Source organism: Corythoichthys intestinalis, chromosome 19, assembly GCF_030265065.1.
Source record: "Corythoichthys intestinalis isolate RoL2023-P3 chromosome 19, ASM3026506v1, whole genome shotgun sequence".
NCBI lineage: Eukaryota > Metazoa > Chordata > Actinopteri > Syngnathiformes > Syngnathidae > Corythoichthys > Corythoichthys intestinalis.
Window position 1 is genome coordinate 17,622,556 of NC_080413.1, and position 576,716 is coordinate 18,199,271.

General features: G+C 39.5%; 3 protein-coding genes across 14 annotated transcripts; 1 reads left to right on the forward strand and 2 right to left on the reverse strand.

Annotated features, from left to right (window-relative positions):
* The first annotated feature begins 1,298 nt into the window (after positions 1 to 1,298).
* Positions 1,299 to 460,530, forward strand: LOC130907443 (MAM domain-containing glycosylphosphatidylinositol anchor protein 2-like). 9 transcript variants are annotated; one of them, XM_057822539.1, is made up of 21 exons: positions 1,299 to 1,380; positions 46,013 to 46,112; positions 46,196 to 46,285; positions 105,332 to 106,003; positions 249,650 to 249,789; positions 267,845 to 268,019; positions 301,218 to 301,413; positions 306,147 to 306,283; positions 309,005 to 309,274; positions 323,194 to 323,285; positions 323,358 to 323,595; positions 348,388 to 348,708; positions 360,080 to 360,352; positions 377,987 to 378,135; positions 394,708 to 394,885; positions 413,795 to 413,815; positions 420,749 to 420,904; positions 429,649 to 429,810; positions 447,917 to 448,047; positions 450,957 to 451,053; positions 459,235 to 460,530. In XM_057822539.1, the coding sequence occupies exons 4-21, from the start codon at positions 105,931 to 105,933 to the stop codon at positions 459,321 to 459,323; spliced, it is 2,898 nt and encodes a 965-aa protein (XP_057678522.1). In that variant the 5' UTR covers positions 1,299 to 1,380; positions 46,013 to 46,112; positions 46,196 to 46,285; positions 105,332 to 105,930; the 3' UTR covers positions 459,324 to 460,530. The 9 variants fall into 9 exon arrangements, with proteins under 9 accessions (XP_057678522.1, XP_057678528.1, XP_057678526.1 ...); XM_057822545.1 differs by lacking the exon at positions 459,235 to 460,530 and adding an exon at positions 451,124 to 454,021; XM_057822543.1 differs by having other exon boundaries at positions 1,301 to 1,380; positions 301,218 to 301,414; positions 306,151 to 306,283.
* Positions 196,600 to 205,507, reverse strand: LOC130907445 (low choriolytic enzyme-like). 4 transcript variants are annotated; one of them, XM_057822551.1, is made up of 10 exons: positions 205,438 to 205,488; positions 203,004 to 203,067; positions 202,807 to 202,911; positions 201,548 to 201,566; positions 201,384 to 201,443; positions 201,143 to 201,289; positions 200,952 to 201,069; positions 197,572 to 197,750; positions 197,387 to 197,468; positions 196,600 to 196,794 (listed from the first exon to the last, which is right to left on the reverse strand). In XM_057822551.1, exons 3-10 carry the CDS (start codon positions 202,876 to 202,878, stop codon positions 196,653 to 196,655), a joined length of 819 nt encoding a protein of 272 aa, XP_057678534.1. In that variant the 5' UTR covers positions 202,879 to 202,911; positions 203,004 to 203,067; positions 205,438 to 205,488; the 3' UTR covers positions 196,600 to 196,652. The 4 variants fall into 4 exon arrangements, with proteins under 4 accessions (XP_057678534.1, XP_057678535.1, XP_057678532.1 ...); XM_057822552.1 differs by having other exon boundaries at positions 203,004 to 203,058; positions 205,443 to 205,477; XM_057822549.1 differs by having other exon boundaries at positions 203,004 to 203,047; positions 205,443 to 205,471.
* Positions 210,658 to 215,013, reverse strand: LOC130907446 (low choriolytic enzyme-like). Its single transcript, XM_057822553.1, has 8 exons — positions 214,942 to 215,013; positions 212,866 to 212,884; positions 212,702 to 212,761; positions 212,461 to 212,607; positions 212,270 to 212,387; positions 211,581 to 211,759; positions 211,402 to 211,483; positions 210,658 to 210,818 (listed from the first exon to the last, which is right to left on the reverse strand). The coding sequence occupies exons 1-8, from the start codon at positions 215,011 to 215,013 to the stop codon at positions 210,677 to 210,679; spliced, it is 819 nt and encodes a 272-aa protein (XP_057678536.1). The 3' UTR covers positions 210,658 to 210,676.
* Positions 460,531 to 576,716: the final 116,186 nt, after the last annotated feature.

Sequence of the window (576,716 nt, forward strand, 5' to 3'; positions counted from 1 at the left end):
GAAACCCAAAAAAATGCATTTGAATGAAGGTGCAATAGATGCTTTTGCATCAGTGAAGACAAGGTGGTAAGGTTATAGGTCAAGGTAAAAAAAAAGTTGCATTTTAAAGTGTTCTGTGTGTCTTTGTATAGGTTTGTGTGGGTGGGTGTTTATCATATTGTAATAACAATTGTAATTCATTTTATTCATTTGTTTTTGAAGTATTTTTATTGGTGCTTTTGAATAGTTATTAGAGCATTTTCCTTTAATTTCTGTACTTGTTCGTTGTTGTCTTTTTTTAATATAATACATTACAAAGACATAATGTGCTTTTTCAATGTGAGTGTTTAAATATATGTGGGGAAAAAAGGGGGGGGGGGCGCCAACAAATATGTTGCCTAGGGTACTAAATTGGTCAGAATGGCCCTGGAAGTGTCTGCCATATATGGAACTGGAGTGGAACAGCATCTTATGATTTGTTTTGGATTGACTGGTGTTTCCGGAGGTCAAGATTGTGTCATTCTGACTGCAATACATTTTTTCTTGTCAAAGCCGAAGTCTCTCCGAGCTGAAGTTCGAATATTTAATGAGCAAACTTTTATGCCGAGGATGCGTAAAACAAGTTTTGGTGCTGCACTGCTAAAGAAAAAAAAATGTCTTGAAGTGAAGAAGTCAGCAAACAACATCTGGAGCGTAAACTTTCCTCAGGCTTTACGTCGCCACAGAGCAAACATCTGAACAGCAGTTTCTTTTTTCCTTCATTTTTTTTTGATTTAGAGATGGTGTGAAGAAAGCCTGCTGTTGCTTTGCACGCAGAATCACATTCATCTCACACCTTCTGCATTTCAGTCCTTCACTTTAATTTCGAGCATGAGCACAATTTATCTGAGAATTGACAACAGCAACATCAGATGATGTGCTTTGACTAAATAAATTCTCTTTTCAACAAATTTAAATGAGGAAAGTAGGTAATCAGGCAAAAGTGAATGTTTTAAAATTAAGATTTCAAGCCAAGGTTAGGGTTTTAAATTTGCATAGAAAAATCATTTTCAGCCCAATTATACAACTGGTAATGAGTCATATCTCTGGAAATATTTTATACCATTCTGGCAAAAGTTTTTTAAATTCAGTAATACAAGAGGGTTTTTAAGTATGCCAAATATTTTCACAAATATTAAATCAAATCCCGACTTTAATAAAACATTCATAAAAAAACGGCATTTGGAACATGACTTTTGAAAAGTTGTACTGCTGCAGAACCTAAATATGCTTCAGTTTGAGGTCACGAACTGATGATGAACATTCTTTGCCTTCTTCAGTGTATTCTGGTGAAGAGCAAATTTCCTGGTTCCATTGTTCCTAACAAGTCATCCAGGTCCTGAAGGAGCAAAGAAGCCCCAGGTAATCACACGAGCTCAACCATGTTTGACTCAAGACACACACATTCCGCAATATTCAACTTTTGTCTCATCACTTCATAGAATATTCTCCCAAAACTCTTGGGAATCAGACAGCTTTTTCAGCTAAATTTATTTTACTGAACAAAAATAAGATTTTTTTTTTGTTTTAGGTCAGTACGTGTTTCTTGACTTGTAACTCTGACAAGACTGACATTAGCCGTGGCCAAGTAGGTCTGCAGTTCTTTAGATGTTATCCTGGGTTCCTTGGTGACCTTCTTTTCTTTCTTCTGGGAAGGCTCCCCACTGCTTTGTATGTTTTCATCATTACTGTATCTTTGGCCGAGTCTTGCTGGAGTCCTAAAGCTATGGAAATGGCAATTACTCATAGACTTCATAATGATTGACGGGTCAGATTCCACTGTCAGTGCGCCACACCTTCAAGCAGGGGGCCATTCCACAATCCGCTTCAGTTATTCGCAGTCGGTCGCAGCGACATATGCAGCGAAACAACGCCGGATTTATGTTGAAAAAGTGCGAAAGTTGTACCGAATACAAACAGGAAGGATTGTCTCAGGAGTGATTTGTTCGAGGTTTCAAGGTAATTATTATATTTTTCGTACCATGCATGCATTTTGAAACATTGTGGAAAAAAAATCTATGGGAGCAATTAGCCACTACAGCATTGGCATTATACTTCGTAATATTTACGTAATATAAATGTATTTATTTATTTATTTGTTGTTTAATTTATAAGACTGTTTCATGTCCATATCTATAAAGAATTCAGTGTTTTAAGCATTTATTCACAAGAATTTTCAACAGAAAAAGCTCTTTGTTTACATTTGGTGGCTACTAATTTCCTTACTGACTAGCCTCATAGTTCTCAATATTTACGTAAAATAAATGCTACCTGCACATTTTTTTTTTTTTTTTTTTCTTTTAACCAAGAATCGAGACTGTTTTACGTCCATATCTACTATAAAGAATTTAGGGATTTAGGCATTTATTCACAAGAATTTTCAACGGAAAAAGCTCTTTGTTTACATTTGGTGGCTACTAATTTCCTTACTGACTAGCCTCATAGTTCTCAATATTTACGTAAAATAAATGCTACCTGCATGTTTTTTTTTCTTTTCTTTTAACCAAGAATCGAGACTGTTTTACGTCCACATCTATAAAGAATTCAGGGATTTAAGCATTTATTCACAAGAATTTTCAACGGCAAAGAGCTCTTCGTTTACATTTGGTGGCCGCTAATTTTCTTACTGACTAGCCTCATAGGTCTCAATATTTACGTAAAATAAATGCTACCTGCACATTTTTTTTTTTTTTTTTTGCTTTTAACCAAGAATCGAGAATGTTTTACGTCCATATCTTTAAAGAATTCAGGAATTTAAGCATTTATTCACAAGAAATTTCAACGGCAAAGAGCTCTTTGTTTACATTTGGTGGCCGCTAATTTCCTTACTGACTAGCCTCATAGTTCTCAATAGTTACGTATAATAAATGTTACATGCACATTTTTTTTGTTGCTTTTAACCAAGAATCAGGACTGTTTTACGTCCATATCTATAAAAAATTTAGGAATTTAAGCATTTATTCACAAGAATTGTCAAAGGAAAAAGCTTTTTGGTTACATTTGGTGGCTGCTAATTTCCTTACTGATTAGCCTCAGAGTTCACAATATTTACGTAAAATAAATGCAACCTGTACGTGTTTTTTTATGCTCTTAACTAAGAATCTAGACTGTTTTACGTCCATACCTTTAAAGAATTCAGGGATTTAAGCATTTATTCACAAGAATTTTCAACGGAAAAAGCTCTTTGTTTACATTTGGCGGCTGCTAATTTCCTTACTGACAAGCCTCATAGTTCGCAATATTTACGTAAAATAAATACTGTGTTTCCATTCGGTCAGCTTTGACGGAGATAGGCCCCCTATGAAATGGCCCCGTGCCCCGTGACCCCTAGATACATTCTGGAGTCTATGATAGAATATTTTCCCAAACTCATGGGAATCAGACAGCTTTTTTTTTTAGCAAAATGTATTTTATTTAACAAAAATAAGACTTTTTTTGTTTGTTTGTTTGTTTGTTTTTGGTCAATATCTGACAAAACTGATTAGCTGTGGGAAAGTAGGCGTGTAGTTCTTTAGATGTTATCTTGGGTTCCTTGGTGATCTTCTTTTCTTTCTTCTGGGAAGGTTCCCAACTGCTTTGTATGTTTTCATCATTTATGATTACTGTAACTTTGCTGGAGTAGTAAAGCTTTGGAAATGGCATTTACTTTATATCAATATTTTGACTTGACCTCCAAGATTAAATGATTTTTTGATTGCCCAACCCCAAATAAACACTGAATCTCTTCCATAGCCATCATTAGTTTGTGCAAATGTACCTCATCCAAATGTTGCATGCTGAGTGCAGCTCTTTGTACACTTCAGGCGAGCATTCATTGCTATCGTATACAATAGAAAATCAAGGACAAACACATATTCAAACTGGCTTATCGAGTACACAGCACAGCACAATGCAAGTATCCTACTTGCACACATATTAATATGCCAACACCATAAAAGTGGGATTATTGTGTCAGTTTTTCTTCTATTTGGTGCACAATCAGCATAATAATGTCAGCATGATTAAATAAAGATTTGCGTGTGACCATGCTGACAGTTTCCCCTATTAATGAAATGTCAAAATCAGTTTATTGAATGCATACTAAACATCGGAGGAGCCGCAATCAGCCTTGGCTTTCGTCTCAGGTGGTAATTTGCTGCCTGTTTTCCATATGAAAGAGACACTGTGCGCTTCATTGGTCTGCTTGTGTACGTGCCTCTGACAGCGCGCGCTCAGCAACCTGCACCTTCTGTGGTGACTCATGTTTGCATATGCGTCTTGAGACATCTACATGGTTACATTTACTTATGTTTGGCATTATTATATTACATGTTTCCTGTGCAACGTCATTGGAAACATGACAAGGTAGGGTTTTGAATCTGGGGTTTAGAGTAACGTTTCAAACCTGGGTTAGGGTTACAAATAAGGGTTTTAAGTAGAATTTTCCCATATTATCAGGTAGATAATATTGGCTGATAAAATTATTTTAAAATGATACCGTATAATATCAGTTTTTCATTATCGGTTATGGACCAATATGCATATGCCAGTACTGTCATGTTCACTCATTGCCTGCCTGTGTTTCTGGTGTTTTGTCGCCCCTCCTGGCGATTAGGTGTAATTAGTTTTGATAAATTCCAGCACTTTCTGCTGTCGTAATCATCTGCTCACGCGAGCTAATTGCAAATAGAAAGAGCTAAATGGACGAGCTAACATTTACAGCCAGTGTACCATAGCAGTTCTTGCTATCTCAACACATTGTTTGTGCCTTATACAAGCATTGCCTGTAGTTATATTCTTCCTTTCTTTTTATATTCATGAATGTTGTGTAGTATACTGGTGATGTGTATATTTTGTATTGTTTGCATTTGTTGAAAATTGACACGTGGTGTGTACTTTGCTTTATTTCGTGACTTTATTTCATATTATTGACATAGTGTTTTGTTGCTTTTAGTTTTACAAAAAGTATCAGTGCTCTTGTCCAGAGAAAAATGACCACAGTAAAGCCTTTTCAACTTCACTCAAGGGTCTGACTTCTCTGAGACTGATTTGTTCACTATCTGTCAATCTGTGTACCCACTCACACATTGAGGACAGAATAAGTGACTTATTGGCACTTTGCACTTGATCCAAAAAACTGATGTTTGTACTATTTTGATTTAATAATATATAAGTGATGCAATATAGGCACTTTTCCCATAACTTTAGTTAAAATTGTTCTCTTATTTTTCACAAAATGTTTGTTTGGAAAACCTTTAAGTTGTTACATTTATCATCATTAAAGCATCCGGTGGGGCATCACAATACATTTATTCATCATCTGAGCCGCTTATCCTCATGAGGGTTGCGAGGGTTCATCAATAAATTGTATGACTTCCATGGGCTTCGGCAAGGATTCATACAATTTATTGATGAAGTCATCAGGAACATCAAACAAAGCAGTCTTGCATGCCTCCCAGTGTTCATCAACTTTCTTGGGTTTCGTTTTCCATGCTTCCTCTTTCATCCTATCCCAGACATGCTCAATGATATTCATGTCTGGTGACTGGGCTGGCCAGCCCTGGAGGATCTTGATCTTATTTTCCTTGAGGAGCTTTGAGGTAGAGATTGAAGTATGCGATGGAGCACCATTTATGTTGCCTTGCACCCTGCAGATCTCTCGCACACCCCCCTACTGGATGTAACCCCACACCATGATTTTGGTAATGATGTAACCACCAAACTTCACTGTTTTCTGAGTGAATCTCGAATCCATTCGGGCTCCAGTAGGTCTCCTGCAATATTTGTTGCGACTGTGGTGCACCGTAATTTCCCAAATATAAGGCGCACCCATGTATAAGTCGCACCCCAAATTTACTTGTAAAATCTAGGGAAAATTATTGTCCCCATTTATAACATGCAACCTAATTTTAGCACCAATAAATAGAAGAATACAAGAAAACAGAGCTCGTTTGAGTCTTTGGTGCTTATTTCTATTAAAAAAAAAAAAAAAGTAAAAGTAAATGTATACATTAACTTCAATTTTAATATACATCCCATGTTCTTAAGTATTTGGCATTTAGTATGTGAGGAAATGAGGGAAAATAAAAATTAAGAGATAGAGTTTGGGGTTATTGCTGTTTTGTTAACTTTCATTTTGCAAATTATTGAAACAATACAATTTTAAATGAAAATCTGTTTTTGTATGTGTTATAGAAATGACTGTCAAAACAGTTTTCCATGCATTTCAGTAGTTCTAGGAGGTTTGACCCCCCCCCAAATAAATAAATAAACGAAATTTCTGGCTCCGTGGCGACCTTCACTTCGGGGAGTTCCGGCAAGAAATTCTAGCCACTTTCACCCCTAGTTATGTAACATATTTAGTACATTTTTTGTTCAATTTTCACACTACTTTCTGTAGGCGACAAAACTTTTGTCTTGCCAAAATTTGACCTTTATGTCTTCATGAAATGATCTATCTTTTTTCAGTGAAACAAATATATTTTTGTACATTCAACATCATTTGGGAGGGTCTTAGCTTTCATATAAGCCATTTCTGAAACCAATTGAATAATTAAAAGTCAGGTTATTAAAGCAATTGTTTCTACAAAATGGATATGCGATAAGACGTTTGTCAGGGACTGTAGATTTTTAAATCAATGGCAATATTTTATGTGTTTCTAATAACATATTTTAGTAAAAGAGAACGATTGTGACTTATTAGAGCCTGCAAGTTTTTACGTATGAGGTTTCCTTTAAGGCTGAAACAATATAATGCTTGTAAAACAATCACTGAAAATTCTAATGAAAAACAAATATGTTCAGACTTGAGTGTTGTATTTATATTATATGATAAAATGTTCTTTTTGTAGACTGTATACTTTGTTATTTAAGAAGCCATGGTGTACATTGCGGCAGCATTAAAGACAGGGACACAAACGGGAAATCAATACTAGTTGGTCGATTCTGTTTTGTTGCCTTTGCGCTACACCGTGAAAATACTAAAAAAATATATAAATAGAGTGGAGGCTGCTATTTTGGAGAGTGAAATGACATTTTGCGGCTCAGGTCAAACATGACTGTGAAGGCAGCGTTTCTCAGAGGCTTGTTTTTATTTCTGGGAAATGATTTTCCTCTTTCCGACATCAGTCAGGGGCTCACCAGGCAGCGCTAAATCCCAACATGGAGCTCAGTATACATATAAAGATGCTTTTTTTTGGTGAGTTGTTTGTTTTTCTAAAGCCTCTGACCTCATTTCGGAAGTAAACAACAAAAAAGAGAACGGATGAGATGGATATAAAACCAAACGAGGCACATGTGCCTTTGATGGGATTTCATATTCAACTTCATTAATTGAAAACTATATCGTTTTGCTCCCTCACTATAACCAATACATTTAAGAACTATATACTCAATTGCGGAAAGCCAGTGAGAGACACTTTTTAAGATATGATCTTCATCAAGTTTTTTTTTTTTTTTGCCAAAAAATTTTGATGCAACTGGTCAAAGTCTACTTGAAAGATTTTTCACTGGTGATTTGTTTCAAGGTAATGAAGTCTACCACAGCTAAAGGTAGCATCCGTCATTCCAGAGCACTAACATAAAGGGCAAGCTATTAGGGGTAAGGCATTTATATTGTCTTAATTAGACAAAGCTTCTGGTTGAACAGAGGCCACTTAATTTGTACAAATCTTGAAAATGAATATAAGTAATTATTACAATTGGTCAATCGAGGTAAAAACCTGGTGGGATCAGTCACTGTAAAGCCAAAGGAGGTAATACAGTCATGTGAAAAAATTAGGACACTCTATTAAATATTGTTCTTTAATAAGAAATGTTCACAAATCAATTTCTGATCTTGTTCTTCTTTATCTCTGGAAAATAAAGTGATTTAATTGCAGTTAAACAACAAAAATTAACAATGTTTTACACATTACACTAAATACTTGTATATAAACAAAAATGCATATTCTAACTGAGGAAAAAGTTAGGACACCCTACCACCTAATAGGTAGTGTTACCCCCTTTGGCTGAAATAACTTCAGTGAGACGCTTTTTGTAGCCATCTACCAGTCTTTGACATCAGTCTGAAGAGAGTTTGCCCCACTTCTCAACCCAGATCACCTTCAGCTGTAAGCTGTTTAAGGGGTTTCTTGCATGTACAGCCCGTTTCAAGTCACCCCAAGCATCTCAATGGGATTAAGACCTGGGCTTTCACTCGGCCATTCCAGGACTCTCCATTTCTTCCTTTTCAGCCAGTCCTTGGTGGATTTACTGGTATGTTTTGGGTCATTGTCATATTGCAGGGTCCAGTTTCGCTTCAGCTTTAATTTTTTTCACAGATGATCTCACATGTTCCTCAAGCATCCTCTGATACAGGATAGAATTCATGGTGGATTCTATGCTAGTTAGGTGGCCAGGTCCTGCTTTAGCAACGCATCCCAAAACCATGACACTTCCACCTCCATGTTTCACAGTTGGTATGAGGTTCTTTTCCTGTAATGCTGTATTGGATTTACGCCAAACATGTCCTCCGTTCTGGTCAAAAATAATTCAATTTTAAGATTCATCTATCCAAACAACATTTGATATTTTGTTGATTCAGCTCAAGCTGTGAGCAGACGCACTCCTCTGAGCTCCCAAGAGCAACTTAACTCAACCGATAAGCGCTCAGGGCCAACTCAGGGCCAGCAAGCTCGACTCCCAGTATGGCTCCAAAGAATTTGAAACCTGTAGACTTGGATGAAATAAAATCCTCCATACAGAAATTGGAGGTCTCCTTGACTGGCTTGATTCAAAACCAGAATCAAGAAATCGTCAGAGAGCTCCAGTTAATGCGCGCTGAAAACGACAAACTCAAGCAGGCGGTCGAGGAGAGAGATGTTCGCAACAAAAGGCTGGAAATTTGAGCTGACGATCTCGACCAGTTCCGATGCGCTAATGAGCTCATCATTTCTGGATTACAACTGACACCTAGCCCTGGTGATACAGTGGCGCAACTAGCAATTGCCAAGCTGAAAGAGTATGGAATAAACATGGAACCGCTGGACATCCGTTGCTGCTTTCTGCTCCCATCTGGGGGGGGGGGGGGTGCTCATGAAGCTGGCAGACCACAAGACCAAGACTGCCCTGCTTAACCAGCGCCGCCACCTGAAAGGGTCGAAGATTTTTTTGAATGACAACTTGACTCGCCAAAATGCCGAAATTGCAAGAAAAGCACGTCAGCTCAAAAAAGCTGGGAAAATCGTCAACACCTGGGTCTCGGATTGCAGGATCCTTGTCAAGATGCAAGATATGAAGATTAAAGCTATAAGGAGTCTTGACGAGCTGACCTCACTTGAAAATTAATGACGACATCTGAAACCACACTTCTGGACCACAACTTCTACAATAACTGGATAACTGTAAATACTACACAGCGGACCGGTATAACAACTCGTGGATGTGGACGATAAGCTGAAACTTATCAACGGCAGGAGACTCTACAAGAATTTTGAACACATTGAGGTTTATCTACTAAAAATAAAAAAGGCTCTGACTTTAATTTGCACGGATATAACATGGCACAAATGAATCGGGCATCTAAGGGGGGAGGGGGTGTTGCAATTATGATTGACAATCTCCTGGAATGTATCACAATTGAGCTCCTTATCCCCAATTGTAAAAACATAATTATCAGTGTCTACCGAGCTCCTGATTCAAATGTCCAGCTTACGGAGTATTTGGGAAAAGATACTGTATAAAATGAATAATAAGCATGTTTTTTGTTGTGGAGACATTAATCTTGGGATAAAATATGTACAACATGTTGTTTGATTTTCCTCATACATTCATGTCTGATGAAATTGTTACAGTGATCTTTGTGTGCGCCAATTGTTGCCACCATGTACACCTTAGGAATGTATCCTTTTAAGAGACTTATAAGAAAAGCATTTTGAGTCGCTACTCACACCAGCTGTGATAACACATAATCACTTTTGCCACACACATAGCCACAACAAAATGTTCCCACAGCAAATAGATGCTAAAATGTCAGGGACATGCCCTGAAATTAATCGAGCTGCTTGACTGGACGCTGAGTTATTGTAAACTGAGATTGTTGATTGTGCTATTGTACAGTTTGTGGCCATCTGATGTATGTAACTGTACCATGTCTGATTGTGCGTCTTTAGTTGTATGGGGGACGGGAAACTGATAAGCATATGCTTCCTCCCGTCTGCCTTTGTCTTCTTCTTCGGTTCCTTCGGGCAAATCAAATCACATTTTGTAATTGTCAATGATTGTCAATGATACTGATGATGATGGCAATAAATATTTCATTATTCCAGAAGTCCTGCTATTTGTCTACATTCACCTTGGCAACTTCAATCTGGCCTTCATGTTCTTCTTGGACAGCAAAGGTTTCCTCCTTGCACACTTCCCATGAAGGTTAAACTTGTGAAGTCTCTTTCTCATTGTAGAGGCATGCACTTTCACATCAACAGTAGCAAGAGGCTGCTATAAGTCCTGTGAAGACACTTTAGAGTTTTTGGAGACTTCTTTTAGCATCTTGTGGTCTGCTCTCGGGGTGAACTTGCTTGGACGGCTAGACCTGGGCATGATGGCAGTTGTTTTTGAATGTCCTCCACTTGTAGACTATTTTCGGGACAGTAGAATAGCTGATTTTATATTCTTTTGAGATCTTTTGAAATCCCTTACTAGACTCATAAGTGTCTACAATCTTCATTCTGAAGGCCCCAGCAAGCTGATTTGATCTCACCATGGTGTTTTCTCTCACTTCAAAAGTTGGGGGCACACCAAACTAAATATGAGGTTTAAATAAGGCAAGCATTCTTCAAAACACTGTGTAATGATGTTCTTATCATGTGCACCCGATGTGATACACGTGTGTGTGATTTTCTCCATTTTAAGTGGGATTGAATGTGGGGGTGTCCTAATTTATTCCTCAACAGAAATTGCATTTATTTAAAATTACATTTTACAGAAAGTTATTTTTTTAGTCTTAATTGTTTAGTTCTATTACTTGAATCTCTCAAGGTTGTTAGAATTGATATTAAATATCCATATGACCAAATATGTTAGAAAACACACAAGCTTCCATAGGGTGTCCTAATTTTTTCACATGACTGTAGGAAGGGGGTGTCTATTTGGTGCACGGTGTTTAGATACTCAAGTGGTCATCGCAAAACGTTGCAAGGATTATTTCAAAGAAGAAACTGATTGAACAAATAAAAACAATTGGCAATCATAGCATGGCATTCAGCAGGTGGAAAAAAGCCAATCACTGCCATCCCCCAAACAAAGTTGATGCTGGCTGCAAAGGAAACGCTTGCCAATTCAAATGCTGCCAGCTAAACACGTGTCGAAGCGACCTGAGTGCATGTGCTTGTCATTGAGGTGACACCCGGCGGCGCATCAGCGACTCATCCATATTTCATATTTTTTCTTTTTTTTGTTTGCCTTTCAGCACACGTTGGGCACACAGCCCAACAGAACAAACAAAAAGATCTGGATAAAATGCATCAGTTAAAAGATACGTTTGTCGTAGTAGTTAAAAAGAATATTTAAAAAAATGAAATAAAAAATGCATTGTGTGACTAAATACTATATGATTCTATTGGTTGTTTTTACCTTCCCTTTAAAACTGGAAAAAACAGAAATGTTTCTAAATGATAGTGAACTTTTTTTTTTGGGAAAGGTGCTTGTCACTAACATTAATTATTTGATTATCACTATGATGGATATTAATGCGTACTGTATCTTCCATATGCCAGGGTGTTTGCAGTGCACTTTCAACATACCGCACTATTACTATGTACATATTTGACCTCCACAGCTTTTACAGTACATTACTCTTCATTTTAACAACCCGAAGGAACATTACTGCCGTAATAAGCGAATTGGAGCGTGCTTGCCCGCTGCGGGTGTGCTGTAAAGCGACTTTGACAGTCTAAATAGTCTCCTGGATGGGTGTTGACATTTTATGCACTCAGCTTAAGTATCAGCTGATTCAGGAACACACAAGGCAAAACTACGTGGTGAGACTGTTTGAGATTCTCAGCAGGTGACCACCAACATGACTTTGTGTATCTGCTCTATATTCCGCCTGCTTTTTATGCTGAGTACACACGTACATTATCAAGAACCAAGATGTTTAAATGATCTGACCAGACGGACTACATTAGGCTTTGTCGTCCGCCATATGGAGCATTTTTTCATAAGGCACTGATGAGCTAAAACGCATAAAATATCAAGAACTTGCTAGGACGGGCCCATTGACTCGTGCTAGATTAGCCACTCCGGAGCCCTGAAACTAATAACTAACTAACTAACTACATGGAATTTGTTGTCGAAATTCTGGACTTCCTCTTTAAGATGAGGTAAACTGTTTTTTTTTTTTTTTGTTTTTTTTTTTTTTTTACATTTCATTTATTTTAACAATTTAGGTGCGTTCAAAGTCCCCTTAGCAATAACAGTAATATATATAGTATAATGTGGAAATGCAAGCTAAATTGACAGAACAGAAAAAAACAATATAATACTAATAGTGAAAATAAAGTACATAGAGAAGAGCAAGACAACAAATGATCATCATTTTGAACATGCTTTTTAGTCAAACTTCTCTCTTCCACTCTCTTCCATTGTCTTCCGTTTCCCTCATGGCAAGCCACTAACCTCCTCGACCAATGGGATAAGCGGGATTATCATTGTTCTGTCAGCTCATTGGTCAGAGAGCAGGAGAGGCGGGGGAATACGCGCCCCTACATACAATATTCTTGAAAGGCACCATACCAGTATTAGTTCGTTTTACAAATTAAACACTACAGGTAGTCCCCGGGTTGCGACGGACCTGACTTACGCGCTTTCGACTTTTTTTTTTTTAAATGTTGACTTTTGTTTGTCATGCATGCAGAGGCGTCGCGTTCCATTAGGCAAACCAGCCAGCAGGGGCCCCCAGAGGGCCAACAGATTTAGCACATGCAGCTTTACTTCCAGTGAAAGCCTTGTGTCTGAGTTCCCTGAAGGGGCCCCTTGACTCGCTCTACACCCCCCCACCGCTCACGTGACTCAGAGTGAGAGTGAGCGGCGATTTTGCTTTTTTTTTTAATTGGCGTATATCCAAAATGAAGAGAAGTTATCCTTCTGGAAGTAACGAAAGAAAAAAAAGCAGAAGAGGAGAAAAGGAAGCAAGACAGCAGTGAGTGTACTATGTTACTGTAGTTTTATGTCCTTATGTAGTAAAAGCTGGGCACTTTGAGTGTCCTAAAAAGCGCTCTATGAGACCGAGGCGTTATTATACTTTTATTAAATATGCTATTGCTCCAAGTCCAACTGTCCCCCTTACTTGCACACGCTCGAAGGGCCCCATGTTGCTTGTCGCCTGGGGCCCCCGGGGACCCTTCCTACGCCTCTGCATGCATGCTTTTGGCGCGGGAAGCGTAGAACAGGAAGCGAGCGCATGTACAGACTCGCCCGCCCACCCCACACACGCACACACAGAGCAGCTGTGTGACAGAGGTGACAGGCTGCGCACACATTTGTTGCTTGTGAAGCATCCAGAGTGCCACGACTGTGTATATAACCCCTTTTGTAGTCTTTATTGTGCGTTTTCAATAGTGGTCGAAATCTTGGGGCGAGTTTATGTGATTGTTTTTAATGATGTGCGGACGCTAAGTGATACATGCTAATCGTTTTTTATTGCTGTATTAGCAGCTACTAGTAAATGCAAATTTGAAATGCTGTTATTGAATATGAGACTGATTTAATTTAATTTTATTTTAGTTTCATTCTGCAAGTGTGTCTTGAGCAGTGTTGGGAATGACGCCGTAATGTAACGGCGTTATTTTTTTCAGTAACTGGGTAATCTAACTAATTATTTTTTCCGCTGTTACAACGCCGTTACCGTTACTGACTGTCAAAAGCGGTGCGTTACTTACTCTGAATAAATTGAAGAAACTACCAGCCGTAGCGAGTCTACTCTGCTCTGTTTATTCGTCATCCAAGACTTGGGGTGCGTTCAGGTTCGAGAATAGCGCACGTGTTTTGTTTTGTGCTTTTTCTGAGCAAATATATAACACACAGGACGTGCTGGCAGTTGTTTAATAGCACATATAACCTCAACATTAACACAAATGTACGGCTCTTGGCAGGCCGTGTCTCTAACTCACTCCCGCATGATGTGAGCAAAACAATATTGGCGCCGTGTGCACTTTAGGGTGCTTCCGATAATTCTGTATCAGAATATTACAGCACGCGCTTCTTATGACTCCAGGCTGTTTGTCCCTGCTCATTCAACTAGACAATGCTTGCTAACGTTTCTGTTTTTGCTACACCTGAATGCTAGCCTCATTCCCATCCCCCACTGTCAGCCAGCAAGAATGCTGCTTCCATCTTGAGGACGGCAGACGCTTTGAGGGTGACCGGAGAAGTAGGGGGACAAGGCTACCTGAATGCACCACCTGGATAGATGTGATGTAAGTGATTGTGATTGGCTGAGGGTTAGAGTCATGTGTCATGGTAAGCCAATCAGAGCCGGTGTTTTCACACACAAACCGGAAAAGCGCGTATGGCAAACACACACGTAAAACAGATGCAGAGGGATATGATGGCAGAGCATTCAGAGGAAAATTTGTCCTTTACAAGGGGAAGACATAAATACTATTTCAAGTCAAAATACTTGAAGTACAGTAAGCTATGTGTACTTGACCAGTTGTCTCAGGTTGTGACAGATTTAATTGATTAAACTCACTTTATATTGTTTACTGCTGATTGTTATTTTATTGACATACAACAACTTCTTTTTAAAGTAACGGAAATAATTACTTTCCCTGGTAACTAGTTACTTTTACTATAGAGTAATTCAGTTACTAACGCAGTTACTTTTTGGAAGAAGTGAGTAACTATAACTAATTACGTTTTTAAAGTCACGTGCCCAACACTGGTCATGAACAGCTGAATAAAGTCAGCAAACCACACTGTCTGACATTGTCATTTCAGAGCTTAGCTTACTGTCTAGATAGGTCTTAGCTCCAACGTCTTGGCGAGGACAGTACAATGAAGTTTAATACATGTTTTTGGATTGTTTTTTTTTTTTTTTTTTTTTTTTAATTTTGTGGGTGTTTTGGGGTAATTAAAGGGTTAATTCGGATTTACGCGGAAATCCGGGTTACATCGCCAGCGCAGGAACACAACTCATTCGTAAACTGGGGACTACCTGTATTTTGGATTTTCATGATAATACAGGACAAAGCACATTCGTTGTAAGCTTAATACAGGTCACGTACTTTTGTTCCTGAATAACGGACGATTCCGTTTTTTTCAAGGGACTGTTGGCAACATTATTAATGAGTCAGGCGGTGGTGCTGGAGCGTACCCCAGTTGACTTCAGGCATTTTTATGTAGTTAGCGAGTTCAATACTTAGTTATCTTTTGTTGTGTTAGTAACAGTGTTTTTAATAACCGCGTTAGAATATAATGGCATTACTAACGGCGTTATTTTCTTCACTAGTGAGTAATCTAATTAATTACTCTTCTCATCTTGGCAACGCCGTTACCGTTACTGAGGCGGGAAAGGCGTGCGTTACTATGCGTTACTATGTTGGTTGACTGACGCGAGAAAAGTCTGAGAAAGACTGACTCACAGGGACGAGAGAGCAGAGCAGGAGTGGGGAGGAGGCAAGGGACTGTGACGCCGTTGCAAACGCGATGTTACTATGCTAAGTGGCTCCAATAATAACTTACTTTAGCCGATAGCCTACAAACTACGCCCTCATGATGTTACGGTATATATCACATATATACAGAACTAGATGCAAATGACAGGCACGGCGGCATTGGCAACATGTATAAAGAACTAGATGCGTTAGTAAACAGCCGCCATCTTAAAGCAGTAGATTTCTTAGGAAGACTCTGTTGTAGAGAACCTTCCTAGGGAACGTAAGTAAATTTTTATCTAAAATGCTCCTAAGTCGGCAAAACTTAACTTAAATCTATCTTTAATTGACGAAACAGTTTTAAAACTTACACAAGTCGAAAGTAGACAGAAGGGAACTAATGCAATAACGGGAGCAATTTTAACAACTTTGACGGTTGATTCACAACATTAAATGACTTCCACACATAGCAAAGGTTACTATCTAGTTATCGCAATATCCGCAATACCCCTGTGTCTAGTTAAGTTTAAAGAGTATGTCATGCCCTGGGAAAATGTTAATATTCCATCATTTATCCATAAACGCATGCCTTTTGTATTCATATCATGCCACTTCGTGTAATCACACACAAGAAAATGAGAGAAATTTGGCTCGATTGTCAAGCTAAAACGACTGATGCCCGAGATCTGGCAGATTGTGTGTGTGACGTCATTTCAAGTGAAGAGAGTGCCACCGGCCACTAGGGGGGCAGTGCCTGTCTGCATCAATATAATTCCTTCTACTGAGGGGAGAATTAGCGGTGTTTTGAGCTGTTTATTCTGTTGCATTGTGTTCGTCCTGCACATATTCCAGGTTCCCTCATGAAGAAACACCCCTCGTTGTCAATAAAAGAGAATTCAGAATTGACAGTGAGGGGTGTTTCTTCAACAAGAAAAAAGGCTCGGTGCTTTAATACTGAATGGCGGCGATGATGGCAGACAATTTCATTTCTAGTTTCAGCGACGAATCCGACGTAGAAGGTCGTAACGAATGTTCATCTAATGGTGACGAGGAGAGTTACGAAGCTTTAATTGGTGTTTTAGGTTACCAATTTGAGCCCAAACGAACGCCAAGGCAGCGTAATGAAACGATCATTGAGGGGAGCAATGACACTGATGAAACATCGGCAGCAGATCGTGTGGGAAACCCCGAACGATTTGTTTTGCATTTCTTTTTGTGAAGCTGATACACCGTGACCGCAAAATAAAGTAATGTATAGAATAATTATCATTTATTGCGCTATCATAGCTTTTCGCTCTGCCAACAGACACAAATATGAATGGGATCAGAGGATTTGTTCTATATATTTTACGAGTGATAATTCATTCATGTGTCCAGTCCTGTATCCAATGCGTGATATTTTTTTATTATAAAAGAGTACTCACTCTGGCCATTTCGAGCTTGGCTGCTCCCCTCCTTTGCTTAGCCTTAGCCTCCTTTGCCAGTCATCGTCCTCTATCTTGATATCTCGGGACATTTAGGTGGCTGCGCGTGTATGGTGGCCACCGGATCTGCTTTGAGCAGCAATCTTTTAGCAAAACCGGATTTCACTTGTCCACAGTTTGAGAAGCTTTCAGGTGGAAAATGCGCACCACAGAAAATCGTGCCGGTGTTCTGTCAAAATTTGCTCCCTTATAAAATTTTTCTCCCAAAGCTTTTGTGGCGCTGAAAAAGCCCTCTTTTACATTCAATTGGACTGTCAATGTTATCCAAAGGTGCTAACTAAACTAGATACATCATAAACATACATGTGCAACACGAAAATGGTGTAAATTAATACTTAACGACACGGCAAAGTCGTTAACAGTGAGAGCACAGGGTGCAGTTGCTGTGTGCAGCTAACATGGTAGGATGTGTTTGAGAACTTTTGTACGTCTTTACATGATCAAACTTAAGTAAATATTCCTTTCTTTAAAGAAAGTTTGTAGTGTTTACTTTGGAATCGCTGCATTCGCGGTCATTTTTAACGTTATGCGCATGCGCAAAACCGCAAGGTAGCAATTTTTGATGGGTTGCAAAATTTGTCAGAACACCGGAGGCTGTGTCTAGAAAATTAGCCCTCTTTGCACGGACGAACTTTACCCATTGTCTGCGTAGTCCAGCTTTTTTTTTTTCGCGTTTGGGAACTCATGGATACTATATTCCGATAAATAGCTATTTGTACACCACATAGCACAGCAGTTTTGAACCATTTTAGTGATGTTTTGGTCAAACAAACCCGAACGCTACTCTCTCATCGATAAAAAACAATGGCACCTGGCTCCGCCTCGACTTTCATTCACTTGTAGTAACGTTCCCGCCCCATTCGGCTGTTTCCGGAACACTTTCGGAAATGTTCGTCATTTTCGATCTATTTTCGATAATTGCTCATTAATGTGATTGATTTTTTTGTTAACTTTATCAATATTTGTTATCTTGGCACATAACGGTTCTATTGATGTCTCACAACCCCTATGCGTTTTCATACCCTTTAAGGTAAAGAATTGGGCTAGGGCCACTTGTCCCAAAAACCCTTTAAACTTCTCATTGTGTGACCTGTTTTTTTTTTGTTTTTTTTTTGAGAGAAAAAAAGAAAACATGAAAATTATCACCAGTTACTTTGCCAAGTAACTAATTACTCTTACATTCAGGTAACTGAGTTACTAACGCAATTACTTTTTGGGAAAAGTAATTTGTAACGGTAATTACTTTTTAAAAGTAAGATTAACAACACTGGTTAGTAATCAGCTTACTAGTTTGATAGCTCCTGAGGTAACAAGCAAACATATTGGGATGCTATTGCCATTCTTAGCGCGTCCATGGCTCCAGAGGCATATAAATAAACTTCACCCAACACATTTGATTAACTTCTCACATGCCCCCAAGGTATGGGGCCTTAGAAGCTCACCACCGTTTAATCCTCGCCTCCGCTGAGAAGACCGCCGCTAATTCCAATCGCGAGCATCTGATTCAGTGTGGCCCCCAGCGTAGAGCTCATCTGCTGCGAGCCCCTCCCCCCAAAAAAACAAAACCATGAAAAAAATATATATACCTTGAGCTTGATCCAAATGTAAAGACAAGAGTCACAAGACCAATAGATGACAGAGACCAAGACACACAAGACGCCCCCAGTCGAGCTGAATAGAATTACGACTACTTGAGAGCAGTGGAGAATTTTCATAGTTACTGTTGCTTTGGTCAAAGGCTCATTTGTCAATCTGTTAGACCTTTTGCAGGGTAGCTCAAGACACACACCACCTTATTCCGAGGTTAAATTGTGATGTAATTAACTAGATTGTGAGCTATGATTTTTCTCACTGGTGGTTTTGTAGTAAACAGTGTTGGGCACGTTACTTTAAAAAAGTAATCAGTTATAGTTACTTACTACTTCTTCCAAAAAGTAAATGAGTTAGTAACTGAATTACTCTATAGTAAAAGTAAGTAGTTACCAGGGAAAGTAGCTATTTCCGTTACTTTAAAAAGAAGTTGTTGTATGTCAAAGAATTTGAAATTTTCTGAGCAGTATTCGAGTCAGTTGAATAGAGAAGAACAGACAGGTAGTTGTGTTATAGAACCATGTAATATTTATTGCACCTCACCAGCAACAGATTTATCCTACACTTGAAGTGCAACAAAAATAAACAGATTTGAATTGCTTACCACAGATGTCGACAAAAGCTTTGCCCCTGGACATAAATTACACTTTACATGCACGTTCTTTCCTTTAATTTCGACCAACTTGAAATAGTGTTTATATCTTCACCTCGTAAAGGACAAATTTTCCTCTGAATGTTCTGCCATCATATCCCTCTGCATCTGTTTTGCGTGTGTGTGTTTGCTGCACGCGCTGTTCCGGTTTGTGTGTGAAAACACCGGCTCTGAAGTACATGCGCTATTAGGCTGGAGCGTTTACGTCACAGAATGGGGGATCACGTGAGATTTGACAACAATGCAGCCATATTGGAAGCAGGTCTGGCTCGCGGGACATTAAACTTTAACTTGCCAGTTCGATAAAGAGACAAACTCGTTACTAAGGTGAAGAACAGATATGTGATCAAACTTAAGGATGTGAACAACAATGTTGACCCTTACGAGCAAGCCGAAGACAAATGGAGTAAAGATGTCGATGGGCTTCCACAATTACGCGAAATGGACATTCTGCTGTATTTATTGTTTGGTGTATGTTACTAAACTCATCAGCGATTCCGAAAATACAAATCGCTACAAAGCTACGAACAGTTTTGCTGCGGATGGGTGCAGGACCTGCACATTATGACCGTATCAATAAATAAATATCAATAAATAACGCCGTTATGTAACGGCGTTATTTATAACAACGTTATTCCCAACACTGGTAGTAAATTACCTGGATTATGCAAAGAAAGAGCCAATTTGGAAATTATCAGTTAGTTACTGAAGTTAAAATTCATACCCATATGGAGCGATTAATACCCAACATGAATGAGAGCAAGGCCCTTGTGTGAAAGAATGTTAATAATGTAAATGCCATCTTGAGGATTTATTGTCATAATAAACAAATACAGTACTTATGTACTGTATGTTGAATGTATACTGTATATTCGTCCGAGTTTTATTCATTTTTTTCTTAATGCATTGCCAAAATGTATATGATCGGGAAAAATTATCGGGAATCATTGGAATTGAATCGGGAGCAAAAAAAAAAAACCCAATCGGATCGGGAAATATCGGGATCGGCAGATACTCAAACTAAAATGATCGGGATCGGATCGGGAGCAAAAAAACATGATCGGAACAACCCTAGTCGTAGCGCGCCCCTTCACATCCTCAGTAACGGTAACGCCGTTGCAAAGATGTGAAAAGTAGTTAATTAGATTACTCACGACTGAAAAAGATAACGTCGTTCCAAACGCCGTTATACGCTAACGCCGTTATTAACAACACTGCTTATGATGTATAATAGAGCACAATGGCTGTGCCAATTGTAGGCTACGTTATTCCAATTGCCATTGTATGCAGTATAAACCCACATTCACATTAAACTTTGAATTCGCTTCAAACATTGCTTTATGACACAGATATGAGTAAAAACAATGGAAAATGGCAATATGCTAGACTAATTAAATTTAATTAAAATGGCAGCATCGTAACCTAGTATGTAAACATGCATTATGCGGTGGAGACATATTGTAGTCTGTAAATGACTTTCAGCAACTTACTGTGGATGATAATTTGTTTTTTTCCCCTGAAAAAAACCTCAGTCTAATGAAAACTTTTTCATGTTGTTACCAAAGTAGAAGAAACACGCACCTCATTGAAGGCAATACATTTGCTCAAATGTCAAAAACCCCAGAAGATATAAAAAAATAAAGCAGCCTGGCCAATAAAGCGGCGCATCCCCGACCCCGGGCCTTATGAATATCATTATTGGTGTTTGGGCTACCCTTTATTTTCTCAAAAAATGAGGTGTCAAAATAAAAATAATACACTGAAATGGAAAGCAATCTCATGATGTGTTTATGATTCACTGAATTTGTGCATCGACTTTTATATTTCCCAAGTCTCTAGGCTAATCTATCACCTTCTGTTTCTCTTCTTGAGAGATATTTTAGAATTATATTTCATACAGAACTGACCATGGTGTTTTTGAGTTCAGAAGCTTGAAGCTTGTAGGATGTGACTTCATTTCAGAGGTGAAATAATGTTCACTAGTCTCATAAAGTCATCATTGGAAGAAATTTTGCTATTTAAATCACATTTTCTGATATCAGCCTGGATCTTGAAGTACAATTACCGTCATCGTCGCAGTGGTTCGCCTCTTAATTTCCTCCCTTGACGTGATTTAAACATGATTGCAGAGCCTCCACTGAAAATTTAATGGAAAGGTAATTAGCTAAAGGAGAAAAATAGTTCTTTGCAGAAGTGTCTGGAATTTAAATGGAAGCCTCAACGTTTTTTTTTTTTTTTTTTTTTTTTTTTTTTAATTTGTTGAAAAACATTCTAGCAAGTACTGACTAAAAGTTTCTCCATTATTTGGCCCTCTGATTATACAATGAAAAAAATAAGTATTTGAACACCCTGCTATTTTGCAAGTTCTCCCACTTAGAAAGCATGGAGGAGTCCACGGTGCATGTCCACGGTGAGAGAGATAATCTTAGACGAAAAATCCAGAAATCACAATGCATGAGTTAAAAAAAAAAAATTTGTGTGATAGAGCTGCAAATAAGTATTTGAACACCTGTCTATCAGCTCGAATTCTGACCATGAAAGACCTGTTATTTAGCCTATTAAAAGTCCACCTCCACTCCATGTATTACCCTGAATCAGATGCACTTGTTTGATGTCGATAGCTGCATAAATACACCTGTCCACCCCATACAATCAGTATGACTCAAACTTGTAACAGAGCAAAGACCAAAGAGCTGTCCAAAGACACCAGAGACAAAATTGTACACCTCCAAAAGGCTGGAAAGGGCCATAGGCGGAGTTTGACTTATGGGCCGGGGGGCACAACCGGTTGATGACCCCAAAACACAGTGTCAGCAATAAAATTAACTTACAAGAATATTTAAGTTGAAAATGAGCGTTTTTTTGTTTCCCATCATTCTTGAGGGGAATTCTAAATCAGTCTGCTTAGGATGGCTATACTTTTCGCCAAGATCGTCATCCATTGAATATGGTACGCCCGCGGGTGTCATGCCAATGTAGTTACCCCAGTCAAAAATTGTATCCCCTGGGCGGAGCCATATGGAGGTAGATTTGTGTCTTCATTATTCCATCAAAAAATATGTTTGAATGCAAAAATAAATTTGAAACTCAAAAAAATGCATTTGAAATCTATTTTTCTTTGAATTTAAAAAAAAATTTTTTTATTGAAGTCTTTTTTTTTTTTTTTTGATTGAAGCAACTTTTTTTGATTGAAGTAATGTTTTGTGTTTGGGCCACATTTGGGCTAGGACATTTGTGTCTTTATTATTCAATCAAAAAATAAGTTGCGTCAGACAATAATATATATTTTCAAAGGAAAAATCACTTCAATCAAAAAAAGAGAAATTGCAATCATAGAAAAAAAAAGTTTTTGAATACGAAAAAAATATTTGAGACTCAAATATTTACATTTGAACACTTAATTTTTTAATTTAAAAATTTTTCTTTGATTTTAGCAATCCTTTTTGTGCTTGGGCCACATTATAGGTAGGACATATGTGTCTAAATCATTCAATTCCCCAAAAAGTTGCTTAAATCAAAAAAGATATTTTCAAACATAGAAAAAAAATCATTAAAAAAAAAAAATTGCCCTCCTCTTTTTTTTTTTTTTTTTTTTTTTTTTAAATAATATGCAAAGCAAATGGCTAAGGTGCTAGTCACATGACCTGTTCGAAAAATAATTTTGACCCATTATAAAAATATCATTTTTTTGTTCATTTCATTGATTTTTGCTGTTTGCTTTATTGCTTTACAACTTTTATATGTATACGAAAGTCTATTACATGCAATGACAAATTACTTCTCCCAAAAAGTAATTGCGTTACTAACTCAGTTACATGAATGTAAGAGTAATTAGTTACTTGGCAAAGTAATTGGTGATAATTTTTAGGTTTTTTTTTTTCTCAATGAATAAATAAATAAATGGAAAAAAAAAAAAAAAAAACAGGTCATCAATGTGAAGTTTAAAGGGTTTTTGGGACAAATGGCCCTAGCCCAATTCTTAGACACAGGGGTTTTGCGGATATTGCGATAAGTAGATAGTAACCTTTGCTATGTGTGGAAGTCATTTAATGTTGTGAATCAACCGTTAAAGTTGTTAAAATTGCTCCCGTTATTGCATTAGTTCCCTTCTGTCTATTTTCGACATGTGTAACTTTTAAAACTGTTTCATCATTAAAAGATAGATTGAAGTTAAGTTTTGCTGATTTAGGCGTATTTTAGATAAAAATTTACTTAGACTTGACTGGAAGGTTCTATACAACAGAGCCTTCTTGAGAAGTCTACTGCTTTAAGATGGCAGCCGTTTACTATCGCATCTAATTCTATATTATACTTGTTGCTAACGCCGCCGTGTCTGTCGTTTGCATCTAGTTCTGTACATATGTGATATCTATCGATGTGGGCGTAGTTTGTAGGCTATCGGCTACAGTCAGGTATTATTGGAGCCACCTAGCGTAGTAGCATCGCGTTTGCAACGGCGTCACACTCCCTGGGCTCCTCCTCACTCCTGCTCTGCTCTCTCGTCTCCGTGAGTCAGTCTTTTTCAGACTTTTCTTGCGTCAGTCAACCAACATTGCAACGCATAGTAATGCACGCCTTTCCCGCCTCAGTAACGGTAACGGCATTGCCAAGATGAGAAAAGTAATTAATTAGATTACTCACTACTGAAGAAAATAACGCCGTTAGTAACGCCGTTATATTCTAACGCCATTATTAACAACACTGATTATGAGTACTATCCCAAGAACACCATCCCTACTGTGAAGCATGGGCGTGGTAGCATCATGCTTTGCGGGTGCGCATGGGATAGGACAAGTGCACTGCATTAAAGATAGGATGACTAGAGCCCTGTATTGTGAGATTTTTGGGATATACCTCCTTCCCTCAGTCAGAGCATTGGCCCAGCCAGACTATTCTCCGTGTATTTTTCAAACACTGTGAGAAATAGTCTGGGACCCAGCCCATTAACGGCCTCTCGAGCAAGGTACTAAATCAATCGTCCAATCAGATTCGTTTATTTGCGTGAAGTGTTCTTAACGAGTAACGTCACTCTTGCGCACCGAAAGTCGTGTCTACAACAACACAGATGGCGAACGGGAGAGCCGAGAATATGTTCCAGTCTGTGGTAAAACCAGTTTTAAATTACCAAAAACACATCGAAACAAGTCATTGATAACAGTCAACATGGCTTGCGCCAGCCATGTTGAATAAACTTCTCCATTCTCCACTCACGCTAATTACTTGTCGCTTTAACAACGTCACGTGTGCCCGTCGCTGATTGGTCCAATTCGCTTTCTGTTTGCTGTGGCTTGCTCCGCTCTCGGAATTTGATCCGCCGGACAGTCGCCAGACTGAATCGCTGGAACAGCGGTGAGTCTGATATACCAGGCAAGGTCATGGCTAGCTCTTCCAACATGACAATGACCCAAAGCAAACGGACAGTAAAACTAGGGAGTGGCTCGGCAAGAAGCATTTCAAGGGTCTAGCATGGCCTAGCCAGTCTACAGAACTAAATCCAGTAGAAAACCTATGGGGGGAGCTCAAACTCTGTGTTTCTCAGCGACAGCCCAGAAACCTGACTGATCTAGAGAATATCTGTGTGGAGGAGTGGGCCAAGATCCCTCCTGCAGTGTGTGCAAATCTGGTGAAAAACTAATGGAAACAAAGGCTCCTGTACCAAATATTAACATTCGTTTTCTCAGGTGTTCAAATACTTATTTGCAGCTGTATCACACAAATACATTGTTAAAATATAATCCTACATTGGGATTTCTGTTGATTATGATAATGATTAGATAATGTTGATTATCTCTCTCACAGTGGACATGCACCTATGATGAAAATTTCAGATCGCTCCGTTATTTCTAATTGGAAAAACTTGCAAAATAGCAGGGTGTTCAAATACTTCTTTTCTTCACTGTATTTAAGTAAGGTAATGAAAATTATTCACACAATTACAATATATATATATTTTTTCTTAATAAAACCAGTTTGAATATAAACCGGTAACATCAAAACATTTGCTTCTTATTTGAGTAGACGCAAGTCGAATTTAGGATTAAAGATTCGACTTGACATTTTATTGCCACACAAGTAGACAAAATTATTGGCACCCATCTGTTAATGAAAGTAAAGCCCACAATGGTCATTGAAGTCACTTGAAAAGAAACAGACCTGGACAAAAATGATGGTACCCATAACTGAATATTTTGCTCATAGCCTTGAGTACTGGCAATGAGTGTGAAGTAGCAAATGTGCACATTTACACTGATGACTTACAGCTCGCTTAAACAGAATCACTTTTACTCTAAGACACGAGACTTCGTTATGGCTTGCAAATATGAGCCTGATTCACTCCCTCTGCTTAAAGGCAAAGTATTTTATTTGCAAACAAGCCTATTTCGATAGAGTTTAGCTCGTCACTTTCACTTTCGCGATGCATTCATCACAAAAGTAAGTCTTTTATAGAAATTATAGCAATTATTTCATGACTGCTGCTTGGCGTCACTTCTCATCAGCATCTACAATGTTGACTTATGAGCTTTTTACAGTCATGTGAAGGTAATATTGTGTTTTTCGACCGTGCCGCTGCTTTAATTCGCATCACGCGGAATAACGTCAAAGGCACAGTTACGCGTGACAGATCGGCGGCAGCTAACCTGATTAAATCACGCACGGTGGCACAAGATAGACACCAGCATCTGTGCTCTTGTGCATATCAATGACACACTCTATACCATAGTCAATCAATTTACTGTATGGATATTTTTAGTTGCTATGGTATCGACCACTAAAAATAATAATTCCACCTTGACCACTGGATTCAGAAAACAAAATACTACATATATGGCAATACTTGACTTAACAGAAAAAGTCTATGATGCAATCGACAAAGGTGACTTTGGAGTTGGCATTTTTTTAGACCTATCCAAAGCATTTGACACCATTAACACTGAAATAATCATTAATAAACTGCAGCATTATGGGATTAGAGGCCTAGCATTAGACTGGTTCCGCAGTTATCTGTCTGGACGACATCAGTATGTAAACATTAACAATTCCAAATCATCATACAAAGTCATCAAACATGGAGTCCCCCAGGGCTCCATCTTAGGGCCGCTCCTCTTCAACCTGTACATCAATGATTTTGTTAACTCCACGTCCGTTTTACATAAGGTAATATTTGCTGATGATACAAATTTGTTTTTTTCCCCATAAAAATCCAACTGCACTTGAGCAAATCATAAATAGTGAATTAAAGAAAATAGACACATGGTTAAAATGTAATGAACTATCTCTAAATATCAATAAAACAAATTACATTGTGTTTCGCTCTCATAAAAAACAAGCCACTAAACAAATCTGCCTAAACATAAACGGAGAAAACATAGAAAGGGTCGACTCTACAAAATTTTTGGGAGTCCATATTGATGAGTGCCTTAATTTTAGAAAACATATTGATGATCTTACACATAAACTGTCAAGATATGCTGCTCTTTTCTTTAAACTGAGACACTATCTCCCACTCTCTGCACTTCTCATTTTGTATAAATCTTTATTTGAACCACACTTACAATACTGTAATGTCATATGGTGCAACACATATCCGACTTATTTAAAAAAGCTTGAAATACTACAGAAAAAAGTTATACGTGCCCTAACATGGTCTGAGTTTAATGCTCCAACTAAAATAAATTTTCACCGCCACCACCTCCTGAGGCTTAAAGACCACAACTATTACCAAAATGCTTGTGTAATGTATCAGATTATCTATCGACTAAATTATAAATTAGGTGACCTCGTCCCAGTCTGTACTCCTCAACACACATACACTACCAGAAGAAAACATCAAATCACAGGGAAAAAACGAAGGCTAAAGTGTACAAGCTTTAGCATTGTGTGCAAAGGACCACAGATTAGGAATGAATTGGATGAAACACTTAAAATGTCACACTCCATCTCCATCTTTAAGAAAAAACTCAAAACTCATCTCCTAGCAATGTATATATAATATGCTGATTATTTGAATAACACTACTGATGTCTCTTACCAAATCCAATGTAACCAAAATTTTGAAATTGTCCACAGTTAATTGTGTGTGTGCCTGCGTGTGTGTGTATGTGTGTGTTGTCTAACTGGGCCCCTGCTAAAAGCTTTGAATAGCTTCTTTGGAGTGTCCTATTTGCCCATCTTAACATGTGAACTGCTAGCGTATGATTATGTACTGTATTTGATGATGTGCGAATAAACTGAAACTGAACTGAACTGAACCACTCACTCCACTCCCCTTGTTTCCATTTGACTGGAAATTGCATCCAAAAGCAGCACATCGTGGCATTTTACTTCGCGAGTTTAGGCAGCAATAAGCAATTGTTGAACACGCTACACATTTGGAAAGATACCAATGACGTCATCACTGCGAGCCCGCAAACCATGGCGCCAACTAACGTTCAAAATATGGACTAAATATTATAAAATATTGCCATTGATTTAACATTTTATGTGTTTCTAACAACATATTTTAGTACAAGAGAACAATTGTGGTTTATTAGCGCCTACATGTATTTAAGTTAGAAGATCACTTTAAGAATTACATGTCTTTCTATCCGTGGTACCCTTTAAATGCTACAATGCATTTTTTTTCTCACTTACTCGGCACTGAAACAAAAACTGCGTCTTTGAAGTGTGCAGCACAGGATTGACATTTGTATTATTTGTATTTGCGAATGGGTACAAGGATCGTTATATACCATTCGTACTGCAAATTGCACAATTTTTAATGAATAGGAAGAGCTGCCCTATTTTTTTGTTTTTTTATGAATACGAACAATAGGTTTTAATCATGCCATAGCAGCAATGAGTGAGTGTACTCCACTTCCTGTTTGCTGCCGCACGCCACTGAGTTCACTGCAGCCCGTAATGAGCTGCCTGGTGCCTCAGCGGCTCTGATCAAGTCTTTCCTGTGATCACTTCCCAGTGTAATCCCTTGTCGGCCGGGTTCCTTGCAGCCAGCGGCCCGCTTCCCATTAGCGCCGTCGCCGTATCATGCGTGGCCACGTTAACTCTCTCCAGGCTGGTTTCATGAAACATTCCTGCTCCACGCACATGCACATACTGTCTTAGAGAACCTAATGTACTTTTTGCAGCCTCTAATGAAGCCTAGTTGCTGTACAAGACAGAGGGGTGAAAAGGAGGTAAAGATAATAACACAGCCCGTGGAGGTGACTGTTTAGCCTCTAGTTTAAAATGTCACACATCTACATGGGTTTCCAGCCGCAGGCTAAATGCTGCATGCTGCTGAATATGTGACCTGACACACACCTTGCAAATAGCATATGAGCAAATGCATCCAAATGTCACAATTTACAACACTTGGCCCTGACTGCGAACAACTGAGGACCAATGAAAAAAACTGAAGGAGTTGTTCTTATTCTGATTCTGAATACACTCCATGCTCAGTTTTTTTAAGTATAAACTGCATGGTAATTTGATACTTGATTGATCTTGAGTTTTTTTGTGGACGCGCATTGATATTTATTGAATAGCCAGGCACCATATCAAAGTCCTAGCTAAATCTTTGAGTTAAAAAAATGCAGTCAGAGTGCAACCTGCTGCAATCCAAATCATCTACAAACTCAGATTGTCATTTGAAAGTCATGAAAGTATTACCACCATGTACAGAACTGGGATTCAACAATTGCACCTGTTTTGTGAATTTCTTGTGTACCGTCTTCAGAAGAGGATTCGTCCTGGGGTGACAGTCATGCACACCAATTTGATGGAGAGTGCGGCGTATGGTCTGAGCACTAACAGGCTGACCCCCCACCTCTTCAATCTCTGCAGCAATGTTGACAGCACTAACGAGTCACATGACATTTTGGAGGGAAAATGACAGGCAGTCCTCAATTTGGACATTTAGGGATGTAGGTAGTTTCTAAGGGGTGTACTTACTTTAAAGCCAGGGGTTTAGATATTAACTCATTTGCTCCCAAAAATGTATAAATACTTTCTATTTTAATTGTTTCAGTGTCCCAAAGATGTATTTATATGTCCTTCAGGTTTTTTATTTTTTAATTTTTTTTTACAAGAGATATCTCTAGGTTCTGATTCAACTTAGTGCCAGAGCACAAAGCTGAAAATCCATTTTAAAGCAATAAAACTGGCCACTGGAGGGCAGTAGCGCATTTGGTAAGACCCCCAACCCGATTCAACGGAACGAACGGCCAGCCGCATGGCTGGGGTGCCGGCGGAAGACGACCGAATGGATGTCCAGGATGCCAGGCGGCGGACGACCGAGCAGAACAACCAGAAGGATGCCCGGGATGCCAGGCGCTGGACGACCGAGCAGAACGACGGGGACCACCAGTGCAGCGGACGATGCCATTGAGTACGTGCTGGAAAGACTCCAAAAAATCCATCTTTACAAGACAGGCGGCGATGAGGGAAAAATTTACCCCGGCCGTCGCGGCCACAACAGCATCATCTCTCAGTTAGTTATGTGTAAATAAATTAATACTTTGCTATCAAAAGCTCTATTTGTCTTGTTGTTTATGTTTATTTTATAAAAGGAAAACAATATTCAGATGTTTGGGATGTAACTATAGCAAAAAATAGCTGTGTTAAAGTCAAAGTTATGTTTGAAATGTATGCATTTACAAAAAGCTCAATTTTTTGTTTTTTTTTCATCAGAAATTGGAAAATTGTTCAAAGAATGGAAAAAGGTATGAACTAACTTTTTTCTGCAGAAAGAAGAGAGTCTAATCTTTCTTTTGGTGGGTTCCATGTTTATATAGCAATAGAACAGAATTTATTGTGCGCCTTGCAAAATCAGTCAAAATCCAGTAAAACGGCCAGGAGCGAAGGGGGTTGCACCAGTGAAAATGGCTGGGAGTTAATGGCTATAGTTTGAGTTATTTTGAGGAGATAATAAATTAACTCCATTATATAAGCTGCACACAGACTACTTTTCATTGTGTCAAAGTGTCATTTTGTCAGTGTTGTCCCATGAAAAGACATACTTAAATATCAGCAAAAATGCGAGGGGTGTACTTACTTTTGTGATACACTGTAATTTGCCAGATGACACCAAATGACAACCGTTATAAGCATTCATTAATGCCCATGATAGTGTCATGTCATAATTATGACGGTCTTATGGCAGTCTTATTAAGCCTCTGTCAAATAAAGTGTTACCTATTAAACCAAATAAATCAACAAATAAGCCACACTGGACTATAAACCGCAGTATTCAAAATGAGGGAAAAAAGTAGGCAGCTTCTGGTCCGAAAATTTTGGTAATTACCACATTTTTCGGACTATAAGTTGCAGTTTTTTTCATAGTTTGGCTGGGGGTGCGACTTATACTCAGGAGCGACTTATGTGTGAAATTATTAACACATTATGATATCATTTCACATGTTATTTTGGTGTTTTGGAGTGACACTGATGGTTTGGTAAACTTGTTGGCCTGTTCTTTATCCTATAGTTATCTGAATAACTCTTAATAGCTATGGCCACGTTCGGGTTCTGCCTTTGGCAATGTGTGTCCAATTGTATTATTGACTTTTTTATATTGAAATGCATGCTTTTAGTTTGCGGCGAGAGAGAGACACGGCTGCGAACCAATGTTAATTGTTTATTCTTGTAAAATATCTCTACAGAGGCAACGCCTGTGTGTATCATCTTTTCTGTTGTTGTTGTGTGTTTTCCACCCGCGATCGGACACTTACAGCCAGTTGTGTGGTTGTTTGAACGATGTGCTAATGCTAGCGAACGCATGCTAACCGTTTGTGTCATTGCTGTAATAGCAGCTAATTATCATTTATTTATGTTGATGCAAACCTGTTTGGTATCGAGGACGGAATTGATTTGTATTTCTATTTTTAGTTTCACTGTTCAAATGATGGTGTCATGATGACGGCCAAAAAATAGTCAGAAAATTATAGACCCTACCCACGTGACGTCACAACTCCGCCCTCCTGACTGGTGCCGCCAATTGTCCGTCAACACATCGTGTTTGCCTGTTACGGCTACATACATTCCTCCTATTTACGGCGTGTTTTTCTGCTCGTTAACATTAGTAATCAAAATGGTGAAGGCGTGTGTGGCGGTCGGTTGCAATAACAGAGAAGATAGATGGAGAGACTTGAAGTTCTACCGGATTCCGAGAGACCCGGAGAGGAGAGAGCGAGATGGGCTGCTCTAATTCGACGAGAAAACTGGGCTCCAAACGATCACCACAGATTATGTAGTAGTCATTTTATATCTGGTAAGATGCATTTAATATATATTTAGAGGGTTTTGGGCTGACAACCACAATTGAGATCATTGCTAGGCTAATCGCCGACAACATACACGTATGTATGTAGTGAGAGTGCTATCGCTAAACCATATAAACATTAAAAGCCCTAGCTCCATTGACAAATGACATGAAATACATTAGTCTTGACAGTGGATGTTAGCAAGAACAAAAGATTTTGAATTGAAAATTTCGTAACTCACCTTTCGAAGCACAAGATAGATTCCTGCCGAATTTTCGTGGACGAGGACCTGTTTCACCCAACCAGCAACGAAGTATTTATAAGCCTCCAAGCTCTTAAAGTTTTTCAAACTTTCGTGAGAATAGGCTGATTTTGTGTGGACAAGATAGTTGTACATATCAGGGTAGCTAGCAGATGTCAGGCAAATACGGCGGAGACAGCGGGTCGAAAAACATCGATTTAGGCATCAAATATGGATCTGGCGAATGGATAAACTGAAGCTTTTCCACATAACGCCTTTTATGCAACGCATCCAGTGAGTTTACGGCATCCGAAAGCACCGGGTCTTCCATGAAATGCATTATAAATTGCTCGATCAACTGAGACCATTGATAATACAGACACAAAATGACGGACAAGGGGGCGGAACAATACAGCGATCACGTGATTTTGTGACGTCGGTGGGTAGGGTCTATACAGATGTCCAGCATCGTCATTGGGAGTTTAGCTTGCTGTATAGCTAGGACCGAGCCGTAGCGTCCTGGTGAGGTCAGTATATTCGCATTTCATTGTTCATCATGTAACGTTATCAGACTGTACATCTATTCAGCATGTTGTTCTCTATTGTATTTTTATATTAAATTGCCTTTCAAGATGACATATCTGTTCTATGTGTTGGATTTTATCAAGTAAATTTCCCCCAAAAATGCGACTTATACTCCAGTGCGACTTATGTATGTTTTTTTCCTCTTCGTTGGGCATTTTATGGCTGGTGCGACTTATACTCAGGTGCGATTTATAGTCCGAAAATTTTGGTAATTACTTTTTTTAAAAGTAAGATTAACAACACTGGCTACTACTAGTGTTATTTTTAGGTCTCACTTCACTGGCCACTGCCTCTGCCACATTGAAGTCTTGTGGACGACAGGTCGCTGACAAGGATAAACGATGGCCCCAGCCAGAGACTAGTTCGTATCCCGCGGGCACGTGAGGTCAGATCTTGCAGTTATGTGGATTAACTTCTGCTTTCTTCCCTTGCCCTCCTCTCATAGGGCCTTTGCAAATCCCCCATCCACGCGTCGTTGTATCAACACGGCCCCGTGTCCTTGCTGCTGCTACTGCTGCTGAATTATTCAACAATGGCAATGCTCATATCTGCCCAGGCCGGGCAGCAGCTTCACGCAGTGACTTTAACAATAGGTGCGGCGGACCAGTAGCTCCCCACAAGTTATACCCTCACCCATATTCATCTAACTGACAACAAGACTTAAAATTCAGTGGTACCTTGCCGTCCGGGTTTTTCTGGTCACTTCATCAATTTTATTATTTGCTTTGTCCTACGAGACAAAATTAAAATTACGGTCGCCAACCTGAAAAACGGAACGATAATGATGATGCACCACCTTCACAGGTGTTTTGTAGAGCCACAGTGGCTGATCCACTTTCACCTGGTCCATTAAAAGTCAAAGGCACTAACCAGTACTTCTCAAATCATGGGGGGGGGGGGGGGGTGTGATGCCTTGGAGCCATGTGACCTGGCGGTACATACGTTTTTGCCATACTAGAATAACATGTAATTGCAAATCCACTCAGTGGGTGGCAGTCGCGTTCTCATTTTCAGAGTGCGCAGTATTTTACCATTAAACAAGAGCACACAGCAAAGAACAAGATCTATGAAGTCTCTCGAAAGCTAAGACGATGAAATATGACAAAGCGTATGTAGCGTTTGGCTTCACTTTTAATACAGTGGGAGACGAGGAAAGACATATGTTTATTATGTCCAAAAATATTGGCAGCGGACAAAATGAAGCGAAATCAATGAAGACGTCACTTAAAGACATTAGACCCCAATCACATTGATAAGCCGCTTGAATTTTTTTTCAGCGAAACTGTGCTGAAGATTACCAACAATTGTCCCGATTTGTGAGTGCTACATCAGTAAACTAGCAAGCAACTGTTAGCATCATACCATGTGGCATACCAAGTTGCTCAGTGCAAAAAAAAAAAAACAAAAAAACATAACATAACATAGCAGAGGAGCTAAAAACTGTCCTTTTGTCCAGTGACACTTGAAAAATGTTTGTTTGTTATATTTTGCTTGAGTTATTGTTGCTAATCAGTTTGAATTTATTGTCATTTGTTAATTTTACTAAATTTTTCGTGATCAAATACAGTGATCTCTCGCTACTTTGCGCTTCAAACTAAGTGCCCTCAGTCCAACGCGGATTTTTTTCAATTAAAAAAAAAAAAAAAGCAGATGAGCTGTCCCGAGCCGATCACTTACTCTCACTCTCGCTCCCTCCCCATCCCTGCTCTTTGTTCCCCAGGAAAGCACTTGAGATGTTGACAGACATTTGTGTCTAAATTTTGCCAGAGCCATGGGCTTCAAAAGTGAGCATGCTTCAATCATTGTTTAACTTGTTAAACAGTTGCTGTGGCAACTCATTTTGTGTAAGTGAGAGGATTTGAATACTCACTCAATGAGGTGCAGCCTTGGAACAGACAGGCTCTGTTAGCGCATTGCGCGGGAGTGGGGATAAGGAAGCACGCGCTGGAATGAATGTGTGTGTGTGGCGACGTTCGAGGCAGCCGGGCGTGTTGTGTTCGCGGCAATAAACGCCACATTTTAAAAGTGATCCTGAGCAGTTTTTAATTTCCACGTCACTCCAAGAGTCACAGTCAAGGGAGGTAACAGAAGCATGTATTAAAGCCAAGCATTTTTCTACGATTGTGCTTTATTCTTGTTTAAAACTAATTCGGAGAGTCTGTAACATGTTTAAAACTTATCATAATTATTACATTTGAAGTGCTTAAAAAACATTTATTTATATATAGCGGAAAACACTCAGGTGACTTGAAGTTCCGCTTTGAGACAACCTTTCAAAATTTCCGATATGCATGTGTGATACATAATTGGAAAGCTTAAAATCTCAATTTTCTAGAGGAAGAAAAATTTTGAACAGGAGGGCATTTAAAAAAAAAAAAAAAAAAATTTAAACAGCAATACGCTATCTGGAGGTGAGAGCACGCGAGACCAGAATTACAGACGCCATGACTTTAACGAGATATTATCGCGTACTTGTTTCGATCCAAAAACTCCATGTAGCATGTCTCACTGAGTGTCAAGACACAGCTGTGAATGGCCATAGCTGGATTTTTGGGGGATTTTATGGGTGAAACATGGTAATATAACAAGGGCCGCGATGCAGAAATCGCAGACATCAAGGAGTGGATGAAATTTTCTTTTTCAAATATTTACCTTTTCAAACGTTTTTTTTTTTTTTTTTTTGCTTGGATAGATTATTTATCATCTAACATATAGGAGAAAATGCGACAGTAACAAAAAAAATACAATTAAGCGATAGTTATGAGGTAGATATCCGTGACTTTTTTGCAGACGCCATTTTTTTTTATAGTGACATAATTTGTTTAAAATATGTGAGTGAATATTTTTTTGGTCATTTTTTTTTTTTTAAACAAAATATGAGACATTAATTAATAATTCTAAGCTAAAAACGACAGACATTTTGAAGAATAAATATCATTAATTACCTTCGTTTTATAGCTGGGTTGAAACAAAAGCGGTGGCGCGACGTCTGTAAACGGGGGTTTTCAGGGTAAAACGGACAAATTAAAAATAGTTCGGGGGCTTAATGCACCATGAATCTGCTATGGCAGCATATAGACATATTGTTCTATCAAACACAACAGTTCTTTTGGCTTAAAATACATCAGTTTCTTTTAAAGAGCAGTGCAAGAGCAGAAACTGCTTTTTCAGTCTTGTCTGTATATATATATATATATATATATATACATTTTTTTTTTTTAATTATAGTTTGGGGAAAAAGTGTCTTATATGTATCTTTCCAAGGCTAAATCTGAATAAAAAAATGTAACACACACAAAAAGAAAAAAAAAAAAAATTGATACGCTACTTTGTTGATCTTCACTTATCACGACAGGTTGTGCTTATAATAACTTTATCGACAAATGATACTATTTTCAGTGGCGGGGGGGGGGGGGGGTGCAGGAAATAATTGAGAAGCACTGAACTAACCCAACCAACAAAGCCAACCACTCCTGATATCAGTCACTGAGCTGCACACCTCAAAGGCAAACATCTAAAGCAAAAATAAACTTTATACAAAAAAAGAGTGGTGTTCTTAAAAAATTGAATAACGTGCTTGGTCACAGAGTCACCTAAACTTGTAAGTCAAGGTACCACACTATAATTATTAGCATATTGGAAAGGTCAGGGATAGAACAGAAGCATTATCTTTTTTCACCATAAAACCTAATCATTTTGAGAAATAGACCACAAAATACGAAAAAGAATCACTTTTGACTCATTTGAATTCAAGATACCCCCCCCCCCCCCCCCCCCCCAAGTAAGACACTGCACAGCATTGGTCACAATATAAAAATGATTTTGTCCTTGTTGCTGCATGAATAATTCAACGTTCATATCGCAGCCAAGGGGACCAAAGCTCCAACATACCCGACCAGCTAATCCCTTCACCCTACTCTTCTTTACCACTCCACCATTTCACCACCACTTCTTTACCTCTCCCTGGTCTATTTTTCCTCTATCCTGTCTTTGCAAGCCCTCCACTCGCTATCTGTCAGCCACTCTCCGCCTTTCCAAAGGACAGCCACTTTAAACCCTTTGCCCACAGCTCTTTCTTTTTTCGCCTCTCAATATCACACCTCGCTCACCGTTCCTGCCACCGACCTCCGGAGGCTGGATAAAATACCCTTTCAGGGCTCCTTCACTCATTAAACTTTTCTTTCCATTATAAGATCTTGTCATTCATTGCTGCTACTTCAGCGTGCATTCAAACCGCATTAATCAATGTGTTTTCTTTGCGTTTGTAATTTTTTTTTATATAGAGAAAAGTCAAAATTCCTTTTGAATGTAAATGCTTGATTACTACCATATTCTATTGATTTAAAAAAAAAAAAAAAATTAACAGTGTTATATTGGTTGCAATATGTAAAGATATTTGAAAACGGAAGTATTATTACCTTATCTTGAAATGCTTTTGGTTTTAAAGCAAATCCGATACAAAATGGCCCCTGTGTTGGAGGTCTTAAGCAAGTTTGAACAGATTTTCTGCTAATTTACAAAAAATGCATTGATTTCGATATATTTGACTAAAGATGGCCCCAATGTCAAACAAGTACATATTTTTCCTTTCCAGCAATCAGTTTTCTACAGATACAGTGGTATGAAAAAGTATCTGAACCGTTTGGAATTTCACACATTTCTGCATAAAATCACCATCAAATGTGATATGATCTTTGTCAAAATCACACAGATGTAAAAACAGTGTCTGCTTTAATTGAAACCACTCAAACATTTACAGGTTTTCATATTTTAATGAGGATAGCAGGTAAACAATGACAGAAGGGGAAAAAAAAGGAAGTGAACCTAAGGATACTTAAAGAGCAATTGAAACCAATTTTTACCATAGAAGCTAAGTCAGGTGTGTGCCCAATTACTGATGAGTGGTTAAAAGCTGCCCTCCCCACTACAAAACATACACCTGGTAAGAATTGTCTTGATGAGAAGCATTGTCTGATGTGCATCATGGCTCGGTCAAAAGAGCTGTCTGAAGACCTGCGATTAAGGATAGTTGATTTGTATAAAGCTGTGAAAGGATATGAAACCATCTCTAAAAGTCTGGATGTTCATCAATCAACAGTCAGAGAAGTTGTCCGCAAATGGAAAGAGTTTGGCACTGTTGCTTCTCTCCCAAGGAGTGGCTGTCCACCAAAGATGACGCCAAGAATAGAGCGCAGAATACTCATTGAGGTAAAAAAGAACCCTAGAGTGTCTGCTAAAGACTCACAGAGATCACTGGCACAGTCCAATATCTCTGTGCACACATCAACTACAGGGTGACCCCAAAAAAAGTTTACACTCAGTTGACTGCTTGTTTAAAAGCCATTGAAACATATCTAAATAGGTTGTCATGCTTAAGTGATTCATTAAGGTCACTCAATGCAGCTGGTAATCTCTCGTCTCTACAATTCCTGTGCTTCTGCTGAAAATGAAGAAAACTTTAGCTGTACCTGAATTGCTGCGTGCCGGTCTGACACCTACTGAGATTGCAGCAAATCTGAGAATATCCAGATGTGCAGTCTACAAAGTTAAAAAGAAGCTGAAACATACTGGAACAGCCTCACGAAAACCTGGGTCTGGAAGTGCCGATCTGTGCGGACCAAAAAGTTGATTGACAAGGTGATATGTGGCCACCCCAGAGTCCAGATCTCAATCCCCTGGATTATAGCATGTGGGCAACTGTGGAGGACAGTGCCTGTAAGAAGCCACAAACTTCTGTGGCAGCTGTGGAGAGGTCCATTGTTAGATCTTGGGAAAAGATGACAGCATCCTACATAAAAAAGACCTGTCAAGCGTTCCGCAGGCGCCTGGAGACTGTTGTGACACTTAAGGGAGGACACATTGAAAAATAGAGTGTACTGTACATGTTCTTTACAATAATGTATAATTTGTGATTAAATTCTAATTCTAAGCTGAATAAACATGGCATTTAAGTTGTATTATGGCAGTGTAAACTTTTTTTTGGGCCACCCTGTATATGTAAAACTATGGCCAAGCATGGTGTTCATGGGAGGACTCCACGGATGAAGCCACTGCTGTCTAAAGAAAAACATTGTTGCTCGTTGAATGTTCGCAAAAAGGCACGTGGACATTCCACAGAAGTTTTAGCTAAATATTTTGTGGACTGACGAAACCGAAGTTGAATTGTTTGGGAGTAACACACAACGTCATGTGTGGAGGAAAAATGGAACAGCTCACCAACATCCACACCTAATCCCCACCGTGAATCATGATGGATGGAGCATCATGATTTGGGGCTGATTTGCTACCTCAGGGCCTGGACAACTTGCAATCATTAATGGAAGAATGAATTTAAAAGTTTTTCAGGATGTTTTGCAGGAAAACCTGAGGTCGTCTGTCAGACAGTTGAAGCTAAAAAGAGGATGGATGCTGCAACAAGACAATGATCAAAAACACAGAAGTAAATCATTTTCATTATGGTTTCAACAGAACAATATTAAATGTGATGGTTCACTTACTTATTTTTTCCCCCTTCTGTCACTGTTTGCATACTATCCTCATTAAAATATGAAAACATAAAAAAATATGGGTGGTTTTGGTTAAAGCAGACACTGTTTTTTCATCTGTGTGATTTTGACAAATATATCACATTTGATGGCGATTTTATGCAGAAATGTGAGAAATTCGAAAAGGTTCAGATACTTTGTGATACCACTGTATTTCTTCAACCTTTCAGCGATGACTGTCTCAGCCAGAGAAATAACTTTTTTTCCATTAAATTAAATCAGACTTAAAATGGCTTCAGTAGTGAAGATAAAATACCAAACACACGTTTCTATTTTTATCATTCTACTGACTGACATTTGAACGACGATTGATCCAATAAATGTTTAAAGGTCACGAATAAGCCATGTTTTCTTTGCACCGTAGCAGATATGTATGAATGATCATATTTGTGTGATCCTTGCACCTCCCCCCTCCTGTAATCTTCCATCATTTTTGTCACATTCATCAGTCCTCGACGTAATCGGTCCATCTCCTTTTAATTAATTTGCCGACGCGGTAAACATGGCGCTCACTGCGTCGCTGCAGCACTTTCTGTCTGGGCGAAAAAGCGCATAAAAAACACAAAACGGTCTTTTATTAGTTGTTTTTATGAAGCCATTAAAACATTTCAGGGTGCTGGAGAGGGAAGCTAAAAAAGAGGCTACGAGACAAAAGGTCCCTTAGTTATGATTGTAAGTCAAAGAAATGTGCATTGACCCATACACATATGTGGAAATAATTACTTGGGTTGATTCATTTATTCAAGGCGAGGCAATAACATGTAATTTACTAATGGAGGAACAGTGAAAAACATCGAAGGGGAACAGAAGGAAAACGTCGACTTTACTACTACGTTATCTCAACAGCTCACTAATAGAAATCCTCGCCTCTATTGGAAAGATATTCATCATGCCGCTTTGGCTAAGATGATGCAGTAATGCATTCTGGACAGAGCAATTTCCTCTTAAAAACCAACCAAGGGCAATTTGTTCTGCTTTTTATAGTAATTTGTTTGTTTCCAACCTACTTTATAAGGTCTGGAGAGCTCACGCTGCCTGTAATAACAACTAGTCGCTTTTCTAAAGCACGATTTCTTTTTTCTAAGTATGATTTAACCAGGAAATAGCCTATTGAGATTAAGAACCCCTTTTAAGGAAAGTCCTGGTCAATAGGCAGCAGCAAACACAAAGTGTAGTTGCATAATAACATTTTTACAACACAGAGGTTTACAAACTTTGAATAACAAGAGCATATATTGTGTAAGAAGACTCAAAAACAATGAATTTGAAATTTAAATGAGAATTTAATCAGGTTGGATTGTCTAACTAAATAAGTAGGGACAAAGACCATTGCTACTTAAAATGTGAGAAAACTAAGGGGCCGTTTACATGGTGACACTCCAAGAATATGACAAATTTCGTATTTGCATTTACATAGTTCCGTCTCCATTCTAACAATGTCGCAATTCTGCATGAAAGCGATGTAGTATTCATGCCAGGCCCTAGGGGGCAGTGCAGTTTTACAAGGTGACAGGCAACGATGCACTTCTTTGACAACAACCTCCTCAGCCCAGAAGACAAAATACCCACTCACTTGAAGCAATGGCGTCCATGCGTTTTATTTTAATTAAAAATATTATAAAAACAGTCAGTTAAAGCCGGTGTTCCTCCATGTTTTCTGTTTTCAATGTTTACTAGCAGCAACTGCGCATGCGTGTGCGAGTGCTGACGTCATCAGAGGTAGAGCGTTCTATTCATATCGTTGCGCAGCAATCCCCGCAATCGAATCATTTCGGTTTGGAGGCCGGAATCAAAAGTTTGCGTCTACAACTTCCGTTTTCGCCATCACCATGAAAAGGTGAGTCACAATCGTTGCGTCTTGGTGTCTCAGCGTCACCATGTAAAAGTCCAATAACTGTGGCTGACCCAATTGAGGACTAGCAAACTGTAGCTAACTGTTTTAGTCGCTTACTCGTTTAATTTTAAAATTGGCTCTTCATTTTTTTAATATATACTGTATATTAAGGGTGTAACGGTAATGTATTTGTATTGAACCGTTTCGGTACGTGGTGCTCGGTTCGGAACGGAGGCGTACCGAACGAGTTTCTGACATAATGTAACCCTCCGGTTACAGTTTCTTTGCGTAGATTATATTTACTCCGTCTTCTCTACTATAATGAGGACTAACACGGTAGGACAGTATAACCCAGAAACGTCAATGGCGCGACAACGTGGCCGCCGAGAGAACGCAGTAAAACGCGGGCATTAAAGTCAATCAGCCAATGCACACCAGTAGCAGTGCGGCCGCGTGTTGGACGCGTCCCAGAAGCGGCTCAACACGACGCACGCGAAAAGAATGGCAGAGTTTATTATTTGACACGAGACGCGACCCTCCTGCGTCAATACTACTACCGGTAGCTAGGATCAGGCAGACCGGAAGTCACTCGTGTAAAAATACGGTGGATCCGGTCGATTTTCAAACTAATATGCAATTGTAACCCACTTTTTGAGTCCATCAGATCTCTTGAGTGGTAGATCGGGGCACAATTGACTTGTCTTGATTTACTGCTGTCTTCTCTGCTATAATAATAATCAACACTGCCCCGTGTTCAATACAAAACCCTTCTACCACAACAAAACAAGTAGGAACTAATATTCACATAGGAACTAAAGTTATACAACATAAAATATACAATATAAATGAATACTACATCACATTTGTAAAATATAAACACATAATAAAATTAATTGAAATGAGCTAAAACACCTGTAATTAAATAATAAGAATAATACACAGATCCTGCTTACAAAATTAAATGTATTAATTTCTGTGTGGCGCTTTAACTTGAGAAAATCCACCAATAAAGCTTTGGAAAACCGTTCATAAGAAAGAAAAAATGATTCATTGAGGCATTTCATTTGTAAAATACATGGTAAAATCTTTGTCATTGGGATTGCTTTTCTCTTTAGCACAGGACTTCTTTTTCTTCTTTCTTTCAGAACGAAAGCTGACCAATACGCGGGGTCTGAAAGGCAAATTGTTGTTGGATTATCTTTAAATACCCGCTACTTTTCGAGCAGAAGTCTAGCTTTGTATAGGCTAATGTTCCTGTTATTGAAAGCACAGAGGTATGTAATAAACAACTAGCACATTTATATTTTGCATTTTGTTTTCTTACTGTACCGAAAATGAACCGAACCGTGAACTCTAAACTGAACCGAGATTTTTGTGTACCGTTACACCTCTACTGTATATCAATCTCACTTATTAATGCTATATGTACAGTAATTATGCCATTCTCGCTGATGAACTGGAAAGCAGCTAGCCAGAGTCTGAGTTGCACTTGGTTTGTTTGTGCAACACAAGACGTGTAACACTTGGTGTGGAAATTTAGTAGGCCTCTGTGCCATATTGCAAAACAACAACAACAACAAAACATGAAAAGAAAGCTTGATTAAAAAAAATAGAAAGAAATCCGTTTACAGGATAAAGGTTTTGAGTTGTTAGCGTCTGGTTCGTTTCATGTTTTTGCCTTAGTGTGTCTTGTCCTTGTGATTGCCCATTGAGTTCACCTGTTGTGCATGCACAATGTGTGTCGACCAATCGACTGCCCCTCATGTCATCCACCTGTTCCTCGTTGTCCCCTGTCTATTGACTAATCTGAATAGAGATTTGTGTACATTGCCCTCTGGTGATTGGCTTCCATTACTGGGGTGTTTGCACACCTATAGCAGCCCAGCATCAGTCAATATGAACTTTAACAGCAGCTGCTGTGTGCTGCAGGCAGCACACCTCAGCAATGGCGGACAGGGTACTTCCGGTCATTTTGCAATATAAGCCCTTCGCTTTTGCATTGGCTTTGTCAGATCGTCATCCATGTTGAGTGTGTCCTTGTGCTATGTCCTGTCATGTTTATCTGCCCCAAACAAGTATTTTTAGCCCATGTCTTTGATTTGCACTGTTGTACTAGAATTTGTTTTTCTTGGAGTGGTCTGTTTTTTGAGAATGAGTTTATGTTAAAAAAAACCTTTTTCCCTGTTTTCACCTTCTGTTTCTGACATAAGTGTTGACGTTAAGGCAATTTCTTTGGTAAATATGACTTTACTCGTGTTAGTATATATTCTGACGTGCTGTTTGACCTTAATTTTGTCGAAAGATCGAGGACCCGTAGTCTATCCCAAGGCCTTTGCATATAAACCTCAAGAGCACCCCATATTTCTTGTCCATTTTGAAACAAACCCTCACTAAAACCTTGGCTTAACAAGCATTTTATTGTGTTTAGATCGATGCTTTTTCCTCCGCTCCTCCGAGAACGTTCAAGCCAATTTCTACTCGGTAAGGTATTAGCTAACCCTCTTTTTTCGGCGGTATCTATACATGCATCCCATTCAGTGGGGACCGTTTCTGCAGAGGCGTTGTGCTTGATCGCCAGACCGAGTGCTGGCATCACCTTTGCCTCCGACGCTACTGTGCTTGTTGAGGTACCTAGCGTCGGTGTGCGAGAGAGTGGATAGAGGCTAATTTGGTTTGTAAAGAATATGCTTGTTAACAACTGATTCCCTATGGTGGAGTGAGGGTAAGAGGAAGAGGTCTTACTTGATAAGACTACGAAAGCGTGTTAATCTGAAAGGATAATGGGGAAAAATTGGGGTGGCCTTCCACTCATATGTTGTTTAGCCAGTTATGAAAATGTATAGGTAATAAAAAAAAGTACAGTCACTGATTAATGCATTTATTCTACATTACTGCTACAACGCCATTGTCTCACCTCTCATTATGCCACAATGTGGTCCTAATTGATTTGCCAGCCACTGAGGAGCCATCGAAATAAGTGGCTAACTCAAGTCTGACATTTATACCTTTTAAATTGATTTATACAATACAAATTCAGTGCTGTTAAAAAGGCAACTGTAAAAGTGGGTCTCCCAAGCACACCATTGAATGGCCGGTCTCCCGCCTGCTGAAGAGGCTTTCGAGAGAAACACCTAGGGGTGAAAGTGGCTAGAATTTCTCACCGGAACTCCCTGTTAGATCGTTTTCCTCTCGGAGATGCCTGTGTGGCAGCCAGCCAGGTCGTTTTTAGCATTGGGTTTTGACAGTTGCCGTAATATTTTTGGGATCAAAGCACCGTTTTGCCCCGTTCCAGCGCCGAATCTCTTCCCGGAATGTCGTTCTGGACCGTTCCGACCCACTTTCACACCTGGAAACACCTGTTCTCTTTTTTTTGCATTTCATGATAAACTCTTTCCCCTAAGGTGAATTAAAAATGAGTTCCTTCCAATTTGGGCATAATCGTACAACTAAATGCCTTGAAGGCCGTGATGTCAAATTAAAATGTCTGGTTGTCATGAATGTCTCACTTAAACCCATTAAACAATGGAACATGTGAAAAGAACATAAGTGGAGACCATTACTCCGAAGTCAGTCTGACACAATTCTAGTAATTTAAATGTTCTTTTCTGGTGTTAATAATGGTCTTTAGCAGAGTACACATGCTTGACCTTTACATGAAGAGAGTCCAAAAACATGTTATTCCATCCTTTGCAGCTTCGTTACTTTTGTTGAGTGCTCCTTTGTGGAGTTATTGTCGATTTGTGAGATCAGATGTCATTCATGTTGGACCAAACTGTTCCAGTTTTACTCCTAAAATGAGCTAAATATGGACTCTTACATTCATATGAAATAAAAATATCTAATGAAAATATTTTTATAATCACCAATGAAAAAGAAGGGTTAAGCTCTATCATCCCAACCTCGGATTAATTTATTAATCAAGCTGTAGTATAAACATATACATTATTTGCGAGTAAAGTGGAAAACCATCTGTAGTAGTAGGAGGAATGGTTGCCTTAGTCCCGCAGTCTTGCTCCAGTGGGGCTGATATGTGAGAGGCTCATTAGGCCCACTGATCCCCAATGAGACATTTTAATTACAAGCTAAAGGTACTTGCTTTGCATTCCAACGCGTGTTAGCAGAGAAGCAGAAACTCTTTGCATTGATGCAATGCGGGTCAGTGAAAATTTGTCTCAAAGCACTAAAGACCGACTATAGATGTACAGTAGAGTTGCTCACTATTTGCTGAGGCATGGCAAAAATTCTAATCATACGTGGAAATTAAAGCGGGGCCGGGGTCATAGCGCCTTCGGTGGCCGAAAATATCACTGAATGTAATCGATATTTCAACATCTGAATTTAAAATTAAGAATTTGCCGGTAAAATGTTGTCTATAAAAATTCTAAAGCGATAAAACAAACAACAAAAATAAATGAAATGAACAAAAAAAAAAAATTATAACACGTCAAATTTAATTTCTAAACAGATTATGTGACTATTACCTTAGGGACGGTAATTTGCTTTGCTTAGCCAAAAACCACCTGAGGACAGAAGAAACAAGATGGATGTACGTAGTTTTTTCAAACCTAAGCTTTCAAAAGCGACAACAACTACTGAGCGAGAACCAGTGATTGAAGATGTGGACCATGAAACGCCGGAGAGCACTGCCAAAATAGTGAGCTGAGTTTTAGTTTGTCCCACTAAAGATACTAATTGTACAACAGCCACAACCGGGCGTACCATATTCAATGGACGATGTCCTTGGCCAAAAGCATAGCTGTCCTGAGCAGTTTGATTTAGAATTCCCCTAAAAAATCATGGGGAACAAAAAACGCTCATTTTGAATGAATGATTATAAATATTCCTGGCTGGAATATTCAGTCAAAAAAGATGCCGTCTCCTGTTTTTCCTGCCGCCATTTTCAAACTCACCACTGTGAGGATTTGTTTCACAAGGGTGTGAATGAGTGGAAAAACTTCCTTAATAGCAGCTGACTCCATGCCGGATCCGGCCTCAGCTCACCAAATCCGCATAGCAATCACATCCGCTTAACGTCAGTGCGCCAGATGCGGCCCGGATCAGCACTATGACAATTTAAATGATAGCTTACGCACTGTTCCGGGGTGGACCTTGCAGACCGGACAAGCTCGAACTCCCGCTTAATGTTAATGCGCCAGATGCGGCCCGGATCAGCACTATGACAGTTTTGCCTTATGGTCGCCTTGATTGCACAGATGGGTGAGCCTGGGTCCAGGTGCTGCTGATCATCGTCAGCAGGTTATTTAAACCGGTCCTTGGCTTCACATCATTGCCAGATCAACAACTCACCTACAGGTATGTGACTTTCAGCTAACAAAGAATCTTGTAATCTTGATACTGAGCTCATTTTTGTATCCCCCACCCCACCCCCCCGCTAGATCCTGTACTGCTTGCCTGGCAAAACGCCTGCTCGTTCACCTGTTCTATCACTAAACTGCCCACCGGATTCTTCGGACAGCAGGTATCTTGTAAGTTAATTTCATTGCTGACACGGCGTTTCGGGGTCATCGACATGTTTTGCCTCCCCTGTCACAAAAGTCAAACTCCGCTTATGGTTCTAATGCAAACAGTGAATGAATTCTGAGTACCGTTTTGGCCCGAATATAAGACGGTGTTTTCTGCATTTAAATAGGACTGAAAAAGAGGGGGTCATTTTATATTCGCGGTCTAGACTTTATAACCATTCACGACGCTAGATGGTGCCAGATATCATGGAAGCGATGTTCTGTCATGATAGATCTCAGCTACTCTCCCCATTCACGACGCCAGATGGCACCAGATATCATTGACGCGAATGCTGAACGACGGATCTCAGCTACTCTCAAGTTTAACCAGTTTGCATTATTTTATTGCAATGTTTTTCCTTATTCAGATTTGTTTCAAGCCTACAGTTACAGTTAGACTTCACTTTGATGGTTAATGCAGTTATCACAATTTTATTGTTTTATCACAATAGATTGGTTTATTTACATTTCAAAAACCAGATACCATTCATTTATGAATGTGATTGCACTTTAGCTTACATATTTAAATGTTCTGATATTAAGATTTGAATGAAGCAAAATAACATGCTTTTTCTCTCTGATATATTGTTATGATCATTTGTTTCGGATTTACTTTAATTATTTTCTGTATAAAAATTAATTTGGTGTTCAAAAAGCAGTTTTCAAACTTGAGTCTTGAAAAAGAGGGGGTCGTCTTATAATCAGGGCCGTCTTATATTCGGGCCAATATGGTAATAAACAACCAAAACAACAAATATTCATATAATTAATAATGATCTCAAAACACTTGAATTTTACACTTGTATTTGAAGAAAAAAATAAACCTTAACTATCAAATGAGTCGACCATGAATTCTGGTGCCTTAAAACTACAGGGCGTTTAGGCGTAATCATAGACTTCATAATTGTATTTACGGGTCAATTCGGCCAGCCACTGCGCAACGACTTCAAGCAGGGGGCCAGGCATCCCACAATCCACTTCAGTCATTCGCAATCGGTTGCAGTGACACATTCAGCATTCAACGCCCAATTTAAGATTAAGGAACGAAAGCTGTACTGCATACAAACAGGAACGATTGTCTCAGGAGGGATTTGTCCGAGGATTCAAGGTAATGAATATATTTTTTATACCATGCATGCATTTTGAAACGTGAAAAAAATCAATGGGAGAAATTAGCTGCTACAGCATTGGCCTTGTAGTTCGCAATATTTATGTAAAATAAATGCTTACTGCATGTTTATTTGCTTTTAACAAAGAATCTAGACTGTTTTACGTCCAAGAATTCGTGGATTTAACCATTTATTCATAAGAGTTTTCACCGAGTTTGCAACTTTTTTAACGCACCACACACATCATACTCCACAGGAGAGCTCTGGCAAATGCATACATTGGACTACCCTCCCCTCACAATCCCATTACCCCCAACCCCGCCCGCCCTCACTCCCCGGGCTGGCTGGGTTGGGGCCACGGCCGTGGGTTGGCGCCTGCGTGGCGTCGCCACTCGTCTGCGTGGCTGTCACGCACCTGGTGGGGCTCGCATGCGGCTGGATGTGATGGGGCGCGTTTGGATGAGAGGTCCCGGTGCCGGGATTGGCGATTGGGCGGCGTAGGGTCGGCGGCCAATGGGCTTACACTCACAATGGATTCACACGATTACTGGTTCTAGATCACAGAGCTGATTTGTGTACACTCTACCCCTTTCAATCACTTAGCTTATAGATTTCCCCACCCCTATCCCCCTCTTTCCCTGGTCAACAGGCCCCCCACATGGCGTCAACCAGAAATACATCTAGCTGACGATAGCACCAACATATTAGTCGTTAGTGTAGACGTTCAATGTATTTCTTGTTGTAGTTTGTGTTTCTTTTCTTTCTTTTGTGTTTTTCTTCTGTTCCCCATAACCCCTTCCTGTTCGCTGCTTTGTCATAATAAATGAGCTTTGTTGAATGATCACAATGGCAGTATGTCAGACTCTCAATGTGAAAAATCAAAACTGTTCAGACCATCCGGGCACTTAGGCTACGTTCATATTACAGGTCTTAATGCACGAATCCGATTTTTTCGTGTTTTTCCGACTCGAGTGAGGCATTAACTTGACGGTCTGAACGTGACAAGTCGCATAGAACTGGACCATTTCAAATCCGATCTGGGTCACTTTCGTATGTGGTTCAAATCTGATCTGGGCCACATTTTTCCAGACTGTCGCGGCGGTCTGTACTGTCCAGTCTCTCAAATCGGAATTCATGCAGCAATTACGTCATCAAAAAGCGAGAGAGACTCCACCGTAGCGGTGCAGCTGTGTGTTATTAGCGCCTAGCTTGCCTTGAACACGGCTTTTTAGGAAGGTTCGGACTTGACAACAGTCATAAAACAAAATAAAAATGGGTTGAGGATAAGCCTGAGAATGATAGGTTTTCTGTCTGCTCCATATAAGCAATATTTCAACATTGCTTACACGGCCGAGAGTCGGAGCAAACTGCGCGTATGTGTGTGTGTGATATGCACGGACAGGGCATGCATGCTATCGATCCATATACTTTGAATATAAACCTAAACTGGGATTATTTATGTCTGTTATTTGTGTCCTCTTTTTAAAAAGCAAAATATGATATCCCTGGAATGACGGATGACAGCCAGCATGTGTGGTCATTTGTTTTGATGCTTCTGCGCATGCGGGTCGTCTTGCTCAGCGTTTGTCGGACTGCGAATTAGTGCGCATGCGTAATACTTGAATGGTCTCAATGGACAAAGGCAGTCTGAACGGGCACGCCAAAAAAACAGATATGACAAAAAATCTGATTCGTGCGTTAAGACCTGTAGTATGAACGTAGCCTTAGACTTCCATTCTGTGTGTCAAACAGCTGAACAGGACAGGTTAAAAAAAAAAAAAAAAAAAAGTTTTCACCGGAAAAGCTCTGTTTACATCAGGCGGCCGCTAGCTACATTCACTAATAGACTAACATTGTACTTTGACATATTCACGTAAAATAAATGCTTACTGCACGTTTTTTTGCTTTTAACCAAGAATCAAGACTGTTTTACGTCTATATCTATAAAGAATTCAGGTATTTAAGCATTTATTCGCAATAATTTTCAATGTAAAAAGCTTTGTGATTCCACTCGGTCAGCTTTGACGGCCTCGCCAACAAAGCAGGTCCCCTATTTCTCGGCCCCGCGTCCCATCAGTACATTATGAAGTCTATGGCGCAATTTAAGGGCTTTGAAGAATGAGCTAAAAATACACGTTTCAATCTGAGTGTTTTTTTTTTTTTTCCCTGTGAATAGCCACTTTGTCGTCTTTATAGAAAAACTAAATGACTGTGAGCTACTGTTTTCTTTTGATTGATCTTTAATTGTCATTGTCACAAGTACTGTACAACGATATTCGAAGCTCTGTCGAGTCAGTGCGTGTATGGTGAGATGTACTGCTGGTAGTCATACGCCGCGTCATTAGGATGCAGATGCGATGAGCTGACGCTGCTGCCATGGTGGAACGCCCCTCACACAGATGTCGACTTCCCAGGGGGAAAAAAATAGAATTATAGGGCCTTTAATTTGTCTGGGTAATCCAGCTTGTCAGCAGCTACAGAGAGAAGTCCTCTCCTAGGACTACATTCATCAAGTGGCAAGCGTCATCTAATTAACAGGCTAGGCCAGAGTAGCTGGGATTTACCCTTTTCCCCCGAAAAGGTAACAACATTCACTAGTTAGTGACTGGATTTACACCAGTCGGAAAATATAATCCCCTGTTGATTCCCTGCTGCTCCCTGAACCTGGGGAATTAAAAGGTAATCAAATTCCACTCACTTTTACGGGGGTTTTACGGTACACGATGGAAACGCCTACGAGCGCAATTTATTATTAATCGCGCTGGTTTCTGAAGGGAGATGTGGGAAAATTACTAGCGAGGAAGGCATTAGCGCCTGCATGTGGTGGCAAGAGCTACAGACGACCATGTCAGCAAAAATGTGTATCAACAGCAAATTTTCAGGAAAGACGTTGCAGTTATTAAAACAAAATAAAACCGCTATTAACATGTTATAGAACTGTCATCACAATAATTGGACTAGTCTATCTGGTTAACTATCCGAATGTCCGTCCACTCTTTTTTTATTTATCTGCTTTAGAGCAGAATCCTTGCATCTCTATAATCACTACTGCTCAGCAGAGGTAGGTGGTAACATGTCACATTTAATCAGTTACATTTACTTGAGTAAACTTTTGAGACAAATGTACTTCAAAGAGTAGTTTTACTAAGCCATAATTTTTACCTTTACTTGAGTAGATTTGTGAAGAAGAAACGCTACTCTTACTCCGCTACTTTGGACTACACTGGTTGTTGCATTTTTCCTCTTTATTCTTGTTAGGGCAAGAGGCGTAGCATTGGGCCCTAGGCAACAAGCAACATGGGGCCCTTTGAGCGTGTGCAAGTAAGGGAGACAGTTGGACTTAAAACAATAGCACATTTAGTAAAAGTATAATAATACCTCGGTCTTATAGAGCGCTTTTTAGGACACTCAAAGTGCCCGGCTTCTACTACATTAGGACATCAAAATACAGTAACATAGTACACTCACCGCTGTCTTGCTTCCTTTTCCTCCTCTTCTGCTTTTTTTTTCTTTTGTCGCTTCCAGAAGGATAACTTCTCTTCATTTTGGATATACGACAATTAAAGAAAAAACAAATCGCCGCTCACTCTCACTCTGCACTTGCACTTGTTAGTGATGGGTCCGTGAGACCTCATGAAGCGTGTCGACACAGTGACACACTGTGTTATTGAATACTGACACCTGCTGGACATAAAAAATCCCTACAGGCAACCCACTTGACAGACTGACACTGAATTGACGACATAGTAAAATCAAATCAAATCATTTAAGTCTTTACATTCATATTGCATTATTCCATATCTTTAAATTATGTGAACATATATTATAATATGAAAATGTAAGTAATAATGAATGGGTGAATGAGGATGCTTGTGGACTTTTTGTTCTGATAAAATTTTGTACAAAAAGTTTTTTATTTTAATGTTTCAAATTTAGTTGGTTCCTTTTTATTTATTTATTTATTTATTTATTTTAAACAAGCAATTTCACCTGCTGTGGACAACACACACTCGCATGGAACCAACGATGCCAGCATGCACAAGAATTTCTTAGCCAGTTGAAAGAGGTTAGCATAAGATGTCCATTGGCTCCTCCAGTATTGAAGAAAATCTGCATTGCGTGCCATGTTCAGCTCAACCATTCATTGTTGCACTTTTGCAATTTCATCTACAGTTGCATTGCCTCCTTGACTCATCTCTTCGTCATCTAAGTGCTACGATAGCCCATCAGAAAAAAAATTGAAGTGGACAATAAATAAAATATAGCTTAATTACCGATTTCCAATAAATTACCATAGAAGCTACTGTGGGAAAGTAAAGAACTAGCTCTATACCTGTGTTTATCTTGGGATTATCAGAAACTTCATTCACATGTTTGGCCAAATAATGCTTCAGCATTGAGGAGGTGGCTACTGTTTGTATATGACAGGTTGAAAGTACAAATGCGATATTTCACCTGCAAAAAAACATAACGTTAATAAAATATCCAGTGTTCTTAGAGCCGCGCCGTGCGATGTGATCCGTTCAACACATTCAGACCAGGAACCTGGGCGCACGACGCGTTGAGGATGAAGGGGTAGTGCTCTGACCACTATGCTAGCAGGTTAAATTCCATCAGATTATCTTGAAGGCATCAAAAGGGATATTTCCACGCACCGCAAATGACGGACCCACATGTAACCGTCACACTAATAAACTAAGAGTTACCTTAAAATTAATTGTATTTTGAATGGAAGATGACAAGTGCGTTTTCCCTGTGTTACGTCCATTTCCACAGCATGTAGACAACGAGGAAGTAACCGTGAGATGTGGATTGTTTCAGCAGCTCCATCGCGTTGACAGACGCTCTTCCTTTTGAACCAGTTCGCCGCGTCATGACTGTGTCGACACAGTTCAATGAGTTCATGCATCGGTCACGTGATTTTCTTGTAGCGATAAGCGCACCGACGCAGGGGTTGCTCCATGAGCTCGGCGCGCGCGTCTGCGCATTGATGTCACTGGACACATCACTAGCACTTGTCGCTGCGACAGTGCAGTAAAGCTGCGTGTGCTAAATCTGTTGGCCCTCTGGGGGCCTCTGCTAGCTGGGGGCCCTAGGCAATTGCATGGTTTGCCTAATGGGATGCGACGCCGCTGGTTAGGGTTGCGTGAGCAAAAGGGATCCCAGAGCAGACACACGGAGGTGAGATGAGTAATCTTTTATTGGCGATCACAAGAATGTTGTGAGTGTAGATTGCTTGGCTCGGGGTAGTTGAGCTGGCGTAAGACGAGGAGGCTTGGAAGGGAGGCAGGCATGGATTCTGACTAGGGGCGGGCAGAAAACAGGACCTGGGGCGAAAGCAAGGTAGTCGTAAGCCAGTGATCAAAGATATCATAAAGGAATGCGAGATACAACTGACGTGGGAAACAGACGAGTTGATCGGGCGACGAGTTGCCGCTCTACCTGTCTGTCGTCCAACCTGCAACCAATAAAAACATGCACACTTGCCAGAGGTGGCCAGTGGCCTGTACTACGAACCGAGTTCAACCTCCCCAGAAGTAATCCAGTTTACCATCGGGTAACCGGAGTTGACAAAACCTGGTTGTCTAGTTTGTGGTCAATCGGTACTACGACGCTGATTATGAGGTTGATTAGTCGAACCTGTGTCAACCCAGTCAGAGTTACTGCGCGTTCACATAAAAGGGGGCGGTGACCAGAGTCAAACACTACTTGTGACGATGGCACGGGCACCTTACTTCACGGAGGAGGAATGCGCGATGATCATGCGGAATTATGAGGAATTAAAATCCACCCTCACCGCGAAATCCAACACCGCTTCGGCGAGTAGAGCGCAACGGGTCTGTTGACAGCGAATTTACAGATCGTGTGATTTGTGAATGCGTCAATATGCCAGTTTACTTATGTCCATGAAAAGAAATAAAGCCTGCTGTCAGGACAATAAAATAAGATTTGGTACATTAACAGTAAGAAATAATTGTCACGCATCACCACACGAAACAGGATGATTGTATGTTTAGTCCCCTTGACTGTACGAAAACGTATGTTTTTTTTTTTAGTTTGGGCCTAAAAAATCCAGCCCGACTCGACCCGAGTCCGATCAATAAACTTGATTTGCAGGCCCGAGCCCGACAAAAAAAAATTATGTTATATTTGTGAGGACTCAGGAGAAGAAGGAAATGCGGGGATGCCATGCGTTGTTGCGTAAATAAAAGCCCGTCTTTTGTAACGATTTTTCACAGTTAAACAAGACTGTAAGATGCATATTCAATAAACATGTATATCTTTTATATTTGTGCGTCTGTCCTATCAGTGGATTTGACATTTAATTTAATCTCCTCCAGTTGGCAGAAAAAAACGCAAGTTTTCTCAATGTTTAAATAGTCTACATATTTCTATGATTATTATAAATGCATCAATTTGAAGCGTTTCCATACCCCACTCCGAATCGCACGGCATACAGTGTTCTTACGCAGATATTCAGCATCACCGATGGAATACATATATTGTCCCTGGCGAAAGAGCGCACGGACAGGCACACACAATCTGCGCGGTTGTGAGGGCCTGACTCGGCGGCTTACATTAGTGACGTCTGCCTAGATCAGTTGGCACAGGTAAAGAATTCCCTCAGCTGAAAATCTATATCTTTCATGGAGAACATCTTCCGGGTACGCCAGCGGATTCTGGAGGTCCCGAAATACCCGTGCCCTCCGGAGAGAGCCCCTCACAATCCGCGCGCCAATGTCGTATGGGTCGTCCAAGTACGCTGTCATTGTCAGGAGGACACGTCCGCGGAGGAGTGCTGTTTAAATAGACCGTGGTTAATTGGAATCCTGATGTTAAGCAAGATCTAACTCTGACACGACCAGGTTTGGCGTGTGGCATGTGTTGCCATGGCAACACTTCTCGGTTCCAACATATCCACCTTTCGTAGTCTCGCATAGCCGCGAACTTACGTCGCACGTGATAAAGTTACTCTCGAAGTTACCCTGCTAAGCCAGAAAATCGGCTTCGTAGTATAGGCCACTGGTCTCAGGAGGGAGGGGCAGATGCCTTAACAATTCTACATATTAGATTTGACTATTTTTGTTTTTTTGCCAGCGATGCCGACAGTGGCTCTCCCATTTTCACCAATGAGACGCCGCAACAATAATCACATGACTCCATTATACTAATCAGACTCAAGCTTGCCATTCTATGATCACGCCCGCCTGTTCAATCACATGACATCTTTAAAGCAACGTAAAAAAATTAAGTATTTGGCACAGAACGCGGCCCTCAACATGACTTGAAAGCGTGGATTTTAACCTCTCTCCAAATTATTATTTGGCACCGACTGACCATGGAAAACCGGAGCTATGATCCTTTTAATTCATTCTAGGAGCTATGAAAGAACTATTCACCATTCAGCTATTCAAACTAGGAACTATTTTCTCCCGTAGAGGGCACACATGCTCTTTGGACGAGTGCTTCACTTCTGTAGCTTTTTTTTTTTCCTCGCCAGAATTTGGGGATTTTTTTTTTTTTTTTCATTGGGTTAATGCGGTTATGTAATAGGTTATAGTACAGTTTATTAATAACAGTTCCTATACTGTAGATAACTTTGTGCTGAGAAATAAAAAATACCATTGTTAAAAAAAAAAACAACAACAACAACATTGTAAGCAGTTACTCACAATGTTACGCAATGAGCATTCTTTTCACCAAATACTTTATTAATTGTACTTGAGTACATTTTTTGGATGACTACTTTTACTCGAATGATATCTTTTTCAAGTAACGCTACTCATTCTTGAGCAACTTTTTTGGCTACTTTACCCTGCTTCTCAGCAACTAAAAGAACGGCATCTTAAGTTATCAAACACGGCATCAGTGAAATTTGTGTTATTACTTATATTGCTATGATAGAACATTGCACACACACAACAGCACTCAAATTTGTCAGGCTGTGGTGACGAGACACTCTGATGCGAAGTACAGGCAATAAAGTTTATTAATGAAAAGTAAGGTTCTTCCGCTGATATGGGGTGATGAGAAAAAGTACAAACAAAAAGCGCTCCAATGGAGGAATGAGTCAAGATGACTAGGATCAAAAAGTTCAAACACAAAGCACTCCAAAAGGGAGGAAAGGTAAAAATGTAAAAGGCTCCAAAAGGAGGAAAAAGTCAGGATTACTAGATTCAAAAAGTGCAAACACAAAGCGCTCCAAATGGAGGATAAGAAACAGGATGAAACAGTTTCTGTCATATGTTCACAACGCGTAACATTTTCATATTGGACATGGAGTACGTCAGCCTGCATCGTGGCAGTTTGGGTCGTGTCACTCATGTGATGTGCTGCTCCTCTCCTTCCTCACCAGAGTTTAGGATATATCTCAAGCTAGGCTGTGCTCTATCTTGCATGTTTGGAAACACGGTAAAAAAATTTTCCTTGTCTTGGCAAGAGAGAATATGCGATGTTGCTTTAGCCTTTAAAGGTCTGTACTGAGTAGGGTTGGGCATCGTTTGAAATTTAGCGATTCCGATTTCGATTCCACGTTTCGATTTCGGTTCCGAACGATTCTCCATTCAGATTCTTTTAAGAGGCAGGGTAAAAAAAAATTGCAGGGTAAAAAAAATTGCATTGTTTATATTAAACTCTTAAATCCTCAAGGATTTTTTAAATTATATAAACTTCTCACATGGGTAAGTTTAACTTATATATAAATATCAGTCTTTGAAATCGAGCCAATTTTTTTCCCACTCGGTGGTCAGGGCACCGAAACAAGGAATCGAAATTCAAAAATTTGAACGATTATAGGCGCATCGGAGTGTTAGAACCGGTTCTGTAGATGCTGTAATATGTGCTCGTCTGTCTGTTTTAAATGGAAATAGTTAGAAACCTTTATTTTGGGACAAACACCTTGATTATGATTTCTACAGACGAAAACATTTTGAGTAACTGTCGACTAAAACAAGACTAAACTTGTATGAGATTCCGTCAACTAAAACTAGACGAAGACGAAAACATTTTGAAATGACTGAAAATTGACTACAACTAAAAAATATTTTCGTCCATAAGACTAAAACAAAAATTAAAATGGCTGCCAAAAACAACACTGGCCTAAACATTTTTTTTTAAAAGATTTTAACCAATAGCTGTGACAATGAAAAACAAATTGGTGAAAACTGAGGTCTTTGTACATGTAAGCATTTGAGTTTTGCCTAATGCTATCTGACCATGTAGCTACATAGATTTCAATTTTTTTTCAAAGCTACCTAACTAGCCCTACTTTAATTTAATTAAATTGTATTATTATTATTTTAAAACTGCCTCAGTGCATTTGTTTGCTTGTCAGACCTCTCCTGAAATTTTCTTTCATGCTTTTGATCGTTGTTAAAGCGGCTAATCATAAGCTGTTAGTGAATGCTAACCACGTCTCTGCTAGCATGGTTCATTAGAAGTTGCTGGTCATTGGAAAAGGAACAATAAATAGATGAATAAGGGGATATATGTGAATGACTGGGTTTTTCAGGAAATATACTGTATTTAGCAAGGATTACCTATTTTTTGATAAAAGGATGTCACGTGAACACACCTGTTCATTTCAACCACGAAAAAAAGGCATAGCATGTCATGAAACCCCCCCCCCCCCACACCCTCCAGGCAGTTGTAACCTTTTGAATGGTGTTAAAAAAGGAAACCATTAGTGTCAAGACAGGCGTGTGAATTGTGTGCTTGCTGCACAAAGCCACAATGTGACGACATGACAAATTCGGACTAGCTGCGTGCCAGTCATCCTCGACGAGTCAGCCAGCGCTGGGTGGTTTGATGCCACGCAAATGCGCAAAAACAGCGATATTTGGGGACAAAAAACCCTGCCACTAGTATTCGTATTTGAAGCCATTATATAACAGACAAGTTTGCACAGCTAAGTGACGTGACTGAGATTTATGGTAAAGGTGAGTGACAACATTGTGTCAAAATCTCACACCAAATTTGGAGGACAAGATTGTGTGACAAAGTATCAAAGCACCATGCGAATGTTGAAATGCTTCACAATATTTGCTGTATGTTACTCGCACATCTGCAGGGTGCTTTCGTCAATCACGTACAGTAATTTAATTCTAGACAAATATGTCAGAGCAAAAACAAAGGAAGGTACGCCCGCAAGTGTGGCTGACAAGGCCCTGACGTGTGTCTGTATTGCTGGCATGACAACAAGAAAAACAGAGTGAGATGAAGTTGTTATGCAAAGCCCTTCAGTGACATGAAAACGCAATCCCTGCTGTAAGAATCTGGCCTTATTGATAGCTAATTGCACTTTAAGTTCCCCTCGTCACTCTTCCAATCTAATCAAGCGTAAAATTAATATTTCAAAATGGTATTTTTTTCCCCCCAGCTCTGTTTGCATGATAATGAGAGAGGCGTAGCTGATGTGCTCTTTTATTACTCCCTTCCTCCAGTCTTTGTGTCATTCCACAGAAGCCAATTAGCAGCTATTGTATTATATGTATATTAAGGGTGTAACGGTACATGTATTTGTATTGAACCGTTTCGGTACGTGGTGCTCGGTTCAGAACGGAGGCGTACCGAACGAGTTTCTGACGTAATGTAACCCTTACTTTTCAAGGCTGTGAGTCGATCGGGTTAGTTTCTTTGTGTAGGTTATATTTACTCTGTCATCTCTACTAGAATAAGGACCAACACAGAAGGACAGTATAACCCAGAAACGTCAACGGCGCGACAATAAGGCCGCCGCGAGAACGCAGTGAAACGCGGCGTTAAAGTCAACTAGCCAATGCACACCAGTCACAGTGCGGCCGCGTGTCAGACGCGTTCAAGAAGCGGCTCAACACGACGCACGCGAAAAGAACGGCTGAGTTTATTATTTGACGCGAGACGCGACCCTCCTGCGTCAATACTACTACCGGTAGCTAGGATCGGGCAGACCGGAAGTCACTCATGTAAAAATACGGTGGATCCGTGGATTTTCAAACTAATATGCAATCGTAACCCACTTTTTGAGTCCATCAGATCTCTTGAGTGGTAGATCGGGGCACAGTTGACTTATCTTTGTTGATTTACTGCTGTCTTCTCTGCTATAATAATAACCAACATGGCCCCGTGTTCAATATAAAACCCTCCTTCCACAACAAAACAAGTAGGAACTAATATTCACATAGGAGCTAAAGATATATAATATAAATGAATACTACATCACATTTGTAAAATAATAAACACATAATAAAATAATAGCCCATTTAAAATAATACATTGAAATGGGCTAAAACACCTGTAATTAAATAATAGGAATAATACACAGATCCTGCTTACACAATTAAATTTATTAATTTCTGTGTGGCGCTGTAACTTGAGAAAATCCACCAATAAAGCTTTTGAAAACTGTTCATAAGAAAAAAAATTCATTGAGCCATTTCATTTGTAAAATACGTGTTAAAATCTTTGTCATTGGGATTGCTTTTCTCTTTAGCACAGGACTTCTTTTTTCTTCTTTCTTTCAGAAAGAAAGCTGACCAATACACGTGGTCTGAAAGGCAAATTGTTGTTGGATTATCTTTAAATACCCACTACTTTTTGAGCAGAATTCTTGCTTTGTATAGGCTAATGTTCCTATTTTTGAAAGCACAAAGGTGTGTAATAAACAACTAGCACATTTATATTTTGCATTTTGCTTTCTTGCTGTACCGAAAATGAACCGGACCGTGACCTCAAAGCCGAGGTACGTACCGAACTGAGATTTTTGTGTACCCTTACACCCCTAATGTATATGTATGTATTTATGTACATTTGTATGTACAGTGTATCACAAAAGCCATGTTGTGTTGTGTAAGTTCTTAAATAAATGATTAAAAACCTGAAGAAGCTGGTGATTTATTTATGTTACAAAATAATATTTGTCACCTGAACATATAAAGACTGGTGAACGGAGGAGGACCGTCTACGGCCGTATTGTTAGGCCAGTTCACGGATGCGCACCCCACGCTCAGATTTTCTATCCTTTCCATCTTCATTTCATTGGTAAGCCTCACCTTTTTCCTTTTTTACCACCTGCACTAGCATTGTAGGAATCCATGTTGATTTCTCAGAAAAGAAAAGAAAATCCGCCGTGTGTCTGTCTTGCGGAAAAACAAAGAAACTGTGGCACTCATAAATCTTCGTATTTCGAGCATGTCGTCTGATGTAGAAACATATGTCGAGTCAAATTTTATGTAAGATGTCGAAAATATCGTATGTCTAGGTACCGGTGTAGTAACGTTCATCTTTCCCTGAGCATGTGAAGGCAGCATTACACATTACAGGTTCTAGCAGAGAGTAACGCACTGCACATGTCAAAAAAAACAACACAATCGAATTCAGCTGGGGCCATGCAAAGGCGGATTGAACGTGAATCTGTTAACTTAAACTAATGCATACAGATCAACTCCTATTCATTTATTACGATTGATTTCAATCGCATTGAGGAAAACTACCCATGTAAATGTACCCGGTGTTGTCTGTTTAGCTGATTTTTGCCCAAGTACAATTTGTGTTGTGTCGCTTCTCGGGGACATTCTCATGTGCTCGTTGTTTTTCCAACGCTGGATCCAGAATTGCCTCTCGGTCGGGGACCTATTCACTGTTTTGCCTTGCTGTTTGATCGCTGTCGACCTGAATAAGTTGTCAGTTTGTGGTTCAACGCCTTTTTCCAGCTTTCAAAATGGAGTCAGTACAAGGGGTTAAGACTAAGGTGAACGCGCGGAGTTTGGCCTTTTGGCCAGGTTGTCCGGTTTCGCCGGCCCGGGTCGTTGGAGCTGCGCCAGCATGCATCCGGCTGTTCGGCTGGCGTGATTCCAGAAGCCTGGCTAAAAGGTCAGAATCCTTCACTTATGAGAAAATTTTATGGCTTTTTGACATGCCGGCAATTTCCCCTTTTTCTTTTAAACTAATTTTGTATATTCATAAAAAGTTTTACTACGAGGTTATTTAATTTCTTGACAGATTAGGGCAATTCTGGATTTTGAATCTCCTTTTATTTTTGTCCAGATTCTGTCATTGCCGTTCTTGCACGGTGCCTTTCTTAATCTGGTCCAAAATTTCAAGATACATGTTTATTTCATAGTTTCGGTCTTTTTTTTTCTTTTTTTTTTCCTACAGTGCTTGATTGTTATCGTTGTAACCAACCCTCCCACATCTCCCATTTATAGTCCTGTGCTTGCTATATTTCCCCTATTATGTCCTTATTATGACAGAATATTGTCTCAAATCATTGAAAAGTGATGGAGATCTTGTGCTAATATAGAGCAACTTCCACCATCGATTGCTGACAGTGAGACTCCTGTCTGCTTACCCATTTCTCCTTTCCCTTGGGAATTGGCATCCAATAACATGAGGGTGCAAGAAGTGCAATTAGCTGCTTGCGGAAACAGCGGGGCAGTGACATATTATCAACATGGAAAGAGAGAGGTGGAGGAGGCTGTACATACTGTAAGAGGAAATGAAGGCGCTGCATGGAAAAGGAGGATCAATACCCAAAAGAGTCATTACAGCCCATCTATCCATCCAAAACAGCTTCGCCACCCACGCCACGGCACTTTTAATTAGACCCCGAGCATTACGGCACTCTCACCAGCACTTTGCAAGTTTCGGACAACGGCTCTGCAGGGGCTTGCGGGAAGCTGAGGGATGCTGGGTGGGCGGGTAAGGTGGGATGTCGGAGCGTGGTGTGGAATGCGTGTGTGGCTCACCTTGAACTCAACGTGGAGAGCTTTTCATACGCAGCCACACGGATAATGAGCAGCTGGAGTTTTGGTGATTTCCTGTGAGGGCGACATAAAGAGGAATCAGCAGTCTTCAGGACTCATTATCTCGCTGCTGCTGCTGCTGTCACTGCATTAAAAGTAGCGGTCACTAAACCCCTCAACACCAACCTCTCCCCCAAAAACACCCCGTCAAGCAAATGCAAGCAAATGTATGTCTGTTTTTGTTTGGACAACAACTTCTGTGACATTTAATTTCAGGGGTGGGGCCTAGGCTGAACAATATTGGGAAAAAAAATATATCTTTGCCATTTGCGATATGTTGCGATATTATATTGCAACAAGGGCGTAGGTTTGCATAGGGACTGTAGGGAGAAAACACACTTCCAACTTTTCAGGATGCACAAATTGTCCCAACCAACTTTTAAGCAACCTTATTAGCATTATAAAATGTGTTCAGTTATATAGGCCATTTAGATTGTCTTCCCATATGTTGTGATGATAGAATTGACCCTACCATATATATTTATACTTGGCCCTTTTACATTTGCTGAATGAGCCAGGCCATGATTTCTTTCCTCAAACGCACATTTGATTTGCTGATGACTTGACCCTCCCTTCCACACACACACTCTCGCAAAACAGAATTACATTACATTCTCTCTCTCTTTCTCTTTCTTTCTCTCTCTTGTTGCTTCAATAAAAACAACTTTATTGAAGTTATTTTCTTTATTTTGATTTTCAATTAAAAAAAAGTTTTTTTTTTTTTTTTTTTTTTTTTTTTTTTTTTAATGATTGAAGTAATGTTGAAGTAATGATTTGTGTTTGGGCCACATTTCGACTGGGTCATTTTTGTCTTCACTATTCAATTAAAAAATAAACTGCTTCAAAGAAATACTTGTTTTCAAAAGGAAAAATCAATCAAAAACAAAAAAAAAATCATTCATGGAAAAAGGTTTTGAATGCAAAAAAATATTAGAAATTGAAAATTTTGCATTTGAACACTTTATTTTTAATTGAAAAAGTTTTCTTTGATTGAAGCAATCCTTTTTTTTTTTGTCTGGGCCATATTATGGGTTTATTATGGGTGACATTTGTGTCTAAATCATTTAATCCCCAAAAAGTTGTTTCAAAATAAAATTGCCCTCCCCTAATTTTTTTTTTTTTTTTAATTAAATGCAAAGCAAATGACCGTCTACGTTGGTAGTCAAATGATCTGTTCGAAAAATAATTTTGACCCATTATAAAAATATATATTTTCATTTCATTTATTTTTGTTGCAGTTTTATTGCTTTACAACTTTTATACATACAGGTATAGGAAAGTCAATTACATGCAATGACATTTTTTGCCCACCAGCACCTGGCCCCCCTTAAAATCCGCTTATGCCTCAAAGCATACCCAAAATGCGTGACTTCAAACCAAGGTAATGAGAAGGGTAGATTGTCAATTCACAACTTAACTGAATTAAGCAGATAATAAATATAGTACATTATAGTTGGTTGACATGTGGAAAAGCCACCCCCCCAGAGTTGTGATTCATTTCTGCCCTCATTCATTTGCTCCCTTATAGGTTTTAAAGTACATTTAGAAAAGGAGAACAGGAGCCCTGATGCACTTTTGAGCCATATTTTTTAAATACATGGATCTAAGTAAAAACCAAGAAAAAAACAGGAAGCACACACAGGCAGCCGGCTCACAAGTCACACACAAAATCAGCGTCAAATGCCACCTTATTAGGTACCACCTCTTAAAAGCATGCATGTACACAGACATTACACTTTGTATAGTATTTTACACTTTGTATAGTATTTTCAATAGTCTTTAATTCAAATGAGTCCATAATGTGTTCAACTGTATTTCAACAAGTTTAAATAGTTTCTCAACAAATGTATATTCTCGTGCATCAAGAGTTGACCTTGATATATCCGCAAAAAGAAAATTGTATGGATTTCTCCTTCTCAACCTGCCAATAGATAAATGTGAATATTGATAAAACTTTCATTGTGTTATTGTGTGCTACTGGCAATGATGCAGACTTTAAAATTCATGCACACACACAGGATGAATACATTTGTATAATGTATGATAATATGAAGGTTAGACTTGAATTCTACACTCAAGGACCATTTAGTTGAGTTCTCCCTGGATTTCTGGACTTGATCTCAAGGCCTTTTTGACTTTATACAGTCATCCCATTATATCAATTTCTTCCTTGAAAACAATGGAACTTTATAGTTTGCGATTAAAAAAAGTTTCAACTAGAATATGAGAATAATGGTACGAAATGTCATTTGGTTGACTAGCACTTACAGTACCAGGGACAATGGATTTCCTATGATTTATACTCGTATAGAGTTATTGTGATATATATTTTTTAAATGGTAAATGGTGTTATACTTATATAGCGCTTTTCCACCTGATAGCTACAAATGCAACATCCATCTGGACCCTCTACTTATCACCTACCCAGACACACTGAAAGACATTCTCTGACAATGGAGTGTCCTTGTGTATGTAATGAATGTGAATGTTGAATGCCCCGATTTCAGAAAATGATCCAGTCAATGCAAAATGGAAGGACAGAAATGTGAAAATGGAGGCCACAAAGTTTCTACTCACGTGTCTTCATAGAGTTTAGCACTTTCAAAATCCATTCAAACCTAATGTACCTAATGTAAAAAAGTTGACGGCTTCATGTTTTCAACAGACTTATCACAAACCTTTTCAGCAGCATGACAGACTCTAGAGAGCTTAAAAAACAGGTTTTGTAAACACTGAAGCCGATTTTCAATCCTCAGCTAACCTAATATGTTTTGCTAAACAAACACAAGATGATACACTTCAATGAGTTTTTATTAAAACGCTTTAGAGCTGTGAGCAAAACATTTAAACAAAACAACAACATTAAGACGAGTCAGATTCCAGCTAACGTAACATACAACCAGTGTTGTTACTAGCGCGTTATTAAGTAACATGTTATTGTAATCTGATTACTTTCTTTCAGTGACGAGCAATCTAACGCGCCAATAATCCAAACCAATAATCTGATTATAATTTCCTTAGTGCCTGTGAACGAATGAAAAATATTGTAGTCATGTAAGAAGAGCATTTTGAATACAAAATGTTAGAAAAATTCCCACTACGCCTACGTTTCCATGGTAACCGCTCATAGTTACTTCCTGTTTTGTTTTTTTTGGGGACGGAGAAAGGTGTGTGCCAGCACGGGTGCACATTAGAGCCGAGTTTATTCACCTGTTGAGAGAGAGTACGAGGGAATGTTGAGCTGCGTGCGTCCGTGAACGAATGTGAGTATTCTTTCTTCCTTCTGGAGGGTTCCAGCAATATGTTGGAGCTGCTACATGCGCGGCAATTTCGTAGCTTTGCCGTTACAACGGCGGGTAGTCACCTTGGCAGTCGGCAAGCATTGTTTACATCATATTCATTTTTTTTTTTTTTTTTAAATTAAATTTTTTTTATTTTTTTTTTAATCCTGTCCTGTTCAGCTGTTTGACACAGAGAATGGAAGTCTAAATGCCCGGATAGTCTGAACAGTTTTAATGTTTCACAATGGGAGTCTGACATACTCCCATTGTAATCATTCAAAATACCTCGTTTATTATGACAAACCAGCGAACAGGAAGGGTTTATGGGGGGACAGAAGAAAAGAAACACAAGAGAAGAGAGAAAAGGAACACAAATTACAAGAAGAAATACATTGAACGTCTAGACTAGCTACTGATATGTTGATGCTATCTTCAGCTAGATGTATTTCTGGTTAACACCATGTGGGGGCCTGTTGACCAGTGAAAGAGGGGGACTGGGGTGGGGGTGTCTATAAGCTAAGTAATTGAAATGGGTAGAGTGTACACAAATCAGCTCTGTGATCTAGAACCCAGTAATCGTGTGAATCCTTTGTGAGTGTAAGCCTGTTGGGGACCGACCCCTCCCCGCTTCATGGCCAATCCCGGCACCGGGACCCCCCACCCGAGTGCGCCCTACCAAATCCCGCCATAGGCGAGCCCCACCAGGCACGCGACAGCCACGCAGACGATCATATTCATGTTGCACAATTATGCCGTGAGGTGACGTGTTTGTTCAGCATCTTTGGGATGTTTTATACATCTGATTGAATGTAAAGTGATTAGTTGCTGCCACGTCTTGTAGCCAAATTGTGTTTATTGCACTGTGCAATTCATTTGTGTGTTGTTGATGCTTGTGCAGTCAATTTGCATTGTTTTACATTAGCACTGATATTGCTGTTAACCCTACCCCTTAACCCGAAGTTCAGAATTTTTTACATTAGGCTTCATCTTTGAGTTAGCGGGGGTTTAATTAGTCGGGGGAGTTGATTTCAACAAATTCCATGCACTTTGTTGGTTATTTGTTAGTTTCAGGGCTCCGGAGTGGCTAAACTAGCGTGTGTCAATGGTGGTTGAAATCAACTCCATCGGGTATTTAAACCCCCGCCAACTCGAAGATTAAGCCTTACGTGAAAAAGTCTGATCTTGCCCTTTAAATTCAATTATCGGAAAGTCAATTACATGCTATGACGTTTTTCTGTTGTCATTCTTATGTTGAGGTAGCAAAGGGAGAAACATTGTATTTAATAAATTACTTTTAAAGTAACTTAGTTACTTTGATAACAAGTAATCAGTAAAGTGTCTAGATTACTTTTTTGAGGAGTAATCAGTAATTAAATGACTTTTTCAAGTAATCTGTGTTGTATTACTTTTATAAGTAATCTGTGACAACACTGCATACAACTCATCCAACCTGAAGGGAATAGTACTTTCTCGCACACACCATATAACTGTTTGGATTAGTCTAACACATTCATCATAGTAAAGCATTTAACCATAGTTTGAGGGACGTCACTCCATGCCCTTTGACACATTAAAGTGAATCACCTTATCAGCCCTCGCCTGATAAACGAAGGAAAGGACATCAACCGCTCTTCGGTGGGTCAGGGCGCCCTCGCCCTACCGAGGCAACAAATTGATAGCGCGGCGCCTTCGACGTCAAGACATGCCCCAGTTGCCGTGGCAACCACGACCCAGCCATGGAGGATGACACATGAACTTGACTGCCCAAACCTGACACAGAAGGATCATCCCAAGACAACACCAGGCACACTTTCCGCCCGGCCCACTCCACCACAGCTTTCAAAAGACTGAACATTTAGATAACAACTGTTGCTTCTCGGGGACATTTCAATGTATCCGTTGTTTTGCTGACCATGGATCCAGCATTGCCTCTCCGTCATCTGTTTTGCCTTGCTTTTTTGATCACTGTCAACGAATAAATTGTCAACCTGTTTTCGGTGAGCCTTCTTCAAACTTTTCGAACTTGGAGTCAGTGCAAAGGGTTAACACCGGAGTGAACGTGCGGGAGTTTGGCCCTCCCGGCCGACTTGCTGGAGCAGCGCCAACGGAACACCATCTGGTTCGGCTGACGCTGTTCCGGGGGCTTGGCCGGGAGGCCAAATTCCTTCAAACCAACACATCAAACACAGTCAACAAAGTATTTTCACATTTTTATAAAGATCAAAGAAATGTCTTTTAAGAAGGCTATTTATATTTTTCAATTTTTGCGGGAAAAAAAACAGTGAACTCGTCGAAATAGACAAAATTGACATGTTGGCAAAAACCAGGCTGAAAGAAAAGGCACTGATTTATCAAGCCGATTGAGAGTTGTTCATCTTGAAGCACATTATTTTTAAAGACTGGGTAATACAGACAGTGCTGAATTATTTGAACCCATCCACTCACTCAAGTTTCTGTCTTTCAGTTAACTTCAGTTTAGCTTGCCTTTGATCGGCATCAATTGAGTGGGGCATCTTGTTTGTTTGGTCCTTGAAAATTTTAGATCAATTTTGAAGAGTAGTGTATTAATAAGATGTATAAGAAATCCTCTAAAAATTGAGAGCTAAGTGAAAAGGTGAGGTTTGAGTTTTTGTTAAAAAATTCTAATGATGCAATGTTTCGCATTGCAGAGGCTGGGGCCAGCCGCGCCGAAAGCTCTGGGCCCAAAGGTCAGTAGGCAGGTGCAGGGTGTAGAGAGGTGACCAGAGTGAGAAGACTACAGATCCTGAGATGAGGGTGCAAGAGGTACTGAGGGGTTTGTACGTGAGGAGCAGAATCTTGTATTTGAAGCTGAACTCTACTTGTGGCGCTGGGTGAGTGTGGGAGTGTACTACTAATGCCTGGTGAAAGTGAGGATCCTAAGAACTGAATTTTGGACAAAATAATCCTTATTGTGACAACTGCATTGATAAGTGAAAAGATGAAAGTCTGAAACATTTTTCAGTGGCTAAAAGGTAGATTTTATGATGCATTTAATGTCGTGATGTAAGGACACTGTCCATGATGATGCCTACATTTTGGAATTAGGAGGATTGAGAGATGCTACACCCATCAATGTAAATTAGGAAATATCCAACCTTCTGATGGGGTTAAATAGCGGCTTTTGTGCTAAAAACAATGGCACATCACGATATCTTGTGTATTGATACAATATAGCAAGAGAAAAATGATACATTTACAAGTAGCCTTCTGTATCTATAAGGTACTTTATTTTAAACATGTTACCTCATGACGGCACACTGAATGAGTGGTTAGCATGTATACCTCCTAGTTCTCAAATCAAGGGTTCAATTCTGGCTGGACATTAGCCTACATCTCTGGAGTTTGCATGTTCACCGTTTTTGTCTTGGTACTCCGGTTAGCTCTCAAATGCCAAAAAACATGCATGGTTAATGAAATGTGATATCACAATATTGATACTTTAAAGCAACCTTCCAGCTTGTTAATTGAAGCTGTGTCACGAGATAAAACGACACATCATTTTACAATTGTAAAATGATGACAGTGTCTTTTAGAGGTGGGAATCTTTGGGCACCTAACGATTCAATTACGATTCAGAGGCTACGATTCGATTATAAATCAATTATTGATGCACCTCTCCAGCTATTAGCTGCTTTTAATGTTTGTACATTAGTTCCAAAATTGTTCAAAAATCCTCTCAGGCTAAACCAAACTACGACTGAGAGACAGCAAGAACCAAAAGTGGTATTTGCCATGTGGCAAAATGGATTTTTCCATGTGGCATTTTTTTTTTTTTTGCCACATGGCAACAAAAAAATGCCTCATGGCAAACAAAAAATGCCACATGGAAAAAACAATTGCCACATGGTCCAAAAATCCCACATGGCAAAAAACTTTCGCAACATGGCAAAAAAAAAAAAAAATGGCACATGGCTAAAAATTTTTGCCACATGGCAAAAAAAAAAGCCACATGGCAAAAAAAAAATTGCCACATGGCAAAAACCACTTTTGGTTTTCATTCCTGCTCCGACTATTTCAGTATCAAGTTAACAGTTAAAATCGGTAAATAAAATACTCAAGTCCCCATTCAGTATCAGCAGCTTTAAACTACAGTGGGGCAAATATCGGTCTTCCCAGCCTGGTGCAGGTCTACAACTTTGTCTCTGGTGTCCTTCGACAGCTCTTTGGTCTTGGCCATAGTGGAGTGTGACTGACTGAGATTGTGGACAGGTGTCTTTTATACCGATAATGAGTTAAAACAGGTGCCATTAATACAGGTAACGAGTGGAGCCTCATTAGAAGAAGTTAGACCTCTTTGACAGCCAGAAATCTTGCTTGTTTGTAGGTGACCAAATACTCATTTTCCACTCTAATTTGGAAATAAATTCTTTAAAAATCAAACAATGTGATTTTCTGTTTTTTTATTCACATTCTGTCTCTCATGGTTGAGGTTTACCCATGTTGACAATTTCAGGCCTCTGTAATATTTTCAAGTGGGAGAACTTGCACAATTAGTGGTTGACTAAATACTTATTTGCCCCACTGAACATTCAGTTAATTCAATGTTGTGAATCAACCGTTAAAGTTGTTAAAATTGCTCCCGTTGTTCCATAATTTCCCTTCTGTTTACTTTTGACATGTGGAAGTTTTAGAACGGTTTCATCATAGATAGATTTAAGTCAAGGTTTTGTCGGCCGCAGTGAGGTGTTATTTTTTTTTTCATGAGTTGAACATGATATTTACTCTCGGTCAGTTCCTCATTGCGTCACGAAGACCGCGCTGACTGTGTTTTAGTTCCGCTTTACCTGGTATAATTGAATAATCGGAATTTGGATATTTGTGAATCGCGAATAATGTAAGAATCGGAAATTTCGCACGCCTCTAATAATTACTGTGTTTTTCTTTGCCAAAGTATTTAAAATCATTATTATTTGGGTACAATGGTAGTAAGCAAATAAAGCAAATATTCTATCTTCTCAAAATATGTTCCTCTTTAGTAGCCTCCCATCTTTAATCCCATGCAAAAAATGCCGGTCTGATCGCTTTGGTAGGACGACATATGCTAATGTATCCCCAGCGACATGAATGAAAATAAGGCCATGGCGAGAGAAAATGCCGCTTTTGGGGGAAGGTTGGGATAGCAAGCTGTTTCACTATAAAACCCCAAACAGACAGATAAGAACACGTCAAATTTGATCAGCGATGAATTATGCATCAGGCCACTTATAGAGAGTTCAGGCTTTCATCCCTTTGTCTCTGTAATCACAAGCCACTGTATTTTCTTCCCCCTGAGCATCCAAATGAATTATGTGCGTAGTTGAGTGGGAATTCGTCCCATTCTTAAGCAAGTGATCCAGATCATTTTCCATCACAGCTGGAGCATTTCCTAACTGAGAAGAGGGGCCTAGACTGATCACCTGACATTTAAACATCCAAGCAAAATTAGTCTAGTAAAACTGGAGCACATGTTTATTTGAACGTTAGAAAAATTTTAGCCTTCAACAAACCTAAAGCACTAGTTTTCATGAACATCAAAGACAACGCGTTCAGTGTTTTTGAGGACGTCAGATACTATTTATTCCTCAACAACACTGACCGAATTTCAAAGTGCAGTCAAGATTTTGTAAACATTGGACTAATATATTTTTTAAATACATAAACAACAATATACAGAGGGGCAAATAAGTATTTCGTCAACCACTAATTGTGCAAGTTCTCCCTTTTGAAAATAGAGAGGCCTGTCATTGTCAACATGGGTAAACCTTAACCGTGAGAGACAAAAAGTGGAAAAACTACCCAGAAAATCACATTGTTTGATTTTTAAAGAATTTATTTGCAAATCATGGTAGAAAATAAGTGTTTGGTCAATACCAACAGTTCATCTCAATATTTTGTTATGTACCCTTTGTTGGCAATAACGGAGGCCAAACATTTCCTGTAAGTCTTCACAAGCTTTTCACACACTGTTGCTGGTATTTTGGCCCAGTCCTCCATTCAGATCTCCTCTAGAGCAGTGATGTTTTGGGGCTGTTGTTTGGCATCACGGACTTTCAACTCCCTTCACAGATTTTCTATGGGGTTGAGATCTGGAGACTGGCTAGGCTACTCCAGGACCTTGAAATGCTTCTTACAAAGCCACTCCTTTGTTGCCCTGGCTGTGAGTTTGGGATCATTGTCATGCTGAAAGACCCAGCCACGTCTCATCTTCAATGCCCTTGCTGATGGAAGGAGATTTTCACTCAAAATCTCTCGATACATGGCTCCATTCATTCTTTCCATTACACAGATCAGTCATCCTGGTCCCTTTCCACCCCCATGCTTCACAGGTGGTATGTTGTTCATCGGATGCAATTCAGTATTCTTTCTCCTCCAAACACGAGAACCTGTGAGACTTCTATTTTGGTTTCATCTGACCATAACAAATTCTCCCAGTCCTCTTCTGGATCATCCAAATGCTCTTCAGCAAACCGCAGATGGGCCTGGATCTGTACTGGCTTCAGTAGGGGACACGTCTGGCAGTGCAGGATTTGAGTCCCTGGCGGCGGATTGTGTTACTGATAGTAGCCTTTGTTACTGTGGTCCCAGCTCTCTGTAGGTCATTCACTAGGTCCCCCAGTGTGGTTTTGGGATTTATGCTCACTGTTCTTGTTATCATTTTGACGCCACGGGGTGAGATCTTGCATAGAGCCCCAGATTTAGGGAGATTATCAGGTGTTTTGTATGTCTTCCATTTTCTAATAACTGCTCCCACAGTTGATTTCTTTACACCAAGCGTTTTACCTATTGCAGATTCACTCTTCCCAGTCTGGTGCAGGTCTACAATTTTGTCTCTGGTGTCCTTCGGCAGGTCTTTGGTGTTGGACATAGTGGAGTTTGGAGTGTGACTGACTGAGATTGTGGACATGTGTCTTTTATACCGATAATGAGTTAAGACAGTTGCCAATAATACAGGTAACGCGTGGAGCCTCATTAGAAGAAGTTAGACCTCTTTGACAGCCAGAAATCTTGCTTGTTTGTAGGTGACCAAATACTTATTTTCCAATTTAATTTGGAAATAAATTCTTTAAAAATCAAACAATGTCATTTTCTGTTTTTTTCCCACATTCTGTCTCTCATGGTTGAGGTTTACCCATGTTGACAATTACAGGCCTCTCTAATCTTTTCAAGGTGGAGAACTTGCACAATTGGTGGTTGACTAAATACTTATTTGCCACACTGTACTTTACATTAAATGTAAAAAAAAGTTTTTTGAACATCCAGAATACAGTAGTACCAAGCTGTCAATGACTAACAAATTGTGTTTGTTTTTGACAATTTCTTATTTCTTTATGGCATCAAAGGTTCCGGAACACACTTCAATCACGCAATCAAAGACACTCTCCAGTGAGGCTAACTTTCATGCTTTTTTGTTAACCATTGAGACAATGTTCAGTGGACCAAATGCACAGTTTCAGAAACATCAAAGTCTTGAGCCATTTGCTTCCATAAAGCCTCTCTATGCACTTGCCTTATCAAAGTGTGGCTTTGATGAAGGTTTTATTCTCTATTCAATGCTCTTGACAGCATGTCAGATAAATTATTGTCCTTTCCCCACGCCAAAAATTAGTAGAAGTTCAAGGACCTCACTGTCATAGCTACCTGCTTTTTTGGGGCAACAAGCTGCCAAAAGGATTATGTCGTAGCAGCTTGACGAGAGGCACAAGATCAATATGTCGCTAATGCGATCGGTCATCCCCCTGTGAATCTAGCAAGCACGACGCAGCACTTTTTTCCTCCTTCATCACCACCTCCGACCATCTCGCGCCGAGACCCCATAGAAACTGATAGGTCTGATATCCTGTCCCGTCACTCAGAGCAAACGCCAGTTTCTGAGGTGTATCAAGCTTGTCAGTAACCATTGAGAGTACACTGTGGAGCTCATTAAAAAGCGACTGCAGTGTGTCAGGAGATGATGTACCTCCTTCGTCCTCGCTAATGTTTCCGATACAGAATTCCTGATTTTTTTTTTTCCCTTCTCCCCCCACCGAAGTTAATGAAATTGCCACAGCACCTTAGGAAATCGCCAGCGTGTAAGCAATAACATCTGGTGAGGAGATGGTGCATGTAATGTCCACACATTCACACGCATACACAAACCCACTTACTCAATCACATGCTTGCAATTGTAACTCAGACATTCACACACACTGTTGAAGCTATTTTCCCTGAAAGTTTTGTGTTGAATGGATGGATAGACTTTTTCAGTATTTGGTGAGGAATTAAAAATGAAATGGTTGATTTAATTGAGAATAATCATAATTAGGGTTGTTCCGATCGTTTTTTTTGCTCCCGATCGTTTTAGTTTGAGTATCTGCCAATCCCGATATTTCCCGATCCGATTGCTTTTTTTTTTTTTTTTTGCTCCCGAATCAATTCCAATCATTCCCGATAATTTTTCCCGATCATATACATTTTGGCATTGCATTAAGAAAAAAATGAATAAAACTCGGACAAATATATACATTCAACATACAGTATATAAGTACTGTGTTTGTTTATTATGACAATAAATCCTCAAGATGGCATTTACATTATTAACATTCTTTCTGTGAGAGGGATCCACGGATAGAAAGACTTGTAATTCTTAAAGGATAAATGTGACTTTGTATATTGTGACAAAATATTGCCATCTAATGTATTTGTTGAGCTTTCAATAAATGATACTGTAGCCATTTAAAGGGGAAATGTGAACTAAGGTTGGCCAACCATGTTTTTGAATAACATCAATGGCTAAACAATTATAAGCATATTTTCATTAGTTTTTTTTAACGCAACCCTTCCAGATTCTTTGTTTAACCCATGGCAGCGCACTTGACAACGAAAATGCTTTTCTTCGGAAATCTTCGGAAATTAAGTCACACCGGGAAGTGCGAGCGAAGTCCGCCATAGAACAGTATTGTTTGTTGCATTGCTTCTCGGTAAGATGCCACGGCGGTGTGTGGCGATGTTTTGTTCTCACTCAAGTGAAAAGTTGTATGAGTGGCCAAAGGATAGCAGGGCACGTAAATGGACATCTTTCGTTCGCACGAAGCGAATGAATTTCACACCATCATCGAGTAGTCTTCTCTGCTGCAAACACTTGGAAGATGCCTGCTTCCTTAACCGGTCTGCTTATGATCAAGCATTTGCCAAAAAGTAAGTGTGATTTTTGGATAGATGACTGATGACTTTGTCAAAGCAGAGCTGCCAACTGTTGTGGAATGTACAGTAGAAGCTAGCGACGTTAGCCGAAAGCCAACTCGTGGCAATAGTCGTGGCATAGTTGTTGCTATGTTCGCTAGTGTTACGTCCCAAGGACGGCTCGCGGAGGGCGTAACATAAAACGAGCCACACAATTTCACAAGTGGCACAAATTTATTTACACAACAATCAAACTCTCAATGAATATGTACAAAATGTGGATGAAGCGCGGCTTCAGGGTAAGCCCAGGCCAACACAACAAACAAAAGGAATCTACACTTGAACCCCACCCGCTAACTAAACCCTGATCATGAAAAAGAACAAAGAAAAGACTGCCACTAACCTAGCTTCTTATGCTAAACAAAACAGGAGAAAACGGGTTGAACAGAAATGGCGACTTACACCTATTGTTTCAGTGCTCTTATTTACAGTGGTGAACAAAAACGATCTAATTTGGCTCGAGCGTTTACATCACAGCAGCACGGGATCATGCGAGACAACGCAGCCATTTCGGGAGCACGTCTGCATCACGGGACATTTAAACTTAACGCAAATACAATTCAACTACGAGTGCCAAAGATAGAAAAAAGTAAGGAAAACTTGCCAGTTTGATACAGAGACAAACTTGTTACCACGGCGAAGGACAGATATGTGAGCAATTTTAAGGATGTGAACAATGTTGACCCTTACGAGCCAGCTGAACACAAATGGAAAAAAGATGTCGACAAGCTTCCACCACTACGCGAAATGGACATCATGCTGTATTTAGTGTTTGGTGTAAGTTACTCCACTCATCAGCAATTCCGAAACTACAAATCGCTACAAAGCTACGAACAGTTTTGCTGCGGATGGGTGCAGGATCTGCACATTATGACCATAGCAAACGGCAACACCATCTTTCTAGCAAAGGTAGGCAATGTGTGTTTACATTAGTCTGTGACCACGGATATACAATTTTTTTGTTGCAGAAAATGTAGCCTGTGTACAAATTCTTTGCCACTCTCTCATGTCAAAATATTACAGCTTTTTCATTTAGCAACAACAGGAATTATGTCTTATGAAGACAATGCACATGTATGCATGCTAGTTGTTTAGCTGTAGCTATAGCTAACAGCAGGCCGACTTAGGGCATAAAGTTACCGAAATTTGCGTAAACAAACGAAATTAACTTACCGGAGTGGAAGTGCATAGAGCAAACTCTGTGTGTAACTGGAGAATCAAACATTATGCCCTTCCTTCTGATCGAAGCCACCCATGCCATTCTTCGATGTTTGGTAAGTTCAGATATGACCTTTCCCCTCGCCTTTTCTCCATGTAGGGATCCGGAAGAAACTCAATGGTGTTCCGTCGAGCTGTACATTCTCCTTTCTATTCGATCAGTTGTTGCAATTCTTTACCGCACAATAATTTCCAACCATTTTTAAAGAGCGACCTGTGTTGAAATGCCTCACTGTTTATGTTTCCCGCTTCCAAAATGGCGATAGCGGCGGAAACCCCGCGAGTGCCACGTCATACACTCGAGCCAAATAACGAATAAACACAAAAGACCTCACCGAAAAAGCGGGAGTGTATCAGACTAGCGATCAAATGCAAACGACCGTGAATGGCGAGCAAACAGCTGGCGAGGAGGACCGACCGCGGCAGAATGCTGTGAAATGCGACCTCCCAGAGCGTTGACAGCGGCAGGTTTACACCACCGGTGAGTTTGTGTATTTGTATTATATATTTCCATCTTCATGCTTCAAGCATTGCATTGCATTTGTAGCGGCGTTTCTTTCACGGTGATCGCTTGATAGCCTTCTAGTTTGTTTCGCGAGAGCCGCTGACAGGTGACAGCGAGCGTGTTGGCATTGAGTCAATCTCGCAGCGAATCAGAGAGCGGCTCAAGTCACACAGTGAATCATGGGAAATGTAGTCTCGGGACAACACTGAAGTGGTGCTTTGTAATCCGTTGGCTTGTGTGAAAAAACTACATTTCCTCACGCCATTAGACGCCACTTACTGCCGAAAGCCCCAGCTACTGTTAGCTCCATGTGTTAATAAAGAAACAAAGTTGTAAGCACGTCGTGTGTTCAATACCTTTGTCAACAAAACGCTCATAACAAGACACTATGCATGATCCATTTAAGAGACGCTGAGACTGGAAGTAGTAATAGCTGGTAGTACGAGGTGAGGCGGAGATGAGCGAGAAGCAAAGCATCGCGGTCGAATGTGGCGGCAGTCCGCTATTATTTTGTTTTCTTATTGTTGCCACAATAAAGTGGAGAAAGCTATCAACGACTCATCTCCTCCTCCCCCCCACCCAACGTTTTTATATTATTATTTTATATGCATGAGCGCTGCCGGATCTGCCAAAATGAACGTGCAGTCTGATTATTATTTTTTTAAACAATGTCATCAGATAGACAAAAACATAAAATTATGTGCAAATGCCTGCATCTTCAAATCATGAAAATAATAACAGCCTATATCTTACCAATCTTTTAATCTCGATGGTTCTTGTCTCCATTCCATGTCAAGTAGTCTGAGCACATTGTTTGCATCCTGATTAGCTTCTGGCTAATATCCCATGTACGGTCCAACATAAAATTCCAACCTCCTCCTCTTCCTCCAACTCTTCAAAAACTTGGATCTCCTCCCTTGCGCTCGATATATCGCTGTTTGAATCATTGTTTGAAGGGCTTTGTATGGCGGCCGTATGGAGCGCTGCCATCGCTGTTCTCGGTGTGACGTATCACTTCCGGGTTCGTCCCTTTTCAGGCTCGAACTTCGGAAACGCGATTATTTTGTCAAATATACAACATATAAATTATTTTTTCATGCTTTATTTGTTGGACAATGTTAAATTACTTTAATTGTGACCCTATTTGGCATGTTATGAAATTACTTCACATTACAGCTTTAACTGTTCTGCCCAAATGCATGATGGGAAGTGTAACTATGACTGTGCGTAGTGGCACGAATTGATATATCTTCTGTGCTTTGGGAACTAACATAGGGTGTTAAGAAAAAGATCAACTACTACCTTTGTTCCCCACATTGCTTCCCACAGTATTTCTAATTGTTGAGAGGGGGATTTTAACGCTTTAGCCAATTAAAAAAAGGCTCCAAAGACTGCCAAAATTCACTCTACTTATTTTACGCTGCCTTTTAGCTCTATATATAGATAAAAATGCGCCAATATAGGTTGAACGCGACAATACGTGAGTCGTGCAGCGCATGCGTTAATTGCGTTAAATATTTTAACATGATTAATTGAAAAAAAAATTAATTACCGCCGTTAACGCGATCAATTTGATAGCCCTACTTTAAGCCAAAACTAAAGACTCGGGATGAGTGTAAGACATTTTGTCTGTCACGTTAAATACAATTAGAAAACGATTTAATTATAAGAAAATATATATACTGTATATTAAAAATAGGCATGTCCGATATTTTTTTGCTGATTCCGATACCTTGAAAATGACGTGATCGGCATCCCGATCGATCGGGACATCTATAATCATAATAGAATTCTTTCATTTGGATTGTAGTTTTTGTTTATGTCCGCCATTGGTCAACTATATCTACTGTACTTAGAAGGATCCATGGATAGAAAGACGTGTAGTTCTTAAAAGATAAACGTTATTATGAGGTTAAATAATTTGACATTGAAACCCCTTTTGATGTTTTCGTTTTTATACAATTTGGAAAATTTGTTAACCAGTAGGTTGCCATTTTTGTGACGTCGCAGGGCGGTGATGTCACATGGTTACGATGCTGGGCTTCCAGAGTATGACTCTAGCGACATAAACATGTCATCTGTTCAACCCTTTCAATATGAAGCCGAGAGGAACAATAATGAGCTTGACAGCACTGTCGATATGTCACAAAACCAGCAGCAAAAACAAAATGAACAGGAAAGACGGGATGAGACGTGACAAGAGTAGGAAAACAATAAGTGTTCTGCCAAAACGTGCTACAAGAGGCGAATTTGACACCCAACATACCAAACAGAACATACTAAAGATGCCTAAAGAAAATACTTAAACATAGTCATATAAAATGGGGGTTGTTTAAATATGCTACGTGACTAATGTGGTCAACAGATCAACAATCTGCTTTAAAGCTACCAACAACAAAACACTATGCTTAAAAGTATGAGAGGGAAACACATGCAAAACGTATTTTGAGGCAATGAAAAGGTAATAAAAGACTCAATAAAAACACAAATAGTAAGTACTCGCCGCTTTTAACCGATGAGCGCATGTGTTGGACATCTCGCCACGTAGAAGGAATTGCAGTAACAGGGTAGTATTCGTCGAGTGACTGTGACAATCTATGTCATAAAACATGGCGCCGTCTGTAGGTCAAAACTTGTAATAAATATTAGATTTTTAAATCAGTGGCGATATTTCGTGTGTTTCTAATAACATAGTTTGGTAAAATAGATCAATTGTGGCTAATTATAGCCTACAAGTTTTCAAGTCCGAGGTTCCCTTTAAAGGTCTGTGTTAGAGGCAGGCATTTGAGCACTACTTGTTTTGGTATGCAAAGGGTTAATGAGTGTGCGTGTGTAAGGAGTGGGTGTGTCACTGTCACTCTCTCACCTGATTAATACCACCTGTGACTACCTGGGAAGGTTGGATTGTGGTAGGAAGAGAGGAGGCAGGGTGCCAATTTATGTTGACCGCCAGCATTTCATCGACTAGTATTCCATCTGGTCGAATTAAGATTTGCTCTCGTACGCTCATATTTGATATGTTTGTTTGGTTCACTTTAAGTGACAAAATTAAACTAGTCATGTGATCAAAGGTTATTATACATGCGATCACATTAAGACAATAGACAAATGAACGCCATTGGATGACAGTTCCAGCCTCAAGCAAGTCTTTGTGGATGCAGCACGTCTGATAGAGCCCTGCTCTCCCCTCTATGTGAGTAATTGGACAATCACACAATGTTGTCTGGAGGGGTCAAGGGTCAAACGTAAAGCAGCACTAAGGAACTTTTTAACCTGTAAAAAATATTTTCATTACATATGATCATATGTCGACTGACAACTACTTGAACGACACCGCTATTATGGCCTGAGGGGGTCTGTATCGCTTTCACCGACTCCAATTAACTTTGAGGAGGGTGGCGGGAACCCTGCGACACAAAAAAAAATACAAATGTGCTGACTGCTTTACGGCATACGTCACATGCCCCTTTCGTTATAAGGACGAAAGTCAATGCGAACGCGGTTGCATGAATTCTGCAAAGGTGGCAGAGCAACAAATGAGACAAATAGTTTCGTCTGTGGAGACAAAAAAAAAAAGGAAAAAAAGAATAAAGGGAGGCTATCAGGATAAAAGGACACTCAAAAATAAACTTTGGCCCGGCTTTCACTCACTAGTGTGACCCCTCACCTGAAGTCGTCAGCGACTGCTTGGGAGGAGGGCCGGTGGGGGAAAACGGTACAATATCAAACTTTTCTTATTTTCAACATGGTCATATGATATTGTTTAGCCACAGCTGGATTCATTACCTCTTCACTATTCAGCTTTCACTAATCTGCTGGAAACTGAAATTACGTTCAATCCAACTACATGAGACTGGGAGATCAGGATTTTACAACACTGTGCGCTGGTCCTCACGGCAAATGCAGTCTTCCTTAAAGTGAAAGTTCAGGAATTTTGACATTAGGCTTAATCTTTGATTTAGGAGGGTTTTAATTAGTCTGTGGTGTTGATGAAAAAAAAATCTCTATAGTTTGTTCGTTTATTATTTTCAGGGCTCCAGAGTTGCTAAGCTAACGCAAACCAATAGTCCCCTCCTAGCATGCCAATAAAAAGCAATATTAACAGATCTAACATAGTCAAATAAATTCAAAATTCAGCTAAATGTTCAAAAATCCCATGCAGCCAAAACAATGTCGTACCAAACATATTACCAAAAAAAAAATCAGCGCTGAAAAGACCAATGTGATATCCCTCCGCCCTGCTTGCCCAGGCAGCCTGTTCTCTGCAAAGCAGCTGAATTACTAATTTTGCTGTTCATACTGCAGTTATTGACATGCAATGGTAAGTTTTAATAACTTTACTCTGAAAACATAGCCAACACTATTGATTGCATGCATTATCTCCTGCTTGTATATGTTATTTTACTGACATGCTAGGTGGGAACTACTAACTTGCGTTAGCTTAGCCTCTCCGGAGCTCTGAAAATAATAAAAAACTAACAAATTGCACGAATTGTTTTGAAATCAACTCCACTGACTAATTAAACCCTCCCTAACTTGAAGGTTAAGCCTGATGTCAAAAATTCCGAACTTCCCCTTTAAGGCAAAACTACCTCTTTTGTCCACCTACACCGCTAAAATCCACCAAAACTGAAAGTTCCCTAGTGTTGCTTTAAAGAAGAGGGCCGCTTTATGTCAGTTGTGTATTGATTCGGTGCAGACACTAGCCAGCATGGAAGCAAAGTAACGTTTTCCAATAGCAGTATTAGCGTTTTGGGTTTTATGGCGATTCACGAAATGTTACCGCCAAGCTCTCCCAAAACTTAGACATGCAGTAAATATCATGTTGCTAAGTGGTACAGCCTGTGGCAGCTAAATTTTCCACGAAGAAGAGGTCAAAAGTACCACTTTATAACCAATATAGCTGACTTCCTTTGTCTTTCCAACCATGGCTTCTTCAGTCATTATTATAGGTCTTGTCATGATAGACGTTTTTGACAAATTACATAAGTGGAAACTGGCTGGGGGAGCTGAATTTTCGCCAAAAGAAAGAAAAGGCAAAATGACAAGAAAATTGGCTCTTTGAACAAAAATGGCAGACATCCTGTGTCTTTTTAGTCTTGACTTTTTTAGACTTTTATGTATCTACTCATGATATACTTTACCTCGTGAATGCATTGCTGCTAAGTAACAGTGACTGAATTTTCAGCAACGAAAAAAGGGGCCAAAATGACCCTAAAATTGCTACTTTGAACCAAATTGGCAGACTTCCTGCATCTTTTCAGGTATGAGATATTTTATTTGTTGGTCAAGATTCATACAGTCATGTGAAAAAATCAGGACACCCTATGGAAGCTGTGTGTTTTCTTACATATTTAGTCATATGGATATTTAATATCAATTTTATCAATCCTGAGAGATTCAAGTAAAAACAATGTTTTTTATAAATAACTTTCTGTAAAATGCAATTTTAAATAAATTCAGTTTCTGTTGAGGAATAAATTAAGACACCTCCACATTCAATCCCACTTAAAACGGCTACAATCACACAGAGTGGTATCACATCGGGTGCACATGATAAGAACATCAGTACCCAGTCTTTTGAAGGAGGCTCGCCTTATTTGACCCTTAGATGCATAAGTGGGTCAAAAATTACCCGGTGAGGTTGTTTTCTTGAAATATCTTCGGATTGAAAAATTGTTATCAATTCTTATTCCAGGTATTCCTCAAAAAACGTTTTTGATATAATGCCATTCAAATTTTTGATGAACTTTTTGAACATTTGAAGAAATTGTCATTTTTGTATTACTACCCTAAGTTTCCACAAGTGGGTCAAAAATGACCCACATGCATTTTCTATGGAATCCAATGGGAATCTTTCATTCATATTAACTTTGGCTGTCAGGAGTAAATTTACCGTGGACCACACAGACTAGGTATGTAAAAAGTGACATCCTTAAGATTATTTTACACGGCAAGAGCTGATATGTGTACCGTAAGTATTATGTCCGTATGGTATTTTGTGCGTGTGTCATTCATGACTTTTTATTATTATTTATCAAAAAATTAACTACTTCAGAACTAGCTAGCTAACTAAGGCTAGGTTCCTACCGCTGGTCCTCATGCACAATTCAGATTTTTTTGTCATATCTGTTTTTTTGGCGTGCCCGTTCAGATTGCCTTCGTCCATTGAGCCTGTTCAAGTATCACACATGCGCTCTAATTCGCAGTCCGAGATGCACTGAGCAAACTGGCCCGCAGGCGCAGGAGCATTGGAGCAGAGAGAAAACCAAGCGTTCTCACTCATCATCAACCCATTTTATTTTTTTATGACTGTTGTCAAGCCCGCTCCTTCCCCAAAATCCGCGTTCAAGCTAGGCGCTAATGCACAGCTGCACCGCTACCGTTGCGCCCTGTCTCTCTCGCTCTTTGCTGATGTTAATTGCTGTATGAATTCCAATTTGGGGGACTTGACAGTTCAGACCGCAGTCACATTCTGGAAAAATGTGGCCCGGATGGGATTTTAACCACATACGAAAGGGACCTAGATCGAATTTGAAATGGTCCACTTTTATGCAAGTTTTCCCGTTCAGTCGAGTCGCAAAAACACGAAAAAATCGGATTCATGCATCAAGACATGCGGTAAGAACCTAGCCTAAGTTAGCTAACATTACTGTATATATGTATATAGTGTGTGTGTGTATTTATTTATACAGCTACATATTGATCTATTGAAAACACTACTCTTATGTTTCCTTATCCAAATTGTCATAGCTGATAGATTTACAGCTTTAATGGTCCTACAGATGTTGGATGATAGAGAGGCAGTGACGGGGTTGGACTCAAGTGTCCGAAACTTCTGATGATGAGGACCCAGACTATTGTCCAGGTGGCAGTGGCAGTTGTCCACCGAGAAATCCAACTGAACAGGATCAGGTTCTAATAAGGGTCATTTTTGACCCACTTATGGAAGAGTGTAGGGTCCAGTAACTTGTGCATCTAAACCTCACATTTAATTTGGTGTGCCCCTGGCTGTTGAAGTGAGAGAAAACGCCATTGTGAGATAAAAGGAGCTGTCGGAGGCCTTCAGAAAGAATAGTGTAGACACTTATGACTCTGGTAAGGGATTTCAAAAGATCTCAAAAGAAAAAATCAGGCATTCCACCGTCAGGAAAGTAGTCTACAAGTGGAGGACATTCAACCCTAACCGCGAACATTCCCAGGTCTGGACAACCACGCAATTTCACCCCGAGAGCAGGCTGCAAGATGCCAAAACAAGTCTCCAAAAACCCTAAAATGTCATCACGGGACCTACAGCGGGCTCTTGCTACTGTTGATGTGAAAGTGCATGCCTCGACAATCAGAAAGGGACTTAAGTTAAACTTCATGGGAGGTGTGCAAGGAGGAAACTTTTGCTCTCCAAGAAGAACTTGAAGGCCAGACTGAAGTTTGCCAGACTGAATTTCTCTTTTAATGTTTTGTTGTATTTGGCCTCAACTGTGGCGGACACTAGGTGTGTTGTGTTGCACAAGTTCTGAAATAAATGATTAAAATCCTGACGAAGCCGGCAATTTCTTTGGCAATGTTACCACAATAATAATTGTCACCTCAGAGGAGGACCGTCGAGATCGTAGACATTCTATGGCAGTATTGTCGAGCCAGTTTACAGACGCGCACACCACGCTCATATTTTTTTAATCATTTCCATCTTCATTTCAATCGTAAGCATCACCTTTTTCCTTTTTTCACCACCTGCACTAACTTTCTTGGAACCCATGTTGATTTCTCTCACAAGAAAATCTGCCGTGCGTCCGTCTTGCGGGAAAACAAACTACGGCGCTGTCATAAATCGTCATATTTCGAGCATGTTGTCGGATGTAGAAACAAATGGCGAGTCAAATTTTACGTCGGATGTCGAAAAAATGTGTCGAAGCGATCGTATGTCTTGGTACCATGATACTCTTCAAATGTCATGAACGCACAACAGCCCCTGGTCTAGTTTCTTGAAAATCGCCCTGGGTTTGCTGCACAAATCTCACCCAGACACGTCGAAGTGCGTCCTCTTTTGGAAATGTAATATCTGGAGATTCCTAAATCTTAACTTGCAACACTCTTGCATCCACCAACAACGCAACAGTTTGACATTTTGTGGCGGACAGCTCAACCAGTGACTCGTACACAGGTCAACAGACTTTATACATCGGACTTCATTTTCTCATCCGAAAATTGCAGAGAATACCCAATCGTGACATTTTAATTTTAATTTATAACTGGCGATCTGTGACACTGATGAATAAATGCCAGTAAAAACACTATGCCACTGTAATATTTCTAAACAGGTTCGGATTATGGAAGATTTCATTGTATATTTTTAGGGCTGTCCCAAACGACTAATTTCATCTTGATTAGTCAGCAGACTATTTTTACGATTAGTCGACAAATCTAATAATTTATTTATTTATTTATTTTTTTAAATTCTACTTTAATAATGAAATTTTTGTTGAAGCTTATTAATTCACAAAAACATTTTGGAACACCTACATTCTTTATTAATGTATAAATAAATAACAAATAATAATAAATCACAAACAATGAGGTCAAATGCTGCTGGCATTAACTAGTGCAAAAAAAATGTAAACGGAAACACTGAGACTTCGACTCTTTAATAGGAGCCAAAACAATTCTTACTCTTTTTGTGGTATGTCATTGTCTACATTGTTCTAAATGTTAAAATGAATTGCAATGTCCCGGACAACCATTTTCAGAATACTTTGTGCGAGTTCAGATGCTTTTTCTGGTGTGCATTCCGCATTTTTGCGGGAGGCGAAAAACTTCAACTTTTGTTTGTTTTAACCTGAAAATAGATAAAGTAGAGGGCACACTGAAATATTACCACAATTATTTTGAATGTGAGGCACACATACTCACAGTAACAAAAATTAAATATATAGTATTAAATTTATAGTATACTACAAAATGTATGTACACAATTATACTTTATAATATAAACTAACGTTAGTGCAGTCATGGATTACAGTAAGCAGGCCAGTGCTGTTTCCATGTATATTTTATTATGTATATACAGGTTATATGTATATATTTTCCCCAAGTGGGATCTTCCATGATCCTAATAAATTTAATAATAATTTTTAAAAATTATATAATTATATATATTAATTATTTATTAAATAAAATTGTACGTTGATACGACGCACATAACGGTAACTTCCATTTAAAAAAAAAAATAGAAAGTTGTATGGACTTACAATCCACTAGCTTTTTGTTTCTTGTTGTCTTCGAAAATTATACTTTGGTGACTGCGCTTCAAGTGTTCGTTCATAGCCGACATGCTACCGTGGTATGCGAGCTCAGCTTAGCTAAGAGTACACACAGTGGCACCCTCCATATTTTCCTTGAAAAAATTCCAGGCTCTGGCTATTCTTGTCTACTTTTTTGGCTTTATGCCACTTTCACGTGTCAACAATTCTGCCCTTTTTGGTAATTGGCGGTGTTTTCAACTCCTCGCTGTAGTGAGGAGTGAACCGGTGATTCACTAGGCTCGTTGTCGTTGGTTCGTCCGATTTCCTCCTCAGGAAGGTGGCAGCGTGCATAAAAACACCGAAAGGCGTCGGATGGCTCTTCATGGATACTTTTATTGACCAAAACAAAAACGTGGGGGATGCAGCCACTGAACTCCGCGCTACCCGCGCACTTTCGCAACTCACCGATCTCGCTCCCTCTGTCTCGCTCGCCCACTTTCTTCCTCTTTGCTCAATCTGACAATGCCGGTCACATTGAAATAACAGCGGCCCCCTTCGGGGTGCCAGTAACAACCGCTTGCATCGCGAGCGCCCACCATTCTTAACTTTATCTGCATGTAATTTTTTTTTAAAACCCATCATTACCCGTCGACGATATGTTTTGCCCGTCGACGCATTTACGTCATCGATGACGTTGACAACGTCGACTAGTCGGGACAGCTCTATATATTTTTAATATCTGGGCGCAAGTTTTTCTGTGAAATTTCCCCATTTAATAAGATAGCTTTGGGTTCTCGATTTTCAAAACATTGTGGTCAAGTCTACTAAGCTAATTATTATTTTTAGTCTATTGAGATGCAAAATATGACCTCGACCCAATACACATACGCTTGCACAAAAAAAGTTTCTGCCAGGATCGCAGTACTTGTGAGAACCACTGAAGTCCAACATAAAGGCTTGTGTGCTTTTTAATGAAGACTTTAATCAGCCAGCGATGTGACCATCTATTTAGTAAGCAGTGTTGCTTGTGTTTCCCATGTTCTTTGGCACCTGAAAACCTCAGCAGTGCTGAGGGCAGCAAATTGAACCGGTGTTAAAACGCACACATGCAGTACATACGCCTCTATTCTGCTTGGCTATGCTCTCAGGAGACACACTTCTCTTCATTTCAACACACAACCCCCCACCCCAATGGCTTAAACCAGCTAACGCTCATAAAAAGACGTAAAAAGCCTGCAAAATTGCTTTAAAGTGATGAAGAGTAATGCGCGCCACTTATGACAGCTTCATCTGATTTTTTTTTTTTTTTACCACTGCTGGAGTTCAGCTTGGTAATCATTTTCTCACCTCTTGTCTTACTACTCAAGATGTCTGTTCTTTTCAACAACAGAACAGTTTGACGTCTTACTCTTCAACAAAGTTGATTTTAAATCACTCCCCTAGCTGTTGTTTTGTTGGTTGAAAGTTGTACTAGTGGTCTGAACTTTTCTTTTTAATACCCTCTCAACATTCTGGGATCAAGATTTTGATCTTGGGGTCTGGCTTTCCTGTGGGGTGTCTGCATGTTCTCCACATACACGAGTATCCTCCCACATCCCCAAAACATTTATGTGAGGTTGACTCAATACTTCTCAAATATTGCCCCCCCCCCCCTCCACCCACAGGCGCATGTGACCTCGGGGAAACATACTTTTTTGCTATACTAGAATAAAGTGTACTTGCACACCCACTCAGTGGGGGGCAGTGGCGCTCTCATCTCCAGATTTTGCGCAGTATTTTTTTTTTAAACGAACGAGCAGTGTTTTCACAGATTACATGAAAAAGTCATTTAATTACTGATTGCTGATTACGCCTCAAAAAAGTAATCTAGTTACTTTGCTGATTACTTTATCATCAAAGTAACTAAGCTACTTTAAAAGTAATTTATTAGTTACTTTTTACAAACTTCCCCCCCCCCCCCTGCTGCCCCAACATATGAATGAAAACAGAAATATGTCATTTCATGTAATAGCATTTTTCAAATACAGTGCTGGCCAAAAGTATTGGCACCCCTGCAATTCTGTCTGAAAATGCTCAATTTCTTCCAGAAAATGTTTACAATTACTTAAAAACACAAAAGAAAATGGAGAAAAAAAGAAGTAAATTATAATTTACACAGAAATCCAAAAATGGGCCGTACAAAAGTATTGGCACCCTTTGAGAACTCTAATTTGTGTAATTAACAGCACTTGTTACTTACCTGTGGAACATAACAGGTAGTGGCAAAAACTAAATCACACGTGCAGCCAGTTAAAATGGTTTAAAGTTGACTCAACCTCTGTCCTGTGTCCTTGTGTGTACCACATTGAGCATGGAGAAAAGAAAGAAGACCAAAGAACTGTCTGTCGACTTGAGAAACAACATTGTGATTAAAGACATTAGACCCCAATCACATTGATCAGCCGTTTGATTGTTTTTCAGCGAAAACGTGCCGAATATTGCCAACAATCGTCTGTCGTTGTCAGTGTTTCATCAGTAAACCAGCAAGCACTGTTAGCATGCTCAGTGCAAAATAACCCCATAGCAAAGCAAAGGAGCTGATACTGCCTGCAGCAAAAATAAAAACCGTCCCTCTGTCCATTGACACTGTCGTTTTTGTTTTATCTTTTTTTTCGGTCAAATTGTTTTTGACATATTGTCTTCGTAAGGTAATGTTGCCCATCAATTTGAATTCATTATTATTGATTGACTTTTAGTGAATTTTATTTTCAGTACCACAAACTCAAAAAATGTACCTAACTGTACTAACCCAAACTGATGTGCTTTAAGTCTTTTCTGTTACAAACAAAACAATATTAATAAAGTTCTACCTTATTGTAAGTTGATCTATTTCATGTTTTTCCTTTAATATAATAAAACGACACAATGTTATGTAGAGGTGTACTTGTAATATTATTAGAGACAAATGATGGTATTTACAGTGGCGGCAGAGAGGTGGGTGGGGAGGGGGGTGCGAAACGTTTACATCTTCCAGGGGGGTGGGGGCGTAACAGAAAATAATTGAGAAGCAGTGGGTTGAATGAACACTCCAAATGGTCCTGAGGTGAGACATAGACTTCATAATATATTGACAGGATACGGGGTGCGGGGCCGATTAATAGGGGGTCTATCTCCGTCAAAGCTGACTGAGTGGAAACACAGACGAAGAGGTTTTAAACATTGAAAATTCTTGTGAATAAATGCTTAAATCCTTGAATTCATTATAGCTATGGACGTAAACATTGTTGATTCTTGGTTAAAGGCAAAAAAAAAAAAACTGGCAGTTAGCATTTATTTTACGTAAATATGTCAAATGTGCTGCTAGTCTTTAAGCCACTGTGGCGCCGCTTTATCACCACAAGGAGCGTTTTACGTTGAACATTCTTGTGAATAAATTCTTAAATCTCTGAATTCTCTATAGATATGGATGTAAAATAGTCTTGATTCTTTGTTAAAGGAGCAAAGAACTGGGCAGTTAGCATTTATTTTACGTAAATATGTCGAATGTGCTGCTAGTCTTTAGGCCACTGTGGTGCCGCCATATTACCACAAAGAGCTTTTTACGTTGAAAATTCTTGTGAATAAATGCTTAAATCCCTGAGTTCTTTATAGATATGAATGAAAAAAAGGCTCGATTCTTTGTTTAAAAGCCCCCCCCCCCCAAAAAAAGGGGGCAGTTAGCATTTATTTTACGTAAATATGGCGAATCATTACGCCAATGCCGTAGCGGTTAATTTCTCCCATTGATTTTTTTTCACAACATTTCCAAATGCATGCATGGTACGAAAAATATAATAATTACCTTGAATCCTTGAACAAATCACTCCTGAGACAATCCTTCCTGTTTATTTGCAGTACAGCTTTTGTACATTTTCAGCCTAAATCCATCGTTGGATCGCTGCATGTGTTTGAGAATGACTGCGACAGACTTCGACCCACTGAAGCGGCGTGTGGGACGGCCCCCGACTTGAAGGCGTGGCGCAGTGTCTGGGGAATGTGTTCCGTCAATATCATTATGAAGTCTATGTGTTAGAATATGATAATTGTCTTTGTGGCCTGGGATTGGCTAGCATCCAGTTCAGGATGTAAAGTGCCTTCTGCCCGTAGTTGTATGAGGTAGGCTCGAGCACCCCTATGATCCATACGAGGATAAACTGAATGGATAATGAATAGAGTTTTTGCTATTTTTCATGAATTTAATTGTTATTCCTTTTGAATTTTCTGTCTCCATCTTTTAAAATTTTGTCTTAAATGTTTATCTTTTAAATGTCATGCCTTGAGTTGAGTTATTAGGTTTGTGCCCCAGTGTGAAATCGTGATTACCCATTGATTTCACCTGTTGTGGCCTGCTCCTTGTGTTTTGACCAATTCACTGCCTCATGTATTAACCACCTGTGTCTCATTGTCTTTTTACCCCATGTCTGTATTTAAGTGCCCATGTGCTGTCTCTTCTTGTTGGGTCATTGTCTTTCCGTGTGTCGATATCATTGTCCAAGCCCTCGTGTTGATTCTTCCCAAGGTAATTTTTGATCCCCAGTCTTTTGTTCTGCATGAGTTTGGTTTGTACTTTGCTTTTTGGACTTTTGTTTATCATTGAAACCATTTTGAGTTCTCCTCCACCTTGCCCCGCCTCCACGTCCTGACCAAGGGCGTAGGTTTGCATAGGGACGGTAGGGACAAAACACTACCAACTTTTCAGGATGCTCAAATTGTCCCCATCACCTTTTAAGCAACCTTATTTGCATTATACAGTATAATGACTTCAGTTATATGGGTCAAATTGATTGTCTTCCCATTTGTTGTAAGGATAGAATTGCGCCTACGGTTATTAAGTCAATTATTATTTTCATTATCTTCAGACTTACATGTACCTATTTACACTTGCTGAATGTGCCGGTCCATTTTTTTCCCCTCCGAAACGCACATTTGATTGGCTGACAACTTGACCCCCCCACCCCACTGATGTTTTTTTCAGCCAGCAGCAGTCACTGTAAGACATGTAAAAATTGTCAATGTTGTGGAAGTGGGGAACACACCACTAATTTTGCTACCGAAAGTGCTACTTGCATCACAGTTAGCATAACATTAAACTGTGTGAACTTGACCTGCAAAACTCGAGTAGGAAGCTGCTTAGAGAGAAGTGTCCTCCTGTATGTGTTTTCTACCTTTTTAAAGTTAAATTAACTGTGAGAAATGCAGTAAACCAAGGTTTACCCCCTTCCCACAATTTAACTTTTATCTGTGTCGTCTTAAAGCAGCTTACGAAGGAGCTTTCATTTTTTTGTTGTAGTGTTTTACCTAAAGGACAGCTCAATTTTTATTTATTTTTGTTGTTCCCTGACAAAAGTTTTTTCCATTATATTTTCTTTATTTAGACAATGTTGAGTGGTCTCAAGACACATGTTTATTTTCTTGAATTCCTGAATAGTTAAGAGATGATTAACAAGCTTGTATTTATTGTGCATGTTAATATACTTTATGTACAAATAATGCAATTTAAATTTGTTAATAAAATCCAGCCATTTTTCTGGATTTTTTAGAAGTTTTTGAAAACAAAGGTTTGAATTGAACGGTGTAGGCTGAACCAGTACGCATAAAAGTTAGTATAAGTCAATACAGATTTATTTTGCATTGATCATTTTGAATGTCCCGTCCCCAGCAAAAAGTGTACATGCAGGTTATGCAATTTCGTCCCCACCAATGTTCAGACCAAACCTACGCCCTTGGTCCTGACAGTAACATTCCTATTTTATTTTTCTTTCCTCTCCAATTTCCTGGAAACATTTGGGCAATTTTTTTAACAATCTTATTTTCCCCCTCTCCATTGTTACCTAGAAGTGTTTTCACAGAGCTCATTGATTATATCCATTGTTCGGTATACTGGCTAAGTCTATTTTCAATACTACCTGGAGATGACTGACTCAGTGTTAATATAAAAAGAAACAGAAGAATTATAAACATGTTTGTGCCACACATCAGGGGAGGAAATGACACGGTAATAACAGGCGTGTTTTTCCACGTGTTGCAAGGTGATTAGAATTCCGCTCCATCGGCCCGGTGGAAAAGCAGCCGTGTAAATCAAATCCACCGCCTTATGATGGTGAGAGAGAAGGCAACAATTTTTGTAGCATGAGATGCAATATTCATCACGCATCAATAATTCATTTGTTTTCTCACAAGTCGGTCTAAAGTGATTGTGGCCCTGTTTCATTTGGCCATGTATCCAGTAGTTGGATGCGGAGCGCTATTTGGATGTGCTTTAATGCTACAGGGTTAAGCGTATACTTCTTCGTGCAGTGTGTAGCACAACTGGATGTAACCTGACTCAAACGTAACTTTATAGTAATCATGGTTGAAATTATGTTTGTATATCTTTTTCTTTTTGATCTCTGCTGTCACTGCAATTTTCAATAGCTAGCCTCAAGGTGTCCAAACTACGGCCTGTGGGCCAACTGCGGGCCGCTGCCCAGTTTTTACTGGCCCACATAAAAATCTGAAAATATCAATGGAAGCTTAAATTCAGCCTACATTCTGTTGCACTTTTCAGTTTTAACACTAGATAGAGCCAGTTACATTCTGACAGCGTTTTGAAATCAATATAGGAAACTGTAGAATTTCAGTATTTGGTTTTACATAAATTTGTATAAAAATAACCACTGGTGGATGAAGTACTCACTTTTTTTTTTTTTTTAACTTAAAGTGCCTGTGACATCATCAAAAAACTTAAAAGCATTATTATCTGAATTGGAATCATATTTTGAGACCATTTGACTATATACAACAATTTGGCAAAGCGGCGATGACGAGAAATTAGTCTTTTAATCTGCCGTTTAGCACCTGCCGGTCGTTATATTGCTGTAGCGTCCCCAGCTGGAGGATGACGTCGGCAGGGTCACGATTTCATCTAATTTAGAATTCAGCCCATTGAGGGTGAATTATTCAGAACTAGGAAAATGCAACGAAGAGAGCAGGAAAATGTCATTGTTTCAATCTCTCTACTCCAATATGTAAGTATTTTTCCCCATTTGCTAAATAAATGGTATGGTCATGACAAATAACAGTCTTGTGCTAAATGGAATATAAAATATTAAAAGTGCATTTATTTAGTATGCAAAATTACTCCATAAAGGTCAAAATTTTCAATTTCTTGCACCTCCCAAATGATGTTTCATGCCACCGGAGTTAGTTCGGCTTTTGTCATTTCCCTGCCCCGGCTTTGGAGAGCGTAAACAAACCAGGAGGCGTGACAGCTAGCCGACATGCTAACCCGAACAGAGCGGCGTTTCCAATTTTTATTCTTGCCTTTTGAAGCGAAAAATCATACAAAACTACAAAACTCTACAAAACAAAACCCTACTACAAAACTCATATCACACGGCGGTGGGGTTGTCAATTGTTTTCATGAAACGGCAACTCCCCCGGCGGCGAGCAAGTTATTACAGCTTGTTGTTCCCCTGCTGAGGGCAGGAGAGCTCGTTTGCCAGGGAAGCAGCTGGAGAATGACCGCCGAACAAACCGGCCGATGTCAAAGGAGTGCGTAGCTGGCCGAGCTAACCTGAGGATAACTGTCTAAACGAAGAGGGCAAAGGGGGCTGGAAGTCTGGACGATATGGAGAACTGCACGAGCATAAGCAGAGTATAGTGCTCTCTCTATAGTGCTCAAGCCGATGGTCGTCAGCTGAGTAGCATTCTTGGTGGACAAGGAGCACGGTCAGCCACAAAATGCAAGCCACCTCCATAATAAAACGTGTGCCATGATCCCAGTATTTGACATAATACAAAACACGATGTTTACTCACTTCCTCATAAGTCCAATGGTCCCACAGTTGTCGGACTTGCTTTGGCCAATCTCAGGGTGAACGGGAACTTTGTGGAACCCAAAAAGGCTCACACGCCTCTCCCTGGTGCAGCAACAAAACCCTGCAGCACATTTGGCTGGCATTATGTGAAATATGAACTAATTAATCCGCAAAATCGGCAGAATCCGCAGTCCTTCTGTATGCTATAAAGCAATGCTGTATTGTGAGATGGTGACCTGGGTGACGTCACATTTGCATTCGTCCTAATCTTGCTTGTACTAATGTTGCTGCCTGTAGCGCTCAGTTATGGTACAGTTGGACGGGGCTTATCGATTGCGCTGAAGGCATGAAAACAAAACTATCATTTCACAATGAGGAAAAAAAGAAAACAAAAGTATCGTGTAACACAGGCGGCAATTTGAAAATTAGTGGAGTAAAAAAGTACAGATGCCTGCTTTAAAATGTAGTGAAATAAAAGTAAAAAGTACCACTTCATATTTGTACTCAAGTAAAGTACAGATAGACAAAAATGTAGTGAAGTACAGTAAAAAAGTACTTCGTTACCTTCCACCACTGAAAATAACTTAATGTGATTGATTGAGCTATCTTGGCTGTGATTCACTTGACTTTTTTTTTTTTTCTTGCTGTCGCTGGATGTTTTCTTTTTGTTCTGAAAGGTTTGTTTCAGGAGTGTGAATGGATATACTGTGCAACATTATTACCTCCTGAATTGTTTTGTTTCTTGTAGATCTTAACTCGCTTGAGTTATCATATTTCAGCAATAGAAATCCAATGCAATTTGTCATCCTTCCCATTAAAAATGCATATTAAAAAGCGTATCCTGCAGCATTTAAAGAATTTCAAACTGAAACTAGAAAATTCAAATTGAAATCAATGGCACAGATACACTTCCATACTTGTGCCTCTCCCAAACAACCAATTAGCCACATCTGCTAGAACCGTCGCTCAGGTACAAGCACTGATTACCTCTGGCCATTTGGATAGCGCCTGGTGTGTAATTTGGCACCCTTTCAAATCTGGTGAACTTGCATGAGAGAGTTTCCTATCGAAATGGTGGCAGAGCAATTTGTGTTCTGTACTCGTCTCACTCCGAAATGTATAGACGTGCACTTGCTGACACGGGGCTTGTTTTTGCAATCTTTTCGAGAGCGATAATTACATTCTCAGACACTGAGCAACACACTGGGAATGTCTGCATGGCACGATTGTGCTCACTCAGGCCATGATATTAAAGTAGCTTTTTTCTCTTTGTAAGAAGGAGTAGCTAATCTTCCCTGGATTAATAAAATGGAATTGAATAAGTCTAAGTGGACAGTTGTAGGCATCATTAAAGAATAATGATATCAAACATCTGAAAATGTGTATGTACACATCTAAAAAGAACCAGTGTAAATGAATAACAAATATAATGTATGGGGATGTGAATTGAGATGGCAATTTAAATGACTGGACAACATACAGTGTATCAGAAAAGTGAGTACACCCCTCGTATTTCTGCAGATATTTAAGTGTCTTTTCATGGGACAACACTGACAAAATGACAATTTGACACAATGAAAAGTAGTCTGTGTGCGGCTTACTAGTATATAATAATTATTTTCCCCTCAAAATACCTCAAAATATAGCCATTAATATCTAAACCCCTGGCAATAAAAGTGAGTACACCCCTTAGTGAAAGTTGTCAATATTAACATACAACATGTGAGGCCACCACTATTATCCAGAACTGCCTTTACTCTCCTGGGCATGGAGTTGACCAGAGCTTCACAGGTTGCCACTGGAATGCTCTTCCACTCCTCCATGACGACGTTGCAGAGCTGCCGGATATTTGAGACTTTGCGCACCTCCACCTTCCACTTGAGGATCCCCCAAAGATGTTCTATTGGGTTAAAGTCTGGAAACATGCTTGGCCAATCCATCACATTTACCCTCAGCCTCTTCAGTAAAGGAGTGGTAATATTGGAGGTGTGTTGGGGGTTATTGTCATGCTGGAACACTGCCCTGCGACCCAGTATTTGGAGGGAGGGGATCATGCTCTGCCGCAGTATGTCACAGTACATGTTGGAGTTCATGTTTCCCCTCAATGGAATGTAACTCTCCAACACCCTTAGCGCTCATGCAGCCTATTGTCCCTGTTAACTCAGTGTCTGCCATTAATGGCGCTAGACGCCCAATCCATTTCGACTTGGAGTTCCGAATAAACGTTCGTTCATTCAATACCGAGGCATTCGAAGCTAATTTTCTGGGCATTTACAGGTCATTTTTTCAATTTGTTTTAGGTCAATTACAAGTTTAAGTGGGGGCCAGGGGGGATAGCAGACCCCCCCCTCCCCCGGTGGCTGATATATGATTTTAAAATTAAGAGTTTTCCGGTAAAATATTGACTATAAAAGTTGTAAAGCAATAAAACAACAAAAATCAATGAAATGAACGGGTCAAAATTATTTTTCGAACAGATCATGTGATTAGCACCCTAGACGGTCATTTGCTTTGCTTGGCCAAAACCAATTGAGGACCGAAGAGGCAAGATGGATATACATTATTTGTATTCAAACCTAAGCTTTCAAAAACGACAACAACTACTGAGCCAGAAACAAGTATTGAAAATGTGGACCATGAAACGCCAACATGGTTAGCAGAGTTTTAATTTGCCCCTCTAAAGGCGCTAATTGTACACAGAGCCACCACCGGTGTCTTGTCAATGTAGTTACCCCCGTCAAAAATTGTATCCCCTGGCCGCGGGAGCTCACACACACCCACATTAATTATGAGTTATGTCGACTTAAACAATTATTGAAGCCAGAAAAGAACCACAATTATGTATTTCAGACATCGACGTTTATTAAACTGGAGAAACTCCATACAGGACTTGAATTACAGTAATAAGTTATAGGTCATCCTATGAGTAAAACAGTAAAACATTGATTTTTTTTTTAACGTTCAGTACGTATGTTACGTTATATGACAGAATTTGATATTTTTCAAATCAGTGGCTCCGCCCATGGGATACAATCTTTGACGGGGTTAACTACATTGGCACGACACCCGCGGGCGTACCATATTCAATGGATGACGATCTTGGGAAAAGTATAGCTGTTCTAAGGAGTCTGATTTAGAAAAACGCTCATTTTCAACTTTTTATCATAAATATTCTTGTAAGTTAACCTTATTGTTGACACTGCGTTTCGGGGTCATCAACATGCTGTGTCCCCCACTGCCCCAAAAGTCAAACTCTGCCTATGATTACAGGTCGCTTCCTGTTGATTTTGAGTCGCTGCCTATTTACCTGGGGAGATTCCCAGGTCACTTCCTCTTCTGTAACCCAAAATCAAAAGAAGTGACTTAGAAATGCCCCAAAATCAACAGGAGGTGACTGAAAATCAACAGCAAATGACCTGAAATGCCCCAATATTAAAAATCATTAGTTGCCATTGACGTCCAATCCTTTCGAAGTGGGAGGGATGGCAGCGAATTATGTTCATTCGCTGCCACCCACCCAGTTCAAAAGAAATTGGAAGTTTACTAGTGATAAACTCAAATTAATTCACTGCAGAAGGATAAAAAGAGCTTTGTTTATTTTACTTGTATAGGAAAATACTGTAGAATTATTTCCTGTTATATCCACACATTTTGAGATCATTATCGTGAGCTTTGAATCGTATCGTATGGTGAGGTACCCAGAGGTTCCCACCCCTAAGACTGTAATTTTCGGACTATAAGCCACTACTTTTTTCCTACATTTTGAATCTGTGGTTTATAGTCCATTGTGGCTTATTTGTTGATTTATTTGGGTTAATAGGCAACACATAATTATGATTGTCTAATGACAGTCCTAAGGTGCCACTGTCAAACTGTTACCAAATACCATAACTAGCAATTAATGAAATAACTTGAACAGTAACTGAATAAATAATTAGCACAGAACATGAATTTTGATTATTTACATCTGTAGGGCTGCAATGCATGCTAGGAGGCATGTTGCACAATAATGTGTTGAGAGCAGGTGACATAAGAAGTTGAATGTATCCCCCAAAGGAGCACTGATGGCCAAATGAAGCTTATTGAAGCAATAAAGCTTCGAAGCCAGTTGGTTGAAAGCTTCATGAGTGTTCATTTAGTCTTATAACAGTCGTATGATGCCGCTGTCAAATAAAGTATTATCAGTTAATATTTTTCATCCCATAATACAGTGAAGACTGCTGCGGTTTATAGTCCGGTGCGGCTTTCAATGAACAAATGCCATTTTCGTGTCACATTTAGTGGGTGGTGCTTTATAGTCTGGTGCGCCTTATGTGTGGAAATTACGGTACATGCTGTTCTAGAATTGTCAGCAGTAGTCTGTGTAAAAAATGGAAGTGTTGTCAACACTGGAGGGGACAACTTTTCATGTCGCATTCCCAAACGGAATCAAACACCGTAATGTGGGTGTGAAATATGCAGATGTGCATAACCGAAAACAACAAAAGCCAGGCATTTTAACAATAGCATGCAGTATTTTCACGCTAAAAATGAGAGTTTTTATTCACTATGACTAAATGCTGTCTACAACGGTGCACTGAACAAGCAGGTTTCTGGGGCCTCCTAAGTGGTGGCACATAGCTTAATTAGCACGACGCGTCGACTCTGTGCTGTCTCACCAAAACGGCCGTGACAGAATCAATCGGTCGAGTTGGTTGGAATCAGCAGGGGAGCGCCGGTGATCGATAAGGCCGATAGAAGGTTCCAGTGCCGTAAGAATGGATGGACCGCCGTGCGCATTAATCGATGGCGATGCAAATGGTTAATGCCTGATTATTGTATAGACATCTGGGGGAATTGATTGCAAATTTTAATCAGATTGGAGCTTTGCGACTCAACTAAAGGGGCATGATATTCCATCATTCTTATTATAAGTTTAAATCGTGAACTGCACCACGAGATTGGGCCCTAAATGCCACATTCTCATGTTTCATGTCATACCATGCACCTAATCAACCTGCATAAAATTTGAGTGAAATGTCACACGGCGTATTATGTTCGTAAAGACTCTTGTTGAAGCTACTGTGACACTGTGCTCACGCCACAGGCCTTGTAATTGTCTCCATCTAATGGTGCTGGCACAGTTAAAGCAATAGATTTGAGATGATTGAATTCCAACAAGGAATTAGTAGGAAGTGATGAGAGGGAGGGGAATCATCGAACAAGGATTTCGACTCCAGAATTATTTCTATAGCTTTGGAGATTCATTACAATGACAGCTGTTGGTTTGCTTCAAACTTTTGTGAGTGCAGCTCACTTTGCAGGATCTGGTGGGTCACTGATGCACTTGAGCCCAATCAAGGGCGTAATTTTGCATAGGGATGGTAGGGACATAACACTACCAACTTTTCAGGATGCTCAAATTGTCCCCACCAACTTTTAAGCAACCTAATTTAGATTATATAATGTTTTCATTTATATAGGTAATTTAGATTGTGTTCCCATATGTTGAAAGGATAGAATTTACTCTTACCATTATTAAATGAATTAATTCAATTATGTTCAGACTTACATTTACCCCTTTTCACTTGCTGAAGGTGCTAGTCCATTCCCCCCCCCAAACACATGTTTGATTGGCTGATGGCTTGACCAACATACACACTCGCACTCACAGCCCCGACAGAAATGCAGCATGTCAACATCATTTCCCCTCCTACACCCCCTTCGAAGAGGAGGAATATTAGTTTTTTTGGCCAGCAGCACCAGCAGCCACTTTAAGGAATGTAAAAAGATGTCAGTGTTGTGGAGGTGGGGGACACACCACTAATTTTGCTACTGAAAGTCCGACCTGCATCAGAGTTAGCATAACATTAAACAGTGTGAATTTGCTAACTTGCAAAACTCAGGTAGGAAGCTGCTTAGAAGTGTGTGAAGTATGTTTTCTACTCTTAACGTTAATTAGTTATGTGGTCTCAAAGCAGTCCAAAGGAGCTTTCATTTTTGGTTGAGTTTGACTGTGCTTGTGGACAAAAGCAGTAGTGTTTTACCTGAAGGAAGCGCCATTTAATTTATTTTTTTTTATTGAGAAGTTATTTTGGTTATATTTAATTTCTTTATTTAGACTATATTGAGTGGTTATAAGTCAGTTGTTTATTTATTTATTTTGCATTCCTGGGTAGTTAAGAGATTATTAACAAGTTTTTATTATTGTATATAATTTTTGTTCAAATATTGCAATTTAAATTTGCTAATAAAATCCTGACATTTATTTTGGAAGTTTTCAAAATGTTTCTTTAGTAGTTTTTGAAAGCAAAGGTTTGAATCGAAAGATGTACAACCTGAAGCAATACATAGGAACGTTAGTATAAGTCAATGCAGATTTATTTTGCATTGATCATTTAGCCTATCAATGAATTAGTTTCATATTGTGAAAAATGTAGCCCTGACCCCAGTTCAGCAGGTTATGCTGTTATATCGTCCCTACTAATGTTGAGACCAAAGCTACGTCCTTGAGCCCAGTGCTAGTGGATTATAAAACAGACTAAAGTAAAATAAATATCTGGTTGAAACCAGATATTTATCTACCAAACCCACCCCCCGTCCTCGAAAACATTTAAAAATCACGGACTAACAGCTATCAACTGCTTTTCATGCTTGGCAAAGTAAAATTTTGCAAAGCAGGAGTTATCTTTATTTCAGCTTGATATTTAAATGGATTCAATTACAATCAGTGATGTTAATCTTACTTAAAAAAAAAAAAAAAAGTAATTAGTTACATTTGCAAATTCTCCCAAAACGTAATTGAGTTACTATCTGTTACCTCATTGTAAGAATAATTGTTCACTCAGCAAAGTAACTGACGTAACTTTTCATGTTCTACACAACAATACATTATACATTTTGTAACAACTTTCAAATCAAAGATATTAACTGATTGATGAATAAAAACAGCCTACCGTATTTTAGAACATTTGGTATTTATTTGGATAAAATATATTAGTCTGTTAAGAAAACACAAATGCAAACTGAGTATTAACCAGTGCAAATCTCTGAAACTGTATGTTAGGCCTACTGCACAATAAGCAGAACACTATCCTTAAATGCTCCGTAAAGAAACTGTTAGGTTTTGTGTTGGTTCCCTCCTAGTGTGTCCCTGTGATTGCCCATTGATTTCATCTGTTGTGCCTGCTCCTTGTGTATCCTCAAATCTGCATCCTCCTGTGTCACACCCATCTGTTCCTCGTTGTCTCGTTACCGCTTTTCTCTGTGTGTGTATAAACTCCAAGTTCCCATTCAATCCTTGTTGCGTCATTGTCAGTGTCGATGTCAAGTCCTGCCCAAGCCCTCGTGTACCAGTCCTTCCGATTAAGTAAATTTTGTTTTAACATTACCTTTTTGATCTCCAGTCCTTTTGGTTGTACTTTGTGTTTTTATTGAAACATTTTGTTTTTTGTTTTTTTTTAGTTCACCACCACCTGCCTTGCTGCATATTTTTCCCCTGCATTTGGGTCCACAACACCTGCTTGCCCACGTTTTCAGAGACAGAAACATGTTAGATATTGAAAATAATTCAAGTTTGAGGACGCTACCTTAGAAATTCCCTGGCTTGTAGCCATTACCACTGTCTTGTGTTTGCCAGAGTGTGCAGAGAGTGAAGCAGTGCATGCCCACATAGCCAATCATTATCGCGTTTGCAATGGTGTCACCACCCCCTTCCCTCCTCCCCTCTTCCTCTGGTCTCTCCAGGGCAGGCGGATGTGTGCCAAAAATCGGACAACTCGCGTTTCGTTCAACCACATTGTAGGAACGCGCCCTTTCACATCATCAGTAATAGTAACAGTGTTGGAAAGATGGGGAAAGTAAATTAATTAGATTACTCACTACTGAAAAAATCCCCGCCGTTATACTCTAACGTCGTTTTTAACAACAGTGCTTACAATAGCCGCTAACAAAAGGCTGAAGACTTGAACAGTCTGTTTTCAACATAATTGAACACCACATCGGTAATATTCGCTGCTGAAAAACATGCATTAAACTCACTTGAGCTTGCCGAAGATAAAATTAAACAGCAGCATCTTTTTGACACCGTGTGATAAAACAAAAAGCAAGTTACGAGTTGAAAATAAAATCTCAACGCCGCCTCCTGATGTTCAAGGGCATCGATGTCAGATGTAAAACGGACGGCGAGACAAGATTAGTCAATTAGATTTTAATAGCAAATTTCTAACGGTCTGTTTTAAGTGTCAACCACACAGAAATCTTTTTTTTTTTTTCCCCCAAAAGAACTGAAGCCTGTTCATCATCTAATGAGGCAAGGACATTGTGAATGAAAAGACTCCCTCACCAAAGCGTGGAGCAATCATTTTGGTGAACACACTTATGTTTTAGGGTAATATATGAAACATTGAGTAATTAAGAGGTTTTCTCAGAAAGAACGTTGCTAGGAAACAGCTACTGTAAGGTCCGGCCACTCATAGAGCACACACTTCAGTGTACCAGTGGAGTAATATAGTAAATACAGGCACTAAGTCTATAAAAACATACAGGTACCTCTTTACCCAGGTTTTGTCGTGACTAGAATGTCACTACTGTTTATTATGGCTAGAATAAAGTCATCATAAAAGTAGTCGTATAAATTTAGTGCGGTTGAGAGTATGTGTCCCTCCATTCAATTCTTTCATCAATGCAGTTTTGTATCATTTTGTATCAATTGGATTGAATCCACAGGAAAAAGAATGAAAACGTGAGTCAGTTTCGTTATTTATTTTAAAAAAAAATACAACTTTTGCACTTTAACTACAATAAATTTGAAAAGGAAACATTAAATAGCAGAGACACTTTCTACTGATTCAAACAAATTTATTTGATGAGATAATTGTCAGTATTATTGGACTTTCAAATTATTCAAAATACATTGTCAAATTGGAAGAACCCATAAGAAAGATCAAACTCACTATAGTTGATTCATCATATGTTTTAAAACACTTAAGCGGGTACTGGCCATGTGGTCACGAATAATTGTAATTAATCAATCGTTAGACAAAAAAATGATCAGGCTCCCATCATCATGCCGAGAGTACCAACAAAACTTCATTGTAATCTGTCCACAAATAATGAAGGAGTAGCACTTTTAAGTTGATCATTAATCAATCTAATCAACGGTGTTGTTAATCTTATTTAAAAAAAATAATTAGTTACAAATTACTTCTCCCAAAAAGTAATGAGATAGTAACTCAGTTACCTGAATGTAAGAGTAATTGCTTACTTAGCAAAGTAATTGGTGTTACCGTTCATGTTTTTTTTTTTTTCCCAAAAAAAATTTATAATATAAGCTTACTAGGGGCAGTAAGCTCCGAGCTGGGTGCATGGCTCCAACAGATGTAAGGAACAACGCCCGACATCTCCTTTCAGAAGAACACAACCCTAGGGACAGCTAAGATCCTGCGCAGAACCCTCAAGCTCCCAGGCCTCTAGTAGAGGACCCGGGCCTGAGAGGAGAGACCATACCGCTCGGGTGGGCGAGACGACGATTTATACATACATATATACATATATTTACATACATATATATATATATATATATATATATGTGTGTGTATTAGGGCTGTCAAACGATTAAAATTTTTAATCGAGTTAATTACAGCTTAAAAATTAATCGCAATTCAAACCATCTATAAAACATGCCATATTTTTCTGTAAATTATATATACAGTATATTCTGTAAAAAAAAATTGTTGGGATGGAAAAATAAGACATAAGATGGATATATACATTCAACATACGGTACATAAGGACTGTAGTGGGCATTTCACTCTACTGTCATTTAAATCTGTCTATGCTGTCCTCACTCCGAAGCGTCTACTTTTTCCAAAGCTAGACAGCTAGTGAACGACGCCTTAGTAATCAGACTTCTTCCTTTTTCATCTGATTTATTAATAAAATGGCCTCAAACCATTGTCCTCTTTAGACCGTCGTAAAACTACAAAAAAAAGTACACAAGCATTGCATTAGCAACATCGTTAGCTTAGCACGCTATACAGGTTCACTAAACATAAACAAAAAGCTTCTCATACAAAAAATATAACATTTCGCTTACTAACATAATATGTACATTCTTTACAACAACCATACTTACGGACAAATCTTGTCCAAGGATCATATAAGCACAACATTACAATGTAGGCGTCAGCCCGAGACGTCGTGCAGCCATACTGAACTGGCAAGAAAGCAATAAACCATGTCGCAAAGCGACCACAAGAGTTCGCTGTTAGACAGCACAAAAAGCCTTGCTGTAAAACTTACCAAAAGGCAGAATACTGTCTGAGTGGGACATGTGCGTTAATTGCGTCAAATATTTTAACGTGATTAATTAAAAAAAATAATTACCGCGCGTTAACGTGATAATTTTGACAGCCCTGGTGTGTATATATATGTATATTAGGACTGTCAAACGATTAAAATTTTTAATGGAATTAATCGCTATGCAAACCATCTCTAAAATATTCCATGTTTTTCTCAAAATTATTGTTGGCTTGGAAAGACAAGACACAAGACAGACATAAACATTCAACATATTGTACATAAGTACTGTCTTTGTTTATTATAACATATAAATCCACAAGATGGTATTAACATTATTAACATTTTTTCTGTTAAATCCACAGATAGAAATACTTCTAGTTCTTAAAAGATACATTTGAGTACAAGTTATAGTAATTTTTCTTTAAGAAAAAGAACGTCTCCTGCCCAAATGCATAATGGGAAGTTGGGCAACCATGACTCATTGGTGGCTGCAAATGGTATACAGTATGTTCTGCGTTGTGTTCAATTAGGCGTGTTAAGAAAAAGAATGTCTCCTGCTCCCCCCAAATGCATGATGGGAAGTTGGGCCACCATGACTGTTAGTACTGGCTGCCCAGGCTTAAGCCAATAAAAGGCGCAGTCCAATAAATGCCTGTGTCCACTTGCAAATCTCTGCCTTTCTGCTCTCAGTGTGCTAAAACAGTGTCATTGTAAACTGTTTGAGACAGCACATGAATAGGTCATTACGTGCATGCTTTAATTGCGTCAATATTTTAACGTGATTAATTAAAAAAAATTAATTACCGCCTGTTAACGCGATAAATTTGACAGCCCTAACTCCTGTTAACTCCTGGGTTAGTGTAAAAATGATGAGAGGGCCATGTGCATCCAGAACTGTAGCTAAACCAGACTGTCTACATTTTAGAAAATTGATTAGAACATCTGGGACAAATCCCATCAAGCACCTTTACTTTGTCTTGACAAGTCCAACATTCAGTTGTCAAGGTTCACAGTTTGTTATGTTGAAGCACACAATGACCAAAGGACTTTCCACAGCAGCTCAAACAGCTGTTTTGTCATAGCAAACACATTCTTCAGTATACAGTACATACTGTAGGCAAACAGCTGCTTTTGGAATATGTAAAAAGGTTGTCCGCCCGACTGCCTGCCTGAGTGGTCCACTGTCCAACAACGCCAAGGCAGCCCTGCCCTTCAAACACTCAAGATGCTAACTGGAGCAATCCAACCCTGTGGTTTTGCGAGTGTGAATGTGAATGTGTAATGAGGACCTAAGTGCTCACAAAAGATATGCTGATTAGGTGTGATTTGCATGAACTGACGCCCCCCCCCCCCCCCCCCCCCGGTAGTTCTAGTGTTAAAGTTGTTAAAATGGCTCCCGTTATTGCATTCGTTAGTTCTGTTCTTCTGTCTGCTTTCGAAACTGTTTCATCATTTAGAGATAAAATCAAGTCAAAGATTTTGCCGATTTAGTTCGCTAGAAAGGTTACAACTGAGCCTTCCTGAGAAGTCTACTGCTTTAAGATGGTGGCTGTTTACTAACGCCGGCAAGTTTATAATTTACCATCTAGTTCTATATACACGTGATATCTACCGTAACATCATGTGGGCGTAGTTTGTAGGCTATCGGCTACAGCCAGGTTTTATTGGAGCCACCTAGCATCGCTTTTGCAACAGAGTCACAAGTGCCTTTCTTCCCCCCCACTCCCGCTTTGCTCTCTCGTCTCCGTGAGTCCGTGTCCCTTAGTTTTCTCGCATCATTCAACCAATGTAGTAACGAATAGCAACGCACGCCTTTACATCCTCAGTAACGTTTACAGCATTGCCAAGATGAGAAAAGTAATTAGATTACTCACTACTGAAAAAATAACGCCATTAGTAACGCCATTACACTCTAGCGCCATTATTAGCAACAGTGCTAATTAATCAGCCCTGATGGGAAAAAAAAAAAAAAATTGACTCAAAAATCAGGTTCCAAGGATTGATGCATATAGATCCCGAGAAAATATCTACCAAATTTCATTCTGATCCATCCATGAATAACAGAGGATTAGCAATTTAAGTTATTGATCTCTCCAAGAACAAGAAGAACAAAGTGAGCAAGAACTTGAGACTTCCCTTCGGGCGATTTAAGAATTATATTAGAATGGTACTAAAACAGATTGGCATTGCAATTCATTTCAATGGGGAAGATTGGAATTGCAATTCATTTCAATGGGGAAGATTGAGTTGATGCTGTATAATAACACACTAATAATAAAAGCAATCATAAAAAAATAAAATATACTACTAAAAAACCCACAAACAGCATGTGACAATAACACTGTTATGCTATATTATACATAATCCCCCAATACAAAAATACCAGAAGGTAAATGCATTGCGACTTGAGTACAAGTACTGCAACAGATGATAAAGGCGAGGATGGAGGTGTTGATCCTTAAGAATCCAAATTCTCTCTCTTCCTCTCTCTCTGCCTCTCTCTCTCTCTCTCTCTCCCATCCACCCATCGCATCTTCCTCCTCGGTCCTCCTCCTCCCAGCCAGCCCCTAGCAGCTGCGTCTCTCCAGCCTTCCCTGACGCCGACTCTCCCATACTGATGAGTCCGGGGAGCCGCGCACCTCCTCCTGACGTCGCCTCCTTTCCCTCACACCAGCTTGCGCAACGACAGTGACCGAGGGAGCCGCGTAAGCGCAGCCTTCAGCATCCCCTGACAGCCTCGCACTCTCGCCGGCTCTTCAACATCCAAGCGCGGACCTTTGGAACGAATCCGTCTGAGAAGGGGGGATGCGTGCGATAACCGCTGCCACTTTTCCATCGGCATCGCTACCTCCGTGTGGAATCGGCAACTGCCAGCGCATCTGGTCCTCCAGGAGGAGCTATGCCTGACTCTACCGCGCCACAACCCGCCTGCAGCCCTCCTCGGCACAGTCCCTTGGACTCCCTCTCTACCTGCCCGGAGGAGCCGATGCAAGCTTGCTAAAAAGAATAACGGGGTTTGAAAAGGCCCATAAGCGACACTTCCAGACCATTTTCTCTGGTGGGGAGGAATTCCAAGCCTTTCTCGACACGCAGATTGATTGCTGTCTCTTTGGATCATGCAAACATTATTACTACGGTGAAGGAGAGAGAAAATAAAGGATGGATCCGGTTATGTGTGTTGTGGGGCTACTGGTGCTGCTTCTGGAGGGCATCCGTTGCCAAGGAGTGTACGGTGAGTAAGTGCCATGCATGCCCATGACCTTGCAAAAACAATACATCACATACTGTAGACACCATTACACTTAATGCATTGCATGATTAATTACACACACAAACAACACGCTGTTGTAATCCATGGATGAGTCCACCCAATTAAGTGCCCACCTGCGGGAAACCTCGTCAACATGATAGATGTCACCCTATGATGTGACATCCTTCATCTCTTTTCGTGCAACCGGTGGTGAGTCGCAATCACGATTGAGGAGGGTAGCTCACGTGCGCTCTACTTAAAGCCGAGCTGAGTGTGAAGTCGTGTGTGGATGAGCTGGTACACCGAGCCGTGTTGTCATGTGTGGAGGAATGATAGGAGTCTCTGGTGGTATCTGCTCCGTGGAAGCTGTAGGGCTTCAGCTGACTAGCCCCCTACTTCAACCACTGCAATCTGCATGAAGGTGTTTGTTATGCGTGTCCAAAAATCTCCTCTGGGCCAACATCCAATGTTGACGTTACGAGAAATCATCGTTGTGGATGCCTTATATAAAGTCGCACGTTAGAGGGAAAGGTGTCCCATCACGGCTTGCCGTAGAGGAGCTGCTGATGGAACAGATGGAGCCGTGTTTTTTTAACTCCCCTGCGCTTGTGTGCCGCCGTGCTGTGCATTCTCAAAATGGTCATTTCCCCCCCCTCCCCGCCACGTCCTCATCACTATTCCGCTCTAAGTGCCGCATCTGCTCTGTGTGCACCTACGAGTGGGACAGGGAGATGCGATAATGCAAAAATAAAGCCCAGAGCTGGCCATTTCTTCTCTATAGATAAGACGCTTGATCATCTTCGGGCGATAAAACTTTAAATATGCCTCGCTTATCTTTGATACAACTGCCGTGTCAAATTGTTCGACTGAAGTCCAGTGATATACACTGTGAAATTGTATGACCTTTTATTTTTGGGCCAGTCCTAATTTTTGTAATAAATGCATCAGTGCACACATTCAATATATAGAAAAAAGTATTTATTGTAGTTTGTCAGTATGCATGTGCCTTTGAGGCGGGGCCTGGGTTGGTATGTAATATGGTTAAGTCAGGGTGCGTGCGCTCGTGTATTTGCTTTACTGTTTCTCAATTCATGACTTATAAGGAAGTCAAAGAATATTGCTCTTCTTTCCCATTCTGGAAGACATTCCATTACTGAATAGGGAAAATAAATAATCAGTTTTTTTTTCTTAAGCTTCTTGTGGTACTTGGCACAAACCGTTAAGTGGAAAAGCTGCAGTGTTTAAGAAGATACTGATGCCCTTTTGGTGCAAAAGGGTCTTATAAAGCACAACTTCTATCAATGGACCAATGGTACCGCTCCCTAGTGACTTGCGAGGCTTTTAACAGGATGTTCTTAAAGGGAAGAAGCCACTGAGCTTGTTAGAAAACAGCATGTTGTGCAAAAAGTACAGAAACATTGAACTGACGTACATGTGCATTCAAAACTTTAAAGTTCATCTGTCAAGGGCTTTTTTAGGTGTATTTTAGGTTTATCCAGAAAGTTCAATACCTCTTTACTAGGGGTGTGACAAAATATCGAAATGGTGATATATTGTGATACTTTGTATCCCAAAAGGTTATCAATATGCGCCTGCCAAGAATCGAGATATAGTTTTAAAAAAGTGTCAATGTCTAAAAATAAAAAGGAACCAACAAGTTTCTATCAAAATTTTCTACGATAATAGTGTCTCCGTTAACTCTAAGGCTGCATTGACGGTGCTCGACGCCCAATCCATTTAGACTGGGAACGTTCATTCATTCGAAACCAGAGCATTCGCAGTCATTCTGTCTGATTTTCAAGGCATTTCACTTGCTGTTCATTTTAGGACATTTACAGGTTTGAGTTTGAGTCACTGCCTCTTTATTTGGGTGATTCCTAGGTAACTTCCTGTTCTGTAACTCAAAATATCAGGAAGTGACCTATAAAATACCCCAAAATCAACTGGTAGTAACTGAAAATCAACAGGTAAATGACCTTAAATGGCCCAAAATTACCTCATTGGCTGCCACTGACGGCCATAGACGTTCAATCCGTTTGAACTGGGAGGGATGGCAGCGAATGAACATTTCGTTCAAATGGATTGGACGTCTACTTGTGATAAACTCATTCTAATTCACAGCAGAAGCTTGTTTTTCTGTTTATTAGTTCTTTGTTGAATATCCTAGAATGATTTCCTGACCAATGTATTGATAATCGTTGTATCGCTGTATCATCGGATCATCGTTATCGTGAGCTTTGTATCGCAAGAGGTTCCCACTCCTACTCTTAACAATACCAAATACTTATTCGGATCCTATTGCAGTTCACTGAATGTCACTGTATGAAAAAAAAACAAATAAAAATTGCACAAAAAAATGGCAGCCAATGATAATTTGTTGTGAATAAGTAATCATTTACAGAATAAATACCGTAATTTTCGGACTACAAGTCGCACCTGAGTATAAGTCGCACCAGCCATAAAACGCCCAACGAAGAGAAAAACATATATAAGTCGCATCGGAGTACAAGTCTCATTTTGGGGGACATTTACTTGATAAAATCCAACACATAGAACAGATCTGTCATCTTGAAAGGCAATTTAATATAAAAATACAATAGAGAACAACATGCTGAATAAGTGTACAGTGCATGAACAACGAAATGCGAATACACTGTCCTCACCAGGACGGCACGGCTCGGTCCTGGCTATACAGCGAGCTAAACTCCCAAATGACGATGCTGGACGTCCGTATAATTTGCGGAATCAATTTCGTCCTCGATACCAAACAGGTTCGCATCAACGTAAATAAATAATTAGGTGCTGTTACAGCAATGACACAAACGGTTAGCATGCGTTCGCTAGCATTAGCACATCATTCAAACAACCACACAACTGGCTTTAAGTGTCCGGTCGCGGGTGGAAAACACACAACAACCGAAAACATGATACACACAGGCGTTGCCTCTGTAGAGATATTTTACAAGCATAAACAATGAACGTAGGTTCGCAGCCGTGTTTCTCTCTCGCTAACTCGCCCACTCACTCAAGCTGCGTAGCTGTCCGTCTTCTTCTGGCGTGCGAGCGGTCTTCTTCACGTAAACAAGTGCGACCTCACATGGGCGTGAAAGCGCCACAAACTAAAAGCATGCATTTGAATATAAAAAAAAAAAGTCAATAATACAATTGAACACACATTGCCAAAGGCAGAACGCGAATGTGGCCATAGCTATTCAGATAACTATAGCATAAAGAACACCCCCAGTCAAAGAGGAGAGTGATCAGTTTTTTTTCTCTGCCTGTCAAAACTGTTGCCACTTCCAGGATCGCTACTTATATGCACAAGCAGCCTGGTTGCGGCTTCCAGGAAATATACCCAGCGCCACAACATATGCTTCTATTTGTTATTTTCTAAGTGGTGAGAGCGCAACTGAGCATCAATTGTAACATCCCAGTAATGATGTCAGGCTTTTGTTGTTTTATAAAGATTTATTTCAATCACAACTCTGCTCCTGCTCGTAAAAGCAGAGCGTGCTCTCCCTTCCACTCTTCTTCTGCATGACGCGTTCGATTGCGATCACAGAAAAAACAGTGATCACAAAATATTGACAGTCTAGAAGGTGTAGTAATTTCAAAATTTGCCGCGGGCGAGAAATGAGTTTCCGGTTCAGGTGATGACGTAACACATGAGGATTCTCCTTTTTACGCATGCGTAGTTTGCGCAAATGCAGGCATACCTCGCAGAAGCAGGGACGTCCTTAAACGCACCTTAAACGAAGTGTGGACAGGTATAAAAATAGTCGGCAAAATACTCTGGAGAAAATTACCGGTATCTGTACTAGTGTAGACGTAGCCTTATAGTCCGAAAAATACGGTAAGTAAAATTTGACAATTCCATCAATGCATCTGATAATCCCTCACAACACTTCCTGCTAAAAGTGACACCCAGTGCTTTTGGTCTGAGAGATTAAAGTGCATGTGACACGAAAAAGCATGTTTATTCCATAATACACGCGGTATTTTATGCTCCTGGATGATATGGACTGCTTGGATGTGTGTGGAAGCGATCGCTATATTTTAGTGTTTTGAATCCCGCGCCATGAAAATGAGTGACTTCCGGCTTCAGTCTTGCATTGAGGAGGAGGGCGCTGTGACGTGTACGGATGAAGTCGTCCTCTTTACTATACAGCCGTACTGTTGTGTATGAGGACTAAGGATTCAGCTGATTTTGCGGATTAATACGTTTATTTTTCGCATCATGCCAGCCAAACGGCTGCAGAAAAATCTTGCTGTATAAAGGAGAGGCGTGTGCGCCTTTTTGGAGTTTCAAAAGGTTCCCATTCACTGTGGATATTGGCCAAAACAAGCCCTACTACTGTGGGACCATTGGACTTAGGAGGAAGTGAGTAAACATCTTGTTTTGTATTATGTCAAATACGAAAACAGCGATTACAAAGTAAACACTACAAACCTTCTTTAAATAAAGGACTACTTGCGTTTGATCATTGATAGGCATGTAAAAAGCTCTCCTCATGCACGTTAGCTGCACAACAACTGCAGCCGCCCTCCTCCGGGGAACGAGCTGTAAATTGCTCTCCGCTGGGCGGTTTGCCGATCCGCAAAGACAATTGACAACCCAGTCGTCATGTCCAATAATCCGGGCTAGTTATGTGTGATTTTCCGCTTCGAAGACTTTGAAACATCACTCGGTTCGGGTTAGCATTTCGGCTAGCTGTCACGCCTTTTGGTTTGTTTACATTCCTTGAAGCCGGGGAAGGGAAAATAACATATGTCCGATTTAGGTGTCATAAAATATCGTTCGGGAGGTGCGACAGTAAAGGTGAAGTCGACAGTTTTGACCATTATGGAGTAATTTTGCCATGTCGTCCTGAATAAGTGCATTTTTATTATTTCATATTCTATTTAGCACAAGACTGTTATTTGTCATGACTATGCCATTTATTTAGCAGTTGGGGAAAATACTTGGATAAAAAGAATATCCTGTAAAAATATTGAAGTAAAGAGACTGAAACAATGACATTTTGCAGCTCTTTGTCGTGTTTTCCTCATTCTGAATATTTTCCCCCTCAATGTGCTGGATAGTAAAACCGATGAGCCCAGTCTCCCGCTAACGTCATCCACCTGTTGGGGACGCTAGAGCCCTATAATGGTAGGCGTGGCTAACCGGCAGATTAAAAGACTAATTCCTCGTCATCTGCGCTTTGCTAAATTGTTGTATATAGTCGAATCGTCTCAAAATATGATTCTAATTCACATAATAATGCTATTTAAGACTTTTTTTTCTCCTGTCATATGCTCTTTAATCAGAGAAGTCGAAGTCTGCATCGACTCGTCAACTGCAACAAGCTGCAACTGCAACAGCATCTGCGCTGTTACGACAGCCGAATTCCATCAAAGTCCAGCACAGTACAAGCAGACACAAAGTAGCGTCGATTGACCTCATCTTGTAAATTATAGGAAAGTCATCATTCATCAGTCCCTATCAATGTATTAAGTAGAGGCTAAATAAGCCACGACTGATGCAAGTCATTTCATTCGATTGTTATGTACGCATGCCCCTGAATTCAGCCAACAAAATACCTGGCACAAGGAATGATTAATAGACTACTTTTTTTGTGTTGTTCCAAATATGCAAGCTTTTGGATGCATGATATGAATATAAATCATCGCGTTAAACAAATCTCTTATTGATCCAAGGTTACCGAACTGAATCAAAATGGCATCTTGGCCGACTTTGAGGCCCATAAACGAAGTAGCACGGTCCAAATGATCGATATGATATTGTATCTCTATTGCAGCCTAAATAATACACCCTCCATTGGAAAACACTGCAGTTGTGATTGTGATTAAATGCTGGGGTAATTAGCGTTGTGAATTGAATCGAGTCCCAAACAAGCAGAGATGAACGATTAAATTAAGTGTCATTATGCTTATTTATCCACAGTAATTTCCTGATTTGATGCTTTATATTGAATGTCTCGCTCGGAGTCATCATGGATTTCCAAGTGGAAGCAAAAGTGTGACTGAACACAAGAGTACTTTCATCACTGTTAAACCCCCCAACTAAACGGTGTAGTTGTTAAGGAGAAGTCAAACACCAGCGAGTTAAGTGATGCTGCCAGAGTCATTAGAGCGGCCTGATGTGGGCCAGTCACCCCCAAAACACTGTGGCTGCAGGCCACAGAAGAACATCTGTTTGCCTGCTTGTTTTTGCTGTGTTCGCATTGCACGCAGGCCAATCCACTTTCAGGAAATGATGCTAATATTTCATCACTAGCTGTTCATGCCAATGTACAGTTTGCTTTGGTACAGTACAGTTTGGAGTGGACATCCATATTTGGCTCCTGTTTCCTGATGTGTTCTTTGGCATATTGATGGGTTTTTAGTTTGCTTTATCACATTCCTTTTGAACCAAAATGAGACGGTAGTTTTTTTTCCTTGAACTATTTCATTAACCCTATGATTATAAGCCATTGGAACTATGTCCTAATGGGAGCTATGCTAATGAACATTCAATTACCCAGCAGGTGGCTTTTAATAATAACACGTGCACAACAGCTAGCATCTGTGTTTCTACCCGACGACTCGAAATGTTTCCTAGCCACAAAAAATCATCAGCTTAACTCTTTGTGCCCAGATCACATTGAGCAAAAACATGAGGGTTGTTAATGATAGCAGTAGGTTGGTATTGAGCGATAAAGTTAAGAATTGTTCCACGTATTCAGGTTTCAGACAGGCTCTTACACCACTACTTTATCATTAGAAAGCTCATTGGTCTGTGCAGATAGCATGCTGAGTGCTCAGTCAGGGAGAAGTGGGAGGCATTGGCATGTTTCATCCCTTCCCAGATATGGAAAGAAAAATAAATTCTAAATGCTAAACCTGTTTAGTATTTGCCATGTAAAATCCTTGTGTGTCCGGTCAAACCGAATTGGGCCAAACCAGAGACCCTGCAATCGTAGAACGGACCATGGAGTCACGGCCACATATAATAGATTTCTGAAGGATATCTTCAGAGGAGAGGGATTAGTTCTCACTTTCACATTAGTTTGAGCTTCTTTGGGGTATTGTGATAGGTACAGTGCGGTAAAAATACAGTGTATCACAAAAGTGAGTACACCCCTCGCATTTCTGCAGATATTTAAGTTTATCTTTTCATGGGACAACACTGACAAAATGACACTTTGACACAATGAAAAGCTTATATAATAGAGCTAATTTATTATTCCACTCAAAATAACTAAAAATATAGCCATTAATATCCAAACCCCTGGCAACAAAAGTGAGTACACCCCTATGAAAAAAGTACATCCCTAAATGTCCAAATTGAGTACTGCTTGTCATTTTCCCACCACAATGTCATGTGACTCATTTCAGGAGTGCTGTCAGCACCGCTGCAGAGATTGAAGAGGTGGGGGGGTCAGCCTGTTAGTGCTCAGAACATACGCCGCACTCTACATCAAATTGTTGTGCATGGCTGTCACCCCAGGAGGAAGCCTCTTCTTAAGACGGTACACAAGAAAGCCCGCAAACAGTTTGCTGATGTCAACAAAGCACATGGATTACTGGAACCATGTCCTATGGTGTGATGAGATGGGCTGGCTTTCTTGTGTACCGTCTTAAGATGAGGCTTCCTCCTAGGGTGACAGCCATGCACAACAATTTGATGTAGAGTGCGGCGTATGGTCTGAGCACTAACAGGCTGACCCCCCACCTCTTCATTCTTTGCAGCAATGCTGACAGCACTCCTGTAACTATTCACAAGACAATTTGGAGGGAAAATGACAATCAGTACTCAATTTGGACATTTAGGGATGTACGTTTTTTCATAGGGGTGTATTCACTTTTGTTTCCCGGGGTTTAGATATTAATGGCTATATTTTGAGTCATTTTGAGTGGAATAATAAATTAGCTCTATTATATAAGGTTCACACAGACTACTTTTCATTGTGTCAAAGTGTCATTTTGTCAGTTTTGTCCCATGAAAAGATATTTAAATATCTGCAGAAATGCGAGGGGTGTACTCACTTTTGTGATACACTGTACCCTGTAAAGTATAGAACTAATGTAAATGTAAAAAGGTTTAAAACATTTGTAAATTGCTGTTCAACATGGCTGGCCTGATCTAATACTACCTTTGCATACGTGGAGATTAAGGTGGGGCTGGAGCCGACAAAGCCCCCCCTGGTAGCTGAAAATGTCATTGCATATAATTGTTTTTCCACTATATGAATTTAAAATTAAGACTTTGCCGGTAAAATGTTGTCTATAAAAGTTGTAAAGCAATAAAACAACAAAAATGAATGAAATGAACAAAAAATATTTTTATGAGTAAAAATTTTTCAAATAATCATCGGTCATTTGCTTGCTTAGCCAAAAAAATAAGATGAGGCAAGATGGATATACGCATTTTTTTCAAACCTAAGCTTTCAAAAGCGACAACTACTACTGAGCGAGAACCAAAGATTGAAGATGTTGAACATGAAATGCTGGAGAGTATCGCCAAAATGGTAAGCGGAGTTTGTTTGCCTTAGTTACAGTAAGATATTAACCCTAAAAAAATGATGGGAAACAAACAAAACGCTCATTTTCAACTTATTATAAATATTCCTGGCTGGAATATTCATTAAAAAATGTGATGTCTATTTCTCCACTAGGTATGAAAAACGCACACACAGCTGTGATGCCTGTTTGTTCGAGCATGGGCTAAGCTACTATCCGAGCATATATCTTGTAAGTTGATTTTATTGCTGACACTACGTTTCGGGGTCATCAACATGTCTGTCAAAGTTCCATTAACAGACAACAGCAACCAATTCTTGAAAGAATACTTTTTCCGCAACGCGTAGTTGCTTAAAGTGCACTACAATTTCATCAGATTTTGCGTTTACACACATATTTAATAGTTTTGTGCTGTTAGTTTTCGAGCTATCTGGGGTCGTGCTCACATTTCATTAAAAAAAAAAAAAAATCGTAATTAGGGGTGTGAGAAAATATCGAAACGGTGATATATCATGATACTTTGTATCCCAAAAGGTTATTGATATGCTCCTGGCAAGAATCGAGATATCGTTTTAAAACGGTGTCAATGTCTTAAAAATAAATAAACAAATAAATAAAAATTAACCAACAAGTTGCTACCAAAATCTTCCACCATAATAGTGTCTCAGTTAAATCGTAAGGCTGCATTGACGGTGCTCGACGCCCAATCCATTTAGACCGGGAACGTTCGTTCATTCGAAATCAGAGCTTTCAGTCATTCTGTCCGATTTTCAGGGCATTTACAGGTCACTTGCTGTTCATTTTAGGGCTTTTACAGGTCATGTTCTGTTGAGTTTAAGTCACTGCCTATTCATTTGGGTGATTCCGTGGTCACTTTTTGTTCTGTATCTCAAAATAAACAGGAAGTGACCTATAAATTCAACTGGTAGTAACTGAAAATCAACAGGTAAATGACCTTAAATGGTCCAAAATTACCTCATTGCCTGGTATTGGCTACCACTGACGGCCATAGACGTTCAATCCGTTTGAAGTGGGAGGGATGGCCCTCCCAGTTCAAATGGATTGGACGTGTACTAATGATAAACTCATTCTAATTCACAGCAGAAGCTTGTTTTTTTCCCTGTTTATTAGTTGTTTGAAGAATATCCTAGAATGATTTTCCGACCAATGTATTGATAATCACTGTAACGTCAGATCTTTATCGTGAGCTTTGTATCTCAAATCGTATTGTGAGGTACTCATAGGTTCCCACTCCTAATTGTAATATTATAGATCAGTATGTGTGTACCCTACATAAAAAGTCCAAAAGCACCACAGTACTGGCAACGGAAATGTATTCATTCTGTTTGGAGTAAATTGTACTTAATTGATTGACCCCTTCGTGTTCCAAGCACCAAAGGCGAGAAATGAAACATGACTGATACTGTACGTACAGCCAAACGTTTTGTCTGCTCCGCCACTTCATCTGGAGTTGCTCGCCGTCATCGTGTTCCGTCTGCGCATCAAAGTCACTTGGCGACAACCTCCTCCTGATCGCATTTCGTCTCATGCTGCACCGCAGAGGAAAAAAGTTCCGACTGCGCTCTTTCCCAACCGCCCTCCGCTCTCCTCCATCCCTTTTTCCCTCCTGCTCTGATTCCCGCTTGCATTGAAGTCCAAGCCATTGCCGCTTGTGTCTTTTCATGAGGCCCGGTTCAGACGCGCTGGCTTCTAAGCTATGCAAATGCATGCTGCCAGAGAAACTGAAGCCGTCTTTGTTGGTGCTTAGAGGCCTCTTCCACAGGGTCCTTCATCATTTCCTTGGATCGGGACCCTCGCATTTCCCGCTGTAATGAGAGTAACGATAACTCTATCTCCCCACTGCCGTTCTTATCTCCGGGCTTGTCTCTTGTAACAATCCCCGCAGAACCAACGGACATCTCAGGGTGGGAGCACTTAAATCAGTGGCAAATGAGGGAATACAGTCAGGCTCTTCCTTTAAATGTAATCCCAACCCCCCTCGAGGTGGAAACATGCGGCGGGCACATTGGGAATAGTTAGCTAGCTCGTGGGTGGCTCTTCAGACACCGGCAACTTAATCAAACCAAATGTCAGTTCTCTTTGGACCAGATCCATGGGGGGTTTCACAGCATGGGACTGTGTTATAGCCAAGGGTCTGGATTTGCCGCACTGTGTCCGTTTGCTAATTCCAATTAGACTGATCAAGGTGGATCCACCTTTGCACAGTGTGCTGAAGTCTTGAAATGAAGTTGAAGAGACAAGTGGAGTCTTTAATCTCTCATCAAGAGTCCAGGGACGTTTGAATTTAACATTGCCTCCATGGCGCCAAAAACAGGATTAAGTTTAATCACGTCATTGTCATTTGTAGAAATATGCCCCAAGAATAGTTAGATTGTTAGAACCTCTCAGGTCCAACAAATGGGTGTATGGATTGCTGCTTAAACCGTTCGTTTTTGTTGTAGCATTTTTGCTCTTTCTGGCTACTGAATCACATTCATACTAGGGATGGGCGATACCAGTGATTTTGGATTCGATCCGATACCAAGTAATACCAAGGCCAAATATTGCGATCCCGATCCGATATCGATACCGGAAGTTCATATTTTATATATATTATATATACACACAACCCTGCAGAGTTCTCAGCCATTCTGATGATATCCAATGTACAACTACAGCAAACACTCAAAAACTATTAAAAGTCCCTTTGTGTCAAATATGCATTGCAATGAAAAAACTGCTGCTTTTAATAACTAGCAAGGTACTTTCCCTACAAACCCACAAACCAATCCATTATCAACAAAATCTGATTAGTCAGTCTCTCATTAACCATGACCCTTAAATTCATATGCACAGAACATTTCCCTGCTACACGTTGTATTTGATCAAATTTTAATCTACCCAAGTTAAATATTTTTGATCTAATTAAAGAACGAATTAATAGTAGCATGTTACCGCCCTCTAATGATTGATCATTAAAAACAAATCCAATAAACAAGTCACTTGCCGTTTTTGAATTTTATTCTACTAACACAATTTCCAAGCAGATTTTGAAATCATTTGAAACAGACCTTTAACAAAATAAAAAGAAATAGCAACAAAACATAAGAAATCAAGCTTTTAATTGTTTGAAACAAAACAATATGAAAAAATATATTTCACAGAAAAATAAATAAAATATTAAACAAAATAAATACTAAATATAAATTAACAAGAAATAATAATAATGAATAAGAAATAATAATAAGGTCAAGTAAAGCATTAGGTCAGTAAGTTTCCTTGAGAATCTTGAAGTCTGCAGCAGGATAGTTTAAATCTCTAAATATTTAACAAACCATTCACTTAAAGCATATGACACCAGAAAAAAAGTCTTAAATGGCATTATTATGTGAATTAGAATCATATTTTGAGACGATTCGACTATATACAACAATTTAGAAAAGCGCAGATGACGAGAAATTAGTCTTTTAATCTGCCGGTTAGCCACGCCTACCATTACAGGGCTTTAGCGTCCCCAACAGGTGGATGACGTCAGCGGTAGACTAGGCTCATCGGTTTTACTATTCAGCCCATTGAGGGGGAATTGTTCAGAACGAGGAAAACGCGACGAACAGAGCTGCAAAATGTCATTGTTTCAGTCTCTCTACTCCCAATATTTTTACAGGATATTCTTTTTATCCAAGTATTTTTCCCCAATAGCTATATAAATGGCTTGAGAAGGACCAGTCAGCCCGTCGAGGGGGAACTATTCACAATGAGGAAAACGCGACGAAGAAAGCGGCAAAATGTCATTGTTTCTGTCTCTTTACTTCAATATTTTTACAGGATATTCTTTTTACCCAAGTACTTTCCCCAATTGCTAAATAAATGGCATGGTCATGACAAATAACAATCTTGTGCTAAATGGAATATAAAATAATAAAAATCAATTTATTCAAGACGAAATGGCAAAATTACTCCATAATGGTCAAAACAGTCGACTTCACCTTTACTGTCACACCTCCCGAACGATATTTTATGACACCTAAATCGGACATATCGGACGGCTTCGGAGAATGTAAACAGACCAGAAGGAGTGACAGCTAGCCGACATGCTAACCCGAACCGAGGGATGTTTCAAAGTCTTCGAAGTGGAAAATCACACATAACTAGCCTGGATTATTTGACATGACGACCCGGTTGTCGAGTTTCTTTGCGGATCGGCAAACCGCCCGGCGGAGAGCAATTTACAGTTCGTTCCCTGGAGGAGGGTGGCTGGAGTTGTTGTGTAGCTAACGTGCTAACAGCTAACTGCTAATGAGCATGAGGATAGCTTTTTACATGCCTATCAATGATCAAACGTAAGTAGTCCTTTATTTAAAGGAATTTTATAGTGTTTACTTTGTAATCACTGTATTCGTATTTGACATAATACAAAACAAGATGTTTACTCACTTCCTTGTAAGTCCAATGGTCCCACAGTAAATATCCACGGTGAATGGGAACCTTTTGAAACTCCAAAAAGGCGCATACGCCTCTCCCGCATACAGAATGATTTTTCTGCAGCCGTTTGGCTGGCGTGATGCAAAAAATAAAAGTATTAATCCGCAAAATCAGCTGAATCCTTCGTCCTCATACACAACAGTACACTGTATAGTGAAGAGAACGTCTTCTACCGTGCACGTCACAGCGCCCTCCTCCTCAATGCAAGACCGAAGCCAGAAGTCACTCATTTTCATGGCGCGGGATTCAAAAAACTAAATAAATATAGCGATCGCTTCCACACACATCCAAGCGGTCCATATCATTCAGGGGCATAAAATACCGCGTGTATTATGAAATAAACATGCTTTTTCGTGTCACAGGCACTTTAACACTTTTATTAAATTCCCTATACCTGATTTTTTTTTTTTTTTTTTTTTTTTTTTTTTTTTGTGGAATAAGATAAAATATGTATTTTGTATTTTTGAGTTTGGACAGGAAGATAATAATTCCCAATTTGTGTGAGCCTGAGGGAAAAGTAGTACAAAAAGTGTGCACAAAAATATACCCAAAAAATAGTCAAAATATAATATATTAATTCCAAATATCGATATTTTTGCTTGGGAATCGATACCTAAAATTCAACGCGCTGGATCGAAATATTGGTATCGATCCGCCCATCCCTAATTCATACTGAATTGGAAGGTCTCCATTTCCTCCAGTCCTATGAGTCCTACAGCTGGCTGCTCTGTACGTGAAACAAGTTTTTGGCAATTCATTGAAGCACAGAAAGCTCGAGAGCATTCCGTGGACTTTTACTCTCGTTAGTTTTGGATGGTGATATTTTTTTTTGTTTTGATTTTTCTCCATTCAGTGTTGGAACTTTGGATAAAGCAGATTGATAAACGGTGTCATTGAAATTGTCAAATGTGCCAGTGTTTACAAGGACGCCTGACAAAGAAGCAGAATTCAAAATGTTTTAGGCCTGCTTCTGATGAATAATCACGTCTGCATTTCCTTTCAAACAGCATTTTTTTTTTTTTTTTTTGTAGCTCAATCTACGCTTGTCTTCAGTCATATGCCTGTCAAAACAAATATATGAAACCTGTAAAAAACTATGAAATTGCTGCAGATGCAGATCAAAGCCTCAGTTGACATTTAAGATAAAGCTTTTTAAAGGACGCAGATGATGAATTAGTTGCTCGTTAGAATGTCACAGTATGAAAGGAAAAAATATTGGTTCCGATTGAGTGTGAGCTGTGAAAATACAGTTAAAATCACAAAACAAAACGTTTTGATTGACTGCAGTCGTACACCCGAAAGAGCCTAAATGAATTTAGTCGGCTCAGGGTTTAGGGGATGCAGGTTTATATGCATCAGCAGCCAGCGGGGTTACGATAAGCCTCTTTTTTGTCCATAATAGGGATTTGGCAATGAGTTATCCTGAGGTAAATTGTGTTCTTGAACTCATCAATACACCCCTGAGTAGAGGATGACCATTGTTCACATGCTATACATCATTTTGTACAATTTCAATGCAAATCACAATGAGATCAAGTCATGCTTTGAACTTTTGGTGGTGCAGAGAGGAAATTGTACAATCAATAGTGAAAATGTTCAAATATTAAAACTAAAGTCGCTAATAATGGTATGAGTGTGTGCATGAACGGTTGTAGGTCTCCTTGTGCCCTGCAATTGGCTGGCAGCCGATTAAGGGTGTGCCGCGCCTGCTGCCAATAGTTGGCTGGGATAAGCTCCAGCACCCCCTTGTGAGTTTATGTGGCTCGAAAAATGAATGAATAAATGAATTCCGAATGCTGGGGTGGATTATATTCATTATATGGCCTAATGTAAGTCAGTGCGACTGTCCTGTTCATGATCTTAACCAAACTGAGCTGGCCCTGCACAATTTGGTGGACATCACCAGCATTCTGCAACCTAATCTAAGGTACATTTTACATAATCTGGATAAATGTACTTGTCATAATATCTGACATCTTAAAAAAACAACTTTTGAACAGTTTTTGCAAGCTAATGTTAAATAATCGGTTCGAGGAAACAAGTCTTGACGATACTGCTGGTGAACCGTGAGGTTGATGAACCATTTGTGAACAGGAAATGATTGATCATAACTTTTGGCCAGGCCCTCTCTACGCTCTCGAATAAGCTTTCCTTGATTGGATGACAATTTTCTCTTAAAGTAACACGAGGTAACTTTTCAGTTTTGGTTGATTTTTAGTGACGCCGATGGACAAAATCGGTGGTGAGGACCAGCACACATCCCGCACAGTGTCGTAAAATAATGATCTCCTGGTCGCCCGCAGATGGATTAAACAACATTTCTGTTTCCAGTGGCTGTGTGAAGGATGAATTGGAAGTTAATGAATCCAGTTGTGGCTAAACAATAGCATATGACGGTTAGCAACCATGTGGCTAACCCCCCCACCACACCCGAACTCCTCAGCGCTAATGAGTTCATAGGTATCACGCTAGCGAGTGAAAGCCGGGCCAATGTTTATTCTTGAGTATAGACAAGTTTCTGAGGTACTTCCACTTTACTTCCTTCTGTCTGCCTACAACTTCGTTTTCAATTTTTTTTTACCATTGACTTCCATGGCGCTGCAGTGACATCTCACTAAAAACCCTAATAAACCGCAATTTGGAAATGCTGCATCCTTCTGCCATCTCGACATGGTAATACAACATAAAGAAGTGGCCGAGGGTGACAAGTAAAATTTTATCGTATTTTAACGTATGGAGAAACTCCTTTAAATTCTGTAGTCTGATAACACATTCCTCGTATGCTCAACCTCCGTTAATATTTTTCTAATCATTTTATAAATTGTGATTTATTGATCTGTTTTGTACCTACACCAATTGTTTTAAATAAAACAAATCAAATCATGTTGTCCAAATAATTTCTTGCGATCAATATCTAATAAAAAAGAATGACATTCAATTTTTGTCTGTGTACATGCCTTGTAGTATTTTCTTGTAACAACAAAATCTGTGTGAGCCCTTTTGCATTCGGCAAATGTGATAGAATTTGTCATTTCACCTATTTTGGTCACTCAAGTGGCCGCCGTATCAATCTATACCTCACGTCAACACAGGCTGACAGGTTGTTATAATATTGTCCACGAATGATCAACGAAGTGATAAGAACAATCATCCAATCTCATCTGTGTCATCTACGTTGTGATGAATCCATTTTTGGAGATTCCGTGGGTTCCTCTGGCTTGATTTCGCAGTTTTAACTTCTTCAACACACTGCTAACTTCAATTGCAACACATGAGTTTTTTTCTGAACTGGAAGTTTTAGGCAGACATTGTCCAAGATGGCGCTGCCTATATTTCACTCAGGAAACGTGTCTATTATTTTATCCTTGTAGCCTCTTTTTTTTTTTTTTCCCCTTCCCTCCATGGACAACCCTTTTGTCTCTTTTGTTGCTCTATCTTTGCAGAATTTGCGCGAAAGAGGTCGCATCGACTTATGTCTTCAAATGAGTAGGGAAAGGGCGAAGTGACATACAGTGGGGAGAACAAGTATTTGATACACCCATATGCAGTGTATCAAATACTTGTTCTCCCCACTGTATGCAGTAATTCAAGTAGTTGTCAGTCAACGTATTATCACAAACGTTAGGAACAGTGTTGTTTTTGGCAGCCCTTTTAATTTTCGTCTTAGTCATATATTAGGCAAAATATTTCTTGGTCTAGTTTTTGTTGACGAAAACTCAGACCAATTTCGTGTAGTTTTAGTCGATGTTACTCAATGTTTTTGTCTGTAAAATTTGTAAGTTTCACACCAAAAATTATTAGAAAAAGGTTTCCAAATATTTTAAACGAACATTGACAGATGAGCACATATTGTAGCATCTACAAATCTATCACATGATGATAGACACTCAGCAGGAAAACAGTACATTATTTTCAAATAGTCATATCCCCCTCGACGCCAAGAACTGTATGTAAAAAAATGTCTTGGACTTTAAAAGGATGCTTGCCATTAACAATATCCTAATGCTAATGCTACGTGAATGCTATGCTAAAGCTACGAGTTACATTTCCTGTGATATGATCACTCACCACGGACCTTTAAAGGCTAAATCTACATTGCATATTCTCCTTTGCCAAGATAAGAAGACAAATCTTACTGTGTGTCTCAAAACAAGCAATGGCAGACTGGCGAAGACACTAGTGGGTAAGTTGGAGGGGCCTCAGCACGTCACATGAGTGACACAACCAGACATTCCTACGATGCAGGCTAACTACACATAGAATGTCACACATTTTGAACATTTGACGGAAATCATGGTGCATTTTCGTCTCGTCAGACGAAAACTGACATTCGTGTTGTTAGGTTTTAGTCTTCCAAGATTCATTTTTAGCTAGTCTCGTCATTGCCTCGAAAAAATCGTTCGTCGATGAAATATTTTCGTTAGTCGTTGTTGACGAAAACAACACTGGCTAGGAAATTATTTTATAAAGGTTGAAAAGTAACCTCTTGTTGCTTTAAAATAGCACTTCAACAATATGTCTTGAATCTGAAAGGGCCCTTTAATGTGTCATGAAAGTCTAATAAGGAACTTTCTGCTTCCAACTGGGAATGAAGCATCAAGTTTTGTTCATACACAACAGAGTTTATCTTGACCTGCACAGGTAAAGTGTGCATGTGACAATCAAACCGCAAATATATACTGCATCCTATTTTAAGGGTAAATGATTCCTTTTTCCTATTGTCAATTGTAGTTTTGTGTGTTTGGTGGGGGGGGGCTATGCAAAGAGTTTCACTGTTTGGTTTTCCGTTTCTTTCCAGTTAATCTGCCGACGTGTTAATTAAATTACCGCTCCCCCGCGGTTAAACCGATGCCTCTTTCATCAACCTGCCAGAAGTGCGAGGTTTATGTAATGTGTTCGCATTGCGTCGTAAGAGCTTCTGCCTAATGAACACCAGGTTTTCTCTTTTTCTTTTCCCTCCTTATCCCGAGTTATCATCTTGGTGAGTGGCAGCGCTTCCAATCACAGGGAATTATACATGCTAGCAGCCATCAAAGACACGGTCGTGATGAGAGGGCCTCATTGAATATGAATGGCCGCTCCCGTCTGCTGTTGTGGCTTTGCCGTCACTCAGTGGGATTGTCTTTGTTAAGCCAAATTGGCAGGAGACTCTTTTTCAGTGGTGAGCAGCGTTGTTAAAGTAACGTAGTTTGAAAAGTAACGCCATTGACCCTTTTTGTAAATGTCAAGCATACAATGTCTGTAATATTAAAAGAAATTGGGAAGAATGGCAGCACTGTGCTTTTATGAGGGTCAATTGGACATTGTTTTCTGTGGCACATGGCTTTTCTTTGATTGTAGTGGAAAAAACATACTGAAGAACACTGGAGTTTCAACTTGAGCCCCTTTCACACATGCCGAAACACCGGCAAAATACCGGGATTTGAACGTGCAGCCGTTGTATGTGAATTCAATTTACCTGGTCGACTGACACTGAGAATATGCGGACATTTCACGGGTCGCGTCTTAGTATAATGTTCGGGACTTTCCCCGGAAGCGGTGTGCGTGAAAGCAGGCGTTAAATTCCCGGTTCACAGCACGATAGCTGATGGCGTAAATATCATAGCAGGCCGATCGTCACTTCCTCTTTCTTCGCAGTAAGATGAAAAGCGGCAAACATCGCAATTATCGACATAGCAAGCTGGAAATAGCTAAATTACCATATTGGCCCGAATATAAGACGGTGTTTTTTTGCATTGAAATAAGACTGAAAAATAGGGGGTTGTCTTATATTCTAGACATTATACACATTCACGACGCTAGATGCCGCCAGATATCAATGAAGCGATGTTCTGTCATGACAGATCTCAGCTACTCTCCCCATTCACGATGCTAGATGGTGCCAGATATCATCGAAGCAATGTTCTGTCATGACAGATCTCAGCTACTCTCAAGTTTAACCAGTTTGCATTATTTTATTGCAATGTTTTACCTTATTCAGATTTGTTTCAAGACAACAATTACAGTTAGACTTCACTTTGATGGTTAATGCAGTTATTGCAATTTTGTTGTTTTATCACAATAGATTGGTTTATTTACATTTCAAAAACCAGAGGCCATTCATTTCCGAATGTGATTGCACTTTAGTTTACATATTTAAATGTTCAGATATTAAGATTTGAATGAGGCAAAATAACATGCTTTTTCTCTCAAATATATTGTTATAATCATTTGTTTCGGATGTACTGTAATTTCTGTATAAAAATTAATTTGGTGTTCAAAAAGTCTTTTTTTCAAACTTGAGTCTTGAAAAAGAGCAGGTCGTCTTATAATCAGGGCAGTCTTATATTCGGGCCAATACGGTAAACTGAAAACGGCTAAATTAAATTGCTATGGGATCGTAGAGCCGAGGAAGAGAGTCCATCGTCCATCTTTGGAAATGTGTGGTTTATTTTGTTGCCGATTTTAGGGTCCGCTACTGCGGAAACAAGGTTGTACTTCAAAGCAAAAAACAATGGAGGGATGCGTTCAAGGGTTATAAAATTGCGCCAGAAGTCCTCCTTGCACAGAGAGCGCCAGTGGGCAACATGGGACAAGTCTGTGAAAGTGTCCAACCTGCGTCATTCTCGCGACATCTTTACACATGTGAAAGCAATGACGCGAGTAAATCCCACATTACCTTACATGGGAATTTCCCTGGATATGTGTGTGAAAAGGGCTTTAGGTGAAAATTCAATTGAATAAAGTCACCAAAAAAACAGCTTAACAAAATGTCTTGGGCCCAACATAAAAGAGGTCAACATAACAATATGCTTCAACCAAACTGACCTAGCTATGTGGCCATTTAAATAAGGACGGATTATACTAACGACCACTTGAGGGAGGTATGATAACAAATTAACCAAACATTGTCAACTTATTGTATGTAATTTTTTCCATCTGTTATTTAATTAACTTCAAACAACAAATTAACTATGTGCATTTAAACAAATAGTGGAATGATTACCCCAAACAATCATACTTAACTTATAATATCCCCCTCTCCAGATGGTATGTGCCAGGTCTTGAACAGCTGTGGTCATTACCTCAAATTAGAAAATCAAAGTCAAGTCCTCATTCAGACAAATATTTACTAAAGTGTGCAGCCGTGAGAAAATACATGTCCAAATAACTCAAAATACGAAATAATTAATTCACTAAATCTTGAAACAGCTCTAAATTGTGGTAGTAGTTGTATTCACCACACTAATATGTTCACATTAAGAACTACTTTGTAATAATAAAGCTTTTAGTCATTTTTTTTTTTTACTGTGTTTAGTGAAGTTATGTCATTAATCAGTTGACATCAGCAGTTCATAAAACCAGATTTCTTTCATTTTTTAGAGCTGTATATTTTATGAGACTGGTATCAAAAGGGATTATTAATCATTCTGCCTGTTGATCTATAGTCATCAGACATAATTCTAGAAATTGTGCTTGATTTTGGACATTGAACTGTGTCCACACTAGGAATGTGCCGGTATGATATTCTGACGGGATGATAACCTTAAGGCAAAATATCACAGTATTGAAATTACAGCTGTAAAATGTGTTACTTTGAGATATCTGGGTTTAAAAAACAAACTTTTACATTGAACAGGATTTTTTATTTTTCAAAACATATTAGCAAATTGGAACATAAGTATAATGTTATGTTAAAATTAGGGCTGTCAAACGATTAAAATTTTTAATCGAATTAATTACAGCTTAAAAATTAATCGCAATTCAAACCATCTATAAAATATGCCATACTTTTCTATAAATTATTGTTGGAATGGAAAGATAAGACACAAGATGGATATATACATTCAACATACGGTACATATGGACTGTATTTGTTTATTATAACTATAAATCCACAAGATGGCATTAACATTATTAAGATTCTCAAAGTGATCCATGGATTGAAAGACTTGTAGTTCTTAAAAGATAAATTTTAGTACAAGTTATAGAAATTTTATATTAAAACCCCTTTTCATGTTTTCGTTTCAATGAAATTTGTAAAATTTTCAATGAAAAAATAAACTAATAACCCGCCATTGTTAATGTCAATAATTATTTACACAATGCTCATGGGTGCCGAAGCCTATAAAATCAGTCGCACCCAAGCGCCAGCAGAGGGCGGCAAAACTCCATAAAACACAATTAACAAGTGGGCATTTCACTGTACTGTCATTTAAATCTGTCTGAGCGGGGCATGTGCGTTAATTGCGTCAAATATTTTAACATGATTAAATAAAACAATTAATTACCGCCCGTTAACGCGATAATTTTGACAGCCCTAGTTAAAATTAAAGAAAAAATTACTGAAATTTTCTAAATAAAATGAAAATAAATGCAGTCCTTTAGGTGAGCCTAAACACACAGCCACAGCTATACTTTACCAACAGAACAAAAATCGAATTATTTTCCGTAAAAAACATGTGTATATGACTTGTATCATGTTTATAATATATGCAAACTCTTTCTCAACACAGACAGTTACCAGAGAGAAGAAAACACCTCGTTTTACCACCGTTAGACACACTAAACACTCTGGAGATAACTCCTGTTGCTGGTGGGAAACATTCACGACATTGTTCACTAACTTTCAATTTTGTATAAATGCGAAATCATACTGGAGGTATTGCCTCCTCGGCAGCCAACCTCCGCAAACATGTTTTACATGTCGGTTGGCCCTCATCCTATCAGCCGCGGCCCTCTGTAACTTTTCTGTAGTCGAAGTATTCCCATACCAGCAATTTTGTTTTCTTTGATGGGGGTGGGGGGGGGAAGGTCAGGAGTTTAATTTCCTCCAGCCATTGTGTAGCACAACTGACTCACTGACACTAAGCAGCAACAGAGGGAGGGTTGAACCTTGCAGTTGCAAGCCAAGAATTTCTCCATGCATTTTTGGGATATAAAAAATAGCTAATGACGGAATTTTTTTGCGGTTTTGAAAGCTTGACGTTTTCATACCATGGTCTACCTTGAAACCAGTGATCGGCACATGTCTAGTCCACACAATGTACACTTTGTTGTCTTGGTATTTGTTCATATTTTACATTGTTTCGAAATTTTTGAAAGTCTAATAGGAGTGCAAACGGAATCAATATCAATAAAAATACACAATAATTGTGGGAACCATTGTTCATGATCACTGCCACACCTTCTATTAGTCCGTGTTTTAAACCTTTTATTCCTTCCTCTGTTGACACATTGTGTTATGAATCCAACTGTGACATTTCTTTTCTTACATATTTACCGAAACTGAAGCCTCAACCTCTCTCATCACCTTTCACGTACCTGATACAATGAAATGCGGTTCACTGATTAATTAGTGAAGTTCAGAGCACTTGACGTGGCAGGAAATGATTTTGTGCGTTATGGCACTCGCAAGAGGCTAATGCCAGACTTCAACTATGTCACTTCAGCCCACACGGGGCTACTAAGTGCTTCTTCTGTAGAGTGATGTCTGTTGTCATAGCGACAGTACGCGAACCTGCCATTGCGAGAGTCCTTCCACTATCCGAGCTGCCTCCTCCTCTTCATCCGCTGGGCCTCACGTGCCGGAGAAGCTGTCGCACTGTACGCGAAGTGACTGCAGAAGTGAAAGCGGTCGTGCGCGAGAATAGATTAAAAAGAGGACGAAGGGTTGAGGAGGCGGTGGAATTGGACGTCTCTTCCAAAAATGATGGCACTGCTGCAAGGCAGCGGCAATAAGATGCTTCCTTATCTAGGTAGGCGCATGGCACACATGCTTCTTCGGAATGTGACTGCCATGGCAACGGTATCTTGAGCTGTCTGTGACAGTTGATTTTTAAAGACAAGGTTCAACATTTTATTGTTTTACTGAGGCAATAATTAGAATTTATTCGATTTCAACATTCTTTATGGCACCTGGCTTTACAAATTACATGTGTGCATTTTTTATGATGGATATAAATTCCAACTGGACATTGTGTTATGGTTTTATGGGGCGATGAATCAATGCCTCTTTGATCTTTTAATATTAGGCAGCCTTATAATCTAGATATAAATCCCTTTTAATGTTTACAGGTGTACTTTTTTTTTTTTTTTTAGTTTTACAGAGAGAACATTTCAGTCTATCCTTTTTGACATACATGCTGTCTTTCTAAAACTGAAGCCCACGGGCCAAATCTGGCCCAAAGAGTAATTATATATGACCCTTGAGATTATATCAAACGTGCATTGAGCTCACCTGCTAATATAACTTTTGGCGCAGGGGCGTTACCAGGGGCAGTGCCCACTCAAAGAAAACTGGATGTAGTACTAACAGCAGTCTGGGCAATGCGTATGGTATCCGTTAGGGGTGTAACGGTACACAAAAATCTCGGCTCTGTACGTATCTTGGTTTTTAGGTCACGGTTCTGTTCATTTTCGGTTCAGTAAGAAAACAAAATGCAAAATATAAATGTGCTAGTTGTTTATTACACACTTTTGTGCTTTCAACTATAGGAACAGTAGCCTATATAAAGCTAGAATTCTGCTCAAAAAGTAGCGGGTATTTAAAGATAATAATCCAACAACAATTTGCCTTTCAGAACCCGCGTACTGGTCAGCTTTCTTTCTGAAAGAGGAAAAAAAAAGTCCTGTGCTAAAGAGAAAAGCAATCCCAATGACAGATTTTAACATGTATTTTACAAATGAAATGCCTCAATGAATTTTTTTCTTATGAACAGTTTTCAAAAGCTTTATTGGTGGATTTTCTCAAGTTAAAGCGCCACACAGAAATTAATAAATTGTGTAAGCAGGATCTGTGTATTATTCTTATTATTTAATTACAGGTGTTTTAGCTCATTTGAATTTATTTGATTTAAATGGGCTATTATTTATTTTATGATGTGTATGTATTTTACAAATGTGATGTACTATTCATTTATATTCTATATTTTATGTTGTATAACTTTAGTTCCTATGTGAATATTAGTTCCTACTTGTTTTGTTGTGGTAGGAGGGTTTTGTATTGAACACGGGGCCGTGTTGGTTATTATTATTACAGCAGTAAATCAACAAAGACAAGTCAACTGTGCCCCGATCTATCACTCAAGCGATCTGATGGACTCAAAAAGTGGGTTACGATTGCATATTAGTTTGAAAATCGACCGGATCCACCGTATTTTTACACGAGTGACTTCCAGTCTGCCCGGTCTGCTAGATAGTAGTATAGACGGAGGAGGGTTGCGTCTCATGTCAAATAATAAACTCTGCCGTTCTTTTGGCGTGCATCGCGTTTAGCCGCTTCTGGGACACGTCTAACATGCGGCCGCACTGCGACTGGTGTGCATTGGCTGATTGACTTTAATGGCCGCGTTTCCCTGCTTTCTCGCGGCGGCCACGATGTCGCGCCGTTGACGTTTCTTACTGTCCTACCGTGTTGGTCCTCATTATAGTGAAGAAAAGACTGAGTAAATATAATCTATGCAAAGAAACTGTAACTCGATCGACTCACAGCCTCGAAAAGTAAGGGTTACATTACGTCAGAAACTCGTTCGTAACGCCTCCGTTCCGAAGCGAGCACCATGTACCGAAACGGTTCAATACGAATACATGTACAGTTACACCCTTAGTATCCGTATGGTATAATTCTGATGTGTTCTAAGTTTTAACCTTTGCGTTGTTACCTCGTCTTTCACCTTAAAAAAAAAAAAAAAAGTTGGTTTTGTTCCTAGGGGGTGCTACACACATTTACGCATATTTTGATTTTTTTATTTTTATTTTATTTTTTACATTTTATCAAAGTTTTCACCAGTGTTCACTTGGCTGTTGAGTTTGGTGAGTTTTGAAGCATTCTGAGGGGTCAAAGTAAGGCTCAAAGCGTTGGCAGGACAAAGAATGACTGCTAGGGGGCGCTACATAGTGTATTTGCAATTTGTCTTTACACGATATCAAAGATTGCACCTGTCTTGACCTGCCTGCCGATTTAGGTGCATTTTGAAGCATTCTAAGGGGGTCAAATTGAGCTAAAAGGGGCTGCGGAACAAAGAATAACTATAATAATAAAACCAAGGAACCATAATAGGTTACCTAAAGAAAACATTCTTACCTGCATGTCCATACTGTTCAGTTATGGATGTGTTCTAAGTCAAATAAAATCAAAACAACTTTTATTTGTTTAGACTAAATCACAGCAACAGTTATCTCCAAGAGAAAATAAAACATGTTTTAATTTGCAGTTGCCCTACGCTGGATTTCGACCTACTTGAGCACTGTCGCTTTTTTTTTTTTCTTTTTGGCCCCCTCAGGAAAGACTAATGCCCACCCACACCTGGCATCCTGGTAACACCACTGGTTTGGCGCATAAACCGCTAATGTTACAAATGCCAGAAAGCTTTGCTAGTGTGTTGGCGCAACATTCACCATTTCTGTAGCAGTCATTAGCGACCATGCTACCACTCTGCTCGGCCAAATTTACAGTTTGTCTTTCCAAAATTGTCTAAATGAAAGAAGGAAAATGGAGGCTTTCAAGACGAGTATAGAAGGCAGATTATCTGTTTACCACTCCAAATGACAGATTTTGTTCTTTTTTATGACGCCAACGAGGTTGGAGAAATTGAATATACACAAAAAGGTATTTTGCAGCATTAAAGTAAATCAGAGTCTGGCAAACAGCTTGGATGAATGCTTCCTTTCAGACCTTTTCTGTTCCATGCAGGGACGTTTTATAATTGAAAGGTTGAATGTCGAATAAAGGACTGCCCTTTTTTCCTCTATCTTTAGCCTTTTACTTAATTGCATTTTTAGGTCATTTATTGTAGAGAAGTTTACATTTTGTGATGGTCAAAGAATTCACTAAAAGTGGTGTTTTGATGTAGGGAGATGTCTAATTCTACACGTGCAGTCCTTTAATTTCTTACGCTTGTCATAGTTTACATTGTTAAAAAAGAAAATGAAACACGAAAATTAAGAAAGCTGCCATGTCATTTTTAGTATGTCATGAATCAATCAATGCATTGATTTGAAACTTCAGCAGCGTGATGCCGACTTGACGCAGGGACTTCTGCTTTTTTTTTTTTTTTTTTTTTTTTTAAATCTCAGAGCAACTCCATATCAGTCTTCTTTTGATGCTCATCAATACGAGGTGAAACCGTAAACTTCTTCCTAAAGGAAAGCCAAGCTTTCAGAAGTTAATCTCTTGAGCAACGTCGCAATCCTCCTCCTCCTTCATCACACTGCCAGACTTGCTCCGTCCCACAGGCTGGTGTTCCCATGGGGATCACCTGGATCTAATAGCTTCACGTGGCCAGGCCATCATATTTAACTATTGAAGTCAGTTCTTCTTCCTTTCAATCTTGTGCGCATTCTGGTCAACCTCACCAGTTGTGATTGTATAAGCACCCTGTCTTTTTTCTCTATTCACATAAAGAGCTTAATACATATATGCCAACTAAGCGGGGGTAATATTACCCGCCTACCTATCCGTCCAAGAACCTATCCGGACAATAAGTACATTAGTGTGGCCGTTTCGAGATGAAACTCCTTCTAGTGTAGACGTAGCCTAATCCCTTTAATAATAATAGGTGTTTATTGAGTCGTTTTTAAGTACAGGTAGTCCCAGGATTACGAACGAGTTCCGTTCCTACGCTGGCGATATAACCCCAATTTCCGCATAAATCAGAATTAACACTCCTAAATACTCCTCAAATCTCAAAATAACTATCCAAAAACATGTACTATACATTATTGTACTGTCCTTGCCAAGATGTTGGAACTAAGTCCTAGCTAAATAGCGAACTAAGCTCTGAAATGTCGATGTCAGACGTCTGTGTGGTTAGCTGCTCATGACATCATTTATCCACAATTGAAAACGCACAATAAACAGTACAAAAGGTATTATATACAGGTATTGCCTCTGTGAATGCTTCTCAAGCAAGAAAGGGGCAGGCTTGCAGCTGTAAACTTTTCCTCTCTCTCTCGCTCTCTCTCTCTCTCGGCTGCTCGGCGAAAGCGTCAATTTTTTGGGGTGACCTTGCTGTTCGTGGGAGGCCAGGTTTCTTTTTCTTTACATCACCCGTTTCCCTGAAGTTGTTGACTCATGAAACATTCAACCGCCGGGCAGGAACACGACCACAGGGGGCTATATTGAAATGTCTATGGAATGCACGTTGCGACAATTGAGCAACCGTTTGAAAAAAAATGCCTCAATAGCGAAAGCCCGTTCCAAATTCTACTCCATGATGCCAACTGAAAAATAAACACAAAATAAATAACTCACGCTAAGAACCAAGCTTTAAGCCCCACCCTCTCAAATAAGTCCATCTCTACCATTTTCAGAGCAACCATCGCTTCAGGGCGGTAAATTTAAATAAGCAAGTTGCTCTGCACCACCCAGTATTACCTGCTCATTGCTTCTTGCGCCAAAATAAAAGTATGTGTCACTAAACCAAAGTCAAAATTATTAAAAAACAGTACACTGGAGACAAAATGGCGGAGGAGGCCAAACGTTTTCTGTAACTCTTCACAAGCTTTTCACACGCTGTTGCTGGTATTTTGGCCCATTCCTCCATGCAGATCTCCTCTAGAGCAGTGATGTTTTGGGGTTGTCGTTGGGCAACACAGACTTCAACTCCCTCCACAGATTTTCTATGGGGTTGAGATCTGGAGACTGGCTAGGCCACTCCAGGACCTCGAAGTGCTTCTTACGAAGCCACTCCTTTGTTGCCCTGGCTGTGTGTTTGGGATCATTGTCATGCTGAAAGACCTAGCCACGTCTCATCCTCAATGCCCTTGCTGATGGAAGGAGATTTTCACTAAAAATCTCTCGATACATGGCCCGATTCATTCTTTCCTTTACACAGATCAGTCGTCCTGGTCCCTTTGTAGAAAAACAGCCCCAAAGCATGATGTTTCCACCCACATGCTACACAGTGGGTATGGTGTTCTTCAGATGCAATTCAGTATTCTTTCTCCTCCAAACACAAGAACCTGTGTTTCTACCAAAAAGTTCTATTTTGTTTTCATCTGACCATAACACATTCGCCCAGTCCTCTTCTGGATCATCCAACTGCTCTCTAGCGAACCGCAAACGGGCCTGGATTTGTACTGGCTTAAGCAGGGGGACACTTCTGGCAGTGCAGGATTTGAGTCCCTGGCGGCGCATTGTGTTACTGTGGTTCTAGGTCTCTGTAGGTCATTCACTAGGTCCCCCCGTGTGGTTCTGGGATTTTTGCTCACCGTTCTTATCATTTTGACGCCACGGGTTGAGATCTTGCATGGAGCCCCAAATCGAGGGAGATTATCAGTGGTCTTGTATGTCTTCCATTTTCTAATAATTGCTCCCACAGTTGATTTCTTTACTCCATGCGTTTTACCTATTGCAGACTCAGTCTTCCCAGCCTGGAGCAGGTGTACAAGTCCTTCAACAGCTCTTTGGTCTTGGCCATAGTGGAGTTTGGAGTGTGACTGACTGAGCTTGTGGACAGGTGTCTTTTATACCGATAATGAGTTAAAACAGGTGCCATTAATACAGGTAACAAGTGGGGCCTCGTTAGACCTCGTTAGAAGAAGTCAGACCTCTTTGACAGCCAGAAATCTTGCTTGTTTGTGGGTGACCAAATACTTATTTTCCACTCTAATTTGGAAACAAATTCTTTAAAAATCAAACAATGTGATTGTCTGTTTTTTTTTCTTTTCTTTTTTTCTCCATATTCTGTCTCTCATGGTTGAGGTTTACCCATGTTCACAATTACAGGCCTCTCTAATCTTTTCAAGTAGGAGAACTTGCACAATTGGTGGTTGACTAAATACTTATCTGCCCCACTGTAAGTGTGAAGATTTCGTTACATTTAGGGTTAGAGGTTTTGAGTAAAAGGCATTTTTAAGGCAAGCTTTTGGTTTATGAGCATAATCAAAAAAAAAAAAAAAAAAAAAAAAATCTAGGACTAGTATTACAGTTGTTGTATTGTCAAGGTACCAGTCAAAAATAGTCTTAGTCAAGACTGCCACCACTGCAAATTGAATGAAGTAAAGCCAGTAGGATCTCTTCATGAATGAACTGGTTGATCTCCCTACCTATCTACCCTGTGGCAAGACCACACAGTAGCAATGCTCATCGAAGAATATGGTCAACATGACCTCCACTTGCAGTCTTCAGTCTTTGTCATATCATCTTCCACTGAAGCTTTTGGTATTCAGCCTCCAGACGCACTTGAATATTGGTGACACATCAAGTGCAGTCTCATCATCACTCACATCGCTCATTGCATGATGACCTAAAACACAGGATATGCATCTAAAGTCTCGTGTTTAAAAAAGAAAAAGATGGAGAGAGCTGAGGTCATGTTATACATACTACAGGTTGGATTACAAGGCGAGGGAGAAACTCATAGTTTGGGTCTGATGTGTATCCTTTGTGGCACCTGTCACACTTGTTTTTTCATGCTTGTCCACATGTAGAACAAGGTCACTCAGTATACCTGGAGTTTTTGGTGAGGTTTTTGTATATTCCATGGTAGTTATTTTCATAGAATATGTGTATTTTGTATGTCCTTGGCTTGTCTGTGGTGTAGGCCTACCCCTGGGTTAAGATTTTGGTATTGGGGATCCCTTGGTTTCTTTCTGGATTTTATGATTTACCTTGATTTTCTGGTTTTGGTTCTTCCGAGGGCATTTGTTGAGTGTATAGTTGTACCATGAGGTCAGGGTATAAGGTATGTTTTAAGATACTAAAGCACTGCTTGAGTTAGGATTTTTATAAAGGCCACATTAGTTTGGTTAAATCACATAACTATAAAGCATCATTGTGTGGTGTCTATTTTGAACACCCATCAACTGAGGTTCCTGGCCTGATCAAAAGTTACTTAAAGGGAACCTCGGACTTAAAGACTTATGAGCTCTAATAAGCCACAATTGTTCTAATTTACTAAAATACATTATCAGAAACACATAAAATATTGCTATTGATTTGAATGTCTTGAATATTAAGTACATGTTTAGACCTACGGAGGTTGCCATGTTTTAAGCACGCAATAGAGAGGGTGATGATGTAGATCAGGGGTGGGAAAACTATTCCACAAAGGGCCGCAGTGGGTGCGGGTTTTTGTTGCAACCCATTAAGAGGACACCTTTTCACCAATCTGCTGTTTTACAAGTGCAATCAGTCGATTGCAGTCAGGTGCTTCTCATTTCTGCTGAAACCGCATTGGTTAAACTATCCGTGCTGGGTCAGTTGGAACAACGACCAGGACCCACTGCGGCCCTCGAGGACCGGTTTGCCCACCCCTGATGTAGATTGTCACTGTCACTAGACGAACACTACCGGGTTCTCCAATTCCTTCTGCGCGGCGAGACGTCCAACACATGCGCACATAAGTTACCTTTTCGTTGCCTCAAAATACTTTTTGCTTGCTTTTCCCTCTCATACTTTGAGGGTACTGCATTTTCTTGTGGTAGCTTTAAAGCAGATTGTTGATCTGTTGACCACATTAGTCACGTAACATATTTAAGCCACCCTTATTTGATATAACTATGTTTATGTATTTTCTAAAGGCATCTTTAGTATGTTCTGTCTGTATGTATCTAAACAAAACAAGCTGAAGGCGCATGGCGGTATTTTGGGTGTCAAATTTGCCTCTTATAGGTGTTTTGTCAATGTTACACTTTTTTTCCCTATTCTCGTCTTGTCTAATCCAGTCTTTCCTGTTCATTTTGCTTTTGCTGCTCGTTCTATGAAATATCGACAGTGCTGTCATGCTCATTAATGTTCCTCTTGGGTTCAAATTAAAAGGGTTGAACAGATAAGTTGACAGATATGTTTATGTCTCTACAGTCATACACTGGAAGCCCGGCAGCATAACCATGTGACATCACCGCCCTGCAACGTCAACAGCAATGGAAGCCAACTAGTTAAACTAATTTTACAAATTGTATAAAAACGAAAAGATCAAGAGGGATTTCTATATCAAATTATCTTAACTCACTCATACTAACCTTTATCTTTTAAGAACTACAAGACTTTCTGTCCATGGATCCCTTTAAAAAAATGGCCAGTGACAAATGTTGCAGATTTTTTCCTGCGAGGTCTTTAAACTAGGGCTGTCAAACGATTAAAATTTTTAATCGAGTTAATTACAGCTTAAAAATTAATTAATCGTAATTAATGGCAATTAATCGCAATTCAAACCATCTATAAAATATGCCATATTTTTCTGTGAATTATATATATATTCTGTAAAAAAAATTGTTGGAATGGAAAGATAAGACACAAGATGGATATATACATTCAACATACGGTACATATGGGCATTTCACTCTACTGTCATTTAAATCTGTCTATGCTGTCCTCACTCCGAAGCGTCTACTTTTTCCAAAGCTAGACAGCTTGTGAACAACGCCTTAATAATCAGACTTCTTCCTTTTTCATCTGATTTATTAATAAAATGGCCTCAAACCATTGTCCTCTTTAGACCGTCCTAAAACTACAAAAAAAAAAGTACACAAGCATTGCATTAGCAACAACGTTAGCTTAGCACGCTATACAGGTTAACTAAACATAAACAAGCGTCTCATACAAAAAATATAACCTTTCGCTTATTAACATAATATGTACATTCTTTACAACAACCATACTTACGGACAAATCTTGTCCAAGGATCATATAAGCACAACAGAGACGTCGTGGAGACATATTGAACTGGCAAGAAAACAAACCATGTCGCAAAGCAACCACAAGAGTTCGCTGTTAGACAGCACAAAAACCCTTGCTGTAAAACTTACCAAAAGGCAGAATACTGTCTGAGCGGGACATGTGCGTTAATTGCGTCAAATATTTTTACGTGATTAATTTAAAAAATTAATTACCGCGCGTTAACGCGTTAATTTTGACAGCCCTACTTTAAACACATTCAAAAGAGATCTAATGTATCGCAATGACAACAACAGAATGGACAAAAAGAAGGGGGAAAAAGGCCATAGAAATCTATATTTTTTTTCTTTACACTGGTTGGAAGTGATGTCAATTTTCTTTAAAGCCTTTCATGCACATTTCACATAAACATCTCAGCCATGTCCTTGTAGTGTATGAATTCTCTATGGCGAAAACTGTTACATGCAGTAAATAGGGCTGCAATCAACGCGATTACAGTCAATCATCAAACTTCGATGTAACTCATAATTTACTTGAGGAAAGCGTTTAGGTGTCTTGTGTTCTCAGACCGTAATCAAAGGTGATCTGCGGCGAGCAGTGAGGCTTTGCCAAGGCGCCACTTTCTCCTTAAACTAAGTGGTGGCTTGATTGTGTGAAATTGCAGGTCAATAGTCAATCTGCCACTGATTGTGTGGTTACTGCTTTAAAGAGCTTTATTGGAAGAGCGCACACTTCTGCACTCTGTATGTGGCCATTCCTTCATGGCAACTTTTCTCAGTTTGAGGTCATTATAGTAAAAATATATATTTTTGAGACCTGGATTACATAAATCTTTTAGTCACATATATTTCAGAACTTTGACAAAAATCTCATATTGGGGAGCATTACAATTTTTGATGGTGAGATTTATCTTAGATTTTGTTGTCTGTCTCATTGATGCTTGCATTTCAGTTTTAGCACCATTTTTCATGGCAATATTTTCTATATTACTTTAAAAAAACACTAGGCTACTTGAGTCTAAAAACAAATTCTGTGCAGGTGCAAGCCTTGCTGGTCCTGTTTTGGAATTTTACAGACCGCTTTTCACCAAGCTAGAATGTCGAAAAGGTGTTATTAAAGGAAATAGATACCATACTGGAAACATATTTTGATGGCCGGCGGTTATCATTGGCTCATTTAATGTGGATATTTTGCTCATGTTGTCTGTTGCCACACCAAACAAGTGCATTGGCAATTCTTCAGGAATACATGAATCGCTGTATAGATGTAGATTTATCTAAGGCTACGTCTACACTTGGACAGATAATTTTCTCCAGGGTATTTTGTCGACTATTTTTATACCTTTCCGCACTACGTTCAAGGTGTGTTTAAAGCCCCCCCGTTTCTGCAAGGTACGCCTGCTTTTGCGCAAACTACGCATGCGTAAAAGGAGCATGTGTTACGTCATCGCCCGCGCGGTTTACCTCCGAGTTGGAAACTCATTACTCAAATTTCGAAATTGCTAAACATCCTAGACCAGTGGTTGGAACTCAGTTTTGTGATCACTGTTTTTTTTTCGTGATCGCAATTGAACGCATTACCCGGGAGCGAGAGTGATGGGACTGAGAACACACTCAGCTTTTACGAGCAGTCGCCGAGTTTTGATTGAAATAAGTCTTTAGAAAAGAACAAAAACGAAAGCCTGATATCGTTACTTGAGATGTTACAATTGATGGTCAGTTGCACTCACCACTTGGAAAATAAACAGAAACTTACGGTGTGGCGCTGCGTATATTTCCTAGAAGCTGCAACCTGGAGTGCTTGTGCATAACAGTGGCAATCCTGGATATGGCGACAGTTTTGACAGGCGGAAATGTCATGAAAAACACGGATCGCGCGCCTCTTTGACAGTCAGTTAACCCTACCGGGGTTTAATTTTCCTCGATGCATTTTTATATACTCATGTTCGGTCGGCATTGAGTGGGGACGGGTCAGCCTCTGATGGTTGATCAGAGATTTAACGCAGGAGACGAGTTCTGGAATAAAAAGATCATCTCCGCGTAATCCACGATGGGAGGACCAAAAATGGGCACTGAATTGAAGCATATTATTGCGACGAGTTTGAAGGTTCATGAAACGTGTGGGAAAAAAATGAGGAGCAGAAATGCCACGCCTTGATCTTCTGCCTCCATTGTTTACGATGCCGTCATGCTGCACTAAAAATGGCGACGGCATGACATCACTTCCTTAGTATCCGATTGTTGTACAGACACACAATATATTCTATATTAAACAGCGGGTAATGTTAGCCGGCTCACTTATCTGTGTAAATTCTTGCACTGATAAGAGGCAGATCAGTGTAGCCGACATGCCGTACAGTCTAACTAATTGCACGTTCAAGGCCATAATCCGTCCTAGTGTAGACGTAGCCCAAGACAATTGAATATGTCACATTTAAATGAAATTGTAGAAACTGCTTGATTGGCGGTAAATGGAGTATGTGTTCATGCCCACATCGATGCAAATGGCGATCTTTTTGAATTTTCTTTTTACAATACTGCACTGTCAGCCTTTTCATTCCACTACTGACACCAAATGTGAAAATATTTTCTATACAGTGGCACCTCGACATACATCGCTTCGACACACGATCTTTTCGACATCCGACGTAAAATTTGACACGACACTTGTTTCTACATCCGACAAAATGCTCGAAATACAACAATTCATGACAGCGTCACAATTTCATTGTTTTTCCGCAAGAATGACGCACGGCGGATTTTCTTGTGAGAGAAATCAACGTGGGTTCAAAGAATGTTAAAGCAGGTGATGAAAAAAGAAAAAAAGGTGAGGCTTACCATTGAAATGAAGATGGAATGATAGAAAAATATGAGCGTGGGGTGCACCTCCATGAACTGCTTAACAATACTCCTCCGACCTCTGTTCGCCAGTTTTTATACGTTAAGGTGACAATTATTATTCTGGTACCATCGCTAAAGAGATCACCAGCTTTGTCAGGTTTTTTATCGTTTATTTCAGAACTTGTGGAACATAACACGTATAGCCAACTGATAGCAACAACAGGACGTGAAAAGAGAAAGTCAACTGCACTCTCTCACTCTGCCGTCTGTCTGCCGTTAGCCCCACGGTGTGTTCAGGTAAACTTCGCAAAAATACATAATGTATTTGTTTTGCTCTTGTAATTGCTTTTTGCAATAGTAACAGCAGTATTTATTAAGGATTTTGTAAAAAAAATAAATAAAATAAAATAAAATAAAGCATTGAGCTGGTCTGACTAGAAGAATGGATACCACTGCATATAGTCCGGTTAGAACAATAATGATGCCCGTCCCGAATTAATCAGACCAAAACTTTCTCTTAATCAAAGCGTTGCCTTTTTATTTTCTTTCTATGAGAACGTAGGGCTTAGCTCTCTTTAGGTGGCCAAAATATGCCTGATCAGGAAAACAACAAATTGCAACTCGCCACCAGGGGGCTTCAAAACACGTAACATGCAAACATCGCATTTTTAACAGGTTTAGTGTAGGTTTTGGGCTGTGGAACTAATTAATGGAATTATAATGTATTCTTATGGGAAAATCCTGCTCGACATACGACCATTTCGACTTACAAACAAGGTCTTGGAAAAAATTAACTTCGTATGTAGCGGTACCACTGTATTACTAAAACACGGAAAGAGCATATACACTCACCGGCCACTTTATGAGGTACACCTGTCCAACTGCTCGTTAACACTTAAATTCTAATCAGCCAATCATATAGCGGCAAGTCAGTGCATTTAGACATGTAGACATGGTTTAAGACAATCTCCTGCAGTTCAAACCGAGCATCAGTATGGGGAAGAAAAGTGATTTGAGTGACTTTGAACGTGGCATGGTTGTTGGTGCCAGAAGGGCTGGTCCGAGTATTTCAGAAACTGCTGATCTACTGGGATTTTCACACACAACCATCTCTAGAGTTTACAGAGAATGGTCCAAAAAAGAAAAAAATATCCAGTGAGCGGCAGTTCTATGGGCGAAAATGCCTTGTTGATGCCAGAGGTCAGAGGAGAATGGCCAGACTGGTTCGAGCTGATAGAAAGGCAACAGTGACTCAAATAATCACCCGTTACAACCAAGGTAGGCAGAAAAGCATCTCTAAACGCACAGTGCGTCAAACTTTAAGGCAGATGGGCTACAGCAGCAAAGACCATGTCGAGTGCCACTCCTTTCAGCTAAGAACAGGAAACTGAGGCTACAATTTGCACAAGCTCATTGAAATTGGACAATAGACGATTGGAAAAACGTTGCCGGGTCTGAAGAGTCTCGATTTCTGCTGCGACACTTGGATAGTAGGGTCAGAATTTGGCGTCAACAACATGAAACCATGGATCCATCCTGTCTTGTATCAACGGTTCAGGCTGGTGGGGGTGGTGTAATGGTGTGGGAATATTTTCTTGGCGCTCTTTGGGCCTCTTGGTACCAATTAAGCATCGTTGGAAGGCCACAGCCTACCTGAGTATTGTTGCTGACTATGTCCATCCCTTATGACCACAACGTACCCAACTTCTGATGGCTACTTTCAGCAGGATAATGCGCCATGTCATAAAGCTGGAATCATCTCAGACTGGTTTCTTGAAGATGACAATGAGTTCACTGTACTCAAATGGCCTCCACAGTCACCAGATCTCAATCCAATAGAGCATCTTTGGGATGTGGTGGAACGGGAGATTCGCATCATGGATGTGCAGCCGACAAATCTGCACCAACTGTGTGATGCCATCATGTTGATATGGACCAAACTCTCTGAGGAATGCTTCAAGCACCTTGTTGAATCTATGCCACAAAGAATTGAGGCAGTTCTGAAGGCAAAAGGCGGTCCAACCCGTTACTAGCATGGTATACCTAATAAAGTGGCCGTCGAGTGTAGCTGCTACAGCCACACTGACGCTGAACACGACCCGCCCTCGTGCTTCGCTGCAAAGTAGTATTAAAGTTTCACGACATTGATATTAAACATCTAAATCCACACTTTGCCGACAGAACCAAAGTGTTTCAAACAACGCTTTAGAGCAGCATCTTCCGATGCATTAATGATGCCCTCCAAAGAGGTGCAACATGAATGATGTTTCCATATTTATATCCTAAGCCACATTCCGACACACACATAAACTGAAAATATTCATGAATTCAGCCTGCGCCGATCCAGCAGTGGTGAAATTTTGGCAGTGGCCCTTCAGCGGTGAGAGGCCTCCTGCAGTGGGCGCCGCTGTTTGTATGTATGTTTGTGTGTGTGTTTTTCCCCGTGGGTTTCTGGGATGCTACCGAGGTAATTGGATGTGTGACGCCCACGAAAAATCCCCTTTAGCCCTTGGGCAAGCGCTCTTTCAATCCCAGCATGCCTCTGTGCAAAAGCGCAACCCAGAGGAAGGCTTATTCTTTCAACTGCAAACATCAAACGCTCCCCGGTGTTTGGAAAGCCCGTTAGCGCGTTATGACACCGGGACGTGCGTTGGCCATCACCGTAGGGACGTCAGTCGGATCGATGCTTTAATGTCAATGGTACGGGTAAGTCACATTAAGTCATAAGTAAGTCTTAAGTATTAAAGGAAGTCTCAAGTTACTGTGACAAAAAAAAAAAATAGGCATGTTTAGTCGAGTGTCCTTTAAATTTCAACCAAGCCAAGTCATGTTGTCTTTTTCAGTCACAATATTTTACTCTTGCCAAGTTCATGTGATTTTTATTTTTAATGAAAAAAGTACATTAGCATTAAGACAACTGGTAAACTGATACATCTTTACTAAGAGGCAAGCTTTCTATGTGGTTGGAGGATTTTGTTCAGCTCACTCTGCATGCCAATCAGTGCTAATTAGGGTTGTTCCGATCATGTTTTTTTGCTCCCGATCCGATCCCGATCCTTTTAGTTTGAGTATCTGCCGATCCCGATATATCCCGATCCGATTGCTTTTTTTTAATTTGCTCCTGATTCAATTCCAATCATTCCCGATAATTTTCCCGATCATATACATTTTGGCAATGCATTAAGAAAAAAATGAATAAAACGAATATATACATTCAACATACAGTACATAAGTACTGTATTTGTTTATTATGACAATAAATCCTCAAGATGGCATTTACATTATTAACATTCTTTCTGTGAGAGGGATCCACGGATAGAAAGACTTGTAATTCTTAAAGGATAAATGTGACTTTGTATATTGTGACTAAATATTGCCATCTAGTGTATTTGTTGAGCTTTCAGTAAATGATACTGTAGCCATTTAACTTCTGCCCAAATGCATGATGGGAAGTGCAACCATGACTGTGCATCGTGGTACCAATTAATATATCTTCTCTGCGTTGGGGAATAACATAGAAAAGATCAACTATCTTTCCTCCCCACATTGCTTCCCACGATTATTCTAATCGTTGGGAGAGGGATTGTAAGGCTTTAGCCATTAAAAAAAGGCTCCAAAGGCTGCCAAAATTCACTCTACTCATTTTACGCTGCCTTTTTGCACTATATGCTGTATGGATGAAACGGCGCCATTATAGATCGAACGCGACAATTGGTGAGTGGGTCGTGCAGTGCATGCGTTAATTGCGTTAAATATTGTAACATGATAAATGTAAAAAAATATTAATTCTCGCCAAAAAAGGCATGTCCAAGATTTTTTTGCCGATTCCGATACTTTGAAAATGACATGATCGACATCGCTAGTGCTAATGCTTTTTAAAAAATTTTTAAAGACTTTAATCCAATTGAAAAAGCACCGGTAAATATTCAAATTCGATCCAGTTAGCCACATATTAATGAGAATCCAGCTATTTACCAGGGCAAGCAAAAAGGATTAACTAAAACAGCTTGAAAAAGGCCTTTTTAGGAATTTTCATGGCTCTTGCAAACCTGATATTTGGTACCTCATAATATGATACCGTTTGCTATACAAAGCTTACAATAACGACGGTCTCACGATATGGCAATACAACGATTATCGATACATTGGTCAGGAAATAAGATATTCTACAAAACAACTAATAGACAGTAAAAAGGGCTTCTGTTGTGAAATGGAATGAGTTTATCACTAGTAGAAGCCCCTTCCACAAACATATCCCGGTAAATTTCCGTGTAAGGTGACGCGGGATTTACTCGCGTCATTGCTTTCACGCATGTAGAGATATCCCGGGAATGACGCGGGTTGGACACTTTCACAGACTTGTTTCGTGTTGCCCACTGGCGCGCGCTGTGCGGGGAGGGTTTCTGGCGCGATTTTATAACCCGGACTTTACATTTTTGGTCGGCATCAGCTGTCACAATGTTGGTCAAATTGTGTTTTTGCCACGGGTAATGCGGGCAGACAGGTGGTGTGGACCCAAATGCAGGGAAACAAAAATGCAGCAAGGCAGGTGGCGGTGAACTAAAAAAAACGTTTTAATAATCACTAACAAAAACACAAAGTACCATTAAAAGGACTGGGGATCAAAAAGGCAATGATCAAACGAAACTTACTTAATCAGAGGGACTGGTACAGGAGGGCTTGGACGGGACTTGACATCGCCACTGACAATGACGCAACAAGGAGTGAAAAGAAACTGAAAGCTTATATACGCACACGCAGACAAGGGGTAAAGAGACAACGAGGAACAGCTGGGTTACACAGGAGGATGCAGATTGGAGGATACACTAGGAACAGGCACAACAGGTGAAATCAATGGGTAATCACAGGAACACACTAGGAGGGAACCAACTCAAAACCTAACAGTTTTGTTACAGAGCCGGTTGTGGGAGCGTTCCTGACATCGTAACTGCAGCCAATTCAAGCTCATCAAGGCTGTATTTAAGACCAGGCGATGCGAGTTTAGGGTGCCAAGATATTAACTTGCTGGGCGCCATTCAACATCTTGCACTCTCGAATTCCGAGCATTTGCTAGCTTATTCATCTACCGCCCTTATTTTGAATTCCCCTACGTTGTGCTGGTATTTGACTGTATTTGTTTTGTTGTCTTATCGGCTCTCTGCCTACCGCTTAAGTTAGTACTATTGATCCCCGTTGACCCACTGTCATGGACCCATTTTGTTATTCCCCGATCGCATGTATTTTTGTTTGTATTTAATAAACCCTTAAACGCATCCCTCCGTTATTTTCAGCTTTGAGGTACAACCTTGTTTCCGCAGTTGCGGACCCTAACAGCGGCAACAAAATAAACCACGCATTTCTAAAGATGGATGATGGACTCTCTTCCTCGGCTCTACAATCCAGTAGCAATTTAATTTTGTTATGTTTTCAGCTTAATTTAGCTATTTCCAACTTGCCATGTTCATAATTGCGATGTTTGTTTACTGCTTTTCGTCTTACTGCGATGAAAGAGGAAGTGACGATTGGCCCGCTATGATATTTACGTCATCAGTCTTCGTGCTGTGACCCGGGCATTTAATGCTTGCTTTCACATACGTCTCGTCCCAGGAAAGTCCCGGACATTATACCAAGACATGACCTGCTAAATGTCCGCGTAATCTCCGTGTCAGTCGACCCGGGAAATTGCTTTCACATACAAGGGCTGCCCGTTTAAATCCCGGGATTTTAACAGTGTTTAGGTATATTTCAAAGGGGCTTAGTAGACATCCAATCCATTTGAACTGGAAGGGTGGAAGTGAGTCGCTGCCATCCCTCCCCCTTCAAATGGATTGAACGTCTATGTCCGACAGTGGCAACCAATGCCAGGGAAGAAGGTCATTTTGGGGCATTTCACCTGTTGATTTTGGGGCATTTTGTGGGTCACTTCCTGTTTTTGGGTGACAGAACACGAAGTGACCTTGGATTGCCCAAATGAATAGGCACTGACTCAACAGGAAGTGACCTGTAAATGTCCTAAAAATTAACAGAAAGTGCCCTGTAAATGGCCTGAAAATTGGAAAGCGACTGTGAATGCTGTGGTTTGGAATGAACAAAAATTTATTCGTCCGTCCAAGTCTAAACTGTCTAAATGGATTGGGCATCGAGTGCCATAAATGGCAGCCATTGAGTTAACAGACACTATTATGGTAGAAGATTTTTACAGCAACTTGTTGGTTCCTTTTTTTCTTAATCCTGAAACCTTTTTAAAAAAAAAACAACAACAACAAAAAAACATCTCAATTCTTGGCAGGAGCATATCGATAACATTTTGGGATATAAAGTATCACGATATGTCACCATTTCGATATTTTGTCACAACCCTATTTGATATAGTGAAATCAAAGTTTATAAAATGGAAAAATAGTAATAAGGCAAAGTCAAGGTGCATGATTATTTTGCTGTTAAAAGCCAATCTTAATTTTTGTTTGATGGATTATACAATGAAACCACTGCTCAGATGTCAGAGGTGTCATGATGTGGCATGACTCCTTATTCTTAAATTTGGTAGGTTTGGCGTATTCATATTAATAGAACACAATATTCTGTGGACCAAGAAATATCAGTTAAAAATATGTGGTCAGAAGAGTCTTATGAATTACCAAGTTTTGTTTGTTTTGTTTTATTTATTTTGTTTTCCCTTCAGGCATGACAAATCTGAACATACAGCATTTATATGTGTTTACAATTAATTCAACCCGAAAAGAAATGGGCAGACGGGAGAAGCCGAAGCTTATTGAAACCCGCCCCCAGTATACCATATAGGACGCTGAAATGCGTCCTTCGTCTTCAAGTGTCTGTGAGATTTCTAGTCAGAGCCAGTTTGAGTGTTTCATGCATTTTTGCCAACAAGTCCTAAAATTGGCGACAAAAGTCCGCCTCTCCACCTCTGATTAATGTATCAACCATATGTTTGCTACCTTATTTTCTCATCTGAATTCAAAGCATGCTTAAAGCCCAGATATAAAACTTTTTTACTGTTCAGGAGAAAAATGGCCACGGGCTGACACGAGTTGAAAAAGCAATTCACTTATCGGTCGACTAATGAGATCACAGATGGATTCTTTGCAGCCTCGGCACAGCTACAATTTCTTTTAATTGATTACTCCGTCGCTTCGTTTTTGTAATCAATTAGACGACTCTGTTCAGCAACGGTAAAAATAAAAATGACAAAAATGCTCACTTAAAAGTTTTCAATCGGAAAGCAAGGTTTGAAAGTAGCAAACATGAAATTTGTTGTATTCTCGGAGCGTCACCATGCAAACGGCCCCTAAAAGTCAGTACGCAAGCAACAGGAATATTCACACACATACAAAAGAATGAAAAGATACCCATATAGGTCTTCTCTCCTTTTGAGCAGACAGAATATTGAGCCTGTCTGAGGATGACCCACTGTCTTTATTCAGACTTTTTAAGCTTTAATTACCTTGTAACCTCTTGCTATGCGTTTTCTTAAAACTAATTAAATGTCTCCATGATAAAAATCACAGAATAGGCCATTTGAAATATTTCGGGAGTGCGCGACCAGAGTTTCATATTCTGCTATTGTTGGCAACAATGCGAATTTGTGTCTTTTTGATAAGCGACTGAAATGAGTAGATTATTCAAATTGTCGTTGCTAATTTGTAAGTTGATCCAGTAATAGAGCAATCAACTTAATTGCATGAGGACTAATCAGTCAGTGCCGATGTCAAACGGAGGGAATCAACGAGTTCGACTCGAGTGATGCCAAGAATAAACAAGTGTTTATAATTGCAATTAATTGCCTCAGTCATCACTACACTATTGTCACTTATTGACTGACACCACATAAGTAATTGTCTTCTGTTTACGCACAAAACTGACCTTCCTTTGTGCAACTATGTTTAATTCCTATTGCAGTTGATTTTAAGCTTGATTAATAATGTGTTACAGATGGTCATCACAAGTTTTCTTAAGTATGACTTCACATTTATTCAGCGGAATGAAAAAGTATCAGAACCTATTGGAATTTCTCACATTTCGGCATAAAATCACTATCAAATTCGATCTGACGTTTGTCAAAATCACAGATGAAAAAAAAAATGGTGTCTGCTTTAACTAAAACCATCCAAACATTTATAGGTTTTCATATTTTAATGAGGATAGTATACAAACAATGACAGAAGTGGGAAATTAAGTCAGTGAACCATCACTTGAACCACCCTTTGACAGCGATAACTTCAACCAGACACTTCCTGTAGCTGCAGACCAGTCTTGCACATCAATCAGGACTAATCTTGGCCCATTCCTCTCTACAAAACTGCTGTAGTTCAGCCAGATTCCTGGGATGTCTGCCATGAATCGCTGTCTTTAGGTCATGCCACAGCATCTCAATGGGGTTCAAGTCTGGACTTTGACTTGGCCAATCCATAACATGTATTTTGTTCTTCTGAAACCATTTACTTCTGTGTTTTGTATCATTGTCTTTGCAGCATCCACCCTCTTTTTAGCTTTAACTGTCTAACAGACGGCCCCGGGTTTTCCTGCAAAACATCCTAATAAACTTTTGAATTCATTTTTCAATTAATGATTGCAAGTTGTCCAGGCCCTGAGGTAGCAAACAGCCCCAAATCATGATGATCCCTCCACCATGCTTTATGGTGGTGATGGGGTGTTGATGTTGGTGAGCTGTTACATTTTTTTCTCCACGCATGACGTTGTGTGTTACTCCCAAACAATTCAACTCTGGTTTCATCAGTCCACAAAATGTTTTGCCAAAACTTCTCTGGAGTGTCCAAGTGCCTTTTTGCGAACATTAAACGACCAAAAATGTTTTTTTTTTTTCAGACAGCAGTGGCTTCCTCTGTGGAGTCCTCCCAAAAACACCATTCTTGGCCATAGTTTTACATATAGTTGATGTGTGCACAGAGATATTGGATTGTACCAGTGATTTCTGTAAGTCTTTAGCAGACTTGCTAGGGTTCTTTTTTTGTTTTTACCTCTTTGAGTATTCTGCGCTGAATTCTTTGCGTCATTTCTGGTGGACAGCCACTTCTTGGGAGAGAAGCAACTGCGCCAATCTCTCTCCATTTGTAGACAACTTCTCTGACTGTCAATTGATGAACATCCAGACTTTTAGAGATGGTTTTGTATCCTTTCCCAGATTTATAAAAATCAACAATCCTTGATCGCAGGTCTTCAGACAGCTCTTTGACTGAGCCATGATGCACATCAGACAATGCTTCTCATCAAGACATTTCTTACCATGTGTGTGTTTTATAGGTGGCAGGGCAGCTTTAAACCACTCATCAGTGATTGGGCACACCCCTGACTCAAATTATTTGGTAAAAATTGGTTTCAATTGCTCTTTAAGTCTCCTTAGGCAGAGGATTCACTTACTTATTTTTACCCCCTTCTGTCATTGTTTGCATCATAAGCAGAGTTTAAGGGGGGCGGGGCCCCCCTGGTGGCCGAAAAGTGTCATTGCATTTAATAGACTTTCTTAAATATACATAAAAGTTGTAAAGCAATACAGCAAACAACAAAAATGAATGAAATGAACAAAAAAAAAATATTTTTTTTTAGAATGGGTCAAAATTATTTTTCGAACCGATCATGTGACTAGCACCTTAGACGGTCATTTGCTTTGCATATTATTTAAAAAAAAATAGGGAAGGGCAATTTTATTTTTCAATTTTTTTTTTTTTAATTTGAAAATATATATATATTTTTTTTGATTGAACCAACTCTTTGGGGGGATTGAATGATTTAGACGCAAATATCCTACCCATAATATGGCCCAAACACAAAACGGATTGCTAAAATTAAAGAAAACTTTTAAAATTAAAAATTAAGTGTTCAAATTCAAATATTTGAGTCTCAAATATCATTTCGTATTCAAAAACTTTTTATGATTGAATTTTTTCTTTTTTTTTTATTTGAGGTGATTTTTCGTTTAAAAATATATATTTTTTGTTTGAAGCAACTTATTTTTTGATTGAATCATAAAGACACAAATGTCCTAGCCAAAATGTGGCCCAAACGCAAAACATTACTTCAATCAAAAAAGTTGCATAAATAAAAATTTAAAAAAAAAATTACTTCAATGAAAAAAAAAAAATCAAAGACAAATAGCTTTCAAATGCATTTTTTTGAGTTTCAAATTTATTTTTGCATTCAAACACATTTTTTTTTTAAATCAAATAATGAAGACACAAATCTACCTCCATATGGCTCCGCCCAGGGGATACAATTTTTGACTGGGGTAACTACATTGGCACGACACCGGTGGGCGTACCATATTCAATGGATGACGATCTTGGCAAAAAGTATAGCTGTTATAAGCAGCCTGATTTAGGATTCCCCTCAAGAATGATGGGAAACAAAAACCCGCTAATTTTCAACTTATTATAATAAATATTATAAGTTAATTTTATTGCTGACACTACATTTTGGGGTCATCAACACGTTGTGCCCCCCCGGCCCAAAAGTCAAACTCCGCCTATGGTTTGCATGCTATCATCATTAAAATATGAAATCCTATAAATGTTTGGGTAGTTTTAGTTAAAGCTGACACTGTTGACATCACTGACAGGACAGTGTTTTCCTCTTTTTGTCTTTTTTATTTGATAAGCTGAATCTGTGATAATCTGTGTGATTTTGACAAACATCAGATCACATTTGATGGTGATTTTATGCTGAAATGTGAGAAATTCCAAAAGGTTCAGATACTTTTTCATACCACTGAATTAGGATTTCTGCCCCCTAATATTTATTTGTTCTTCCCTACTCTTGTAAATTGACACTACAATTGTATTTTTTTTTTTTTTTTACCTATTCATGAAGGAACAAAGATTTGTACATGTAAAATTATGAATCTTTAATTCATAAAACTTAAAATCAATTTACGAACATTTCAACTGTGATAGAGTTGTACTTATTTATTGTTAAACTATTAAGTACTGTATCCATCTGCTCATGGATATAGTAGAACCCACATTTAATCTGGCCATGGGCAAACATTGATTGGTTGACTTGTTAAAAGGATGACGCCGGAGGTCAGACCATCAAATTGTTTACGAAGAATGATAGAGCACATTGTAGCTGCACTACTGAATTAGTGTTATGGAGCAATAATGCAAAATCGAAGCACATATGTGCAGTATACGATAACCTAACGAAATGGAGGCGGCAAGCCTTTTAACCTCCGTCCGCCGGGAGTCGACTTCCAACCAATACGGCCTCCATTAAATCTCTTCCATTATGGAAATAGATTCTGACGTACTCCCTGCACGCCAATGAAATGCATACGGCCGTATTGCTGCTGACAATACGATAACGATGGCTGATGATGCAAACTGCTGATGAAGCTATGAACAAAATCGTTAACGTCTAAAGGAGGGAAAACAAACCAGTGAAAGAGTGCTTATAAATGCAAATCTGTTGGAGGTTGTCTGAATGATGTCTGGATTAATTTACTGTATTTATTTTGGTTTTGTGTTACTGTACAAATGATATATTTCTAACCAGGGGTGAAAGTGGCTAGAATTTCTTGCCGGAACTCCCCGATGTGAAGGTCACCACGGAGCCAGAAATTTTATTTATTTTTCATTCAAAATTGTATTTTTTTCAACGATTTGCAAAATAAAAGTTAACAAAAACAACAATAACCCAAACCTCCATCTCCTAATTTTTATTTTCCCTCATTTCCTCACATACTAATTGCCAAACCTTAGTTTTAACTACTTAAGAACATAGGATATATATTAAAATTGAAGTTAATGTAAACATTTTTTTAATGATAAAGATATAAGTATCATACATTCAGAAAAATAAGTACAAATAACTTATATTATGCAGAGTGAAATTGAATATATTTGGAATATCGCGTAAACATTTGACTTTTTTAAATCATAAGGAAATGAATAAGTAGCCTAACATAAATGAACAAATAAAAGTCCAAAGTGCACATTGACAGCTAAGATGTTCTGAACCTCCCCATCAGAGCAAATAAAACTAAATATAATAAATAAGCCTCCTCAACTCTTTCGTTGCGCTTAAAGATTTGATCCATTTTATGTTGCATTGCCCTTTTTTTGTCGCATCATTTCAAAAAGCTTTTTAATTTTTTTTAAAATTATTATTATTATTTTTTTTTTTTGCTGTTCCAGAAAACAAACACATTTGAACCAAACAGAGCTAACCATCTCTGCTGATCACATGTCATTATGTCAGCCAATTGAACGGATAAATGAGTCCAGGCGTTTTGCTTTGCTGCGCGCATTCGCACATTGACGTGACACATCATCGTCAGACTCTGATAACTGCAGCAGCTGGGGAAACCTCCATGCCATCTGTGGAATAAAATCAATAATAAATATTGGTGGAAACGGATTACGCTACACAAGCACTTTATTATGCTTGTTGTTAACACTTGTGTATGTAAATCTGATGTTGGAAAATTTTCTTCATCGAGCTGAAATGCATGTGTGGCAGCTCAGCATTTTTATTTCATTTTATTTTTTTACATAGCGTTTTGAAAGTTGCTGTCATATTTTCGGAATCAAAGCACCGTGTACCGGAACAGCATTCCGGCCCTGAATGTTATACCTGAACAGCATTCCGACCTTGAATCTTATACCGGAACTGCACTCTGGCCCTAAATCTTACACCGGAACTGCGTTCCTGACCGTTCTGGCCCACTTTCACCTCTGTTTCTAACTAATCCAGGGGTCCCCAACCTTTTTTGCACCAAGGACCGGTGTTATTTGGGTCTTTTTTTTCACGGACCGGTGTTCTGACAGATTTTTCAACCTATCAAAAATTGCAACAATGCGGTTCTGCACGTAACATTAAACATAGCCGCAAAATGGGCAAATGCAGCGATTCCAAAGTAAACACTACAAACTTTCTTGAAAGAAAGGAATCTTAACTTACGTTTGATCATGGAAGGACTTGTAGAAAAGTTCTCCACAAATACATCCTGCCATGTTAGCTGCACACAACAATTGCAGACCCCTCTTACCATTAACGACTTCGCCTTGTCGTTAAGCATTAATTAAGAAGCCCGCTCCACAAAGATATGATGTTGGAAATTGTAGCAAGGTTTTCAATGCTCTCGTAGCGATGTCAGGATATTCCGGAATGATTTTAATCCAGAACCTCGGTAGAGTTGTTGTCTCAAATGTACGTTTAATAAGGTCGCCATTATTTGCGATCTCTACAAGTTAATCTTCCTTTTGCACAGACATGCTCGAATCACTCGGTTTATTCACAAACGGGTCACGAATCCACTCCTTCGCAGTTCGTGGGTCTTCGAAGTTGTAGGCACGTCAGGTGCCCTTTTCGCCGTAAAAATATCTCCAAAGACGTCTATTTTCTAGTCATCTTCGCTTATGTGGGGGCTAATTATTTCCAGGAACAAATGTGCTGCGCCCGCAGCCTAGTAATACGTTATTATTGAGGACAAGCGCACATAGGCTACGTTCATACTACAGGTCTTAATGCACGAATCCGATTTTTTGTCATATCCGTTTTTTTGGCGTGCCCGTTCAGACTGCCTTTATCCATTGAGACCGTTCAAGTATTACGCATGCGCACTAATTCGCAGTCCGACACCCGCTAAGCAAGAAGACCCGCATGCGCAGAACCATCAAAACAAATGACAGACGTCATCCGTCATTCCAGGGATATCATATTTTGCTTTTCAAAAGGTGGACACAAATAACAGACATAAATAATCCCCGTTTAGGCAAATATTCAAAGTTTATATGGATCGATAGCATGCACGCACTGTCCGTGCACGTCACACACACATACGGGCAGTTTGTCCCGACTCTCGGCCGTGGAGGCAATGTTGAAATATTGCTCACTTGGAAAAGAGAGAAAACTGAGCATTCTCAGGCTTATCCTCAACCCATTTTTATTTTTTATGACTGTTGTCAAGCTCAGCTCTTCCTCAAAAGCCGTGTTCACTGCAAGCTAGGCGCTAATAACGCACAGGTGCATCACTACGGTAACGACTCTCTCGCTATTTGATGACGTAATTGCTGCATTAAATCCGATTTGCGGGACTGGACAGTACAGACCGCCGCGACAGTCTGGGAAAATGTGGCCCAGATCGGATTTAGACCACATACGAAAGTGACCCAGATCGGATTTGAAATGGTCCCGTTCTATGCGACTTGTCACGTTCAGACCGTCAAGTTAATGCCTCACTCGAGTCGGAAAAACACGAAAAAATCGGATTCGTGCATTAAGACCTGTAGTATGAACGTAGCCATAGATACTGTATATTATATACACAAACAAGATGTACTGCTAGCAGTCCAATCAATGGATTTCTATGACAACATTCTAATCTATCCCGTAGCATTATATCTAGAGTAGACAGGGATATTGGTGTGTTAAGCAGGGGCACAGGGTTAATTCGGCCAGAATGCGGTCATTATTAAATTATTATTTCTGTGCGGTAACGGTCCGCGGCCCGGCAGATGGGGACCCCTGAACTAATCCACTGACTGCAACCTGACGGCATTACGATCAACAATTTTAACCATATTGCTCAACTTATTATCGCGTTACCTCTGTGTGACTGTGGCCTTTTTCAGCATTGCTCTAATGGGTTTATGACATGATTTAATGAGTTTTAGCAAGTGTATTATGTCATCACACCATCCCCCAACCAACAACCCAACATCTCCCACTCTTGCATGTAAACAACCTTGTACTATGTACGCGGAGCCGTGTGGTGAGCGTGTCAGAGAGTTTTTTTCCATGCGTGTGTGCGTGTGTAGAAACAATGGAGTTGAGGGAGCAAATGTACACACAGTAGGAGATGGCATTGCCATGGAAGTGTGATCCCTTCCTTTCACGTGTGAGTATACCGCATGGGTCAGGAAGCACTTTTTGTTAACTCACTGGCCACGCACGCTCTCACATTGTGTGTGTTTGTGTGTGGGTAAGAGAGAGACAATAAGCAAAAATACATGACTGTCTTTAAGACTCTCCTCTGTCTCCACGCTCTCACCTCCTTTGGAGTGCACGAGGTGAGAGCGAGAAAGCCTCAGCTGTCATCATTGGTTAGATCAGTAGTGTTCACATGCACGCACGCACGCACGTTGCCTCCGACCCAACCTCCAGCGGCGAATTATGCAACTTCGGAAGGAAAAAAAAAAAACAAGGTCAGGGAAATATCCAGGGAAGGATCAGCCAAGATAAACAGGAGGTGAAAAGAGACAGCAAGACCATCGTCTTCCTCCTCTTCCTCCTGTCGCTATGGTAGTGTGTGATTCACTGGAGGGTCAGGACCCCTGCGGACCAGTGATTTACTGTATGGTCACCTCACTATAAATTTCCGGGGAGATATACAAGTAAACTGTGTATTAGAGGAAAAGTTTCTGAACGCAGAACATTACAGGTATAATGTTCTGTTTCGTTTGAGGAAAAAGTGGCGATCATCGGATAAATTTTGAGTTAAAAGTGCCAGGATTAGCGATCAGCCTGCAAAGAATAGAATGTCAACATATCCACACTTACATGTGATTCAGATAATACTGGTTTCACACCTCACATTGCTGATTTTTTAATACTCCATCCCGCGTAATCACCTCTCCTTTTGACTCTCCTCCCCTTCTCTTTCTGCTCAGCTATCAGGCCCCCCACATATGTGTCGACGGGTAAATATAATTAGCTAGCGATAGCACCACTGTTCATAGGCAGTGTTGTCACAGACTACCGTAATTTCCCGAATATAAGGCGCACCCGTGTACAACGCGCACCCCAAATTTACTTGTAAAATCTACGGAAAATTAATGTACCCGTGTATAACACGCACCCTAATTTTAGCACGAATACAAAAAAACAGAGCTCGTGTACAGATACAGAAATGTCATTTTACTGACTGCTGAAACACAGCACAAGCATAGCACATTGGTAGTTCAAAACATTACCATAAACCGACAATATGTACAGTAATAAAATGATCTGATAACTTCTTCAACCTACCAGAATCCAGGAGAAAACAAAACGGATGTGACTTTTCTTTTAAAGGCTGCTGTAGAACTTGCTCGTTTCATCATGACGAATAAATGTTTCCTCCATGGATTGATACGGTAAAATGAAAGTGAGAACGTAAGTCGGAAATCTGAGAGAGCTCATCGCTGTAGACACGACAGTAACAATAGGAACTATTGTTATTTGGGTTTGAGTTTCCCGAGGGACAGATATAGTTGACGGACACAGGAAGTCTGTGTTGTGTTAGGTTTGTTATGGTCCGAGTTGCGGAGCTGCAATAAAAGCTAAATTTAACACAGACGAAATCATTCGACCGATCAGAGTGAAGTATTACCGGGGAAAAAAATGGTGATGTCACATACCGTAATGGTCAGCAACGGATCGTCGCATACGTTTCTTTAACACAACATGGCCGTGTCAATAAAAAAAAGAAAATCGGTTTATATATATATATATATATATATATATATATATTTGTCTCCATCCCTGCACCCGTATATAATGCGCAGTTGATTTTGGGGAAAAGTGTGCGTTATATTCCGGAAATTACGGTACTTGAAAAAGTAATTTAATTACTGATTTCGCATTAAAAAAAATTAATCGTTACTTTACCGATTAATTTATTATCAAAGTAACTGAGGTACTTTAAAAGTAATTTCTCAGTGACTTTTTTTTTGCCAATTTTTCTCCCTTCCTCAACATAAGAATGACAACAGAGAAATGTCATCAAATGAAGATCAGAATGTTTCCCATAAGGCTTAATCTTCGAGGTTTAATTAGTCGATGGAGTTGATTTCAACCACCTTCGACTCGCACTAGCTTAGCCACTCCGGAGCCCTGAAACTAATAAATAACTTATAAACTGTATGGAAATTGTTGAAATTAACTCCACCGACTAATTAAACCCCGCTAACTCGAAGATTAGGCCTAATGTCAAAAATTTGGAATTTCGGGTTCGGGTTAACAGCATATAAATGCCAATGTAAAACAATGCAAATTGATGGCACAATAATCAACAACACACAAATGAATTGCACAGTGCAATTAACACAAAGGTGTGGGCGGGTGTCGATGCGCGCGAACAACCCGGAAGTACGCCGTACATGCACGTGGTCAATTTGGCCACACAACGTGGCGGCAACTTAGCACTTTACACTCAATCGGACCTACAACTTGGCATGTCGCGATAACAAATTTTAGTGTGCGATAATTTATCTGATAAATTATTGCGATATTATTGCGCCCCCCCCAAAGTAAAATTAAAAAATACTTTTTCAGAGATCACAACTAAAAACAATAGAGCATGCCTCTTTTATGTAAAAGACAACAATATTAATACCGCACAGAAACACAGAATAAACAAAATGTCTTTTTCAAGAAAATAAATTAAATTGCACCTAATAACTTAAGCATTTAAGCAAATGAAAACTTTTCCCCTCATACTGTAGCTTCTGCCATGGCGTTCCATGTGTAATATTCCGATTGTATGTTTTCCGAGGCACCCTGAATGCAATGGTGATGTTGTTTTGTTCATGTGACGCAGCAGTGAGAGAGAGAGAGGGACACAGACTGCCAAGAGCCACAGGTTGAGGAGGTGTTGTTAGCGCCGTGTGTTAATTAAAAAAAAAGTTGTCAGCACGTCATGTGTTTGATATCATTACGAGAAAAACACACATAATAGGACACCATACAGCTTCCTTTTTAATGTTGTACTTATAATGATGATGTGTTGCATCATAAATCACTTTGTGACTTTCCACCTCCATGACGGAGCGTTCTTCGTCCACGTTCGTTGGTTAAACCGTGAATAAGCAACTGGGCTGTTGACTCCATGCCCGGCTCCGCCTATTTTGACCGATGCGTCACCGGTAAAAATAAAAAATAGCTTAAACCATCCGGCGGGCTCCGGTGCGGTGGAGATGGTCCGCAGTCAATCCGGAGCACTGACGCGGCCGGTATACGTTGAACAATAGGACATAATGGGAACGGATTGGCTCTGGCGCCATTTTTTGTCGGATACGGAACGAAGATGCATTTTGCGTAATTGGTAACAAGGAAGCCGAACTTTTAACAGCACGTCTGCCACATGCGCGGACGCACGTGCACGCCAGGCAATAAATTGCAGCGGAAAAAATTACCGCCTTCATTTTTATTTACCGTGCGATAAATGGAATTATTGCATATTGCGACAGGCTTACCCACAACGCATCCCAAATATGCTAAACGAACACGTCACCTCACATCATAAATGTTCAACATTGTTCAACATGTTGTAAAAATGCTTGCCAACCTGAAGCGATGACTTCCCGTTGTTGCAACGAAAGCTACGAAACGGCTGCGCATGTAGGGGGTCCAAACTATCGCTGAGACATTCCAGAAAGAAGGAACCATACTCAAGTTCATTCATGGATGTACACAGATCAACATTCCCTCGCACATCTCAACACTCGGCTCAAATGTGCACCCGCACTAGCACCCTGGCCCACACCTTTCTCAGTCCCAAAACACTTAGTGGCGTGTGACTCGAGACCAAAACAGGAAGTAGCTGTGATCAGTTACCATGGAAACACATACCGGGAACCTTTTTTATCATTTTCTATTCAAAATGCTCTTCGTACATGACTACAATATTTTTCATTCTAGATACATTATGAGGCAATAACAAAATAGTAACGCAAAGGCACTAAAGAAACTATAATCGGGTTACTGGTTTGTAAAAATGAACGCGTTAGATTACTCGTTACTGAAAGAAAATACAGTGCCTTGCAAAAGTATTCGGCCCCCTTGAACCTTGCAACCTTTCGCCACATTTCAGGCTTCAAACATAAAGATATAAAATTTTAATTTTTTGTCAAGAATCAACAACAAGTGGGACACAATCGTGAAGTGGAACAAAATTTATTGGATAATTTAAACTTTTTTAACATATAAAAAACTGAAAAGTGGGGCGTGCAATATTATTCGGCCCCCTTGCGTTAATACTTTGTAGCGCCACCTTTTGCTCCAATTACAGCTGCAAGTCGCTTGGGGTATGTTTCTATCAGTTTTGCACATCGAGAGACTGACATTCTTGCCCATTCTTCCTTGCAAAACAGCTCGAGCTCAGTGAGGTTGGATGGAGAGTGTTTGTGAACAGCAGTCTTCAGCTCTTTTCACAGATTCTCGATTGGATTCAGGTCTGGACTTTGACTTGGCCATTCTAACACCTGGATACGTTTATTTTTTAACCATTCCATTGTAGATTTGGCTTTATGTTTTGGATCATTGTCCTGTTGGAAGATATATCTCCGTCCCAGTCTCAGGTCTTGTGCAGATACCAACAGGTTTTCTTCCAGAATGTTCCTGTATTTGGCTGCAACCATCTTCCCGTCAATTTTAACCATCTTCCCTGTCCCTGCTGAAGAAAAGCAGGCCCAAACCATGATGCTGCCACCACCATGTTTGACAGTGGGGATGGTGTGTTCAGGGTGATGAGCTGTGTTGCTTTTACGCCAAACATATCGTTTTGCATTGTGGCCAAAAAGTTCAATTTTGGTTTCATCTGACCAGAGCACCTTCTTCCACATGTTTGGTGTGTCTCCCAGGTGGCTTGTGGCAAACTTTAAACGAGACTTTTTATGGATATCTTTGAGAAATGGCTTTCTTCTTGCCACTCTTCCATAAAGGCCAGATTTGTGCAGTGTACGACTGATTGTTGTCCTATGGACAGACTCTCCCACCTGAGCTGTAGATCTCTGCAGTTCATCCAGAGTGATCATGGGCCTCTTGGCTGCATCTCTGATCAGTTTTCTCCTTGTTTGAGAAGAAAGTTTGGAAGGACGGCCGGGTCTTGGTAGATTTGCAGTGGTCTGATGCTCCTTCCATTTCAATATGATGGCTTGCACAGTGCTCCTTGAGATGTTTAAAGCTTGGGAAATCTTTTTGTATCCAAATCCGGCTTTAAACTTCTCCACAACAGTATCTCAGACCTGCCTGGTGTGTTCCTTGGTTTTCATAATGCTCTCTGCACTTTAAACAGAACCCTGAGACTATCACAGAGCAGGTGCATTTATACGGAGACTTGATTACACACAGGTGGATTCTATTTATCATCATCGGTCATTTAGGACAACATTGGATCATTCAGAGATCCTCACTGAACTTCTGGAGTGCGTTTGCTGCACTGAAAGTAAAGGGGCCGAATAATATTGCACGCCCCACTTTTCAGTTTTTTATTTGTTAAAAAAGTTTAAATTATCCAATAAATGTTGTTCCACTTCACGATTGTGTCCCACTTGTTGTTGATTCTTGACAAAAAAAATAAATTTCATATCTTTGTTTGAAGCCTGAAATGTGGTGAAAGGTTGCAAGATTCAAGGGGGCCGAATACTTTTGCAAGGCACTATAATCTGACTTTACTTTGACTTACTTTACTGACAACACTATTCATAGGTTACATAGGCGTGTAGCACTTTTGTGGGTTTGGTTTATTCTTCTCTTTTGTCTGCTTCCTTCCTTTCTGTCCCCCATAGCCCCCTCCCTGCTTCCTGCTTGCTGCTTTTTTTCTCATAAATAAAACACAATGAACAACCACAATGGGAGTACCGTATTGGCCCGAATATAAGACGGCCCTGATTATAAGACGACCCCCTCTCAAGACTCGTTTGAAAAAACACTTTTTGACCGCAACGTTTTTTATACAGAAAATAATTACAGTACATCTGAAACAAATGATTATAACAATATATTGGAGAGAAAAGGAATGTTATTTTGCTTCATTCAAATCTTAATATCTGAACATTTAAATATGTAAACTAAAGTGCAATCACATTCGTAAAGAATTGGCTTCTGGTTTTTGAAATGTAAATAAACCAATCTATTGTGATAAAACAGCAACATTTCAATAACTGCATTAACCATCAAAGTGAAGTCTAACTGTAACTGTAGTTTTGGAACAAATCTGAATCAGGAGAAACATTGCAATAAAATAATGCAACCTGTTTAAACTTGAAAGTAGCTGAGATCTGTCATGACAGAACATCGATTCAATGATATCTGGTGCCATCTAGTGTCGTGAATGGGTATGACGTCTAGACCGCGAATATAAGATGACCCCCTCTTTTTCAGTCTTATTTCAATGCAAAAAACACAGTCTTATATTCGGGCCAATACGGTATATCAAAATCCCATGTAATACATTAAATCTGTTCTGACCATAAGGACGTTAGGATTCCTATTCTCCATGTCTAAGCAGCTGAACACGGCAGGTTAAAATAATAATAATATTAATAAAAATAATAATAATACAATTTTGATTTTTAAAAAGTTACCAGAATCGACAATTTAGCACGCATGTCATGATTTTAACAACATTTCTTTTATGTTTTTTTTAAACCTATGTCAGTATTTCTCCATAACTGTTCATGTATGTATATTTAATCATTGTAAATGCAAGCGGCTAGGGATTAATAAAAGTTTAAAATGTGTGGGAAAGGTAACTTTTAATCATACTAAAAATCACATTTTTGCAGTATTATATGATTAAGCTGAATAAATTGACATATTTCATCTCTATTGGAATAAAAAAGTATTTAACGCGAATTAAGGTATGTTTTGTCCACTATACAATCATAAATTTCAAAGCTACAGTCAGAACCTTAGATGAATAAAGTGGCATAATTTTGTGATATTGGTCCTAATGTCACTAGAATGTTTTAAAAATCATTTGTCATTTTATTTAAAAAAAAGAAGAAGAAAAGGGGCTGGGGGTTTAGTCAAATGTATACATTTTAATTTTGATCAAATAAATTCACATCGTTAAGAATTTTAAACATGCAAATTTTAATTTTGAGCACACAGTTGAAATATTAAGAGTTAAAACTCTATATCAGGGGTCAGCAACCCTGGTCCTCGAGTGCCACTATCCAGCTTGTTTTCCATGCCCCTCTCCTTTAACACATCTGGATCAAATAATCATGATCGCTATCCGGCTCCTGCAGAGCTTGCTGATGAGCTGATCATTTGAGTCAGGTGTGTCAAAGGAGGGAGAGCTGGAAAACAAGCTGGATAGTGGCACTCGAGGACCAGGGTTGTTGACCCCTGCTCTATATGAATAGTCAGTAGAAAAGTCCTTATTGTCACACAAATAACTATTATTTTCATGTATGTAATTTGATAATGTGAGAATAATCTAAACCTCACACTTGGAAAAAAGTTATATTGTTACAAAACACATTCAGAAATCATGGTTTAATTTGAAGCAGCCTTTTTGGCTAAATTCCAGAGCTCACACTTTGATGAGGGAATTTGCCCAGACGAGCCCCAATCGCAACGAGACAGATGGAAGACACTAAATTGTGACGCTTTTTGATATCAAGGTCACATCTTGATCAAACTTGGTATGTATGAGGGGAAAAAGGCCCTTAAGAGATTCATATTTCAACTTTCTTAATTAGCGACTATCCCACCTTGTCGCGACAGGTGCCATAAAAACTGAACTTGGGAATTAACCCAGATGAGCCCCAATCTGAAGCAGGTACACTAGACAGATGGTTGACACTAAATTGGGATGCTTATGCAAAGCATGACGTCAAAGTTTGTTGGTTATTAATAAGGAACTAGAAGATGCAATTTCTGTAGAAATTGCGTGGGGATGCTTTGCTCTCTCGCACATGGATCACTTCCTATTAATTTTGTAGTGTTTTTGGATGAACTCATTGGCGGCCTTTGACGGCACTCGACGTCCAGTCTGTTTTGACTGGGAGGGTCAATGATAGCCAGTTTAAATAAATTGGATATCTATCATTGTCAATGGCTAATTTTAATGTACTTACAGGTACTTCCTGTTGGATCTCTTTCTGCAGATTTTGGGGCTTTCCGTAGACATTTGCTGTCCATTTTGGGTCATTTTCTGTTACTCTTAGGGTCTTTCTGGGTCACTTCTTGTAGATTTCAGTTTTTTTTCCCTTAAGTAATTTCTGTGAGGAAACGTCAAGCTGTTAAATATGGCTCCCAACACCGACAAGGAAAGTTTATAAGGGAAACTAAGGGAGCACGTCAGAACAAACGAGAAAAATACAAACAAAAGAAGCACGAACCGAGTCGGGGAGAGAACCAAGGATGGCAAGAAAAGGCAGAAAACAAATACCGTATTGGCCCGAATATAAGAGTGTTTTTTGCATTGAAATAACACTGAAAAAGAGGGGGTGGTCTTATATTCGAGGTCTAGACATTATACCCATTCACGACGCTAGATGGCGCCAGATATCATTGAAGCGCTGTTCTGTCATGACAGATCTCAGCTACTCTTTTTAGTTTAACCAGTTTGCATTATTTTATTGCAATGTTTTTCCTGATTTAGATTTGTTTCAAGACTGCAGTTAGTTAGACTTCACTTTGATGGTTAATGCAGCTATTGCAATTTTGTTGTTTTATCACAATAGATTGGTTTATTTACATTTCAAAAACCAGAAGCCATTCATTTATGAATGTGATTGCACTTTAGTTTACATATTTAAATGTTCAGATATTAAGATTTGAATGAGGCAAAATAACATGCCTTTTCTCTCAAATATATTGTTATAATCATTTGTTTTGGATTTACTGTAATTATTTTCTGTATAAAAATTATTTGGTGTTCAAAAAGTCTTTTTTCAAACAAAAAAAGAGGGTCGTCTTATAATTAGGGCCGTCTTATATTCGGGCCAATACGGTATTTTTTCCAATTCCAATTGTTTTGGAACATAGTGGATAAGAAAATCAATGGAGAATGGAAATCTTGTGCTTGTTCACTATTTTCCCTGTTTGGATGTAGCAATCTATTCTGGTAGACACTAGGCTACGTTCATATCGCAGGTCTTAACGCACAAATTCGACTTATCTTATTTATCATGTTTTTTTTTTTTTTTTTTTATTCGGCGCGCAAACAAACTTAAATGTTGAAAAAGAGGGGGTTGTCTTATAATCAGGGCCGTCTTATATTCGGGCCAATACGGTAATAGCAAAGTTTAACAATAATACAAGCAAGAAATCAAAGCGATCACAACAGGAATCAACCATAAGCAGGCAGGAGAACAGAGAAAATGCGCACAGATATGACAATTTCCTGTTGATACCAATTATTTTCCCCAAAATAAATGTTTTTGTCAATTTTTGCACCTTAATTTCCTGAAAATTTTATGTGTTAAATATGTGAATTGGATTTAAAAAAAAAAAAAAAAAAACATATAGGCTGAGATACTTTTTGAAAAATAAAATTGCAGTATTTGCTTTTTTGTGTTTTGGCTGTACTGTACGCTAACTGTAAACGTTAAGGGTGAAATTGAAAGCCCGCGTTGCAAAAAAAAACCAAAAACAAATTAACAACAAAAGTGTACTTTTAAAGCTTTTGTAAAGCTGCACACTCATGACAGTAGTCACATTGCCAGCATACATTATGTCTCCTGCATTCATAGTCACGCCAGCGTCCATCAACATTTTTTATTTGTATTTTTTTTACCACGCTATGCAAAACAGGCAATCTATTGGCTGTCACCTGCGGACAGGATGGCCGCCCCGCCGCCGTCTGAGAGCTCCAAACTAATATGATTTTGTCTGCTCAATCTAATAAAACACAAGACATTCCCCCTCTTTGCACTCTCTACATCCTGGCGGAAGCGCGATGATTCATGGCGGATGTGGCGTCGTTCAGTACATGATGAGCGAAAGGCACCTTGGGGACTTTTATGATGCGTGACGCAGCGTCCGGGGATCATTTCAGAGGCGCGTGTGTGTGTCACCGCATCTCTATAACGGCCTCTGTCACACCAAAAAAGCGTTGCCACAAAAGATAAATTAATCTCACCCCCTGCCTTTTTCCCTGCTAAGACTTTGCATTTGAACGGAGAGTGGAGGCGTGGCAGGCATCTGTGAGGCTTTAGAAGGATACGGGAGGAAGAGACAGGAAGTTCGAGAGGACGTGAAGCCCAGCAGGAGGTGGAAATACACACAGAAATGGAACAATAACACAACTTTGTTTGGTGTCAGGTGTAATTATTTCCAACTTTGCAAACTGAAAAACAAAATTACGGGGGTAAAAAATTGTTGAGTTATGGCATGTAATGCACATTACTAATTGGAAGAATGATCATTGTGTGATCGATAGGCCATTGCACTCCATTTTTTTTAATTGGGAGTATTTTGAGGGGATTCCTTGAATTTACAAGGGCTTAGACTTTAATAACTGGATCAAATTAAACTATTCATATAACCTGATGAGCATCGAGATTAACATTGCTTTTTTAAAAGAAGATATGTTGTATGTAGATATGTGCCGATTACCGGTTTCAAGGTATAATGTGGTATAAAAACATTTCAAAACCACAAAAAATTGCTGTCATACCGTCCCTAAGGTACTATTTTTTTATGTCCCAAAAATGCATGCTCCCTCGCTTGCAGCTGCACCGGTTGTTGCTCAGTGTCAGTGAGTCCGCTGTGCTACACAATGGCTGGAGGAGGTGAAACTCCTTAACTTTTTCCCCCCATCAAAGAAAACGAAATCGCTGGTATGGGAATACTTCAGCAACAGAAAATTTACAGATGGCCGCGGCATAGAGGATGAGGGCTAATCGACATGTAAAACAAGTTTGCAGAGGGTGGCTGCCGAAGAGGCAATACCTCCAATATGATTTAACATTTGTACAAAATTAAAGGTTTGTAAACACTGTCATGAACGTTTCCTACCAGCAACGAGAGTTAACTCCAGCGTGTTTGGTGTGTCTAGTGGTGGTAAAATGCGTTACTTCAGTTGAATGTTTCTTTTATCCCAGACAATTGTTTTCCTTCATCAGAGTGTCACTGATGTTGGTGTGACACAGGGCCGGCCCAGCCTATATGCAGACCATGCAGCTGCTTAGGACCCCTGACCACTAGGGGGCCCCCAATTTGGCAATTGTTTAATTTATATTCTATTTTGTTAACTACAGTTTGCTTTGTTTGACTTTTGTGAGTTTTGATACTTGATTACAAGCCTGAAAAAATAAGTTATTCCTTAACTTCTTTGAAGTTCTTCTTTGAAGTTTGAAGTATGCAGTGAAACAAAATCTGATTAATATACAAAATATGGACGTATGGGTCGGATTGCATGTATGGGTTTCACAGTACACTGTGACGAAATGGTGGGCCAAAAATATGGGCACCTTTGCATTATTTTGCTTAGGGCCCCCAAATGGCCTGGGCCAGCCCTGGTGTGACGCTTTGTTTATCAGCTGATGGATGAAGGCGTGACTCACATGTCAAATCTGACGGGTGAGTCACGCCCTCTGATGACCATTCACTCTTCCAGGATGCTGGTCCAGGTAGTAGAGTCGAGAACATGTAAGGCCCATCATCCCTGTTGATGGTCCTCAGGCCCCGCTTGTGGATTTCAATGGCCTCCCTGATCCAGCGCTGATGTTTGTTTTCTGGCTTTTTCCCAGTCCATAATGTGTTTTTCACTTTTGCAGTGGTCAGTGATGCCTGACTTGTGGCGTTACTGTTGTGCTTGTTCTTTTATTGCCGTTGTTTGTCTGTTTGTCTTAGTGTTGTTGCTGTCTTGTTGCTGTTAATATGCAGTATATGTGTGTTTATGGGGGAAAGCTCTATGAATGAAGATTGTTAATACGTCCTGCTGTGTGGAAGCTAACCTATACCTTTAGCTGGTAGCTGAAGTGAAGTGTGGTGTCTACATGGTATTTGAATAACGGCGTGTATTGTACAGTTGTGTTGAATGCATGCATGTTTCTTGTTAGTTTCACAAACCTAAATGAATTATTTCATATAAAAACAAGAAAAGACCAAGCCTTGTGTTTTATTAGAGGACATATAACGTTAGCTGGTTGTCGGGCAATGAACAAGGAAACCCGCTGTTTCTTTTTTTACGACATAAAAAGTAACAAAATAACCCAGAAACACAATGGCATTGCCAATAGAAACACAAATATTTGTTATATTGTCCGCAACACTCGGAGGAGGAATTACTGTAAACCATGGGTGTCCAAACCTGTCCTCAAGAGCCGCTGTGGGTCCTGGTTTTTGTTCCTACCAATCGAGCACAGACAGATTAACCAATGAAGTTTGTGCTAAAACAAGCAGCACCTGACTGCAATCAACTGATTACACTTTGAGACACCAGATTGGTGAAAAGATGTCGTCTTGTTGTGTAGGAACGAAATCCAGCACCCACTGCGGCCCTATGTGGAATAGTTTGGACACCACTGCTGTAAACAGTACAGTACTGTAACATATTTGGAACTTTTGTTCAAATAAAATAAAATATAATAAATAAAATTTTTCATTCATTCATTCATCCATTTTATTTCCATGCCGCTTTTCCTCACGAGGGTTGCGGTGGTGCTGGAGCCTATCCCAGCTAACTACGGGCAGAAGGCGGAGTACACCCTTAATTGGTTGCCAGCCAATCGCAGGGCACAATGAGACACAAAACCATTAACGCACACACTCATACCTACGGAAAATTTAGAGTGAATTTTTTTTTTTTTTTTTTTCGGTATCTGATCGCGACTGTATTGGTAGATTGTCAAATTCAGGTGACTCGGACTCCGGTGGAAAAATATGCGATCGGGATATCCCTAGTTTGGTAGATGTTGCACTTTGACTTGTGTGTAAAGTTTGGTTTCACTTATTTCACAACAAGCAGCTGTTTGACACTTATTAACACAATTCTATGTACAAAAAAACGAAGCTTTTAGCTGTTGAATATTACTCCCATTTACAGATTAAAAAACAAACATTTGCCTTTAAGTCCACTAGTGTGACGCAAACACAGTGTGGTAAAACGAGTTGTCCGTTAATGAATTTATAACAGATAACCGATTTCCCGATATTGTCCAACTTCAAAAATGCGATAGCAATACAAACAGATACCGATAAAAGTTGTCGTGGACTTAACACATTATGGCTAATTGTATTGTGATGCCCAGGTCAAATAGTCTGCTCACATTACAAATTCCAAGCATCTTAGTTTGGAGACATCTAATGGTCAATAAGCGTAACTGTTGTGCTAAGCTGTGACCAGCACTTGTACAAAGGCAGGCTTCACATTCACTTTGAAGGCAACTTGCATATTGGCCCAAAACCGATAATAAAAAACCGACGTCGATATTATCCGATATCATTTTGAAATGCTCTTTCCTCTGATATTATTGGTTCATAGATAATATTGGACAGCTCTAGGTAAAACCCGTAGACAGGCTAACAAATTGCATCCATGAGTCTGCATTATAATGGATTAATGGTATAGCAATTAATTTCAATGCGGTAAGGTGGTTTGAATGTTTTAGGTCACAGGCTTGGTCATGGAATGAATTTAACATGTATCTGGTAGATCCAAAGCTGCTATGTATATCGGGGACTCTTTCTCAACTTTTTAACTGTGAAGGGCTTTGAGATAAAATTAAGTATCAAAGTGACTTGAAGTGTCTTTACAGATCAGTGATTTCCTTGTTCTGATTATGGAATAATGTCCCAATACTTTTGTCTTTGAAGCATGTGCCCTATATAAAAATGACCAAAGTTAACATGGGCACTCATTGCCTGCGGTACATTGGCCTGTAACCTGAAGGCGATATTGAGTATCCGCAAGGCTGGTTGCCCGCGGCGACGGTTGGTCTCCCTGCGGGCGCTCGCCCCATGGCCTCAAGGAGGAAAGGTCCGGCCGCATCGTGTTCGCCAGAGTGGAGGTCACGGATGACGAATAAAGCCAGTGGGTACCCTGAGGGGCAAGCTTTAATGATGACAAGTTGGAAGCTGGAATAAGAATGTGTTGTGATTAGACGTCACTGTTTACAGGTGTCTTTACTACACACAATTTTTGTAAGAGGGCAGCTTAAATTTAATGTTGAGTGAGAATGCATTTGATATATCACTTATACAGTATATACTTACTTATACTTCCTGAATCAAGGGCATAGGTTTGTATAGGGACGTTATGGACATAACGCCGCCAATTTTTAGGGATGCTCAAATTGTCTCCACGAACTTTTAAACAGCCTTATTTCCATTACATAATGAGTTAAGTGATATAGGTAATTTAGATTGTCTTTCCATAAGTTGTAAGGATAGAATTGACCCTACATCATGTTCAGATTTACATTTACCCCTTTTCACTTGCTGAATGTGCTGGTCCATTTTTTTCCCCCCTTCAAACGCACGTTTGATTGGATGATGACTAGAACCCCCACATTCACACAATCCTAACAGAAAAACATGTCGACATGCCGCCTCCTCCGCCCCCTTTGAAGAGGAGGGATATTAGAATTTTTTTTTTTTTTTTCGGCCAGCAGCAGCCACTTTGAGTAATGCATAAAGATGTCAATGTTGTGAAGGTGGGGAACACACCTCTAATTTTGCAACTGTGTGAGCTTGCTAACCTGTAAAACTCGAGTGGCAAACTACTTATGATGTGTCTTCCTGTACTTTTTGCATTTATTCCCTAATTAAAATGTATGTATTTTCTATCTCTTATTATTAAAATAATATCTTTACTTGCAGGCGATGCACATTTTTTTAACCCCCCCCCCAAAAAAAAAAAAATGAAAACACAACCACTGTAAATTTCCTTTATATGAAGGAAGCATTTTGAAAAATTACTTTCTACCAGGAAAATAATTTTATTGTAACTTTTTTCATTTTTACGTTGGAACCAGTTATATTATATTATATTATATTATATTATATTATATTATATTATATTATTATCGAAATGTACCCAATCTGTTTGGTGTTATTAATGTCCCGTCCCCAGCAAAAAGTGTACATGCTAGTTATTCTGTTATAGCGTCCCTACCAATGTTGAGACCAAACCTCTGCCCTTGGAATACAACCCGACTAGTCTAAAGAGATTACCTTTTTTTCCCCTAGCGATGTGACATTTCTTTGAAAAAAAAAAAAAAATACAGAACAACAAATGCTAGTTGATAAATGAGCAAATGTGTACAAAATCTGACCCATACAGCATATTAAATACCGGTAGTCCCCGGTTTACGAACGAGTTCCGTTCCTGTGCTCGCGATGTAACCCATATTTCTGCGTAAATCAGAATTAAACCTTTAAATACTTCAAAAAACCCTATGAATTAAAAAAGAAGAACTATCCAAAAACATGTATCATACATCATTGTACTGCCCTCGCCAAGACATTGGAGCTAATTCCTAGCTAGACAGTGAGCTAAGCTCCGAAATGACGATGTCAGACATCCGTGTGTTTTACTGACTTTATTCAGCTACTCATGACATCAACACTTGCAGAATGAAACTAAAATAAAATGAAATTAAATCAGTCTCATCTTCAAAAACAGCAATTCAAATTTGTGTTTACAAGTAGCTGCTGATACAGCAATATCAAACGATTAGCATGGATCAGCGTCCACACATTATCAAAAACAATAATATAAACATACTCTCGCCACAAGTATTCGACAACAATTAAAAACACAAAATAAACAGTACAAAAGGGATTATATACAGCCGTCGCCTCTGGATGCTTCACGAGCAATAATTGTGCGCGCAGGCTGTCACCTTCACTCAGCTGCTTCCTAATGTGTGTGTGTGTGCTGTCACTGCCGTGTGTGGGGAGGGCGGGTGTGTAAATGGTCTCACGTGCCAAGTACAACCTGCGCTATGCTTCCTGCGCGCAAATAAAAGCATGAGTCACAAACAAAAGTCATCATTTAAAAAGAAATGAATAAACAAACAACGAGACGCAGGCGTCGTAAAGTCGAAATCCCGTAAGTCGGGTCCGTCGTAACCCGGGGACTACCTGTATTGTTTATAATTTTCAAAGGATTTCCTCCCTTAAATTTCGACTTTGTAGCTAGTAAAAGTTTTATTTCATTCGTTCAAAGTTGCTATTATTTATATAATATATATATATATATATATAGGGAAAATAAAATCTTAAGAGTCCAACCAGGTCTTTTTTGTTTTTGGCTAATTTCCTAAACTGATTCAGACTTTAATCAGTGTTAAAATTTTTGAAATTTAAAGTCAAAAACAAAGACTTTATTTTGGTAGGATTTCGACATCTGACTATGGAGCAAAAAAAAAAAAAAAAAAAATCGTATCCCTTGAAAAATATAGAACATGTAAAATGTAAATGTAAAATGACATTTTTTTTTACCTGAAATAATGCCTTTATCGTTGACTTTTTTTGTTGTGATGAAACTGAATACACTATCTTAAAAAGAACCTTCCCCCCCAAAACAGCCAGCTATACGTTATAGCATTTGTTTCCCTTTTCCTCTTGTTTCCAGAAATAAGGTTGCCCTGTGAAATCACCCATCATGAGAGACCATTCAGCATGACATAGCGTTTTAATACAGACTCCTTCAATTCCAGAGAGCTCTCTGCGATTCAGGGCGTTTTTCCCCCCCAGATATGTTTTCTTTCATTCTCAATGGTTTGACTTCATGGGTGTGTAAATTCTCTTTTGTAGGCATCGGGGGCACTGTGACTAGCACCGCGGGTGGCGTGTAGTGACGTGTATCTATAGACGACATCGACTTTGAATTAAGGCTTGGACACGTGGCCATCCATCATAGGCAGTGCACTCGGGACAAAAGCTGGCGGCATGATGCATAGACTTCCTTCACTCTCACTATCCTAGTTCAATTGGCCCCTTCCGCCTCTTCTCCCGGTGTCCTAACCGACCCCCCCAAACCCATTTAACACTGTGAGTTGAGCGATAAGGCCTGCAGTCGTTCCTTTGCTACAGCAGCTTCACAGTAGTTCTTCAGAGCATCCTGTTGGCCAAGTGTACCATGTAATCAGATAAAAACTAGAACGTGCGTAAATGTACTTGTGTCTAAAGATATCCAGATTAGAAAATAGTAGTCACTACACCAAAATCAACACTTTATATATTGGTGACTGGAATCAGAGTGCCTCAGCTTAGTAGTTTTTTGAGAGACTGGCTGGTACCTGTTAATTTTTTTAAACATATATTTTTGTCGTGACTTATCAGTAATAAATGGCAATACGTGTGCACTTAAATCCCTGTCGCTAAGTGGCCACCAATAATTCAATTAGGTTTCCTTTAAAGAATTTATTTCTAAATTAGAGTGGAAAATAAGTACTTGGTCACCTACAAACAAGCAAGATTTCTGGCTGTCAAAGAGGTCTAACTTCTAACGAGGTCTAACGAGGCTCCACTCGTTACTTGTATTAATGGCACCTGTTTTAACTCATTATCGGTATAAAAGACACCTGTCCATAACCTCAGTCAGTCACACTCCAAACTCTGCTATGGCCAAGACCAAAGAGCTGTCGAAGGACACCAGAGACAAAATTGTAGACGTGCACCAGGCTGGGAAGACTGAATCTGCAATAGGAAAAACACTTGGTGTAAAGAAATCAACTGTGGGAGCAATTATTAGAAAATGGAAGACATACAGGACCACTGATAATCAAAACAGCAAAAATCCCAGAACCACACGGGGGGACCTAGTGAATGACCTACGGAGAGCTGGGACCACAGTAACAAAGGCTACTATCAGTAACACAATGCGCCGCCAGGGATTCAAATCCTGCACTGCCAGACGTGTCCCCCTGCTGAAGAAAGTACACGTCCAGGCCCGTCTGCGGTTCGCTAGAGAGCATTTGGATGATCCAGAAGAGGACTGGGAGAATGTGTTATGGTCAGATGAAACCAAAATAGAACTGTTTGGTAGAAACACAGCTTCTTGTGTTTGGAGGATAAAAAGAATACTGAATTGCATCCGAAGAACACCATATCCAGTGTGAAGCATGGGGGTGGAAACATCATGCTTTGGAGCTGTTTTTCTGCTAAGGGACTAGTACGACTGATCTGTGTAAAGGAAAGAATGAATGGGGCCATGTATCAAGAGATTTTGAGTGAAAATCTCCTGCCATCAGCAAGGGCATTGAAGATGAGACGTGGCTGGGTCTTTCAGCATGGCAATGATCCCAAACACACAGCTAGGGCAACAAAGGAGTGGCTTCGTAAGAAGCATTTCAAGGTCCTGGGGTGGCCTAACCGGTCTCCAGATCTCAACCCGATAGAAAATCTGTGGAGGGAGTTGAAAGTCCGTGTTGCCCAACGACAGCCCCAAAACATCACTGCTCTAGAGGAGATCTGCATGGAGGAATGGGCCAAAATACCAGCAAAAGTGTGTGAAAAGCTTGTGAAGAGTTACAGAAAACGTTTGGCCTCCGTTATTGCCAACAAAAGGTACAAAACAAAGTATTAAGATGAACTTTTGGTATTGACCAAATACTTATTGATTTTATTATGATTTGCAAATAAATTCTTTAAAAATCAAACAATGTGATTTTCTGGGTTTTTCCACATTCTGTCTCTCATGGTTGAGGTTTACCCATGTTGACAATTACAGGCCTCTCTAATATTTTCAAGTGGGAAAACTTGCACAATTAGTTGTTGACTAAATACTTATTTGCCCCACTGTACGTGTTTATTTTGGGTTACAGAACAGGAAGTGACCTGGGAATCACCCAAATGAATAGGCAGTGACTTAAACTCAACAGTAAATGCCTCAAAATGAACAGCAAGTGACCTGTAAACGCCCTGAACATCGGACAGAATGACTGTGAATGCTCTGGTTTCGAATAAACGAATGTTCCCAGTCTAAATGGATTGGCCGTCGAGCACCGCAGATATAGCCTTAGCGTTAACTGAGACATTATTATGGTGGTAGATTTTGGTTGCAACTTGTTGGTTCCTTTTTATTTATTTGTTTTATACTGTACATTGACACCTTTTTAAAACGATATCTCGATTCTTGGCAGGAGCATATCGATAAACTTTTGGGATACAAAGTATCACGATATACTGTATCACTATTTCGATATTTTGTCACACCCCTAGTATTAACAGTTTCTGCATTTTAGAATAACTATGCGCTAAATTCATTTCTGAAAATATTTCAAATTCTATATACTGTATTTTTCTTCAATTAAATGTTAAATACAGCAAAATAATGCAGTCGCAAAGTACAACCACCATAACATTCATGAATGATAAATGACACAGCTGTTCAAAACTGGGTATTGCCCTGCTGGATGAGATGGAATTGGAGGTCACTGGCAAGGTCATGTTGCTTTATCTGCATGAAGCCAAAACACAGGATTTCTCTCTCCTCTCCTTCATCCATCGCTCTCTCTCTTTCACTCAGTCTGCGCTTGTTCCTTTGCACAAGACGGGGTTACATTGCTCAATTTCACGGTCTGACGGGCCTCTCGCCTCACCAGGTATCACACTGGAGCGCAGTGCGTCCAAGCAGTTATGAGTGAAAAAAGAAAGTTTATTTCATTTAGTTTCTGTTGCAAAACAACTATCAAAGGGACAACAGGTAAAAAATGGACAGAATGTGAGCTATTTGAACCCACCCTGCCAGCATTGTAATCCCATTTGGACATTGAGGCTCTGCGCTAACGGTAAAATCGTTTATCTTTCTGCATCACGGCTTTTCAGGGTGCAAAATCCCCGTGTTGGACATCGGTGAGAAGGTTTGCTTATCTTTTCCTCCTTCAGGAGGGTTGCTACACTGAACTGAGGCAGAAAAGGTTAATAAAGTAATCTGCTGTAAAATGCGTCAAGACCTCTGATGCTTAAGATTCCTAGATGGTTCCACACTTATACTTTGCTTTATCTAATCCAAAATGGATTTGTAAGCAATGGTGGTCTTCACGCAGTAAAAAGAATTCCTCAATCCTGATAAAACTGCTCTAATGTGCCGTTTGCCTGCACTAACAGTTTTTCTTTTCTATTTTTATTTTTGGTTAGTTACCAGATGCAAGAAAGTGTACTGGTTACTTGACATGTTTCCATTTGTCAGCTGTTGCTAGGCAGAATTTATGGGGTGAAGCCAGAATTGTCTGTTTTTTCCCCCATACAGGTTTAACTCATTTAACTCATTGGCTACTAATGACAGCGCTAAACGTCCAATCCATTTTGACTGGAAGGGTTGAATGAACTTTCATTCATAACAAATATAAGAAGGGGTTTTGTCGTCATAGGGGCAGTTGAATGTTTCTTTTTAGCTCTTTTAGCTAGCAGCTCTCTGAATTTCATGTCGCTTACACATCTAATTACTGTATTTTCTGCACAATAAGGCGCACCTAAAAGCCATCCATTTTCTCAAAAGCCGTAAGTGCACCTAATAATCCGATGTGCCTTATATATGGATCAATATTAGTTAATCATGGCATTACATTCCCTTGAACGCAGCTTCATCTAGTGGATGCACAACAATTACTAATGTGCCTCGTAATACAGTGCGCCCTGTATATGAAAACAGTTTAAAAATAGGCCATTCATTGAATGTGCGCCTTATTTTCCCATGCGCGTCATAGAGCGGAAAATACGGTCGTAAACCCCCAAATTGAAAAGCACTTTGTATTATTTTCAGGATTCAAACAAAGTTATGTTGTGTGTCCATCCAGGGCCAAAATAATTTGAAATATTCTATCTCTCCATTCATTGTTAAATGAAACGCCTAAATGCCTTTGGTCTCGAGCTTAAGAAAAAAAAAAAAACTTGCCTCACTATTCCAACGCTTTGGGGGGAGGCATCGTATCTTAAAAGTAAAAGCTCTGACATTGTTTCATTTTGTTTGTTTGTCGTAAAAGGTTCCCAGAAGTACGCTTAATTAATCGCACAGTTTAATTAGACTACATGTGTGCATATGTATGAGTCGACAAAAAAAAAAATGAAAAAACTCTACGGGGACAATAAGTCCTCCTAGGAATGTCGTAAAGACAGTGGGGAAAAAAACAATTACTTTGTTATTTCCACAGGCACTGTAATTCTGAGAGAACATCTTAAGGGATGTTAGGAATCAGAATTAACAAACATATGAATAGTTTTTTTTTTTTTTTCCTGCAAAAACACACTATTAAAACATATCCATCCATCCATCCATTATCTACCATTTATCCAGGGTTGGGGGCAGCAGCTTCAGCAGGGGCCCATGGCCTCCCGCTGATGGGACACCTCTCCAGGGAGGCGTGCAGGAGGCATCCCACCAGATGCCCGAGCCACCTTAACTGTCTCCTCACAACACGGAGGAGTAGGGGCTCGACATCGAGTCCCTCCCGGATAACCGAGCCGCTCACCCCATTTTTAAGGGAGAGCCCGGACGCCCTGCGGAGGAAACTCATTTCAGCCACTTGTACTTTCGGTCACCATCCACAGCTCGTGACCATAGGTGAGGGTAGGAACATAGATCGACTGGTAAATCGAGAGCTTCGCCTTTCGGCTCAGCTCCGTCTTCACCACTATGGACCGGTGCAGTCAGCATTGCTGCAGACCCTGCACCGATCCGCCTGTCGATCTCCCGCTCCCTCCTTCCCTCACTCATGAACAAGACCCCAAGATACTTGAACTCCTCCACTTTGGGCAGGATCTCATCCCTGACCCAGAGAGGGCACGCCACCCTTTTCCGGAGGACTATGGTCTCAGATTTGGAGGTACTGAATTTCAGTAAAATGTTACACATTCTTGTGTATTTGCCACTTATTGCCACAGTTAACATTGATGCTATGGGCCTCTTTGGACCTCGTTGTGAGTTTGTAAGGTTGTGACTTCTGATTAAACAAACTCGATAACAATCAAAACGTTTGTTCTTCTTTTTCCCCAAATTAGAATTGATAAGAGAATCGATAAAGAATCGAATCGTTAAGCAATATCGATAATGGAATCAGAATCGTAAAAATCGTATCAATTTCCATCCCTAGCTATGTGTCATCAGATGACAACACCTTGGGAAAAACATGAAGTTCATTTTGTGTTTTTTGAATACCTTATACCAGACATGTCCAAAGTCCGGCCCGGGGGCCAAATGCGGCCCGTAGTCAAATTTCATCCGGCCCCCAGCCTCTGTCATAAAATCAGTAACGTCTGGCTCGCACACAGACTTAATAAATTGGTCAGCTGTACTGCTACCAGCATATGAAGTAGCTTACACACTAAATGCTGCTCCTCATTTACCAACTAAAAGGCAGCAGCACTCTAAGCAACATTACCCCATGTGACCCCTTACTTCCAATTTTCTAAAATGGCGACTATGAACAAAAAAAAAGAAAGTTGACTGCGACGACCGATGCTTCAAGGATGGGTGGAAATTGGACTATTACTTCACTAAAATAGGCAACAACTGTGTCTGCCTCATTTGCAAAGAGACAGTTGCTGTTTTTAAAGAGTTCAATGTGAGGCGATATTACCAAACAAACGCTGACGTGTACGACAAGATTCCAGGAATGATACGCAGCGAGAATTTGAAGCAACTTGAAGCTAGTTTAAATCCACAGCAGCAGTATTTCGCATGAGCCGGAGAGTAAAAGAGAACGCCACAAAGGCTAGTTGCTAGATTGTTGAAATTATTAATTTAAAAAAATAATACAGCAAATGTGACACAAAAAATGGCTTGCTGAAATTTCCTTAAATATATTGTTCTACGTATAGGACGTCAGCCAAGGTCGGCCCCCCACATTTTTTCCACACCAAATCTGGCCCCCTTTGCAAAAAGTTTGGACACCGCTGCCTTACACCAACTCACAGAACATAAGTTTTGGTCATGATTTGACTTGATTAGTATACAACTATTACACATAACTACTTAGTTTATTACACCCCCTCGTTATTGTCTCGTCATGAAAAATTGTTCGTTGACAAAATATTTTTGCTATCGTCATCGTTAATGAAAACAACACTGATGTCAACCAAACGAGATTAATACCTTTTCACCAATCTGGTGTCTTACATGGTGTCTTACAAGTGTAATCAGTTTATTGCAGTCAGGTGCTGCTTGTTTAAGCAGCGACCTGATTGGTTGAACTGTCTGTGCTGGATCTGTTGTAACAAAGCCCTTTGTGGAATCTGTTTGACACCCCTGGCCTACGTCAGTATCGTGGACAAACACACATAGATATAAAAAAAAAAAAAAAATAGATGCTAGTGCCAATAGTACCACGCTGTGGTCGTTAACAAGTTATGTATTATTTAAGGCTGTCAAAATTATCACATTAATGGGCGGTAATTTTTTTTTTTTAATTAATCACATTAAAATATTCCACGCAATTAACGCACATGCCCCGCTCAAACAGGTTAAAATGACAGCACAGTGTCATACCCACTTGTTACTCGTGTTTTTTGTCTCCCTCTGCTGGCGCTTTGGTGCGACTGATTTTATGGGTTTAAGCACCGTGAGCATCGAGTAATTATTGACATCAGCAATGGCGAGCTACTAGTTTATTTTTTGATTGAAAATTTTGCAAATTTTATTAAAACGAAAACATTAAGAGGGGTTTTAATATATAATTTCTATAACTTGTACTAACATTTATCTTTTAAGAACTACAAGTCTTTCTATCCATGGATCACTTTAACAGAATGTTAATGTTAATGCCATCTTTTTGATTTATTGTTATAATTAACAAATACAGTACATATGTACAGTATGTTGAATGTACTGTATATATCCGTCTTGTGTCTTTCCATTCCAACAATAATTTACAGAAAAATATGGCATATTTTAGAGATGGTTTGAATTGCGATTAATTACCATTAATTAATTTTTAAGCTGTGATTAACTCGATTAAAAAATTTAATCCTTTGACAGCCTCAGTATTATTATGTCCCACGGACCGGTACCGATCCCCGGCCAGGTGCTTGAGGATCCCTGGGTTACACCTCATATGCTATATTGTGTGCATTTTTTTTTTCCACATTATTTTGTGGACCCCAAAGTTACAGCTTGCTGACCCCAGTTTAGGAACCGCTGCTATAAATGTCAATTTGTTGACACATTTAATGGCATTTGCACCATAGAGGCGGTATATTTGCATGATTTAGTCATGAAATCATTCATCATAATTACGTGTTCATCTGCGCTCACGTTACAGTGGCCAATGATTAAATGACGGCTTCGACTGTGAGTCCTCATCCAATTTATTGGCTTAAAAGTGATTTGGGAGCAATCGCCTGCGTGGTAATTAAAAATAGCGAGTGTTTGTAATAAATGGAAAATCGGGAACAGCTGTCGGGAGATGACAATTCCACTGTGAGGATGAGAATGAGCGGAAGCACATCCCGGTGTGACAGTAATTAGCTGGAACTGGAAGAAGAGGCCTCCTGCTGGTCAATAATTTAGAGGAACTATTAATAATCATACCTTTCCTGTGCATTTGATGGGTAAAGTAACCGATTAGCCGATTCATTGATGGTTCATGTGGGACTGCGAACATGTCAGACGAATTCTCGTAAGAGTGAGTTGGACTCTCTAACCACTTGTCCACTGCCTGTGCCAGTGTCATCAATGTGTGATTTACCATCAGGATTAAGAGGCTGGAATAGAATTGATTTCCCCCAGCCTTCCATACAAATAGGGGATCGAACCTCTAGTGAGCTCTGGTTGCCCGTTTATGATATTTGCTTGTGGAATCATTACGTATAATGGAGTGGCTAGAATCACTTTTGGTCTTTGTGGGCGTGAGCTAAAAACTAACCAACCTTTAAAAGTTGGCTCACAAGCACGCGACGGACTCGCTTGACCTTCACTCGGTGGCCCTGCTGCTTAATAAAGAAATCCATCAGGCCGCCGCCCAGCGCGGTGGGTTAATGTAGCGTTGAGCAGCAGCTTGTGTTGCTCGACGGCACAGTCGGCCGCGCTCATATTTGTCTCAGGGAATTAAGCGACTAAGATGCAAAGAGCGGCGGCGCGGGAAGAGAAAACGACATAACGATGACGGATGAGCGATTCCTTCGGGAACCCTGACAATCTTCAGGACATCCTCAGTTTGGTCGCATCGAGACTCTAGCAGACCTCTTATGTCAAGAAATGTGTGGGACACTATTCATCATAACAGATATTGTACTGTTTCTGTGTAATGTGAGATCATCATTAATCATTGGGAGTAAAGATGTCCCGATCGATCGGGTCCGATCACGTCATTTTCAAAGTATCGGAATCAGCAAAAAAATATCAGACATGCCTTTTTTTAATATATATATATTTTTTAATTAAATCGTTTTCTAGTTGTATTTAACGTTACAGACATAATGTGTTTCACTCTTCCAGAGTCTTTGGTTTAAGCTTAAGGTAGGGTTATCAAATGTATCGCGTTAACGGCGAGAATTAATATTTTTTACATTTATCACGTTACAATATTTGACGCAATTAATGCATGCGCTGCACGACCCACTCACGCATTGTCGCGTTTAATCTATTATACCGCCGTTTTACCCATTCAGTATATAGAGCTAAAAGCCAGCATAAAATGAGTAGAGAGAATTTTGGCAGCCTTTGGAGCCTTTTTTTAAATGGCTAAAACCTTACAATCCCTCTCCCAAAGATTAGAATACTCGTGGGAAGCAATGTGGGGAAGAAAGGTAGTAGTAGATCTTTCTTAACACCCCAATGTTATTTCCCAACGCAGAGAAGATATGCCAATTGGTACCACGACGCACAGTCATGGTTGCACTTCCCATCATGCATTTGGGCAGAAGTTAAATGGCTACAGTATCATTTACTGAAAGCTCAACAAATACACTAGATGGCAATATTTAGTCACAATATACAAAGTCACATTTATCCTTTAAGAATTACAAGTCTTTCTATCCGTGGATCCCTCTCACAGAAAGAACGTTAATAATGTAAATGCCATCTTGTCGCTGCTCATGGAGACTCTTATACGCCTAAGGGAGATGTCTGTTTTGGTTGTAGGTCGCTAGTGGCTTTGGTTTTGAAAATATTTGAATTTTAAGTTTTTTAAAATGGGCCCCCTACAGATCGAGCCCCGTGTCCCGTCAACTGATAGTGAAGTCTATGATTTTTTTAAAAATGAAAAACAACATTCATTTCAATGGCAAAAAAATAAAATTTCAAACTTTCAACTTCTGTTAGTCCAGCAGTTTTTGTGCCATTTACATAATTCATACGTGAAAAAATTCAGAACATCAGGGGGTACAAAGGTTATCTGCTTGTTTTAGGCAAAAACGTAGAATTCCACCAAGTGATTAAAATAAAATCCCCATACATTTTCAATGACCCATTCAACTAAAAAAAAAAACAAAAAAACATATCCATTCACTCCTTTTGATTTTCAAGTTGGACCTGTGAATAATTTCAATTGGTGGTCATTATTTTTGATAGAAAAACTACCTCAAATCACATTAAAATTAACAGAAAGGGACCCGGCAATACCTCAAAATCCTCAGAGTGACCCAAAATCAACTGAAAGTGACCCGAAAATAATCAGGCAGTGATCGGAAATGCCCCAAAGTCAACAGGAAGTGACTTGCTTGCCATTAACAATGATAGACACCCAATTCATTTACCCTGGGAAAACTGGCTGTGAATACTCATCTGTAGACACCCAATTCATTTACCCTGGGAAAACTGGCTGTGAATACTCATCTTTTAGTGCCGTTGACGACACTAGACGTCCAATGATTTTTGCTGGGAGGGGCGAATGAATAAACGCCGATGGATTGAAAAATGCTGAAAGATAAATCGGACCATTGCTGCCAATGGAAGCCAATGAGTTAACAAGAAAGTGACCTAAAATCTACAGGAAGTGACCTATGTAAGTGCAGAGTATGCAGATTGCATTTTTTCATTCTACATATGGAAATCATGGGTTTTGATGTTGGGCCATGATACCGAGTGCAGTTGTAATTCTTCACAGTTCAGTTATAATTGATCAAAAAATATTCTTACCTCTTTCCTCAGAGTTAAACATCCATCATACATGAATTTTCGGCACTAATGGAAAGGTGTCAACTCTGACAGCTGCGACTTCTCAATGTTGACTAACAGCAACTTGGCGAACGCAGCACACCAGGGCGTCAGTCTGATGTTTTCATCGACAAGCGCCTTTTTATTAGCGTTATTTTTCTTTAACAGAGACCAGCTGTGTTGTAGAAAGGGTTCTCATTTTGCTTTGTAGGATTTACCCAGAAGTCTCTCTGATTCGTTTTTATATTTTAGCGAGTCCAGACCAAATCCTGGTGTCGGCAAGCCAGGAAGAAATCATGAAATATGTATGCACTGTGAGAACACAACGACAACGCAGCATCTTGTAAGCCGCTGTTCTCGGATCAGTAATCCAACAAGTTCACATGCTTCTCCTCGGGGTCCTTCATGAAAGCGTCTGCTGCGTGTCGGGAGTTTGGCCGGCGTCTTCCCAGCAGCCTCTTAATTGTCTCACTGTACAATAAATTAAAATAAAAAGATACTAGCAGGCTTTCTTTGCAATAATGTTTGTTTTGTAATTGTTGTGCCTTTAGCTGTAACCGATGATTTATTCCTGACCCGTTAGAGAGAAAAGTTAGATTTTTACTAAGTTGTTTTTTCATCTGTTTTTAGAAAGCGATTAAAAAATGTGTTTGAACCCCCGACAGATAACCGTCAATGAACTACAGGTAGTCCCCGGGTTACGACGTACTCGACTTGCACGATTTCGACTTTACGACGGAGTCTCGGCCCCCATTTTGTCTCCAGCCGTTTTCTATTCTATTTAAATTCTAATTTTGTGTAGTCGCATAAACAGTACCTTATTTTACCTCACAGTATGTTACTTTTTACTTTATTAATGTGACATTTTCTGTCCTCACGAATTGTGAAGTTGTTCAGCTTTACAGAGCAAACAAGGCAATTGTGCTTTTTGAAGCTTTTTACTTCATTCACTTTTGACAATTTGTAAAGCTGTAGCACACGTTATGCTTATGTTCAAAACGACACACATTTAACAGTAAAACACTTGACACAAAACAATTGGTTTTCCAACGTCCATCTAGTCTGATCAATAAAGTGATCCCTCGTTTTGCGCGGTTAATGGGGCCTAAAACCCACAGCAATAAGGGAAAAATCACGACGTAGCGCACCCTCCTCCCAAAACAAACAAAACAAAAAAAATAGGTTTTTTTTGGGTGTTCATTGTATTTATTCAGATTTAGCATCGGAAAGAGATATATATGATTTTTTCCCCACTTTTTTCCCCCAAAAGTATAATTTAAATAAATAAATATATAAATGACCCAAAAAAACACATTAAAAATATGTATTCATATATATATATATATATATATTTTTTTTTTTTTTTTAATAAATGGTTTTCAAGCACTTCAAATGTAATAATTATGGTAAGTTTTAAAGATGTTACTGTCCCACTGAATTGTTGTCAAACAAGAATAAAGTAGTAGAAAAATGCTTGGCTTTATTCAATGCTTCATTGAGTGAGTCCACTCAAATCCGCTCAAGCTGCTCACTTACACACAATGAGTTGCCACAGCAACTGTTTAACAACTTAAACAATGATTGACCTATGCGGCACTTTCAAGTTCGCGTCTCTGCCAAGCTCAAACCCAAACATCTGTCAATCATCGTTAACTTTAATAACTCCAGTGCACTGCCTGACGATCAAAGAGCAGGGAGAGGGAGGGAGGGAGAGTGAGACTGCGTGATCGGCTTGGGACAGCTCATCTGCACTTATATTTTTTTTAATTGAAAAGAAAATATGCGATGGACTGAGGGCGCGAAGTTTGAAGCGAACTAGCGAGGGATCACTGTATATATATATATAGGAGAGTTAATTAGCTTAATTTGCCTAACAAAAGTCTGCTAGCTTAAATTCTACGATTGCTAACATATTTATATTTCTCATAGCAAATCGCTCACACCTAACTCCACAAACTGTAGCTCCAAACTCAATTACAAATGAATACACACCCGAGCGCAGCTAAACTTTATCCATGTCAGACCTGAGTCTGCTCCTCAGTCATACAAGGTGACAGTCCAGCCAGACCTACCGCTGCCACCAGAGGGCAATGTATCCTCCATCATAAAACAAAATACAATACTTTTGGATAGTTATTTTGAGATTTAGGGGTACTTAAAAGGTTTAATTCTGACATACAGTACGTGGAAATTCAGTTTACGTCGCCAGCGTAACTCGGGGATGACCTGTAATGAAAATGCCTTTATCAAACAATGTAAAAAAATAAGTGTAAAGGGAAACTTTACATAAAATATGTTTATAAAAACATTTTTTTCAATTATTGCCAGTCCATAATTTGTTTCCTTATTAATCTTAAAATGTATTTTTCTTTTTGAACCTGTCAAAATTACAGAAAAAGAACAAATTTATTCCACCCATAGTGCATTATAACAGTGTACACAGTACAAAAGCAAGTACAGTAAAATAAATGAGTACATAATAATGGTTTGAAATATGGATTAGGGAGCATTATCCCATTTTAGATGCATTCAAGAAAATTCATATTTACCCTCTCCCTCACAAAAAAGTACACAATAAAACTATGAAATCATGTATTTGCTTGTAATCTGGAGTTTAAATAATCCAAAATATTTGAATGAATATAAAACTGAACTTCTCATCTTTTTTTTTTTTTTTAAATGCATGAATTCTGTATATATAAATATCTAGAAAACATTAAAACAATATTGCGCACAAATTTTCCTATTTATAAAATACAAAACCTTTGCTCCAGAAATCAATTGAAAATATCTTTGAATAGAAAATTCAATTTCTCCAGCTTGAAAAATCAAGCATGTTCATAATTTAATATTGACCATGTTACCGATATAATAGAAAATAAGCCTGAAAAAGTACATTAGGCTGTCATATAGTAATTACATCATGAAATAGGACACAAGCTCAAACTAGTTGTCGTATATAAGGCTGCAGAGAGAAGCATAATTGCTTATAAAGAGTTATTGGACGCCTCTTCTTGTGCTAAATCCCTTCTCGGTACACTTTTTAATGCAAACGCCACGTGGGGGAAATAAAATCCCATTCACAGGTTTAAGTGAAGATAACAAAAGGCTTCAGTTGCTGGAATTAGAACATTCAACCGAGTCATTTTCATCTTTTTAAAAGGCGTAAAAACGCTCGCTTGAGACGTCGTCTTGTCGCACTACGGGGACCCGGAACAAAAGGCACTAAATGACTGTAACATTGGGGAACGGCCAACTCAATTGAGATCGGCGAAGCCTCATATTGGCTTCGGCTGAACTTTTGAAAGCATTTGGAATGAAGACTGTGGATGAACGAGGAAGGATGTATGGAGGAGGGGAATTTGGGTACTAAAAGTCTACTATGTCCATTTTTTAGCCATTCAGGCAACAGAATTTACATGTCCTTGTGGACATTTTTGGTAATCTGTCATTCTAGTTATGCTATGCAGTATCTGATACTTTGCAGTATGCAGTGGTATGAAAAAGTATATCTGAACCATTGGAATTTCTCATATTTCTGCATAAAATCACCATAAAATGTGATCTGATTTTTGTCAAAATCAGACAGATGAAAAAACATTGTCTGCTTTAACTAAAACCACCCAAACATTTACAGGTTTTCATATATTAATGAGGATTGTATGCAAACAATGACAGGAGAGAGAGAAATAAGTAAGTGAACCATCACATTTAATATTTTGTGGCCCCCCTTTGGCAGCAATGACTTCAACCAGACGCTAAAGATCAGTCTGGCACATCGGTCAAAACTAATCTTGCCCATTCTTCTCTACAAAACTGATGTAGTTCAGTCAGATTCCTGGGATGTCTGGCATGAATCGCTGTCTTTAGGTCATGTCACAGCATCCCAATGAAGTTCAAGTCTGGACTTTGACTTGGCCTCTCCAGAACGTGTATTTTGTTCTTCTGAAACCATTTTGAAGTTGATTTACTTCTGTATTTTGGATCATTGTCTTGTTGCAGCATCCATCCTCTTTTTAGCTTCAACTGTCTGACAGACGGCCTCAGGTTTTCCTGCAAAACATCCTGATAAACTTTTGAATTCATTCTTCCATTAATGATTGCAAGTTGTCCAGGCCCTGAGGTAGCAAAACAGCCCAAAATCATGATGCTCCCCCTACCGTGCTTCACGGTGGGGATGAAGTTTTGATGTTGGTGAACTGTTCCATTTTTCCTCCACACATGGCGTTGTGTGTTACTCCCAAACAATTCAACTTTCATCAGTCCACAAAATATTTTGCCATAACTTCTGTGGAGTGTCCAAGTGCCTTTTTACGAACATTAACCGAGCAACAATGTTTTTTTTAGACAGCAGTGGCTTCTTCTGTGGAGTCCTCCCATGAACACCATTCTTGGCCATAGTTTTTCACATAGCTGATGTGTGCACAGAGATATTGGACTGTGCCAGTGATTTCTGTAAGTCTTTAGCAGACACTCTGGGGTTCTTTTTACTTCTCTGAGTACTCTTGGCGTCATCTTTGATGGACGGCCACTCTTTGGGAGAGAAGCATGAGTGCCAAACTCTTTCCATTTGTACACAACTTCTCTGACTGTCGATTGATGAACATCCAGACTTTTAGAGATGTTTTTGTATCCTTTCTCAGCTTTATACAAATAAACAATCCTTCATCGCAGGTCTTTAGACAGCTCTTTTGGCCGAGCCATGATGCACATTGGACAATGCTTCTCATCAAGACAATTCTTACCAGGTGTGTGCTTTATAGTGGGCAGGGCAGCTTTAAACCACTAATCAGTGATTGGGCACACACCTGACTGAAATTATTTGGTAAAAATGATCTCAATTTCTCTTTGTCTCCTTAGACAGAGGGTTCACTTATTTTTCTTCCTTCTGTCATTGTTTGCATGCTATCCTTATTAAAATATGAAACCCTATAAATGTTTGGGTGGTTTTAGTTAAAGCACTGTTTTTACATCTGTGTGATTTTGACAAAGATCAGATCACATTTGATGGTGGTTTTATGGAGAAATGTGAGAAAATCCGAAAGGTTCAGATACTTTTTCATACCACTGTAGAATGACTTTCATTCATTCTGTAGTTAAGTGTCATAAATTGTATCTTCTGGGGCTGCTCTACAACAAGCATACATCAAGAATTCCACCAAGTAGTTCAGGAAGGAAAATGTGTACGAAAAAAAAATTGTCATAACTGCTTTGTGGCAATGAGGTAGTGTCTTTTCAATGCCCAATATCAAGACATTCCAGGGGTCAGAAAGCCTTGTCTAGGGGTTGTTTTTCTGTAACAGGCACCTGTCGTCAGACTTTGAGATGACCAGTTCCAGAAGCTTGGGAGGAATATGTATATTTGACAAATAAATATCAAGACAATCAAGGCATTCTGAAATGAAAATGTGCTTCCTAGGATGGTATTCCCAAGTTATTTAGCAAGGAAAGAGGAAGTTTTGATACTTCAACATCCGATAAGAGCTAAATATTAAGAGGTGGTGTTAAATATTTCAAAAACAAGAAAAGCGTAAATATTTCACACCCACTCAGATGGATACGAAAGGCAACAAAGAGGGCGTACGTCAAGAGTCTCCAGAATTTATAGTTTGTGTTTAAGCCTCCACGGCCCGCTACGTATCGCTGTCACAGCAGTGTGTACATTCAGACTGTAGATCACAAGACGGACAAATTAGCTCTGTCGGAATCTTTGCCTGAATCTTCGCAAGATCCTTTCACGCCTGCCTTCTCTGGCGACGGTGGAGGATTTCAAAGAGTAGAAGAAAAACAAGGGTGGGGGGGGGGGGGTGGGATGTAGCTGGATGACAAGTAAAGCTACGTTCTCAGCAGGGTTAGCATGAGGTTTAGGGTTTATGTCCCGAAACGTTGTCAGCAGCAGCTCTTCACGAGAGATGCTCCCCCGCACTTTTTCTTGCGACTCTACAAATCCCAAACTTAATTACAACAAGCCTGAGCCATGGAAATGAACTCATTTAGGAAGACATTGCTACGTATCTGCCTTCCAGTGCTTTTTTATTTTGGGGCGTCTAATTAAATCCATTTCTTTGTCGCCGTTTGCAAACGTTTCCTTGTATCTTTTTTTTTTTTTTTTAACTGTAACTGTCTTAAGCTGATCACTTCTTTTTAAGTTAAAATGGGGAATCAGCCGAGAAATGTATTCCCAAAATGGCTAAGAGAGGAGAACTTAAGTCATGAACTCATTAAGGCAGTTTTGAGCACGTTCAAGTGCTACCTTTATGCATCCTGAAAAAGATGTCTTGAATCTGTGAAGGGTCTAATGTTGGTACCGTATTGGCCCGAATATAAGACGGTGTTTTTTGCACTGAAATAGCACTGAAAAAGAGGGGGTCGTCTTATTTTCACGGTCTAGACATTATACCCATTCCCGACACTAGATGGCGCCAGATATCATTGAAGCGATGTTCTGTCATGACATATCTCAGCTACTCTCCCCATTCACGACGCTAGATGGCGCCAGATATCATTGAAGCAATGTTCTGTCATGACAGCTCTCAGCTATTCTACTGGACTGTCTCAGGAAATTAGAATATTGTGTATTCTAATTTCCTGAGACAGTCCTGTATATATACACAGGACTGTCTCAAAAAATTAGAATATTGTGTATTCTAATTTCCTGAGACAGTCCAGTATTTAGTTTAACCAGTTTGCATTATTTTATTGCAATGATTTTCCTTATTCAGATTTGTTTCAAAACTACATATAGTTAGACTTCACTTTGATAGTTAATGCAGTTATTGCAATTTTGTTGTTTTATCACAATAGATTGGCTTCTGGTATTTGAAATGTAAATAAACCATTCATTTACGAATGTGATTGCACTTTTTTACATATTTAAATGTTCAGATATTAAGATTTAAATGAGGCAAAATAACATGCTTTTTTTCTCAAATACATTGTTATACATTGTCATTTGGTTTGGATGTACTGTAATTATTTTCTGTATGAAAATTAATTTGGTGTTCAAAAACAAACTTGAGTCTTGAAAAAGAGTCGTCTTATAATCAGGGCCGTCTTATATTCGGGCCAATACGGTATTTTTTCCAATTCTAATTGTTTTGGAACATAGTGGATAAGAAAATCAATGGAGAATGAAATCTTGTGCTTGTTCACTATTTTACCTGTTTGGATGTAGCAATCTATTCTGGTAGACACTAGGCTACGTTCATATCACAGGTCTTAACGCACAAATCCGATTTATCTTTTTTTTTTTTTTTTTCTTTCGGCGCGCCCGTTCAGACTTGCTTTTTCCATTAAGCCCCTAAATCAGAGGTCACGGAACCGCGGACCTCGGTCCGGTTCCGGACCCCCAAGCCGTCTGGACCGGATCTCAAGCTGTCCGGACTAATACACGTTGCAACAACAAAAATCTTTTTTTCCCTGTGGGTTTGCAGAGCGGAGGGAGGCAAAAAACAAAAACCTTAGGGGTGACGCGCGAGAGCCAGCCAATGGGAGTGAAGCATTTGAAAGTTATTTTTAGAACAGCAAGTCTCACACTCGCTTTCCAGACTCTGCGGAGTGACAGCCAAAAACTGAGCCAAATGAAGCTGGAGGATGAGGCGAAAAGGTACGGCAAATGGCGTGCTCAAAACTATGCAAGATTGATGCAGAAAACGGTGTTTAAGGAGTAGGAGTAGACCAACACATTTTTGTTCATTTTACCTGGCGGCAGCACAAGACCACTAAGCCTCATCGGCTACATCGGCGAAATGTCCTACATTAGTCGAATTTGACACCAAAAGTACTACCGTGCGCTAAACTTGTTTTGTTTGTATGCATACAGGCAGAACGTACTAAAAATGCCTTAAGAAAATACTTTGCAGTTATACCAAATAAGGACGGTTTAAATACGCTATGTGACTAATGTGGTCAACTGCTTCAAAGCTAAAACAAAAAAACACAATGGTTAAAAGTATGAGAAGGTAATACATGCAAAAAGTATTTTTGAGGCAATGAAAAGGTTTTAAAAAACTAAATAAAAACAAAAATAGTGAGTACTCGCGGCTTCTGACCGATGTGCGCATGCGTGCGGATGCTTGCGCAAGCGCGCTGAGCGTTGTGTAGACATTTCGCCGCGTAGTAAGGAATGGCCGAACAACGGTAGCGCTTGTAAAAAGCAGCAATTTGAGAAGGCACTATGAGACGAAGCACGCAGCTTTTTCGCAAAGTTTCCCTATGAACTTTGCCATCCGTTCTCGAAAAATAGCGGAATCTCAATATGATTGCTGTATTATCTATTACTAATTAATTATTATTAAATATTATTTAATACTTACAATATATTTTTTATATTTTATTTACATTTTTGAATGCTGTAATTATCAGCATGGCCACATAAAGATACATTTGTATTTTTTGGAAAAAAGCATTAAAAATATTTCCGGACCCGAGATTGTTGTAATTTTTTAAATTTCCGACCCAGACGATTTTTAATTCATGACCCCTGCCCTAAATGTAGTACGCATGCGCTCGAACTAGCAGTCCAACACACACTGAGAAACTTACACGCATGTGCAGAAGCATCAAAACAAATGACAGCAAGAGTGACTAAACGTTCTTTTTTGCCTGGACAAGTCCTCGTTTCACATCCTCTCCGTATTGTCTGGCTGGGTTTTATGAATTCATTAAAATGTCAGGTTTTTATGATTTTTCACGAGACCGATTTGAAGAGAATCTCTCCGGTCGCTGAGGGGCTGCGCCTGCCTGCGTTGATGTGGCTCCTATTAGTAGGGAGGGAAGGAGTACCGTAATTTCCCGAATATAACGCGCACTTTTTTTCCCCAAAATCAACTTGTAAAATCATGGTGCGCATTATAAAAGGGTATATGGATGGAGACAGAAATATATATATATTACATATATATTAGAGGTGTCAAATAATTAAAATTTTTAATCGAGTTAATTACAGTTTAAAAATTAATCGTAATTAATCGCAATTCAAACCATCTATAAAATATGCCATATTTTTCTGTAAATTATTGTTGAAATGGAAAGATGAGACAAGATGGATATATACATTCAACATATGGTACATAAGTACTGTATTTGTTTATTATAACAATAAATCAACAAGATGGCATTAACATTAACATTCTCTTAAAGCGATCTATGGATAGAAAGACTTGTAGTTCTTAAAAGATAAATGTTAGTACAAGTTATAGAAATTTTATATTAAAACCCCTCTTAATGTTTTCGTTTCAATAAAATTTGTATAAACTTTTCCAAACAAAAAACCTAGTAGCCGGCCATTTTTGATGCCGATAATTATTTACACAATGCTCATGGGTGCTGAAGCCTATAAAATCAATCGCACCCAAGCGCCAGCAGAGGGCGACAAAACTCCGAAAAACACAACAAGTACACGTCTCACTGTGCTGTCATTTTAATGTTTGAGCGGGGCATGTGCGTTAATTGCGTCAAATATTTTAACATGATGAATTTAAAAAAATTAAGAGCCCATTAACGCGATAATTTTGACAGCCCTAATATATATATATATATATATATACAAACCTGTTTTTTTTTTTTTTTTTTGTATTGACAAAGCCACTTTGTGTTGAAGAAACATATGCGGCGACCCGTTGCCGACCATTACGGTACGTGACGTCACCATTTTGTTTCTGTAATACTTCACTCTAATCGGCCGAATGATTCCGTCTGTGTTAAATTCTGCTTTTTTCACTCTTCATAAAGCACAGAATTTAGTTTCTTGAACTCATTTGAGTCAATGTTTATTGCAGCTCCGCAACTCGGACCATAACAAACGTAAGCACACAGACTTCCTGTGTCCGTCAACTATATCTGTCCCTCGGGAAACTCAAATCCAAATAACAATAGTTCCTATTGTTACTGTCGTGTCGACAGCGATGAGCGCTCACGGATTTCCGACTTACCTTTTCACTTTCATTTTATCGTATCAATCCATGGAAGAAACATTTATTCATCATGATGAAACGAGCAAGTTATACAGCAGCCTTTAAAAGAAAAGTCACATCTGTTTTGTTTTCTCCTAGATCCTGGTAAGTTGGAGAAGTTGTCAAATCATATTATTACCGTAAATATTTTCAGTTTATGGTAATGTTTTGAACTACCAATGTGCTATGCCTGTGCTGTGTTTCGCCAGTCAGGAAAATGACATTTGTGTATCTGTACACAGGCTCTGTTTTCATGTATTCTTCTATTTATTGGCGCTAAAATTAGGGTGCGCGTTATAAACGAGTACAATAATTTTCCCTAGATTTTACAAGTAAATTTGGGGTGCGCATTATACATGGGTGCGCCTTGTATTCGGGAAATTATAGTAGTTCTTGTTTATGTTGGCAGTTTACTGTAGTAGTATAATGGGGCATCTACTGGGTTGAGGGTTTGGCAAAAGACAGTTACAGACTACAATAAGGAGTAGTTCTAAGATACGTGGCTCCATACACCTTTTTGTAAGTTTCTCCTGTTTATGTCGATCATGCGTCTTCTGTTTTCTATTGGGTTACACAGAGATGCAGTATATTAGTCTTAGTCTTAGTATATTGGTATTAGTCTTGTAATTGTTCTGCGTTCGTGTATTTAGTTGATTGTTATTATTATATTCTAACTAGCTTTGTTTCTTATGATTCAGGGTTTATTTGTTTATGGAATTTTATTATCATCATCGGTATCATTGACAATCATTGACAATTACAAAATGTGATATGATTTGCCCGAAGAAACCGAAGAAGACGACAAAGGCGGACAAGATGAAGCATATGCTTATCAGTTTCCCGTCCCCCATACAACGAAAGACGCACATTCAGGCATGGAACATACATACAGTCTACAAAACTGTAGAATAACACAGTCAACAATCTGGGTTTAGTGACTAAGCGTCCAGTCAAGCAGCTCGATTAATTTTAGGGAGTCGAGCTTGCTTGCCCTGAGCGCTTATTGGTTAAGATAAGCGAGTGCTTCAGAGTGCGTCTGTATGCGGCGAAGGCTCGATTCCGTCATCTATGTTAATAGGAAATTCAAAATCGACACAGAGGAGTATTTCTTCACAATTAGTGTGTGTTGAAATTCGACACTTTGCACAGAATACTGCTGCCTGTGACATATTCCCAGAGCATCTGCCCAGTTACGTTTTTTACAATAAATACGTATGTAATGGCAGCTGTTGACATCTGTCGGAGCTTTGTACTGGTGTGACCTGTAAAATCCCGTTAGGTGTCGCATAGTTCAGCTGCTGACAATTGTTAACTTTTATAGCAAAGTTTGATTTTGCCTCGGCTCCTGGTACTCGCTAATTGGGCAAGCTATCAGTGAGGTAAGCCGCGCCGTGGGAAATGTAGTTTTGAACAGCTCCCAAAGCTAACATGAAAATTATCACCAGTTACTTTGCCAAGTAACTACCCTAATTTTTGACTATAAGCCGCTACTTTTTTCTCACTTTGAATCCTGCGGCTTATAGTCCAGTGCGGCTTATTCGTTGATTTATTTGGGTTAATAGATAGGACTTTATTTGACAGCGGCGTCATAAGACTGCCATAATTAGGACATGACACTAACATGAGGATTAATGAATGCCTATGACAGATGTCATTAAGTGTCATCTGGCAAATTATATCACCAACTCCATTTATGTCAATCCTGGATCTTTTATATCCTTTCAAAGTGAGATAATTTGACATCTGTCATAAACATTCATTAATGCTCATGGCAGTGTCATGTCATAATAATGATGGTTTTATATAAGTCTTATAGCACCACTGTCAAATAAAGTAGCTAACTAGCAATTAATGAAACAACTGGAACAGTAACTGAAGAAATAATTACCACAGAACATGAATTTTAATATTTACATATGCAGAGCTGCAATGCATGCTTGGAGGCATGTTGGACGACAACAATGTTGACAGCAGGTGGCGGCAGAGGTTGACTGTCTCCCCAAGTGGTCAATGATGGCAAAATGATGCTTCTTGAATTAAGCAAGCTTTGGAGCCAGTGGTTCATTTTGTTTTTTGACAGACTTATGATGCCGCTGTCAAATAAAGTGTTACCGGTTAATATCTTTTGGTGTAAAGATCCCATTCTACATTGAGCACAGCTGTGGCTTATAGTCCAGCGCGGCTTATCTATGAACAAATGCCTTTTTCATGTCAAATTTGGTGGGTGGCGGCTTATAGTCACGTGCGCCTTATAGTCCAGAAATTACGGTACTTCTACATTCAGGTAACGGAGTTACTAATGCAATTACTTTTTGGGACAAGTAATTTGTCATTGTAATTAATTACTTTTTAAAAGTAAGATTAACAACACTGCCCATTATATATTCAAAGTTTATATATGGATTGATAGAACGCATGCACACACTGTGCGTGCACGACGCACACACATACGGGCAGTTTGCCCCGATTGTCAGCCATGTAAGCAATCTTTAAATACTGCTCATTTGGGGCATAGAAAGAAAACCGAGCATTCTCAGGCTTATGCTTTTCCCCCTCCTCACTTTTTTTGACTGCTTTCAAGCCCGCCTCTTCCCTAAAAACCGAGTTCAAGCTAGGCGCTAAAGCTAATGCACATCTCTATCGCAGCCGTAGCGCCCTATCTCTTTCGCTCTTTTTTGATGTAATTGCTGCATAAATTGTTTTGGATACTTGACAGTTCAGAACGTAGTGGCGCAGATCAAATTTTAACCACATACGAAAGTGACCTAGATCGGATTTGAAATGGTCCTCTTTTATGTAACCTGTTTTGTTCAGACTGTCAAGTTAATGCCTAACTCGAGTCGGAAAAACACGAACAAATCGAATTTGTGCAGTATGACCTGTGGTATGCACCAAGACTAAATTAGAAGTTAATTCCTCTTGAGTAAAAATGCAGACAGTATTTTGTGAAGCCAACGTTATATTACAGACAGAGGTTGCGCTAGACTTTTTCGTTGTCTGTCATTTTGACTGACAGGGTCATAAAAATCCGGTCATAATCTATTTTTACCCATCACTTAAATTTTTAAAATGATAATAATGACATATTCAATAGCAGCGTTGGTCAAAAGCGGTGCGTTACTTACTCAACTCTGAATAAATTGAAGAAACTACCAGCCATGTTGTGTCTATTCTCTGCTCTGTTGATTTGTCATCCAAGACTCGGGGTGTGTTCAGGTTTGAGAATAGCGCATGTACTTCTGACTCCAAGCTGTTTGTCCCTGCTCATTCAATTAGGCTACGTTCATACTACAGGTCTTAATGCACAAATCCGATTTTTTTTGTCGTATCCGTGTTTTTTGGCGTGCCCGTTCAAACTGCCTTTGTCCATTGAGACCATTCAAGTAGTACGCATGTGCTCACAGTCCGACACGCGCCGGTGCGCAGAAGCATCAAAACAAATGACAAGTCATCCGTCATTCCAGGGATATCATATTTTGCTTTTCAAAAGGAGGAGACAAATAACAGACATAAATAATCCCCATTTAGGCTTATATTCACAGTTTATATGGATCGATAGCATGCACGCACTGTCCGTGCATGTCACACACACATACGGGCAGTTTTCCCCGACTCTCCAAGACGGGCTGCAGCCAGACCCCTCTCCCGACTCTCGGCCGTGTAGGAAATGTCGAAATATAGCTCACATAGAGCAGAGAGAAAACCGATCATTCTCATGCTTATCCTCAACCCATTTTTATTTTTTTATGACTGTTGTCAAGCCCGGCCCTTCCCCAAAAGCAGTGTTCACTGAAAAAAATGTGGCCCAGATCGGATTTGAACCACATACAAAAATGACCCAGATCGGATTTGAAATGGTCCACTTCTATGCGACTTGTCCCGTTCAGACCGTCAAGTTAATGCCTGACTCGAGTCGGAAAAACACGAAAAAATTGGATTCGTGCATTAAGACCTGTAGAATGAACGTAGCCTTAGACAATGCTCTCCAAAGCTTCCTAACGTTTCCGTGTTTGCTACACTTGAATGCTAGTTCGGACATTTTTCCGAGTAAGGCCAACGACGTCATGCATCAAGAGAGACAATAGCTAATTAATATGCTCACTCGCCATCCTGTGGTCTGGGGTGTGAATTGCAACCTGTCAAAATGACGGATGGACTTCAGTTTTTTCCGTCACCGTTTTTAAAAAAACGGTCAACGACGGAAAATATTCGGTTAACGCGACCCCTGATTACAGAACCAATTTTACGGCTTTCTATGGCAACCAGTTCGGGGTGTACCCTGCTGTCTGCCCGTAGTTAGCTGGGATAGACTCCTGCACCTCCGCAACCCTCGTGAGGAAAAGCAGCATGGAAAATGAATGAATGAATGAAGTAGTCAATTGAATAATTCACATCGACATCCCCCTGACCCAGGAGGTATTTTTCCTCATTTTTGCTTGCCCAATAAAATAGACGGACTGGTATTTGGGATGCATTGGTTTTACTGAAAGTGTCACTTGACATGTCACATTGTGGCCTACATTTCGTCATGGAAGCACTTGTAGAGGCGATTGATCCGGATAATATCCAGATCAGAGAGGTGTCTCCGCTGGCCGATCTCCACTGAGCTGTCAGGGATGGGTGTTATGGTGACGGCCCCATTAATTCCAAAGGCGGTTCTACAGGATTACAGAAAAAAAAAAACGTGTAAAAACACCAATACTTGACTGCACTCACACTTGTACTGAAACACCACTGATCACAGACATATCCTTAAACTTATTTGGAACAGAGTGTTTGATAGTGGCCTTGGAAAATAACCAGCTGATGCATCACCAGGAAACCAGGCCAAGGCTGTTATGGTAGATTTCCATTATTTCTTTCCTGTAGAAAACATTCTAGGGCTGCTTTGCTTAATCATGCATGGTGTGACATGAATTTGTGCACTATATAACCCAAAGTTTCAAGAGTGTCCAGGAATTTTTGGATAATAGAGGCATGGCTGCTTTTTAGAAAGCTCTCAATTTTTTTTTTTTTTTTTTATTGAGTTCTGGGCCGCTGTGGCACAAGGTGTCTTTTACTGGCGCAGGGTAGGATGAAATCTCAAGACTACTTCTTGGCTTCCTTCTGAGAATTTATTCAGTGTCGAATGACATGAATCTGAGCAGGCTATCATAAATTATCAATGAATTCTGAGGCAAAAGTTGATTATTCTGGCTGTGTACTAGTTTTTTTTTTTTTTTTTTCAAAATTTAAGATTAAACATCTTACCTTCCAGAGTGCATTAGGGAGGAATAGTCATAAGGTGTGTTGAGATTATTGGTGTCCTGCTTTATGAAATTTTGTCTTCCATCTGAGGGCAGAAAAAATTCATTACCGGTACTTGACAGTAGATCTCAGCAACGGTTCTACTTGATACAATCGGAACTTGCGTGATCCAGTAGAAAGGGACTCACACTTCTCGATGTTATCCCAGTGGATGAGGATGTGTTGGTCACGGTTGCTGCGCGTATGCTCGTGATAGAACCCCAGGGAATGTAACACCTCGTGCTGGATAATACCTTTCTGGACGCAGCCAAAGCGCTGCAGTGACACTACCTGCTTGTACCCCATGCGGCCCATTTGTGAGGAACACCTGTATGGATGGACGCATGTTGAAGAGGACAGAAACACAAGATTTTTCCCTTACTCTGCTTTTTTTATCTTTTTAAAATTCAAAGAATTTTATTCTTAGTGCAAGTAGCACCCTTTTTAAGGCTGCTGTACACTGTTTAAAAAAATCTAAAATTTACGGTAAAATACTGGCAGCTGTGGTTGCCAGGAGTTCACCGTTAAATATACGGTGACAATGGAGAAGATACCACAGTACACAAAAAAAATAGTCCGTATAATTGATGGCAAAATACCAGCAGTTCTGATAGAGTGCACTGTAAAAAATACGGTGCCAATGTAAAAATCAGGACGATAATGGAATAAATTCCGTAAAATTTACGGAAAAACTCCTTCAACTGTAGCTGCCGGCAGTGTTAAAGGCTACGGCTACACTAATGTGTCTCTTATCCGTGCAAGAACTTACACAGATAAGTTAGCTGGCTAATATTACCCGCCACTTAATATAGGCTAGTGTGTCCATACAACAATCGGATACTATGAAAGTGACATCATGCCATTACCATTTTTAGTGTGGCATGACAACATTGTACACAATGGAGGTGGAAGATCAAGACGTGGCATTCCTCTTTTCTTTTCCACAGTCTATCATCTAGAGCAGGGGTTATGAATTAAAAATCCTCTGGGTCCGAAATTAAAAAATTACAACAATCTCGGGTCCGGAAATATTTTCAATGCTTCTTTTTTTACAAAAAATACAAACGTATCTTTACGTGGCCGTGCTGATAATTACAACATTCAAAAATGTATATAAAATATAAAAAATAAATTTATAGTAATTCATAAATATTTAATCATAATTAGTAATAAATAATAAAGCGATCATATTGAGCCCTTAATTCCGCTATTTTTTGAGAACGGATGGCAGAGTTCATATGGAAACTTTGCGAAAAAGCTGCATGCTTCGTCTCATAGTGCCTTTTCAAATTGCTGCTTTTTACAAGCGCTACCGTTGTTCGGCCATTCCTTACTACGCGGCGAAACGTCTACACAATGCTCAGCGCGCATGTGCAAGCATCCCAACGCACACGCACATCGGTCAGAAGCGGCGAGTACTCACTATTTTTGTTTTTAGTTTTTTAGAACCTTTTCATTGCCTCAAAAATACTTTTTGCATGTATTACCTTCTCATACTTTTAACCATTGTGTTTTTATGTGTTAGCTTTGAACCAGTTGACCACATTAGTCACGTAGCGTATTTAAACCGTCCTTATTTGGTATAACTGTATTCAAGTATTTTCTTAAGGCATTTATAGTACGTTCTGCCTGTATGCATCCAAACAAAACAAGTTTAGCGCACACAGTAGTGCTTTGAGGGTCAAATTCGATGTAGCAGATTTTGGCAGAACACGGTCTCTGAACAGATGAGGCATGTGCTGCCGCCAGGTAAAATGAACAAAAATGTGTTGTCTACTCCTCCTTAAACACTGTTTTCTGCATCAACCTTGCGTCATTTTGAGCACGCCATTTGCCGTACCTTTTCGCCTTTTCTCCAACTTCATTCGGCTCAGTTTTTGGCTGTTACTCCGCTGAGTCTGGAAAGCGAGTATAAGACATGCTGTTCTAAAAATAACTTTCAAATGCTTCACTCCCATTGGCTGGCTCACGCGCATCACCGCTAAGGTTTTTGTTTGTTGCCAAGCTCCGCTCTGTAAACCCGCAGAAAAAAATGATTTTTGTTGTTGCAACGTGTATTAGTCGGGACAGCTTGAGATCCGGTCCAGACAGCTTGGGGGTCCGGAACCGGACCGAGGTCCGCGGTTCCGTGACCTCTGATCTCGAGTGTAGAACAAATGTCAAGAACCTATGTCTTCGCAAGTCATTTCTGACTCTTTTGACGAGTGCATCTGCCTCTCCACCAAACGGTAATTTTAAATGTGGTACCGGCCCGCTCGCTCGTCTTGAACGAGCTGTGATGAGCTGATAATACATTCACATATTTTTCTTAAACCTTCAAACGTACGTCGCAATAATATGCTTCAATGCAGTGCCCATTTGTGGTCCTCCCATCGTGGATTACGCGGATATGAGCGTTTTATTACAGAGCTCGTCACCCGCGTTAAGTCTCCGATCAGCCAGCTGCGGGGCTGGCCCTTCCCAACTCAATGACGACCGAACATGAATATATAAAAATTCCGTCGAGGAAAATTAATATCTGGAGAAAATTATCTGTCCGAGTGTAGATGTTACCAAAGTCATTACGGTAATGGGAAAAAATTAGATTTTTTTTCCAGTACCGTAATGAATTTTACATTTACACTGCGGATTTTACGGTAAACTACTGGTAACCACAGCCGCCAGTACATTTACACTGTGAAATTTACGATAAACTATCGTTAACCACAGCTGACGGTAGTTTAGCATAATTTTTTTTTTTTTTTTTTGCCATTACCATAATGACTTTAGCCTTGCAGCCTCAGTTAAAGTAATTTTCCCATAAATTCTACGGAATGTATTTATATTATCTTTTTTTTTTTTTTTACATTTTTTACAGTGCATGCTACCAGAACTGCTGGTATTTTACCGTAAGTTATACAGACTTTTTTTTTTTTTTTTTTTTTGGTGTAGCGTAAATTATAGTTTTTTTTTGGGTTTTTTTGCCATTACCATAATGAGTTTAGCCTTGCAGCGACAGTTAAAGTAATTTTCGAATAAATTACACGGAATTTATTTATATGATCATATTTTTTTTTACATTTTTTACAGTGTATGCTACCAGAACTTCTGGTATTTTACCGTAAGTTATACACTTTTTTTTTTTTTTTTGGTGTACCGTAAATTATAGGGTTTTTTTTTTTTGCCGTTACCATAATGACTTTAGCCTTGCAGCCACAGTTAAAGTAATTTTTGCATAAATTATATGGAATTTATTTATATTATCGTATATTTTTTACATTTTTACAGTGTATGCTACCAGAAGGGCTGGTATTTTACCGTAAGTTATACAGACTTTTTTTTTTTTTTTTTTTTTTTAGGTGTACCGTGATATCTTGTACATTATCACCGTATATTTAACAGTGGACTACTGGCAACCACAGCTGCTAGTATTTTACCGTAAATTTTAGTTTTTTGTTCTAACAGTGTAAACAAAGCCAAGACTATCATGCAGTAATGAAAAACTCATCCCTTCGCAAGGCAGACTCATTGACAAAACATTTAGGCTCACCCGGATTTTGACTCAAAGCTGATGTAGGACTTCTGTGTTGTGCGAGTGGGGAAGCGGATGCAGGTTCTGGTCTGAATTTCTCGCAAGGCATGTACAATCCTTACCTTCTCCTCATTGGCTACAAATAAAATTCCCTTTGTTAATGATGTCAACAATACAGAATGAATGTAGTCGTTCAACAAACGACGTACTGTATTCGTCCGCGATGTTGATAGGAACTTCAACTTTGCCAGTGAAAGACTTTGGCCAGAAACAACTGTGTTCATTGTTCATGCATTTCATGGCGGCCCTTCCTCTTAGAATCACAATGTCCCCCTCCAACAGGTATTCAGAAGATCCTGAAAGGAAAAAAGACAGAGAAAGGAGAAAATGGAAGCCAAAAAAAAGATCAATCTGTTTTCAAATTTTCCACTTTTTCCTTTGAATCCTCACCAGAATTTATCCTCAAAATTGTTTCTGTGATGCTTTCCTCATCCGGACCCACCAAGTCCTCTGATGCGAAAGCAGATGACATTCAGTGGCAGCAACACACACTCACGCTTTGACACCTATTGATTTTGATCGCTAGGATGGTTACACACCGACGGCTCACATACCGTTATCGACAGCCTGGTGCTGTAATGAGAATGAAAGAAATGATACACTTAGGACGAGATGGAAATTTGGCTACCAACCACAGTGGAACGATCGCTAGAGCGGACTTGATCAAAGTTACTTTTTCCTTATCACGCCCAAATCAATAGAGAATGTCTACCCTTTTTTTCAAAATAAGCTATTTTACGTGCACTTTCTCAGATCAGGTCAAGTGACAAAGTGTTGAGTTAATTATTGAGGGTTGATTGAATATTTGCTTGATTAATTAAATATTTGCTTGTGCTCATATACTGGACTGTCTCAGGAAATTAGAATACACAATATTCTAATTTTTTGAGACAGTCCTGTGTATATATACAGGACTGTCTCAGGAAATTAGAATACACAATATTCTAATTTCCTGAGACAGTCAGGAAATTAGAATATTGTACCTGAATACCTAATAGATACATAATACATATTGCCATATTTTTCTTATTTGATATAACCAGTAAATGATTATTGCTTGCTATACTAGGTATAATGTTTAAGTGTTACAAAGTGTTACAAAGGGTCGGGGTGACAACTGCCTTGCTTCATGGCCGCAACATTGCGTAACTAGACCTTCTAGGACATCTTCAGCATCTTACGTCTGGACTTTCGTCTAGACTTTCGAGGACAATAGACTTTTGAGGACAATCTTCCAGTCGAGGACATCTTCCATGGCCGCAGCGTTGCATAACTGAAGTGTCTAGGTCATTCGGACCACTATACCTAAGTGCCCTTGCTTACACACGTGTATTTAGTTAGTTCCACCTACATGTTCACACATAGCCAACCAAAATCACATGGGTGTCTCCAGCTTGCTTTCCCCCTCCCTTTAGGGTGGCACCCTTTCTGTGTCAGGACAAACCCCTAATAAAAGAGAGAGCAAGGTTTTTTGTTTTTTTTTAAGATCAATTTTGGTGACTGTACAGCATAATCTAGCATTTCTCTGTCTAGTCCCTCTTTGCTCTCCTTGGCCAAGAAAACTGAGTGTCTTCTCTCCTTATTTTTGAGTAATTTTACGAATGTCTACCTAAGGATCTATTTTTGAACTTGACATTAAGCCATCTTGGTTTTCTTAGAAATTGTTTCATCAACAGATCTACATATCTGTCGATATCTTAACCAAGGCACTAACTCAAGGTCTGACTTTAGAGAAAAGTGTCACAGCTGGGCCCACCGTTCTAAATGAACTGTGCCACTTGGTAGAAATCATTTGCGGAGTTCAGGTACTCACCCAGCTAGGTCGTGCATAGCAGAGGGCGACGAGCTGCAGCAAAAGAAGGAATATGATGGCTCTCAGATCCATTGTCTTCACGACTGTTTCCGGCAAAAGCTGATGCTGGTGATCAGTAATAAGCAGGTTAATATACAGGCGATCGAGGTGTGTCCCCATTTGTACATTTGTCGGGGATCCCTAAACACACGCCTTACCCAAAAATTGACATCCTGGGATAACCTTATCTGTCCACGGGCGGCTGTCAAATTGCTGGGTGTCACATTTTGGATGTCAAAGAGGCCGTTCGAAAATCAATGTGACAAAGGCGCTGTATTTTTCCTGTCTGCTTTAATACCATTAATAATCTACGAGGCTTTCCTGAGATGTGCCTGGCAAGTCAAATCTCTTCCGCATTTTAATGAATGGCAATAATAAATAGAATCAAGAAATAAAGTAGCCTTTCAATAAAATAGAAAAATATCCTGTCAGATTTTACAGTCGTAATTTATGTCATCATTGAAAAATGCAGTGATGCTGCATATCTGATTGGTCCATTAGCAGTGGACAGTTTTACTGTCGTGGCTTTTATACTTTTTTTTTGTTTGTTTGTTTTTTGCCGCTATTAAGAGCGAGGGCCACAGAAATATCAAAGCAGACTACAGTTTTTTGGGGGGGAACTATTTACTAAAGATGCACCGATACCGATACTAGTATCGGCAGGGGGCGCCGATCCGGCCCAAAATGGTGGTATCGGTATCGGCGAGTACCAACAAAGACGGCGCCGATACCATTTACCGGTCCATTATTATAACATTTGACCGCAGCCTTTTTTTTTCTCCTGGCGCTCACTACACTTTGTCTCTGTGTTGTGTGATGACACGTGAACACCAAACAGCTATCGTTATTGGCCTGCTCCAGACCAATGAGAACGGGCCAATAGCCACTTCTTACCAATGACATGGCCGACATGGCCGACATGGCGGCGGTCGGGAAATATTTCAAAATAGAAATCCCGTCAATTAAAATCAATGGCTGCGTGCAAGATTTGCGGGCTGAAAGTTTCGAGATGTGGAGTTAAATCGGCCAGTTTCAATACCTCGAACCTGATAAAACACGTGAAGACGAAACGTGAACGAACACAACGAGTTTGAGCCTGCAAGAGCAGGACTGCTTGCTATCCGGAGGAAGGGCGCTGGACAGGTGCAACAATCTCTGGTCAGTTCACTACGTCTACTTTACTTTTATTGTCTTTTACTGAAAGAAATGCTGCAGTAATTTGGGAACTGTTTCCAAAGTAGGGTTGCCACCTTTCAGAAATAGAAATAAGGGACCCACCCCCTCCCGAAAAAACGAGGCTAATAGAGAGACGGGATGCTGTGGTCAATTATTATTACTTATAATTGTGAGCGTCTGCAAATGCGGAAACAAGGTTGGACCTCGAAGCGGACAACAAGCGGGGGATAAGTACAAGGGTTAAATGATTGCAAACAAAAAATCACACGCGATCGCGGGATAGTAGAAATAACAAAAGGAGTCCGTGACAGCAGGTCGACGGAGCTCAATACTACAAACTCGAAGATTTAATAACTAAGACGATAGTCAGCGAGCCAAAAAGCCAAAATAAAAACACTCAAATACCTGCACAGGGTAGAGGTTACAAACGAGTGCAGCACACTAACAGAAAAAACCCAATGCAGGGGCGTAACAAGCAAATGTAGCGAGACTATAGTGCGAGATGTCAAATGGCGATCAGCAAAGCAAATATCTCTGCAGCCTTCTCTGAGCTCACCCGTGCTTAAATGCTGTGTTGATGAGCCCGCATTGGATTCAGGTGCGACGTCAGGAACGCCCCCACTAATAGCCCAGCAACAAAACACAATCTAACCAGCAACAGAATGTGATAATAATTTCATGAACGTTGCACTGTTTGGCCTTTGAGAGGTTTAAAAAAAGTTTATTATTATGAACTTTTTTTTACTTTCTTACTGTTGGGCTAGTATTATACTTTGTACTAGTCTTTTTCCTATTTTGCAAAGGTAAGCAACAGCCTGACAAAGCCTTGATAGCAATGATTTCACATCCAATTATGTAGCTCTTTGGGAAAAAAAAAAAAAAAAAAGAAAACATTTATATATATATATATATATATATATATATGAATATATATATATATATGAATATATATATATATATAATCGGGGTGGTATCGGTATCGGCCGATACTGCACAGCCAGGTATCGGTATCGGGGCCAAAAAATGGTATCGGTGCAACACTACTATTTACTGTAGGATAAAAAATATAAAAGGTCCTAAACTGGATTAAAAGTAATATTAAACAAGCTATATGCATCACTTTAAACTTCAGTTGAATAAATGGGGATTACATACAATCAGAATGTCAAACAACATCTTAGATCCAAGACAAATACAGTAGTGCATTCTAATTTTTCAATATGTTTCAAAACATGGTTGACAAAATTGGAAATCATTAAGTATAGACTTCATAATGATATTGTGATGAACGGCAAGCCGTTTGGGTGGATCTCAATCACAGACTCAGAGAACAGAAATAGCAAATAAGTTTGTATTTAAGAAAAAGTAAAAAAAAGGAAGCATGCCAAACAGTACGTGAATTTAGGAAAGTAGGATACTACCGGCGAAGATGAGGGCACACATAGCGGTAAGCAAGTCAATCGTCTGACAAAGCGAAGACGCATGCGCGTCCTTAAATACAGACAGTGTATTCCTTAATGCATCATAAAGAATTGAGAATACATGCATCATAAAGAACTGAGAAAACAAAAAGCATCATAAAGAATTGAGAATACATGCATCATAAAGAACTGAGAAAACAAGAAGTGACTGAAAATCAACAGCAAATGACCTGACATGCCACAAAATAAAACTCACTATTTTCCATTGACCGCCATAGATGTCCAATCCATTTGAAGAGGGATGGCAAACGGATTGGACGTCTACTTGTAAACTCATTCCAATTCACCGCAGACGGATGAAAAAAAGCTTGTTTTTCTGTTTATTAGTTGTTATGTAGAAAATTCTAGAATGATTTCCTGACCAATGTATCGATAATTGTTGTATCGCCTATTGTGAGATCATCGTCATCGTGACCCTTGTATCGCAAAGTATTGTGAGGTACCCAGAGGTTAACATCCCTAGTAGCAACATAACTATTTCTGCCCCGTAGCTATACTTAAGACTCCAGCCATGTCTACACGTATCATCCACACGCACATGCACATCTAAACGAGGTTTCTTAAAGGGTATTATAATACTTTTGGGCTGTGAGATATCAATAGAACCGTTATGTGGCAAGATAACAAATATTAATAAAGTTAAAAAAAAAAAAAATCACGTTCATGAGCAATTATCGAAAATAGATCGAAAATTACAAACATTTCCGAAAGTATTCCGGAAACAGCCGAATGGGGCGGAGACGTCATAACAAGGAAACAAAAGATCGAGGCAGGTGCCATCGTTGTTTAACGATGAGAGAGTTGCGTTCGTGTTTTATCAAAAAATCGCTAAAATGGTTCAAACCTGTCATGCTATGTGGTGTAAAAATAGCCATTTGTCGCAATGTAGTACCCATGAGGTTCCGAACGCGAGAAAAAGAGCTGGACTACGCAGACAGTGAGTGAAGTTCGTCCGTGCTAAGAGGGCTAATTTTGCAGACCCAGTCTCTGGCACGGTTTTGTGTGATGCACATCTTACACCTGAAAGCTATTCGAACTATGGACAAATGAAATCAGGTTTTGCTAAGAAATTGCTGCTCAAAGCAGATGCGGTGCCCACCATAGTGACCATACACGCGCAGCCACCTAAATGTCCCGAGATATCAAGAAAGAGGACAATGACTGGCTCTGATGAGACCACCCCACCACCCCAGGCTAACCAAAGGAGCGGAGCAGCCAAGCTCGAAATGGCCAGCGTAAGTACTCTTTTATAATAAAAACCTAGGGCTGTCAAAATTATCGCGTTAACGGGTGGTAATTTTTTAATTAAAAAAAATAATGTTTTCAATTAAAAAAAATTAAGTCACGTTAAAATATTTGATGCAATTAACGCACATGCCCCGCTCAGACAGATTTAAATGACAGTGCAGTGAGATGTCCACATGTTAATTGTGTTTTATGGAGTTTTGCCGCCCTCTGCTGGCGCTTGGGTGCGACTGATTTTATAGGCTTCAGCACCCATGAGCATTGCGTAAGTAATAATTGACATCAACAGTGGGGGGCTACTAGTTTATTTTTTGATTGAAATTTTTAGAAATTTTATTAAAACGAAAACATTAAGAGGGGTTATAATATAAAATTTCTATAACTTGTACTAACATTTATCTTTTAAGAACTACAAGTCTTTCTATCCATGGATCGCTTTAACAGAATGTTAATAATGTTAATGCCATCTTGTTGATTTATTGTTATAATAAACAAATACAGTCCCTATGTACCATATGTTGAATGTATATATCCATCTTGACTTATCTTTCCATTCCAACAATAATTTACAGAAAAATATGGCATATTTTATAGATGGTTTGAATTGCGATTAATTGTGATTAATTAATTTTTAAGCTGTAATTAACTCGATTAAAAATTGTAATCGTTTGACAGCCCTATAAAAAACATATCACGCATTGGATATAGGACTGGACACATGTCATTATCGCTCGTAAAATATATACAACAAATCCTCTAATCCCATTCATATTTGTGTCTGTTGGCAGAGCGAAAACCTATGATAGCACAATAAATGATAATTATTCTATACATTACTTTATTATGCGGTCACGGTGTATCAGCTTCACAAAAAGAAATGCAAAACAAACCATTCGGTGTTTCCCACATGATCTGTTGCCGGTGTTTCATCAGTGTGATTGCTCCCCTCAATGATCGTTTCATTAGGGTGCATTGGCTTTCGTTTGGGCTCAAATTGATTACCCAAAACACCAAAGAAAGGTTCATAACTCGCCTCGTCACCATTAGAAGAACGTTCGTTACGTTGGATTCGTTGCTGCAACTAGAAACAAAATTGTCCAGATCATCCCCGCCATTCAGTACTAACCACTGAGCCGGTTGTTTCCTTGTTGTGACGTCATGCACACAATATGTTAGATTTCTGGGATCTCGGGCGCCGGTCTTTGTAGCTTGACAATCGATCCATATTTCTATCATTTTCTTGGTGTTGCGATGTGTGTAATTACACGAAGTGGCATGATATGAATCCAAAAGGCATGCGTTTATGGATAAATGATGGAATATTAGCATTTCCCCAGGTGTTGTAATACCCTTCAAAAAACACCTTATCCTCATCCTTACCCTTATCATGCGGCATTACAGCCAACTACTGGGTTTAGGGTTTGGCAAGAGATCAGACAGTTACAGACTACATTAAGGAGTAGTTCTAAGAAGACGTGGCTCCAGACACCTTTCTGTAACTTTCTCCTGTTAATGTGTGTCTTTTGTCATGTGTGTCATGTGTCTTTTGTTGTATGAATATAAGACTGCCCTGATTGTAAGACCACCCCCTCTTTTTCAAGACTCAAGTTTGAAAAAACTCTTTTTGAACACCACATTTTTATACAGAAAATAATTACAGTACACCCGAAACAAATGATTATGATAATATATTTGAGAGAAAAAGCATGCTATTTTGCCTCATTTCAAATCTTAATATCTGAACATTTAAATATTTAAAGTGCAATCACATTCGTAAATGAATGGCTTCTGGTTTTTGAAATGTAAATAAACCGATCTATTGTGATAAAACAACAAAATTGCAATTACTGCATTAACCATCAAAGTGAAGTCTAACTGTAACTGTAGTCTTGAAACAAATCTGAATAAGGAAAAACATTGCAATAAAATAATGCAAACGGGTTAAACTAAAAAGAGTAGCTGAGATATGTCATGACAGAACATCGCTTCAATGATATCTGGCGCCATCTAGCGTCGTGAATGGGGAGAGTAGCTGAGATCTATCATGACAGAACATCGCTTCAATGATATCTAGTGTCGTGAATGGGTATACTGTCTAGACCGCGAATATAAGACGACCCCCTTTTTTTCAGTGTTATTTCAATGCAAAAATCACCGTCTTATATTCAGGCCAATATGGTATATTGGGTTATGTGCACATAGAGATGCAGTATATTGTATTAGTCTTGTAATTGTTCTGCGTTCGTGTATTTGGTTGATTGTTAGTATTATATTCTAAGTGGTGGTGTTTCTTACGCCTCAGGGTTCCGTCATCTATGTTAATAATAGGAAATTCAAAATTGACACGGAGGAGTATTTCTTCACAATTAGTGTGTTTTGAAATTGACACTTTGCACAGAATACTGCAGTACTGCTGCCTGTGACGTGTTCCCAGTGTGTCTGCCCAGTTAATTTTTATTACGATAAATATGTATGTAATGGCAACTGTTGACTTCTGCCGGAGCTTTGTACTGGAATGATCTGTAAAATCCCGTTTGGTGTCGCATAGTTGCACTGCTGACGATTGTAAACTTTTAAGGCAAAGTTTGATTTTTCCTTTGCTCCCGGTACTTGGTAATTGGGCAGCTATTAGTGAGGTAAGCCGCGCTAGGCATTGTGGGAAATGTAGTTTTGAACAGCTGCGTTTGGAAACATGCTGGCTGAATAGTTTGTCAGTTTATTTCGTTTATCGTCTGCGTGCAATCTAGAATACTGAATGAGAATAACAATTGAGTGGGGAATAACAATTTGTCAACATCAATTGTGATAGTAGTTTATGAAAATGTTTATTTGGCACATAGGCTACTGTGTGTGTGTGTGTGTGTGTATTGACTGGGTCTGCATTATATTATTATTTTTTTTTAATTTATTTATCATTATTTTTATTTTTTTTTAAATAGATTTTTTTTCTATCCAGACGGAGGAGGCACACTTTAGATATATTAAAGTGATATAGGCATCTTTGAGTAAGTTTCAAGTACCTCGAGGCCTGGCCGAGTGTCCTCTTTTTTGAAAATCAAAATACGGTCACCCTAACACATGCTGGCTCTACATAATTCAAGGATGATCATATTTTGATTTTTAAAAAGTGGACACAAATAACAGACATAAATAATCCCCGTTAGTCATACTGTATATTCAAAGTTTATATGAATTGATAGAACGCATGCACGCACTGTGCGTGCATGACGCACACACACACGGGCAGTTTGCCCCGACTGTCGGCCATGTAAGCAATCTTGAAATACTGCTCAATTGTGGCACAGAAATAAAACCGAGCATTCTCAGACTTATGCTTTTCCCCCTCCTTACCTTTTTTATGACTGCTGTCAAGCCCGCCTCTTCCCTAAAAACCGAGTTCAAGCTAGGCGCTAAAGCTAATGCACATCTCTATCGCTGCCGTAGCGCCCTATCTCTCTCGCACTTTGCTGATGTAATTGCTACATGAATTCTGTTTTGGATACTTGACAGTTCAGACCGTAGCCACATTCTGGAAAAATGTGGCGCAGATCGAATTTTAACCACATACAAAAGTGACCTAGATCGGATTTGAAATGGTCTGCTTTTATACAACCTGTTTTGTGCAGACTGTCAAGTTAATGCATCACTCGAGTCGGAAAAACACAAACGCAGTATGACCTAGCCTAATTAGAATTTCGTCCCTCTTGAGTAAAAATGCAGACAGGATTTTGTGAAGCCAACCTTATATTAAAGAACCAATTTTACTCGTAAATGTGATTTTTATATTTTATCAAGTAGTCAATTTAGTAATTCACATCGACATCCCCCAGCCCCAGAAGGTATTTTTCCTTGCCCAATAAAAGAGACGTACTGGTAATTGGGATGCATTGGTTTTATTGAAAGGGTCACTTGACATGTTACATTGTGGCCTACATTTCATAATTGAAGCACTTGTAGAGGCGATTGATCCGGATAATATCCAGATCAGAGATGTCTCTCCGCTGGCCGATCTCCACTGAGCTGTCAGGGATGGGTGTTATGGTGACGGCTCTATTAATTCCAAAGGCGGTTCTACAGGATTACAGAAAAAAAAAAATGTGTAAAAACACCAATACTTGACTGCACTCACACTTGTACTGAAACACCACTGATCACAAACATATCTTTAAACTTATTTGGAACAGAGTGTTTGATAGTGGCCTTGGAAAATAACCAGCTGATGCATCACCAGGACACCAGGCCAAGGCTGTCATGGTAAATTTCCATTATTTCCTTTCCTGTAGAACACATTCGAGGGCTGCTTTGCTTAATCATGCATGGTGTGACATGAATTTGTGCACTTTATAACCCAAAGTTTCAAGAGTGTCCGGAATTTTTGGAGCAAAGTGTCCTGGCTGCTTTTCAGAAAGTCTAAACATTATTTTTTCATTAAGTTCTGGGTTGCTGTGGCACAAGGTGTCTTTTACTGGTGCATGGTAGGATGAAATCTTGGACTACTTCTAAGCTTCCTTCTGTGAATTTATTCAGTGTCGTATGACATGAATCTGAGCAAGCTATCATGAATTAGCAATGAATTCTGAGGCAAAAGTTGACTATTCTGGCTCTATACTTCCGAAATTTCAAATTTAAGGTCAGAAAAAAAATGAATTCTTACCTTCCATAGTGCATTAGGGAGGAATAGTCATAAGGTGTGTTGAGATTATTGGTGTCCTGCTTTTTGAAGTTGTATCGTTGATCTGAGGACAGGAACAATCCATTACTTGACAGTAAATCTCAGCAATGGTCCGACTTAATACAATCAGAAGTCTCGTGATCCAGTAGAAAGGGACTCACACTTCTGGATGTTATCCCAGTCGATGAGGATGTGTTGGTCACGGTCGCTGCGCGTATGCTCGTGGTAGAACCCCAGGGAATGCAACACCTCGTGCTGGATAATACCTTTCTGGACGCAGCCAAAGCGCTGCAGTGACACTACCTGCTTGTACCCCATGCGGCCCATTTGTGAAGAACACCTGTATGGATGGACGAATGTTGAAGAGTGCAGAAACAAAAGATTTTTCCCTTACTCTGCTTTTTAGGTTTTTAACATTCAACGAATTTTCATCATAGTGCAAATAGCACCCTTTTTAAGGGTGCTGTAAACTGTTTAAAAAATCTGTAAAATTTACGGTAAAATAGTGGGACAAATAAGTATTTAGTCATCTACTAATTGTGCAAGTTCTCCCACTTGAAAATATTAGGCCTGTAATTGTCAACATGGGTAAACCTAAACCATTAGAGACAATGTGGGGGGAAAAAACAGATAATCGCATTGCTTGATTTTTAAACAATTGATTTGCAAATCATGGTGGAAAATAAGTATTTGGTCAATACCAAAACTACTGGCAACCACAGCTGCTATTATTTTAGGGTAAATTTTACAGATGTTTTTAACAGTGTAAGCAAAGCCAAGACTTTATCATGCAATAATGAAAAATACATCCCTTCGCAAGGCAGACTCATTGACAAAACATTTGGCTCACCCGAATTTTGGTTCAAAGCTGATATATGACTTCTGTGTTGTGCGAGGGGGGAAGCGGATGCAGGTTCTGGCCTGAATTTCTCGCAAGGCTTGTACAATCCTTCCCTTCTCCTCATTGGCTACAGATAAAATTCCCTTTGTTAATGATGTCAACAATACATATTGAATCCAGTTCTTGATCAAAAGACTTACTGTATTTGTCCACGATGATGTAAGGAACTTCAACGTTGCCGTTTGAAGACTTTGGCCAGAGACAACTGTATTTCTTATTCATGCATTTCATGGCAGTCCTTGCTCTCGGAATCACCAGATCCCCCTCCAACAGGTATTCAGAAGATCCTGAAAGACAAAAAGACGGAGAAAGGAGAAAATGGAAGCCAAAAAATTAATTGATCTGTTTTCAAATGTTCCACTTATTCCTTTGAATCCTCACCATTGTTCATCCTCAAAATTGTTTCTGTGATGCTTTCCTCATCCGAACCCCCCAAGTTCTCTAATGCGAAAGCAGATGACATTCAGTGGCGGCAACATACACTCACACTTTGATACCTATTGATTTTGATCGCTAGGATGGTTGCACACCGACGGGTCACATACCGTTATCGACAGCCTGGTCCTGTAATGAGAATGAAAGAAATGATACACTTAGGACGAGATGGAAATGTGGCTACCAACCACAGTTGAACGATGGGTAGAGCAGACTTGATCATAGTTACTTTTGCCTTATTACGCCCAAATCAATGGAGAATGTCTACCCTTTTTATTTTGTCAAAATAAGCTTTTTTACAGGCACTTTTTCAGGTCAAGTGACAAAGTTCAGCCATCTTGGATATGATAATTTTATCAACAGATCTATCTGTCGATATCTCAACCAAGTAGAGCTGTCCCGACTAGTCGACGTTGTCGACGTCATCGATGACGTAAATGCGTCGACGGGCAAAACATACCGTCAACGGATATTGACGGGTTAAAAAAAAATTACATGTGGATAAAGTTTAGAATGGCGGGCGCTTGCGATGCAAGCGGTTATGACAAACACCCCCAAGGGGGCCGCTGTTATTTCAATGTGACCGGCATTGTCAGATTGAGCAAAGAGGAAGAAAGTGGGCGAGCGAGCGAGAGAGAGGGAGCGAAACAGAGGGAGTGAGATCGGTGAGTTTGGAAAGTGCACGCTGCGCGGGTAGCCCGGAGTTCAGTGGCTGCAGCCCCTGCATTTTTGTTTTGGACAATAAAAGTATCGATAAAGAGCCATCCGACGTCTCTCTGTGTTTTTATGAACGCCGCCGCCTTCCTGAGGAGGACATGGGCCGAACCAACGACAACGAGCCAAGTGAATCGCCGGTTCACTCCTCATTATGGCGAGGAGTTGAAAACACCGCCAATTACCAAAAAGGGCAGAATTGGTGACACATGAAAGTGGCATAAAGCCAAAAAAGCGGACTAGAATAGCCAGAGCCTGGAATAATTTCAAGGAAAATATGGAGGGTGCCACTGTGTGTACTCTTTGCTAAGCTGAGCTCGTATACCACGGTAGCACGTCAGCTATGAGCGAACACTTGAAGCGCCGTCACCCAAGTATATTTTTCAAAGACAACAAGCTAGCAGATTGTAAATCCATACAACTTTCTAACAATTTTTGAAAATGGAAGTTACCTTTATGTGCATCGTATCAACGTGCATTTTCATTTAATAAAATAATTAATGTATATATAATTATATATATTTTTTTGTATTATTAAATTTATTAGGATCATGGAAGCTCCCACTTGGGGAAAATATATACATACATCCTGTATATACATAATGTAATGAAAATATATATGGAAACAGCACTGGCCTGCTTACTGTAATCCATGACTGCACTAATGTTAGTCACTTTATATTATAAAGTATCATTGTGTATATACATATTGTAGTATAGTATAAAATTAATACTATATATTTATTTTTTGTTACTGTGAGTATGTGTGCCTCTCATTCAAAATAGTTGTAATATTTCAGTGTGCCCTCTACTTTATCTATTTTCAGGTTAAAACAAACAAAAGTTGAACAGTTTTTCCCCTCCCCCAAAAATGCGGAACGCACACCAGAAAAAGCATCTGAAATCACACAAAGTATTCTGAAAATGGTTGTCTGGGACATTGCAATTCATTTTAACATTTAGAACAATATAGAGAATGACATACCACAAAAAGAGTAAGAATTGTTTTGACTCCTGTTAAAAAGATGAAGTCTCAATGTTTCCGTTTACATTTTTTTTTTTTTTTTTTTTTTGCACGAGTTAATGCCAGCATCATTTGACCTCATTGTTTGTGATTTATTCTTGATTTATTATTATTATTATTTATTATATTGATGTATGTTATTTATTTATACGTTAATAAAGAATGTAGGTGTTCCAAAATGTTTTTTGTGAATTAATAAGCTTCAACAAAAATTAAATTATTAAAGTAGTAAAAAAAAAAATAAAATAAAAAATTATTAGATTAGTCGACTAATCGTAAAAATAGTCGGCTGACTAATCGGGAGGAAATTAGTCGTTTGGGACAGCCCTACAACCAAGGTACTAACTCAAGGTCTGACTTTAGAGAAAAATGGAGTCACAACTGGTTCCACCATTCTAAATAAACTGTGCCACTTGGTAGAAATCATTTTCGGAGTTTAGGTACTCACCCAGCCAGGTCGTGCATAGCAGAGGGCGACGAGCTGCAGCAAAAGAAGGAACATGATGGCTCTCAGATCCATTGTGTCTTCACGATTGTGCTAAAAAAACAACTGATGCTTGAGGTCAGTCAGGAGCAGGTTTATATACAGGCGGTCAAGGTGTGTCCACGTTTGGACATGTCTTGTTGGGGATCCCTGAACACACGCCTTAGCCAAACATTGACACCCTGGGATAATCTTATCTGTCCACGGGCGGCTGTAAAATTCCTAGGGGGATCACATTTCGGAGTTTTTTGAAACTCAATGTGACAAAGGTGCTGTGTTTTTCCTGTCTGTTTTTATACTTTTAATACTATACGAGGCTTTCCTGAGATGTACCTGGCAAGTCAAATCTCCTCCGTATTTTAATGAATGGCAATAATAAATACAATGAAGAAATAAAGTAGCCTTTCAATAAAATAGAAAAATATCCTGTCGGATTTTGCAGCCACGAGTGCAGCCCTAATTTATGTCATAATTGAAAAATGCAGTGATACTGCATACAGTATCTGATTGCTCCATTAGCAGCGGACAGTTTTACTGTCATGGCTTTTATCCTTGTTTTTCTTTCTTTTTTTTGCCGCCATTAAGAGCTAAGGCCACAGATTTATTAAAGCAGACTACAGTTTATTAAACTTGTGAAAGCAAGAACCTTTTAGCACCATAACAATAATAACAGTCGAATAAAAGTACTTCAAAACAAAGGATGTTTTTTTTTTACTTCCTTACTAACATACAATTACTGTAAATTCTCAATTTCTGGACAAGAAAATGACCACAAATTTGTAGGGCGAATGAAATGTATGAGTACGGACAAATTACAACTGAACTGATTTTGGAAAATATTTACTTTACAATAAAAATATAAAATGTCCTAAATTGGATTAAAAATAATATTCAACAAGCTTTATTTATCACTTTAAACTTCAGTTGAATAAATGAGGATTACATACAATCAACATGTTGAACAACATCTTAGATCCAAGAGAAATACTGTAGTGCCTTCAATTTTTTCAATATTTTGACAAAATTGGAAAACATTAAGCATAGACTTCATAATGATATTGACGGGACATATTCCCCAGACACTGGGACAAGCCTTCAAGTACGGGGCCGTCCCACACTCTGGTTCAGGAGGTCGAAGTCAGTTGCAGTTATTCTCAAACACATACAGCCATCCAACGCCGGATTTAGGTTGAAAATGTACGAAAGCTCTACCGTATACAAACAGGAAGGATTGTCTCAGGAGTGATTTGTTCGAGGATTCTAGGTAATAATTAAATTTTTCTTACCATGCATGCATTTTGAAACATTGTGGAAAAAAATCAATGGGAGAAATTAACCACTACGGCAGTACTTCTCAAATAGTGGGGCGCGCCCCCCCGGGGGGGGGCGCAGAGCAATGCCAGGGGGGGCGCATGTGACCTCGGGGAACATGTTTTTTTTTTTGCCGTACTGGAATAAAGTGTACTTGCACATCCACTCAGTAGGTGGCAGTGGCGCTCTCATTTTCAGAGTGCGAGCAGTATTTTTGAACTAAGGAAGAGCACTCAGCACACACAGACAACAGATATGAAGAGCAGTGTGCCACCGCCATTTTCGAAAGCCGTTTTCCGACCGGACTCACTCACGCACGCAGCGACCCACTGTCTTGTCCGGTTCTCACGTCGCCGCCCGAGAAGTGCCATTTTCGGCTTGGGATCGTCACGACGACTGCCCTCACTACCTCGGCCGCCGTGAATGCGCTTTTTTCGTGCCGTTTGCCTTTTAGCTTTGACTTTTAATACAGTGGGTGATGATGAAAGACCACTGTTTACTGTGTCTAAAAATAATTATAGCAGAAAGCAAGAAGCCAAATCAATTAAGACGCCACTTAAAGACATTAGACCCCAATCTCATTGTTAAGCCGCTTGATTTTTTCAGTGAAAACGTGCCGAATATTGCCAACAATCGTCCTGCTTTGTCAGTGTTACATCAGTAAGCCAGTGAGCATTGTTAGCATGCTAATTGCAAAATAACTCCACACCATTGCAAAGGAGGTAAATACTGTGAGCAGCAAAAATAAAAACTGTCCTGTCCAAGGACACTTTTCCCCCCCTTTTATTCAGATGTTTTTTCGGTCAAATTTTTTGGCACATTGTCCTCATGAGTGAATGTTTCTAATCAATTTTAATTTGGTATTATTTACTGATTTTATTTTTCTGTATCAAATGGTCAAAAATGTACCTTGAGTGTATTTTTTAGTTTGGATGTGATTTTTTTTTTTTTTTAATTCAGGCAAATTGATGCACGTCAAGTCTTCTCTGTTACAAACAAAACAATGTTAATAAAGTTATACTTTATTATAAGTTGATCTATGTTACTTTTTTTCTTTATTAGAAAAAAAGGACACAATGTTAGGCAGATGCGTATTTATAATAGTAATTTTATAGACAAATGATACTATTTACAGTGGCGGCAGAGAGTTTGGGGGGGCGCGAAACATTTACGTCTTCCTTGGGGGGGGCGTGACAGAAAATAATTGAGAAGCACTGCACTACGGCATTGGCATCATAATTCACAATATTTACGTAAAATATATGCTAACTGCCAGGTTTATTGCTTTTAAGCAAGAATCGAGACTGTTTTACGTTCATATGTATAAAGAATGCAGGGATTTATGCATTTATTCACAAGAATTTTCAACGGAAAAAGCTCTTTGTTTACATTTGGCGGCCACTAATTTCCTTACTGACTAGCCTTATAGTTTGCAATATTTACGTTCATATCTATAAAGAAGGCAGGGATTTATGTATTTATTCACAAGAATTTTCAACGGAAAAAGCTCTTTGTTTACATTTGGCGGCCGTTAATTTCCTTACTGACTAGCCTCATAGTTCGCAATATTTACGTTCATATCTATAAAGAATGCAGGGATTTATGCATTTATTCCCAAGAATTTTCAACGGAAAAAGCTCTTTGTTTACATTTGGTGGCCGCTAATTTCCTTGCTGACTAGCCTCATAGTTCATAATATTTATCCAAAATGAATGCTACCTGCACATTTTTTTTTGCTTTTAACCAAGAATCGAGACTGTTTTACATCCATATCTATGAAGAATTCAGGGATTTAGACATTTATTCACAAGAATTTTCAACGGAAAAGCTCTTGGTGGTGATAAGGCGGTGCCACATTGCCTGAAAGACTAGCAGCACATTTGACATATACTCTATACTAGGGCTGCCAAACGATTAAATTTTTAATCAAGTTAATGACAGCTTAAAAATTAATTAATCGTGATTAATCGCAATTCAAACCATCTATAAAATATGCCATATTTTTTCTGTAAATTATTGTTGGAATGGAAAGATAAGACACAAGACGGATATATACATTCAACATACGGTACATAAGTACTGTATTTGTTTATTATAACAATAAATCAACAAGATGGCATTAACATTATTAACATTCTCTTAAAGTAATCCATGGATAGAAAGACTTGTCGTTCTTAATAGATAAATGTTAGTACAAGTTATAGAAATTTTATATTAAAACCCCTCTTAAAGTTTTCGTTTGATTAAAATTTGAAAAATTTTAGCTCGCCATTGTTGATGTCAATAATTACACCATGCTCACTCATGGTACTAACCCATCAAATCAGTTGGACCCAAGCGCCAGCCGAGGGCGCCACACACCAAAAAACAAGTAACAAGCGGACATTACACTGTACTGTCATTTTTATCAATTTGAGCGGGGTATGTGCGTTAATTGCATCAAATATTTTAATGTGATTAATTAAATTAATTACCGCCCGTTAACGCGATAATTTTGACAGCCATAATATTTACGTAAAATAAATGCTAACTGCCCGATTCTTTGCTCTTTTAACAACGTATTGAGACTGTTTTACGTCCATATCTACAAAGAATGCAGGGATTTAAGCATTTACTACAAGAATTTTCAACATAAAAACTCTTTGTGGTGATAAGCGGTGCCACAGTTGCTTAAAGACTAACAGCACATTTGTTTTACGTCCATATCTATAACGATTTCAGGGACTTAAGCATCTATTCACAAGAATTTTCAACGTAAAGAGCTTCTTGTGGTGATAGGGTGGCGCCACAGTGGCTTTAAGACTAGCAGCACATTCGACATATTCACGTAAAATAAATGCTAACTGCCCAGTTCTTTGCTGTTTTAACAAAGAATCGAGACTGTTTTGCGTCCGTATCTATATAGAATTCAGTGATTTAAGCATTTATTCACAACAATTTTCAATGTAAAAAGCTCTTTGTGATGATAAGGCGGTGCCACAGTGGCTTAAAGACTAGCTGCAGATCCGACATATCCACTTGAAATAAATGCTAACTGCCCAGTTCTTTGCTCTTTTAACCAAGAATTGAGACTGTTTTACGTCCATATCTATAAAGAATTCAGGGATTTAAGCATTTATTCACAAGAATTTTCAACGTAAAAATCCTTTTGTGGTGATAAGGCGGCGCCATAGTGGCTTAAAGACTAGCAGCACATTCGACATATTTCCGTAAAATAAATGCTAACGGACCGTTTTTTGTGCTTTTAAATAAGAATCGAGAGTGTTTCACGTCCATATCTACGTATAAAGGATTCGGGGATTTAAACATTTATTCACAAGAATTGTTCACGTAAAAAGCTCTTTGTGATAAGACTGCGCCACAGTGGCTTAAAGACTAGCAGCACATTCGACATATATCCGTAAAATAAATACTAATTGCCCGTTTTTTTGCTTTTAATCAAAAAATTGAGACTGTTTTACGTCCATATCTATCAAGAATTCAGGGATTTAAGCATTTATTCGCAATAATTTTCAACGTAAAATGGTCTTTGTCTGTGTTTGCACTCGGTCAGCACTCGGCTCGTGTCCCGACAATATATTATGAAGCCTATGCATCAAGATCTTTTCATATACTGTAGATTCCTTTCCTTTAGTTCACCAAGTAAATACATTTTCCTGATGACTGGTTTCAGCAAACACACCTTCAAGATTTATAGTGTTTGACCACCCTGGCATCATCACTACATCATAAGATGATTTTACCCCTGCTCCGAAGCAGAGAAACAACTTGTTTAGCAAAATGCCCATTGGTCTTTATCATCCCGCTGGCTTCTAAATCACCGTGTCTCCCATTGCGGTGTTTACCGGAGGGAGAGGAATGCCGCCCGGCTGACTGTAAACTCTTTTAGGATCCGATTTCACACGCCAAGGACGGATGGAAGCTTCCAAACTCAAATCCCGTTGCGGAGGCCATTTATGAGACGCCGTACATCATAACGACGTGCCGTTTATGATCAAGGGGATTCAGGAATTGCGAATGTGTGCCTGCGCGTGTACGCATTTAGGGCCAAAGTCAACTGCCAATGAGAGCGTGACAATTGGTCAGTTTGACATTGTTTTCATGCCTACTGGACATGCATGAATTGTGCTTGTTTGTATGTATACAGTATGTATATGTGTGTTATTCTGGTGATGCGTGAGGCTGCATAGGTAATCCAATTTGTGCTTCTTTCCCCACTCGCACAGCACCGCAGCAGAGCTAAAGCTCGCTGATGTATGAGGCCTCCATCCGCTTTATGAGCTTTATGGTCCCTGTGTCTAATGTCCAACTGCAGCAGACACGTCTCATTTATGACCCACATCATCTGATCCAAGCGAAACGAGATAGTTTTCATTGTTTTTCTAACACCATCAGGAAGTTTTGTGTGAGCCTGACAACACGCAGCGCCACATTTGTTAGAGATCTGATGCAGTACAAGTATTAGTCAAAAGATCTTGGGAGCTGCATTCCGTGTTTACTTTTTTTGATTTCTCTTCTTTCCCGCAAAGAATAAAGAATAAATGTCAACCCTACATACAATACATTTGTAATTTGTACCAGTTCTCCTTGTTATTGCTTCCTGGGTCTTCCTTGTTGTGTTTCCTTGCTGTCACCGTAATTGTGGGTTCTCCGTAGTTCAGTGGCTCATAGATGTTGCCACTCTGCTTTTTGTTGTTGTTGATGTGGTGCCCTTTTTCCTCTTGATGTTTCTATGGCAACTGCAGGAAAAGGGTGTCTGTATATTGTGGATTTCACATTACATTAATGATGCCTTCCTATTGTTTTCACCAATCCATTCCAGGCAATTTACTATAACGAGCTCTCTACTTTAGTTACTAAGAGGGTGACATAATATCAAAATGGTGATATACCGTATCCCAAAAGGTTATCGATTTGCTCCTGCCAAGAATTGATATATCGTTTTGAGGCATTTACAGGTCAGTTCCTGTTAAGTTTGAGTCACTGCCTATTCATTCGTCTTTGTAAGTTTTTAGTTAATTTGTATTTTGAATTTGAAAGGAAAATGTGTTTTGTTTTTGGCGAACTTTTTCATGGATGACTTCCTCACATTCTGTTGTGTTTGTGCTAATGAAGCTACTCACACGTGTAAAATACCATTGTACAACGTTTTGAAACTGTATATTTCAGTTACCATGATTTGAGACCTCCATAAATTCAAGAAAAGTACGCCTTTTGTTTGGAGTGTTTCTTTTTTGGTGTTTAGCAGAATAGCGTCACAGACACACACACATCAACAACCGGAGAGGGAGGGGTGAGCGCTGCCGCTCCAAGATACTTCTGGCTGCATTTTTGAGACTTGTAAAATAGCGAATACCGTACTATGGTATGACGGAAAATTTGAGTGGTTTTGAAATCGTGACGTTTTGATCCCACGGTAAACCTTGAAACCGGTAACCGGCACATGCCTAGCTGCCACCCTCCCAGTTCAAATGGATTAGACGTCTACTAGTGATAAACTCATTCCAATTAACAGCAGAAGGATGAAAATAGCTTGTTTTTCTGTTGATAACCGTATTATTCGGACTATAGACCCTACTCACCTACGTCACAAAATGACGTGTCGCTGTATCCGGCCGCCATATTGTCCGTCATTTTTAAGCCCTATTCTCAATGGTTTCAATTAGTCGTGCAATTTATAGAGCAATTAATGGAAGCCCCTGTGTTATCTGACGCTGTAAACTCATTGGATGCGTTGCATAAAAGGCGTTCTGTGGAAAAGCTTCAGTTTATCCATTCGCCAGATCCATATTTGATGCCTAAATCGATGTTTTTCGACCCGCTGTCTTCGCCGTCTCTGCCTGACATCTGTTACCCTGATATTTACAACTATTTTGTCCACACAAAATCAGCCTATTCTCAAGAAAGTTTGAAAAACTTTAAGAGCTTGGAGGCTTATAAATACTTCGTTGCTGGTTGGGTGAAACAGGTCCTCGTCCACGAAAATTCGGCAGGAATCTATCTTGTGCTCGGGAAGGTGAGTTACGAAATTTTCAATTCAAAATCTTTTGTTCTTGCTAACATCCACTGTCAAGTCTAATGTATTTCATGTCATTTGTCAATGGAGCTGGGGCTTTTAATGTTTATATGGTTTAGCGATAGCACTCTCACTACATACATATATAATATGTAATAAATATGAAGTGCGATAGCACTACTCCATATTGTCCCTAGTTGAATTTATTTTTTGGCTTTTGACCTCAATAGTGAAATTGTAAATTAATTGTATGACAGCTGTCTTATTAACCCCTTATAATTATTTATTTTCAGGTACTTCATTCACAACGTCTGAGTGTATGTTGTCGGCGATTAGTCTAGCAATGATCTTAATTGTGGTTGTCAGCCCAAAACCCTCTAAATATATATTAAATGCATCTTACCAGATATAAAATGATTACTACATAATCTGTGGTAATCGTTTGGAGCCCAGTTTTCTCGTCGAATTGCAGCAGTCCATCTTGCTCTCCTCTCCGGGTCTCTCGGAATACGGTAGAACTTCAAGTCTCTCCGTCTATCTTCTCTGTTATTGCAACCGACCGCCACACACGCCTTCACCATTTTGATTATTAATGTTAACGAGCAGAAAAACACGCCATAATAGGAGGAATTTACGTAGCGGTAATGCGTCAACACAACGAGTTGACGGACAATATGGCGCGGGGGTGTGGTTGTGACGTCATGTGAGTAGGGTCTATAAGTCGCAGTTTTTTTTCATAGTTTGGCTGGGGATGCGACTTATACTCTGGAGCGACTAATGTGTGAAATTATTAACACATTATTATTAGGGTTATTCCGATCATGTTTTTTTGCTCCCGATCCGATCCCGATCGTTTTAGTTTGAGGATCTGCCGATTCCGATATTTCCTGATCCGATTGCTTTTTTTTTTGCTCCCGATTCAATTCCAATTATTCCCGATAATTTTTCCCGATCATATACATTTTGGCAATGCATTAAGAAAAAATGAATAAAACTCGGACGAATATATACATTCATCATACATTACATAAGTACTGTATTTGTTTATTATGACAATAAATCCTCATGATGGCATTTACATTCTTAGCATTCTTTCTGTGAGAGGGATCCACGGATAGAAAGACTTGTAATTCTTAAAGGATAAATGTGACCTTGTATATTGTGATTAAATATTGCCATCTAGTGTATTTGTTGAGCTTTCAGTAAATGATACTGTAGCCATTTAACTTCTGCCCAAATGCATGATCGAAAGTGCAACCATGACTGTGCGTAGTGGTACCAATTGATATATCTTCTCTGCGTTGGGAAATAAAATAGGGTGTTAGGAAAAAGATCTACTATCTTTCTTCCCCACATTGCTTCCCACGATATTTCTAATTGTTGAGAGGGGGATTGTAAGGCTTTAGCCAATTAAAAAAAAGCTTCAGAGGCTGCCAAAATTCTCTCTACTCATTTGACGTTGCCTTTTAACTCTATGTATACGTAAAACGATGCCATTATAGACTGAACGCGACATGATAGCCCTAGTTTAAGCCAAAACTAAAGACTCTGGATGAGTGTAAGACATTTTGTCTGTAACGTTAAATACAATTAGAAAACGATTTAATTAAAAAATATATATATATATATATATTAAAAAAGGCATGTCCGATATTTTTTTGCCGATTCCGATACTTTGAAAATGACGTGATCGGACCCGATCAATGCCGATCGATTGGGATATCTCAAATTATTATATCATTTCACATGTTATTTTGGTGTTTTGGCGTGACACTGATGGTTTGGTAAACTTGTTAGCATGTTCTTTATGCTATAGTTATCTGACCAACTCTTAACTCATTCACTCCCAGCCATTTTCCCCGGAGCAAGGCCCTTCGCTCCCGGCCGTTTTACTGGATTTTGACTGATTTTGCAAGGCCCACTGAAAATTCTGTTCTATTGCTATATAAACATGGAACCCACCAAAAGAAAGATGAAACTCTCTTCTTTCAGCAGAAAAAAAAGTTAGTTCATATCTTTTTCCATTCTTTAGAAATCAGCATTAAAAAATAGCTTGTTTGAGCAATTTTCCAATTTCTGATGAAAAAACAGAAATTGAGCTTTTTTGTGAAAGTATACATTTCAAACATAACTTTGACTTATACACACCTATTTTTTGCTTTAGTTACATCCCAAACATCTGAATGTTTTCCTTTTACAAAATAAGATAAACAACAAGACAAATAGAGCTTTTGATCGCAAAGTAACAATTTATTTACACATAACTAAACTATTGAACTGTTGAACTATTTGCGCACATAACAACGGGGAAGGCTCTCAGATGCTCCCGGTTGAATGAGGTGGCTCCCAGTAATCTGATGAGTCCGTATCAAGACTGGTTTCACTTTTTTCATCATCTTCATCGTTGGTTTCAACCTCGGGCTAATGAGTAACCCAACGTGAGCTCCGCAGAACACATGTGGAACCTGACACTGTTGTGGACGTCATTGTCTCATCAAGATAGATTTTTTGGAATCTTTCTTTGACAATGGTTTCGTTTTCTTTTCAAAACACTCCTCCAGGGTCGTTTGCCTTTTTTTCAAATTCTCACGCGTCTTCACAAGATCCCTCCAACTTCCGTTTCCTGACTATTTTTCTTCACTTCCTTTCTTGGCCCGAGATGAGTTCTTACTAAATGCGCTGCTGAGCTCCAGTGGCCAGTTTTATTGCTTTAAAATGGGTTTTGAGCTTTGTGCATTAAATTTTAGATAGATCGGAACCTATAGATGCCTCTTGTAAAAAAAATAAATAAATAAAAAACGCAAAAGAAGTATAAATATGTTTTTGGGACACTGAAGCAATTAAAAATATAAACGTATTTATACGTTTTGGGGAGCAAATGAGTTAATAGCTGTTACGTTAACATACCGGCCACGTTCGCATTTCGTTGTTCATGCATCATGTAACATTATCATACTGTACACTTATTCAGCATGTTGTTCTCTATTGTATTTTTATTTTAAATTGCCTTTCAAGATGACAGATCTGTTCTTTGTGTTGGATTTTATCAAGTAAATTTCCCCCCCCAAAATGCGGCTTATACCCCAGTGCAACTTATATATGTTTATTTCCTCTTTGTTGGGCATTTTATGGCTGGTGCTACTACAGTAGTTGTTTTGTAGAACATCCTAGAATGATTTCCTGACCAATGTATCGATAGTTTTTGTATCGCTGTATTGTGAGATCGTCATCGTGAGCAAAGTATTGTGAGGTACCCAGATATAAGACTCGGGCCATGTCTACACGTATCATCCACACACATGCACATTTAAATGAGGGTTATTGAAAACTTCGCCCAGAGTGAAGTTGTGCAAATTCTGCGTTTGTGGCACTATCATGTGGACACTGCTCACCGAAAATTTAACTGTGGACATTTCACTGACTACGACTAGGCACTTGCCGGTATGAGATTCTGACGGTATGATAACCGATAAGCCGAAATATCACGGTTTCACGGTTTACTAACCTTTAATTTTGTATAAATGCAAAATCATATTGGAGGTATTGCCTCCTCGGCAGCCACCCTCCCTCTATGTTTTATATGTCGGTTGGCCCTCCTCCTCTAAGCCGCGGCTGTCTGTAACTTTTCTGTAGGCGAAGTATTTCCATACCAGCGATATCGTTTTCTTCGATGGGGGAAAAAGTTAAGGAGTTTCACCTCCTCCAGCTATCGTGTAGCACAGCTGACTCACGAACATTGCGCAACAACCGGTGAGGGAGGGTTGAGTCTTGCAGCTGCAAGCGAGGAATTTCTCCCTGCACTTTTGAGACATAAAAAAATAACTATACCGTAGGGACGACATGACGGAAATTTTTTGCGGTTTTGAAACCGTGACGTTTTCATACCACGCTATACCTTAAAACCAATAATCGGCACATGTCTAACTTTGAAAAACTTTGTCCCTACGTCACACATGAGGCCAATGTTTACGTTTGGTTCACATTGAAGAACACATGCGAAGGATGGGGGTATTATGGACAATTATTTTTCGCCCATTGTTATGAATGTACTTAAAAATGAAAGTACCTGTATGCAGTTGGCTGTGAAAGTTTTTTTTTTTTTTTTCCTCTACATGCGTGCTGGTGTGCATGTAATTATTTTTCCCCGACGTATAAGGGCAGGATCCTCGGTTTTAAAAAAGTGAAGCAGCATGCGGCTGATTGGATTTATTTTACTCTATTTTCACTGTCTAGTTTCTAAATCTTTCTTACCAGTCATGTGTGCATATTGCAACAGATGCATTTTAATCGTATAAATTGCCTGGCAAAAGTTTTGCTCAAACAAGGCAAAAAATGTTAACGTCATTGAGTAGTAATCCTCTAGCTATGGGGTGTCCAAACTTTTTGCAAAGGGGGCCAGATTTAGTGTGGTAAAAATGTGGGGGGCCGACCTTGGCTGACGTCCTTTACATAGAAAAATATATTTAAGCACATTTTAGCAAGCCATTATGTGTGTCACATTTGCTTTATTATTTTTTCAACAATCTCGCAACTAGCCTTTGTGGCGTTCTCTTTCGACTCTCGGGCTCTTGCGAAATACTGCTGCTGTAAAATTAAACTAGCTTCAAGTTGCTTCAATTTCTCGCTATGTATCTTCCCTGTAATCCTGTCGCACATGTCAGTGTGTCTTGTTTGGTCGTATCGCCTCACATTGAACTCTTTAAAAACAGCGACTGTTTCTTTGCAAATGAGGGAGACACAGTTGTTGCGTATTTTAGTGAAGTAGTCCAATTTCCACCTATTCTTGAAGCGTCGGCCGTCGCAGTCAACTTTTTTTTGTTGATTGTCGCCATTTTAGAAAATTGGGAGTAAAAGGTCACACGGGTAATGTTGCCTAGAGTGCTGTTGCCTTTAGTGGGTAAATGATGAGCAGCATTTAGTGTGTAAGCTATTTCATATGCTGGTAGCAGTACTGCTGAGCTATTTATTAAGTCTGCGTGTGGGCCAGACGTTACTGATTTTATTAGAGAGGCTGGGGGCCGGACGAAATTTGACCACGGGCCGCATTTGGCCCCCGGGCCGGACTTTGGACATGTCTGCTCTAGCTCGATTACGATAAATTTGCAATTACTAAAATGCTCTTTTACAGCATGACTAATCCTGAAGAATCTTGGCAGATTACATAGCAATTGACATGGCAGCACAAAAACGCTGAAATCTGATAGGACAAAAAAAAAAAATCATCCATGCAATATCATGAAACAAATATTTCATGGTTGTTTTGGTTTGTTTTGTTACAAGAGGAGTTTTTAGGTGAGCAGAACAGGCCTTGTTTCCAATCAGTGTCCAGCACTGCTTCTCAGTTACTAGTGTTCAAAAGCTCGGTCTTGCTTTTCAGCAAAAGACCCAGCAATCGGATTGATGGACGAGGTGTCAACAGCGTGACGGTGATGACGAGGTAAAGTACAGCGAGAGGGCGTGACGGAGAACAGGTTTAATTATTATCCGCTTTTAGTCCTCCGGGATTCCGTGTACTTTATGGATGGCGGGACCGGGGAGCTCTCGGATGCGGGTGATTATTGGTTGCCAGCCGCGCGCTGCTGATGCATCAGCTGTACATCAGGCCTTTTATTGAACCGCTGTGACTCATCTGCACCCCATACTCCGCTCTTCACATTTAAAAAGAGTGATCGCAACAGCCTTTTTCCAGGGCTAAAAACCACCTATATAAACCCCATGAGTGATCGTGATTATCTCGCTCGCAAACTTTCAAATTAAAGCACTTAAATTTTACTGTAACTGTAAATCATCACCATAGAATATAATATCAGGAAGGAACATATGCTCTTTGCTTCTATATACCGGTAGTACCAATGTTTTTTTCAGCAAGAAGTTGTGTGTTTATGCCCATGATGCGGCTCCTGTTTATGTGACAGCAGCTAGTTAAAAGACCTTTTATACTGCATTTCTTGTGTGTCTTTGTGCACTATGTCTCTGGTAAGTCAGTCTGTGGCTCATTGCCCAAGGTTGTTTTTAACACTCTATTACAAAAGACACCACCAATTATATATTTGTGGTCATGAGGAAGCTTGTTTTTCCTGACCCCGTTAGAATAGTCCTCGCATCGGCTCTGTACAATTTCTTTAGTGAAGCAGCGTTGCCTATAATTCAATGTTACGTTAATACAGCTCTGTATGATGCAGTTGCAGTCATTTTTGTTCCCTTCAATCTATATGTGAATATCGTATTCCATGTAGGGCTGTCAAACAATTAAAATTTTCAATCGAGTTAATTATAGCTTTAAAATTAATTAATCGTAATTAATCGCAATTCTAACCATCTATAAAATATGCCGTATTTTTCTGTAAATTATCGTTGGAATGAAAAGATAAGACGCAAGACTGATATATACATTCAACCAGGGGCGGACTGGTAATCTGTGGGTTCTGGAGGATCACAGAACGGCCGGTGCCCTGGACGGCCGGCGGCCGCCATTCATTATAGATCACTGTTTTTGTCCCCCCTAGCCTCTGATTATCTACAGTTTGCATCCAATCCGACAGGTGGCAGCAATGCGCCTGGCTGTTCATCGCCAGTCCGATAGAAGAACGAAAGAAGCACAAAGTTGCCTTCATTGGTTCCTTGTGGAAGCAAAATGGCGACGAGCGTTAATGCCCAATATGGATGGTGGTGGCAAAAAAAAGAAAAGAGAAGGGTGGCGCGGAGAAGGTTAGGAAGAAAAAAATTAAAGAAACTGGAGAGCAAAGCATTAAAATGTCATAAATTGACAAATATTTTCGCAACCAGCAGTCTGGCTGCAACGGCCACGTTGGGTAACAGCAGCCCAGCCCCGGCGATGGTGAGAGGGGGCAGCCGCTCTGACGTGCAGCCGGTGCAGGGAGGGAGAAAAATAGAGGGAGGAGGTAATGATAAGCTGGTGGAAGTTCGAGAGGGAAGTTCCCCAGACAAGCGCAGAGCAAGTAAAAAGGGATGAAGAGGGTCACTTGCTCGGTATACTGGCAATTGTTATCCACAAGGTAGGTACATTTTAAATGAAATAAATGACAATTAAAGGGTTAGTGCCAGCTAGTCGATGTACTCGTTTGCAATCGTGTCAAGTTATGCTAGTCCTACTATCACTCTCCTAAGAAAAAATATTATAGCTGTAAAACAACGTATGCACACGCAGCAGCAATATTAATTCAGAAGAAATATAACAAAATATTAATAAAATGAATGGTTTTACTTTAAAGTTTAGGTAGTTAAATTGATATATATTTTTAATCATTTATATATCGTTTTGTTTTCTGGTTAATACTTTCCAATGAAGGTTATGTATACAGGATTTGTCTTGAAATGTTTTTTGTATTTTCATTGAAATTTATTATTTGTATGGCAAGATTAATTATGGCAGGGGTCTCCAAACCGGTCCTCAAGGGCCACTGCGGGGCCTGGTTTTTCTTTCAACCGATCGAGTACCGACAGTTTAACCAATGAAGTTTCTGCTAAAACAAGCAGCACCTGACTGCAATCAACTGATTACACTTGTAAGAGGTGTTGTCTTGTTTTGTTGGAATGAAATCCTGTGCCCGCTGCGGCTTTATGTGGAATAGTTTGGAGACCACTGAATTATGGCATAAACAATGAAATCGTTTTATAGACAGAGATATATAGAGATATATTATAATCAATTGGATACATGAATGAATGAATGAATGAATTTATTGTCATCATCATCATAATCATTGACAGTTTCAGAATGTGGAATTTGCCCGAATACATAAAACTTGCTTTGAAGAATACATTTTCATTTGTTTATTCAGGTCTATCATAGAGCTAGTACAGAAAATGAACCCAACTCCAGTTCAGCCTTGCAGTACTTTGAGCGCCCCAAGTCAGACAGTGACAGTCTAGACATATTTTCTTCATTTTCTCTTAAAGTGCAAGAAATTGGTGCATTTTACAATAAAATGTAAAAAAAAAAAAAAAATCTCCCCGAGGGTTTGGCGGTATGCCCCCGGACACCCCTACGGGGTCTGTTTCCCTTCGTATAGCGTATCTTGTGGGCTGGGCTGAGTCAAAGTCCAGGGCTGCTTTTTAGTCCCAGTCCGCCCCTGCATTCAACATACGATACATAAATACTGTATTTGTTTATTATAACAATAAATCAACAAGATGGCATTAACATTATTAACATTCTGTTAAAGCGGTCCATGGATAGGAAGGCTTGTAGTTCTTAAAAGATAAATGTTCGTACAAGTTATAGAAATTTTATATTAAAACCCCTCTTAATGTTTTCGTTTTAATAAAATTTGTAAAGTTTTCAATCAAAAAATAAACTAGTAGCTTGCCATTGTTTATGTCAATAATTACACAATGCTCATGTGGTGCTGAAACCCATATAATCAGTCGCACCCGAGCGCCAGCAGAGGGTGACAAAACACAAAAAAAACACAAGTAACAAGTGGACATTACACTGTGCTGTCATTTTCATCCATTTGAGCAGATTACCGTATTTTTCGGACTACAAATCGCTCCTAAGTATAAGTCGATCCAGCCATAAAATGCCCAACGAAGAGAAAAAAAAACATATACAAGTCGCACCGGAGTATAAATCGAATTTTTGGGGGAAATTTACTTGATAAAATCCAACACATAGAACAGACATGTCATCTTGAAAGGCAATTTAATATAAAAATACAACAGAGAACAACATGCTAAATAAATGTACAGTGTACAGTGTATGAACAACGAAATGTGAATATACTGTCCTACGTTACGGCTTGGTCCTGGCTATACAGCGAACTCCCAAAAGACAATGCTGGACGTCCGTATAATTTGCTGAATCAATTTGGTCCTCGAAAGAAAAGAGGTTCGCATCAACGTAAATAAATGATAGTTAGGTACTATTAGTAATAAGTAACAGGTTAGCATGCGTTCGCTATCATTAGCACATCGTTCAAACAACCACACAACTGGCTCTAAGTGTCTGATCGCGGGTGGAAAACACACAACAACAACAGAAAAAATGATACACGCAGGCGTTGCCTCTGTAGAGATGATTTAAAAGCATAAACAATGAAAGTAGGTTCGCAGCCGTCTATTCTCTCTCGCTAACTCGCCCACTCACTCACTTACTCACTCAGAGCTACGTAGCTGTCCGTCTTCTTCTGGCGTGTGAGCACTCTTCTTCATGTAAACAAGTGCGTGTGCGCCCTCACGTGGGCGTGAAAGCGCCACAAACTAAATGCATCCATTTCAAGATAAAAAAGTCAATAATACAATTGAACATACACTGCCAAAGGCAGAACGCGAACGTGGCCATAGCTATAAAGAGTTATTCAGATAACTATAGCATAAGAACATGCTAACAACTTTACAAAACCATCAGTGTCACTGCAAAACACCAAAATAACATGTGAAATTATATCATAATGTGTTAATAATTCCACACATAAGTCGCTCCTGAGTATAAGTCGCACCCCCAGCCAAAATATGAAAAAAAACGCGACTTATAGTCCGAAAAATACGGTAATTTAAAAATTAATTACCGCCCGTTAACGCCATCATTTTGACAGCCCTAATGCCATGCAAACAATATTTTTATGTAAGAAAAGTTGCCATGCTAAAAATCTTGCATGTACTGTATTCTTTGCGTCTGCGTTGTACGTAGAGCTGTGCAAATAATTGATCGTGACTATTGGTAGCGAAAAATTGAAAGACAATATCGGTAATCAGCAATGACTAGTGTTGTCACACATGACATGAAAAAGTAATTTAGCTCATTCGCTAATTCGGCCAAACATCTGAATAATGTTTTCGTTCTACAAAATAACATAAACAACTCGACAAATAGAGCTTTTGATAGCAAAGTAACAATTTATCTACACATAACTAACTGAGAGATAACGCTGTTGTGGTTGCCACAACCAGGGTAAACTTTTCCCTCATCGCCGCCTGTCTCATAAAGATGGATTTTTTTGAGTCTTTCTTTCCTCGTGGCAGAGTTCGCCTGGGGAACTGGTTAGGCCATGCGCGTTTCCGTGCGGAACACTGGAGGGTGCGGGGGGCGCGAGCGGTCGAGCACGGCGGCACGGGCTCTGCTCGGCGAGCAGCACGGACTCAACGGCATCCTCCGCTGCACTGGTGGTCCTGGTTGTTCTGCTCTGTTGTCCGCCGCCTGGCATCCTGGACGTCCATTCGGTCGTCTTCCGCCGGCGCCCCAGCCGTTCGTTCCGTTGAATCGGGTTGGGGATCTTACCAAATGCGCTACTGCCCTCCTCCGGCCAGTTTTATTGCTTTGAAATGGATTTTCAGCATTATGCTTTGGAGCGAGGTTGAATCAGAACCTAGAGATGTCTCTTGCGAAAAAAAAAAGTAAAAGACTAAAAAGTCTTTGGGACACTGGAACTATTAAAAATAGAACGTATTTATAAGTTTTTTGGAGCAAATGAGTAATTTACAGAATACACCTCAACAAGGTAATCTAGTAACTTTACTGATGACTTTATTATCAAAAATTCAAGAATTTCAGGTTAGGGTTTAGGGGTTGCGGTCAACAGCATATAAGTGCCAATATAAAACAATGCAAATTGACTGCACAATAATCAACAAGACCAAATGAATTTCACAGTGCAATAAACACAAAGGTGGGGCCGGGCACGGATGCGCACGCACAACCCGGAAGTACGACATACACACACGCGGTCAATTTGGCCACAAAACTTGGCGGTAACTAAGCACTTTACACACAATTGGACTTACAACTCATCCCAAAGATGCTAAACGAATACGTTACCTCACGGCATAAATGTGCAACACGAATATGATGTAAAAAATGGTTGCCGACTTCGCGAGAATGAGTGAGAGCGACGACTACCCGCCGTTGTAACAGCAAAGCTATGAAATGGCCGTGCATGTAACAGCTCACCACTTGCAAAGCGCGTAGAGGTCTGTAATTTGTATCATAAATTCTCTTCAACTGAGAGGGACGGAATCTAATACAAAAAAACAGAAAATCACGGTGTATGATTTTTAAATAATAAACTTGCATTTAATTGCATGAAATAAGTATTTGATACATCACAAAAATCGAACTTAATATTTGGTACAGAAACCTTTGTTTGCTATTACAGATACCAAACGTTTCCTGTAGTCCTTGACAAGGTTTGCACACACTGCCGCAGAGATTTTGGCCCACTCCTCCATGCAGATCTTCTCCAGAGCCTTCAGGTTTCGGGGCTGCTGCCGGGCAACACGGACTTTCAGCTCCCTCCATAGATTTTCTATCGGGTTCAGATCTGGTGACTGGCTAGGCCACTCCAGGACCTTAAGATGCTTCTTACAGAGCCACTCTTTAGTTGCCTTGGCTATGTGCTTTGGGTCGTTGTCATGCTGGAAGACCCAGCCACGACTCATCTTCAGGGCTCTCACTGAAGGAAAAAGGTTGTCAGCCAAGATCTGGCGATACATAGCCCCATCCATCCTCCCCTCAATACGGTGCAGTCGTCCTGTACCCTTGGCAGAGAAGCAGCCCCAAAAAATGATGTTTCCTCCTCCATGTTTCACGGTTGGGATGGTGTTCTTGGGGTTGTACTCATCCTTCTTTTTCCTCCAAACACGACGAGCCGAGTTTAGACCAAAAAGTTCAATTTTGGTCTCATCCAACCACATGACCTTCTCCCATTGCTCCTCTGGATCATCCAGATGGTCAGTGGCTGGCTTCAGCAGCGGGACCATGTGTGCGCTGTTGGATTTTAATCCATGACAGCGTAATGTGTTTCCGATGGTTTTCTTCGATACTGTGGTTCCAGCTCTCTTCAGGTCCTGCCGTGTAGTTCTGGGCTGATCCCTCACCTTCCTCATGATCAATGATGCCCCACGAGGTGAGATCTTGCATGGAGCCCCAGAACGAGGCAGATTGACCGTCAACTTGAACTTCTTCCATTTTCTAATAATCGCTCCAACAGTTGTTACCTTCTCACCAAGCTGCTTGCTTATTTTCCTGTAGCCTATCCCAGCCTTGTGCAGGTCTATTATTTTATCCCTGATGTCCTTACACAGCTCTTTGGTCTTGGCCATTGTGGAGAGGTTGGAGTTTGTTTGTTTGAACATATGAACAGGTGTCTTTTATACAGGTAACAAGTTCAAACAGGTGCAGTTACTTCCGGTAATGAGTGGAGAACAGGAGGGGTTCTTAAAAAAGAACTAAGAGCTGAAATATTTACTAGTTGGTAATGTATCAAATAATTATTTTATGCAGTTAAATACAAATTTATTATTTAAAAATTATACAATGTGATTTTCTGGATTTTTGTATTAGATTCCGTCCCTCACAGTTGAAGAGAACTTATGATACAAATTACAGACCTCTACATGGCTTGCAAGTGGGAAAACCATCAAAATTGGCAGTGTATCAAATACTTGTTCTCCCCACTGTATTTTTTTTTTTTGCCCAACCCTAGTTGAACGTCATTTGTAAAGCACTATATGACTACTTGTTCAATGATACCTTTGTATTGCCTTTTTTAGGTAACTGAAACAGCTATATGCATGTATCCCCTCTGTATGATCACAACATTTGTATAGAGAAACACAGAGAATACAATCCGCTTGACTGCGTGTCAGAGCGAACTGGCCTCAACGACATATGAGATTAAATAATGTTTACTCTTGTTTGTGTTTGTCTTCTCGTTGTTTGACTCCCAGGCTAATGGATGGTGGCACAATGCTGCCTAATATTCCACCACTGTTTTTTTAAATTGGCTAAACATTTAAAAAGCCTAAATCTAACATCAAATAAGTCTGGGGAGGTTTTCTTGTCATTTAGGTTTGCAACTCTGCTTCGTGTTTGGTGAGGAATACTAAGTATTGAATCATGACCTGCACCCCACCCTCCGACACATACACATAAACACATAGTAGCATATCTCTAAGCCAAGGCGCCTCTGTCAGCCATGCACTGCTGTGGGCATTGATAGGACAATCAGCTCACAGGGGATTTACTGAAGTCCAATCGAAAGACATTTTGTTGGCGGGCAGCACCCTGAATCTTCACACGCTGGCCAGATATTCTCCCTTTAGTGAGCCGCCGCTAGCTAGGGCCTATCAACTGACGACCACAGTTTTGGATGCCGTCCACGTTTGGACTTTATCCGTCCCCCGCAGATGTCTGATTAGAGCGGTGTAGGGGAGTTGGGAGCACTGCGGTGTGACAGCATGGATGGGAGAACTGGGCATTTGGGATGCTAATGGTGAAACAAACAGCTTACAGGTTGATGGTTGTAATGGAAATTCACTGATTAAGCTGAATTTCTGTTTTGTGTATTTAGACTCAGTGAAACAGCATGTTGCTCATTGCTGGAGGTTCATTCTTTACTCCCTGTTCAAAGAAACTATAAGAATTGTATTTTTGTGGTTGTGTCTCGCCTATCTTCTTGTTCTCTTTGCAGTTTATGGCCTGAGGTTGTTCTTGTACTCCTTGTTCTGACTAACTGTAAACAATTGTATGTTTGTTTGTGGACATAAGATGGCTCAGACGCCATGTCATATAAGTGCGACAGCAGCTGCATTGTTTGTCAAATGACATCGTTTCCTACATATTGTGCGTCTGCGCTGGAAAATATTGATCTTGTGAGCAAATATGTGGCTTTTGGAGATTATAGCCTGTTTTTACAGCCTGCTCTGAGTAGCTGTCACTTGCAAGTTGTTGCGTCTTCTCTTCCTGCAGGATCAAAATGACTAAACAATGACGAAATAGTCATTGTCTTGGGCCACATGCTGGTTCACCAAGACTAAAAACAAATGTTATGTCCTCAAACGTGGTAGCTAGTTCTAGTAAATTTCCATTACCAGCTGTGGTACAACAATAAAGTTTCCCTTTAAAATGCAACACACTCCTGCCTCCATAGGGGTTGTCGCAACAAGACTTTGGCAGCTTGGCAGTGACAAAGTGTCTTGTGTTTGTGTTTTTTTGTGTGCTAAAAATAGCGCTGTCCTGCAAAATGGACTGCCAGAGGAATCCTCCGCCGTGTTACGACCCTTAAATCAAGTCACAGGTTCGATACCCGATCGGAAGCTCGTTTTTTGTGCTGAAAACGAGCAAAAGTGGCTTTGTGTTGCACGGTCCCACACACTTTATGAATGTCTGTGTTCTCGCTGTGATGGATGATGCGCGGTGATAGCGCCTGGCTTAAATCTATACCAAGTCTCATTTACAATAACAGCGCTAAAGCAGAGGAGTGCAGGCAAGTGCATTACAGTGTGTGATCAATAGCGCCTGACAAGGCCTGATGTAATAATATGCATGTACTGCTGGAAAGACGTTTAAGTGCATGCATGAGGCCACTCTCCATTAGGAAGAAGTGCTCACATGATGACAACTGTGAGACAAACTATTCATTTCATACGTCACACTCAAGTTAGACACCAATAGCACCTCACACTGAATTACCATACTTCCTCATATAATGGCCTGGGGATATTTCACTGTTATATAAAAGCGCAGTGGTTAGTCAGGACTATGGACGAGAGTAAGGGGGCTTACTTTGGGTTCACGATGGAGGTGAAAGAAACTAATTTTATCCCAAAGGTTGTGTATACCAGTAAACAGTGATGCTATGTGCCAAAAATAAAGCTTTATTACCTCATAACATAATACATTTCTGTGATGATAAAGTAGTATTGCAGCATGTTTGCTCAAATACATGTGTGGGTGGCTCTGAAAAGAGTCATTTTGGGTGTGATTGTGCACTGAAACAAAGGACTGCGGAGCTTCCGCCTCTTCAGCGGCCCTGGTGCCGAGCCACTTTTTCTCTTGCTCTTTCTTTCTCTTCCTTAAATGTGTCCCTGAGGCCCTTTCACTTTCTGTGGCCTAACTCCTCTGAGGTAGAAAAAAAAATAAATCAATGTGCTGGTATCAACACTGGATGGTGGTTGTGCTAAAACTTTGGCTTTTATGTTGTTGGCGGCATGGGTCGCAGTATACAGTACAAATGATAGCTGTAAACAAGTAATATGAAGATACTTAAAAGAAGGGATGGAAAGAATACCAAATGGATCTACCCAAGTAAAACTATGGATTTTTTTGAAGACCTGTACAAAATGGGGAAGAGCGATGTGATAGCAACTACTTAGGTGGTTAAGTTATATTAAAGGGTATTACAACACCTGGGGAAATGCTAAAATTCCATCATTTATCCATAAACGCATGCCTTTTGGATTCATATCATGCCACTTCGTGTAATTACACACATCGCAACACCAAGAAAATGATAGAAATTTAGATCTATTGTCAAGCTAAAATGACCGGCGCAGATCCCGGAAATCTAGCATATCATGTGTGTGACGTCACAACAAGGAAACAACCGGCTCAGTGCTTAGTACTGAATGGCGGGGATGATGGCGGACAATTTTGTTTCTAGTTGCAGCGACGAATCCGATGTAATGAACGTTTTCCAATTGTGACGAGGTGAGTTATGAACCTTTCTTTGCTGTTTTGGGTTATCAATTTCAGCCCAAACGAAAGCCAATGCAGCCTAATGAAACAATCATTGAGGGGAACAATCACACTGATGAAACACCGGCAACAGATCGTGTGGGAAACACCGAATGGTTTGTTTTGCATTTCTTTTTGTGAAGCTGATACACCGTGACCGCAAAATAATGTATAGAATAATTATCATTTATTGTGCTATCATAGGTTTTCGCTCTGCCAACAGACACAAATATGAATGGGATTAGAGGATTTGTTGTGTATATTTTACGAGCGATAATTTATACATGTGTCCAGTCCTATATCCAATGCGTGATATGTTTTTTATTATAAAAGAGAACTCACTCTGGCCATTTCGAGCTTGGCTGCTCCGCTCCTTTGGTTAGCCTGGGGTGGTGGGGTGGTCTCATCAGAGCCAGTCATCATCCTCTTTCTTGATATCTTGGGACATTTAGGTGGCTGTGCGTGTATGGTGGGCACCGCATCTGCTTTCAGCAGCAATTTCTTAGCAAAACCTGATTTCATTTGTCCATAGTTCGAATAGCTTTCAGGTGTAAAATTTGCACCACACAAAACCGTGCAGGAGGCTGGGTCTGCAAAATTAGCTCTCTTAGCATGGACGAACTTCACTCATTGTCTGCGTAGTCCAGCTTTTTCTCGCGTTCAGGAACTCATGGGTACTACATTGCGACAAATGGCTATTTGTACACCACTTAGCATGACAGGTTTGAACCATTTTAGCGATTTTTTTGATAAAACACGAACGCAACTCTCTCGTCGTTAAACAACGATGGCACCTGCCTCGACCTTTTGTTTCCTTGTTATGACGTCTCTGCCCCATTCGGCTGTTTCCGGAATACTTTCGGAAATGTTCGTAATTTTCGATCTATTTTCGATTATTGCTCATGAATGTGATTTATTTTTTTGTTAACTTTATTAATATTTGTTATCTTGCCACATAACGGTTCTATTGATATCTCACAGCCCCATAGTATTATAATACCCTTTAAAAATGTTTCTTCCGTTGGCAACCACGGAACCCCGGTACCCAAAAATTCTCACACAGCAGACTTGCATCGTTTTCGTCAACCATCGGTTCGCACGTTTTCTGGTGCGTCAACTCCAAAAGATAGCCCAAATCATTTACGATGTGTGACGATGAGGACGCCCATCCAATATGGTGACAATTAGTGTTGAGTCGCTTGTAAACGATTCGTTCTTTTTTAATCGAATCGAGGAACGAGACCGAAATAATCATTTTCTGCACTGATTCGTTCTTAAGAAAGTTGGGACTTGCGTGGGAGGGCGTTGAGAGTTGAGATGCAAACTGCATTATCTGACATCGTGCACGACCAATCAGACACCACCTAGATAGAAAAATATAACTGGAGCAGACATGGGCCAGATGTACTGCAAATTTCGGCCCAACTTCGTTAAACGGATCCGCCCCAGTGTCTTTTTGAAAAATGGCCTAAACTCAGCAAAGAGTCATTTGCCGGATCAGCAACCAGTTTTGGGCCAGAACTGGTCCAAAGTAGCAGACATGACATTAATGTATGGCCCGGATATAGCACACATGTTACCCAATCTGGGCCAGATTTGTATCAAAACCGTTTTCAGTACTAAATTTTGAGTTCATTTTGTTCAATGAATCATACTGTAATGTGTTTATATTGCAAATTAAATGTTTCTATTAAAAGCAATAATGATAACACTTCTTTTTCTTGCCATTTATTAATGCTAACATATCAATGCAACATACAACAACATAACAATATAACATTGTTTTTTTTCACAAAATATTTTAAATAGAACAAGCAACTCAACATTAAACATGACTCATTTTTAGACTGTAAACAACATATTGTATTTGTTAAGGTTCTGGGGTAAATGGGGACCTAATTCATTGATAATGAGAGGGAGTATTAGATAGTGTCCGAAGAATCCGGTGGGCAGTTTAGTGACAGAACAGGTGAACAGGCAGGCAAGCGTTTTGCTCGGCAAGCAGTACAGGACCTCAGGGGGGAAAACACAAAAATGAGCTCAGTATCAGGATTAAAAGATTCTTTGTCGGCTGAAAGTCACATACCTGTAGGTGAGTTGTTGATCTGGCGATGATGTGAGGCCAAGGACCAGTTTAAGTAAGCTGCTGACGATGATCAGCGGCACCTGGTCCCAGGCTCACCCATCTGTGCAATCAAGGCGACAATTAAGGCAAAACTGTAATAGTGCTGATTAGAGGTGGGAATATTTGGGCACCTAACGATTCGATTACGATTCAGAGGCTCCGATTCGATTATAAATCGATTATTGATGCACCACAACCCCCCTTCCACCTCTCCCCCTTTTAATATTTTGTACACTAGTTCAAAAATTGTTCAAAAATCCTCTCAGGCTAAACAAACTACTATTGCAGTATCAAGTTAACCGTTTGTTTTCCGAAATTTCCAGGTTCGCGGTGAATCAGTAACAGGCACACTTTTGCAAAATAGACAATGTTTATTGATTAGAAAATGCAGAATAAATGAGATATGGCACACTTTTGCAAAATAGACAATGTTTATTAATTCGAAAATGCAGAATAAATTAGATTTATTGATTACAATCCCACAAGAGCAAGCAACAGGTATCAAAAACAAGTATAACAATGGTAACGATGACGCTAGATTGAGTTTGTCAATCCCAGAATCCCCGCGCTACGCTACAGCACAACCAAGTGTTCCTTAGCAATGAAAATCGCTTACCGTGACAAATGAGCGGGAGCCAACGCTCCGGTAAAGCGGCGAAGGAACAAAGCCAGGCGATCCTGTCCGTGACGCCACTAATGTTTTCCGAAATTTCCAGGTTCGCGGTGAATCAGTAACAGGCACACTTTTGCAAAATAGACAATGTTTATTCAGCGTTTTCTACCCAAAATAAAACACCGTTAAAAACAGTAAATAAAATACTCAAGTCCCCATTCTGTATCGGCAGCTTTAAACTACATTCAATTAATTTAATGTTGTGAATCAACCGTTCAAGTTGTTAAAATTGCTCCCGTTATTCCATAATTTCCCTTCTGTCTACTTTCGACGTGAAATTTTTAAAACTGTTTCATCATTTAAAGATAGTCAAGTCAAGATTTTGCCGATTTGTAATTTTTTTGGGGTGGGGGGCGGTAAAAAGTAATTAGGTTCTCTACGACAGAGCCTTCTAGAGAAGTCTACTGCTTTAAGATGGCGCCTGTTTACTAGCGCGGGAAAGTCTGTCAATTCGCATCTAGTTCTTGGTATATGATCTAACACGGCTGTTGTCTGTCATTTCACATCTAGTTCTAGATATATGTGATATCTACCATAGCTGTATGTTGCCATATGTTTGTAGCAACTAGCAACTAGGCAGCATGAGTTGAACATGATATTTACTCTCGGTCCGTTCCTCATTGCGTCCTGAAGACCGCGCTGACTGTTTTATTTCCGCTTTACCTGGTATAATTCAATAATCAGAATTTGGATGTTTCTGAATCGTTCTCGAATCCACGGTCGAATCGCGAATAATCTAAGAATCGGAAATTTTGCATGCCTCTAGTGCTGATCAGGGCTGCATCTGGCGCACTGACGCTAAGCGGGTGAGATTGCTATGCGGATCTGGCGAGCTCAGGCCCGATCAGGCACGCAGTCGCCTGCTATAGAGGCAGCCTCATCGCAGGCAGGGGAGGGAGCGGAAACAGAATCAGAGCGTCTGTCACTCACTTCCACATGTGACCAATAAGCAGCCAGAGTGCAGGCAGGGGGCAAGACTGAGTTATGTCACTTCCCGTTCACATACTTGGTCCTGACCGAGATTGCTGAGATGATTCACTCTGTATTGTGACTTGATTTCCCAGGCACGCAGTGAACTAGCCAAGAACCAAGAGGAAAGGTCTTTGTGACAAATTCCTCAATGCTGAGCAAGCATATCAATATGCTACTCTAAAGCATGAAAACACCACACAGACATACTGAGCATGGTTTAGTGTACTACTTTTCTCAACAGACTCCAGACAACATATGACGACATACTATCAACTTTACCGTAGTAGTAGGGGGGCCAACGATTCGTTTGAACGAATCTTTTTACTGAACAAATTGCAATGGGAATCCAAGTGAACTATTTATCCCATCACTTGTGACAATGTGGAACACCTTTCTTGACATAATCGGGTTTCGACTATGTGTTGCCGTCTGATACTGCAGTTATCAGAGTCAATCAGTTGGACGCTCCATGTCGGCATGAATCCGCAAGATCTCTCGTCCTATTAATTTCTTTTCGTTGATGATTTAGAAAATTCTCATTAAATTGCAAGGCAAACAAAAAACTACTTAGTGATGACAGTAAATGTAATTCGTTACTTCCATCCATGCTTAACAGATACTCCAACTTTCTTGCTCAGTAATGCCCAAGCCTGCTCTTATTCCATATGGTCCTTGCAGCAGGAGTCAAACAGCACTGAACAGCTATTTGTTTACATTTATTGACTAGAAATATGTGTACCATGCCTCTGGGATTATGGTTGAGTTAAACGTTATGGTTGCAGGTTAAATGTTAATCTGTGTATGAATTTGGATTATGCTTACTGGATTTGTCTTGGGAGTCAGGGTGAGTGTTAGACTGTAGTTGTTTCAACATAAACATTCACTCTGGAAAAACACGGGAGGTGTCCTGGTTGGAAAAACACGGGAGGTGTCCTGGTTGCGCCAGTAAAATGGCATTGATACCCAAAAGAGAAGCAGTAACATTGATTTCATGTTCTTCGTTACAAAACAGTGTAGCCTTTTTTATCGTAATTCATGCAAATGGCCTCACGTGAGACTCTTGCTTCTTGTTCTTGTTTTTCTGTTGTGTGCAGTTTGTGTTTGTGGGAGCTGCTAAAGGGTTTTTGGTGTTAAAGGAAGTGAGTAGGAGTGACGCTACAACCCAAAATAGACACGATTATGTAAATGAATCTACATACACTGAGTCAAGCCCACATTTTAGTTGCCGTTTGTAACAATGCCATTAAATGGAAGGCACTTGAATGGCAAAATAACAAGCAACTTTAGTACATCTTGTTATTTTGTTGGGTGTTGTTTAATGTGGTGGAACGGTGGTTAGCACATCCGACTCACAATGTGGGGTTGGAGTTTGAATCCCGGCTCTGGCATTCCTGGGAGGATTTTGCACGTTCCTTGCGTATAGGTTTTCTTTTGGTTTTCTCCCACATTTTCAAAACATGCATGGCTAAATGGTCCTTGGGTTGGAATGTAAGTGTTATCATTGGGGTTAAGGCTTGTGGTTGCGCTTATTAGAGTTTAGTGTTGGGTATCAGTTATAGGGATTAGGTTTAGAGTTTTAAATGTAGAAGAGGATTAGACAATTAGTGATGGGTTAGGTTTATAGCCGGGGTAGTTTTTTTAGGGCAGGGGTCGGCAACCTTTAACACTCAAAGATCCATTATGACCCAGTTTTCAGCAAAATAGTCATCACTAGGAGCCGTACGCACATATTGACTTTTGAATATGTTCTCTGGTGCATATTTGACATAACAAATAATTTTAGCCTCCTTTAACCTTTTATTTCGTAAAGTCTTTGCCCCTGTGAATAGAGCAAAGACTTGTAGGTACACCTTCCCAGTGACAACCTTGACTTTACATAGTTGGTAAATTAATGAGCTGCATTAGTGTTCTATTATTACACAAAACAGTGATCCTGACCTGATCTGCCTTTCAAAGGGAAGTTAAACTTCTTTGTTAAATTATGAAAGCCCTAGAAATACATTTTAATCAAATATCATCTATTTAATATAAAACTGAGCCACATCAGAAGGTTCAAGGCCGGGTGTTGCTGACCCCTGGTTTAGGGGATGGGTTAAGGGTAGGGTTTGGGTATTAGTCTTGAGTACTTTCAACAACAATTAAACTTTCGGTAATTGAAATTAATAGAATTAGAATTAAGAATTTAATACCTGTAAAGTGCCCATGATAACTGCATTGACAGTAAAGGCCCTAAATTGGCTGAATGCTTTATCCACACTCAATATGGCAAATGGTATGAGTAATGAAATAAAGTAGTTTTAATGACACCTTTGGAAACGACATATTAATGACAGCGATTTGTTTCGCTCCTAGGGGTGTGGGGTGTGTGAGAAGAGCATCTCTTGGCTGTGCAAGCATATCAGCGACTGCAAGCACATTATTGTGGCCATTATGTGAGCTTAAGCGAGGCTTGTTTGCTGCTGTAAGCTTGTTTGTGCGTAAAGAATATGATGTATGTGTGTGTGCTTGTGTGCAGAGTTTGGGATCATTAATTATGGGTGTTTCCCTGACTTCTCCTCCAGGACCCATATAGCGTGCAGCACAGACACGGGCTCATTGGACTAAATGGCATTAGTACTTTGTTGGACTGCAGCCCTGGGGTCTTGTTACCAGGACTCCTTTTGTTTTAAGTGGCAGCCTTGCATGAAGCTCACTCACTGCGAGCCCTTATCTTGCCCGCTTGCCACCAACACCCCCCATTGGGACCCAGCAAGAATGTATCAAAAGCCAGGGAGGTTGAAGGAGAAGGGCACAGACTTATGTTCTTTCTGAGGAGCCCAATGAATGCTGAAGATGAGCCTACGCTCCCTTTGATGCCACACCTTAATTAATTACTGGCATGGCGGATCTACTATTCAGGCGAAGTATGCGATCGCCTTAGGCCCCCAGCCAGTAGGGGGCCCCCAACCAGCTGCCCTTGCCCCAACGAGCAAGGGCTTGGGCCACCGGAGCCAGCAGCACCCCCAACTATTCGTCATGTATAATTATGTCAGCATACCAAACAAAAAAATAACAAAACAAAAAAGAAAGCCATTTGAATGCTGCATTTATATTATCCCCCCCCCCCCCCCCCCACACACACACACACACACGCACTACAATGGACTGTTCCAAGACGACGGACGAGTATCAGTCGCTTAGCTTCATTTAGCACCGTTTAGCTTCGCCTAGCTCCGTTTAGCATCGCTTAGCTTTGCTTAGCTGTTCGTTAGCTTCACTTAGCTCTTCCACATTTTTCACGCCACTAAGCTCACTATTTTTACAGCTCACTTGCTACTTTGCACGTCGGCTATCGTTTATTTCGTACATATGAGCGAACGTGCTCCCCATGAGAGCCAAAGGGCAGTGAGGGAGAAGTTGAGAACAGGCCGCTAATGCCTCTTTTAACTTTCTTCTTCTTCTTCTTCACACCGAACATAAAATACGAGACAGCACACCCTGTGGCGAAACAATGCAGTACAGTTCCAATCAGTCATACAATAACACTCAAAAACTGGTTAACAGCATTAATCCCAGAGTTAATCCCACATACTTCAGAATTAATATTGTAATATGTTGAGTAAATACTACAGAATACAGATTCTACACTAAGAATAGCTTTCAAATGACACTCTTCATTACAAATATGATTGGCAATGAATAATTATTATAATTATTATTAGGGCTGTCAAACGATTAAAATCTTTAATCAAGTTAATTACAGCTTAATAATTAATTAATCATAATTAATCGTAATTCAAACCATCTATAAAATATGCCATATTTTTCTGTAAATTATTGAAATGGAAAGATAAGATACAAGATGGATATATACATTCAACATATGGTACATAAGGACTGTATTTGTTTATTATAACAATAAATCAACAAGATGGCATTAACATTATTAACATACAGCTAACACACACACGCGCACACACACACATACATACAGTGCTGCTCGAAAGTTTGTGAACCCCACAGCGATGGTCATATTTTTTGTAAAAAAAACTAAAATAACCTTATTAAATGTTAAGTTATACCCAAATCCACAATACTGACATTCCAAATAATGGACTGAAACAAAAGAAATAGTTATATTGTCATTCTTTATTTAACAAAAGTGGTTGATTTAAGAAAAACTCAGATATCATGTGTGCAAAAGTATGTGAACCCCTTCAGTTAATAGGATATTGCGCCTCCTTTTGCAGAGATTACCTCAACCAAACGGTTTCTGTAGTGACTAATCAGCCTCTCACATCTACTTTGGGGGATTTTTGCCCATTCTTCCTTGCAGAACGCAGTCAGTTGAGAGAGGTTTGATGGGCGTCTGGCATGAACTGCTCGCTTCAGGTCCCGCCACAGCATTTCAATGGGATTTAGGTCAGGACTTTGACTGGGCCAGTCCAGAACACGAATCTTCTTCTTTTTCAGCCATTCCTTGGTTGTATTGCTGGAATGCTTTGGATCATTATCATGTTGCATGATCCACCTTCTGCCAAGCTTTAACTTCAAAACAGATGGCGTCAGGTTATGTTCTAGGATTTGACAATATTCCTCAGAATTCATGATTCCCTGGACTATGTGGAGTTGTCCAGGTCCTGAGGATGAAAAGCAAGCCCAGATCTTGACATTCCCACCTCCATGCTTCACTGTTGGGAGAAGGTTCTTTTGGTGGTATGCAGTGTTGACTTTTCGCCAGACATGGCGGTTTTGGTTGTGACCAAACAGTTCAATTTTGCACCTACATCAGTTGATGAAAACTCTTTTTAATTTAGTCTCGACAACACAACTGTTAAAAAAACAAAAAAAAAACTACTGAATTGATTGATTAGGAAATCAGGTTGAAATAATAGAAAATTCCAAAATGTTGAGGGGGTTCACAAACTTTTGAGCAGCACTGTATATATATATATATATATATATATATATATATATACATATTTTGGGTTTGTTGTTCTTGTTTTTCTCTCTTTTGACTGAGGGAATCGATATTGAGGGTTCGGCCCTCCCGTTACATGTGTCAGGGAAGGATGTATTCTATGTAACTAAACAGAAACAGGTTGCAGGAAAATAGTTATTTATTTTGATGATTATTGAGAAATCGGGGTGGGATGTAATAAGTTTTCTTCGTCCCACTCCCTTTCAGGCATTTTGTTTTGTTTTGTTTTGTGTCTTTTTTTGTCTCTGTTGTTTCTTGAAAGCAAAGATCTGTATTTGTGAAGATGAATGTAACTGCCTGAAATGAAATGAAAAAAAAAAAAAAAAAAAAAACATTCTGTTAAAGCGATCCATGGATAGAAACACTTGTAGTTCTTAAAAGATAAATGTTAGTACAAGTTATAGAAATTTTATATTAAAACCCCTCTTAATGTTTTCGTTTTAATAAAATTTGTAAAATTTTTAGTCAAAAATTAAACTAGTAGCCCGCCATTGTTGATGTCAATAATTACTTACACAATGCTCATGGGTGCTGAAGCCTATAAAATCAGTCGCACCCAAGCTCCAGCAGAGGGCGGCAAAACTCCATAAAACACAATTAACAAGTGGGCATTTCACTGTGCTGTCATTTGAATCTGTCTAAGCGGGGCATGTGCGTTTATTGCATCATATATTTTAACGTGATTAATTAAAAAAATTAATTACCGCCCGTTAACGCGATAATTTTGACAGCCCTACTATTATATGTAGCAGTATACTATAATAATAATGCTAGAATTTTTTTTAAGAATTGTTTTGAATAATGTTGGAAAGACAAAGTCAGTGTTCTGAATCTGTTTACTTTCCATTCTTTTGCACTAGCAAATGCTATCAGCATTTAACCTCATTGTTTGTTTGTGATTAATTATTGTTATTTACATGATTATTTGTACTTTAATAAAGAATTTAAGTGTTCCAAAATGGTTTTGTGAATTAATTAGCGTCAACAAAAATTTCATTGCTAAATTAGTAAAAAAAAAAAAGAAAATTATTAGATTAGTCGAGTAATCGTAAAACTAGTCGGATGACTAATCAGGAGAAAATTTGTCGTTCAGGACAGCTCTAGTGTACCGGAACATATTTCCTCCACACCCTTCTCACCTTTTTAACCCCTGACCCATGAAGAGGGCACCTGGATATGTTCGACTTAGGCCCCCAAATTGCCAAATCCGCCACTGATTACTGGATGTGTTGTCCTTTTGAATAAGAGCCACACCTTATTGTTTTAATGTGGATCCCTCCTGAAATAGTGGCTGCCACTGAATTAGATGTTGTACTTCAATCAAATGCCGGGTGCAATGTCCACTTGTATAGGAGCCTAACTGTGATGTTGTATGTGATTAACTCCTCGTATAGCCTTGGTTCAAATGCCACTCTTCATATAAATGTCTCTGGGGAGAAAAATACAAGTGGTATCGCTAAGTGTACTGATACCACCTGTTGTCACAACCAGAACACACGCTGCCTGGACTAAAGCGGCATCTGTGAAGCTGACATTTACGATGTTGTTGTTGAGAAGAGAAAAAAAAAACTTGGAGCCTCCCACGGAAAAGTATATAAACTTGTCAACAGTGATTTGGCAAACAAATGCCTCAACCGTAATGAACACTTGACTTTAATAAATGCTTCCCTTACTTGATATACAGCGTCTGCGTTCCATTATAGAGCATTTATTTTTCAAATGTCAACAAGGGCTGAGGCGTCTAACTGCTTAAATGCTTTCCTACTGTGAAAATGGACAGGAAATGTTCAATTAAACATGCTTTTTTTGGGGAATTTGCATTTCTGGAAGAAAAGGTGTCAACAGATGCTCATAGTTAACATTTAAAAAGCTTTCCTCCATGGAACTTGATTTTTATCAATATATGGAGGGTCAGAAAATGAACCCTTTCAGACTTGCATTTTTTCTGCTGGGCAAAAAAAACCAATGCTGATTATTACTCTATTCAAGTACCGGAATAAAGTGTGATTTTTTTTTGGTTGGGGCATAGACTTCATAATGTATTGATGGGGCGTGGGGCCGATTCATAGGGGGCCCTCATTGTTGGCGAGGCCGTCAAAGCTGACCGAGGGGAATCAGAAAGAGCTTTTTTAGTTGAAAATTCTTGTAAATAAATGCTTAAATCCCTGAATTCTTTATAGATATGGACGTAAAACTGTCTTGATTCATGGTTAAAAGCAAAAAAAAACGTGCACTTAGCATTTATTTTACTTAAATATGTTGGAGTACAATGCTAGTCTGTTAGTAAATGTAGCTAGCGGCCGCTTGATGTAAACAGAGCTGTTCCGGTGAAAATTCTTGTGAATAAATGCTTAAATCCCTGAATTCTTTATAGATATAGATGTAAAACAGTTTCGATTCTTGGTTAAAAGCAAAAAAAATATGCAGTTAGCATTTATTTTACCTAAATATTGCGAACTATGATGCCATTGCAGTAGCGTCTAATTTTTCCCATTGATTTTTTTCACAACGTTTCAAAATGCATGCATAGTACGAAAAATATAATTACCTTGGCTCCTCAAACAAATCACTCCTGGGGAAATCATACCTGTTTGTATGCAGTACAGCTTTTGTAGTTTTTCAAAAGAAATATGGCGTTAGATTGCTGCGTGCGTGTGTTTGTGAATGGCTCCTCTTGATGTGGGCAGCCCCCTACTTGAATGTGAGGCGCAGTGCATGACCGATCTGACCCGTCAATACATTATGAAGTCTTTGGTTGGGGATATTTCATGCTTTTATTGGTTATTTTTAATGCTTGAGTTGTGTTGTTTTTTATGAGTAATGAGCACTTACGTTTGCCTTTTTGAAGTTGCATTTTGTCTCGGCAATTTTCAAAGAGCCAAAAATAGCAAAGAGGGCGTGCTAAACCTCATGATTTGATTTTGGTAGGTAAAGTTTCATCCAATCATCTCCCAGAAGTGCCCAATAGCAACTAAATTCAGTGTATTTATTGATTTAGAGACGTAAACTCGTCATGTCCTTCAGCAGCATTCTCAGGTCTGAAGGGGTTAAATATGTGACTTCCTCCAATAGTAATTCCTAACAACAAGGAATGTGTCTGGTTTCAACTAATACATATTTTCTGCTCCTTGCCTTCATAGCGCCTCCTACTGTCCGCATCATCCACTCAGGGCATGCGTGCAACGTGGAAGAGGAGCGGCACACGGAGCGTGTCTACACCATCCGGGAGGGCGAGACCCTGGAACTCAGCTGCCTGGTGACAGGACATCCGCGGCCGCAGGTGAGTCAGTTGTGATTCGAGAGAAGATCGAGGGCAGTTCCGGTGAAGTGGAAAAGCATCGATAGCTATTGACACCAACACATGTGGTCCATGTGTCTTTCAATATTGGGCAAATAACTAGACTAAGGGCGGAAAAAACGATAACAACAACTGCATTGCTCAACACTGTACTATCTTACGTAAAAAGCTCTAAAAGAAAGTCCCTATCATTGTCATGAAGTATAATGAGTCTTTTTTTTGGGGGTGGGGGGGATGTAGCCAATCAGCTGACTCGTACTTAAATGCCAACTAACTTAGTCCATTAAGGGACAAATGTCAGCCGTGTCGCCATCACATTTACGAATGCTGGCAGGATGTACACACACTAACCTTTTAAACACTCGTCCAATGTTGCATCCAATTTGCTCGCCAGCTCACACCAAATCACGCAGAAACTGTGGCCATAAATCTACGCAGTAGCAGTAGCGAGCTCATTTGCATTTATTTACATACAGCAGCTCTTTATGATCAATTGGCAGCATCCGTTTAATTTGTCGAGCAGACAGAGTATTGATAGGATTAGGATTCCGAGAATAAGGTGAGGCTAGTTGCGCAGGCCACAATATTGAACTCTGGCCTTAGCTTATCAGACATCTTAATCATGAACATGCAGCACGGTGTTATGTAGGTCTGGAACCATTTTTCTTTCCTTTAAACTCTTTGAGGAAGTATACAGTAAGTAGGTGACAAATGACATGTTTTTTTTTCCTCCCAGTCCCATATGTTTTATCTGGATAAGTTCAAGAAACAACAACATTTAACTTCAGCCTCTTGTGGCAGAGACAATTGTGCCTGCTGATTTTGAAGGGTTGAACTCACGTCTACAACTGGATAGAGACTTCTTAGCGTTATCGAGCCCATACGTTTTATTTGGGTTAAATTTGGGGTTTGGTAAATAGAGCAAATAAGCAAAACAACATTTCCCTTGACAGTTTTAACTGAACTTTGTGAGGTGGCCACATACAGAGACTTGACACTCGTGATGAGTCTTGGCTGCATCTTTGAATGAAAGATGCCAAGTGGACAAATTCCGGATGTTCTGTTGGACTGTTATGTGAAATGACACTAGTCCATCCCCAAGGTTCATTTTGAGATGTTAATGACTAAGTAAATAAAGAATTGTGTGGTAAATAAATCCAAACAGCTTGTCTGTTCACTAAGAGTGTAACGGTACATGTATTTGTATTGAACCGTTTCGGTACGTGGTGTTCGGTTCGGAACGGAGGCGTACCGAATGAGTTTCTGACCTAATGTAACCCTTTTTGAGGCTGTGAGTCGATCGGTTACAGTTTTTTTGTGTAGATTATATTTACTCTGTCTTCTCTACTGTATGAGGACGAACACCGTAGGACACTATAACCCAGAAACGTCAACGGCGCGACAACGTGGCCCCCGCGAGAACGCAGTGAAACGCAGGCGTTAAAGGCAATCAGCCAATGCACACCAGCCGCAGTACGGCCGCGTGTTAGACGTGTCCCAGAAGCGGCTCAACACAACGCACGCAAAAAGAACGACAGAGTTTATTATTTGACCGAGACGCGACCCTCCTGCGTCAATACTACTACCGGTAGCTAGGATCGGACAGACCGGAAGTCACTCGTGTAAATATACAGTCGATCCGGTTGATATTCAAACGAATATGCAATCGTAACCTACTTTTTGAGTCCATCAGATCTCTTGAGTGGTAGATCGGGGCACAGTTGACTTGTCTTTGTTGATTTACTGCTGTCTTCTCAGCTATAATAATAACCAACACGGCCCCATGTTGAATACAAAACCCTCCTACCACAACAAAACAAGTAGGAACTAATATTCACATACAAAGTTATACAAAATAAAATATACAATATAAATGAATGCTACATCAAATTTGTAAAATATAAACACATGATAAAATAAATAATAGCCCATTTAAATAAAATAAATTGAAATGAGCTAAAACACCTGTAATTAAATAAGAAGAATAATACACAGATCCTGCCCACAATTAAATTTATTCATTTCTGTGTGGCGCTTTAACTTGAGAAAATCCACCAATAAAGCTTTTGAAAACCGTTCCTAAGAAAGAAAAAAAAAGATTCATTGAGGCATTTTATTTGTAAAATACATGTTAAAATCTTTGTCATTGGGATTGCTTTTCTCTTTAGCACAGGACTTCTTTTTTCTTCTTTCTTTCAGAAAGAAAGCTGACCAATATGCGGGGTCTGAAAGGCATATTGTTGTTGGATTATCTTTAAATACCTGTTACTTTTTGAGCAGAATTCTAGCTTTGTGCACAAAGGTGTGTAATAAACGAAGAGCACATTTATATTTTGCATTTTGTTTTCTTACTGTACCGAAAATGAACCGAACCGTGACCTCAAAACCGAGGTACGTACCAAACCGAGATTTTTGTGTACCGTTACACCCCTACTGTTCACTCGAAATAGAGTTGTCCGATAATATTGGGTAGCCGATAATATTGGCCAATGAAAGCATTTTAATAATGTCGACATCGTTTTTTTTCCTTATCGGTTTTGAGCCAATATGCATGTTGCAAAGCTCCTCGGTGGCAAGGCCCCGGGGGTCGATGAAATAGCCCGGAGTTCCTAAAGGCTCTGGATGTTGTCGGGCGTTCGTGGCTGACATGCCTCTACAGCATCGCGTGGACATCCGGGACAGTGCCTCTAGATCAGGGGTGTCCAAACTTTTTGCAAAGAGGGCCAAATTTGGTGTGGTAAAAATGTGGGGGGCCGACCTTGGCTGACGCCCTTTACGTAGAACAATATATTTAAGCAAATTTTAGCAAGCCATTCTGTGTGTCACATATGCTTTATTATTTTTTTAAATTCATAATTTCAACAATCTCACAACAAGCCTTTGTGGTGTTCTCTTTCCACTCTCGGGCTCTTGCGAAATACTGCTGCTGTGAAATTAAACTAGCTTCAACTTGCTTCAATTTCTCCCTAGTCGCTACGCATCTTCCATGTAATTTTGTCGTACATGTCAGCGTGTCTTGTTTGGTAATATATCGCCTCACATTGAACTCTTTAAAAACAGCGACTGTCTCTTTGCAAATGAGGCGGACACAGTTGTTGCGTATTTTAGTGAAGAAATAGTCCAATTTCTACCTATCGTTGAAGCGTCGGCCGTCGCAGTCACCTTTTTTTTGTTGATTGTCGCCATTTTAGAAAATTGGAAGTAAAGGTCACATGGGGTAATGTTGCTTAGAGTGCTGCTGCCTTTTCGTGGGTAAATGAGGAGCAGCATTTGGTGTGTAAGATACTTCATATGCTCTTAGCAGTAGTGCTGACCAATTTATTAAGTCTGTGTGTGGGCCAGACGTTATTGATTTTATGACAGAGGCTGGGGGCCGGATGAAATTTGACCACGGGCCGCATTTGGCCCCCGGGCCGGACTTTGGACATGTCTGCTCTAGATTGACTGACCAGGGTGGTGTTCCCCCTTTTTAAGAAGGGGGACCGAAGGGTGTGTTCCAAGTGGATGAGTTCAAGTATTTTGGGGGTCTTGTTCATGAGTGAGGGTAGGAGGGAGCGGGAGATTGACAGGCTGATCGGTGCAGTGTCTGTTCCTACCCTCACTCATGTTTGTGAGCTGTGGGTCGTGACCGAAAGAACAAGATCCCAGTTACAGGCGGCCGAAATAAGTTTCCTCTGCAGGGTGTCTAGGCTTTCCCTTAGAGATAGGGTGAGCAGCATCAGGGAGGGACTCGGCATCGAGCCTCGTTGAAAGGAGCCATCTGAAGTGGCTCAGGCATCTGGTTCGGATGCCTCCTGGACACCTCCCTGGAGAGGTGTTCCGGGCATGTCGCACCGGCGGGAGGCCCCGACGACGACCCAGGACACGCTGGAGAAGCTGTGTCTCTTGCCTGACCTGGGAACGCCTTGGGATACCGCCGGAGGAGCTGGTTGAAGTGGCTGGGGAGAGGGAAGTCTTGGCTTCCTTGTTAAAGCTGCTGCCCCCGTGACCCGACCCCGGAGCAAACGGAAGATGATGGCTGGATAGATGTTTGCTTCAAAGTAAATGTAGACACCTCTGCCTTTGTACAAGGGCTGGTCACAGCTTAGCACAGCAGTTATGCTTATTGACCATTAGATGTGTCCAAACTAAGATGCTTGGGAGGTGAGACCATTTGCATTCATGGTGCAAAAATTTGATGAACAATAAATGATTGAAAAATAATGAAAGACTGCATGTATTGTATCAGTTTTATATCGGTATTGGATTTTTGGAGTTGGACAATATCAGAGTATCAATTAAAAAGTCATTATCGGTCAACTCTAGAAATTAATATTAATCCTTCAAGAATAATTGCAAGGACGTCAACTCAGTAAAGAGGATTCTTCCTGGGAACTTTTTTTAGTTTTTCCCAGAGATTGGAATCGAGACAATTGTAAAATTCTAAATAGCTGCACCATACAACACATTTAGGCTATGTTAGGTCCAATCCATGTGTTCATAGATGTTTATTTTCAGCTTTTCAACTTTCTCTAGCTAGTCGTTATCACCCATTTTAATTTGCACACTTCATTTCTATACTCAATCTTATCTGTTTTTGCCATACACATTTCTCTTTTCTGTTTCATCTTTAGATGATACACTTTGCTCAACAGCGCTAAAAAGAAACATTGATTGTGGCACCGGAAAATCTACAGGTCAAACATAGTGAGTAAAGTGCCGATTGCTTCTCACGTTCTCTCACTACCGTAGTCGAGGAAAGTGTAAACATCTTCATCAGACATCTATGATTTGAACTGTTCATACTGCGATGACTTCTGCTCTTTGGCCTCCACTGTCGTTGAAAGAGTCCGAAATGATGAAGCCATCTGCCCTCGTCTCCTTTGGCCTGGCCTCCATCCATTATGTCCACACGGCTCTGTTTGACTACCAGCCTCATACAGCCTGCCACCACAGTGCAAACACATTTTTTTCCACTCCCCACCCTCTTCTGTTTCAATTATTCTCCAGCCAGATTCAACTCACGACGCCACGGGTCAGCAAGTACAAATAGGACGACCTCTGGCCTTTGGAAATTTCACTTTGAAACAGACCTGTCGGCGTATGTGATCTGTTTCCAGAAGTTCCCAAGATGTTTGGCCTTCAGTGCGAGTGTCAGCAGATGCTCCTTTATTTGAACACTATTGAATCAGTCTTATTTTCACAGTTTGGCTTGTAAGCATCCTCAAAGGAGCCACACTTTAGCCTTAACCTTCACTGTCCAAACTGCAATTAACAGCAACAACATTCAAGCTTGGGCAATATCTCGGGTTGTAGCATTCAGCCTGTTATGCTTGGCCCATAAATGTTTCTGTTGTGCACTCTACCTGCTCAACTTCTTTTCATTGCTCAAATACAGTCTGGCTTGTTGATGTAGATGTTTCTTTTGTACACGAAACCTGGTCCGCTTTATACAAAGACGTTTCTTTTCACCTCTGTACAAGGTCTATCTTTTATTTTTAGTGCTTAACAAGGTATGTTTTCTGTCAAAATTTCCAATGCTGATTAGCCTGGTCCATTTCGCCGCAGTTTCTTTTTATAACGAGGTCCCTTATTTTCCATAGGTGTTTCTTTTCAAGGCTCAACTCTCTTTTTTTTCCAGACTATTAATTTTCAACACTCTATGCAATCTGAAGCTTCTTTTCAGACCCATGTTAGAATAGGCCTTTTTCCTTTACTGTTATGCGTCGTTGTCAGTAGGAGTGGGAACCGCTTGGTACCTCACGATACGATACAATTTGCGATAAAAGCTCACGATAACGATGATCTGACGATATGGCGATACAACGATTAGCGATATATTGGTCAGGAAATCATTCTAGGAATTTTCTACAACTAATATAAAGAAAAACAAGTTTCTGCTGTGAATTGGAATGAGTTTATCACTAATAGACGTCCAATCCATTCGAACTGGGAGGGTGGCAGCGAATGAACGTTCGTTCATTCGCTGCCATCCCTCCCACTTCAAACGGATTGAACGTCTATGGCCGTCAGTGGCAGCCAATGCCAGGCAATGAGGTAATTTTGGGCCATTTAAGGTCATTTACCTGTTGATTTTCAGTTACTTCCTGTTGATTTTGGGGTATTTTATGGGTCACTTCCTGTTTATTTTGACTTACAGAACATGATGTGACCTAGGAATCACCCAAATGAATAGGCAGTGACTCAATCTCAACAGGAAATGACCTGTAAATGCCCTAAAATGAACAGCAAAAGACCTGTAAATGCCCCGAAAATTGGACCGAATGACTGTGAATTAGAGCTGAAACAAATACTCGAGCAAGTCGAGTAACTCGAGTTTAAAAACTGATCCGAGTAATTTTATTCACCTCGAGGAATCGTTTGCCAGCTCTAAGCATCACGTTTTGCCCGGACTACTTTTAATGCGGGACAACGCGCTGACGTCACGTGTGTAGAGGAAGAAGCAATTAAAAATAAAAAATAAAACTTACCGCAGCCGACAGCCGCTACAAAATACGCCGACGTTGCTAAAAACTACGCCCGCAGGATGCTAGTGTGGTAGCAGGTAGTGTCCGATGCGTTTTATAGAAATCACATGCATTTAGGACTAGATGCGAAATGACAGACTCGGCCGCGTCTGGGCAGCGTTAGTAAAAAGCCGCCATCTTTAAGCAGTAGACTTCTCATCGCTAATAAATATAACGTTACTCGCTCGCGTAACGTTAGCCCTTCGGAGGGCTAGGTTTCTATTGATTATGACCACTGTCGATGCGTGGCTAACGTGTCTTACATACAGGCTTTATTTAATCTGTAAAAACACAGCGCTGTAGAGTGATGAGGGTGTAAAATTAAAACATAATAAAGCTAACTGTCAGTTTTAGCTCGGTAGTCATTGCTGAATAAAACACCAAGTAGCACTGGTCCCTAATGTGCTCCAATACAGCAGTTATCATAAATTTATTTTGAACACTGCAAAAACTCAAAATCCTATCAGTACTTACAGTTTAGACTAATTTAAAACTTAACTCGAACTTAAAAATAGCTTGACACAAATGGAAATTAAATTGAAACACATGGGAAAAACACGTAGCTTTCAAGTCGTGTGTTATCAAGCATAGTTACATTTTTAGGTAAGAAATATGTTTTTTTTTTTTTTTTTTTTATAAGATCTAGAAGTTTTTTGAGTGAAAGCAGTGATTTTTTTTGCAAGACGTTGACTGAAAATGGTTCAATATTGGATTAAATGTTTTTTTCTCAAGTATATTTATAATTGCTCTTTACCTAAAAAAAAAAAAAAAAAAAAAATGTTTTATCCAATTACTCGATTAATCGATAGAATTTTCAGTCGATTACTCGATTACTAAAATATTCGATAGCTGCAGCCCTACTGTGAATGCTCTGGTTTTGAATGAACGAAGGTTCCCTTTCTAAATGGATTGGGCGTCGAGCACCGTCAATGGCAGGCTTTAGAGTTAACTGAGACACTATTATGGTAGAAGATTTTGGTAGCTACTTGAAGGTTCCTTTTATTTGTTTAAAACATTGACAGCTATCTAAAACGATATGTCGATTCTTGACAGGAGCATATCGATAACCTTTTGCGATACAAAGTATCATAATATATCACCATTTCGATATTTTGTCACACCCCTAGTTGTCAGCAGCATTGATTTATGTTTGTTCATATCCTGTTTTATTTTGGTGAGTTCCTCTGTTAATTTGTATTCACTTTGTCAACTTTGTCTTTCCTCCCCTAATTACCTGAGTGCCCACACCTGTTTATTATTAGCTTTTCTCCTTAAATGCCCCTCTTGTTGCTTGTTCTGTGCCATTGTTTTTTCTTTTGTTGGAGACCAATAGGATGCTGTGTCACTGTCTTCAACCAAAGTTTGGTGCCTATCTTTTTGTCTACAGTCCTTGCTTAGAGGTTAGTTGCCAGTTGTGTTTTTGGTTGGAACTTTGAAGCTGTCCTGTTTCCGTGCTCGCTTTAAATAGACTGGTCTATTTCATTGGAAGCTGCCGCTCTCACTCATCTCGTGTATTTGAGTCCAGCAGTGTGTGCCGCCCCCGGTTTGACATTTTGTCATTTTCATCCCTCTCTCTCCGCTGACTTGGTAACGCATCAGCCACTCAGTTTAGAGGTCTTGTTCTGTCCTTGTATATTGCGATTCAGTGTCGTAAGTAGTTGGCGTCATTCATAGAAGCTTCTTTTTGTTGATGAAGTTGGTCTGGTGCTTTGTCTGTCTTGTACTTGGCTATTTTGACGTGGATGTTTCTTTTTGGCTCTTTTGTCTGGCTATGTAGACCTTGATTATTGTTCAAAATGACTACATTCACACTAAATTTTGGTTCATTTGCTCATACGCAACACGTATCAATTTTTTTCCATGCAGTGTGAACCATCAAATTCCTATCACCCCCCCCCACCCCCCAACTCCAACCTGGGTTCATTCGTATGAGTTAGGTCTCCAGACTAACATTTTTACTGGCAGCACAGAGGCCCCAACTTTAAATTTTACAAGCGCAATCATAATATTCAAGGATGCACACTGTAAATCGACATGCAAAGTTTTCCTCTAATTTTCACTGTTTAAACCCTTTCATAATAAATGCATTGAACTACAAAATTATTAATCTAAATTGTATTCTCTATCAGTTTTGAATTCAGACAGTATACTGCTTAGAAATTAGGTTAAAATGAGAATTTTGTTCTATTTCTGTCACCTGGCACCAAAACCAATCAGCAACAGATTTATTGATCGACAAATCCCCTGCGAGAACACTGGCCAAACCGGAAATTGACATCGACACTTTGTAAACATGGAGGCGCGTATTATTTTCTATCATTTTAACGGTGTGAAACCAGCACATACTTTATAATACTTCTCGGCATAAGTTTTGGGGAGATAACAAAGTAGCAGTATAGAAGTTGTTGGCGTTCAGAAAAGACTGGAAATTTTAAAATACCCTCCAGATTCATAGCTAATCAGAGACTAGCGATGGCGCAAAGGCAGAGGGCGGTGCATGTTGCTTGCTGCTACAGTCACATCGCGCCCCGTGTGTCGGCTTTCAGCTCAACGGCGATGACTTTTGCATTTTGCCATCGCTCATCACCTCCAATGTGTTCGAAAGAAAGTAGTCACTTATAGACCTTTTTGCCATTGTACGCAAGTGCTGTCAAATTTTCCCGCTACCCCAATTATAACCCGCTCAACACATCGCCCACCGCCCTTCTTTTTCTTGTTGTATTTTCCCTTGGCAAACCAGCTCGTTACATTACCGCCAACTAGTGGATTTAACCGTGAAGGAGTTTGTCAGGAATAATGATAACAAAAAAAAACTCCGCAATTTTACTGGTCCACATATGTGAGTATATGGAAAGAAAAAAAAAAAAAATCGTTCTGGCTCTAATTTTAGTCGCTAAATGGGTTTGGTCGAAGTCTGGAGCCCTGTATAAGAATTGGATAACTATCTGACCCCTCTGTGATATGAATACAAATCCGTATCCGTAAACCCTGTTACTTTGTATTATTCATCCCTTGCCCATCTGCCTTGTGCTGCATCACGAGTTCAGCTGGTTGTAACTCTATGTATGCTCTTCTCTCCTCAGCGTTTCTGCACTTATGTGTTTCATTTCCTCCCAATAAGTAGAGTACATTGTGATTGCAATGTGTCCATTGTGCCATGTTTCAAAGGTTCAGCCGCTATTTTGGTTATATGGACCTGTCTCCTGTGCGCTGTAATTTGCAACCTCTTTCACCAACTCTGATTGGTTGATTGTGATGCTCAGCCACAGTAGGCTGTGCAGCTGAGTGGCACAGACCACCATGGGCGTCTAAAAGGAAACACTGTGTGCAATTAGGAAAGCGTCACACGGATGGGCGAAGGGAAGCGTTGCAGCAGGAATTATGGGCGATTCACCAGCATGGACGCGTGCTGCAGCATGCCATGCTGGCATAAGAGCAGACACCGGGCGCATTTCAATTAGCCCTCACTGTGGCATCGCAGCATGTGCTGCCTCAGCCACTGTTCAGACTAATCTGGATGGGTTTGTGCTTTCCTCATAAGCAAATGTTGATCCTTCTTGAGCAATGTTGGAATTGGGTAGGGATGAAATTATTATTTTTTTTTTTTTTTGGCTTTACTGCTCTTTGCAGGAAGGAAAGTACTGCCATGCGTTAATATTTTTTATTTATTTATTTATTTATTTGCAAACTGGGCCTGGAGACTTGGCTTCCTATCAAACAGGTCATGACTATTTACAAGTGCCTTTAATTTTTCAAAAATGTTATGTTTGAGTTTTGATTATGAGAGTGTTGAAGGAATCTTACCTTTTAGCCAGCTTGCCGGAATCGCGCCAGCCGAACCGACAGAACCGAGCTAGCACAATTCCAATGACCCGGGCCGGCGGAAGTCCTACGACCCGGCCAAAAAGCCAAACTCCGGGCATTCACCTTAGTTGTAACCCCTTGTACTGACTCCATTTTAAAAGCTGGAAAAAGGCTTCGAAACACAAGTTGACACTTTATTCCAAGTCGGCAGCAATCATACAGCACAGAGAGACCCAAGTGAGGAGGTAAACTGGATCCAGGGTCACCGTATCACAATTCAACAAAAGATTCCCGAGAATTAGTGAAACATTACTGATTAGTGAAACATTGTCTTTTAAAGGCTCTGGTTAGGCGGGCTGTGGTCCGGAAGAAGGGTGTGTTTGGGCGTTGTTTAGGACTATTGTCTGTTCTGGGTTGGACAGGAGGATTTGGCATTATCGTTATCACGAGAGTTAAGGATTTTGCTATCCTCAGCGCCACCTGAGTGCTTAGTGTTCCCTTCTCGGTCGTAGGTTCCTCTGTTTCAGATGTTCCTTGTGGCAAGACTAGATGTCCCGCCATTTGTTCTGGACTGTCCAGAAGAGGATTTGGTGGTGCAGAAGTAGGCTTGTAGATTTCTTGCCTATCAACTGCTTGTCAGCGTCAATCTTGCTCAGTCAGCTGCATGATGTGTGCGTTGGGCTTCCTTGGTCAGGAGGGCTCCTGTATCTGTTCTGCCCTTATCTGCCCGTTGTCTTGGCACTGCAAATTCTAATCATTTGAAGTCAAACTGTTGATAATATCAAATATGTTCAGCTTGTTTTCTTAAAAATATTATATAAATGCTATTTATTTTAAATTGGGTGTGTTATACAAACAGCCAAACAGTAAATATGAGAAAAGATACTATCCCCTGATTTATTATATTGTGTTAGAGTAATCCAAACAGTAAATACGAGAAAGATACTATTCCCTTCAGTGTCCTTAGAAAAACAATGTTCCTCTTTACAAAAAGTTTGTGAAGGAAAAATGGAACAGAAATAGTGAAAAGATGGGGGGGGGGGTCTAGTAGCAGGGCTGTCAGTTATGATGTAATGAGTGATAATCACGTTGCGTGAATCTGCCAGTGATTCCAAGATCAAGAATATTTGTGGTGTACTACTGAAAGCCAAAAGTGTCAAACTCTTCTTAAGAAGGCATCCTTCAAGACTCCCCTTCCTTAAGATTCCAGGTACTCCATTGAAAAAAAAAAAAAAACATTGCTTGAGGCTAAAGTGAATTTTCCAATGGTACATTGTAATAATCCTGCTGAGGTCAACACTAGGCAGCTTCCTTCTGTATTTAACAATCCTCAGTGCTTGTGTGAAAGTGGCGTGAAAATTCCTAAAAACTTGTAATTTATGCTGGCGGGTTCAACTTTTGCTGAACTCATGGTGTTTCTAACAGTTAGCATCGATCATTTGCTGACTTTGTGCTTTTTTCCCTGCTCCTGTATGGTGTGCTTTTCTTTTCATCAATTTGAATCAGGCCAAAAGAAGTATTCTCTTCAGGGTGTTCATTTAGAGCCTTTTTATTTTTTAATGGTCCCATCTTCTCTTAAATGTTGCTGTGAGTGCACTCGAAGTGTGATTTGTGCAGCATTTTGTCTTATTGCAGGAAAAGATACAAAGAGAGTACTGAGTTATGTACAGTGAAGTTGGACTCTTTGAAATTCAGAAAACATTGAGATCAAACCTGGGCAAAATGTGGCCACAGATGGCCCATCCGCTATCTCTGACTAGCCCTCATAATGTCTGAAAAGAAACTGCTAAGCAGTGTGTTTATTTTGAAAGTGGTATTTTTATTTTGATGCGAACAAGTATGGACTGTACAAGCACGGACAAGTTACAGTGGGGCAACTCAGTATTTAGTCAACCACTAAATGTGCAAGTTCTCCCACTTGAAAATATTAGAGAGGCCTGTAATTGTCAACATGGGTAAACCTCAACCATGAGAGACAGAATGTGGGGGAAAAAAACAGAAAGTCACATTGTCTGATTTTTAAAGAATTTATTTGCAAATCATGATGGAAAATACGTATTTGGTCAATACCAAAAGTTCATCTCAATACTTTGTTATGTACCCTTTGTTGGCAATAATGGAGGCCAAACGTTTTCTGTAACTCTTCACAAGCTTTTCACACACTGTTGCTGGTATTTTGGCCCATTCCTCTAGAGCAGTGATGTTTTGGGGCTGTCGTTTGGCAACACACACTTTCAATTCCCTCCACAGATTTTCTATGAGGTTGAGATCGGGAGACTGGCTAGGCCACTCCAGGACCTTGAAATGCTTCTTACGAAGCCCCTCCTTTGTTGCCCTGGCTGTGTGTTTGGGATCATTGTCATCTTGAAAGACCCAGCCACGTCTCATCTTCAATGCCCTTGCTGATGGAAGGAGATTTTAACTCAACATATCTCGATACATGGCCCCGTTCATTCTTTCCTTTATACAGATCAGTCTTCCTGGTCCCTTTGCAGAAAAAAAGCTCCAAAGCATGATGTTTCTACCCCCATGCTTCACAGTGGGTATGGTGTTCTTTGGATGCAATTCAGTATTCGTTCTCCTCCAAACACGAGAACCTGTGTTTCTACCAAAAAGTTCTATTTTGGTTTCATCTAACCATAACACATTCTCCCAATCCTCTCTGGATCATCCAAATCCTCTCTAGCGAACCGCAGACGGGCCTGGACGTGTACTGGCTTCAGCAGAGGGACACGTCCTGAAGTGCAGGATTTGAGTCCCTGGTGGCGCATTGTGTTACTGATAGTAGCCAGTGTTACGGTGGTCCCACCTCTCTGTAAGTCATTCACTAGGTCCCCCCGTGTGATTCTGGGATTTTTGCTCACCGTTCTTATCATTTTGACGCCACAGGGTGAGATCTTGCATGGAGCCCCAGATTGAGGGAGATTATCAGTGGTCTTTTATGCCTTCCATTTTCTAATAATTGCTCCCACAGTTGATTTCTTTATACCAAGCATTTTACCTGTTGCAGATTCAATCTTCCCAGCCTGATGCAGGTCTACAATTTTGTCTCTGGTGTCCTTCGACAGCTCTTTGGTCTTGGCCATAGTGGAGCTTGGAGTATGACTGACTGACCTTGTGGACAGGTGTCTTTTATACCGATAATGAGCTAAAACAGGTGCCATTAATACAGGTAACGAGTGGAGCCTCACTAGACCTCGTTAGAAAAAGAAAGACCTCTTTAATGGCCAGAAATCTTGCTTGTTGTAGGTGACCAAATACTTATTTTCCACTCTAATTTGGAAATTGACCTCCGTTATTGCCAACAAAAGGTACATAAGAAAGTATTGAAATAAACTTTTGGTATTGACCAAATACTTATTTTCCACCATGATTTGCATATAAATTCTTCGAAAACCAAACAATGTGATTTTCTGTTTTTTTTTTCCCCCACAGTCTCTCTCGTGGTTGAGGTTTACCCATGTTGACAATTACAGGCTTTTCTAATCTTTTCAAGTAGGAGAATTTGCACAATTGGTGGTTGACTAAATACTTATTTGCCCCACTATGTTTTCTCTATAATGTTCCCCTTTTAGCAAACTGTCTTACCATTTTTAAGAACATTTCAGTCCCAACTAACAATTTTTGAGTTGCAACTGGTTGTCCAAATATCAAGAAAACCTATAAAATCTTTGAAATTATATTCACAATGCAGACCGAATTATTATAGAGTAATATATTTTTATAGTGTTTTCAATGCTAGATCCAGTGTGTTTAATCTATTGCCATTCCCCAAAGACTGTTTTAAACCATTGATTATTTTCCCCCCACCAAATCTCTACCTAGTGTGTTTGTAGGATCTATTGTATACTGCATGTGATATCAACATCAGCCGAGATAAACTTGTCAAAATGCCAGTGTGTTGCCTCAAGCGTCATTACAAGCATCTGGTACGGCCCGGGGCAACGTTACCAGATTTGTGGCGACCTATTTGCGTGGATCCCAGTCCTTGTCTACCTCAGGGTGGTTCTGTCAAGATCCGAAACAGCAGTAGGACCCATTTCCCCAGATAGCAGCAAATTCCTGCATGCACTGATATCCCTGTTCCAGCTGATGCTATCTGTAAGGATGTTATCAGGATGTGGAGATGATGCTAGCCCCATCCTGTAAGGAAGGATTGGATTCTAATTTGCAGACAGCCAGACAGGCAAGGGATATGTGAAGCTCACTGGGCAAAGCTAGTCCATCTGTGGCTTACTTAGGATGAGGCATCGACTTGAGCCTTATGCTGGCTGCCTCTGACTGTGTGTGCCTGCCCCTCAGGCCACAGTCGTCACACTACCTGTTCATGCTGCATGCTTTAATGAGGACAGGGTCCCTACCCATGATGGAGAGTCAATTACAAGCCGTTGTTAGGTGGGGGTGGGAGTATTGCTATTTCACCTTTCATTACACCACCATGCCACGGGCTAATCGGGTCCCGTCACTTAGTGAAAGGTAGTCATGCTGAGAGTGCTGCAGTAAGTTCAGCTCGTGTGGAACAGCCAAGTCGTCATGTTTTCTTTCTCACAATCCTGAAACGGAATTTTATACTTAAAGGAATTGTTGTGTAAGCAAATAGTTAAATGTGAAGTTGCCTATATTTGAAAGAAAATCACAGTACAGTGCAGAGGTTGCGCTAGACTTTTTTGTTGTCTGTCATTTTGACTGACAGTGTCATAAAAATCCGGTCATAATCTATTTTTACCCGTCCCTTACATTTTTAAAATGATAATAATGACATCTTCAATAGTATTTAGTTTTCATTCATTTTAATTAATATTCTGTCCAAACAAGCGTAACAAGAGGCAAACAGACAGCGGAGTGCACCAATCAGCGACAGGCAGACGTGCCGTTAGCAAAGCGACGAGGGCAGGACGAGGGACTAGCGCGCGGAAGTAAACATACGAGGACAACGGAATTTATTCAACATGGCTAGCGCGAGACAGACTGTTGTCAATGTCTCGTGTCGATGTGTTTTAGCTCATTTAAAACTGAATTTACCACGGATTGGAACATACAGTGCCTTGCAAAAGTATTCGGCCCCCTTGAATCTTGCAACCTTTCGCCACATTTCAGGCTTCAAACATAAAGATATGAAATTTAATTTTTTTGTCAAGAATCAACAACAAGTGGGACACAATCGTGAAGTGGAACAACATTTATTGGATAATTTAAACTTTTTTAACAAATAAAAAACTGAAAAGTGGGGCGTGCAATATTATTCGGCCCCTTTACTTTCAGTGCAGCAAACTCACTCCAGAAGTTCCGTGAGGATCTCTGAATGATCCAATGTTGTCCTAAATGACCGATGATGATAAATAGAATCCACATGTGGAAGAAGGTGCTCTGGTCAGATGAAACCAAAATTGAACTTTTTGGCCACAATGCAAAACGATATGTTTTGCGTAAAAGCAACACAGCTCATCACCCTGAACACACCATCCCCACTGTCACACATGGTGGTGGCAGCATCATGGTTTGGGCCTGCTTTTCTTCAGCAGGGACAGGGAAGATGGTTAAAATTGACGGGAAGATGGATGCAGCCAAATACAGAAACATTCTGGAAGAAAACCTGTTGGTATCTGCACAAGACCTGAGACTGGGACGGAGATTTATCTTCCAAAAGGACAATGATCCAAAACATAAAGCCAAATCTACAATGGAATGGTTAAAAAATAAACGTATCCAGGTGTTAGAATGGCCAAGTCAAAGTCCAGACCTGAATCCAATCGAGAATCTGTGGAAAGAGCTGAAGACTGCTGTTCACAAACACTCTCCATCCAACCTCACTGAGCTCGAGCTGTTTTGCAAGGAAGAATGGGCAAGAATGTCAGTCTCTCGATGTGCAAAACTGATAGAAACATACCCCAAGTGACTTGCAGCTGTAATTGGAGCAAAAGGTGGCGCTACAAAGTATTAACGCAAGGGGGCCGAATAATATTGCACGCCCCACTTTTCAGTTTTTTATTTGTTAAAAAAGTTTAAATTATCCAATAAATGTTGTTCCACTTCACGATTGTGTCCCACTTGTTGTTGATTCTTGACAAAAAATTAAAATTTTATATCTTTATGTTTGAAGCCTGAAATGTGGCAAAAGGTTGCAAGGTTCAAGGGGGCCGAATACTTTTGCAAGGCACTGTATTCTCGGCTCTCCCGCCATCCGTGTTGTTGTAGAGACGACTTTCGGCGCGCAAGAGTGACGTTGCTCTTGAAGAACACGTCACGCAAATAAACAAATCTGATTTGTCGATTGATTTTGTACCTACTCGACAGGCTGTGTCCCAGACTTTTCTCTCAGTGTTTGAAAAATACAGGGAGAACAGTCTGGCCGTGCCAGGCAAACACTCAGTTGCCTTGACATTTTTCCGAGTAAGGCCAACGACGTCATGCATCAAGAGAGACAATAGCTAATTAATATGCTCACTCGCCACCCTGTGGTCTGGGGTGTGAATTGCAACCTGTCAAAATGACGGATGGACTTCAGTTTTTTCCGTCACCGTTTTAAAAAACCGGTCAACGACGGAAAATATTCGGTCAACGCGACCCCTGGTACAGTGATACCTCGTTTTTCGTGGTTAATGGGGACCAGAACCTGCCGCAATAAGTGAAAAAGTGCGATGTAGCACACCCCCCACCCCCCCAAAAAAACTGTGTGTGTTTAATGTTTAATAATTCAGATTTAGCATTGGAAAGAGATACACATAAGACATCTTTTTTTTCTTTTTTTTCCCCAAAGTATAATTTCGAAAAAATATATATTTTAATAAATGGTATTTAAGCATTAGTTTTTAGCATAATTTAAGTGCGTGTTAAAGTTGAGTTTTGAACATGTTACTGTCCCACCGAATTATTCTTAAAAATAAAGTAGTAGAAAAATGTTTGCCTTTATTAAATGTTTCATTGAGTGAATCCACTCATATCCGCTCAAGCTGTTCCCTTACACACAATGAGTTGTCACAGTAACAGTTTAACAATTTAAGCCATGATTGACGCATGCGGCGCTTTGAAGTTCGTGTCTCAGGCAACATCAAACCAAACATCTGTCAATCATCGTTAACTTTATTGAGCAACTCCAGTGCATGCCTGACGAACAAAGAGCAGGGAGAGAGAGGGAGAATGAGACTACGCGATCGGCTCGGGCCAGATCAACTGTTTGTAATTTTTTTTTTTTTTTTTAAATTGAAGAAAAATCCGCAATGGACTGAGGGCGAAGCGCGAAGTAGCGAGGGATCGCCATATTTCACAACAAAACCAGCAGCAGTGGATAAAGTATTCATAGTGTAGCAAGTAATGGTGGTCATTTAAGGTTTGACTAAAAGCTGAGTAGGTGACAGTGATCTTTGAGGTTCCCTAAACCCCAGTGCTACGCTAACCATAAACCTACCCGTATCCTACACCTAACCTGCCCCGACCTTAACTGTAGTGCGACATAAACCTTAGTATGTTTGTGTTTTGGCTTAGGCTTAAATTTATGTGATTAATATGATTCATCCAATATTGTTGATTCTGAAACTGCTCCCTTTGGTGTAAAACATAACTATCGGAGGCTAGGTTTATCTCCTAACCCTAACTCTTACACGAGCACAACACCCCCATTTATATGCAGAATCATCTCTGTCGGAGGTTTCTATAAAATCTGACTAAACCTGTTTTTTGGATCAAATGCATATGTCATTTTCTAAGATTTCTTTATTTTCCGTTTCCAGATCCGATGGACCAAGACCGCTGGCAGCGTGTCGGACCGCTTCCAGGACTCTAGTGTCTTCAATGAGACACTGCACATCGCCAAAATCCTGAGGACGCAGGGTGGCCGCTACTATTGCAAGGCGGAGAATGGCCTTGGCTCACCTGCTATCAAGTCTATTCGGGTGGATGTTTATTGTAAGTAAGAAATGTAAATGAAGACACCATCTACACTCTGCATAATCATTAGGCAAGTGATTATTTTGACCATATCATTATTCTGTTTATAATTTTGAACTCTGAGAGGTAGAAACTGGAATATTTATTGAATATAGTTCATATCAGATGGTGTGTATTTGTGTACTAAGGTAGTTGGAGGCTTAAAGAGATCAACAACTTGTATCAAGGTGTACATAATTATTAGGCAGATTCTTCCCCCATAAGACATTTAACTGAGTCTGAAAAGAGTATTTCAGAAAAATGTAACTGAAATATCTACAATATTGGGATTTGATCACAGAACCAGTAAATATTTTGTTGCAAAACGTCAACAGGGTAGCAAGAAATGGGTCAAGAGGGAAAGACTCAATTAAACTGCTTTATATTTAAGAAGGATCAAACATAAAGCTACTGCTATTATTTTCCTGTACTATAAGCTATTATGCGACCATATTAGGCCAAAAAGATGACTCAAAAATCCTCGAATTCAGACCAGAACAACGCTATGAAACCTCACCCGTCTAAAGAGCATGAGTGCTAGAGCTGGGAATCTTTGGGCACCTAACGATTCGATTACGATTACGATTCAGAGGCTCCGATTCGATTATAAAACGATTATTGATGCAGCCCCCTCCTTTTTTTAATTTTTTTTTTTTATAAAGTTTTGTACATTAGTTCCAAAATTGTTCAAAAATACTCTCAGGCTAAACCAAACTACTATTTCAGTATCAAGTTAACATATAGCAGTAAACAAATATACAAAAATAACTAGGGCTGTCAAACGATTAAAAATTTTAATCGAGTTAATTACAGCTTAAAAATTAATTAATCGCAATTAATCGCAATTCAAACCATCTCTAAAATATGCCATATTTTTATGTAAATTATTGTTGGAATGGAAAGATAAGACACACAACGGATATATACATACAACATACTGTACATCAGTACTGTATTTGTTTATTGTAACAATAAATCCACAAATGGCATTATTAACATTCTTTCTGTTAAAGTGATCCAAGGATAGAAAGACTTGTAGTTCTTAAACGATAAATGTTATAGTTACAAGTTATAGTAATTTTATATTAAAACCCCTCTTCATGTTGTCATTTTAATAAAATTTGTAAAATTTTCAATCAAAAGTAGAGTTAATATAATAATAAGAAGAATAAAAATAACAATAATAAAAATAGAGTGAAAAGTTTTACGTCTATTTTGCATAGCTAAATTGATATGGAATGCAAGTTTATTTAGCATTGTTGTTTAACTGTGTGTCAGAATAGGGCCTCATTACTATAGACTGAAGTGCTTTTCTTTTTGAGAACATTATTTTTTTTGAGAGAGAGATAGGAATATTATTTTTGTTGTGCTTTCACTAAACGATACTTATGTTTGTTGTGAAGGAGAAGCTTATGCCAATAAACGGCGCGCCTGTGTCCACTCGCCTTTACTGTATAACATATACAGTGGGGAGAACAAGTATTTGATACACTGCCAAAACCCATTGGCAGTGTATCAAATACTTGTTCTCCCTACTGTACCTATCATACCTGTACATATCTTACCCAAGATAAAACAAGAGACACATAATTGCCACTAAAAGAAAGAAAACTTACCGAAATATGTGTGGAGCACAAATAGCAATTTGCATTGCATTGTGAATACAGCATAAATGTCTCACAACTACTAATTCTCCCACGTTTAGAAGACATGAGTATGGAACGGCGCTGCCCCCAAGCGGCCGGTGGCATTCTCTTCACTCTTAATGTCAATAAACGGCCTCATTGTAATGTTTGAGGCAATATGCCAGCGGGTGCGTTAATTGCGTCAAATATTTTAACGTGATTAATTTAAAAAAATGATTAACGCCCGTTAACGCGATAATTTTGACAGCCCTAAAAATAACATTAAATTAAAAAACTCCAGTCCCCATTCTGTATCAGCAGCTTTAAACTACATTCAATTAATTTAATGTTGTGAATCAACCGTTAAAGTTGTTCAAATTGCTCCCGTTATTCCATAATTTCCCTTTTGTCTACTTTTGACATGTGAAAGTTTTAAAACTATTTTAAAGATAGATTCAAGTCAATATTTTACCGATTTAGGAGTATTTTAGATAAAAAGTTAATTAGGTTTGCTTGGAAGGTTCGCTACAACAGCAATGCAGGGAAGTTTACTGCTTTAAGATGGTGGCCGTTTACTAACGCCTGCATCTAGCTTTTTGCAGATGTGCTGCTACCGCTACCGAGTCTATAATCAATCTAGTCCTATATAAATGATATCTACCGTAACATTATGTAGCTTAGCTGTACTTGTAGCAGCTTTTCAGCAGCAGTCAGGTATGTTGTTGTGTTTTTTTATCTCGTGGCATGAGTTGAGCTAGAGCCGTGAGTTGAGCGTTGGCATTACCCGAGGGGCCGGTTAATGAGAAGCATAATGTTTAGCTACTCCCGCTCCGTACCGTCCCGAAGACCGCGCGGCACGCTGAGTGTGTTGTACTTCCGCTTTACTTGGCATATTTCAATAATCGGAATTTGGATGTTTGTGAATCGTTCTCGAATCTTCCACGGCCGAATCGCGAATAATCTAAGAATCGGAAATTTTGCACACCTCTAATGAGTGCCCTCTACTGGAGAAAAAACATTGTTAATTCTGATTGGTATAATGGAGTCATGTGGTTGTTGTTGCGACGTCTCATTGGTGAAATTGAGACAGCCACACTCGGAATCTCCAGCGAAAACAAAGTTAATATATAGAATGAAGAGGGAAAAAAATGTACCGACTCTAGTGTAGCCCAAAGTAGCAAAGTAAGAGTATTGTTTCTTTTTCACATATCTACCCAAGTAAAAGTCAAAAGAATTGCACGGTAAAAAAACTACTCTAAGAAGTACATTTTTCCCAAAAAGTTACTCAAGTAAATCTGAGTGAATGTAATGCGTTACTACCCACCTCTGATGGCAACCTAAGAAAAGCTTTATTAGCGTGTTTGTGGCGTGCTAAAACACTCGACAGTGCAGCCAACAACAGTTTTATGTAGCAGTAACATTTAGATATAACCTCACAAAAAATTATGGCCATTCTATGTATTGCTCTGCTAAGAAAGCCATCCGTTTTCAATCGATGTTCTCAATTTCCAATAGTTTTTTGATTTGTTTAGAGTTTTCAGTGAGCAGAGTGAGAAAGAGAGGTTGACAGTTGTGGCAGCGGTTCAAATGCATGTAAAGCCACTTTGATTAAGGGGTTTTAAAAGTCAACTTTTTTAATCTCCAGCTGCAGTCTGTGTCTCTCTCTGGATTAAATTCAGCCACTTATCCACATCGCATCATTCCCATATTGTTTTCACTCTTCTCTTCGCCGCTGCCACCCTGTTCTCGCTTATTTGGAGAGTTTGCCGACGTAATTCCTGACCCAATCCCTAATTTAACTCGACAAACTAATATTTTTTAAACCCATCCCAAAACTACACAACACAAAAATACATCAACTTTGGGGTATTATTTAGACAAAATTTTCCTGAGTAAAGTCACTTTGATCTCTAAGGCCTACTCACCTCATCATAAAAAAAGAGTAATTGCTCTTTTTGATTTTTGACCACCACTGTCTTCTATGCTACTAATACTTTCTCCACTGTTTCCGATTTTATGAAACACTGTATTCTTTCAAATTTGGGCAATTTTACATTCAGCTATTTCCATACATACTGATTCCCTATGTCAAAAAAAAATCAACAGGCAGAGAGGCCTTATAGCTGGAGGAGAAAAGGAAAGAACAGCAAAGGGTAATACACTGCAGGAAATCTTTGAAAGAAGGCCTTCTACTCCCAACTCCTTCAGCTCACTGGCAGTTTGAGGTCACTGTTGAGATGAGTAAATACAAGCCAGAAAGCTTTAATTTTGCTCCCAAGGGAGCACTTGCAGATATATACAATATATACCATAATGGAATGAGTTGGCACGTTGGAGAGGGAATTTGCTCCACATGGAGAACACATCATGAATAAATAAAACGCATACAGTACAGTGAATATTGATTATGTGGAGATAGATATTATAGGACGGTATTGTGTATAATCCAGTATGCACTGTCCGTTGCTTTGTTAACTAAAAAACGCCATGCTACACTGGGAAAATACAGACTAAATATTTAGTTTTTTTGTTTGTTTGTTGGGGGTGGGGGGTATTATTTTAAAGTAAAATACTTTAATTGATTGAATAACTGATTAAAAAGTAGTGCATGATTTAATAGGGAATGTCTCCAATAACTGATGCACTAAAATTTCAAATTGTACAACACTTTGGGCACCCTATTTAAATCGACCCAAAAACATATGCAGTTTCAAGTTTTTGGAAAGTCTTGTCTCATATGGTAGGGTGTCTAAGTTACGGTGGCCCTGAAGTGCAAAACGCAACGGCAAATTCAAAAACACAATGGCAAATAACATAACAAAAATAGAAATTAAAACACAAAACGCCAAATCACATAACAAAAAAAAAAACAACAACATTGAAAAACACAAGGGCAAATAACATTTAAAAAAATATATATATGTATATATATATATATATATGTATGTATATATGTATATATATATGTATGTATATATGTATATGTATATATGTATATATATGTATGTATATATGTATATATATATATATATATATATATATATATATGTGTGTATGTGTATATATGTATGTATATATGTGTATATATGTATGTGTATATATGTATGTATATAAAAACAAAACGCCAAATCACATAACAAAGAAAAATGAGTAACATCTTACTACAAGATGTTTTTATTATATCTTTCTTCATGCAAATTTGATAGCACATTCGCCTTTAAATACTTGAACTAAATGTCCAAATCCGATTTTTATGATACCCACAATTCTGGTCTTGTACAAGTGTGTACTTCATCAGTTTGCATTGCGTTTAGAATCAAGCCACTTCTCTGGAGCAATGTTGCCATTGTCCCCTGGAGGTGACGCTAATTGATGGGACTCTGCAAGCACATGCTATTATTAGCTGCTTTGCGTGAATTGTTTTTTTTTCTTTTTTTTTTCTAATTAGAGCTAAAGCTGCAGTTTTGTAGGTGGACCCATCAACAAGAAATGTACATGTACATATCCGACTTTTACGGCATCCAGAGCTTTGAGAAGGATTGTTTTGACTTCACACAAGTAACTGTCAGGTTAATGACATGCATAACCCTAATGTGACTCACATGAGCTTAATCTAACGTGACTTTAATATGTCACATGTTTGCTGGAAGAAATTTTGTATGCATGTGCATGATGACTAGACCTGCTAAAACGTCTCAAGAAGTAATGCTGAATTACACCTAAACTGCAAAAGAGCCATTTTAGGGTTGTCATAAAATATAAAAATCTAAAAGGATGACAGAAAGAGAAGAGTTTGCCATTTCTGTTTACATTTTCTGTTTTAAAAACAAACTCTATTGCCAAATTACACTACACTGCCACCTCTATGTACAGAATTCGTTCTGGAAGTAGTTTGATGAACTGAAAATTTCATGGAGATACGTTTTGTCATGTCTTGATCCGTTCCAAGCCCCCTAAAATTCAGACACAAATCTTTTATAAAGCATAAAAATGCATCAAAATATGTCACAAATACAGTACATGTTACTATATTAGATTATCGCACAACAGTGTTGTCACAGATTACTTGAAAAAGTAATTTAATTACTGGTTACGCCTCAAAGTAATCTAGTTACTTTACTGATGACTTTATTATCAAAGTAACTAAGTTACTTTAAAAGTAATTTATCAGTTTTTGCCAATTTTTCTCCCTTTACCGCCTCAACATAAGAATGACAACAGAAAAATGTCACCACGTGTAATTGACTTTCCAATAAACTGAATTTAAAGGGGAAGATGAGAATTTTTCACACAAGGCTTACTCCTCGAGTTTGCGGAGGTTTAATTAGTCAATGGAGTTGATTTCAACCACTATTGACTTGCGCTAGCTTGGCCACTCTGGAGCTCTGAAACTAACAAATAACTAGCAAACTGCATTGAATTTGTTGAAATCAACCCACCGAATAATTAAACCCCCGCTAACTCGAAAATTACTGTAATTTCCGGACTATTGAGCGCCCCTGATTACAAGCCTCACCCAGTACATTTTTAAAGGAAAAACCATTTTGTACATGTATAAGCCTCTCCTGTCTATAACCCGCGTGTGCCCACATAGAAAATGGTATTTCTTTGTAACTATCCCATGTTACTAAGTTTTAATAACATACTTTAACGAATCGGGTTATAATATAGCGCGCGACTTACAGGGGGGTAAGGGAGCTACGGAATAGCGAGAGACGTGCCTTCCTGTTGTTGTTGCGTGTGTGTGTGTGTATGTGTGTGTGTGTGTGCGCCGGCTGCTGCAGACAGAAGTCGTGTTCCATGAGTTTCCAAAATAAAGAATTGCAACCTAACTAAGCGGTTGACTCTCTGTCAACTTTACAATACCTTAAAGAGCATACGACAGGAGAAAAAAAGTCTTAAATGGCATTATTATGTGAATTAGAATCATATTTTGAGACGATTTGAATATATACAACAATTTAGCAAAGCGCAGATGACGAGAAATTAGTCTTTCAATCTGCCGGTTTAGCGTCCCCAACAGGTGGATGACGTCAGCGGTAGACTGGGCTCATCGGTTTTACTATTCAGCCCATTGAGGGGGAATTATTCAGAACGAGGAAAACGTGACGAAGAGAGCCGCAAAATGTCATTGTTTCAGTCTCTCTACTCCAATATTTTTTACAGGATATTCTTTTTATCCAAGTATTTTTCCCCAATAACTATATAAATGGCTTGAGAAGGACCAGTCAGCCCGTCGAGGGGGAACTATTCACAACGAGGAAAACGCGACGAAGAGAGCTGCAAAATGTCATTGTTTCTGTCTCCTCAATATTTTTACAGGATATTCTTTTTATCCAAGTATTTTCCCCAATTGCTAAATAAATGGCATGGTCATGACAAATAAGTCTTGTGCTAAATGATTAATCAGATGACTGGTTTTTAAAAATGAACGCTTTAGATTACTCGTTACTGAAGAAAGTAATCTGATTACAGTAATGCGTTAGTGACAACACTGTTGCACAATAACAATAAAATGAGAGTTGTGCATCATTTAAAAAATAAAAAATAAAAGTTAATATACTCACGTAAAGCTGTCTGAACACGAGGGACGATTGAAGAGGACGCTGGAATACACACATCCAGTAGAGGTCTCTCTTAGCCAATTGGATGTCAACACGATGCTCGCCAATAGCCAGTGGCAGATATAAGTATGTTACATTCAGTAAACTCCGGGACCCGCGAGTAGCAGACCATACTGTATTTTTGACTTTCATATGCAGAAATTTCTTTTTCGTAACAAAAGGCAATATTTTCCTGTTGAGGCATCCCTTAACCTGAAAATTTCTTATGTAGAGACGTTTGTAAGTAGAGGTACTACTGTACATGTTATACGGGAAGTTTCAGACACGTCAAACCCACATCTTTTGGATGTTGCTTCTCCTCCCTGGAATCAAGGCCTTTGGTTTCGGAATAATCGCTCTAAAATTTTATTCATATATGCAGTTATTATTAGATCAAAGCCAGCTTCATAAAGGCGTGACTCACCATCAATAGAATCAAAGGACATTTCGACAGCGAGATGGATGGCAGATAGTGGAGCGATGACACGGGAAGCCATCATTTACGCTGATAACCGAAGCCGGCGGCCCACGGGATCCAATGATTGCTCTACCGCCAACTCCGCGCTAACACATTTAGTCCAACAAAACGCATTTTCTACCTGCTGACACCTCTGTTGTTTGCACTCCGTTGGGGACGGTCCCAAGCAAAGTTAATAAAACAAACCAGCCCCAACTCCTAAAACGGATCGATCCTCAGCTTAAGGTGCACCTGTTTTTTCCCCACTTTCCTAACTCGGGGCTCGTTTCGCCGTTTTCCTTTAATTTTGTCCGGCGTGCAGTTTGCCGCAGCGGCTAATGTTTTGTTGATTGAAGAGGGCTTAAGAATTGTGCGGGGGCAGCTAGCTCATTTCAGGCTCAGGGAGCTCATTGACCACTATTGCTAGAAGAGATTTGCGGCGCCGGACAACAGTCTCCAACAGGGATCCAGTCAAAAAGCAAAAAGTTTTTTTTTCTCTTTTTTTTAAAGACTGGGATGGTTTTGGAACTTAGTTTGTTGGTGCATTTAATCCATTTGATTTGCTTTATTGGCAGCAGGCGCCCAGAAAGGTAAACTGACGTTTGAGTCGCAGTTGTCATATTTAGCGCAATGCCACATAATTCCAATGTCTTAGTGGAAACAATGCGAAGGCAAAGCGGTTTGTTTAGTCAAACAGAACTAATCCAAATGAGGAGTGAATATGCTCACTGCACACATGCTTAGTACTCAGGGGTTTTAAAACTCATGGCCTGGGGTCAAAAATGGGTGGCCGGTGCTGTTATATTGGTGCGCGTTCACTTTTCAGTGGGGATTTGGTTTTTATACAAGCTCTAATAAATTCCTTACTGTTCATTTGTTTTTCAATAGTGGGTGCTGTCCTCAGGTTTTAATAGAGTTCTGTTCCTACAGTGAGGATGTCGCAAAAATCTGAACGTTGTGTGGAATATTCAGTAGTCAATTTTTTAACCTTGAAATGTAGGTTGTTAGAGTCAAAAAAACTCATTTTATTGTAAATGTAGGGGATTTTACTTTTAGGCTTTCTCGCAACCCACTTTTTACTGTCTGAAACAAAACAAATAAGCCTTGCTTTTTATCTTCAAAGCACCAAATCATGATAATGATTATCTTTAAAAGTGACGGGAACATTCATCTTGTCCTCTAGTGAATTTATTTTGCATGTTGCTGCCAAAAGAAAGTAAAAACACGAACAAAAATTGATAATTATCATTTGATTTACTTTTCACAACATCCACTCCATCCAATGGGGGTTCCTGGCATGGTCGGTTTGGCGGTTGCCCGGGGCGGCAAATTGCTAGAGGCGCGTGATTGTCTACTGTTAGACAGTGGTAGCTCTACATACGAAATTAATTTGTTCCAGGACCTTGTTTGTAAGTCAAAATGGTCATGTGTCAAGCAGTATTTCTCCATAAGAATACATTATAATTCCATTAATTTGTTCCACAGGTGGAGAAAACCTACACTAAATCCTGAATAAATGCTGCTGGTATTATTGCAAATAGCAATTACACAGAGCAAAACAAATGAATTATAAATAAAAATTGGAATAATATAATACTAATAATAATGTAACGAATCTGGTTCTAACGTGGCAGATGTGTTTTGCGTGATGTACCTGAACGCATCAATTACACATAGCAAAACAAATGAATTATGAATAAAAATCGGAATTATATAATAATACTACAACTAATAATAACACCTATGATAATTTAACGAATCGGGTTCTAACTAAGCTTGAGAACGATAAACCGATAAGACCGGATATACGGTTTTACCTTAAACTGGTTTGATAGCATTAATAAATTTAACATTCTTGGCAAATACTGTGTTTTGGTTGTTGGGTTGTGCTAAGTATACTTCATGCGCTGTTTTTTTTGTTGGGGTCAACTGTTGTTGTTGTTTTTATATATTGTGGGGGCGCCAAAGCGTCATGTCTCCCAGGGCACCATGTAGGCTAGGAACGCCACGGATTCCATCATACAGTATATACAGTGGTACCTCTACATACGAAGTTAATTCGTTCCAGGGCCTTGTTTGTAAGTCGAAATGGTCGTATGTCGAGCAGAATTTTCCCATAAGAATACATTATAATTCCATTAATTAATTCCACAGCCAAAAAACCCTACACTAAATTCTTAATAAATACTGCTGGGACTATTACACATGACAAACCAAATAAATTATCAATAAAAATCTGAATAATAATATAATAATAATAATTCCTGGAATAATGTAACGAATCAGATTCTAATGTGGCGGATGCTTTTTGCTGTACCTGAACGCACCGTGTGGCTGACCTGACAGAGAGAGGGAGTGGTGCGGTTGAGAATTTACTTTCACTTTTAATGTTTTCTTGAGAACACCGTCAACTGTGGCGGACAGTAGGTGTTTTGTGTTGGATAAGTTTTGAAATGATAAAAACGTGACGAAGCTGGCGATTTCTTTGGCGATGTTATCACAATAATAATTGTCACCTTAACTTATAAAGACTGGTGAACGGTTATAAGAGAAGGACTGTAGAGATGTATTGTTGAGCCAGTTCACCTATGCGCACCCAACGCTTATATTTTTTCTATAATTTGCATCTTCATTTCAATGGTAAGCGTCACCTTTTTCCTTGTTTCACCACCTGTACCAACCTTTTTGAAACCTGTATTAATTTCTCTCAACAAGAAATCCGCTGTACGTTCGTCTGCGGTGCTGTCATGTCGTCGTATTTCGAGCATGTTGTCGGATATAGAAACAAATGGCAAGTCAAATTATGCATCGGATGTTGAAAAGATCGTGTGTCAAAGCCATCGTGTGTCAAAGCCATCGTATGTCGAGGTAACACTGTGTTTTTGTTCATTTGTATTCACGGTGCAAGGAAACTAAAACATAGACTTTTCTTTGAGTCCAAGACAACAGTTGTGCCTCAGCACACTTCAGCCATGCACACCAGGCCAAATGAGGCAAGTGTCTGTTCAGATGGTGCGTGTGTTTGCCTTCCATCAGTAGAGTTCACGAAGGAGCTCGCTAAGGGTGTTTATTCAGGCATCGCTTTATCCACTTCCAATGCTACAACTTCCACTAAAGCTCATCCAGTGTCAACGCGGGGACCAGATGATTGTGCTACATTCATCAGTTTTAAAAAGTTCAAGAGCTAAAACTGAGTTCACTCGGCAACATAGCTATGTCAGTCATAATCAGACCCCAAAAATGGCTCAAGGAACTCTGCTGAAGAATGAACAGGAAGTTTGCCATATTGATTTGAGGCAGCCACTTGAGATTGTTTTCCTTTTTCAGCCATTTGGAGATTTCCATCAAAGACAAACGTCCTTGCTACCAAATTGAAACCTCGTGTAATAGACTGTGACATATTAAGAACTAAAGTGTTCGCCATCATGTCAGCAAGTTTCGCTAGCTAACATGGAATATAGAAAAATGTTCAAAATATACACACATAAAGCCTCATAAACCCATAAAATGAGTAATAAATTGACCATTGTGTTTGGAGTCAGCAACATGAAAGTCATTTCTAGGGGTCCTTCAAAGATAAATGTGTCTTCCGGATTTTTTTTCAATTGCCGCTAAATTAGAATCTCTCACACTTGACAGATGTACCACGCTAAAATGTGAAATATTTTACTTCTTTTCACTGCCTGTGGGCACGTAATGGCATCAATTTTATGACTTAACATAAAACTCAAAACATGAATAGAATGACTTTAAAAGCACCCACAGCTAGTTTTTACATAGCATCATCAATTTGATGTTTCAGTGTTTGACAGTAAAGTTTCATCACTGAGATGTATCTCGCGAATGGTTCAAAATTTGTTTTGGAAAAGACCCGCAAAAACTCTCAAAGCCATTTTTAAACCAAATTAGAACCTCATACACTACAGTGTGTACACTTTAAAAAATAAATAAATAAAAAAGTACAAAAAAAACTAGGAATGTGCCGAAAGCTAATTCTTGGCCAAAACTGAATATTGGAAACACTTGGCCGAATAATGCACATGTATACAATTTTATTTTATTTTTTTCATTTAATTTTTTTTTTTTTTAATATATATATATATATTTATATATATATTAGGGCTGTCAAAAAATTAAAATTTTTAATCGAGTTAATTACAGCTTAAAAATTAAATAATTGTAATTAATCGCAATTCAAACCATCTATAAAATATACCATATTTTTCTGTAAATTATTATTGGAATGAAAAGATAAGACACAAGACGTATACATACTGTACATAAGTACTGTATCTGTTTATTATAACAATAAATAAACAAGATGGCATTAACATTATTAACATTCTCTTAAAGCGATCCATGGATAGAAAAACTTGTAGTTCTTAAAAGATAAATGTTAGTAGAAGTTATTGAAATTTTATATTAAAACCCCGCTTAATGTTTTGGTTTTATTAAAATTTGTAAAATTTTCAATCAAAAAATAAACTAGTAGCTTGCCATTGTTGATGTCAATAATTACACCATGCTCACTCCCCAAATTTTGACAGCCCTAATAAATATATATATATATATATCAGAGGTTGCGCTAGACATGTTCGTTGTCTGTCATTTTGACTGACAGGGTCATAAAAATCCGGTCATAATCTATTTTTACCCGTCACTTAAATTCTTAAAATGATAATGATGACATATTCAATAGTATTTAGTTTTCATTCATTTATAATTAATATTGTAACGCTTGCTTGGCGGCGAAAAATTAGACACGGAAGTCGTGGTATTTTCTCCCTCTTTTTATTCTGCTTACCGCCAACAACACCAACAAAACAACAACTCCGCCCCCAAAGAAAAAGAGGCAACTATATAGACCCCAATCACCAACGTCACACAATGATCTTGTGGTTGTCAGCCCAAAATCTTCTAAATATATATTAAATGCATCTTACCAGATATAAAATGACTACTACATAGTCTGTGGTGATCGTTTGGTGCCCAGATTTCTTGTCGAATTACAGCAGTCCATCTCTCTCTCCTCTTCAGGACTCTCAGAATACGGTAGAACTTCAAGTCTCTCCGTCTATCTTCTCTGTTACTGCAACCAACCGCCACACACGTCTTCACCATTTTGATTATTAATGTTAACGAGCAGAAAAACACGCCGTAATAGGAGGCATGTACGTAGCGGTAATGTGTAAACACGACGAGCTGACACACAATATGGCTGCTCCAGTCAGGGGGGCGGAGTTGTGACGTCATTTGATTGGGGTCTATACACAGGCGGCAATCTAGTCCACCAATTGGATGACGCGCTGGCACACCAGGTGCACCAATAAGAACCTCGCGTTGATGTGTCAATCACGGTGCTGCCGCCAGACCCCGGTGACGCTACAATATTCTGACAGAATAGCCAACAACGTCATGCATTAAGAGAGACAATAGCTAATTAATATGCTCACTCGCCACCCACCCTGTGGTCTGGGGTGTGAATTGCAACCTGTCAAAATGACGGACGGACTTCAGTTTTTTCCGTCAGTTTTAAAAAACCGGTCAACGACTGAAAATATTTGGTTAACGTGACCCCTGATATATATATATATGTATATATATATTTTTTTTTTAACGATCAGGCAGAAATAATATCTGGTCCCTTCTCATAAGTACACAAACATCTTCCAAAATGTTCTACGACGCTCGAGAAATTTTGTTTGAAAGGGGCAGATTGCAAACCAGCAGTGAACATTTTGTGGCTGAACGCATCCTTTAGCAGAGCTGCCGGCATTGTTGTAGGATTCTGTTCGGCTGGCTTCTCGGCCGATGAAACCTTGATAAATGTGCTTTCTTGGAATTTTGGGACACCCAATAAATTGGTCTCACAACTCCAGTTCCTAGGCTAAGGCTACGTCTACACTAGGAAGGATATTTTTTTGCCTTGTAATTGGGACAATGTTTTATACCTGTCTGCACTACATTTAAGGTACGTTTATAAACTCCACGTCCCTGCAAGGGACTCCTTTGCAGACTACGCCTGCGCAAAAAGGAGCAGCTTTGTGTGGAGGCCTGGAGTGGCTAATAGGGACAAATCCCAGTGGGCCGGTCGGTATCCCTGTGGGTCATCTTTAGAAAAAAAAGATTTTTTTTTTTTTTTTCAGACGCATCCTGACGTGTGCAGGCGAAAAATAAAACATGCAGCGCCCCTCACTAATCAGAGTCTGTTTTAAGCCAAATTAGCTACTAGCTCGGTGATAAAAACTGCAAGGGTGGAGCCGAAAAAATAAGAATTACAAAGAGAAAAGCACTCGTAAAAGAAGCTGAAAAAATGTGCAAAAATAGCCATTTTTTTTAACGCAATGAGCTCGCGGCCTCAAACCACAGAGGAATGCAATTTGCACCGGGCGATACAACAACACGAACTGCGGAAACTGTGGAAATGGAAGGGGTGTGGAAGTCGCGGGAAAAAATGTGACAAAAAGAGGAAGTGGTCGTATCATCATCATAAATCTATTGTACTAAACCACAGCAAATGCACATGTATGATGTTCATTAAACTCCAAGCTACTCACACACAAAGGCTCAAATGCACTGTACTCGATGTGATGCGGGACGAGAAGCAACTTTCCTTCTTGTCGTGTTTTGATTGCGTTGCCACGAGGACTACGGTTCTTCACACTATTTGGTAATAAACATTCGGTGGTAAACCAGAAACCGAAAATGCAATTTTAGCTATTTTCGGCCGAATGTTTTCAGCGCTGAATTTTCGGGCACATCTCTAAAAAAAAAAACAACAACAAAAAATTGGGTGTTCGCCATTGCATGTAGGAGGAATATGGTAACCATGTTTGAGAACTAACAAAAATTTTCATAAGTCGAGTTTGAAAATTCTGCCCCATAAACCAGTTTAACTGAAACATAACATTTGGTAAGAAAGTTTGTCACACGTAGAACTAAAAAAAAATGGCTGTAAAAATTTCAGGTGTTTTTTTGTTTAGGACTCCGCTGTCCTACTTTTAAAATATTTTTGGAACAATCAAAATCCTTGACTGAGCTGCCAAAGCGCCTGATGATACATGCGCGCGATTCGTCTCTTAAGTGCTTTTGGATGTAAATGAGGTGGCGTGATAAATGCAACAGCGCCAAGGAGTGATCCGAGCCTCATAGGAATGGCGTCGCACAATGGATCAGCGCATTACACGAACATTATGGAAATGTTTGCTTAATGAAGGTAACGGTGGTTCATGACTGCCCATTACTTTCAGAAGGACATCAGAAGATTGTCTCAACCTCACCTCCTCTTTTATAATTGTCTGTTTGGCTCCGATATTCAAATGAGATTTGCTCCAGCATTTAAAGTGTTTTTCATTGGATTTTTACCCTCTGTTTGTTCGATTAGCATTTTGTTTGACCTGGAATTACTACAAATTCATTGCCGACTTTCATTTCTTATCCATACTTTTATTCCAAAATGAATGTGTAGTTGAACGTTCTGCATCACAAGGACCTTTTTTCCCCCAGAAGAAGGATGTGATTTCTAAAATTGCAACGTTTTGCTATTTGTAGAGTGATCTGAGATCCTTTGTTTGTAACTCTTACAGCCGTTACAATGTCTTTATCCCTCCCAAGCACATATAATTTTAATGACAGAGTTTGTACTATATCTTTTAATCAGTTATTGTTTTATTTATTGAGTTTTTATAGGAATATTACAGAAGCACAGAGCTGCCAGTGTTAGTGAAATATTTCTACCCGTGGCTTTCTCGTTTTACCTAATTGCTAGCTCGTTTCATTGTATTGACAGCTCGTTTAAACCTATTGACAACTCGTTTTAATGTATTAACATCTCGTTTTAACGTAATGCCAACCTTGTTTCAACAAACTGACCAACGACCAGTTAGTGGCGAAGTCTAAATGCTAAAAATATGACCTTTTCCCATTGTTCCTCAGAGTTTGGGCATGCACAGTTGTACTTAACTATGGAAGCGCCTCTCTGTCACGTTGTCATTAGCATGCTTCATTCGAGGAAGGTGGGAAGTCCGACTTTTCCAACCTCAGACCAGGAAAAATTTTATTGGAACACCACTCGAACTGGGAAATCCTAGTCAGGAAGTTGGATAAAAAAAAAATAAGCACCCCGACTTCACGAGATGCTTCAATCTGATGGCACCCAACAAAATGGTGCTCATGAAAACGTATTGATGACACAATAATGAAGTTACATGTAGTATCAAAGAAACTTAATTTTTTTTCTCAAACAGTGAATTAGCTTAAAGAATCTATAGATATTTTTTAGGGCTGTCAAACGATTAAAATTTGTAATCGAGTTAATCACAGCTTGAAAATTAATTAATCGTAATTAATTGCAGTTCAAACCATCTCTAAAATGTCATATTTTTCCATAAATTACTGTTGGAATGGAAGGAATGATAAGACACTACACAGATATATACATTCAACAGACTGTACATAACTACTGTATTGGGTTATTATAACAATAAGTCCACAAGATGGCATTAACATTCTTTCTGTTAAAGGGATCCACGGATAGAAAGACTGGTAGTTCTTAAAAGATAAATGTTATTACAAGTTATAGTAATTTTATATTAAAACTAGGGCTGTCAAACGATTAAAATTTTTAATCGAGTTAATTACAGCTTAAAAATTAATTAATCGCAATTGATCGTAATTCAAACAATCTATAAAATATGCCATATTTTTCTGTAAATTATTGTTGGAATGGAAAGATAAGGCACAAGATGGATATATACATTAAACATGCGGTACATAAGAACTGTATTTGTTTATTATAACAATAAATCAACAAGATGGCATTAACATTATTAACATTCTGTTAAAGCGATCCATGGATAGAAAGACTTGTAGTTCTTAAAAGATAAATGTTAGTACAAGTTATAGAAATTTTATATTAAAACCCCTCTTAATGTTTTCGTTTTAATAAAATTTGTAAAATTTTCATTCAAAAAATAAACTAGTAGCCCGCCATTGTTGATATCAATACTTACTTACACAATGCTCATGGCTGCTGAAGCCTATAAAATCAGTCGCACCCAAGTGCCAGCAGAGGGCAGCAAAACTCCATAAAACACAATTAACAAGTGGGCAGTTCACTGTACTGTCATTTAAATCTGTCTGAGCGGGGCATGTGCGTTAATTGCGTCAAATATTTTAACGTGATTAATTTTAAAAATTAATTACTGCCCGATAACGCGATAATTTTGACAGCCCTAATTAAAACCCCTCTTAATGTTTTCGTTTTAACAAAATTTGTAAAATTTTGTAAAATCAAAAAGATAAACTAGTAGCTCGCCATTGTTGACGTTGCCGAGTGTTGACGTCACACGGGCTCCCTGCCGTTCTTCCACAGTGTCTTTAACTACGTAGTGATTGAGATACACCACAAGGTGTCAATGGCGAATTTTAAATTACTGTACTTAGAAATCGAGCAAATGAGTGTGTTTTGTCCCTCGACTGACGCCGTAGTTCCCTGTTTACTGGTCCATCCACGGTCATTTGAGTGCTGGCTTCACAACGCACGAGACCTCTGATAGTTTGTATATTGTAACTAAATATTGCCGTCCAGTGTATTTGTTGAGCTAAACGAATTGTTTGAATAGAGTTTGACCAAAGTCTGAGTACGTTTTATGTGTATTTTGCATAGCTATTTTGATTGGGAATGCGAGTTCTCTTTGCTTTGTTGTTTACCTGTGTGAGAATTGGGCCTCATTAATACAGATTGAAGCGCTTTTCTTTTTGTGAACATTTTTTTTTTTTTTTTTTTGAGAGAGAGAGGAATATTATTTTTGTTGTACTTTCACTAAATGATACTTGTGTTTGTTGTGAAGAAGTTACCAAAACTTATGCCAATAAACGGCACGGTCCAATGAATGCTTGTTTCCACTCGCCTTTCTATGCCTCTTAGCGCTCAATGTGCGAAAAACGGCATCATTGTAATTTGTTTTAGGCAATGCATGAGCGGGTCATTCCGCGCATGCGTTTAATGCGTCAAATATTTTAACGTGATTAATTAAAAAAATTACCGCCCGTTAACACAATAAATTTGACAGCACTAATATTTTTCGGAGCTGTGGCCGTAGGGTGGTTGGTGCCTGTCGTGGCGGCAATCACCGAAACCCGCTGGTGGACACCTGGGGTAAGGGATGCCGTCAAGCTGAAGAAGGAGGCCTATCCGGCCTTTTTGGCCTGTGGGACTCCGGAGGCAGCTGACGGGTACCGGCTGACCAAGCGGACTGCGGCTTCGGCGGTCGCCGAGGCAAAAACTCGGACATGGGAGGAGTTCGGTGAGGCCATGGAAAACGACTTCCGGACTGCTTCGAGGAAATTCTGGTCCACCATCCGGCGTCTGAGGAGAGGAAAGCAGTGCACCATTAACACTGTGTATAGTGAAGATGGTGTACTGCTGACCTCGACTCGGGACGTCGTAAGTCGGTGGGGAGAATACTTCGAAGCCCTCCTCAATTCCACCAACACGCCTTCCTTTGAGGAAGCAGAGTCTGGGGACTCTGAGGTGGGCTCTTCAATCTCTGGGGTTGAAGTCACTGAGGTGGTTGGTAAGCTCCTCGGTGGCGAGGCCCCGGGGGTAGATGAGATCCGCCCAGAGTTCCTAAAGGCTCTGGATGTTGTAGGGCTGTCATGGCTGACACGCCTCTACAACATTGCATGGACATCGGGGACAGTGCCTCTGGATTGGCAGACCGGGGTGGTGGTCCCCCTTTTTAAAAAGTGGGACCGGAAGGTGTGGTCCAATTATAGAGGGATCACACTCCTCAGCCTCCCCGGTAAAGTCTATTCAGGGGTGCTGGAGAGGAGGGTCCGTCGGGAAGTCGAATCTCGGATTCAGGAGGAGCAGTGTGGTTTTCGTCCCGGCCGTGGAACAGTGGACCAGCTCTACACCCTCGGCAGGGTCCTCGAGGGTGCATGGGAGTTCGCTCAACCAGTCTTCATGTGTTTTGTGGATTTGGAGAAGGCGTTCGACCGTGTGCCTAGGGGAGTCCTGTGGAGGGTGCTCCGGGAGTACGGGGTACCGAGCCCCTTGGTAAGGGCTGTTCGGTCCCTGTACGACCAGTGTCAGAGTCTGGTCCGCATTGCCGGCAGTAAGTCGAATTCGTTCCCAGTGAGGATTGGACTCCGCCAAGGCTGCCCTTTGTCACCGATTCTGTTCATAATTTTTATGGACAGAATTTCTAGGCGCAGCCGAAGCGTTGAGGGGGTCCGGTTTGGTGGCCTCAGCATCTCATCTCTGCTTTTTGTAGATGATGTGGTGCTGTTGGCTTCATCAAGCCGTGACCTCCAACTCTCACTGGGGCGGTTTGCAGCCGAGTGTGAAGCGGTTGGGATGAAGATCAGCACCTCCAAATCCGAGACCATGGTCCTCAGCCGGAAAAGGGTGGCATGCCCTCTCCGGGTCGGGGATGAGATCCTGCCCCAAGTGGAGGAGTTTAAGTATCTTGGGGTCTTGTTCACGAGTGAGGGTAGGAGGGAGCGGGAGATTGACAGGCGGATCGGTGCAGCGTCTGCAGTGATGCGGACTCTGCACCGGTCCGTTGTGGTGAAGAAGGAGCTGAGCCAAAAGGCGAAGCTCTCGATTTACCGGTCGATCTACGTTCCTACCCTCACCTATGGTCACGAGCTGTGGGTCGTGACCGAAAGAACAAGATCCCGGATGCAAGCGGCCGAAATGAGTTTCCTCCGCAGGGTGTCCGGGCTCTCCCTTAGAGATCGGGTGAGAAGCTCGGTCATCCGGGAGGGGCATGGTGTCGAGCCGCTACTCCTCCGCGTTGAGAGGAGCCAGTTGAGGTGGCTCGGGCATCTGGTTCGGATGCCTCCTGGACGCCTCCTTGGAGAGGTGTTCCGGGCATGTCCCACCGGCGGGAGGCCCCGGGGTCGACCCAGGACACGCTGGAGAGACTATGTCGCTCGGCTGGCCTGGGAACGTCTTGGAATCACGCCGGAGGAGCTGGCTGAAGTGGCTGGGGAGAGGGAAGTTTGGGCTTCCCTGCTGAAGCTGCTGCCCCCGCGACCCGACCCCGGAATAAGCGGAAGATAATGGATGGATGGATGGATGGATAATATTTTTCATATTAACTTTCAGCAAGGATGTAATTAAAGAAGGCAGTTTGCATTAGAGATCGACCGATATGGGTTTTTCAGGACAGATACCGATTAGTCGTAGTTAGAGGAAGCAATAACCGATTTTTGCGGCCGATATTCATTGGCAGTATTTGGTGTCCTGTAAAAATTGGCGTAAAAAAAAAATAAGCATGCAAACACTGAACTTCATTGAAATGCCTAAGGCACGTTTATTGAATAACACAAATAGTGCTGCGTCACTTGTAGGTAGATGAGGATATACAGTAGTGTGAAGCGCTTTCAGGGCCTTAAAAAGGTGGAAAGGAGCAATATAAGTGTGACTCCATTTACCATTTAACCAATCAGAGGACAGGGTGAATACTAGTGCAGGAGAGAGAGGCGCGGCTGCATCTGAGCTGAAGTAAACCAATTTTAAATTGATTTTTTCATATTGGCAGGTCGGATTTTTAAAAAATGCCAATATACTAGTATGTCAAATTTCCAAATATCTCTTGCTTACAGTGTGTGCTATTTATCTCAGCTGTAATTTTTTTCCCCCCACCATTTGATCGCTTACGAAAAGGCAGGTTTGCATGAGGTCAAAATGTCTTTAAATGGCCAAAATGAAAAACAACTTTTCGCGATCAATTATCTTTGTTGTTTACATTATCTTGGAACACTTTGAGGTTGCAACTCATACTATCAGAGTGGAATAAGTCTGACTTCCCACCTTCTTCAAATGCAGCATTTTTCCTGCACCTGCTGAGTACAACTCTAGTATAAGTATAGTAATAGTTCTTATTTATGCAATTATTCCTCTATTTTTCATCCATTTTAAAGTAATTGTCTTGTTCATATGTGTCATTTATGAGATTTTTTTTTCACATTTTGTCATTTTATATTTACATACAGTATTTTTTTAATTATTTGATTTTAGTTTAATTTGCAAGAATTTGTTTTTATTTTGCGAGTTTGTATTTTTGAACTTTTTTTTTTTTTTTTTTACTCAATTTATTTTCTATAATTATAAGCTATGCTTGTAAACCTCCTGTCTTATTTTTTTTTTTGTAGTTATATATTTCAGATTACTGGTTGTTTATTTGATTTGTTTTAAAATTTCCTTTAAATATGTGAAAATGCAATTGAAGAAATGTTGCACCAGAATCCTTCTTCCTTGTAATCATTCAGTTTTTGTTGCGTGCTTTATCTGGAAGTCACTATCTCCTCTTTTCTAATTGGCTAAAAATGCATTACATTCTGGGGGTTGAAGCGCAACCTGCTGTTGCTATATCATGTAGCTACTAGATTGCCAGCATTTTCATTAGAAAGGCAACAAAATATTAACATTCCCTTCCATTGTAACTTTGCTGTATCTCGGGATTTGTTTAGTTGCCTTATGTCACATATGGTTTGTGTTGTTTTTGTGTTGTTTGTTTTCCTGTGAAGATGCATTAGAGAGGAGATGGGCAGAGACAGATGCAAAGTGAGTGGATGAACAGGAGATTCATTATCCCTAACACAAATACGTATACACACACATGCATATATATGCTCTCATGTACTCTATGTTGGAGATGAGAGCCTAATCATTCCCTTATCTCCATCTTCCTTTAGTCATAAACACTCCAAAAACATCCATGTTAGGTTTAGGGAATAGTCTATGCTCTTCTTAGTTGTAAATGTGATTACAAATGCGTATTCATTTGTATGTGCCATGTGAGCAACCAGAATACTGTTGTACTTCGCCCTAATGTCCAACCCCTCCCTGATGCAACCCTACCTGATGTATAATTACGAGCTAGTCATGCGCTCTATACTGCATCGTAACTTCCTTTCTTCGCGTAGCAGTAATACACATTCATGCAGTTAGGAGCCATAAAGCCTGGACCAATTAAAAGGGCATTAAAGGCCTGCCGCTTTTTGTTGGTCAACATAATCTATTTGATTGTGTGGCCTAATGGAATAAAAGCACGTTTACCGGCTGATAGCGACACAGACTGCTGATGAGTGCTGGTGTTCCAAGTGGAGGAAGTACTGCTTTGGTTGCACAATACAATACAATACAATACAATGCAATACAATACAGTATTTTTGCAAATAGCTGGGAGCGGAAACTAATTTACTCAATTGAACCAGGGATTTATGAGAAAGAGGCAGAAGATTATGTTTGACCTACAGTATATGTGAGTTGTACTTTTATGGTGTTTCAGGTTTGCACTTGCTTCTTGGCCTTGAAACCATGTTGATTTTATTTTTGCCAACAGTATTATTGAGTGTTCTGTGTCTGCCCAAGATATGAATTGTACTGCTGTTTAGGTTTGCATAAGACCAAGCCAAAATGTAGTTTGGTTGTAAGCAGTGTTGTTTTCGTCAACGATGACACTCTTTTCATGACGGTGATGAGACGATAACGAGCTAAGAAAGTGTTTAGGGATACTAAAACATAACAAGTTTAATGCCAGTTTTCATCTGACAAGATAGTATCCGTCAGATGTTCACAATATGTGACATTTTATGTGTAGTTAGTAAGGGTGTAACGGTACATGTATTTGTGTTGAACCGTTTCGGTACGTGGTGCTCGGTTCGGAACGGAGGCGTACCGAACGAGTTTCTTACGTAATGTAACCCTTACTTTTCGAGGCTGTGAGTCGATCGGGTTAGTTTCTTTGTGTAGATTATATTTACTCAGTCTTCTCTACTATAATGAGGACCAACATGGTAGGCCAGTATAACCCAGAAACGTCAAAGGCGCGACAATGTGGCCACCGCGAGAACACAGGCATTAAGGTCAATCAGCCAATGCACACCAGTCGCAGTGCGGCCGCGTGTTAGACGCGTCCCAGAGGCGACTCAACACGACACACGCGAAAAGAACGGCAGAGTTTATTATTTGACGCGAGACGCGACCCTCCTGCGTCAATACTACTACCGGTGTTCGGCCATTCCTTACTACGCGGCGAAACGTCCTACCCAATGCTCAGCGCGCTTGTGCAAGCATCCGCACGCATGCGCACATCGGTTAGAAGCGGCGAGAACTCACTATTTTTGTTTTTATTTAGGTTTTTAGAACCTTTTTACTGCCTCAAAGATACTTTTTGCATGTATTACCCTCTAATACTTTTAACCATTGTTTTTTTTTTTTGTGTTAGCTTTGAAGCAGTTGACCACATTAGTCACGTAGCAAATTTAAACCATCCTTATTTGATATAACTACATTTAAGTATTTTCTTCAGGCATTTTTTTAGTATGTTATGCCTGTATGCATCTAAACAAAGTTTAGAGCGCACGGTAGTACTTTGGGTGTCAAATTCGACTAATGTAGGACGTTTCGCCGATGTAGGAGATTTTGGCAGAACACCGGTAGCTACGATCGGGCAGACCGGAAGTCACTCGTGTAAAAATACGGTGGATCCGGTCAATTTTCAAACTAATATGCAATCGTAACCCATTTTTTCAGTCCATCAGATCTCTTGAGTGGTAGATCGGGGCACAGTTGACTTCTCTTTGTTGATTTACTGCTGTCTTCTCTGCTATCATAATAACCAACACGGCCCCGTGTTCAATACAAAACCCTCCTGCCACAACAAAACAAGTAGGAACTAATATTCACAAAGGAACTAAAGTTATACAACATAAAATATACAATATAAATGAATACTACATCAAATTTGTAAAATATAAACACATAATAAAATAAATAATAGCCCATTTAAATAAAATAAATTGAAATGAGCTAAAAAACCTGTAATTAAATAATAAGAATAATACACAGATCCTGCTTACACAATTAAATTTATTAATTTCTGTGTGGCGCTTTAACTTGAGAAAATCCACCAAAAAAGCTTTTGAAAACCGTTCATTAGAAAAAAAAAAAAAAATCATTCAGGCATTTCATTTGTAAAATACATGTTAACATCTTTGTCATTGGAATTGCTTTTCCCTTTAGCACAGGACTGCTTTTTTCTTCCTTTCAGAAAGAAAGCTGACCAATATGCGGGGTCTGAAAGGCAAATTGTTGTTGGATTATCTTTAAATAGCCGCTACTTTTTGAGCAGAATTCTAGCTTTGTATAGGCTAATGTTCCTACTGTTGAAAGCACAAAGGTCTGTAATAAACAACTAACACATTTATATTTTGCATTTTGTTTTCTTACTGTACCGAAAATTAACCGAACCGTGACCTCAAAACCTAGGTACGTACCGAACCGAGATTTTTGTGTATCGTTACACCCCTAGTAGTTAGCCTGCATTGTAGCAGTGTCTGGTTGTGTCACTCATGTGACGTGCAGCGCCCACCCCACTCACCAGTGCAGTGTCCTTTCCACTCTCGAGGCTTGCACACACGGTAAGATTTGTTTTCATATCTTGGAGAGAGTGAATTTGCAATGTTGCTTTAAGCCTAATTTATGCTTCTGCACTGCGGTGACGTGGGAGTGGGAGCGTGGACCCTACGTCGTCAACGAGCATTCGAACTTCTGCGTCAAGAAAATGCGTTGCTCTGTAATTCACCACCAAGCCACTAGGGGGTTGTTGCGTTATTTTTGTGCGGTTTTGGGGGACACTTGTCAAATTCCTTGAGATTTCTTCCAGTTATAGAACAATGGCAATGGAGATGGAACGCTTGAATGTGGATCTTCAGTTCATCAACATTGAACAACAAATGTTGATCATACAAATGTTGAGGCGCAGGCGACTCAGAAGACTGTTGCGGAGGTGGTTTGTGGGCGGCTAGCTACAAACTGGCGTCGAGCAATGTGTCCAGCGTTTGTCAGATTTCTTTGCCGTGTTCTACAACCAGCCAGTAGGTAGCCACAGCAGATTTCTGGCAGCTATGGAACTTCCCAAACTGCATTGCAAGCCTTGATGGTAAACATGTTATCATAAAAGCATCGAGGCACTCTCAATCAGTGATGATGTATCAAGTGTGTAAACTGTCTGTTGTTGAAAATTAAACATCAAAACAACTCTTTGGATACCAAGCCTGTGCTTTATTCTTTATACACTTGAAATGTAAAATGTAAGTGACAGACTCACAGCAAACATATGTACAAAATTAATGGTAAAGTGCACCAACCAAAAATAAGACATAAAGTGATAAAAAGCTGGCAGTTTTTGGCAGGCTGGGTCACTGCTTTGTCCGGCCATTTACTTCCGAACTCACAAACAAACACACTTGTCTCGGAGGTTCTTCCATTTTTTTATGCATTCGCTGAATCCCAGCCCCGTATTTTCAGCAATCTCCTTCTACAAATTGCTTGCCATTTGGCAATCATTATAATGCCTTGATGAAACATTGTACAGATGGTCGTATCTGCTGAGTTTTTCCATGATTCTCTCGCCGGCTTGGTCCATTTTTGAGTGTAGCGCAACAATGTTTGTAAATGCCGGTGATTTCGCGCTGAACCGGAAACGACAGGCTGAGCGGATCACAGTCCATTTGCGTTACGTCACCACGCGTTGAGTGACACGTAGTCAGGATTTTGTGGAGGTGCACATCAGTCTACGGTGGAGTATCTTGAATTGGGTCTGCCTTGACGGCGTATAGGTCGGCCGCAGTAGCATAAACCAGCCTTAAGTCTTTAAAGGTTTGTGCTGAGTTATCATCACCACTGTTGTTAATAACAGCGTCAGAGTATAACGGCCTTACTAACGGCGTTATTTTTTCAGTAGTGAGTAATCTAATTAATTACTTTTCTCATCTTGGCAACGCCGTTACCGTTACTGAGGATGTAAAGGCGTGCGTTACTATGCGTTACTATGTTGGTTGAATGACAAAAGTCTGAGAGAGACGGACTCACGGAGACGAGAGATCGGTGCGGGAGTGGGGAGGCGGCAAGAAGGTTGTGACGCTGTTGCAACCACGATGCTAGGTGGCTCCAATAATACCTTACTGTAGCCGATAGCCTACAAACTACGCCCACATAATGATACGGTATATATGATATGTATATAGAACTAAATGCGAAATGATACTCGCCGGCATTACTAACGGCCGCCATCTTAAAGCAGTAGACTTCTCAGGAAGGCTCTGTCGTAGAGAACCTTCTTACCGTACTTACTTATCTAAAATACTCCTAATTCGGCAAAATCTTCTCGAATCTGAAATCTGTAAATGATGAAACAGTTTTAAACTTTCAAATGTCGAAAGTAGACAGAAGGGAACTACAGCAATTACAGGAGCCATTTTTACAACTATGAAAAATAACACCAGTTACTTTGCCAAGTAACTAATTACTCTTCAGGTAACTGAGTTACAAACGCAATTACTTTTTGGGAGAAGTAATTTGTAACTAATTAATGATTTTTTTTTAAAAGTAATATTAACAACACGTTATCATAGCATTCACGTTCGGGTTGGCATTAGGCTAATGCTAACGGTGAGCATTCTCTTAAACTCTCAGACAACTTTTATTTCAACATACAGTTCGTGGCGCCCAGGTGGGTATAAATTGGAAAATAATTTGGAAAATAATGTACTGTTTTCCTGCTGAGTGTGTATTTTCGCCAAGTTGTTGTCCTTGTAGGCGCTACAATACGTGCTTGTCTGTCAATGTTCATTTGAAATAGTGGGAAACCTTTATTTTTTTGAGTAGAATCTTTTAATTTTACTGACCAAAACATTTTCAGTCAATCAGTCGACTAAAACTAGACGAAATTAGTCTCGAGTTTTCATCAACAAAAACTAGATGAAGACAAATACATTTTGAGATGACTAAAATATGAGTGAGAGTATTTTCGTCTAAAAGACTAAGACCAAGACGAAAATTAAAAGGGCTGCCAAAAACACTGGTTTTAAGTGCATTTTATCAAGTAATTTTTGGGGAACCCTTCGAAAAATCTGCGCAGTTTTGCACTTGATGCATGGTCGTTTTTTTATTTGTTGGTCAGTTATCAAGTTTTTTGTGTGCTGTCCAACATTAGAACTGTTCTTTCATGCTAGTGAGGTTTACACTTGCTCCACAGCTATGAGATCATCTATTTTTTTTTTTTTAAACTTAGTTTCTCGTCTATCCAACGTGGACTGAAGTTGATCCCGCAACTACTATACAAGCAATGGCCATCGCCAAGACAATTAAAACAGTTATTCAAATCCAAAGCAAATGCATATAAGTAAGATGCTTGCTGCTTAATTCTGTTGACACTGATACGATATGTGATTGACTCCGCCATATTTCGCGATCTGACTCGCCAGCTCCGCCCAGTGCTCCTCATCCCCCTTAGAGAGCCACATTGCCGGATATCTCTGTTGCACAGGTGGTGGCGTCATCATCAGAGCAGGGCCCATCTCTCACGCTGACGGTTACAAAACACATCCATCCGTAGATAGACGCGGTGAGCAGGAGGAGCAGGCTATTGGGGAAGATAGAGGTCAGCGTTGGCGAGATGGAAAATTACCTGCTTGGATTCATGTGTTCCATCAGTACGCCAATGGAAGTTATAGATCACTAATAGTGCTTATTAGCCTCTTGACCAGCATGGTTGTAATGCATTAGAGTGCTAGCACACACACAGGTGTCCACTGTATTACATTTAAAATTGCAGCCATATGATTCTTTATGCATTATGCAGCAGTTCGTCCGAAGCTCTTTGTCATCTTTAGCCCGCCTGTGCTGTGCATCAGCATGTGTCATTTTGTCTAGACTGGAGGCGCATTTGTTAAAAAGTAGACGAGTGGACCATTGAGCGGAGTGCGCTTCTGCGTTGGCTTTCCATTTACAGTGTCTTGAAAGGGTTTTACTTGCAATTGTGCTAGACGCTCAAGGATGAAATTTTATAAAATTGTGAATTGAAACCATTTTGTTATTATTCAGCAAGCACAATGTGGCAGACGGCAAGAAAGTAAAATTGTTTATTTATTTATTTATTTATTTTTTGGTGGCAAGTATCAAGATATTTGAATTATTCCATGGGACAAATACACTGGTATGAAAATGTATCTGAACATTTTGCAATTTCTCACATTTCTGCATAAAATCACCATCAAATGTGATCTGACCTTTGTCAAAATTTCACAGCTGTAAAAGCAGTGCAAGTCATGTGTGTGCCCAAACACTGATGAGTGGTTTAAAGCTGCCCTGCCCACAATAAAACACACATCTGTTGAGAATTGTCTTGATGAGAAGCACTGTCTGATGTGCATAAAGGCTCCGTCAAAAGATCTGTCTGAAGACCTAACCCGATCAAGGATTGTTGATTTGTATAAAGCTGGGAAAGGATACAAAACCATTTCTAAAAGTCTGGATGTTCATCAATCGTCAGTTAGAGGAGTTGTCTACAAATGGAGAGAGTTTGGCACTGTTGCCCAGGAGTGGCAATCCACCAAAGATGATGCCAAAAGTTCAGCGCAAAATACTCAGAAAGGTAAAAAAAGAACCCTAGAGTGTTTGCTAAAGACTTACAGGAATCTCTGACACAGTCCAATATATCTGTGCATACATCAACCATATGTAAAACTATGGCCAAGAATTACGTTCATGGGAGGACTCCACATTGGAAGCCACTGCTGTCTAAAAAAACATTGTTGCTCGTTTAATGTTCGCAAATAGGTACTTGGACACTCCACAAAAGATTTGGCAAAATATTTTGTGGACTAATGAAACCAAAGTTGAATTGTCTGGAAGTAACACGCAACGTTGTGTGGAGGAAAAATGCAACAGCTCACTAACATCAACACCTCATCCCCACTGTGAAGCATGGTGGAGGGAGCATCATGATTTTGGGCTGTTTTGCAGCCTCGGGGCCTGGACAACTTGCAATCATTAATGGAAGAATGAATTCAAAGGTTTTTCAGGATGTTTTGCAGAAAAACCTGAGGCCGTCTGTCAGACAGTTGAAGCCAAAAAGAGGATGGATGCTGCAACAAGACAATGATCCAAAAACACGGAAGTAAATCAACTTCAGAATGGTTTCAGAAGAACAAAATACACGTTCAGGAGTGGGCAAGTCAAAGTCCAGACTTTAGCCCCATTGAGCTGCTGTGGCATGACTTAAAGATAGTGATTTATGCCAGACATCCCAGGAAACTGACTGAACTACAGCAGTTTTGTAGAGAAGAATGGGCCAAGATTAGTCCTGATCGATGTGCCAGACTGATCTGCAGCTTCAGGAAGTGTCTGGTTGAAGTGATTGCTGCCAAAGGGGGGGCCACAAAATATTATACGTGATGGTTCACTTACTTATTTCCCCCCCTTCTGTCATTGTTTGCATACTATCCTCATTAAAATATGATAATCTATAAATGTTTGGGTGGTTTTTGTCAAAGCAGTTTTTTCATCTGTGTGATTTTGACAAAGATCAGATCACATTTGTTGTTGATTTTATGCAGAAATGTGAGAAATTTCAAAGGTTCAGATACTTTTTCATACCATTGTATATGTATTTAGCTTATTTGTTTTATAGAGTAACTCGTTTGTGGCTACTGGTAGTCCCTAGGTTACAACGTACCCGACTTACGTGATTTCGACTTTACGACGCTGTAGTCTCGTCCGCCATTTCGTCTGCAGTCGGGTTTTTTTTGTTTTGTTTTGTGATGCATACTTTTATTTTGGCACAGGAAGCATAGAGCAGGTTGTACTTCCACACGCGAGTAAGAGCGGATGTACAGACGAACGTATTTGCCGTCACGAAGAAGAGCGCATTTGCTCCCAAGAAGAAGCCGCGCAGCCAAGTGAGAGAGAGAGGGGATAGATTACAGCTGCAAGCCTGCGTGCACATTTGTTGCTTGTGAAGCATCCACAGAGACAACACCTGCATATAACTCCTTTTGTACTGTTTATTTTGCGTTTTCAATTGTGGTCAAATACTTGGGGTGAGTTTGTGATTATTTTTGATGATGTGCGGACGTTAACTGATACATGCTAATCGTTATATGTGGATTGTTATTGCTGAATCAGCAGCTTGTTATAAAACGCAAATTTGAATTGCTGTTATGAATGATGAAACTGATTTACCGTATTGGCCCAAATATAAGACGGTGTTTTTTTGCATTGAAATAAGACTGAAAAAGTGGGGGTCGTCTTATATTCGCGATCTAGACATTATACCCATTCACGACGCTAGATGGCGCCAGATATCATTGAAGCGATGTTCTGTCATGACAAATCTGTTAGTCTCAAGTTTAACCAGTTTGCATAATTTTATTGCAATGTTTTTCCTTATTCAGATTTGTTTCAAGACTACGGTTACAGTTAGACTTCACTTTGATGGTTAATGCAGTTATTGCAATTTTTTTGTTTCATCACAAATTATTTACATTTCAAAAACCAGAAGCCATTCATTTACGAATGTGATTGCACTTTAGTTTACATATTTAAATGTTCAGATATTAAGATTTGAATGAGGCAAAATAACATGCTTTTTTTCTCTCAAATATATTGTTATCATTTGTTTCAGATGTACTGTAATTATTTTCTGTATGAAAAATAATTTGGTGTTCAAAAAGTCTTTTTTTTCAAACTTGAGTCTTGAAAAAGAGGGGGTCATCTTATAATCAGGGCCGTCTTCTATTCGGGCAAATATGGTAATTTCATTTTTATTTTAGTTTAATTCTGCAAGTGTTTATGTCATGAGCAGCTGAATAAAGTCAGCAAACCACATGGACGTCTGAAATCGTCATTTCAGAGCTTAGCCTGCTGTCTAGCTATGACTTAGCGTCAATGTCTTGGCGAGGACAGTATAATGACGTATAATACATGTTTTTGGATAGTTATTTTGAGATGTGGGGGGTATTTAAGGGTACTTAAAGGGTTATTTCCAACTTAAGTGAAAATTCAGGTTACATTGCCAGCATCAGAATGGGACCCATTCGTAACCCTCCATCGATGCTAGTGCTGTATACATATGTATGCTAAGTTAAAACTCCACAAGAAATCTTTAGTTGTCATGGCAATTTTAGTTCAAGTATCCTTTAAATAAGTGAAATGTTTTCATCTTCCTGGCGGTGCATAACAGAAAATCATTGAGAAGCACTGGCTAGCACTCGAGTAGAGATATTGACTGTTTCAGTTGGGCCAAAGTATTGTTACCAAGATATCACATACAGTATCTTCTGTGTAGGGCTGAGGAAAAAAGCATGCTCAGATAAGTAAAATACCATGCTTTCTCTGTTTTAGTCCTTATAGTGTTAACGATAGTTATCGTGCTGTTTCACTAATGTTCCGAAAAGATTATCGCTGTATCATGACATCATTCTGCGCAGAATGCTTTTGATTGACACCGTCCGATTGTGTTCCTCTTTCGGATCCATCTCAGCGGATCAGACAAGAGACAGAATGACATCAAAGAAAAGGATAAAGCAGAGAATGTTGCGTTAGACGAACACCCAAGAGGCTCTAAAGGAAGAAGGTCTGCTTTTGGCGTGGAGCTTATGTGCTGGTGTACGCATTACATGAAAGGGAGTTTTGATGTGATAATGAAGCACCTTTCTTGAGTCCTTCATCCCAACTTGTCTGCCTATTTGTCCAACAAATGTTTTCATAGGCCCATAAAGTAAAAAAAAAAATCTGCTATTTTGGAAATGAAAGGCTTTTTAGGTACGTGAGCACCATAAAAAGCGACATGGACACCTTTCCTCATTCTCCAGGATTTTTAAACAATTCAGGCGTGACTTTAGGAGCTAATTGCACTTACCATTTATGCAGCAGCATTCTCACATGGGGTGGAATTTTGTTTGAAACTCATCAACTTTTTAATCCACCGCAAACATTTCCATATTTCAATATGTATCCCTCGCGCTCTGAGCATCCACTTCATCTTTAGCCCTGCATACTTTGCTCCAGGCCAACTAAGAGACAAACACATAAAAATAAGGCATGAGCCTTAATATGTTATGCAACGATTCTCCACTGGTAGGTCAAGACCCAAAATTGAGTTGTTGACCCATTCTAGGTGGGTAAAATTTAAGCCATGCTTTTGCTCACATTAGTCAAGTTTATAGAGTAATAGGCTTTAATCACAAGTGTCTCAGAGGGCTCCATAGTTCATAAAAATCATCAACATCTCTTGGTCAAGTAGAAAAACACTCAACTGAGCACTTTTATGCCTACCCCATCCTAAAGTGGGTTGAGCATGGCGTTATAGTTTTAATGATCATTTTCAGGATTTGCTGTGAAAGAGTGTGAGATTATTAATTTTTATTCATGCAATTATCATACGCCATAGTTATCTAATGTCCTCTGAGCATGTAATTATGTTTTATTAGACACGCCTCTTAATTTGTTCATTAGTCAACCATGGGTTTGACTAGGATTAGGTCCACACATACAGTATTTGGCGTATTAAATATCCACTTGGGATTTAAATGGCGATATCAAACCAACAGCATCCATCCAAAGATCGTTTATCTGTCAGGCGCAATTGTACAAGTGAGGTTCCTCAAGGAAATGTCTGAAGTCCATTTATTTTCTTTAAATGTGTTGGGAATGACCACATGACATGAGATTTATATCCGCATTGTGTAGCTTGAAGCAGAGCTGTCACTGTGTGTATGTCTATATTGCTAATGGACTGCAGGAAACAGATGACCAAAGAGGCAGGCCAAATTCTTGGTAATGAATTGGTGTATTCACTTTAAAACAGGGGTTTTCAACCCAGTCCTCAAGGCACACTGTGGGTCCTGGTTTTTGTTCCAGCCGATCCAGCAGAGACAGTTGAACCAATGAGGCTTCTGCTAAAACAAGCCACACCTGACTGCAATCAACTGATTGCACTTGTAAAACACCAGATTGGGGAAAAAGTGTTGTCATCTTGTTTGGTAAGAATGAAATCCTGCACCCACAGTGTGCCTTAGTGGAATAGGTTGGGAACCCCTGCTTTAAAAGCTCATGAGAAAGCCCACCGCAATTGTGCTCCCCACACACACACCTTCGCTGTCACCTACCCCATTTCCCCATCTGCCGCCCCCCTCAAATGTAATTGCTCTTACCTGAGATTCCGTAATGGATCCTGGATGAAGTATTGACCACAGCTAGATTTTGATTAAGGGGGTGTGGGGGCAGAACATGTCTTTAATGAATCGCAGGAATCAGCATTCTTTGGCAGAGGCATATGTTCATCCACTCCCTTGCGTTGCCTTCCCACTCGACAAAGAAAAATGGACTTGAAAGGGGGAACTAGATAGCCCAGTAGATGGGTTTCTTTGAAAATGTGTCGATTAGCATGCTAAAAGACTCATCGCTACCGCCTGGTAAGGTGATTACCTTCTAAATCCATTCAATCAACCAAGAGCGCCTTTCAAAAATGGCCGGCCATTCAACAGCGGCTCACCAAAAAGCCAGAAAATTCATAGCGTGAATCAAATCCCACCTTTCTCACGCTGTCCACACAGAAAAGTTTGACAAAAAAATAAATACAAAGTCACAGATTCACTAAGTGGATTCCATGCCACAAAATGTTTCCAGATCTTGATGACCCGGTGGTGACAGTGCACCAGAGCATCGGAGAGGCGAAGGAGCAGTTCTACTACGAGCGGACAGTGTTCCTGCGCTGCGTGGCTAACTCCAACCCGCCGGTTCGCTACAGTTGGCACCGTGGCCGGGAGGTGCTGACCCAGGGCTCCGACAAGGGCGTGGAGATATATGAACCCTTCTTCACGCAGGTAAGACAGATGATGTGAGGTTCTGAAAAATCATGGTATTTGAATACTTCCAGATTTGTTGGACAGTTGTCAGAGATTGGCACCTGTATTGCTCCAAAGATGGAGACATTTAAATCGTGCATGACGGCTACCAACAAGTCAAATATTCCAGTTAAAAAAACAAAGGTTTTTCATGAAAAACATTTTCTCTCCAGAGAACCTAAAATCCAAAAATGCTCAATTTGCCATTCAAACATTCTGAATGGCACGACACGTAGTCCCTGGGTTACGAACCAGTTCCGTTCCTACGCTGGCGACGTAACCCAAATTTCCACATAAATTGGATTAACCCTTTAAGTACCTGTAAATACAAAAAAAAAAACTATCCAAAAACACGTATTATACAGTGAAGAACATAAGTATTTGAAGACCCTGCTATTTAAGTTCTCCCACTTAGAAATCATGGAAGAGTCTGAAATTTTAACTGTTGGTACATGTCCACTATGAGAGAGATAATCTAAAAAGAAAATCCAGATGCATGATTTTTTAACGATTTATTTACAGTGGGGCAAATGAGTATTTAGTCAACCACTAATTGTGCAAGTTCTCCCACTAGAAAATATTAGAGAGGCCTCTAATTGTCAACATGGGTAAAACTCAACCATGAGGAACAGAATGTGGGGGGGGGACTGAAAATCACATAGATTTTTGAAGAATTTATATGCAAATCGTGGTGCAAAATAAGTATTTGGTCAATACCAAAAGTTCATCTCAATACTTTCTTATGTACCCTTAGTTGGCAATAACGGAGGCCAAACGTTTTCTGTAACTCTTCACAAGCTTTTCACACACTGTTGCTGGTATTTTGGCCCATTCTTCCATGCAGATCTCCTCTAGAGCAGTGATGTTTTGGGGCTGTCGTTGGGCAACACGGACTTTCAACTCCCTCCACGGATTTTCTATGGGGTTGAGATCTGGACACTGGCTAGGCCACTCCAGGACCTTGAAATGCTTCTTACGAAGCCACTCCTTTGTTGCCCTGGCTGTGTGTTTGGGATCATTGTCTTGCTGAAAGACCCAGCCACGTCTCATCTTCAATGCCCTTGCTGATGGATAAAGATTTTCACTCAAAATCTCTCGATACATGGTCACATTCATTCTTTCCTTTACACAGATCAGTCGTCCTGGTCCCTTTGCAAAAAAAAAAAAAAACAGCCCCAAGCATGAGGTTTCCACCCCCATGCTTCACAGTGGGTATGGTGTTCTTCGGATGCAATTCAGTATTCTTTCTCCTCCAAACACGAGAACCTGTGTTTCTACCAAAAAGTTCTATTTTGGTTTCATCTGATCATAACACATTCTCCCAGTCCTCTTCTGGATCATCCAAATGCTTTCTAGCGAACCGCAGACGGGCCTGGACGTGTGCTGGCTTCAGCAGGGGGACACGTCTGGCAGTGCGGGATTTGAGTCCCTGACGGCGCATTCTGTTACTGATAGTAGCCTTTGTTACTGTGGTTCCAGCTCTCTGTAGGTCATTCACTAGGTCACCCCGTGTGATTCTGGGATTTTTGCTCACCGTTCTCGTTATCATTTTGACGCCATGGGGTGAGATCTTGCATGGAGCCTCAGATCAAGGGAGATTATCATTGGTCTTGTATGTCTTCCATTTTCTAATATTTGCTCCCACAGTTGATTTCTTTACACCAAGCGTTTTACCTATTGCAGATTCAGTCATCCCAGCCTGGTGCAGGTCTACAATTTTTTTCCTGGTGTCCTTTGACAGCTCTTTGGTCTTGGCCATAGTGGAGTTTGGAGTGTGACTGACTGAGCTTGTGGACAGGTGTCTTTTATACCGATAATGAGTTAAAACAGGTGCCATTAATACAGGTAACGAGTGGAGCCTCGTTAGACCTCGTTAGAAGAAGTCAGACCTCTTTGACAGCCAGAAATCTTGCTTGTTTGTAGGTGACCAAATACTTATTTTCCACTATAATTTGAAATTAAATTCTTTAAAAATCAAACAGTGTGATTATCTGATTTTTTTCCCCCACACTCCGTCTCTAATGGTTGAGGTTTACCCATGTTGACAACTACAGGCCTCTCTAATCTTTTCAAGTAGGACACTTGCACAATTGGTGGTTTACTAAATACTTATTTGCCCCACTGTATGTAATACAGCTGCAAATAAGTATTTGAACACCTGTCTATCAGCTAGAATTCTGACCCTGAAAGACCTGTTAGTCCGCCTATTTAAAGTCCACTTCCACTCCATGTATTATCCTGAATCCCGATGCACTTGTTTGAGGTTGATAGGAGGATAAAGACACCTGTCCAGCCCATACAATCAGTAAGACTCAAACTTATAACATGATCAAGACCAAAGAGCTGTCCAAAGACACCAGACATATTGTTCACCTCCACAAGGCTGGAAAGAGCTACAGAGCAATTGCCAAGCAGCTTGGTGAAAAAAGCTCCACTGTCGGCGCAATCATTAGAAAATGGAAGACGTTAAACATGACAGTCAATCTAAATCGGAGTGTGCCCCATGTAAGATATCACCTTGTGGGGTCTCAATGATCCTAAGAAAAGTGAGGAATCAGCCCAGAACTACACAACAGGAGTTTGTCAATGACCTGAAAAGAGCTGGGACCGCCGTTTCCAAGATTACTGTTGGTAATACACTAAGACGTCATGGTTTGAAATCATGCATGGCACAGAAGGTTCCCCTGCTTAAACCAGCACATGTCTTAAGTTTGACTATGACCAGTCGGATGATGCAGAGGAGTCATGGGAGCAAGTTTTGTGGTCAGATGAGAGTAAAATAAGACTCAAGTACACCATCCCTACTGTGAAGCATGTGGGTGGTAGCGTCATGTTTTGGGGGTGTTTTTCTGCGCATGGGACAGGACGAGTGCACTGTGGTATAGAGACGATGGCCGGAGACCTGTTTTGTTAGATTTTGGGGAACAACCTCATTCCTTTAGTCAGAGCATTAAAGATAGGTCATATCTGGGTCTTCCAGCATGACAATGACCCAAAGCACACAGCCAGGAAACCCAAGGAGTGGCTCTGCAAGAAGCATAACAAGGTTCTAGCATGGTCTAGCCTGTCTCCAGACCATAACCCAACAGAAAAACCTTCGGAGGGAGCTCAAACTCACTGTACCAAATATTAACATTTGTTTTCTCAGGTGTTCAAATACTTATTTGCAGCTGTATCACACAAATAAATCTTTAAAAAAACATCATACATTGTGATTTCTGGATTTTTCTTTTTCGATTATCTTTCTCACAGGGGACACGCAACTACGATGAAAATTTCAGAATAGCAGGGTGTTCAAATACTTATTTTCTTCACTGTACATCAGGGGTGGCCAACCCTGGTCCTTGAGAGCCGCAATCCAGCTTTTTTTCCCCATGTCTCCCTCCTTTAACACAACTGAATTAAATGATCAGCTCATCAGCAAGCTCTGCAGTTGCCAGATAAGAATCCTGATAATTTGATTCAGGTGTGTTGGAAGAGGGAGACATGGAAAACAAGCTGGATTGCGTCTCTCGAGGACCAGGATTGGCCACCTCTGCTGTACATCATATTAATACAATAAAGTGAAAAATAAGATATATATTACTTCCCTCCGGTAACACCGATCACACCATAGTTCTTCTTACAACTAACATTTATTAATTTGTTCAAACTATGAACACGCAATTAGAAAGTAAATCATGACAAAGAGCGTAGAATAACGCTATAAAGTAAATGAATAGAGACATATTTGCTTACAAAAACATACCTCTATGTCTGCACAATAATACCGAGGGAAATAAAGACCAAATCTTGGGCAATTCAACAAGAAAAACGGCAGCTATTAGTCCAGCGGTGAAAACGAATGCTGCTCAATAAGCTAGTGGGCTAAAAGTGAGCTAACAGGGGGTGCATCGCTGAGCCCGCGCTGTTTACCGTTTCTCTGCCTTTTGAAATGTTAACTTCGCAACATGAATGCAACGCTCGAAACTCAGAGAAAGTAGCTTTGGTGTGACATCAAACAAGTCCAAGTGCAACAAGGAAAAGCGGACCGCACATATACTGTAGTAAGTCGTGTACGTCATAGCATGTGGACTAGCTGTATTAAACATATGGGGTCTTCAGTGCATTTTTATCTATTTTGTTCTTGTATCCCAAGACAAAAATCATCAAAGCGTCTGCTTATAAGTGAAAAACTCAAAAGTTAAAGGACTCGTTTCTTAACACATCACTGTACTACTAGTACTAAAATAAATAAATAAAACAATAATAGTGGTGATAATACAGAGTATCAAAACTGATCTTTTTTCCTCATCTTAGCACACCAATGGAGGCCATGTTTCAACTGACTTTTGTTTTTAATCCGTCCTCGCCTCCTCACTCCCAAAGTATCGAAGTCAGCTGGATCAAAGGTTCACATCCTCATCACAGGCTTCCGACCAGGGGGGATAATGGCTGACAAGCCCGACACGCTGCTTCAGTAGAGGGGAACCCCTGTAGAGCCCATCAGTGTTGCTGGAAAATAACGGCAGGGCCCATTATTGACTCGAGAATCATCTCGACGTCCATATGGTGCCGCGTGACACATTAATTTGCCGCAGCATAGCCGTAATACTGTTCCACGTCTTCCCTCGCTCCGGCGTGTATAAATATTCATCCCTTTGACCTTTTTTGTCTGCATCCATGTCCTAGCACAAATTTGCATACCGCTGTCGTGGTTGTCGTCTGAGCTGCAGGGGGAAACGAAGATCTTGAAGTTGAAGAACCTGCGGCCGCAAGACTACGCCAACTACAGCTGCGTGGCCTCTGTCAGGAACGTGTGCGGCATTCCTGACCGGAGCGTCATCTTCCGGCTCACCAACAAGACAGGTACAATATATGTCAGAGACCATGGCAATGTAATCTTCTGCATGAATAAACACAATTAAATAGTAGTTACTCACCAAGTAAGAAAGGTGGTTAACTGCACTCTCATCAATCTTGTAATAAAACATTGAACCCAAACATAATTGAGAAAATATTACAGAAAAACATTTCTGTAATATTTTCTTAATTTTTCATACTGATAGTATATATATATTTTTTTTCTTTCAGTTTTTAGTAAATAAGTGAATATATATATATACAAATATTTTGAAGGGATAGTAATTAATTTGGGAATTAATCCACATATTAGAAAATGTTTTTTTTTTTTTTTTTTTTTTTTTTTTTTTTTTTTTTTTAATGTAAAAATGCAATTAATCGGTTTTGGCTGGCCGCCAGCCCAGAGTTAACTCCTCCAGACTCTCGCTCAAAGTCAGCAGGATACACTTGGATGCATAATTTTTTAAAAAATAATTAAAAAGATATAAAGAATACAAAATAACATGTTTCATAATGAAGCAAAACTTTTTTTCAAATATGGTGTAATAAAATATTAGTAATAAGTAGAAAGAAGTAAACTGCATATACAGGTAGTCCCAAGGTTACGAAGTACTCGGCTTACGCGATTTTGACTTTACGATGCCAGAGTCTCGTCCGCCATTTTGTCTCCAGTTGTTTTTAGTCTCATAAACGTACCCTATTGTACTTCACAGTATCTTACTTTTTACTTTACGTTATTGATATGACGTGTTCTCTCCTCACTAAACGTGAAGTTGCTCAACTTTACGAACAGCAAACAAGGCAATTGTGCTTTTTGAAGCTTTTTACTTCCTTCACTTTTGACAACAAACACGACACAAAACAAAAGCATGCCTCACGTAACACGTCACCTTTGTTCATTAATATTCATAACGTTAGCAACTGTTGCTAGGGGGGGTCAATCTTGCATTTGTCCCTCATGCTAGCTGCATGTAAATAGTGTACGAGCGAGATGTTTACTGAGCTAAATCTACCAATTTTGTCCGAAAAGGATGTCCCCGGTGCCAAATTCATTGGTAAAGCTATGGAAGAACATACACATGTTAAGTTGAAGAGAAAGTTTTTTCAGATCATTATTGACAGACAGAAGCAGCAAGGCAAAAATGCCACGCTAAAAAATAAGTAAAAATATCAAAATGGGTTACTCTACGTGGCAGGCAATGGATCGGGATTGTCATCTGTAGGACCATGGCCCCCAACAAAATCTTTACTGCATATGAAAGTGAATGGCTTCACCTAGCTGGTGTTAAACTGGTCTTTTGGATGTCCACACAAGTTGATCCGTTGTTCACATTTTTTCCCCTCTGAGTTTTTGGCTTTAGGAAATGTACGAAGAAAGAGTCTAGAGTCGTTTGTACAAGTTCCATTGAAGCAGTATTTCCTCGGCATGTTCTTTTTTGAAAGATTACTGGCAGAAAACAAGCAATACTTGCATAGGTTGTATGCAAGCGCGCTTCTATGTTGACCCTCTTCCGGTTATGATGATGATGTCCCGCAGCCTTTCAGTCTAAAAATAGCATTGGTGCGGTACGCTATTGGTGTTCAAATGTCCATCTAGTCTGATCAATATGTAAATTCAGTAGATTAAATTAGACGAATTTGCCTGGCAAAAGTCTATTTTAAATGCTATGAATGCTAATGTATTTACAAATCTCATAGCAAATCTCTCATATGCAACTCTACAAGCTGTAGCCATAATTACAAATGCATACACAAACATGTATTAGCTGAAACAACTTACAGCCTTATGTGGGCAAAACCAGACTGCAGCTTTCCTTTATCCATGTCAGACGAGTCTGCTCCTCAGTCTTAAGGCGACAACACTGCCACTAAAGGGCAGTGTATCCTCCATCATTAAACAAAATACAATACCTTTGGACTGTTTGGATAATTATTTTAGGGTACTGCAACGGTTAGTTCCGTCTTATGCGAAAATTCGGTTTACGTCAACAGTGTAGGAACGGAATTCGTTCGTAACGCAGGGGGGCTACCAGTATAAACAAAACAATCTAATGAATGCAAAAAAATAATAATAATGAAAATGTTTAGCAGATGCTGATTGAATAAAGCAATGTAAAATTTTGTAATACATAAACAAAGGAAAGCACATGTTCTATCATGGAAGAAAATGAATCAAATTGAATGATAAATACCAGTTTAAAAAAGTCCTTCTTTGGTTTCAAAAGCATTAAAACTTTTAGCAAATTTCCTCTAATAGACCTGTTTTCACACTGAATCAAAATAGACGTCAAGTAAAAAACTCCCCTCTCAAAAAAAACCCACACCTTTTGTTATTGGTTCACTATATAGAGGCCATTGTTCACATTCACAAAACAGCATACCAATTTGAACCCTGTTGCAAACTCTTTCAAAAGCACATACGCTTATACTTCAATTGCAGTGCCTTACCATATGCTGCCAACCATTACCATTAAAACTTTTAGCATATTTCCCCTAGTAGACTTCTTTTCACACTGAATCGCAATAGACGCCAAGTAACCCCCCCAACCCCCAAAAAAACCCACACACCTTTTGTTATTGGTTCACTATATAGAGGCCATTGTTCATTCACAAAACAGCATACCCATTTGAACCCTGTCGCAAACTCTAACAACAGCACATAAACTTGTACTGTAATTCCAGTACCTTACCATATGCTGCCAACTTTCTCTACCACCCTTTTCACAGCCTCGCCGTCCATCAAGCTGTTGGTGGAGGACCCCATCGTGGTGAACCCCGGCCAGACCGTGTCATTGGTCTGCATCACCACCGGCGGGGAGCCTCCGCCGCTCCTCACGTGGCTCACCACCAATGACAGCTTGCCACAGAGGAGCATGGTGAAGGGTGGCACGCTTACCCTACCCGCCATCAGCTCGGATGAGGCAGGCGTCTACAGTTGCGTGGCCAGCAACAACGTGGGAAACCCAGCTAAGAAGTCCACAACCATCATCGTGCGAGGTAAGTGAAAATTTGTAAAAGAAAATTCTGCATTAATCAGGAATTCTGAGCTTGGGTTCCTGGGTCTTGTCATGATATATATGCATGAAATTCTTGTTAGATGGGGCTTTGCAAGGGAAATGCCCAGATGGTAAAATTTTTTTAATGAGTGGCGTTTCTTTGGCGCGCCGCACACCCCAAACCGTTTACCCGACCGTCACCTTACAAATATCAAAATGACTGGAATTTTTGCGTGCCACAGGGAATTTTTCGAATGACCCCCAAAAATAATCCGTTCGTCAAGGTTTAAAAATAAAAAAAAAAATAAAAAAAAAAATCTAGTCCTACAATTTTTGACCGAATCGCATAATTTACACATAAAAAATTCCAGGACGCTAAGGGGCATAAAAGTTGTATCCAGAATTTAACAAAAACATACGGTTCAGGGCTGCAAGATATTGGGAAAAAAATGACATTGCGACTTTATGGAGGTTTGCAATATATATTGTGAAATTAAAAATACAAGAATTTTTAGCAAATGACTTGAATAGCTCTGTTTGGGAAAACTTTGGTTGACTCACCATTAAGGATATCTCGATCCGATCACGTGATCGGAAATCAGGCCAATCGCGCCATTTTCCATTGGATGAGAATCGGGTGAAAAAGGTCAGGTTTTTAATTTAAAAAATATATTTGTTTTTTTGCTGAATGCTCGTTCAGCCTCTCAGTCTCCCTCCCGCTGCTTTTCTTGGTCAGCAGTGCCCTGGAGTTAGCTATTCAAAATTTACGATGATTGACAGGTTTCTTACTTTGATATTGCCAGAGAAGCTTGCTACCTCTACCATCAAAGGGGCTGAATGCGTGAATCATTGTTTAGATTGTTAAACACTAGCGATAGTGTGCTGTGGCAACTCATTGTATAAGTGAGAGGCTGTTCTCTTCAGCTTGAGCAAATTTGAGTGGACTCACTCAATGTAGCATTACATAAAACCAAACATTTTTCTACGTTATTCTTGTTTTAAAATGATTCATATTATGCAGGCGGCGCAGTGGGACAGTAAAGACAGAGTTATGCTTCTGCGGCAGACCTACACCGTCAAGGCAGACCTGATTTACGACCCTCCGCTGTAGCCTGATGTGCAGCTCCACAAAATTCTGACTACACGTTGCGTCATCGCGTGGTGACGTGACGCAAATAAACTGTGATTGGTCCGCTCAGACTGTTGTTTCCGGTTCAGTTTGAAATCACTGCCATTTACAATCATTCTTGCGCTAGACTCAAAAATTGACCAAGCTGACAAGAGGATCATCGAAGAGGTCCGCAAGTACGACCACCTGTACAATGTTTCGTCAAGGTATTAAAGATTGCTATTCCATCTCCGTTGGTATTGTTGTATAACCGGAAGAGAACTAGAGGAAGTCGACAAGAATCACCCAAAACCGTACAAACACAATGCCACCCCCTCTTGTGGCTTAGCGGTGAATTCCAGAGCAGCGTGTTCGCTTGCTGCAGAACTATCGAATGCTCACACAGTCGCTACGCCGTCACCGCAACACAGAAGCATAACTCAGGCTTAACATGTTTAAAACTTTTTTTTAAACAACACTTTTTTCAGTATCTGATCAAGACTTTGTATCAGCAGATTCTCAAAATCAGGGGACTCTGTCTCGGGTGCAAAAATATGTAATCTAGACATCCCTACTCGCCATAACAACTTTGTATTCATATAATACCATTTCATCCAGGCTAAGGGGGGTCATCTGTGAATGATGAATTCTATATACAGTGAGGCAAATAAGTATTTAGTCAACCACCAATTGTGCAAGTTCCCCAACTTGAAAAGATTAGAGAGGCCTGTAATTGTCAACATGGGTAAACCTCAATCATGAGAGACAGAATGTGGAAAAAAACTGAAAATCACATTGTTTGATTTTTAAAGAATTTATTTCCAAATTAGAGTGGATAATAAGTATCTGTTCTCCTACAAATAAGCAAGATTTCTGGCTGTTAAAGAGGTCTAACTTCTTCTAACGAGGCTCCACTCGTTACCTGTATAAATGGCACCTGTTTTAACTCATTATCGGTATAAAAGACACCTGTCCACAAGCTCAGTCAGTCACACTCCACATTCCACTATGGCCAAGACCAAAGAGCTGTCGAAGGACACCAGAGACAAAATTGTAGACCTGCACCAGGCTGGGAAGACTGAATCTACAATAGGTAAAACGCTTGGTGTAAAGAAATCAACTGTGGGAGCAATTATTAGAAAATGGAAGACATACAAGACCACTGATAATCTCCCTCGATCTGGGGCTCCATGCAAGATCTCACGCTGTGGCGTCAAAATGATAACATGAACGGTTAGCAAAAATCACAAAACCACACGGGGGGACCTAGTGAATGACGTACAGAGAACTGGGACCACAGTATCATAGGCTACTATCAGTAACACAATGCGCCGCCAGGGACTCAAATCCTGCACTGCCAGACGTGTCCCCCTGCTGAAGCCAGTACACGTCCAGGCCCGTCTGCGGTTCGCTAGAGAGCATTTTGATGATCCAGAAGAGGACTGGGAGAATGTGATATGGTCAGATGAAACCAAAATAGAACTTTTTGGTAGAAACACAGGTTCTTGTGTTTGGAGGAGAAAGAATACTGTATTGCATCAGAAGAACACCATACCCACTGTGAAGCATGGGGGTGGAAACATCATGCTTTGGGGCTGTTTTTCTGCAAAGGGACCAGGACGACTGATCTGTGTAAAGGAAAGAATGAATGGGGCCATGTATCAAGAGATTTGTGTGAGATTGTGTGAAGAGTTAAAGAAAACTTTTGACCTCCGTTATTGCCAACAAAGGGAACATAACAAAGTATTGAGATGAACTTTTGGTATTGACCATATACTTATTTTCCACCATGATTTGCAAATAAACTCCTTAAAAATCAGACAGTGTGATTTTCTGTTTTTTACTCCTCATTCTGTCTGTCATGGTTGAGGTTTACCCATGTTGACAATTACAGGCCTCTAATATTTTCTAGTGGGCTAACTTCCACAATGAGTGGTTGACTAAATACTTATTTGCCCCACTGTATAAAAGAGATTTAGGAGGCCATGTTTACGTGTTCAGAGCAAACAAACAAAAAAACTATTACATGTCCTGCGATGGGACCAAAAGGAATATATAATATTTACTCAATTTGTTGGGTCGCTGCCTATAAAGAACATATTAAACATGATTGTATGTTATGCTTTTATATCAGCTGCTATTACCAAATCTTATGACTTGAAAGAGTCCCCAAGGTCCATCAAGCTGAGCATTAATCATTGAAATCCGCAAAAAAAAACAACAACATCACTCTGGGAAACCCACTTTGCATTCGCGCTTTCCCAAATCCGAGTTGAGCAGATTGGCTGACTTTCATGTTCCTGAACTTGTGCTTTTCCCTGCCGAGAACGCAGCTTTCATCTGCAAGATTACTTCGTGGGGTCGCCTCGGTGCTAAACTAAGCCCGCGTGCGGAAGGCGTTTTATTTATGCAGCCGTAAAGTCTCCGGCATGAAAATCAAATCATCCACCAATCACGTCTGATAGCGCAGCCCCCACGCACCCCCTCTCTGACAGATAACCCCTTCACTGTATTGTGCTGCACGCCATATCGCTGACGACTTTAGAGGCCGCCAGCTTATTCGTATTAGACAGAAGATGTTGGGCGTCACTGCAGGCAATCTCTGCAGTAAATATTCAATTCTTATTGATGTGCTGCAGCACACTGTTGAACTCGTATACTGTATTTACATTTTCCTCTTCAATTCTTTATTCAATAAAGGCTTAAGAATTGCCATGCTGTTTCCGTGGCGACAGGAATGTCCTTTTCCACATCATTTGAACTATCTTGGTGTCCATTCATCCCCTTAAATGAAAAAAAAAAAACTCCCTAATAATATGTTTCATGTTAATACCATCACATCTACAATGCACAACTTGTAATTTCAGTTGCACAAATGTGTTTGTAGTGTCTGTGTATGTGAGATGCTTTATCGAAAAACAAGAATAGCAATTTCCTTGTGCATCTTAATGGCTATTTAACCTTTTCGACAAGTGGACATATTCTACTGCATTTGGTATGCGCCGGCGTTGCGCATTCGAGGGTGAAACGGCGTCCTGGCTTCATAATGTACACAGTTTCCTTGCAAATACGACACATGCGTGGTGACAAATGGCAACACATACACAGTGATATCGGGCAAATGGTAATTCTCAAGTGAAATTGCCTTGGAAAGAAACATGAGCTCCAAATTACATTCTGACAGGAACAAACCTACAATGATAAATCGCTAGACCTCAGTTTAACAAGTATCAAAGAATTATCTCTATTTTGTTTTTCCATTAAGTTGAGATTCTTGCATTCGAAGCAGTTGGACTCCACTGCTTGCTTTTCAGCATGAAAGGAATCAAACTATGTAGGATTTCTAAAGCTGTGATGAAAGATACGCAGAAGAAGAAAAAGCAAAGAAAGGTAATATGGAGGGAAAAAAGTAAGGAGGTCCACGACATGTTGGGATTGAATACAATTTAATTAAGACTGTGTGACAAAAAGTGAGAACATTTATAGGTCAGTGACGAAAATAGTTTTTTCGCCCATCCATAATTATGTGCTTTTTGTCCAGTAAAAAATACATTTTTTATTGCGTCAATGCAGATAGGTATGGTTCTATTTCAGTGGCCAATGCTGGTCTTTCAAGGAGAAGATGCTCAAAGTGTGTCCGCCTGTGAGTGTTTTGAAACAGAGGGACTCAGTGGCACCTGCTCCTCGGTAGGGACAGAAACAAGAGCGACAGAAGTCAGTCTTCAAACACAAGCAGCTACAAAAGAAAAAACACCAGAAATAGAAGCCCGATTTTTCGCTAGTCGTTTTTAACAAGGACAGTGTCGCTAGGATGATTAGGAAAGTTTCCAGTTCAACTCGGAGCAACGGAATGAAAATTGAACAATGTCTCCAGTGGATAGTTACACCACAAGATCGCTGATTCGCTCATTTCACCGCCAGTCAAAAAAGGATTCCGCCTCAGACAAATAATCCAAAAATCATGCAGAGAAGCAGAATGTCTGGGCTAGCTGAGCCCCGCCCACTCCCATAGATCCACAGGGTGCACAACGTCCGATGGACGAGACAAACTCAGATTTAGCCAATGACTCGTTTCGTTATAGTGGAGCAATGCACTCCACTCTCAACTCTTTCAGCGTCCACACTGTTTAAAGCCGGAAAAATATAATAATTACCTTGAATCCTCGAACAAATCACTCATGAGACAATCCTTCCTGTTTGTATGCGGTACAGCTTTTGTACTTTTTCAATATAAATCTGGCATTGGAGAATAACTGTGACCGACTGAAGCGGAGTGTAGGACGGCCAGCTACTTGAAGGCATGTGGCAGGAATGTGACCCGTCAATATCATTATGAAGTCTATGATAAAAGCAATATCAATATATTTTCAAGACCTTTCAAAATCGTATTCAAGACCTTAAAGATTTGGGAGAATTTGAGACATTTTAAGGCAGCAAATTCAAATGATTGGATTAAAAAATATATATATATATTTTTTAAGGCCCCGCGGATACCCTGTTGTTCCGCCAGCACAGTGGTTATAAATCAGGATAGACGGGGGAATGTGTTTCCCTGCATAGTCTTGTAAAGAACCATACTAGTATTCGTTCGTTCTACAAATAAGACACTATTTTTGAGTTTGATGACAATAAGGGACAAAGCGCATCCCTTGAAAGCTCAATAAGGGACGCATACTTTTGTTTCTGAATGCCGGATATATCCGTTTTTGAAGGGATAGTTGACAACCCTAGTTGTAGCGTATATTTAATCACACTGTATGACGTGCACACACAACAATATTCATTTGATCACTGATTTTTTTACATTTTAGTCTTAGCAGGGATGGGAATCGAAATCAGATTCCAATTCGGGGCCTTGACATCACAATGAAAACACCTTAACGACCCCTTTAACGATTCCTAAAGACGCGTATAGCGTCATCACGTGACGTGTTGTCCAGACGCATCAAACTAGCATGGCGCCAAGAACCACTCGCTCCAAAGTTTGGCTACACTTCACCAGGATAGAGGGTGAAAATGAAAGGTTACGATGGTTTAGCACGAGCATTGCAGCCGTAAACACAACAATGACAGCACGTTCGTTCAAACGTTTGAAAGTGAGTCTTCACTTTACGAGGAAAAATTACAACAAAGCGACTTGCAGTCATTGCAAGGTGGCGATAACTGCGTCAGGAGGGAATACGACTGTTCTGTCCTCACCGAGACGCTAAGGCTCAGTCCTGGCTATACAGCGACCTAAACTCCTAAATGACGATGCAGAACACGTTGGTATAATATGCTGATTTTATTCAGCCGTCGTTATGACACCATCACTTGAAGAGTGAAACTAAAAATAGAAATGACACAAATCAATTTCGTCCCCAATAACAAAAAGGTTCGCATCAACGTAAATCAGATGATTAGCTGCTAATACAGTAACAACACAAACGGTGAGCATGCGTTCGCTAGCATTAGCACATGGTTCAAACTACTACACAACTGGATTTAAGTGTCCGATCGCGAGTGGAAACACACAACAACAACACAAAAGATGATACATATAGGTGTTGCCGCTGGAGATATTTTACAAACATTAACAAAGAACGTAGGCTCGTAGAAGTGTTTCCCTCTCTAACTCGCTTGGAGGCTTTGTAGCTGCACTTCTTCGTCTCGTGAGAAAGCGTAAGGGCGCCCCCACTTGAGCGTGAAAGCACACTAAAAACTAAAAGGCATGCATTTCAATAGACCCTACTCACATGACGTCACAACCACGCCCCCGCGCCATATTGTCCGTCAACTCGTCACTGTTGATGCATTACTGCTACGTAAATTCCTCCTATTATGGCGTGTTTTTCTGCTCGTGAACATTAGTAATCAAAATGGTGAAAGCGTGTGTGGCGGTCGGTTGCAATAACAGAGAAGATAGACGGAGAGACTTGAAGTTCTACCGGATTCCGAGAGACCCGGAGAGGAGAGCGAGATGGGCTGCTGCAATTCGACGAGAAAACTGGGCTCCAAACGATTACCACAGATTATGTTGTAGTCATTGTATATCTGGTAAGATGCATTTAATATATATTTAGAGGGTTTTGGGCCGACAACCACAATTAAGATCATTGCTAGACTAATCGCCGACAACATACACTCAGACGTTGTGAATGAAGTACCTGAAAATAAATAATTATAAGGGGTTAATAAGACAGCTGTCATACAATTAATTTACAATTTCACTATTGAGGTCAAAAGCCAAAAAATAAATTCAACTAGGGACAAAATAGAGTAGTGCTACGCACTTCATATTTATTACATATTATATATGTATGTAGTGAGAGTGCTATCGCTAAACCATATAAACATTAAAAGTCCTAGCTCCATTGACAAATGACATGAAATACATTAGACTTGACAGTGGATGTTAGCAAGAACAAAAGATTTTGAATTGAAAATTTCGTAATTCACCTTCCCGAGCACAAGATAGATTCCTGCCGAATTTTTGTGGACGAGGACCTGTTTCACCCAACCAGCAACGAAGTATTTATACGCCTCCAAGCTCTTAAAGTTTTTCAAACTTTTGTGAGAATAGGCTGATTTTGTGTGGACAAGATAGTTGTAAATATCAGGGCAGCAGATGTCAGGCAGAGACGGCGAAGACAGCGGGTCAAAAAACATCGATTTAGGCATCAAATATGGATCTGGCGAATGGATAAACTGAAGCTTTTCCACATAACGCCTTTTATGCAATGCATACAATGAGTTTACAGCGTCAGATAACACCGGGGCTTCCATGAATTGCTCTATAAATTGCACGACTAATTGAAACCATTGAGAATAGGGCTAAAAAATGACGGACAATATGGCGGCCGGATACGGCGACACGTCATTTTGTGACGTAGGTGAGTAGGGTCTATATACTGTAATGGTAAATAATACACTTCAACACATATTGCCAAAGGCAGAACAACAACCTTTATGCCAATATTAAATATATATATATTTTTTTAATTCAATTAGAAAAATGTTTCATTAAAATGTCACACATTCTTGTGTATTTGCCACTTATTTCCACAGTTAACATTGAGACTTTGGGCCTCTTTTGACCTCGTTGTGAGTTTGTAAGGTTGTGACTTCTGATTATACAAACTCAATGCCAATCAAAACGTTTGTTCTTATTTTTCCCAAAATTAGAATCGATAAGAGAATCGAATCGTTAAGCAATATTGATAAGGGAATCGGAATCGTAAAAATAATAAATTCTCATCCGTAAGTCTAAGTCTTGCAGTCTTAGAGCAATCGCCACGATTCCATTTGCTAGTGTTGGGTTTGTGTAAGTGGAAAATCTTTTATCATTCTAAAGACACGCAAAAGCCCCAGATGTTGTCATTGAAACGAAATCTATACTCACGTGCAGACTGAATCCAGACAGGCAAGAAATAGCGAGTAAAATCTCTCTTGACCCTTGGTGTATTTTCATTAAACCATGTCAGATTGTTTTTAAAACACCTGGGTTTTGTGAAAAGCATATAATCTGTCAAACACATTATCATTCATAATGTCACAAAAATGATGCAGTCAGCAAGCAAAATTGTTTGCCAGCAGCCTGCCGGGAAGGCTGAAGCCCTGGAAGGCTGTGTGGTTGGTGGGACAGTATGGCCGGGAATGCTACCATCTGCTCGTGAGTGTGTGCGTGTGTTTGTCGAGGGCTTCTGAAGGACTTGTGGGCGGGAGTAACATGCTGAGAGGCTGCGGGGTGACGCTGTATGCAAAGTATGCAAAAAAAAATGTTGCAAATATGACAGAGCTGCGTGATGCTTTTTGACACATTTTAACACACGTACACACTTCGTCTGTACTTTGTTGTTTGCAAACAAGCTGAAGCTGACATAATGCAAGGGTTTGTGGGAAAGAGGAGCCACAGTTGCATATTCTTAGATTTTGTCCGTTTTCATCTTTTAATCTAGTAAAAAAGACATTAATGAGTCAATCCTTTGACATCAGACTGTAGACATGCTGAGGGATCTCATAACTTTATTCTTACATACAAGTCTCATAGTATAGTGTGAATTTAGATCTACAGTTCCCCCAAAACACGTGGAAGATTATCTACATGGATTTCCAATGATGAATGATGCTTAATGGCAGGGGACGACAAATCATGGGTCACTCACATCCATCTGCGTGTGTTTTTGTGGACTCCATTACACAAATGGTATGCCTAAAGCTTGAAAGCCATGATTCCGTCTTTCATCCCTCCGTTAGCAGCCTTGGCTTTCCGAGGCGTCAGCGTGCGTGCGGAGGGCGATAATGGCAAGATGAAAGGCGGGTACACCTGGCCGATGCCTGTCGACCCAGTTTGGAGTTTAACCTTGATGAAGGAGGTGAGAGGAACTTCCATCTGGTCTGTAAAGAGACCGGTCCAGCCTGGCATGCTGATATTTTTCCCCCGGAAGAGCTAAGCGGCTGCCGGCTGTGAAGACTGGCGGACGGCAAAGAGTGAGAAATGAGTCGAAGGGATAATGATTCATCTCGTTCACACAAAAGCCAGTGGAATTCATTAGAGCCAGTGGAGGGAAAAACACATTGGAACGTCCTCTCTCATTTGCATGTGTACACATCAGCCATGCTATTGTGTTGCTGTGTGTGTCACAGCCAGGAAGTCAATGTATGTGTGTGTGTCTGGATGTGTGTTTCATAAGATAGTCCCCTGTGGTGAAGTTGCGTTGCAGCCGAGTGACACGAGTCGCTGAAGCCTTTTCCCCTCTTTTTGTGTGATCATTTGACACTCCTCATTACTCTCACAAGCAAGCATAGGAGAAACACGCAAGCTCACTGCGGGCACATTTGTTGACAGAAGTTGGATCTCAAAATGGATCAAGTATGACTCATCATGGCAATTAGTGTTCCAATAAAATCTAACACATGGTGAATTCCTTAGTGTTGCTTCAAGTGCTTTTCCTTGGTCTGAGCCACAGGTGTTTAACTCAAGGCCACATTTAACCCTCTGTATCCTTTTGTGTGGCCTGCGAAAGTAGATTGCATGCATTGACTTCATGTTTTGCGCTAAATTTGAATTTAAATCACATTTTTGTAGCCCTCAGTGAAAGGACTACAACAATCATGTAATATTAATTTATCGTTCATTTTTGTTTAATTAAAAAAATATTAAATTAACTGCTCATTCAAATATTAAAAGAGAATAATTACATTTTGATGTATTACATATTTATTTTTTTTTTTTTAATTAAAAAATAAAAACAGAAGAGCAACAAGATGAGTTTGACACCCCTGATCTAAGCACTTTAAGGTGCATGGAATTTTTGTGTGTTGTGCACTTCATGTTGGTATATCTTAACTCTTTAACACAGAACGTGTCAGCGGTGACAAAATCATGCATATCATCTTCGTCACGCTGTAATGACATCACCCATGTGCCGCTGGTTGGTCTCATTTGAAAGTGCAGAAGTGAAGGTCCACGCCCGTTTTTACTTGAAGTCAATCGACCAAGTAAAATGGGCAATAATGTCATAAGAATGTCAGTTTTATAGTTTTATTTTCCCTCATGAATAAACGTTAAAACGCTGCATGGACCATGTGTTTATATTTCTTGTCCTTTTTCAAAACCGAAAGCACCACAAAAAACTACATATCCCACAGCCTTTGTGGGGTCATGAAGGATGGACATAACGTGAACATTTTTAATAAATTGGCGACCGAGCGCCACCTAAGGAGAGGGAGGTGAGGTAGCGAGATTTTGAAACGTGCAGAATGAATCGAAAACTAAATTTAGCGCAAGCTAATGCATTATTTCATCAACACGAGGAAAAGGATAAACCAGATTTGTCGTTGCTTTCTTTAGATGAGTCGGCGAGTTGGGAAGAGTAACATGCTGACAGCGCAAACTGCAGAAGAGCGTGCTGTGTGACCTAGTTGTATTGTTCAAGGGGGAACTGAGTGGCATGCCTGAAGAAATTGAACTGAACTAGTTTATCAATATTTTTGAAAATATTGTATGAAAAAGTATCTAAACCTTTTGGAATTTCTCACATTTCTGCATAAAAACACCATCAAATGTGATCTGCTCTTTGTCAAAATCACACAAATTAAAAAAAACAGTGTATGCTTTAACTAAAAGCACCCAATGACAGAAGGGTGAAAAATGAGTAACTGAACTCTCTGCCTAAGGGGACCTAAAGAGCAATTGAAACCAATTCTTACCAAACAATGTAAGTCAGGTGTGTGCCCAATCACTGATGAGTAGTTTAAAGCTGCCCTGCACACGATAAAACACCTGGTAAGAATTGTCTTGATGAGAAGTATTGTCTGATGTGCATCATGGCTCAGTCAAAAGAGCTGTCTAAAGACCTGCGATCAAGGATTGTTGATTTGTATAAAGCTGGGAAAGGATACAAAACCATCTCTAAAAGTCTGGATCTCTACAATCGTCAGTCAGAGATGTTGTCTACAAATGGAGAGGGTTTGGCACTGTTGCTTCTCTCCCAAGGAGTGGCCATCCACCAAAGATGACGCCAAGAGTTCAGCGCAGAATATTCAGAGAGGCAAAAAAGGACCCTAAAGTGTCTGCTAAAGACTTACAGAAATCACTGGCATAGTCCAATATGTATGTGCACACATCAACTATATGTAAAACTATGGCCAAGAATGGTGTTCTTGGGAGGACTCCACGGAGGAAGCCACTGCTGTCTAAAAAAAAAAAACAATGTTGCTCGTTTAATGTTCGCAAAAAGGCACTTGGACACTCCGCAGACATTTTGGCAAAATATTTTTTGGACTGATGAAACCAAAGTTGAATTTTTTGGGAGTAACACACAACGTCATGAGTGGAGGAAAAATGGAAGAGCTCACCAACATCAACCTCTCATCCCCACCTTGAATTATGGTGGAGGGAGCATTATGATCTGGGGCTGTTTTGCTACCCCAGGGCCTGGACAACTTGCAATCATTAATGGAAGAATGAATTTAAAAGTTTATCAGGATGTTTTGCAGGAAAACCTGAGGCCGTCTGTCAGACAGTTGAACCTAAAAAGAGGATGGATGCTGCAACAAGACATTGATCCAAAACACAAAAGTAAATCAACTTTAGAAAGGTTTCAGAAGAGCAAAATACAAGTTCTGGAGTGGCCAAGTCAAAGTCCAGACTTGAACGCCATTGAGATGCTGTGGCATGACCTAAAGACAGCGATTCATGCCAGACACCCCAGGGATCTGACTGAACTATAGCAGTTTTTTAGAGAAGAATGGGCCAAGATTAGTCCTGATCGATGTGCCAGACTGATCTGCAGCTACAGGAAGCATCTGGTTGAAGTTGTTGCTGCCAAAGGTGGAGCCACAAAATATTAAATGTGATGGTTCACTTACTTATTTTCCCCCTTCTGTCATTTTTTGCATACTATCCCCATTAAAATATGAAAACTTATAAATGTTTGGGTGGGTGGTTAGTTAAAGGAGACACTTTTTTCATCCGTGTCATTCTGACAAAAATCAGATCAGATTTTAATGGTGATTTTATGCAGATAAGTGAGAAATTCCAAAAGGTTCAGATACTACTGTATATATACCACTGTATATATAACCTGTTTCTACCATAGTATGTGTAAAGGCCAAAAACGCCTATGACCATACCTTCTGTTTGTGTTGAAAAGTCAAATATAAAACTATTGTCTTATTTTTTCTGTTTTTTTTCTGTCTGAACAAGTTGAATAAATATCATCAAGCTTCAAATTGGTTCATTGAGCATGTTTGGTTTTCAATGGAACATCAATATTTCAAATTTTGACAAAAGATTTGAGGTGGGGTTTTTTTTGTGTGTGTGTTTTTTTTGGGGGGGCCCCAAAATGTTTGGATGATTATAATTGGTCAGTGAATAAAACAACAGAGAACCAACACGAAGGATATGGTGTCCTGAAAAAGGGACCCAACCAGGCCATTGTGAACTATTTTTTTCTTTAAATTACAAAGGCAAATTCAAAGGCATGCAAATTCGGACAAAATAGGCTGAGGTTTTAAAGGGTTAATATAAAATGAGCAAATGCTGTAACGTTAGTTGAGATTGTCCTGTGTGTGTGCATCAAGCAAAATACAATGCTGAAAAATTCATGATGTTGTGGAAAATTGTATTACAATCGTTGGAGTTGCAGTTTATATCTGCAGCAAATGGGAAAGTTCTGTTTTCCGGCATAGTCGTCATCAAAGATTTATGTGAATTTTTTTTTTTTTTTTTGCCAGGAATTGGTAATCTGAAAAGGGCAGGGGCCGAAAAATGAAATATCCTGACACCCGATGAAGTCTGCAGAGCGAGCACTTTTCACCTGATGGTGTTTTCTTTTTAAAACACTCACACTTTTAAGATTCCATGTGAGCAGAGTAAGCGGTCTGGCAAAATTTGTAACCGTTCCCACTTATCTCTCATGAACAGACATGTTGTCGATGTACGGGAAGGGCTGCACGGTATCCCATATTTATGATTTGATAAAATGCCGGGAAAAGGGGATTTGAATGGGAGGGGCAAGAAGCCAGTAAAATTTGCATGAAATGTGAAGGAGTAGCCTCCAAGTGACCCTGCAGATTAAACAACTCAGTTGTTTTGTGATTGTTTTCTACCCGAACGGAATAGGTTAATGCAGTATTTGCTTGTTTGTAGCAAGGATGTTGAAGCAAAAGATATAGTGATGTGACTAAATGTGGATTTCCAAAAGTATTGTGATTTTAACAAAGTCAAAAATGGTTACTCAGATTTGCTCTGCATGCAAATCTCTCAATCCCAGCTACCTAATAAGATATTTTGGTTTTCTTTTATTTATTTTTTGTTTTTTCCATAGCGTTAAAAAAGGGTCGCTTCTGGATCACTCCTGATCCCTACCACAATGACGACAACATCCAGATCGGTCGGGAAGTGAAGATATCTTGTCAAGTAAGATTGTGAAGCGAGAAAAAAAGGATTGTCATGTCACAAATTGTAACTTACTGTAACGCGTCAATGCAGGTGGAGGCTACGCCCCCGGAGGAACTCACCTTCAGCTGGTTGAAGAACGGCCGCGCATTGCGAAGCTCGGAGCGCATGGTCATCACACAGACGGACACGGACATCTCACCCGGCACCACCAACTTGGACATCATCGACCTCAAGTTCACCGACTTCGGCACATACACGTGTGTGGCTGCGCTGAAGGGCGGTGGCATCCCCGAGATCAGCATCGACGTCAACATCTCCTCCACTACTGGTGAGCCTCAGACACCGCTGTAAACGCCGCCCAATTACAACTACCCACCCCTCAATCCTGAAATGCACGTATAATACATGAAAAGCGAGTAATTGATGTCCCCATCAGAAAATAATACTATGGTGCGTGATTTAGAAGTCTCATTTGTTCAGCAACCACATTTGTAACACAAACCATGCCTGAGTTAAAGCAACACTAGGTAACTTTTCAACCTTTATAAAATATTTTCCATAACATTTGTGACGATATGTCAAACGACAACTAGTTGAATGACACCTCTTTTATATCTTGAGGGGTCTGTATCGCTTACACCAGCATTAATTAATTTTGATGAGGGTAGCAGGAACTCTGCCACACATAAAAAAACTACAAATGTGCTGACAAATTTACGGCAGACGTCACTTCCCACTTTCCCCATTCATTATAAAGACGGAAGTCAATGCGAACGCTTTCGCACGAATTTTGCAAACATTGCAGAGCAGCAAAAGGGACAAAAAGTTTAGTCTGAGGAGGGGAAAAAAAAGAGGCTAACAGGACACTCAAGAATAAACATTGGCCCGGCTTTCACTCACTGGCATAGCACCGCTGGTGGCTGAAAATGTCATTGCATGTAATTGACTTTCCATTACAGTATATGAATTTAAAATTAAGACTTTCCGGGGAAAATGTCTATACAAGTTGTAAAGCAATCAATCAAACAACAAAAATGAATGAAATGAACAAAAAAAAAAAAAATTCTATAATGGGTCAAAATTATTTTTCAAACAGATCATGTGACTAGCACATTAGGGACGGCCATTTGCTTTGCATAGCCCAAAAAAAAAATAAACACCAGAGGACAAAAGAGGCAAGATGGATATACATAATTCTTTCAAACCTAAGCTTTCAAAAGTGACCACAACTTCTGGGCGAGAACCAATGATTGAAGATGTGGACCATGAAATGCCGGAGAGCACTGCCAAAATGGTGAGCGGAGTTTGTTTGCCCCACTAAAAACGTTAATTGTACAACAGAACCACTACCGGGCATACAATATTCAATGGACGACGAGCTTGGCCAATAGCATAGCTTTCCTAACCCGCCTGATTTAGAATTTCCCTCAAAAACGATAGGAAACGAAAAAAAAAAAACACTCATTATCAACGTATTATTATATATGTTCCTGGCTGGAATATTCAGTCAAAAAGGATGCGGCGTTTACTTCTCCACTAGGTAAGAAAGAAAAAATGCGCGCGCTAACACACGCACACAGACACACAGCTGGAATGCCTGTACGTACGAGCATGGGCTAAGCTACTATCCGAGCATATATCATGAAATTTAATTTTATTTCTGACCCTGCATTTCGGGGGTCATCGTAGGGAGGTTAGCCACATGTCTGCTGTTATATGCTATTGTTTACCTACAACTGGATTCATTACCTAATTACTATTCATCCTTCATAAAGTCGCTGGAAACGGAAATGTCGTCCATCTGCAGGCGACAGGGAGTTGATCATGATTTTAGAACATTGTGCGGGTGTGCGCTGGTCCTCATGTTAAACGCAGTCTTCCTTAAGGCAAACAACTACCGCTTTTGTTCACTGGTGACTCTAAGGTCGACCACAACTGAAAAGTTACCTTGTGTTGTTTAAAGGTATCGTTGTAATTGCCTATATTAATAGTACAAAAAGTAAATATAACACAAACTGCAATGCCATAGGAGCTAGTTACAACCAGGTAATTGATTGGACAAGAGCATTTTCATGAGAAATGATATACCGTACATTACAAGCAATGGGATTTATAACATAAAAATATCACTTCATTACACAGGTGGATTATAACTCACAGCTCAAACTAGGCCAACACGCTAAATCGGCTGACAAGTGTATGGGTTTGGTGGTATGCAGTATCTTACCAGTTCAAACTTTTAATATAGGCAGTGAACATTTTTTGAGGGGGCGTCAGTTGCTAGTTGTAGCAGGAATTGGTCGGTACCCCTGTAATTAGCGGGGGTTTACATTATCTCTTACATTTAATTTCGAGAAAAAGCATTGTCACGGTGTCTTCATTTTTTTAGTCTAATAAGAATAATTTCCATCTCCATTCTGTTCTCGCTAACTAAAACCTCCATTGTCCTCACATCTGATTGGCTGCTTTCATCCGCCGACGCTGCTGTGTGACTAACTTTGTACTCGTGTCAATGACACATTAATCCACTTTGTATGGCGACGTCCCAATGTCGTCTCTCTTAATCGTGATGACTTTATTTTGTACAAAGAATTCTTATTTGACAGGAAGCTGTGAAACACAAATAATCAACTGTCAACCATCTTTGTTGTCTTTTGTGTTAGTTTTTAGCATCAGTCAATCACATCTCAAAGGGAGTCGCATGGAACAAAAGACGCTGATTTGCTGGCCTCCAGCAGGCTTTGCATTATTGTTGCTGAAAAGATCATCATTTGCATTAGAGCTTTGAGATGGCAGGAACATTTGAGCAAGGCAGCAAGCATTAACGTCTGGCTGCTGTGATGCCGAGGACAGACTCGAAACCAGCAGATCATAGTCTACAGTGGGGCAAATAATTATTTAGTCAACCACCAATTGTGCAAGTTCTCCGTAATTGTAATTGTCAACATGGGTAAACCTCAACCATGAGAGACCGAATGTGGGGGAAAAAAACAGAAAATCACATTGTTGGATTTTTAAAGAATTTATTTCCAAATTAGAGTGGAAAATAAGTATTTGGTCACCTACAAACAAGCAAGATTTCTGGCTGTCAAAGAGGTCTGACTTCTTCTAACGAGGTCTAACGAGGCCCCACTTGTTACCTGTATTAATGGCACCTGTTTTAACTCATTATCGGTATAAAAGACACCTGTCCACAAGCTCAGTCAGTCACACTCCAAACTCCACTATGGCCAAGACCAAAGAGCTGTCAAAGGACACCAGAGACAAAATTGTAGACCTGCACCAGGCTGGGAAGACTGAATCTGCAATAGGTAAAATGCTTGGTGTAAAGAAATCAACTGTGGGAGCAATTATTAGAAAATGGAAGACATACAAGACCACTGATAATCTCCCTCGATCTGGGGCTCCATGCAAGATCTCACTCCGTGGTGTCAAAATGATAACAAGAACGGTGAGCAAAAATCCCAGAACCACACGGGGGGACCTAGTGAATGACCTACAGAGAGCTGGGACCACAGTAACAAAGGCTACTATCAGTAACACAATGCGCCACCAAGGACTCAAGTCCTGCACTGCCAGACGTGTCCCCCTGCTGAAGCCAGTACACGTCCAGGCCCGTCTGCTGTTCGCGAGAGAGCATTTGGATGATCCAGAAGAGGACTGGGAGAATGTGTTATGGTCAGATGAAACCAAAATAGAACTTTTTGGTAGAAACACAGGTTCTCGTGCTTGGAGGAGAAAGAATACTGAATTGCATCCGAAGAACACCATACCCACTGTGAAGCATGGGGGTGGAAACATCATGCTTTGGGGCTTTTTTTCTGCAAAGGGACCAGGACGACTGATCTGTGTCAAGGAAAGAATGAATGGGGCCATGTATTGAGAGAGTTTGAGTGAAAATCTCCTTCCATCAGCAAGTGCATTGAAGATGAGATGTGGCTGGGTCTTTCAGCATGACAATGATTACAAACACACAGCCAGGGCAACAAAGGAGTGGCTTCGTAAGAAGCATTTCAAGGTCCTGGAGTGGCTTAGCCAGTCTCCAGCTCTCAACCCCAAAGAAAATCTGTGGAGGGAGTTGAAAGTCCGTGTTGCCCAACGACAACCCCAAAACATCACTGCTGTAGAGAAGCTCTGCATGGAGGAATGGGCCAAAATACCAGCAACAGTGTTTGAAAAGCTTGTGAAGACTCACAGAAAATGTTTGGCCTCCGTTACTGCCAACAAAAGGTACATAACAAAGTATTGAGATGAACTTTTGGTATTGACCAAATACTTATTTTCCTCCATGATTGGCAAATAAGTTCTTTAAAAATCAAACAATGTGATTTTCTGTTTTTTTTTTTTTTTTTTTCCACATTCAGTCTCTCATGGTTGAGGTTTACCCATGTTGACAATTACAGGCCTCCCTAATATTTTCAAGTGGGAGAACTTGCACATTTAGTAGTTGACTAAATACTTATTTGCTCCACTGTATGTCGTGCTCACGTCACATAAAGAATGGATGGGCATTTGTCAGCCAACGGGCTTAGTCGAACTTTGAATTTGCTTACTTTCTGCTAACTCCCCCAAGTAGGTTATGTCTTCTTTAGCAAGATGATGGATGGAACCGAGCGCTGCAAATCTTTGTGGCGGATAGGGTTACCATCTCCCTGGACAAAAAAATAAGGGACACCTCATTGGTAGAGCCGGGTGGCCCAGTAATCCCCAGATGGCAGACCGACATTGAATAAACATTGATTTTCCATCAAAAATATCAGTATGGTTGACATAGAAATTTTCGACGTCAAGTGACGTTGAAACAACGTTGTTCTATGGCATGTCAGGCGATGGTTGGTTGCATGGTTGTTGACAAATAGTTGATTTATGATTGACCGGGAAATATGATTGAAAAGTCATTGAATTATGGATGAGCGGGCGTTTTGGTCGAAAACATAACATTGATTCAGCGTTGTTCCAATTTTATTAATAATCGAAATGACGTTTAGGTTTTGTTAGGATTTCAATGTTGAAACAACATTAATTGAGGATGAAAACGTGACGTTGATTCAACGATATAAGATCGACAGCGGAATGTTGATCCAACATCTTTTCAACGTCGGTCTGCTATCTGTGTCGTCACCCTTTATTTTTTGTGTGTGATTTTTTTTTTTTTTTTTTTTTTTAATTATTATAGCAATTTTACTCAACTGAATTATTTAGGTACATATTTGAGTGACAAAAGCAAATGAAAAACGATAATTATGAGCAATATAAAACACTAAAATGAAATAAACATATGTCATGCTAAATTTAAAACCAAATCATTTAACACTTAAGGTCTGGAGCCTTTTTTTGTGTGTGTGTGTGTTTGCTTATTTATTTTTAATTTTATTTTTTATACATGTGCAAACAAACTGCGGGGTAAACTTTTTTTTTTTTTTTTTAAACATTTTAGGTGCGTTCAAAGTCCCCTCAGCAATAAAAGTTTCGCAATGATCACTCCAAATATATTATGGAAATGCAAACGCAATTGACAGAACACAAAAATATACAAACAGTGAACGTCAAGATCACAGAGAAAAACAACAAAGATGATCATCATTTTGAACATGCTTTTTACTCGTGCTTCACTCAAATCTTTTCTCCCACACTCGTATGTTGTCTTTCATTTTCCTCATGGGAAGCGACAGTGCCTCCTCGACCAATGAGATGAGTGGGTTGTTATTGCGCTGTCAGCTCGTTGCTAAGAAAGCATCAGAGGCGGGGAAACGCGTTCCCCTGCATATTCTTGAAACGCACTATACATTCATTCATTCTACAAATAAAACACCATTTTGGATTTTCATGATAATATGAGACAAAGCGCGTCTCTTGTAAGCTTAATAGCATACTTTTGTTTCTGAATACCGGACAATTAAGTTTTTAAAGAGACGGTCGGCAAACCTAGTGGCAGGGTAAGCAGAGTCAGCCACATTCATTGAGAAGGACTTTTTGTTGATATTGTTCATTATTTTTCCAATAAATTATTAAAAGAACACATCTTATAGCAAATAAATTTGAGTTCATGGGGCTATCTGACCAAACAGGTTGCGGAACGAATTTAAACAGGACTCTTAAGTCTATGTCGTGGTAGAGATCTTAAAGGAATGATGGAGATTAATGAAGAATCATTTTGAAAGTTGAAAGCTTTTCATATCTTTACTTATTTATCTAATCCAAGGATGTTGGATCACCTGGGGGTATGAGGTTGGAAGAAAGAAGAAAATAGTTTTCAACTCTTTCAATTTGAACCCGAGTGGTACATAAATGAGCATGACAGCACTGTCGAGCAGCTAAAGCAAAATCAAGAGGAAAGACGGGATGAGACGAGAGTTTGACAAAACCGGTGTTCTACCAAAATGTGCAACACCGGCGAAACGTGCTAAAAGAGGAGAATTTGACCCCAAAAGGACGACCGTGCGCTTTCAACTTTTGTTTAGATGCATATAGACAGAACAGACTAAAGATGCCTTAAAAAATACTTATACGTAGTAATATCAAATAAGGGTGGTTTAAATGTGCTTCATGACTAATGTGGTCAACAGATCAACAATCTGCTTTAAAGCTGACACGAGAAAAAAAACGATGCTTAAAAGTATGAGAGGGAAACATATGCAAAAAGTATTTTGAGGCAATGAAAAGGTAATAAAAAGCACAAAAAAAACACAAATAGTTAGTACTTGCCGCTTTTAACAGACGTGCGCATGTGTTGGACGTCTCACCGCGTAAAAGGATTTGCAGTAACCTATTGACAGTGACAAACTACGTCATCACTCAGAGTGTCTATTGCGTGCATAAAACATGGCGCCCTCCGTACGTCAAAACATGTACTAAATATAGATTTATAGATCAATGGCAATATCTTATGTGTTTCTAATAACATACCGTAATTTCCTGAATATAACGCGCCGTTTTTTTTCCCCCCAAATCAACTTGTAAAATCATGGTGCGCATTGTACGCGGGTATATGGATGGAGAGAGAAATATATATATATTATATATTTATAAAAAACTTTTTTTTTTTTTTTTTTTTTTTTTTAAATTGACACGGCCATTTTGTGTTAAATAAACGTATGCGGCGATCCGTTGCCGACCATTACGGTACGTGACGTCACCATATTGTTTCGGTAGTATGTCACTCTGATAGGCCGAATGATTTCGTCTGTGTTAAATTCTGCTTTTTTCACTCTTCATAAAGCGCAGAATTTAGTTTCTTGAACTCATTTGAGTAAACGTTTATGGCAGCTCCGCAACTCGGACCGTAACAAACATAACACAACACAGACTTCCTGTGTCCATCGACTATATCTCTCCCTCGGGAAACTCAAACCCAAATAACAATAGTTCCTATTGTTAGTCTAGAGCGGGAAACTCAAACCCAAATAACAATAGTTCCTATTGTTAGTCTAGAGTACAGTGATGCGCTTTTCAATTTACAACGTAAATCCTCACTTTTATTTTACCGTATCAAACCATGGAAGAAACATTTATTCATCATGATGAAATGAGCAAGTTATACAGCAGCCTTTAAAAGAAAAGTGACATCTGTTTTGTTTTCTCCTGGATTCTGGTAAGTTCAAGAAGTTATCAGATCATATTATTACCGTACATATTGTCAGTTTACGGTAATGTTTTGAACTACCAATGTGCTATGCTTGTGCTGTGTTTCACCAGTCAGTAAAATGAAATTTCTGTATCTCTACACGAGCTCTGTTTTCTTGTATTCTTCTACTTATTGGTGCTAATATTAGGGTGCGCGTTATACACGGGTACAATAATTTTCCCTAGATTTTACAAGTAAATTTGGGGTTCGCGTAATACACAGGTGCGCATTATATTCAGGAAATTATGGTATTTTGGTAAAAGAGAACAAGTATGGCTTATTAGAGCCTTTAAGTCCGAGGTTCCTTTAAAAAAAATATCAATGAATAATGAAAATGGAAAAAAATAATTCATTTAGTTCAAGTGCCTTTGCTCTACAAACAGCATGCAGTAAGAATTAAATTAAGACTTGCAATCCTATTTTATGATAACGCTCATAAAAGGATGGAGCTTCATCACCAACAATTTTGAATGTTAAATTCCTTTGACGTCCTTATTTTATTGCCTACACGAAGATTATATCCTCTTCAACTGATGATGCTGGTAAACGGCCTTCCCAAACTTTTTAGAGGGGTAAGTGGGGTCAACATTCACATTCATATAGCAAGGAAGGACTCTGTTTGACATTTTTCTTCATTTTTGCAATGAATAATGCAAAACGGGCTTGCTAAACAGGCTGAGAAAGGAATCAGACTGAGTGTTAAGTCCATGCCCTGACTACATAAAGGCAGCATCAGGATTAAGCCCATCCATTTGGAACACTAAAGATTTCGGACTTCTTTTTTTCCATTAAACAGTATTTTATGATCATTTTATGTAGTCCATTCTAATGTACTGTAAATTAACTACTTCTCTTCATCACCAAAATGGTTATTCATCTTGTCAATCAATGTAGTGGATCTGTGTATGTTTGAAGCGAAGTTTTGTCCAAAAAGCATTTGAAATGTCTGGTTATATATTCCTTTTAAGGACCAAATTAGCCCCACGCATGATTGTATGAAATTTTGTGCTATTAAGGATCATTCAGGCTCGGTTCTTAGCATTCATGTGGCGCTTGCATTTCGCCTTCTTTTCCGCTCAGCAAACACAATGCCACATCTCGGGCACACCTCACTGCCGACATGAAAGCGGCACGTCGACCTTGGCGGCATAATTATTCTTAGATAATCCTTTGATAATCCCCCTGCTCCAAAACAGCGGGATCAATCTTACCTGCCAAGAAGAAGAAGAAGTTTGCTCATTATCTTTTAAGTAGTGCAGTCTGTGGGTTGCAAATAATGACTGAGCGTGTTGTCATCAAGCGGAATGAAAGGCTTAGATGATATTGCGTATGAAGACTTACCACAGGGAAGTTAGCATTTCAGTAGACTAATTTAGTGTCAGAAAAGGGGTTGAAATGATCGCCAATTGTAAACAAATTTCCTGCAAGGCATTAAAGATGAGTCTATGGTATCTTGTGACAGCGTCCTTAAAGGGATCCTCGGACTTATAGACTTCTAGGCTCTAATAAGCCACAATTGTTCTCTTTTACTAAAATATGTTATTAAAAACACATATATTATTGCCATTGATTCAAAAAATCTAATACATTTAGTACATGTTTTGACCTACAGAGGGCGCCATGTTTTATGTGCGCAAAATGCACGGTGGGGCTGATGACACGGTTGGCCTGGACTACGAGAATAGCTGTGCTAGCCAGCAAGCGACGCTAGTATGACAACTGGCATGACTGTTACATTCTGCTGCTGGTCAGATTGTTTTGTTACAGAGATGTGGGATGAGTTCCCAACGTCGCACCTGCATCCAATTCCAGCTCATTAGCAGTGTATTTAAACCGATCCTAGGCGGCTTGCCATTTGACAGTTTGTGTATCTCTTTGTTGTAACTCTCATAATTGCCTTGTTTTTTTCCGCTTGTCTGCCTCTCACCCAGTTTTTTTCTTGATCCCGACCTACTGTCACGGACCCTATTTCAATTTCAATTCATTTTTTTCTTGTATAGCCCCATATCACAACAAGGTTGTCTCAGAGGGCTTTACAGATTCAATTTGATACAGTTAGATACAGTAGATCACAGGTGTCAAATCGATTCCAGAAATGGCCAAGTGGGTGCTGGATTTTGTTCCAACCGATACAACGCAGAGAGTTTAACCAATGAACCTCCTGCTTAAACAAGCAGCACCTGACAAAGTTTAACTGATTACACATGTAAAAGATCTAATTGGTGAAAAGGTGTCCTCTTCATTGGTTGGAAAGCAAACCTGCACCCACTTGGCCCTTTCTGGAATCGGTTTTGACACCTGTGCAGTAGATGAATGAGATGAGTTCATGTCCTGGGCATCCCCCATCCTTAGACCCTCCATAGCGCAAGGAAAAACTTTGAAAACCCAGTGGGAAAACAGAAACCTTGAGGAGAACCACAGTCAGGATAGATCCACTCCCAGGACGGACAGGCTATAGATGCACCAGGACTGATGATTGGTATTAGCAGAAGGATTTCCAGTTTGTAGAGATGCAATGTGGTGAGGGAACATGAGGGGGTCCATCTAGCCAGATGAGACTGAGGGGGCAACGAGGATGTCCATCCAGCCAGGGGTCAGGATAGTCAGGCGGCTGCGGCTGAAAAAGTAGGTAAGGGGATACCGGGTGACTAGTGATGAAGAGACTAGTCCACTAGATCAGGGGTTTTCAACCCAGTCCTCAAGGCACACTGTGGGTCCTGGTTTTTGTTCCAGCCGATCCAGCAGAGACAGTTGAACCAATGAGGCTTCTGCTAAAACAAGCCACACCTGACTGCAATCAACTGATTGCACTTGTAAAACACCAGATTGGGGAAAAAGTGTTGTCATCTTGTTTGGTAAGAATGAAATCCTGCACCCACAGTGTGCCTTAGTGGAATAGGTTGGGAACCCCTGCACTAGATATTAGAATTAGAAAAGAGAAATTGTGTCTATTTGTGTCTCCCTTTTCTCGATCGGATGGTTTTTTTTGTGTGTTCAATAAACCCTATTATGCAATCACTATGCTATTGTTGTCTGCTTGCTGTCTGAGGTGAGCCGCATTTTTTAATTACGTGGTCAAGCCAGCCATACTTTCTTTTCAGTTGCGTTTCCCTTTCAGCTTTTACCACACAGACAACGCATGTGGGATGTGATTGCTTTATAAGAAAAATCATAATTGTAACAATGTGGAAGTACAGTCCTATGGTCTACGCACTAGTCTGTCGAACGTGAAACGCGGGTTCGAATCCAGCTGGATACTTTCTACCATACAACCTGCTTTTGCTGGTCGTTTTGTGAAATATTGACAGTGCTGTTCTGCTTATCACTTTTCTGCTCAGGTTCAAATTGGAAGGGCAGAACCAAAGACATATTTATGTAGCTAACGAGTGACACTGTGGAAGTACGGCAGCGCTGCCCAGTGGCGTCACCTCCCAAAGTGCATTGCGTCAACAACAATGTCGACCTACTAGTTAAACTACTTTTTCAAATTTTTATAAAAACGCAAACATTAGGAGCCAAATCATACTAACATTTATCTTTTAAGAACTACAAGTCTTTCTGTCCATGGTTCCTTTTAAGAATAATTGGGATTTTAGGACAACCATTCCTGGTGATAGAAGGAGAGCCTTAGAACTTACAAGATGATGTAAAACTGTCCGTCGTACGTTGAGAGATAGGATTTTCTATAATGTGGCGATGACATGTTTTAAGAAGATCAGTGTTTTATCAGTGCAGTCTGTGGGCCGCAAATAATGACTGAGTGTATTATAATCACGCCGGTTGAAAGCCTGAGATGATATTGTATGTGGAGACTTACAACAGGGTTCTAAGGTGTCAGAAGTGAGGACTCAGTCATTGCATATTGTAAACAATTTCCATGTATAGCACAGTATACAAAAAGAATATTTTATGCAAATCCAGCAACTTCTGTTCCTGTAGAACTATATTTGGTGATAGAAGTGGGTGATCAGAATGTACAGAATGCCATAAACAAATTCCCTCCGACGTCAGTGGAAGTATTAAAAGGACAAATCCAGTCTTACAACATCTCAGACATACGGATAATCTAATAGGATCATCTCATAAAACAGTATGGTGTTTGATGTTCTTGGTCAAGAAGGTGGAAAACTGAGACAAAAACAACATGGTTGTTTGTGTATACCGCCCCGAAGGATAATTTGCATTCTGGTAGATCCATCTATGTCGACAAAGATGGGTTCCTTACTGTGGTTGGATATTTATGTTCTAGGAGCGACTCCACCTATTTGTTAAGCCTCTTTTGGCTTCCTTAAGGCTTTAATGGCGTTGATGCTAAGGCTTTCATTGTTCCACAGTAGGAGCATTAGTCAGAAATAGAGAAAAATTCCTAGATATGCCGTTTTCGTCGCCCACTGCCTGGAAGGTGCCTCATTTTTGTAAACCAAAAAGCTTTTTCTCCCGCAGCAGGAAAACCCAAACTGCAATTAGGCTTCTTAATAAACGCGTTAAAAGAAGATTACGCTGCAGGTCTGTCTGGGCTCGGAAAAAAGATCTTACAACAGTCTCTCACTTCGACGGCTTACACATTCAAAAAGCAGAGTTTTTCTTAGCAACTTTTTTTGATGTGCACAGATCGCTTCCATGACTTTATCCCACTAATATTTGCAAGAGCTGCGCACTCATTACATGCGCTCTTACCCCTCTCCGACCGCTAGCTAATGCTTATTTATAAGCAAGAATCAGGACACAGACCTCCCTGCTGGATGCTGTCAGGATTATAAAACACAGGGACAGCTGAAAAGGACTTACAAGCTCCAGTGTATAAAAAAAAAAAATCCTTAAATATCCCATAAACTTTTCACTGGAAGCAGCCAATTAATCCTCTCATTAGCTCTTGTGTATGGATTATTGTTCAATTACTCGCCATTTCATGAAATATTGTTTGTCTCTGAGTGGGACACAGCTCAGAGATAAACCCCGTAATGGCGTGTCAAGTTGCTAAAGACAGATCCTTGACATTTTAACACCGCAATCAAAAATCCTGATTCCGACTAGGCCGGAAAACGAGATTCCCATTCATTACTCACTCGACGGGAAGAATGCAGTGACTGTCATTAGGCGGGTCTGTTCATTAAAATTACCATAAGAGATCTGCACCTCGTCACCAGTCTGATGAATGATTGCAAACTGCGTAAGACGACTTCAAAGTCACCTCACCCGAAAAACTTTTGACTTCTAAAGCTCTCCATTAGTACCCCGCACACACCTGATGCTGTGGCACCGCCCTGCCTGGGCGTCAATCACGGGAATTGCATGTGATGAATTGAGAATATCAATTAACTGGGCAATCTAATTAATAAATGAGCTTCTGGTGTTAATGAACGCAACAAGGAAAGTACTCCTTAATTGTTAATGGCAGGGATTCTCTTGAATCTTGAAAAGTTAGCTTATATTCATACTTTAGGGTGACCATATTTTGATTTCCAAAAAAGAGGACACTCAGCCCGGCCTCGAGATACTTGAATTTTACTCGAAGTTCACTCAAAGATGCCTATATAACTTTAATATATTTTAAAGTGTGCCTCCTCCGTCTGGATAGAATTTTTTTTTTTTTTTTTAATACAACATAGGCCTATTGCCATATAGTATATATTATACACTATATGGAAATATTTTTTTATTTAAATGGTTACTCAACAGGCTTTATTCTCCCTCAAAAAAATAATCAAACCTTTAAAAAACGAATAATGATTAAAAAAAAATTATATATAAGTATGTATATATATATATAAATATATATAATGCAGACCCATGGAAATGTAGTCCAGTCAATACGCACACACAGTAGGCTATGTTCCAACTCAACTTTTTTATAAATTACTATCACGACAATTGTCGTTGACAAATTGTTATTCCCACTCAATTTTTATTCTCATTCAGTGTTCTAGATTGTACGCAAACAATAACCGAAATAAACTGACAAGCTATTCAACCAGCATGTTTCCAAACGCAGCAGTTCAAAATTACATTGCCCATAATGCCTAGCGCGGCTGAGCGCACTGATAGCTACCGTACTAGCGAGTACTGGGACCCGAGGCAAAATCAAACTTTGCTATAAAAGTTTACAATCATCGGCAGTGCAACAATGCGACACCAAACGGGATTTTACAGATTACGCCAGTACAAATCTCCGACAGAAGTTAACAGTTGCCATTATATACGTATTAATTGTAAAAAACTCTTAACTGGCAGGCGCTCCTACTTAAAATATATAACTTTCAACCAAATTCACGAACGCAGAACAATTAATACAAGACTAAAACAATATACTGCATCTCTGTGTACACACAGAGCACAATGTACAATAGAAGACACGTGATCGACATTAACAGGAGAGAAACTTACGGAAAGGTGTATGGAATCACGTCTTAAAACTCCTTACTGATCTCTCGCCAAACTGTCAACCGTCATTAGATGGTAGTAATTCCCCATGAAATAAACGGTAAACTGTCAACAAAAAAACAAAAAGAAGATCTACTCCTTCTCCCGCCCATACTAGTCGGGAGCCACGTCAACGCAGGCAGGCTATGCCTCCTAGCGGCTGGAGGGATTCTCTTCAAATTGGTCTCGTGAAAAATCATAAAAAACGGACGCTCCGGAAAGCATGTAATAAGTGGACTTGTCCGGGTAAAAGACGACGTTTGCAGAGCTGCCAACTCTCACGCTAAAACTACTACTACTACAACTAAAAGTTGGCAGCTCTGTGTTTGGTCACCCTATCACACTTGCGTAAATAGCTGCAACTTTGCTGCTACGCTAACGTCTGCAACGAATGAACCAAAGAGGACTCCGAGGAATGGAACGAAGGTCCCGAGCATCTGTCCCGCAGCTGGCTTTGTCCCCGTCCCGGGAAAACTTGCCACGTGACAGCAGGCACGGGATGCCACATGTTGAACATGCGTGTGACAACCTGGCAGCTTTGTTCATCGCCCGGAGTGTCGTTTTAGCGCCACAACCACCTGCAGTTGTACGTTATACAGGCGGAGGCGGCTGTACGTAGGCTCTTCTGGGAAATCACCCGCCTCTCGTGCTGGGGGGAAGCTGACAGGAAAACATGAATAAGAAACAGGCTCCCTTCCCTCGTTAACTGCTGTCGATAGCCCCTCAGCAATGCGGCTCACCCTCCAGATGAGACGCTCACTGCGTGAAAAAACAACAACAACAAAGGAAGTAGAATGCCGCATTCAAAGTTAAAGGCTGCATTATCATAACCTAAAAATGTCCCGTCGTTCATACGCAGGAATGAATGAGGAAAGTAGTTTGTGGGCAAAGCATGCTGCCGTGAAAGTAGTTAATGCATCAATGTCTCTAACTTTGCTACCCTGTGAGCAAGGGACCGCCTGAATGTTGACAAGCTCGTTTCACAAAAAGGATAAACAAGGTAACTAGTTTGGAGATGAAACGGGCTGCTGTAGCGTGTGTAATAAACACAAATTAGCATCTTGATATGTGCATACAGCCGCAACTCAGTACTTTGAGAGCAATGCATGTAACATGCTTACTGTCAACAAGAATTGATCAAGCAACTGCCTTTCCTGAAAAAACAACCTGTTGCGGCAAGTGACATAAACATAAGTTATGAAAAAAAGGCGATTTTTTTCCTTTTTACAGGTTCTTTAATTCCTTAATTCTCTTAACGAACAGGAGATGAAGACACACATTTCAGTGAACATAAAGAAAGCATTAATCACCCAAGATATATGCATTTATTAAGGAAAGAGTAATTTAAAGCTGGTCGACCAGGAGACGTTTCCGCCAAAGCACAACAAGGTGCTCCACTGAAAAAAGCCTCCCGACCTTCCACCTCAGACAGTTTATTATCTGCCGTAACAAACAATGGAAAAACTCAGGCGCCAGCCTAGTGCCCGCCAAAAGCTAGACAAAACCAAAGAAAAGCAGTTCTTGTACCATAGATAACACACAGCTATGAAAAGATCATGTACAACAATGTGAAATGAACAGATATTTATTTGTGTGAATAAATGGAAATAGTCATGTGAAAAAATTTGGACCCCATTAAATATTCAGTTTATTAAAGAAATGTTCACATAACAATGTCTGATCTTGTTCTTATCACTGGAAAAGAAAGTGATTTAATTGCAGGTAAACAACCAAAATTAACATTGTTTTACTCATTAAACCAAATTAATCAACAAAAATGTATATTCTAACTGAGGAAAAGGACACCCCTACCACCTAATAGCTAGTGTTACCCCCTTTGGCTGGAATAACTTCAGTGAGACACTTTTTGTAGCCATCTACCAGCTTTTGACATCGGTCTGAAGAAGGCTTGCCCCACTTCTCAATGCAGAATACTTTCAACAGTGAGATGTTTGAGGGGTTTCTTGCATGTACAGCCCGTTTCAAGTCACCCCACAGCATCTTAATTGGATTAAGATCTGGGCTTTGACTTGGCCAATCCAGGACTCTCCATTTCTTTTCAGCTAGTCCTTGGTGGATATGCTGGTATGTTTTGGGTCATTGTCATGTTGCAGGGTCCAGTTTCGCTTCAGCTTTAATTTTTTCAAAGATGATCTCACATGTTTCTCAAGCACCCTCTGATACACGATAGAATTCATGGTGGATTCTATGATAGTGAGCTGGCCAGGTCCTGCTGCAGCAAAGCATCCTCAAACCATGAAACTTCCACCTCCATGCATCATAGTAGGTATGAGGTTCTTTTCCTGAAATGTTGTATTGGGTCTACACCAAACATGTCCTTTGTTCTGGTGTCCGAATAATTAAAATTCTGATCGATCCGTCCAAAGAACATTATTCGGGAAGTCCTGGTCTTTGTCTACATTCACTCTAGGAAACCTCAGTCTGGCTTTCATGTTCTTCTTGGAGAGCAAAGGTTTCCTCCTTGCACTCCTCCCATGAATGTTAAATTTGTGTAGTCTCTTTCTGATTGTGGAGGCATACACTTTCACATCAACAGTAGCAAGAGCCTGCTGTAGGTCCCGTGATGACATTTTAGGGTTTTTGGTGACTTCTTTTAGTATCTTGTGTACTGCTCTCGGGGTGAACTTGCTTGGACGGCCAGACCTGGACATGTTGGCAGTTGTTTTGAATGTCCTTGTAGACTATTTTCTGGACAGTGAAGTGGCGGATTTTATATTCTTTTGAGATCTTTTGAAATCCCTTATCAAACTCATAAGTGTCTACAATCTTCTTTCTGAAGGCCTCAGACAGCTCCTTTGATCTCACCATGCTGTTTTCTCTCACTTAGACAGTCAGTCACTGTTGAAAGTATTCTGCGTTAAGGGGTGGGGAAAACTTTCTTCAGACCGATGTCAAAGACTGGTAGATGGTTTTTGTTTATATATTTGGTTTAATAAGTAAAACAATGTTTATTTTTTTGTTGTTTACTTGCAATTAAATTACTTTCTTTTCCAGAGATAAAGAAAAACAAGATCAGACATTCATATGTGAACATTTCTTAATGAAGAACTGAATGTTTAATGGGGTGTCCTAATTTTTTCACGATTTTATATATCTACAGTTAGCACATCAATATATGCTTAAAGCTACAACTTTTGTATCTTAAGAACAAGGAACTGAACTCACAATGTTGACCTACTAATATGTGACACCAACTAGTATACTGCTTAAACGGATTGCCACATGAACATATGCGTTAATTTAGTAAATTGACGTTTGTGTTGTTAATGTTTATATGCCTGTAATTCTAAACGAGAATTAACAAATTGGCTGCTAGACGGGCTGCTGCAACACATAAAATGAGCAGACGTTACCACCTTTATACATGGATATAACTACAGCATTGTTGGTAAACTAGCTGCAGGAGGACGTGAAATGTACCGGCATGCCTTCCCATCACACGCTCTCATGCAGTGTGTAGAGCAGAGAACTAGAGCGGTATGTTGCCATGGAGACAAGTAGTGATGTCACAACCGAAATAAAGGGGATGGCGGAATGACTAGGTCCGTGTCCAGCTCTTAATGGTTCTGATCACTTTGTACGGACAGGGTGAGTGTCACCGCCAAATACTTACCACACGCACACTAACACACAAACATACTTACCGTTTCCAGGCAACTAGTGTGGACTCGATGGAACCATGCAGCCGGAGTTTACCATAATTGGCCAGCTAATCTGTGCTGAGAGGTCTGGTGTAATGGCCACCCGTCTGGTCCCTTGCCACTAATAGCTGGAACCTTGCTACAATTGTTAACCAATTGGCTGCTGGGAATTTGTTTTTCTATTGATTTTTGACATATGGTTGGTGAACGATAGCAAGGTTTGATCCATAGCCCTGCATTTAGTTTTGGCAATAAATTCTTTGGTCTGTTTCGTGGGGGAGAATGAAAGACAGATTATATATATACAGTGGGGAGAACAAGTATTTGATACTGTCAATGGGAAACCCATTTGCAGTGTATCAAATACTTGTTCTCCCCACTGTAGCTAGACAGACAGACATGAAAAAGTGACCCAAATTGACCACATATTAGATATTATTTAGTCAGATAGCGAAAGAAATGTTTTGTGCTGCTGTCACTAGCCAGTGAACAATTTAAAGGGTGTGTATAGTGAAAGGTCTAATGCCTACTGGTGGCGCCCCTCTGAGAGTTTCAGTGCATCACTCCATTGTTTTCCCAACATGCTTGGCTCTGGTTCAGTGTTGACGGAGAGAGTGTCAGCATGCTGACCGTCACGATAAGGCAGACGGCCAGACTTTTGTCACTATCTGCTTGGACGCCACGAAATGCACAGCTTTCCAGAGCAGTCTGCAGGTGGCAGGACCCAGACCACCAAATAAACACTGGTGCTACTACGCTTAGCTGCAGGGTGTTTGCGTTTTTTTTTTTTTTTTTTTTCCCCCACAACATTTGTCAGTGTAATGCTCACAGCAAAGTGTCGATACAAGTGGCTGAAATGAGTTCCCTCCGGCTTCTGCATTTGAATTTTCTGCTTTTTATCACCGACAACTGCTCACTTATAATCATTCCCAGGAACCCTTGTTGCCGTGGCTACCGCTCACATACAGCATATTTGCCTTTTCCCACCGTCTTCCAAATGTCAACGGTATTCGTCATCCCTCCGCCAGTCGCCCTCAGGCACGTCGCTCAAAATGAAGATGAGAATTAACATCACTACGGCATTGGCGGTGGGTTTTTTAATTGCAAGATTTGACGGCCAGCAGCATGCTGAACTAGTGATGAGCTTGTCTGCCGCACAGTTATCAAGATCGGTATTTAAACCTCAGGTGTCTTAGTGTGACTGCTTATTTTTTGAGTAAATTAGTGTGACTGCTTATTTTTTGGGTAATGTTGCTTGTCACACATTCCAAAACCATGGTAAATTAATTGACAATTCCCAATTGTACTTAGTTGTAATTATGAACATGATTGTTTGCTTATCTGTTCCTGCGAATGTCTGTTATTACGTAGTCAGGGTATGCCCTTCCTGTTGCCCAAAGTCATCTGGAATAGGCTCTGGCTCATCCATTACCAGAATGAAGACAAAAACTATAGAAAAATGAAAGGATGGATAAATAGGCACAATGATTGTAGTTGTAGATCGTAGGTAGTTGTTGGTGTGTCTGAATCAGTGTTGTTTTTGGAAGCCCTTTTCATTTTCGTAGTCTTAGTCTTTTGGACGATGATACTTATTAGTCTTAATCATTATTTAGTCATCTCAAAATGTGTTTGTCTTTGTCTAGTTTTTGTTAACGAACACTCAAGACTAATTTCGTCTCGTTTTAGTCGACATTTACTAAAAATGTTTTCGTCTGTAAAATAAAAAATTCTTAAAACAAATATTTTCAACTATTTCGAAAGAACATTGACAGATGAACACATATTGTAGCATCTACAAGGACAACGCTAGCTTGGTAATAATACACACTCAGCAGGAAAATGGTACATCACTAGTATTTTCAATGAATTAAGCCCACCTTGACGCCGCGAACTGTATGTAAAATAAGTTGTCGGAGGGTTTAAGAGGACACGCGCCGTTAGCATTAGCATAATGCTAACGTGACCGCAAATGCTATGCTAATGCTATGAGATACATTTAGTATGTGATGAACAATTACTCAGCACAGGCCTTTAAAGGCTAAAGCAACATTGCATATTCTCTCTGGCCAAGATAAGAAAACCAATCTTACCGTGTGTGCCAGTTCGGAGACTGGAGACACACTGGTGAGTTAAGGCAGGGGTGGGTGGGGGGGCGTAGCACATCACATGAGTGACACAACCAAGACCCTGCTATGATGCAGGCTAACTACACATAAAATGTCTCACATTGTGAACATGCGACAAACTTTTCGCACATTTTCGTCTCGTTCTCGTCTTGTCAGACAAAAACTGGCATTAGGCCCGTTAATTTTAAGTCTTCCAAAATACATTTTTAGCTAGTTATCGTATCATTGTCGTCATGAAAAAAATTGTCCGTTGACTAAATATTTTCGTTATAGTCATCGTTGATGAAAACAACACTGGTTTGAATCACAATCAAGATGTTCCTTGGGTATTCTGGTTTTCTCCAACATTCTAAAAAGATGCTTGTTTGGTTATGTTCGCGTTATTTTCCCCCCATTTTCAAGTCTTGCTAAGTTTTCATGTGGTCTGTCATGGTGTCTGACAGGCTGTTGGGTGACACGGTTGCGGTTTATCACGAATGCCAGAATGTTCCCTCCCGGTCTGTCACAATGACTCCTTTATGTTTCTTACATTTTGTCAAGGCTCTCAATAGATGAAGCTGCCAGTTTTGAAGCAGGTTTGTGGAGTGAAGATTTGACTCATCTTTGGGAGGGTGGGGGTTACTCAAGAAATTCATCATTTCATGTACAAGAATGGGGGGGAAAGAGCCTGTTATTTCAAATAGACACTGCAGGCTGTAAAACAGGTTTAGTGTAAAACAGCTTGGTATATCATGGCTACATGGCTAGTTAAGAAATGTTGCATGGGGCAAGTGTGTGAGACCATAAGACAATGGACCACCTCCAAATTTTGTGAGGCAGCCAGCTTTTGCTGTACCGACCACATTCACCTGCTCCGTGCCTGCAATGGCAAATGTTTTTTTTCCTGATATCTCCTATTACAATAAATGGTGACAAGTCCAGGATAAACCTCCGTATTCATACCAAAGTCAGCTTAGGATCAGACTCGCTAATGAGGATACGCAGTACAGAGAACATGGATGAATGATTTTGATGGCTGTTCTGTGGCTGGAGCATCGCTGCTCTGAGATCCCAGCTCAATGTCACTCTTATGATCACAAACTGGACTCTTGTTTCTTTTTATCCCCACTATGTTCTTTTTCCCCTCTCTGAATTTCTGCCGATTTCATCACAGTGCAATGTTCCACGCCAGCTCGACTGCCATCCAGCCCGCCACGTTGTTTGGGCAGCAATGGCAGCCATCCGAGAATCATCGGGGACGACGTGTGACACGGTTTCATCAGCGTTGGGGACATTTTCACTCCTCCTCTGGCTGGCTGGCTGTAAACTATTTTGGGAGGCGCACTTGTAAAATAGGCTTGGAGTCTGCTTGATGGTTTGAAGTGGGAAAACGTGCAACACACAAGCACAGGCATGTACGCACATGTACACAAACACACAGCGCTCCAGGAGCCAATGCTATTTGCCAGGTTTGCTAATTAAACAAATTAATTTGGCTAGGCATGTGTGATGAGGAAGCAGACTACCCAAATGCAACCTGCTGCCTTCCTTTTTGTACATGCGCGCACACGCAACCCCGCACACACCCAAACAAACACTGTAATCAACTATAATGAACACTCGGAAAGATGTCTTTTTTTTTTTCTTTTCGGAAAGAGAAATTACCAAGGTCAGACACACATAATGTTGAATACGAGATTTTTAACACACATGGACACACTATGACAAACTGTCGTAAAAAGCTAGATTTGGCCTGTCACAATAATTACTAAAACGATTTATAGTCTGATACAGCAAAAACACAATAGTATATATCAATATCACATACAGTGGGGCAAATAAGTATTTAGTCAACGACTAATTGTGCAAGTTCTCCCACTTGAAAATATTAGAGAGGCCTGTAATTGTCAACATGGGTAAACCTCAACAATGAGAGAGAATGTGGGGAAAAAACCCCAGAAAATCAGATTGTTTGATTTTTAAAGAATTTATTTGCAAGTCATGATGGAAAATAAGGATTTGGTCAACACCAAAAGTTCATCTCAATACTTTGTTATGTACCCTTTGTTGGCCATAACTGAGGCCAAACATTTTCTGTAACTCTTCACAAGCTTTTCACACACTGTTGCTGGTATTTTGGCCCATTCCTCCATGCAGATCTCCTCTAGAGCAGTGATGTTTTGGGGCTGTCGTTGGGCAACACGGACTTCCAACTCCCTCCACAGATTTTCTATGGGGTTAAGATCTGGAGACTGGCTAGGCCACTCCAGGACCTTGAAATGCTTCTTACGAAGCCACTCCTTTGTTGCCCTGGCTGTGTGTTTTGGATCATTGTCATGCTGAAAGACCCAGCCACGTCTCATTTTCAATGCCCTTGCTGATGGAAGGAGATTTTCACTCAAAATCTCTCGATACATGGCCCCATTCATTCGTTCCTTTACGCAGATCAGTCGTCCTGATTCCTTTGCAGAAACAGCTCCAAAGCATGATTTTTCCACCCCCATGCTTCACAGTGTATATGGTGTTCTTCGAATGCAATTCAGTATTCTTTCTCCTCCAGACACGAAAACCTGTGTTTCTACAAAAAAGTTCTATTTTGGTTTCATCTGACCATAACACATTCTCCCAGTCCTCTTCTGGATCATCCAAATGCTCTCTAGCGAACCGCAGACGGGCCTGGACGTGTTCTTTCTTTAGCAGGGGGACACGTCTCGCAGTGCAGGATTTGAGTCCCTGGCGGCGCATTGTGTTACTGATAGTAGCCTTTGTTACTGTGGTCCCAGCTCTCTGTGGGTCATTCATTAGGTCCACCCGTGCGGTTCTGGGATTTTTGCTCCCCATTCTTGTTATCATTTTGACGCCACGGGGTGAGATTTTGCATGGAGCCCCAGATTGAGGGAGATTATCAGTGGTCTTGTATGTCTTTCCATTTTCTCCATTTGCTCCCACAGTTGATTTCTTTACACCAAGCGTTTCACCTATTGCAAATTCAGTCTTCCCTGCCTGATGCAGGTCTACAATTTTGTCTCTGGTGTCCTTCGGCAGCTCTTTGGTCTTGGCCATAGTAGAATTTGGAGTGTGACTGACTGAGATTATGGACAGGTGTCTTTTATACCGATGATGAGTTAAAACAGGTGCCATTAATACAGGTAACGAGTGGAGCCTCGTTAGACCTCGTGAGAAAAAGTTAGACCTCTTTGACAGCCAGAAATCTTGCTTGTTTGTAGGTGACCAAATACTTATTTTCCACTCTAATTTGGAAATAAATTCTTTAAAAATCAAACAATGTGATTTTCTGTTCGTTTGTTTTTTTCGACATTGTCTCTCATGGTTGAGGTTTACCCATGTTGACAATTTCAGGCCTCTCTAATCTTTTCAAGTAGGAGAACTTGCACAATTGGTTGACTAAATACTTATTTGCCCCACTGTATATAAAATGGCCAATTTTTTTCCCAGTCCTTCTATGCATCATCAACATTCATTTGTGTTGCATTGCTCGCTCTCTCTCCCTCTGTAAACCAAGTGCCGGGACTCAGGCACATTAATACACGATGTTAAAAACATTAGTGCACAATGCTGCATATACTGGTATCGAACTGGTCAAAGTGACTACAGGGTTAATATCGCCAATACAGATATTATTTAAGGTACGGCAGATAGCTCATTGAATCACTACACCTTGTTTGTCGTGACCTTCAAGTTTCTGTGATGATTACTTTAGATCAGGGGTCAGCAACCCTGGTCCTCGAGTGCCACTATCCAGCTTGTTTTCCATGTCTACCTCCTTTAACACACCTGAATCAAATAATCATGATCGTTAGCAGGCTCCTGCCGAGCTTGCTGATGAGCTGATCATTTGGCACTCGAGGACCAGGGTTGCTGACCCCTGCTTTAGATGTTCTCATATCATGCGGCAACAAATCCATAACAAAAATGTAATACTATCGTTTATTGCAGCAGTTTCTGGCGAAAATATATTGTCTTAAAAAAAACTAAGTGTGACAGGCCTTCTAAAGATGTTGGTTCAGTGTACAGTATAGGGAAAGATCTTGCATACATCACAATAACATCATTATATGCTATACACTTTAGTGTATTACTTGCACTACTAAACGTTGCACTGAGCTGATGTGTGGAAAATTTTTTGACTAGCAAAGTCTGAGTATTGGTGGGTTTGTACAGCACAGGTAGCATTTTTTTCGTGTTGTTCATGTCAGTACAAGTTGATGCTTAGATGACTTAACTTACTAATTGACTTAGGCTAGGTTCAAACTGCAGGTCTTAATGCACGAATCCGATTTTTTCGTGTTTTTCCCGACTCGATTGAGGAATTAACTTGACGGTCTGAACGGGAAAAGTCGCATAAAAGTGGGCCATTTCAAATCCGATCTAGTCCACTTTCATATGTGATTAAAATCCAATCTGGGCCAAATTTGACCAGAATGTGGCTGCGGTCTGAACTGTCAAGTCCCCTAAATCGGAATTCATGCAGCAATTACCTCAGCAAAGAGTGAGAGAGACAGGGCGCTACGGTAGCAAAGCAGCTGTGCATTAGCATTAGCGCCTAGCTAAAGCGGCTTTTGGGAAGGGGTGGGCTTGACAACAGTCATAAAAAATATAAAATGGGTTGAGGATAAGAATGTTCAGTTATTTCTCTGCTCCAAATGAGCAATAGTTCGAGATTGCTTACACAGCTGAGAGTCAGGGAAAATTGTCCGTATGTGTGTGTCATGCACGGACAGTCCGTGCATGCTATCAATCCATATAAACTTTGAATATAAGACTAAACGGGGATTATTTATGTCTGTTAGTGTCCTCTTTTTGGAAATCAAAATATGATCACTCTTGATTGACGTTGAGCCAGCATGAGTGGTCATTTGTTTTGATGCTCCTGCACATGCGGGTCAGTTTGCTCAGTGCATCTCGATTGGGAATTAGCACGCATGCGTGATACTTAAACGGACTCAATGGACCAAGGCAGACTGAATGGGCACGCCAAAAAAACAGATATGACAAAAAAATCGGAATTATGCATTAAGACTTGTGGTATGAACCTAGCTGAAGAAATTATGTCATTTTGAGGACCAAACAATGGGATTCAGGAAAATATGGTATGGTACGCCAGTGCTTCAGCATTAGGATATTTGTGGTCGTTATTGATTTGTCAGCCCTTCATCGTATCGTTTTTGTTTGCTTCCATCCTCACCTGCTGCCTGCTAGCTGGAGTTTCGCGTCCTCACCAACCCCATCCCGCTCATTCGACCGTCACCGTGTACCCCGCCTGCTGACTTTCTAGAGCCCCATATCAGTCCCTCCTCTGTTTTTCTCTTTCTTAGTTCCTCCCAACCTGACAGTCCCCCGGGGCAAGTCCCCCCTGGTGGCCCGTGAGGGAGAAACAGTGGAGCTGGAGTGCCTTGTTTCAGGAAAGCCCAAGCCTATCATTCTGTGGTCACGTGCCGACAAGGAGGCTCCGATGCCAGACGGTAACATGCAGATGGAGAGCTACGACGGAGCACTCCGTATCGTCAACGTGACGCGGGAGATGACCGGATCGTACCGATGCCAGACTAGCCAGTACAACGGATTCAACGTCAAGCCTCGTGAGGCCGTGGTGGAGCTCATCGTACAATGTGAGTACGATTTAAATGGTCTTACCATTGACCAATTAATTACGCTTTACGCACCATGCAAGTATATTTGCAGCCATTAACTTTCCTTCCATTTTGTTAAGTAAAAACATAATCCAAACAGCGTAGGTTACTCCTGTTAATCGCTTTTGATATATTCCAGACCCATCAGCGATAAATGATGGTGGTCTATGAAGCCTGAGTGTTACTAGTATCCCACCGCCAATGATTTCCTAACTTCCAATTAACATGTAGCTAATTTATTCCCACCAGCGTTCATTTGCTATTCATGTATGGAGATTTGAACAGAATATTTTCTGATGATTAACGTATGGGGATTCAAAGCGGCATCACTCATTCCCGTGGCGGATGAATATAAAAAAGAGGGCAGGAGGTGAAAATGATGCCGTATTGTACTCCACTCTTTCCAGCTTGCCGTAACAGCTGGTTTTCATACTGCTGCAAGGCTTCTCTTAAGTGAAAAAGGGCCTTCTAAAAGGCAGAAGGGAGACCCCCAACGTTCTCTTTTCTTGTTGTTTCCTAGTGCGTAATTTTCCTAGAGATATGTTCAATATGACGTGGCTTTCTCAGGATCCCGGTGTAAATGTGTAGAGTCCAGTTTCAGATTTTGAGTCACAGTAATACACTGCTGGCAAAAAGTATTGGCACCCCTGCAATTCTGTCAGATAATGCTCAATTTCTCGCAGAAAATGATTGCAATTACAAATGCTTTGGTTAGTTTGGTAGGAATATCTTCATTTATTTCACTTGCAATGAAAAAAACACAAAAGAGAATGAAAAAAAAATCATTATCATTTTACACAAAAGTCCAAAAATGGGCCAGACAAAAGTATTGGTACCCTCACCCTTGATAGCACAATCTTTAGACCAAATAACTGCGAACAACTGCTTCCAGTATCCATCAATGAGTCTCTTACAATGCTCTGCTGGAATTTTAGACCATTCTTCTTTGGCCAACTGCTCCAGGTCTCTGAGATTTGAAGGGTGCCTTCTCCAAACTGCCATTTTCAGATCTCTCCACAGGTGTTCTATGCCGATGGGATTCAGGTCTGGACTCATTGCTGGCCACTTTAGAAGTCTCCAGTGCTTTTTCTCAAACCATTTTCTAGTACTCTTTGAAGTGTGTTTTGGGTCATTGTCCTGCTGGAAGATCTATGACCTCTGAAGGAGACTCAGCTTTCTCACACTGGGCCCTACTTTATGCTGCAAAATTTTTTGGAAGTCTTCAGACTTATGCCATGCACACAGTCAAGCAGTTCGGTGCCAGAGGTAGCAAAGCAACCCCAAAACATGTGGGAACCTCCGCCATGTTTGACTGTGGGGACCGTGTTCTTTTCTTTGAAGGCCTGTTTTCCTGTAAACTCTATGTTGATGCCTTTTCCCAAAAAGCTCTATTGTAATTTTGTCTCATCTGACCAGAGAACATTCATCCAAAACGTTTTTGGCTTTCTCAGGTAAGTTTTGGCAAACTCCAGCACGGCTTTTTTGTTTCTGGGTCAGAAGTGGGGTCTTCCTGGGTATCTGACCATAGAGTCCCTTTTCATTCAGACACCGATGGGTCGTACAGGTTGACACTCTTGTACCCTTGGACTGCAGGACAGAACTTGTTTGAATGTTAGTCAAGGTTCTTTATCCACCACCCGCACAAATCTTTCGTTGAAATCTCTCGTCAATTTTTCTTTTTCCGTCCACATCTAGGGAGGTTAGCCAGAGTGGCATGGGTTTTACTCTTATTGATGACACTGCGCACGGTAGACACAGGAACATTCAGGTCTTTGGAGATGAACTTGTAGCCTTGAGGTTGCCCATGCTTCCTTACAGTTTTGCTTCTCAAGTCCTCAGGCAGTTCTTTGGTCTTTTTTTCCTCCATGCTCAATGTGGTACACACAAGGATACAGGTTGAGTCAACTTTAACCCATTTTAACTGGCAGCAAATGTTATTTTGTTGTTGCCACCACCTGTTATGTGCCACAGGTAAGTAACAGGTGCTGTTAATTACAGAAATTACAGAAGCATCACATGATTTTTCAAAGGGTGCCAATACTTTTGTTCGGCCTACTTTTGGAGTTTTGTGTAAAATGATAATGATTTTTTTAAAAAAAGATGTTTTTTTTTTCTTCTCTTTTGCGTTTTTTCATTGCAAGCAAAATAAATGAAGACATTACCACCAAAGCATTTGTAATTGCAAATATTTTTCTGGGAGAAATTGAGCATTATCTGACAGAATTGCATGGGTGCCAATACTTTTGACCACCAGTGTAGCAACTATTGTTGTATCTTAACTTCAATTTGACTTGAAAGTATTTCCCTCAAGTTCAACACACTGAAATGACCGAATATCCACATTTTCCCTAACTGGAAGGCCTTTCTTACTACGCAGGGTCCACAGGAGCTCATCAATGTAGGCCTACAGTAATTATTGTCATGGCGCTAGTCCCACACCACAACAAAAACGAAGATTTCTTTAAAGATGAAAAACATGTAGCAAGCGCTCATTTGATATGAATTTATAGCATTGTTTAGCATTCCAGTCGAGGAATATTTGGTGAGTTAAGTGTGAGCCTTAAGATATGTGGCATGTTGTATTAAAAGTATCTGAGTTAATGTGGAGATGACATCTTTTAAGATGATTACCTTTCCATTAGAAATGTAGAATATGATAGAAAATGGGTGCTCAAAAGGTAGTTTTGCTTAGTTTTTTTTTTTTTTTTTTTTTTACTAAGCTCACAGCATGAAAAGTTATCTTACGTTGTGTGGTGATAGTGTCTTTAACAACCATTTGCGTGGCAGGAGACCCATATTTAGTGACAGAAGTGGGGCACAATAGTTTTTTTTTTTTTTTTTTTTTTTAAAGTTGGTGCTCCACTGGCTTCAGATGAGCTGTAACGCCTGAGATTGTGTTTGTGTCATTAAAAATCTCTAGCTACATCGTGAAGTTTTAACATACATAATGAAAGGAAGATTCATTGTCTTCTTTTGCTATGGCGTTCACGTTCCAGCTAGCCAAGTAAAGAGAATTAATTAAACTTTGACGAGCTTTGAAAAAGGCAGTGCGGAAGTCATTTTATTTTATGATTGCACAGTTGTGACAGCGCATATTAAAGGTCAGCATACAGTAGATTCTACAACAAAAAGAACAAAGACCCCAACTTTTAAGAGAGAAACACCCATGAATTCCTCATCAAAAGTGTCAAATGAGTTTGCGCCACTAAAGCCCATCGTGTAAAATGTTAAGCAGCCGAGTCGTAAGAAAAAAATTTGTGAAGTTTAGCGTAGTGATTTGCCGAGCAGCGGGAAGCTGAGCAGAATTACAGCATGGATGGCATTTGTCTGACGGCGCCGTAATTAGAGCGAAGGAAAAAGCTAAATAACATCTCAGAGCCCGCAAGCTTTTTGCACAACACTTCCTTGGCTTTTATGATGTTGTTTTCTTTCTGGTTATTACCATCATGTGGCTATGAAGTACTCACAAATGAAAATATGACTTGGTAATTTCGAAGAACATACAATCTGCGGACTCTGTAATCTTTCAGCAACAAACAAATAGGCTGTCATATGCCACTTAATCAATCAAACCATTTTTCAAACTAAGAGACTTACAAATTAAAATGGATTGAACATCTATCGTCAAAGGTGTTGAATGAGTTCAGAAGACGACCGCCATTCACGTCAGATAGAGTTGTACAATAATGACATTTTAACCGATAAGCAATGTCCCAATATTGTCCAAATCCAACCCAGTCATCAAACCAATAACGATATATTAGGTCGTGCACTTACCATGTTATTGCTAATTGTATTGTGATGCCCCACTGGATGCTTTCATAATGATAAATGTAACAACTTCAAGGATTTCTAAATAAAATAAACATCCTGTGAAAAATAAGAGAAAAACTTCAAAGTGAAAGAAAATAAATGTCCCATATAAATAATTGGAAGGAGCCAATATATCCGTAATTAAATAAAAGGAATCATTCATAATTAAATCACGTTTACAGTAGTTACCCCAAAGGGCCACTAGGGGGCAACCAAATCATTAAAAATACAGGCAGGTAACCATAGGACATGCCAATGCAATGACAATTTCCGAGATGCATTTTGCTGGGCCTTTACAAAGAGTTTTGTATTTTATTACTTTATTCTAGTTTTCTTAGTGATTTTTTCTTTCTGGTAACACAGTAGTTATATTTAATGAGTTTATAATTAATTTTTCATTTATTGTTCATTTAATTTTTGCACCATGAATGCAAATGGTCTGCTCACATAAATTCCAAGCATCTTAATTTGGAGATATCTAATGGTCAATAAGTACAGCTGGAGTAGGCTTTTACATTTGCTTTCAAGGCAACATACATATTTGCCCCAATACCAATAATGAAAAACCAGTATCAATGTTATCTGATATCATGTTAAATTGCTTTTATCGGCCGATATTATTGGCCACCTGATAATACTGGTGTTCTGCCAAAATGGTCTACATTGGCGGAATGAACCATGCACTTTCAACGTGTTTAGTTTGGATGAATACAGGCAGAACGTACTAAAAAATGCCTTAAGAAATACTTAAAAGTAATTACCGTATTTTTCGGACTATAAGTGGCAGTTTTTTTCATAGTTTGGCTGGGGGTACGACTTATACTCAGGAGCGACTTGCGAAATTATTAACACATTATGGTATCATTTCACATGTTATTTTGATGTTTTGGAGTGACACTGATGGTCTAGCATGTTCTTTATGCTATAATTATCTGAATAACTCTTAATAGCGATTATCGCGTTCTGCCTTTGGCAATGTGTGTTCAATTGTATTATTGACTTTTTTATATTGAAATGCATGCTTTTAGTTTGTGGCGCTTTCACGCCTACGTGGGGGCGCACTCGCACTTGTTGACGTGAAGAAGAGCGCTCACACGCCAGAAGAAGACTGAGAGCTACGCAGCTCTGAGTGAGTGGGCGAGTTAGCGAGAGAGAAACACGGCTGCGAACCTACGTTCATTGTTTATGCTTGTAAAATATCTCTACAGAGGCAACGCCTGTGTGTATCATCTTTTCTGCGATCGGACACTTAGAGCCAGTTGTGTGGTTGTTTGAAAGATGTGCTAATGATAGCGAACGCATGCTAACCGTTTGTGTCATTGCTGTAATAGCACCTAACTATAATTTAATTACGTTGATGCGAACCTGTTTGGTATCGAGGACGAAATTGATTCAGCAAATTATACGAACGTCCAGCATCGTCATTTGGGAGATTAGCTCGCTGTATAGCCAGGACCGAGCCGTAGCGTCCTGGTGAGGACAGTATATTTGCATTTCGTTGTTCATGCACTGTACACTGTACACTTATTCAGCATGTTGTTCTCTATTGTATTTTTATTAGGGCTGTCAAACGATTAAAATTTTTAATTGAGTTAATTACAGCTTAAAACTTAATTAATTGTAATTAATCACAATTAATCGCAATTCAAACCATCTATAAAATATGCCATATTTTTCTGTAAATTAGTGTTGGAATGGAAAGATAAAACACAAGATGGATATACACGTTCAACATACGGTATATAAGGACTGTATTTGTTTATTATAACAATAAATCAACAAGACGGCCTTACCATTATTAACATTCTGTTAAAGCGATCCATGGATAGAAAGACCTGCAGTTCTTAAAACAAAAATGTTAGTACTAGTTATAGAAATTTTATATTAAAACCCCTCTTAATGTTTTCGTTTTAACAAAATTTGTAAAATTTTAAATAAAAAAATAAACCAGTAGCCCACCATTGTTGATGTCAATAATTACTTACACAATGCTCATAGGTGCTGAAGCCTATAAAATCAGTCGCACCCAAGCGCCAGCAGAGCGCAGCAAAACTCCATAAAACACAATTAACAAGTGGGCATTTCACTCTACTGACATTTAAATCTGTCTGAGCGGGACGTGCGTTAATTGTGTCAAATATTTTAACGTGATTAATTAAAAAAATAATTAATGCCCATTAACGCGATAATTTTGACAGCCCTAATTTTTATATTAAATTGCCTTTCAAGATGACATATCTGTTCTATGTGTTGGATTTTATCAAGTAAATTTCCCCCAAAAATGTGACTTATACTCCGGTGCGACTTATATATGGTTTTTATCTCTTCGTTGGGCATTTTATGGCTGGCGCGTCTTATACTCAGGTGAGACTTATAGTCCGAAAAATACGTTATATCAAATAAGGATGGTTTAAATACGCTACATGACAAATGTGGTCAGTTTATCAACACTGCTTACAAGAAAACAGATTGGTTAAAAGTATAAGCGGGAAATACATACAAAACATATTTTGAGGCAATGAAAACAGTACAATTACAGTAAAAATCAGAAAAAAATAGGTTAAGAAAAGCACTACACGCATCCAATAAAAAGAAATGTTGCAACTTTTAGTTAAAAACGATAGTTTGAGTGATCTTTCGGGCAAAAAAAATAAAAATACCAAGACATCATTTTTCTGATGTAACCCTGTGCAGTATAGGGCTCCCATATTTGCTCCCACTTCAAATGCTAATTTCATCAATTTCATGGATTGATTTTGTGTATATGCGGGCCACAGCTTGTGCAAGAGTAAGAATATTTGAGCACATTTATTAGTGAAAGAGACCCAATGTCTCGGAGGCAAAAAGAACGGTCATTCGTGGAAGCTCCATAGGATTCAAAGGATTACTATGCATTGAAATAAAGTGCGCTTTCACGCGCTGACCTTCTTCAAAGCGCCGCACCTAATGAAGAGCGTTATTAATCAATCATCCCGCCATCTGCAGCCCAGCCTTAATGGCCGCCATCAAAGCCAGAACCGGCGCTGACGCGTGGCTCGCTTTGAGCGTGAAATGAAGACGAGGAAATTTGCTTTATCTCGGCAATCCAGCCCTGTGTCTGTATTCCCCCTCCCTACATACCTAGCCTTACTTTTTCCTCTTTCTTCCTCTCCTTCTTCTCGGCGTGTTAGCACATGCCAATCCCTTTCCTCGCCTTGGTTTTCCAAGCGCAAGTTAATCAAGGCACCAAGGTACAGTCCCTAAAAGAGCATTAGCGACGCTACCGGGAGTCAACAGCTTTGATATGTAAAAATAAAAATAAAAACATTTTTAAAAGCTGCATCCATCTTGTGTGGACGGCTGGCGGCATTAAAAAAGAAAAAAAAGTCCGCCGTGAGCTAATAGAATTGCAAAAATCCCAAGCTGTGACGCCCCTAATGTTCTTAGGCAAACCGGCTTGGCACGGTCCACGGGAAGAAGAAGACGACGACCGAGCTATCGAGTGTTCTCCTGTCCTAGATACCGCCGCTCTACTTCAGCCTTGATGCACGGGAATTCTCTTTATCCCGGCCTCCCTTCTGTTCTCCGCCACAGCGGGAGCCAGCGGCCTCACCGTCTGTCGAAAAAAAGCTTCCCAAACAAATTCCAAACACCACCTGAGCAAACACACAGTAAAGAGTTTACCGCTGAGATGTGTTGCTAACTAGAGCGGGAGCACCTAAAGACCAAATTTGGCGATCAAAGTGGGGGATCAAAATAAGCGAAGCTGCGTCCTTGTGAGAAGTCTGTTGTGCTTACATAAGGAGAGCCTTCAACCTCGTCGTCATCGTCAGTCCTTCTGTGGCAGAGCAGAACGCACTTATTACAATTTGCGTCGGTGCCAATCAGCTGTGTGAGGCTGTGACTCACCACCATAACCTGGTAGTAGTGGGGATGATGATGATGATAATGATGATGAAATCCACATGAAAATGTGTCTGATTGTTCCAGATATGTAACGTCATTAATGAAAATGAACTGTATTTAGTGAAAGAATTGGTAGCGGAAAGGGAGTGTATGTTGTAGATTTGGCATGAGTTCAGATAGCATTTGAATGGCGCAGTGTTGTTTTTGTTAACGATGACGATAACGCAAATATTTCGTCAACGAATACTTTTCATGACGAGATGATAACTATCTAAAAACGAGTTTTGGGAGACTAAGGCTACGTCTACACTAAGACAATTTTTTTCCAGGGTATTTTGCAGATTATTTTTATACTTGTCCCCACTACGTTTAAGGTGCTTTTAAGCCCCCACGTCCGCTTCTGCAAGGTACGCCGGCATTTGCGCAAACCACGCATGCGTAGAAAGGAGCATAATCATGTGTTACGTCATCGCCCGCACGGTTTACCTCTCAACCAGAAACTCATTACTCACCGGCGGGAAATTTTGAAATTACCGTATTGGCCCGAATATAAGACGGTGTTTTTTGCATTGAAATAAGACTGAAAAAGTGGGGGTCGTCTTATAGTCGCGGTCACGACGACGCTAGATGGCGCCAGATATCATCAAAACAATGTTCTGTCATGACAGATCTCAGCTACTCTCCCCATTCACGACGCTAGATGGCGCCAGATATCATTGAAGCGAATGCTGAACTTGAGGAGTAATGTTCTGTCATGGCAGATCTCAGCTACTCTCAAGTTTAACCAGTTTGCATTCTTTTATTGCAATGTTTTTCCTTATTCAGATTTGTTTCAACACTACAGTTATAGTTAGACTTCACTTTGATGGTTAATGCAGTTATTGAAATTTTGTTGTTTTATCACAATAGACTGGTTTATTTACATTTCAAAAACCAGAAGCTATTCATTTACGAATGTGATTGCACTTTAGTTTACATATATTTAAATGTTCAGATATTAAAATTTGAATGAGGCAAAATAACATGCTTTTTCTCTCAAATATGTTGTTATAATCATTTGTTTTAGATGTACTGTAATTACTTTCTGTATAAAAATTAATTTGGTGTTCAAAAAGTCTTTTTTCAAACTTGAGTCTTGAAAAACAGGGGGATGTCTTATAATCAGGGCCGTCTTATATTCGGGCCAATACAGTACTACACTTTCAAGACCAGGGGTCGGGAACTCCCTTTCGTGATCACACTTTTTTTCATGAACACATTGAACGCAACACGCGAGAGTGAAGGGAGGGCACGCTCGGCTTTTACGTGCAGTTGCAGAGTTGTGATTGAAGTAAATCTTTAGAAAGCAACAAAAACAAAAGCCTGACACCATTACTTGGGATGTTATAATCGATGCTCAGTTGCGCACTCACCACTTGGAAAACAACAAATAGAAACAAATGGTGTGGTGCTGAATATATTTCCTGGAAGTCGCAACCAGGAGTGCTTGTGCATAATAGTGGCGATCCTGGAAGTGGCGACAGTTTTGACAGGCGGAAATGTCATGAAAAAAACTGATTGCGCACCTCTTTGACTGGTGGTACCACGTAGTTCACTTTTCGGGGTTTAATTTTCCTCTACCCATTTTTATATACCCATGCCCGGTCGGCATTGAGTTAGGAGGGGCTGGCCCCGCAGTTGTATTAATTTTACAGACAAAAAACATTTTTAGTAAATGTCGACTAAAAGTAGACGAAGACAAACACATTTTGAGAGGAATAAAAAATGACTAAGTCTAAAAATAAGTATTATCGTCCAAAAGACTAAAATGAAAATTAAAAGGGCTGCCAAAAACAACACTGGAATGGCGTAGATACTTGTCATAAAATATGTATTCAGGGTGTGCTTTAAATGTAAATTAAGTTGTCATTAAAGTGTCCGTCAAGTGAGGAAGACTTTGTAATAACATTGTGATACTAATACAGTGTGACTCTTACAATCTCAATCAGCTAATCAGCCATGTGTGCCTTCTTGTTTTGAATGTGACATCACTGACAGGAAATATGCAAAGTGCAGGCAATTAAGAGTCGGCGGAAACTTCTGTTTTTACGAAGCCCGTCCGTAAAGTTTGTCATCAGACGGGAAATAATTAAGAGGAGTTTGGATTAAGTTTAATGACATATTTTTGTGCCTGCAACCATTTCAGTAAAATATTTTTAGAATGCCAAAAATACATGATTGCCAATAAAGTAAGCTAATTACTGACAGCAGGGTTTTGAATCTGTATTGTCATGTCTTACGTTTGCTCTGAAGCAGCATGTTTCACTGTAAAAATTTTAAAATAATTTGTAACATTTAAATATTTTTCATAAACCTTTTGAGCAACACAACTTAATTTTAAAGGAAATTATATATTTGCTGCTTTAATTAAAAAAAAAACAAAAAAAAAACTGAAAATCTGTTCACCATTTTCAGCAATTGAGCTGAAAGTTTGTAAATCAGTAGTACCACAATTTGTAAATTTAAAAAAAATTCATCTTTCAAAGTCAATTTGAGTTGGATAAAAAACGATGACTTTATTAGTAATAAAATTACATTTGAGTTTGATGAAGACGACTTGTGTTTATATGCTGTTGGGACAGATGATGTACAAAGCCTCAACTAATAGTCTTCCATATAACCTGCAAAGTCATTTCCAGGCTAGGGAATCGAAATACGATTTGAGGGGAGAAAATGTGTTTAAACTTAACTATGCTAGAACAACACTAAAATCATTTTCGGTCCCTTACTCTGGTGTAAAGCTTTGGAACAAACTACATTCTGCAGTGACCAGCTCAGGGTCATTGGCTGTTTTTAAGAGGAGGTATAAACAAACTTTAACAAATAATTATGTTGCTGGCTCAAGTTAACTCTTGGACATAAAAAGAACTGTACAAAAGGTAAATAATGTCTAGGTGGCAACTTAAACCTGTAAACAAAACCGAGTGTACCCAAAACAAAGGAGAGCAAAAATAAAAGAGGAAAAAAAAAAAAAACAAAGGTGACTCAAAGCCAATGCAAACAGAACTCACAAGTACAGATCAGCTGTTGGCTGTAGATGCACAGACAACTGACTTCAAATTCTGTAACGACACGGAACTGGTCGATTGGCCACTGTGTGCCCTGGCCAAGATCTTTACAATGCGGTCAGAACCTGGACAACGCACCTGCCCAGAAAACACCGTAAAGTCTGGATATGTGGATGATAGCTGGGGTAGATGGTGGCACTGTGTCTGACACCACTCGAAGCGGAAGGATATCGAGGATGTTTTCTTTTTGGTGCACTGCTGGCTTCTGCAGGGGATTGGAGATTGTGCCAGGTGGAACAGTTAACACTGGGACAGTCCTTATGAGGTGGTCAGAAGGACCTAGCGACGCCAGCACCCCAGGCCCTGAGACCACAACCGGAATGGCGATGCAACTTACTACGAATCGATATTTTCTGCGTCCTATATGGTATACTGGGGGCGGGTTTCAATAAGCTTCGGCTTCTCCTGTCTGCCCTTTTCTTTTTGGGTTGAATTAATTGTAAACACATATAAATGCTGTATGTTTGTTCGGATTTGTCATGCCCGAAGGGAAAATAAATAAATAAATATATAAAAATAATATGCTGATTTCTTTTTTCAAACAGACCCCCCCACGGTGGAGCCGGTCCACATGGAGCTACGTCAGGGCCTGGGCCGGCCTGTGGTGATGACGTGCCGCGTGTTGCGGGCGCACCCGTCGCGTGTGCTGCGCTTCGAATGGTTGCTGTCCAACCGGCTGCTGCACGCCGGCGCTTTCGATGCGCAGCGGGATGACACCGAGTACATCATTCGTAGCCTGAATCGTGATGGCTGGGGGGAGTACACCTGCAACGTTATCAACGAGGCCGGAGCGGGAAAGTGCACCTTTCATGTTACAGGTAAGCCACTCACTTGCAGTAGCATGTGCCGACACTTATTTTAAATAACATTGTAATTTATATGTATGTTAAATTTACAACGTGAACAAAAGGTGACTTTCTACTGGTAATTTTGGATTTTTTTCATGTATAATACATCTTTCCCCACTCACTAAACATTTTTTAATAACATTGCTGTTTGTTCTTATAAAATTAGCATTTTATTCTGATTAAAAATAACCATTTAGTAACCTCTATTTATTCTTGGCAAAAGTACAACTTTATTTTTCGCCTGAAAATCTAATTTTTAGGGGTGAATTCACATTGTTCTCTTGAAATTTCACTCCCAGAATTGTCATAAAAGTTTAAATGTATTCATTTAAAACAAATATATATACAGGGCTTGGACAAAATTATGGAAACACCTAACATTTTAGCATCATATTCATTATGCATAATTGTAAAAGAATGGCATGAGGAACATTCTAATGAAGTTGAGCTTCTCGTATGGCCGGCACAATCCCCAAACCTCAACCTTATTGAGCATTTATGCTCAGTTTTAGAGATTCAATTGAGATGTCGATTTCCACCGCCATCGTCTTTAAAAGAGTTAGAGGTATTCTAACTGAAGAACGGCTTAAAATTCCTTTGGAAACAATTCACAAGTTGTATGAATCAATACCTTGGAGAATTGAGGCTGTAATTACCAAGAAAGGCAGACCTCCACTATATTAAATTAGTTTTTGTTGATTTTTCAAGGTGTTTCCATTACTTTTTTAACCCCTGTACATAGTAACTTCTATAAAGCATAACTTAGCTACATCATAAAAATGCAAATGTATTTCTATGAAAATATTTTCCTTTTTACCAGCTAATATTACATTTTTTACGCAGAAAAATCTTCCCCCAATTTTTTTTTATCTACTGAAAGTGTGCCCTGTTATTGGTGTACTCCGCCTACTGCCCATAATTAGAATGAATAGGATCCAGCACCCCCGAGACTTTGAAGATGAATGAATGACTGAATGGTAAACTTTCTCCCTTAAAAAAAATCTAGATTCATGTTTTTCTCACTTCAGTTTCTTCCTGTAAAAAAAGAGGGTTTTAGGATAACACATACAATTGTAATAAAACTGTCCTTTCTCTCTATAATTGATATCATTACAAAAAATTGGGACTTTTGTATCATTCAATTACAAAACTCTTTCTATAAAAGTGGCAAATCTTTTAAGATTTAACATTGTTAAAACATTTTCTCTGGCGAGACCAGACACATTCCACAAAACAATGCAAAACCATGAGCTTGAACTAGACATTTGCTATTATAAAAATCCATGAAAATTGACTTCACTTAACAAGAACAACATCCGCTAGTGTGTAAGTCCATCTTTTCAACACGCTCCCCGTCCGTGCTTGTAATTATCGTGTTGGCAGAGAATTTTTTTGGACAGCCTAAATTGTCTCCTCTCATACAAAACGCTCCTGCACCGTAGCCGTCTCGCCCGGAGATTGACAATTCAATTGAAAGAGGTGCCAAGAAAGGAATAAGAAAAGTCCGTCCGAATGGGAGACGTCACTCAATCCATTGCGGCCGCTGACTGCTGCAGATTTTTTCCTGTTCTATTCGTCAAGAACTGTAAGCGTCCATCCATTTGGTGAAGGCTGATGCCATCAAATTAATTTGGAGAACGCTTTCAATCAAGCAGGTCTTGCATTAGTGTCACAAAAGATTGGACTAACGCAATCAGGCCACCAATGGACACCTACCGTACTATTCTATAGATGTTGGTGCCTTGAGATAGCAGTTTGTTATGATATGTGAAGGAATCCTAATTTCACATTGAAATGAATGTAAATGCCATTTATTCATTCTAGCCTTCCCTCAAAAAACAACAAATAGTTTTAGTCACCAAGGCACACAATTGGACTCAAGTCAAAGGGACTCCGACTCGAGTCACAAATTTGATGACTCTCAACTCGACACGGACTCGAAGAAAACAAACACTCGGACTTGACTCGTTTGAGCTGGGAGGGTCTGAGACTCCACTCGACTTATGAGACAATATCTCGAGACTCGACTAGACTCGTGAGACAATAACTCGAGACTCGACAAGCTGACATCGAAAAACTTTGTAGATTGGTTCCCACCTGTCAGTGATCCGCTTGGTATTCTTGGCCGCTCTCACCACGGCTTCACTGAACATCATGGCAATCAATTGACTGAGACAGCCGACGCGTCATGGCAAGTTCAGCAGTGCCAGTTCCCAATGTGATTAATTTTGCCCGCAAAACCGGTGGAAAACACTGAAAGGCAACATGCAAGATCTACGACACCAATATTTGTGACAATGAAGGCACAACGTCCAACTGCAGTTTTTTTTTTTTTTTTTTTACAGTGACTTATATTGACAATAAGGTTTCCCTCAAAGATAAACCTGAGTGCTTTGTGGGTGGGCTGGGGAACAATGGTGAAGGCCTTGAATAACCTGTGACTTGGCACAACTCTGCTTTACAACCTTTGGCCTGACACAACTCGTCTTTAGAACCTTGTGACTTGGCTCGACTCCACATGACCTCGAGAGTTGACTCGACTTGACTCGACATGAGCTTGTGCTTCGACTCGACTTGCCCACAACAGGTAAGACTCGGGACTTACTTGTGACCTGGATCATAGTGACTTGATAAAGGCTTGCTTTCACAAGAAGCCTGAAACGGCTTTACTGCCTCTGATTAATGTTCTTTTAAATGTTTGTCCCGCTCAGTGGCGGTGATGGGTACTTTCGCGCCATGGGCGAACCACCCCATCAGCGCCCCCCCCCCCCCCGACATCAAACACAAGAATGTGTTACGTTTTTTACGTTATTTTCTGATTCTGATCCTATTGACACACTACAAATTATTCAAAAAGCTATATCACAAAAAGCTTACAAAACATCATGTCAATGTATATGACATGAATGTTATTTAAGTTAACATAGAATAGACCCACGCATAGCATTAAAAATTCCACAGTCACGGCGTACTATTGTTTACCAAATTCCCAGACTAATAAGCCTGTGTGAACTTGCACTTGTTGTAAACACAAACTAGCCTACTGGAGAAATGGTAGCTGCTAGTTCAGCAAAGCTAACAATACAGTCGTCTTCTGTGGCTAAGTAGCAACATATTAGCAAGAGGATAATAACATAGCGTATAGGCTACTGTTTCATTACATGCACAATTAACGTCACTCATAGAGACCTGCATACCTTTATCTTTTGAACGTTTCTCCTCTTCTTCTTTCCTTCTCTTCCTGAACTGGGCACCTGATGGTTTTTTTGGTTGTTTGTCCATGATGCAGCACCCTTGACTCGACTCGACATCATCACCTTTTCCGTCCGTCAACCACCAGAGTCAAGATTGACGTGATGTAAACAAATACACGTTGATGCAGGCACAGATTCGTTGTTTTTTTTTTTTTTTTTAACATTTTACAAAGACATTTATTGGGTTATGTCATAACCTAATACATTTAATAATATCTATGTTAATTTCATGAATTTAATACAATTTATTTGGAAGCAGGAATTTGTGTTGTGTGGCCTGGGATCATGAGAGGTCAGTCTATCCCCCGCCCCCCTCCTTGCTTTTCCTCTGAGAGTGAGTGAGACTCGTCCTGCTCACTCACTCTGCAGTTGCGAGCAGCTGATCCCCCTCCCGTCTCCCCCTGCCTTTTCTTCTGACACACACGACTCTCAGCAGCAGTTGACATGATAGTAAGGGGCGCCCTAGCGCCCACTCTACTAACTTGACGTGGAAATGAGCGGTATTAGTCTAGAAAACTAGCTGATTTTTTTTTTTTTCTCTCTCGAGGGCGCTTGTGCGCCCCCAAATAGATTGCACCCTGGGCGGTCGCCCACATTGCCCATAGCAAAAACCGCCTGTGGTCCCACTTGATAAGATGGTTAGCACAGAGGGCGCGAAGCTAACTCAACTTTTTTCATTTTTATTTGTTTGAATAATTCAGATACAGTGGTATGAAAAAGTATCTGAACCTTTTGGAATTTCTCACATTTCTGCATAAAATCCCCATCATATGTGATCTGATCTTTTTCAAAATTACACAGATGAAAAACTGTCTGCTTTAACTAAAACCACCCGAACATTTATAGGTTTTCATATTGTAATGAGGATAGTATGCAAACGATAACGGGGGGGTAAGTAAGTAAACCGTCACATTTAATATTTTGTGCCCCCCAGCCCCTCCCCCCTTTAGCAGCAGTAACTTCAACCAGACTCTTCCTGTAGCTGCAGATCAGTCTGTCACATCCATCAGGACTAATCTTGGCCTATTCTTCTTTACAAAACTGCTGTACTTAAGTCAGTTTCCTGGGATGTCTGGTATGAATCGTTGTCTTTAGTTCATGCCACATCATCTCAATGGGGTTCAAGTCTGGACTTTGACTTGGCCACTCTAGAATGTGTATTTTGTTCTTCTGAAACTATTCTGAAGTTGATTTACTTCTGTATTTTGGATCATTGTCTTGTTGCAGCAGCCATCCTCTTTTTAACTTCCACTGTCTGACAGACGGCCTCAGGTTTTCCTGCAAAACATCCTGATAAACTTTTGAATTCATTCATCCATTAATGATTGCAAGTTGTCCAGGCCCTGAGGAAGCACAACTGCCCCAAATGATGATGCTCCCTCCACCATGCTTCATGATGAGGATGAGGTGTTGATGGTTCCATTTTTCCTCCACACAAGACATTGTGTCTTCCTCCCAAATATTTCAACTTTGGTATCATCATTAGTCCACAAAATATTTGGCCACAACTTCTGAGGAGTGTCCAAGTGCCTTTTTGCAAACATTAAATGAGCAACAATGTTTTTATAGACAGCAGTGGCTTCTTTCGTGGAGTCCTCACAAGAAAACTATTCATGGCGATAGTTTTACATATAACTTGTGCACATAGATATTGGAATGTGCCAGTGAATTCTGTAAGTCTTTAGACATTCTTGGGTTCTTTTTTACCTCTGAGAATTCTGCGCTGAACTCATGGCGTCATCTTTGGTGGACGGCCACTCCTTGAAACAGTGTCAAACTCTCTCGATTTGTAGACAACTTCTCTGACTGTCGATTGATGAACATCCAGACTTTGAGAGACGGGTTTGTATCGTTTACCAACTTTATATGAATCAACAATCCTTGATTGCAGGTCTTCAGACAGCTTTTTTGACCGAATCATGATGCACATCAGACATCAATGCTTCTCATCAAAACATTTCTTACCAGGTGTGTGTTTTATAGTGGGCAGAGCAGCTTGAAACCACTCATCAGCGATTGGGCACACACCTGACTTAAAATGTTTGGTAAAAATTGGTTTGAATTGCTCTTTAAGTCTCCATAGGCAGATGATTCACTTTTTTTTTCCTCCCTTCTGTCATTGTTTGCATGCTTTCCTCATTAAAATATGAAAACCTATAAATGTTTGGGTGGTTTAAGTTAAAGCAGACACTGTATTTTCATCTGTTTGATTTCGACAAAGATCAGATCACCTTTAATAGTGATTTTATGCAGAAATGTGAGAAATTCCAAAAGGTTCAGATACTTTTTCATACCACTGTAGCAGAATAGCAGGTTGAAAACCTTGAAGGAAAACGAAATAGTGAAAAGAGTGAAAATATTTCTGTACTTTTGAAAGTGAAATATTTGCATTCAAACAATTAAAATATTGGTGTCATGAACTTAAAAAATTCCTAACCTGTTTTTAAACTAGACGACAGATAATTGGATATTTACTGTAATTTCCGAACTATAGAGCGAACCTGACTGTAAGTCGCACCTCCAAAATATCTCAAAATTTAAGAAAAAAATCCATAGAGCAGTGTACACCGCACTCGACTATAAACTGCAGATGTTCATGTCTTAATACAAGATATTTGACATAGATATTACACAGAAATATCTGATTGATCAAAAATATTTATATTAACCAAATAAACCTGCATGAACACACTGAGTTGCATTGTCCTCATTAATATGCAGACACTGCAAGTCCCTCTCATGTTTTCTGAGGGAGTAAAAATAAATAAGCCGCTTCATTATAAAACCCACAGGTTACAAACGGAGTGGCTTATAGTCCGAAAAATAAGGTAATAATAATTTCCATTTTGTGCTAATTATACGGAACAACAAAACAGGGAAAATTATGAGAAAATGGGAGCCTTTGTACGCTGTGTAAAAGTAAGAGAGGAAAATTAGTAGGTCGACTACACCCAAATATGTGTGATCTGTGAATGGTAGTCATAAAGAATAGTGATGGTAAATGATGGCAAAATTCCGGCTTTTAGGGCCTGTGTAATGGGGCCTTGTTGCTAGCACTTAAAGGAGGAAAATGACTGGTTTGTTGGTGCTGTTTAGACAGAACAGCACTGGTAGGAAAAAAATAGATGAAAAAAGCAGGCTTCCACAGGCAATGGGAAATGAAATTGTTTCAAAATGTGAAGATGAAACATTTTCCATTTTGAGTTTGCCCAACTGTCATGGCAGCGCTCTTTAAACATAACAGTCACACAGACAAAGCTCAAAAGGATGACGGGTCACCCTCACCACATCATTTTGTGTTAAACTACGTACCAAACAGCAACAATGAGAAAACGTTTTAAATCAATGTCATGGGTACTTGTCGTTAACTGTAAAAAACAAACATTGTCAGTGACTTTGCATGTCGGGGTGGCATGAAAATGGGTGTAAAATGTTTACAGGAATTCAAAGGTGATATTCTTGCTATCTTTTGAAGGCGAAAAATTATTCCACTATTATGAGTCATTCATACAGGATAGGTACAAAAAGGGAAAAAGGTGTTAAAATACCTGCTTTTACAGGCGCGGAACCACTACTTGTTGCTACCACTGAAAACAGAAATTTTTCTTGTGTACTTCTTCCAACTATGTTTTTTGGTTTCGTACAAGATGGCAACAGGGGAACAAAGTGGTAAAATTACATATTTTAGGTAAAAGGGCCTTGTTACTACCTCTCAAAACCCCAGGTGAACCTTTTATCCCTATTCCGGGTCCTTATTGTTTATTCTGTACAGAAAAGTGGCAAAAAATGGTCTTGAAATGAAAGGAAATGTGAATGGTACTAGTTACGATTGTTGTACAACTACTAATATTGTTAATGTTCAATCTCGGTGCTCTTTATACAGAAACGCAACATGAAAAAATACTGGTTTTTCATGTTGTATGAAAAGGGTTTGTATAGGTGGGTAGTAATGCGTTACATGTACTTCGTTCCTGAAGTATATTTGTGAAGAAATAACAATACTCTTTTTAATTTTCCTTTCAGGCATGACACACCCAAACAAACATACAGCATTTTTATGTGTTTACATTTAATTCAACCCGAAAAGAAAAAGGCAGACGGGAGAAGCCGAGGCTTATTGAATCTCCCGCCCCCAGTATACCATAGGACGCAGAAATTATCGAATAACAATTTATGACATTTCAGATTGTGTAGTGATTACAAGTTTTTTTTGTGTTTTTTTCCCCTCGCCTTGATTGTTCATTTTCCCAATAGTCCTTGTCGATCGCGGCGATGTGTGGTCAGACACAGCAGCCGCCATTTTCCCCTGCTATCCTCCATATACTGTATATCCAGACTTGAAAGTGTTTCCCGGGCAGGCGCGTTGTCCAGGTTCAGATCGCATTGTAGAGAAGATCTTGTCCTGGGCATTCAGTGACCAATTGACCTCTTACTTCGCTACTTTGGGCTACACAAAAGTCGTTGCTTTTTTCGTCTTTATTCTACATACTAGATTTATTTATTTTTTTGCCAGCGATGCCAAGAGTAGCTCTACCAATTTCACCAATAAGATGTCGCAACAATAATGACATAACTCTATTAATATCAATCAGACGCCATCTTGCCTTTCTATAATCACGCCAGCCTGTTCAATCACGTGGCATCTTTAAAGCACCGTAAAACGGTGATGTATCTGACATCGAGCACTGCCCTCAACATGACTCAAATGCATGGATTTAAACCCCTCTCCCAGTTTTTATTTGGTGCCGATTGACCACGGAAAAGCGGAGATAATGATTTTAATTTCATAATAGTAACTATGAAGGAACTATTCACTATTCAAACTAGGAACGATTTTCTCCACTAGAGGGCACTCATGCTCTTTGGACATATAATGCTTCATTTCTGTCATTTTTTTCTTCTCTTGGTAGATTCAATGATTTTTTTTTTTTTTTTTTTTTCCAATGTCTTTGGTTTAATGTGTTTCTGTAATGGGTTATTATACAGTATCATTATAACAACAGTTCATATAGATAACTTTGGGTTGAGGAAAAAAAATAACATTGTTTAGTTATAAAAAAAAATCTAACAAAAATGTAACCAGTTACTCAGAATCTTACTTGAGTATTGTTTTCACCAAATACTTATCTTGTACTTGAGTACATTTTTTGGATGACTACTTTGACTTGAGTAATATTATTTTGAAGTAACGCGACTTGTACTTGAGTCAAATTTTTGGCTACTTTACCCACCACTTGAGGAAGAAAATGCCACATTGAACACCCATCCAGCGCTTTTAATTGATTCTTTCCATACCTGTTAATGTGGTGATTATAATTGTAAAGCCTCCCCTTCGCGTGTGACACAAATGTCGGCGAAGCAGGTATATCCGAGGCCTCCCGTCCCCCACAGCCAATTGTGTTTTCCGCCTTCTGTCGCTCACCCTTCTTCCCTTTCATCAGCCATTCCCTCCTTCCCTCACTCTCCCGCCCAGCGTTCCACATTCCCGCCATCTGGACTTGCCGCTTGCCAAAGGTAAGTGAGGGCCAACGGGAAGGCTCTCTCGGTCGGGGATGGAAAAAAAATCCAGCTCAGAGTCACTCGATGTCATCCGTGAAATGCGCCGTGACACGTTCATTTAACTCCCGCTCTTTTTTTCCTTCAAAGATTTTTATCTCCATCGCCGCAATGCGGGATCAACATTGTTTTTGTGGCTGGCGTGAGCGTGAGACTAGGCGGTTGTTCATGAAATATTTGCCGCACTTGGTCCTTCCATCACCACATGAAAAAAAAATGTTATGTAGATTTTTTTTTTTACATTATTACTAATTCAGCTTTCTTTAGTGTAAATCACAACATTGATAAAATGATATTTCTAACTGCTATATTTTTGCTTATTTTCTCATACATTACGACATTGATGCTGCTGAGAAAAGTTTCCCTTGACTGTAATTTTGTGACTATAAGACTGACCTGAATATAAGCTGCCACCAACCAAATTTGACACAAAAATGGCATTTGATAAGCCGCACTGGACTATAAGCCACAGCTGTCCTTTAACGTATAATGGGATATTTACACATAAAGATATTAACCGGTCACACTTTATTTGACAGCAGCATCATAAGACTGTCATAAGACCAAATGACCCACCGTCAGGCTTTGAACCAATTGGCTGGAAAGCTTCATTGCTTCAAGAAGCTTCATTTGGCCATCACTGCTCCACCTGCTGTCAACACTGTTGTTGTCCAACATGCCTCCTAGCATGCATTGCAGCACTACAGATGTACAGTGCCCTCCATTATTATTGGCACTCCTGAAAAAGATGTGTTTTTTAGCTTCTAATATTTTTTTTCTATTCAGATAATATTGGACCTTAATGGGGAAAAAAGGAGAAAAATCCAACCTTCAATACAAGTGCATTCATTCAGTGGGGAAAAAAATCCCACATGAAGAAAAGATTATTTGACATCAAATAATGTGTTTCACAATTATTAGCACACCTGGTGTTAATACTTTGTACAACCCCCTTTTGCCAACAAAACAAGGTTGGGTGACTGATATGGCCATGAGAGGAGCTTGATTTTGTGTCTGGTGGACCATTTCTGTGTAGATTTGGCCATATGTTTAGGGTCATTGTCTTGCTGAAAGACCCAGTGACGACCCATCTTCAGCTTTCGGGCAGAGGGCAACAGATTTTGATTTAAAATGTCCTGGTATTTCAAAGCGTTCATGATGCCATGCACCCTAACAAGGTTCCCAGGGCCTTTGGAAGCGAAACAGCCCCACAGCATCACTGACCCACCCCCATACTTCACAGTGGGTATGAGGTGCTTTTCAGCATGTCCATGTTTCGTGGCACGCCAGACCCACTTAGAGTGTTTGTTGCCAAAAAGCTCAATCTTGGTCTCATCTGACCAAAGCACACAGTCCCAGTTGAAGCCTGGGACCGTGTGTATTTTTGTATGGTTCACCAGACACAAAATCAAGCTCCTCCCATGGCCATCTCAGTCCCCAGACCTTGTTTTGTTGGCAAAAGGGGGTTGTACAAAGTAATAACACCAGGGGTGCTAATAATTGTGACACACATTATTTGATGTCTTTTTTTTTTTTTTTTTTCATGTGAGATTTTTTTCCCCACTAAATGAATGCACTTGTATTGAAGGTTGGATTTTTCTCTTTTTTCCATTAAGGTCCTATATTATTTGAAAAATATATATATTATTGTTATATATATATAGCTGTTATTCTGCTGAGTGTTGTAAAGTCATAACTTTACAACCATAAAACTTGGCGGTTTTTTGTTATATAGGGCCTTGTTTACAACATAACTATTTTCTAATAAAAGTTTCAAATATAAACCCTTTCAAATGTCATACTTTATATTAGTTTCTCATAGAGATCATATCAGCACACCTTCATGCACAAAGCAACATTTACGTTTTTTTTTTTTTTTTTTTTTTAAATGCCAAATGAACAAATACAAGGAATTAGAGGAGTGGAAAAAAACCAAGATGATAACGCCAGGGCTTTGTTCTGCGGCACGTTTTACGAGCCACCTCGTGAAATTAATCCTTCATAATAATGCGCTTGTACGCTCGCGGCTTTTTATTGTTGTCGTTAAAAAAAAGTGACGCAGGATTCATCCTATCCTGTAAAACACAGCCGCATAGTCTTTTAATTCAAACTCACAGGTACTTTGTTTTAATTCCAACTGTTTTGACGGGAAAACTTGAGCTTGAGTTCTGCATCAAAGGTATGAATGTCTCTCTTCAGCGGGAAGGTTCTAACATACAAGTCATCGTTTTTGTCATTTCACTGCAATTCTTCATGTATCTTAGATGAACGGTGTCGGAAGTTACTCTGCATTATCATATACCCCCATTCTGTCATTTGTTAGCTTCTTCAAAAAGCAGTAAAACTCTTAGCGGAACTCCAGAGACTCTTCTCAGTCCTCCCCCTTATGAATAAGAGTTGCCTTTAAAGATGCAATAGGGATCAGTAGCTTTAACACATACCTTAAAATAGCACAAAAGAAACTAGATTTTTGTCTTTTGCTCCAGGTCTCCCCCTATCATTGTGAAGTGCAATTTATCACTGGGAGCGTATTTATGAAGGGAAATTCTAAGTTAAAGCATGTAAGACAGGATAAAAAAAAGTTTAAATAGCATTATTATTATTATTATTATTACACTCTGTGGATCATCTGGGTGCTTTGAGAACACTTGGAAACCTTTTTTGTTATGTTAGGAGCAAAGATTGTCATCCAGATGTAGATTTTTGAAATATGCCTGAAAACCCTCATAATATATATGTACACTTTTGTTATTCAGCCTTTGTTCTTTTCCCCTTTAAAGTGGATCTATGATAACAGTATATGGTTTCGGAAATATGTGCCCGGGGTTTTGGGGGACGGGGTAGTTTTTTTGTTTTGTTTTGTTTTGTTTTTTATGTTTTTTTTTTTTTTTTTTCTCTTTTCGGGTTGGTTGTTCTGTTTGGTTTGATATATTATAGGGGTGTCAAACGATTAAAATTTTTAATCGAGTTAATTACAGCTTAAAAATTAATTAATCGTAATTAATCGCAATTAAAACCCTCTATAAAATATGCCATATTTTTCTGTAAATTATTGTTGGAATGGAAAGATAAGACACAAGATGGATATATACATTCAACATACGGTACATAAGTACTGTATTTGTTTATTATAACAATAAATCAACAAGATGGCATTACCATTATTAACATTCTGTTAAAGCGATCCATGGACAGAAAGACTTGTATTTCTTAAAAGATAAATGTTAGTACAAGTTAAAGAAATTTTATATTAAAACCCCTCATGTTTTCGTTTTAATAAAATCTAAAATTTTCAATCAAAAAATAAACTAGTAGCCCGCCATTGTTGATGTCAATAACTACTTACACAATGCTCATGTGTGCTGAAGCCTATACAATCAGTCGCACCCAAGCGCCAGCAGAGGGCTGCAAAACTCCGAAAAACACAACAAGTTCACATTTCACTGTGCAGTCATTGTAGTCTGTTTGAGCGGGGCATTTGTGCGTTAATTGCGTCAAATATTTTAACGTGATTAATTTAAAAAATTAATTACCGCCCGTTAACGCGATAATTTTGACAGCCCTAATTAAAATAAAAGTTAAGGGGGATTTGATGAACTGATGATGGGCACATCTACTCCTGAGTGCCTCTTTAATGTGGATTGTCCCACTTGCTTCTGATCCCCGTTTAGAAAAAAGCATTATTATGTGGATTAGAATCGTATTTTGAGACTATTCGACTATATACAACAATTTGGCAAAGCGCGGATGATGAGAAATTAGTGTTTTAATCCGCCATTTAGCCGCGCCTACCATTATAGGGCTCTAGCATCCCCAACAGAAGGATGACGTCGGCAGGGTCAGGGTTTCATCTGATTTAGAATTAAGCCTATTGAGGGGGAATTATTCAGAACGAGGAAAATGCGACGAAGAGAGCTGCAAAATGTCATTGTTTCAGTCTCTCTACTCCAATATTTTTGCAAAATATTCTTTTTATCGAAGTATTTTCCACAATAGCTAAGTAAATGGGATGCTAATGACAAATAACAGTCTTGTGCTAAATGGAATTTAAAATAATAATAATGCTATATTCAGTAGAATGGCAAAATTACTGCATAACGGTCAAAACTGTCCCCTTTACTGTCGCACCTCACGAACGATATTTTATGCCACCGTAGTTAATCAGGCTTTTGTCATTTTCCTGCCCCAGCTTCGGAGAATGTAAACAAACCAAGAGGCGTGACAGCTAGCGGATTCATTTTTTCAAAAAATATTTTTACGTCAATTAGGTGAAAGTGGATGATTTTCCACGGCACACCAGACACACATTATGGTTGACAAACACTGGGCTAAACAATGATCAGTACTGTGCTACCACCAGCCAGGTCTGTTCTCAAGAAGCCATGACCAAAATTAAACAGGAACTAAACCATTCTGTTTTGAGCATATAATTAATTGAATTCCAGGGGTGATACTTTGACAAAATTCATACTGTAGAATTTTTCCAAATGAGCCCCAATCGGAATCAGGACAGATGGGCTATGCTAAATTGCCAAGCTTTTTTGCTTGTACGCCCTAACGTGTGACGTCTCAAGTTTGATTAAAATTTAGACGGAGAAAAAAAAATGAGGATGCAACAGCTCATTCCTCGCTGCTCGCACCTTTAATTTTCATTTTTCAGTGTGTCGCTAGAACACTCCTTTGAAGGTATTACATTGACAAAATTAAGGACTTACTCAGTCATTACTCTCCTTCTGTTATCGTTTAGTTTTTATGGGAAGAAAGAAGCCTGGCTTTTATACCAGTCTAGCAGGAAACCATCTGTAGTTGCAATAAATCAATAAGCGTGATCAGCAATTTCTAAGCATCTTTGCTTCGGGTTCATGCAAGGTGTTGACGAAACATGGAGTGAAAGTGACTCTGCTTCACTCAATCTGTACTGAGAGCAATTAGCGCTGCAAATCTTCTTTTCGGTGCTGGTGTCAGGTTGTCACCTCTGACCAACTTCTCCGACCCAGAGGAGATGAAAGGAGGTTCACGAAACCTTAAAATAAAATGCAAAGAATAAAGTCTGCAAACAAGGTCAATGCACAGCCCGAAGGGTTCTGCTGAGCCCCTCTTCTGAGTCATTGCATCGGTTCTGCTGTTCTAAACAGGATTTGGGAAGAGATCAGTTAAGCCGCATGTACTTTTATCTTTGATGTCTCCCACCCAAGGTTATGTGTTTCAAGGCGGTCTAAGTGGGTTAGCTCGTATGCCATAATCGCAGAGGTGAGGCGATTTGGCGCCACTATATTTATAGTAGGAATGTCTTAGAAGATGGAGTTGGTTTGAATGGTTGCAAAAAAAAAAAATAGAAACTGGAGACACAACTCTGTGGAGTGACTAAATGTCAGCTCATCCCTGATTCTGTCACCAAGTACGGTTAACAGCAACCGTAAGCGCTGTCAAAGATCAAATGTAATACTTTGCATAGCTAAAGACACCATCTTCACATACTCTAAAACTATCAATTACTCGTAATACATTTTTAGCAACACTTATGTCAGGCAGGTGCATTTCAAAGAGGGTGGTTTACCCTACTTAGCAGATTCAATTTGCCACAAACCATAACAAGGAATTTTATCCCCTTTAAATTTGACCTACTCATGTCTGACATGGAGAGATACATGACTGTATCATCGCTGTGCTTGGCTGGCGTGGGAACAGACAATGTAAGGGAGAACTGTCATTTAATGACTGGCAGCATATGATTCATTTGTTTAAACAGTTTTGCTTCTTTTACAGCAGTGGTCCCCAACCTTTTTTGTACCCTGGCCCGGCAGTGTGTGGCAGAAAATAAATATAAAATAACACGACGGGGCTAAAAACAAACATTAAGTGCAGGAAAACAAACTCACCATACACTGACTCAACCTTTTTTAACCGCGGCTGTCCCTAAAACTTGATGGTAAATATCCTTGGTCGCAGGAATAATGAGTTCTTCTCCAATCGGGAAAGGTTTCTTGGCTTTATCAATACGGTTCGCCACGAGGTATGATGCTCTCATTACATTCGCTTTTGTTGTCTTGTTTGCTAGCTTTAAGCCACATATTGTGCAGAATGGACTTGATTGTAGGCACCTCCGCTGGCTCAACTGTTGGCCTTTTCCCAGTAAAAAAAGATGCAAAGACGTCGCCGCCTGTAGCACACAGCTAACATTACTGTTTACATTGACTGAAGCTGGGCTGCAAACACCCCAGTAATGGTGGCCAACCACTAGAGGGCGACTTACACAAATCTCTACTTATGCCCCTTTCCCACTGAAACTAGTGGGTCAACGCACGTTTTTTCCAAGCATTTGGCACCTTTCCCATTGACAAAAAAAAGGCATGTCTTTTTTTTTTTTTCATCCGTCTAACCCCCCCACCCCTCCTCAGCCATGCGTAAGGTTACGTGACATCACCACGCTAAGATGCGCGTCAAAGTGCGACCGATTTCATTCAGTTCAAGGAAGTAAACAATGCAGAGCAACATGGAAGCCTCCTTTCCGTTTGTGTTCTGTTTTCATGCTTTTTACTGCCCTCAAAATGGTCGAAATGCAGCAAAGGATCAACACTCTGCTTGTGCTGAGGCAACGTAGGCGGCGTGAATTTTGGTTTGATTGACGTATACGCATCGACGTAACTACGGTTGTGGGGCGTGTTAAATGGGAGGCAACTAGCACGTTGTTATGACGCATCATGTAAGAGCCTACGTCACCACGTAGATTAGGGTGTTGACTGTTGACCCGGGGTTTTGCTTTCACATTGCATGACGATCAGAGCCGAGGTGATTTTAACGCACGTCGCTTGGCGGGTTGATTGACACGGGTCGAGGCGGGTCGCTGCACCTTTCCCACTGCCACCAAAAGCCAATTGTTAGTGGGTTGACATGGGTTTTTTGGCCAGTGGGAAAGCGGTATCAGATTACTATTGATGCGACAAAAGGCCACAGGCCATATTGCTGTCGTTAACTAATTATTTATTATTTCTCTGCGGCCCAGTAGTGTATGTGACACGAACCGTAATCGGTACTGGTCCTGGCCTTGATCACTGTTTTACAGCATGTGTTAGCCACCTGACATGGGACAGTTTACCTACCTAAAGGTGCTTGTTTTGGTGAGCCACAAAGTTAACAGCTAAAGCGTTAGCGCTAAAATATGCATGTATGAATGATATTGTCTATTAAGCGGGAAACTTACTACCAGAGGTGGGTAGTAAGGCGTTACATGTACTGCGTTACATTTACTTCACTAACTTTTTGTGAAAAATGTACTTCTAAGAGTAGTTTTACTAAGCCATACTTTTTACTTTTATTTGAGTAGATTTGTGAAGAAAAAATGCTACTACTCCGCTACTTTGGGCTACACAAAAGTCGTTACATTTTTCCTCTTTATTCCACGTATTAGATTTATTATTTTTCTGCCAGTGATGCCAAGAGTGGCTCGACCAATTTTACCAATGAGACATCGCAAAAATGATCACATGACTTCATTACATCAATCACACGCAAGCTTGCCGTTCTATGATCACGCCAGCCTGTTCAATCACGTGGTGTCTTAAAGCACCGTAAAAAATGAAGTATTTGACATAGAGCGCTGCCCTCAACATGAATCGAAAGCACGAATTTAGACCTCTCTCCCAGTTTTTATTTGGCACCGATTGACCACGGAAATCCGGAGATATGATCCTTTTAATTTCATAATAGTAACTATGAAGGAACTATTCACTATTCAATGAAAAAAAAACTAGGAAGTATTTTTTCCACTAGAGGGCAGTCATGCTCTTTGGACGACAAATGCTTCTTTTTTTTTTTTTTTTTTTTCTCTTTCCAGAATTCAATGATTTTTTTTTTTTTTTCTTGTATTTCTGTAATGGGTTATTGTACAGTATCATTTTAACACTTCATATACTATTAGTTTGAGCTGAGAGAAAAAAACCATAACATACACACAAAAGTAAGCAGTTACAATGTTACTCATTACTTGAGTATTTGTCTGGATACTTTTTTTAGTTCGACTTGAGTACATTTTTTGGATAACTACTTTTACTTGAGTAATATTATATTGAAGTAACACTACTCTTACTTGAGTGCAACTTTTGGCTACTCAACTCACCTCTGCTTACTACCACCGTTTGTGATTCCCAACCATATACTTGCTTGTGTTTTGCTGAGCAAAAAGTTCAAAAGAGCTGAAGTGAAATATCCATGTGTGAAAGATATCGTCTATAAAGTGAGGAACTTACTACCACCATTTGTGATTCCCAACGATAAACAATCCCCAAAGAGGAAAGGGACAAACTTAACAAGGTCACCCTGAGCACTTAAGCTGGCAGACCGCAACAACTCACAATTGGAAAATCCTTACAATTCCGACAAAGCAATGGAAGAAGTTGAGGTTTGTTTCAAACATTCCCCCCGAAAAAGGAGGATTTGGATACTTTTAGATGTTTCTTGAGTCGATGTTCCACTATGTGATACGAGCTTTGATTGCGTGCCATGAAAGCAAAGTGTGTCAGATTATACACGCTGTAAGATAAATCTTTAATGATGCTAGTAGGGGGGGAAATTGGGTCATGACAGTCGCAAAAGAGTTATGATATAGCAACGATAGAAATAGAACAAACACAACATGGCACAGATAAGAACCACTGTACATCTTTGTCATGCTAATTCCAGTGCTGCACTTGAAAGAAATCTGGTTCTGTTTACAAATGAAACATTTACACTTGGTCTTGAATCCATACTCAAGTCACGAGCTGCATAAAAACACACTGATACTGTGTATATGCAGGAAAGGCCTACGCTCCCGAGTTCTACTATGACACCTACAGCCCCCTGTGGCAGAACCGGCCCAGGATCTATGACTTCAAGCTCCAGTGGACACAAATGAACCCCAATGCTGTGGACCGCATTGTGGCCTACAGACTTGGCCTCAGACAGGTAGGAAATTGTCTGGTAGACATATTCACGTCCATTAATGAAAAAGTATCTGAACATTTTGGAATTTCTCACATTTCTGCATAAAATCACTATCAAATATGATCTGATCTTTTTCAAAATCACACAGATGAAAATACAGTGTCTGCTTTAACTAAAGCCACCCAAACTGTTATAGGTTTTTATATTTTAATGATAGCATGCAAACAATGACAGAAGGGGGAAAAATAAGTAAGTAAACGCTCTGCCTAAGGAGACTTAGAGAGCAATTGAAACCAATTTTTACCAAACATTTTAAGTCATGTGTGGCTAATCACTGATGAGTGGTTTAAAGCTGCCCTGCCCACTATAAAACACACACCTGGTAAGAAATGTCTTGATGAGAAGCATTGTCTGAGGTGCATCATGGCTCTGTCAATAGAGCTGTCTGAAGACCAGCGATCAAGGATTGCTGATTTAAATAAAGCTGGGAAAGGATACAAACTCATCTCTAAAAGTCTGGATGTTCATCAATCGATAGTCAGAAAAGTTGTCTACAAATAAAGAGAGTTTGGCACTGTTGCTTCTTTCCCAAGGAGTGGCCATCCACCAAAAAATGAGGCCAAGAGTTGAGCGCAAAATACTCAGAGAGGTAAAAACTAACCCTAGAGTGTCTGCTAAAGACTTACAGAAATCACTGGCACGGTCCAATATTTCTGTGCACACATCAACTATATGTAACACTATGGCCCAGAATGGTGTTCATGGGAGGACTCCAGGGAGGAAGCCACTGCTGTCTAAATAAACATTGTTGCTCGTTTAACACACAACGTCATGTGTGGAGGAAAAATGGAACAGCTCACCAACATCAACACCTCATGGAGGGAGCATCATGATTTTGGGCTGTTTTGCCTCCTCAGGGCCTGGACAACTTGCAATCATTAATGGAAGAATGAATTCAAAGGTTTATCAGGATGTTTTGCAGGAAAACCTGAGGCTGTCTGTCAAACAGTTGAAGCTAAAAAGAGGATGCATCCTGCAACAAGACAATGATCCAAAACATAGAGGTAAATCAACTTCAGAATGGTTTCAGAAGAAAAAAATATATGTTCTGGAGTGGCCAAGTCAAAGTCCAGACTTGAACACCATTGAGATGCTGTGGCATGACCTAAAGACACCGATTTATGCCAGACATCCCAGTAATCTGACTGAACTACAGCTGTTTTATAGAGAAGAATGGACCAAGATTAGTCCAGATCGATGTGCCAGACTGATCTGCAGCTACAGGAAGCGTCTAGTTCAGGGGTGTCCAAACTTTTTGCAAAGGGGGCCAGATTTGGTGCGGTAAAAATGTGGGGGGCTGACAATGGCTGACGTCCACTATGTAGAACAATATATTTTAGCCAGCCATTCTGTGTGTCACATTTGCTTTTATTAATTTTTTTTAATTTTCAACAATCTCACAACTAGCCTTTGTGGCATTCTTTCGACTCTCGGGCTCTTGCGAAATACTGCTGCAGTGAAATTAAACTTGCTTCAATTTCTCGCTGCGTATCTTCCCTGTAATCTTGTCGTACATGTCAGCGTGTCTTGTTTGGTATTATCGCCTCACATTGAACTCTTTAAAAACAGCGACTGTCTCTATGCAAATGAGGCAGACACAGTTGTTGCGTATTTTAGTGAAGAAATAGTCCGATTTCCACCTATCCTTGAAGCATCGGCCAACACTGTCAACTTTCTCTTTTTTTTTGATTATTGGCGTAAAACACAGACAAGACTGAAAAAGCAGTTTCTGCTATTGCACTCCTCTTTAAAAGAAACTTCTGTATTTTAAGCCAAAAGAACTGTTGTGCTTGATAGAACAATGTCTATATGCTGCCATAGTAGATTCATGACACATTAAACCCCCGAACTATTTTTAATTTGTCAGACGTTGCGCAACCGCTTTTGTTTCAACCCATCCGTAAAACGTACGTAATAGAGCTGAAACGAGTACTCGAGTAACTCGAGTTTAAAAACTGATCCGAGTAATTTTATTCACCTCGAGTAATCGTTTATTTTGACAGCTCTAAGCATCACGTTTTGCTCGGACTACTTTTAATGCGGGACAACGCGCTGTCACGTGCGGAGAGGAAGAAGGGGAAAAAAAAAAAACTTACTGCAGCCGACAGCCACCACAAACGACGCCGACGTTGCTAAATACTAGCCCGCACGATGCTACGTTGGTACAGGTAGCGTCTCATGCGTCTCATAGAGATCACATGTATGTTGAACTAGATGCTAAATGACAGACTCGGCCGCGTCTGGGCAGCTTTAGTAAACGGCCGCCATCTTAAAGCAGTAGAGCGCTAAGCGCTAATAAAGAGCGCTAAGCGCTAATAAATAAGATTAGCGTTCCTGTTCTGAAATCACGTTAGCCCTGCGGAGGGCTAGGTTTCTATTAATTATGACCACTGTCGATGCTTGGCTAACGTGTCTTACATACAGGCTTTAACATAACATAGCATTGTGGAGTGATGAGGGTGTAAAATAAAAACTTAATCATGCTAACTATCAATTTTAGCTCAGTAGTCATTGCTGGATAAAACACCAAGTAGCACTGGTGCTAATGTGCTCCAATACAGCCTGTATCATACATTTATTTTGAACACTGCAAAAACTCAAAATCCTATCAGGACTTACAGTTTAGACTAACTTAAAACTTAACTAGAACTTAAAAATGGCTTGACACAAAGAGAAATTCAATTGAAAGACGTGGGAAAAAATCCAAACTTTTAAGTGATGTGTGTTATCAAGCGTAACGGCATTTTTAGGTAAGATATATATATATTTTTTTGTAATAAGATCTAAAGTTTTTTGAGTGAAAGCAGTGAATTAGTCTTTTTTTTTTTTTTTTTTAAATTCTAGTTACATCTGAGATGCAATTGTTGGCTGTTTTCAACAATATACATCGAAAATAAAGACATTGATTGACTGAAAATGGTTCAAAATTAGATGAAATGTCTTGTTTTCTCATGTATATTTATAATTGCTCTTCACCTAAAAATATATTTGTTTTATCCGATTACTCGATTAATCGATAGAATTTTCAGTCGATTACTCGATTACTAAAATATTCGATAGCTGCAGCCCTAGTACGTAATAAATAATATTTCTTATTCAAAATCTCTGTCATTGTTAGCTTAGAATCATTAATTGATGTCTAATATTTCGTTTAAAAAAAAAAAAAGGTTTAAAAAAATTATTCACTCGCATATTTTAAACTTATAAAGAAATTACATCACAATGAAAAAAATGGTGTCTGTAAAAAAGTCAGATATCTACCTCAAAATTATCGCTTAATTGTATTTTTTTTGTTACTATCGCATTTTCTCCGATATGTTAGATGATAAATAATTGATCAAAACAAAGAAAAATTGAAAAACAGGGTTATTTAAAAGGGTAAATATATGAAAAAGAACATCTCGACCACTCCTTGATGTCTGCGATTTCTGCATCGCAAAACTTGTTATATTACCATGTTTCACCCATAAAATCCCCCAAAAATCCAGCAGTGGCCATTCACAGATGTGTCTTGACACTCAAGTGAAACATGCTACATGTTTTTGGATTGAAACAAGGTAAGTACGCGATAATATCTCGTTAATATCATGGCGTCTTTAATTCTGCTCTCGCGTGCTCTCACCTCCAGATAGGGTTTTGGTGTTGAATTTTTTTTTTTTTAAATGCTCTCCTTTTCAAAATCTTTCTTCCCTCAGAAAATTGAGATTTTAAGCTTTGATATATCACACATGCATATCAGACAATTTTGAAAGTTGGCCAAATTGGGGGTCTCAGAGCAGAACTTCAAGTCACCTGAGTGTTTTCCGCCTATTGCCATTTTAGAAAATTGGAAGTAAAGGGTCACACGGGGTAATGTTGCTTAGAGTGCTGCTGCCTTTTAGTGGGTAAATGAGGAGCAGAATTTAGTGTGTAAGCTACTTCATATGCTGGTAGCAGTACTGCTGACCAATTTATTAAGTCTGTGTGCGGGCCAGATGTTATTGATTTTATGACAGAGGCTGGGGGCCGGATGAAATTTGACCAAGGGCCGCATTTGACCCCCGGGCTGGACTTTGGACATGTCTGGTCTAGTTGAAGTTATTGATGCCAAAGCGGGAGCCACAAAATCTTAAATGTGATCGTTCACTTACTTATTTTTTCCCCCTTCTGTCATTTTTTGCATACTATCCTCATTAGAACATGAAAACCTATAACTATCTGGGTGGTTTTATTTAAAGCAGACACTTTTTTTCTATCTGTGTGATTTTGACAAATATCAGATCACATTTGATGGTGATTTTATGCAGAAATGAGAGAAATTCAAAAAGGTTAAGATACTTTTTCATACTACTGTATAGTAAGAATCTTCACTTTGGTGTGTTTTTTATTGCTTCTTGAGCTTTCCGAACCCAAAACAATACAATAATCTTGGATCTTAGTTATTGGTCTGCCTTTTCACACTTCTGCATGGATATACGAGTTGTTGTTTTTTGCCACAGGGGGAAAAAAATGTTCTTCACCCCAAAGTTTGCACGCCTGAGCTGGCTCGTCGTATTCGCCTCGACTCAGACGAATTTTTACACCTCAATTCAGTCTCTCGCCGTCGTATTTGGGGGTGGGAGTGAGCCTCTGCGGGCGACAGAGAATCACTAAGAAGCTGTCAGATGCAGTCAAGTATGAGTCCTGTGGCTTTCTTTTTTTAGGAATCGTTCTCAAAATCATTTGAAGCACAGTCGAAGGAGGAAGTGGAGGGGGCCCAACGGAGAAGAATTCAAACTGCATTATGATAAAAGGCTTGCTTAGCTATCCGATTTTTTTGGGGGAGGGGGGGGCTTTCTTTTGCCGTATTGATTAAATATATTATCACAAGATACAATGGTTCTGTGCCTTGGCACCTTTTCATTTGTTGTTTTCTTGGTTGCTTCTGCTTGTATACAATCTGAAATAACATCATGCTAGCGTTGCTGTATCCTGTCGCTGTGCATTAGTTTACTCTGCTATTTTCACTTGAGTAATTTCTGAACATATTTAAAAACGCAACAAAGTATCGACTCTGTTTGACACGCAGTCAGAGGATGAAAAGAAGGAAAAAGTATGCTCGCTTGCATTTACCCCAATTTGACAACTTTTCAGGGGGTCTTCCTTTTCCTCGCACTTGGTGTTTGTAGTTTTTTTCCCCTTTCTAGCCAAAGCAGCAGGCGGCACGCCAGCTTCGGATAAAGCCGTACGCCTGCCGGCCGCATTAATACGACAGATTTACAGGTTGCCACCAATGTGAGCCGACATCCAAGAGCCAGTTTAGATAAAATAGCTTCCGCTAAAAGAAAAAAAAAAAAAAAAACACGCGGTGGTACTTGTTTGCGGCAAACATTCCAAGACCATGTTTGTGTCGTCACGCTTTTTGTTCCCCGTCAGCTCTCTCTCGAAAATTGCTAAGAAAATGATTTCACGCTTTCTCAAAGCCACTCACCACTCGTTTTGTGTGAGAAGTCGCCAGCCTCGACGCGTCCTTAAGCCTTGTTCCGCTCACACATGCTCTCTGCCTTGTGCTAGCACGCGCGTTAATTCAGAAAATCTCATTAACATTTCAATGTTTTTTTCTCACTCAAAGAGAACATCACTAGTCCATTTAGTTTAGCCCAGAATTGGTGTTTGGGGCGAATGAATTCATTTCCACCTTATTCCCTTTGTATGTCAGGAGAGTACACAGTGTGGCCATTATTTGCCTCCTGCCAGGCAAAGCATCCTCCTCTGTCTTAAGATAGGCGATAATTTGCTGTGGGCAAACTTTTTTATGCAGCAATTTAACAAAACAAAGCAGTTTTAATGGATTTCATGGATAATGAGCAAGGATTTAATCTCGATGTTGTTTTTAAACTAATAATTGTGTCTACACGCTGAGGTACACAGTTGTTGAGACGAAATGGAAAACAACTAAGGTACTGGAAATGGTTGTGCTCTTTGTCAGGTTTATGTATACACCTTTCGCCCAAAGTCAACTGGAATAGGCTTCAGCAAACCCATGAATCTAATATAATTGGGACAAGCGGGATAGGAAATGAATGGATTTGACACAAGATGGCCGAGGTTGTTCAGGTGAAATCTCAGCTCTGTAGTGGTTTTCTCCTCTTTTCAATTTTCCGCCAATTTCTTTCAAGCTTGAACTGTTACATGTCAAAGCTTTTGAATCCCATCAAGTTGGCATAGCAAAGGTCAAAGTTTGTGATCGGTCCCCCAAATAAATAATAGTGTTGCTGGACAAAAAGCACCGCTACACAACAATGGCACCACTTACAGCCGCTACCTCTTATGTACCATCTTTTTCTTGGGAAATTTGAGTCAGAAAAATATTTTCCCCCCTCTTTTGTATTGGATTGTTTTGTGATGTGTTCCTTGGCCTCAGGTTAGAGCCGACGAAAGACAGTTTGGTTCAAGGCGGAAATGGAAGTCTGAAAGGCAAGCTCAGGAAGGAAACACAAACAGATACTGCATCAAGGCACCTGTCAAACATTTAACGCCTGTTCCCATTCTAAAATCTTCCCCGGGAGCTGGAAATTCTGCCTACAAACAAACACTGGCAAGACCAGGCCACATCATCTGTCCCAAATTGATCTGTCAGCTCTGTTTGTGCATGTCGATCAATACCAGCAACACTAATTACACGCTGGCAATCTACAGTAAACCAGCGGCTGCTGTAACATTACAATGCTTGTGTTTTCCCGCCACCGCATATTACTGCTATCAATCCTGCCGGCTTCTGTCGTAAAAAAAAAGTCTCGCGCAGCCCAGCCGCAATCAGATGACGGTTAATCAATAGGGCACGCTGCCAGGGAAAAATTCGCCCAGAATGAATGTTCATGGGATGTTAAAGGAAGCTTTAATTGAGTGCAGATGCCGTGGATTTGGTGATCATTAATTGATCAAAACTCAGGTTTAAAATCTATCAAGTCTGTAAAATGCAACAGTTAAAAAAAAAAAAAAAAAAAAGTATGTTCAGATTACCTAATCACCCGTTACTAGGGGTGTAACGGTACACAAAAATCTCGGTTCGGTACGTACCTCGGTTTTGAGCTCACGGTTCGGTTCATTTTCGGTACAGTAAGAAAACAAAACGCAAAATATAAATGTGCTAGTTGTTTATTACACACCTTTTTGCTTTCAACAATAGGAACATTGGCCTATACAAAGCTAGAATTCTGCTCAAAAAGTAGCGGGTATTTAAAGGTAATCCAACAACAATTTGCCTTTCAAACCCCGCGTATTGGTCAGCCAAAGTCCTGTGCTAAAGAGAAAAGCAATCCCAAAGACAAATATTTTAACATGTATTTTACAAATAAAATGCCTCAATAAATATTTTTTTTTCTTATGAACGGTTTTCAAAAGCTTTATTGGTGGATTTTCTGAAGTTAAAGCGCCACACAGAAATTAATAAATTTAATTGTGTAAGCAGGATCTGTATTCTTATTATTTAATTACAGGTGTTTTAGCTCATTTCAATTTATATAAATGCACTATTATTTATTTTATTATGTGTTTATATTTTACAAATGTGATGTAGTATTCATTTATATTGTATATTTTACCTTGTATAACTTTAGTTCCTATGTGAATATTAGTTCCTACTTGTATTGTTGTGGTCGGAGGGTTTGGTATTGAACACGGGGCCGTGTCGGTTATTATTATAGCAGAGAAGACAGCAGTAAAAGACAAGTCAACTGTGCCCCGATCTACCACTCAAGAGATCTGATGGACTCAAAAAGTGGGTTACGATTGCATATTAGTTTGAAAATCGACCGGATCCACCGTAGTTTTACACGAGTGACTTCCGGTCTGCCTGATCCTAGCTACCGGTAGTAGTATTGACGCAGGAGGGTCGCGTCCCGCGTCAATTAATAAACTCTGCCGTTCTTTTCGCGTGTGTCGTGTTGAGCCTCTTCTGGGACGCGTCTAACACGCGGCCGCACTGCGACGGGTGTGCATTGGCTGACTGACTTTAACACTTGCGTTTCACTGCGTTCTCGCGGCGGCCACGTTTTCGCGCCGTTGACGTTTCTGGGTTATACTGTCATACCATGTTGGTCCTCATTATAGTAGAGAAGACGGAATAAATATAATCTACACAAAGAAACTGTAACCCAATCGACTCACAGCCGCGAAAAGTAAGGGTTACATTACGTCAGAAACTCATTCGGTACGCCTCCGTTCCGAACCGAGCACCACGTACCGAAAAAGTTCAGTACAAATACATGTACCGTTACTCCCTTACCCGTTACTGCATTACAACTGTTCAATTCAATGGATATTTGAAGCCAAACTCCATCATTTTGGATTCCAGCATGACAGTTCTTTGCTGACTAAAAGAACAATGGAAAACATCTATTTGAAAAAGCAATAGAAGGCCATGAATAAAATAAAGAGAGTGGCAGCTTTTGAATACATTGCTCTTGTCGCGAGTGCTGTTGAAGGGTTCCAGCTGTGATACTTTAATGAACTGGGAAGTGCTGAAGTGTGTTGCAAAGAACAGTAGATGATAAATTTTGGCCACTACTCCAGAAAGTTGCAGCAACGACAAAAGTAAGAGAAATAACCCAAGGGTGTCATCACAGTTCAACAGCTTGGTCAGTAATATTTGAGTGGTTTGACTTGGCTTTGGGCAGCACTGTGGTATAATGTTTTGCCTGTCTGCCTCAAAGTTTTGAGAGTCTAGGTTTGAATCTTGGCCTTTGAGTTTGGAGTTTGCATGTTCTACACATGCTTGCCCCCCACAGCAAGACATCTTGGGATTGGTTGGCAAATGAAGGGAATAGTATCTTTTCTCGTGTTTACCATTTGACTTTTTGTATTACTCTAACACACTTAATATAATCAATAAGGGAATAGTATATTTTCTCGTATTTACTGTTTGTATTACTCTAACGCACCCAATGTAGAATAAATGGCATTTATATCATAGTTTAAGAAAAAAACAAGCAGAATATATTTGATATTGTGAACAGTTGGACAAGGAATGATTAGAACTTCCAGCGCCAAGACAACGTGCAGATAAGGACAGAAAGATACAGGATGCCTTCTGACCACGGAAGCCCAACGCGCGCGTCATGCAGCTGACGAAGCAAGATTGACGCTGGCAACCAGGTGATAGGCAAGACATTTACAAGCCCACGTCTGCAACACCAAATCCCGCAATCAGCTCTTCACGACAGTCCAGAACAACTGGCGGGACGTCCTGTCTTACCACAAGGAACACCGGGTAACGCCCAATATCCAACTGATAACACGACTGATAAGACTCCAAGCGCCCATTTGACACTGAGGCGGGCAAAACCTTCCCACTCTAGTTGCCTCAGTAACGGTGACTCAGCAACTGTGAAGCAGGAACTAAACAGCCCAAACTGCAATAGAAGATTACCCTAAACAATGCCAAAACACACACCTCTTCCGGACCACAGCCCGCCCCACTAGAGCCTTTAAAAGACTGAATGTTTAACTAACCGTTGTCATTTTTCTCGGGCATCTTTTGATGACTTGTGATATGGTGACCCTGGAACCAGTCTGCCTCCTCGCCTGGGTCTTTCGCTGTTTTGCCTTGCGGTTTCATCGCTGTCGACCTGAATAAAATTTTAACTTGAGTTTCAAAGCCTTTTTCCAGCTTTCAAAATGGAGTCAGTAAAAAGGGTTAAGACTAAGGTGAACGCGTAGAGTTTGGCCTTTTGGCCGGGTTGTCAGGGTTCCGCCGGCCCAGGTTGTTGGAGCTGAGCTAGCGCGGTTCGGCTGGGGTGATTCCAGCAATCTGGCTAAAAGGTCAGATGTTTTTATACAATGTCTGTTAAAGTTTGTAACATTCTGTTTCTTGAGTAGTAAATTTGTCAACTCCTGAGGTAATTAAAGAGGTCAGACAGTGTTGAGCCAAGACACTCTTTGGGATTGTTGTTGAAATCCTCGTAGGAATGCTGCAGACTGCTATTTCCAGAGTTATGATTTTTCAGAGACAAACTCATAGCAGCGTGCAATTTGATAGCCACTTTACGCTCCGACTATTAACCAACCAATGGAATAGAAACATGAATCCAAGTGGCCTGGAATGAGTGTCTTTTTCAGAAAATCTGAGCGGGTCCTTAGGAACTGCGTGGAGATCCCCAGGGAGCCGCTGCTACTTCACATCAAGAGGAGTCTGCTGAGGTTGGTTGAGGCTTCTGATAAAAGCAGAATAATAGCAGAGCTCATCTGGCCTTGGATTCCCTTGGGAGTAGCTGGAATGCAGAGGAAAAGGGATGCTTGGGTCACCTCATTCATGTCTGCTGCTGAACCATTATCCAGCGATAAATGGCCCAGGGATGTTTTGGTCGGTAAGCCAATATTCCAACAGTTTGGCCTGGTTTTCCCTAATTCGTAACTGCTAGAATTTGCCAATGTGGTTAACATGGAAGAGGAACACCATAATGGTGATAGTGCTTAAATATTGACAGTTATGGACCAACCAGTCATGGTGATAGTGCTTAAATATTGACCGTTTGAGACCAACAAGTCGGAGTAAACAGTATTTCACAGTGCTTGAGTGTTTTTTTTTTTTTTTAAATTGCCCACACCACACAGTTTTATGTAGTATTTCCCTCCGAGACAGATTGAAACTGTTTTCGTGCCAGAAATCTTATACTCAAAAAGCTGTTTGAAATATTACCGCTAACAACTTGTTTATCATTTTTAACGGTTCATTACTATTTGTTATGTATTTATATTTATTTTTCAATAATCATGTTATTCATTTGACCTGTGCATATCCTGTTCAACTTTACCATGTGATATCCTATCCTAGCTGACTGCATTTGATTGACTGCTTTATAAAGTTGCAGCACTTTTGCTTGCTGTCCTTAAAACTAATATGGTAGTTAGTTAGCTCGTTAGTTTAGAAATAATCACTTCATGAATACACCTTTACTATAGACACGTTTCCTGAGCGAAACCTGAGCGGTGCCATTTTTGACAATTTCTGCTCTTAATTTCCGGTTTAGACAGAACAACATGAAGTGCAGTTGAAGTAAGCGGTGCGTTGACAAAGTTAAAACTGCAAAATCAAACTGTGGGAATCTCCAGAAATGACTTCAGCACGACGTAAATGAGATTTAGAGACTTTCTGTGCTCTGCGTGAACTCCTGGAAGCGCCTATATATACTATGGCTGGAAGTGGAATGTTTTGATCACCGAACAGCTAGTAGCTACAATGCGCCAGTGTGGATCGACTTCGCCATACGCTTCAAATCAAAACCAGCTGCAGACAATAGGTTAAGGATGTGCTTTAAACCTAAAGATCTACCTAAAAGATTGTATGTTTGCTCTTATCACTTCGTTGATCATTCATGGACAAAATTATAACAACCTGTGCACCCTGTTTTAACGTGAGGTGTACTGTATATTGACACGCCGGCCACTTGAGTGACCAAAATGAGGTGAAATTACAAATAATATTACAGATTCCAAATGTAGAAGGGCTGATACTGATTTTGTTGTTAGAATGAAATACTACAAGGTAGGGCTGGGCAATATGGCCTTAAGTACGTATCACGATAAATTGAGCAGATTTACCTCGATAACGATAAATGACGATAAATTCGCCCAAGCAGACTGTTATATAATTTGAAAATTTGAATCAATGCATGGAATACAAATCAACTGTTTCTCGTTAAATTTATTTAACCAGCTTTCAATTTAACAATTGCACATGGAGGCTAAACATTAAGTATTAAAAAAAAATCTTGTAAACAATAATAATTCTAGTGTGAACATTTATAATAGCTTGTATGACTTGAAAAATGTACATTATAAAAATCAACATGACGACTGTGCAAACATGTCATTCTAACACAAATGACTTACAGCTTTAACAGTACACTTCAGACAACTTATTGGTAATGGCTGCTGTGACATAATTATTCAACACAAGTGTTTACGTCAAGGTTTCAGTTTTGTTTTTTTTTTCCGAAAAATTTTTTAATACATGCACCCCCCACACAGACACAACCAGATTAAAGCTGTATTGCTCTGATGCCAATGAAACATTTAAGGTTTTATGATGGCAGAATAAAGCAAACACATACAGAAAAATAGCTGTGGCCATTAAACTGTCATATTGTATATAGGCTTCACTGTTGGATTATATGCTTTACCATCACGAAAGCTTTCAGAGAAATCACACAGAGATGCAAAATAACGCGACATGATGATTGCTACATGAAGTCCGTGCCCAGTCCACTCATTAATTTCAGCCGTTTCGACAAGGTTAGAGCCGCTGTCCGACTCTTTCACGTTCATTTGTAGCCGTTGTTAGCCGCTAGCCTTAGCCTGTGGCTTGGCTACCAGAAGAAAGCACTGAAAGCATCCTCTCCTGATATCATGAGAACCAGTGAGGACAGCGGGTGAAAGCCCATCTGGAACCCGCCAAGAGTTTACTTAATGTCGGGTGACTCCATCCCGTTTACTTGTAGCGTTAGCCGCTAGCGTTAGCCTACCGGGCTTCTGTTTGATTGGCTTCCTGAAAACCACGTGACTCCATACGTAAGCACACTGTCTGCTTTCTTAAAGGGGAATGAACATAGCCGAACAACACAGCGTCAAAGCGGGATAAAAAGACTATATTTTCTTGTTTTATTAAATTACCGAATTTACCGACATGGTCAAAATTACGTCGGTCATCGTGAAGAATTTCGGTGACAGTAAATTTTCGGTTTACCGCCCTGCTCTACTACAAGGTATGTACATCTTAACAAAAACCAGTATGTCATTCTTTTTCATAGCAGATATTGATTGCAATAACTTTTGGACAACATGATTCCATTTGTTGTTTTAATTAAAACGATTGGTGTATGTGCAAAACAGATCAATAAATCGCAATTTATAAAATTATTAGAAAAATATTTACGAAGGTGGAGCATAAGTCAAGCCTTCCATCATCAAAGTAGAACGCATGTAGTCTCAATATATGTCCATCAACCTACAGTAAGTGTTGTTTTGAGGCACATCAAGTTGTCTTCCCTTGCCTAACAGCGTTTTCCACCTGTAAACAAATGAACAAAAAACTTGCATTTATGCGTTTACTTAATTGTGCTATCCTACATGAACTGATTAGCAACAGGCTAGCAGCAGATAGCATGTGTTGCTGCCACAGCAGTACAGTAGTTGTAGTAAATAATATTAAACATCATAATTACAATCATCATCGTAATAACAATATCAAAAACAAGTCGTTTCATGCACAAGATTTTAGCTTTCGTATTTTTTTGAGCACCGGACACATGAAAATGCAGGGATAGGAAGAACATATCTTCCATAACACTAGCGGGAACCTTGCTACATAAACACACGGTCTTTGTGGTGGCACGGGTTTGGTTCCACATCTGCCTTCATGAACATGTTGTCCTCCCATGTCGTGATGATTGCAAATGGATGCAGTGTTTCCAAATTGTCTTTTTTGAGGGAATTTGATGAGTGATGCCACTCCAGCTCCACTGTTGTTTTGGATAGGGAAAGTGTAAAACGGAAGTCGGAAGTAGAAATGCGGAAGTATCTCGGAAACTTGTCTATAAATTAATGGTTTAATAAAAAGGGGTCCTCGTTTTACTCGGGCATTGTTTTCCTTACAGTGACACCTCAACCTGAGTTTATCATTTACTTACGGGAATGTATTGTTACAGTCAGCCATCATGACTTTTTGTTATGTTTAACTTGTCCGTGAACATCAAGTCTGAGCTGTGTAATTCCCGATGTCTATTTACATGCAAAACTAGCTGTAATGAAAAGCGTATAATAGTGTCGTATCCTCCAGACTCTAAGTAATTACTTCATTCAGTGCATTCTCCCACCCACACACTATTTCATTGGATTTGCTGATGAGACTGAGAAGGGCATACATGCATCGCTTCCGTTTGGGATTCCGGAGTCGTCTCTCATCTTTGTGCAGCGCTGCCCGCCCAGTTGAAGCGATTCTCAAGGATAACACGTAGCGCGCTACTGCGCATAGCCCCGCGGCCACTGCTGCAGCAGACCATTGTTTGTGCTTTCGTGAGCATCGGAGGAGAAGCCACAGCTTAGCCATGTGATGTATGGAATTCCATCAGTTAGATGTGCTTAAAGGGAGGGACTGCAGCCTTACCTTCAGGGAGGGAAGTGGGGCAATCAAGCTGATATGACTACATCTTAGCTGATGGGTTGAAAGCCGACTCTGAATTCAAAGGCTGGTGCGCTACTTTGAAAGTAAATGTGCCTAATGAGCAGTGTGCTGTCAACAGCTCACACAGGGAAAATTGTTTTAGTTGTGTAGCATTTAATGTTGGCGCGTCCCTACAAATGTGTAAAGACGAGGTTAATTGGCAGATGAGAGTGAACATCCTGTAGAGGATTTTAAAAGGGATGCATATTTGCTTGGCTTTGAATGTAAATACAGTGCCAAGGAAAATTGTCCTTTGTAATATTTATCTAGCAAAGCTGAATGCAAATACCACTCAACGGCCTTAAGCTCACTATACAGTCTAAATTGTGAAAAATGGGGTATTAAAAGCACAATTTGGAGAGCTGAATAAGCTTCAGGTTTTATAGCGCAGTACTCCAAATCATTGTGGGTTAGCAGGAAGATGGTTCCTAACAAATGTCAGCTTTTGTTTCAAACCTACTGTACATTCGACTAACATTAGCCACAGTAAGTAACTAAGGCTTCGTTCATTACGCAGGTCTGCACAAATCCGATTTTTCTTCAAATCCATTTTTTGGCTTGCCTGTTCAGACTGCCTTTTTCCATTGAGCCCATAAATGTAGTATGCATTTATGGGCTTCTTCAATCTCTGCGGTAATGCTGACAGCACTCCTGTAAAGAGTCACATGACATTTTGGAGGGAAAATGTCAAGCAGTACTCAATTTGGCAATTTAGGGATGTACGTAGTTGCAATGCGGTGTACTCACTTTTGTTGCCAGGGGTTTAGATATTAATGGCTATATTTTGAGGTATTTTGAGGGGAAAATAAATGAACTCTATTAGATAAGCTGCACACAGATTACTTTTCATTATGTCAAAGTGTCATTTTGTCAGTGTTGGCCAATGAAAATATATACTTGGTTATCTGCAGAAATGCGAGGGGTGTACTCACTTTTGTGATACACTGTATACAGCTCCATCGCTGTATATTATCCTCCATGCCTCTCGCTCTTTGCTGAAATAATTGCTGCATGAATATCAATTTGGGAGACTTGAGAGTTCAGACCACAGCCACATTCTGGAAAAATGTGGCCCAGATTGGATTTTAACCACATACGAAAGTGATCTAGAGCCGATTTGAAATGATCCACTTTTATGTGACCTGTCTCGTTCCGATCGTCAAGTTAATGCCTCACTCAAGTCGGAAAAACACAAATCGGATTTGTCCATTAGAACCTACAGTATGAATCTAGCCTAAAGGAAATGGTTCAGATATTGCATACCATAGCGAATGCAGGCTTGGTATACAACCCTGAGTGACTCAAATTTTGAAATTATGATTATTACTATTTTTTTTTATCATAGACTTCATAATACATTGACAGGGCGCGGAGCCGAATAATAGGGCGCTTATCTCCGTCAAAGCTGACCGAATGGAAACACAAAGAGCTTTTTACGTTGAAAATTCTTGTGAATAAATGCTTAAATCCCTGAATTCTTTATAGATATGGAAGCAAAACAGTCTCGATTTTTGGTTGAAAGCAAAACAAAAAAAAATCGGGCAGTTAGCATTTATTTTACGTAAATATATCAAATGTGCTGCTAGTCTTTAAGCCAATGTGGCGCAGCCTTATCACTACAAAGAGCTTTTTACATGGAAAATTCTTGTGAATAAATGCGTAAATCCCTGAATTCTTTATAAATATGAACGTAAAACAGTCTCCATTCTTGGTTAAAAGTAAAAAAACGGGCAGTTTGCATTTATTTTACATAAGTATTACGAACTATGACGCCAATGCCGTAGCAGTTAATTTCTCCCATTAATTTTTTTCACGTTTCAAAATGCAAGCATAGTACAAAAAATATAATAATTACCTTGAATCCTCGATCAAATTCACTTCTGAGACAATCCTTCCTTTCGTACTTTTTCAACCTAAATCTGGCGTTAGATCGCTGCATGTGTTTGAGAATAACTGCGACCGACTGAAGCTTAGTGTGGGACGGCCTCCTACTTGAATTCTGCCATTAGCACATTCATTGTCAGCACAGGTATATGTATACACTAGTATATTATTGGTGGTGATATTGTAGTTAGTAAAACAGAAAAGTAAAAACAGCCATTAACAGTAATAGACGTCCAATCCATTTTCATTCATCGAACAATCGCTTCCAGCCCCTCCTTGTCAAAATTATTTTGATGTCTACTCCTGTCAATGGCAGCCAATAAGTTAAGGTAGGGAAACACTGCCAACAATATATACGTGAGCAAAATTCAGAATAAAATCAAACAAATAAATGCTAACAATATAAATCAAAATACACATACGGGACTCCACACGATATTCTATTGATATGTTATGTGTCACCTCTGCAGATGGGACAGCAGCGATGGTGGGAGCAGGAGATTCCCATGGACGGTACTATCAACAAGGGAGAGCTCATGACTCACAACCTGACTGATCTCATCAAGCCCGAGTCCTACGAAGTGCGCCTTACCCCCATCACCCGTTTTGGCGAGGGTGACTCCACCGTGCGGATCGTCACCTACAGTGGTGAGTGTATTTTTAAATCAAGTGACTTTATGTATGATTTGTATAGAAACAACAATGGAGACAACTTGAATGTAGAAATTGAAAAATGAAGAACAGGTTGGAAGAATCAAACCGCAGACACTGTTTTCGTTCAGTGCAGTCACAAATGCTGCATTAAGAAAGCTTTAGCTCAGCTTTACCAACATATTATTCAGCGAATCATCAAAAGTTCACCCTGATGTGAGCTATCCGCACCTTCTCACATCGAAGATGGCGCGGATTATGTATGATATGCAAGAGAGGGCCAAGAAAAAGTGAACTCATTAAAATAATTAGAATCGCATCCAACACCGTCAGTCACAGGGAGACAGCTGAAAATCAGCCTGCTTTGCTCCTTTGCCCGTTTGAGCCAAATGAATGTTGATCAAGCGACTCATCGCCTGCTTCCGCTGCGACCTTTATTGCCTGAGTCAGGTCTGCTTTCTTTGCACGAGAGCTCAGAAGCACTTGAACACACCGCATTAGTCAAACATTTAGTTCGGGTCAAAGCGGCAAACAGATCAGCAAGTGACACAAGTTTCCTGTCACTCAACTTGAAATGGCCTTTTTGGGGGGCTTTGTAGTGAATGCGTGCCTGAGTTCAGTATTATTTTGTGTATGAAAGAATAAAGAATTTTGGTATATAAGAATCAATCAATATGCAGATGTCTTTCAACAAGAAATTAAGTGAAACTTGCACTGTCCTAAAAGCATGACAGAGAGAAATATCCCACTTTTTATAATCTAAAAAAAATATATTTTAATATGTAAATTATAAAGAGATTATTTTGAAAAGTATTTCTTTGTTTCATGAATATGTGATCAAACTTTTTACCATGTTAAGATTTGTTGAGACGTTACTGTACATGAGATAAAGCTACTTGTGTACCCCACTTCCCGAATCGTCATCATTCACTGAACTGAACGAGATTGAAAGCAATCAAAGAAGAATAAAGAGAATTGTTGCTAATTAGGATGGAGCAGAAGGAGAGTGCCCAGATCGGAGGAAACAAAGATTTCTTCTTTTTTATTTATAAAGAGGAAGAAGAAGAAAGGGAAGAAGAGAGCCTTTCCCTTATGTGCGAATCGCCTGCCCGACGAGAGACCGGACTAATTACCACTCTAGGGCTGCTTCTGTTCTCCCACGCGCGGTGTGGCGTCACAGGCTAATGTAGGTCTGAGATGAATGCACTCTGCTTGCTCAAATTCTCCCGCAAGACGTGCCGACTGACATGGAAAAGACGGTCCAGGATCTTTGGCATATTGTCTCGCTCGTTAACATTTTCTTTTTTATATATATAATTTCTGCTTCTTCTGGGAAAACCAAAGACGTAGTTCCAGATGCTGTTTGTATCCTGGTGGAAAAGCATTGGTTAATGTGATCCCTGTACGCGTGACATATACACACAGTGCATGCATTTTACTGTATATATAGGCCACCATTAAATATACATCGATGCGTGTTTTCTTTTTTCCTCTTTGTGAATTCACTTTGTAAATAAGGAACTGATATTTACATTTGTGAGGCTTGCACAAAGCTTTCAGAGTAATGACGCACAGTTTTGAAAAACCGCAACCACTAAGAACAGCACTATGAAAACATAAACATAACTTATTGGCTGCCACTGACGGCGCTAGATGTCCAATTTATTTAAAGTGGGAGGGCTGACAGCGAATGAACACATGTCACCCTCCCAGTTCAAATGGATTGGACGTCTTCTAGATATAAACTCATTTAGAGAGTTTAATTTAGTTTTTAAGAGCCATGTTTGGACATCTATCATCATCAATGGCCCTGAAATAGTATCAAAAAAAGTATCAAAAATGGTATCGATTATCAGGTTTGTTTTTTTCTCTTTTAGCATAGCTATCGCGTTGAAAATTTTAGTAACGTGACATAGGGCTGGGCGATATGGCCTTAAGTACTTATCACAGTAAATTGAGCTGATTTACCTCGATAACGATAAATGACAATAAATTTGCCTAAGCGGATTGCTATATATTTTGAAAATCTGAATCAATGCATGAAATACAAATGAACCGTTTCTCATTGGTTTGAATACCAGCTTTAAATTTACCATATTTAACATTTTTATTAATTGTACATGCAGTGGAAACATTAAGTATCTAAAAATACCCTGTGAACAATAAGTATTCAAGTATGGACATTTATAACGGGTTGGATGACTCGAACAATGTACAACATTGTAAATATTGCTACGGCCACTGTGCAAAAATATCATTTAACACTAATGATTTAGAGCAAGAGGGGCTTGAACAGTTCACTTCAAACAGAGGACTGAGTCTCAGACAACTTAATGATAACGGCTGCTGTGACATGATTACTCAACACGTGTTTACTTCAAGGTTTCAAGTTTTTTTTCCCAGAGCAGTTACACACATGCACACACCCCGAACCCCCCCGCCCCCCATCCAACATTCACATTAAGCTATACGTTGTTGCTCTAATGCCAGTGAAACATTTAAGATTTTATGATGGCAGCAATGACATATAATAAAGCAAGCACATACAGAAAAACAACAGTGGCCATTAAACGGTCATATTATTGGCTACACCGTCAGATTGTACTTTATGCTGAAGAGAAATATAAAATAACGCGATATACTGATTGCTAGATGGAGTCTGTGCCCAATCCTCTCATTAAGTCAAAGTTCAGCCCCTTCGACAAGGTTAGCGCCGCTGTCGGTGGTGAAGACTTCACGTCCCACGAAGACACCATTTGTTTTAGGGCCTGAGCTGTCATTTCACCTGTGTGGTCGTCCGAGAAATGAGCTGTATCCAGCACTCAGGGTGCGCAGCTCACACTTGTTGTCCATGAAATGGACCGTCAAACTCATGTACAGGGTGACCCAAAAAAAAGTTAACACTGCCATAATAAAACTTAAATGCCATGTTTATTCATCTTAGAATTAGAATTGAATCACAAATTATACATTATTGTACATGAACATGTACAATACACTCTATTTTTCAATGTGTCCTCCCTTAAGTGTCACAACAGCCTCCAGGCGCCTGCGGAACGCTTGAGAGGTCTTCTTTATGTAGGATGCTGTCATCTTTTCCCAAGATCTAACAATGGACCTCTCCAAGGCTGCCACAGAAGTTTGTGGCTTCTTACAGGCACTGTCCTCCACAGTTGCCCATATGCTATAATCCAGGGGATTGAGATCTGGAGTCTGGGGTGGCCACATATCACCTTGTCAATCAACTTTTTGGTCCGCACAGATCGTCACTTCCAGACCCAGGTTTTCGTGAAGCTGTTCCAGTATCTTTCAGCTTCTTTTTAACTTTGTAGACTGCACATCTGGATATTCTCAGACTTGCTGCAATCTCAGTAGGTGTCAGACCGGCACGCAGCAATTCAGGTACAGCTAAAGTTTTCTTCATTTTCAGCAGAAGCACAGGAATTGTAGAGACGAGAGATTACCAGCTGCATTGAGTGACCTTAATGTATCACTTAACCATGACAATCTATTTAGATATGTTTCAATGGCTTTTAAACAAGCAGTCAACTGAGTGTAAACTTTTTTTTGGGTCACCCTGTAGGGCTCCATGGTTCGTCGTCTTTCTCGAATCAAGAATGCAACCGACGTCAAGTTCTTTCTTGGCACCAACATATAAGCATCGACTAATGCTATACTCGAAAAGCCTGTGGCCTGGCTACCTGGCTACATTATTATCCGTCTCCATCACATTCACTTGTAGCGTTAGCGTTAGCATACCGGTTGAAAGCAACGGGCTTGTTTGTTTGATTTCCTGATAGTCACGTGGCGTCACACTTAAGGACACTGGCTGTACTTTAAGAATGAGCATAGCCAAACAACACATAGTCAAACCCGGCTGAAGAGACTTAATTGTTTTCGTTTCATTAAAACACCGAATTTACCGACATAGTCAAAATTGCGTCGGTCATCGTGAACCATTCGGGTAGCAGTAAGTTTTCGGTAAACTGCCCGGCTCTAACGTGACACCGGTACTCTTTAGATGTGATTTTTTTTTCCTGCAGTTTATAGTCCAGTGCAGTTTATATATGAAAAAATACTGTTTTCTTTAAAATATGATACATACAGCTTATAGTTAAAAAAATTACATTACTGTATAAGTGAATGCATTACAAAAATCCTTGTTTCATTCAAATGATGTGTTTGTTTTGGGAAATATTGTCACCATATGACCATAATTACATATCGGGTGAAAAGATTTTGGAGGGTTGTTTAGATTCTTTGAGTAAGTACTACAGTCAAGTTTTAGCACCTTGGCTCTTAGACTTGAACGAGCTCGTTAAGCTTTTTTTGTGAGTTGGCGAGAAAAGAAAAGTAGTTACGGCGTCCCCAGCTGGAGCTTTGATGGATGGCTGTGTCACCGCCACACAATAACTAACTCAGCACCTGCTCAGACGACATCCTGGAAGGAGTACTACATATTTAAGCTGTTTGTTTACACTGGGACGGCCGCAACGCAACGCTATCCAACTCGAAATAAGGCTCATTTCCTCAAGATAAGAAATACTGCAGCAAAGCCTCAAAATGGATGCCTCTAACTTGGCAAACACACCTTGTCAGCTTACCTTATGGGAACTCATTTGGTAACTGTCTTGGGATATTGAATTGTTTTGCCTCCTTTTTGGCTTTTTGTAGCTGTTTTGAAGAACAAGATACAAAAAGTTTGGGACTCGTTTTACTGTCATTGCGAATAAGACATCATCATTGCTTTATCAGAGTGACTGGGTTATTTTAATGTATTCATATTTTACTAATAGCCAGGTTGGCTGCACGTGGGATGAGTAAATAGCACGTTCACCACACAGTTCTGATATCAAGGGTACAATGGCGTACAAGCAACACATCACTTTTGCTCACTAATATTCATGACTGTGGCAATTGTGGCTAGGTTAATGTTTAATGGAAATAGAGCACGAATGAGATGTTTACTGAGCTAAACCTACTAATTCTGTACGAAAATGATGTCCCTGGTTCCAATTTCACTGGTAAAGATGTGGATGAACATACAAATGTTCAGTTAAAGCAGTACTTCTCAAATAGTGGGGCGCGCCCCCCTGGGGGGGCGCAGAGCAATGCCAGGGGGGGCGCATGTGACCTCGGGGAACATGTTTTATGTGTTTTTTTTTTTGGAATAAAGTGTACTTGCACATCCACTCAGTAGGTGGCAGTGGTGCTCTCATTTTCAGAGTGCGCGCAGTATTTTTGAACTAAGGAAGAGCACTCAGCACACACAGACAACAGATATGAAGAGCAGTGTGCCACCGCCGTTTTCGAAAGCCGTTTTCCGACCGGACTCACTCACGCAGCGACCCACTGTCTTGTCCGGTTCTCACGTCGCCGCCCGAGAAGTGCCATTTTCAGCTTGGGATCGTCACGACGACTGCCCTCACCTACGGTTCTACCTCGGCCGCCGTGAATGCGCTTTTTTCGTGCCGTTTGCCCTTTAGCTTTGACTTTTAATACAGTGGGTGATGATGAAAGACCACTGTTTACTGTGTCTAAAAATAATTATAGCAGACAGCAAGAAGCCAAATCAATCATTGTTAAGCCGCTTGATTTTTTCAGTGAAAACGTGCCGTATATTGCCAACAATCGTCCTGCTTTGTCAGTGTTATATCAGTAAGCCAGTGAGCATTGTTAGCATGCTAATTGAAAAATAACTCCACATCATTGCAAAGGAGGTAAATACTGTGAGCAGCAAAAATAAAAACTGTCCTGTCCAAGGACACTTTTTTCCCCCCTTTTATTCAGATTTGTTTTTTCGGTCAAATTTTTTGGCACATTGTCCTCATGAGTGAATGTTTCTAATCAATTTTAATTTGGTATTATTTACTGATTTTATTACATTTTATTTTTCTGTATCAAATGGTCAAAAATGTACCTTGAGTGTATTTTTTAGTTTGGATGTGAATTTTTTTTTAATTCAGGCAAATTGATGCACATCAAGTCTTCTCTGTTACAAACAAAACAATGTTTATAATAAAGTTATACTTTATTATAAGTTGATCTATGTTACTTTTTTTCTTTATTAGAAAAAAAGGACACAATGTTAGGCAGATGCGTATTTATAATAGTAATTTTATAGACAAATGATACTATTTACAGTGGCGGCAGAGAGTTTGGGGGGGCGCGAAACATTTACGTCTTCCTTGGGGGGGCGTGACAGAAAATAATTGAGAAGCACTGAGTTAAAGAGATGGCTTGAGTGTCGAGGGCTGAAAAAGAAGGGAAAAAGAGCCGAGCCGACCTAAGCTTAGCCTTAGCTATTTTATCGACCCCTTTTTCTTACGTCACTGACATTCTCCTGTTTCAACAATCTATCCTTTACCGCCATATGCCCCGTCTTTCCTATATATTATATCCTCTGGTTGTCTTACGTCTCTGACCGTTCTTGGAGGCAAATTACATTGCTATTTATGTGTAGCGATCGCAAATGCTACTTGGTGACAGCCAACGAACACTTTTCATTAATCTTAATTCTATAATTCATTTACAGTTCCCCCTTACTAAAGTTGTTTTTTACAACAGAAAAAGGTAACAGTGGCAGTCAGATATCATTTAAATTTTTTTCCAGGTCATTCATTGTCAGACAGAAGCAGCACGGAAAAGCGCCACGCTAAAAAATAACGAAAAAAATATCAAAATTGCTTACCTCTTCATCCTCTGAAGGACCAAGGCCCCCAACAAAATGTTTACTGCGTATTAAATGTGAATGGCTTCACCTTGGTGGTTTTAAACTGGTCTTTTGGACATCCGCGCAAGTTGATCCATTCTTCACATTTTTTTCTCAGAGTTTTTGGTTTAGGGAAACGTATGAAGAAAACATCCTTCATATGTTGTAATGTTTAGAGTCATTTCTACAAGTTCCATATCAGCAGTGCTTGATCGGCATGTTCTTTTTTGAAAGATTACCGCAGAAAATATGCATAAATGACATGGTTAGTATACGAGGGCGTGTCGAAAATGTCCCACTAACGCATTCTAAAAATAGCATTCGTGCGGCACTTTATTCCGGGCTGCAGCTTTCCTTCGTGGAGTCCACATGTTCTGCCTGTGCCTACGTAGGTTTTCTGGTTTTCTCCCACATCCCAAAAGCCTGCATGGTAGGCTGATTAAACACTCCAAATCGTCCATAGATGTGAATGTGTACTTGCAAACATGACTGCACTCAAATAAAAAAGCTACACAGATAACACACTTCAACCAGGATTTTCTCCCATTCTAATGCATGAAACATTTTGAAAAATGACTTTAGTGCGTCTTTAAGGAATTGATCATTGAAGATCTTGTGTTGAGCTGAAAATAAGACTTCTATCAGTGCACATGACTAAATCCGATAACGATTAACGTTTATTTATACATGAGAGGCATTTCAGAATATCAAAACTTTTGTCTTATTTTGCCTTCATCATTCCAGTAAGGACAGATTTAATACAGCGTAATAGTTGAATGATTGTATTTCATCTTTCATTAAAGCCCTGCCTAACAGGAAACAAGAAATCGGTGTCACAAAAGTGTGTTAAAGTGATACATCTCTACCATTCGAACACGTTTATATAGGAAGAAATGTATTAGGCCAAAGTTTGCTTTTTGACAAACGACCTGAACAGCTAATAAAGGTTTAGTGTCCGTGAAGGATATCAATCATTTTTCCATTTTGAACCTTGAAATTATTATTTCCTGTCGTGTCAATGTTTCCGCAATCATAAAACACTGGTAAAGACATATTAATTACACACACTCGCCAACCAATCATCAAAAATGATTTTTTTTGTTAAGGTCAGTGCAGTGATTCATTTTCAGCGGCCAAACACTTGGCTGAACACGGCAGTAAATTAATACACGAAACTCCCCCATATACACCCTGTCTGCTGCTGATTCAGTGCTGAATTCCACGCAATGGTGTTTGTGTTATGTCATTATGAGTGGACGTGTCAATTCTTTCGACGGGTTTATTATCAGAATGTGTGTGCAGTCACTGTTTAATGGAGACAATTTTTGAAAATGCTTTCTGGCAAGCTTTTGCATGAATTGCTAGCTCTCTATCAGCCAAAGAACCACATTTGAGTCCCTAATAGCACACTGGAGGACCATTATATGCATCAGGAGCTATTGTTTGAATTCAGTTGTGGAGTAATTTATCAGTGACAAAATGAGACGTAGTAGTTTGAAAGGTCTTTCTTAGGGTTGAATTAATTTTAACAAAAAATTAAGACAAAAGGGACTGAGCAAAATTGAATCGTCATCCCTTGTTATATCACGCGTATTCATCTGCACTGCATTTGATGAAGATTTTTTTTTAGTCATAGATTTTACAAGTTTTCAAGGTTATGAACTAAACGAGTAGTGCAATGCTAACACAATGCAAACACTATAGATAAGCTCATGAATAGCAACGATACATGTGATGGTATAACACATGTACACCTTTGTCCACATGGGAACATGGAGTTGTCGGATAATGACTTTTTAACTGAAAACCAATATCCCGATATTGTCCAACTCCAAAAATCTGATACAGATATTTGTATTGCAATGCCCTACCGTATGCTTTAATAATGATAAATGTAACAACTTCAAGGTTTTCTAAATAAACATTCTATGAAAAATAAGAACAACTTCAACTGAACTTATGGAAAATGTTTCATTATTTTTCAATCATTTATTGTTGATTTAATTTTTGCACCATAAGTGCAAATGGTCTGCTCACATAATAAATCCCAAGCATCTTAGTTTAGAGACATCTATTGGTCAATAAGCATAACTACTGTGCTAAGCTGTACCAGAATTTTGCCTAGAGACAGAATGAGTCTACATGCACTTTTAAAACCAAAAAGCATGGCCGACATGTTCCTTGTCCACCGAGAATGCCATTGGGCCAACAATCGGCGGCTTGTCGCACATTCCTCTGCAAGGAGAGCGTAACACTTGGCTACGTGTGCCGGTTGTTCTGTCAAATTTTCCACCCGATCAGAAATGGAAACTTTGTGTTAAAAATGGCCGCAAATACAGTGTCTAAAAAGTAAACACTACAAACTTTCTTTTAATAAAGGACTATTTACTCACGTTTGATCATGGACGGACATGTAGAAAAGTTCTCAGACACATTCTGATATGTTAGCTGCACAACAACTGTTATGTCTTCGCCATGTAGTTAATCATTAATTTACGCTATATTCGTGTTGGCCATGTCCAATCGTTGACCAAGACAATTGACAAGCTCGCCATCGTGTGATATGATCCCGGGTGGTTTTGAGTGATTTTTCAGTTTGAAAGCCGAGAATAGACTTTGAAACATTACTTGCTTCGCTTGCTTAGCAAGTGCTTAGCATGTCAGCTAGCTGTCACGCCTCCTGGTTTGTTTACGCTCTCCTAAGCCGGGGCAGGGAAATGACAAAAGACGGACTTATTCCGGTGGCATAAAATATCATTCGGGAGGTACTACAGTAAAGGTGAAGTCGACAGTTTTGACCATTATGGAGTAATTTTGACATGTCGCACTGAATAAATGCATTTTTAGTATTTCATATTCCATTTAGCACAAGACTTATTTGTCATGACAATACCATTTATTTAGCAATTGGGGGAAAGAATACTTCGATGAAAAGAATATCCTGTAAAAATACTGGAGTAGAGAGACTGAAACAATGACATTTTACGGCTCTCCGTCGCATTTTCTTCATTGTGACTAATTCCCCCTCAATGGGCTGAATTCTAAATCAGATTAAACCATGACCCTGCCGACGTCATCCTCCTGTTGGGGATGCTAGAGCTCTATAATGGTAGATGTGGCTAAACGGCAGATTAAAAGATTAATTTCTCGTCATCTGCGTTTTGCCAAATTGTTGTATATAGTCGAATCGTCTCAAAATATGATTCTAATCCACATAATAATGCTATTTGTAATACTATTTTTTCCTCCTGTCGTAGGCACTTTAAGGCAACATGGATGTTGGCCTAAAACCAGTAATAAAAAATATCAATATTAGATATCATTTTAACCCCTTCAGACCTGAGCATGCTGCTGAAGGACATGACGCATTCGCGTCTCTAAATCAATAAATAATACAATGAATTTAGTTGCTGTTGCCTCTTCAGGGAGATGATTGGACGAAATCAAATCATGAGGTTTAGCACGCCCTCTTTGCTATTTTTGGCTCTTTGAAAATGGCTGAGACGATACGCAACTTCAAAAAGGCAAACGGAATTGCTAATTTCTCATTGAAAACAATGTAACATTAACATTAAAAATAACCAATAAAAGCATCAAATATCCCCAACCAAAAAAATGCCCTTTTTTCTGGGATTTGAGTTGAGTAAAAATCAGCGATTTTTTTTTTTTTTTTTTTGCCCAGCAGAAAAATGTGGCTCTGAAGGGGTTACAATGCTTTTATCGGCCAATATTATCAGCTACCCAATAATATCAGAGAACTCTAGTTAGCGTACACGCGTATATTATGCATCCTCTGTAAAAAACACCTGCAGTATTGTGAGTAGTGTTTTTTTGTAAACAGTACAATACAGTGCCCTCCATAATTATTGGCAGCCCTGAAAAAGATGTGTTTTTAAGCTTCTAATATATATTTTTTAATTCAAATAATATGGGACCTTAATGGGAAAAAAAGAGAAAAATCCAACTCTCAATACAAGTGCATTCATTCAGTGGGGAAAAAATCCCACATAAAGAAAAAAATATTTGACATCAAATAATGTGTGTCACAATTATTAGCACCCCAGGTGTTAATACTTTGTACAACCCCCTTTTGCCAACAAAACAAGGTCTGGGGACTGAGATGGCCATGGGAGGAGCTTGATTTTGTGTCTGGTGAACCATTTCTGTGTAGATTTGGCCATATGTTTAGGGTCGTTGTCTTGCTGAAAGACACCAATGACGACCCATCTTCAGCTTTCGGGCAGAGGCCAACAGATTTTGATTTAAAATGTCCTGGTATTTCAAAGCGTTCATGATGCCATGCACCCTAACAAGGTTCCCAGGGCCTTTGGAAGTGAAACAGCCCCACAGCATCACTGACCCACCCCCATACTTCACAGTGTGTATGAGGTGCTTTTCAGCATGCGCATCTTTCGTGGCACGCCAGACCCACTTAGAGTGTTTGTTGCCAAAAAGCTCAATCTTGGTCTCACACAAAATTACACACGGTCCCAGGCTTCAACTGAGACCGTGTGCTTTGGTCAGATGAGATTGTTTTGTTGGCAAAAGGGGGTCGTACAAAGTATTAACACCAGGGGTGCTAATAATTGTGACACACATTATTTGATGTCAAATATTTTTTTCTTTATGTGGGATTTTTCCCCACTGAATGAATGCACTTGTATTGAAGGTTGGATTTTTCTCTTTTTTTCCATTAAGGTCCCATATTATTTGAATTTTTAAAAAACTATTAGAAGCTAAAAAACACATCTTTTTCAGGGGTGCCAATAATTATGGAGGGCACTGTATATTGGAGAATACTGTATTCCTTACAAAAAGCAACATTTCTTAAAAAAAAAAAAAAAAAGTTTTGTTTTTTGTGTCATTGCAATTCATTTCAGTGAGGAAAAGGGTTTTATACCCCAAGTATTTTGAGTTGGAAGCCTTGTCACAGAATGGCTTAAACTTTTACATCAAGACACCACTGCATTTGCGCTTTGTTACCCTGGTTCACTGGTTCAGTCAAACAAGACACTTTTTGCTATTACTATTTTTTGGGGTTGTCTTGCCAAAGCATAACAAAGCGAGCATTTTTATTTCATCATCGTGCCAGGCTCCATTTTATGAAATGCGTCATGTGAAACAGTTGCATCAACATTTGCAGTATATTCAAGCCCGTTTGTTTTTATTTATCCGGCATAGTTCCCCGCATTAAATTGCAAGTTAAATCCTATTTATGGGCGTGTGAGTATGTGCAAAGGAGCAGTGAAGTGGCCTCTGGGCTGCCTCGGCTCGATTTCCTCAGTGGGAGAAGACGCATTGCTTGAGCAGACACGTTCATGCGGACCATACCAAATAGCGAGCGGGCTGCAGGTAGAAACAACTAGAAGAAAATACATAATAATAGTCACAACAAAACATTATCTATGAGTGCGTGAAAGAGAGAAGTGTGAGGAAAGAAGGCCCCAGGCTGAGTGGTCATTTAATATATTTATTTGCTGCAACAACCACCTTCGAGAATGCAACCACACACGCACACACACTTGCTATGCTGCAGTGCTATTCATTTTGCACAGTCCACTGTGGTTTGGATTGGCAGCATAAAAGATTATTAAAGCATTTATACAACGTGCGCACGCCCACAGTTGCGGCATAGACACGCTCCCACTTCACTTTAATAGGTACAGCACACGTACACAGTGAAGAAAATCAAGCTCAAGAACTTAACTAGTGATGTACGATCCAAAATTTCAATCTTATGAAATTATTTTAAATGGTTTTACTGTAGCCTACTGTATATTTATTGAGAGGCATACTGTGTGCATGCGAATTTTTATATAGGTATAGTGTTTGGATTCACACAAAACTGTTATTGGGAAATCAGTGGAAAAATACTGCACCTAGTGTTCATAAAGAAAATAAGCCAGTTGATAACAAACATTGTAATTCAATAACCTCCTTTATTAAATGGGAGTAAAAATGTTGTATGTTTGACAATGTTTATTACCGTAATTTGGGGACTATAAGGCGCTACTTTTTTCCCTCATTTTGATTCCTGAGGTTTATAGTCCAGCGTGGCTTATTTGTGGATTCATTTGGGTTAATAGGTAACAATTTATTTGACAGCGGCGTTATAAGACTGCCATAAGACCATCATAATTATGACCTGACATTATCATGGGCATTAATGATGGCTTATGACAGATATCATTAAGTGTCATCCGGCAAGTTATGTCACTAAGTCCATTTATGTCCAGTGCGGATCTTTTACATACAGTTGCGGTCAAAAGTTTACATACACTTGTGAAGAACATAATGTCATGGCTCTCTTGAGTTTCGAGTTATTTCTACAACTCTGATTTTTCTCTGATAGTGATTGGAACAGATACTTCTTTGTCTCAAAAAAAACATTCATGAAGTTTGGTTCTTTTATGACTTTATTATGGGTGAACAGAAAAAAGTGATCAAATCTGCTGGGTCAAAAATATACATACAGCAGTGCTAATATTTGGTAACATGTCCCTTGGCCATTTTCACTTCAATTAGGCGCTTTTGGTAGCCATCCACAGGCTTCTGGCAAGCTTCTGGTTGAATCTTTGACCACTCTTGACAGAATTGGTGCAGTTCAGTTAAATTTGATGGCTTTCTGACATGGACTTGTTTCTTCAGCATTGTCCACAAGTTCTCAATGGGGTTTAAGTTAGGACTTTGGGAAGGCCATTCGAAAACCTTAATTCTAGCCTGATTTAGCCATTCCATTACCACTTTTGATGTGTGTTTGGGGTCATTGTCCTGTTGGAACACCCAACTGCGCTCAAGACCCAATCTTCGGGCTGATGACGTTAGGTTATCTTGAAGAATTTGAAGGTAATCCTCCTTCTTCATTATCCCATTTACTCTCTGTAAAGCACCAGTTCCATTGGCAGCAAAACAGCCCCACAGCATAATACTACCACCACCGTGCTTGACGGTAGGTATGGTGTACTTGGGGTTAAAGGCCTCACCTTTTCTCCTCCAAACATCTTGCTGGGCATTGTGGCCAAACAGCTCGATTTTTGTTTCGTCTGACCACAGAACTTTCCTCCAGAAGGTCTTATCTTTCTCCATGTGATCAGCAGCAAACTTCAGTCGAGCCTTAAGGTGCCGCTTTTGGAGCAAGGGCTTCTTTCTTGCACGGCAGCCTCTCAGTCCATGGAGATGCAAAACACGCTTGACTGTGGACACTGACACCTGTGTTCCAGCAGCTTCTAATTCTTGGCAGATCTGCTTTTTGGTGATTCTCAGTTGAATCTTCACCCTCCTGACCAATTTTCTCTCAGCAGCAGGTGATAGCTTGCATTTTCTTCCTGATCGTGGAAGTGACAAAACAGTGCCATGCACTTTATACTTACAAACAATTGTTTGCACTGTTGCTCTTGGGTCCTGCAGCTGCTTTGAAATGGCTCCAAGTGACTTTCCTGATTTGTTCAAGTCAATGATTTGCTTTTTCAGATCCATGTATGTATATTTTTGACCCAGCAGATTTGATCACTTTTGCTGATAACCCATAATAAAGTCATAAAAGAACCAAACTTCATGAATGTTTTTTGTGACAAAGAACTATCTGTTCCAATCACTCTATCGGCGAAAAATCTGAGTTGTAGAAATAACTGGAAACTCAAGAGAGCCATGACATTATGTTCTTCTCAAGGGTATGTAAACTTTTGACCACAACTGTACATTCAAAATGGAGATAATGTCATAAGCATTCATTAATGCTCATGGCAGTGGCATGTCATAATTATGATGGTCTTTTGACAGTCTTATGGCGCCACATTCAAATAAAGTGTTACTAAATACTAAGGATGCAACAATACAGTTAAGTCGCGGTTCGGTACGATTTTCGATACGAGGGACACGATTTTCGATATTTCGATACAAGTGTTTTTTTTATTTTTTATATTGCTAACATTGAAAATAACAATGTCATCATATAATCATGAATTATAATGCATAATATTTATGTGCTTACTTCTTACTGATCTGAAGAAGTGTTGTATAAAAGTGCTGACAACAATCTTTCCTATTTGTAAAGTGAGGCAGGTCACACTGTTGATTGCTATTACTCTCTTAGGAGGTATGTTTACCACATGAAAAAAAACATCTTATTTGTGGTCCGAGTCCATCTGTGTTACGTACTGAATTAAGAATATTTGCAGCATTATCTATAGCAGACATGTCCAAAGTCCGGCCCGGGGGCCAAATGCGGTCCCTGGTCAAATTTCATCCGGCCCCCAGCCTCCGTCATAAAATCAATAACGTCTGACCCGCACACAGACTTAATAAATTGGTCAGCAGTACTGCTACCATCATATGAAGTAGCTTACACACTAAATGCTGCTCCTCATTTACCCATGAAAAGGCGGCAGCACTCTAAGCAACATTACCCCATGTGACCCTTAACTCCCAATTTTCTAAAATGGTGACAATCAACACAAAAGAGAAAGTTGACTGTGACGGCTGACGCTTCAGGGATAGGTGGAAATTGGACTATTTTTTCACTAAAATACGCAAAAACTGTGTCTGCCTCATTTGTAAAGAGACAGTCGCTGTTTTTAAAGAGTTCAATGTGAGGCAATATTACCAAACAAGAGACGCTGACATGTACAACAAGATTACAGGGAAGATACGTAGCAAGAAATTAAAGCAACTTGAAGCTAGTTTAATTTCACAGCAGCAGTATTTCGCAAGAACCCGAGAATCTAAAGAGAACGCCACAAAGGCTAGTTGCGAGATTGTTGATATTATTAATTTAAAAAAAAATAATGAAGCAAATGTGACACACAGAATGACCACAGGGTCATAACATTACTAAAATTTGCTTAAATATATTGTTCTACGTAAAGGACGTCAACCAAGGTCGGCCCCCCATATTTTTACCACACCAAATCTGGCCCCCTTTGCAAAAAGTTTGGACACCCCTGATCTATAGTCGCTGGTATGGATTGTTTTGGCCTGCTTAACTTCCATTCAGTCATGGCGGTTTTTAATTCATCGATGTAGTATATGGTCAACGCGTCCCATGATCACTCTGGGCTCACGCAGCCAATTGCATGGGACTTCGAGGGGATCTAACGTAGCACATCTAAGTTGCTATTTTATGTTATCTAGTGTATGCGCATGAGTGTTGTCGGGCATTTAAAAAAGTTAACAAACGCCACAGAAGTCACGTCTGCTCAATACTGCACAACACCAGCATTTGACAATCGATTTTCATAAACAGGTTGAGTTTGAAGTACAGCGCTCTTAAGTTGCCACTCATTGTTCATCATGTAACCGTGAGTTAGCTCTCTGTGACCCATGGTCTTAACCTGTCTGTTGTCTACGCGAGGTTATCTGTAGCAGCCAAGTCGGCAACAAAAATTTTGGAGTACCTTGTTGTACGTATCCGTAAAGACAGTCTTTGTTTGATATGTACAAGTGGGGATAACATATCAGCTCACCCAAAATGCTACCAAACAATGGATCTTTACAATATTGAAGCCGGCAAGCCGCCTCCTTAAGTTTCTGTCTTTCCTTACGAGCAATGATCCTTGTGCGCCACAGCTTCCACCTTTAATGCTGTATGGGGATGAGTGGAGGAGGGAGCTGCTAGCAGAAGTATTTGTTTTTTCAAGGCAAAGCTGCACCGGACATTTTAGCGAGAGAGAATAGATAGAGAAAATAGATTTTGGGAGCTTTTCATTTATGTGGAATGTTTTTTGCGTATTGAATCAAAGAGTATCGAACGGTTCAATGTAAAACCGAGTATTGTTGCATCATTACTAAATACCATAACTAGCAATTAATGAAACAACTAGAACAGTAACTGAAGAAATAATTAGCACAGAACATGAATTTTGATTTGTTATTTACATCTGTAGCGCATGATAGGAGGCATGTTGGACGACAACAGTGTTGACAGCAGTTGGCAGCAGAGGTTGACTGTCTCCCCCAAGTGAACAGTGATGGCCAAATGAAGCTTCTTGAATCATTTAGCTGCAATGCTTCATGGTGTTCAATTGGGTCTTATGACAGTGTCATGAGGCTGCTGTCAAATAACGTGTTACCGGTTGATATTTTTTGGTGTAAATATCCCACAATGCAGTGAGGACAGCTGCAGCTTATAGTCGAGTGTGGCGTATCTATGAACAAATGCAATTTTCGGTTGAAATCTGGTGGGTGGCGGCTTATAGTCAGGTGCGCCTTATAGTGCAAAAAATTACTGTGCATAAAAACTGCTCCAACTATGGTAATGTTGAATTAATAACAACAACGAGTATTGGATGCAGTTACATTGTGCTGGCTTACTTGATGTCGCATCCTTTGGGTTTATATTTTCTAGTTATTTGTGTTTTCCTTGCTAAAATCAATTTTTCCATAAATCCATGCAGCAAACTTGAGTATCAAGCTTAAGGACAACTTTTCCTTTGTCGGAATGATTTGTTATTACTGGCTTTAATTGTTTGGATTCCAATCAATCCCTACCCTCCCTCCTTTCCCTTAGTGACTGTGGAGCATCCATAAATCATGTGGCTACATAGTTTTGTGCTTGAGCTGCTGCATCACATCTATTCAGCTGGTCAGCCATCGATCATTGGAAAATGCTCATGAATCTTCCTGGCAGGTTAAATGCTGTTTACTCTGCTTGGAAAACACTTTTTTTTTTAAGTGTAGAAAACTGGCTGCTTGCAGTAGCCTCCACCTTTGTGACGCCGCCTTCACAATGGAAAGCAATGTTGTTAACCGTGAAGTCTGGAAGTAAGAAAGAATGAGTCAGGGATTTAATGTGATTAGCGGACATTCATTTTGGTGTTTTAGTGGACGTATGAAATGGGCTTAGTGCTCCAAATGGGAGTCACCTTGTACAGAAGAATCGGCAATGCCGCTAAAAGCGTTTTCTGAAAAAGAAAAATCCTATTAAAGTAGTCAGTCTGGCCTACAAAAAAAAAAAAAAAATACCCATTGGAAATACAATGGTACCATGACTTACAAATGCCCGCTTACATGTTGAAGGGAATGGTATCTTATTTCGTATTAACTGTTTGACTGTTTGTATTACTCTAACGCACCCAATATAAAAAAACAGCATTTATATGATAGTTTAAGAAAAACAAGAACAATATGTTTCATATTATGGACTTCGAATGATTGGAAATTGCTGCGCCAAGACAATGGGCAGATAAGGGCATAAGAGATACAGGACGCCTTCTGACCACCGACGCCCAACGCCTGCGTCATGCAGCTGACTGAGCAAGATTGACGCTGACAAGCAGGTGATAGCCAAGACATCTTCAAGCCCACGTCTGGACCACCAAAACTCCGCCATCAACTCCTCTGTGAGGGCAACTATGGATTGTCCAGAACAAGGGCGAGACATTCTGCCTTACCACAAGGAAAGCCTGATATCCAAATGATAACCCAAGAAGACCAAGGCTGAGAACTTGAACACTCAGTGCCTCCTTGGCGCTGAGGTGGACAAAACCTCCTACTCTGGTTGCCTCAGTAACGGTGACTCCACAACAGTGATGCACGAACTATACAGCCCAATATGCAACAAAAGATTATCCTAAGCAACACCCTTCTTCTGGCCCACAGCCTGCCCCTCAAGAGCCTTCAAAAAGACTAATATGTTTAACTAATCGTTGCCATTTTTCTCGGGAATCTTTTGTTGACACGTGATATGGTGACCCTGTGTCCAGTTTGCCTCCTCGCCTGGGTCTATCTGTGCTGTATGATTTCCGCCGCCTCCGAATAAATTGTCAACTTGTGTTTCGAAGCTTTTTCCAGCTTTTAAATGGAGTCAGTACAAGGGGTTAAGACTAAGGTGAACATGCGGAGTTTGGCCTTTTGGCCGGGTTGTCGGATTCTGCCATCCCGGCTCGTTTGAATTCCGTGGTTCCGGCGGTTCAGCTGGCGCGATTCTGGCAATCTGGCTAAAAGGTCAGATTCCTTCAGTGTTTTTCGATTTATGAGCATCGCATCGTTTGGCTTTGTACCGCGAGCTGGAATTAGAATCACGAGAAGCCTTAGATATTCTCTGAATCTTAATTTTATAACATTTTATTCACTTTAATTTATGCAATTTGTTTATTTAAGAATGGATGTCGTTTGTGGTTTACGGTTTGTCATGTTTATGAAGCGATTTAACTACAACAGATTTTCTAACACCTCTCTTTCGTTTCTCTCTTCCCCAGCTCCCATCAACCCTCACCTAAGTAAGTATGAAGGCTGGCATATTATCACTTGTATAATGTAATCATGGCCTTGAAACATTTCCCGTCAACACCATATGACTGAAATCTATTATTTCACTCAGTGATGGATTGCGGATGTAAACAGTGTCATGTGATTTGTGCAAGTGTTTATTCCCACTAATGGCATTCTTCATTGTTGCTCTCAACTTTACAAAACCACACACGTTGACTGATTGAGAGAGCGCCGCTGCACTGCGCTGCTGGGAATATTTATTCATATTTCCACGGGCTTTTTTTTAAAAGATAGATCTACGCAAGAAACAACAAACACGTTAATCACCGGCATCATTAAAGGAATCCCTGAAGTCATCTCCGAGGGTTCAATTCCCACTCAGTCAAAGCGACAGTGTCAGTGTGAATGTTTTTTGTCGATAAATCACTGCTTTTGCAATGGAATATTAGGACCATGTCTTTGGCAATGTTCAGCATGATTAACTCTGACTTAAACCGGGCTCCTTTCTTGTCATACTAAAAAGCGGTAAGGAAATGATTTTGCTCACGCTGTCGGTTTCTTAGTGGGAATAAGACACACTCGTCACTTTATAACACATTCCTAGTTGTCAGAACAGAAAAGTCCGTAGATAGAGCCGCAAAATCCTAAACTTGGCCAAACTGAGTGTGCTTTTTAAAACCGTTTGCTTTCATCTGGTTACTAGACACAGTACACGTTATTGGCACCTTTGGGATAAATATTGCACTTTATTCAATTCAATTTGCTCATATTCCTTTATATTGTTATGATTATTTTCTTTAAAACGGTAAAAATAATGAATAATTTCTCGAGCCATTCAGGCATGCACACGGTCATTATGTTTGATTGTCATTAGGATTATAAAAAGGTACCAGTACTTGATAATCCCTGTAAGGGCTCCCTGGACTCCTTAAGGGGTTTTGCAACCAATGTGTTGAGGCACATTAGTGTTTCGTGGAAGATTATCATTCCAAATTTCAATAAGTTGTTCCAAAATGTATTATCTAATAGGTCTCCTTGTTCAATTTTTGCTGCCAGTGACCTGAAACAACAGGCAGAACAATCAGATGCCTGTATGTATGACGGGATATAAAATTAAACTGTATATGCGCAAGCTGTTGTTCATACAACAGAATAATAGATTTGTACTTTTTAATGTCTTATCTGCGAAGTATCTGTTCCTCTATTAGTTAGTGATATTCACCACATAAAACTTCACGTGACTTCAGTATGCAGTAGTTCGTTGCTGAAAAGCAACCACAAGATAGTGCTAATGCTTTGGACCGAGCAAAAGTAAAGCAAATACCGTAATTTCCCGAATATAAGGCGCACCCGTGTATAATGCGCACCCCAAATTTACTTGTAAAATCTAGGGAAAATCATTGTACCCGTTTATAACGCGCACCCTAATTTAAGCACCAATAAATAGAAGAATACAAAAAAAACAGCTTGTGTACAGATACAGAAATGTCATTTTACTGACTGGTGAAACACAGCACAAGCATAGCACATTGGTAGTTCAATACATTACCTTAAACTGACAATATTTACGGTAATAATAAGATTTGACAACTTCTCCAACTTACCAGAATCTAGGAGAAAACAAAACAGATGTGACTTTTCTTTTAAAGGCTGCTGTATAACTTGCTCGTTTCATCATGATGAATAAATGTTTCTTCCATGGATTGATACGGTAAAAGGAAAGTGAGAATTTACGTCGGAAATTGGAAAGCGCATCGGTGTCAACACGACAATAACAGTAGGAACTATTGTTATTTGGGTTTGAGTTTCCCGAGGGACAGATATAGTTGACGGACACAGAAAGTCTGTGTGCTTACGTTTGTTATGGTCCGAATTGCGGAGCTACAATAAACTTTGACTCAAATGAGTTCAAGAAACTAAATTCTGTGCTTTATGAAGAGTGAAAAAAAGAATTTAACACAGACGAAATCATTCGGCCGATCAGAGTGAAGTATTACCGAAACAAAATGGTGACGTCACGTACCGTAATGGTCAGCAACAGGTCGCCGCATACGTTTCTTCAACACAACGTGGCCGTGTCAATAAAAAAAAAAAAACGGTTTATATATATATGTAATATATATATATATTTCTGTCTCCATCCATGTACCTGTTTATAATGCGCACCATGATTTTACAAGTTGATTTTTGGGGAAAAAAGTTTGTGTTATATTCGGGAAATTACGGTAGGTGAGTTTTAAAGAATATAACAATAACAAGGGAATCCTTGACTGCATACAGTTTTTGTGCTCATTTTGTTTGGTGAGCTGCGAGAACTTGATGTGTCCTGGCTAGGGATGTCCCCGATCCGATCACGTGATCGGAAATCAGGCCATTTTCAGAGGAACGGAATGGGTTGAAAAGGATCGGGGTTTTTTTTTTTTTTCATTTTAAAAAGAAATATATGGCGGAAAACACAGACAAGACTGAAAAAGCAGTTTCTGCTCTTGCACTCCTCTTTAAAAGAAACTGCTGTATTTTAAGCCAAAACAACTGTTGTGTTTGATAGAAAAATATGTCTATATGCTACCATAGCAGATTCATCACGCATAAAGCCCCCAAACTATTTTGATTTTGCCTGGTTTACCCTGAAAACACCCGTTTACAGACGGGCAACCGCTTTTGTTTCAACCCAGCAATAAAATGAAGGTAATTAATTCTATTTATTATTCAAAATGTCTGTCATTTTTAGCTTAGAATCATTAATTGATGCCTAATATTTCGTTAAAAAAAGAAAAAAAACTAAAAAATTACTCGCATATTTTAAACTTTTAAACAAATTATGTCACTACGAAAAAATGGTGTCTGTAAAAAAGTCACGGATATTTACCTCATGACTATCGCTTAATTCTATTTCTTTTGTTTGTTTGTCGCATTTTTCCGATATGTTAGATGATACATAATCGATCCAAACAAAGAAAAATTGAAAAAACGTTTAAAAAGGTAAATATATGAAAAACAAAATCTCGACCACTCCTTGATGTCTGCGATTTCTGCATCGCGACCCTTGTTATATTACCGTGTTTCACCCATAAAATCCCCCAAAAATCCAGCTGTGGCCATTCACAGATGTGTCTTGACACTCAGTGATACATGCTACATGGAGTTTTTGGATCGAAACAAGGTAAGTACGCAATAATATCTCGTTAAAGTCAATTCTGCTCTCCCATGCCCTTACCTCCAGATAGGGCTTTGCTGTTTAATTTTTTTTTTTTTTTTTTTTTTTTTTAATGCCCTTCTGTTCAAATTTTTTCTTCCCCCAGAAAATGGAGATTTTAAGCTTTCCAATGTTGTGTCACATGTGCATATCGGACAATTTTGAAAGTTGGCTAAATTGGGGGTCTCAGAGCGGTACTTCAAGTCACCTGAATGTCTTCCGCCTTATACATATATGTTTTTATAAAGGTGGATGGATAGAAAGTCTTTTAGTTCTTAAAATATAAACGTTATTATGAGTTAAAATAATTTTGATATGAAAACCCCTCTTGATGTTTTCGTTTTTATACAATTTGAAAAATTTGTTTAACTAGTAGGTCACCATTGATGTTTACCTCGCAGGGTGGTGACATCTAATGGTTACGTTGCCGGGCCTCCAGAGTAGGACTAACGACATAAACATGTCATCTGTTCAACCCTTTTAATTTGAACCAGAGAGGAACATTAACGAGCATGACAGCACTGTCGATATTTCACAAAATGAGCGGCAAAAGCAAAATGAACAGGAAACACTGGATGAAACGAGGCGAGAGCATGACAAAACCGGTGTTCTGCCAAAATGTGCTACACTGGCGAAAGGTCTTACAAGAGGCGAATTTGACACCTAAAGTACTACCGTGCGCTTTCAGCTTGCTTTGTTAAGAATATACTAAAGATTAGAGGTGTGCGAAATTTCCGATTCTTAGATTATTCGCGATTCGGCCATGGAAGAGTCGAGAATGATTCACAAACATCCAAATTCCGACTATTAAAATATGTCAAGTAAAGCAAGTCAAGTAAAAACCACTCAGCGCGCCGCGCAGTGTTCGGGACGCAATGAGGAACGGAGCAAGAGTAGCTAAACATCATGCTTGTCATTACCCGGCCCCTCGGGTAATGCCAATGCTCAACACACGGCTCTAGCTCAACTCATGCCGCGAGATAAAAAAAAAACAATATACCTGACTGCTGCAGACAGCTGCTACAAAGTACGTCCACATAATGGTACGGTAGATATCATATTTATATAGGACAAGATGCAAAATAGACTCAGTGGCGTTCGCAGTATGTACAAAAAGCTAGATGCATGCGTTAGTAAACAGCCGCCATCTTAAAGCAGTAGACTTCCCTGCAAGGCTGTTGTAGTGAACCTTCCAAGCGAACCTAATTAACTTTTTATCTAAAATACTCCTAAATCGGTAAAATATTGACTTGAATCCATCTTTAAAATAGTTTGAAAACTTTCACATGTTGAAAGTAGACCAAAGGGAAATTATTGAATAACGGGAGCAATTTTAACAACTCTAACGGTTGATTCACAACATTAAATTAATTGAATGTTTATTTAAGCCTTCGAGGCTTTTATTTATTCTTTTTTTTTTTTTTTTTTTTTTTAAACAGTTTTTGTAACTAATGTACAAAACATTAAAAGCAGCTATTGGGGGGGGGGGGTCATCAATAATTGATTTATAATCGAATCGTAGCCTCTGAATCGTAATCGAATCGTTAGGTGCCCAAAGATTCCCACCTCTACTAAAGATGCTTTAAGAAAATACTTAAACGTACTAATATCAAATAAGGGTGGTTTAAATATGCTCTGTGACTAATGTGGTCAACAGATCAACAATCTGCTTTAAAGCTACCACAAGAAAACACAGTGCTTAAAAGTATAAGAGGCAAACACATGCAAAAAGTATTTTGAGGCAATGAAAAGGTAATAAAAGACTCAATAAAAGCACAAATAGTCAGTACTCGCCACGTTTAACCAATGTGCGCATGTGTTGGACGTCTCGCGCGTAGAAGGAATTTCAAAAGACTGGTAGTGTTCGTCTAGTGAGTGACAAACTACTTCATCACCCCGAGTGTCCATTGCGCGCATAAAACATGGCGCTCTCTGTAGGTCAAAACATGTAGTAAATATTATAGATTTTTCAAAAAATGGCAACATTTTATGTGTTTCTAATAACATATTTTAGTAAAAGAGAACAATTGTGACCTATTAGAGCCTACAAGTCTTTAAATCTATCGTTCCATTTAGCGGTAAAAATTTGCAAAATAATCCAGAAATACAATGGCATTGCCAAAATAAACAAAAATATACACGTTTTATACTCTGCAACACTGCTGGAAAAAGCGGAAGAGGAAGTATTGTAAACACTACAGTACTGTAACATGTTTGGAACTTTTGTGATCGAGACATCACTAGTTGTAGCTCAATGAAGGCGAAGCAACACTGGAAATACAAAATGGACAAGTGAAGTTAACACACGTCCTCTTCCTTCCTTCCTCACTGCTGAAATCCCATGTCTGGATTGATACCTCCATTACAAATGAAAAAATCAGTGCGCCCACAAGCAGGTCAGAGTGCAGAGGGTTGCCGCGTCCTTCCGACCAAGAGCTCAGCTGCTTTTCGCTTTTGTCTTCTTCGGCCCTCCTCGGTGCGCCCACGCAATTCACCTGACTAGCGGCTGCCCACGCCGCTATGCTCAAGGTCATGACTCAGCAAATGGCTGCGAGCTACATTTTAATAAATCAATGAATATTTAGAGCAGAACTACCCGGTATGCTGAACGTTAGTGCTTTTAAGGACACTGCGGGGTAACGGCGTGTCCTCCCGTGAGCTGTTAAGCTTTTGTCTTTGCGCAGATTAAGCGGAGGTTCTGACTGTGCCGCTCCCTCAGTTGCGCCCCTTGGGCAAATTCCTCTAAACATGCTTACAAAAACTTTTATCATGTTCTCTTTTTTTCCCTTACACGCTACATGCCGTTATCTCATGACATGCCCTAATTAAATTGGAGTTTAAAGAAACAGTTTTCATGTTTTATAGGTCAATGCAGCTTAAACCGTGCAAGGCCTCTAATTTTGTCGCTTCTATAGCAGGACCTGATTTTTTTCCCCATTGTTTTTTTCCATTAGTAACAACAGTATATAGTAATTGTTTGCAATTTTTTATTTTCACTATGTCAAGATCTTTGCATGCCCTCTCTGCGAAAAGTGCTGTATAAATAAAGATGGACTTTCTCACATTGATTGAACTCTTGAGTTGACTGACTCCTGACTCCGATTAGCTCTTGGAGAAGTCATTAGCACTTAACACTTTTTCCACACTGCACTGTGACCGGACCTATGAGCCAAATGTGCTCAACACTAGGAAACCATAGTTTCGTTTCGACACGAAAATCCAAGCAACGTCAAACAATTCCTAAGAATAAAATATTTAAGCTTTTTTAAACGCGTTCCTGTTCACGCCAAAGAAAAACAGTTGTCTTTGTGGGACCTTAAAACCAAGGTGTAGACAAAACTGAATAATTAATGTCCCGCTACACCGCAATTATTTTTACATTTTTTTACGCTTTCACAGAATTTTAAGCTGTGTGCTATTCATATAGTATTATGGTTATCATATTATGAGTTTTGTGCCATCGAACACCCACGTACACTACAGCCTAATGTCGTATAATATTTGTGGCGCAGCAAATCCCTCCATTGTGAACACCTCTTTGTCAAGAAAACCCACCACGTGAGCTTGCCAGTGTTGCTGTCAGCGCAAGTTCATGTCTTAATCTAGAAATCTGTTCAACGTGTGGTGTAATTAGGACTTTGCTGTTGTGGAGCCCCCTGAGAAACACACATTGGCCACAGGTCTCATGAATACGTATACAGTATACACACACACATACTGACTGTACGTTTATAAATCTCACCAGGAGAGTTCCACTGCAGCTTTGAGGAGGAGCCCATCTGCATGTTCACCCAGGACAAGAACGACGACTTTGATTGGACGAGGCACAGCGCCGCCACCCGCGACACCAAGTACACGCCAAATACGGGACCTAGCGGGGATCGTGCTGGCTCCAAGCAGGGTCAGTACTACCTTCATTAACTGAAGTAGTGTAATAAGTGGTAAGAAAAATATTTGGTAACACTTTACAATAAGTGTCCCTTAATTAACATTTGTTAACGCATTTTAGACAATAACTAATGTTTATGTAACATTACAATAATTAATATAATTGCTTTTCCAACATTTATTAATATATTAATTAACAAGAGTTAATGCATTAGTTAGTGTATAACCAGACAGTAACTAATGGTTTGGTAAAATTAAAAATATATCTAGGCCTATATAGGGTTAGGGTTTGTTAACTTAGTATTTATAATTTCTTAGTTAAGGGACACATGTGCTACACTTTACAATAAGGGTCCAAAAAGCATTCAGTAATGGTTAATAAAGGTTAAGGGGGGGTGAGTTAAGCATTTATAATTTCTTAGTTAAAAGACTCTTGTGCTACACTTTACAATAAGGGTCCAAAACACATTCAGTAATGGTTAATTAAAGGTTAAGTAATACTTATGAGGTACTTTCACGTGAAATAATACCATACTTAAGGTTAGGTTAGCAGCACCCAAGGACTCACAGAGCAATGTTTCTCATTTTAAAATAACAATCACTTACTAGTACATACTTACTAGTACATACTAGTACCTACATACTCATTTTGTAAAACATTAATAACTATTATTGCACTAATGTATATGTGAATTAATATTAAGTAATGTATTATATACGTATATTATGTATTATAACCTAACCTTAAGTATGCTATTATTTCACGTGAACATACCTCATAAGTATTACGTAACCTTAATTAACCATTACTGAATGTTTTCGGGAACACATATCCCTGAACTAAGAAATTATAAATGCTTAAGTTCTCCGCTCTTAACCTTTATTAACCATTACTGAATGCTTTTTGGGCCCTTATTGTAAAGTGTAGCACATGTGTCCCTTAACTAAGAAATTACAAATGCTTAAGTTAACAAACCCTAACCCTATATAGGCCTATATTTTTTTTTAATTTTACCGAAATTTTTAAATTTTACAGAATTTTCAAGTTACAAAACTACTACTGAACTAATTAATGTCATTAATAGAGGTACCACTGCATTTAAATAGTTTCACCATTACCCTTTTGTGAGACTAAAGATATCAAAACAGAACACTTAATTCTTCTAACTACCATAACGCATACCATGCCAAATCATAACATAAAACAAAACACTTCAACTTCTCTGATTCACGTCATGATAGTGCCTGAGCCATTTTCTTCCGTCCTTCTGTGGATGGAGGTAAACTTACTTCTATACATCAGATCAGAAAAATTTGAAAATCAGGCTTTGGTGCCTTCTCAGTTGCTCTAGCTAGCTCCCCTTTCCCAGATGACAGAATATTGGAAGAAAATTTACAGTGAACCCAAGATGAGAATTTATGGCATATTTTGGATGGAATGCTGTTTAATGCTTAATTGCTTTTAGATCAGGTACAGTCTTACACAGAGGTGGGGAGAGAAGCCAAAAATTTTACTCAAGAGTAGCGTTACTTCTAAATAATTTTACTCAAGTAAAAGTGGTCATCCAAAAATGTACTCAAGTACAAGTATAAAAAAAAAAAAAAAGTATTCGTTGAAAGTCATGAGTAACATTCTGAGTACCTGCTTACAATGTCTGATTTTTTTCTCAGCACAACTTTATCTATATTAACTGTTATTATTATACTGTACCATAACCTATTACTAGGGCTGTCAAAATTATTGCGTTAACGGGCGTTAATTAATTTGTTTTGATTAATCACGTTAAAATATTTGACGCAATTAACGCAGATGCCCCGCTCAGACAGATTTAAATGACGGTACAGTGAAACGCTCACTTGTTAATTGTGTTTTATGGAGTTTTGCTGCCCTCTGCTGGCGCTTGGGTGCGACTGAGTTTATAGGCTTCAGCACCCATGAGCATTGTGTAAGTAATTATTGGCATCAACAATGGCGGGCTACTAGTTTATTTTTTGATTGAAAATTTTACAAATTTCATTAAAACGAAAACATTAAGAGGGGTTTTAATATAAAATTTCTATAAATTGTACTAACATTTTTCTTTTAAGAACTACAAGTCTTTCTATCCATGGATCGCTTTAACAGAATGTTAATAATGTTAATACCATCTTGTTGATCTATTGTTATAATAAACAAATACAGTCCTTATGTACCGTATGTTGAATGTATATATCCATCTTGTGTCTTATCTTTCCATTCCAACAATAATTTACTGAAAAATATGGCATATTTTATAGATGGTTTGAATTGCGATTAATTGCGATTAATTACGATTAATTAATTTTTTAGCTGTAATTAACTCGATTAAAAATTTTAATCGTTTGACAGCCCTACCTATTACATGACCATATTAGGCCAAAAAGATGACAAAAATCATAAACTTCAAATCAGAACAACACTATGAAAAATCACCCGTCCAAAGATCATGAGTGCCTTTTAGTGGGGAAAAAAAAACATTTTTGCTTCTGATTGGTATAATGGAATGTGGTTATTGTTGCGACATCTCATTGGTGAAAGTGAGACAGCCAATGTCGGCATATCTGGCAAAAATAAAGTCAATATGTAAAATAAAGATGAAAATTGTAACATCTGTAGCCCAAAGTAGTGGATTAAGAGTAGTGTTTCTTCACAAATCTACTTAAGTAAAAGTAAAAAGTATTGCGTGGTAAAACGACTCTAAGTTGTACATTTTTCTCAAGAAGTAAATGTAACGTGTTACTACCCACATCAGGTCTTACACAGCTCAAACCCACATATGCGTGTATACCTACTGCATGCATGGATCCATGCATAAATACATACATTTGCACTCAGCGAGATGTAAAATTAGCGATGGCCGGCATGATTAATTAAAGGCTTTTTTTTCCAAACATGTCTCTAAAGTGCCACTATTTTGAAAAAAAGCAAGAATACAAGTTTGAATTATTGAAAGTTGAAGGCTGCATAATGTATGCCTCGACCAATTTGCTCAACACAACACAATCAAAACGGCTCGCATGCTTCCCTCGCCATGGTTACCTCAGCTACCAGGCGCGTAGTTGTTTAGCATTCAGCATATTCACCATCAAGTATTCAATAGTCGAGATGAATAGAGGATAAACAAAATTGAAGATATGAGGTTATCTGTGACAGGACTTTTAAAATTCTCTGGAACTCCAGCAGCAGGAGCAGCAGCTGAGGCAGTAAATAATGCATCAGCTCTAATCACCTAATGGTCTCAAAATGTCCAGCATTTCATTACTGGCCTCTGTTCCTCTTTGAGAATAATTATCTGAGATTCAGCCCGGGGAGATATTCCATTAGATTTTTGGCTGGCGGGGGGAGCGATGCTGCTTAGTAGCCCCAAATTACCATTGTCATCAATGTCTTTGAGCGGAAATGGCACTAAACTTGTAAACCTTTCAAAAAAACTAAAGAAAAAAACGGCAGTTAAAAATGAGGTTATGAAATTGACCTTGATTTACAACTTTCGCAACTTGTTCTTTGGAGTCACAAGATGACTTTTCACTGATTTATTCATATGTATTTTTTTTTGCTCTTTGCCATTAGTCAGAATTTTGTTAGAACAAAATTTGCTAATTTTAGCCTCAGTCAAGGCGCCTGTTCTAGTTAGCCTGAACAATCAAACACACAAAAAGAAAATGAGATAACACAAATGCAATCGGCTAAAATTTGATTCTAGATGCTAACGAGAATAAAATATTCATTATTTCACAAATTTGAGAAAGCCACACATTGTAAAAAATGAACTAAACCCAGAATACATGCCACACTTTGCTGGTTAAAATTGCATTTGTTTAAAAAGCGCTGAAATAGAATATTTCATCAATATCTGTCAATCTTCGGCAACGTCAAGTGACTAATCGACAGGTTGACGAATTAAACTATGATTTAACAAAGTCTTTAATAATATGTTATGTCATAGAATTTTAACATGTTATGATGCCTGACCCCAGAAATAATGAAAAGAAAATTCTGTTTATTTGAATTTGAAAGCTTTATGTGGTCCTTAAACATAATATGTACCGTACATTTTTTTTTTTAAGTTTGCATATTAGAGCTGTCCCGACTAGTCGACGTAGTCGACGTCATCGATGACGTAAATCCGTCGATGAGCACAACATCCCGTCGACGGTTAATGAAGGGTTAAAAAAATATATGTGTGGAAAGTTCAGAATGTTGGATGCTCTGTATGCAAGCGGGGAAAGCGGCACAAAGCCAAAAAAAGCGCACCAGAGTGTCCAAAACATTGACTTATTTCAAAGAAACAAAGGAGGGTAAACTCTTCTGTCCTGTCTCTTCAATGCCAAGCTTGGCTGCACGTAGGCCGTGAATAAACACCAAGCGCCGCCAACCAGTTTTTTTTTTTTTTTTTTTTTCATTTTTTGTACACTAGAGGGTGATGTCGCCTTACTAAATAATGACGTTTCATTGACAATGGGCCTATAAGTGCTATTAGTATTGTTCTTAATGCTAATTGAAAGGTTTATTTCATGTTATGCTTTATTTTATGATATAGAAAATTATATAAGGTTAAAAGGTCATAAATATATACAGTATATACAGTGATTGCACTCAAGGGAGAGATTGTCAATGATAAGGTAATAATTTAAGGTAAAGGCAATTCATATTGGCAATTCATTGATATATAAATAAGGTTTCAAAGGAAAAAGGTGAAAAGTTTTTGTTAATTTCTAATTGTGTTGTTTTATTTGTGTGCACCGTAGCTCTTACAGTGTGTTTACATCAAGGATGGAATAAAAGTTGTAAACCATCAGTTTAAGAGACCATCTTTCCAATCGGGATGCTACACTAGTTAATTCTATCAGTATTTGAACTCATTGTTTATTTGTGATTTATTATTGTCATTTACGTGTTTATTTGTACTTTAATAAATAATTTAAGTGTTCCGATATATTTTTTGTGAATTGATAAGCGTCAACAAAAATTTCATTGCTAAATTAGTAAAAAAAAAAAATTTTTTTTTTTTTTTTTTAAATCATTAGATTAGTCGACTAATCGTAAAAATAGTCGGCTGACTAATCGCGAGAAAATTAGTCGTTTGGGACAGCCCTATTGCATATATGTTCTCTAATTTGTATCAGAAATGATACATTAAGCATTACATGCAGTTCTCGTGGTAAAAAAATATATAACTAAAGTGAGATTGAAAACAATAAGGTTTTAAACAAAGTTTTTTTACTACAATAAAGTCCAGAAATACTTGTATCAAATGTGATACATTAGGCAATACAGGATAAAGGTAGCTTTTTTGGGGTGAGGGTGCCTGCAAACCTGCCCTTCTAAATAGAAAAAGAATACATTTTATTGACGTGTAATTTATGTTGCAAACAAAGTGTCATTTGAATGCCTACTATGGTATAAAGCTTAAAAAGATGACGTCTCACAATTGCAAAGTGGTTCTTTATAAGAGAGCTGAAAAGATGAACTGTCTATTTAACATGGGGGTCTCCAAACCAGTCCTCGAGGGCCGCTGTGTGTCCTGGTTTTTGTTCATACTGATCAAGCACAGTCCTTTTAACCCAGTACTCAAATAGTGGGGCGGCCCCCCCAGGGGGGCGCAGAGCGATGCTGGGGGTGGCGCGTATGACCTTGGGTAACATACTTTTTTGCCGTACTAGAATAAAGTGTAATTGCACATCCACTCAGTGGGTGGCAGTGCCGCTCTCATTTTCAGCGTGTGCGCAGTATTTTTGAACCAAACAAGAGCAGACAGCAAAGAACACCCGAGATATGAAAAGCTAAGACAAGGAAATATGACGAACCGTATGCAGCATTTGGCTTTGACTTTCAGTACAGTGGGAGACAAGGAAAGACCAGTCTGTTTACTTTGTCTAAAAATGTTCGCAGCGGACAGCAGGAATTATTATTTTTAGGGAAAACGTGTCAAATATTCCCAACAATCCTCCCGCTTGGTCAGTGTTACCTAAGTAAACCAGCAATCACCGTCAGCATCATAGTATAAGGTGGCATACCTAGTTGCTCAGTGTAAAACAACCCCACACCATAGCAAAGGAGCTGATAATGCCTGCAGCAAAAATAAAAACTGTCCCTCCGTCCAACGTCACTGTCATTTTTGTTCTATTAATTTTTGTTTTTTCGGTCTAATTGTTTGGCATATTATCTTGATGAGTTAATGTTGCTAATCAATTCGAATTTATTATTATTTATGGATTTTAATACATTTCAATTATCAGTATCAAATGTAAAACTATGTAACCTAACTGTATTTTTAGTTTTAGTTTTAGTTTTTTCAATGTGGTTTCTACTAAAACAAGCAAAACCTGACTGCAATCAACTGATTACGCTTATAAAACACCAGATTGGTGAAAAAGTGTGGTCTTGTTTTGTTTGGAGTGAAATCCTGCACCCACTGCGGCCCTATGTGGAATAGTGTGGAAACCACTGCACAGTTACTATGCTTCAAATTTTAGGGGTAGGCTAGATTTCAAGTCAGTGTTGTTTTTGGCAGCCTTTTTAATTTTTGTTTTAGTCTTTTGGACAAAAATACTTATTAGTCTTAGTCATATTTTAGTGTGTGTGTTTTCATCTTTGTCTAGTCTTAGGCTAGGTTCATCATACTACAGGTCTTAATGCACAAATCCCATTTTTTGTCATATCTGTTTTTTGGCGTGCCGGTTCAGACTGCCTTTGTCCATTGAGACCATTCAAGTATTACGCATGCGCACTAATTCGCAGTGCGACACGCGCTGAGCAAGACGACCCGCATGCGCAGAAGCATCAAAACAAATGACCACACATGCTGGCTGTCATCCGTCATTCCAGGGATATCATATTTTTCTTTTTAAAAAGAGAATACAAATAACAGACATAAATAATCCCAGTTTAAGTGTATATTCAAAGTATGTTGCTCAATAGCATGCACGCACTGTCCGTGCATGTCACACGCACATCCGGGCAGTTTGCCCCGACTCTCGGCCGTGTAAGCAATGTTGAAATATTGCTTATATGGACCAGACAGAAAACCGATCATTCTCAGGCTTGTCCTCAACCCATTTTTATTTTTTTATGACTGTTGTCAAGTCCGTCCCTTCCTAAAGACCCGTGTTCAAGGAGAGCTAAGCGCTAATAACGCACAGCTGCACCGTTACCGTAGCGTCTCTCTCACTTTGTGATGACGTAATTGCTGCATGAATTCCGATTTGAGAGACTGGACAGTACAGACCGCCGCGACAGTCTGGAAAAATGTGGCCCAGATCGGATTTGAACCACATACAAAAGTGACCCAGATCGGATTTGAAATGGCCCAGTTCTATGCGACTTGTCACATTCAGATCGTCAAGTTAAAGCCTCACTCGAGTCGGAAAAACACGAAAAATCGGATTAGTGCATTAAGACCTGTAGTATGAACGTAGCCTTAGTCAACGAAATCTGATACAAATTTCACCTAGTTTTAGTCGACAGTTACTCAAAATGTTTTCGTCTATAAAAAAGTTTTAGTCCAAAAATAAATAAAGATTTCCAACACTTTTGATTCAACATAGATATACGAGCACATATTGTAGCGTCTACAACAGTGGTTCCCAAACCGGTCCTCAAGGACCGCTGTCGGTCCTGGTTTTTGTTCCTACCGATCGAGCACAGACCGTTTAACCAATGAGGTTTCTGCTAAAACAAGCAGCACCTGACTACAATCAACTGATTACACTTGTAAAACACCAGATTGGTACACATGTGTCGTCCTGTTTTGTTGGAAAGAAATCCAGCTTCCACAGCGGCCCGATGTGGAATAGTTTGGTAACCCCTGGTCTACAAGGACAACGGCAACTTGGTGATAATACACACTCAGCAGGAAAAGCAGTACATCATTTCAACTAAACCTAACTGGGAGCCAAGAACTGTATGTCAAAAAATGTTGTCCAAGCATTTAATACTGGGAAGTCTGGGATTTCTTTGCTATTCTTAGAGTCTAGCCCAAAGTTGCAAGCAATCGGTATTTCCCAGTAATTGCTCATTCACCAAACAAAACAGCTGAAGTAGGCTCTTAGCTAAATGGCACTTCGCCAACTGGCTCTCCTCTAGACTTACTGACCAGAAAAGCCAAGTGGCTTTGATTTACACTAGCCAGCATTTTCAGAGGATGCTTGCCATTCTGACGCTAATTCTAACACGAATGCTACACTAATGCTAGGAGTTACATTTAGCATCTGAGGGTCACTCAGCACAGACCTTTAAAGGATAGAGCAGCATTTCATATTGTCTCTAACCAAGATAAGAAAACAAATCTTACCGTGTTTCCAAATAAGCAAGATGGAGCACAGCCTAGCTTTAGACGCATCCTAAACTCCGGTGAGGTGAGTGAGGGAGAGGCGCAGCACATCTCACATGAGTGACACGACCCAAACACTGCTACAATGCAAGCTGACGTACTCCACGTACAATATGAAAATGTCACGCATTGTGAACATATGACAGAAACGATGTCGCATTTTTGTCTCGTCGTTGTCTCGTCAGAAAAAAACTTGCATCCGTCTCGTTATGTTCTAAGCCACGTTTTTAGCCTGTCATCGCGATGTCATCATCATGAAAAGATTGTTCGCCGACGAAATATTTTCATTATCGTCATTGTTGACTAAAACAACACTGTTTCAGGTTTTGCGGCAATGTATGGAAACAAGATCTGCTTTTTCCTAAGGATGTAGGTCAAATTACAAAATATTTATCTCTGCTTGAAGGTTTCTACATGTACATCGAAACGTCAAGACCACGGAAGGAAGGGGATCACGCGCGGCTCGTCAGTCCGTTTTTTAACATCGCCCCGAAGAACCCCTACGGCATCACCAACCCACCGGCCTACTGCTTTGGCTTCTTCTACCACATGTATGGAAAACACATAGGTAAGATACACATAGTATCCCTGCAAGACAGATAGTGTGTGCTATAGCTCTCTTCAAATTGTAGTGCTTCTAAAGTCGGTCTTAAGTGTCAGCATTACCATAAAATTTGAAATACAGCCATAAAAATGGTCCAAGAAGCCATTCATGAAAACATTTGGCTTTTACGCGATCTATTGGAGTAGGGTAAATTTTGAGCAATTTCCAGAGGTCCTTCAAAAAGAGATGCTTTCTTGTGATATTTTCCTATTCCTATCAAATCCGACTCACATTTGGTTGACTGATTCATGGTTTGATGGCGAGCTGTAAATCAGCAACGCTCATAACAAGTCAACTTCACTCGTTCCAAACCTGGATAAACCCTATAGATATACATAAGTGTCCCCAACAGGCCAAATGTACGCAAAAATTGGTGTCATCGCTACTCATACCTTAATTATAATAACTATTCAGCTGTATATGAACAAAATTAATGAGGAAACGCAACAGTGAACGTTATTCACTATGTGTGAGATATTACGGCGGCCTTGAGGTATGAGTTGATGGATGAATGCACATGAACCTCAAGCTATCTGCCACCTGCGCATCTCGCATAATAGCATATGCTGGTATGCTTGTCTCTGTCGTGATGGAGCGGTTGTTTGTTTGCGCCATGAAAGATGAGGAAAAATGGACGCCTGCCTTCTTGAGGGCGACGGCATTTTCTCATCGCTTTGCCTCACTCAAGGCGGCTGCTGAGCTGAGAGGATTTTTGTGAGGCTGTCAGGTTATTCCAGTTAAATATATTTTACTGTATATCTCCTCTTTGCAAGACAACCTTTTAAAAGTGGGTGCTGACACTGCGTGCATTCATTCTCTCACCCCCGCACCCCACCCTTACAGTGTAGATAACAACATAGCTCAGACCATTTGAAGGTGGCAAAGCTGTCGAGGGAGCACTCTTCCAGCTTTTTGTCAGCCACTTCAGTTTCCTCCACCGGGGGCCCAATCAGCCGACCGTAAACACTGGGCTGTTTGGATGTGTATTTGTATGGGTGTGTGTGTGCATGAGACTGAATCGCAGGGACGAAAACAAAACTGCAGATATTATGGTGGAATCAGCTTTGAGCTACAGGCAGGTTATGGACAGATGCTGGATGCTGCTGCTGGATGGCAGCTGTTTCTCAGGACTGACCCCTACTGTGTACTTGGATAGCATTATAAAGCTTGTTAATATACAGCTTACCAGTTATTTTGCATTGATACAGAGCCAAGACTGAAGAAAAGGTTGAGATGGAGGTGGTTGAATTAGCTAGCAGCTTTGATTTATGCAGAATTTGATCCACTGGGAGGGTGTCATTAAAATTTCGAGCTTTCAACTCCGTGAGCTACTCTTGCTACTATAGGTAAGTGATGCTTCAGTTCTGAGGTGATTTGAGGTGAACTTTAGCAGTCTTTCTGTGTTTCTGTCGCAACCTACTGAATATGCTATGTGGCACCTTTATCTCAGTGCTTATTTTTCTCTGAAGAGGTTCTGGTGCTCAATCGTGAAGTATCATCTTGGTGAAAAATGTGAAAACCAAGATGAAGAGGACTATTTCGATTGCTAGAAGCTGTGCCTAAGGACGAAAACATTGATCAGTCAGACATGTGCATAGTTTCATGCATGGATTATTCTACAAATGTTGGCAGACTACTAATACTTGATTGAACTCATGGGCGCCACTTGGTTTTAAGAACAGGGGGGGGCTTAGCCCCCAGGAAAAGCACGGGATGTACGTGAACGTAATGTACAAGCACTAAACTTCACAAACATATAACAAAGACTGATCATTTATTCATTACTATCATTATTGTTGTTGTTTCAGTCTATTTTTTAATGCAGTAGAACAACAGGGGGGAAATGGCTACAATTGCAAGTTACTTTGTAGATGGAAGCATCAAAGAATGCCGTCTGTGTTTAAGGGTGACTGTCGTGACTCAGATGGGGGGTATGTATGCTATGTATAATCATCTTCTTGGCTTTCTCCACTTGCTAATCATTACTCACCTACTCACCTTTCCAGTAGAGGTCTCTCCCCTCTTACCCTCTTTGCTCATCAAGTTGGTGGAGTGATTATCATTAGTGTATTATTATGACTATCCACTGATGATAATCGTACGTGAATGAGCTCAGCCCCTGTACTCATCTATGCGTAAAGTGAGAAACACAGCTGATGCTCCAGAAGGGAGTCACCCACCTCAAAGATAGTAGAGTGCACACTTACAGTAACTTTATAAACAACCAGGACTTTCACAAAGCATTTCAGACTAACTAACTAGCAGCAACTAAGTAGCAGCATTATTCTAGAGCTGGGATGTAATTTTTTCAGCAGATTGGAACAGTGGGTAGGGCTCACTGACACTGTTCTTGAGTGGTTCACATCTTATTTACATGATAGGGATTTCTCTGTGTCAATCGGAAACCGTTAGTCAGAACCAACCAAATTCACGTGTGGCGTCCCTCAAGGGTCCATTCTTGGACCACTCTTATTTAAGATCTACATGCTTCCCCTAGCTCAGATCATGGAACAGTATGACCTCTCCTATCACACCTATGCAGGTGACACGCAACTCTACATTTCTGTGTCCCCACATGATTATAGTTAGTTAGTCCTCCTGAGTAAATGCATTCATCAAATCAATGAATGGATGTGCCAGAAATTTCTCCAGCGAAATATGAAGAAGAGAGAAGTGATCATTTTTGGGCCAAAACAGGAAAGGTCAAAGATAAACACGCACCTTAACAAAATGTCACTTACAGCAACAAATCAAGTCAGAAATCTTGGCATAATTATTGATTCAGACCTAAAATTTGATTGCCATCTTAAGTCCGTCACTAAATATGCTTATTACCACCGAAAAAATATAGCCAGAATCAAGGGGCTTCTGACTCAACAAGACATGCAAAAAATTATGCATGCATTCAGTAGATTGGACTATTGCAATTGTATGTTTACAGGTCTTGATAAAAAATCAGTCAGGAAGCTGCAGCTACTACGGAATGCTGCTGCTAGAGTCCTTACAAATACAAGGAAATTGGACCACAATACACCGGTTTTGAAATCATTACACTGGCTTCCAGTGAGTCAAAGGATAGACTCCAAAGCAGTCCTCGAGGGCCGCTGCGGGTTCTGGTTTTTGTTCATACCGATCAACCACAGACCTTTTAACCAATGTGGTTTCTACTAAAACAAGCAGCACCTCACTGCAATCAACTGATTACACTTATAAAACACCAGATTGGTGAAAAGGTGTGGTCTTGTTTTGTTGGAGTGAAATCCTGCACTCACTGCGGCCCTATCTGGAATAGTTTGGAGACCACTGGGATAGACTATAAAATACTACTGCTCGTCTACAAAATACTTAATGGCCTTGGACTAAAATTACATGCTTGATTTGTTGGATACCGTTGAAACATCTAGACCACTAAGGTCATCTGGAACTGGTCTCTCATATGTTCAAAGAACAAGAACCAAGCAGGATAAGGCAGCATTTAGTTATTATGCTCCTCACCTCTGGAACAAATTACCCGAAGGTCTGAAGTGTGTTAAAACTGTTAGCGCCTTTAAATCAGGGCTAAAAACGCTTTTGTTTACCACCGCATATCCATAACTGTCTACATATTTTGAACTTCAACCTATTTCCTTTTTATTCTTTTCTGCTTTATTTCCATTTCTGATTTCAATGTAATGTGATTTTCATGTATAATTTCATTTCCGGTTTCGATTGCCTTTGTTTTAACGTTCTTTTAATGTGATTTTTATGACCTTCATGTGATGCAAAGCACTTTGAATTGCCTTGTGTTGAATTGTGCTATCCAAATAAATTTGCCTTGCATTGCCTTTTGACTGTGAAACAACAAAGGTAAGACATGCGTAGATTTTCTGTAGTGTGCAAGCCAGGTTTTTATTTGTCAAACACGTAGCATTTGGTTTAATAATTACTAGGGCTGTCAAACGATTATAATGTTTAATCGAGTTAATCACAGCTTAAAAATTAATCGGAATGAATCACAATTCAAACCATCTATAAAATATGTCATATTTTTCTGTAAATTATTGTTGGAATGGAAAGATAAGACACAAGACGGATATATACATTCAACATACTGCACATAAGTACTGTATTTGTTTATTATAACAATAAATCAACAAGATGGCATTAACATTATGTTAAAGCGATCCATGGATAGAAAGACTTGTAGTTCTTTAAAGATAAATGTTAGTACAAGTTATACATATTAAAACCCTTCTTAATGTTTTCGTTTTAATAAAATTTGTAAAATTTTCATTCAAAAAATAAACTAGTAGCTCGCCATTATTGATGTCAATGATTACACAATGCTCATAGTGCTGAAACCCATAAAATCAGTCGCACCCAAGCGCCAGCAGAGGGTGACAAAACACCAAAAAAAACACAAGTAAAAAGTGGACATGACACTGTGCTGTCATTTTAATCTGTTTATGCGGGGCATGTGCGTTGTGTCAAATATTTTAACGTGATTAATTTTAAAAAATAATTACCGCCCGTTAACGCGATAATTTTGACAGCCCTAATAATTACATGATTTTCTGCTGTAAGCTGGAGCTAACTAAATGGTACTACCAACAGTGATAAATACTCACTTTCTTCAAAAACCTTCTTATGTCCATCCTTCATCCATCTATTCACGCTCTGCTCTGTGCGCATCAGCGGTACACACACACACACACACACACACACGCTGCCGGAACCGACTGCGAGCAAGGTCAAAGGGAAAATGCGGAGTGGATTTTCAGTTATTTGGGCATTCTCTATATGAACAAGTGGAATGGATGGGATAATGACGCACTGAAGGGGCTCACTACCTTACTCTATGAAGTGAGGGGAAACTAATAGATTTATGATCATATTTAAGTTAATAATGACAGGTTATATGATTATTGATTTAAGCTGATTTTTTGAATAAAACAGCACTAAATTATTTAGAGGGGCTTAAGAATATTTGGGGGAGCGGGGGCTGAAGCCCCGCTAAAATAGGCCTAACGACGCCAATGATCCAGCTAGCAACAGGATACCTGCAACTGCTATTGTCGCAAATGTAGAGTGATGCTCATCGGATGCCATTTGATAGGTATAGACTCGTTTACTGGAAAAAGGTAACCTAACATTAAAAATTATGATAATATTTAGAAAGTTAATTTTTTCAGTGCCATTGATGGCAATAGGCGTCCAATCCATTTTGACTCGGAGCGGCTGACAGCAAATGAGCCTTCCCAGTCAAAATAGATTAGACATTTTTCGCCATCAACGGCAGCAAAAGGATAAACCTAGCAGCTCGTGGGTCTTAGATTTTGCATGACCCCCCGGTGTTTATACAGGCATCCTCCCAGGTTATGTAGTAGCTTTACGGCATATTTTACACGAACCAATAAAAATGTAAAACCACCCCAGAGCTTAGGGCGCGGACTAGCCGGGATGCAAGTACAATGGCGGAAAAGGGTTGACATTATTACTGCAGCCGGTTTAAGCCAGTGAACACCTCTCATAACTGCTTGCAGCTTTGTGGAGATTACAGGTGTAATCATGCATTATGCGTCATGTGCCGGTTCAGCGCAGGGAAGTAGAGAACCTTTTCCCAGTTCAGTGCAGCCTCCGACGGTTCTCTGGCCTGGCCTTTGTTCGCCAGTGCCAGAGCCGCCAGGTGTTTTTATCAACCCACGGGACCACTACTGATTTTTTTTCCCCCCAATGATGCTGTTGGTGTCGCCAAGTTACGGACCATCACCTCTGACATTTATGGGCTTAACAAACCAGGAAATGAAGTCTTGTCAGATCATTTTGAAGCCAGTTTATGTGAAAACCAGTCTTTCTGCCGAGCAGGCAATGTGCAAATCTTAAAAGGTTAACCTGCGGTATAAGTGAAATTATTCCCGCAGGGAATCAAATATTTTTGGGGTTACCTTGAAGACAGAAATGTAAGTAATACAAGGTACTCTCTGGGGGAAAAAATGTCCCGTAGTTTCACAACGCAATGGACAATTTTTATTTAATCTAAAATTTTCAACATTACGTGTAAAAAAAGTCAATTGCTTTTCTTTTAAACTCAACTTTGATATTACATGACTAACGATGAAAAGATATCTAAAGTTTAATAGTGCTTAAATACAGTCAAAGAAGAGTATGCAGACAAACACGGCACAAAAATCTCAAAGAGGAAGGCCAAAGTACTGTAAACTTAATTTGTTTGAATCAGTTGATGACATTTTGGTAAGTAATTATTTTATTTCCCTACATAGAACACATAATTATGTTTGCCAAGGACATTTATCATTCAAAAACTGATTTGAAACACACACACTATTTGACATTTCTAAAAAAAAAAAAGAAGAAAAAAAAGAAAAAGAAAAAAAATGCTAGTGGAAAAATGAGTAAACGTAGTGCAAAGTATACACGAGTTCTCAACTGGTGAACATCAAATTGCAGGGCTCCTATAAACAAACAACCACTTCAACTCATATTTACACCAAATTTGGACTAAAACTAACATGGATTCATACGTCCATTTTTAATATAAGTGTGTGTAATTTGGGCTGTGTGTAAGATGGAGTAGATCCATAGGCGGAGTTTGTCTTTTGGGGCAGGAGGGGCACAACATGTTGATGACTCCGAAACGCAGTGTCAGCAATATAATTAACTTACAAGAATATTTATAATAATAAGTTTACAATGAGTGTTTTTTGTTTCCCATCATTTTTGAGGGAAATTCTACATCTGGCTGCTTAGGCAATACTTTTCGCCAAGATCGTCATCCATTGAATATGGTACGCCCGCTGGTGTCGTGCCAATGTACTGTAGTTACCCCAGGAGCCACATGGAGGTTGATTTGTATCATTATTATTCAATCAAAAAGTTGCTTCAATTAAAAAAAAGTTTCTTCAATCAAAATATATATTTTCAACCAAAAAAATGTCGCTTCAATAAAAAAATAAAAATAAAAAAAAGAAATGTGTTTGAATGCAAAAATGAATTTGAAATTTAAAAAAAAAACTTTAAAAAGGCATGTGAAAACTATTTTTCTTTAATTTTTTTTTTTTTTTTTTTTTTTTTTTTTTTGATTGAAGCAACTTTTTGATTGAAGTAATGTTGATTTGTGTTTGGGCCACATTTTGGCTGGGACATTTTTGTTTTTATTATTCAATCAAAAAATAAGTTGCTTCAAAAAATATAGATTTTCAAAAAAATCACTTCAATCAAAAAAAGAAAAATTTCAATCACAGAAAAAGTTTTTGAATGCGAGAAAATATTTGGGGTTAAAAACTCTTAATTTTTCATTGAAAACGTTTTCTTTGATTGAAGCAATCCTTTGTGTGTTTGGGCCATATTATGATTAGGACATTTGTGTCTAAATCATTCAATCCCTCCAAAAAAGTTGTTTTCAAAAAAATATATATTTTTAATATTTTTTTTCTAATTTTTTTTGTAATTATATGCAAAGCAAATGGCCGTCCGTGCTCGAAAAATAACTTTGACCCATTGTAAAAATAGTTTTTGTCTTCATTTCATTCATTTTTGTAGCAGTTTTATTGCTTTACAACTTTTATATACTGTATATAGGAAAGTCAATTACATGCAATGACACTTTTCGGCCACCGGGGGGGGCCTTGCCCCGCTGGCCCCCCCTTAAAATCCGCTTATGAGTAGATCCTTGCTAAACCCTAAACCCAGACAAAAAACATTAAAACTCACATTCTCAAGAAATAAAAGATAATTCTGAATGAACCTAACATACCAATGTAGTTCCAATTCTGAATGAACCTAACATACCAATGTAGTTCCAAAGTTTGAAATGGATATGTTAACACCAAATCCATCTAACCTAACAGTTAAATAAATAAAACATGATACAGCATGGCATAAATCATGAACCACTGTATAGCAAGGGAATACGCTGATGACTGAGCTCAACTGCTGGGCTGACGTCTGCACTCTTCTCCCTTGATAAGATGCTGGCAGCGAGCATTTGGCAGCTTTTAGCTCAGTATTCTAGAGAGGCGCAAGCGGCATCGCTGTCATCGCCACCCTCCACCTGCTTCGATTCCCCCAACCTTCTGCTCTACGTACAACCTACTTGGCTAACTCCTCTGCTTAGTTCCTTATCCAGCTTGCTTCGGCATTAATAATACAAATCAGGAGCTGGAGGTCCCCCCGCAGTATATTTCCAAAGACTGCTTTTATGCGCTCCTTCTTAAAATTATTTAAGTTTTGTCATTTTTACCGTTACGGTAGGTTAAAAACATCATTTTATGTGCTTGACCAAAATGTAAAACTTGATGTTTTCATCTTGTGAAAATTAGCGTTGCACCCATACAGATCGTCATTTTATGATTGAGCAAACTGCCAAAATTAAAAAAAAAAAAAAAAAAAAAAAAAACATATCGTAAAACATACAGGAGGTTGTTCATGTTGTCCATTCCTAGAGTTCCTTCAAGAAGAAAATCCTAGAAATGTTGTTCATTTGCTACCAGATATGAACACTATATATGGCGGAATACACTCAGGTGACTTGAAGTTCCGCTCTGAGACCCCAAATTTGGCCAAATTTCAAAATTGTCCTATATGCATGTGTGATACATCATTGGAAAGCTTAAAATCTCAATTTTCTGGGAGAATAAAAACTTGAACAGGAGGGAATTTAAAAAAAACAAAAAATTTTAAACAGCAAAACCCTAACTGGAGGTGAAAGCACAGGAGAGCATAATTAAAGACGCCATGATTTTAACGAGATATTATTGCGTACTTACCTTGTTTCAAACCAAAAACTCCATGTAGCATCTATCATCGAGTGTCAAGACACTAATGTAAATGGACACAGCTGGATTTTGGGGGGATTTTATAGGTGGAACATGGTAATATAACAAGGGTCGCGATGCAGAAATCGCAGACATCAAGGAGTGGTCGAGATGTTCTTTTTCATATATTTTTTTTCCTCCATTTTTCTTTGTTTGGATCGATTATTTATCATCTAAAATATCAGGGAAAATGCGACAGTACCAAAAAATACAATTAAGCGATCGTTATGAGGGTGATATCGGTGACCAATTCACAGACACCATTTTTTTTCATTGTGACGTAATTTATTTAAAAGTTTAAGACATTCGAGTGAATAATTTTTTGTAGTTTTTTTTTTTTTTTTTTTTTAAACGAAATATTAGACATCAATTAATGATTCTAAGTTAAAAATGACAGACATTTTGAATAAGAAATATAATTACTTACCTTCTTATCATGGCTGGGTTGAAACAAAAGGGGTTGTGCGACGTCTGTAAACGGGTGTTTCCAGGGTAAAACTGACAAATTAAAAATAGTTCGGTGGCTTAACGCGCAATGAATATGCTATTGACGTATTGTTCTATCAAACACAACAGTTCTTTTGGCTTAAAATATAGCAGTTTATTTTAAAGAGCGGTGCAAGAGCAGAAACTGCTTGTCTGTGTTTTCCGTGGGAAAAGCCATTGGCAGTGTATCAAATACTTGTTCTCCCCACTGTATATATATATATATATATATCGTTTAAACATCGTCATCACAATGTGTGCATACGCAATAGTCCCATCGCGAGATGTGCAATTGTTTTTTGTTTTTTTGTTTTTTTTTGCTTTATAAAAGCATCTAGTGTGCAACGACATGGCATCCTGGATCCCTCTTATCAGAGGTGGGTAGAGTAGCCAAAAGTTGTACTCGAGACAGAGTAGCGTGACTTCAAAATATTACTCAAGTAAAAGTAGTCATCAAAAAAAAAAATAACTTGAGTACAAGTAAAGTATTTGGTGAAAAGAATACTCAAGTCATGAGTAACATTGTCAGTAACTGCCTACGATGTTTTTTTTTATTTTTTTTTTAAAGATAGTATTTTTCCCAGCACATACAGCAAATACTTAATTTTTTACGGTGCTTTAAAGAAGACGTGATTGAACAGGCTGGCGTGATAGAAGAAGCTTGAGTCGGTTTAGTATAATGGAGTCATGTGATTAGTGTTGTGACGTATCATCGGTGAAACTGGTGAAGCTACTGTTGGCATTCTGTCAAAAATAAAGTCAACATGTAGAATAAAGAAGACAACTGTAACGACTGTAGTGTAGCCCAAAGCAGCAGAGTACGAGTAGCATTTCTTCTTCACGAATCTATTCAAGTAAAAGAAACAGTATGGCTTACTAAAACTACTCTTAGAAGTACATTTTCCCTCAAAAAGTTACTCAAATGTAATGCGTTACTACCCACCTCTGCCTTTTATGTACAGCAGGGGTGTCCAAACGTTTTGCAAAGGGGGCCAGATTTGCTGTGGTAAAAAGTGGGGGGCCGACCTTGGCTGACGTCCTTTACGTAGAACAATATATTTAAGCAAATTTTATCAAGCCATTCTGTGTGTTTGCTTTATTATTTTGTTTTAATTAATAATTTCAACAATCTCGCAACTAGCCTTTGTGGCGTTCTCTTTCGACTCTTGGGCTCTTGCGAAATACGACTGCTGTAAAATTAAGCCAGCTTCAAGTTGGTTCAATTTCTCGCTACGTATCTTCCTTGTAATCTTATCAGCGTGTCTTGTTTGGTAATACCGCCTCAGATTGAACTCTTAAAAAACAGCGACTGTCTCTTTGCAAATTAGGCAGACGCAGTTGTTGCGTATTTTAGGGGCAGTTTACATGGCGACTCTGCGACACAAAGACGCAATGACTGAGTAGCGGAATCGCCTCTCGTGCATATGGTGTCGGCGAAGACGTAAGGTGAAGACGAAAAAGTCTGAATCCTGCCTCCAAAGTGGAAGAATTCGATGGCGGGGAATTGAGGGAGGCTTGCTCCGCATGAATATCAAAAGCTCCTGCGGCGCGAGACCGCGCCAATAATGTCAGCACTCGTACACGTCACATTGGGCATGCGGGTGCTACTAAACATTAAAAACAGCAAATATGGCGGAATGTCTGCTTTAATTTCCTGTGTTAATAATATTTTTAAATTAAATATGTTGATTGTTTCCATTTTTGTGCCTTTTTGAACAAAAGAAAAATGCCATTGCTTCGAGTGGGCGGGCATATTTTTTTCCGGGCTGAGGAGCTTGTTGGGGTCAAAGTGCATCATTCACTGTCGCCTTGTAAATCTGCACTGCCCCCTATGGCCTGGCATGAATACTACATCGTTTTCATGCGGAATTTCGACATTGTTCGAATGGAGCGGGCCCATATAGATGCAAATTTGAAATTTTTCGTATGCTCGGAGAGTCACCATGTAAACGGTCCCTTAGTGTAGAAATAGTCCAATTTCCACCTATCCTTGAAGCGTCGGACATCGCAGTCAACTTTCTTTTTTCTGTTGATTGTCGCCATTTTAGAAAATTGGGAGTAAAGGGTCACCCAAGGTAATGTTGCTTAGAGTGCTGCTGCTTTTTAGTGGGTAAATGAGGAGCAGCATTTTGTGTGTAAGCTACTTCATATGCTGGTAGCAGTACTGCTGACCAATTAAGTCTGTGTGCGGGCCAGACGTTATTGATTTTATGACAGAGGCTGGGGGCCGGATGAAATTTGACCACGGGCCGCATTTGGCCCCCGGGCCGAACTTTGGACATGTCTGATGTACAGCAATGTTCATCATTCATAAATGAACCCTCTTAGCCTGGAATAAACGGTATTATATTAATACGATGTGGTCATGGTGAGTGAACTAAAGTCTTCCAAAACATATCTATTCACATTATTCTAGTTTTAATATCGCAAAATATATCGCAATCGATCGCAAACCCTAATAAAGTCGCAATGTCAGTTTTTTCTATCATCGTCAAGAGAGTGAAAAAGTGCTTTCGTCATTGAATGCTAGAAATTGGTCCCTAGAATTTTCTAAAAACGTATGCCCTGAAGCCAAATTTACTGAAAAGTTAAATTCATCATTAGGCATTTCTGATTTGACTGGTCTTTAGAAGCCTTGCCTCATAAATGCAAGACATTGTCTATATTAGTTTAGAGCAGCCATCTTCGGGTAATTTTTGACCATTTGTTGAGTTCCAAAAGAAAACTCATTGTTCAAAATTTTGTCCAATAGCTTCTTAATGTAATATTTGTATATTGGATAGATGTGCATGGACAGATTCATTGTAGCTCCTTTACTTGCTTAAATGTGTTGTGGCACCTTAATTCAGTGAGCATTCTATGCATTTATTTCTTACACAAACTTTTTGGGAGCTTTTAAAAGATAATATCTGCGGCTGTGTTGTAGTGAGATATTGCCAGAACCAGACAACTCCCCCAAGGTTGGAAGATACGCATCTCAATATTATTTTCTATGTGGATTGAATCTGGTTTGCAGATGTTTTAACACCGACCTCCTGTCACTGTCATCGATTAGGTTACGGCATCCTTGTACCTGTGTATATTGGGAATTTGGAATTTTTCAAGTGTCCACTGACCTTAGGAGTAAGAACAAGTGCAAGTATGTTGGCCAGGAGTCTAAAGTGAACATCTGGAGGGGTATGGGGGAGAGGAGGGTAAAGAGGGAAGGCAGAGAGATGAGCGCTCCTCCGGGCCCCCTGCTGAGGTTGAGTAGGCCGTGACATTTCCAATTTGCTCAAATTGATCACCAGCCAGATTCTCACTTGCCTGCCTGCCCTGTTCGTCTGCGGCGAAACCCATGCCTGGACTGCGGTTTCTTATGATGAATGGGCTAAATGTCAAGGACGTAAAATCCGGCTCAGATCTTCTGCAGCCACGCTCTATTTAGAACTCTACTTCTTGGGTCGAGAGAGGAGTTTGCTCCGAAGCCCGTATGATAGGTTTTTGATAGCCCCATCATGTAGATATGAGCCCCCGTGAGAAATAGTTCAAATACTGAGAGTGCACATGTAGAGTTCTGGCTGTGGTTATTGGCAGCCATGAACGATGAGGACCTCTATTCATGACAGATTTTTGCCAAAGCGAACATGGGCCAAACATGACCATCTGGGAAAAGCTTCTGTGGCGAGATGAAACCAAAACCGATCTTTTTTTGGCATTGCACACCAGCATTGTTCATGGCAATGAAATGGAACTTACCTTTGGTGTAGCATGGCAGAGCAGACAATGTCATAGCGGAGACTTTGAATGCATCGAAGGAATGAGCACTGAAACATGACATTAGAGGATTAGCAAGGGTTTAAAGCGCAAAATGCGCACTGCAATACAATTGAATTTGGGTGGAATACAAGCGCACATCTGCAAACAAGAAGAGTTGGGAAAGATTTCAATTGGCCTTTCAGAATTTTAATCTCCGTACGAAGAAAATCCTTCGATAAGTCTGCCATGGTTGTAAAAATAAAAATAAGACTCGCATTGGCGTCGACAACAAATGGCAAAAGTAGGAAGTAGGTACTTTGTGAACAAATAGTGAAATGAGAACAAATCCTGGCAAATCGTACTGATTAATACACAATTCTTGGTTTGTCATTTCTGTTCGTAGTCCACAAACGGGCAGTATCTTATACAGTGGGGCAAATAAGTATTTAGTCAACCACTAATTGTGCAAGTTCTCCCACTTGAAAATATTAAAGAGGCCTGTAATTGTCAACATGGTTAAACCTCAACCATGAGAGACAGAATGTGGAAAAAACAAACAGAAAATCACATTGTTTGATTTTTAGATCATTTATTTGCAAATCATGGTGGAAAATAGGTATTTGGTCAATACCAAAAGTTCATCTCTGTACTTTGTTATGTACCCTTTGTTGGCAATAACGGAGGCCAAACGTTTTCTGTAACTCTTCACAAGCTTTTCACACACTGTTGCTGGTATTTTGGCCCATTCCTCCATGCAGATCTCCTCTAGAGCAGTGATGTTTTGAGGCTGTCGTTGGGCAACACGGACTTTCAATACAACATTTTTTTTGTATTGGTCGGATGAAATATGCTAATTTTTTGAGATAGGGATTTTTGGTTTTTCTTGACTTTTTTGCCAAAATCATCAAAATTAAAACAATAAAAGGCTTGAACTACTATATAGTACTATAACTAATATATGAAAGTCTAATATTTATCAGTACATTACAGAAAATAATGAACTTACAATATGCTATTTTTTTTAGAAGGACTAGTATATAGTGTTAATTGAGCTTACAGTTTTGTCCCAACTAACCTTGACTGTTCATGTCACTGCACAAACTAGTTTATTGTGCCCTGGTTCATAACCTCAAAACCGTTTATTTCGAGCTCATCATAAACAGGGGCCCCCTGAACTATGGAGCTGTGTCGCTATGAAATTTTTATGCTATTTGGGGGTCGTGTGGTTGACTCGACTTGTGGCTTGGCAGCGCTCCAGGCCGCAACATTGCTGATGAGAGGCGAGTGGCGGAGGCTCCAAAAGAGACTGCTCCGCCATTAGCTGGCGGGCGGCTTACCTGAGATTATGGTCACGCTTCATTTAGCCAGACGCACATCAAAGTTGGCCTGTGGTAACCGTGGCGCGTGGCTTGATGGGATTAAGCCTTTGGCAACTAGCAGAGGGAAGTTCTGACCTCACCACCAGCCGAGAAGAAAACCTCCTGTTCGCAAGAAGGGGCACTTCCTGCTCTCGCCGTGTATCATGGCACATTCCCAGGATCTTTTCCTGACTACAGCAAGCAATGGAAGTGGACCGAGCCCTGTATCACTGCAAAAACTAAATCAACACATGTTGAATTTTACCACGGGATGTTTAACCACTGACATAGAGGTGAATTCAAAGAAAACGCAAGTCAGCACACACGGGAGATAAAGAAAATAAGCGCTTGTTGCGGATGGAAGCACCCTTCCCACTGGGGCAATAGCTGCAATGACAGAATAAAGCCAAGGACATTCCACTAGCATGTCGTTCCTTCCACTTTTCAGACACAAAAAGCACTAGCACAATCAATGTGTTTTCAGCGCAGGTTGATGCAGTTGCACTCAGTGTCGTCATAAGTTTCAGATCAAAGCCCGATACCAGACAAGAGGTCTCGCAGAGTGGAGACCGTCTCTGTCGGCATCTTATTCACTCAATATCCGAGTGTTATTTTTTTTCATCCTGTCTGACTCACAGACATCATCTGCTCCAATAATACACATCACAACCTAAACGACAGACTTCAGTAGCTGAGAAACACGTGAACTTAGGAAGTGCTAAACATGCCGGTTTGTGTCAGAGCACGCCTGACTGACTGACATTTCACAAGTCTGTATCTCAAAGTCACTGATAGCACATGTACAGCTTTTTCTATCATGTTATGACAAGTGTCAGATTAAGTCAAATTTATTATGATGTTATTCAAGGGTCAATGTTTCTCTCTATTTCTTTCCCAAAGGAAAGGGATGGATGCAAACATTAAATCACAAAGTGGCGACAAATGCCAAATCCTAACATTTAACCATTTTTTTTTAACAAATTCAAATGTTTCCCAATTTTTTGAAGGGTAATGTCAAGAGATTTTTTTTATCATTTAGGGATATATAGAAAGTTCCCGTGACAGCATAAAAAAATCTTAGAGCATTATTATGTGAATTAGAATCATATTTTGAGACTATTCGACTATATACAACAATTTAGCAAAGTGCAGATGATGAAAAATTAGTCTTTTAATCTGCCGTTTAGCCCCGCCTGTCATTATAGCGCTCTAGAGTCCCCAGCTGGAGGATGATGTCGGCAGGGTCACAATTTCATCTGATTTAGAATTCAGCCCTTGAGGGGGAAGATGCAGAACAAGGAAAATGCGACGAAGAGAGCAGCAAAATGTCATTGTTTCAATCTCTCTACTCCAATATTTTTACAGAATATTATTTTTATGTAAGTATTTTTCCCCAATTGCTAAATAAATGGTATGGTCATGACAATTAAGTTTTGCTAAAAATGGATTTATTCAGAACGACAGGGCAAAATTACTGTATAATGGTCAAAACTGTCGACTTCTGGCCCCCTTCCGAACGGTATTTTATGCCACCAGAGTTTGTCCGGCTTTTGTCATTTCCCTGCCCCGGCTTCGGAGACTGAGGAAAGAGCGTAAACAAAACAGGAGGCGTGACAGCTAGCCGACATGCAAACCCGAACCAAGCGGCGTTTCGAAGTCTTATTCTCGCCATTTGAAAACGAAAAAGCACACAATACTACCCCGGATAATATCACACGGTGGCAGGGTTGATTGTCTTTGCTTATAGGCCAACCCCCTAGTGGCGAGTAAGTTACAGCTCGTCGTACCCCTGCTGCGGGCAGGAGTGCTCGTTGCCGGAGAAGCAGCTGGAGAATGACTGCCTAGCGGCTGTTCCAATCTTTTTCGCCTTTCGAAAACGAAAAATATACAAACTACCCCAACTCATGTCACATACGGCGGCGAGGGTGACAGCTTTCATTGATCGGCTAGCCTCCGGCAGCGAGAAAGTTTCGGCTCGTCGGTCCCCTGCTGCGGGCAGGAGTGCTCGTTGCCGGGGAAGAAGCTGGAGAATGAACGCCAGACAAACTGGACGATGTCGGAGGAGCGCGTGGCTGCCCGAGCCCAACTCGAGGATAGTTGTCTGTTGCCGGGCACACGAAGAGGGAAGAGGGGGCTGGAAGTCTAGACGATATGGAGAACCGCAGACGAGAGCCGGGAGCTGCATGAGCATAAGCCAAGTATAGCGCTCTCTCGGCGGGCACGCAAAAAGGACCGAGGGGGGTGTGCGACACGCCCCCGGTCGTCGGCCGAGTGGCCTTCTCGGTGGACAAGGAGCATGATCAGCCACAAAATGCAAGCCACCTCCTGATTAAAACGTGTGCCATGATCCCAGTATTTGACATAATACAAAAAACGTCGTTTTTTGTCCAATGGTCCCACAATTGTCGGACTTGTTTTGGCCAATCTCCTCAGTGAAAGGGAACTTTTTGAAACCCAAAAACCCTGGTGCAGCAACAAAAACCTGCAGTCCATTTGACTGGCTTGATGCGAAAAATAAATGAATTAATCCGCCAAATCAGCTCAATCCGCAGTCCATCTGCATGCTATAAAGCAATGCTGTATTGTGAGATGCTGACCCGGGTTACATCACATTCGCATTCTTCCTTAATGCAGGAAATCATTCATTTTCATGGCGCGGAATTCAAAAAATCGAATATATAAATCGATAGCTTCCACACACATGCAAGCGGTCATTTCAGTCAAGAGCATAAAATACCGCGTGACATATGAAATAAACATGCGTTTTGCTTTCATAGGCACTTTAAGGTTTTAACTATTCATTTAGGTAAATATTAGTCCCTCATTTGCCCATTTTTGCTATTTTAGTCAGGGGTTATTCCTGAAATGGATAGCAACAAAATACCGTAATTGTAAATAAAACAATGATGACGGTTCACCTTATCGCTTTATGGCAAGCCACATAGAAGTATGAGGTCAGCAGGTCTCAGGTAATTGGCGCAAATATTTTCAGACGACAGGCATGTGTCACCAGGAGTGCGAGGAAAGTTTTTTATATTCAAACATTTTTTTTAATTCTACTTCTAAAATCGTGATAATTTCCAGAGTTCAGGAATAATTTATGGGAGCACTGAGAGCCCAACTTAAAAATGTATCACTTGGCAGGACTTGAGTTTGACCTTCTCGGCTGGGCTTTGAATGTCCAATGAAGCCACGATATGAATTGAAAATGCATGTGCGACAAAAGGTGACTATCTGAGGAAAATGAAAATGCATAAAAAGGCCCTAACAGGTCAGTAACCGGCGGTGAAGAATGTTACAATGTCGTTAACGAGCCTGTAATCCTTATCTTTTTCTAGTCTGGATTTAACGGCTCTGGATTTCAAGTTTGTCTGTTTTTTTATTGTTTTGTGCGGTGATGAAAGTAACTGTACTCCCTCGGGCACTCTTGATGACTCATGATATCCTCTCATGATATAAACTCACTATTTATTTTCCAAGCAAATTCTGCGCCTGTCTGTCTCGCAGTTGAGAGATCCATGGTTCAAATCTGATCTCCTATGCTTATTGATGACTGTAATTGCCCGCCCATTTTTGGTGAATCCAAAAAGTATACTGGAAAGATTACTGTTGAGATAATAGAAAATAGTTTGTAGCATTGTTCGTTAGAAGTAAAACCATTTCCCTCCCATGCAGGGACGCTAAATGCCTTAGTCAAGCAAAAGGGCCTGGCCAGCTCGGATGGGCCAGTGTGGTCATTGAGCGGTAACCAAGGAGAGCGCTGGAAGCAAGCCAAAGTCAGCGTCCATCCGACAGCGTCATTTCAGGTAAGAGGTTTTAAATGTTTTCTCATACACAGCACAGCAGATGCAAACATCATAAATCAGTGATAATGTCGTGGTCCGCTCATCAGTTACACTTTATTTGAACTCGGTGTCATATGATTGTCATAATGATATGACAACTGACATGAATATGAATCAGGGCTTATGAGAGATATCATTGAGTTTCATTCAGCAAATTTTGTCACTTTTAATGCAATATTGAGATTTTTTTCAAAATATGTATTTGGGTTGGAATTAGAGTTTAGGAATTGTGTTAGTGTAAGGACACTTAATGACATCTGTCGTAGACATTCTAATGTTCATGACAGTGTAATGTCAACAAATGTGACTGTCTTATGACGGTCTTATGACACTGAGTTCAAATAAAGTGTTACCCACTTATCTATCTTCTATGCAGGCAGCGTGATTTCAGTTACCATTCAGCAGCAATGTCAATTTTGTTGGCTAAACCCTAACCCATACTTCACAGTGGGTATGAGGTGCTGTCTACACGCCAACAAGCTGTTTGGGAGGCATGCACGGAGAAAACTTTTCCTCACTCACAATCATAAACGCAAACGTCTGGAGTTCGCCAAGCGGTATTGGGGCTTCAACTGGGACCGTGTGCTTTGGTCAGATGAGACCAAAATTGAGCTTTTTGGCAACAAACACTCTAAGTGGGTCTGGCGTGCCACGAAAGATGCGCATGCTGAAAAGCACCTCATACCCACTGTGATGTATGGGGGTGGGTCAGTGATGCTGTGGGGCTGTTTCACTTCCAAAGGCCCTGGAAACCTTGTTAGGGTGCATGGCATCATGAATGCTTTGAAATACCAGGACATTTTAAATCAAAATCTGTTGCCCTCTGCCCGAAAGCTGAAGATGGGTCGTCACTGGGTCTTTCAGCAAGACAATGACCCTAAACATATGGCCAAATCTACACAGAAATGGTTCACCAGACACAAAATCAAGCTTGTGAAACATTATAGGGGAAGATTAGGTGCTGTTTTGTAGGCAACAGGGGGTTGTACAAAGTATTAACACCAGGGGTGCTAATAATTGTGACACACATTATTTGATGTCAAATAATTTTTTCTTTATGTGGGATTTTTTTCCCCACTGAATAAATGCACTTGTATTGAAGGTTGGATTTTTCTCTTTTTTCCATTAAGGTCCCCTATTATTTGAATTAAAAAAACATATTAGAAGCTAAAAAACACATCTTAACCAGGGGTGCCAATAATTATGGAGGGCACTGTACATTCAACATACTGTACATAAATACTGTATTTTTTTATTATAACAATAAATCAACAAGATGGCATTAACATTATTAACATTAAAGCGATCCATGGATAGAAAGACTTGTAGTTCTTAAAATATAAATGTTAGTACAAGTTATAGAAATTTTATATTAAAACCCCTCTTAATGTTTTTGTTTTAATCAAGTTTGTAAAGTTTTCAATCAAAAAATAAACTAGTAGCTCGCCATTGTTGATGTCAATATTAATTATAATGCTGAAACCCATAAAATCAGTCGCACCCAAGCGCCAGCAGAGGGCGGCAAAAAACCAAAAAACACTAGTAATAAGTGGAAATGACACTTTGCTGTCATTTTAATCTGTTTGAGCGGGGCATGTGCGTTAAATGCGTCAAATAGTTTAATATGATTAATTTTAAAAATTAATTACCGCCCGTAATGCGATAATTTTGGCAGCCCTAATATATACAAACAGTATATATATATATATATATGTGTGTATGTATGTATTTATACATACGCGATAATTTTGACAGCCCTAATATATATTAGGGCTGTCAAAATTATCGCGTTAGCGGGCGGTAATTAATTTTTTGAATTAATCGCGTTAAAATATTTGACGCAATTAACGCACATGCCCCGCTCAAACAGATGAAAATGACAGCACAGTGCAATGCCAACTTGTTTCTTGTGTTTTTTGGAGTTTTGTCGCCCTCTGCTGGCGCTTGGGTGCGACTGATTTTATGGGTTTAAGCACCCATGAGCATTGTGTAATTATTGACATCTACAATGGCGGGTTACTAGTTTATTTTTTGATCAAAAATTTTACAAACGAAAACATTAAGAGGGGTTTTAATATAAAATTTCTATAACTTGTACTAACATTAATCTTTTAAGAACTACAAGTCTTTCTTTCCATGGATCGCTTTAACAGAATGTTAATAATATGAATGCCATCTTGTTGATTTATTGTTATAATAAACAAATCCACTACTTATGTACCGTATGATGAAAGTATATATCCATCTTGTGTCTTATCTTTCCATTCCAACAATAATTTACAGAAAAATATGGCATATTTTATAGATGGTTTGAATTGCGATTAATTACGATTAATTAATTTTTAAGCTGTGACTAACTCGATTAAAAATTTTGTTTGACAGCCCTTATACACACATATATATATATATATATATATATATATATATATATATATATATATATATATATATATATATATATATATATATATATATATATATATATACATACATAGTAAATTTTGGGGGGATGCAGCGCGGTACCCACACTACCGTTGGGATCGACTGGTCGATCGTCATCGACGTAATGAGCACCGCTGATATCGCATATCAATTAATTAAGTTCATATATGTAAGAAATCTTGCCCTGACCTCCGTTCACCCAATCTGTTTGGTCTTATTAATGTCCCATCCCAAGCAAAAAGTGTACATGCAGGTTATGCCGTTATATCATCCCTACCAATGTTGAGACCAAATGTACGCCCTTGGACGTAATGACACTTAATTTATTTTGCTACTATCCGTCTGTCACCATTTTGTATGTATCTGTTTTTAGATACATACAAACACACATTGCCGAATAGTTAACAATCGCACTTCACTTTTTCTAGGTGGTACTGGAGGGAATCAGAGGACCAGGCATCGAGGGAGATATCGCCATCGATGACGTCACATTAGAGGAAGGGGAGTGTCGAGACCCGCCGCCCAGTGAGTAGAGCTGCCACATTCTGAAAAAGAATCCCTGATGAAATAAATACTAATCGTAGATGTTTGCCAGCATTCATCTGTCCTCTCCGTAGGGAAGAAAATGAGCCGGTAGCCGTAGCAACACTTTTGTAATCACATGAACAGCGGCAACGATGGTAAAGTGGAGGGACGGTAATGGGGTCGTATGAGCAAGCCAGAGGTAAAGAAATAATAATAAGGAGGGGGAAAAAGTAATACGTAGAAGTAGGACATCTAAAATGGCCTGAAATTGACAAGGTAATCTCGGACAGGCAGAAGTGATGCCGTTGCTTTGATTGAATCTTGCTTTCTTATGCTCCAAGGAGTTTTCTTTCCAGAAACATCCCAACCTCCCTTGTCCCTTTAACAATTCATGGAAAACTGAGCGTACCAGTCTCTTTTCATCATTGTGGGAGAAATCAGTTTGCAATTTTTAGTCCGTACGACGTATTTATTTTATGATCTGTCATTATTGAAGGTATTTTTTTTATGAATTCACTCTGGGGCTGAGGGTAGTGGTCGTCGGCCCTCAGGACACGCGGGGACGAGACCATGAATTATAAAATTCAATCTCGCGTGATGAATCTTACATGACTCGACGTGAGGTAAAGGATGGGAACGTTTGAGGAATAGGTAATGGGGTCTGACGGAACGTGACTTCTGGCTGATGCTGTTAATCAAGAATAGTTCGGCGCCACCTCACAAGGGTTCATCCTGTGCAATGGGGATCACCGCAAAATCGATACCATTCGTGTGCGAAATGTGAAACTCGATTATATGTCCATGCGAAGTGCTGCTTTTGTTTCGCTTGCAGGTTGTCAACCCATGAAAACATCGTTTGAGACTTCTTGGTAGTTTTTTTTTTTATATTTAAAGTCACGGTGTCTGATGTGCCAAGATCCCAAATAGTTGGCGTTACATCATGTGTTGACTTTTTCCAACGAGTTGAAAATACAATCCTTCAGTATACCATTCCCATACTACAGTATATCATACTATCCAATCTTTAATAGTTTCAAGGTGTCTTTATTATAGGTCTAATATGATTTTGTCAAAATCCTGTCAAATTACACAAAGAATTTACAATTATAGCACATATATAATATATGGCGGAAAACACAGACAAGACTGAAAAAGCAGTTTCTGCTTTTGCTCTCCTCTTTAAAATAAACTGCTGTATTTTAAGCCAAAAAAAACTGTTGTGTTTGATAGAACAATATGTCTATATGCTGCCATAGCAGATTCATGGCGCAATAAGCCCCCGAACTATTTTGAATTTGTCTGTTTTACCCTGGAAACCCCCGTTTTCAGACGTCGGGCAACCGCTTTTGTTTCAACCAAGCCATAAAACGGAGGTAATTAATAATATCTATAATTCAAAATGTCATTTTTAGCCTAGAATCATTAATTGATATCTAATATTTTGTTTAAAAAAAAAAAAACGACAAAAAAATTATTCACTCGCATATTTTAAACTTTTAAACAAATTACATCACAATTAAAAAAAAAAGGTGTCTGTCAAAAAGTCACAGATATCTACCTCATAACTATCGCTTAATTGTATTTTTTTTTTTTTTTTTTGTTACTGTCGCATTTTCTCCGATATGTTAGATGATAAATAATCAATCCAAACAAAGAAAAAAATGAAAAGAAAAAAAAAAAAGTTTAAAAGGATAAATATATGAAAAAGAAAATCTCGGCCACTCCTTGATGTCTGCGATTTCTGCATTGTGACCCTTGTTGTATTACCATGTTTCACCCATAAAATCCCCCAAAAATCCAGCTGTGGCTATTCACAGCTGTGTCTTGACACTCAGTGATATATGCTACATGGAGTTTTTGGATCGAAACAAGGAAAGTACGTGATAATATCCCGTTAAAATCATGGCGTCTTTAATTATGCTCTCGCATGCTCTCACCTCCAGTTAGGGTTTTGCCGTTTTTTTGTTGTTTATTTTTTCAAATGCCCTCCTGTTCAAAAAGTTTCTTCCCCCAGAAAATTGAGATTTTAAGCTTTCCAATCATGTATCACACATGCATATCGGACATTTTTTAAATTTGGCCAAATTGGGTGTCTCAGAGCGGAACTTCAAGTCACCTGAGTGTTTTCTGCTATGTTTTTTAGAACTATGAGTAAATACTGTATTACATTAATAAATCAGAGATTTAAGACGAGATATGGTTGAACAGAGAGTGGCTTGACAAATTGTCATATAATTTTCTACTGTACATAAATATTAGCTCTGTGTGCAGAGCTGTTTATAGAGCAAATATGAAAAATACAAGACTGTTTCTTGAGGATACCAAGCACAACCAGCCAGATGGCCCAGCCAACAACGGCCCAACTAAACTGTGACAACTCTCGGAGCGGATCAGTCAGCTCATGTCGATGAATAAAGAAGCTATCTAGGAAAACTAGTGTGAGTTGTAGGGTACATTTATCATCCACACTGGCTTAGGCAGCTCATCGCCGATGGACTACTGGGTCTCTCTGTGCAATTTGCACTGATCGGGCGGTTGTGGTGAAAGCATACTACTACAATGCAGAGGAAAATACACTATGGAACTCCCTCAGTAGCAATGATGGAAATCTAATATAACAATATAGACAATAGAAGCTCATACAATACAGTTGACATTTTCATATCGTACTGCAAAAGACTTGATAAATTGTTCTAAAACTATGCCATTTTCCATTTGCAGCTCCTGTTGCAACCTGAACATTCTCTATTTACAAACCATTTATACAATGCCTTTGAAATTGAGATGCCATTTTCCCTTTTAATTCACAAAAAAAACACTTTTTTTTTTTTTTTTTTAATATTCTGTGGTATAAACCAGTGGTTCTCAAAATATGGTATGAGTACCACTAGTTGTACACGAGCTCCTTCTAATGACTAAATCAAATGTTTGAATTACTTTTTTGGAACCACTAATGCGCACATACAGTTGTGGTCAAAAGTTTACATACACTTGTGAATAACATAATGTCATGGCTCTCTTGAGTTTCCAGTTATTTCTACAACTCTGATTTTTCTCTGATAGAGTGATTGGAACAGATACTTCTTTGTCACAAAAAAACATTCATGAAGTTTGTTTCTTTTATGACTTTATTATGGGTGAACAGAAAAAAGTGATCAAATCTGCTGGGTCAAAAATATACATACAGCAGTGCTAATATTTGGTAACATATCCCTTGGCCATTTTCACTTCAATTAGGCGCTTTTGGTAGCCATCCACAAGCTTCTGGCAAGTTTCTGGTTGAATCTTTGACCACTCCTCTTGACAGAATTGGTGCAGTTCAGTTAAATTTGATGGCTTTCTGACATGGACTTGTTTCTTCAGCATTGTCCACAAGTTCTCAATGGGGTTTTGGGAAGGCCATTCGAAAACCTTAATTCTAGCCTGATTTAGCCATTCCATTACCACTTTTGATGTGTGTTTGGGGTCATTGTCCTGTTGGAACACCCAACTGCAGCCAAGACCCAATCTTCGGGCTGATGACGTTAGGTTATCTTGAAGAATTTGAAGGTAATCCTCCTCCTTCATTATCCCATTTACTCTCTGTAAAGCACCAGTTCCATTGGCAGCAAAACAGCCCCACAGCATCATACTACCACCACTGTGCTTGATGGTAGGCATGGTGTACTTGGGGTTAAAGGCCTCACCTTTTCTCCTCCAAACATATTGCTGGGCATTGTGGCCAAACAGCTCGATTTTTGTTTCGTCTGACCACAGAACTTTCCTCCAGAAGGTCTTATCTTTGTCCATGTGATCAGCAGCAAACTTCAGTCGAGCCTTAAGGTGCCGCTTTTGGAGCAAGGGGTTCCTTCTTGCACGGCAGCCTCTCAGTCCATGGAGATGCAAAACATGCCTGACTGTGGACACTGACACCTGTGTTCCAGCAGCTTCTAATTCTTGGCAGATCTGCTTTTTGGTGATTATCGGTTGAATCTTCACCCTCCTGACCAATTTTCTCTCAGCAGCAGGTGATAGCTTGCGTTTTCTTCCTGATCGTGGCAGTGACAAAACAGTGCCATGCACTTTATACTTACAACCAATTGTTTGCACTGTTGCTCTTGGGACCTGCAGCTGCTTTGAAATGGCTCCAAGTGACTTTCCTGACTTGTTCAAGTCAATGATTGTTCAAGTCAATAATCACTCACAAGAAATTGCTAATTCGTGTTGCTGTATGTATATTTTTGACCCAGCAGATTTGATCACTTTTTCCGTTAACCCATAATAAAGTCATAAAAGAACCAAACTTCATGAATGTTTTTTGTGACAAAGAAGTATCTGTTCCAATCACTCTATCAGAGAAAAATCAGAGTTGTAGAAATAACTGGAAAGTCAAGAGAGCCATGACATTATGTTCTTCACTAGTGTATGTAAACTTTTGACCACAACTGTATCAAGTAAAGTTGTATTCAACTTACACAAAAAAGTTTCTCATAGAATGTTTTAAGACCATTTCTTTTCAAATATTTTGAAACAACTTTGAAGTATAATACCATTTAATGTAATCATTAAATACATGTCATTTTTTTCCCCTAAAGAAATCTGAGCGCAGTGTTAATGTTCAATATGTGGCTTATAAAAAATATAAAATATACATTTAAAATTATTAGGGCTGTCAAACGATTAAAATTTTTAATCGAGTTAATTACAGCTTAAAAATTAATTAATCGTAATTAATCGCAATTAATCGCAATTCAAACCATCTCTAAAATATGCCATATTTTTATGTAAATTATTGTTGGAATGGATAAGACAAATGACGGATATATACATACAACATACTGTACATCAGTACTGTATTTGTTTATTGTAACAATAAATCCACAAATGGCATTATTAACATTCTTTCTGTTAGTGATCCACGGATAGAAAGACTTGTAGTTCTTAAACGATAAATGTTATAGTTACAAGTTATAGTATTTTTATATTAAAACCCATCTCCATGTTTTCGTTTTAATAAAATTTGTAAAATTTTCAATCAAAAGTAGTTAATACTGTATAATAATAAGAAGAATAAAAATAACAATAATAAAAATAGAGTTAAAAGTTTTACGTGTATTTTGCATAGCTAAATTGATATGGAATGCCAGTTTATTTAGCATTGTTGTCTAACTGTCAGAATAGGGCCTCATTACTATAGACTGAAGTGCTTTTCTTTTTGAGAACATTATTTTTTTTGAGAGAGAGATAGAAGTATTATTTTTGTTGTGCTTTCACTAAACGATACTTATGTTTGTTGTGAAGGAGAAGCTTATGCCAATAAATGGCGCCCCTGTGTCTGGGTTTTGGCAGTGTAACAAATACTTGTTCTCCCCACTGTATCTGTACATATCTTACCCAGAATAAAACAAGAGACACATAATTGCCACTAAAAGAAGGAAAACTTACCGAAATATGTGTGGAGCACAAATAGCAATTTGCATTGCGTTGTGAATACAGCATAAACGTCTCACAACTACTAATTCTCCCACGTTTAGAAGACATAACATGAGTATGGAACGGCGCTGCCTCCAAGCGGCCGGTGGCATTCTCTTCACTCTTAATGTCCATAAACGGCCTCATTGTAATGTTTGAGGCAATATGCCAGCGGGTGCGTTAATTGCGTCAAATATTTTAACGTGATTAATTAAAAAAATTAATTACGCCCGTTAACGCGATAATTTTGACAGCCCTAAAAATTATATAAAAATAATATTTTAACATCTTTCTTTTTTCTGACCATTTTACTGCATTAACATATTTTTGTACGTATATTAAATATTAACACTTTATTCGACAGTGGCGTCATAAGACCTAAGGGCGTAGGTTTGGTCTCAGCATTGGTCAGGACGATATAACAGCATAACCTGCATGTAGTTTTTACTGGGGAAGAGACATTAATAAGACCAAACAGATTGGATGAACAAATCTTAACTTTTTACCTCGATTATGATTAATTTATGATTATCTGGGGGGAAAAATGTCTGCATAGGCTGCAAATAAAAATATTTCCAAACAAATACTGTTGAAAAGAAATAAATACATTATAATTAATAAACAAATGCCCTAATAGCAGGGTGGTGCAGAGACCGATGAAGTGGCAGGTGCTCATAGATCAAAATGGGCACATGAACAAGTTTTTAGAACACCTCACAACACCATAACTTTCAATTTAACCAGTTTTTCAGTATAATTGGCTGTGACTGTGACAGACTTTAATTGGGAGGGGAAATAGTGAATAGAAATCAACAATGTCATCAACACTTTCTGGCTGTGACTCAGTCAGTCTTTGCCTCTTTTCTTCTTTCAACCTATATATCAAAACTTCCTTCCTAAACTTGTTGTTCATCTGAGAACAAACCACATCGGATGGCCACTGAGCCCCCATCAGCACAGATTTTTTTAATGGCGTTTTTTTTTTTTTTTTTTTTCTTTAATAAAGGTGTTTTCGGTGTACAAGTAATGTACTCTGTGGCGTGCCTGCACAGTCGGCCAGCACACACATACGCACCACAAAAAAAGGCTAGTCAAAAGGGGCACTTTGGCCATGTAGGGGTAAAGGGGCAGGTGCTCAAGCACCCTTTGCCCCCCACCCCCCCTGCACGTGCCTGCCTAAGAGGTATTGGGTTTCAAAACTGTGAAGTCACAACATGCTCTAGCCGCAAAATCACATTGATTGATTTTTAAAGAATTTATTTGCAAATCATGGTGGAAAATAAGTATTTGGTCAATACCAAAAGTTCATCTTAATACTTTGTTATGTACCCTTTGTTGGCAATAACGGTGGCCAAACGTTTTCTGTAACTCTTCACAAGCTTTTCACAGACCGTTGCTGGTATTTTGGCCCATTCCTCCATGCAGATCTCCTCCAGAGAAGTGATGTTTCAGCTTTTCTATGGGGTTGAGATCTGGAGACTGGCTAGGCCACTCCAGGACCTTGAAATGCTTCTTACAAAGCTATTCCTTTGTTGCCCTGGCTGTGTGTTCGGGATCATTGTCATGCTGAAAGACCCAGCCACGTCTCATCTTCAATGCCTTTGCTGATGGAAGGAGATTTTCACTCAAAATCTCTCAATACATGGCCCCATTCATTCTTTCCTTTACACAGATCAGTCGTCCTGCTCCCTTTGCAGAAAAACAGCCCCAAAGCATGATGTTTCCACCCCCATGCTTCACAGTAGGTATGGTGTTCTTCGGATACAATTCAGTATTCTTTCTCCTCCAAACACGAGAACCTGTGTTTCTACCAAAACGTTCTATTTTGGTTTCATCTGACCATAACACATTCTCCCAGTCCTCTTCTGGATCATCCAAAAGTTATCTAGGGAACTGCAGACTGGCCTGGACATGTACTTTCTTCAGCAAGGGGACACGTCTGGCAGTGCAGGATTTGAGTCCCTGGCGGCGCATTGTGTTACTGATAGTAGCCTTTGTTACTGTGGTCCCAGCTCTCTGTAGGTCATTCACTAGGTCCCCTCATGTGGTTCTGGGATTTTTGCTCACCGTTCTTGTTATCATTTTGACGCCACGGGGTGAGATCTTGCATGGAGCCCCAGATCGAGGGAGATTATCAGTGGTCTTGTATGTCTTCCATTTTCTAATAATTGCTCCCACAGTTTATTTCTTTACACCAAGCGTTTTACCTATTGCAGTCTTCACAGCCTGGTGCAGGTCTACAATTTTGTCTCTTGTGTCCTTCGACAGCTCTTTGGTCTTGGCCATAGTTGAGTTTGGAGTGTGACTGACTGAGGTTGTGGACAGGTGTCTTTTATACCGATAATGAGTTAAAACAGGTGCCATTAATACAGGTAACAAGTGGAGCCTCGTTAGACCTCTTTAGACGTCGTTAGAAGACGTTAGACCTCTTTGACAGCCAGAAAGCTTGCTTTTTTGTAGATGACCAAATGCTTATTTTCCACTGTAATTTGGAAATAAATTCTTTAAAAATCAAACAATGTGATTTTCTGTATTTTTTTCCTTATTCCGTCTCTCGTGGTTGAGGTTTACCCTTGTTGACAATTACAGGCCTCTCTAATATTTTCAAGTGGGAGAACTTGCACAATTAGTGGTTGACTAAATACTTATTTGCCCCACTCTACGTTACTTACAGTGGCTGCTGGCGGCCAAAAAAAACCTTCTAACATCGTTCTTTTTCTCATCTACCAGACCTGAGTGCCATTGCTCAATCCACCTCACTGCATATATGGCTGCTGTGCGTCACTGTGGTGGTGACCCTCCTGGAGGGCCAGAGGTGACCCTTCTGTCCGTCGTCTCAGAGGCCGACCTTCAGACCTGTCGTCTGTGAGCTGTACCCTCGACATCCCGTCACCAAAGATCCACGCATCCAGAAAGCGGCGACGGTCCCCTCTGAACTCCAATGGACCGCATTGGGACAGAAATCAAGACATTAAACTGTGATTACAAAAAAGAGAGGAAAAGTAATAAAGATGTGCTAATTTTGGGGGGGAAGAAAAAAAGACCTTCGTACAGCGCTCCTCAGTGCGGGACTCTCTTGATGAGCACAAAGGGTGAACTTTGGCGACGCATCGTGGGAGGGGCAGTTTGTAAAGCACAAGAACAATTTTATGACGTTATATGAAGAAAAATAAAATATATATATATATATCTTTGCAAGGCAGCGAAATATGGATGCTGCTGACATTTTGAAGGAGGAAATTGAATCAGACCTTTCTCTGTGTATCTTTATCTTCATTTCCCTCGCACCAGATGCCAATCGCTTGTTTTTTTCCACTGGCCTCATTTTTGTTGCTTTATCTGCTTGGTGCTGGTCTGGAAAAAAAAATCAAGACCTCTGGCAACGCTTTGTTCTGTTTGCTTTAAGACCCTGGTCTCCCCTCCCTATTCCCCCATGGCTGCCTATGTACTTTTTACACTGTGCCCACGAATCAAGTGGCCGACCGATGGTACAATGGCGGAACAAAGAGGAATATCGGCGAAAAGATAGCTGGACTACAGAGTGGCGGGCGAAAAAAGCCAAAGGCCGAGAAGTCCAGGACATGATTGATTACAGTGGGGCGGTCCGATGAGCGAGGCCTGACACAGTCGCGACGGTCCGCCGGAGAAAAAGAAGCCACTTTTCTTTCTGCCATGAAACAAAGTGCCTTCAAGATTACAACGCGGAATCTCGAGCCCGGCTGTCGCGCAACATCGAACACAAGCGTCCATGCTTCGTCTGACGGGCTATTTTGTACACGCATCTCTTTTTGCGCCCTCCCCCCACACACACAAGTGCTGACGGGGTATTGGGTCTTAAAGCCAAGGACCGTTGGCTAGACCGCAGGCTTGGGAACTAAACAAGAAAACGCAGGCTCTGGATATTTTTCAATGTTCAAAGACATTCGGACTGACTACCCTACTGAGGTAGATTTTTTTTTTTTAAATCAAAAAATGAGAGGGACACTGGGTGACCGGCTCCTCTCCGCCGCCATTTCTACAACAACGTTACCAGAACAAAAAATATATGAATAATAATGATGATAATAATAATATTAATAATAATGTTGATAATAGTCATGATATTTTATTACTCCAGCGAGAATGTTTCTCTGCTTTTACACAAACTGTGAAGATTTGACTGTGGACGATCTACCTGAGACCATAACCTTAACCAGCGGGGGGTTTTTAAGAAATGTATTGTAAAATGAAAAACTAAAGAAAAAAAAGACAAAGAAAATGAGAAGTTTATGTTCATTGTTGGTTATGACAAACGCTTTGATGACTTGTCTCATTTATTCCCCCTTCTGTTCTTTCACCTCCCTTGCATTGACGAAGTATCCAAGCAGACAGAAGCGTTACGAATGATGCTGATTGTGTACGTTGTATAACTTGTAAATGTTAAAGAATCTCTATGGAAGAGGTTTTTGATCCGTGTTTTATGTTGGCATCCAGGAAGCACAACATTATAATTTCAAATACATTTTTTTATATTTCTCCGCACAAATCAGAATTTTCTGGGATCGCATGCAAAATGTTCAATGCTCCAAAAAAAACCTTCACAGCAGTGTTGTTTTTGTCAGCCCATTTAATTTTCATCTTAGTCTTTTGGACGAAAATACTAATTAGTCTTAGTCCTATTAGTCATCTCAAAATGTGTTTGTCTTCGTCTAGTTTTAGTCGACGTTTGCTAAAAGTTTTCATCTGTAAAATTAAAAAAAATTCCTCCTAAAAGAAATAATAAATGTTTCCAACTATTTCGAATGAACATTGACAGACGAGCATATGTTGTAGCCTCTATATACAAAGACGTCGCCAACTTGGTGATAATACACACACAGTAGCAAAACAGTAGGTTATTTTCAATTCATTTTACCCACCTGGACACCACAAACAAAGTAAAAAAAAGTCAGAGTTTAAGAGTACATTCGCCGTTAGCATTAGCCTAATGCTAATCTGAATGCTATGCTAATACTACGAGTTTCATTTAGTGTGTGATGATCACTCAGCACAGACCTTTAAAGGCTAAAGCAACATTGCATATTCTTTCTGGCCAATTAAACAAATCTTACCGTGTGTGCAAGCCTGTATGAAGACTGGAGACAGCACACTGGTGAGTTGGGAAGCACATCACGAGTGACACAACCAGACACTGCTACGATGCAGGCTAACTACACATAAAATTTCAGACATTGTGAACATGTGACGGAAACTTTTGCACATTTTGAGCCCGTCAAACGAAAACTGGCATTCGAATCATTGTTTTAGTCTCCCAAAAAACATTTTGGCTTGTTATCGTCTTATCATCAGCAAAAGGCGTGTTCGTTGACAAAAAATTGTCGTTGTTGTCATCGTTGACGAAAACAACACTGCTTCACTGGTGAATGTTCATTTGCTCCTCCGATCAGAGGAAGCTCATTTTAAAAAGAAATAATGTTTCACTGATGCGAAAGTCGCTAGTTTGTCATCAAAAAGTGCTTTTAACATACACTGACATAGAACTGAAATCAAAATCAAAGACATTTATATGAAAACACATCTACACTGCTGGCCAAAAGTATTGGCACCCCTGCAATTCTGTCAAATAATGCTTAATTTCTCCCAGAAAATGATTGCAATTACAAATGCTTTGGTAGTAATATCTTCATCGATTTTGCTTGCAATGAAAAAAAACATTAAATCATGATCATTTTACACAAAACTCCAAAAATGGGCTGGACTAAAGTATTGGCACCTTTTGAAAAATCATGTGATGCTTCTCTAATTCATGCTGTTAACAGCACCTGTTACATGTGGCACATAACAAGTGGTGGCAATAATTAAATCACACTTTCGGCCAGTTAAAATGGATTAAAGTTGACTCAACCTCTGTCCTGTGTCTGTGTGTACCACATTGAGCATGGAGAAAAGACGACCAAAGAACTGTCTGAGGACTTGAGAAGCAAAATTGTGAGGAAGCTTGGGCAATCTCAAGGCTTCAAATCCCATCTCCAAAGACCTGAATGTACCTGTGTCTACTGTGTGCAGTGTCATTAATAAGTTCAAAGCCCATGCCACTGTGGCTAACCTCCTTAGATGTGGACAGAAAAGAAAAATTGATGAGAGATTTCAACAAAAGATTGTGTGGATGGTGGATAAGGAACCTCGACCAACATCCAAACAAGTTCAAGCCATCCTGCAGTCCAACGATCCAACAGTATCAACCCGTACTATCCGTCGGCATCTGAATGAAAAGAGACTTTATAGTAGGATACCCAGGAAGACCCCACTTCTGACCCAGAGACATGAAAAAGCCAGGTTAGAGTTAGCCAAAACTCAGCTGAGAAAGCCAAAAACGTTTTTGGAAGAATGTTCTCTGGTCAGATGAGGCAAAAGTAGAGCTTTTTGGGAAAAGGCATCAACATAGACTTTACAGGAAAAAAAAAAAACAAAAAAAAAACGAGGCCTTCAAAGAAAAGAACGCGGTCACCACATTCAAATATGTCGTAGGTTCCCTGATGTTTTGGGGTTGTTTCGCTGCCTCTGGCACTGGACTGCTTGACCCTGTGCATGGCATTATGAAGTCTGAAGACTAACAACAAATTTTGAATCATAATATAGGGCCCAGTCTGAAAAAGCTGGGTCTCCCTCAGAGGTCATGGGTCTTCCAACAGGACAATGAACCAAAACACACTTCAAAAAGCACTAGAAAATGGTTTGAGAGAAAGCACTGGAGACTTCTAAAATGGCCAGCAATGAGTCCAGACCTGAATCCCATAGGCATAGAAAACCTGTGGAGAGATCTGAAAATGGCAGTTTGGAGAAGGCACCCTTCAAATCTGAGACCTGGAGCAGTTGGCCAAAGAAGAATGGTCTAAAATTCCAACAGAGCATTGTAAGAAACGCATTGATAGATACCGGAAGCGGTTGTTCGCAGTTATTTTGTGCTACCAAGTATTAGGCTGAGGGTGCCAATACTTTTGTCTGGCCCATTTTTGGAGTTTTGTGTAAAATGATAATGATTTTTTTTTTTCCCCGATCTCTTTTGTGTTTTTTCATTGCAAGCAAAATAAATGAAGATATTACTACCAAAGCATTTGTAATTGCGATCATTTTCTGGGAGAAATTGAGCATTATCTGACAGGATTGCAGGGGTGCCAATACTTTTGGCCAGCAGTGTATACAATATATATTATAAAACAAATGACTCAAAAGTGTGTTGAAAACAAAGCTGGCATTTTGTAAGATTTCCTTCTAAACCTGATGTGATGGTAAATACTGTGTGTTGCACAACACAAACCAGAATACCAGGCATCCTAGTTTATTATTTATGAAAATTCATCTCTGTTTATACTCCCACATGCCCCTGCTCAGAAATAATGAATGTATGCTGTATCTTTTAGGGTGGACATTTTGTTCACATAATCATGAGGGACTTTCCAAACCAAGAATTTTGGGCTCACTTCTGAGGATGAAACCTTTTATTATTCCAAGAAGTACAGTCAAATATGATGATGAATGTGATGAGACCTAGCAAGGCCGGCTGAAGTTAAAAGGGAGTCGTTGCAGGGTCTGACCTTTATGCATTCCTGTTAAAATTAAACATGGCTGCCGATTTCAATTGGTGCATTTTAATGATCATATGCACCCTAAAAAATTTACCGCACCGTTGAAAAATGCTCAAGTAATTTTGGGGGAATTTGGTGAAAAACTATGTTGTAGTACGTTGTTTTATCCTACATTGTTTGAAAAATAATACTAGTCCTGAACATTTACCGTATTTTTTGGACTATGAAATTGCACCTGAGTATAAGTCGCAACGGCCAAAAAATGCGCAATGAAGAGGAGAAAAATATGTTGCACCGGAGAATAAATCGCATTTTGGCGGAAGATTTATTTTGATAAAATGTAAGACCATGAACAGAAATGTCATCTTGAAAGGCAATTTAAAATGAAAATAGATTAATGAACAACCTCCGTCTTTCACCAGATGCTTACAAGTTTCTCGCTAACCCCAAACTTTCTTTCTGCTGCTCGATTACCGTTTTCGGCTGCATATTTCGCTACTTTAAGCTTGTAATCTGCAGAATATGATTTTCTTTTCGGTACCATTTTTTTCAGCTCTTCTCAGTTGTTTTTAGAAGTTACCGCCAATGTTGAAACACAGACCTTGAGTGCCCTCTTGCGGTTTAGTGATAAAATAATATGTGAATGATTGATACAGTGGGTCAAATAAGTATTTAGTCAACCACTAATTGTGCAAGTTCTCCCACTTGAAAATATTAGAGAGGCCTGTAATTGTCAACATGGATAAACCTCAACCATGAGAGACAGAACGTGGAAATAAAAAAACAGAAAATCACATTGATTTTGAAAAAAAAATTTGCAAATCATGGTGGAAAATAAGTATTTGGTCACTACTAAAAGTTCATCTCAATACTTTGTTATGTACCCTTTGTTGGCAACAACAGAGGCCAAACAATTTCTGTAACTCTTCACAAGCTTTTCACACACTGTTGCTAGTATTTTGGCCCATTCCTCCATGCAAATCTCCTCTAGAGCAGTAATGTTTTGGGGCTGTCGTTAGGCAACACGGACTTTCAACTCCCTCCACAGATTTTCTATGGGGTTGAGATCTGGAGACTGGCTAGGCCACTCCAGGACCTTGAAATGCTTCTTACAAAGCCACTCCTTTGTTGCCCTGGCTGTGTGTTTTGGATCATTGTCATGCTGAAAGACCCAGCCACGTCTCATCTCCAATGCCCTTGCTGATGGAAGGAGATTTTCCCTCAAAATCTCCCGATACATGGCCCCATTCATTCTTTCCTTTACACAGATCAGTCGTCCTGGTCCCGTTGCAGAAAAACAGCCCCAAAGCATTATGTTTCCACCCCCATGCTTCACAGTGAGTATGGTGTTCTTCGGATGCAATTCAGTATTCTTTCTCCTCCAAACACGAGAACCTGTGTTTCTACCATAACGTTCGGTTTTGGTTTCCTCTGACCATAACACATTCTCACAGTCCTCTTCTGGATCATCCAAATGCTCTCTAGCAAACCGCAGACGGACCTGGACGTGAACTGGCTTAAGCAGGGGAACAGCCAGGGGCCTGGCAGTGCAGGATTTGAGTCCCGGGCGGCGCATTGTGTTACTGATGGTAGCCTTTGTCACTGTGGTCCCAGCTCTGTAGGTCATTCACTAGGTCCCCCGTGTGGTTCTGGGATTCATGCTCACCATTCTTGTTATCATTTTGACGCCACGGGGTGAGATCTTGCATGGAGTCCCAGATCGAGGGAGATTACCAGTGGTCTTGTATGTCTTCCATTTTCTAATAATTGCTCCCACAGTTGATTTCTTTACACCAAGTGTTTTACCTATTGCAGATGAAGTCTTCCCAGCCTGGTGCAGGTCTACAATTTTGTCTCTGGTGTCCTTCGACAGCTGTTTGGTCTTGGCCATAGTGGAGTTTGGAGTGTGACTGACTGAATTTGTGGACAGGTGTCTTATATACCGATAATGAGTTAAAACAGGTGCCATTAATACAGGTAACGAGTGGAGCCTCGTTAGACCTCGTTAGAAAAAGTTAGACTTCTTTGACAGCCAGAAATCTTGCTTGTTTGTAGTTGACCAAATACTTATTTTCCACTCTAATTTGGAAATAAATTCTTTAAAAATCAAACAATGTGATTTTCTGTTTGTTTTTTCCACATTCTGTCTCTCATGGTTGAGGTTTACCCATGTTGATCATTACAGGCCTCACTAATCTTTTCAAGTAGGAGAACTTGCACAATTGGTGGTTGACTAAATACTTATTTGCCCCACTGTAATTTCACACATAAATTGCTCCAGAGAATAAATCGCACACCCTGCCAAACTACACTTAGTCTGAAAAATACGATATTAGCAATGACAAAATCTCGTGCACTAAGAAGGTCAAAGTGACTGAGTTCATGTTTGCATGGAAATATGAATATAATTACATTTACCATTACACCAACAGTCCCCGTTGTGTTAAAGCTTTTAATATCTGTACTTCCACACACTCATTGCGGGATAATGGTATAAATTCAGAGGATTATCTGGTTCGGCATACGTAAACAGTGAGATTTGATCGCTACACTTCTGTTGATGTGAGGCATCTGTGGGCTTGAAGACTGTGAAATGTTCATTGACTAATGAGGAAAAACAAGGAGGAAAAGTGGAGATTTCAACATCGGTTAGGTTTTGCTGTTTATGTCAAGCGCTCACTATTTCCCCCCATCAACCAGTGCAGAGCTTTGCCTGAGCCTGAGGCCTTTCATATGTGCTGCCGCGCTTATAAAACAACCATCAGATGACAGCAATAACAAAAAACAAGACAGTTGTTAATGCGTCTTTATTCTCCACACAAACACTGAGCATTCTCAATGAGTTGTTTGGGTCAGGTGCGTGCACCAGTCGCAATATAAAGTGGAAATTGCTTTTTTTGTAGCCCTGCAGAAAAGGCATGACACTAATTGATTTTGTGTTGCACGGTTGCCATCTGCTCGGTGGGCGGGCAAATACGCTCCCGCAGACAGGAATAGTGCTTTCTTCACGAAGGCGTTTCATTCGGCACGCTCTACTCGTTACCTCAGCGCAAGATAAATTGGATGAGTTAATTAAATATTAGAGCTATTGACGATAAAGGGACCGAATAAGGACACCGAGCAATTTAGCATTCTCTTAGAGTTTCGGCTTTGAGGAATTAATAATACATTTGTTAGGAGAGAGCTACTCGGTGCTTACTGTATGATAGAAATATCTCAAAAGGTAAGCTTTTTGCTGGAAAGTAAATCCCAAATTTTAATGCGTGAGCAGCAATAAAGAGGAAAAATCTTAATTTAAAGTGTTTCTTGTAAGTAGGGTTGCCAACTCCCGGAAAAGAAAATACGGGACACCAACTTGGTAGAGTTGGGCAGCTTGATAACAGTCACCCTTTTGTACTGTACATGTGGTTTTGTACTGTGAAAGTGTTTTTTTTTTTATTAATAATTATAACATTTTAGTAACTTTAGGCGGCACAGTGGCCGAGTGTGGGGTTTCTTCGGTGCTCTTGTTTCCTCCCACATCCCAATAACATGCTGATTGAACACTGCAAACTGTCCATAGGTATGAGAGTGTGCTTGAACGGTTGTTTCATTGTGCTCTGTGATTGGCTGGCAACCAACTCAGGGTCTACCCAGCCTACTGCCCATAGTTAGCTGGGATAGGCTGCAAGACTTCTGCGACCCTCGTGAGGATAAGTAGCAAGTAAAATTAATAAATGAATAATAATTTTACTGAAACCTGAATTGCGTACATATTTGAGTGATATAAACAAATGAAAAACAATTATCAGCAATGAATTTTGAAGGAAAAGAGTTGATTTATCCTTGTTACATGTTGTTTTATTCTTATAACGAACAGGAGATGATGACACAGAATTCGGGAATAAAAAAGAACAAAGAATTTACACTAAAAGACAAAGAAATACACACAAGACATATTGGTACCATCAGACAAAGGAAGAAAGTGCTCCCCGCCTATCTGCTCGGACTCTTTTTCTTCCCTCTAACTTGAGGGCAGGGTCAACTTGCTTGGAATGTGCATTGTGCACCCCCATCTTGCTAGGACTAGCTAATATTTTCCAGATGTGCTGCTATTCAATGGCATACACTGTCTTATGATGGAGAATGCAATGTCCACATGTGATTATTGTGAATAAATGGAAATATATCTCAACAATTTTAATACAAAAAATACTATAATAAATTTAACATCTGTCCTGCTAAATTTAAAAACTCTATAATGTAACCCTGATGGCCCTGAACCTTTTATGTGTGTATTCTGGGACTTTTTTTTTTTTTTTTTTTTTAATAAATCCCAAACATAAACTCTGAGGTTTTTATTTAGAAGTTTAGGTGCATTCAAAGTCAGCAGTAACATGTTTGCAAATGATCGCTCCAAATATAATATGGATATACAAATGAAATTGACGCAACACAAAAATATAATACAATTAGTGAAAATAAAATACACAGAGAAGAGCAGGAAAACAAATAATCGTCATTTTGAACATGCTTTTGACTCAAGCTTCACTCAAACCAATGATTGTTTTGGCAGCCCTCTTATTTTTTGTCTTAGTTTTTGGATGAAAATACTTTTTAGTCTTAGTCACATTTTAACCATTTTAAAATGTTTTTATCTTCGTCTAGTTTTAGTAAATGACATCTCACACAAATTTCGTTGCGTTTTAGTCGACAATTACTCAAAATATTTCCGTCTGTTAAATTCAAATTCAAAGTTTTGTTCCAAAAATAGATAAAGGTTCCCAACAATATCGAATTAACATAGACAGACGAGCACATATTGTAGCGTCTTCAAGGACAACGCCAACTTTGTAATGATAATGCACACTCAGCTGGAAAATCAGTACATTATTTTCAATTAAACCGACCTAGAAGCTATAAACTGTATGTAAAAAAAAAAAAAAATGCTGTCGGAGCATTTAACATCCTCCAGACTTACTGACCATAAAAGTCAAGTGGCTTTGCTTTATACTGGCAAGTGTTTTAGGTGGATGCTCGCTCCTCGCCATTCTGAAGCTCATGCTAATGCTAACGCAAATGCTACACTAACGCTGGGATTACATTTGGCATCTGATGATCACTCAGTACAGACCTTTAAATGCTAAAGCAACATTGCATATTGTCTGTGGCCATGAAAACAAATCTTACCATGTTTCCAAACAAGCAAGAGGGAGCGCAGCCTAGCTTGACACACATCCTAAACTCCGGTGAGGAGGGAGAGGCACAGCACATCTCACATGAGTGACACGACCCAAACACTTCCACAATGCAAGCTGGCGTAATCCACGTACAATATGAAAATGTCACGCATTGTGAACATATGACAGAAACGATGTCGCATTTTCGTCTCGTCCTCTCGTCAGACAAAACTGGCATTCGTCTCGTTCTTGTCTCCCGAGCCACATTTTTAGCTTATCAACATCATCGTCATGAAAAAATTGTTCATCGACGAAATATTTTTATTATCATCATTGTTGACGAAAACAACACTGACTCGAACCTCTCATCTCCCACACGCTTATTTTGTCTTCCCTTATCATCATGGCAAGCGACAGTACCTCGACCAATAAGATGAGTGTTATTTATTTTCATGGTTCCGTCAGCTCATTGGTCAAAAAGCAGGGGAGGCGGGGGAATTTGTTTCTCTGCATATTCTTGTAATCCACCATACCAGTATTTGTTCGTTCTACAAATAAGACATTATGTTTGAATTTCATGATAATACGGGACAAAGCACGTCCCTTGAAAGCTCAGTAGCGTACTTTATCTGAATACAGGACGATTCCATTTTTCAAGGGACAGTTGGCAACTCTACTTTTCACTTTCTTCATGAATCCTATACCGTATTGGCCCGAAAATAAGATTGTGTTTTTTGCATTGAAATAAGACTGAAAAAGTGGGGGTCGTCTTACATTCGCGGTCTAGATATTATACCCATTCACGATGCTAGATGGCGCCAGATATCATTGAAGCGATTTTCTGTCATGACAGATCTCAGATACTCTCAAGTTTAACCAGTTTGCATTATTTTATTGCAATGTTTTTCCTGATTCCGATTTGTTTCAAGACTACAGATACAATTAGACTTCACTTTGATGGTTAATACAGTTATTGCAAATTTTGTTCTTTTATCACAATAGATTGGTTTATTTACATTTCAAAAACCACAAGCCATTCATTTACGAATGTGAGTGCACTTAAGTTTACATATTTAAATGTTCAGATATTAAGATTTGAATGAGGCAAAATAACATGCTTGTTCTCTCAAATATATTGTTACAATCATTTGTTTCAGATGTACTGTAATTATTTTCTGTATAAAAATTAATTGGTGTTCAAAAAACTTTTCAAACTTGAGTCTTGAAAAAGAGGAGGTCGTCTTAAAATCAGGACCTTCTTATATTCGGGCCAATACGGTAAATCATGAAAGTCACATTGGATGGTTAATGACACTACAAAATATAAGCCTACGTATCACAAACCATTTTGCAGATTGTTTCGATTGCAAGACCAAATTTTTGTTCTTGTCATTAGGAAAACAATTGGGGATCATTTGGATAACGTCCCAACTAGCAATTGTTAAGCACATGATCGCTTGAATTTAGCCAAAGTGGCTGCTGCTAACTAAAATTATTGACATAGTGTTCAATTTATGTCAATGACAGTTTTTGTGGTTATATTCTGCACCCTTTAATTACTTCTTCGCATCTTGAACGCCTAAAAAATTCAAATTACCCAAAGCCATGTAAGTCACTGTTATTTTTTTGAAAGTTATAGGCTACACAACTGCAAACAATCACAAACTTATGCTAGCTGATTGTTTTCATTAATTCAGCATGGTCCTCTGAGGCAAAAAGTATATTTACATAACACAAGTGTTAATTAGAAGGAAACCGTCAGTGAAGCTTGCGCACCGAGATGGTCGGCGTTAAACATCATAAATAGGTCAAATCTTTGTTGAACAGCCTAATCCGCTTTAGAAAGAAAAGACATTGGCCTGATTCTTAGCGTTTAATTCTTAGCGAGGGGCTCGTAAAGGAACAGTGCCAACATTTCCCTGGTTTCCTTATCAATCTCAAAAAGGGCTGAGCCATGTTGTGCCATGCATCATGCTATTTCTTTTTCAGCCCCTCGTGTAAGCATCCACTCGTGTGGTTTAATTGCATCTGGTATCCACTAATTATCAGCCGCGCACAAGCGTTGCATTTGTGCACCCACAGAAAAAGCCGTCACTGTGATTTCCTTTTTATTTGATTTTTTTTTTTTTTTTTTTTTTAGCTAAAAGGCATCGACATAAAGAGGATTCAAAAGTTAACTTTTGGACGTGTGCAATATATAAAATAAATTTGGTGTATCCGAGTTGTGCTTCTGCGATGCTTATTGGTCTTTTGTGCTTAATATTTATACAATGAATGGACTTGTTTTTCCCCACCGCGTTATTTTTGGGGTTGATCACCCGTTATTAGTTCCATACCTGCAACTAATGACATAAATAAAGAAAACAAATGTTTGATATACCATGTGGAACACATTTGTTGTAGCTTGACATGTATTACTAAAAATGCTTAAGAATAGCTGACTGGACTTTCAAGATTTTTTTTTTTTTTTTAATCAATGTACAGTGGGGCTAATAATTACTTAGTCAACCAATAATTGTGCAAGTTCTCCCACTTGAAAATATTAGAGAGGCCTGTAATTGTCAGCATGGGTAAACCTCAACCATGAGAGACAGAATGTGGAAAAAAAAAAAAAACAGAAAATCACATTGTTTGATTTTTAAAGAATTTATTTGCAAATCATGGTCGAAAATAAGTATTTGGTTAATACCAAAAGTTCATGTTAATACTTTGTTATGTACCCTTTGTTGGCAATAACGGAGGCCAAACGTTTTCTGTAACTCTTCAAAAGCTTTTCACACACTGTTGCTGGTATTTTGGCCCATTCCTCCATGCAGATCTCCTCTAGAGCAGTGATGTTTTGGGGCTGTCGTTGGGCAACACGGACTTTCAACTCCCTCCACAGATTTTCCATGGGGTTGAGATCTGGAGACTGTCAAGGCCACTCCAGGACCTTGAAATGCTTCTTACGAAGCCACTCCTTCGTTGCCCTGGCTGTGTGTTTGGGATCATTGTCATGCTGAAAGACCCAGCCACGTCTCATCTTCAATGTCCTTGCTGATGGAAGGAGATTTTCACTCAAAATCTCTCAAAACATGGCCCCATTCATTCTTTCTTTTACACAGATCACTCGTCCTGGTCCCTTTACAGAAAAACAGCCCCAAAGCATGATGTTTCATCCCCCATGCTTCACAGTGGTTATGGTGTTCTTCGGATGCAATTCAGTATTCTTTCTCCTCCCAACACGAGAACCTGTGTTTCTACCAAAAAGTTCTATTTTGGCTTCATCTGACCATAACACATTCTCCCACTCCTCTTCTGGATCATCCAAATGCTGTCTAGCGAACCGCAGACGGGCCTGGACATGAACTGGCTTCAGCAGGGGGACACGTCTGGCAGTGCAGGATTTGAGTCCCTGGTGGTGCATTGTGTTACTGATGTGTTACTGCCTTTGTTACTGTGGTCCCAGCTCTTTTTGTTGGTCATTCACTAGGTCCCCCCGTGTGGTTCTGGGATTTTTGCTCACCGTTCTTGTTATCATTTTGACGCCAAGGGGTGAGATCTTGCATGGAGCCCCAGATCGACGGAGATTATCAGTGGTCTTGTATGTCTTCCATTTTCTAATAATTGCTCCCACAGTTGATTTCTTTATACCAGTACTTCTCAAATGGTGGGGCGCGCCCCCCCAGGGGGGCGCAGAGCGATGCCAGGGGGGGGCGCGAGTGACCTCGGGGAACATGCTTTTTTTTTTTTTTTTTTTTTTTTTTTTTTGCCGTACTAGAATAAAGTGTACTTGCACATCCACTCCGTGGGTGGCAGTGGCGCTCTCATTTTCAAAGTGCGTGCAGTATTTTTGAAGTAAGCAAGAGCACACGGAAGAGACTCATGCAGAGCTGGACTCACGCAGCGACCCACTGTCTTTCTCACGTGTCCGGCCGAGAAGTGCCGTTTTCGGCTTGGGATCGTCACGACCACCGCCCTCACCTACGGTTCTCCCTCGGCCGCCGAGAATGCGCTTTTTTCGGGCCGTTTGCCTTTGACTTTTAATATAGTGGGAAATGAGGAAAGACCACTGTTTACTGAGTCTAAAAATGATTATAGCGGAGAAGCCAAATCAGTTAAGACGCCACTTAAAGACATTAGACCTCAATCTCATTGATAAGCCGCTTGATTGTTTTTCAGCGAAAATGTGCCGAATATTGCCAATTGTCACAATCGTCCCGCTTTGTCAGTGTTATATCAGTAAACCAGTGAGCACTGTGGTGAATCAGCGAAAATAAAAACTTTCCTTCTGTCCAGAGACCTTTTTCCCCCCTTCTATTCAGTTTTGGTTTTTTTCGGTCAAATTTTTTGGCATGTTGTCCTGAAGAGTAAATGTTTCTAATCAATTTGAATTTGTTATTATTTACTGATTTTATTACATTTTATTTTTCAGTATCAAATGGTCAAAAATGTACCTTGAGTGTATTTTTACAGTTTGGATGTGACTTTTTTTTTTTTTTAACTTCAGGCAAATTGGTGCGCATTAAGTCTTTTCTGTTACAAGCAACACAATGTTAAAAAAGTTATACTTTATTATAAGTTGATCTATGTTACTTTTTTTCTTTAATAGAAAAAAAAGGACACAATGTTAGGCTGAGGCGTACTTATAATAGTAATATAGACGAATGATACTATTTACAGTGGCGGCAGAGAGTTGGGGGGTCGCGAAACATTTACGTCTTCCTTGGGGGGGCGTAACAGAAAATAATTGAGAAGCACTGCTTTATACCAAGCGTTTTACCTATTGCAGATTCAGTCTTCCCAGCCTGGAGCAGGTCTACAAGTCCTTCGACAGCTCTTTGGTCTTGGCCATAGTAGAGTTTGGAGTGTGACTGACTGAGATTGTGGACAGGTGTCTTTTATACCGATAATGAGTTAAAACAGGTGCCATTAATAACGAGTGGAGCCTCGTTAGACCTCGTTAGAAGAAGTTAGACCTCTTTGACAGCCAGAAATATTGCTTGTTTGTCGGTATCCAAATACTTATTTTCCACTCTAATTTGGGAATAAATTCTTAAAAAATCAAACAATGTGATTTTCTGTTTTTTTCCACTTTCTGTCTCTCATGGTTGAGGTTTACCCATGTTGACAATTACAGGCCTCTCTAATCTTTTCAAGTAGGAGAACTTGCACAATTGGTGGTTGACTAAATACTTATTTGCCCCACTGTATACAGTACCGTCATGTCCCCATGTGTGGGAAAGGAGATCGAGTGGCTGTCATAGATGCAGGAGAAAGGTAAAACACAAAAAGACATTGAGCGCACTCGACATCACACACTACCCCGGACCTTACATTGTCTTCAGGGGTGCTCATAAGTGGTACGCATGCACGCATGCATGGACGTAGACAAACACGCTGGCCCTCAACGGCTTCCATACGCTTTTGCGTACCAATGGCTGATCACTGTATTTGCAGCGGACACGAGAAAATCACTACTCAAAATGTCAAAGAGGCAGGCCCCACAGAGTAATTATTTCTGTGTTCCCCCACCCCCGTCAAAAGACAGACAGACGACAGAGACGTCACCGGAGCTACTGAAAAAAAGGACTTTTGCTGAAAAGTGGCTGCAGGAGGTACCATGGCTAGAAGCAAATGATGTTCGCACGGAAATGTGGTGCAACATTTGCTGTGAGAATCCCCATGTCGCTAATAAGAGCAGCGCATTTTATGTAGGGTCAAAGAATTTTAGCCATCCAAACTTTGAAAAGCACGAAACAAACAGAGCATGTGGCAATTAAGCAAACTATCAATGTCAGACAGGACCCCACTCGCCCTATGGACAAGCGGCAGAATAAAGTTATTGAAGAACAGCGCCATGCACTGACAAACGTGTTTTTGCTCGCGTTTCACAAAGCTAAACATGCACGTTCAATGAGCTCTTATGAGGAGGACATCCCACTTTTACAAAGGCGTGGAGTTAATGTGAGAGCCGCATATGAATGCCCTTTATTTTGAATTAGTGCTTTTATGTTTATTTCTTTACATTTCACTTCAAAGTAATGGCAATTTTGTTGTGCCAGTTGATGTTAATCATACATTAATTGTTTATATAATTAATTAAAGGTAATTGGCTCTGAGTAAAGCTTGTCATAATTTTATCGCATCAGGCGGGTCGGCTCTCAAGCTCAATGAGGACCAAGTCACATCTCCAGGTCCTCCTCTGAGAACCTGGGCAAAAAAAATATGTGCACCCCTGTATATATTCCTTTTAACTATATTTTCTATACACAGATTTTTTTAAATAGTCCTAAACCTTTTATTGGGTATTATTTTACTATCTTCTTACTTAAACACATAAACAACATGAAGCTTAGTTCATGCTTGATATGTTACAGGTTAGCTAATTTCTTTGATAGGTTTGATACTGTATTGAAGTCAGTGTTATAGTTGTTGGCACATTCATACTGTATTTCATTATCTTATCAAAAAGAATCATTTAATCCAAATTTAATAATCTTCAATGCGCTCCATATTATTTATACGTATTTGCTTCTGACTGAGCTGGCTTCGATATTGCATGTCATACACTACTCGTAGGTTGCCGTGACATCCAGAGCTGTCTGTGCTTTACATACAGTACAGGCCAAAGAGCACACCTTGTGTAATCCATGTTTTGACTATTGTAATGCGTGGTAGCTAGGATACGTGTATAAAAGTACCAAAAAGGGGAGAAGCTTCCACTTATGCACATTTATTCACAAAAAATAATATTTCCACCTTGACCACTCTTCACTCGGGAGCTGAGCAGTACGCAAACACGCGTTCCCTGATGAACTCCAACATTGTTGTAAGGTCCACGTCAGAGTCACTGTCGTCACTGTAACGTGCCATAGTGCTTTAATTATTTAGTATGATTTGGGGAAAACTCCCACGAAGAATAGTCAACAAGAAAGATAGCAATAGTAATCCAAATCCGCGTTTTTTACTCACTCGAAGATCCAGGAATTAGACCGATTCCATGGCAATGTCTTAGCTGCGATCAGGCTGTCGATTCCACAAAATAGACTGATCCGAAAAGTCGCTGTGGGACCGACGAATCAAAAAAATGGACAGATCCGAAACCAATATTGCAGACGCGGTGGGACCGTCGGATCCAGAAGATAGACGGATCCCTTACTTGACTGAGGATCCAGGAAAAATGTTCGGGCGCCAGTTGTAACGCGTGGTGGGTGGGATACTGCATACAGGGACCAAAAAGGGGGAGAAGCTTCCACTTATGCACATTTATTCACTAAAAATAATAATTTCACCTTGACCACTCACTTCAGTCCCCTTGTTTCCTTTTGACTGGAAATTGCAAAAGCATCCAAAAGCAGCGCATCGTGGCATTTAACTTTGCGAGTTAAGGCAGCAATAAGCAATTGTTGAACACGCTACACATTTGGAAAGATACCAATTACGTCATCACTGCAAGCCCGCAAACCATTACGCCAACTAGCGGTCAAAATATGGACTAAATATTATAAAATATTGCCATTGATTTAACATTTTATGTATTTCTAACAACATATTTTAGTACAAGAGAACAATTGTGGTTTATTAGAGCCTACATGTATTTAAGTTAGAGGATCACTTTAAGAACAAAATAAATGGACAAAATCAAATTTATTAGTTAACATGTAAACTGGCTAGTTGTGTAGTAGAAGTGTAATTCAAGTCTCGGAAATACCAGTGAAAGTGAAAACCACTCATTTGTAGATTTAACCCTAAAATGTGCGACAATGCTATGCAAATTTCCAAAGAAAATTGTCATCGTAGTTTTGTCATATATTTTAAAACTGTCAGCACAACTTGATGGAAGAACATAAGTGAAATGATCTGTGATCTCTTCAGTCTCATCACGTGCCTTTATTCTAAATTCAAACACACTAACATACCATATTTTTCGTACTGTAGGTCGCACCTGAATATAAGTCGCACTACTCAAAAAATGCGCAATGAAAAGGAAAAAACTTAAGTCGCATTTTGGGGGGAAATTTACTTGGTAAAATCCAACCATAGACTTCACTATCAGTTGACGGGAAACAGGGCGCAGGGCCGCTCCGGAGGGGGCCTATTTTCAAAAACTTAAAATTCAAGTATTTTCAAAACCAAAGCCCTAGCGACCTTAAACCAAAACATGCACCCCCCCTTAGGCATATATGTGTCTCCATGAGCAGCGGCATCAAAAAATTCTAAGTTGTTGCCTAATAAAATCCCAATTAAGTATTATATAAGTATAAAAAATTTTAAATGGCTATATAATTCTCATATTTTAAACTAGTTGGCCAAAAATCCCCAAATGCAGATAATCACCTATTTTTTCAGAATCAATAGCAATATTAGCATATCATATATGTTTTTGCCCAAAATAACAACTTTTTTTATTTAGTGCAAGTTTTCAACAGCTAATAAATCACTCAATTTTCACAGCAGAAACCTAATACTTGAGGAAAGTGTGCAGAATCATCTTAATTGTGCCAAAAAAAAACTATTTAGTTTGAATTCCGATGTCACAATCGCTTCAGCACGTCTTACCTGCTATCTGGCCCTTGTTGTTTTTAGATTGAAATGTTACATAAATTAAAACACATAGAAGCCGATTTTTTTGTATGGATGCAGAAATGTCTAAATTACTAGAGTTTTTTTTGTTTTTTTCTGCCAAAAAACGGGCAGTTGGCCAAAAATTACCTGATTATTTGAATGTAAAGTTCAGCTGTTGTGTATGGATACAAAATCCAACATGGCAGCCATAACAAAACAAAGCGCTTTTTAAGTTGAAAATTCTTGCAGATTAATGCGTGAATTCCGGAGTTTCTATAGATATGGAATTAAAACAGTCTAGTTTATTGGTTAATAGCAAAAAAATGGGCAGTTATCATTCATTTTACGTAAATATTTCAAGCTAAAGTTACACCAATATTTTCCATTCATTTAATTTTTTTCACAACGTTTCAAAGTGCATGCATGGTGCTATTTTATATAATAATTACCTTGAATCCTCAATCAAATCACTCTTGAGACACTCCTGTCTGCTTGTATGCACTAAAACCTTCGTCCTGTTTCCACCTAAATCCGGGGTTGGAACGCAGCGTGTGTTTGAGTTTATCGCAGTGAAAGCTAACGATGCTCTGCCTAGCTTGGCCCACTACGGGAAGCTGTGGCGCAATGTCTGTAAGAGCCGTCCCGTCAACTGATAGTGAAGTCTATGATCCAACACCACGAACAGACTTATCATCTTGATAGATGATCTAAAATTTAAAAAAAAAAAAAAAATAGAACAACAGGCTGAATAAGTGTACGGTGTGCTAACGTTACATGACTCATTAACAACGAACTAAGAATGAATTTTTATTTATTTTATTATTTTTTTAAATGCACATCGTTAATTATGTTGTGTGAGCAACATAACGACATGTGTTGCTTACACAACATAATTAACCATGTACATTTTTAAAAAATAAATAAATAAGGTGGGTATAATGGAGGCTACATTTGAATCTATCCAGCAGTTTTAACATTTCAAGTCCCAGTTTAGCACAAGTTAGCTAATGTCACTCCACTCCCCTGCCTGTGGCTTATAGTTTCTCCACAAAGAAGTATATTTAAACTGTATGTTTATCACATCTGTAATGCTCCTCTACACGGGATATCGCAAAGTATCCTGACATTGTGCTAACACTAGTCATTTGTGACTCTGTGGGTGCAGGACGAGCATAGCATGGGTTAGAAGAAGGAGGAGGACAAGGTGGCGGTAGTTCTTGATGATGGACCGGTATCTGTCATGACCCAACCCTATCCCCGTTAACCAGCGCCACCGCCGCGCCTCTCATGAATGTTAATGAGCTCCTCCCGGCGAACTTGATCCAATCTAGCCGCATCCTTCAGTAGACATGAAGGTGATATCAATCGTAGTAGCATCTGGCTCTCAAGGGGAGCGAGTTGCATTTCTCACATGCTTGAGCGAGTGCTTGTTTACGCTCACTTCTCATGCTCACTAATTACACATGCATTATATCATAACTGCTCATGCTTACACATAAATATCAAACATTCGGGACTGTTTCTGCATTTGCATCCACTACACAGTGGCGGCCTACCTTAAATAACCCACCTTCCAATACTGCTGTTCTTCACAAACAGGATAGTTCAATTTCTCATTTTGGATATTCAATTCATGTAAAACAAAACAATGAAATATTACACAGTGTTCTATATTGATATCAACAGGTTTTGAACCCTGAGCTAATGGAGACTGCGGACCTCCGTGAAGCTGTCCCCCCATCAGAAACAAATGTACAGTATATTAAAAAAATATACGGTATATGGCGGAAAACACAGACAAGACTGAAAAATCAGTTTCTGCTCTTGCACTTCCCTTTAAAGAAACTGCTGTATTTTAAGGTAAAACAACTGTTGTGTTTGAAAGAACAGTATGTCTATAGGCTGCCATAGCAGATTCATGGCGCATTAAGCCCCTGAACTATTTTTAATTTGTCCGTTTTACCCTGGAAACCCCAGTTTACGCTTTTGTTTCAACCCAGCCATAAAACAAGGGTAATTAATTAGATTTATTATTCAAAATGTCTGTCATTTTTAGCTTAGAATCATTAATTGATGTCTAAGATTTCATTTTTAAAAAATGACTTTAAAAAATTATTTACTCGCATATTTTAAACTTTTAAACAAATGACGTTACAATGAAAAAAATGGTGTCTGAAAAAAAAAAGTCACGGATATCTACCTCATAACCATCGCTTAATTGTATTTTTTTTTTTTTTTTGTTACTGTCGTATTTTCTCCGATATTTTAGATGATAAATAATTGATCCAAACAAAGAAAAACTGAAAAAAATGTTTAAAACGGTAAATATATGAAAAAGAAAATCTCGACCACTCCTTGATGTCTGCGATTTCTGCATCGCGACCTTTGTTATATTACCATGTTTCACCCATAAAATCCCCCAAAAATCCGGCTGTGGCCATTCACAGCTGTGTCTTGACACTCAATGATACATGCTACATGGAATTTTGGATCGAACAAGGTAAGTACGTGATAATAGCTCGTTAAAATCATGGCGTCTTAAATTATGCTCTCGCGTGCGCTCACCTCCATTTTTTTTTTTTTTAATGCCCTCCCGCTCAAAATTTTTCATCCCCCAGAAAATAGAGATTTTAAGCTTCCCAATGATGTATCACACATGCACATAGGACAATTTTGAAATTTGGTCAAAAAGTCAAACTTCAAGTCACCTGAGTGTTTATTTATGGCGGAAAACAAAGACAAGGCTGAAAAAGCAGCTCTGCTCTTGCACCCCTCTTTAAAATAAACTGATGTTTTTTAAGCCAAAAGAACTGTTGTGTTTGACAGAACAATATGTCTTTATACTGCCATAGCAGTTTCATGGCGCATTAAGCCCCCAAACTATTTTTAATTTGTCCATTTTGCCATGGAGACCCCTGTTTACAGACACCACGCAACCATTTTTGTTTCAACCCAGCCATAAAAAGAAGGTAAGTAATTATATTTATTATTCTAAATGTCTATCATTTTTAGCTTAGAATCCTTAATTGGTGTCTAGTATTTAGATTTTTTAAAGAAAGACTTTATAAAATTATTTACTTGTGTATTTTAAACTTTTAACAAATTACGTCATAATGGGGGAAAAAAGTGTCTGTAAATAGGTCACGGATATCTACCTCATAACTATCGCCTAATTGTATTTTGTTTTGTTACTGTCGCATTTTTCCCGATATTTTAGATGATAAATAATCTATCCAAACAAAAAAAAAATTGAAAAAAAAAAATGTTTAAAAGCTGTGTCTTGACACTCGGTGAGACATGCTACACAGAGTTTTGGGATCGAAACAAGGTAAGTACGCGTTAAAATCATGGTGTTTTTAATTATGCTCTCTCATGCTCTCCCCTCGAGTTAAGATTTAGGGGTTGTTGTTGTTGTTTTTTTTTTTAAATACCCACCTGTTCATAAACTTTCTTCCCCCAGAAAATTGAGATTTTAAACTTTCCAATGATGTATCACAGATGCATATAGGACAATTTGGAAATTTGGCCAAATTGGGGGTCTCAAAGCGGAACTGCAACTCACCTGAATGTTTTCCGCCATATATACGAGGGGCATTCAAAAAGTAATGCACTCAAGTGCGTTGCTCGTACAGGATTTTACCAATCTTGCTTATATTTGGCACAAACATGATAGGACACACCTTTTTGAGATTGTTATATGTGTTTTTCTTATTTTCAGATTTTTAAGGCTTAAACTAACTCGTAAGTTTTGTTGTGAGGATTGACAGAGGTGGATGGGCGACCACTACGGGGCTTATCGGCTATGCTGGCTTTACCCACCCCTTCATGGTCTTCAGTACTGTTTTTAAATTGCTGTACCCATCTTTTTACAGTACTATAGCCTATGGTATCATCCTTGTAGACATTTTCCAGCCGGTTGTGAATCCTTAGAGGGGTTTCTCCCTCTGCAACAAGGAATTCGATTACAGCTCTTTGTTTCTGACGAGCTTCAAGAGGGGCAGCCATTTTGGAAGCTAGTTTAAGCTTTAAAAATCTGAAAATAAGAAAAACACATATAACGATCGCAAAAAGGTGTGTCCTACCTTGTTTGTGCCAAATATAAACAAGATTGATAAAATGCTGTACGAGCAATGCACTTGAGTGCATTACTTTTTGGATGCCCCTCGTATATTACAAAATATTTTTACAGGGAAAAAAAATAGCACAGGAGTGTTTGTGTTGGTGTGACGTTATCACTAGAACATTAAAAAAAAAAAAAAAAAATTTAAACATGTAATATCGATAAAACAGGGTTTGTTTGTGGTGGTGATGGCATTAGTGAAAAATAAATCAAGTACTATCTATAAAACCGTAACAGCGCAAACCAAAAGTCAAAAGATTTTTGACAGGACAAACCAAAGTTAACATTTTCGGGTGAATAGGAGTGAATGGGGGGGTTGCAGGGTTGGGGTCAGCTGAACTCTCAAAAAAATCCTAAATACAAAAAATTTGCAATAACTGCAAAACCGTGGCACCTCCAACGATTGGCACCACTTAGGGTCCATTTTGCAATAAATGTGGGGCGAGATGAATATCTCAATATCTATTAAACAATAGCAACGCAAACATTTTTAGGGCACAAACAAATGGCACCACTTCGGTTCCATTTTGCAGTAAATGGGTGGCTGCATGGGATCATCTAGACAAATTAAAAGCAGAATATCTACAAAACTGTTGCAGCACAAACATATTTTTTTTACAGCACGAACAGAGCACAACTATTGACACCAATTTCAGCCATTTTTAATCAAAATGGGCGACTGTTGACCTCAGATTGACCTATAAAAGAATTGTAAATATCTCAAAAACGTTAGCAGCTCAAACAAGACGTTTTGCAGCACAAACAAGTACAAACGTAGCACACACGATTAGCATAATTGACATGAACCTAACCCTGGAAGCAGCAACATGTGGCTCTTGAGCCACATACGACTCTTTAGCGCTGCCCCAGTGGTTCCCTGGAGCTTTTTCAAAAAAAATTTAAAATGGAAAAAGATGGTGAGGGACATACAGTGTACCACAAAAGTGAGTACACCCTTTGCTTTTCTGCAGATATTTAAGTATATATTTTCATGGGACAACACTGACAAAATGACACTTTGACACAATGAAAAGTAGTCTGTGTGCAGCTTATATAATAGAGTTCATTTATTTTCCCCTCAAAATAACTCAAAATATAGCCATTAATATCTAAACCCCAGGCAACAGAAGTGAGTACACCGCATGGGAACTACGTACATCCCTAGATGTCCAAATTGAGTACTGCTTGTCAGTTTTTATTGACTCGTTACAGGAGTGCTGTCAGCATTTCTGCAGAGATTGAAGAGGTGGGGGGTCATTCCCACCACCATGCTTGACTGTAGGCAGGACACACTTTTCTTTGTACTCCTCACCTGGTCACCGCCACACATGCTTGAGACCATCGGAACCAAGCAAATTAATCTTCGTCTCATCAGACCGTAGGTCATGGTTCCAGTATTCCATGTGCTTTGTTGACATGTCTTCAGCAAACTGTTTGCGGGCTTTCTAGTGCACCGTCTTCAGAAGAGGCCTCCTCCTGGGGTGACAGCCATGCACACCAATTTGATGTAGAGTACGGCGTATGGTCTAAGCACTAACAGGCAGACCCCCCACACACACACATGACATTTTGGAGAGAAAATGATAAGCAGTACTCAATTTGGACATTTAGGGATGTAGTTTCTAAGGGGTGTACTCACTTTTGTTGCCAGGGGTTTAGATAAGAATGGGTATATTTTGAGTTATTTTGAGGGGAAAATAAATTAACTCTATTATATAAGCTGCACACAGACTACTTTTCATTGTGTCAAAGTGTCATTCTGTCAGTGTTGTCCCATGAAAAGATATACTTAAGTATCTGCAGAAATGCGAGGGGTGTACTTACTTTTGTGATACACTGTATATTTTTGGTTTCAATATTGTTTCTGTAGGAGGACAAACATGACACAAACATTCTTCCAGTTCATTTATTTTTTAATGAAGTTAAACTTGAGGTGGGATCGTACAACAAAGTAGTCACGAGGTGCGTTATTCTCTATTGGATGCATTGCAGGGAAAATACACATTTGATCATGATGGTTTATTATATATTTGTAGCCAACTTAGTCATTTTGATAGTAGGCTAATATAGATACATACAGCATGTATTGCCTTCATTATTATGCTGATATAAGGCTTTTAATTTTTTGCGGCTCCAGACGTATTTGTTTTTTGGTCCAATACGGCTCTTTCAAGATTTTGAGTTGCCGACCCCATGACCTAACCACATATAAATTTGCATCCGATGGATGGCCAACACAGACTTATGGAGTCTCACTGTTTAAGTGACTAGCTTCATCTAGTGTTAAAGATGAGAAGTGCAACAGAATGTAGAGTGAATTTAAGCTTCTTGTCAGGGGCCAGATTCAATGATATTTCATAATATGCTGCAGGCCAATAAAAACTGGGAAACAGACCGCAGTTGGCCCGTGTGCCATAGTTTGGACACCGCCGAGCTAAACCCTTTTACATAGGCAAAGTAGAGCCACTGCAGCCAACAGATTTTTTCATCAAGAGCCAACATAATAACCTGTCAAAATGAGGTAAATTCATCGAAATTACTCAATTATTTTGTGTTTCTCAGTTACTGTATATGTTCCTTTCCCCATTGAGGTTACTTTTAAATGGTAAATGGTGTTATACTTGTTTAGCGCTTTTCACCTTTCAAGGCCCTCAAAGCGCTTTACACTACATCGCCATCGACTTATAGACCCTACTCACGTGACGTCACAGCCACGCCCCCGCGCCATGTTGTCCGGATACTAGTCATGTTAATGCATTAGCGCTTCGTAAATTCCTCCTATTATGGCGTGTTTTTCTGCTCGTTAACATTAATAATCAAAATGGTGAAGTTGTGTGTGGCGGTCGGTTGCAAAAACAGAGAAGATAGACGGAGAGACTTGAATTTTTACCGTATTCCGAGAGACCCGGAGAGGAGACCGAGATTGACTGCTGCAATTCGACGAGAAAACTGGGCTCCAAACGACTACCACAGATTATGTAGTAGTCATTTCATATCTGGTAAGACGCATTTAGTATATATTTAGAGGGTTTTGGGCTGACAACCACAATTAAGATCATTGCTAGGCTAATCGCCGACAACATACACGTATGTATGTAGTGAGTGCTATCGCTAAACCATATAAACATTAAAAGCCTTAACTCCATTGACAAACGACATGAAATACATTAGACTTGACATGGGATGTTAGCAAGAACAAAAGATTTTGAATTGAACATTTCGTAACTCACCTTCCGAGCACAAGATTCCTGCCGAATTTTTGTGTACGAGGACCTGTTTCACCCAACCAGCAACGTAGCATTTATAAGCCTCCAAGCTCTTAAAGTTTTTCAAACTTTCGTGAGAATAGGCTGATTTTGTGTGGACAAGATAGTTGTAAATATCAGGATATCAGATGTCAGGCGAAGCCAGCGGGTCGAAAAACATCGATTTAGACATCAAATACGGATCTGGCGAATGGATAAACGGAAGCTTTTCCACGTAACGCCTTTTATGCAACGCATCCAATGAGTTTACAGCGTCAGATAACACCGGGGCTTCCATGAATTGCTCTATAACTTGCTCGACTAATTGAAAACAATGAGAATAGGTCTAAAAAAGAGGTACAATATGGCGGCCGGAAACAGCGACACGCCCATTTTGTGACGTAGGTGAGTAGCGTCTATTGGTGACGCAGCACCAGGAGCAACGTGGGGTTCAGTATCTTACTCAAGGATACTTAGACGAGTTCATCAGGGTGGAGAATCGAACCCACGACCTCTGGGTAGGGGGGGCAACAACTACTCCAACGCTGAGCCACGCCACCCCACTTGTATTTGTTTACAGCCATCACTCTGACAGATTCAAAATGGTGGAAGTGCTTGATTTGCTAACTCATTGCTTGCCATTGACTGTGATAGACGTCGTACCCATTTGAACTAGAAGGGCTTATTTAAATTCACAGCAGGAAGATTAAAAATAAACACATGTTTGAACGTCTTTGCACAATTTAACACATAATATTTAAAATGTAGACATGCTGACAGTGTTTCTTGGTCTTTGTGTTAGACCTGGCGGACTCCTCTCTCGACCTCGACGTGCTGTCAATCCCGAGGCCACATCTCGCCAGAACTTCGACTAGGTGCGTAAGCATTTTTCTTCTTTTTCCCCAAGAGTTGAGGATCGTGTGGTGTTGCTGTTTATATTCCAGCCGCCTTGCCCAGAGGGAACAGTTTGAGATTGTTATTGTTTTGTGAGCTGCTGCGTTTGTCAACATTGTTCTAGTTAGCTCCGGGCAGCCCCTGAGGCTACTCAAACGAGATATCCACCAGTGTGCGCATGCGTCAGTTTACAGTTACTCACGTCACTCAGAGCACTCACAATGGACAAAGCTGCCAAGTTGAAAGGGGAGTTTGGAGTATTAAAACTTGTAGCTTTACTAACGCACCATTTTTCTCAACCAAAGCCATTAAAAACAGACCACATTTTAAAATCAGCATATTGGTCTGAATTGGCAACATCATTGTGTAAAATCCATGTCACAAGTTTACGGAAGCTATTTGTCTGTAGACCTGGCACTGATTTACTTAGCTTCAAACTGTTTTTAGCTCTTTTCAGTGAATTTTTGGCAATTTGATGAAAAAGACTTGGTCGTGTAGCTGTATTTATTTCCAACGAATATGTACGGTGTTGGCGCAAAAGTGCCCAGTGGCTGTTGAAAGAATATCTTTATGCTTTTATGCAATTTTAGGTCATGCTGCATTACTATCACTAAACATGGGTTAAACGCTATCTGCCTATCATTGTTTTCGCACGTCACACCAAGATGTTCCCATCAGACTTTATCTTCTGATTTAATCACAGAAGAAGTATCGCCCCAACCAAAACACCTACTAAATAGTCGATTGCGCCATTAGTGTGTATGGTTTTTAAGTTGTGTACAGGAAATTGTCAAATTTCACGGAATTGATTTCAATTTTTTTTATTTACTACAAATTTTCTATCCTTCGTAATGTAGTTTATGCCTCCCTTCAACAATTGGAGGATGCTTAATGGGTTTTTTCAAACCATTTGTATTAGATAATTGATGCAGGTTTACCATTTTTTATCTTATCCTATGGTGTATGATGGGAATTAATATGCTGATAGGATTTACTTTGCCTTTTACATGTAATAAAATCCTCTGGTGATGATCTTTAGTCCGTAAAAGAGCCATAAAGGCCATATTACTGCATTTGTTCCATTATAAAGCTACAACTACTAGCAAAGTGGAGCGCATTTATCAAAGGGGGGAAAGGCATTGTGTGCAAAATCCAAACATTGTCGCCGCTTAAAGAGATTTCACAGTGCTCCTGTAAACTTTGCCAGTGTGGCCTTTTATATGCGCTCGTTTTTTTTCTCCACGCGTGACCCACCTCCTTTATGTGCAGATAATAAGGCCCCCCCACGCCACCTCCATAAAAAATTCAGATTGTTGCAGCGGCTGATAACCTTTAGTAGCTTTTGGCCTTTTAAAAGTCCCTTGCGCTTTGAATCACCCGGCTCCCGGTCCCATTTGTCCGCCCTCTTATCATCCTCTCCTCCAAAGCCCCTCATCTTCTGTTTCAGCCATTGCGAGGTTGACCTCAAGCTCGGCATTAGAATGCACACCTGGTGTCCGACCAGGCGAACAATGCCATTTTACATTACGCTCTTATTCCCTTTTCTCCTTGCCACAGTGTTCTGTTTACAGGGGGCCACTGGTGCTTCCCCCCCCCCTTCGGATAGATGGGGAAATGTCACAGAATGCTAATGGGCTGCTAATGCTGCTGCGATGAGGGGCGGTGGTGACGGATTGTGGTTGGGGGGGGGGGGGGGGTTGTCGGCGTCCGTCAAACAGCATCTCTTCAGTTCTGCCAGCTTTGTCAAAGTCATCCAAGCAAAACGTGACATATCGCATTAGCACCACTCGACGCTTGATCAATGGAATAAAATAAATAGGTTCTGTCTCTGAGCGATCAACACATGCAGCGTTTATGTGACTTCACCTAATGTGATTGAATGACATCATGGAAAATGCAAAATCCCTCAAAGGAAAATAACGTGTTACATCTCACCTGTAGAGCAAAATACCAACGCAACAGCATCATGGTAATCCTGATGCATATTAATGGATTCTTTCTGCATTAATTTAGTTGACTGTTAATGCTTTCTCGAATTTCTTACACATGATAAATTAAAGAATAAAGTGAAAAACCGTTAAATAGCGCACCCCCCCCCCAAAACCCCCCCCCCCCCCCCCCCCCCCCCCCCCCAAAAAAAAAAAAACTTTTTTGTGTGTTCAATGTATTTATTCAGATTAAGCTTTGGAAAGATGACATGTTTTTTTCACTTTTTTTTCCAAAGGATAATTTAAAAAATATGTATATGTAATTTTAAAGTGATAATTAAAAAAATAAATATGTGTATATATATATATTTTTTTAATTAATGTTTTTTAAGCACTTCAAATGTATTAATTATGATAAGTTTTAAACATGTTACTGTCCCACAAATGATAAATAACAAATAAATATGTATACATATTTTCGAAATTGGTGATAAATAAAATAATACATGTATATTTTTTTAACTAATGTTTTTTAAGCACTTAAAATGTATTAATTATGATAAGTTTTAAACATGTTACTGTCCCACCAAATTATTTTTAAACAAGAATAAAGTAGCTGTAGAAAAATGCTTGACTTCATTAAATGCTTCTACTCAAATCCCCTGCTCACTTAAACACCATGAGTTGCCACAGCAACTGTTTAACAAGTTAAACGATGATTGATGCATGCAGCGCTTCAGAAGTACGTGACTAAAACTGTTCAGATCAACCGGGCACTTAGACTTCCATTCTCCGGGTGAAACAGCTGACCAGAACAGATTTAATAAAAAAAAAATAAAATAAAAAATAAAACAAAAGAAGTATGGGACTTTGGCAAGATCAAACACATTCATTTGTCAGTCATCATTAACTTTAATAAACAACTCCAGTGCGCGAGCACTGCCTGCCTGACGAACAAACACGATTGGCTCGGGATCGCTCTTCTGTATTTTTTTTTTTTTTCCTGAAAAAAAAAAACACCATAGACTGAGAGTGCGAACTTTGTAGCGCGAAGTAGCAAGGGATCAATTTACATGATGATAACAGGTTTTTTCAACGAAAAATTTCTAATAAGACAAGCAGATGTTGGGCATGCAAGCAGCTGGTCAGGCTTACATTTTACAGCATTTTCAGTCATTTTTGTTAACAGGGACTATTTGACTTAATTGTACATAGACATAAAACCTTCCGTTCTGAGTTATTTTCATCCATCATCAGGCATGAAAATGGGTGAGGGGTTAAAAAGGTGAGAAGGGTGTTGAGGAAATATGTTCCGGTACAATGTACAACTATGGCTGTCTCAAATTTTCTCCCGATTAGTCAGCGGACTATTTTTACGATTAGTCGACTAGTATTCTAATAATTTTTTCCCCCTTTTTTTTATTTTTATTTATTTATTTATTTATTTATTTTTATTTTTTTTTAAACTAATTTAGCAATGAAAACATTTTGGAACACTTAAAGTCTTTATTTAAAGTATAAATAAATACATAAATAACAACAATAAATCACAAATAAACAATGAGGTCAAATGCTGATAGCATTAACTAGTGCAAAAAATGGAATGTAAACAGATTGATGACACTGACTTCGCCTTTCCAACATGATTCAAAACAATTCTTTAAAAAAATATCTAGCATTACCGATTGTTCATGGTGTCATTTTAAAACTGTAGAATCTGAATTCTGAAGTATGTGGGATTGACCTCAGAATTTGTTATTTATATGACAAACAAGACGTGCTTTTATTTTGAAATGTTCACCGGAAATACGTTCGCTAAACCGCTAACCGTAAGTTATACTGTACACTCCGCAAAAAAGCTTTTTGTCATTGCATGTGGTGTCAGTAATCATTTTTTTCATTTGCAAATGCTGTTAACCAGCGATTTTTCATGTTCGAAGTGTCCCCTTTTAACCGCAAGTTTGCTTTTTGGAGAAGACTGCCAATGTTTTATAGCAGGCTAAAGTAGGTTGTGTTTTTTCCCCATTAGCCTCAGTTAAGCAATGCTAACATTTACAGTGTTTAATATAGATGTGTTTCCTTATTATGTATGTCTGAACTTTGATTCTATGGCGTGTTGATGATCAGTTAAACATCTGTTAAAGGAACTAGAGTCTTCATAACGCAGCCGTGAAAATTACCACGCTGAATTTTATTTACCATGCAAATAGACTCATTGCATATCACAACAGGCTTAGCAACTTCAATAAAACATGTCGTTAGTTAGTTTGATGGACTTACGATTTGCCAGCTTGTAATTGTCTCCTGTCGTCTTCCAAAATAAGAACTGGGTGACGGTGCTTCAGGTGTTCATTCAAGGCCGACTTGCAGCCAAGCTTGGCATTGAAGAGACGGGACACAACAGTGCATCCTCCTTTGTTTCGTTGAAATAAGTCAATGTTTTGGCCACTCTGGTGCGCTTTTTTGGCGTTGTGCCACTTTCCCCGCTTGCATATCAAGCGTCCGACATTAAAAACATCTCCCGACCCACCCCTTAAAAATATTCTCCTCAGATCTACACAATTCACGTGGGTCACCCTCTTTGACTTTTGATTTTCATGCCTGCATCATTTGTTGTGTTTGGTCCAGACCAGAGGTTGCGCTAGACTTTTTCGTTGTCTGTCATTTTGACTGACAGTGTCATAAAAATCCGGTCATAATCTATTTTTACCCATCACTTTCATTTTTAAAATGATAGTAAAGACATATTCAATAGTATTTAGTTTTCGTTCATTTTTAATTAATATTCTGTCCGAACAAGCTTAACAAGAGGCAAACAGACAGCGGAGTGCACCAATCAGCGACGGGCAGACGTGCCGTTAGCGACGAGGGCAGGACGAGGGACTTGCGCGCGGAAGTAAACATACGAGGAGAACGGAATTTATTCAACATGGCTAGCGCGAGACAGACTGTTGTCAATGTCTCGTGTCGATGTGTTTTAGCTCATTTAAAACTGAATTTACCGTGGATTGGAACATATTGTCGGCTCTCCCGCCATCCGTGTTGTTGTAGAGACGACTTTCGACGCACAAGAGTGACGTTGCTCGTGAAGAACACGTCACGCAAATAAACAAATCTGATTTGTCGATTGATTTTGTACCTACTCGAGAGGCTGTGTCCCAGACTTTTCTCTCAGTGTTTGAAAAATACAGGGAGAACATGTGCCAGGCAAACACTCAGTTGCCTTGACATTTTTCCGAGTAAGGCCAACGACGTCATGCATCAAGAGAGACAATAGCTAATTAATATGCTCACTCGCCCCCCTGTGGTTTGGGGTGTGAATTGCAACCTGTCAAAATGACGGATGGACTTCAGTTTTTTCCGTCACCGTTTTAAAAAACCGGTCAACAACGGAAAATATTCGGTTAACGCGACCCCTGGTCCAGACCAAACCAAAAAAGTTTGTGGTGCGCTCCTTTTTGGCTGGTGTGAATACAAACCAGTGAACTCTGGTGCGGGACAAACAGCCGGTCCGAGACTTCGCCGGAGAGGTGGTCTCGGTTTAAAAATTCATCAAATTAAAAAAATATAAATAAAACGGAATTTTCCTATCCAGACAGAGGAGGCACACTTTTAAATATAAGCAATGTTGCTAATAACGGCGTTAGACTATAACAGTGATACTAACTGCGTTATTTTTTTCAGTAGTGATTAATATAATTAATTACTTTTCTAATCTTCGCAACGCCGTTACTGTTACTGACGATGTAAAGGCGTGCGTTACTATGCGTTATTACGTTGGTTGAATGATGTGAGAAAAGTCTGAAGAGACACGGAGACAAGAGGGTAGAGCTGAGGTGGAGAGGAGGCAAGGGAGTTGTGACGCCGTTGCAAACGCGATGCTAGGTGGCTCCAATAATACCTGACTGTAGCCGATAGCCTACAAACTATGCCCACATGATGCTACAGTAGATATCACATGTATTTAGAACTAGATGCGAAATGACTGACAGGCGGCGTTGGCACATGTGTAGAGAACTAGATACGAAATGATATTCGCCGGCATTAGTAAACAGCCGCCATTTTAAAGCAGTAGACTATTTTATTATTTCATTGTAGAGAACCTTCCTAGCGAACCCAAATAACTTTTTATCTAAAATACTCCTAAATTGGCCAAATCTTGACTTGAATCATGTTTAAATGATGAAACTGTTTTAAAACTTTTACATTTCGAAAGTCACAGAAGGTAACTAATGCAATAACGGGAGCAATTTTAACAACTTTAACGGTTGATTCACAACATTAAATGACTTCCAAACATAGCAAAAGTTATTATCTAGTTATCGCAATGTCCGCAATATCCCTGTGTCTAGTTAAGTTTAGAGTACAGAATTGGGCTAGGGCCAATTGTCCGAAAAACCCTTTGAACTTCACATAGTGTGACCAATGTTTTTTTGTTTTGCAATGAGTTTTGGAATGAAAAAAAAAAGATGAAAAGTAACACAAGTTACTTTGCCAAGTAACTAATTACACTTACATTCAACTACTTTTTGGGAGGAGTCATTTGTAACTGTAATTAATTACTTTTTTAAAGTAAAGATTAACAACACTGGTGATAAGGCATCTTTGAGTGAACTTCAAGAAAATGTATAAAATGTCTCGAGGCCGAGCAGAGTGTCTTTTTAGGAATTCAAAATATGGTCACCCTATGCTAACGCGAACGCTATGCTAACTAGAGGTGGGAATCTTTTGGCACCTAACAATTCGATTACGATTCAGAGGCTCAGATTCAATTATAAATCGATTATTGATGCACCACAAACCCCCCCCCACCCCCCGCTTTTTAACATTTTGTACACTCGTTCCAAAATTGTTCAAAAATCCTCTCAGGCTAAACCAAACTACTATTTCAGTATCAAGTCAACCGTTAAAAACAGTAAATAAAATACTCAAGTCCCCATTCTGTATCAGCAGCTTTAAACTACATTCAATTAATTTAATGTTGTGAATCAACCGTTAAAGTTGTTAAAATTGCTCCCGTTATTCCATAATTTCCCTTCTGTCTACTTTCGACGTGAAAGTTTTAAAACTGTTTCATCATTTAAAGATAGTCAAGATTTTGCCGATTTTTTTTTTTTTTTTTTTTTGCATAAAAAGTAATTAGGTTCGCTACGACAGAGCTTTCTAGAGAAGTCTACTGCTTTAAGATGGCGCCTGTTTACTAGCGCAAGAAAGTCTGTCATTTCGCATTTAGTTCTTGGTATATGATCTAACACGGCCGTCGTCTGTCATTTCACATCTAGTTCTAGATATATGCAGGGGTGAAAGTGGCTAGAATTTCTTGCCGGAACTCCCCGACGTAAATTTTATGTATTTATTTTTTTCTTTCATTTTTTTGGGGAGGGAGGGGGGGTCAAACCTCTTAAACTACTGAAATGCAAAGAAAACTGTTTTAGCACAGTTATTTCTATAACACATAGAAAAACTGATTTTCATTCAAAGTTGTATTTTTTTTAATGATTTGCAAAATAAAAGTTAACAAAAATGGCAGTAACCCCAACCTCCACCTCCTAATTTTTATTTTCCCTCACATACTAAATTCCAAATCTAAATTTTAACTACTAAAGAACATAGGATGTATAATAAAATTGAATATTATAATTGAAGTGTATGTAAACATTTACTTTTTATTTTATTTTATTTTTTTATATATAACAAAGATATACGTAATATACATTCAGAAAAATAAGTACAAATGACTTATATTATGCAGAGTGAAATGGAATATATTTTGAAGATCGCGCAAACATTGACTTTTTTAAATCATAAGGAAATGAATAAGTAGCCTAACATAAATGAACAAATATAAGTCCAAAGTGCACATTGAGAGCTAAGATGTTCTGAACCTCCCCATCAGAACAAATAGAACTAAATATGATAAGTAAGCCTCCTCAACTCTTTTGTTTCTCTTAAAGATTTGATCCATTTTATGTTGCATTGCCCTTTTTTTGGTCAAATCAATTCAACGTTTTTTTTTTTTTTTTTGCTGTTCCAGAAAACATGCACATTTGAACCAATCAGAGGTAACTATCTCTGCTGATCACATGTAAGTATGTCATCCAATTGAACGGATAAATGAATCCAGGCGTTTTGCTTTGCTTCGTGCATTCGCATATTGACGTGATTCATCATCATCAGACTCGGATAACTGCAGCAGATGGGGAAACCTCCATGCCGTCCGTGGAATAAAATCAATAATAAATATTGGGCCGTGGCCCTAGGTTGGCGCCTGCGCAGCTTCTCCGCCCGTCTGCGTGGCTGTCGCGCGCCCGATGGGGCTTGCGTGCTGCTGGATGCAGTAGGGCATGCTCGGGTTGGGGGTCCTGGTACCGGGATTGGCGATGGGGCGGCGTAGGGTTGGTCGCTTACATTCATAAGAGATTCAAATGATTCCTGGGTTCTAGATCACAGAACTTATTTGTGTACACTCTACCTCTTTCAATCACTTAGCTTATAGACACCCCCTCCCCGTCCCCCTCTTTCACTGGCCAATAGGCCCCCACATGGTGTAAACCGGAAATACATCTCGCTGACGATGGCACCAGCATATTAATAGTTAGTCTAGATGTTCTATGTATTTCTTGTTGTTGTTTGTGTGTGTTTCTTTTCTTTCTTGTGTTGCTTTTCTTCTGTCCCCCATAATCCCTTCCTGTTCGCTGCTTTGTCATAATAAATAGGTATTTTGAATGATCACAATGGGAGCATATCAGACTCTCAATGTGAAACATTAAAACTGTTCAGACAACCCGGGCACTTAGACTTCTATTCTCTGTGTCAAACAGCTGAACAGGACAGGTTAAAAAATAAATAAATAAATAATAATAATAATAATAAATATTGGTGGAAATGGATTACGCTACACAAGCACTTTATTATGCTTGTACCAGAACAGCATTACGGCCCTGAATCTTATATTGGAACAGCATTCTGGCCCTGAATCTTATACCCGAACTGCGTTCTGGCCCTGAATCTTATACCGGAACTGCGTTCCTGACCGTTCTGGCCCACTTTCACCCCTAGATATATGTGATATCTACCATAGCCGTATGTTGCTGTATGTTTGTAGCAACTAGCAACTGGGCAGCATGAGTTGAGCATGATATTCACTCTCGGTCCGTTCCTCATTGCGTCCTGAAGACCACGCTGACTGTGTTTTATTTCCGCTTTACCTGGTGTAATTCAATAATCGGAATTTGGATGTTTGTGAATCGTTCTCGAATCTTCCATGGCCGAATCGCGAATAATCTAAGAATCAGAAATTTCGCACGCCTCTAATGCTAACGCTACAAGTCACGTAGTGTCTGATGATCACTCAGCACATACCTTTAAAGGCTAAAGCAACATTGCATATCTAGCCAAAATAAGAAAACAAAACTTACCAAGCAGCACCTGACGCAGGTGTTTCACAAAAAGCCTGGAGTGGGCAAGCTTACTCACCGGCCAATGAGTAAGCGTGTGTGTGTGGGGGGCGGGGGGAAGGCGCAGCATGTCACATTAGTGACACGACCAAACACTGCTAAGATGCGTGCTTACTACACATTAGAGGAGTTCCCAAAAATCGATTATTACATGCATTGCGATTCGACACGTGACGATTCGATTACGATTAATAAAGGCTCAAAAACTATGATTTTCCCTCATAACTTTATGACAGCCGCTCGTAGCAGAATGAAATTCAAGACACGTCTGCCGCCCCGACATCTTTAACGGACGCACGCACGTTATAATGGATGCTGCCTGTAACTGAGTGAGAGATTTACTCTTTTTCAAAAGACTGGAAAATAAATTTGTGTGTGAGACAGGCAGGGACACGCGCTGCTGTGCGCACGTTACTTTTTAAAGCAAGAGTGGAAGAGAGATAATTTGCTGCCCCTCGTCTTTCAGATGTCCAGCTGTAGTTTGAAGTCATGTCAATTGAAAAATATCCTGAGTGTGTTGCTAAGACCCGTGTGCGTCTACAAGAGGTGAGTACACGAACCCTCTTTTACTGTTTAACCTTGATTGTTGTTGTTTTTGAGGTGTTAATTGCTGGCGCCGAGCGCTAAGCTAATTAGCTAATTCGCGAATGTGTGTTTCATATGCAAAACGTGTAAAACCTTGATTAAGTACAGCGGTAACATTACAAACATTCGAAATAGTACAGAAATCTGTGAAAACAAAGTATATTGGTTAAAAGAAGGCTTATTTCTAAAGACACTTTGTTTCCAGAAAATGTGGAATTCATCCCACCTGAGTAGTAAATTATATTGTATTGTTGAGTGAAATAAGTTCTTCATTTAAAATGGTTAATGTTTTTGCACTTTCTTGTAAAAATAAATAAATAACAAAGCAGCTTAAGGGCAGGTTTTTGTTGAATGGGCATGTTTCCATCGTTCCTGTTGAATCATCAGGATATTTTAAATAAATAATAGACAAAAAATTGTCTGTCTACTTTATTATGTAAAATGTATGATGCATCGATAATCGTGATTACTAAGAGTGTGACAATATCTCGATATTTTGCAACCAGCTCGGTTATCGATATGCTCCCGCCAAGTATAGATACTTTAATTTAACATATAGGCCATACAATGGCGTATGGATGCTGTGTACTGCTCAATGTTTGTTCGGCAATTCCTTGGCGTTCCACTAGGGGCGCTACGGAGTGGCAGTGAAGGTAAAATGCGCACAAGTCGTCTAGAGAAGAAGAGAGGAAGCTCAAGTGGGTTGAAAAAATAAAAAAGCTTTGTGAGAACGGTGGAGGAAAAAATGAGAAAAACATTGCGACAAATCACACATGGGGACACACTTTAGATTTTACACCAACAAGAAAGGAAGTAAGCTGAATAAGGACTTTGCTGTATGCAAGAATTATCTAACAAAAATAAGGTTCACAGGGAGCCGGTGACGAAGTGCACACCGGATATCTTCACTGGTTCGCTTCCATCACTTGAGGTAAGAAAGTTTTGCAGTGTAATCCATTTTTAATTTACATGTATTATTTTGATTACATTTGGTGTTGAATGATATAAAATAAACCAGGACCCTAAACTGGATGAAAATGAATATCGAAACAGCCCACATGAATTTACCGATTTATTTGATATTATTTGAGAACAACTTTCCATCTAGTTTACTACACAAACTGCTATTACTGCCATTTTGATACAATAAGCTATAAAAATGGTTTGAATAGGTTCCAAGATATATAAAGTGATGTGCATGATAATTAATGTAGCCTATATATTAAAAATAGGTAATTATTGCATTTTTAATTTATATACATTCAGTTCAGATTTTTTTTAAATTCAATACTTCCAACACACACACAAAAAAAAATCTGCATTTCAACTCAATATCTATGAAGTAGCTAATATTTTTTGTTTTATTTTGTTGTTTTTAAAGTGAGGAAGACTGTGACTGACCAAGTCTGACATCTCAAATGCTGAAGCAGATAGTGGAAGTGCTCAAACCAACGCTTTTGGCAACAAAGGTCAAATACGAAGAAAAGACCCACCAGTTTTATCATTGCCCCACTCCAAGCTCAACTGCTGACTGATACCTATAGCACTTTTTTTTTTAAAGATCTAAAACTTTAAAGAAATTAAGGGTGCCATTCATCATGATCTCTCCAAGCGATATCAGTGGTTGTGGTGTGTTTCCTCAATATGTGCAGGTGCACAATTTGCAGTAGATTTATATTTTACAGCAGGGTTGCACAGAAAAAGAGTCACTGTTTAATAAATGACTTAAACAGTATTTTTTCTATTTTGAAATATCTTTTTTTTTTTCGTTTCAACAGTTGTATCGTAGAATATCATGTATCCATTTTCTGACCAATATATCGATAATCGCTGTATCGTGATATTGTGAGATAATCGTTATCATGAGCCTTGTATTGTGAATCGTATCGTATCGTGAGGTGCCCTAAGGTTACCACTCCTAGTGATAACCGTGATCATCGTCAATACCATGATCGTCGTTCAAGAATCGAATCGTAGCCCCCGGAATCTTAATCGAATCGTGGGGTACCTAAAATGGCACACCCCTACTACACATACGGTAAGAAAATGTCACACATTGTTAACTTATGACAGAAACAGTGGTAAATTTTCATCCCGTTCTTGTCATCCATCTTGTTATGTTATAGTCTCCCAAGACACGTTTTTAGCTCGTCATCGTCGTTAAAAAAAATCGTTCGTTGACGAAATATTTTCGTTATCGTCATCGTTGACGACAACAACACTGGGAAGAGGCAAATGCTTTGGCAAAATAAAGGAAAAATATTCCCCTTTTTACTCAATGCTTGTCATGTCAGCATACCCGCCAGTAGAAAGTACAACCGCAATAATTGTTAATTCATACCTCTGTGACAGTGTCAATCAAAAGTGAGCATCTTTTATACGTCCTGTCATGGTTTTGACACATGCACTCTGATGGATGCAGCGCCAATGAATCACATAATTTATGCGCTTGCCCTCCGGATGCAGGCGCTCGTAAGCGGGTGCCACTGCGCATAGCGAGCGCTCTCCATCGCAGGCCTTGAGCCCCCCGGCGCCCAACTGAGACATGTGCATCATGTGATAAGGACAAGAAAGGCCCGCTTGAGTTGTGGCCACTGGGAGGCTACATATACACACATACACCCGCACACACCTCGAAATCTACACTGGACTCCTCTTCATTGCACTTTGTGACTCCCTGCTGCTGCAGGCCATCAAACAGCACTTTATAAATCACAGCTAATTTCTGCCTAATTCCATAGCGATGATTATATTGTTATACGGTGTCCTATAAAGCTGAGTTAGCGCCAGGTTACTTTTTGAAGGCTATATAAAATTACAGGGCCATAATAAACATGTTGAGGGCTGCGGTAGTAATTAATCAGGGGATGTGTTTTTTTTTTTTTTTTTTTTTAACTGATGAAGGCGCACGATGAAGAAGACAATAAATGCTCTTGCTTTTTATTATGATGATTATTTCTGCTTCATACTGTGTTTATGATTTAAACAGGACTTTACAAACTTTTCCCTCTCGAGGCGAAACCATTTAGAAGTTATGAAACACCTTAGAGTATCAAACTGTCGATATGTATTTTTCCCAAAGGAATACACGGAACTAGAAAATGATGGTGCTTTCAATTGTACTCTTCCCACACAAAAGGACAAAGCCCATTTTGAGAGTGAGAAAACTTAATGTTCAATGTGAAAAGGCAAAATCAATAGGGCCTGAAGTACAAGTTTTTTTGTTTGTTTTGTTTTTACCATATATTGAACAGTTTAGAGCAACATTTTTTTGGTATTATGGTAAAATATCTCGAACAATTTCGCTTTCAAAATGTCCTTGAGGCATCTTTTAGGACTACCGTATTGGCCCGAATATAAGACGGCCCTGATTAAAAGACGACCCCCTCTTTTTCAAGACTCAAGTTTGAAAAAAAAGACTTTTTGAACACCAAATTTTCATACAGAAAATAATTACAGTACATCCGAACCAAATGATTATAACAATATATTTGAGACAAAAAGCATGTTATTTTGCCTCATTCAAATCTTAATATCTGAACATTTAAATATGTAAACTAAAGTGCAATTGCATCCGTAAATGAATGGCTTCTGGGTTTTTTAATTTAAATAACCCAATCTATTGTGATAAAAACAACAAAATTGCAATAACTGCATTAACCATCAAAGTGAAGTCTAACTGTAACTGTAGTCTTGAAACAAATCTGAATAAGGAAAAACATTGCAATAAAATAATGCAAACTGGTTAAACTTGAGACTAGCTGAGCTCTCTCATGAGAGAACATAGCTTCAGTGATATCTGGCGCCATCTAGCGTCGTGAATGCGTATAAAGTCTACACTGCGAATATAAGACGACCCCCACTTTTTCAGTCTTATTTCAATGCAAAAAACACCGTCTCATATTCGGGCCAATACGGTAATTATGATAGTCATGCAAACCAAATTTCATGTTGCCTACAGCCCCTTTCAGACTTATATCCCACTAAATTCCTGCATAAGGTGACGCGGTATTTACCCGTGTCATGGCTTTCAGAAATGGGGAGATATACCGGGAATACATGGGTTGGACACTTTCAGACTCTACCTGTGTTGGCGACTCGGAGCTCTCTGTGCGGGGGACGGGTTTTCATAACCAGGACGTACTTCATTTTTTGTCGGCATCGGCAACAAAATAAACCACACATTTCCAAAGATGGACGATCGACTATCTCTTTCTTGGCTCTACAATCCAGTAGCGATTTAATTTCGTTATATGTTTCCAGTTTAATTTTGCTATCTTTCCAGTTTGCCATGTTGATAATTGAGATGTTTGTTTGCCGCTTTTCATCTTACTGCGAAGATAGAGGATATGACAATCAGTCCCCTATGATATTTACGTCATCAACCTTCTTGCTGTGACACGGGTACTAAACGGTTGCTTTCACTCATGCTTGCTGCATCCCGGGTGAATCCCGGACAGTATACTAGGACGTGACCCGGTTAACGTCCGTGTCATTTCTGTGTTATTCGACCCGGGAAATTGCTTTCGGACTGAAGGAATAGTATCTTTTCTTGTATTTACCGTTTGACTGTTTGCATTACTCGAACACAGCCAATATAACAAATAGTATTGATATCATCATTTAAGGAAAACAAGCAGAATATATTTGACATAGGGCATAAGTGATACATGACGCCTTCTGATCACGGAAGCCCAAGTCATGCAAATGACTGAGCAAGATTGACACTGACGGGACAAGACATCTACAAGCCCACGTCGACACCACAAACTCCCGCAATCAGTTCTTCGGGACAGTCCAGAACAAATGGCGGGACATCTTGTCTTGTCAAGGAAAACAAGCAGAATATATTTGACATAGGGCATAAGTGATACATGACGCCTTCTGATCACGGAAGCCCAAGTCATGCAAATGACTGAGCAAGATTGACACTGACGGGACAAGACATCTACAAGCCCACGTCGACACCACAAACTCCCGCAATCAGTTCTTCGGGACAGTCAAGAACAAATGGCGGGACATCTTGTCTTGTCAAGTAACATCTGATAAGGAGAAACCCGCGACCGAGAAGTGAACACTTAGCACTCACATGGCACTGAGGTGTTAAAATCCACAACCCTTGTTGCCATGACAACAGCAACTCCCGAATCCTCCTTTCCAATCCACAAACAGACAATAATTCTAAACAATGCCCAAACACACCCTTCTTCCTGCCCACAGCCCGCCCCATGAGAGCTTTCAGATAGACTGAAGTTTTACTAATCGTTGTCATTTTTCTCGGGAATCTTTTGTTGACCGGTGATATGGTGACCCTGGAACCAGTCTGCCTCCTCGCCTGGGTCTGTTGCTGTTTTGGCTTGCCAATTGATCGCTGTCGACCTGAATAAATTGTCAACTTGTGTTTCGAAGCCTTTTTCCAGCTTTCAAAATGGAGTCAGTACAAGGTGTTATGACTAAGGTGAACGCGCGGAGTTTGGCCTTTTGGCCGGGAGAGTTGGGGTCTCGCCGGCCCGTGTTGTTGGACCTGGCGGTTCGGCTGGCTGCCGTTTAAATTCCGGGATTTAACCAAAGTTCAGCGTATGTCTAAAATGCACTTAAGTGAAACTGACGTTGGTTACTGATTGGTTACATAGATTTTTATTAGTGATGCACGATAATACATTTTTCAACCGATATCGATAACCGATAATTTCCTGCCCCTTCCACCCGATAACAGATAATGTCACGCCGATAATTCTATTCAAATATGTATGTAAAATTTTAAAGTATACAAAGATCAAATCTTACTGTGCAAAAATGTAATTTAGTGCTATTTTTTTCCACATCAAATATGAACAAGTAGTAAATTCTAACATCTAAACAATGACATTGTGTAATGGTACGCTTTTGGCAACAATTACTAAGAGAATAAACACCCAAGTTGCACAAAAATGCCTTTAAAAGTAACCGTTCCTAACATATATCACATTACTACACTGCAAAAACACCTCCTTAAAACTAGCAGAATTAGACAAAAGCTGTACATTTGGAGGCTAAATCAAGTATATAATTATTGGATTGCATTATCGGTTGAATTTTGTTTTATCTGGATTATCTGTGTGACGTCACAATTGCCATTATCGGCCGATAATTATCGGTGACCGATATTATCGTGCATCTCTAATTTTTATGTTTGATAGCATATCATCAAAGTTTACATACTGTTCACATCAGAGGCAATTGCTCTAAGACTGCAAGAGAAGCTCAACTTCCTCTAAAATGTAAAAAAAATAAATAAAGTGATAAAATGCTGACTGTTGTGTGTACATGTTATTGACGAAATATGCACAACAACTTGCTCAACTTTTGTTCACTTTTGTTTACTTTAAACGAAACTTTAAACAATATGGACACTGTTCATCTCCAGAGTTGACAGTGCATTGTTCCACTTCTTGGAAACGAGACAAGTCATTGGCTAAAATAATGCTGGGTTTGTCGTGCTCATCGGACACTGTGCGTCAGTGGAAGTCTATGAGCAGCGGGCGGGGCTTAGCTGGCCCGGACGCTCTGCTTCTCTGCATGATGATTGGATGATCTGTCTGAGGCTGAATCCCTTTTTAATTGACAGCTAAATAAGCGAATCAACGATCTTGTTGTTTAACATCCGGGGGAAGAATTTTTCAAATTTCATTCCGTTGTTGTGATTTGAACTGGAGACTTTCCTAATCATCCGATCGACACTTTCTTAGTTATAAAACACTTGGGAAAAAAGTGAGCTTTCTATTTCAGGTGATTTTTTTTTCTTTTGTAGCTGCTTGTGTGTGGAGATTGATTGAGCTGAGCCTCTTCACTGTTTTCAAAGCACTCACAGGCGGAACACTCTGAGCTTCCCATCCTTGAAATACCAGCATCAGCCACTGGTTCACATGAATTTTGTTTTGTCTTCCAGGCTCTTCAAAAAACAGCATGGTTGCCTCTTGAAATCTTTAAAGTGTAACTAGTGTCGGGAGCTGATTTTTTGCTAAAGTACATGATTTTATTCAAATTCTTGCAAGATTTGCTGTGGGAGGACTGCCTCACTCTTGGGGCATGTTTATACAGAAAAGAAAATCATCTAATGTCATCCAAGTTCAGTATCGGGTCTACACAGTGCACACTCCCTTTTGTCATATCCCCCGATGAGACGATCCCTTTACAAAACTGTGCAGGAAATTAATTAGCGAGTCTTCTGAATGAAGACAATGGTGTCCATCGTGCATCCGCCTCACGTTCATTCCAGGTTGTTTTTCTTCCCCCTCAGCTCGATAAGTTCTTCCAGGGCTAATTCAGATAAAGTCATTTGTTTACTATGACAATAACATTCTCATCTCCTGTCAATATGGACATGTATATATATATATGCATGCTATACAATTTTCCTCCTGAAACCAGTCAATGGCAGTGGGGCTGAAGAGACACTGCCTGGTTTAAGTGTGAATTTTCTGATTTGTTTTGCTGTCAAGAGGCACAAATTGTAGTGTAAAGTACCTGCGTTGAAATTGCTATACATTTTGGCAATGCATTAAGAAAAAAATGAATAAAACTCGGACAAATATATACATTCAACATACAGTACATAAGTACTGTATTTGTTTATTATGACAATAAATCCTCAAGATGGCATTTAACTTATTAACATTCTTTCTGTGAGAGGGATCCACGGATAGAAAGACTTGTGACTTTGTATATTGTGACTAAATATTGCCATCCAGTGTATTTGTTGAGCTTTCAGTAAATGATACTGTAGCCATGCCCAAATGCATGATGGGAAGTGGAACCATGACTGCGTAGTGCTACCAATTGATATATCTTCTCTGCATTGGGAAATCACATAAGGTGTTAAGAAAATTATCAATTGCTACCTTGCTTCCCCACATTGCTTAACATGATGTTTCTAATCGTGGAGAGACAGATTGTAAGGCTTTAGCCAATTAAACAAAGACTCCAAAGGCTGCCAAAATTCACTCTACTCATTTTACGCTGCCTTTTATCTCTATATATAGGTAAAACGGCGTCATTACAGATTGAGCGCCTCAATGCGTGAGTGGGTCGTGCAACGCATGCATTAATTGCGTTAAATATTTTAACGTGATACATTTTTTAAAAGATTAACTACCGCCGTTATCGGGATAAATCTGATAACCCTACCTTAAGCCTAAACTAAAGACTCTGGATGAGTGTAACATATTATGTCTGTAATGTTAAATACAATTAGAAAACGATTTAATTAAAATATATGTTACAAAAAGGCTTGGCCGATATTGTTTTGCTGATTCCGATACTTTGAAAATGACGTGATCGGACCCGATCGATCGGGATGCTGATCGATCGGGACATCTCTAGTTTCAAATGAGGACTTTTCCGTCTGGTTTAAAAACCAGACTGTGAAATACAGTTTATGCCAATACAAGTGTCAGATAAACGTAAGGACCAGGTATGTCCATTATAGAAAATTTCGTCCCATTTAATAACGCATTGTCACTGACTAGCACACTAAAATATACTCATTGTAAATACAGTATATACTTTGAAATGAAGACAATTAATTCATCAATTTTCTTTTTGCTTATCACCTTATTAACTTTTAGTTTTGTTACATTTCATGTCAAATGAGTGGTCGTGACAACAATGCTCGACAAATTTCCGTTCATTTTGTGTGGCTCTAACATTCTCTAATTGACATTCCACGTTCGTCGTGGACGGCGAGATGAAGGGGACGGCGTACACTCGGAAATCGGAACTCAGCTGATGATGAAAAAGGTCATACGTGTCAATGCAACATTTTTTTCCGCACGGAAAAGGTGTCAGCGATAATGACAAGATCCAAAGGTCACATGAGTTATCGTGCCCAGTGAGGACTTTGGGGGTTGTGCCCTCTTTCTTAAATTGACCAACAGTGGGGGCTGGTGGTTAGTCAAGGTTATTAATTAATTACTAGTTGATTGTTCAGGATGAATTTTTTTTTTTGCATGTTTTATAATTCAAAGCACATCGGTAACAAAGAAGAGGTACTTTACAAAAGCGCCGTCAGTGCTGACAACTTGGCGACTTTTCCAACCCCTCAAACGACTTTAATTACCGCAAACAGACAACAGGCAGAATCATTTCCACATTCCCAGTGGAAGGCAATCACGGCGTCACTCACGTAGAACACAAACTGAAGACATGCTGGTGTACATTTATAATTTCCTGGCCTCTTACGAACTTTAACAAGAGTACGAGCATCTAAGCAACAAATACTTTGCCAAGGTTGCCGTGAATAGCCTATACGGAAAAAACTATGATCACCAAACCCTTTTTTAAACTCTTCTTTTCTTAAAATTAAAAATTCCATTCAGCATTTCAAAAACATACAGTTGGGCAAATAAGTATTTAGTCAACCAATAATTGTGCAAGTTCTCTCACTTGAGAATATTAGAGAGGCCTGTAATTGTCAACATGGGTTAGCCCATGAAAATCTCATTGTTTGATTTTAAAAGAATTTATTTGCAAATCATGACGGAAAATAAGTATTGGGTCATTACCAAAAGTTCATCTCAATACTTTGTTATATCCTTTGTTGGCAATAACGGAGGCCAAACGTTTTCTGTAACTTTTCACAAGCTTGTCACGCACTGTTGCTGGTATTTTGGCCCATTCCTCCATGCAGATCTCCTATAGAGCAGTGATGTTTGGGGACTGTCGTTGGGCAACACGGACTTTCAACTCCCTCCACAGATTTTCTATGGGGTTGAGATCTGGAGACTGACTTGGCCACTCCAGAACCTTGAAATGCTTCTTACGAAGCCACCCCTTTGTTGCCCTGGCTGTGTGTTTGGGATCATTGTCATGCTGAAAGACCCAGCCATCCATCTTCAATGCCCTTGCTGATGGAAGGAGATTTTCACTCAAAATCTGTCGATACATGGCCCCATTCATTCTTTCCATTACACAGATCAGTCGTCCTCGTCCCTTTGCAGAAAAACAGCCCCAAAGCATGATGTTTCCAACCCCATGCATCACAGTGGGTATGGTGTTCTTCAGATGCAATTCAGTATTCTTTCTCCTCCAAACACTAGAACCTGTGTTTCTACCAAAAAGTCTTATTTTGGTTTCATCTGACCATAACACATTCTCCCAGTCCTCTTCTGGATCATGCAAATGCTGTCTAGCGAACCGCAGCCGGGTCTGGACGTGTATTGGCTTCAGCAGGGGGACACGACTGGCAGTGCAGGATTTGAGTCCCTGGCAGCGCATTGTGTTACTGATAGTAGCCTTTGTTACTGTGGTCCCAGCTCTCTGTAGGTCATTCACTCGGTCCTACCGTGTGGTTCTGGGATTTTTGCCCACCGTTCTTGTTATCATTTTGACGCCACGGGGGGGGAGATCTTGCATGGAGCCCCAGATCGAGGGAGATTATCAGTGGTGTTGTATGTCTTCCATTTTCTAATATTTGCTCCCACAGTTGATTTCTTTACACCAAGCATTTTACCTATTGCAGATTCAGTCTTCCCGACCTGGTGCAGGTCTACAATTTTGTCTCTGGTGTCCTTCGACAGCTCTCTGGTCTTGACCAGAGTGGAGTTTTGAGTGTGACTGATTTGTGGACAGGTGTCTTTTGTACCAATAATTAGTTAAAACAGGTGCCATTAATACAGGTAACGAGTGGAGCATCGTTAGACCTCGTTAGAAAAAGTTAGACCTCTTTGACTGCCAGAAATCTTGCTTGTTTGTAGGTGACCAAAGACTTATTTTTCACTCTAATTTGGAAATTCTTTAAAAATCAAACAATGTGATTTTCTGTTTTGTTTTGTCCTTTTCCACATTCTGTGAAAAACCTTATGGTTGAGGTTTAGCCATGTTGACAATGATAGGCCTCTCTAAACTTTTCAAGTAGGAGAACTTGCACAATTGGTGGTTGACTAAATACTTATTTACCCCACTGTACATATGGCGAAAGATCTGTAAATTACATTAGCAACGAGGTAGATCGTATACTCAACTTTAAGGTGTATGGCGAGGTAGATCCACACTGGCACTTTGAAGCTGGACGCTGTTCAAAACATTTCACTTCCAAGCATATATACAGGCGCTTTCAGGAGTTCACACAACCACGCACAGCACAGAAAATCCCGGAGTCTCATCTACGTCGCGCTGAATCAATTTTTGGAGATTCTGTGGGTTCCTCTGGTTTGATTTGGCAGTTTAAAACTTTGTCTACAGCAACCGCAATTCATAGTGTTGTCTAAACCGGAAGTCCATAGCAGAAAATGTCAAAAATGACGCCGCCCATGTTTCGCTCAGGAAACTTGTCTATATATTTCTTATTAGAAAGATATTCTCATTTGAAAAGAGAAAAAAAACAGTTCAAAATTGAAAGTAGTATTTTTCTAGAGAAAAACAGGTTCTATTTTGAGGCCTCATTGCTTTATCCTACCTCATACTCAGTACTTTCCTCTCCCATTGTCATATTTTCTTCCACCAGTGTCTGAAACTGAACAGAGCGGATCGATGGCTGCGCATTTTACTGTTCACTTTTGGAGGTCGGCCTCTCCTCTGTTCTTCAAATAACATTGCAGCTTCCAATGCCAGTCTATTCCAGAAGGAATAGATGCTATCATTTATAAGACACGACAGACCAATGGGCACAGCCTTGTGCTAATTACCTTTTATTGTCATTTGGGTGAAATATGAACACTCCCCGGCATGTGAAGGATGGTGCACTGCAACCAGGTCTTCAAGGGCAATAATGATAAGCTCTTGTCTCTTTCTGGTCAAACAATGCGGCACTGTCAAGAGGTAGGAATAGCACCTCTCCCGTCTTTATCGCGGCGTGGTTCTTCTCAGCGGGGGCGCATGTTTATTTCCAAGTCAGGATTGTTTGCTGACCCTCCGCTGCTTTCCTCTCTCCTTCGATCGCACGTGACTTCAAAGTCCAACAGCTTTCCCTCATCATTGCGCGCCTTCCAGTCGATGCGTCCAATTGGCAAGAGATGGAGTTATTTCTTAAAAGAGTCTCATTTTCTTGTCGCTCGTGCGGGTAAAATCAATTATTTTGGACCCTCGGGCAGCCATTACTCTGTTAGAAATCCTCCACAAGCACGCACACATTGTCAGTGTCTCAGTTTTCACAAATAGCTCAAAAATCAACAGAAAAGCCTCTCATGTGTAAGCACCGAGTAAGCAGAGGTGAAGTCATTAGCTTGTAAAATATTCTGTAAACATAAGTAAGATGTTGCTTGTCCTTGGTAATAATAACATTACAAATGAATCTTTTATTTTATTTAAAAATTGCTGTTGTTCACAAATGAATGTCTGGGTCATAAACAGGGGTGGTTTTAGGGGTGGGGACACAGGGTCACTGGCCCCACTTCTAATTTGATTGGCCCCTGAAGTTTCTCTGTTCCCATTTTAGTACAAAGAATGGCATCCCATGAATCCTTCTTTTCTGAAGTGAGAGAGAATGAGAGAATGTTGTTTCTAGAGTAGAACATCATTATTGCGTTGTGCTGATGCGCGATACTCGCATCGCAAGGACGTGTGATTTTATAATTAATTTTTTTGAACACACAAACTTGTTTTACTGCTTCATGCGTCACAGCCTCTCACCATCCCTCCTGCTAAGCAGTGCAACCAAACTGTTTTTCTTGGTCATCAGTGCAGCTGGCGTTTGGTACTTAAAGTTACTGATTATTGGGGTGGTGGCCTCATCCCCTCCCTGAAGGTCGGTTGATGGGGGCGCGGATGGCCTGGGGGTCCACCCTGGATCCCGGGGAGATGGCGGCGACCCCTTTGCCGGGCTGCGGGAGGAGAGATGTGCTGCAATGGCTACTACCAACGACCCTGGGGCAGATCCCGCCACATTTCCACTCTACAGCAGGACTGTTACATGTCTAATGGGATTCACACATGACTATGTGTAATTAGACACACTCAAGTAGTAAAACTCGATGTCAGGATTAGCGATCAGATAGCATAGAATAGGATACCAGCATACTTACTCACAAGGGATTTACACAAATACTGGGTTCTACACCTCTCATGGCTGATTTGTGTACCATATTTTACGCACTATAAGGCGCACCTAAAAGCTTTAAATTTTCTCAAAAGCCGACAGTGCGCCTTATAATCCGGTGCGCCGTACATATAAATCAATATTGAGCTGCAACTATTTTTTTTTTTTTTTTTTTTGGACAGATTTCTACAAATTTGCAAACAAAAATGGGCTTACAAAATTGCTCGATTATAATAAGAAAACCAAAAATAACACTCCCCCTCATAATATACAAAATCTTACTTGCTTGACATGTTTGTATTCATACACGCACAACACGAACTGTTGTTTTCTTCAATTACCAATTATAAATCAGCATTTTGGGACCAAAAACAAAAAAATTCCCCCATTAAATTTGAATAAATTGTTTTATATTTGATAATTCAACATAAGCAGCAGGTATAGTCATAGGCGTTTTGGCCTTTATACATGCTCTGGTCAAATACAGTGCATACATTGCAAAACAGTGGAAAAATTATAACCCCTCTAACATAAAAAGGGTGACTGTGGAAAAGAAAAAAGTTCCTCTCCACTATGTGTTATAAAGTTTGCACTACATGTTTTACCTTGCTGTTGTGTTGCTGTTTTGTTGACATTCCCTTTAGCACAGCACCATGTAATGGATGCATAAAATAACCCCAGCTTCTACTGTAACATTTATTCTATGTGCCTTATAGTGCGGTGCACCTTAGATATGGAAAAAGTTTTAAAATATGTCCTTCATTGAAGGTGCGCATTATAATCCGGTGCGCCTTATAGTGCGGAAAATACGGTACACTCCACCCCTCCCAATCACTTATCTTTCTGACCCCCACCCACTATTTTTTTTTTTCTTGGTCATCAGGCCCACCACATGGTGTCAACTGGAAATACAACTGGCTAACAATAGCACCAACATATTCATAGTTAGTGTAGGCGTTCAATGTATTTCTTGTTGTTGTTTATACTTCTTCTGTGACATTATTCACATTATGAAAGCGGTGTGCATGTTTTCTCCAGGATCCTGCCATATCCGAGGCTGGCTGGCAACAAGTTCAGGGTGTACCCCGCATTTTGCCTGGAGTTAGCTGTGATAGACTCCAGCACCCCCGCAACCTTCGTGAGTATAACACGGTTTAGAAGATGAATGAATTATATGACTGTTATGAAGAGTGATTAAAAGTATGGCGTTAAAGGTGATTCAATGAAAAATGTGGATGCGCCTATATTTTGTGCTGGTGCACCTTAAGAAAGGCACACCAATGCAACCAATGCAAAAAGTAAGTTTGCAGTCTTGGTAATATATACAGTGGTGTGAAAAAAATATCTGAACGTTTTGGAATTTCTCACATTTCTGCATAAAATTACCATCAAGTGTGATCTGATCTTTGTCAAAATCACAAAGATGAAAAAACAGTGTCTGCTTTAACTAAAGCCACCCAAACATTTATAGGTTTTCATATTTTAATGAGGATAGTATGCAAACAATGAGAGATGGGGGGGGGGATAAGTAAGTGAATCATCACATTTAATACTTTGTGCCCCCCCCCCCCCCTTTGGCAGCAATAACTTCAACCAGAAGCATCCTGGAGCTGCAGATCATTCTGGCACATCGATCAGGACTAATCTTGGCCCATTCTTCTCTACAAAACTGCTGTAGATCAGTCAGATTCCTGGGATATCTGGCAAGAATCGCTGTCTTTAGGTCATGCCACAGCATCTCAATGGGGTTCAAGTCTGGACTTTGACTTGGCCACTCCAGAACGTGTATTTTGTTCTTCTGAAACTATTCTGAAGTTGATTCACTTTTGTGTTTGGATCATTGTCCTGTTGCAGCATCCATCTTCTTTTTTAGCTTCAACTGTCTGATAGACAGCCTCAAGTTTTCCTGCAAAACATCCTTATATACTTTTGAATTCATTCTTCGATTAATGATTGCAAGTTGTCCAGGCCCTGAGGTAGCAAAACAGCCCCAAATCATGATTCTCCCTCCACAATGCTTCACGGTGAGGATGAGGTGTTGATGTTGGTGAGCTGTTCCATTTTTCCTTCACACATGACGTTGTGTGTTACTCCCAACAATTCAACTTTGGTTTAATCAGTCCACAAAATAGTTTGTCCAAGTGCCATTTTTGCGAACATTAAACAAGCAACGATGTTTTTTTTTGTTTGTTTGTTTGTTTTTTGACAGTAGAGGCTTCCTCCGTGGAGTCCTCCCATGAACACCATTCTTGGCCATTGTTTTACATATACTCCATGTGTGCACAGAGCTATTCGACTGTGCCAGTGATTTCTGTAAGTTTTTAGCAGACAGTCTAGGGTTCTTTTTCTTACCTCTCTGTGTATTCTGCGCTAAACTCTTGGCGTCATCTTTGGTAGGCGGCCACTCCTTGGGAGAGAATCAACAGTGCCAAACTGTCTCCATTGTTAGACAACTTCTCTGACTGGTGATTGATGAACATCCAGACTTTTAGAGATGGTTCTGTATCCTTTCCCAGCTTTATACAAATCAACAATCCTTGACTGCAGGTTATCGGACAGCTCTTTTGACTAAGCCATGATGCACATCAGACAATGCTTCTCATCAAGATAATTCTTACCAAGTGTGTGTTATATAGTGGACAGAGCAGCTTTAAACCACTCATCAGTTATTGGGCACACACTTGACTTAAATTGTTTGCTAAAAATTGGGTTCAATTGCTCTTTAAGTCTCCTTAGTCAGAGGGTTCACTTACTTATTTTCCCCCTTCTGTCATTGTTTGTATGCTATACTCATTAAAATAAATGAAAACTTATACATGTTTGAGTGGTTTAGTTAAAGCGGACACTTTTTTAACATCTGTGTGATTTTGACAAAGATAGATCACATTTGATGGTGATTTTATGCAGAAATGTGAGAAATTCCAAAAGGTTCAGATACTTTTTATACCACTGTATGCTCTACCATCTTGGGTACTACTAACAGATTCTCCTGACGTTGCCAACCTGACCAGACCACGTTGTCCAGAGAATGGCAGATGTCTCATACTGCTCAAAAATTCAACTCACCGATATCAGTCAGAACAGTGTCTCGTAGCAGCCGTCAAATCTGTCAAACACACGAAAGAACGATGTTCATTCTGCCAAAGTGCGTAGAGATGGAGCTCGAAACTCAGAGAGGCAAGCAGCTTCATGTCAGGCGTGTTCAATTGACAACAACAGCACGTCTAATGCATACAAGCCAATCCCAGTGTGAGTGACACCAGCAAAGAAATGTTCAAAAGATGCTTTTTGCCTTTGCAATCCATGAGTATCGGGGTGGGGGTGGGAGTGGTAGAGTTTCACTAGGAAGAAACTCAATGAATAATTGGACACTTACAGGCTAGTAGCTCCAGAAATGGCTCCTTTTGTGTTGAAAGCCAAGTTCACACTACAATAGACTATTAAGGCCAAAAAGATTTTATTTGTAAAAGTTATTTTGTAATTTCTCAAAAGTAAAAAAAAAAAAAAAACTATCACTATTGGTTACTTTTTTTCCCCTCTCAATGTTATATCAATACCATATAGGGTGGTATATCAATTCAGTATACAGTGGTATCTCTATTTATGAAATTAATAGGTTCTGGAAGTAATCTTATAACCTAAAAATTCCGTAACTAGAGACACGTTCTCCATGTACTATAAATGCCCCTAATCCGTTCCAAGTACTTCTGAAACGGCTCATTAAAGTTTATAATCAGGTTAAAACGGGAATTAAACAACAGCCAAACACAACCTAACCTAACTGTTAACACCAGTAATGAAGTAGGTAATGGAACATAATGCAAAGGAAAATAGAAAAATAAAATATCTTACCTTCCTTCTGGTGCTTATCGCCTATCTTGAGCCTAAGTTATGCTTCTACTTTGGTGTAGACCCTACTTCGTCAACGAGCATTCTGCGTCAAGGGAACGCATTGCTCTGTAATTCACCGACAAGCCACTAGAGGGGTGTTTATTTGTGTTCCGGTTATACAACAATGGCAACAGCGATGGAACGCTTGAATTCGTATCTTCAGCTGATCAAAATTGAACAACAAATGTTGAGGTGCAGGCGACACAGAAGACGGTTACCGAGGTGGTCTGTCTGACTATTGATGCCGCACACATTACGAATTCTAGCATTGGCTGGAAGCCAGCAAGCTGTATTGTCCAGCGTTTTGTCTGATTTCTTTGCCATGTCCTACAGCCAGCCAGTGGGAAGCCATTACAGATTTTTGGTGGCTATGGAACTTCCCAAAATGCGTTGGAAGCCTTGATGGTAAACACGTTATCATAAAAGCACCGAGGCATTCTCAATCAGTGATGATGTATCAAGTGTGTGAGCTGCCTGTTGTCGAAAACTAAACATCAAAACAACTGTTTTGACACCAAACCTGTGCTTTATTCTTCATATACTTGAATTGTAAAATGCAACATACAGTGGGGCAAATAAGTATTTAGTCAACCACCAATTGTGCAAGTTCTCCTATTTGAAAAGATTAGAGAGGCCTGTAATTGTCAACATGGGTAAACCTCAACCATGAGAGACATACTGTGGAAAAAAAAAACAGAAAATCACATTGTTTGATTTTTAAAGAATTTATTTCCAAATGACAGTGGAAAATAAGTATTTGGTCACCTACAAACAAGATTTCTGGCTGTCAAAGAGGTCTAACCAGGTCTAACGAGGCTCCACTCGTTGCCTGTATTAATGGCACCTGTTTTAACTCATTATCGGTATAAAAGACACCTGTCCACAAACTCACCTGCACCAGGCTGGGAAGACTGAATCTGCAATAGGTAAAATGCTTGGTGTAAAGATATCAACTGTGGAAGCAATTATTAGAAAATGGAAGACATACAAGACCACTGATAATCTCCCTCGATCTGGGGCTCCATGCGAGATCTCACCCTGTGGCATCAAAATGATAACAAGAACGGTGAGCAAAAATCCCAGAACCACACGGGCGGACCGAGTGAATGACCTACAGAGAGCTGGGACCACAGTAACAAAGGCGACTATCAGTAACACAATGCGCCGTCAGGGACTCAAATCCTGCACTGCCAGACGTGTCCTCCTGCTGAAGAAAGTACACGTCCAAGCCCGTCTGCGGTGCGCTAGAGAGCCTTTGGATGATCTAGAAGAGGACTGGGAGAATGTGTTATGGTCAGATGAAACCAAAATAAAACTTTTTGGTAGAAACACAGGTTCTCGTGTTTGGAGGAGAAAGAATATTGAATTGCATCCGAAGAACACCATACCCACTGTGAAGCATTGGGGTGGAAACATTATGCTTTGAGGCTGTTTTTCTGCAGAGGGACCATGACGACTGATCTGTGTAAAGGAAAGAATGAATGGGGCCATGTATCGAGAGATATTGAGTGAAAATCTCCTTCCATCAGCAAGGGCATTGAAGATGAGACGGGGCTGGGTCTTTCAGCATGACAATGATCCCAAACACACAGACAGGGCAACAAAGGAGTGGCTTCGTAAGAAGCATTTCAAGGTCCTGGAGTGGCCTAGCCAATCTCCAGATCTCAACCCCATAGAAAATCTGTGGAGGGAGTTGAAAGTCCGTGTTGCCCAACGACAGCCCCAAAACATCACTGCTCTAGAGGAGATCTCAATGGAGGAATGGTCCAAAACACCAGCAACAGTGTGTGAAAAGCTTGTGAAGAGTTACAGAAAAGGCTTCCGTTATTGCCAACAAAGGGTACGTAACAAAGTATTGAGATGAACTTTTGGTATTGACCAAATACTTATTTTCCACCATGATTTGCAAATACTCTTTAAAAATCAAACAATGTGATTTTCTAGGATTTTTTTCCACATTCTGTCTCTCGTGGTTGAGGTTTGCCCATGTTGACAATTACAGGCCTCTCTAATATTTTCAAGTGGGAGAACTTGCACAATTAGTGGTTGACTAAATACTTAATTGCCCCACTGTATGCTTTTGAAATGCTGAATGGAATTTTTAATTTTAAGAAAAGAAGAGTTTAAAAAAGGGTTTGGTGATCATAGTTTTTTCCGTATTGGCTATTCACGGCAACCTTGGCAAAGTATTTGTTGCTTAGATGCTTGTACTCTTGTTAAAGTTTGTAAGAGGCCAGGAAATTATAAATGTACACCAGCATGTCTTCAGTTTGTGTTCTATGTGAGTGACGCCGTGATTGCCTTAGCATTAGTAACATAAGTAATAAAGAACTAGATGCGTTAGTAGACAGACACCATCTTATAGCAGTAGACTTCTCATGAAGGCTCTGTTGTAGAGAACTTTCCTGGCGGACCTAAGTCACTTTTAATCTAAAATGCTCCTAAATCGGCAAAACTTAACTTAAATCTATCTTTAAATGATGAAACCGTTTTAAAACTTACACATGTCGAAAATAGACGGAAGGGAACTACCGTAATTTCCCGAATATAAGGCGCACCCGTGTATAATGCGCACCCCAAATTTACTTGTAAAATCTAGGGAAAATTATTGTACCCGTTTATAACGCGCACCCTAATTTTAGCACCAATAAATAGAAGAATAGAAGAAAACAGAGCTCGTGTTCAGATACAGAAATGTCATTTTACTGACTGGTGAAACACAGCACAAGCATAGCATATATATATATATATATATATATATATGTATATATGTATATATGATAATATGATTTGACAACTTCTCCAACTTACCAGAATCTAGGAGAAAACAAAACAGATGTGACTTTTCTTTTAAAGGCTGCTGCATAACTTGCTCGTTTCATCATCATGAATAAGTGTTTCTTCCATGGATTGATACGGTAAAATGAAAGTGAGATCGTAAGTCGGAAATCTGAGAGAGCTCATCGCTGTCGACACGACAGTAACAATAGGAACTATTGTTATTTGGGTTTGAGTTTCCCGAGGGACAGATATAGTTGACGGACACACACAGGAGCTGCAATAAACATTGACTCAAATGAGTTCAAGAAACTAAATTCTGTGCTTTATGAAGAGTGAAAAAAGCATAATTTAACACAGACGAAATCATTCGGCTGATCAGAGTGAAGTATTACCGAAACAAAATGGTGATGTCACGTACCGTAATGGTCGGCAACGGATCGCCGCATACGTTTCTTCAACACAAACTTGCCGTGTCAATAAAAAAAAAAATCGTTTTTTATACTATATATAAAAAATATCCGTATATATTTCTGTCTCCATCCATGTACCCGTTTATAATGCGCACCATGATTTCACAAGTTGATTTTGGGAAGAAAGTGTGTGTTATATTCGGGAAATTACGGTAATGCAATAACGGGAGCAATTTTAGCAACTTTAACAATTGATTCACAACATTAAATGACTTCCACACATAGCAAAGGTTATTATCTAGTTATTATTATCTAGTTATCGCAATATCTGCAATACCCCTGTTGTCCCAAAAACCCTGTAAACTTCAGATATTGTGTGACCATTTTTTTTTTTTTTTTTCCCAAAAAACATGAAAATTATCACCAGTTACTTTGTCAAGTAACTAATTACTTTTACATTCAGGTAACTGAGTTACTAACGCAATTACTTTTCAGGAGAAGTAATTTGTAACTGTAATTTATTCCTTTTTTAAAGTAAGATTAACAACACTGGTAGAGACGTTTGTTAGTAGAGGTACCACTGTATTACTTTTCCAGCGTTTTATACTTTAAAATATTTCTTCACACTTGTATTATCGCTGCGGTTTTGTTTGTTTCTTCTACTAAAAATAGGCACTGTGTACAGGTCAGAGTATCATCATTAAAGCTGAGTTTTATTGCCCTCTGCAGTACTCTACCACACATTAAAAGGCCATTTTCTGAGACTTTTCAAATGTTTTCTTTTTTATTCTTCCGAAACTTTTGCCTGGAAATAATTCCCAAAGAGATAAATAACGTCATGATTAAATCATTAAAATTCACAGTCTTCTTTCTCCGTTGCCTTGGATGGAGTACCACATCTTTCTGTGCATCAATTGCTATTTTTACTTTAATAATTCAACTAATGATCTTTCACCACTATTGCTGAATAGGAAAGGTAACATGTGCCGTCTGTTTTGTTCAAATCAATAATCTCTCTTTCGCAAACAGAGAGAACGCTCTTTGGAGAACTCTAAGCTCACTCGCCGAATGATTTGGCCACATAGAGATACAGATATTTCTCTTAAATAAAACAGCACTGCTATAAAACCCCATCATTGTTTCATCTTTATTGAATATACTGCAGAAGGATCACCGTGGAGGCTGTAATTTGTCAAGCTTTGGGATGGCCATTGAGATGAAATGGATTTGATACAGCGTGTGTTGCAACATACAACGCTTCATAATAGGTTGATCGAAGAGAAATCAAATAAAAAGTCCCAATAAACAGCTAAGTGTTTTTAACATGCTGGAAATCCTGTTCATTCTTGTGAATTACGTTTCCAAATATTGTTTGTTTTTGTTCCCCTAATTTTAGAAGTAGATGGCTTTCTAATGGGCCAGTTTATTTTCTAGATCCGCATACTCTGTTTTTGGGCTTTTTAACCTTTTTCTTCATTAGTACGCCATTTGGTTTATTCAGAGATGATTTGGTTTGCCGTATCTTGTTAGCATGTTAAATTGACAGCTTCAAATCAAATGTAGCAAAAGTCACAGAGCTTTTAATATTAAGAATATGAACTAACATGCTGTGACATACTGTAATTATGTTGAACTGATAAATCAAATCCGCTGCAATAAAAAGCTCTCTGATTTAACAATGCGGGAAATGGTTAAGCTAACAGATAGGATGCTCTCAAGGTAGGCGTAATAAGCAACCTTTGCTTTTAACATAGCAGCAGGTTTTTGCCTGACAGTGATAAAATACTGACATGACCATCACAAAGCTTTTAAAATTAAGAGGACAATTAAGCTAACTCCATGTAATTAGCTAAAATGAAACGTAATCATGTTAAAACACACAAATCAAAAACCAATTTAATGAACAGCTCTGCTTGAAAATTAAGGGAAATAAAACATTTTGTGACTTAATGAACTAAATCTAATAGGATGACAAACAGACGGACTGAAGAATAAGTAAAGAGAAGCCAAGTATGTTGAGCATGTCAGGTCATGACATACTCAAAGTTAGGGTTGCCAACTCCCTAGAAAAAAAGAAAAAAGGGACACCTCAGTGGTAGGCTGATAACCGTCACCCATTAATCATTTTTTTGTATGTGAAAAGTGTTTTTGTTGTTGTTGTTTTTTAAATAATTACACTGTAATAATTTTACTCAAAAATGAATTACCCAACCCGCAGCCCAGCCCGCAACATGAAGCAATTGTTAAAAAATAAGGTCTTAATGGAACCTGCTGATGCATGTGTTGACTTGCATCCATCAATTTTTTTGAGAAAGAAATGTCAAAATTCTGAATTAGTCTCAAAATAATGAAATTCCAATAGCGTACCGCACATAACACTTCACCTTTGCTCATTCATATTCATGACGTTAGCAACTGTTGCTAGGGGGGTCAAACTCGCGTTTGTCCTTCATGCTAGATGCATGTAAATAGTGTACAAACGAGATGTTTACCGAGCTAAACCTATCATTTCTGGCCGAAAATGATGTCCCTGGTGCCAAATTCACTGGTAAAGATGCGGAAGAACATACAAATGTGCAGTTAAAGAGATGGCTTCAGTGTCGAGGGCTGAAAAAGATGGGAAAAAGAGCAGACCTGATCCAGAGGTAGCTTTTTTATCGACACTTTTTTCTTTTGTGCATTACCTTACGCCACTGACAATGAAATTCTCCTGTTTCAACAAGCTATCCTGTACAACCATATGCCCTGTCTTTCTTACATATTATGTCCTCTGGTTGTCTTATGTCTCTGACCGTTTTTGGGGGTAATTTATATTGCTATTTTTGCGTAGCGACATGCTAAAAAAATAAGTAAAAATATCAAAATGGCTTACCTCTTCAGGACAGGCAATGGATCAGGATTGTCATCTGTAGGACTATGGCCTCCAACAAAATGTTTGCTGCATATGAAGGTGAACGGCTTCTCCTTGCTGGCGTTAAACTGGTCTTTGGGACGTCCGCACGAGTTAATCCATTGTTCAATTTTTTTTTTCCCTCTGAGTTTTTGGCTTTGGGAACCATATGAAGAAAACATCCTTCATATGTGGACGGGCGTCATGTCTAGAGTCGTTTCTACAAGCTCCATAGCAGCTGTGTTTATTCGGCATGTTCTTTTTTGAAAGATTACCGGCAGAAAACAAGCAGTACTAGCATGGATTGTATGTGAGCGCGCTTCTAGGTCGACCCCCTTCCGGTTTACAATGGTGATGTCACGCAGCCTTGCAGTCTAAAAATAGCATTCGTACGGTATGCTATTGAATCAAATGTGACACATTAGGCAATAAAGCGTTAATTAGGTACATATGGGGAAAACAACAATTATCAGCAATGTATTTTTAATACAAAATATACTATAATAAAATTAACATCTGTTTTTTTTAAGTGCAAACACAAACTCAACTTTTTTTTTTTAATTTAGGTGTGTTCAAAGTCCCCTCAGTAATAACAATTTCGCAACTGATCACTTTAAATATAATGTGGAAGTACAAATGAAATTGATAGATCACAATAATGCAATATCATTAGTAAAAATGAAGTTCACCCTGAAGAACAAGAAAACAAATGATCATCATTTTGAACATGCTTTTTCATATCAGTCTTTCAAGGGACAGTTGGTAACCCTACTCACAGTCAGCATGCTAACAGGATAAACCAAATCATCTGCATTGATTTTGCCATTAGCCAGGAAGAAAAAATAACATTTGGGGTTGTCATTAAAAAAATATACCACTACTTCAACCGTGAGGAAAAAAATGTGTAACATATTATATGACTTTAGAAGGTTAAGCATGGTCAACATTGCTGTAAACTACAGCCTTGAATGTTCAAAAGTTTTATTGGTATGAAAGAAAACCTGAAGCAGGCACCGAAGAAATTGAAAATGTTGGAGCTTCACATTGTGTTTTCACGGCCAAAAACAATGTCGCCAGGCGTGACATGAGTCCCGCTACTGCAGGAATGCCAGCGTGATGACTATCATCTTGAATAGAACACACACGCCAGCGGGCTGGCATGCCAACAAAACCGATTAAAAGCTCCCGAAGCGTCATTTTTCAACCTAGCGTGGCATATTGTCGAGAAGTACGGCCATGTTGTGTAAAATGATAGATCAGCAGCTATATTTATCAAATGATTTTTATCCAACTCGCGTGCCCCATGCTCAGCTAACTGTTACATGGCTGCAGGATTTATTATTCATTTGTTGCTGCCAAAAGTATATCACTAGCTGATACTTCTGCACGCTTGAAGCTGAGTGTCACTGTGTTTGTTCACAAAGTGGTTATAACACAGTTACTCTTCATTGCGTTATTCTCTCAAAATTACTTCTATATGAAAATGCATGAAATGTTTGGATAGAAACAAAAAGGGATGTGGAACCGTATGAAGAAAACTGCCATTTATAGAAAATGCTTGATTTCAGTTGTTGTGACAAAGTATAGCCACACCAGTTATTAGTTTTAAGCTGCTTTTGCACTTTAGGAACTATCCGCAGTTCCTAGAACAGGGAATGGTCATCAAAATACCTCAGTATCTCTCATGGGGTCCCTCAGGGGTCTGTTTCAGGACCAAAATTATTTAATATTTATATTAATGATATATATAATGTATCTCAACTTCTGAAATTATACTTTTGCAGATGACACCAACATATTCTATAGCAGTGAAAATATAAATGGTTCTGTAACTACTGTAAATTAGGAATTAAGTAATTAAAGAGGTGAATGATATTAATAAATTATCATTTAACTTAAATAAGACAAAAGTAATGATGTTTTGTAACCTTAAATATAACTTAGAATTACAGATAATGATAGTTGGGGCTCCAATCGGTAATGTGCATGAAATAACATTTTGAGGAGTTATTATAGATAGTAAATTATCGTGGAAAGCCCATCAGACACATCAAAACCAAAATCTCCAAAAGCTTCTCACTAATAAATTAAGTTAAATTATACCTTGATGGTAGTGCACTCCGCACCTTATACTGTTCCCTGGCGCGCTCATATCTCACATATTGTATTGAAGTGTGGGGAAACAGTTATAAATCTATCATTAATTCATTAGTCACATTGCAAAAACGAGCGGTATGGCGTATACATGAAGTTGGATTTCTTGATCACACTCATCATCTATTTGCTCACTCAAAACTTTTAAAAATGGACGATCTCGTCAAATATTATACAATTATTTAAAGTATAGAATAAAGTACTGCCATAGAACCTAGCATAGCCCCCCCCCCCCGGTGACCAAAATTGTCATTGCAATTAATTGATTTTCCCATACATGGATTTAAAATTGAGACTGCCAGTAAAATGTTGTCTATAAAGGTTTTAAAGCAATAAAACAAACAACAAAAATGAGTGAAATGAACAAAAAAAAAATTTATAATGGGTTGAAATTAATTTTCAAACAGATCATGTGACTAGCACCTTAGAGACTGTCATTTGCTTTGCTTAGCCAAAACCACCTGAGGACAGAAGAAACAAGATATACATACTTTTTTTTCTAGCCTAAGCTTTCAAAAGCAACAACAACTACTGAGGGAGAACCAAGGATTGAAGATGTGGACCATGAAACACCGGAGAGCACCTCCTAAGTGGTGAACAGAGTTTCAGTTTGTCCACTAAAGACACTAATTGTACAACAGAGCCACAACTGGGGTACTATAATCAAGGGTGTGAGTGACTGGAAAAACTTGGCATTAAATTATTAATAATATCTCCACGAAACACAAAAATCGCCATCTACTTCTCCCCAGAAAAACGCAGGCGCTCACACACGCACGCAAACCCACACGCACATAACTGGAATGCATGTATTTATGAGCATGGGCTAAGCTACTAACCGAGAATATATCTTGTAAGTTAATTTTATCGCTGACACCACATTTCGGGGTCATCAACATGTTTTGCCCCCCAATCCCAGAAAAGTTAAAATCCGCCTATGGTTGCTGTTCTTGTAGAATTGGTGTGTACATAATGAAAATTGTTGTTGATGAGCTAACTCTGAATTTGTTGGTTTAGTTGCTTTTGTTTTTTTTTTTTTGTTTTTTTTGTTTTTTTTTGTTTTGGGTTTTTTTCCTCTGTCTTCATTGTGTGGACTTAAATTCAAAGGACAGGAGTATCCCACGAAATAAGAATGCTGTACAATTAGACCTTGTCTGGCACGGCGAGACTGTTCTCCCTGTATTTTTCGAACACCGGGAGAACCATCTGGGACCCAGCTTCTCATACGCCTCTCGAGCCAGAACGAACGTATCCGTGCAATCAGATTAGTTTATTTGTGTGATGTGTTCTCAACGAGCAACGTCACTCTTGCGCAGAGGTTAATTTGTGCCGGATTCTGCCGGAGCAGGATACGGCACATCTTGATTTTGGCGTCCCTGTGTTCCGGGTCTTATTTGGGCAGATCCGGCACCTCACGCGTATAGAAAATAATAATAATATGAAAAAGTGTTTAAAAAATGTTTTGTAATAGCCCCGAATGGGGGGAAAGAACGAGAGGACTCGTTAATGGCTTTCTCCACTTCATTGTGGCAACATTAAGAAAACAATAAACAAAATAACAGCGGACTGCCGCCATATTCGACCGCTAACTTTTGCTTTTTGCCCATCTCCCCCTTGTTTCCTACTACCTCACAGCTCTCCAGTCCCAGCGTCTCTTAAAGGGACCGTGCATAGTTAGATATTTGGTGATGAGGCCCTAGCCATGTATTAATCATCTAGCCATGTTATATCGTGATGAATACAAGGCAACTGACCAACCAGAGAGCTTCCTAAAACCTGCCCATTATTATAATAACTTATAATAATGGGGAATTTGTGTTATTTATTGTAATCTCTGATTTTTTTTATGTTTTATGTTTTAAGTTAGAGCTGTTGAGAAACTAATTGCTGACTGTGTACCATTGTGAGTAACTGCTTACGCTGCTTGATTTTGTTTGTTTTTGTTAAGCAATGGTATTTTTTTCTCAGCACCAAGTTATCTATATGAACTGTTATTATCATACTGTACTATAACCTATTACATAACCACTTCAAGCCATAGAAATACAAAAAAAAGCTGAATTCTGGTGAGAGAGAAAAAAATCTACAGAAATGAAGCATTATTCGTTCAAAGAGCATGAATGCCCTGTAGTAGAGAAAACATATGTATATTAGGGCTGTCAAACGATTAAAATTTTTAATCGAGTTAATTACAGCTTAAAAATTAATTAATCGTAATTAATCGCAGTTAATCGCAATTCAAACCATCTATAAAATATGCCATATTTTTCTGTAAATTATTGTTGGAATGGAAAGATAAGACACAAGATGGATATATACATTCAACATACAGTGCATATCGACTGTATTTGTTTATTATAACAATAAATCAACAAGATGGCTTTAACATTATTAACATTCTTTTAAAGTGATCCATGGATAAAAAGGCTTGTAGTTCTTAAAAGAAAAATGTTAGTACAAGTTATAGAAATTTTATATCAAAACCCCTCTTAATGTTTTCGTTTTAATAACATTTGTAAAATTTTCAATCAAAAAATAAACTAGTAGCCCGCCATTGTTGATGTCAATAATTACTTACACAATGCTCATGGGTGCTGAAGCCTATAAAATCAGTCGCACCCAAGCGCCAGCAGAGGGCGGCAAAACTCCATAAAAAACAACAAGTGAGCGTTTCACTGTACTGTCATTTAAATCTCTCTGAGCGTGGCATCTGCGTTAATTGCGTCAAATATTTTAACGTGATTAATAAAAAAAAATAATTAACGCCCGTTAACGCAATAATTTTGACATCCCTAATTTATATATATCATATTTCTGGGAGAGAGATTAAAATCTTTCAAGTCATGTTGAAGGCGACGCTCTGTGTCAAATACTTCATTTTTTGCGATGCTTTAAAGACTCCATGTGATTGAACAGGTCGGCATGATCATAGAACAGCAAGCTTGAGTCTGATTGGCATAATCGAGTCATGTGATTATTGTTCCAACGTCTCATTGGTGAAACTTGGCATCTCTGGCAAGAAAATCTCTGGCAAGAAAAAAAGTAAAAATCAAATATATAGATTAAAGTGGAAAAATGTAACGACAAGTGTAGCCCAAAAGTAGTGGAGTAAGAGTAGCGTTTCTTCTTCACAAAACTACTCAAAGTAAAAGTAAAAAGTATGGCTTTGTGAAACTACTCTTACAAGTACATTTTTCTCAAAAAATTACTCAAGTAAGTGTAACGGAGTAAATGTAACGCGTCACTACCCACCTCTTGGCCTATAGTTATAGGAACGATGTATTCAGATTGCTACAGTCCGAAAGCGGCTATTGAGGGCAATTACTTTTTCACATCAGGCCACCAGGTACTTTTTAGTTTTAAAACACTCCTCCCAATCAATCAAACCACTATTAAAGATCCAAATTTGACATTTACTTTGGTTATGTTTGTCTTTTTTAGACATTTATTTAATTTCAAATACATTTTAAAGGCACTGTATCTTTCTTCTGTAGCACACACTAAGCAGCGTGAATCATGGCAAGCACCTTTTGTCCTCTGTTCTTTCTGCGCCACCGCCTCCTCCTCGATCCAAGGTCCAGGGCGAGAGAGTTTTGTAGCGCTTTTAAGACACTTTATAGGAGATTTTCACTTAAATCACAGTCACTAAAGCTAGACAGCTGTAAAATGGACTTTTTGTGGTATAGCTCTTGCTTTCATTGACCTTCCCTCGTTTGGTAGAAGCATCCGGAAGCGGGCTGACTGGTTAAAGTGGAAGGTTTTAAGTCATCCTCTCAGACGTTGTGACAGTGTTCCTGGGCTCTTATTTCTCCTCTGCCAATCAGTGTCTCGATCCCACGTCTCTTCTAAACTTATTTGCCTTAGGCGCCACATTCCCCCTGTCCCCTCGCTCTCTTCTCCTCTTTCATTAACCTAATCGCTCACCGTCGTATTTCCCCCTCCACCTTTTTCCACCTCCACCAATCCCCCTCCCCGCATCCTCGGATCCTTTCTGGCGTGTCCCAGAGGGGACAATGGTGAAGGTGAGCCAGCCGATTAATGTCCGGCTGATGTACTGTCCCCTTCGGTGAAATGACCTCCATTAGGTCCCAGCTGACCGTCCCACCGCACACCCACAAAGGCAGAGGGCTAAGAGTGGTCCTGGAAGCCTGCAAATATGGACAAATGGCATAGATTTGCAGGATTCTTAAGATAAACATTGATTTCTCTGCACTGAAGGAAAAAAATGGTTGAAAGGGTAAATGTAAACCAGAGCTAATGTATGAGGTTTTCTTGAAAAAGGATATAAAATAGCTGGAATGGAACACTTCAAGGATTTAAGTACAAAGAAACATGTTGCTTGTTTTCTTTAAATTGATGTAAGATGTGGGTATTTTTGGTCAGTGGTGGAGAAGGAACAAGAAATAATGTTTGGATGAAAACAAAATGCTTAAAATGTCAATATGCAGCAGAGTTGTTGGATAATGACTTTTTAACCGATAACCTATATCCCGGTAATGTTCAACTCCAAAAACCCGATCCCGATATCAAATCGGTACCGATATATACGGGCGTGTACATGGTGACAGTCTAAGAATACGACAAATTTCATGTTTGCATTTACATGGTCCCGTCTTGGTTCTATCTCCATTCGAGCGATGTCGTAATTCCGCGTGAAAACGATGTAGTATTCATGCCAGGCCCTAGAGGGCAGTGCAGTTTTACAAGGCGACAGCTAATGATGATGCACCCGCCCACTCGAAGCAATGGTGTTTTTTTATTTTATTGTTTTCTTTTCTTTTTCCCTCCTATGTTTTGTTTTGCAGTTTTATGCACATTTTTCTTCTGTATATTTAATCTTTCCTTCATATTTCTTGTACGTTTGCTGTTTTTTACAAGTTTAAATGATTGTATAACATTGCTTGTCCAAAAAAAAAAAAACTCGACGCAATGGCGTGCATCAGTTGGTTTGCTTTTGCTTCAAAAGGCACAAAAACGGGAAAATAAAATATATTTAAATTAAAAATATTATAAAAACAGTAAATTGAAGCTGCCGTTCTGCCATGTTTGCTGTTTTGAATGTTTACTTGCAGCGACTGCACATGTCCAAAGCGACATGTGTGAGTGCTGACGTCATCGGAGTGAGAGCGTTCCATTTATATGGTTGTGGAGCAATCCCCGCAATCCAACCCTTCCGCTTTGGAGGCTGGAATCAAAAGTTTGCGCCTCACGTTCTGCAACACAAATGTTGCGCTTTGGTGTCGCAGCGTCACCATGTAAACGGCCCATTAGTTTGGAGACATCTAATGGTCAATAAGCATAACTGCTGTGCTAAACTGTGACCCGCCCTTGTACAAAGGCAGAAGCTTTCTATATGAATGAAAAACCGATGTCAATATTATCAAACATCATTTTAAAATGCTTTTATTGGCCGATATTATCAGCTACTCGATAATATCAGATAACTCTAATATACAGTCGTAGACTTCACCATCAGTTGATGGGACAAGGGGCTCGGGGCCGATCTATACGGGCCCTATTTTCAAAAACATCAAATTCAAATATTTTCAAAACGAAAACAGGCACCTCCCTTAAGCATATATGCGTCTCCATGAGCAGCGGCATCAAAAAATTCAAAGTCGTTCCCTAATAAAATCCTGATTATTTATACTTGTATAAAAAAAATTAAAAACTTAAAATGGCTAAAAAATTCTCAAATGTTACACTAGATGCACAAAAATCACCAAATGCAGAGAGAATCACCTATATTTTCAGCATCAATAGCGATATTTAACATGTCATATAAGTTTTTGCCCAAAATAGCAACTTTTTTTTTTTAAATCTAATTTGTTTTCGACAGCTGATAAATCACTCAATTTTCATACCAGAAACTTAATACTTGAGGAAAGCATAGAGAATCATCTTAATTTTACTTAACAAAAGCAAAATTTGCATTTTTGTATATACAATTACAACGTATTCAGTTTGAATTCCGCTATTGTGTGGAGATATCAAATTCAACACGGCAGCTGTCACAAAACAGCTTTTTAAATTGATATTTGAAATAAATGCTCAAATCGTGTAATTTCTAAAGAGATGAACGTATAACAGTCTAGATTCTTGGTTAAAAGCAAAAAACGGACAGTTAACGTTCATTTTACGTACATATTTCAAGCAAAAGTTACGGTACTGTGTAATCCAACATGGCGGCCATCACGAAAAAAGCTTTTTAAGTTGAAAATCTGTGTAAATAAAAGCTTAAATCGTGGAATTTCTATAGATATGAACGTAAAACAGTCTAGATTCTTGGTTAAAAGCAAAAAACGTGCAGTTATCATTCATTTTACATATATATTTCACGCCAAAGTTACACTTTTAGCCATTGATTTTTTTCACAACCTTTGTAAGTGCATGCATGTTGCTATTTATTATAATAATTACCGCGAATCCTCGACCAAATCACTCTTGAGACACTCCTGCCTGCTTGTATGCAGTAAAACCTTAATCGTATTGCCACCTAAATCCGGCGTTGGAACGCAGCGTGTGTTTGAGTTTATCACAGTGAAAGCCAACTTAACGTTCTGCCTGGGTTGGCCCTCTACGGGAAGGTGTGACGTAATGTCTGTGGGAGCTGTCTTATCAACTGATGGTGTCTATGATACAGTAACAGCATTTGTAGGTAGAAAACATTTGAATGAAAACAAGAGGGAAAAATTGGGAAATTGGAATGTGGTAATAACATGCTACAACGCGCTCAAATTTTGTTAAGAATTAGCTTTTTATCACTGGCTACGATGCAGACACAGTTTGAGCTTCCCCTCATTGAAAGACCAGCATACTTCACTGGTTAAAGGCCAGTAGGTCATTTTGTTATGTATTTAGATTTAATTTGGGATAACTTCATTCATAAATAAAAAAATTATGAGTTTTTGGCCTGTGCCGTCAGTATTCATTTAGTGAGCATGTAACATCCGGTAGTCAATCACGGCCTTCACCTGCGCCCTATTAATGCATGAAATGGTTGATTAGCTCGTTTCCTTATTTGTGTTTGTGAAGTGTACTAATCCAATTTTTTCTTCGACACGCAACAAACGTGAATTTTTACCATGTATTTGTGTCTAGCTGATGTCTGCTCAGTAACTCACTTTGGGACGGCTTTGCACGCTTTGGAAAGCGCATTAAGGTATGCCATTTGACTGTATTTTTTGCAAATGCTTATCATTTAAAGCACTGAAATATCTTTCGTTTGTATAAGTATTTAACAGTTTCACGGTGATGTGTCACATATAAAGAACAAAGAAACTTTGCGCATCAGTTCATCTCACGTGATTACAAGGGGTTGCTATACTAATTGGTTCAATATTTATTTATTTATTTATATTAGGGCTGTCAAAATTATCACGTTAACGGGCGTAAATTAATTTTTTTAATAATCAGGTTAAAATATTTGACGCATTTAACGCACACGCGCTCAAACAGATTAAAATGACAGCAAAGTGTCATTTCCAATTGTTACTTGTGTTTTTTGGTGTTTTTCCGCCCTCTGCTGGCGCTTGGGTGCGACTGATTTTATGGGTTTCAGGCGTCAGCACCATAATTATTGTTGACATCAACAATGGTGAGCTACTAGTTTGTTTTTTGATTGAACATTTTACAAACTCTATTAAAACGAAAACATTAAGAGGGGTTTTAATATAAAATTTCTATAGCTTGTACTAACACTTATCTTTTAAAGTGATCCTCTACCTTAAATACATGTAGGCTCTAATAAACCACAATTGTTCTCTTGAACTAAAATATGTTGTTAGAAACACATACATTTGAACTCAATGGCAGTATTTTATAATACTTACTACATATGATGACCGTTAGTTGGCACCATGGTTTGCGGGTTCGCAGTGATGACGTCATTGGGATCTTTCCAAATATGTAGCGTGTTCAACAATTGCTTATTGCTGCCTAAGCTCGCGAAGTAAAATGCCACGATGTGCTGCTTTTGGATGCAATTTCCAGTCAAATGGAAACAAGGGGAGTGAAGTGAGTGGTCAAGGTGGAATTATTATTTTTAGTGAATAAATGTGCATAAGTGGAAGCTTCTTCCCCTTTTGGGTCCCTGTATGCACGTATCCTGCCCACCACGCGTTACAACTGGCGCCCGAACATTTTTCCTGGATTCTCAGTCAAGTAAAGGATCCGTCTATTTTCTGGATCCAATGGTCCCACCGCGTCTGCAATATTGGTTTCGGATCTGTCTAGTTTTTTTATTCGCCGGTCCCACAGCGGCTTTTCGGATCAGTCTATTTTTTTGAATCGACGGCCTGATCCCGGCTGCAACATTGCCATGGGATCGGTCTAATTCCTGGATCTTCGAGTGAGTAAAAACGCGGATTTGGATTACTATTGCTATCTTTTATGTTGACTATTCTTCGTGGGAGTTTTCCCCAAATCATACCAAATAATCAAAGCACTATGGCACGCTACAGTGACGACAGTGACTCTGACATGGACCTTACAACAATGTTGGAGTTCGTCAGGGAACGCGTGTTTGCGTACTGCTGAGCTCCCGAGTGAAGAGTGGTCAAGGTGGAAATATTTTTTGTGAATAAAATTTGCATAGGTGGAAGCTTCTCCCCTTTCTGGTACTAATATACACGTATCCTACCTACCACGCGTTACAATGTACAAGACATGGATTACACAAGGTGTGCTCTATGGCCTGTACTGTATGTAAAGCACACGACAGCTCTGGATGCTAACAATCTACATAATTATATTTGGATAAGTTTGAAAACGCAATATGCTTACCTTGAATATCTGCTAATAAAACCGGAGTTCCCAACAGCATACACTCTCGCTCCCAACCGGAGTTCCCAACAGCATACCCTCTCTAGCTCTGTTGTCATTGAGACTTTTTGCTCAACTTTTGTCTTATCAGGTATTTGCTGCACGAATTTTTCCCTGAAGATCGTCTTGTGAACGACCGACAGTGCTGTCCTGCTCCTCACTTTTCAGATCTGGTTCAAATAGGAAGGGTAGAACCGACGACATGTTGGGAAAGCTAACGAGTGACACGCTGGAATTTCGGCAACGGGCCCGGTGACGTCACGCACTGCGACGTAACAAGATTGGCGACCTATCACTTGAAATAATTTTACAAACTTTATTAAAACAAAAACATTAAGAGGGGTTTTAATGTCAAATTATTATAACTCATACTAACATTTATCTTTTAAGGATTACTTGTCCTAAAAAATAGAGGATCCCTTTAAGAACTACAAGTCTTTCTATCCATGGATCGCTTTAACAGAATGTTAATAATGTTAATGCCACCTTGTTGATTTATTCTTATAATAAACAAATACAGTACTTATGTACAGTATTTGAATGTATATATCCGTCTTACGTCTTATCTTTCCATTCCAACAATACTGGAAAATATGGCATATTTTATAGATGGTTTGAATTGCGATTAATTACGATTAATTAATTTTTAAGCTGTGATTAACTCGATTAAAATTTTAATCGTTTGACAGCCCTAATTTATATAAATCAATTACACTCTGAAAGCAACTTCCTTCAACAAAGTTTTGTAACAAAAAACAAAATGTTTGCAATAGTGAGCAGCCGGATTCCTCGCCTCACCATCCATCTGCGCAGATATCAAAGCGCCCCTGACTCAGCTCTTTCGGACACAATTGGATTTGGACGCATCTGTGATTCTGAAACAATCCACGCACTGACCACGCATACATTTTATTTGTCTTTTTTTCCCAGATGCGTAATTGGAGCGAGTTAAAAAGTTTGAGATGAGGTATTATTTTCAATTATTCATGAGGCTGTTCATCAGGGAAGCGCTTGCTCTCCATTACATTATTGGTTTATGCAAAGCAGGAAACTAACTGGCTGCTGGAATATGAGTGTGTATGTGCGTGCGATAGTAATTGCACACACAAGTGTACTTGGTTGTGTGAGTGTCAGTTGGACACAGACAAATTGGACTCGACTAGAAATGAGCAGAAAATGGAGAACCTTGCAAGTGTCGTTTGTGTTATACAGAGACTGTACTTAATTACACAAAGACTACAGTGAAAAAAAGGCTATTCATCTTTTTTAAATGTCACTTGTTTTTATTAAGGGCACAGGTAAGCTGGAGCTCATCCCATCTCGCTTCAGGCAAGAGCCAACTGGACTGTTTGCTAGCAGAGCATGTTTTTGAAATGTGCAAGGAACCTGAAGTACTTGAAAAACAAGCACAAGAAGGTCAGTCCCTATAGTAGTGGAAGGTCTGTGTGTACCATTGCTTGTACTGTAAGAGTAGGCATTTTAGGAAAAGCAGATGAGAACATCTGAACTTGGTTTGGTGTTCATCAGAGATTTCTTTTTGAAGGTTCTGTACTGTCTCCCGTTTAACATCTGTTTGTGAATTCAGCACACGGGTACATCCCCATTTATAAGAGGGTGTAAACACTTGTTGTGTGTGAAGTTTGTACACTAGGGGTGTGACAAAATATCGAAATGGTGATATATCATGATACTTTGTATCCCAACGGTTAGCGATAGCTCCTGCCAAGAATCGAGATATCATTTTAAAAAGGTGTCAATGTTTAAAAAAAAAAAAGTTGCTACCAAAATCTTCCCCCATAATAGGGACTAAATTAACTCTAAGGCTGCATAGACGGTGCTCGACGCCCAATCCATTTAGACTGGGAATGTTTGTTCATCCGAAACCAAAGCATTCACAGTCATTCTGTCCGATTTTCAGGGCATTTACAGGTCACTTGCTATTCGTTTTAGGGTATTTACAGGTCATTTCCTGTTGAGTTTGAGTCACTGCCTTTTCATTTGGGTGATTCCCAGGTCACTTCCTGTTCTGTAACTCAAAATAAACAGGAAGTGACCCATGAAATACCCCCAAATCAACAGGAAGTAACTGAAAATCAACAGGTAAATGACCTTAAATGGCCCAAAATTACCTCGTTGCCTGGCATTGGCTGTCACTGACGACCATTGACGTTCAATCCGTTTGAAGTGGGAGGGATGACAGAGCTGCCACCCTCCCACTTCAAATGGATTGGACGTCTACTAGTGATAAACTCATTCCAATTCACAGCAGAAGCTTGTTTTTCTGTTTATTAGTTGTTTGTAGAATATCCTAGAAGGATCTCCTGACCAATGTATTGATAATCGTTGTATCGCCATATCGTCACATCATCGTTATCGTGAGCTTTGCATCGCAAATTGTATCATATCGTGAGGTAACAAAAGGTTCCCACTCCTATTGTACACCTATGTCAAAAATACAGCCAGCGGGCCGGAAGTAGCAGGGGGTCAACAATGTAGCTCATTCATCCTGTCGATACAGAATCGCATGGTTTATTGTGACAGTGGCACCGTAAAAGTGGAGATATACAGTGGTATGAAAAAGTATCTGAACCTTTTGGAATTTCTCACATTTCTGCATAAAATCACCATCAAATGTGATCTGATCTTTGTCAAAATCACACAGATGAAAAAACAGTGTCTGCTTTAACTAAAACCACCTAAACATTTATAGGTTTTCATATTTGAATGAGGATAGTATGCAAACAATGACAGAAAGGGGAAAAATAAGTAAGTGAACAATCACATAATATTTTTGGTGCCCCCCAACCCAACCCCCCCCCCACCCCCCCCTTGGCAGCAGTAACATCAAACAGACGCTTTCTGTAGCTGCAGATCAGTTTGGCACATCGATCAGGACTAATCTTGGCCCATTCTTCTCTACAAAACTGGTGTAATTCAGTCAGATACCTGGGATGTCTGGCATGGATACGCTGTCTTTAGGTCATGCCACAGCATCTCAATGGGGTTCAAGTCTGGACTTTGACTTGGCCACTCCAGAACGGGTATTTTGTTCTTCTGAAACCATTCTGAAGTTGATTTACTTCGGTATTTTGGATCATTGTCTTGTTGCAGCATACATCCTCTTTTTAGCTTCAACTGTCTTACAGACAGCCTCAGGTTTTCCTGCAAAACACCCTGATAAACTTCTGAATTCATTCTTCCATTAATGATTGCAAGTTGTCCAGGCCCTGAGGGAGCAAAACAGCCCCAAATCATGATGCTCTCTCCACCATGCTTGACGGCATGGATGAGGTGTTGAAGTTGGTTCCATTTTTCCTCCACACATGACATTGTGTGTTACTCCCAAACAATTCAACTTTGGTTTCATCAGTCCACAAAATTTTTTTGCCAAAGCTTCTGTGGAATGTCCAAGTGCCTTTTTGCAAACATTAAACATGCAAAAATGTTTTTTTTTTGTTTTTTTTTTTTTTTTTAGACAGCAGTGGCTTCCTCTGTGGAGTCCTTCCATGAGCACTATACTTGGGCATTGTTTTACATATAGTACAGTAAATGTGTGCACAGAGATATTGGACTGTGCCAGTGATTTCTGTAAGTCTTTAGCAGACACTCCAGGGTTCTTTTCTTACCTCTGTGAGTAATCTGCGCTGAACTATTGGCGTCATCTTTGGTGGACGGCCACTCCTTGGGAGAGAAGCAACAGTGCCAAACGCTCTCCATTTGTAGACAACTTCTCTGACTGTCCATTAATGAACATGCAGACTTTTAGAGATGGTTTTGTCTTTCCCAGCTTTATATAAATCAAAAATTCTTGATCGCAGGTCGTCAGACAGCTCTTTTGACCGAGCCATGATGCACATCAGATGCTTCTCATCAAGACAATTCTTACCAGGTGTGTGTTTTAAAGTGGGCAGGGCAGCTTTAAACCACCCATCATTGATTGGGCACACACCGGACTTAAATCGTTTGGTAAAAATTAGGTTTCAATTGCTCTTTGAGGCCATGTCCACACCTAGCAGGGTTTTTTAAAAACGAGGATTCTGCCCTAATACGTCGGGGGAAAATAATTGCGTCCACACCTGCACGTTTGTGAAGAAGGGAAAAAAAAAAAAAAAAACTTCCACAGCCAAGCGCTTTCCTTCATTTTTAAGTACATTCAAAACAGTAAAATAATTGTCCAAAATACCATTATTCAATAAGCACAGCAAGCGTTTGTAGGGGGAAAAAAAAAAAAAAAAAAAGCAAAAAAAAAGGCCTATTTAATATACTCCAAATGTAAAAATTGGTCTCATGGGTGACATGCGGACAAAATTTGTCGCAGCCAGTGACGAAAATCTTCGGTTATCAGTGTCCACATAATGGAGCCACAAATGCAGAATTCACAAATCTTCACCTTCCCCGTCGTTTTTAAGAACCCTGCTTTAAATCTGCGTCCACGTGTGGATGATAGGTCAAACCATAGAAAAATATCTTCTTTTTGCCAAATACCCTACTACGTGTGGACATGGCCTAAGTCTCCTTAGGCAGAGGGTTCACGTATTTTCCCCCTTCTCTTTGTTGTTGTTCGTATTTGCATGCTATCCTCATTAAAATATGAAAACCTATAGATCTTTGGGTGGTTTCAGTTAAAGCAGTTTTTTCATCTGTGTGATTTTGACAGAGATACATTTGATAGTAATTTTATGCAGAAATGTGAGAAATTCCAAAAGATTCAGATACTTTTTCATACCACTGTATGTGCATTAGGCTCACTTTTCTGTCTGCAGTCACATTCATTCATTCGCCCCCTCCAAGTTAAAATGGATTGGATGTTTTGCACTGTCAATAACAGCCTTCGAGTAAATAAAAGAAGCCTATGAGTGAAAAAAAGAAGTGACATAAAAATTCCCCCAAACCAACAGAAATGCCCTAGAATTAATAGTAAATTATCCAAAATGTATGGAATGCCCCAAAATGTACAGGAAGTGACCCACAATCACGACTATCTGTTAATGGTCATAAATTCAGTGACATTGACAGCCAATCTATTTTCATTTAGCGACGTAAATGGCAGCCAGTGAGTTAACTTATTTGGCTAAAAGTACACTGGTCCAGTCCACATGAGATCCAGTTGCCATGAATGTGACCCGCGAATTGAAATGAGTTTGACACCCCTGGTCTATATTGTTTATTTTGACTCCCTCTGTCAAAAGTAGGATAAAGATTACATATTAGTGGGGGGGGGGGGAATATAAAAATTTTTATCTTCCCAGGTTTTATATCGCAAATAACTGGCATTTCAACAGGGGGTGTATAGACCTTTTTATCCATTGTTTGATAACAACACGAGTTGATTATACATTTATATGGTTTCAAGCCTCAAAGGGTAACCATACTACAATTTGGCTCACAACAAAAATGAGTCTGACACCCTGCTAGATTGAACATACCAAATCTCCACGTCGTTCCGAGAATTGGCTGCGAGCAGATGAAACGAATGCTCTCATAAATCAGATAAAAAAAGACTGTGTTTTAATAACAAGGGGGATATGTATGATTGGCTGATGGGAGGGACTGTAGCAGAGTCTGACGCCATCCTTCCGGCACGTCTGCGAGGTTGGCATACGGTACAGTACGTGCTAAGTTGCATCACAGGGAGTAAGAGCTAGAAAGAGAATCATCAGATGGGCTTTGATATTTGCCCCTCTGTGGACTCCGTGGTGATATAACAGCCCAAAAGTGCTAAATTTTTCACAGCAGATGAAATACAGTTAGGTTGGCTCCATACAATACCGCAGCAATGCTCTTTGAACGTGGAGATAGCACTGACACGGCTTTGCCCGGTTTGTTTGTTGTCGGTTCGCTGTCCTCTGCTGCACCTCGCCCGTTACATAAAGCATAAAGCATTCTCTTTGTTCGCCTTCACGGCAGCAGGCGGGGATTTCTGGCGCTGGGAGTGAAGTAAAAGCAGTCAGTCATTGATCGGTGCCGGAGCAGCTGGCAGCTCAACAGAGCAACATTGCGATTTTGTTTTTATTTTTTTTTACTTCTTCTGTATCAGATGAGTCACACGTGTGGAAGGACTTAAAACCATATCTGGGCTAGCAATAAGTGTAGATGAACTCACCTGTTTGCATTTTTGTGCTCTCTTTCACATGACTCAAGATGGCAAGGAAGTATGTTGAATTGATATATTTTGATTGAGAACATTTGAACAGGAATTTAAAGACAAAAAATAAGATGCGATTCCAAATTAATCACAAGTTTCATTGATTACAGTGTGCATGTTAATTTCATCCATTTGCAAATTGCAAGTAGTGAGTGTTAAGATACAGGTGTGTGAAATTTAACACATAAGAATCACATCCTGTTGCACCAGACGCTAGTGCAAATATGCGTTCTAGCAACGCTTCAGTTCTGTGGGTTTTATAACAATAACTATAAATCATTGAGTTACAATAATTCTACTTGGTGTCAGAACTGTAGCTGTACTCATAAGGATATGATAAGTGCATTTAATTTGCTGCCTCTGCAATTTTTTATGTTGTTTATCACCATCTAATATTCTCCTTCAGCACCGAGTGTTTTGTTTGGCGGGACGTCATTTTATTTTATGTCCTTGTCTTTAGAGACTTCACTCGTTCCTTCAAGGTGACGCTTGCACTTTTACTTCTTTGCTGACTGACATTCATTCACAAACTTGGGAATTAGCTGTAGCTCTTAAAAGACTCTGGTCCAATGGGGCCTTTATGTTTGTGTATCACAACCCAGTGGCTATGCTTCAGTAGACACGGGCCATATGCCGCTTCCTGATGGTCGTTTGTTTATCGCTACATCTCTGGAGACAGTTCGACCGTGTGTCGGAAGCACCGCAGCTGGGTCGGCCCTGGGGAGGCCTGTCCATGACATGGCCCAGCTGTGGACATCTGCCCATGAAGCTAAGGTCCCCATGGAAATGGCCGCCTGGATCCGGGCCAGCATTGGGCACGGTAGATCCCAGTGAACCATGATTGACCGTGGCCATGACCATGCCTTATGTTATTGTACTTGTATTTTACCCTGTTTTAGACTTCATGTATGGAGTTTGCATAGTGGGTGGTAGTCTGGCATCCTTCCACATTCCAAACACACTCTTACCCATTGTCCCCCACAGTCTGGGAGAATGGTTAACTGCGGTCAAAAGCCGCACGAAGTGTAAATGTCAGGAAGTTAAATTTAAGTTGACCCGTTCCAATTCTGTGTCGCTAGTCTGAGGAAATGATTGATAGCATTAGGCTAAAATTAATAGCTGCACACTGTAATACAAATACGGACTAAATTTTTTAAGAGCATATTGGAATATTTCTCTCTCAAAAGAGAAAGACAGGATAATACTAATCAGGCATCACTAGTTTTTCACTGACTTATTGCCAGAGGTGGGTAGTAGCATTTTACCGTATTGGTCCGAATATAAGACGGCCCTGATTATAAGACGACCCCTTCTTTTTCAAGACTCAAGTTTGAAAAAAGACTTTTTGAACACCAAATTTATTTTTATGCAGAAAACAATTACAGTGCATCCGAAACAAATGATTAAAACAATATATTTGAGAGAAAAACATGTTATTTTGCCTCCTTGAAATCTTAATATCTGAACATTTAAATCTGTAAACTAAAGTTCAATGACATTCGTAAATGAATGGCTTCTGGCTTTTGAAATGTAAATAAACCAATCTTTTGTGATAAAACAACAAAATTGCAATAACTGCATTAACCATAAAAGTGAAGTCTAACTGTAACTGTAGTCTTGAAACAAATCTAAATAAGGAACATTGCAATAAAATAATGCAAACTGGTTAAACTAAAAAGAGTAGCTGAGATCTATCATGACAGAACATCGCTTGCTTCAGTGATATCTGGTGCCATCTAGCGTCGTGAATGGGGAGAGTAGCTGAGATCTGTCATGACAGAACATCGCTTCAATGATATTTGGCGCCATCTAGCGTCATGAATGGGTATAATGTCTAGACCGCGATTATAAGATGACCCCCTCTTTTTCACTGTTATTTCAATTTAAAAAAACAGTGTTATATTCGCACCAATACGGTACATGTACTCCATTATATTTACTCGAGTAACTTTTTATGAATGAATGTACTTAATAGTAGCGAGTAGTTTCACCACACAGTACATTTTACTTTTACATGACTAGATTTGTGAATAAGAAACAATACTTTTACTCCGCTACTTTGGGCTACACTTGGGTCGTTACATTTTTCACCCCTTATTCTATATATTGACTTTATTTTTGCCAGAGATGCTAACAGTGGCTGTCTCAGTTTCACCACTGAGACGTTGCAAAAATAACCAGATAACAATGTCTTTTCCTACACAAGAGGGCACTCATTCTCTTTGGCCGGGGGATGTGTCGTAGTGTTGTTCTGGTCTAAATTCGATTATTTTTGTGCCATCTTTTTGGCCTAATATGGTCATGTAATAGGTTATAGAACAGTATAATAATAACAGTTCATATAGGTAGATCTGTCCTTCTCAAATAGTGGGGTGCACCCCCCCCCAGATGCTGGGGAGGGACGCATGTGACATCATGGAATATACTTTTTGCCATACTAGAATAAAGTGTAATTGCATATCCAGTCAATGGTTGTCAGTGGCGCTCTCTGGAGATATGAAGAGCTAAGACTAGGAAATACAGTGGTTCCTCTACATACAAAGTTAATTCCAGTTCCAGGTCCTTGTTTTTAAGTCGAAATGGTCATATGTCGAGCATGATTTTCACATAACAATACATTATAATTCCATTAATTCTTTCCACAGCCCGAAAATCTACACTAATCTACACTAAATCCTTAATAAATACTGCAAATAGCAATTACACAGATAAAAACAAATAAATTATAAATAAAAATTGGAATAATAATATAATAATACAAATAATTCCTGTAATAATGTAACGAATTAGGTTCTAATGTGGCGAATGTGTTTTGCATGGTGTACCTGAACGCACCACGTGGCTGACAACAGAATGAGAGAGAGTTTTAGAGTGAGAGAGAGCATTAGAGTTTTTACTTTCACTTTTCATGTTCTGTTGCTGGGCATCAGCGGCGGGGGACAGTGGGCGTGTTGTCTTGCACAAGTTCTGAAATGATTAAAAACTTGACAAAGCTGGCGATTTCGATGGCAATGTTCTACGGCCGTTTTGTCGAGCCAGTTCACGAATCGCGCACACCACACTCCTATTTTTCGATCATTTCGATCTTCATTTCAATGATAAGCATCACCTTTTTCCTTTTTTCACCACCTGAACTAACATTTTTGGAACCTATGTTGATTTCTCTCACAAGAAAATCACTTGTGTGTCCATCTCGCAGGAAAACAAACTGCGGTGCTGTCATAAATTGCCGTATTTCGAGCATGTTGTCGGTTGTAGAAACAAAAGGCGAGTCAAATTTTACGTTGGATGTCGAAAAGATTGCGTGTTGAAGTGATTGCTTTTGGCAATGACTTTTAGTACAATGGGAGACGAGGAAAGACCAGTCTATTTATTGTGTCAAAAAATGTTTGCAGCGGACAGTAGGAAGCCAAATCAATTAAGACGCCACTTGAAGACATAGACCGCAATCACATTGATATGCCATTTGATTTTAAAATTTTTTTCAGCGAAAACGGGCCGGATATTGCCAATAATAGTCCCGCCTTGTCAGTGTTACATCAGTAAGCCAGCGAGTACTGTTAGCATCATATAAGGTAAGATACCAAGTTGCTCAATGTAAAATAAATCCCACACCCTAGCAAAGGTGCTGATACTGCCAGCAGCTGATACTGCCAGTGGCAAAAATAAAAACTGTCCATCTCTCCAATGACAACGTCATTTTTGTTCAATTAATTTTTGTTTTTTCGGTCAAATTGTGTTCTGAGTTAATGTTGCTAATCAATTTGAATTTATCATGCTTCTTCTTTTCCTTTCGGATTTTCCCGTCAGGGGTCGCATCAGCGAGTCAGTTGTCTCCATATAACCCTGTCCTTTGCATCCTCTGCTTTCACACCAACTACCTTCATGTCCTCTTTAACTACAGCTAGAAATCCTGCCTGGCATATGGAAATTCAGCATCCTATTGCCATATACACACTATCTCTCCTCTGGACATGCCCAAACCATCTCAGTCTGGCCTCTCTGACTTTATCTGCAAATCCTCTAACATGTGCTGTCCCTCTAATATGCTCATTCCCGATCCCATCCATTCTGGTCACTCCCAAAGAGTACCTCAGCATCTTCACCTTTGCCACCTCCAGCTCTGCCTTGTGTCTTTTCCTCAGTGGCGCTGTCTCCAGACCAAACAACATGGCTGGTCTCACCTCAGTTTTATAAACCTTTAATTTTAACTGAAACCCTTCTATCACACAAAATCATTGATTGATTTTATTCAATTTTACAAAAAAATGTACAAAAAATGTACGATGAGTGTATGTTTAGTTATGATGTGACTTTTTTTTTTCTTTTCTGTTACAAACTTTATTGTAAGTTGAGCTATATTACATTTTTCTTTAATGTTAACAAGGACACTATGTAATGCACAGGTGTACTTATAATAATTTTATAGACAAATGATACTATTATTAAAGTGGCGACAGAGTTGGGGGTGTGTGAAACATTTACGTCTTCCTGAGGGGGCTTAACAGAAAATAATTGAGAAGCACTGATATAGATGAAGAAAAAAATACAATTATTTATTGTTATAATCTGACATTGTAAGCAGTTACTCATTATTTGAGTATTTTTTTCAATGAATACTTTTTTTACATGGACTACTTTTACTTGATTAATCTTATAAGGAACACTATTCTTACTTCAGTAAAATTTTGGGCTACTCTGCTCATTGCTCAACCACATAACGGTTTCTGTTTTTTAACCCTTTTTTTTACCTTTATTTCTTTTTTTTTTTGGGTTTATAATATACATGTTAATATTTCTATTTAATGAATTGAAAATCAAACCTAATGTTTATTTCAAATCAATTAAAATTTACTGAATATATTTAACTTTATTTTTGCTGCTGAAAAAACCTTACCGAATGAATACACACACACACATTCTCACTTTAGAGAATTTTCATAAATTGAGAACGCTGTAAGACTCAGTAACCATATCAAAGAAATCCACTCAAACACTACATCACCAAGTATTCTGTGCTAAAGTGAGGCCTAAATTTGCATGCGTATTACACTTGACAACCTTTTTCTCCACGCTAGCTATGTCTTTTCGCTGGTGACGAGGCTTGACATCGCAGCTATAATTACAGCCGTGTCTACTGCAATACAAAGAAAAGGAAATTATGTCTCCGGCTTCCTCATAAATTTCCTGTGCATCCATGACAAAAGCTGTCGAAGACGGGAGAAAAAAATAGCGAGGTGGCAAAAATTAAATATGCCGCTACATGTCAGAGTTAACGTGTTAGCCTGTCAGAGCGGTTTAGCCTGAGTGGTGACATTATCAGAGTCGACCTCTTCTGCTACTTGTGTACTAAGTGTACTACTGTACATGAATTGCACATTCAGCACCCCCTGCTATGTATTGTAGACTGCAAATCTCGTGTGACATAAGATGCTGGGGCAACCTCACCCCCGGCAGTGTTTTTAAACATTGTACATGACACAATTAGACTTCAGCAATTTGAAAATATATTGCATTAAACTCCCAGGAGGCACATTATGTATTTTTAGACCTTGCTGAACAGTATTTTTTATGGATACACACTGAAAAACAGCATGACTAGAAATTCCTAATTCCTGACTCAGAGAGCTAATTTAAAGCAACAGTAGGTAACTTTTCAACCTTTAGAAAATATTTTCATAGCATTTGTGACACATGTCGACTGACAACTAGTTGAATGACACCTCTTTTATATATTGAGGGGGTCTGTATCGCTTTGACCAGCACTAATTAACTTTGAGGAGGGTGGCAGGAACCCTGCCACACAAAAAAACTACAAATGTGCTAATTGCTTTACAGTAGGGTTGTTCCGATCATGTTTTTTTGCTCCCGATCCGATCCCGATCGTTTTAGTTTGAGTATCTGCTGATCCCGATATGTCCCGATCCGATTGCTTTTTTTTTTTTGCTCCCGATTCAATTCCAATCATTCCCGATAATTTTTCTCGATCATATACATTTTGGCGACGCATTAAGAAAAAAATAAATAAAACTCGGACGAATATATACATTCAACATACAGTACATAAGTACTGTATTTGTTTATTATGACAATAAATCCTCAAGATGGCGTTTACATTATTAACATTCTTTCTGTGAGAGGGATCCACGGATAGAAAGACTTGCAATTCTTAAAGGATAAATGTGACTTTGTATATTGTGACTAAATATTGCCATCTAATGTATTTTTTGAGCTTTCAGTAAATGATACTGCAGCCATTTAACTTCTGCCCAAATGCATGATGGAAAGTGCAACCATGACTGTGCGTAGGGGCCCCAATTGATATATCTTCTCTGCGTTGGGAAAGAACATAGGGTATTAAGAAAATGATCAATTACTACCTTTCTTCCCCACATTGCCTCCCACGTTATGTTTAATTGCTGAGAGAGGTACTGTAAAGCTTTAGCCACATAAAAAATGGCTCCAAAGGCTGTCAAAATTCTTTCTACTCATTATACGCTGCCTTTTAGCGCTATCTATAGGTAAAACAGCATTTTTATAGATTGAACGCGACAATGCGTGAGTGGGTCGTGCAGCGCATGCGTTAATTATTTAACGTGATTCATTTTTAAAAATTAATTACCGCCGTTAACGCAATAAATTTGATAGCCCTACTTTAAGCCAAAACTACTCTGGATGAGTGTAAGACATTTTGTCTGTAAAGTTAAATACAATTAGAAAACTATTTTAAATTATATATATATATATTTTAAAAAAGGCATGTCCGATAGTTTTTTGCCGATTCCGATACTTTGAAAATGACGTGGTCGGACATCTTTACTTTACAGCATACGTCACTTCCCCCTTTCCCCATTCATTATAAAGACGGAGGTAGATGTGAACACTTTCATGCATATTCTGTAAAGATGGCAGAGCAACGAAAGAGACAAAACGTTTTGTCTGAGGAGGTAAAAAAGTAGGCTACCAGGATACTCAAGAATAAACATTGGCCCGGCTTTCTCTCGCAGGCGTGACCGCCCCCCCCTTTTAAACGAACTCGTCAACGCTGACAAGTTCGGTTGGGGTCGGGGGTTAGCTGGTGTGACGCCCCTCACCTTCAACCAAACTCGTCAATGCTGACGAGTTCGGGTGGGTTCGGGGGGTTAGCCACACTAAGCCACATGGTTGCTAACTGTCATATGCTATTGTTTAGCCACTACTGGATTCATTACTCCTCCACACAGCTGCTGGAAAAAGAATTGTTGTTTAACGCCTGTCCATCTGCAGGCGATAGGGAGATCATGATTTTATGACACTGTGCGGGTGTGTGTTGGTCCTCATGGAAAACGCAGTCTTCCTGAAAGGGGAAGTTCAGAATTTTTGACATCAGGTTTAATCTTCAAGTTGGCAAGGGTTAAAAAAAATTCCAACAAATTCCGTGTAGTTTGTTAGTTATTTGTTAGTTTCAGGGCTCCAGAGTGGCTAATCTAGCATGAGTCAATTAGGCCGATTTAGCATGCCAATAAAAAACAACATATGCACACATGAAAATCATCAATAACCCATGCAATCAATAGCACTGGCCATGTTTTAAGGATAAAGTTATTAAAACTTACCATTGCATGTCAATATTTGCAGTATGAACAGCTACATTTGTAATTCCGAAGCTCTGCAGAGGAGCAGGGCGGACTGATATCACATCAGTTTTTTCACCGCTGATTTTTTACGTAGTAGCCAGCAGCAAGTAACCAGTTTATATTGTTCCTCGGTCTTCATAAGGAATTTGTGGAAACTTTCCTTTGCCCATTTCTTCTGTCTGTTTCCACAGCCTCTAAATGCACATTTCACCGTTTTGGCAGCCGTCAGTTAACTCAGCAGACTGATGCTGCATTCGAGGAAAGTGGGAAGCCAGAGTTTCCAACCTCCCATCTGGAAAAATATAACTGGAATTTGTTGGAGGTCAACATGTCTTTTGATGGCCAAAATAAAAAAACAACTTGTCGCATTCAGCCATCTTTGCTGTTTACATTCGCTTGGAACGCTTTGAGGTCGCAACTTGTACCCTCCGAGCAAGAGATGTCCGACTTCCAACCTTCCTCGAATGCAGCGTGAGCACAAGTGGCCAAAGCACTCACTCTAAAAAAAATAGTCCTGCAAAATAAAATGAATTACAGCAGTTTTTTATGACATTGTTTTGTCCGCATTGGTGTTTTGGAACAAACAGCATTTTGAATTTTTTTGACAACGTTGGCTCTGTTCGTTGATCTATATAATTTTTTATTGGCATGCTAAGTTGGTCCCATTGACTCGCGCTAGCTTAAGCACTACGGAGCCCTGAAATAATCAAATAACTTAATAACTGCATGGAATTTGTTTAAATCAACTCCATCAACTAATCAAACCCCTGCTAACTCAAAGATTAATCCTACTGTAAAAAAATTCTGAACTTCCGCTCTGAGGCAAAACACTACCGCTTTTGTCCATCGACGTCGCTAAAATCGGTCAAAACTGCAAAGTTACCTATTGTTGCTTTAACCCTGACATTACCGTCGACTCTGAATTGTACTTAAACTACTTATCTCAAATCCTTTGCTGCTGGCTGTCCTCATTTCCCTAAACATTTCTGTACAATCCCACTTTTCTGCACATTTAGTTGAGAATGGCCAGACCACCATTCGGGGGCCAGTCAATATAATAAGCATTGATTGGTTCGAAATTCATTCAGCATGTGTTCACAGTGGTATGAAAAAGTATCTGAACTTTTTGGAATTTCTCACATTTCTGCATAACATCACCATCAAATGTGATCTGATCTTTGTTAAAATCACACAGATGAAAAAACTGTGCCTGTTTCAACTAAAACCACCCAAACGTTTTCGGTTTTCATATTTTAATGAGGACAGTATGCAAACAATGACAGAAGGGGGGGGGGAAGGTAAGTGAACCATCAGATTTAAAGTTTTGTGGCCCCCTCTTTGGCAGCAATAACTTCAACCAGATGCTTCTTTTAGCTGCAGATCAATCTGGCACATCGATCAGGACTAATCTTGGCCCATTCTTCTTTACAAAACTACTGTAGTTCAGTCAGATTCCTGGGATGTCTGGCATGGATCGCTGTCTTGAGGTCATGCCACAGCATCTCAATGGGGTTCAAGTCTGGACTTTGACTTGGCCACTCCAGAACGTGTATTTTGTTCTTCTGAAACCATTCTGAAGATGATTTGCTTCTGTGTTTTGGGATCATTGTCTTGTTGCAGCATCCAACCTCTTTTTAGCTTCAACTGTCTGACAGACGGCCTCAGGTTTTCCTGTAAAACATCCTGATAGACTTTTGAATACATTTTTCCATTAACGGTCATGATGCTTCACGGTGGGGATGAGGTGATGATGTTGGTGAGCTGTTCCATTTTTCCTCCACACATGACTTGGTGTGTTACTCCCAAACAATTCAACTTTGGTTTCATCAGTCCACAAAATATTTTGCCAAAACATCCAAGGAGTGTCCAAATGACTTTTATCGAACATTAAACGAGCAACAATGTTTTTTTTTTGGACAGCAGTGGCTTCCTCCGTAGAGTCCTCTCATTCTCATTCATTCTTGGCCATAGTTTTACATATAGTTGATGTGTGCACAGAGATATTGGACTGTGCCAGTGATTTCTGTAAGTCTTTAGCAGACACTCTAGGGTTCCTTTGTACCTCTCTGAGTATTCTGCGCTGATCTCTTCGCGTCATCTTTGGTGGAAGGGCACTCCATGGGAGAAAAGCAACTCTCTCCATTTGTAGACAACTTCTCTGACAGTCGATTGATAAATATCCAAACTTTTAGAGATTGTTTTTTTTATCCTTAACCAGCTTTATACAAATCCACAATCCTTGATCGCAGGTCTTCAGACAGCTCTTTTGACCAAACCACGATGCAAATCAGACAATGTTTCTCATCAAGACAATTCTTACCAAGTGTGTGTTTTTATAGTTGGCAGGGCAGCTTTAAACCACTCATCAGTGATTCGGCACACACCTGGCCTAAATTGTTTGGTTAAAAAAATGGTTTCAATTGCTCTTTAAGTCTTACTTATTTTCCCCTTCTGTCATTGTTTGCATGCTATCCTCATTAAAATATGAAAACCTATGAATGTTTGGGTGGTTTTAGTTAAAGCAGACACTGTTTTTACATCTGTGTGATTTTGACAAATATCAGATCACATTTAATGGTGATTTTATGCAGAAATGTGAGAAATTCCAAAAGGTTCAGATACTTTTTCATGCTACTGTACATGACTAGTAATTGCAGTGGTTATATATTGGACAGTTGGATCAATCAGCATAAAAATGCTGCGGAAAAGTGAAGTATCTCCACAAATTTCAGAAAAGCAACCGTTCTTTGTATTCTGCAAGGTGTCAAAAACTTCTACCTTCTTGTTGTGTACTCTGAAATCTCCTGTTGTTCGCCTGTCATGCTACACACAGTACCTTCCCATCTCCCTGCGTTAATGAGCTCCCCGAAGTCATTATGAGCCTGATCAAGGGCGAGAGCCAATAAAGGATGCATGCATTTAACCCCTTGCGATAGTGAAACGGCATCTAAACATAGAAGATGACAAGGTAAGGTCAAAGTGCACCTCCAGAAGGCCAGTTGAGTGATGATATTGAGTGTGTTGACTTGTCTGTCCTTTCCAGCAATAATAAACATACATTGAACCCCTGCGTATCTTGGTGGGTAAATCTCAGCCAATCCATAGTAGGTCGGAATAAGTGATATAGAGATAATATGAAAAAAAATGTTTATAGTCTCACTCCCTCTCAATTAATATTAATTAAATGACATAGATTTTTTTTTTTTTTTTTTTTGCAACGTAACGGATGCAAATGTTAAATCGCGATTTAGAAAGGCAGGACTGTGTTGCAAACAAATGCCTGTGCAACACACACACACTGCATAAAAGTCATAAACTAATTCTTGTCTCATGTCTACCTCACAATTAGCCATGCTTTGTTTTTGCCCGATTCATTTTCTCTCAATTAGAAAAAATTGCAGCAGAGAAAAGCGCTAATTACTGAACAGGGACAACACTATCACAGCCAGCTAATTGGTGTCATTTAGTCTACAGCGTTGCGGCTAGCTTTAAGCCAACGCAGGTCAGCAGTAGATTAACTGTAAGATGATGCCATCTGTTTTCTTCTGATGTCTGCTGCTGTTATCGCTGTTCAGTCCTTTATGACAACAATATTGAAATGCAAGGTGGGTTTACATACAGTGAATGAAAAAGGAACAGTTGCTTTCTTCTCTGGTGATATAAATATGCAAGGTTTCAGTGTATGTAGATCCTGACATAAGAGCTTTCAAGTTCATGAAGAACCTGCAATTAAATGGAGCACAAGATGGCATACTCAGTTACTCCTTGTTTTTTATGTCATTGTTTTATATTCATGATGTTTTTCATGGTGTTTTCCATGCAAATATGTTCTGTAATTATCGCTTTACGACCCTGTTAGCATGAGTGAACTGATTGACTCTCTGGAATATGATCAAGTTAATCCCTGAAGTGTTTTGATGGCCTTGTGCATCCATTGTAGACTCATCCAAAGGTGTCTTAATGGTCCTAGACTTAATTAGGAGCATACATTCGTCTGTCTGTACGTTTGTTTTATTCGAATTCTTTCTATCTACTAACAAGACGCGTCACCTAGTATTTTTTTCTATCTGTAAGGTATCGATACAGCATCGGAAGTTTCATATTGGACACTTTAAAAGAAGTCACTGTTGATTCAAGGGAATTTACCAGAACTGGTATTCTTGGCGGTAGCATAATTTAGGTAGGGTGACTAAATGTCCTCTTTTGCCCGGACATGTCCACTTTTTACATCCTGTCCGGGACGTCCGGCGGGGTTTTATAAATTCATGAAAATGTGTGTGTTGAAATTCACTGACACTTTGCACTGAATACTACGGCACTGTGCTGCCTGTGACGTGTTTCCAGAGAGCCTGCCCAGTTGTTGGTTCTGCTGTGCTCAGTAACATAAAAAACAGATGTCAGAGCAGTGCACCATCGTCCCCCAAAGTGCTAAAACACACACACAAAAAATAGACTACAGTGAGGTTTTTTGTTTTGTTTTTTTTGTTTGTTTTTGTTTTTGTTAAATTAGAGGTTTGATTTACATTATTTCAGTGGTAAGAGAAACGAGCTTTTTGTTAAAGATGGATTTTCTACAGAAGAGGTATTTTTTTAAAACATTATTTCAGGTCATTTATTTGTAGAGTAAGAATTGAAAAGACAGCTATTATTTTGTTCAAGGATGATTCGCTAATACAGAAGAGGCATTTATTTAATCAAGGGCTGTCAAATGATTAAAAATTTTAATCGAGTTAATCACAGTTTAAAAATTAATTAATCGCAATTCAAACCATCTATAAAATATGCCATATTTTTCTGTAAATTATTTTTGGAATGGAAAGTTAATACACAAGACGGATATATACATTCCACTTACGATGCATAAGTACTGTATTTGTTTATTATAACAATAAATCAACAATATGGCATTAACATTAACATTCTGTTAAAGCGATCCATGGATAGAAAGACTTGTAGTTCTTAAAAGATAAATGTTAGTACAAGTTATTGAAATTTTATATTAAAACCCCTCTTAATGTTTTTGTTTTAATAAAATTTGCAAAAATTTCCAATCAAAAAATAAACTAGTAGCTCGCCATTGTTGATGTCAATAATTACACAATGCTCATGGTTCTTAAACCCATAAAATCAGTTGCACCAAAGCGCCAGCAGAGGGGGACAAAAAAAACACAAATACCAAGTGGACATGACACTGCTGTCATTTTAATCTGTTTGAGCGGGGCATGTGCGTTAATTGCGTCAAATATTTTAACGTGATTAATTTAAAAAACTAACTACCGCCCGTTAACACGATAATTATGACAGCCCTAATTTAATCATAATTTTGTTCCAGTGTTTTCACATTATTAGGGAAGTTTCCGATCGCATATTTTTGAGTCCAATACCGAATTTATTATTTTTTTTTTTTTCTGAACTAATACACGATACGCGCAACTAATACACGATACCCGCGGCAGCAGTGGCGCATCTCCACCAGCATGGCGTCGTGCACAGGTGACTCTCTCTCAGGCCCACACAGTGTAAAGTTTAATTACATTATGTGAGCACTTTTGCAAACCTTTTGAACATATGAACCCATTTTCAGATAATTTTTGTTTTGCTTTGACTAGCAAATGCAGACTTGAGATTAAAGTGGTCCATATTAACCGACTTCGTAAAAATATGTTGTTGTTTGGCAAATTTTGAGCAATGGGTTAAAAATAATTTCCAGCTATTTGCCACTTTCAGTAGACATTTAATGTCATACACATTAACTGATTACTGGCCATTGACACCGATAGACATCCAAATTAGGGGTGTCCCGATCGCATATTATTGCACCCGAGTCCGAGAATCTGCCAATACTCGATCCAATATCTAAAAAAAAATGTTTGTTTTAAACAAAAGTTCTAAACATGATACTGTCCCACCTTGCCGCCTTCATAATGTGAATTATTTTTAAACAACAATAACGTAGAAAATTGCTTGTCTTTATAAATTGCTTCATTAAGTTCACTCACACTTTGATGCTCAGGCTGCAGAGAACAACCTCTCACTTACACAATGAGTTGCCACAGCACACTTATGCAAGTTTAACAATGACTGACAAATTTCTGCCTTTGATCGTAGAGCTACCAAGCTTATCTGGCAAGATCAAAGCTGCAAACCTGTCAATCAGCGATAACTTGAAGTACCAAATGCAAGCTGGACAGTTTGACCACACTGCTTAGCAGGAGGGAGGGTGAGAGGATGTGGCGCTGTACGAGCACGAAGCAAAAAAACTAGGGCTGTCAAATTTATCGCATTAATGGGCAATAATTAATTTTTAAAATTCATCACGTTAAAATATTTGACGCAATTAATGCACGCACTGAGTGACCTGCTCACGCATTGCCTCAAACAGATTACAATGACGCCGTTTATGCACATTAAGAGTGAAGAGAATGCCACCGGCTGCTTGGGGGCTGCGCCGTTCCTTACTAATGTTATTCCTTCTAATAGTGGGAGAATTAGTAGTTGTGAGACGTTTATGCTGTTGCATTGTGCTTTTTGTGCTCCACAAATATTTCTGTTAGTTTCCCTTCTTTTAGTGGCAATTATGTGTCTCTTGTTGTATTTTGGGTAAGATATGTACAGAGATATATAGGCGATTGGACACAGGCGTTCATTGGACCGCGCCGTTTATTGGCATAAGCTTCGGCAACTCCTTCACAACAAACATAAGTATAATTTAGTGAAAGCACAACAAAAATAATATTCCTATCTCTCAAAAAAAAAAAAATGTTCAAAAAAAGAAAAGCACTTCAGTCTGTCGTAATGAGGCCCTATTCTCACACAGTTAAACAACAATGCAAAGTGAACTGGAATTCCCAATCAAAATAGCTATGCAAAGTACACATAAAAATTACTCAGACTTTGGTCACTCTATTCTTATTATTGTTATTTTTATTCTTCTTATTATTTTTATATTAACTCTACTTTTGATTGAAAATTTTACAAATTTTATTAAAGTGAAAACATGAATGGGGTTTTAATATAAATTACTATAACATGTAACTATAACATTTATCTTTTAAGAACTAGAAGTCTTTCTATCCGTGGATCCCTTTAACAGAAAGAATGTTAATAATGCCCTTTGTGGATTTATTGTTATAATAAACAAATACAGTACTTATGTACAGTATGTTGAATGTATATATCCGTCTTGTGTCTTATCTTTCCATTCCAACAGTAATTTACAGAAAAATATGGCATATTTTAGAGATGGTTTGAATTGCGATTAATTACGATTAATTAATTTTTAAGCTGTGATTAACTCGATTAAAATTTTTAATCGTTTGACAGCCCTAAGAAAAACATAAATGTGATTGGATTGGGACATCCGTAGTTATTATTATTATTCTATTATTTTATGAATAATAAAGCCTGTTGAGTAACCTCTGAGAATTTGAATCTGTGTCTTTGGTAAGGCAGTGATCCCGCCGCAATGATTTTTTGTGTGTCTGTTAAATGTATTTATTCAGATTTAGCATTGGAAAGAGATACATACAAGACATGTTTTTCACTTTTTCACAAAAGTTTTTTTTTTTTTAATTATGTTTATATATTAATAGATGGTTTTTAAGCACTTCAAATGTAATAAATATGTTTTAAACATGTTACTGTCCCCCATTATTTTGAAACAATAACAACAATTGTCTTAATATTAAAAACCTCATTGAGTAAGTCCACTCTATTCCCCTCAAGCTGCTCACAAACAATGTGTCAAGTAGCCACAGCAACTGTTTAACAAGTTAAATGATGATTGATGCATGCGGCGCTTTAAAGTAAGCGTATCTGGCATGATCAAACCTTTACCGTCTGTCAATCATCATTAAACTTTAATAAGCAACTCCAGTGCACTACCTGACCAAGACAAGCGCAGGAGCGAGAGTGATCGGATAGAGACGGCTCATTGGTATTTTTTTTTTTTTTTTTAATTGAAAAAAAGTCCGCGATAAACTGAGGGCGCGAAGTTTGAAGCGCAAAGTAGCGATCACTGTATATATTTTTTATGAAACTGAATTTTCTATCCAGACGGAGGAGGCACATTTTAAATATAGTAAATAAGTATTATGAGGTCGGGCTGAGTGTCCTCTTTTTTTGGAAATCAAAATATGGTCACCCTAAATTGAACTCTTCGGTATTTCTCATTTTCTATCACAATTTAAGTTCGAATTTCCTTTTCAATTTTGCAACACAAAACGTTTTCCTTGTCTTGTACATTACTTATTTTGTCCTCAATTCCAGTGACTGCTTGGATGTGCTACATTATTGTGTAGCTTGTGCCTTGTGAGACATGCTGTACATGGACTTCTGCTGCGCTCCTAATTATTTATGACAATGTACAAGCTGTGATTCTACAACAAATGTTCACGTGAAACATACTGTATGTACTAGAAAATTCCCTCCGCCTCCTCTCTCTGCTGTCTTAACGAGTGTTTGTAAACCACATACCTAACTGCACCTCAGGCCAACCTTCTCTTCCTCTCCCTCCTGTAAGTTCAGGACCAGCCAATTTAGACACAGACGGCCTGAGCTATCTCCCGACAGCCGTTTTTTTTTTTCACCCTTGTACAAGGCGAGGCTTTCTTTAGGCGTGGGAGTGAACGCGGACGTGCGATCTCCCCGGGCCTTTCAGAGGGATTGAGCCGTGCAAATTTGAAACAAACAAGCAGTAACGATGAGCAGTTTTAAGCCTGAAAAAAAAAATGTTTTACACGGTTTGTGGAGCAGAAAAAGAAGTTCTGTGCAAGGGTGGTTACTTATAGATTTTTCCTGTTTAAAAGCTGACCACTAATGAGCAGGCAGCTACACGGAGGGTAAAACGATGGGTCAACAAACGGGTCGTAAGGACGGATGATTGCTATGCAAGTTGCAGGTAGTAAGACCCAGTATAGGATCTAATGGCGTGGAGGCAACCTTAATGAGGTGCGCTGACTGTGCCTCGATCACCGCAGTACACCCTGGTTAATCTTCTCTTTGCTGTACTAGTGATCACTTTTCTTGCTCAAACAAGCCTACAAGGAGGAGGAAGAGGTGAAGAGGAGAAGGTGTCTCTTAGAGATTGGTCTCGCACTTGGAGCAACATGTGATTTTTTTTTAAAAATTCATTTATTTATTTATTTATTTTTAATGTTTATCAAACCATCCATATTATGTACCACTTTGGATCAGGTGCCACTTGCGGGCTACACCAGGGATTCCCAAACACCAAAAACTGTGAATGACAATTATGTTTGCATTTTATCAACTAATTTTACTCGGGTTAATTATTATTTACTATAACTACCATGCTACTACTCTGTTTTACTAACCTAACTAAAAAAAGGCAAGTCGAGACAGTGTTGGCCCTCGAAAATAAAACTACAAAAATGGACGCTTCGATCCTCTACGTCTTTTAACACAGGTGAAAATCATCATCTATTTACAGTGTATCACAAAAGTGAGTACACCCCTCGCATTTCTGCAGATATTTAAGTATATCTTTCCTAGTTATCCTAAATTACCGCGTTAACGGGCGGTATTTTTTTTTTTTTTTTTAATTAATCACGTTAAAATATTTGACGCAATTAACGCACATGCCCCGCTCAGATTAAAATGACAGCATAGTGTCATGGGCACTTGTTACTTGTGTTTTTTGTCTCCCTCTGCTGGCGCTTTGGTGAGACTGATTTTATGGGTTTAAGCACCATGAGAAATGTGTGATTATTGACATCACTAATGGCGAGCTACTAGCTTATTTTTTGATTGCAAATTTTACAAATTTTATGAAAGCGAAAACATTAAGAGGGGTTTTATTATAAAATTTTTATAACTTGTTCTAACATTTATCTTTTAAGAACTAAAAGTCTTTCTATTCATGGATCTCTTTAACAGAATATTAATGTTGCATCTTGTTGATTTATTGTTATAATAAACAAATACAGCACTTATGTACAGTATGTTGAATGTATATATCCGTCTTGTGTCTTATCTTTCCATTCCAACAATAATTTACAGAAAAATATGGCATATTTTTTAGATGGTTTGAATTGCGATTAATTACGAATAATTAATTTTTAAGCTGTGATTAACTCGATTAAACATTTTAATCGTTTGACAGCCCTAATCTTTTCAAGAGACAACACTGACAAAATGACACTTTGACACAATGAAAAGTAGTCTGTGTGCTGCTTATATAATAGGGTTAATTTATTTTGTGAGAGCACCCCTCAGTGAAAAGGTGTCAGTATTAACATACAACATGTCAACTGTCAATATTTTGTGTGGCCACCACTACTATCCAGAACTGCCTTTACTCTCCTGGGCACGGAGTTGACCAAAGCTTCACAGGTTGCCACTGGAATCCTCTTCTACTCCTCAATGATGACGTTGCGGAGCTGCCGGATATTTGAGACTTCGCGCATCTCCACCTTCCGCTTGAGGATCCCCCAAAGATGTTCTATTGGATTCATGTCTGGAGACATGCCTGGCCAGTCCATCACCTTTACCCTCAGCTTTTTCAGTAAAGCAGTGGTCATCTTGGAGGTGTGTTTGGGGTCATTGTCATGTTGGAACACTGCCCTGCGATCCCAGTTTCTGGAGGGAGGGGATTATGCTCTGCTGCAGTATTCCACAATGGAATGTAACTCTCCAACACCTGCAGCACTCATGCAGTCCCAGATAATGACATTCCCACCACCATGCTTGACTGTAGGTATGACGCACTTCTCTTTGTACTCCTCACCTGGTCGCCGCAACACATGCTTGAGACCATCAGAACCAAACAAATTAATGTTCGTCTCATCAGACCATAGGACATGTGCTTTTTTGACATGTCTTCAGCAAATTGTTTGCGGGCTTTCTTGTGTACCATCTTCAGAAGAGGGTTCCTGCTGGGGTGACAGCCATGCACACCAGTTTGATTTAGAGTGCGGCGTATGGTCTGAGCCTTAACAGGCTGACCCCCGACCTCTTCAATCTCTGCAGCAATACTGACAGTACTCCTGCGACGATCTTTTAAAGAAAGCATTTGGATGTGATGCTCAGCACGTGCGCTTAGCTTCTTTGGGCGACCAACCCGAGGCCTGTTCTGAGTGGACCCTGCTCTTTTAAAACACTGGATGATCTTAGCCACTGTGCTGCAGCTCAGTTTCAGGGTGTTGGCAATCTTCTTGTAGCCTTGGCTATCTTCATGTAGCGCAACAATACGTCTTTTAAGATCCTGAGAGAGTTCTTTGCCATGTGGTGCCATGTTGGAACTTTCAGTGACCAGTATGGGGGAGTGTGAGAGCTGCAATACAAATTTGAACACACATGCTCCCTTTGCACACCTGGACCTAGTAACACTAACAAGTCTCATGACATTTTGGAGGGAAAATGACAAGCAGTACTCAATTTGGACATTTAGGAATGTAGTTTTTAAGGAGTGTACTAACTTTTGTTGCCAGGGGTTTAGATGTTAATGGATATATTTTGAGTTATTTTGAGTGGTAAATCAACTCTATTATATAAGCTGCACACAAGCTACTTTTCATTGTGTCAAAGTGTCATTTTGTCAGCGTTGTCCCGTGAAAAGATATACTTAAATATCTGTAAAAATGCAAGGGGTGTACTCGCTTTTGTGATACACTGTAGGTGTTCCCGCTCTCGTCCACTCCCATTGATTATTATTCCCATCCTGTGACCCGCGAGATTTCCCGAAATAATGTGTGATCTAGTCTAGTGCATACTCTCAACTACTGTACAAGAGTGTGAAACACCCACCCATCTGAAAAGGTGCACTGCTTGTTGTTGGTCAATATATTGTTCACCTGCCTAATCTTGCTTGTACTCGTGTTGCTGCCTCTAGAGCTCAATTACGGTATAGTTACCAGTTTTGTTAATAACGGCGTTAGACTATAACGACGTTACTAAGGATGTTATTTTTTCAGTAGTGAGTAATCTGATTAATTACTTTTCTCATCTTTGCAACGCCGTTACCGAGGATGAAAAGGCGTGCGTTTCTATGCGTTGCTACGTTGGTTGAATGACGCAAGAAAAGTCTGATAGACATGGACTCACGGAGACGAGAGTGGGGAGGAGGGAAGGGATTTGTGACACCGTTGCAAACGCGATGGTTCCAATAATACCTGACTGTAGCCAATAGCCTACAAATTACGCCCATATGATTCTACGGTAGATATCTCATGTAAGTAGAACTAGATGCGAAATGACAGGCACGGTGGCATTAGCACATGTATAGAGAACTAGATGCGAAATGATAGACTCGCTGGTGTTAGTAAACAGCCGCCATCTTAAAGCAGTAGACTTCTCAGGAAGGCTCTGTTGCAGAGAACCTTCCTAGTGAACCTAAGTAACTATTTATCTGAAATACTCCTAAATCGGCAAAATCTTGACTTGAATACATCTTCAAATGATGAAACATTTTTCAAATGTTCACATGTCAAAAGCAGACGGAAGGGAATTATTGCAATAACGGGAGCAATTTTAACAACGATTGATTCACAACATTAAATGACTTCCAAACATTGCAAAGGCTACTATCTAGTTATCACAATATCCACAATACCACTGTGTCTAGATAAAGAATAAAGAATTGGGCTAGGGCAAGTTGTCCCTCAAACCCTTTGAACTTCACATATTGTGACTTTGGTTGTTTTTTGTTGTTGTTGTTTTTTTGGGGGGGGCATGAAAAATGAAAAAAAAAAAAAAAACATGAAAAGTAACACCAGTTACTTTGCCAAGTAACCAATTACACTTACATTCAGGTAACTGAGTTACAAACTCAATTACTTTTTGGGAGAAGTAATTTGTAACTGTAATTAATTACTTTTTAAAAGTAAGATTAACAACACTGATAGTTACACAGGGCTTATGGATTGCGCCGAAAGCATGAAAACAAAACTATCAATTCACAATGAGAGAAAAACAAAACTAACGTGTAACGCAGGCGTCAATTTGAAAAGTAGTGGAGTAAAAGTACAGATACGTGCTGAAAAATGTAGTGAAGTACAACTAAAAAGTACCACTTCATATTTGTACTCAAGTAAAGTACAGAAAAATGTGATTAGCGTCGTGATTATCCCATCCCTGAAGGCCAGTTAAAGTGGGCGCGAATGCCCGGGGGACCACCCTGGATCCCGGTGGGATGACAGCAGCCACTTTGCTGGGCTGCGGGAGGAGGGATGGGCTGTGCTGGCTCGCACCCCGATTGGCTGGGGAGGGACCAAGGCCCTGGGGCGGCACCCACTTGGCACTGCCACTCGTCTGCGGGACTATCACATGTCTGATGGGATTTACGCATGACTAGGTGCGATTTGACACACTCAAGTAGAAAACCTCGGTGTCAGGATTAGTGATCAGACGGAATAGAATAGGATGCCAACATACTCACACTCACAAGGGATTCACACACATACTGGGTTGTAGACCACATGGCTGATTTGCCTACACTCCACCCCTCCCAATCCCTTATCTTTCAGACCCCGCCCCCCTTTTCTTGGTCATCAGGCCCCCCCACATGGTGTCAACTGGAAATACAATTAGCTAACGATAGCACCAACATATTCATAGTTAGTGTAGGCATTCAATGTATATTTTGTTGTAGTTTGTGCTTCTTCTGTCTCTCTCTCTCCTTCTTTTCTCTCATAATCCCTTCCTGTTTGCTGCTTTCTCCTAATAAACGAGGTACGTTGAATGATCACAACAGGAGTATGTCATACTCCCAAGTGATACGTTAAAACTGTTCAGACGAATTGGACACTCAGATCTCAATTTTCCGTGTAGAGCAGCTGAACAGGACAGGTTAAAATAACATTAAAAAAAAAAAAAAGTACATTAACAAAGTACTTTTACTTTGTTATATTCCACTACTGCGATCTATAGTCTGAAAATAACAATAAATGGTCTTCTATTTGATAACAGAAACAACAATTAACCTCTGTGTTCATCTAAATGGGCCCAAATTTCAGACTGAGTGAGTCAATTTGCGGGTATATTGAAACAGGATTATCACTTTTTCTGTACATGTTCAGTACTTTTTGAAACATTGTCATTTGTTAGCGTTTTATGAGACTTACATTATATACAATATGTGCCCTGGAACATAAAGGTTTGGGAAACACCAGAGGATAACAAGTAGATCACAATCAAGTCTGTTTTTTTTGGATAAAAAAGGAAGTTGCAGTATTGAGAAAGAAAAACACATGAGTAATGAGTTTAGTGTCCATCTGCCACATACATACACATACACCACACACATGTAGTCCCATGTAAAAAGTAAGGTTTAATACATTTAAATGTGTTCACTAAATGTGGAGGATAAAACTGTCCTGCTGCGTTGTTGGTTTATCCCGACAGTGGTTAGGTCTGAAATATATTCCCCCACCGTTCAAGCCATTAAAAGGTATAAGTTTCATAATATTTCTCCTTTACAAACAGCAAGCAGGACGCAGCATGTAGACAAGAGAGCTTTTTTAGCCTCTGATCAGTGAGCAAAGGTTGGGGTTGGCGTCGGTGGCAGTACTCCCGTGGGAGCTAGCGTCACATTGCAGAAGCCAAAGCCACCCGGCAGTGGATGCGGTGTCAAAGAGCAAACGCTCAACATCAAGCGGCGCTCAGACCTTCATGTTGAATCTTTAAGACTGCAGTGTTTTAAGTCTGCGCCATCCTCGCTGCGGCGTCGCTCGCGAGTGCAGCTCTTTGAATGGCGAGGCCCCTCGAGATTAAACAGCAGGGCGAATTGTCAAGTCGCGTCATTTTTTAAAAATAGGAAAAAAGCGGCGCTTTTATGACTTTTAAGTGCATACGTGTGAGCGCGCAACCATTCCCTTCATTTGTGAAGATATGTTCATACACGTTTTGTCACCTGTCAAAGATGAAAATTGACATCTCTGTCATAGACTTTACCACGAGAGGCTTTTACATGAGGTCAGATAATAATATCTTGTTGAAGTATCTTGTAGCTATTCATTTTTTCACTCTCTATATTCTATTTTCATTATTAGGCTTGCTGGTGAAATGGATCTCTTGCATGGGTCAACTGTAAAATGGTGAACACCCAGTAGAAGTGTCGATCACCAATATTGATCTATTGTACTCGATACGATGATTGTCGAGATTAGAAAATATGCAGCAACTCAATTTCGATTCGTACAGAGCCCTAAAGCAATACTTACCCCCCATAGGGGGGCAGAGTGATTCAGGGGTGGCGCATGTGACCTTGGGAATATAACTTTTTTTCCTGTACTAGAATAAAGAGTAATTGCACAACCACTCAGTGGGTGGCAGTGGTGCTCTCATTTTCAGAGTGTGCGCTGAATTTTTGAACCAAACAAGAGCACATAGGAAGGAGCACTGAAGATTTGAAGAGCTAAGACGAGCATATATGACAAAGCGTATGGAGCGTTTGGCTTTTGGCTTTGACTTGATGCAGTGGGAGACGAGGAAAAAACAGCCCAACCCAGAGGTTGTGGGTTCGATTCTCCACCCTGATGAACTCCTATAAATGTCCTTGAGCAAGATACTGAACCCCACATTGCTCCTGGTGTTGCGTCACCAGTCGGTGGATGGCGAGATAGTGTAAGGCGGTTTGAGGGCCTTGAAAGGTGGAAATATATATATATATATATATGGTGGAGGGAGAATCATGATTTGGGACTGTTTTGCTGCCTCAGGGCCTGGACAACTTGCAAACGTTAATGGAAGAATGAGTTCACAAAAGTATCAGGATGTTTTGCAGGAAAACCTGAGGCCGTCTGTCAGACAGTTGAAGCTAAAACGAGGATGGATGCTGCAACAAGACAATGATCCAAAAACACAGAAGTAAATCAACTTCAGAATTGTTTCAGAAGAACAAAATACACGTTCTGGAGTGGCCAGGTCAAAGTCCAGACTTGAACCCCATTGAGATACTGTGGCATGACCAAAAGAAACAGTTTGTGGCCTATAAAAGGGAACTTTCTGGTGTGCACCAGATAGTTTCTAGTGTTCACCACATACTATCTAGTGCGCACCAGATTGCTTCATTCTATTTTATTTCTGTCGATGTCCCTTCAGAGGCTCCATAGATTCGTTTCAAGGGCCTCCAATCAATTTTATATATTAGGTAAACATTTAACACACAAAGTTGGATTTCACCTAAATCGCTTAAGACATTTTTGACAATTTTGATTTGCAAACATTTGAATGAGGAATATTTTAACAGAACGACATACAGTGGTACCTCTACATACAAAGTTAATTCGTTCCAGGACCTTGTTTGTAAGTCAAAATGCTTGTATGTTGAGCAGGATTTTCTCATAAGAATACATTATAATTCCATTATTTTGTACTACAGCCCGAAAACATACACTAAATCCTTAATAAATGCTCCTGGTACTATTGCAAATAGCAATTACACAGAGCCATAGACTTCATAATATAGAGTTTTGAAGTCGATGACAGAGCAAAACAAATAAATTGTGAATAAAAATCGGAATAATAATATAATAATAGTAATAATAATAATAATAATACCTGTATTAATGTATGTAATGGCGGATGTGTTTTGCGTGGTATACCTGAACGCACCACGTGGCTGACATGACAGAGTGAGAGAGGACTTTTTACTTTCACTTTTCATGTTCAGCTGCAGTGGACAGTAGGCATGTAGTGTTGCACAAGGTATGAAATAAATAATTAAGTCGAAATGGTCGTATGTCGAGCAGGATTTTCCCATAAGAATACATTATAATTCCATCAATTCGTTCGACAGCCCAAAAACCTACACTAAATCCTTAATAAATTCTACTGGTACTGCTGCAAAAAGCAATTACACAGAGCAAAACAAATAAATTATGAATAAAAATCCGAATAATAATATAATAATATAGTAATAATAATTCCTGTAATAATGTAACAAATCGAGTTCTAATGTGGTGGATGTGTTTTGCGTGGTGTACTTGTGGCTGATGTGACAGGGTGAGAGAGGATTTTTTTACTTTCACTTTTTGTGTTCTGTCGATGGCGTTAGCTGCAGCGGACAGTAGGCATGTTGAGCTGCACAAGTTATGAAATAAATGATTAAAAATCTGACGAAGGTGGCGATTTCTTTGTTGATGTTACAATAATAATAATTGTCACCTTAACTTATACAGACTGGCGAACGGAGGTCGAGGTGGACCATCAAGATCATAGACATTCTACAGGCGTTTTGTCAAGCCAGTCCACAGATGCGTACACCATGCTCATATTTCTTCTCTAATTTTTGCATCCGTCTTGAAAACATACAAAGAAACAGCAGAACCATGTAGAAACAAATGACGAGTCAAATTTTACGTGTGTTGAATAGCACTGAATAAGATAGTGTGTTGAAGCGATCGTATGTCGAGGTACCAGTGTATCTTAGTACGTAATAAGTAGTAAGTATAAGTAAGAACCGACCAATTGTTTGCTTTTGCATTTTGATCAATTTGATTGGATGAATGTATTGATCCTGACTGATGTATCTTTACACCCCTAACGTGTAAATCCTCAATTTCAAGACAACAGTACAATAATAATTTTTACAATGATACAACAATGATACAATATTTTCCGATATTAAAATCCCATGATTCAATTCAATACAAGCGCCTTCGATCGTTAAACCCCTACCAGCTAGACACATGTGCATGAAGCAGAATGTGGTCTTTATTTTTCCACTCTCTGCTCCATCCATTTTAATGTAGCGCTTGTCTTCATTGTTATTAGTTGAGCTGGAACCGATATCTTGATGGACTGGACCAGTCGCAACCAATCACAGGGCCCATACAGGCAAACAAACATTAACAACTTGTAACAATTGAAAAAGTCAGACTGACTTTGACATTTCAGAGTATCAAAAAATACAAAACTCTCCCGTGATTTTGAATTACGTCCTTCTTCATTGTAAAATAAGGATCAGCCTAGTGATGTTACTCCGCTCTCCAGTCTAAGGCTTTCATTTTGTGTCTAGATTTATTTCTTATTATTCTCGTCCTACTTGAGCCAAGGATTAGCATCAAAAAGGCACCATCCTCGCTTTGTTTTTGTCTGATCGCTGAAGTATGTCAAGGATCTTGTGTCTAACGACAGGGCTTTACTGTAACTTTTGATCAGTTGATGGAACCAAATACTTTTGATGAGCAAAACAACTGGAAAATTTTGAGCATATTTCAAAAGCCATATCACGGAAACGAACCCAAACAATCACCATACAAACATCCATTAGAAAGAGCTCATTCCCGCCCTGACGACCGCTCTAATAATTCCATTAAATATATGATTTATTCATAAGAATGTGAAATAGATTTAAATGCTGGCTCTCAAACCTTACATTTGTCATCCAAAGTGACACAAGAAGTGAGCTCCCATCAGATTATCATATTGATTTATTTTGTCTGACTGAAGCCCACCAGTGTCAGGATGAATAGGAATGAGTCGACCCCGTCAAATTAGGCTTTGCGCTCCTTGAGGAAGCTGCCGAAGGAGTGGGAGTTGCGAGGGCTATTTTCCGCCTGCTGCGATTCATCAACCTCCTGACTTTGTCAGCGTAATAACTTATTTTGGTCTCACAGCTACGTCTTTTTGTTGCTGTGTCATTATGTCCTCCCCGCAATTTTTACTGCATTTAGTTTAGGCGGTGAGGTATTTATTATGCTGGACTGAAGCTGCGCTCGCATACGAAATTCCTTGAGGAAAGTTTCTAATGGAGGCAATTTAATGGGGCTTCCTATATTCCAACTTACAGTATTTGATTACTTAAATGCCCCTTCTTGTCACCCTACTTAAACTTTAGCAAAGAGAAACGAAAGAAGACTTTTCCAAGTGAGTTATTTTGCTTCTAGATGAGATTTTAAGCACTTTGGACAAGGTCAGGACGTTTTGGGTCATCGCGGCGGTGCGCCTCAGTGCTAAAATGACAAGCTGCGCCATAACACTAGTGAGCAGCGGGGGTTAATTACTGGGATTCCTTGCCGCCGCCGTCGCCCTGCACCAGTGACTAATTTAATAGCTTTATTAGGGCAGCTTTCTGACTAATTAAACGCCTCTAATCTCGTTTAGCAAATATTGCAAGGTGCAAGTTCAAGGTGCTCCTGTAGGCTCGCGGGGTTCGCCTGGGCGCCATGACAAGCAGACTTTACAAGCGTGGCGTGGCGTTAACATCTGCTGCTTGTCATGCCAAATACAATCAGACTGTCAAATGGAATGACATATTTATTAAAATCCAGTGGTAGGCTTCCATTTGCTACCTGGGACTCTTGATTCCACCACTATCACGTTGCAGTTATAGAAGCCATCAATACAACTCAAAAACACAATACACATACCTGTCAAGTTGTACTGTTTCGGCGTAATTTGTTCAAGTGAGCGCTGATTTCTAAATGTGTACACCGTACGTTCAAAATCTGTACGTTTTTCATGCATTACGAGTTTTTTTTACTTTGTTCGGATTTTGTCACCGTTTCGACAACGAGAAAATGTGCGTTACTATGCGTTACTACGTTGGTTGAATGACGCGAGAAAAGTCAGAGACACCGAGGGAGAAGAGTGTATGTTGTGACGCTGTAGCAAACGCGATACTAGGCTAGATGGCTCCAATATTTCCTGACTGTAGCCGGCAGCCTACAATCTACGCCTAGATATCACATGCATATAGAACTACATGTGAAATGACAGACTCGGCGGCGTTAGTAAATAGCCGCCATTTTAAAGCAGTAGACTTCTCAAGTAAATTTTTATCTAAAATACTCCTAAACCGGCAAAATCTTTACATGAATCTATCTTTAAATGATGAAACAGTTTTAAAACTTTCACATGTCGAAAGTAGACAGAAGGGAAATAATGCAAAAACGGGAGCAATTTTAACAACTTTAACAGTTGATTCACAACATTAAATGACTTCCAAACTTAGCAAAGGTTACTATGTTTTTTGTTGTTGTTGTTGTTTTTTTGTTTTTGTTTTTATGGAAAAAAAAGACATGAACACCAGTTACTTTGCCAAGTAACTAATTACTCTTACATTCAGGTAACTGAGTTACTAACTCAATTACTTTTTGGGAGAAGTAATTTTTAACTGTAATTACTTACTTTTTAAAAGTAAGATTAACAACACTGGTAATAAAGATGATGTCTGCAGAATGAAAAGTGACGAAAGCGTAGATTTTATTCTGCCAATTTGTTGCCGAACACAATTTGCCTACAGCTACAGTATTGCTGATCACTTCTCAGAATTAGCAAAGGAAATGTTCCCTGGCTCAAAGGTTGCATTGGTAAGTTAATTTTATCAATTGACCTTTTTAATTTATAATTGGACACACTAACGAACTACATTCAAGTCAAACTGAATTGCAAGCTGAATTGCCATGAAGTGCAGCCATCAAGACATGATAATAATTGCCAAAAGTGCTACATACAATTATAACAAAGTCACTGTTAAATTTTAGTAATCATGATGTAGCTAAAGATATTGATTGTTCTTTGATTGCACCAGGTTATATGTTACAATATTACCAATAAGTTCATATTATTTCAAAAATTGAGTTTTATTATTGTTTCATATTGCATGCTATATACAACGTTGTAAGATTAGTTACCAACATGTAAGGGCATACGTCACTATTTGTAAGATTGCCAACGGCCTCGGGTTGGCAGGTATGAATACAACAGCACGCAACTGAGGCCCATACTTCATCTGGAGCAGTTGAGAATCAATCTTATAACAGGATGAAACTTACACAATTTAAAATGTAAACAAGTTTTACTCAAAAGAAGTTAACCGCATTTTAAACTGAGTCAGACAACACCTAATATAAATCAGAGGTGATTGCTATAAGACTGCAAGGGAAACTCAGCTAACCCCAAAATGTCAACAACAAAAAAAGTGATCAAATGTATCTTGTTCTGTGTACATGTCATTGACTAAATATACGCTACAACACATGTTTTCTTCAACTCAGCTTCTCACTGATTACGATGCGGCTTGCTTTACATTCATTTGCGTAACTCCACAGTGTGGAAAATGTGCGTCTCCAAAGTTGAGAGTTCATTGTTCCACTACAGCGGTGCTTCTCAATTATTTTCTTTTACGCCCCCTCCTGGAAAGACATATACGTTCTGCCCCCCCCACCCCCCAACTCTCTGCCACCACTGTAAATATACTGTAGTATCATTTTTATATAAAATTCTTATTATTATAAGTACAACTTTGCATAACATTGTATTCTTTTTAATATTAAAGACAAAAGTAATATAGATCAATTACAAAAAAAAAAAAAAAACACATCCATTCTGTAAAAATACACTCAAGATACATTTTTTTACCATTTGATGCTGAAAAATAAAATGTAATAAAATCAGTAAATAATAATAAATTCAAATTGATTGGCAACATTAACTCATTAGGACAATATGTCGAACAATTAGACCGAAAAAACAAAAATTAATACAACAAAAGGACAATGTCATTAGACCAGTACTTCTCAAATAGTAGGGCAGGGCCCCCCAGGGGGGCGCAGAGCGATGCTGGGGGTGGCGCATGTGACCTTGGGGAACATATTTTTTTGCTGTACTAGAATAAAGTGTAATTGCACATCCACTCAGTGGGTGGCAGTGCCGCTCTCATTTTCAGCGTATGCGCAATATTTTTGAACCAAACAAGAGCACACAGATAAGAGCACTGGAGATATGAAAAGCTAAGACAAGGAAATATGACGAAGTGTATGCAGCATTTGGCTTTGACTTTTAGTAAAGTAGGAGACAAGGAAGACCGGTCTATTTACTTTGTCTAAAAATGTTCGCAGCGGACAGCAGGAATTATTTTTTTCAGCGAAAACGTGCCAACAATCCTCCCGCTTTGTCAGTGTTACATCAGTAAACTAGCGAGCACCGTCATATAATCATATAAGGTGGCATACCAAGTTGCTCAGTGCAAAACAACTCCACAACATAGGAAAGGAGCTGATACTGCCAGCAGCAAAAATAAACTGTCTCTCTGTCCAATGACAATGTCGTTTTTGTTCTATTAATTTTCGTTTGTTCGGTCTAATTGTTTGGCATATTGTCCTTGTAAGTTAATGTTGCTAATCAATTTGAATTTATAATTATTTATTGACTTCTTTAAATTGTATTTTTCAGTATCAAACGGTGAAAAAAATCTTGAGTGTATTTTTACAGTATGGATGAGTATTTTCTTTTTTTTTAACTTGATTTTAAGTTAATCTATATTACTTTTTCTTTAATATTAAAAAGAACACAATGTTATGCAGAGGAATATTTTATATACAAATGATACTACAGTATATTTACAGTGGCGGCAGAGAGTTGGGGGGGCGCGGAACGTTTATGTCTTCCTGCATAACAGAAAATAATTGAGAAACACTGCATTAGACAGAGGGACAGTTTTTATTTTTGCTGCAGGCAGTATCAGCTCCTTTGCTATGGTGTGGGGTTATTTTGCACCGAATAGCTTGGTATGCCACCTTATATGATACTGACAGTGCTTGCTGGTTTACTGATGTAACACTAACAAAGCGGGAGTACTGTTGGCAATATTTGGCACTCGCTGAAAAAAATCATTCCTGCTGTCCGCTGCGAAAGTAAACAGTCTGGTCTTTCCTCGTCTCCCACTGTACTAAAAGTCAAAGCCAAAAGCTAAATGCTACATATGCTTCGTCATATTTCCTTGTCTAAGCTTTTCATATCTCCAGAGCTCTTTGCTGTGTGCTCTTGTTTTGTTCAAAAATACTGCACACACACTGAAAATGAGAGTGGCACTGCCACCCACTGAGTGGATGTGCAAATACACTTTATTCTAGTATGACAAAAATGTACGTTCCCCAAGGTCACATGCACCACCCCCAGCATGGCTCTGCACCCACCTGGCGGGCCCTGCCCCACTATTTGAGAAATACTGCACTTCAGCAAAACACGTGTCATTGGCCATTGGGTCTATCTCGCCAATCGGACGCTGTGCGTCTCTAGAAGTCTTTTATTTCTGGTGCTTGTTTTTTTTTTTCATTGTACTGTAGCTGCTTGTGTTTGGAAACTTGACTTCTGACACTATAGTATCTTTCCCTACTGAGCATCTGGTGCCGCTGAGCCCCTCCACCGTCACAAAGCACTCACAGGCGGACACGCTTTGAGTTTCACTCATTGAAAGTCAGGCATCTGCCGATGTTATAAACAGAGATGGGTAGAGTAGCCAAAATTTTTACTATCGTAATAGTAGTAAAAATGTATTTGGTGAAAAGAATACTCAGGTAATGAGTAACATTGTGAGTAACTGCTTACGATGTTTGATTGTTTGTTTGTTTTTTTTTCAAACAATGGTATTTTTTTCTTTTTTTAATACACATCAGAAAAATAGAAAAATGCTATGCTGGTTTTTTTTTTTCAATTCATAAATCAGATTCTTTTCAGATGCACATGATAGAATACATGATTGTGTCTTTAAAGACCCAAGCTCTTTGTTCATACAATTTAAATTGCAACAGCCTGCTACTGATTCTGAAGGCCTTGAACAGATTAGACTGGCATGGCAACATGGCTGAAATCTGAAAAATACAACATTAACATTTACTAGCACTCACTTGACTTGCAGCAGAAAATACAAGTGCTCACACTGGCTATACAGTAAGTCTCTTCATGGTCAAAGCACATCTGTGACATTTTTTTGCCAGTTGAACCTCCTCGGGCTCTGAAAATGTCAGGGAGTGGTCTCCTGCTGCTACCCAAAGTCAGAGGAAACATGATGAGGCTACATTTCAGTTTTATGTTGTGAAAATCTGAAATGACCTTCCTGGCTGAAAGCAGTTGTATTTAGCTGGGCAAGAGAGATAAGATAAAATAATCCTTTATTGATCCCTCATATGTGAAATTCAGGCATTGCAGCAGCATCAAACAGTATACAATTCAATGTATAACATATAAACAAACTATAAAAACTATATAAAAGGTATATACAAATTAGCTACAACTAAAATAAGTACAAGTGGAATCTAGAATGACTGCAGATCGGCGCTATGTCAAAAACATTGAAAAAGAGTACCTTTCATTGTCCTTATGTTTCATGTACATTTATTTGTGGCAGTGGGCACAAAGGAGCGCCTATAGTGCTCAGTTCTGCATCTAGGTGGTCTAGACAAATTTTCTGAGCGAAACATGGGTGGCGCCATCTTTGACAATTTCTGCTCCGAACTTCCGGTTTAAACAGAACAACATGAAGTGCGGTTCAAGTAAGTAGTGTGTTGACAAAGTTAAAACTGCTAAATCAAACCAGAGGAACCTACGGAATCTCCAAAAACTGATTCAACACGACATAAATGAGACTCCGAGACTTTCTGTGCTGTGCGTGAACTCCTAGAAGCGCCTATAGACAGTATATGGTTGGAATTGGAATGTTTTGATCAGCGACCAGCTAGTAGCTACAGTGCGCCAGTGTGGATCTACCTCGCCATACGCATTAAATAAGTTGAAGTGCGTATGACCGCAAAAAAAGCATGTTGATTTCATATTGTCCGCTGTATTTTATGCTCCTGAATGAAATGGACCGCTTGGATGTGTGTGGAAGCGATTGATATATTTATTTATTTATTTATTTATTTATTTATTTTTTAATCCTTTTTTGATCACTGTTAGGTTTTGTGTTGGTTTCCTCCTAGTGTGTCCCCGTGATTGCCTATTAATTTCACCTGTTGTGCCTTCTCCTAGTTTATCTCTGAACTTGCATCCTCCTGTGCTCACCTGTTCCTCGTTGTCTCGTTACCCCTTGTCTGCGTGTGTGTATATAAGCTCCCAGTTTCTTTTCATTCCTTGTTGCGTCATTGTCAATGCCCATGTGCTCGTCAATGTCTGTGTCGGTGTCTGAGTCAAGCCCTGTCCAAGCCCTCGTGTATCAGTCCCTCCGATTTAAGTAAGTTTTGTTTGAATCTTGCCCTTTTGATCCTCAGTGCTTTCAGTTGTACTTTGTGTTTTTGTTAGATATCATTAAATGTTTTTTGAGTTCACCTGCCTTGCCGCTTTTGTTTCCCTGCAATTGGGTCCACACAACCTGCCTGGCTGCCCGCGTCCCTGACAATCCCATGCCATGAAAATGAGCGACTTCCTGGAATGACGAGGATTCCGAATGTGACGTCAGCGGGATAGTCATCTTCAGTATACATCCAATACTTTAGTATGCAATACGACTGCAGATTTAGTTGATTTTGCGGATTAATTTGTTTATTTTTCACATTACGGCAGCCAAATGTGCAGGAGAAAAATTTTGCTGCACCAGGAAGAGGCGTTTGACCCTTTTTGGGTTTCAAAAAGTTCCCGTTCACCCCGAGATTGGCGTAAACAATTCTGACAGCTGTGGGAGCATTGGACGTTCGGGGAAGTGAGTAAACATCGTGTTTTGTATTACCGTAATTTCCCGAATATAACGCGCACTTTATTTCCCCAAAATCAACTTGTAAAATCATGGTGCGCATGATAAACGGGTACATTGATGGAGACAGAAATATATATTATGTATATATAAGAAACGATTTTTTTTTTTTTTATTGACACGGCCACGTTGTATTGAAGAAACGTATGCGGCGATCCGTTGCCGACCATTACGCTACGTGACGTCACCATTTTGTTTCGGTAATACTTCACTCTGATCGGCCGAATAATTTCGTCTGTGTTAAATTCTCCTTTTTTCACTCTTCATAAAGCAGAGAATTTAGTTTCTTGAACTCATTTGAGTCAACGTTTATTGCAGCTCCGCAACTTGGACCATAACAAACGTAACAACACAGACTTCCTGTGTGTGTCCGTCAACTATATCTGTCCCTCGGGAAACTCAAACCCAAATAACAATTGTTCGTATTGTTACTGTCGTGTTGACAGCGATGAGCTCTCTCGGATTTCCGACTTACGTTCTCACTTTCATTTTACCGTATCAATGCATGGAAGAAACGTTTATTCATCATGATGAAACAAGCAAGTTATACAGCAGCCTTTAAAAGAAAAGTCACATCTGTTTTGTTTTCTCCTAGATTCTGGTAAGTTGGAGAAGTTGTCAAATCATATTATTGCCGTAAATATTGTCAGTTTATGGTAATGTTTTAAACTACTACCAATATGCAACGCTTGTGCTGTGTTTCACCAGTCAGTAAAATGACATTTCTGTATCTGTACACGAGCTCTGTTTTCTTGTATTCTTCTATTTATTGGTGCTAAAATTAGGGTGTGCGTTATAAACGGGTACAATAATTTTCCCTAGATTTTACAAGTAAATTTGGGGTGGGCATTATACACGGGTGCGCCTTATATTCGGGAAATTATGGTATGTCAAATACTGGGATTATGGCACACGTTTTGATAAGGAAGTGGCTTGTATTTTGTGGCCGGCGATCGGCGGCTTGTCACCCCAACCCCCTGGTCGTCTATGCGTGCCCGCCGAGAATGCGCTTTCCTCGGCTTGGCCACGAGCAGCTCAGTGCTCCGATGTTGGCCGAGAATGGGCTATTTTCAGCGTTCCTTCCCGGCGATGACCACTGCCAGCCCGCCGTGGCCCCAGTAGAACGGTGAGCTGTATTTTGCTCACGCCGTCCTCTTCACGTGCCCGTCGAGAATGCGCTTTCCTCGGCTTAATGATGAGCCCTGGCAGCCCGCCGTTACCCAAGTACAACAAGGCCACTCCTCCAACACACTACAGCGCAAAACAAGGCACTGGCCACTACAGACTGGTAAAAACTTCTCAGTAGCCTACCACAGGCGTTAAATGATCTGAGTCTCCTCAGGAAGAACAGCCTGCTCTGTCCCTTCCTGAAGAGGGTGTCAGTGTTATGAGACCAATCCAGTTTATTATTAATGTAGACCCCAAGGTACTGGAATGAGTCCATCCTCTGCACCACCTCCCCCCTGAATGACGACTATAGTCCACCACCAGCTCCTTTGTCTTGCTAATGTTGAGTCTCAAATGGTTGCTGCAGCACCATATAATAAAGTTGTCAATCAGTTCTCTGTACTCAAATTTGCCTTCTTAGAATTTTATATAGCTGTAAAGAACTTTGAATTGCCTTCTGTATGAATTATGCTCTGCCAATAAACTTGCTTCTCCTTGCCTTTCCTAACTGGAAGCAATATTGTTAGGAGAAATGCTGGGAAGTGAAGTGAATAGACGGTGGAGAATTTATTAATATAATTTCACGCAACAAATATGAGAATTCAAGTTGTAAATTTAGGTCTGTGCTCGAGCAAATAACTTGGCAAAGGAACACTCAGCACGTGGATGCTCGTTGGGTGCGATTCCGCAGTAACTGCAATCAAATCTTCCGTAACACTCTTCAGTGAAGATTCAAGCTAATCATTGACATTGTTTATGCCTCCGGCAGCTCAGTCGACGGGAATGACTTTGTGGAGTGGGCGCAACAAACAAACCGTCATGTTTTGTTACAGTGTCGCACGCTCAATTGAATGGAACAGCTCTTCTAAAACCTGACTTGGCGAATGTATTAAAGCTTTTCGGTCGTTCATATGCAAATTAGTGGCGAACTTTCAAAGGTGAGCCTCACCGTTGGCCCATACTTGACTCAACTCTTTTGACGAGAACGTAAATGTTTGTCCACATATTCACTTGACTCTTTCTAAAACTAACAGCAATCATTTTCGTGGTTCACAAGTTTCAAATGACAGTATTTTTCATTTCCTAAAATAAGCCAAACTCAGGCTTTTGAAAAAATCTGCATGTTCAATATTGTAATGCGGGGTGTCCCCAAACTCAAAATAAACTTCCCTATTTTTGTGTGAGCCCATTAGCATTTGGAAGCTCAGACCTTGCAACTTTAGTAACTAAATCATTCCCTTGGCATTGCTCATCATTTGACATTAGAGCAATACAGCAAAATTGCTGCTTGGCAAGAAGTTTTTCTTTCCCCCAACTACAGTTCAGAGCCAGTTTGAGAAGCTTTATGGCCATCATAGTGTTCCAGCGCGGCGAGTGATAAAGCGTCAACCATACCGACTACATGTTGCAGAACATCAAAATATTCTGCTTGACGCCTTTGAACCACCTAAAATCAGTACAGGAAAAGCTTTATCACCCTCCAAAGCTTTTGTTCATGATGGTCCCAGTGTTGTCCTTTGGATAGACTGTCCCTGTCTTTGCATGAGCGCCTGCTCAAGGAGTTAAAGGGCAGCTGAAGAGCTCTTCGGATTTCGGTGGAATTTTAAGAATATAAATTTTGGACGAGCTCGTCGAAACAACCATGTCTTTTTTAACGCGTAACTATGGAGCGCCGTTTGTAAAGCAGCACATGCTGAAAATTACGACAACATTTTCTCACATTTAGCGCCACAAAGTGTTAAAAGCATGGTGTGAAATTTTTTGTCACTTTTTTTCCCCCACATTTACAACATTATTTGGCAACCTTATACCTTACTTTAGCAACCAAACAAGAATTTTTGGATCTGAATGCTTAAATCCAGAGCTAAATATTTTATTCAAATCTTAAATTTATATCCTATATCCTAAATGCTGAATCTGGAAACGGTTGGACCTAAATATTTAGCTTAATATGCAAATTCACATGACTGGAGACCAGAAGTAACTAAATAAATGCTGGAGCACACAAAATAGTCTTTAAATAGTTTCTCCTAAATATGTATTTTACCTATATATTGTTATTTTCACAACGACTTATGTCCAATAGCAGACTGCCACCGGTGAGTAGGTTTTATTCATTTTCAAGCAACGTAAACAGACAGTCTGAGCTGCTCCACCAGCTTTTATTTTGTTACTTCCGGTCTCCAGTCATGTGAATTTGCATATTATGCTAAATATCTAGTTCCGACTGTTTCCTGATTTAACATTTAGGATATAGGATATAAATTTAAGATTTAAATTAAATATTTAGTTCTGGATTTAAACATGTCATGACGAATCTCGTGAGTAAAACCCGAAAAATGTTTACAATATATGGCGAGGATAGCGTGGAGCTATACTTACGTACTGTATGCATGTAGGAGTGCTGGCGAGGTCTTCAGGGATTGACGTCATCAGGTAGCGGCCGGCAGCGAGGAGCGTCCCTTGTTGCTAAGGTGTTGCTATGGCAGAAACTCAAAAACTACACGGTCAATTTAAAAAAAAGTTTTGGAAATGTGAGTTATGAGACAGCGAATGATGTATTCAATACAATTTAACAGAGTAAAACGCTCATGAATTGAAGTCTTCAGCTGCCCTTTAAGTGTTGTTTTGATCAGTGGTGGTTTCATGGTTTATAAAATCAGGTCCTCTATAGAGAAACTAGTGTTATGAGTGTTATGACAATAAATCTTTAAGAACTGGTGCTGAACTGCAAATGGGGCAAAACGTTTGCAAAGATTCTCCAATGTCATGTAGTGAGCCATGGGCAAAGGAGTGATACTGTATGCTTACAAAAAGTCTAAGCTGCAGAGTCCTGATAGCCACACGTCTAGTTGGAATTATAGCTCAAGCTAAATAGAAAAAGGAAGTGTATCGTGATTTTTTTAGTGCAATGTCTGCGTAGTGATTTTAATTCCTTTCCTGCTTCAAGGTACGTAATGCAGCGGCTTGGATTATTCAGAAAAAAATTAAACACAATGACAAGGACAGCACGGTGACTACTTTTTAGCATAACCACACAGTTCTAAGGTCGCAGATTTCCGTCAAACAGTCCATTGTTACAGACAATGGGAAATTGCAAGACCCTTGATCAGTGGTTGAAGTAAAAGTACATTGTCACTGTACTTAAAGGGATCTACAGAAAGAAAGATTTGTAGGTCTTGACGGATGAACATTATTATGAGTTAAAAAAAAGGGCTGTCAAACGATTAAAAACTCTGATTGAGTTAATCACAGCTTAAAAATTAATTAATCGTAATTAATCGCAATTATTTTTCTGTAAATTATTGTTGGAATGGAAAGATAAGACGGATATATACATTCAGCATACTGTACATAAGTACTGTAATTGTTTATTAAAACAATAAATCCACAAGATGTCATTAACATTATTAACATTCTTTCTGTGAAAGGGATCCACGGATAGAAATTCTTACAGGATAAATGTGAGTTTGTATATTGTGACTAAATATTGCCATCTAGTGTATTTGTTGAGCTTTCAGTAAATGATACTGTAGCGACTTAACTGTTCTGCCCAAATGCATGATGGGGAGTGGTACAACCATGACTGTGTGTGGTGGCTGCAAATAGTATATCTTTTCTGCGATGGGAGCAATACAGGGTGTTAAGAAAAAGAAACTCCTATCTCTCTTCCCCACCTCGCTTCTTACAATCGATATAGTTATTGTGGAAGAGATGTCAAAACTTTTATCAATTAAAATCACTGCCCCAATTAATGTTTGAATCTACTCAATTGATGCTGTCTTTTAAATCTGTATGTGCGCAAAACAGTGCCTTTGTTGTCTATTTGTGGCATTGCGTGAGTGGGTTGTTGCACGCATGTGTTAATTATGTTAAATATTTTAACGTGATTAATTAAAAAAATTAATTACCGCCCATTAACGCGATAAATTTGACAGCCCTAGTTAAAATAATTTGATATTCAAACTTCTCTTGATGTTTTTCGCTTTTATGTTTTCGTTTTTATACAGTTTTTTAAATTAGTTTAAGTAATAGGTCGCCATTGTTGTTGAGGTCGCGGTGACGTCACTGGGCTTCCAGAGTATGACTTTAGCGACATAAACATGTCACTTGTTCAACCCTTTCAATTTGAACCCGAGAGGAACATTAATGAGCATGACAGCACTGTCGATATTTCACAAAAACGAGCAGCAAAAGCAAAAAGAACAGGAAAGGCGGGATGAGACGAGACGAGAGTATGACAAAACTGGTGATCTGCCAAAATGTGCTTCACCGGCGAAAGAAGCGAATTTGACACTCAATGTACTACCGTGCGCTTTTAGCTTGTTTTGTTTAGATGCAGACAGACAGAACATACTAAAGATGCCTTAATACTTAAACATAGTCATATTAAATAAGGGTCATTTAAATACGCTACGTGACTAATATGGTCAACACATCAACAATCTGCTTTAGAGCTACCACAAGAAAACAATGCTTAAAAGTATGAGAGGGAAACACATGCAAAAAGTATTTTGAGGCAATGAAAAAGTAATAAAAGACTCAATAAGATGTGACATCAGGCGGGGACAGGTAGTGGAGGGCCGTTACATTCCTTTTCCAGAGCAGAAGAATCAAGTCAAAATGGCCGCCAGCCTAAAGACTACAATTCCCAGCATGCCGCACAACGCAGCCAGGTGTGGCTGCTTAAGCCACCTAATTGCAGCTGGCCTGGAGGACAAGATAAAAGACGACCAGATGAAGCAAAAGGAGAGGCGTAAGGAGATTGACAGAGAGACTTGGAAGAAAGTATTTTGAGAAAAGACCTAAGTTGCCACTTGTAAGACATTTTGAGTATTTTGATGAGAACAGACCTAAGTTGCCATTTTTGAGACATTTTAGTTGATTGTTTGCTTTGTTACTGTTTGTGCCACATTTGGGCCTTTTTCTTTTGGGGAAACCCGCTGGTTTTGCTGATTAAAGAACTGTTTGGTTGGACACATTGGCGTCTCAAGCTGCTTCCTGGCCAGGCCTAACTCGTGTGCGGTCACAGATGGTGGAGAATGAGGGCATGTGGGCCTAGGACCAGACTACAGAGACGGACGCCATAGACGAGTTATCCCAGCTTTTCTCCCAGCTTCACACCAACCAACAGCCCAGCGGAATGGAGCGGTTAATGCAGATGCTCTTGGAGGCCCAGAAGGCACAACAAGAAACCCAGGTGGCCTTGCTTCAACAGCAAATGAGGGCCAACCAGCTTAAAGAGCAAGAGCTTCACCAATTAGCCCGAGCTAAACCCAAGGCAAGTGAATTCATTCCCAAAATGTCAGTGTCTGATGATGTGGAGGCCTACCTCCATGCTTTTGAATCCACTGCTGTTCAAGAGCGATGGCCGAAACCCCAGTGGGGTAACCTATTAGCCCCTTTTCTCTCGGGGGAGGCACTGAACGCCTATCGAGATTTAGAGCCAGAAAGTGCACAAGATTATGACCAGCTAAAGGCCGAAATATTGAGCCGCCATGGCCTTACAAGGTTTGGCATGGCCCATCGGTTTCATAGCTGGACCTTTCAAAATGGGCTCAACCCCCGCTCCCAGATGCACGAGTTGATTAGAATAACCAAGAAGTGGTTGGAGCCTGACAAAAAGACCCCAGCAGAAATGGTAGAGACTCTGGTGATTGACCGCTACTTACGAGCCCTGCCGTTCGACGCCAAGAAGGCAGTTAGTCAGCAGAAATTCACAACGACCCTAGAGCTAACTGAGGCGGTCGAACAATTTCACGCTGCTGCGGACATGCTTCGACAGCCCCGTAGTAAGCCTGCTGCCTCAACTCCCCAGCGAACCAGCAGCTCCAATCGTGATCGGGCCCCTCCAATAGACCCGGGACGAGGACTGCCTACACTAGAGCCGACAAAAAGCGCCCTGGCTCCTGAGGCTCGTCGGTGTTACCGCTGCGGAGAGGTAGGACATATCTCGTGGCAGTGTGGAAAGTCTGACGTGCCCATGCCTACCGCAGAGTCTTCTGGCAGCACCCCCTCCCAGTTTGCAGCCCTCCTGGGGGAAAGTGAAAGCCCACGGCCTATGTGTCCAGTCACTGTCAACTGCCGGGATGTGGAAGCCCTGTTGGATTCAGGAAGCACGAGGACCCTGGTTCAGGAGTGGGTCCTGGAGGCCCCCAACCTGGAGCGAGGAGAAAAAGTACCAGTTGTCTGCGTCCATGGGGACACCCACGAATATCCGACCACCGAGGTGAGGCTCACTACTACCAAGGGCACGTTCAATGTGCGAGTGGGGGTTATCAAGGCCCTTCCCGTGCCTGTCCTTATTGGCCGGGACTGCCCGGCCTTTCCTAAGTTGTGGCGGGAAGCCCACAAGAGGCTCGAGCGAAGACATCGCAAGGAGATCACCCCGGCT

Excerpts from the sequence above, each read along its gene's own strand:
- LOC130907443 (XM_057822539.1), top strand. The coding sequence starts at position 105,931 with ATGGATCCGGTTATGTGTGTTGTGGGGCTACTGGTGCTGCTTCTGGAG. Across the intron at positions 360,353-377,986 it reads GTGCACCTTTCATGTTACAG|GAAAGGCCTACGCTCCCGAG; the intron begins GTAAGCCACTCA and ends GTGTATATGCAG. Across the intron at positions 429,811-447,916 it reads CATGTATGGAAAACACATAG|GGACGCTAAATGCCTTAGTC; the intron begins GTAAGATACACA and ends CCTCCCATGCAG.
- LOC130907445 (XM_057822549.1), bottom strand. The coding sequence starts at position 205,464 with ATGTGTGCCCTCATCTTCGCCG. Across the intron at positions 201,070-201,142 it reads CAACATCGCGGACGAATACA|CCAATGAGGAGAAGGTAAGG; the intron begins GTACGTCGTTTG and ends TTTTATTTGTAG. Across the intron at positions 197,469-197,571 it reads CTGGGATAACATCGAGAAGT|ATGGAAGACAAAATTTCATA; the intron begins GTGAGTCCCTTT and ends TTCTGCCCTCAG.
- LOC130907446 (XM_057822553.1), bottom strand. The coding sequence starts at position 215,013 with ATGGATCTGAGAGCCATCATGTTCCTTCTTTTGCTGCAGCTCGTCGCC. Across the intron at positions 212,388-212,460 it reads CATCATCGTGGACAAATACA|CCAATGAGGAGAAGGGAAGG; the intron begins GTAAGTCTTTTG and ends TTTTATCTGTAG. Across the intron at positions 211,484-211,580 it reads CTGGGATAACATCCAGAAGT|ATCAACGATACAACTTCAAA; the intron begins GTGAGTCCCTTT and ends TCCTGTCCTCAG.